This window comes from Leptopilina heterotoma, unplaced genomic scaffold (assembly GCF_015476425.1).
Source record: "Leptopilina heterotoma isolate Lh14 unplaced genomic scaffold, ASM1547642v1 Lhet_1, whole genome shotgun sequence".
NCBI classification, from domain to species: Eukaryota; Metazoa; Arthropoda; class Insecta; order Hymenoptera; family Figitidae; genus Leptopilina; species Leptopilina heterotoma.
In genome coordinates this window covers 490,272-967,669 of record NW_025110812.1, presented here as the reverse complement: position 1 = coordinate 967,669, position 477,398 = coordinate 490,272, and the positions used below count along the sequence as shown (strand labels likewise).

General features: G+C 29.3%; 3 protein-coding genes, 1 long non-coding RNA gene and 1 other non-coding gene across 6 annotated transcripts; 2 read left to right on the top strand and 3 right to left on the bottom strand.

The window, feature by feature from the left end:
• Nucleotides 1–6,003: 6,003 nt before the first annotated feature.
• LOC122497567 lies at nucleotides 6,004–428,556 on the bottom strand. Of its 2 annotated transcripts, none has more exons than XM_043604773.1 (7): nucleotides 427,434–428,556; nucleotides 56,152–56,329; nucleotides 40,608–40,720; nucleotides 27,032–27,233; nucleotides 12,193–12,310; nucleotides 8,385–8,756; nucleotides 6,004–7,395 (listed from the first exon to the last, which is right to left on the bottom strand). In XM_043604773.1, the coding sequence occupies exons 1-7, from the start codon at nucleotides 427,478–427,480 to the stop codon at nucleotides 6,812–6,814; spliced, it is 1,614 nt and encodes a 537-aa protein (XP_043460708.1). In that variant the 5' UTR covers nucleotides 427,481–428,556; the 3' UTR covers nucleotides 6,004–6,811. The 2 variants fall into 2 exon arrangements, with proteins under 2 accessions (XP_043460708.1, XP_043460716.1); XM_043604781.1 differs by lacking the exon at nucleotides 427,434–428,556 and adding an exon at nucleotides 72,848–73,547 and having other exon boundaries at nucleotides 6,008–7,395.
• Nucleotides 80,636–85,764, bottom strand: LOC122497578. Its single transcript, XM_043604792.1, has 7 exons — nucleotides 85,691–85,764; nucleotides 82,145–82,293; nucleotides 81,787–82,038; nucleotides 81,539–81,687; nucleotides 81,406–81,472; nucleotides 80,911–81,324; nucleotides 80,636–80,785 (listed from the first exon to the last, which is right to left on the bottom strand). Exons 1-7 carry the CDS (start codon nucleotides 85,749–85,751, stop codon nucleotides 80,648–80,650), a joined length of 1,230 nt encoding a protein of 409 aa, XP_043460727.1. The 5' UTR covers nucleotides 85,752–85,764; the 3' UTR covers nucleotides 80,636–80,647.
• On the top strand, nucleotides 92,049–92,120 carry Trnag-ucc. Its single transcript has one exon. It is a non-coding gene; the product is annotated as a tRNA-Gly (tRNA).
• On the bottom strand, nucleotides 143,093–251,718 carry LOC122497584. The gene is made up of 3 exons (XR_006301141.1): nucleotides 251,660–251,718; nucleotides 203,890–203,947; nucleotides 143,093–143,149 (listed from the first exon to the last, which is right to left on the bottom strand). It is a non-coding gene; the product is annotated as an uncharacterized LOC122497584 (long non-coding RNA).
• A 21,519-nt stretch (nucleotides 428,557–450,075) lies between the features above and the next one.
• LOC122513136 lies at nucleotides 450,076–453,735 on the top strand. Its single transcript, XM_043629410.1, has 2 exons — nucleotides 450,076–450,141; nucleotides 450,273–453,735. The coding sequence occupies exons 1-2, from the start codon at nucleotides 450,132–450,134 to the stop codon at nucleotides 452,219–452,221; spliced, it is 1,959 nt and encodes a 652-aa protein (XP_043485345.1). The 5' UTR covers nucleotides 450,076–450,131; the 3' UTR covers nucleotides 452,222–453,735.
• The last annotated feature ends 23,663 nt before the right edge of the window (nucleotides 453,736–477,398 follow it).

The following is a 477,398-nucleotide window of genomic DNA, read 5'->3' as shown; positions in this document are numbered from 1 at the left end:
ACACTCCTTACCCCCCCCCTCTCAGCGGGTTGTTAGGTATTTTCCTAACAATTTCTGAATTAGTCTGGCAAATGTTTAAAATTAAATAAATTAATCTTTTGGATATTGTCGAGTAAAATATCCTGGCGCTGAAAATAAAATATTTTCTCTAAAATTACAATTATTGAATTAAAAGTGTAGATAACGTTCATTCCTAACCTCTTGTCATATTGGTCCAGCGACATCACAATAATTTGGTTAAATATTCATCACCGCATTTCAATATTAATTATTATTATTTTTTTTAAATTAAATTAAATCGAGGAAAATAGGGAAAAGAAGGTATGATTCTTTTAGATGTGACAAATTCATGGAATTATATCTTTTGGATATTTTCGTGTAAAATATCCTGACGCTTAATTAAAATATAATTGTTTTCTTAAATTACTTTTCTAAGTAGGAATATTTTGTGATAGGTAAAAAATGATAAACACTTGAATGAAATTGAATAGTAAATCGTTTATTAGTACGAAGTTGTGATAGTGTTTCAAATTAGCTTTTTAAGGTGATTCGTGAATAAAGTGAAACTGTTAGGTGGACGAGTGTGTGGATTTTTTTTCATTAGAGTTTTTGTGATCTAGAGAATAGATGTTAGAACTAGTTACCCTGTTCTGCGAACTTTTACTCTTCTTTTCCATCGCTCCAAATTAAAAAAAACAATTTTCTTCAAATATTTTCAAAAAATTCTCCTTTTTTTCAAATATTAATTAAAAAAAACCATATCCAAATCTGATTATTTTGTGTAATATAATTATCAGTAGTGGCATTTATTTAGCTAGTACGTGAAAAGGAATTAATTTTCTAGTTTAATACAATTAAAAAAATTGTCTATTTACAAAAATGATGAAACTAGTTATGGCAAAGAATTATAATTCTTGAAGGATTAAAATTTTTCTGTTATAAAAGGATGATCAGTGAAAGAGGATAAAGCGAGTTACCATAGCCGTTTTTTTTCTAGTTTGAAAAGGGTTGTGTATACTTTTATTTTTCTTGTTCCTTCAAAGATTCCGTGTCACCGGAAGAAAATTGCTGTCCTACCTCCCTTGACGTAATTAATTTAAAGCAAAAAGGGAGGTGAGGGTAAAATTTCTTTTGAGATAGGAGGAGCAATGGCAAAGAAGAGCACCCGTTGCAAGCTAACTTTCAAGAGTGCTACTGCTTTCTTTTTTTCTTATCGAGGTACTCTAGTGCCTATACTATTGTGTCGTTTTATTTTTTTTTCGTTCGCTAACGCTAAAAAGTCGGCGCTAAATTAGCGGTTTCACGCCTCTTGACGCAACAACAATAAAAAATAACTTTCAAAAGAGACAATAAATACTCTCATACGTATACAAGGATAAGTAACGTTCGTGTAGAAATTCTTTATAGTTGAGTATAAAAGAAAAATAAATTATGAAATAAAAAAGAGAGTAAAAGTATTACAATAAAAAAAAAGTTTTTAAATATGGTGTTTTTCCTAACAAAATAATAATTCAAATTTTTAAAATTATTTTAATTTTGAAGTAAATACTTTGAAAGAAATAGATTCTTTCAAAAAGATTACAATAAAAAAAAGTTTTTAAATATGGTGTTTTTCCTAATAAAATAATAATTCAAATTTTCAAAATTATTTTAATTTTGAAAGAAATAAATTCTTTTAAAAAGAGTACAATAAAAAAAAGTTTTTAAATATGGTGTTTTTCCTAATAAAATAATAATTCAAATTTTCAAAATTATTTTAATTTTGAAGTAAATAATTTCAAAAAAATTTCTCGAAATAAAATTAATAATAAAAGTTACTCTGATAAATACAATTTTTAAAGATGTTTTAAAAAACGTATTTGTTATTTGGTTCTTTTCCTAAAATTTTTATTTCGTACAATAAAATTAATAATAAAAATCTCTTTACAAAATACTGTTTTTCAAATCGTTTTTTAAAAAAAATTTGCATTTTTCCTAATCAAATAAATATTTCAAATTTTTGTTTCTTATAATAAAATATTAAAAAATCTTCATTAAATTTACAATTGAAAATTTTTTCGAATTCATGTCTAATAATCTTAAAAAATCAGTTTTGTAAACAAAGAAGTTAGTATTGATTTATTTTATTATTATAATGTAGGTATTAAATCCTATTATTCGATTTTAATTGACGAGGTTTTCTTTGCAATTTTTTTAAATTAAAAAAGCGTTTTTTTTTAAAATTATTTTTTAATTCTGTCACAATTATGATAATTAATTAAATAGACAAATAAAAATCAATGTATGGTGATAATTTTATTTTATTATTAAAAACGAAGTATTAACAATATTTCACGTATAATCAAATTTAATTTATTAAAATTATTTTAATATTCAAAAATTTTAATAAACCAATTGTGAGCTATTTTTTATTTTTGCTTTAAAAGCGGATAAAATAAATAAACTGCTAATTTTTTTTTTCTTTAGAAGAAAATGACTAGTTCTTACGCGAACGTTACTTTTTTCTGACTTTGAGCGTCAGGGACGCAAAAATAAAAAGAAGGAAGCGATAGAGAATGAAAAGTCGATTTTTTAAATGACTAATATAACAATAATAATTTACAATCGGAAGAATTCCGTGGGAATTTCAAAGCCGAAGAAATTATTTTAGATTAAAAATTAAACGTAAAACAATTTAACCGATGATCGCCTATTTTTCACATAAGTTATACATATAGGTAAAAAAACGATCTCACATGGTTTTTTTTTTTTTTTTTTAACTAACATGGACGCAAAAATGGTATAAAAGCGTTGTGTTGCACGCACTCATTTTTTTGTGTCTCTCACTCAATTTTTCATTTTTTTTTTTATTTTCGTTTGCTCGCTCATCATTTTTAAAATCTCGCGTAAACTCATTTGTTTTTTGCAGTCGTTTTTTTTTCTCGTGCATTCTTTGATTGTATGCATAAATTTATGATCATACAGTGATCGTACAATTGCATTTTTTTTGTCTTCGTTACATATTTTCTAACATTGTTTTTTTGTTTTTTTTCTGATAAGTACACATTCTCCTGAAATATTTTTCGTTTAGAAAAAAAAAACACTTTTGACTCGTGAGGATAAAAATTGTGATAAATTTTTTTTCCTATTTGTAATGGGAAGGAATTATTATTGAAAAGTATACATTTTTGTTTCCCATTACTAAATAGGAGAAAAATATTTATATTTTGATTATTATTTTTTGTCTAGTAAATGTAAATATTTACATTTTTTATTTCTTGAGCTTTTGAAAATTGTCTTTCGTAAATTAATTTAATTAAAATATTTCCCACCAAATTCAATTTGAAAAAAAGAAAAATATTTTACTTTGTAAATTTGTAAAATAAAAAATTTGTAAAATCAGTGGTGAAAAAAAAAATTATTAAAAAAAGAAAAATAGAAGTAAAGTTCGGAAAAATAATTTTTCTTAGACGAAAATTTTGTTTTTCAACGAAACAAAAAAAAATATGTGTATAAAGTTTTTGGTTTTCATATTTATCGTTTATGAGTCAAAATTGCTTTTCAAAGTCTTTCGATACCCTAAGCGCATTTTTATAAAATTATATTTACAACAGCGTGGCTTTCTGAGGTATTCGCTCTATTTCTTCGCGTCTAGAGAGTTTTTTTAGAATCCAAGGACGAGACTGGCAATTTTTTAAAATTTTTCCAAAAAAATTTCCTTTGCGTTTTGAAACAAAATTTCAAACACACAATTTAAAATCTACAAATTGCACAATTTCTTCTAAAATTTTCTAAAATAGATACTTCCCTCAAAATTGAGATAATTTACAAGACTTTTATTCTCTTAAATAAAATGTTTATCTATTAAATTAAAAATGATAAATTTCGAATCGAAAAAAGGGAAAAACAAAATTTTCCCTTAATAGATAAAAAAGAAACTTTAAAAGGTGAAAATTGACACATTATTTTAAAATTTGATTGTCTGTTCAAGGCTTTCGCCTTAAAAATTTTTCGCTTCTTTTTTTCTTTTTACTAAAAAATTGAAGAAACGGAAAATTAAAACATTGTACAATTCAATTAACTTAAAATTAACACTTTGGTTTTTAACATTCAGCATCCATGCGAAAAAAAAAATTTCTTCATAAATTAAATTTACAAAAAAATTATATATTTTTAAAAAATTTTTTACATAGAAAGAACTAAAATAAATAAACGAATTTTTCTTACAAAAATTAGATTTTCGTAAAATAATTCGAAAAAATCAGTGTGCAAATCTCGTCCATGAAGAGAATATTTGTCTTTATATATTAGAATAATTATTATCGTCGATATCGCTAACGATACACAGCGCATCATTAAAAATTAGTTTTTAAATTAAAAAAATCGTGTGTTTCAATTTTTTTTTATATATTAAATCTCAAAGCTCCGCTCGAGTTTCGATACTTTTTTTTTAACGATATGGTACAGCTATGCTACACGGGAGAAAAAAATTATTTTTCATATGTACATGGCCGCGTATTTATAATGTTTTTTTTTTATCACTTAATACTAAATTTCTTTTTTCATATAAAGAATTTTTTTTTCTTTGTATTTTTATATAAATTAGCATTATTATTATTTCTTCTTTTGCTCGTTCCAATAATCTTGGTCTGTATTTCTCTGACCAAAGAATTCGAAAAAAAATTATACATCCCAAAAAAAGGAAAATCCATTTCGAAAATTTTTTTTTTTACCAAGAATACCACAATTTATATCAATGAAAATAATTTTCACCCTCGCATTGTTAAAATCAATACAAAAAGTATCAAAATATTTCTCGTCTCACATCTTCGCGCACTTTCATATTTTTTTTCGATTAATGGATTTTCCCTCCTTTTGTTTCTATACAGACCTCTAAGAATTCACACTTGATTATTTTTCCATTTTTGAAAATATTCAATAAAATATTAAAAAATTTATTAACATTACAATAAAAAATTAATATTATGAAAATATAATTAATTTTTTAATGTTAAAGAACGAAATAAACGGACAATGGAAAATTGAATCCTTCAAAAAAAAAAGACTTGTAACAATTTTCGGAGAAAGGAGTTTTAGGATAGGGGCAAATTGTAAAATTGAATTAAAATGGCTTTGTGATATTTTTAACACTTGACGAAACGTAAAATTTTAAATTAAAAAGGAAGGGAAGGAAAATCCAGCTTTTCCGGCTTTGTCGTCAGGAGAAAATTGGTACAAAGAAAATTCGTACACGAAATGGGAGGAAAAATCCTTTGAGGGTAGAAAAAACATCGGAAGACAAAGCGTTGGAAAAAAATTAGAAACGAGAGGCAAGTGTGCATTCCAGAGAATTTTTCGTTTTTTTTTTTCTTTTCTCGATTTTTTTTTGTGTTTCTTCTTTTAATAGCCTACGGATAAATTAGTTACGTACAAAGTATTTAAGCAAACCTTTGGTTCGAGCCTGAGTCTCATTGGATTTTTAATTTTTCGCGGAAAATTTCTTTCTTACAATAGTATTAAAAAAGAAAATATTTAAATTAAAGATCACTTTTTTTCCGATCACGATAAAATTTTTTTATTCTCAGAAACGTCGTATTTTTACGAGTGACGCACTTAGAATTATTATTGCCCACAATGAATCACTTTTTTTTTCAAAAAGTGACTCCAAGAAAAATGTATCGAGTTCTTTTTCTTTTCATTAAGAATATTTGACTAGAAATTTTTTCCATTTAGAATTTTCTTTCAAACTTTTGTGATTAAATTTTATAAACTACGAAAACTTGTCAAAGAAAATTTAAATAACAAACTTTCAATAAAGGATTAGAAATTAGCGAGCTTTGGTTCGAATATTTCTTTACTATTCTCCCTGAAAATAAATCTTTTAAAAGCTTTCTAAATTCAGAAAAAAAAGTTAATAAACAAGAAAGAAAGTTTTTTATATAAAAAATTAAAATTTCACGTTTTATGATATGTTTTTTTTTATTATAAAACGGAAATGGGTATAATATTCTAAAAAAATGACATACATTAAAAGAGAAAGAAAGAATGAAAGGTAAATAGAATAAAAAGAATTCATTCAGGGCTTAACTGTTATAATACATTTCCGATAATTATTTTCTGCCACACAAAGAAAAGCGGAAAAAAGTTTTTCATCAAAAAACTCTAGTCTTGTAAGAATTATTCGATTCAAAACTATTTTTAACTTTTATATATGGTTTATAATTGACTAAATACTGTTTATTTTTTTTCGCTTTTTGATTGGAGAATTCATTGATTTTAAATAAAAATAAAAGAAAAAGGGGTAAGAACTAAATAATATGGATAGATTTTACTTCTGAAAACAATGCCATCTCGCGGTGCATCAAAATACTTGAATTGCAGTGTTGGGTTAGTGAAATACCGCGTAGTGACGCTTTATCTCACGACCCAACCCTGTATGTATTGATAAAAAAATGCTATTGTGGAAGTACCTTAAAAGTTGTTTTTTTGTAAAAAAAAAATAGTAGGTTCGTATTATTTATCATTTGAGCTGAAATTTTGTATGAAAGTTTATAAGAATGGCGAATTTTCACGAGACTGGACGAACAGTTACGAAAGTTCACGAGGCCGAAGGCCAAACATTCGCCATTTTGTTTGTCCCTTCCTTTGAAAAGGAGAAGAAGAAAAGGTGAAAAACTGAAAGGAATGATGTTCTTGATGGGAAAAAATTTCTGAAAATTAAAGAACTCGACACGGCAGTGTTTAACCCCCCCCTACCCCGTTAAAATTTAGAATATAAATTCCGTACCCAAAAGAAAAGCTGTACAGTCATCCATTTCACACAAAATGAATCTTAAGAGACGATATAATCCGCGGAATGATGAGAATGATGGGAGTTTCTGTGTTTATCTTTACGATGATTTGTTTTTGAGGTACTGCCACGTGTTCCAGTGGTGCCAGTCGTTCCTGACGTATGATGACTATAACCACTGTCACTACCAAAACTCGAGTCCGGTTGACCCTGATAAAGTCTTCCTGATGAGACCTGATCGGGATCCCTCGGTGTATAATAGACGGGTTGTGAGTACTTGTCTTCGTTGTAGAGCCTATCGGTGGGCTGTGAATATGTGTCAGTGTACTCGGACACTTGTGTATAGACAGGTGCATTCTCCTGCGTTTGAAGACCAAAATAATCGGTGCCATATTGGGAATATTTGTATTTATCATTGACCTTCCACGATTTGTCTTTATTGCTTCTTCCCTGACTTGAATAATGCTGCAATGGACCCAATACTGGAACAGTCTCGTAAGGATTCTCCTTAACTCTCAGTGTTTGAGCTGCAGGCATTGGTGGCACAAAGTAAGGCAACCTGTGAGCCACCGACGGGACGGACTGTTGACGTTGACTGTTGTTGCTCGTTCGCACTCCCGCGACACCTGGAAAGGTAAACGTTTTTTTAAAATTCGAGGTGTGCTGCTAAATAGGAGAATTTTTTGATAAATTGGTTTGGTCTTTGGGGGATTTTACTTATTCCAATGGATATTAGCAGCAAAAGCTGTTCTAATACGGAAGATACTAGAATTATTCAAGAACTGATGGTTTGTTATACTCTAAAGAGATCATTCCCAATAGGACCCCAATCAGAATTTTTAACAACCACAAAAAGTTTATTTTTTTTATCCCCCTACAATTATAACTTTAAATTTTCCCCTCGTAAAGTAAAAGGCATAATGAAATGAATTTTGGTAATATTCTCTCCAAAGAAATAATTGTCTGCAAAAATAAATATTGGAAATTCATTGGCACACTAAATGACAAAAAGTATAAAATCGATAGTTTCAAGAAATATTCTTGACCTGCGAGACTCCGGAAGTAATTGAATTTCAAAGCTCGAGGGTCCATACAGACAAAACTATCCCTCTAACGAGGTCACTCAACCATACATGTTCTCTTAGAAGCATCTTTCGAGAGGAAAGATCAGAAAAAGTACGGTCCATGATTTTCCAAAGGAAATAGAATAGAAAAGAATATTGGTACTCACGGTAGCCAATTATTGATTTCAACATTCGCTACTTGATCTTTCAGAGAAACTCTTTTCTACTCCTTAAAAGCGCAGACATTTATGTAATTAAATTACAAAGGGGAGAAATTAAATTTGTCTTTACAAATTACCGTTTCCCATACTACAAATTAATACCTATTACTGCTTAAATATAGCGAAACAATGGGCATATTTTGACTATGGTTTGCTAGATTTTGGAAATGGTCAAAATATCGTACAGAGCTTGTTTACTTTGGCTGAGTCTTTGACCATAGCTTGAGTTTGCCATTTTTCCGTTTCTACTACTAAATTCATCAAGTTCAGGTGGCGTCCCACCAGAGGGCGATGAAAAAAATAATTCTCAATTGGAATTGAAAATTGTACCTGCAACACTTGGGAAGTATGGAAGTAGATGCAGCATTCCCTCATGGAATTCGCCTAGATCGTGATTTTTATCCTTTTTACGTCTATCCAGGCTCCTTGGACTTTTACCCCTTCGTTCCCTTGGAAACCTGCCACCAACTGGACACGTTCCCCACGCTGGTCCATTTAATGTCAACATTTTCGCTTCTGAAGGCTCACCAACTGACAGTTCATCTTCGGCGAATTCATCATCACTTGGAACAAATTTACTGTCTTCCGTTGTAAATCGTTCGGCTGAAAATCGACGCCTTGGATGATGATGACTATTATGATGATTGTTCATTTGATTTCTCGCATTTAATTCACTCTCCTCATCTGTCTCCGGATGATCACCTAAAATCCAACAATTATCATTAGTACAAGGGAAGAAAAAAATATTCATAGTTATAACTTTTATGAACGATTTTTGTTTTTTGTGAATATGTAAATTTTCACAGAATGTCTTAATTTGATTATTGCCGAAAAAGTAAAAATTAGTGGTTTTATTATTTACAATAGTAGAGATTTATATTAATTGATAAAAGCGCGTAAGGAAGACATAACATTAGTTCCTATGGCGTCCCTCCAGAGGGCGAGACGACGACTTTTATCTCCTTATGGACTGGGCTTTAGGGAAAATTTTGGGGAGTCCCCCAAGCGGTAATTAGTAAATTTCACAATTCCTTTCTTGAAATATATTTAAACAATTTGAAAAAAATGAAGAAAGGACAGAAAAGTAATTTGCAAAAGAAGAAAGGACAGAAATATAATTTACAAGAGAAGAAAGGAGGAAAAAAATAATTTGCAAATACTTGACTTATGGACTGGGCTTTAGGGAAACTTATGATGGGGAGTTCCCCAAGCGATAATTAGACAGAAAAATAATTTTCCAATGAAGAAAGGACAGAAATTTAATTTACAAAAAGAAGAAAGGATGAAAAAATAATTTACAAAAGATTGACTAAATTCTTCATTGCAGAAGAGTAAATATTGAAGTGTTCAACTTTCAGGTGGCCTTAATTTATTGTGAATATAGACAATAATAAAAATTCTCCCTACGCACAAAAATGTGTCAAATGTCGAAAATCTCATCATCATATTAATTAGCTGTCTTCCTAATGGGAAGAATAAGTTAGAGGTCATGTCACGTTTATCTCATGGAGCAAAAGCCACTTTGTGAGATGTAGCGAAAGAAAAAAGTATAGTTGGAGGGTTGAGGGGAAAAGGTCCAGAGAGAAGGAGAGTGAGAGAGGGAGAGATGGGAGTAATTAGAATGTGAGAGAGGATGAAGGAGGTGTGTGGGAGGGCAAAGGGAGGATAATATGGTAAAGAGGTGTCGCTTGCAAGCTCGTGTTAGCCAACAAAGTTCAGCCAGTTCAGCTCGTGTTAGTTTAACAACGCTTAACTGACAGACGAACACGAACAGACGGACAGACAGATAAACACTCGTACCCCGTTTCTTGGGACCAATCGACGCGAGAATTCCATCGTGTCAAACACTCCTGAAATGCATCATCTCTCATCTGCAAGTTGACAAATTTTTTTGTTTTTTTACTTTCATTGCCAGCAAAAAAATCTTTTCTCAAAAAAAAAATAATTTTGTGTCCCATTCAAAACAATTTTCCTCGAAAGTAATTTTTATTTTTCATCTTTTCAAATTTATCTTTACTCCTTTTCAAAAACATTTTTAAAAAAAAACCTTTTAAGCTTTTAGAAGATACATTCTCTTTTTCAATTTCTACATTTTTTTTTATTCAACTTTTTAAAGAAAAAATTTTCTAATTTTTTTAAAAACATTTTTTTTTTTAAAGTGAAAAATGCAGCATATTGTGATATTAAATATAATTCCTTTCAGGTGTTAGAATTTCCTCTTTTCTTTATTCAATTTTAACATTTTTCAGCATTATTAAATAGAATATTTTTAACCTCAATTTAAAATATCTTTTTTTAAATTTTAAATAGATGGTACTTTGAGAAAGTGTAAAGTTTCATTTATTTTAATTAAAATGCTCTCTCTCATTTATTTTTCTACAGAGGGTAAATATTTTTTTAACTTTCTTTTTTGCACTAAAACATTTTCTTCATATTTTTCTACAAAATGGTTATTTAATTGCTGCCGAGCAGTTTTTATTTACAATAAATATAGAAACGAATATTTTGCAGCAATAAGAGGAAATAAAACTGGCACACGGGATGTTAAAGTAGAGAGAGAAAGGGAGAGAGAGAGAGAGAGAGAGAGAGTACTAAATGAAAATTCTCAAAAGATATCAAATAATAATGTTCAACTTTCATTTAAATTAAATACATAATTATTAGAGTAAGAGATACGAATTCATTATTTTGATGAATAATTTCTACCTGAGTGAATATAATTAATTAGTTGTGAGTAAAATTATGAATATAATTAATAATAAAATTCGAAAAATGGTGAAATTTTAGAAGCGTTACATTGAGGATTAAATTTTCCCGCCAGTGGAGTCACTTTCGCTAATTCTAAAAATTACTTTTCCAACCTTTTTTTTGGAAGTGTAGTTAAAATTTTGAATTTTCCCGCCAGAGGCGCTACTTTTGCTAATTTTGAAAATTACTTTTCGGACTATTTTTGGAAGTGCAGTTAAAATTTTGAATTTTCCCGACAGTGGCGCCACTTTCACTAATTCTAAAAATTACTTTTCGGACTTCACTTGGAAATGCAGTTTTGTATTTAAAATTTTGACGCCAGTTGGCGAAACTTTTGTTCATTTAGAATATTTTCTCTGGACTAAATTGAAAGTGTCCTTTCGCATTTTAAATTTTTCTATGCGAAAGTAGGATTTTCGTTTATTCTATAAATTCATTTTTCACCTATTTTTGAAAGTGTAATTGAAATTTTGAATTTTCCCGCCAGTGGCGACACTTTGGTTTATAGTCTAAAAAATATTTCTTGAACAATTAATTAATTAACGTCATTGTGGTTTTAATTTTCCCGCCATTAGCGCCACTTTTGCTCATTCTAAAAATTTGCTAGAACCTTATTAGGAACCGACGCTTTGCATTTTAAATTTTACTGCCGGTGGTAACAGTTACGTTAATTCTAAAAATTTCTCCCCTTTTTATTTTTTCAAACTTTTATATTTTTAATTTTGCTGCCAGTGACGCTAAAGGTACACTCTCACCTCACTGCCTGCCTGCCTGCGCAGGCAGGCGCCATACGAGTGAGAGAGAAAAAACATTTAATTTGAATTTTCTTACTCTCTTACTCCTATGTGTTACCATGTCAACCTGCAGGCAGGCAGTAGGAGCTGTGCTAGCGCCTTAAGTTTACTAATATAGAAATTTTTTTTCACGGTTCCTTTTTTCAAAACGTGGTTGTACTACAAATTTTTTCTTGAAAAAAGCAAGTTAGTATAATTCGTTTTAATTCTAAAAAGAACCATCTGGGGACAATTATAGATTTTGTATATTTCAAATTTTACCACCATTGGCGCCACTTTTGTTAATTCTAAGAAAAACCATCTAGGGACAATTTTAGATTTCGTATATTTTAAATTTTCCCGCCAATGGCGCCACTTTCGCTTAATCTAAAAATTCCTCTTGAGCCAATATTTCTTTTCAAGTGGAATTAATAATTCATTTTGTTAAAAAAACATTTTTTTTATATATTTAATTTCAATTTCTACTCTTAAGTTTTTTATTTAAACTTTTCGCCACGAAAATATTTAGAGGTTAATAAAAGGAAGAAAAAGAAGAATTCAAAATAGAACTTTAATTAAAAAAAAATTGAATTTCTAAAAAGAATGTAACGACTCACCATTGCTTAGTTCCTCGTAGACGGGATTATAAAGGTCCTGAGAAGAGTAAGGATCGGGACCAGGACTGCTGCAGACGAAGACCCCACGTCCTCCTCCTCCATCTTTGACATCCAACATCTGTGGATACGAAGGGCTCGTTAGAAGAAAATAAAAACATCGACACGTGTGCTAGAGATATAAATTACTATCGTTAAGCTTGTAGTGTGTATGTGTGTGTGTGAGTGTGTGTTCTATTGTTCGTGTGGGAATGTTATGTTGCCTCTCTACGTTACGAAGGAAACAGGTCCCAATGTGTACGCGTAGTATTATGGTGTCTCGATGGTATCTCTATGGTACTTGCCAACAAACCATATAAGGAATAAAGAAAAGCTCCTTAGCGTTGTGTATACTCTTAGCTTACCGTTGTATACACTATATCGTATTATATACTTCATTCGAGAGATTGGAGGTTTACTAGGATTTGCCACCTTCTAAAGTGGCTTTACATGTTTCCACACAGTCGGACGAGAAATAAAAATCTTTTTTCAAAAATATTCTCAATTTTTTTTCTTCTATTCTTGAAAATTGAGAACTCCCTTTTCTATTTTTAAAACTATTTGACGTTTAGTCATTATTCCATGACTTGAGACTCAAGGTTCCAAAGCGTCCCTCCAGAGGCGCGCCAAAACGGGGCTTCCCCTCAAGAAGGCGAATGGCGCCAAAATTTAAATTCCTATTTACAAAAATCTATCTCCTTTTAGTTTTAAGAGTAGAAAATTTAATTTTCTAAATTTTCTACTCTTAAAACAAGAAAAAAAAATTTTTTTAATTATAAAAATTATTTACTTAATTTCAAGATTTCTTTTAGAAAGAAATATTTTAAATTAATTTTCACTCTTTCAAACTACATGTGAATTTATTTGGCAAATTTTCTTTGCAGGAGAAAATAAACTAATATTTTAAAATATTCTGTGAAAATAAAATTAAAATTCCTTTTTTTGATATGGGCTCTTAAGGAAAGTTTTCATTTTAAAAGTGTTTTGTTTTACAACGGAACTATAAGACGATGAAAACTGAGAGGATCACAAGAAACCGTGGTGGGTAAAATATCATCGAGTGATGGGTGAGGGGTGGGGGAAGTAAAAAGAGAGTGAGGAGGGGGGGGTGGAAAAAAAAGCTACGGTAAAATGCATCCTCCAGGGAGAGCTTTAACGCTTTCAGCGTGTATCCGCTTGGCGATTAACTCGTTTCTGGCCTTAAAGACTCTTGAGATCCTTTAACTCCCCTGGAGCTCAAGCACACCGAGAAGCTGAACTAGTGAGAACAGTCTCAAGGTAACAGGCTAACCACACTAAAAGTTAAACTCTTAAATTAATCGATTTCTTTAAATTCTTTACTTTACTTTGAAATTCTTGTTTTCAAAACTTCTTTTTTTAGCAAATTTTTATGAATTCTTTTTGTTTTGTATTTGGAATTTTACCGCCATTAGCACCACTTTCGTTTTAATTGTAAAAAAACATTTGGAGACAATTTTAGATTTTGTATGTTTTAAATTTTCCCGCCATTGGCGCCACTTTTGTTAATTCTAAAAAAGCCATCTTGGGACAATTTTAGATTTTGAATATTTTAAATTTTACCGCCATTGGCGACATTTTCGTTAATTTAAAGAAAAACCATTTGGGGATTATTTTAGATGTATTTTTTTATTTTTACCACCAGTAGTCAAATTTGAAAAATTCAAAATAATAAATTCAGTAATAAAGTAAAAAATAAAATTTAAGCCGAATTTAAAATTTGCAAACTCTAAAATTCTTCATATTGTTATTAATATCAAAACTACTTTTATTTTATGATTTCGTATTCTATTATAGACATAAAATTTCAAAAAAATTCAAAGCATGTAAATATAATTATTAATAATAATAATAATGCGAAGATAAAATAGCACTTTCAGTTTTTAATAAATACACCATTATATGTCTTAAGCTCAAGATTCAACTCGAGGTTAAGAAATTTTATAAACTCTGGACTTTGAAAGTTTTACGAACTTGGTAATCTTTTTCATTTACTTTGAGGATTTACTTGTCTCTCTCCTCGCACTGAAGATGAAGTCATAAAAATTATACGATCTATAAAAACAGTTGAGAATTTCAAATTATGCAAAGTTTTATTTTTTTCTTCCTTCTTTTTTATTTTTTAGAAATCCTTTCAAAAGATTTTTATATTTCACGAGTAACGCGCTTCTAGTTGAAATATTATTCAATTTTCTTTGACTTTTGTCACTTTTTTTTAATGAAAAAAGACTATAATAATTCATTTGTATTTTGTTCAAGTTGGAAAATATTTTTTTTCAAATTTAAAAAATTGTTATTTTTTAAATATCTATTTTTTAAATAATTTTTTTTAAATAATTTTTTTTAATAATTTTTTTTAAATAATTATTTTTTAAATAATTACTTTTTTAAATAAATGTAAATATTTTATCATTTTTAATTTTTGTTAGTATTTTTTATGTATACTATTTTTGTGGTTAAAATCAATTTTTTTAAAGTGTCACTGTTAAATCATATTCAATTGAAAAGTTGAGGAAGCAATTATTTTATCAGACTTGACTCGATACCAACTGACCTGGAAGAAGGCAATTGGCACCCCCTGATAAAGTAACGAGATTGTACATATTATACAAATTAGCCTCGAGTACTTCCTGATAAATATAGTGAAAAAAATGTATGAAAAAAAATTCAACGAAGATAAATTGAACTTAAAACGAAAAATTTTCATAAACTAATATAGTTTGACACATATATATGTAGAATAAAATGTTTAGGAAAAACTTTTTAATTATATATTTAAAAATATAAATGAAAAATTATTTTAATAACTGTTAACAATTTTTCAAATTAATAAAAATAATTTTTTTTTATGAAATTAAGTTTTAGTTTAAAAATAAGAATTTTGTTACTATATAAGTTTTCGTTTTTCAAATTCGAATTCAAATTTTATAAGTAATGACAAAAAGTAATTATCATTAACAAAAGATATTTTATCCTAAACTTCATTTCATTGACTATAATTATTTACTAAAAATTATTTTTAGTCACTAAATATAAATTATAATTCCCAAATTATTTATAACTAAAAAATGACTTTAGTTGTTAAAAATAGTTAAATATTTTAGTTAATAATATAATAATATTTTAGTTATTTTTTAATTAAATAAATCTCTCAATTGATTTAGCAAAAAATTTAGTTTTTTTGACATAACTCAATATGATAATTTAACATAGTCAATTTAATTAGTAGAAATTTTACTATTTGATAGAATAAATAAATAAATTTTAATTTTCAATTTGATGATTTAATTAAAATTAAAAAAAAAATGTTACGATGATTTTGACGACCCTGTTCGCAGATGATTTTGAGGCTTTGAATAAGGGATTTCCCCTTTTAGTCCTGAGGCAACTAGGAAGCAATATAGTCGGATCGTAATAGCCACAAGTTCATAGGCTAATGACTTTTGTCCCTAACCTGCCTAACCTGTCTCACATTCAACAAACTGTCCAATCTTGTAATGTCCCTATGTCAGTGAATTTCAAATACTCCCTGATTGTCTAATATTGTTGCAATGTAAATTCATCCCTATTTCAAAGAATATAATTAATTTCTTTTTTAGTTTCGAATAAAAGGAAAGCTTTTTTTTACTTAAAGGAAAGTTTTTTTTTTTTACTAAAAAACAATTTTTGGAAGTTAGTTTTTAGTTGTTTTGTGTTAGTTTCTGTATTTTGTTACTATTTCTAGTTACTATTATTGATTACTATTTTTAATCACCAGTTTTAGTTACTAATTTTAGTTATTATTTCTAGTTGCTATTTTCAGTTACTTTTATTGGTTACTATTTTTAATTACTATTTTTAATTACAAATTTTTAATTACCAATTTTAGTTTTAATTTACCAATGATTTTTGGTAATTAGAAGTAATTTTTAGCAACTAATAATTGGTAATTTTCTACTACCAATATTTTTTTTTTTGCTAATTGCTAATAAGCAGAATATGTCGAACACGATTTTTACTAGTAATTAGTTATTTTTAACTAATTAGGATTCAGACAGTAGATAAATATGACATTTTGTCATTAAAAATAACTTTTAATACCTATATGTGACTATTAGTAACTAAAAATAATTTTTAGTAGTTAAAAGTGACATTTAGTAACTAAAAAGTACTTATAGTAGCTAAATATGACTTTTAGTAAATAAAAATAAAATCTAGTAGTTAAAATTTACTTTTACTTTTTATTTTATTTACTAAAATAAAATAACTAAAATAAAATTTTAGTTTTAGTACCTAAAAATAAAATTTAGAAGGCAAAATTGACTTTTGGTAACAGAATTAACTTCTAGTAGCTTAAAATGACTTTTAGTAACTAAAAATAATGTTTAGAATAAAATTTGACTTTTAGTTTCTGAAAATAACATTTACTAGTTAAAATTGACTTTTAGTAACTAGAAATAAATTCTAGTAGCTTAAAGTGTCTTTTAGTAACTAAAAAATCTTTTAGTAACTAAAAATGACTTTTAGTAAGTACATGTAACTTCTAGTAACTAAAAATGACTTTTAGTAACTAAAAGTAAATTTTAGTAACTAAAAATGTCTTTTAATAACTAAAAATGACTTTTAGTAACTAAAAATGTCTTTAAATAACCAAAAATGACTTTTAGTAACTAAATATAACTTCTAATAACTAAATATGACTTTTATTAACTAAAAGTAAATTATAGTAGCTAAAATTGACTTTTAGTAATTAAAAATAATATTTAGAATAAGATTTTAGTTTTAGTACCTAAAAATAAAATTTAGCAGCTAAAATTGACTTTTAGTAACTACAATTAAATTTTAGTAGCTGAAAGTAACTTTTAGTAACTAAAAATGTCTTTTAGTACCTAACTAAAAATGACTTTCAGTAAGTAAATATAACTTTTAGTAACTAAAAATGACTTTTAGTAACTAAAAATAACTGTTAGTGGCTAAAAATAATTTCCAGTAACTAAAATTGATTTTTAACAACAAAAAATAAATGTTTAGCAACTGAAAATCAATTAGAGTAACTAAAATAACTTTTAATTAACCAAAACCTAAATTAAAATTTTTAAAAGCAAAAACTAAACTACAATAAATAGAATCACACAAATTAGCCAATTAAATTGAACAGCGTCAATTTATAGTTGAACTACGAATCACAGCAGTCAATTCAACAATCGATGGCTTATATAGTTCAAACACCCTCTGCTCTGATGATGTGATGACATTAGAATTTCAAGGCAAAGCAAATTAGGTACCTAAACCAGCTGTCTGTTAATTGTTAGTTACTGCAGGTAATCATATCGTTGGTCCTAAAGTCCGAGCACACACCTTGCATCATCATCATCATCATCGTCGTCGTCGTCGTCGTAGTCGTCGTCGGCTCATTCCGTCGTAGCAAACAACCTCATTCAATTTCAACGACGTACATATATATATTTAGTGTATAGCGAGAGATCCTCCTAATCAGGACAAAGACCAACTAAACTGGCGAATCCCCTGTCAAATGCTTACCCGGCATACACCTCAGTCACGACAGTCAACATCCATCAGGGCTTCCACTTCCCCCACTCCAACAAATATATATATATTCATGTATTTACTTTTCTCTTGTTTTTTAAATTGTCAAAAAATGTCTGTAATTGTCTGGTACGTAAATTTTTTTAAATAATAGCTTATTGTTAGAAAGTCATTAATTTTTGGTAGAAAATTGTTTAATAAAAAATATTTTAGTAATTTTACTAAAATTTACTAACAAAAATTTTAATAATAATATTTTAGTAATTCTATTAAAATTTAATAAAAGAAAATTTTAGTAAAAAATACTTTAGTAATCTTACAAAAATTTACTAAAAAGTATTTTAGTAATTTTACTAAAATTTACTAAAAATATAAGAGTTCAAATTATCGATCACCTCAAGTCAGGTTATTACTAAAAAATAAAGTAATTTTACTAAAATTTACTAAAAAAATATTATAGTAATTTTACTAAAATGTACTAAAAAATATTTTAGTAATTTTACTACAAATTACTAAAAGAAATGTTAGTAAAAAATATTTCAGTAATTTTACTAAATTTACTTAAAAAATATTTCAGTAATTTTACTAACATTCACTAAAAAATATTTTATTAACATCACTAAAATTTACTAAAAGAAATTTTAGTAAAAAATATTTTATTAGTTTTACTAAAATTTACTAAAAAGTATTTTAGTAATTTTACTAAAATTTACTAAAAATAATAGAGTTCAAATTATCGATCACCTCAAGTCAGGTTATTACTAAAAATTATAGTAATTTTACTAAAATTTACTAAAAAATATTATAGTAATTTTACTAAAATTTACTAAAAAATATTATAGTAATTTTACTAAAATGTACTAAAAAATATTTTAGTAATTTTACTACAAATTACTAAAAGAAATTTTAGTAAAAAATATTTCAGTAATTTTACTAAATTTACTTAAAAAATATTTCAGTAATTTTACTAAGATTCACTAAAAAATATTTTAGTAACTTCACTAAAATTTACTAAAACAAATTTTAGTAAAAAATATTTTATTAGTTTTACTAAAATTTACTAAAAAATACTTTAGTAATCTTACAAAAATTTACTAAAATATATTTTAGTAATTTTACTAAAATTTACTAAAAATAATAGAGTTCAAATTATCGATCACCTCAAGTCAGGTTATTACTAAAAAATATAGTAATTTTACTGAAATTTACTAAAAAATATTATAGTAATTTTACTAAAATGTACTAAAAAATATTTTAGTAATTTTACTACAAATTACTAAAAGAAATGTTAGTAAAAAATATTTCAGTAATTTTACTAAAATTCACTAAAAAATATTTTATTAACATCACTAAAATTTACTAAAAGAAATTTTAGTATAAAGTATTTTATTAGTTTTACTAAAATTTACTAAAAAGTATTTTAGTAATTTTACTAAAATTTGCTAAAAATAATAGAGTTCAAATTCTCGATCACCTCAAGTCAGGTTATTACTAAAAATTATAGTAATTTTACTAAAATTTACTAAAAAATATTATAGTAATTTTACTAAAATTTACTAAAAAATATTATAGTAATTTTACTAAAATGTACTAAAAAATATTTTAGTAATTTTACTACAAATTACTAAAAGAAATTTTAGTAAAAAATATTTCAGTAATTTTACTAAATTTACTTAAAAAATATTTCAGTAATTTTACTAAGATTCACTAAAAAATATTTTAGTAACTTCACTAAAATTTACTAAAACAAATTTTAGTAAAAAATATTTTATTAGTTTTACTAAAATTTACTAAAAAGTATTTTAGTAATTTTACTACAATTTACTAAAAAATATTTTAGTAATTTTACTAAAATTTATTACAAAAATATTATAGTAATTTTACTAAAATGCACTAAAAAAATATTTAAGTAATTTGACTAGAATTTACTAAAAAATATTTTAGTAATTTTACTAAAATGCACTAAAAAAATATTTAAGTAATTTGACTAGAATTTACTAAAAAATATTTTTGTAATTTTACTACAATTTTAGCAAAAAATATTTTAGTAATTTTACTGAAATTTAGTAAAAAAATTTTTAGTAGATTAAAATAATTCGACTAGGAAAATAACTAGTTCATAGTAAAAATAATAATTAGTAAATTAGTAACAAATGGGGCAATCAGCTTTAATTAACTTACTAATTATTGATTACTAATTACTAATTGTGCCATTTGACTATATTTGTCCCATATTTGAATTGCTAATTACTATTTTTTGATAAAACATAAAATAAAAATTCATTTTTGATATACAAATTATCAATTATAATCGGTAGAAAGTAACTAATTGTTTGTGAAAAGTAACTAATTTTTACTACAAGAAAGTAACTAATTTTTATTATTTAAAATAACTTATTGGTAAAAAGTAACTAATTAATAGTAAGAAAAAATAATTTTTAGTAAAAAAATAATTCTAATATTCAGTAATTAAAAATAATTAATTATTAGTAAAAAGTAACTAAATATTTGTAAAAAAAACATTTGATTTTCAGTAAAAAAGTAAATAATTTTTTAGTGCAAATTTTTTTATTAGAAAAATTAGTATTTTTTAGTAGAAGAAATAAATAATTTTGACGTAGAAATTATGTTTGTTGTTATTTTTAAAATAATTGTTATTTACTAAAAAAAACTGTTATTTACTGAAACTAATTGTTATTTACTAAATAAATAGTTATTTACTAAAAAAATGTTATTTACTAAAAAAATCGTTATTTACTAAAAATAATTGTTAGCTACTACAAAAAATTGTTATTTACTACCAAAAAATGTTATTTACTGAAAAGAATAATTGCTATTTATTAAAAATAATTTTTCTTTTCTGAAAATAATTGTTATTTGTTGAAAATAATTGTTATTTACTAAAAAAAATTGTTATTTACTGAAAAAATTGTTATTTACTAAAAATAATTGTTAGCTACTACAAAAAATTGTTATTTACTACCAAAAATTGTTATTTACTGAAGAGAATATTATTTACCTAATTTGTTTGTTAAAAATTTAACATTTTTTACAGTGCAAGAATTAAATAATTTTTGGATGTATATAGAGAATTTTTTTAAAAGTAATAGTGAAAAGTAACTAATTTTATTAGTGAAGAAAGCAACTATCACGGTAATCAGCTAAAAGTAACTAATTTTTGGTTAAAAAGTAACTAATAATTAAAAACTAATTTTTCAGTTAAATTACTAAAAAGTAAAATACTAGTTAAAAGTTAAAAAAAAATTTGTTAATTATTATCAATAGAATAAATAATTGACAAAATAGTCAAATTCAACTAAAATTGACTATAAGTTTCACCATAAAATTTAGTAAAAATTAACATAATCTAAAAGTGAATTTAGTTAATTCAAATTTATCAAGTCAAACCGAAACGTTAATTGCCAAATTTCTTCCCTACACGTATGTTTTTAAAAAAACAAAAAACAATTGAATGAACGAAAAGTTTTGAAATTTCAGGAGTTTGCTTTTTTTTCTTTTTCTTTGTAAATAGTTTTATCAGTCGTTACCGGAAGGGGGGGGGGCGGAGAAGAACGCTCGCACGGTGAAAAGAGAAAGACGAAAAAAAAGAGAGTCCACTTTTTTCTTTTCTGGTAAAGTGAAGTAGGCAGAAACGAGTTTCGGTAGCTCGCGCATATTGGTCTGGGTCCATTTGCGAAATTAGAGATCTTTCGACGAAGAGTCAAAAGAGTGAGAGAGAGAAAGAGGGGGGTGGGGGGATGGCAATCGCTCCAAGAGCCAAAGAGAGAAAGAAAAAAGAAAAGAGAGATGACGTTGCACAATGGAAACGCGTTTCTGCCCTTTTCACCCTTCACACCTTCACTTTCCTTCTTTTCTTTTATTTCTTTTATTTTTTATATTTTTTTTTTTACTTTTTTTTCCTCATTTTTTTCTGTACCACTCTAGTAGTTTCACTTATGTCTTTATCTTTCACTGACTTTTCTATATAATCAGTGGCGTAACTATTATTTAAAATTTTTAAATTCTATACAAAAATAAAATAACTTTTTTAATTTTTTTTTTTTATTTAATACTGAAAATTGGAAAATTTTTTTTAATATTAAAAATTCTCTTTAAAATTTAATTTAAAATTCAAAAACAGAAAAAGTTTTACTTTACCGGTCGGAATATTAAATAAATAAATATAAAAATAAAAAAATTTTTAATACAATAACCAAAAATTTGAATAAAAATACAATGAGAAAAAAGAGAATACAAATGGAAAAAGATTAAAAAATAAAACAAAGAGAAAAGTTAGTATAGATTTAAAAAATGTATAAAATAATTTTAAAAAATTAAATTATTAATACAAATTTACCAACAAAAAAAAAAAAAAATTTTTCTTTAAAAAAATAAAATAAAAATAGAATAAGAATTGAAATTATAAAAATATAAACTAAACAATTTTCAAAACTAAAATAATAATTTTAAGAAAAAGTAAACTAAACAATTTTTAGAAACGCAAAAAATTAATTATAAAAATTTAACAAATATAAAAAAAAGAAATTAAGAATAAAAAATTGTTTAGAATTAAATAAATGATTAATAAAAAATAATAAAAAAATAAATATAGAATAAAAAAGAAGAAAATATTTTATACCAAAAAGAAAGAAATTAAAATGAAGAGAAATAAAAATGCTGTCAAAAATTAATTAAGATTACATAACAAAAATCTAATTAAAATCAACGGATTAAAAATTTGAAATGAAAAAAAAACTAATAAAGCAAAAATCCAATTTTAATAATAAAATTCAAGAAAAAAATCATACATTTTTTTCCCATTCGCTAAATTAAATTTTTTTTCAACAAAAAAAATCAACTTTTTCCATTTTGACCGAGTTTTATTTAATGAAAACTTTTTTTTCCATCCTTCAAAAACTAAATTATTAAAAGAAGAAAAAAATGCTCAATTTCAATCAAATTGAAAGTTTCCAAAAATAAAGCATAAAATGTTAATTAGTGCGCAATATTTTTCTTGTTATACTTTGTTAAATATTTTTGTTAACTACAAGTTAAAAATTAAATAAATAAAATAAATTACTTGCTATTTTTCTCATTTCTTGAATTTGTTGAGTTAAAGATTCCACAGAAAAAAAAAAAATTTCAAGCAGCTAAAAACGATATTTTCCTTTTCAGACGAGATTTATTAAGTGAAACCATTTAAAGTTGCCTATTGAAAAAAGTGGATGAATTATTTTTTTTCCACGGAAAAAGTTTGAACACAGAAGTGGTTATTCCGTGTCCACGAGTTACACATTTTTTTTTTTTTTGGTAAATTTTAATATTTTGTTCTCCTCACAGGCGTTTCTCCTCATTTTGAAACAAACAAAAAAAAGAGAAAAGAAAAAATTTCTGTTTTTTTAATTTTCCTTCTGTTTTTTCACTCTTTGTTCTTATCACTATTATTTTTCTTTAAAATAAAATATTTGAGAATAATTTTTTTGATACTTTATAATATATAGTAATAATTTAAACAATAATAATAATATTAATAATAACAATGATAATAATATTAATAATAATAATTATAATAATAATAAGAATAAGAATAATTAATAATAATAATTTTTTTAAATTAAATGTATTTTTATAATTTTTTCTTTTTTCGTAAAAAAATTTTTTTTAAATATATATTAATTTTTTTATAAAGAAATTTAGTTTCTTAAATATAAAAAACGATAAAAATTAGGATTTTGGATTTAGGATGGGATCGATGGACCGGGTTAATAACCACTCCTTGTCAAATTTTTTTCAGCAAAGTAATTTTATTTTCCTTTTTTTCAATCTTCGCCTTTCTCCAAAAAACAAAATTTGTACACGAGACATTCGAGAAGATTTACATTCATTCGTTATTTACAAAATGAAAAAAAGAAAAATTATTTTGGACCTCGTCGTTAACGACAAAGAATTTAACAATATTTAATAAATAATAATACTATATTCAGGAAAACAATAATCTGCGGTGTCGAGAATTTTTTTTTTACAACATAGAATTTTTCCACCGGGACCGTTCTCAGCTTTTTCGAAATTTCCCAAATGAAAAAAAAACTTTTCAAAATTTCTCAATATATATATCAGTTTTTAATGAGATTCTCTCTTTTACTTTCTCATAAATTTAATAATTATACTATTTTTTGGCTTTATTCTCGAAAATCAAATTTTATTCGTTCTGAAAACGGTCCAGAATTCTTGGCATTTCGCGCTTATTCCTAGTTTTTTCTTTTGTTCTTTCTACACGATATTTACAACAACAGATTTTCGATTATTTACAAACCCCCTTAAAAATATTTAAACCAATATATCTTGGCAAAAATTATTCCGCAATGAATTTTCTCTCTAAATATACACAGAAAAAGAGGTTTTTCCCCTAAATAGCAATGAATTTGAATTTCCCGCCGAATCTCAACTACAAACAACAGCGCTTTTCTACAATTATCTCTTGGCGCGAAAATTCAAATTCTTTGAAATTATATTTTTGTTAAATTTGCAAATAATTTTTGCCTCAACGTTGGCAATATTAAATTAAGAGGGGGGGAAAAAATACTGACTAGTCGACTTTTTTTTGTGAGAGTGTCATACACACACATACACATATTTTGTTCACACTGAAGAAAAAGAAAAAAAAAAAGAAATCCGAATCGAAATCGTTTCTCTTTAGATTTTTCCAAAAGATATTCGAGATTTCTATTTCAGTGGACACTTAAATTGAAATTTCCTCTCCCTCTCATCCCTTTAGAGAGAGAGAGAGAGAGAGGGAAAAAGAATTGTCGCGGGAATGTTAAGATTGTTCTGAGAGTAAAAACGCCGCGATCTTTTGCACGGATATGTACGATATTATCCCTCCTCCCCCCCCCCTTTGCCCCTTCCTCACCAAACAAATACGAATTTCAAGTGTTTCTTTAAATGGAATTTTTTTTTCCTCCCATGAGATGGCGAATCACAACTCCTCAGGTTGGAGATACAATCAGCAATCAGCAACAAAAAAAAAAAAAAAAGAAAAATTCCCACTTGGCTCCAAAACTATCAGCTATAGAAACTGCAATCTGAGTTCTAATTCGCTATTCGCCTGGGATAATAAAGGGATCTCAGTGTCAGAGCTGATTCAATTTTTAAATTTTGTGTTTGAAAAGAAAAAAATTTTCTGAAACTAATTTTTATAGAATTATTCTTTTTGAAATATTACAATTGGAGACTAAGTTGACTTTACAAAATAGGAACTGATTTTTATTTTGACAAAGGTTGTGTTGAGAAGTGAGGAAAATTTTTTTGAATTTACTACCCAACTCTGCTTCTCGATATTGTGCGTTGGCCTTTAGTTTTAGTACCTAATTTTTACTAAAAACTTTTTCGAACTTTGAAAGAAGGTATAAACAACAAAAAAAAGCTATTGTGAGCTGGCCTTTAGTTTTATTGAAAACTAGGCCTAAGTGGAGACTTAGACCTAATTTTCACTAAAAGTTTTTCACACTTTGCAAAAGGTTACATAACCAACAAAAATAGGTATTGTGTGTTGACCTTGAGTTTTAGTGAAAATTAGCCTTAATTTCCACTGAAACTAAAGGTCAACGCACAATAGCTTTTTTTACTAAAATTCTTTTCATACTTTGCAAGAGGCCATATACCTTGTAATCATAAACCTTTTCTAACCTCTAATCGTAAATCGTAGAGGTTTACATTCTTAGGTCCCTCGTCCCGAATTGTAGGCTCTACAATTTCACGTTTCCACCCTTAAGTCTCACATTTCAAGATGGCGGAAAATATATCACAATTTTCCCCTCTTTAGGTCAAATTTACTTTATCCTTCCCTGCTTCTCTTCCCCTTCTCGATTCTTTGAAGAATTTACCAAAATTACCGCTTTTGGTAATTGACATTCAGAGACCTTATTTTTTTTTTTCGAAGGGGAAGAGAAAACAGTTTGTCGGTATTTTCAATTTTCGGTCAATTTTGAGAAGCAGGGTTTGCCGAACAGTCGCCATGGATTATCCGATTGGCTGGTAAAATTACCGGTAACATTACCCTTCAATGAAATTGCTTTTGTCCCTGGGAAAGTTATCACAGAACCCTTGTCAATATTTTCTTTTACCAACCCCTCTAATTGTTTCAGTTCAGGATATGATTTATTGATAAAGCGTGTCATTGACAAATGGAGGTTACGATTAATTAACTGGGCTGTCAAATTAGTCTCCTATTGTATTGATCTTCAAGGAGGTCGAGAACGGAATAAGCTAATTAGAACATTGAAAATAGAAACTAATTAAGGAATTGAAGATCTTTTAGGAATCTCATCCATAGATGAGTTTGACTCCTACGATTCGACGGAATATGACTCCATGAGTTTGTATTTGTACTTGGGAAAGTAATTTAATTACAAGTGAGCTGTGAATCGAAATCCGCCACTGACAATGAGAAACCTAGGAGTTTTCTGTTTCTGGGTCACGTGTCCCTAATATCGAGATAAATGTCCTCGGGTTTACTGAGGAGGTCGTGAATTTGTTGCATTGTGCAAAGGGGGCAGACCTCCTCGTCAGTGCCGTCGGTTGTGATTCGCCTCGCTGCGCCAGGACCCCGTCGATTGCCCACGCCAATAATTGAGTAACCCTCCGAATCGACGGAATTCGATCGCGATGTGGAGACGAGTCTCTGAAGGGCTCTATTCGCACGAATTGGATGTCGTCTAAAATCATTGTTGTCCGATTGTCTAAAGTCTATGAACGAATAGCCTTCGGAATCGACGGACGGACGACGTAACCTATGAACCGGTGACGCTGTTGTTGGAGTCTGCAAACGGGGCCTATGAGTTGGGGTAATGGGAATTTCGGAACTCCTCACCGTTTGTTGTTCTTGGATATTAAGATAGATATTTGGATCTGTTAGGAGTGTGGTCAATGCACTTGGATCAGTGGTGATTAGGGCATTTTGACTTGTGAGGAGGAGATTATTTTCAAGGGACGATGAGGCTAATGTGGATGATTGGGAGGCTATGGACAGGGGGACTCCTTGGGACTTGGCGAGGAGGGCGCGCGGTGTTCGATAACCGCCGAGAACCGCTCTCGAGGGTTTATCGGCGACTCGGAGAATTGATCTCGGATCTCGATAGTCGAGATAGTCGAGATGGTGAGGCGCAGGTGCGCGAGGCGGTAGTCGTGGAGGTAGTAGTGGTAGTTGTGGTGGTTGTAGATGTTGTTGTTGCTGTCGGTGATCGAGATTTGTGGCTCGTACCTCGATCGTTGGCTGACTTGGATGATGATGATGATGATTGTGTAACTGCGAATGTGGCACGGTGTCTGGTAGGTCCTCATAGAGAACAGCGCTCCCCAAATGTCCCGTGCCTGGATGACCACCACCATCGGGAAGTCTTCCGCGTGCCGCAGCGGCCGCCGCACTCTTGCATGGTAACAGATTCTGCACTTTTCTCTTGTGCCTGCAACAAAAAGAAAATATCTCCATTAGAATCGAAAAATACAAATTATAATCGTAATTAAAAAATAAGATTTAAGTAATATCACTTAGGGTTGTTTTAGTTACTAATTAACATCTAGAGTTTCTGTTTAAATGGAGGGTTTCGAAAGCCTGACAACATGTTAAGATCCTGGATTTTCAACCCTTGCCTTCTCGCCTCTTCACCCTTCGACATCTAAACCTTTACCGTGGTCAGATTACAGAGGGATTTGTTGGGGAAATTTTCCGGATTATTCAAATTTCGTAACAACTGTTTCATGTCATGAAGAAGATAGACCATCAAGAATAGACCTTTCTGGGAATTTTTGGAGCGAGGGGGGGAAATAAAGAATCGTTGATGGCTTTTTTATCGAATGGACTGAAAGTCGGTGGCACTTGGATGAACGTTAATGTCTCACGTCAAAGGATGTGTGTAGAGTCTCCAAGGGCTCGTTAACAATGTGTTCGCAAGTTTCTCAGTGGCATGCCTGGGAGAGAGAGAGAGAGAAAGGAGACGAGTCGACAAACGCGAAAGTCGCGGACGTGTTCTTCCGTGAAGGTTGTGTAGTCAGCATCTCGAAAGGTATATACACCAAAGGCGCCTTTGAAGATCGTTACCGCCAGTTTCATAGGACGTTTCCAGCCTCTTCGCCGGACAGGTTGTTACTCGAACTAACTTGCAGTCTGTCGGCACCTCACCTCTGACCCCACCACGTCTTGTTTCTGTCTCTCGGTGAGAAAATAATTTTTAAATCCCTCGGTCATTAAACTCCTTTGATAATTCCAAACACGAAAAATGTTTTTTTTTCCTTTCCTCCCGCAGAAAATCAAGAAATATATTTACTAATAAACTCGAGTCGATATTAGCTTTCGGATCTAATTTGATCCGAAGGGTTCGACCTCACAGAGGGTTCTAAGTGAAGCATATACTGAATGGAGTGGTTTATATCGGAAGTTTTCTCTTAAACTCCCTTGTCGACCAGGGGAAGACAAGATGAAGAGAATGGACTTCTGACGAATCACGTGTTCCATCAAGAAACACAAATTCCCCGGGATCAAAGGCATTCCTATTGGTTAAAGGGAAGTAAAACCCGCAAACTTTTACCTAATTCACCCTAAGAGAAAACTTTTTTCCCTTTCCTTTATTAACCACTAACCAGAAAATTTACTAAAGAAAAATCATTGTTCAATGAAAAAAACCTTCGATTGTAATTCGTGATAAATTCTCGAAATCACGAAATATTCTGTGAAGGATGATTGAAGAAATTCTGCGGTATTGCACCTCCCGAAGATGACTCAAGGAAATTAGCTTCTTTTAATATCCGTTTTGGTTTCATTCCATTTTTTCCATCTCACATGCACGATTGAAAAAATCGACGAGACAATTTCCTATACACCAGAGAGATGGATAATCTTAAACCTGGGGAAATTAAATTCCCCGATAAGTATATTGCTTTGCTTCTTTCTCAAATTGAAATTTCACAGAGGATTATCGTTTATATTAATTTTCCTCCACTAGATGACTTGACAAATCCTAAAACGTAGTCTTTGGAAAACAAATTTTTAAAACTCTAATTCCAGATATGATATTTCTCGCCATGAAATGATATTTACATCGTTAGTGTTGATACACTCGAGTTGGTAAACCACTATGGTAGTACGATAAAGTCAAATATTTCCGCGTGGCAAGAAATTACATGTGGTGCTCCGCACTTGGAGTTGATTATTGTTTAAACTGGAAACATAAACAATTCCCAGAACGTGAAGAGAGCCAATAGAAAACCCCTTGTTCGGCAAACCCATCTGGATTGGGGAAATAGACCCCGAGGTCATGTTCTCGTTCTGACCCTCTCGACATGATGGAACTATAAAAATTCACCGCCCGCTCGATATTCTCCTACTTTACTATACCTCAAATGGAGGGCGAAAAAAAACAATCCAATCCTTTTTTTTTGTCAAATCATCATCATCATCAGTTTTGATGTCAATTATAAATCCATTCAAAATCGAATGTAAAATTCGAAAAATAAAGAACATGATTCATCAGAGTGTACCCTATACACAATTCTCTCGCTATTGAACCAAACAAAAGCGTTCCATTATTGAAGCAATAATTTTGAAACAGTGTTTCGACAAACCTCCCCCTTGGGGTCCGCATCACGAATTTTCACCTCTTCCTCCACCATGTTTATATGTGTGTTTGTGTGTGTGTGTGTACATATTGGACTATTTGTATCGTGCATAGTTCTAAGTTATGCGTAGTGCGCCGATCTCCCTTTCCACTACCAAAATAATATTCCCCATTCGCTTCGGTACAATGGATCTTGATTACCATTGTCGCGACGCGGGAGAGTTTCGCAAAATAAATAGTGAAAAAATTCCACTGCGCTAAAAATGAAATTCTACGAAATCCCCAGAGTTTCTTGGATGAGATCAAAATCTCAGGATTTGAGTTACAGCTCCTGTTAAATAAGTGTTTCGATTTCTGGAGAATTTGAAAATTGAAAATCTAATCGTATTTTTGAAATCAAGTTTTTGAATTTGAACACAATGCAATTTTCCCTAATTTGAATAATGCTATTACCAAATGGAATGGCGAATTGTAAACGATGCTCTCTAACAATTCGATTCAATTAACAAGGTGCTGGGGACAATTCGTATAATACTCGCCAACCTACGACGTGAAATCGAAGCCTAGAGATAATGAGAGCAAGAGATAGAGAGTAATACGAGGTTCCGTAATTCTATTTCGTGTGTGATATATGGCGACCCTCTCACTCTCTCGCGTACTATTGTAGTCTCACTGTCGCGAATATTACCCTAACGGGACCATAATTACGTCATCGTCATTGTCTACCCATTGCAAGCAACTGCAAATGCCATGCAGTAGTAGACCTTCGCCACAATTCTCTCTCTCTCGAAACTATTCCATTTCCTTCCGTCTGTTATACAACCCACTTCGATAAATCCCAAAATTGTCCAATATGTGCCGAAAAATACCCACCACAAAATCCTAGTCCAAAATCCCATAGACGAAAATAAATTATTCGAATAAAGTGCATTTTGGAAGCATTTCTTGAATATAAGAAGTCAGGGATAAAGGGGCTTTTCGGTAGAAGCATTATGTGGGGTAATTAATTCCGTATGTCGCATATGCTTGGCACAATAGGATGAGGTTATGTTATATATATCGGAGATGTTGACCAGTACCCCAAGGGGATCATTGGAGAGACCACCTGGTACACAGTTACCCCCCATTCCAAAGGAGTGGTCATGAACATTCAAGACCTCTCTCTCTCTCTCTCTGGAAATTATCGGCGCATTGGGTGCAATTGAAGGCAAAGTGTGCGCACCAGGTGTGTAATAGCGCCTCCGAATATTTCGCGAACACTAATGGGAGATACCGCTGGGGCCAAGGCGAGGGCTTAAGAGATTCCACTGATTTATTACTTCCCAAGAATCGATTACAAATTCACTATACTATACGGTGAGAATGTTTCCCTTTTCCTTTACTGCGGCTTCTTTTTTTCTTTTATTCCAAAAAATTTGGATATTACAAAAAAAAATATTTTTCTCTATTCGTATTTACAAATAAAACTAATTTTTAATTACTGATCGTATCTACGATTTGGATTATAATTGCAAATTCAGGCGCGGCGGAATATTATCATCGCTGCTAGGTGTAGATAACAATGGAAGTGAGAGAGCGATATTCATTCCCGTGTGTGTTATGTATTTGGTTTTCGGTCCATTGATGGGCCGCGCCAGCACTTTGAATTCTGGCGGAAGGAAAATGGTGGGAGGTAGAGGAGAGAGTCATTTATCGATGTTAGTCGCGCGTGTATTGATATGCAAAATTTAGTTTCCCTGAAACTTGAAAATACGAAGTCGTGAATTTCGATTTAGTCGGAAGTTAATTTCCTTTTCTGGGAATTTCCTCCAGTTTCCTCAGTATATAGTTTCTTATGAATTCCCGTTGCGGTGGCAATTAATTCCTTTGCCTTTTGCTGGAAAATTCCCGGCTAAGGAATGGTTAATGATTATTAATTGGATAACCATCCTCATCAATGATGATGAGGATGAATCATCGTTAAATCATCATTAACCATCCTTATCATCAGTGGTTTAAACCACTGATGATAAGGATGGTTAATGATGATTTAACGATGACTATCATTAATGATGATGAGAATGGTTCGACACCTAATCCAAAATTTACAGACGCTACTATCCAGTTGTGTGTATGATACTACAATTTCACTTTGGGAATGTCTCGAAGTTCATGGGGAATGGCACGACCTCCCATTTCATTTCTATGGGGCGAGACGCATATTTTCAGCAAGTGGGTGGGCGCGACACTTTGTTAGGACGCTGTCTGCAACACCGGGAGTCTGTCGAGCAAGGTGCGCGTCCTGTCACCAGCACCTTGTGCCAATGCCATAACTATGCCCTTCCTCAATGCCCTTCCCGAAGAGCGCTCTTCTCACTGAAATCATCAGAATATAAAATACTCTTTTGCCCCCCTTCGGAAAAATTATTCCCCTAATGAATATTGTCAACAAAAAAATTCCACAATGCTGATTACTGATTAGCCATTCAATTTCCCGTCCCCTCACTCGATTCGGAAATAACCCAATGAACGTCTATAAGAAAACAAGCAAAACTTAATTTTGTGTTTTATTACAACTTCCATAAATATACGGAAAGAATTCTAATCCTCTAATTCTCTACACCTGTCAACAAACTTCTTCTCGAGAAAACACACGTGCCTTAATAATTCAGAGTATTTCCATTCCCTTTCTATTTTTATAGTAGAACCAGCAATTTCGAAACGGTTAATAATCCGTCAAAAAAAAAAAAATTTCTTCTTTTTTTTGTTGGAAATTGTTTCACTGTTAGAAATGTAAATCGAATTTTTTTTCCCAATGGTCATAAGGATCTGAAGGGCAATTAGCCGACGAAAGACAGCAACGGTAATTGGTTGTTTGTGATTTGAAATATCAATTTCAATTGTTTGCCGAGAGTATATAATCGAAAAGTTGCTCCGCGCCTTCAATGTATGCTAAATGAGAGATGGAGTTGCAATGACGATGATGATGATGATAAAGAAAAAGGTTGGGTTACCAATGCAAATCGTTAAAACAACCTCGTACCAGTGACCCGAATGTGGCATCACCAGAGAGTAACCGGAGACAAAAGAAGCAAAAAGGAAAAAAAAAAGAGGGAAACGCTGAAGTCAAGTGCTTGTTTCCAACCTTTCCACTCTTCTTTGATTTTCTACCCTTTTCAATTAAATTAAAAGAAATATTTCCACTTGGATAATGTTTTCTACCTCCCTCCAAATTCTAAATTCTTTTTCCAAAAATATCAATTTTTTCCTGAATTCCAAGGGAAAATCTGGAATTTTAGGTTGAAATTGAATTTTTGTTGGGAAATTATCAAGTGTTGTAGACTTGGAATTATTCCAAACGGCGGGGTTTTCTATAATTATGTTTGTATTCTAATTAGAATACCATGATTATTGCACTTTCTAATAGGATTCTTTTGTTCTTTTTAGCAAATAAAACAGGTTTTCCATGAAGCATTAAAATCTGATAGCAAAAGAACACTAAGATGAAGTGTTGACTTCCGCGAAAACAATTGTTGTCATAGAGTACGCGTCACGAACCATGACGAACATCCTAAATAACATAATTTTTGCCAAAGAAATAACTTCCTCTGTATATGTAAATTTACTTATGGGAAACGAACAAGTGTAATAATAATTATCACCTATTTCGAGTCTAGCGCCTATTTAGGGTATTGTCTACTGATTAGAAATTGGAAATTAAACAGCGTTTTTTTTATCCTACCCGGACTAACAAAGAAAGTAATTTCTTTGGTAAGTTTTTTTTATGATTCGTAGGTAATTTATGATATTCATTTAGTATTCTATTCGGTGACGTCTATTTGATTGTTCAATTAACGGAGGGGGTTTTTTTTTCGGGTGGGTATATTTGTATAACGATTGCGAATTACTTGGGTTGTTATGCAAATTGAGAAAGTAAGCAGGCTTTTGCATTTCTCGGTAGCTTGAATATCATTAACCTGAAATCTCGCGGCAAATAATAATTATCGTGCGCGGAAATAATTTTCTAATCCGGGATAATAAAGGAGAAAGAGAATGAAAGCAAAGAGAGAGAGAGAGAGAGAGAGAGAGAGAGAGAGAGAGAGAGAGAGGGGAAAACTTCTTCGACTTCTTGGAAAAAGAAGTACTTTTCCATATTGGTGGGATGTAATTTCGTTGTCGACAGATTCGACCCACGCACGGCATTAGCCACACATGCGATGCCAGACTGAAGAAAGAGGTGGTTGGTGGTGGAGAAAAAAAAACACGAAAGAGGAGAAGAAGAAGAGAGGGTAAAGGCTTGAGACGTAGGAGAAAAACGTACCTACAATGGCTAGCAATTATGTAGAGTGGCCGACGTCTAGAGTTCTCTATGTACGTCGACTAGGCATCGTCGCCATTGCAGTCAACGCTTGTTAAAGTTGTGCCTCGGGTATCTCAGAAATATGGCAACTCTTATCTTCTATCTTTCTCTCTCTCTTCCTCTGTCTTTGCCTTTCTTTTTTGCTCCCCTTTACTGTGTTCTCTCTTTTCCTCCATGTGTTTTACTCTACAACACACTATATATACGTACAAGAAACTAGTACCCACCAAAGAGGTCGTCGGTGGATAAGAACCCTATGCCTTTTTTATACGCCCTGCACTTACGGATATTACGTGTGATATCCTCCTTTTTGGATTGTATCCAGAACATAAAATAAGAATAAATTTTTTATTTCCTCGTATTATTAAATTGAAGTTCCGTCACTTGTAAGTGGGAAACCTCTTTCTATTTTTCCATCGAAACCGGAATTTTGGTTCACTGATGTGCCCCAGGGTGTCAAATCATCACAAAACCGCCACAATCGACGTACTGTCCAACTTTTACGATTGTTGTATTTTTTCCCAAATTTCCATAGTCCTTAGAACCTTAACGATCAGCAGAAAGCGCAAAAGTAGAAATAAACCAAAATTTTTACGATTTTTCTATCTCTCCTAATGCTTGTAGTCCAAGGACCTAACGATCATCAAAAACCACCAAAATCGACGTAATGGGCAATTTTAACGATTTTTGTGTTTTTTCCCAAATTTTTATGGTCTATAGAACCTTAACGATCATCAGAAACCGCCAAAGTAGAAATAGAACTAAATTCTTGCGATTTTCTTATTCCTCCTCATACTTATTGTTCAAAGGTCCTCATGGTCATCAAAAACCGCCAAAATCGACGTAATAGGCAATTTTTACGGTTTTCGTATTTTTTCCCAAATTTTTACAGTGCTTAGGACCTTAACGATCAGCAGAAACCGCCAAAGTAGAAATAAACCTAAATTGAGTCGTTTTTTCTACTCTTTCCCCAATTTTCATTTCCCTAACGATCATCAAAAGTCGCCAAAATCAAGGCAATCGTCAATTTTGACAATTTTTGCACTTTTTCCGCTAATTTTCAATAGTTTAACGTTTCAATTCCCTGAAAAATATTACTGATGGAAATAAACAATCCTCAGATGACAAAAATCTGTCTTAAAAGAAAAAAATTCGAAATTAACGATTCTAGACTTTTGATTTGTTTCTTTTTGTTAGGTGCGCAATTTATGCTCGAGCGCTTTGACGAAAGAGAGGAAATGTGAAATTAGGGTAAGACGCTGAGAAGATTTCGTTAGTTAGCATAATTCTGTTTATGAAACTCCTCTTTCTCTCTCTCTCCTCACAGTCAAAGAGATAACTAGACGCTCCTCCTCGCCGATTTAATCTCAATGAATAAACGAAGCGAGTGTTTTGGCTATATAACCTATTTTTTTCTCGTCATTTGTCGCTGAAAATCTCTTGAAAATGTTTTCAAGAGGTGTCTCTTGGAAAATTCTATAACCACAATTGTATTTTCATTGAATTTCAAAGAAGAAAAAAAACCCGCGCCTTGGAAAAGTGTTAATGCTTCTTTTACACATCGTCGCTAAAAAATACACGCATATATATACAATCTCTCTACAAAAAAGCCCGCTTTTCATTATACGAAAAAGTTACCCCCTTTTTTCCCACCGCGCACACGAAAAAAGAAAAAAGTAGCTTCTCCGGAATTAAAAAACTGATCCGGCACTTTTGCAAACGCAAATTGAATTTTTCTGCCCGGATAAAATGTCGCTCTTAAAATAATTAACTACCTTGGATCCAACTAAAAATAACAAAAAAAAAAACTTTCCAACGCTGATGAATTTAAAACTGAAAATTTTCAATTTTTAAAATGGCGGCTAAGCAAAATGTAATCTAATTAAAAATACAAATTTTTAAAAAGATTACTTTTTGCTAAGCCTTTAAATTCTTTAGAAATTAAAATTTTTTGTAGTTAAAAGATAGTTAAATAAACCGTATAAATGAATAAACACATGTTTTCGAAAAATCAAAATGGTGGATCCAATATGGCCGAACTATTGAACAAAAATTTAATTTTTTAAAAAATTTTCTTTATTTGAATAAAATTCCCTTTCCTAAAATTCCAAATAAAAAATGTCTTAAAAAACCATGATTTAATTTCTTAATTTCAAAGACTATTTTAACCCCCCCCCTCTCCAACACCCATTTTTTTGAATAGGGAATCATTTTCGTACAATGTAACACGCTTTTCCGCTTTTTGGGATGGTGAAAAAGAGAAATACACGACGAATGAAAAGAGATGAAAAGAAAATAGAAAACCAGAGAATCGAGCGATAGCTCGCTTTGGAGGTGAAATAGAGGAAATATAGGTTAGATTACGTGAAGACGCATGGCCTGAGGCCAAAGACGAGCCAACCCTGTTTTAGTCGAATCCAGAGAGAGAGAGAGAAAGAGAGAAATGCTTTGTGAGCTAGTTAAATATATATAGTGAAATGCTGTGCGAATAAAGATTTCTCTTATATAAATACTCGCTAATAAATTACGTAATTTGTGATTAACTTATAAACTAAGGAGAGAAGAGAAGAGAGTTTATTCCAAATTTTGATTTTGAATTCTGAGATCTACGTTACCGACTGTTGAAAAGTAAGATTTACCGTTAAGGTTGGTCCACAATAAAAATTTTCGATGAAAGTCGATCTTTAAACCTAACCTCGAATTATCAAACAAATTTAAACAAATTTAAACAAATCTAAACAAATCTATCTAAACAAATTAGTAAAAAAAAGGCCAAATTCTAAATTAACGAAAAATTCATCTAAAACACCTCGTTAAATGCATGTGTGAAAAAACAAAACAAATTGTCCTAAAAGAGCTTAAACATTATACCCAATGGGAAATGCCAGTGTAGTGCCGATGTTCACCACTGGCTTAGTACTCAGACGATTGTTCGGCGTAGTCTAGCCGAGCCTCGACAACTAGTGCTGGCGCAGTACAGAATTTTTGTTTCGCCAAAGCTTGGACAAGCCACGGCGGCAAGTGCTGGCTGAGTATAGAAAAATTGTTCACAACGCTCTTTGCCAACACTGCTTTTTTGACATAAACTTGAAAAAAATTATTAAAAAAGTTTATAAATGTTTATAAATATAAATTTATTGAAAAAAATTAATATTTTACTTTTCAGTTGTTCATTTTTATTCTTATTAAATTTAATAATAACAATTTAACACAATTGTCTAATTTTGTAAATAATAAATTATTTAAACAAATTAAAATTATAAACAAAATTTAAACTTTAATCTCAATAATAATTTGGTTCCTATTAAAATACTATTATACTTCTTACTATGAATAACAAATTATTAAAAAATTACCACGTAATTTAAGAATTACGTAAAATGTTGAATGCAATAAGTAAAGTAATTTAAATTAATTATTAAAAATGTAGTTTAATTTATTTTATTTCAATTTATTATTTCTAACGTATCCCTATTTTTTTCTCATCTTTGACTCAATAATTGTATGTCTGAATGATACTGAGATATTAATACTTTACTGTACACATGTGTCGTTAGCATAGTGGTTAGAGCGTTAGTCTGTTAGTCCGTAGGTCGTAGGTTCGATTCCCCTCGTCAGCAATTTTGTTTATTTTCATAGGTTTGCGATATTTCTAGATTCCAATCGTTAGGTTCTAACGTATGAAAATCTAATGCACACTTACTGTAATTGTTTATTATTTAATTTTTAAATGTTATAAACAATTTTTTTCTACTTCATTTACTATATCCATTGTTAGTCTCCATCTTTAATACAATTTCTTTAAGAAGAGAAATATTTTATGAATAATAACTATTTATTAATATTATTTACCATTTTGTTGTTAAATTATTTATAATTATGAATTTACGACTAATTAATAACAATACGGCATTTATTGCGGCAATATTCTCAGCCAGCACTGGTCCAGTGCTGCGCCAGCGCTGTCTGGCAGCACTGACAGACAGTACTTCGGCAGCGCCAGACGGCGTTATCATCCCAGTGCCATGCCAGTGCTGGCTCTCAGCCTTGCCGCCAGTGCTGCCAGTGCTGGCGCAGTACTACGCCAGTTGTAAATTTCCCATTGGGTATCTCCACTTATAAAAAGGCACTCCACCCAAAAGTGTCGAAAACAAGAGTGGAGAGAAAAAAAAAGTGCGATACTTATCCGGTAGAAAAAGAAAAAAAAAAACTAAAAAGCTTTTTAATCGTACCGGAAATCCGAGCTTGTCAAAATACCATCATATTTTTGAAAATACATATAAAATAGAGAAAAAACTATTTTATTTTCCCGCTGAGACAAAATTAACAAAAGAATTATTTTATTGTTATAAAAAACGATTTTGAATTGATAATATTGTAGGTACCATGGTTTTGTTAAGAGGAGAGGGCGGAGAGAATTCAGAAGACATTTCCATTACCATATTTCACGATTGCTTTTCATCAAGGAATGATTAAACTCGGTAGATGTTTTTTTTTTATCTGAAACACGTCACTGCACTGAATATTCAGTGAACATTTGTTGGATAGGTATAAGCAACTAAACAGAGAGAGGATATTTTTGTCTTGTATTGTAGGTCCGGTGCGAGTGAATAAAAAAAAAAAAAAGAAAAATTCCCCACCTTTTCTAAAAGGATGCGACGACCTGTAAATAAAATGGCGTGAGATGTAAATAAATACTATGTCATTTTATGTGTGTGTACAATATACGATTATTATATATATACGTAGTTATACGTATTTATACCCACATTACGTATATATACGTAGTTATACCCCTATTACAAATATATATACGTATTTATGCCTATTTTACGTATTTATACCCATATTACATATATTTACGTATTTATACTCATATTACGTATATTTACATATATTTATACGCATGTTACGTATTTATAAGTATATTACGTGTATTTATATACAGGAAGAAGAGGAATGCTCATGTTATGTATATATAGAAAGAAGAGAGAGAAAAAAAAGTAGGATGTAAAAGGAAAGAAGAAAAATAGAAGAGGTAAAAGGAAAGAGTTAGGAAATAGGGGTTACAGGGGATAAATGAGGGGGGGTACAGGGTGAAAGAGGAGGAAAAGGAGGGATTTTAGAGTCGAGAAGCGACAAGAGTATAGAGACGGGTACATGGCTCTGATTAGCATACAAACTACGCGAAGCCATGTTGCGTTGACTCAACGACATGCTACGGCGTAACAACGGCAACAACAAGCAACGCAAACGTATAGCACTCATATAGCAGCATATAGAGAGGCACTTTCGAGCCGACTTTTGCCCACCCACTATGGTGCGAATCGAGACAGTGGGACTAACACTTGAATTATCGCCTCGTTTAGCAATGGCGTACATTATGATAAATATACGATCCAATATTAGCAGGTGAATATATTGTCACCAAAAATTTGCCACTGGAATTCTCATCTTTACATTGTTGATTTTATAATCATTGAATTTTGATTTACCTCAACTTGAATTAATTTTGTATTTTCTTTCAAATAATTATTGTCTCTATGGACGATCATAAAAAACCGCCGAAGTAGAGATAAATATAATTTTTGTAGAATTTTCTATTTCTCCAAATGCTTATAGTCCAAGGATTCTAATGGTCATCAAAAACCACAAAAATCGACGTAATGAGCAATTTGTACGATTTTCATCTCTTTTCCTAAATATTAATAGTCCCTAGGACCTTAACGATCAGCACAAGCCGCCAAAGTAGAGATAAACCTAAATTTTGTCGATATTTCTACTTCCCCTCGTACTTATATAGTTTCCAGGTCCTAAAGATCATCAAAAACCGTCAAAATCGACGTAATGGTCAATTTTCACAATTTTTGGGATTTTTCCCAAATACTTAATGATTTTAGGACCTAAACGATCAGTATAAACCGCCAAAGTAGAAATAAACATAATTTTGACGACACTGGAATTTTTCTAATGCTCATAGTCCAATAAACCTAACTATCATCAAAAACAGTCAAAATCGACGTAACAGACAATTTTTACGATTTTTGGATTTTTTCTTAAATATTTATTGATTATAGGACCTAAACGATCAGCAGAAACCGCCAAAGTAGAAAAAAAACTAAATTTTGACGATTTTTCTATTTCCCTCAAATAATTAATAGTCAAAAGGTACTTAACGATCATCAAAACAGACGAAAATCGAGGTAATGCTGAATTTTGCAAATATTTGATATTTTTATTTCCTTTGCTCATAATGCAAGTTCGAGAAACTTAAGAATCGTCAAAAATCCAGTTCATCCCGTAAATTTTGTAAATTACTATTTTTTCTCCCCCAATTCCAATGCATCAATTCCCGCAAAGCATTGCTGATGGCAGATTCCTGATAAAACCTCGTTGTGGCAGTACTAAAACCACACACTGCCACTAATTTACTAGCCACTTGATAGGACCCACAGTGTCTGTAAATCGCCTCCTTTTATAAAAAAAAAAACAACTTCACTGACGTGTCCAGAACTCTTGACCTTCTTGAGAATAATTCAAAATGACAAAATGCCATCTCCCTTTCACGGCTGATATATAAAACATAAGTTTTACTACCTTCCCCCCCACCTCCATTTGGATCCTTAGGTTATTTAAGACTTAAGTTATTCTCGACCTGCGTTTATGGCTTTCCGATCTTCCATCCAGTATTTTTTTTACGATCAAAAAAATCTCGAGACCACAGCAGATGTGCGCGCAGGCAAAATTTGTGCTGATGATGGTCGAAAAAAAAGTGTCTGTGCGGTTATAATATATGGACAGCTATATTTTTTTAGGTAGCATATTTAATGGATGATTTAGCATCATTCTGAAAATGAGGGGGGGGGAAACATGATTTGGATACTTACTTCCAGAAGACGACGGATACAACGGCAGCCATTAGGAGCAGTACGACCGTACAGGTGATAATTAGGGCAGTACTTTGTAACGATGGATTCGAATGATAGGACGCGTCGATCATCTGTAACAATATAAAAAATTTGAAATTAAAAATACAAACATGAAAAATTCAAACATGAAAAATACAAACATGAAAAAGGCAAACATGAAAAGGTCAAACGTACGAAACGGTCAAAAATATAAAAAAGGAAAAATTCTTTAAAAATAGGACTTCTAATGGTTATAGAAGATTTTGGAGTCGAAGACTTTTATCCAAATTCAACATTCTTTTCCGTTATTTAACGAATAATACGCAGCTTATTCTAAAAAGATGAAAATATCATTTCATTGCTCCTTGCGATAAACAGAAGCATAAACATAAAAGTTTCCCCTTATGACATAGCCGTCTGTTTCGTTGATACTGTAACTTTAATAGCGCGCAGAAGAGTGGAGTAAAAACATGAACGAGCTTTATTTATTTCTGCCCAAGAAGAAGCAGAAGAAGAAGAAGAAGTTCCAGTAACAGATCTTTTCATTCTCATACACATCCTTCTCGTGTTGTAAAAAAAAGACTTTTACAACATAAAAGCGGAACTTGTTACAAAACTCCATCTTCCTCTTTTGTAAAACTCAATTCATTTTGTTTCCTTTGGAGAAAAATAATTTTCCACTTTTATAGAGAGAGAGAGAGAGAGAGAGAGAGAGAGAAAAACTTCAACTAAAACATATCATGACTTTTCCATTTTCAAAAATTCTTTACTAATAAATTTCTTTTCTTTCTTTTTTCATCAATTTTTTATCACGTTTATTCCTTTTCGGTCACAATTTTTTCCTTTTGCTCATAACTTTTTCTTTTTGACAAATTTTTTTTGTAATTGTTTCCAAAAATTCGTGAAAAGAAAAAATTTGGTTGAATATTCTGATTTCTCTATTCTCCCTCTCCTTCACCCTTTCCCCCTTCCATTTTGCTCGACTGAATCCATTAGCCGGCGCCATTAATATCGCGGTAATGATGAGCGATGAGGCTCCGAGGAAAAGAGAGAGAGAGAGAGAGGGGGGGAGAGAGAAATAGGGGTTTGTGAGAGAGAAAGAGGGAGATACCACTACCACCACACCTAGTCTCGCGGCAGGTCTTTGATAAATGCTGCTTTCCTTGGCCTTATGCCAAACAACACGTTGCACAATATCTATAGTTTCTATCTGCATCGTCTTCGTCGTCGTCGTCGTGCCCTTTTCCTGGGGTGGGTTATCGATACTAAACCAATCTTCAATCCCTCCATTGACCCCTACCCTATTCTCGTTGATCCCTTTTCATTCCTCTTATGAAATTTATAAATACACGGAAATCCTATAAACTTTCTGATGCTGTAGAAACTTTTTTTTTTCCTTTTTCCCCGATTCGACTTCTTATGTTTATCGAAAAGGAACACTTTTTCTATGCTTATCAGGTAAAAAAGGAAATAGTGCTAAATAGGTTAAATTAGGCTGAAACTGGACATAACCTGCTTTCTTCATCAACTGTGGGCTAATTACTAAAATTAATTAATTAATTAATGCTAATTTACTAAAATGTACTTTTCTTCACTCTTTTACTATTTCTTCACTGTTAAAATGAATATAATCTTGAAGTTTCATCTGTTCGTCAAAAAAGAAAATAAATAAACGAAAAAACTAACTTTCCCCGGAGTGTATATATAGAACTACTGTTAAAATTATCTCGATTCAACCTAACCTGCATTTTTCATCAACTTTGGCCGAATATTGTACTTTTCTTCACTTTTATTCAATTTCTTCACGACTAAAGTATAAACATAACCTTAAAATTTCGTCGGAGTATATAACTACAGTCAAAATTATCTCGATTCAACCTAACCTGCTTTTTTCATCAACTTTATCCGAATATTGAAAAATGTACTTTTCTTCACTCTTTTTCTATTTCTTCACTGCTAAAATGAACATAACCTTAAAATTTCGTCTATTCTTTAAAATTGAAAATAAATAAACGAAAAAGAAATAACTATCCCCACGCTAAATAGGGAACTACAGTCAAAATTATCTCGAATCTAATCAATTTTACCGCCCACTATCTAGTTATGCCTTCTGTATTATCCCGAAACGTGTATAACCTCTCTCTATACAATACACAAAGTATCTATCTCTCTATCTATCTCTATCTATATATATATATAAATTGGCGAGATTCGTTACGAGGAAGCACGCGAGTAACGCATGCAAATGCCCTCGGACAAATGCGTAATTAGCTTAACCCAGGGGTCCGAGGAGACAAGGGGTGGGGGCGAGAGGGGGGGTTTCAATACCAGTAGAATAGAGGTAGAGGAATCGTTAAATCATCGGGACGATTTTCGATTCAGGTAACGGAGCTTGTATTGTGTTCGGCGAGAGTATATGCTAATGAATTGATCGAATAAAATAATGTTTTACTACCATCAACGGCAGGAAAGCAAAAAAGAAATTATCCATTTATATACTCTCCCACTTTCAATATAAATTATCATTTTTATTTTAATTTATCTGCACTTTAGTGGTTATAACCAGAATTCCGGTTAATATGTGTACATGCCAGAGAAAAAAAAGACAGTAAAAATTGATTAAAATCGGTAAAATGTCGGTAAAACAGATTTTACCGACTGTTGGTAAATTAAAGTCACTTTCACAATATTAAAACTCAGTTTTTTTATTAGATTTTCGTTTTATAAATGTTTTTTAAATTCTTCTTTTTACTTTAAAAATAAATTATACTTTTAAATTACTGAACAAAGAGTAATTTTCGGTGAAATGTAATTTTTACGATGAGTAGTAAAGAACTTTTTTTTATTGCTTAGGCCTGATAGTAAAAAAATTGTGTTTGGTCTGTACTTATTGCATTTTAACTCAACATGTTTCCATTGAGGAGCAATATACCCTGAAAAATAAAATTCTCGCCACGTGTGTTGTCAATTCGAAACAGTTTTAATCCCCATTTTTTTTCCCCCCTTTGTCTAAGGCAGTATATAGTGGATACAAAGGGAAAAATAAGATTTATTAAAAATAAATGTCATTTCCGGATTTTGTTTTCGGGAGAAAAGGGGAAAAAGAAATAAATTTCTATTTTCGTAAGGGAAAAGTATCACTTTTATTTCCCTTTTAGTTTTTCTAACTTTTGTATCGATTTTTCTATTTTTTCTTTTCTTCTCTTTTCTTTCTCTCGTACACTTTTCATTTGCCGCTTTCTTGAATTTTGCAGATTAAAGAGAACTTCCCCGTCTCTTGACCTAACAACTCTCCTTTTGCTGTGGTTTTCGTCCCCCTCCTTAAGAGGAGAAAGAGCGCGAGAAATTAAAATCTCTTCCTTCATTCCTTTTTTGCCTGTTAAAGAGCAAAGAAATAATTTTTCTTCTCAAATTAAAAAGAAAAAAAGAAGAAAACAAAAAGAGAAAAAAAGAAAACAAAAAGAGGAAAAAGAAAACAAAAAGAGAAAAAAGAAAACAAAAAGAGAAAAAAAAACAAACTCGAAATATGAAAAAGAAAAATTGTAAATACACGTCACTAATAATAGCGAATGCAGGAGAAATCTCATATCGTTAAATTTGTGAAAAGGGATTTTGTGGTTTCGCTCTAATCTCACGTGGAACATTGTTATACTGACTTCAAGGTTCATTACACGCAACGCGTAATTCTCTTTTGCTAGAAAGAGACTGTGAGAGAGAGAGAGAGAGAGAGGAGAGAGTTGCAGTCACAGTTGGAGAGATTCATTTGAGCTTTGCCTCTCGAAAATGTTACCCAGATAACAATATCTCTAGTGTTGAGAGTTTCATTTCCATGTTGATATAATAAAACACTTCAAAGAATCATTAAAAATTTAACTTTTTTTTCGCCCTCGTTCTATTGTATTTAATTAACACACGAAAGTATTAGTTATTTAACACTTTTAATTAAAATTGTTCGTCGAAAAGGAAGAGAGAAAAAAATTTGACAATAAAAAGTCCCTCAAAAAGACTTCACTTCCTGAAAATTGAGGGAATGGATTTTTTTTTGGAGAAATTCGCCTTTCGGGTGGAAAAGAATAATGAACCACACTCTCTCGAGAAAGGGATGAGGAGAATCTGTAAAAACTTTTTTTTTCCTCCCTCACGAAATATATCAACCGAACGATACTATTAAAATCTTCATCTTCACTCTTCATTTTTGATGACATTCATAGTTTTGTGCTATTTTTAACAAAATAAAGAAAGTCTGACCGAATTCGGAATTGCGCCAATAGAAGGAACTCCACGTGTTGGGAAACAAACATAATTTCCGAATATAGAAACCCAAATTGTCCAGTAAAGCATTAGAAGTAGTCGCTAAGTCCATTATCATTAGATCCGAAAAAAAAGTTGATAAAACTTTCACTTTCTACCCTCTTTCTGTTATAGACTCTCCCTTATTTTTTCCATCTTCCATTCTTGTGCTGATAGAAAAGGGATAAAATTTACCCTTATCGCGATATCCAATTTCAAATTATCCATAATAAATAAGCCATCGAGCGTAATGGCTAATACGTGTTGTGTAGCACAAAAGGGGAGGCGGAATAAAAAAAAAATGATATATTCTTGAGGGACAATCGATCCAAGACGTGTTGTCAATCTTTATTAGACTTGTGATAATTTATGGCACGTAGTTTTGTGGAAAGTAATATAAAAGTATCTTTATATTACTTTTAGAGTTAACATGAGGAGAGGATTAATTTTTTTTTTTCAGGGAGAAGAAGGTAGAATGTGCTGAATTCTTAATCACTTGGAAAACAGGTGCTTGAGGCGCTGGATTAATAATAATTCTACGACAAGTTTAGTACCACTTAATCACGGATGTTGGTAGTGAGCATTAGTTGAAGAAGACTTGGGTAAAAGCTTATCGACTTAGTTTCCACTTGTGGATGCGCTAGAATTCGATGGGTACAAGTTTGCTGATTTTGGGTTAAATCACGAAACCTACTTCTAAGTCCTTTAAGATACGTTACTTTGTGCATAGCAGAAAAGCCTCTTCAAGAAGGCGAAATTTTTGATTTAGTTTGCTTTCTTGGTTTTTAGCATCCCGACTGTTACATAGTTTTAGGTGTTTCTTTTCGATTTGTTAGGTTCAGGCCTTTAGTTTTAGGTTTTTCAGTTTTTTCTTGTTATTCAAGACTTTATTTAAATTTGAGTTTTCCAGATTGGGAAACGGTTTTTCATGAAGAGGGTCAACAATCGTTAATCATCACAACTATGGGGACTTGACAAACAAGTTTCCGCACGCAGTTTCTGAGGCACTCGAGCGGAACGCGTTTCGTTTTCGGAAAAAGGGGTGCGAGAGGAAATTCTCTAGCCACACAGGGAGAACCAGGCTCGTTTACATGTATCCCAGAATAATCAGAGGAGGGTCGAGCTTCGTAACGAGGGTGTCGCAAAACCACAAGTTTAAACTCAACGTACCCAACACAGAACCACTTACTCCCAACTCCATTCGAACCCCAACCAACAACACCCTTCATGTCCAAAAAAAACCAGACTCGTCCACTCTCCACTTTTCTAAAATTCCTCCGCTTTATTAAATTCTAGCCCACTAATAACCAAAATTGATAATACTATTTTAATAAAGTCTTCAATCAGCAAGAGGAGAATTTGCAGGATTAATCATCAGTAATGATTCCAAACTAATGACTAAAATTCAGTTGCAAAATCTCAATTTGGGATTTATTCATCCAAATGATTAAACTCTTGATAATTCGTCATAATTGTAAATAAGGAAGAAGAGGAATAAAAGAAGAAATTGCCGCTGTTATATGGAAGAGTACAATGGTTGTCGTCAAATCTCTCGCAACATGAGCCTCGTAAAACTTTCATCCCGCGTGCGCATGAATAATTTAATTCTCTTGACACCGTCAACGCCACAATTCACTTCTTGATCCTCCACATCCACATTTATACTCCCCATGATGCAAACACATATACAGACAAGCACTTGCATTACAAGCGTCACTGGAACAAAGATTAGAAGTTTTCGGTATGGGATCTATATACATATATATATGTACCGAATGAGAGGAACCTCTCAGCAGGAAGTTCCCTATTCTCCCCTGGGCTCAGTCAGACTCCTGACGACATTTGCCAGGAAGGTCCTCATCTATCCTTTCACGTTGCCTGGAAATTAATGCCACTTATAACTCGCTAGACACACGCCTGGCTAGTGCACCGCATCACCCCCCCCTCCCCCTTCATTGAAAACTTAACCGTGTCTTGCCTCGCCTTCAGGAGCTTCTAAACTTGAAAACCACGTCATCTATTCTCACCACTCAACGGGAATACCAAGAGAAATTCGTCCATATAATGCATGTTACTTGTTTGATTAGGACAGTTGGGAATGAGACCACAGAAATCGAAATTCAAATGGGTAATTCAATTTAAAATTTTCAAGGAAGATCCAGAGAAAATTAGGACTTTTTTCTTAAATGCATCCTCATAGAGGAAGTATTTTTTCTTTTATTGCTTCTTTCAGGAAAATCAAATTAAAACCCCAAGTATGAGAGTACAATAACTGTTATTGCATGGAGGTGGAGGGTTTAACCTTTTGAAGCGTACCGGGTGGAACCCGGTGCATGTATTCCACGTGGTACTGTCAACAGGGAACTGCTGAACAAACAAGACAAAATGTTCATATATACACAGTAGATAATCGTGTCTATGTGCGTGTACAGTGCTTCTCCCTTTGGGTTTTCGAGGTTAGTTTAATACAGTTCCACTGTAGGGAGAGAGAGAGAGAGAGAGAGAGGATTGGAGGAGGGGTTCTAATTATAATCCTTGTCTACCGCACAACGCCAGCTTTAAGGACCGGTGAAGTAAAGGGGAATGAAAATGAACGTGCAAGTGCGAGACGTGCGTGCATAATCAACGGAAGGTGACGCAAGCACGCGTGGAAAATGTCCCCGCGTTAATGTGCACGCTGAATGCTAACGGGCTTTCAAAAATCTTCAAGTTGTGTGGGTATTAAAAGAAAAAAAAACGAATTTTTTTGGGGGATTCATTTGAGGAATTTTTTCTACTCTTCTTTTTTTTTGATTCCCCACGAATTGGGGGAATTTTGCAATTTGAATTTTGAAAATTTCCTCATAATTAAGAAAATGGGACAGTGTTTCATAATCTCTGAAATACACCTCCTAGTTGTTTTTTTTAACCATGGAGACATATTTTTCTTCTATTTTCTAAGTTTCTCCTATTCCTTAAAGTTTTTCCCTCCTCCAATCAGTAAATCCTTAATTTCCCCTCTTTCCAAATTCCTTACCTTCTTTCTCCTCTTTTCTAAGTTTCTCCTCTTCCTTTAAGTTTTTTCCTCCTCCAATCAGTAAATCCTTAATTTCCCCTCTTTCCAAATCCCTTACCTCCTTTCTACTCTTTTCTAAGTTTCTCCTCTTCCTTTAAGTTTTTTCCTCCTCCAATCAGTAAATCCTTAATTTCCCCTCTTTCCAAATCCCTTACCTCCTTTCTCCTCTTTCCTAAGTTTCTTCTCATCCTTCAAGTTTTTCCCACCTCCAATCAGTAAATCCTTAATTTTCCCTCATTCCAAATTCTTTACCTCTTCTAAAACCGTTTTCCTTTCAGTAATCTTTATTCGGGAATGGGAAAGATTCACTCCTTTCAACTTCATTAGACAAAAAACGAATGGCCAAAACGAAACTTCTGGGATTGGTGGTGGTGTATTTTTTGTCCCTTAAGGAGTAGAAAACAGTGTCGCATTTTCTTATTTATGGGGAGATTTCAAAAATTCAAAGTGGAAAATAATCCTCATCAGAGAGGGATTACAGGAACGGAAGAAAGAACAAATAATTTCACCAAACAAGTAGAGAAATTATAAAAATATAATTTTTTGCAATTTTCTCGATTTTTCCAACACTAAGACCAATTGGTCCAAGTGGCAATATAACTCTGCATATGCAGAGAGAGAAAGGGTGAACGCCAAGCGGCAGATTAGCGCGACAGATTTATGTAGAGCGATAACCACCGGCCTGAAACCCCCGCAGCAGCATCGACGTGTGTGCTACAGTGAGTGTATGATTTATTCGTTTTCCGCAAACGCAATGCCGTTGGCTTTTGCGATGAAACATACGTAGAAATACTCCCTCCCTCTCTCACCCACCTAAATCGTGGAAGAGAGAGAGAGAGAGAGAGAGGGAAAAATTTAAGACAATAATAGAAAAATTATTTTACACTTAACGTGAATTTAATGAATCTCATATACCGGTAACCTAACATGAAAGAGAAGAAGGTCCGGGGGAAGGGGATGGGGATAAAAAAACATCAGTCTCGTCCGCTTGGTGGAGCATCGATTTGCCACGTCGACGAGGCTCGAAGTGTATTTATAACGACGCGCGTTTCGCGGCGTTGTTCGAAACGAGCCCAGCTTAATTAACTGAATTTTACCCCCTCCAACCACCCCTACCCTCGACTCTTATCTTCTCTCTGTGTCCCCCCCTCCCTACTAACACTCTTCCCTTTCATTCCCTTTTCCCTTTACCTCAAGGGGATTTAAGCTGGAACGACGACTATAGGAAAACACGTAATTGGATTCGCGTAGAATTTTCAAAATCCCCCCCCCCCCCTCCCCTTTCCCCTTCACCCTCTTCCACTAATTTAGCCAACGTAACCTGGAGTGATCAGTTCCTCTTAATTATGACAATTATTTTTATTTACCTGTATCATTTTTAATTAATCATTTAAATTAGTCAAACAAAATTTTTCTTTAATTACTACTACTTTGAGAAAAGAAATTCAAAGAGGAAAATTATTTTTAATTTCTGTTTCGAAAATAGTTTTTTTGGGAAAAATAATTTTTTGACTCGAGTGCACTTCTTATATATATGTGAATATTTGCCTCTCCCGAGGGATGCTCGTTGGAAACAAAGCGGATTCCCAGGCGTAATAAAGAGACTTTCTCTTGAGACGGCAAAAAAAAATGTATCATTGCTTAGCTTCTTTTTTCTTATCTTCTTTTTAGTTTTTTATATCAATTCTTTTTTCCCCATCTCAAGAACTGTGCGGAATAATATTCACGCGTCTTTCTCATCCTTTTTCTACTCGCGTATATATAGTGGCGGAATAGCCAACGGGCAACTGTACCCCCCACTCTTAGTATTTCTCCTTTCCCCACCCCCCACTCCTGCGCAACTATAACTCAAATTCAAAACTTGTTCAATTGCCCGTTCTCGTCGCGCATTATACCGCCAAGTTAATCTAAAGTTTTGCATGAAGTTCGTCGGTCGTCTTTGCGTTCGCGTTCTTCATTTTTCGAAGTATGAAAAGAGAGGGGAAAATAACCATACACACATACGGAGAAATTTACAAAAAAATTTTGTCCTTCGAGGGTGGAAATTATTATTCTGTAGATAAATTTCTTCACTATAAAATTCTGTTTATTTCTTCAAAATTAACAATTCGTGAGAGGAACGGAAGGTATTTTTAAAAAATCACAAATAGTTGAGGGCTCGGATCGAAGAACCGACGCTTGTAAACGCACAGAATATTGCGAAGCGTCGGTTCTTCGTTCCGAGCCCTCAGTTATATATCAAGTGGAAAAATTGCAAAATAGGAAAAAAAACTGTTTGCTATTGAATTTTTTTCCTAAAATATTATGTCAAATGTATAGCTTACAATCGTCTCGAGAGGAGCACTTAAATACTGTATAAGTATAAGAGGTTTGTGTCCGAACGTTGGCAATAACTTCACCGCTTGTGAGAGAGAAAGAGACAGAGAGGGAAAATATACAGGGATGTGTATTAAAGGAGATGCTGGGAAAGGTTAATAAACAGTGTATATAACTCGGGAGACTGTCTAATAAACTCCAGGAGACTACTTACGTGCAGACTATATTAATCCAAGCTTTTTAATTACCAATCTCCTCTTGGCTTCTGATTATATGGAGAGAAGAAGTGAGAGAGAGAGAGAGAGAGAGAGAGAGAGAGAGAGAGAGAGAGAGAGAGAGAGAGAGAGAGAGAGAGGTCTTAATACCATCCAACTTGAGATTTTACTTTATATATATATATCTGAATTTACTGCAATAAAATTCTTAATGGCAGAAAATAAATGAAATTTCCTTCGCATTATCATTTTTATTTTACTAAATTTCCCTTTACTAATTAACTATATACTCTCTACTGATGATAATAATAATAATAAAAATAATAACGATGATAAAATAATGGTCATTTTTACTAAGCCCGTAAATTCTATAAATAAATAAATATAGTTAAAATGAAAATTTGAATAATAAAAATAATATTAATAAAAATAATAATAATATAAAAATAACACTTTGGTATTTTCGTGGCATTTGGTTATATATAAAAAAAACTTTGTTTTATATAAAAATTAAGGTTCTAAAAACAGAAAAATAAATAATATAAAAATAATAATGATAATATCAACAACCAATTTTATTCCCTCTTAAAACAACATTTTATCACCAATTCAAAAAATTATTTATCATTTTTCAAATAAAATACAAGAGTTTACATTATTACACAGGATTATAAACAAAATTTTGATACAGAGAATTTTAATATAAAACATGAAAAAAAATTTTCCCCCTAATTGAAAACCAATATTTTTTAATTAAAAAAAAATATAAAATTTAGTGTGAAATTAAAAATTGCTTTATTTTTATTCCCCCTGGGATATTTGGAAATCGTTATAACTATGCTAACAGAAAAAAAACACACACACAAAAATGGCAGAGATGTATAAATGCAAAAAAAAGGAAAGAGAGGAAAATGAAGGGAATTTGCCAGAAAGAGCAGTGAAAGAAAATGGCGAATAGAAATGGAGAGAGGGGAAGGGGGTAGAGGGGGGTAGAGAGAGAATAAGTTTGAAGAGTTTGAACTTGGGCAATTTGCGAATCGTTTTAATAAGATTCATCTCACCCCTTTCTTCACTCTCTCTCGTTTCATCCTTTAACATTCCATATTCTACTTTCCCCCTCCCTCTTACCCCTCTTCATTTTCCTATTCTCCTACCCCCCCTTAATGCCTTAATGTCCCCTTATCTAAATAATTATTCCTGACTTATCGTTTTATGAAATTTAAATCATGAAAGGGAATATATTTTTTTTTTGCGACAAAAAATATTTTCTGAATTCTGACTTTATCACTAGTCTTAATTATAAATAAAATAAATAATTTTAAATAAAATAAATAATTTTAAATAAAATAAATAATTTTAAATAAAATTAATAATTTAAAAAAAATGAATAAAATAAACAAAAAAGATAAATAAAAATAAATAACAGATAATTAGTGAAGAAACAACGACGAACACATGTTTCCTATTAATAGAAATTTAAGAAAGAAATTACACTTCCGAGGTGGTCCAATACCGACGACGGACAAGCGGAAGAGAATAATGTTGGAGGAAAAAAAAAGAAGTCATTAGAGAAATGATGTCACTTTAGGCGAGAGAATAACCCTTTTTTTCTTTTTTTTTGCTCCCGTTCCGGGGAATTATGCGAGAAAAGCCCCGCACTGTAACAAAATCTGTCGTCGCTTGTTGAACTCTTACGTATCTATATCGACTCTTAAGTAAAAAAAAAATTTAAGAAAAAATAAATAATTCAGAGAAAGGGAAAATAAATTTCCCCCTCGTTATTAAACTGCCAACTAGAGAATTTTTGCAAGAATTTCAAATTAATTAGACGTAAAACTTAGCATTCTGCCTGTGGCGGTTCAGGGAAAAGAAAAGATTTCTATTACCGACATTTACCATCGTCAATGGTTCGCGTCCGTGCTAAATGGAGAAAGAAGAATCTTTGAATTAAAAATGATGGAAGATTTTTTCTCTGAAAATTGTAATAAAAGATTCCTGTTACCGACATTTACCATCGTCAATGGTTCGTGTCCGTGCTTAATGAAGAAAAAATCTTTGAATTAAAATACTAAAGATGTTTTTTTCATTAACGTTACTTTAAATGAAATTTATCCGATACTAAAGAGAGAAATTTTCTGAACATCTTTATTAAGAGGGAAAAAAAAGACAGAAAAAAAGAAAGGGAGAGAGAGAGAGAGAGAGAGAGAGAGAGAATAAAAAAATATACAAGAAATAAAAGAAATTTATCTCCAGTGGTATAAACAAACTTGTCAGTGTCGAGTTATTTCAATAAAATTTAACGCGATGAATGGCAAAAGATAAGTTTTTCAAAGTCACTCTCCTCTTGGTATTAAAAAAAAAAGAAATAAATATATTTATAACATTTTTTAGAAACAGAGAAAGGAAAAAGTGTCTGAAATAATATTCAATTTTTCTCCGCTTTCCACCGCCGCTGACGCGTTATTGCTGTCTTATTTCGAGTTATTACTGTATAATACTGTCAGTTTCTATCTGTCTTTAGCAACCCTTTTGCTTCCTTTCCCCTTTAAGTCTCGCTCGCGCCACCATTTTTATTTTATCAACTTTCCCCTTTTTTTTCGTTCACTCACTCTCTCTCTCTCTCTCTCTGCTTTTCACTTAGGCGGCGGATCAATTTCAACGTAAGCTCGCACGATGCGTCCACTTTTGTCTCCCGGACACAAAAATTCGATCGAGCATTTCCGCTTCACGCGCCTTTCAAGTTGATATAACCAAACAGGACTCGAGACACCTCGTTGGAAAATGTAAATACTCTCATTGAAAATGGATTGCGAAAAGCTTTTGATTGAGAAATTCCGAGAATATTTCCACGTTTTACAGGCAAATTTATTTACACATCCAGACGATAAAAAAAAGGTATTTTTTAGGTTAAATTAAACCTATTTTAAATTATGTTAAAATTTATGAATAAATGAGGTTCAGAGTCAAAATAGGTTCAAACTTTGATCAAATTTTAACCAAATTATGTTCCAAATTGGGTCTCAAAATTGGGCAAAAGTGGATTTTAAATTAGGTGAAAGTAAGAATTAATTAGGTTCAAAGTAGGGAACCTACTAATTGGAATAATTTGGAAAAGTAGGTTAAGTAGGTTCAGTAGGACTGATTTAATAGGTACTATTAAAATTGGGCAAAATCGAGGGCAAAATAGATTCAAAATTAGGTCAAAGTTGGGCAAAGTAGGTTTCAAATAGGACTAAAATTGGTTAAAGTAGATTCAAAGTTGGGTCAAAATGAATTGAAAATTAGGTCACAGTAAGTTCAAATATGGACCAAAGTAGATACAAAGTTTGGTCCGAGTAGGTTCAAAGTTGGGCAAAGTAAAAATTAATTACGATCAAAAGTAGAGTCCCAATTTGAAAAAATAGGTTTTAAGTAGAATTAGAATTAGTTAAATTATATTTAAAGTTAGGTCCAAAGGGGTTCAAAGTTAGGTCACAGTAGGTTCGAAGTTGGGTCAAAGTAGGTTCAAACTTGGGCAAAGTAAAAATTAATTAAGTTCAAAAGTAGGGAGTCAAAATTTGAAAAATAGGTTTTAAATAGGATTAAAATTGGTCATAGTAGATTGAAAGTTGGTTTCAAAGGGGTTCAAAGTTAGGTCACAGTAGGTACAAAGTTGGGTCAAAGTAGGTTCAAACTTGGGCCAAAGTGGTTTCAAACTTGGGCCAAAGTGGTTTCAAATTGACGTTAAAATAGGTTCAAACTAAGGTCAAATTTTGATTAAAATAGAAGAAAGATAAAGTTAAAATGATTATAGAACAAAAAAATATGTTAAATAGGCTAAAAATAGGTTCGAAGTTAGGCAAAGTAAAAGTATGTTCCAAGCAATGGCAAAATTTAGCAAAATTGATTCAAAATTTGTTTCACACTACTATGAAACTAAGGTCAAGGTAAAAATCATGATAGTCAACGTTAGCTTATTCAACGTTAGCTAATGAATTATCCAACACTATCGTTTCCAAGAACAAGAGCAAAGAAAAAAAAAGTTCATCTCGTCCTTCCACTAGTTATACACATAAAAACGTGTTCGTAGGAAATTTTCAATCAAGCGCGGCGCAGTAACAAAAAACTTTTCCAATCTATGTAGCGAACCGTTATTGAAGACAGTTTCCTGAATCATTATTTCCCTCTTATCATAGGCCTATCGACGAATATTATAATGGACGTCCGCTTTTGATAAACCGGTCTTGATACTGAAGAAAAAAAAAGAAGAAAGAATGAAAGAGAGAATCCTTTCATTGAATAATAATGCAGGGATCGCGCGCGGTGTCTATTGTAGAGTACATGTCGCCCCGTTAAGTGATCGTCGGGGTGGATTCATTCGACGCCTATTAATTTAAAGGAGCCGGTTTTCCCAACGTTCACATCGATATATATCCTCTCTCTCTCTCTCCCTCTTTCGTGTATAAGCCCGTTCTTCGATATCGAGAACTCAAAATCATTAATTCTCGACGTAATTTCCTATGGATCTCCGTTTGCTCCTCGTGTAGAACAAGGCTGCACACGCTTTTGCAGCTCCTTCCGGCAAGTTATCGATTTCAAGTATATACGGTCGACGCTCTTTAATATATAAGAGAGAAGACGAAAGAGTTATTTCTCGCCATTACCTTTCTCTATTTCAAATTTTCTCTATGAAATTATTTCATAAACAAAAAAAGATATTAAAATATTTAAAATAGAGACCCTATTATTATCATCATCATCATCAGTGAGGTTCTCCAATGTACTAAAGACTTGTAATCAATGATGTAACATAATACCTGATGCACAAGTACTTTATTAGTGTGTTACTCCCTCAGGATTGTCCAGGGAATAATTAGGTAACGGCTTACATAATCCACCTGCGCAGATATAAACTCCCAATGGTGTGATGAATTCACTGCAGGTGAATTCACAAAGAATGCCCACGGGAAATTCCTCTCTTATATATCCCTTTTTGCCTCCCCCCCACCCCTTCTCTTGCGACTCGTAAACTAGAATCGATCATCTAGTCGCATAAGGTCATTTATCTGGAAAAGGAAGAAGAGGAAAAAAACAAAAGGGATTCAAATTGCAAAAATATGTCCTTTCGTACAATATGTCCTTTCGTCCTTTGAAGATGATTCCCCCTTTTGTGCTAATAATCCTTGTGAATTCGACACGTGTAGTATTTAACAAACGAGGAGCGATGAGATTTAATGAATTTCAGCTTCAGAAGCTAGGGAACTTTAACGAAATGCAAAAAGCTTGTTAGTGACATTGGATCTACTTTATCTATTAAGATCTGCCAGGCTGAAAATACATCCATTTTGCCCACAGTTTTTTCGACCCTAGCCCCTTGAAAAGTTTCTCCAATTTTTAGAATTTGACCCTTGTTTGGATTTTTGAAACTATTTTGGATCTATTTTGGGTTTTTGAACCACGTTGGGGTCCTTGAACCTCGTTTAGGTCTTCGAACCTAATTTATCCTGCTCTAGCAGGATAAATAAGTAAAGAACCTAGTTGCCCCTAATTGTCCTCCTTGAACGTAAGTTCAAGGAGGACAATTAGGGGCAAACTAGGTTCTTCTTAACTTCGCGCATGATGATAATTTTCAGTAATATTTTACAATTTTTGATAATTTGAAACTTACCGGAATGGCGACGCAGTCCTCGAGTTCAGCGAGAGGTGCCTCTGAACAGAAAGTACCCTCGGTGAGGAAGGGCGGCCGCGGGGGTGGCGGCAGCCGGAACTCAGGGGGTGGCCCGGAGCAGTCCGGGCACTCCGTGGTCTCCAGCGTCTCCAACTCCTCCATCCTCCTCCCGAGCGTGCTGAAAACCACAAAGAAAATCATTGACGATTAATCTTATTGGCAGAACTATTAATCGGAGGGCAAAGAATTACCGCTCTTCGCGCCCAGTGTCATTTTTTATCACCTCCCCCTTCACTCCACAATTCGTCGAATCACTTTCATAATCTCCCCTTAAAAAATACAAAGGGAGGATTGAAAAAATTAATTTACTGTTTTGGTAATTTTATTAATTAAACCTAAAATTTAGTAATTTTTGTAAAAATAATAAATAAATCTCCCCCCTGTAAAGTGGGTTGTATCTGTTTTTTTTTTAATAAAGAAACGCCTTTTTGCCCTTCGGAACGATCTTGAAGATGGCGACCTAGTTAGCATAGGAAGCATTCTAGGGGCGGGTCAAGTCGTTCCAGTTGAGAATTCCGCGACTTTTAAAATAGTGATGGTGGTGGTTGGTGTATGCTAATGTCAGAACTTAATTACAATCTCATAATGAATCAGTCACGCCTGCCTCATTCTCTTTTTAGTTTTATACACCACACACACACACATTCAGGCTGATGAATTGTTTTCCAAGTCTCTTTCTTTTTTCCACAAAAAAAGAGAGAGACTTTGCCATATACGTGCGTCTCATCCGATAAGGCCTTTGAATCGAATTCTATATTGCGCGGAAGGGAACAATTTATCCTCGCTGAAGAGAAACAAGAATGAAAAGAAGAAGAAGTAGAATACATACTGATTAGAATTTCAAATTGGCAGCCATGATTTTTCGGTAATTCGTCGGCTTCCCAAGTTCCAATTAAAAGGAGCCGACTCCCAAGCACTTAGAGCCAATTTCCCTATGGAAGTGTTTGTGTATGGCGCGAGAATGATCTCAGGATTTGCAGGTCCATTCTTTGCAAATGCGTTTCACCTCCGGGGCACACGTGAGATTTATCGCGTCTTCTAAACGAGGGACGATTAGGATTTTGAAATACCACTAAAAATCGTGGGATATCATTTTGAAAACGTTCCGAGGATGTGATGGCGTGACCATACAAGGACATAACATTGGAAAATTGTGTAAAACTTTGGGATATCCCAAGGAAATGCCAAAAACATCTTAAGCGTCGTGCTAAGGGTCCGAATACTTCCATTCATCCTGGAGATTTCATAACGTGTTTAGGACACATCCACTGGGTTGGAAACAAACGTAATTAAATTCCGGTTTGTTCGACATTCGATTCCACGGTATTTTATAACAAATGTGAAGTGGATAATAATTGTGGAAAATATTAGCAGAAGGTGGATCTGAATATTAAAACGATTTGTAATCTAGATTGGAAGGAATAATAAATCAGTTTTCTGATTCGATTTTGGAGAGCCCGGGAGAGAGGAAGGACGATAGCCAAATAGAATTCACGCGTAGGTATTCAATTTCGACTCCTATAAGAATTGAGAAAAGGAAAGGGAATGGCGAAAGAGAAAAAGGGTATATCGCTACTGCAGTATTTCACATGTACGTAAGGATAGTTCCTAGGGAAGAGCACGTCCCGAGTTTAATAAATGCAGTCTTCGTTCCGTTTTCTTGGCTTGCCATCGAACAAAACTCTTTCTCTAACAAAAATTTCGTCGTCCCTCTCTCTGTCTCATTCCGCATGCAGAACACAAGAACTCCACCTCGAGTCTCTCTCTCTTCACGAAGAAGGAAAACCCAGTTCGCGTGATTTTTATTTAATTCCAAAACCTCCAATCTCTCTCTCTCTCTCCCTTCTGTTTTTAGTCTCCGCGATTTACTCCTTGGAGAAATTTTTTTCTGGAGAAAATACACCTACATTTTTTTTGTAGAAAGGTGTCGGAAATTTTTTTTCCCTTTGAAGAAGGAGTAAATTATTTCATCCCCTAAAAATAGTGAGGGGGAGAAAAGGAAATTATTAGTCTGGTACTTATTTTCACCTTAGTCAACGAGGACAAAACTTTCCATAACGAAGAAAGGGCTATGAGGGTATCGAAAAGTTCTTCGAGTCCTTCGAGTCCCGCCACCAATACGAAAACTTTACGGCATACCGCACTGGGGTAACTTCCACTTAAGGAGGAGGAACGTGCTGAATTTGTCGATCGAGTTCCTCGTCTTCGTACAACTTCTTAAATACTCCCCTTGATTTTCGGAACAGATCAATTGGTATACCGATTAACGAAACTTGGAATTAAACTTTATTTACTGTTTGGGAATCCCTTGAAATTGTTATATTTTAATTGTGATCAAAATCTATTGAACCATTCCAATAGATAAAAACCCTCAAAATTTTTAGCGAAAAGCTTTGGCTATATTTAGCTAGAATTTGCCATTTTTTCTATTTCACGCTGGGTCTTTTATACTCAACATAAAAAACCCAACACATCATCAAAAACTAATCAGGATCCTTACAAACGGAAACTATAAAGACAAATTTATCAAAATTTAAACTTCCCTTCGTGGAAAATACACCCAGAGTTTTGAGTACCATTCAGAAGGGCAAAATTCAATGAAGTCATATAGTCGGGAAGATAGAATGGCATTTCCGAATGCGACAAAGAAGAATGTAGCCATACGTCACTCTCTTTTCCGCAGCGCTTACATCTCATGCAATTTCTCGCATCTCGGTGCAAAATATTCCGGCATATATGTTTGCGTATGAGGGAGAATGGGAAGAAGAGGGAGAAAAGGAGAAGGAGAAAAAGAGAGGGAAAGAGAAGGAGAAAAGCAGAGGGAAAGAGAAAAAGAGAAAGAAAGAGACATAGCACAGTCAATGATACGAAGACGTTTGTATCGTCGCTAGACGGGTTTATGAGTGGTGTGCATTCTCCAAAAAGGGGAATGAGGCAGCAGCAGCAGCAAAGAAGTGTGTGCGGAAAAAAAGAGAACAACAACTCAACACATCATCAGTGAGTGTGGAACAAGAGAAAGAGTTACACCATCACAAATACTTATAAAATGGAATGGCGCACACAAAAGTACACGTGCTCTCCCCTCCGCGGACAAAACACTACAATTGCAAAGGGTGCACCGAGCCAAGAAGTGCCCAGAGAGTGAGACACGTCGCGAAACTCGATACACCAGTAAACACACATCTATCCACACACAGTACCCATTACCACAAATACAATTCCAGAACCGTGGGATTCACAAATCTATAAAATCCACACATAGAAAAAACATTTTAACCAGAAGAATTTTTTCCTATACCTCATGGTGATGGGAGAAAGAAGAGGATGAAAACGTCCAGAAAAATAAAGTCGAATGGCGTTAAAAGAAGAAAAAAAGGAACTGCCTCCTCAGTGGGTGAGAGTGGCTTTTTTTCCGTAAGGGGATCGGTCAAGAGAGGGAGAGAAAGCTTTACGTACTCTGGAGGATCAGACAAACACACTTGGAATTGGAAGCTAATTCCTTAAGTCCACGATTTTCGTTGGATTTCACGGTTCCAATTGGACTTATCGGATTCGAACAGTGAGCCAAGAAAATAAGTATAGCTACTTGAGAAATTATATTCAAGTCGAATGGAAACTTTTGTTGTACTGGATTCGGAGGAATTTGGAATCGTAAATAATTGCTAATTAGGTTTAATACAAAAAGGAAGTATCAGAAATATGTAGGTTTATTACAAAGGAAAACTACAAGGAAGATACTCAAATGTCGAATCAAAATTAGGTCCATGGTGTCCCTAATTATGACCATGGTCACAATATACGAATTTACAGAGATTTAAACATAGTTTTCCCGTTGGGTACGACTATAGCTAGCGTTGGACCATGATTAAAATCTAAAAATTCTAAGGTTCTAGAACTATTTTAGCCATTGCCCCTAGCCCTGACTTTTAGTTTTTCTCCAAGTTGTTTCGTTAATTCAGCAACACACACACAACACTTGCCCCACTGTTTTGTCGAACACAGAGAGTTCTCTATCGGGATTTCTGGTTTTAGTGTCAAAAGAGCAACTAAGCCAGCGTAAACCCGAGGAACTCGTTTAACTGTGCAACGCTCAAATGACAACTGGAATTAAATAAAAGGGGACAGACTAACAATGGATGTAATACCGTCTAATACCGTAACACAATATAAACTCTGCCACACGCAGTCTTGTCCTCTCATATATATATATATCACACATACACAAGTGAAATAGGGTTTTAGAAAAGCGCTGCAGCTCATGTCATAAGGCTTTATCGTGACAAATGGCGACGTCGGTTTGAAAATTTGCCTAATTAAGCGTAACGAGTCCGGGTCTCTCTCACAACGCGCGGTGTGTGTCTAACGCGACATAATTCAAATACGCTATATATGCACCATGGAGTTGCGTGCCTCGCCAGGTGACACATTCTGTAATTCTATTATGAAAATGTTGTCATGAAGGCAAAAAAAAATTATTACTTCGAAAAAGAATTTTGGTTCATTTATTCAAAGTATGGTTTGAAAATTTAAAAAAATATTTTTTCTTTGCCGCAGGAAGAGCAACACCTTCAATCAAAGAAACCGGTTAATAAATCTCGAGTTGATTTACGATCAGAACTGTGCGGGTATACTAAAATAAATTGTTTCATTTCAGTTACATATGTATAAAGCAGGACTTACTTATAATTAGAATCAGTGAAGAAAATACATGGACTAAAATCGTTACACACTATATATACGTCGATCCGATATCCCTTTAACGAGAAACTTTCTAATTGGTCGTTAACGAAGCAACTTTTGGCTGCAGCAGGAGGAACATTAAAGACGAGTGAGTACCCTTCTCCCTACGCTATTTATTGGGTTGAATTCACCCCTTTTTGATCCACACCTGTGTTTCAATTCTCTTTCGCAAAAAAAAAAATCAATATCACTATCAAAATTAACAAGAGAAATTTACAAAAAAACGCGATGAAATGTTGTCACATTCGCGTATTTTTTTTTTTTTTTGTAAATTTCTCTCTCTAGTGTGGTTAGAAAAAAGAATATTTTACGATTCAGGGGTTAATTTAATTATTTTCTTCCTCGTTTCCTCTTTGTTTCGTAGAAAAAGAAAGAGAGTGGAGGGGAGGACGAGAGCGCCCCTAGCGGAAGCGTGGGGTAATTAAAACAGATAGGTTTTCTGCGCGCTTGGTTTTTTTCCCTTTCTCAAAAAAAAAAGAACTATGTTGCGTCGCCGGATGTCGCATTATTTCACTGTTAGTATTACCCTCAGTCAGCTCGTATCTTCTGGTTAAGTGATACTAACACATTTGCCGATATAATTCTCCGTTGAGTCGGTTTTAGAGTTATAGTTTGCAAACACAGAAGAAAAAAAAAGAGAAAAAAATATACAATCAGTGATGGCGATACAATCATTTTCGAACTTAATTCCCAAAGGGTGCAAAAGAAAAAAGAAAAAAGCGATGAAAGTCATAAAAATAAAATTATCGACCATGACTAACCGTTCATTTAATATCAATCTAAGGGTTAAGTTGGGAGAGCGGGGGGAAAGGGGCTAGGGGGGGGGTCTTTCAAGGTCGTGTTCAGAATACAACCTGCTCGAGAAATTAATCTTCCAGCAGAGCAAAGATTGAATTACCAATCAGTTTTCATTCTTCGATTTCCTTTCCACTTGTTTTTTTTTTTTTTTGCTCGACTCCCAACTCCCATTGATTGCAATCTCTGCATATTTAATTATTTTTATTTTTTTTAAATTAAAAAATAGTACTCTTTTTCTCTAATTACCGATTTTTTTTTAATTGAAGAAGAAAATTTCTTTTTTTTGAGATCCAAATTGAAAAAAAATAAGACCTGATTGCGGAGAGCGGACGCGTCTCTCAAACCACCTACGAATTTTCTGTTTATAGCAACCGGTTTTCTCGTCTGTAATTCATTTTATAAAATTACTTTATAATAAGATCACGATAAACCGGAAAGAAAAATAGATTGAAACTTTGGAAAAAAATGATTTTTCAATTTATTTATTTTTAATTCCTCGAATTTCTCTTCTTGAAAATTAGAAAGAGAGATTTATTCTAAAAGGGAAATTGTAAATCGAATACAAATTAGAATTTCACCATCTTCCTTTGAACAAAAAAAAGAGGATTTTTTGAAAAGATTTTTCATTTCTCTCGTGCATTCAGTTCGGAATAAAAAAGTAATGGGGAACTTTGGAATACCTATGGTGAGGGTGTCAATTTTTTATCTTAAACCATTGAAAACTGTTGAATCCGTGGAGGGGTTTTTTTTCAAAGAGAAAGAAAAAAAAAACACGACTCTACCACTTACTTTCAACCCATTCAAGCGGGGAGTGTGTCCGTCTTTTTAGGAACGAATGAAAATACAATGAACAGTTCGTGACCGAGACGACCAACCTTTTATCGAGAACCCTTCTCTCCTGCGGTTTGCTGACTCTAATGACGAAAAGTGTTTTTTTATATTTCAGTTTGAGACCTGAAAAGGGGAAAAAATCGTTGGCTAATCAAAAAGGGAGGGAAAAAAAATGTTTTACCGATCGAGGTAATTGAAAATTACCTTAGAAATTCAGATTATTACCAACAGAGCACTCGGTCGGTAATTGGGATTAAGTAAAAGCCTAAGTGCTCGATCGGTAAATGAAAGTACCGATTTACATTAAAAAAACAAACGCGATTCAAGAAATATTCTAAAAAAAAAATAAAAAGAAACTTCATGACACAAAAATATAAATATTATAAATAAATATTACATATTAAACGAAAACTCGAAACAATTGTTGTAATAACGTGCATTTCCGCAGGGGAGCAACCAAAGCTGACGGAAGTGCCATTCCGGCTGGGTACATATAAGACATAAAATTTCCTCGGATATAAACATAAAACAAATTGCGCTCCCTGAATCGCACTGGTGGAACTTGATTGTCCACACAATAATTTATCCAGCATTCTGTTATAAATTATAATATAAAACCCACGATTCCATTTCACCCCTCACCCCCTCCTTTCTCTACTTCTATATATATGTATATAGTGACCGGGCCACAACTTTCATTTCCGAACAGGCACCCACCTCGTGTTTAATTAGAGGGAACAACGAATTTAATATTTCCCGCCTGACATGTCATTCATTCAGTTTATTTACACTCTTTCATTCTTCTCCCCCACACCTCCCCCTTAACCCTTCGACCAATAAATTGATCCCAATATTTTCTGTATGAATTTGATTGCCAATTTTCTATTAATTCATTCCGCTATTCTTTTATAATTAAAAATGAGGTCCCGTGTAGAAATCACCATGCTATGCCTAAAATGATTATTGGCCCTAGCTTGGACCTAACTTGGCAACCCCTTTTTATATATCCTGGGCTGGTCCTAACTTGGTACTAGCTAGGAGATCCAGTTATGACTTAGAAAAATTTTTAGGAAAATAAAGTGTCAAAATTGATACATGAAAAACATGTAAAAATTGATAAATATTCTCAATTAATATTTATAAAATTAATATAAAATAAAATTTATATAAATAAATTAATAAATTATAAATTTAATAAATTATATAAAATAAAATTTATAAAATTGATAATCATATTTGTTTAAACAATTTATTGTTTGACATAAATCAGAAAATTATACAAATACTATAAAATAAAGTTAATTTATTAATTTATTAATTCAGCAATTGTTTAAACAAATAATTGTTATTTACTAACTTTTTACACAATCAACCTAGAAACTAGCAGTTTTTTCTAATTTTGCAATAAGTAAATACTCAGATTAGTTAATTGCAAAACTTTAAAAGACTACAAGTGTCTAGATGCTTTATTGTCTTAAGAATTAATAAATAACAACAATTTTTTGTTTAAACAAATGCTGAATTGTTAAAATTATAAATTATCTTCATATTTCACTACTCAAGTGTAATAATCGCGAAGTTAGATAAAAACTGCAAATTTTTAAGTAATTTGTTACAAAAGTTAATATAACAGCAAAATTTATTTATTTATTTAAACAGATACAGACTGCAATATAATTATCATTAGTAAAATATATTTCTAATTTCGTTCGCTGATTTTAAGTTTCGTTTAAGTTGGTGCTAAACACTAAGAGATATTGCAATTCGAATGTGGGCTGACCCACCCAGGTCCAACCCAGGACCTACCTGGGCTTCCTAGTTTCATTAGCAAAAATTTCTAAGTCCAAGTCTAAAAAAATTTTTGCAACAAAAAATTAATGCTTAAAATAATTTAGAATAATGAAAAACGTGTTTTTAACATAAATTTTTTTGACATTTTTTTAAAAAGTGGATCACCCGCTTAATTAATGAGGAAAAATTTCCAAGTCCAAAAGATGAATATTTTTTTCAGACCAAGAAATTAATGTTAAAAATGATTGAGAACAATGAAAAACCTGTTTTTAACGAAAATGTATAGATATTTTTTTTCTTGATATAATATAAAAATATTAATTTTTGAATTTTTATATTTGGATATTATTTTATTATTATTGTTGTTGTTAAACTATTTTTTTTATTTATTATTGTGTATTAGTGTCAATAATTACTATATTGAATCATCAAAAGCAAGTCCACAAGTCACTGACAATAAAAATTTTGATCTCAACTAGTTTCATTAGCATAGTGGTTAGGGCGTTAGTCTCGTAGTCCGTAGGTCGTAGGTTCGATTCCCGCGTGCGTTAGATTTTATTTACTTCTTAGGTTTGCGTTTATTCCGATTTTTCTGCATTGTATTCGTATAAGTATGCAATTTAATGATTATATATACTGTAAAATAATTTAATTAACAAATTTCTAATTTTTTTATAATTTTTAATGTATATATTAGAGGAATATATATTAATCTCTACATATACTAACATTATTTATGAATTCGCTTTTGGTCATCACTTAATTGAAAAAAATTATAAATTATTAAAACTAATACTTATTATTAATAATTTAGGTTATTTCTTTAACAAATATTATTAACTAATTAAAATTATAATGAAATAGAAAATACTGTCTGAGATGGTCCTTTCTAGGTCCTAAAATGGACCCATAAACTGGTCCTAACTAGGCTCCCAAGTTAGGACCAGGCTAGAATCGCATCACCACCCATTGTTGGTCCAACCTACACTGCCAACCTAGGACCAAGCTATTAACAGGGCAAAATAGGTAGGACCTGGCTAGGACCAATTTTCATTTTCCACACGGGGTTAAAAAAGTGAAGTTTTAAATCGATTTTTATTGTTAAAATATTATTATTATTAAACATTTTGTTTTTGTGATAATATCACCACTAAGTTTAGAGTATTTCTTTTATTTAATTGACAAGAAAATGATGCTTGTTGTCGTTTTTTTAATAACTTTCGTTTAGATTCGATATCGAAAGGCAAGGTAGGTTTCTTCCTCAGGTGGTAAATTTAAAAAGAGCGCGTACATTTAAAATCGAATAGAAAAAAAGTAGTTTTCTTTTGTTAATGGCATGATTAAAATAATTTTACAAAGAATTTTCTTTTTTGAATTTCAAGTATAAAATTTTGTAAAAATAAATTTCGAGTCAATTTTACATTTCTTTTTTTTTGGCAATAAATTTTAAACAATTTGAAAAGCGGGTCTCTCTTTAAATAAGTTTAAATCTTTACACAGTAAAGTGGTGTTTACTTCTTCAAAACGATTTTTTCCTCTCGTTAGAGGTACGAAAACTCTATTTCTCTCTCTTTCTTTGTCTCTTTCCTTATTTATTTCTATCTCTCTTTCTCTGATCTCGAAACGATTCACAGCCGAGAGATTTCAAAGTGCGGAGGACTCGAGTGAAATATCTACAGAGGAGAAGGAGGGAGGGGGGAGTAGAAGAAGAGAAAGAAGAAGAAGCAGTGGAAGGTTGGTGGAAGTGAAAATTCCTCAAGGGTGGAAAGAGCTTCAAGGCTATCCAAAAGGAAAAGACTCTTACTCTTTTTCCTCTTCTTCACGAATGTCGGTATATAACTATACAAGAAAAAGTATTTTTCTCGTGTGTACAATATGGAACGATTTTCGTCCATTTCTCTTTTTCTCTCTCTTTCTTCACTATTTCCTTCTCATTCTTCACTCCTTTCCTCTCTTTCTTCACTCCTTTCCTCTCTTTCTTCACTATTTCCCTCTCTTTCTTCACCTCTTTCCCATCTTTCTTCACTCTTTCTTCACTATTTCCCTCTCTTTCTTCACTCTTTCCCTCTCTTTCTTCACTCTTTCCCTCTCTTTCTTCACTTATTCTTTCGTTCTCTCTTTATCTACTCCCGATTTTGATAGGATGTTCGACTCTTTTTCTCTCGATTTTGATAAGATGTTCGCCGACTCTTTGCCGGAAGTCTATCGAATTATTGAACTGACTGGAAAAACTGTCCGAGAAGTATCTGCAGATGGCGCGCGACTTCCGTTTGAAGGAGAAGGGGACAGAAAAAAAAGAAAAGAATATCACCACCATATCAAGGGGGGAAAAGGGAAGAGAGAGTGAGAGAGATATGAAAAAAGGCAATATCATAAAGTATAGGAAAATTATTTATAAGTTTCTCCCTTTCCCCCCTCTCAACCCTTACTCACCCACCACGGTTGACATATAGACGCAGGTTATCAGAAACCTATTAAAAGTTCTCGCTTAGCAAGAAATAACCTTTTTCGACCCAATGCGCTCCTATAAATAGATAAATAAACCCCCTTTCACCCTGCTTTTCTTTTTACCCCCCCCCCAAAAAAAAACCATATTTTAATTTCAAATTTTTTTTTCAATATTCAATTCCTTTTCTATTTATATAATATTTGCTGTTAAATATTTTTCTTCTGAAATATTCCAATAGAATTAAGGATTCCAGGTTAAAAATGATTGAAAATTTAATTAAAAATAATGGAATAAAAAATATTAGTAATATAGTAATCAAATTGTTAATGAATAATGACTATAAAAAAATTAAAAAATATAATAATAATAAATATTAATAATAATATAATAATAATAAAAGATAATAATAATAATAATAATAATAATAGCAATAGTAATAAGAGTTTAAAAATTGAGTGAATGTAATGGGCTTGAAAATGCACTTTAAGATAAATATATAAGCACTTTTACTCTCTATCGAGTGCTGCCGTCTTGTGAGCATTTCAAAGCACTGACACAGAGTGTTAAACCTCGCGGTGAGGCATTCTGGTTCCAGAATTGCGGAGATAATTGAAATAATCCCACATTCCAAGAACATTGAATGAAGTAATTTCATAATTAAAAAATATGTAGTTATTATTTTTTTAATTAGATTCTCTAACGCCGACAAAATACTATAAATTATTCATTTAGACGTGCCGATAAAAAAAATTACAAAAAAACGCACACCATTAAAATAATTATAAGTTTTAATCTTATATATAAATATAGAAAAAAATATTTTTATCTCTTGATATTAATCTACTAATGCGATTAATACTATTATTAATATTATAATCATAATCATACTAAAATTATTATTATAACTTTAATAATTCAATAAAAGTAAAGTAAAAGTAAGTAAAAAGTAAAGTAAATGTAAAAAAAAGTAAAGTAAAAGTAAAAAAAGTAAAGTAAAAGTAAAAAAATAGTAAAGTAAAAAGAGTAAAAATTTAAAAATGCAAATATTAATAAATTATAGAAATTGAAGATAAATGGACGATTTTTTTTTGACATTTATCTAATTGGAACTCTATTGGATGAAATTATTTTTGGATCTAGAAATTATTTTATTTCTATTTTAGAAAATGAAGAAACTTGTAAATCTTCGTCTTTCGCGTGTCATAATAATATACTCGTCGATGATGTATATATACACGGGGATTATTACCCTCGTGTGCTAATTTGTCGCCTGTCTAAATTTCTCAAACAAAAAAAAAAGTTATTTCTGACACTGGTACTATATATAGAAAAAGTAAAAAAAAAAAATAATAATCTGGAAAATGAGAATAAAAATTTTTTTTTCCCTCCCAAAAATATGATGTTAAGTATCATGCGCGTTGATATGAATATCCATTTTCAGATTATAATTTTTCATCTCTGGCATATATGGAAAAAATCCCCTACAGTATTGAAGAATTATATATATTTTATATTTTATGATCGAAAGAGAAAAATATTAAAATATTATTTTGACAAATGAATTATTCTATAAATTTATTTTTAAATTTTAACTTCTGGAGCATTTCTAACAGAAATTTTATTTTTAAAAATTTCAGGATGTTTGGTCTCTATTTCTCTACTTTTCCAATATCATCAAAAATTAAATTTTCCGTACATATAGTAAATTAAAGTTTCAAAATATAAATTTTAAATTTCAATCGGATTTAAAAATTATTCAGAAGAAAAGAACTAAAAAAAAAGTAAACCGAAGAATATCTGAAATTGATAAACTATTATTGTAAAAGTAGCCTAAATTTTAAGACCTTAAAGATTGAAGAAAAAAATCCCTGATGAAAATGGAAAATAGAAAAACAAAAGTGAAATTGAAAGAAGAAAATAATTTACCCCCATGATTTGAAGGGTAATTTCTCATATCATCATTGAGCTTGAAATTTCAACTTCGCATGGGAATGTTTTTCTTGAATCGAAAAATTGGTGTCGCAACGGAGGCGGAAACGAGATGTCCTGTGGGAATTGCAAGCCTTTAAAACGGATTTACGACAGACGGGATTCTAGATCGTTTATAGGGTGGACTTCAGGAATCGTTTTATCGCTCGTTAAGCGCATCTCTGTCGACCGCCTACGCGAGTTTACAACAAAAAAAAAAGAAAGGAAAAAAATATAAAAAAAACATCTTTAACTGAAACAGTTACACGGTCGTTGCATGTGGACAGAAAGCATCACTCGGTGACACATCTGTCAGGGCAGATTTCTTTCGCGTCGAAATGATTGTTTTGCTACTTCTCTCGATAATCTCTTTCTCTCTCTTTTTCTACTTTGCAACAAAAAAAGAAAAAAAAATTTTTTTTTTATCCAAGTTTATTTCCCATGCGATGAAAATGGTCTTTTCTTTGGAAAAAAAAAATTATTTCTTTTTCACGGAAAAACAATTTTCGTAAATGGAGAGGAAAAATTTTTGTTGTTATTTTTAGATCAAAGTAATTAAGAATTAATAATAATAATTGAAAATTAATAACGAATAATAACTAATGATAATTAATAACAGTTAATAACTAATTATACCTATTACTATTATTTATTTATTATTATTATTTATTAATTTTATTTTTATTTAATTTTAAATTATTATCAGAATTATATAATTTTGGATCAAAAATGTAGAAATTTATAAAAATATTACAAATTATTAAGATTATTATTTATTTATTATTATCAAATAATTTTATTTTTATTTAATTTTAAATCATTATCAGAATTATATAACTTTGGATCAAAAATGTAGAAATTTATAAAAATATTACAAATTATTAGGTAATTAATAACAATTAGTAACAAATAATAATTAATAACAATTTATATCTAATAATTAATAAATAACAAAACAGAAAAAAGTAATGCTAATACTGACTGATTTTAGTTTATAAATATTTTAATTTTTGATCGAAAAAAATTTCATTTATTACAAAATAGCGTGCGACGTTTTTTGGTCGATTACTACTATCACTATTTCGTAAATATTTTTTTTATTTTTCTTTTAAAAAAATGGGCTCCAGATATAACATAATATTTTTTTTTCAAAATACTATCACTATTTATGTCGAAATTATTTTCTCACTAGTTTAGGTCGAAAAAAAGTAGGCTCCGTCTATGGAAAAATAGTGTTTGCTTAAAACTGTCACTATTAAGATAGTAAACTATCGTTAAAATCATATTTAAATACTATTTCATCAAAAAATTACTTTTAAAAAACGTATAACAAAATACTTTTCGTAAACTATTTAAAGTATACTTTTTTCCGTAAAGTACAATCACTGTTTGGATCGTAAATATTGTTTAATTTTTCCGCTTATAAATTAGGCTCCAAATATATAACGAAATAGATTATTGATAACGACTGCTATCATTATTCAGGTCGTTAATATTGTTTATCTTTTCCGGTCAAAATGTGCGGATTTCAGAGAGAAACAAAATCTGAGAGAAGGAAAAGTTGAGAGAGAAAAACTGTTATTTTTTAAATTAAGAATTAACACTGTTTGAGTCTTTAATATTATTTACTTTTTTTCGGGGATCAAACACTATTTTTCGTAAGTTTTCTCAAACGACAAGGAGTAGAAATTACACGCAAGATTTTTCAGGTGAGAATGAATAACCATGGTTAATAAAACTAGACAGGCGACTAATTAATGTCATCGATAAGTTACACTATTTAGACACGAGTGGCGCGATTTTCCTCTTGTCACTGTCGATACTGGGCTAATATTTCCGCGGCAAATATAAATATGCAAAATTTCTTTTTGCATCCAGGAAATTTCAAGATATAAAAAATTTATTTTCTCTCTAATTAAAAGTAAAAAAGAACTCGGCAACTATTTTCTTTTCTTTCTTTTTTTTTTTTTTGTTTTTTGCGATTGTAAGCACATTCTTGATGGTTTAGGGTTTTTAAAAAAAAGAAGAGTATAAACTCGCGTAAAAATCGTTTGCTTTCGCGGTAACTTTTGCGAACTTGAGGACCGAAGAGGGGAAGCAAAATTTTCTTTTTTCTTTTTTTTATTATCGAACGTGCTCTCATCTGCTGATACCGATTTTTTTCACTCTTTTTTTTTCTCCTTTTTCGCCAAGTAACAAAACGCGCGCACATTTTCTCTACCTCTCGCACTCTTCTGAGAACGGAATCGGATCCGGATGTTGAAGCGATTGGATTTCGTCTCTGACCCCGACGCGATAACAAAAGTGTCCCGGGCAAAAAAAGAAAACGAATCTTTTTTTCGAGAATAAATTTTTTTTTCCTCCTTTCTTCACCGCAGATTGTCACTGAAAATTTTGCTAAACACTTTTTGAAAAGGGAAATTTTTTTGTCGCCACGTTTTTAAAAGTCGGATTTCTACTCATCTGCTTTTCACTTTCTTTTTGCGCAAAATCAAAAAATTCCGTTTCGAGAAAATAAAAATTCAAATTTTCACTTTTTAAATCTCTATGCGAGTGTTGAAGTCGATGTTTATATGATATAAAAAGAGGGTCAACTTGATTTCTTATTATATTCGACAAAGTGAAATCGAAATTCACAGATTTATATTTTGCACTCGCACAGCTGCCGTGAATCAAGGCCGAACCTCTAATTAGTCAAAAAATAAGTCTCGAAAATAAATTTCTTTTTGCTTAATTGACTTTATTTTTTGAAAATAAAGTGGGGGTAAAATAAAATAATTTTTATCATTTTCGCATTAAATTTAAAATTTTAGTAACCTTTGCGAATTTTCGGCAAATTTTACCTAAAATTGTTAGGTTCGAAGTAAATTTTTGAGTTTGGGGAGGGGGGATAAAATAATTTTTGCTATTTTTTTTAGTAAAACCGTAAACTTGTAAAGTTGCAAAACAGTGGAAATGAGGTTAATTTTTAGAAAACTTAGATTTTGCTTTCTAAATAGTAAAAGTTACTCTATATTTGAAAAAAGAACTTTAAAAGTAACTTTCTAACCAAAAATTCAAACTCCAAAGAAGAAATGAAAAAAAAGTTTCAAAAAATCCAAAAAAAAAATTTTTTTGCATTTTTTTTTCTTTTTCATTTCTTCTTGGAATAGAGATTTTTTTGAATGATTCCTACTTTCATTTTAAGAAAATAAGGCAATCCCCTTTTAGGGCATAAGATTTTGTCACTAAAACACAAGAACGAAACTGGATACTTTGAGAAAAGCAGTCGAGGGTTGTCGAAAGATGGTTGAGAAGAAGCCGAGGGCGAGGAATTTGATCTAAAATCTGAAACCCGGGAATATAACTCACTTTCCTCGTAAAATGTGAACGAGTTGAGGAGAAAAAGTTAAGGGGAAAGGGGGGAAGGTGGTATAGAAAAAAAGCACCACATAAATTTTCCACTGCATTTTCACCATGTCAAAAATAGTGTCCCGGAATTTTGATTCAGTTGACATTTCCATCATTTATAATAAAAATTAGAAATTTTTAAAAAAATTCCCCTTTTTGTATATTTTTTCTTCTTTTATTTATTGTCGAATTTTCAAATTTAGACAATTTTAGAAATTTCAGTCCCAGGAGTATTTTTATTTTTAATTTACGGATTAGAGATAGAAAAAAGATTTTCAAAAAACGGTTAATTTTTCTTTCTCTTTCTTTATTTTTGTTGGAGGGCCTTTTTATAAAAATGTAATCTCCCACAGAGTGCGGTGAAGAAAAATGAAGTGGATTTTTGGAGAAAAATTCCAAGAAAAGGCAACTTGTCATCATAGGATTTTTTTCCTTTCTTTTTCCGTAGGCGTAGGACAATCCTTCAAGAGAGAAAAAGAAGAAATCTTAAGGGCGGCGTATGGTTTACACGTGGGTTACGTCCCATAGTCACACAGCGTGATCTCATTTCGAGAAATCTTAATCCCATCCGGTTATTTTTTTTTTTTTTTAACTTTTTTCAAACTTTGATATTTTGCTAATTTTTCCCATTTTTGAAAAAGAATAAAATACTCCAAATTTTACTCGTACCTTAAAAATTCGGGTGACAGGTTGTCGTTTCGCTACGAGCGCATTTTGAAAAAAATTTTTTCACAAATTTTTCTCTCCCTTTCACAAAAACAAGAAAACACTTCACTTGTGCAATTGCACAGAACACATGGATACACTTTTTTTTTTTGGAGCGAATTTTTAAAATCACTCTCTCCTCGATTTCATTGGATTTGAAAAACACTTTTTCCCACGAGATCACTTTTAATTTTTCTTTTCGTGTGTTCACAAAATCTCAAAATCGAGATAATAAATATCCTACTGGCACTGTGGTAGGGAACATTTTCTTTTACTCCGTAAAACGAAAATAATAACGGAAGCAAAACAAAAAAAAAAATAAACACTTTTTTACGGATTTGTTTTATTTTAGAAAAATATGAGATTTTAGATTCACACACAAGCACAGAAAAAAAAAATTGTGACTTTTTTTTTTGGAAATTTAAATGGGAAAATAAATCCTATTGTATAGTGGAAACGACGCTCGTTTAGCAGCGGCGCACGGCACACTGTTGCTCGAGGTTTTTGCTCGTCAGTTCAATCCCCTCCGGTAGTGAGAACCCCACCGCCAACACTGTCCTCCCCACTACTGTGAGAATTTCCCCCACCACTTTCTCGGCGAGTCTTCTAGCCTCAACCCTCCCCACCACCATCCCCTATGACAATCAGCGCCAGTCGGTTAGGGTGCGTGGAGCGCACGCTGCTGTTGCTCCTGCTGTCCCTTTCCTCCCGAAAAAATGAACTTTATAGAATTTCTCAGAATGTATTTGTGAAACTCGAAAAAAAAACTTTTTCGACCTGAACATTTCTTCTAACTTATCCAAGAGGACTTTAGGATCGAAAATTTATAAATACTATCGTATTATTAAATAATATTTATGTAGTATTTATATATTTTATTTTTTTTATATTTTATTTATTATTTTTAATAATGCTACCATTTATATATATTTACATTTTTTTTTTTATTTTTATAGCATTTACTATAATATTAGAAAAAACAATCACAATAAGTCTAAAAAGCATCTTACTATACCTTAATTATGATACATAGTTTTAAAAAGAAACTTACTATTTATTATTTACACAGCTATATTTAATTAATAGTTCACTACATTAAAATAGTTTCCCTTTACTTTTAATTTTAGAGAAAACAGAAAAATTTTCTCTTTGATGCAAAAAGGAATTTTGCATATTTAAATTTGCCGCGGAAACATTAGACCAGTATCGATAGTGACAAGAGGAAACTCGCGCCACTAGTGTCTAAATAATGTAACTTATCGATGACATTAATTAGTCGCCTGTCTAGTTTTATTAACCATGGTTATTCATTCTCACCTGAAAAATCTTGCGAGTAATTTCTCGTCCTTGTCGTTTGAGAAAATCCACGAAAAATAATGTTTGGTCCCCGAAAAAAGTAAGTAATATTAAATACTCAAAGAGTGTTAATTCTTAATTAAAAAAAGAACAGTTATTTTTCTCTCAATTTTTCCTTCTCTCAGATTTCGTTTCTCTCTAAAATCCGCACATTTTGACCGGAAATGTTAAACAATATTAACGACCTGAATAATGATAGTAGTCGTTATCAATAATCTATATTTCGTAATATATTTGGAGCCTATAATTAATGAGCGGAAAAATTAAACAATATTAACGATCCAAATAGTGATTATACTTTACGGAAAAAAGTATACTTTAAATAGTTTACCAAAAGTATTCTGTTATACGTTTAAAATTAATTTCTTGATCAAATAGTATTTAAATAATATTTTAACGATAGTTTACCATCTTAATTGTGACAGATTTAAGCAAACACTATTTTTCCATAGACGGAGCCTACCTTTTTTCAACCAAAACTAGTGAGAAAATAATTTCGACATAAATAGTGATAGTATTTTGAAAGAAAAATATTATGTTATATCTGGAGCCCATTTTTTGACCAGAAAAATAAAAAAATATATTTACGAAATATAGTGATAGTTGTAATCGACCAAAACAGTCAAACGCTTTTTTGTTATAAATGAAACTTTTTTTCAATCAAAAATTAAAATATTTATAAACTAAAATCAGTCAGTATTAGCATTTCTTTTTTGTTATTTATTAATTATTAGATATCAATTGTTATTAATTATTATTTGTTACTAATTGTTATTAATAATTAATAAATTATTAATAAATTGTAATATTTTTATAAATTTCTACATTTTTGATCCAAAATTATATAATTCTGATAATAATTTAAAATTAAATAAAAATAAAATTAATTAATAATAATAAATAAATAATAATAATAATAATTTGTAATATTTTGATAAATTTCTACATTTTTGATCCAAAATTATATAATTCTGATAATAATTGAAAATTAAATAAAAATAAAATTAATAAATAATAATAAATAAATAATAGTAATAGGTATAATTAGTTATTAGTGACAGTTTTAAGCAAACACTATTTTTCCATAGACGGAGCCTACTTTTTTTTGACCAAAACTAGTGAGACAATAATTTCGACATAAATAGTGATAGTATTTAAAAAAAAATATTATGTTATATCTGGAGCCCATTTTTTGACCAGAAAAATTTTTTAAAATATTTTTGTAATAGTGATAGTATAGTAATCGTCCAAAAAGTCGATCATCGCTATTTCGTTGTATAGGGTAGTTGCACCAATGAAAGAATTGACACCAGTAAAAGAACAAATTGATTATTTATTACGATATTTCACAAATTCTAACTTTTAGCACTATAAGAAAAATATTTTTTAGTTTCTTATTTCTTCAGAATATATACCTATACTTTGAATTTAGTAAAATTTATTTTGAAATTAATATACAATTTATCAAAAATTCCAAACAATTTTAATTTTTCTTAAAAATAAAAGTTATTTTATATTTGTTACATTTTACGAAAAAAATTTCCAAGTTTAAAGACTCTGAGAAATAATATAAAAAGATTTTTAAGTTTCAAAATAGAAAAATTTTTCCAAAGTTTGCAAAAAGTAAAAAAAAATATTTTCAAGCAAGCCTCCAAAGTTTTTCTTTCTCACAACAAGTTTTACAAGTTTTTCTTAAAAATAAGGGAGAAACGGGAGGAAATCTATGATTTTAGGTGTTTTCGGGGATTTTATCAATTTAAAGGAATAAAAAAGTGGATTAGGTATAAAAAGAAATTTTATTACTTTTTATAATGATTAATTATTATAATTATCCAATTATTTTGATCTAAAAGTAATTTAACAAAAATTTTTCTTGTATTTTGTAAAATACTTCATTAATAATCGGCCACTAACTTCAAATATATAAAAATTTTTTTTATTTCCAAAAAATTATAGAAATAAAATTAAAAAGTTTGAATGTAAAAAAAAAATTTTCTTATTTCCGAAAAATTATAGAAATAAAATTAAAAAGTTTGAATGTAAAGAAAAATTTTTTAATATAAATTTTGCAAAAACCACAAAAAAAATAAAAATACATAATATTATGATAAGACAAAAATGCAGGTAATGATAAAAAAGACAAATTAAATTTACACTTTCTGAATAAATTGAATTCAGTTGCATGCTACTGTTTGTGTAATGAACAGCAGGGGAGGAAGTAGCGAGAGAGGGGGGGGGGAGTTGAGATAGGGTGGAGGGGGGAGATCGTAACAAACAAGAGGGAAAGTGAGAGTATTAGAGGCGTCCTTATTTCTAGTGTGAGTTAACTGACTGGCTAGTAAAGTAGTGAAGAAAGGTAGTGGGGAATGAGATTGTGGGAGGGAAGAGCAACGGTGCGTAACTTTTCGGGGCTTAAACGCAGGCAGCTAGTGTGTGACACCCCAGACAATAATCGTTCCTTCGCCACCGTAATGTGCTGCCCTCTAGTCGCTCAAAATCCCCTCTCTTCACTTTAGTAGTAATATTATGTTTTCACTGCACGCATATAGTTCGCACGCTTGGCTCGCGAACGCAGCATCCCAACTAAATATACACCTATATCTATATATACTATATATGTGTATATATACAGATATAAAAGAGAGAGAATCAGAGGAGATTGCATCGTCAAGATCGTTGATCTACGAGTGTCGTCGAGAAGGCCGATTAGCATGGCATTTTAAATACGAGTCTCTCAGAGACCCCCGACTTTAATAAAAGCGACTCTCTTTCTCACTCCTTTTTTTCTCTCATTTTCTGTCTTTCTCTCTCTCTGTACCATTTTATAAATATTTCCGGTGCCGACGATACATTACGTTTAGAGATGTCGAGAAATTTTTTTTCCTCGTTTCTTCAATTTTTTTTTACATAGAGGGACGTCAGTCAAGTTTTCGGGAGAATGAAAGGGACCGAAATGAGAAGTGACTGGTTGTTTGTTTTATCTGTTCATAATATGTTTGACAGAATTTCCCTCGAAAAAAGAGAAAGAGGAAAAAAAAAGTTTGTAATTTTATAGATTATGTATGATCTCTGAGGATGAAAAAAAAAATTAAACCCTATGCTTCACTTTTCAATCCAGATGTCACTTTTTGATTTGTTTGTTTTTCTTATGTCTATATTAAGACAGTTTCTTTTCATTTTATGTTTTGTTATTATTAAACCACACGCAGTTTAGGTCAAGGAGGTTAATGTATATCCTTAAAAATAAGGTCAAAATTCATAGTCCGCAGGTTAACAAGTTAATGTAAGACTTTAAAATTTATTCAAATTGATGTTATAAGTATAACATCAATTTGGATAAATTTTAATGCGTTAATACAGTTAATTTAAGAAAGAATTTAAATTTTTTTAGGTCAAAGGGTTAATATAACCTAAAAAATTGTTAGACTTATAACCTTTATGTTATAATAAGTATAACATCAATTTGGATAAATTTTAAAGCGTTAATACACACGGAAAAAAGAGTTTGGCCATAAGAAACAAAACTACGGTTACGTCAACTGAACTGGTAGGTTGACTATGGACTGACCGAATGCACAGTTTACAGTAACCGAACTCACTTGGTTAGTAGAGTTCGGTTCCTTTAAACAGTATGTTGGGTTAGCAGTATTGTGTGTCGTTAGATTATACCAACCAAACGGTTTGTTTAAAGAAACCAAAATTCTTGAATATTATTTGAGGGGTGGGGGGTGATAATTAAGAGTGGTTTATGAATAAAATTAAAAATTGTTAAAATTTAAAATGATAATTTATTACAACTTTTTAAATATACTTTCAAATGTGAAAGTCAACAATTTATATTCTTTCTGAACTTACATTTCTAAATCTCTTTATTTATAAATTACATATATTACTCAAACTAAACACCGAAGACCAACATATTTTTTACCATTGCTTAATACTACTTTTATTGCGGGAAATGGACTTAACAAGTTATTAATTAAACAACACTGCCACTGCAAATCGTATTCTATTTCATAAGCTCCCATATTTGAGTCAAAACCAAGATTTGATAATTTTAAACAAATGAAACATACTTCATTTGCATTGGAATTAAATAAAATTTTCTTAATAATTCCAAATGTTGGTAGGATACCATTATCGCATAAATCTAAAATTATACACATTTCTTCTCTATACGTTATACCATTAAATGTAACCCACTTTACACTTACGCACGCATTATTTATGAAAGAGCCAGGTAAAGTATTTGAAAAATATTGATAACCTTCTAATAACATTATATTGTAAAGAATTTGACAGCGCCCAGACATAAGATCGGTTTTTAAACCTTCTTCAGATAGAAATCGGTAACATAATTGTAATTGTTGTTTAAGAGCAAGTGTATGTGTTACATTTTTTCTTGATCTTGTAGCCGATGCACTGTCTTTAACTTCTTTGTGCTTCCCTTCATTACGTATAGTACTAAGAAAAGAGAGTGGTCCAGATTCAATTAAAATTTTAAAGTAATGATTTAAAATATGCATTTTTGGTTTTAGTGAACCAAATTGCTTTTGATAAAGGTAATTATGTTCTTTTATCAATTCTTGAAATTGTAGCACACGATTTCTTGGAAAAATTCTGCAAGATATAAATTCAATTAATCGACGCAATACAAGATAATATTTCCAAACATCATTGTCGAAAGGTACATAATCACCAACTAAAAAATGAAAACATAAAACGAATGTTCTCATTTCGTTGCCAGACATACGAAATTGAAGATTTTTTAAATTGTCTACTGTTATAATGCAGGGTTTATTTGAGAATCCGTTTACTTGATAGTTAAATCCTAATATTCGCTCATTTAAAAAATCAAGATCGAAAATTTTTTGCTTTAAAATAAAATACTGACATATAAGCGGCATTGCATAAGAACTGATTCCTTCATCAAAATCGTGTAGGGTACAAACAGCAAAATTCTTATAAGGATGAAAGTGATCTACATCAAGCCAAATGGATTTTTCTTTAACACCAGAAACGTCAAAACCATTATTAATATCTCTTTCATAATCTACTGGATTTCTTAAAAAATTACATTGCTCAGAAATATCTTTTGCACAATTACTTTTATGTCTTGTACAAAAGCGACAAAAATAATTGGCACTGAAGCTTCCAGAAAACCCTAATACTTCATTTAACCCTTTATTATCTCCCAAAATTAAACCAAGAAGAAAATATACTCGTTGAATACCGGATGCAGTATTAATTAATATCCCTTCTCGTGCAAGAAAATTCAACTCTTCTACAATAATTTTAAAGATATGGTAATTCCCATTTGGTAATTGTCTGTCTCGTGAATAATATAAACCAATTAAAAAAATGTTTTCCAATCGAGAATAAAATTCTGGGGGTAAGAATGGCATTGAAAGATATACTGATCCAACTTCACTAACTCCTGTGTGCGATCCTAAGGGATTATTAATTTCAAAATCATCTATGCCTAAAAATATAGGCAGAACTATTTTATTTTCTAATTCATAAATAGCCGATTTTTCTTTCCATAAATTTCCCTGAATAAAATTGCATATCTCTGTTTCTGAGCGTTTTAATTCGTTCATATATTTTGAAATTATTTCAAAATTTCCCGGAAGTTCTAGAAATTTTTTCAAGATTAATCGCATAGGAATATGTTTTGCAATGCAATCTACTGATTCTCGAACAATTCTACCATTTTTAAATTTATATTCAATTCTTTCTCCTACTTTATAATCAACTGCAGAAATAAGATGACCGGATTTCTCAAAATATTTTAGTCTTAAGTACTCTGAAGAAAGAGAAGAGAATGAATTATCAAATTCATCTATTAATTTATGTATTTCATTTTTTTCGTTTTCTTGAAGAGTTGAATTGTTTAACACTATTTCGCATTTCTTTCGAAATTGTTGAAGAGAACTACTCATAAAATCACCAACATTATCAACCATTAATTGTACCAGACTTCGAGGAAAAGATGGTCGACTATAAAATTTCGCTAACAACTTAGAAGCTTCATGTGTCAAAAATTGAGGAAATAACTGTTGATTTTCATTCTCAACTGGATCATTAACTATATCAATTTCATTGTCAATGGGTTCTGGTTGCTCATGATTGACATTTTGAATATCATTAACAGGGAGTTCTATTCCAATAGGTTCATTATTTTCTATTTGAAGATTATTGACAAAATTATTACAAAATTTGTGATAACACTTGTAGTGTTTTCGGATTCTAGACCATGAAGAAAAGGTTTTTTTAAATAAACAATCAGGTTCAGCACACATAAATGATGATGCAGTGGACATGTTATGGGTTATTTTATAATGTATCCATAAAGCTTGAATAGATGGAAAGAATCTTTATTAATGTAAAAGTTAGTTTAAAATTTAACTAACCATTACTGCTTGATTTAAACAAATTGCTGTTATCACGTTGAAATACCGAGAGAAGTTTGCTTTTAAAAGATGGCCATAAAAACAATAAGTTTTCTTCAGTTCCTGGGTACAACATAGAGTAATCCAATTCAAGCTGTCAAAAGAATTACAAATTATTTACATGAAATAGAAAAAGAGAAAACAATCCTTTAATTATCAGTAAAAGCGATAAGCTTATTCTAAATATCTTTGAAAATTTGAAAATCAATTGCCACTCACCAAAGTGTAACCTAAAGCCTCCTTTATTCCTCTATACTTTGTAATATAGAATGTAACTTTATTAGAAATTGTAGTCTTCTCTTTTCCTCCTTTCGTTTTTGAAGTTACAGTTGCAGTTGAACGAATTTCCGTCATTCGATAATCGTGAGTGTCTCGCCACTTTTCAATGCAATCTTGCCATGGTATGCATGTTATTGAAAGAGAATTAATTTTATTTAAAGTATCTGCATCTGGAGTAACGGCATTAGTCAGAGCATCATTATCAGTAGATTTTTGACTTGAGTTTTTTCTGGAAGATTGAATCCCAGAACGAACAGCTCTTTTTCTTATATTATAGAACAAGTCCACTAGTTTTCCAGAAGCACTATACTTTTTCCCAGCTTCATTTTTATAATACGGTATATAGTATGTTTCCTGAAATCAAAAAATGTTGATAAGACGAGATTTTTATGTCATTAAATATGGATGTAATAAAGAATACTATAATATATATACCTTATTTTCAGAAGGAAAAAGCAATTCGATGCCCTCAGAAAGTTTCAAAAATTGTTCTCGATGTATCCTGTAAAAAAGAAATAGAGTTATATGGACGTAATATTTGTTACTTTTTAAATAATTTTTTACATACTGTTTCCAAATATCTCCTTTGAATTCCTGTGAAAGAACACACTCTGCAACAATTTGCTGTGTTCTTGACCTTAAGAATCCTTTCGATTCATACTCCGCAATTGCCAAATTCCCACGAATGTTATTAATAAGACATTCGTAGATTGGACCCTACAACAAAATAAAAAATGTTTACTACATGTTCATAAAACAATAACATAAACAACGATAGGACAATAACAACATTAATCTGAACAAAAAAATTATTACCTCTTTAATAATAGAATGATGAGTAGAATCGGAACTAACTTTTCTTCTTTTTTCAGGAACAACCGTTGTTACATTTGCAGAACGTTTTTCCGCTTTCAAAGTATTTTGCACTTCCTCTTCTAATGTAAAATCTTCCAATTCGTTTCTTTCCGAATTTGAATCTTGAGGGTTGTATACTTCTTCTAATTGTCCATCAGGACCAATCTCATAGGTTCCTTCAATATCACTTTTTAATTGTAATGCATTATTGACCTTTAATCATTTGAAAAATAAATTTAGAAAACAGTAATGATTTATTTATCTTCATCTTTAAATAGTTTACAATAATTTTTTTTATTAAATTAAGTAGTGTACATACAGGTGTTGAAGCCGGTTCATTATTTTCTTTATCGTGAATCCAATTATTGTATAACCTTATAAATTTAGAGTAAGGTCCCACTTTAGGAAATAAGTCAGAAATTTTTTCCTTTTCCAAAAATGGGAAAGATTCATCATCGATTTCTTCATCTAATTAAAAAACGCTTATTAAAAATTGTAATATTGTAATAGCACAGTAATATATTTTACATGAATTTAATTAGAAATTTTAATGAACTTAGATTTTTGAAAAATTTAAATAATTTAAATTCTTCTAAAATCAGTTAAAATAATTAAATTTTGAAAAGGTTTCAAATTAAAATCTTTAAAAATCTGAATTTTACATGTTTTTAACTAACAATTCTGTTAATTAATATTTTTTGGTAAATTTTAATTGCGGATTTTTTTTGAAATTATTTAAAGTTTTTATTTTGTAATATATACTTAATTGAAGAATTTACGAATAGTTAAAATTGTGTAAAATTAAATTGTAAACAAATGAATTTGAAAATTTTCAAAGAACTTTTTCAAAAATTATAAAAATAATGCATTTAAGGAAGAATTTTAGTTAAAAACATAAAAAAAAATTAATTTGGGAAATTTTACAAATTATTGCAGAAATTCAATTATTTGTTAAGAGTAATTAAGAGTAATAATTTTCTTCACGAATGATTTTTACTATCTATTTTAGTAAAATTTTTCAAAAGAATTTAATTATTTAAAATTTTTTTGATAAAATGCTACGTAAACATTTAATTATTTTCATAAAGAAAAAAAAATTTCACATACTGTCAACTGGGGCTATTTTGTGCATCCGGGGGCTATTTTGTGCACGCGAGTTTTTTAATGAAAAAAATTATTAAAATGAATTATTTTAATCTGCTATTTTGTAAAATGAAAGTTTGATTACATAACAATAGAGAGCACTAAATGTTATTATTTAATTCTTTGGCAATTAAGAGTAAAAAAATCCTAAAAACGGAAAATTTGTTTAAAAAATTTTGAAAGTTCGGAAAAATTATACCAGATCTTCTAGAGTTTTAATGTGTCTCATAAACTGTGTTAGATATTTGTTGTCAATTGTGTTGTGATGATACATACGTAATGCGCTAACTTTTTATTCATTATTTTAAGAGAAAAGTGGAAAAAACTGAAAAACCAGGATTCCATGGGGCTATTTTGTGCACTTAAAAAAATAAAATATTTTTCATAAATATTTTATTTAGTAAGTAAAGAAGATTCTGTTTATCATTTTTATACATTTTTGTCTTACTTTTCTGTCAAAAAACTGTAAATACGTTAATTAAAATCATTAAAACGATTAAAAGCTCTACCGGTGCACAACGTAACCTCAAAAAATGAACTTTAATTAATATTTATAAGTTTTTCAAATTAGTTTTAAAACTATTTTCTCGTTTCTCTTAAAATAACTTGAAAATCATATTAGATATTAAATTGTTATCTATTTAGCCTTAAAAATATTTATTTCAAGTTTTTTAAAAATATCATTCAAAACCATTAAAAAAGCTCCTATTGAAATGATGTTTTAAAGTTATTTATAAGTGTTTAAACGATCATTTTATAATTATATTAGTATATTATTATAAAATATATATTAAAAGAAAAAAATTTTATTTACTATCTGCGTAATATACAATTTAAAGAAAGATTGTTAATTTTTAGTAAATCCAGATTTTAGCAAAATTTTAGTGCTTTACATTTTTTGTATAATATATCTACAAAAAAAATTTTACTAGGTCATTCTTTTTTTAATTTACTCTCAAATATATACACAAAAGATTTCATGAAGCAGAAACGATTAAAAAAATTGTTTATGCAACATTATAGAAAAACAAAGTTCGATGCACAAAATAGCCCCATCCCGGGAGTTATTGTGTTCACGACTTTCAATGACTATAACTAAGACAAAAAAATTTTATTCTTTGCAAAATTTATAGGAAACCTTCAGAAGGATGTCCACAACATATATCAAAAGTTGATTTTCTTTATTCTCTTAATTCTGAATTTAAATAAATCTTTGAATAAAAAAAAAGCTATTTGGTGCACAAAATAGCCCCGGTTGACGGTAATTAAAAATAAAAATTAAATTAAAAAAATTAATTAAAAATTAAATTAAATTAAACAAAAATTAATTAATTAATTAATTTTTAATTAAATTTCACAGAATTTCAATTATTTACAAATTTTTATAAATTTTATAAATTTTTTTATTATATACAGGGATTATATTATTTATAAAATTTTAATAAAATTATTCACAATAATTCAGTTGAGGGGTTGGATGCTATAATGTGTTACGCGCCATTCACTTACCATGGCGCGTAACACATTATAGCATCCAACTCTTCAATTATATTCATAAATAATAATATATTTTACAGAGATTCAATTATTTTTATAAATAATAAAACTCATCGCGGAAATTATTTATATTATTATTATTAAAATTCGTCGAAAGAATTCAATTATTTAAAAAATTGTTGATGAAATTCTTTAAGGGAATTGAATTTTAAGAAACATTCAATTATTCAATAAATTATTTATTTTTGTTTTTAAGTAATTGAATTCTAGTAAAACTTTCTAATAAAAAATAAATTAAAACTGAATTTTAGTTAAAGATTTTAGATAATAATTAAATATTAAAAGCATGAATTTTTAGAAATAATTGAATTTAAAATTAATTCTTGTGAAAAACTTTAATTCTTTTATTCTTAAAAATAATAATTGAATTGGTATTGATTTTATAATCTCAGTCATCTTTAATTATTATAGAACATGAAGAAACGATTACTCCGAGTCTTCGACTTATAGTTATTGATATCTTCATGTTTTATAGTTATTAAAAATTTAATTTGTAATTTTAAGTTAAAATGTTCTTTTATTTGACTCGGACTGGTTATATTCTTGTCGGTAATTGATCCGTAAATGGTCCGTAATTTTTTATTTTTGGTCCGTAATTAAATTAATTAAAAAATTTTCAAATAATCGAAATTCCATAAAATTGAATTATAAACACATGGATGTGACAATTCTTAAAGAACTTTTTTAAAATTAATTTAATTAAAGAAGAATTTTAGTTAAAAATAATAAAAAGTATTAATTGAATTGAAATGATAAAAATAATTTTGAAGAAGTAATTCTAACAATATTTTTATAATAATTATAAAATAGTGATTTATTTATTTTAATTAATTGAGAAGCCCAAAAGAAGAACTCGCTAAGCGCGCGAACGCACGCGCTAATACCAGTCAGGTAGCAGTGGTAGGCGCAGAGGCGCTCACTGCTCCCAGACTGACATTAAAGCGTTCGTCCGCGCGCTCGACTCTAATTCTAATTTACAATAAGACTTTCTTTTTATTGGGACAAACCTTTGTACACTACTTGCATTAAACATTATACTAATATCCCAGTATACTAATTGTATTTTATTGAAAAAAGCTTTTTACTTATTAAAGCTTCTTTCTGATAAAGAAGAAAATGTGAAATTTAACTTTTTGTTTATAAATTTGTTGAAAAAATCTCTTACCTTCAAATTTTTCAATGTATTTTTCCAAACCCCATTCACAAAGCAAAAGTTTGTAACTCATTATTACAGTTGAATATAATAAATTTATTTAATAGTATATAAGAATATTAAATATTATATTATTTATATTCTTTTATTTCCAATATAAAAAATGCAATATCAAATTAATCCAGAAATTGCACTTCACAAATTCACAAACTCACAACACTTTCCACTTTTAAGAACAAGATTACTGTAAGAGTAAATCCTGAAGACTGAAAATGCTTTTGTCCTATAGCCGAAAATCAGAAAAAGACTTGACAACGTTGAAAAAGGAAAGCATTTGACAACATTGCATTTTCATTTTTCCATATTTAAAAAAATTCAAAGATCTAAAAACCCTTGCAAAAAAAAATTCTGAAATTTGAACTACGCTCGGTCAACCGGTCCCAAGCGCGTTAAATACAGCGCTGAAATTGCTTCCAGATGTCAACGGTCCCATGTTAACCAGCCCAAAAAGTATCATAAAAGTTTAACCATTGTTACTATCCAAAAACGTGACACACAATGAGGGAAAAAGATTATAGTTATAAAAAAATATAAATTAAATTTTTTTGTTTATTACTGTATATAAAAATAAATAGATATATTTATTTTTTTAAATTATATATTATAAATATACATACATATGTAGGTATATATTCATAAAATGTAATACTGTTTTATCAGTTTTTAATTCAAAATTCTTTGTTACCAAAGCTTCAAAACCTTTCAGGCTATACACATACGTATATACGCTTGTTAAAGTTAGTGAAATATTTACCATTTTTTATATATTGAGAGTACATTTTAATTCATTTTATCCTTAAAAATAAAAATAATAGTAATAACAATTTTATTGGTTTAAATATAGGTATTCTATTCTTGAATTTATAAAATAGTTCTAAGTTCAGATTGCTTAAAAAATAAATTGTTGAAAAATTTTCTAAGTTCAAATTGCTTAAAGAATAAATTGTGGAAAATTTTCTAAGTACAAATTGCTTAAAGAATAAATTGTGAAAAAATTTTCTAAGTTCAAATTGCTTAAAGAATAAATTGTGGAAAAATTTTCTAAGTTCAAATTGCTTAAAGAATAAATTGTGGAAAAATTTTCTAAGTTCCACTTCTTAAGTAGTGGGGATAGAAGAAACTGCTTTGCTAGTAACAGTTTGGTGGTCATAAACGAACATTTGGTTCCAATAGTCACACTAATATAACCATTCAAGTTCCGTCCTAAAAACTAAATCTCTTGGGTTAACACAACTATTCACTTGTTTCAAACAACCTCCATTCAGTCAACCAAACTCAGTCTGGTTATAATAGGCTAACCATTTTTTTCCGTGCAGTTAATTAGAAAGAATTTCAATTTTTTTAGGTCAAATTTAGGTCAAAAAAAAATTGCAGAAGCTAAAATAAGTACAAAATATAGATACAATTATAAAAACATTTTAAAAATTAGTAACAATTCAAAGGCCGAAAGGACACGAAAATCAGTCAAAATCTTAAGTCAATAAGTTAAAATAGTTTCAAAAATTAGGTCGAAAAGCTAAAAATCATCCAAATATAGGTCGGTAGGTTAAATTAATTTCAAAAATAAGGTCAGATTTTATAGGTCAACAAAGTGGAATAAAAACTAGTTACAATTTATGTCAAAATCTTCAGAATTTTAAAGAAACTTAAGTTTTAGGTCAAGCAAGATTCTTAGGTCAAGGATCTGAATATACTATAATACTTTCGATCAATTATTTTACAATGAATAGATAAATAATATTATGGTTTAAAAATAACTAACTTTTAATTAAAGACCTATAGCGTTTAATATAGAACCTCAAAATAAAACTTTTTAAATTTAGGTCAAAATCCTTGTTAAGATTTTGAGTAAGTTTAATTTTTTGGGCAAAATTTTAAGTTATGATAAAGAAATAAATTATATTAATAAAGCAAATAACTTTTGAATTTTAGGTTCAGGATTTAATGAACCATAAAATATGTCGAGAATGCAGTTCAGGACTTCCTGAAATTTGACCTAAATTTTAACATTTTAAAATTATTTTTAAGTAATTTGTGATTTTTGTTTTGTTTTTTTTAAGTAATTGGGAAAATTTGGTCAAAATTGATTGCTCGAAAGGCTAAAATTAGATAGTTCAAATTTTAATCTAAACAAGTTAAAATTAAATAGAAGAAAATTAGGTCAATATATTTGTAGGTCCAAATGGTAAAATAATAATTTTCAGAATTCAGGTGAAAATGGTAAAATAATTTTAAAATTCAAGTCAAAATGTAAACAATATAGATATATTATCAAAATACATTAAATTTTAACTCACGTCCTAATCAAAAAGTTGATCCTAAATTAAGTCGTAATATTTCTGTTATACCGGAAGTACTTGACTATTGGGGTGTACCACCTCACGAAAAGCTTTATATTGTAATAAATTTCCATCTCTGTTGCGGCTATTTAAAATCTTTTGAAATTTCCATTTTTTTCCTTTTATTTTCATAGAATGGCTGATAGTTATATAGAAAACAAAGACGTCATCCATTAACCCGTGACATTGGGTAGCTGAGATCGTATCGCTGACCCTTTTTCAGCAGCCTCGAGGTCATTATGCGAGCCACGCGCTCGAGTCCTTTTGTTTCCGTTTGTCCAGGAAAAAGCCGACTCCTCTTTCTCTCTCTCTCACTCTCTGATTCGTCGAATCTCCTGGATATCCTTGAACAAACATGTTTACAGGTTCTTCCAGTTTTTTTTTATTCCATCTTTTATTGTTTCTTTTTATTCTTTTCTATACAAATCAAAGTTTTGATGATTAAATGATAAACAGAAGATAGAGTGAGAGACATCTTTTATAAACCATTTTCACATTTAAATGACTGTGAAATTCATTACAGGCTTTTCATTGTAAAAAATGAACCTAATTTTGGCTACTTTAAATTCGCTAATAATAGAAATCAAAAATCTATTCTCAAAAAATATACTCAAATTCTTTAAAAAGATTCAATTATTTAAAAAAAATATTCGAAATTCAATTACTTTCAATTTCAATATTTAAAATTTTCATGAAATTTTGCCAACAAATTCAATTAATTTAAAAAAAATGGATAAAATTCATCCAAAATTCAATTATTTTTATAAATAATAAAATTCCCGTATAGGAATCCAATTAACTTAAAATAGCAGCTTTTCAAAAAAATTTCGAAAAAATCAATTATATACAAAATTTTTATGCAATTCTTCACAATAATTTAAATACTTTCACTAATAATACAATATTTCATGGAAATTCAATTTTTTTTTAAATTTTTGATAAAATCCTAAGCACGAATTCAATTATTTTCATAAATATAATAAAACTCATCAAAGAATTTCTCTATTATTTTTAATACTATTTTAAATTAATTAATCGAAAAATTCAATTATTTTCACAAAAAGTTTTCCACAAGAATTCAATTATTTTAAATAAAATTTCCAGAATATTTATTATATTTCGAGAAAATTAATTATTTAAAACAATTTAAAACAATATTTTCAAAAATAACAAATTTTTAACAGAAATTCAATTCTTTTTAAACATTTTAATAAAATGTTTCGTAATAATTCAATTATTTTCAAAAATAATAAAATTCTTCTCAGGAATTCAATTATTTTTTAAAATTTTAATAAAAGTCTCGTCAAAATTTCAATTATTTTAAAAAATTTTCCTCAATTCAACGATTTTTAAAAATTTTAATACAATATTCTTGTCAAAATTTCAATTATTTTCATAATTTTTTTTTTAAATTTGTCAAAATTTCAATTATTTTCAAAAATTTTCCTTAATTCAATATGATTTTTAATAATTTTAATACAATGCATGGCAAAATTTCAATTATTTTCAAAAATTTTCCTCAATTCAATATATGATTTTCAAAAATTTTTATACAATTCAATTATTTTCATAATAATTAAAATTTTTACAAGATTTAATTATTCTCCTATAAATAATAAAATTCTTTTTATGAATTCAATTATTTTCATAAACAATAAAACTCATTGTACAGAATTTCAATTATTTTTAATACCTACAATTTTAATCGAATTCCTCGAAAAATGTAATTGTTCTTAAAAAATCTTATTAAAATTCGTTGAAAGAATTTAATTATTTAAAAATTTTGTGGATAAAATTCTTTATGAGAATTGAATTTTAGGAAACATTTAATTATTCAATAAACTGTTTAATTTTGTATTTGAATAATTAAATTCTCGTATAGAATTTCGTATTTAAACATTTTAATACGCAATGTTTGTCAATAATACAGTTATTTTCATAAAAAATAAAATTCTTCTCAGGAATTCAATTATTTTTAATACAATTTTACAGGAATTGCTCAAAAAATGTAATTATTCTGAAAAATTTAATTTCATCTTCTCGAAAAACTCAATTATTTAAAAAATGTTTTTTTAAGATTCTTTAAACGAATTCAATTATTTACAAAACTATTAAAATTTTTGACTGTAATTCAATTATTTTCCAATATTTTAATAAAATTGTTGGAAAAAAATCAATTATGTCGATAAATAACAAAATTATTACCAAAAATTCAATTATATTTTGAGGCATTTTAATAAAATTCCTTGCAAAGTTCAATTATTTTCATAAATAACAATATTCATCACAAGAATTCAATTATTTTTAAAAGTAATAAATTTCTTTTTAGAAATTCAATTATTTTAAAAAATTCTAATATAATTGTTCGCAAGTATTCAATTATTTTCAAGAATAATAAAATGCTTTTTAGGAATTTAATTATTTAAAAAAAAAAATTGAATAAAATGACACACAGACATTCCATTATTCTCAAAAATTTTAATAGAATTCTTAGTAAAATTTAATTTATTTAAAAAAAATTTCACAATTTAATGATTTTCAATATTTTTATAAAATTTTCAAACAGACATCAATTATTTAAACATTTTTTGGAAAAATCGTTCGTAAGAATTCAATTCTTTTCATGAATGGTAAAAATTTCTCAGGAATTCAATTATTTACATTAAATTAGTCGAAAGAAATAAATTATTTAAAAATTTTTATAAAATTCTTCGCAAGAATTTTTTACTACTTTTTTTAAGTTTGAAAGCTACTTTTTTTAAAATTAATTATCGAGTGCACAGTCTGGATTTGTCTTATTTATAATTTGAGCCCAAAAGTGAGATGAATTTACAAAAAAAAAAAAAAAAAAACAGTTTGCTCTCGATCCCTTAACATATTTCACACTCTAAACTAATCCGATAACGATCGTTCCATCATGGATTTTTAAGATTTTTAAAACGAGCTTCTAAGTCAAAATCTTTGATTCTTTGAAATGAAATTATTTCTATAGGATTTTTAAAAGAAGAGAAGAATTCTTTCCTTAAACATGTTTTAAACAGTTCCCGTTATTATAATACAACAAGAATAGCAAATAATCCTAATCTTTTTGAAGATGAGTGATTTTAGAAAAAAAAACCCTTTTTAAAATATTGGAAAATAAGGAGAAAAATATTAATATAGTATTTTTTCTAAATATATATATATATATATATATGTATATACATATTCGCTTTGACGGGTCCTTGAATGCTTTCAAGAATGATAGGGGACACCAAACGGTGGTTGAGAATTGTGTAGACAGAGATGAAAGTATGTCAAACCAAGGCTCAACACACAACCATTATACATCACGAGGAGTATGTTTAACAAACACTTGGAAATTCGCAGCATCACCTTTCAAACTCTTCGGCAAACAAGAAACCGCTTGGAGCATTTCCAAAAAAAAAGGAAAAAAAAGTCCTTGCCAGTAGTGTGCGAGGCGCCACCACGACTATTGCCATGGGCGACGACCCTTTTTTTTACCTTCAATTTTGCCAATTTTTCTCCACTAGCCAGTTCCGTTCCAAAATGGTTTGCAGCGGATTTTTAGCGAAAAGCAATGAACAATATACTTGGGTTACAAAAGGACAATGTTTAAATATGTGAAGGTCCACGGAAGTAAAATGTCAAAACTATAACAATAAAGAATAATAACAACATTACTTTTGCACAACTTATATATATTTTGGAAAAGGAACTAAAAAAAATGTTTAACTTGGAAACATGAAATAAAAGTTCTGAAAAAAAACTCAAAATTTAAAAGAAAAACTATTCTAACTGAAGTAGTGTTATATATATTTTTAACTATATGTTGAAAAAACCCTAATTATGTGTTAAAATAATAAAATTATAAAAATAAATAATAACAGTGTACGATAATTGATTCATGAACAATAATTTGTATTAGATTATTTTAAGAGTGAGTAGAAGGCAAAGTTGTGAAGGCATGTGCGATGGTGGTGTAATGGTCAGCATAGTTGCCTTCCAAGCAGTTGATCCGGGTTCGATTCCCGGCCATCGCACACTTTTTTTTATTTTCACCTTTTTAATATTTTTTTTAGTTAAATGTTTGTGATAATTTTTACCAACAAAAATAAAACATTTATTTCAATATACATTAAGGAGTAAATTTTTACATTACAACCTCTTTGATCGCAATTATATATTAGTTACGACGAGGAATCAATATCACGAAAGTCTTTATAAAAATTATATCTATTAAAATTTTCTTTACATTATTAAAATTAACGAAGTATAAAAAGAATTACGAAATTTAAAAAATATAACAGAAACTACATTTTATTGTCATAAACTACTTAAAATTTATGGGACTGATGACGAGGTACCCGGGTACCTTTTGCATTTTCGAATTTTTTTCATAATTTTTAAAATCGTATCGACCATACGTTTTTTGACATCTCAAATGTATCCATACTCGCAGTGTTTTTATATTAATCAGGGCTCGGATTGTGCGACTTTTTTCGACGATGTCTTTATGTTTTATAATAATTAAAGATGACCCAGTGATAAATTCATTATATTTTATCTTATAAGACTTTATAAAAAAAAAATTTTTTAATTCTTTTTTATGAAAATCATTAAATTATTGGGAACAAATTTATAAAACATTAGTAAGTATAATTGAATTTTGCAGAAGAATATTGATATTTACAAAAATAATTAAAATTTTGAGGAGAATTTAAAAAAAAATTTTGAAAATAATTTAATTTCTGACAAGAATTTTCTTACGTTTGAAGATATTTGAATTTTGCAAAGAATTTTATCAGAACTTTTGAAAATAATTAAATTTTCACGATGAATTTTATTATTTATGAAAATATTAAAAATTTTGATAAGAAATTTGAAAAAAAAATTAAAAATAATTGAATTTCCAGAATGAATTTTATTATTTATAAAGATAATTGAAATTTTGACAAGAATTTTATTAAAATACTTTGCAAATAATTGAATTTCAGAGAAAAATTTTATTATTCTCTAAGATAATTGAAATTTTGAACAGATTTTTTAAAAAAATGTTTAAAAGTAATTGAATTTTGCAGAAGAATATATTGATATTTACAGAGATAATTGAAATTTTGAGAATTTAAAAAAAATTTTTGAAAATAATTGAATTTCTGTAAAAAATTTTCGTACTTTTGAATATAAGATATAATTGAATTTTGCAAAGAATTTTATCAGAACTTTTGAAAATAATTAAATTTTTATGATGAATTTTTTATTATTTATTATAAAATTTTGACGAAAGATTTAAAAAAAATTTTGATAATTGAATTTCTGCGAAGAATTTTGTTAAGTACACTTTTGAAAATAATTGAATTTCAGAGAGGAATTTTATTAAAATTTTTTTTAAATAATTGAATTTCGGAGAAGAATTTTATTATTTATAAAAAATAATTGACAATTTAAAGAGAATTTTTAAAAAAAATGTTAAAAATACTTATAATTAAAATTTTACTATGAGTTTTATTAAATTTTTAAAAATTTTATTCCGGATTGTTTGATATTAATAATGTATCTGTTGTCGAGAAATGTGATTTTTTTTACAATTTTGACAATTTCGTGTTTTCTTTTTGTCGTTTTTTCCAAAATTTCATTTGACTTTTTTCCGACTTTTTCGGAAATTTTATGCGACTTTTCGTGATTTTTGTTGTAAATATATTTATGCGACTAAAGCGACTTTTTTAAGTCTTAAAGACGATCCGAGCCCTGTATTATTTATAATGTAACTAACTTTTTTATTTATTTATTATAATATATTTATTATAATTTTTATTTATTTATTATAATATATTTATTATAATTTTTATTTATTTATTATAATATATTTATTATAATTTTTATAATTTTTATAATTTTAATATATTTATTATAATAACAAACAAAGTTTCTTCACCCATAAAAGGCGGACAACGTATACAAAAATATCTATAACTTTGTGTCGCAAAATCATTTTCTCAACGTTTTTCGAATTATTTCTAACTGTTTAGTTAAGATAAAAATTTCCAAAAATTTTTACAGTGATAAGTATAGGTTTTAGTAGATGAATGCGAAGTCTGTCATGTCCAAAAATCTAGAAAATCATTGCCAAAAGGAAAAGTATAGGTATATAGTTTATATCTGAAAATTTTTATATTTCGACTATGGTCACAATTTAGGAAAACATGCGGCGAACGATAAATATTTTTGTTGTTTACTAAATTGTGACCATTAGTCAAAATATAGCAACTTTAAGGTTTTAAACTATATTTTAACCCATATGGTTCGCTATATCTAAGCAGAATCTTAATTCTGCATTTGTTCGTTTTGGGAGATTTATCCATATAAAACCCAATATGTTAATTTGAAAATAATACTTTTTTCAAAAAAACGAGAGAGGGAGGTTAAATATATATACCTCTACACATGACTTGGACGAAACTAACAAAGAAATATATATGAGGGTAGTGGAAATAAAATAACAGCAAGCTGCGGAAAAGGAACTAATACGTTACGAAAAAACAAAGAAGACACCAATACGTGGCTACAAAAAAGTATATACATATATATATAGGGAGGAAGAGAGTGTGATGGAAAGGGTCGGAATTGCCTCAGAAAATAAGCGGAAGCAAAAAAAAGGAATAGCGATGTGCGGGAAAAGAAAGCGGGGGAATAAAAGGTCTGAAAAATCTTGGATTGTTGGAGATGGCGGAAGTTATATAAGCGAAAGAAGCAAATTCTCGTGTTTAATAAACCGTTCGTTTTTGTCCTTGAAGGAAATTGACAGAAGAACATGTCTCTTTGAGAAATTTCTCAGCGATAGGTGCGTACACATTTATATCTATATCCACTTAGTAAACTGAATCGTGTTTGCTTTGATAAGGTGATACAACAATTATTTTGCGTTCCTCGAAATATTTTTTTAAATAATATTTTAATAGCTATACCCAAAGAGCAATTCTCTTATTCTATGGATAGAGAATAGTAGGCGATAAACATGAAAGGATGCGAAAAGGTATTAAAAAGATCGCAAGAATTACACAAATTCCAATTTTTGAAAAAATTAAACTAAATCAAAAATATTTAAATTCGCTGAAATGTAAGCTGAAATTTAAGCTATGGTGTAACTTTTATATGGCTGTATAATTTCGAGAAAACCTGTTGAGGAAACGAAACATTTTAAGAATTCAACGTCGAGTTTGTAAATCCTTTAAATTCCTTAACAAAGTCCTCTGTCTCCCAATTTTAAAACAATCGAGAGACAACAAAGTTAAAGAAGTACGGCTTAAGTATCAAAAAAGAGGAGAGAGAAAGAGAGAGAGAGAGAGAGTAAGGTCGGTACTCCTGCGAGCGTTTTGCTGAAAGAGGGAACTCAAGGGTTCAAGAACTCCCTGGGTTGTAAAGGGGTTTGCCGGGATTTCGAAGAGTAAATATTTCCCAACAGTCGGGCGGTAGCCTTTTTTTTCCAAAACTCTCGTCCCTTTTTTATTGGATACCGTATATGTAGATAAATTCAAACTATTTTGTTTTAAATTTAAAATTCATCAAACTTATATAGCTAAGAATTAAAAAAACTTTCGTGTTTAAAAATATAATTTTTAAAATATTTAGCGAAATTACGATTACATTTTGTGGTTGAAAGCTAAGAGAGAAGATACGTCACCAGTCTCATACCTGAAACAAAAAGAATATTTTTTTATTCATTTGCCATTCATAGAGAAAAAAGTATAACTACAAGATTTCAGAATTGAAAGAAGGATAAAAATATTTAAAAAAAAGTTTTTGATTTAAAAGAATACACTATAAATATATATGTATAATGCGGATATGAAACTTGGTAGTTTGTCTACGTCGTGTTGTATTGCAAAATTAATGTCACCCTTTTCTATATAGGTCATTTTGTATCTATCATATTTTCTATTGAACTAAGTCATAAATGTTTCATGCCAGGATGTTCATAAAACGACGATTTATAGTTTTCGCCTGTAAATCATTCATTTATGAACCTGCCGCAATATATATATATACACCTTTACCAGAAGATTAACAGCACTTGTCGAATAACGAAAGAAAAGAGAAACTGACATACACGTATTTATAACTATCAAAGAATAGGATTTGCTTTCATTCATGTATTGTTGCATTGCCACCTCGTCACAAAAGATCTTATTTTTTGCTTTAATAGCAAAAATATATATATAAATAGTTATTGCACAATGGTAAAACCGATAATTATTGCCAATAAAAAATATTGTCTTTTTATTAATCTATTGTTTTCAAGTATAAAATAAAACAATGTTATAAAAATGTCAGCATATTTTTGTGCATATATGAAACTATAAATAAGAAAATTTTATGTTACGAAAATTTTAGAATCTACGATGGCGAAAAAAGTATATCTATATATAGTCCGTCATCGTTGAATTGGTAATTTTAATAATTAAACTATTTTTTGGCAAATTTCGAAACTGAGTTATAATATTTCAGATGAAGATAAGCTGATGTGCTTACACAAAATGTTTGGAAATATAGAAACAAAAATTGTCTATTAAATTTGTTATATGTATATGTTGAAAATTATTTGCTTCACTTTCAGTTTAGTAAACTTTTAAGCAGCTTTATGTATTAAAACATTATTTTAATGTGAAATATACTGCTGAGTCTTAAAGTCAGGGAAGATTTTTTTATATACGTTGAAAATAAGCGTAATTGGTGGGCCAGTGTTTTACATGGGTGAAACCATCCCTTGGCACCTTTATGGGTTCCAAGGGTGGTCATATCAGAAACGTCGACAATTTGTAGCCTCGTAATGGTCCCGATCGTTTTATCCGGACATTTTATTACCGGAATGCTTTACGGTGGAACCGGTCTCTTTCTCTCTCTCTCTCTCTCTTTCTATGGTCTTATAAAGTCACCATAGTCTTTTGTATTTATACGTATAAATAAATAAAGAGAAGAGTTTAATGAATTTTAATTAAACTTTGTAATTAGATGCAAATTTTAAATTAAATTACAATATTAAATTGTTATAAATGGAAATTATAAATTAAATTATACAGCAATAAATTAACTTCGTTGATAAATAAAAATTGTTTCTAATAAATTTTTCTCGAAAAGTTCATTCGATCCTCTGCCTTCAATATAAATGTATATTCTCTCTAGGACCGATTTCAAGCATAGGAAACTGCAATTTACAACCTATAAAGATAAATCATCGTCCACCTACGTTCGGGCAATTTTTTTTAGTTTGAATAAATAAATCAAGGGACATTAATCCCCCGCATGAATATATACAATATATACATAGTAACTATATAAACACACACACACATCAATGAAGGTCAGAAAGGTGTCGCGAAAGCGCGTGCATCAGTTGCATTCAAGCCTTCAAGGATTTTATGGTTCGACCTCACGGGACTTTATATATAATTCTATGGCACCTCGTCGACACTTATCTTATCGCGACGAATTATCTGACAATTTATCTTCAATGCTTGTTTCTCACTATTTTAACGGGCGCGCGCCTTACAAGAATGTGTCGTGTGCTCTTGTTCGTATAAAAACAAAAAATCAAAAGTAGGTTATATAGTAAATTATATATTTAATAAAATTCGGAAATTTTCAAAGATTTGCGCACCTTTCTAATCATAAAAAATAATTTTATAATGTAAATGCGGAAACCCGGAGCGCCACTACGCAAAAAGTTCAAAACCCTATTTAAACATTTTTATATTCTTATTTTCTTAAAATATACTATTTATTATTATTATTATTATTATTATTATTATTATTATTATTATTATTGTTATTATGCAAATTTCAAAATTTTTTTATTTTCAAACATAAATTTTTGAAAAATTTCATAATTCAGAATTTAAAAAATCCATTTATTAAGTAGATAATTAATTGTTATTGTTTATATTTTCAAAAATTTTAATATAATTCTTCGCAAGAATATTCAATTATTATTTTTATAAAATAGTAAAATTCTTTGCAAGAATTCAATTATTTTCCTAAATAGTAAAATCTCTGCAAAAATTTAATTATTTTTAATAAAATTCTATACGAAAGAATTCAAATTTTTTTCTTAATTCGTTAAAAAACTTTTCAAAAGAATTCCATTATTTTATTCAATTTTAATAAATCCTTCAAAACAATTCAATTATTTTTATAAATAATAAAATTCTTTATGCAAAATTTAATTATTTTTAATACAATTATTATAATAAAATTTCATGAAAGAATTCAGTTTTTTTTAAATTTTTAATAATATTTTTCGAAAGAATTCAATTATTTTCAAAAATTCTAATATTAATTCTTCCCAAGAATTCAATTATTTTTATTAATATAGTAAAATTCTCTGCAAGAATTCAATTATTTTCAACAAAAATTTTAATGAAATTTCACAAAAAAATTCAATTATTTTCTAAAATTTTAGCAATTTAGTTATTTTTCTAAATATAGTAAAATCTCTGCAAAAAATTCAATTATTTTTAATAAAATTTCACGAAAGAATTCAATTTTTTTCTTAATTCGTTTTAAAACTTATCAAAAAAATACCATTATTTTATTAAATTTTAATAAATCCTTGAAAACAATTAAATTATTTTTATAAATAATAAATTCCTGCAACGAATTTTACTATCTATGAAAATAATTGAATTTTTGCGAACGATTTTTATTAAATTTTTTTAAATAATTAAATTCCTGAAAAATTTTATTATTCATGAAATGAATTGAATATTTACGAAGATTTTTACAAAAAATATTTAAATAATTGAATTTTGTTTGGAAATTTTATGAAAACAGTAGATATTGAAAATCATTAAATTGTGAAAAATTTTTTTAAATAATTAAATTTTACAAAGAATTTTATTAGAATTTTTGAGAATAATTTGAATGTCTGTGTGACATTTTATTCATTTTTTTTTAAATAATTGAATTCCTAAAAAGCATTTTATTATTCATGAAAATAATTGAATTCTTGCGAACGATTTTAATAGAATTTTATAAAATAATTGAATTTCCAAGAAAAAATGTATTACTTTTAAAAATAATTGAATTCTTGTGATAAATATTGTTATTCATGATGATAATTGAATTTTTCAAGGAATTTTATTAAAATGCCTCAAAATAATTGAATTTTTGATAATAATAATTTTTTTTTATTCATGAAAATAATTGAATTCTTGCGAACGATTTTATAAGAATTTTTTTAAATAATTGAATTTCCTAGAAAAAATGTATTGCTATTAAAAATAATTGAATTCTTGTGATGAATATTGTTATTCATATGATGATAATTAAATTTTGCAAAGAATTTTATTAAAATGCCTGAAAATAATTATATATTTTCCAGAATAATTTCGTTATTTATTGACATAATTGAATTGTTTCGAATCATTATTTATGTTAATAATTGAATTCTTGAGAAGAATTTTATTAAAATCTAAAAGAATAGTTGAATTATTTAAAAAAAATTGAATTAAAATTGTATTTAAAATAATTGATTTCTTTTGAACAATTTTTTAAAAATTTCTGTAAAATTATATTAAAAATAATAGAAATCCTAGCGATGAATTTTACTATATTTATAAAATTAATTAAATTTTTGCGAACGGTTTTTATTACATTTTTTTTTTTTTAAATAATTATTGAATTCCTGGGAAAAATTTTATAATTTATAAAAATAATTGAATTCTTTTTTTTTCATTTTATAGAAATTTAGAAGAATATTTCGAATAACTTAATTAAAATTATTGTCATTTGACATGCGGTCAAAAGTATAAAAATTTTGTGGGTTTTAAATATTTTTATTCATTGTTCATGATTCGTTATATAGTTATTGCCTATATAGTAAAAATATAGAAATTTTGTAGATTCAAAATATTTTTGTCATTAGCCATGGTTTTTGTCGTTTTTGTCATTATGATCAAAATCTATAGATTTTTTTTCATAATGAAAATATAAGCATTTTAAATTTGTCAATTGTTCTTTTTATTTTGGACCTGACTAAAAATTAAAAAAATTTTGAGTTTTTAAAATATTTTTGTTTTTTTTCCAATGATTTTCTTGACTTTGACCATATATAGTTGAATATTGTAAATTTTAAATATTTATGTAAAAGTATTTGTGTCTTAGGCCATTTTTCCGTTTCCATGCGGGAAAGCTTGCGGCAAGCTTACCGTGAAAGGTTTCCTAGCTTTCACTCCAAAAATCGCATTGATTTTATGTCCCCTAAACAATTCTTTGAATTTTTTGAATTTTTTGAATTTGATCTACAATTTTTAAAATCCTTGAGTTCAGAAAAGGAAAAGTGAAAAAAATCAAGTTCAAAAAATTTCGGTAAAATAATACATACTTTCATGAGGAAGCATATAAATCCGAATATATATACATATGGAATGACCAAGCAACAGCTGCGATTTTTCTTTTCATTTTTAATAAGATTTCAAAGGAGTGACCATTTTTAAAGATATAAATTTTTGTGCGAGAGAGTAAAATACCTCTGAAGCTCCATTGTTGGACCATTTTATATATATACACATATGTATGCATTTATATATATATATATGTATATATAGGTGTATATAATACGGTGAATCGTAATCAGTGCCTCGTAATCTGGCGGAGCACATTGGAAGCCCGTCAGTTGGCACGCGAGCCCCCTAGGCTCACGGTCTGTCGCTTCCCGGGGATCAGTCGGGAATCATGGGGATGATATCTGAATTATCTCTCCATAGAAAGAGAGTGTTGCAGTGAGAAAGTCCCGACGCGCTTAAAAATGTCGGATCTCGGAAGGATGAGATGTGGGATAAAAGGGGCAAGAGAGAGAGAGAGAGAGAGAGAGAGAGAGAGAGAGAGAGAGAAAGAGATGTTTTGTACGAAATGCGAAGATAATTGGCGGTCAGGTATATATATGTGCCGCCTTTTTCCTCACTCAGACGGTCCTTTATCTATATCTATATATACACTCCAGCTGAACTCCAAATCCGATTAAGGACGTGACGCCAAGAAAAAAGAGTTACTTTTTTCACTCGCCAGGAAAAAAAATTTTTTTTAGAGACTAGAATTCTCTATGCACTATTATTAGACTTCATGGACCAAAAATGAAAAATTACGGTACAATTACTGACGAAAAATATAATCAGTCCAAGTCAAATAAGAGAGCATTGCACTTAAAACTATAAATTAAATTTTGTATAATTAAAAAATGAAGATATCGATAACTCCGAGTCTTCGACTCGGGGTGATCAATTTCTTCAAGTTTTATAAAAGTTCGAAGTGGCCCAGTGATAAAATCATTATTTTCACTGAAAAAACGCAGTGTCTGAAACCGCAACCAAACTCCAACCAAACTTCAATTATTATTTTTAAGAATTTTTAACAACTCTCTAAATTTGAATTAGTAAAAAATGTTTACTAATTTGAATAAGTGACTGACTTTTTGCTTTTGAATTAGTAAATTTTACTAATAAGTAGTAATTTCTACTAATTTATTAGTAAATTTTACTAATTCAAAAGCAAAAAGTCAGTCACTAAATCAAATTAGTAAACATTTTTACCAATTTTAAATTTAGTGAGTAAAATTCTTCTTTAAATCAATTATTTTTAATAATTTTCGAAAAAGTTCTTTGAAAATTTTCACGCTATATTGTTTTTAATATTCAATTATACATTATAATAATCGTAAGTTTCCTTTCCGTTAGCAAATTATCTGCATTCATTTGTTTGTTTTGAAAATTAAATTTTGTGGGTTAAGTATTGGCATTTTTTATATATTTTTTAATGTCAAACTTTTTAATGTGGAAAATACTTTACTTATTAAATTGTCTCGACTCTTTAGTAAAAAATCTAAAATTATCGAAAATTCGAAAAAATTCAAAAATCCGATTTTCTTAAAATTCTACATTTTTTCCTCTTTTCTATGGGATTTAGCTTCATTATTTTTGTGCTTTTAGAAAATACTTTACTTATTAAATTGTCTCGACTCTTTGGTAAAAAATCTAAAATTACCAAAACTTCGAAAAAATTCAAAAATCCGAATTTCTTAACATTCAACATTTTTTCTTCTCTTTTATGGGATTAAGCTTCGTTATTTTTGTGCTTTTGGAAAATACTTTACTTATTAAATTGTCTCTACTCTTTGGTAAAAAATAAAAAATTATCAAAAATTCGAAAAAATTCAAAAATCCGATTTTCTTAAAATTTAACATTTTTTCTTTTCTTTTATAGGATTAAGCTTCGTTATTTTTGTGCTTTTGGAAAATACTTTACTTATTAAATTGTCTCGACTCTTTGGTAAAAAATCTAAAATTATCAAAAATTCGAAAAAATTCAAAAATCCGATTTTCTTAAAATTCAACATTTTTTCTTCTCTTTTATGGGATTTAGCTTCATTATTTTTGTGCTTTTGGAAAATACTTTACTTATTAAATTGTCTCGACTCTTTGGTAAAAAATAAAAAATTATCAAAAATTCGAAAAAATTCAAAAATCCGATTTTCTTAAAATTCAACATTTTTTCTTCTCTTTTATGGGATTTAGCTTCATTATTTTTGTGCTTTTGGAAAATACTTTACTTATTAAATTGTCTCGACTCTTTGGTAAAAAATCTAAAATTACCAAAAATTCGAAAAAATTCAAAAATCCGAATTTCTTAAAATTCAACATTTTTTCTTCTCTTTTATGGGATTAAGCTTCGTTATTTTTGTGCTTTTGGAAAATACTTTACTTATTAAATTGTCTCGAATCTTTGGTAAAAAATAAAAAATTATCAAAAATTCGAAAAAATTCAAAAATCCGATTTTCTTAAAATTCAACATTTTTTCTTCTCTTTTATGGGATTTAGCTTCATTATTTTTGTGCTTTTGGAAAATACTTTACTTATTAAATTGTCTCGACTCTTTGGTAAAAAATCTAAAATTACCAAAAATTCGAAAAAATTCAAAAATCCGAATTTCTTAAAATTCAACATTGTTTCTTCTCTTTTATGGGATTTAGCTTCGTTATTTTTGTGCTTTTGGAAAATACTTTACTTATTAAATTGTCTCGACTCTTTGGTAAAAAATCTAAAATTACCAAAAATTTGAAAAAATTCAAAAATCCGAATTTCTTAAAATTCAACATTTTTTCTTCTCTTTTATGGGATTAAGCTTTGTTATTTTTGTGCTTTTGGAAAATACTTTACTTATTAAATTGTCTCGATTCTTTGGTAAAAAATCTAAAATTACCAAAAATTCGAAAAAATTCAAAAATCCGTTTTTTTTTAAATTCAACATTTTTTCCTCTCCTTAATGGAATTTAGCTTCATTATTTTTGTGCTTTTGGAAAATACTTTACTTATTTAATAGTCTCGACTCTTTGGTAAAAAATCTAAAATTACCAAAAATTCGAAAAAATTCAAAAATCCGAATTTCTTAAAATTCTACATTTTTTCTTCTCTTTTATGGGATTTAGCTTCATTATTTTTGTGCTTTTGGAAAATACTTTACTTATTAAATTGTCTCGACTCTTTGGTAAAAAATCTAAAATTACCAAAAATTCGAAAAAATTCAAAAATCCGAATTTCTTAAAATTCAACATTTTTTCTTCTCTTTTATGGGATTAAGCTTCGTTATTTTTGTGCTTTTGGAAAATACTTTACTTATTAAATTGTCTCGACTCTTTGGTAAAAAATCTAAAATTATCTTAGATTCTAAAAAATTCAAAAATCCGATTTTCTTAAAATTCAACATTTTTTTTTCTCTTTTATGGGATTTAGCTTTATTATTTTTGTGCTTTTGGAAAATACTTTACTTATTAAATTGTCTCGACTCTTTGGTAAAAAATAAAAAATTATCAAAAATTCGAAAAAATTCAAAAATCCGATTTTCTTAAAATTCAACATTTTTTCTTCTCTTTTATGGGATTTAGCTTTATTATTTTTGTGCTTTTGGAAAATACTTTACTTATTAAATTGTCTCGACTCTTTGGTAAAAAATCTAAAATTATCAAAAATTCGAAAAAATTCAAAAATCCGATTTTCTTAAAATTCAACATTTTTTCTTCTCTTTTATGGGATTTAGCTTCATTATTTTTGTGCTTTTGGAAAATACTTTACTTATTAAATTGTCTCGACTCTTTGGTAAAAAATCTAAAATTATCAAAAATTCGAAAAAATTCAAAAATCCGATTTTCTTAAAATTCAACATTTTTTCTTCTCTTTTATGGGATTTAGCTTCATTATTTTTGTGCTTTTGGAAAATACTTTACTTATTAAATTGTCTCGACTCTTTGGTAAAAAATCTAAAATTATCAAAAATTCGAAAAAATTCAAAAATCCGATTTTCTTAAAATTCAACATTTTTTCTTCTCTTTTATGGGATTTAGCTTCATTATTTTTGTGCTTTTGGAAAATACTTTACTTATTAAATTGTCTCGACTCTTTGGTAAAAAATCTAAAATTACCAAAAATTCGAAAAAATTCAAAAATCCGAATTTCTTAAAATTCAACATTGTTTCTTCTCTTTTATGGGATTTAGCTTCGTTATTTTTGTGCTTTTGGAAAATACTTTACTTATTAAATTGTCTCGACTCTTTGGTAAAAAATCTAAAATTACCAAAAATTTGAAAAAATTCAAAAATCCGAATTTCTTAAAATTCAACATTTTTTCTTCTCTTTTATGGGATTAAGCTTTGTTATTTTTGTGCTTTTGGAAAATACTTTACTTATTAAATTGTCTCGATTCTTTGGTAAAAAATCTAAAATTACCAAAAATTCGAAAAAATTCAAAAATCCGTTTTTTTTTAAATTCAACATTTTTTCCTCTCCTTAATGGAATTTACCTTCATTATTTTTGTGCTTTTGGAAAATACTTTACTTATTTAATAGTCTCGACTCTTTGGTAAAAAATCTAAAATTACCAAAAATTCGAAAAAATTCAAAAATCCGAATTTCTTAAAATTCAACATTTTTTCTTCTCTTTTATGGAATTAAGCTTCGTTATTTTTGTGCTTTTGGAAAATACTTTACTTAATAAATTGTCTCGACTCTTTGGTAAAAAATCTAAAATTATCAAAAATTCGAAAAAATTCAAAAATCCGATTTTCTTAAAATTCTACATTTTTTCCTCTCTTTTATGGGATTTAGCTTCATTATTTTTGTGCTTATGGAAAATACTGTACTTATAAAATTGTCTCGACTCTTTGGTAAAAAATCTAAAATTATCAAAAATTCGAAAAAATTCCAAAATCCGAATTTCTTAAAATTCTACATTTTTTCCTCTCTTTTATGGGATTTAGCTTCATTATTTTTGTGCTTTTGGAAAATACTTTACTTATTAAATTGTCTCGACTCTTTGGTAAAAAATATAAAATTATCAAAAATTCGAAAAAATTCAAAAATCCGAATTTCTTAAAATTTAACATTTTTTCTTCTCTTTTATGGGATTAAGCTTCGTTATTTTTGTGCTTTTGGAAAATACTTTACTTATTAAATTGTCTCGACTCTTTGGTAAAAAATCTAAAATTACCAAAAATTCGAAAAAATTAAAAAATCCGATTTTCTTAAAATTCAACATTTTTTCTTCTCTTTTACGGGATTTAGCTTTATTATTTTTGTGCTTTTGGAAAATACTTTACTTATTAAATTGTCTTGACTCTTTGGTAAAAAATAAAAAATTATCAAAAATTCTAAAAAATTCAAAAATCCGATTTTCTTAAAATTCAACATTTTTTCTTCTCTTTTATGGAATTAAGCTTCGTTATTTTTGTGCTTTTGGAAAATACTTTACTTATTAAATTGTCTCGACCTGTTGGTAAAAAATCTAAAATTATCGAAAATTATTAAAAATTCAAAAATCCGAATTTCTTAAAATTCAACATTTTTTCCTCTCTTTTATGGGATTTAGCTTCATTATTTTTGTGCTTTTTGAAAATACTTTACCTATTAAATTGTCTCGACTCTTTGGTAAAAAATCTAAAATTATCAAAAACTCGAAAAAATTCAAAAATCCGAATTTCTTAAAATTCTACATTTTTTCCTCTCTTTTATGGGATTTAGCTTCATTATTTTTGTGCTTTTGGAAAATACTTTACTTATTAAATTGTCTCGAATCTTTGGTAAAAAATTTAAAATTATCAAAAATTCGAAAAAATTCAAAATTCGATTTTCTTAAAATTTTACATTTTTTCCTCTCTTTTATGGGATTTAGCTTCATTATTTTTGTGCTTTTGGAAAATACTTTACTTATTAAATTGTCTCGACTCTTTAGTAAAAAATCTAAAATTATCAAAAATTCGAAAAAATTCAAAAATTCGATTTTCTTAAAATTTAAGATTTTTTCTTCTCTTTTATGCCATTTAGCTTTATTATTATTTGAATTTTTATTCAAGAGAAAAAATGGAAAACTGAAAAAATTTAGAAACTTTTAAAAACTCCAGGCCTTTTTCATGATTTCCCTGATTTCCAGAAGCCTTTTAAAAATTCTAGAGATGTGCAAAAAGCTCGAAAAGTCGAGCCGAGCCGAGCCGAAATTTTTTCGGGCCGAGCCGAGCCGAGCCCGAGCCGGCTCGATGTATCGAGTACTCGAAATTTTCGAGTACTCGAGTGACTTCGAGTACTCGAAAAATTCGAGTACTCGGGTAAATTCGAGTACTCGATTAAATTCGAGCACTCGAGTGAATTCGAGTACTCGAATTTTTCGAGTACTCGAATGGATTCGAGCTTTTGACTTACTAAAAAAACTATTAATAAGTAAAAAATTTCGAATTTTTTTGAATTACTGAATCAATATTTCTATTTGCTAAATATAATAAATGCGAAAATTCTATGAATTTTCTCTAGAACTCGAATTTACTCAGAGCTCGAAAAAATTCGAGTACTCGAATTCCCTCGAGTGCTCGAAAAATTCGAGTACTCGAATTAACTCGAGTACTCGAAACTATTCGAGCTTTTTACACAGCTCGGCTCGGCTCGAACTCGGCTCGAGCTCGAACTGATTAGGCTCGGCTCGGCTCGGCCCGAAAAATGAAAAGCTCGAAAAAGCTCGCTCGAGCCTCGAGCCTCGAGCTTTTTGCACAACTCTAAAAAATTCCATACTATTTCCATGATTTCCATGATTTCCAGATTCTGTAGGAACCCTGCTTTTGTCTGACTTTCTTCTAAATTATCGAATTCAGTGATTTCTGGGGTGAATTTGGTTAAGTTGTAAAATGATTAATTTCTATTTGAATTCGTTTTTTTTTAATGTACACGGAGAGAAGGGCGTAGTAGATTCTACTGACATGGCAGTTAAATCTACTAAACAGAATCGTTAGGTTTGGACTGACGGTACAGACAGTGCCATCTACTGCACTGTTTAGTAAGATAGTAAGATACACTGAGCAAACAGTATATTCTACTAAACAGAGAGGTGTCGTAGTGTATTATACTAAACATACAGTTGGCGCCACTAACCGGTGCACTAAATGATTTACTAAACGCGTTCTGTCACATTTACTGCAACTCTTCTCTCCGTGTAGAAAATCTGATGTTAATTTAATTCTTTTTTCGTTATGCACGGCAAAAAATATTTAGCTGGATGAACTACAGATTTCACTTTAGTAGCGAAATTTTTCAGTGCTTCAATTAATACTTTCGTTATTCTAGAGAAACTTATCGCTATTTCAAGTAAAACTTTTTTCAGTGTGTAATAATTATTATTTCTTTAAAAAGTATTTAATTTAAAATGACTTTATAAAATAAGCAATGCAAAAGATGACCCAGATACTAATTGTAATTGTTCTAGTTATAGTTTAAGTCTAGTAATGTAAATTCTATTTAAATTGAGACCATTGAGTGAAATTATTTGAATTTTAGTTAGTTAAATCTCTTTGTTAGGTTATAATAATTATTTCTTTAAAATTTTTTAAATTGTTTAAAATAAGCAGCCCCATACAACATTCCCGCGCGCGGATAGTTTGGCTAGTTAATTTATAATCTAAAATTTTAATTGATATTAATTTTTAAATTAATTTTTAATACAAAATTCTACGAGAATTCAATTATTTAAATACAAAATTAAATAATTTATTGATTAAGTTGAATGTTTTTTAAAATTCAATTCTCATAAGTCATACAGAATTTTATTCACAAAATTTTTAAATAATTGAATTCTTTTAACAAATTTTAATAAAAAATTTTTAATAATAATTACATTTCACGAGGAATTCGATTAAAATATTGATGTATTAAAAATAATTGAAATTCGGCAATGAGTTTTATTATTTTTATGAAAATAATTGAATTCCTAAAAAGAATTTCATTATTTACGAGAATAATTGAGGGTCTGGATGCTATAATGTGTTACGCGCCATTCACTTAACATGGCGCGTAACACATTATAGCATCCAGCCCCTCAATTGAATATTGTAGAAATTTTATTATTTATGAAAATAATTGAATTATTGCGAAGAAATTTATTTTAAAAATTCATAAATAATTGAATTCCTGTGAAATTTTTATTATTTTATGAAAATTTTAAATGTTTGCATATAAAATTTTATCATAATTTTTGAAAGTTATTGAATTCTTTTGGAAAATTTTATTAAAATAGTATAGATATTTGAAAATCATTGAGTTTTGAGGAAAATTTTTGAAAATAATTGAAATGTTTGCGTAGAATTTTATTAAAATTTTTGAAAATATAATTCAATTCTTTTGGGAAACTTTATTAAACTGCGGTAGATATTGAAAATCAATGAATTTAAAAAATTTTTTGAAAATAATTGAAATTTTGCCAAAAATTGTATTAAATTTTTTTAAAAATATTTTGAATTCTTTTGGAAAATTTTATTAAAATAGTAGTAGATATTGAAAATCATTGAATTGAAGAAAATTTTTGAAAATAATTAAAATTTTGACGAGAATTTAAAACAATTTTTGAAAATAATTGAAATTTTATCAAGAATATTATATTAAAATTTTTTTAAATACAGTAGAACCTCGGTTATCCGAGCCTCGATTATCCGAGATTCCGGATTATCCGAGGCACAAAACATGCTCGGATAATGCGGAATAACTCGGATAAAACGGATCGAGCGACTAAATTTGGAAAATAAATTTTACAAAACCACTATTTGTGATCATTGCATTTAAAATTTCGTCCATTTTTGTCATTTAATATTATTCTAACACTTTAAACACATGAAAAATAATTTTAAATTTTGAAATTTTCATTGGTTCCGTGTTATCCGAGTTTTCGATTATCCGAGGTACCTCTTCCCCACATTACCTCGGATAATCGAGGTTCTACTGTAATTGAATTCTTTTGAAATATTTTATTAAAGTAGTAGATATTGAAAATCATTGAATTGTGGAAAATTTTTGAAGATAATTGAAATTTTGACTAGAATTTAAAAAATTTTTTGAAAATAATTGAAATTTTGCCAAAAATGGTATTAAAATTTTTGAAAATAATTAAATTCTTTTGGAAAATTTTATTAAAATATAATAGATATTGAAAATCATTGAATTGTGGGAAATTTTTAAAAATAATTGAATTATTTTGGAAAATCTTTTAAAAGTTTTGAACATAATATAATTGAATTTCTGCGAAGAATTGTATTAAAATTTTTTAAAATATAGTTGAATTCTTTTGGAAAATTTTATTAAAATAATAAATATTGAAAATCATTGAATTGAGGAAAGTTTTTGAAAATAATTGAAATTTAGACCAGAATTTTAAAAATTTTTTGAAAATAATTGAAATTTTGACAAGAATTGTATTAAAATTTTTTTAAATAATTGAATTCCTTTGGAAAATTATGTATTAAAATAGTAGATTTTGGAAACCGAATTAAATTGAGGAAATTTTTTGAAAATAATTGAAATTTTGCCACGAATTGTATTAAAATTTTTTTCAAATTTTTAAGAAAATTTGTTTAAGTAAAGTTGAATTTAAGAAAAGTAAAGTGAAAGTGAGAGGGAAGTGAAAATCAAGTGAAAGTGAAACGAGAGTGTAGTGAGAGTGAAGTGAAAAGGAAGTGAAAGTAAAGTGAGAGTTAAGTGAAAATGAAGTGAAAGTAAAGTGAGTGTGAAGTGAAAACGAGGTAAAAGTGAAGTGAAAGTCAAGTGGAAATTAAGTGAATTGTGAGTCAAGTGAAAATGAAGTGAATGGAAAGTGATAGTGAAGTGAAAGTGAATTGTGAGTCAAGTGAAAATGAAGTGAAAGTAAAGTGAGAGTAAAGTGAAAATAAAGTGAAAGTAAAGTGAGAGTGAAGTAAAAATGAAGTGAGAGTCAAGTGAAAATAAAGTGAAAGTGAAGTAAGAGTGAAGTGAAAGTGAAGTAACAGAATCGACCCCCAGGTGTTAGAAATAAAACCAAATGACGATTTAATACCCAAAATCAGCTCTAAAAATTTAAAAGCACTTATCTTTTAAAAATTAGAGGTGTAATGGGTTATTTTAGAAAAGTAACACTCGCCATATTGCTGAGAAGCGTTAAAATGCCGATTACCCTTTGCCAAAAAGGCGCGAAAGGCTCAATCGATAAAATCGACCTTCATGATTGCGTGCATTAGGAGGTATTTTTAAATACAATGGTCAGAAATAATTGTTTTTGAAGGCGGCCCCTCATAAAAGAGCCTAGAGAGCAACTCTCGTCGAGGTCTTAATTAAAATTATTGCCTCGCTGAGACCTGCTTTTACTGCCGAGCGCCCTCTCCTGCTGCTAATTCGTGACGAATTCTAAAGTCCTGTCCAGATGTTGTGGCAGTTGAGAAACTTTTTGCCCCCTTGTCCTATTTGGACAACAAAATTAATATAAGAACGAAGAGGAGAAGAATAAATCTTAATAACATTCAACATCTTTAAATTTTTACCTTCTCATCCAATAGAAAAAAGAATTATTTAATTATTAATGTTAAGTGTTATTTTTAACAATATTTTATTTTAACAATATTATTATTATTAATTTTTCCATTTTTAATAAGAAAAAAAAACAATTCCCTTCGAATTTTGATTTTTGTTTTTAAAAAATAATATTCACAACAACAGGTTGATTCCGTTTTGGAGCAGAAAATATTTTCTAACCCCTTGAAAACACGTCTACATCAGTGAAAAGTGCATCTTGGGAAAAATTTTGTTGAAACTCTGAGGCGGTGTGAAAAATCACACTAAAGATAAGGTTTTATGAGCATTTGGAAAAGTTGGTTTTGATAATAATCGTTTATCGCCTCAAAGGCTAACCTATAACACTCGAATGCTCATAAATAAAATCAACGAGGACAAGAATCCTATCCTTTGCCTCATTCTTATCTCCGTAACGTTTACTCAAATTTGTGTTAAATGATTATATCTATATTGGAAGTATATTCATCTCATTGATGATGATGATAATGATGTGGTTATATAGTTTCGATAAACCGACTACATTTACCGAATGCATTTACTTTTGAAGAATAATTTTTAGCTTTTTCTTAAAAAAGTTTATCAAAGTACGTACCTTGTACGTTAGACTAAATTTTTAAAAGATTATTATAAACTTCGCAAATTGATGCTTTTAGCATATTTATAAAAAGTGATGGGTACAATTTATTTCAAGATATGCGCGCATGGATACTGTATTTTTATTCTTTAATATTGTATATTTATTTTTAATCTGAAATATGAAGATTATAATTATAATTATTTACAATTATTTATAATTATTATTATTTATATTTATTTATAATTATAATTATTTATATTTGTTTATAATTATAATGTTATAATGTTTATAATGTTTGTTTTTGTTTATATAATTATAACTATTTATATTTATTTACAATTGTATAGAATAATAATTATTGCAGAATAAACATTGTAACAAATATATTAGGTCATAATAATTGTGAGAATAATAAAAATATTTTAGGAATAATAAATTAACTGTCTGCGGAAATATTATTGTTAATAGTTAATTATGCTGCAAATTATAGTTACAAATCTATTTCCATGTGAAGTATTTAATGACTCTTTGCATCGTACAAAGTGTGTTATTGTTATTAGCAACATCGTGTTGTTATATAAATAATTTTGTTGCAGTAATAAACTTTGATAACTAGAGGGACATTAGCGCAACAGCATCAGCGGACTATATAAAGCATCCGCACACTAAGTTTCATTCTACCCACATCTGAATAAATCAAAAATAGTACCGCCTTCTTTATTAGAAAGTATTTTAGATCATTATACACTAATGATGGTCTTATTAATGACAACTTTATTAACAATATTATTATTAATTTCTTCCTATACAGTATCATTAAAATTTTACTATAATGATCTTTGTGAATTCTATATCGTACTTGAAATATATTAGTTTAAAACCTAAAAATTTATATATACTTTTGACCATGGCCAAAATCTATATAGTAAACCATACGGCCCAAGGCAAATTAGTTTAGGATCAAAGAATGTGAATGTAGTGAAAATATATAAATTCTCAGGTTTTAAACTATTTTTGTCCATGGTCATTATAGTTTGCTAAATTTTGTCCATGGTCAAAAGTAAATATCAATTTTGAGGGTTTTAAATATTTTTTCATTGTTCATGATTACCTAGTTTAAAAATTTTTGTTGTTAGCCATCATTATCTACATTTTAATCATATTTAAAATATATAAATTTTCAGGTTTTTAAATATATTATATTTGTCGTTTGCCATGGCTTCCTAAATTGTTAACATACAGTTAAACAGACTTCATACTCGATAATTAATTTTAAGAAAGTAGCAAAAAGTAGCTTTCAAACTAAAAAAAAGTAGTAAAAAAGTATAGCTATCGAAAAATTAAACTTGACGACCACAAAAACTCGTTTTAGACGCACTTCACAAAACTGACAAAAATTCCATTCTATTATTTTATTTTCCTGACTTTTTCCTAATTTTTATTAAAAATATTTACTTCTTTCTTATCCTACGCTAATAAATTGAATTCCTGTAACGAACTTTATTATTCATGAAATAATTTAAATATTTATAAAAATAATTTAATTCTTGAGAAGAATTTTTTTTAAATTTTTAAATAATTGATTTCTTTTAACTAATTTTATGCAAATTCTAATTTAAATAATTGAATTCTAGAGACATTTTTTTTTATTTATGAAGATAATTGAATTATTACGAAGATTTTGAGAAATAGTTTTTTAAATAATTGAATTCCATTTGGAAATTTTATGAAAATAGTAGATATTCAAATCATTGAATTATTGCAAAAAGTTTTGAAAAATAATTAAATTTAACAAAGAATTTTTTGGAATTTTTGGGAACGATTTTATTTAAATTTTTAAAAATAATTGAATTTCCAAGAAGAAATTTATTAAAAATAATTGAATTCTTGTGATGAATATTGTTATTTTTTGAAAATAATTGAATTTTGCAAAGAATTTTATTAAAATGCCTCAAAATATAATTGAATTTTCGTGGGAATAATTTTGTTATTTATCGATATATAATTGAATTATTTTAAAGAATTTTTTTATGTAAATAATTTAATTCTTGGGAAGAATTTTATAAAAATTGATTTCTTTCGAACAATTTTATTACATAATATTTGAAAATAATTGAATTCCTGTGAAAAATTCTAATATTTTTGCAAATAATTGAATTCTTACAATGAATTTAAAAAAACATTTTTTTAAATAATTAATTTTTTCTAGGAATTGAAATTAAATTTTTAAGAATAATTACATTTTTCTATAGAAATTCCAGTAAAATTGTATTAAAAATAATTGAAATTCTGCGATGATTTTTTTTTATTTATAAAAATACTTGAATAGTTGCTTAGAATTTTATTAAAATTTTCAAAAATAATTAAATTCCTTAGAAGAATTTTATTATTTATGAAAATAATTGAATTTCTTAGAAGAATTTGATTTATATTTATGAAAATAATTGAATTATTGTGAAAAATTTTTATTAAAATGTTTAAAAAGAATTAAATTTCTGTGAAAAATTGTTATTTTTGAAAATAAATGAATCCTCCATAAGAATTTTATAAACATTGTTTTAAATAATTAATTTTTTCGAAATATAATAAATATTATTTATTTTAAATAATATTTTAAATACTTAAATTTATTTTAAATAATAATTGAATTCTTGCGAAAAAATTTATTTTTGTGACAATAATAGAATTTTCCGATTAATTAATTCATTTAAATAGTATGAAATATAATTATTGAAATTCTTCGATGAATTTTATTATTTATGAAAATAATTGAATTCTTGCTTAAGAATTTTATCAAATATTTTTTTAAATAATTGAATTTTTATGAAAAATGATATTATTAGTGAAAGTAATTAAATTATTGTGAAGAATTATATAAAAATTTTGTTAAATAATTGATTTTTTCGAAATTTTTTTTGAAAATGCTATTCTAAATTAATTGAACTCGTGTGAAAATTTTATTATTTATGAAAATAATTGAATTTTTTTCAAAAATAATTGTATTGTTTTTCGAAATTTTATGAAAATACTTGATATTGAAAAGAATTGAATTTCGAATATTTTTTGAAAATAATTGAATTCTTTTACCTATTTTAGTATATATATTTTAAACTTAAGAATATTTTTTTTCAGTGATATTATTATTTTAAGAAAAGCACCATCAATGATGACGATGATGATGATAGTGCTGATGCACTACCATCATCATCGTCATCATTGATGGTGTTTTTCTGTCTCACATTAAGGATATTGCAGAAGCAAACAGACAGAAAGCTTTTTCGAAAATCGTTTTTGTAAATTCCGACATCATTCACATGATTGTTGGCCACTGTATTATTTGGTGTGCGAAAATTCTTTCCTGAATACATGCGACTACATGTAAAAATCGTGAGGAGTTTTCCCCAGAAAATTATAAAGGCGTTGGCGGAAAAAATTGTTACTTCGTCACGGAGATGATTCAACCTGGCGAAAGGACCGCCTGTTGTTATGGTACTCATTGCTCTTGGTTCATCTTGAAACTTTTCAGATCATTCACGTATTGGATTTATGGATTTATGGTCAGTGGAATCATTGGGGGGTAAATTGGTAACAGCGTGAAGTAAACCGCCCAGACGCATGTACAACGAGAGATGCGCTTCCGCCAGCAAAGTTATACCCTAATTCGAATTAACTCATTGACCTGCACACTTATTGGTGCGTTGTGGCATAGCACAGCAGAAGTAGCATATGCTTCGGATGGTAGCAAGGTCGTGTTTCTTTCTTGCTTACACTTGCCCTCTCTCTCTCTCTCTCTCTCTCTCTCTCTCTCTCTCTCTCTCTCTCTCTCTCTCTCTCTCTCGTTCTCACGTTCACTGGTTCAGTCATTCTTTCTTCAACGCTTGCCCTCTTCTTCTATGCGTCACAGAAACCCCTTCAAAACACGGAACTGGAATTCCACCGATTAGATCCGCACTGCTCCTGAAAATGGATCTTTGGCCAATTTTTCAACATTTAAACTACCGCTCATCCTATGTATGGTTATTTGTCATTTCCGGGAATACAAAGACCTTTGTATGTAACTGACAATACAAGGAAGTGGAATAAAACATCCGGGTGGTCTATAGGAACTTTTTGCCCTCCAAGAAGATCAAGTGTTTATTGAAACATTTGAATTTTTCTTCTCTTTGAATTTTTTTTTTTTTTTTTTTTTTTTTTTTTGGTTAATAATTTTGAACAGTTTCGATTCCATTTTTTTAAACTTTTCTATCAAATTTTATACATTTTCATAACTAGGGAAAGCCTCTGGCATATATGGGCAAAGGATGGAATCAATTTTTGTTAAATTTTTTACTTTACTATTCAACTTTATTAATTTTTCAAAATATAAGTAGGAAGAGTCTTTAAAAATATGAGCAACTGCAATTAGATTAAATTTTTCCGAAATATTTTGCTTTTCTATTCAATTTTATTAATTTTCCAGGGCTCTAAAAGATCCTGTTTGCTTGAATTCAGTTTTTTTTTTAAAGAAAAAAAACGTCCGTAATTTGATTATAGAAAGGGACTAAAATTTCTTTAAAAAATCAATTATTTTGAGGAATTTTATTAAAATTCTTTGAAAAATTCAATAATTATCTTTATAAATAATAATATTTTCCAAAAGAATTTAATTATTTCAAGAAATTTTAATACAAATTCTTTGCAGAAATTCAATATTATGTTCAAAAATTTAAAAAAATTCTCGTCAAAATTTCAATTATTTTCAAAAAATTTCCTCAATTCAATTCGGTTTTCAAAATCTACAATTTTAATACAATTTTCCAAAAGAATTCAATTAAATTTAAAGGTAAGTTGAATGTATTAATTTTTATTTCTACTTTCACTTACATTCTAATTTTAATTTTCACTTTCACTTTAATTGATATTCATTTTCACCTTCACTTTGACAGATTTTTATTTTCATATTCATTTTTACTTTGACTTTCATTTTATTTTATTTTCTGTTGAAGTTAATGATGAAAATAAATAACTGTAAAGTTAAAGTGGTTGCGAAAAAAATAAAAGAACTATAAAATTCCACCAAAGTAAAATTAAAAATGAAAGTGTAAAAAAATTCTATCAAAGTGAAAGTGAAATTAAAAGTGAATGTAAAAATCTATCAAAATGAAAGAGAAAATTAATGTGAAAGTGAGAGTGAAATTGATAGTGAAACTAAACTGTCAAAGTGAAAATGAAAGTGAAAATAAAATCTTTGAATGTGAAAGTGAATGTGAAAATAAATATTTATCAAAGTGAAAATTTTCTTAAATAAAACTTTAATTAAATATTTTTGCAATTTAGTTATTAATAAAAATAATTTAATTAAAAATTTCTCGAACATACGAATTTTTGAAAAAATTGTTCTAAAAACGAATTTTAGTCGTATTTTAATGAAACTTTCTTTCTTTTTTTAATAATTGCAAAGAACTTTCTTAAAATTATTATTAATATCTAATTTAGAGAAGAATTTTAGTTAAAAATTGTAAAAAATTATTAAAAATAAAAAAAAAATTTTTTGAAATTTTTTAAATAAAAAATGTATATGAAATGTATTTGAATTGCTTTTTTTAAATTTCGAATTCCTTCAGAATAACTTGAATGATACAATTCAAATTTACTTCCAATAATAGAAAACCAAAAAAATAATGTCATTAGCAAGTGAAATGAATTTACAATTAAAAGTCAATTTCAGTTTTTGTCTGCTATATAATCGTGTTTTACTATTTCTTAATTATTTACAAGTGAAATCAATTTTCACTTCTATAGAAATAATAATGAATCCCATTATCACATGATTTTTTTTTTAAAAAAACAAATTTTTGACGCGATGAATCACAAACTGTTGAAGTGGTTTTTTATATTATATAACACCTCTCTCTATAGAGACGTGGGAAAATAATTTTACAATATTTACTGAAAGAATTATGAAGGTTGAAGGGTATTATGGAAATAGTTTTTTTTTCGCGTTTTTGAAAAATATGTGAAAGCACTAAAGCAGAAAGTGAAAAAGAAATATTGGTCATTAGTGAAACGAGGTTTGAATTTTAGAGAGAGGGAAACTGAAATATGAAGTCTAATAAAAGTATATAATAGGTACTGAAAAAATGTCCATTGACGAGGTTTACGTAAAAATACGTAAATACCTTTTTTCAAGGTTTAGAATTTTTTTTTTATTTTTTTTTTTGGGTGAAATGTAGTTTAAAGGACCATTAAAGCTTAACCGCGTTAAGATTAGTTCAAGACCCAAGTTTTCAGGTAGCTCCGCAATCTTTTTAGAATTCGGTTAGCATTAAATAAAAGCGATATAAATGTCTGCAATAAACATTTATAATACTACAAAACAGCACATATATTTCTCCTCATTGTTAAATACCAGCAAAATATTCTCTTTTGTCCAAAAACGAAAAAAAAAAATAAACCGAACGAAAGTGGTTGAAGTTTAAAAAATATTAATGAGAATCACTTATTTTGAGTGAATAAAAATTTATTTTTTCTAAATAAAATAGAAAAAAAAAGATTCAATTAGATAATATGCGATACTTAACAAAGTGATTTGAAACTTTTTTAGTGCGTCTCTTTTTTTTAAAAAAAAGTTCTGGAGAATTTAAACTATTCCAATGTCATTCCCAAGAGCTTCCATAATAATTCACAGTCAACGTCAAAGTCAGATGTCCTTTTATTGTTCCCGTTTGCATTCTAAGTCCCATCGTAAATATCATTTCCCGAGTGCAATGTTTGGTCGTAACGTTGTTAGAGAGCTGTATATGTTTCGTTATTGTTATCTTTTACATCTTTACAAGTCGTTACAAAACTGGGAATGGTTGCTGGTCGACAGGTAGGAAAACGCGAAACAAACCACTACTGGGTGTAGAGTACAATAAATATATGACAGAACAACATATAACCTTTACAAAAACTAATAAATAAGGACACTATATCCCATTAGGCCTCCGAAAAACGATCATCATCATTTTTCCTTTAAATTCAAATTCACAGGAATTGAGATTTTTTCATTTGATTCTCACTTTTATGCATAGAACATGTTTTTTTTTTTGTTTTATCTTCGGATCTTTTTTTTGAGGCGTGGAAACATCTCAGCTGGAGAGGAAATTTGTTTTTCTTGGAACTATTATTATTATAACTATCGTTATATGACTTAATTTACTCACTGAAACTGGAAATGTAAATCGATCCGTATTTATTAATTTCCAATAGAATTCTAAAAATATTCGAAACTTTTGAAGGGAAATTTTTCTAAAATTTAATTAGAAAATATGTTTTTCGAAAAAAATGGTAATGGCAAATACAAAATGGCAGGTATTTAAAAAAAAAATCAACGAAATTGATTGAAATCAAATTTTGAGATCGCAGCGGTTACAAACTGACTTTACATTTTACACTGCGAGATATATTGAAGTGGGTCCAGAATTATCGAAAATTCCATTGAAGAAATCACTTTCGGTGAAATAAAAATTTCCCAGTGGGATAGCACTTTTATTTTTAGATGATTGATTTCTGTTGCATCTCAAAATTATGATATTATAGAGAGAAAATCGTGAGAAGGTTATATGTATATGGATCAAAAGTGGCTTTTGTAAACCGGGCGCGGAAGGTGAAGAATTATGAAAGCGTTAAGGTCATTAATTATGTCGAGATTTAGCGGATTAGCGCAGGAGGGATTGAAGTAAAGAAGACGAGAGTATACCTTCTTTGAGTATATAAAGAAGGGAAAGGGAAAAAGAGGGGAGGTATATAGGAGAGGGTGCCTATGGGGTATAGAAGATTGAGCTGTCTTCATTACCTGCCTCGCTCTCGCTCATTATACTCTTCAACTTGAGTCTCATTCCCTCCCACTTTGCCCCCACTTTCTAAATTCAACATCTCAGGTATAACCTTATATTTCTCATCGTCTTTTCTTAACTCATCCTCTTCTTCAGCATCCTATATACGACTAAATTTTTTCTATATTTATCAGAACCTTTAGTCTTCAATGTTTATCGAATCATTTTAATATCTTTTCTTAATTTTAATATTTTTTTCGATAAATTTATCAGTTTAGCAATATTGTTAAGGATTTGCGAATTTTTCCCATTACAATAAAATTTGAATGTTTCTATATAAACATATATATACAAAAACTCACGAAAAATAAACTTCAACTTTCAGATTTCAAAGGCTCCATAAAATTCTCATATGAAGCATAAACCTGTGTATTGCAAAAATATAAAATCTCTCCATAGACGTAGGATCTGCATATATCTATATATATATTTAAATTCCTTTTTTCTTTTATTTTTTTTTTTTTTGAAATCTTACGATTGGTATTTACAGATTCAACACACGAGTCGCTTGAAATAGAAAAGAACCGAATGGAAGGTCAGTGCCGGGAGATGAAAGAAGATCGAGATGAAAAGAGTGCGAGAGGATTTTTGCATTGAATAGAAAGAGAGACGCTGAGAAAAAGAGAACTAAAGGTATAAGAGAAGCGGGTAAGGTATAATATGTAAGGAGTGAAGAATAAGAGGTATATAGAAGGTTTTCTAATAGAAAAAGAAACTCACGATCGGCGCATTTACATGTGATATGCTTGAACACAGGAACTTTAAACTTAAACCTTAGTCCGAAACGTCGTAACCTATTCGCTTTTATGGCATTTGTACGTAAATACTTCCATATTTATGAAAGGATTACTCGCCTACAGCGACTAAGGGTGTAGATATGAACATTTTTGTAGGGTATATATGTTTATACTTATATATATGTATATAAAGATATTTACACGTAAAACTGAATATGTCTATGGAAATTGCAAAGCTATTGCACTGCAAATTTTATCGAATGATTGTCACGCATTTTTTGCGACTTTTAGAGTGTTGAATTTTATTTATATTTTCCACAGAAAATATATCCGCTTGAGGAAATCGATTTTTAATATTTGTCTTCAATATTTGTTTATAGACGCAAGTACGTTTTTTTTATTAAAAGTGAATGAAATGGAAATTAATTCCAATAGCTCAGAAATTCACCTGAAAACCCCCAAGACTGAAGCAGATTAAAACAGTAACGCAAACGTAAGCATGCGTGATAGAAAATAACAAAAATATTTTTGTTTTTTTATCTCATGCTTGCGTTCGATTCATGTCTTATTCTGTTCAGAGCTTTAGTGTTTAGGTTATCTAATAACCTTTGCAGAATAAAATTGACTCAATTTTGGAGTCTTTCTGCAATTTGACTACTAGTAGAATTATACTATAGTAGTTAACGGTCCCTTGACGACTTCCTCTTTATTTTTCGACTCCATTGATCCACGAATCTGAAATAGATAAAAATGTAAACACTTAAAATAGTTTTCAAAATATCATAAATTCCAATTTTTCGATACTTATATACTTTCAAACCAGTTTTTGTTTCAAGTTTTTCTCTTTGATATAAAAATGAAATTTTTTTTTAAAAACCCATATATATTTTTCAAATTATACCTTATTCTTTCGATTGAAATTATTTGAAAATATTATATATATAATATTTTCAAATAATTCCAATCGAGATAACGACAAGGGGAATATAATATTGCAAATCGATGATGCAGCAAACTCTTGAAAATTGTGCAAAATGTAATAAGTTGAAGTGAGGACATTTTGGAATACACAGATTAGAAGTGGGGTATATTAATGTCGTCTAAGCATTGCAAACATAGCTCACCGGATCCTTATGACTGAATGTGAAGGACTTGTCAAGTACCTGCTGTTCCGATTGGTCAAGTGTCCTTTGAAATACCTGCTTAGAGAATTCCAGAGGGACGTATAGATTTGTTGGGACGTCCACTGGAGTCAAGAATCTCCTATTATTCAGTTGTCCATTGTTCTGACATCGATATGATGACGGGAAATGCTTTTAAAAATTAAAGCACTCGAAATATATATATTTATAGCAAAAAACTTGTAATGAAATAAAAAGATTGTTTAAATTAAAAATAGAGTATTAAAAATTTGAATAACAGTTTGAATTCAAAGAATAAAATTTTAAAAATTTAAACTGAAATTTGAATCGTTTTATAAATTTTTCTTTCCTATATTTGAATTATATTTTTAATTGACGATTAACTGTTATGAGTTATTAATGAATGAAAATTAGAGAGAAAAGAATAGAACGAAAATAAATTTCCGTTAAGTGGTTGCATTTTGAAGACGTATTTTTATTACTGAAAAAACTGTAATTATATGTAAAATATGAGAAAAAGTATTAAATCCCATCTCATTAAACAATTAAATAGCTGAGAAAAAATTGAGGAACAGTATATGAAGTAGTATATACTTATCCTCCTCCCATATAGTGATAAATCAAATAGGGTTTTAATTCTCAATTCAAGAACCGTCATCTCAAGAATAATAGTGAATGTGGAGAGTTAATTATTCCCTCTATCGTTTAATATTCGTTACATTTAATTTGAATTCCATTTTTAATTATATATTCCTTCTTCTATCCTATAGGCTGTATTTTATACTATTTCCTAATCGACAAAATTTCCCATCAAATTATACTTAATTAAAGTGAGAAATCTAATTTTAGTTTTCTACTTTTATTATTATTAATTTAATTAAATATAGCTATGTGAAATATTATATAATAATTATTCTATTCATTTTATCTAAAAATGTTGAATAGTTTCTAGAAAGTAAAAATAAAATTATTTCTTATTAGATTTTTTACTTCCAATTATGATCTTGAAATATTAAGAATTCATTTATTAATAATTTAGAATCATAAATATAATTCAATAAACAGTTTGAAACAAAACTTTCCTTTGACAGCAATATCGTAACTTTTATTACTCTGAACATCATGTATTACGTACTTTTTATGCTTCTATTTTGTAATCCCAAGAATTATCGCACTTACAACACTTCAAAAGTAATTTATAACCAAGAATCAACCGAGAATTTGTAAACAAAAGCTTTTTTTCGAGTTTTGACGTTACGACATAAACTATCACTGAAAAATATGTGATCTAGTAAAAAAATTGAAATGCGATGAAAGTCAAATCAAAATCAAATCAATTTACGTAATCGATCAGCAACATTTGGAAAAATTTCGTTACTTTTACATATACAAATTTTATCGGAATATTCAGAAAACTTCTATAACAGTGCAATTAGCTGGAATGCACGATGTGTAAGGGAAGAAGAACCAAAACTATAAGACATAGACTGGAAACTCGATGAGGACGTAAAGGTGAAATTAATCTCAATAACTCTGAACGCTGATTGGTTAACACAATTCCGTCGGTTGTCTGCTTTTTGGAAACTGCGCTGTAGAATGAATTTGTGATATCTGCGCGAATCTCAGTCTACCATTGACGGCGAGTGGACGGCGATATTATATTTTTATTAACAAAAAAATCTCCTGTTTAATCTCAAAATTTCTTGTTTTTTTCAGATATCGCGAGGCCCTACCATCTTGGTGAATGTCATCTATAATGGTATTGATATATTAATGATGAATAATTATAAAAAGCAACTTTCAATGCTCCTAACCTAAAATTCCTTGAGTACAGTTGGTGAACGAGTAAGTATAACTTATACTCTAAAATTAAAATTTAAAGTTTAAATTGAACAACACACATTTTAAAGACAAATAAAATGCAAAAATTTATCGAACAACATAAAATTAAAATCTCGTTTTGTTTCTTTAAATAATGAAAATCGAAAAAGAACCGAAACTATAAGACATAGACCGAAAACGCAACGAGAATTTTTTTACACATTTTTCTAACCCTAGAGACATATATATATATATAGCTAAAGTGACCATAGCGAACGAAATAAAGTCATAAACTAGAATAAAGTAATTCTATCCCTCCAGGTAGAAATTCAAGTATAGATTAAGAAATCAGAGAATTGTTTTTTTTCTCCTTTAGCAAAAGGGAAGGACAGAAGTTGCGACCCGTCAACGATTTCGTCGCGATAATGAAGCGCAGTTTATTAATGCAGAAGCATTTTTTTAGGCCCCGGGGTCCCAGTGCTGATTTACACTCGTAAATAAGGATTATCAAAACGGACCATCTACTCGACCAATTTTTTTTGTCAGCGCTATATATGACAAAAAAAGGAAAAAAAAATTGGTCGAGACGTAAGATACGTAAGAATCGTAGGAAGAAGAAGAAGAAGAAGTGGAATAAAGAGGCGAGTAACCCCCTGAAAGGGAAATTCAAGTTCGTTAAGAGAGAGACCTCTATATAGTAACCGGTTATGCGACTCCTCGTTTCCTTAACTCTCGAAAGAAAACATTAAAGTCGCACGCGAGAGAATTTCGTGCGAACTGTCCCCACGATAAGTGCCACAGTGATCATATCATGTCATTGATCACAAACGAAAAAAAAAATTATCAAAGTCGGAGCAATTTTGTTCGTTCCGTGAGAATTTCCACCGATCCCTTATTTAGCTATTGCATACCTTTAAGTACGTTTGCTTTTTTATTATATTACATTTCTATGGTTTTTAATTTTTCTAAACTTCCCAACCCTGCTGAATAACATTTTCAACTTTTTAACTGCCCAACCCTGTTGGAGGAAACTTTCGGGACTTCCCCCAAAAGCCAAAGCAGAATAGAAACATAACCGAAATTGCAAATGCACCTTTATTAGTTCCACACTTAAGTCCGACTCTACAATAGACATCGAAGAATTAAAACTAATTAAAAATAATTAAGTCTTTGATAATTTAAAGAAATAAAAATACGTACCTTTTCGTATATGCGATGAGAATGTATAAAAATAGAGAAAAAATAATATATAAGCTACGTGTGTAATAATTGATAAACATTTGAATTTAAGAAATGTTAAATTTTTAATTCTCCATCTTGCATCGATGAGTCTTGACTACTTCCAATTTCGAAGTCCACAATTTCTGTGGATGCAACGGTCGTTAAGAGTTTTACGATCCCTTCTAGAGGACACGTGACTGGTCAGAGGTAAACCACTCTCGAAATAAGCTTTCGTTTGAGAAACGGATTTTTATTTCCGTTCGTGAATGTGATCGACCTAACCTCAAAAACCGAAGAGGAGCTTGACCCTTTATACACACACGAGAGCAAAAAAAAAAAAAAAACGAAAAAATAAGTAAAATCATTCAGCGAAAAAACATCTATTTTCATATATACAGCCAAACGCATATATTTCCTTCCTGTCTGACGGAATTTTGAAAAGTGTCATTTCTGTCAAAATGTTTTTAGTTCATGACATAAGTTGCCAAATGCGCCACTTTTTTGTTAATTGCCCAACCTTGCTTATTTCCCAAAAAAGCAAGATTGGGCAGTTATCAAAAAAATTTTTTAAATCTTTTATCAGGGTTGGGCAGTCGACGAAAACAACGTACGTCACGAACTATGAATATTTGATAGAAATTACACTCGACTCTTCAAAATTCCATAAAACCGGAAGAAGAGCATATATGCATTTAGTTGTACATTTCCAACACAATTTTTTTCAAATCCTTAGAAAATTTCCACAGAAAATGCAAAAAACTAAACGAACCATGGATACAGAAATTTCCGACATTTGAACTTTTAATTAAGATTAAATACCCTTTTTTGGTGAATACGTGGAACAAAATTAATGTTCTGATGGTTTGCAAATATTTTTCCGAAAGTGTGCTCGTCTTTTCTTGAAAGGGAGAAAAGAGAAGGAGAAGAGAGTGGGGTGAGGGGGGGGGGGGTAAAAAAAATGCAATCCAACTATGCGAGCTTCACGAAACGAGTGTAATCCAGTTTCGAACTTAATCTCCATTAATTTGCATTTTGCCGAGGAAAATTGTTACCCGAGTTTCGGAATTTTTCTTTCCACTCTTTTTGAATCAGGAGGGGCGCGCGCGAGTATTGCGCGGAACCTAGTTTCTGCCACGCGACATTTTTTTTTCATCTTACAAAATTGGGTCGTTTCAACAAGCGGATGAGAAATGCATATATATGTATGCATAAAATTTAATATAGCGATTCTTTTTTTATTTTGCGAAAATCTTTTTTTTTTTTTTTTTTTTGAACAAAAAGTGGAATATATTTAAATGTTTTTCATTTAGTTCCATAATTTGGATTAAATAATTGAAAAACATTTATTCTTTGAGTTAAGAAAGTTTATATATTTACTATTATGACGATTTTCAGTACAGAAGAAAAAGAGGAAAATAAAATGGAGTCAAGTTTATTGTGGAAGTAACGTAATTAGAATAAAAAACATTTATTGTGAAAGTAACGTAATTAAAATAAACAATATAGCGATTCTTGTGGCGAAATTTGGGAATCCCTGCAGTTGTAGAATTATTGTGATTACCCAACCCTGAGTCTTTCTCCAAAGGCTTATGGTCTTTCTACAAGTTGCATTTTTATCGAATAAATATTTTTTTTATTTTAGTATTTATTTTAAATTGAGATTGTTTTAACGAAGCGCTCATGCGTAATGAAGCCCCAGAATATTTAAGGTGTTACCACAATGGGATTATTTTTTACGAAAGGTGAACATAACGTTCAATATGATATAAAAGTTAAGGTATTTCTATAATGTAGGATTAATTTTATGAAAAGTGAACGTAACAGTGATGTTAAGGCCGAAGCACAACTGCTTCGCGAACGTAAAACATTAGTTAGAAAAGGACAGAAATATATTTGTATCTTTTTCTATCTCATATTAGTTTCATTGCAAAATTACCTTAAGTTCCTGCTAAATTCTTTGGGGGTTAAGGCCAACGCACAATTGCTTCGCGAACGCAAAGCATGTGTTAGAAAAGGACAGGGATATATTTGTGTCCTTTTCTATCTCATGCATCTCGTTCGCGAATTAATTGTGCGTTGGCCTTAACCATAATTCGCAGTAACTTAAGGTAATTCTGCAATAAAACTAATATTCCAAATATGAATTCTAAACATCACACTATTTTTCTCTACTGTTTACATTAACGTCATGACGTCAGCTACAAAAGGATTATTTCCAATTCAGAAGGCGTTTATGTGAAGAAATCAACAAAAAAATGAAAAATAGCTTCTTTTCGGCACATGTCGATGAATATTCTCATCTTTTTTTTTTCTTTTCTTTGGATGAGATTATAAGAATGGCTTTTTGCCGATTGAGTTATAGCTTGAAATTCCAGCTTCTGTCGACTGGAGTGCGGATACTATAATTACATACTTGAAACACACAGCGTGACTCGTGATATTTCTCCTCTCTCTCTCTCTCTCACTCTCGTCCTCAATTGATGTGTTCTCGGCAGGATGAGGCGCCATGCCAACGGGACTGATGCCGAGCAATGGGAGGGTGCGCGTCTCACCATCAGCATAGTGACGAACTTCTCCACACCCATATTCAACGTTATATATAGTGAACAATGGATCCCGTCACTTTCAGGTTAGAGAACCTACTCATTATGAGACTATATGACTGAGCCAAGAAGCATATATGAATACACTTGGCCCCTTGGTCCCGATTAAATAACATTCGGTCTTCACCCTCTCTTTATATATACAAAAACACATTCTTTTGTCAATATAATTTTTGCCTTAATATATATGGATGTCCCACATAAGAAAACACTTGACATTTTATTTCATTCTTTCGAGGAATAAACAAATAACAGTGGAAAAATAACATAACGAGTGTAATTATATGACTCCCTATCGATATAAAACTATTGTCTCCGTTGATTTAGTATTATTCAATCATAACCTCAAAAAAGTGGTAATTTATGGTGATTCTACAATAGAGAAAAAAAGTGGTAATTTATGGTGATTCTACAATAGAGCTAATATTGTCAAATGGCGAATATAACCTAAAAATACATGCTAAATGGTTAACATACTTTTTACGTTCAAGTTATTTATGGTGATTCTACAATAATGAGATACCTAATTTTAGTACCTAGTCGAACATAACCTAAAAGTAAGGGACAATGCAGCAAATTAGTATTCTAATTAAATTATTATTTAATTTAAAATTTTAAATAAATAACTTAAATTAAATTAGTAAATTATTGCTAATTAAATAAATATAAATGAGAAGAAAATGCCAACGAAATTCTAATTATTTAGGGTGATTCTACAATGGGATAAACATTATCCAATGGAGAACGTAACCTTAAAAATCATAACAAAAAGGGAAAAATGAGGAAAATATAGTTAAAAAATTCATATTGTTTAGGGTAATCCACAATGGCATAAATATTGTCAAATAGAGACCATTACCTTAAAAATCGCAGATCGAAAAGGAGAAAATAGCAAAAATCGTAACAAAATTCGGGTTGTTTAGGGTAATTCCATAATGGGAGAAATATTGTCAAATGGCGAATATAACCTTCAAAAATTAGATCGAAAAGAAAAAATTTCGAAAATAGTAACAAAATTCGGATTGTTTAGGGTAATTCCACAATGGGATAAATATTGTCAAACGGCGAACATAACCTTTAAATGTTTAAAATTATATCGAAAAGAGAAAATTGCTAAAATAAAAACAAAAGTTGAATTCTTTAGGGTAATTCCACAATGTGATAAATATTATTAAATGGCGAAGATATCCTTAAAAATCATATAGAAAAGGGAAAAATGTCGAAAATAGAAACAAAATTTGGATTGTTTAGGGAAATTCCACAATGGCATAAATAATATAAAATATTAAATGGCGAACATATCCTTAAAAATCGAAAAAGGGAGAAATGGCGAAAATAGTAACAAAATTCGTACTGTTTAGGGTAATTCCACAATGTGAATTAATTACATTTTAAAATAAATGTAAAATGTCAAAGGTTGTTAAAATAATAAAAAATATTATTTACAATAAGAACATAAATAAAAAAATAATAATAATAAAAAAAATGTAATAATAATAAAAATGAAAAGATTTTTTACTTTTTCTATTTACCTAAAAAATGTTAGTGAACCCAGTAAAGGAAATTCAGTACATAAATAACAGATAATTAAAACTAATATATCACACATATTTCTACAATGGTAATTATAAATTAAGTCGAAATATTTGTTATTTTCTGAAATTTCTAGAACTGTAACGTCTCTATTTTTCTCAATTCCAAAATTTTTCGTAGGAGGAGAAATTTCTCAAGTGAGAATCACGAGACTAACAAGCCAAAATGGAAAGAGATTATGGATTCTGAGGTTATTAAGGGGGCAGTGCGCGTCAATGCTACAAGTGTGTAGGTGGGGTAAAGGTAATTTACTCTTTTCCACGCAGGTATATACATTGGTGTGCCTTTTGAGAATTTTGAGAAGGATCCCAAATAATAATAGGTTTCTTTACAAAAACAGAAGTTTGAGAACTCCATATGTCCAATTTTCTTTTTTTTCTCTCTTTCTTTCTTTCCAAAATGAAACTAATAACTAAAATATCAAGCTTTTGAAGTTCCGCTAATTTAAATAAAATATAGTATTTCGAACAAAATAAATGAAACATCATTTTGACTTTGCAGCTGTTTTTTCTTAGACACATATATTTAAGACAAATGATTTCTAATTAATTATTCTATACTTAATTATCATATTCTACTTAGAATTTTAAAAAATTGAGAATTTTGTATATCCTAAATATCGAAGAAAATTTGTCATTTCATTTAAAAGTTTTTAAATATAAAAACTAGATATAGATATAAAATTTATATTTAAAAATTTATTTTTTTAAAAATTTGAAATTCATCTAAGGGGATTTTTCAATTTTTTTTTCGAAAAAAATTGTAGTATTTTAAAATTCTAAAAATATAGAAATAAAAATCTTATCTTGATCGGATTTAATTTCATATAAATGTGTGACATGTTTGAAAATTCTGAAATAAAAAAAAGTGAAACCCACATCCCACATTTTGACAAGTGAATCATGTGAGTTTTTAATATATATATTTTTTTTTGATATCATTCTTTACAATCTTAACGTGTCAAAACAGTTGAACTTTTAATCCCATATAGCTTATCAATATGAACTCGTCGCATTTTCTACTGTTTCTTTGATTAAAAAATAAAAAAAAGTTTTTTATTTCTATAAAATTGTTCTATATATGGAGGTCGAAAAAAGAAAACTAAAGGAAGAGGTATAGAAAAAAAGGAAGAATTGACACAGATAAGTTTATAGAATAGATCCAATGAACGGCAGATGTGTTAAAAATGAACGTGATTCTTGTCTCGTATGAGGAATTAAGGTTGGAATCACGGGTTTATCCCTTTTATGGCTGTCCTGTCGTTATAAGGTTTTGTCTCGTGTTCCAACTTCCTATATATACATGCACGTGTGCTTCTCAGCTTTTTTTTTTAATAAAAAGAATATAGTGAACTTTTTTCATTTACAAAAAAAACAACAAAATTTAAGTTTTATCAAAAAACTCTCCAGCTCATGTGTGTTGGGGTATCAATATCACACGCTGAGATTACAGATTCTTATATATGTCAATTAGTTTCATATCACTTGATAGATGAAATTTTTTTAAATTCTTTTAACAAGTCAGTGATTTACTGTGAGAAATCTTAATTATTTAATAAAATCATTAAATTAATTTAATTTTAATTAAATTTAAATAAATTCAAAAAAAAAAAATTTTATTTTCATTTTTTTAAAATAAATTCAAAAAAAAATTTTTTATTTTTTTTAAATTTACGTGTATCATGTAGACACTTTCTTTTATTGTCCCTGTTGTCTAGTCAACTGTAATTATATCTCGCTTATTTCAACCTGACAAGAACATATATATATATATGTAAATTGTGAATGAAGAAAAATGGATTTTTTTCGAGAAAAAGAAAAAGTTTTTTTTAATGTCTGCATCTAATCTGAATTTAAAAATTACTTTATAGTCCATAATTCAATTTTTATTTATTTTTTAATAATAAAAATTTGACATTTGTAAATATTCATCAGTTTTATATTTGACCTAAATACTAGGTCAATTTTTTCAATAGAAATCTGCAAAATTGCTGATATAATTTTTTTTGAAAAATTATAATTTTCAATTCTCTGGAGAATAAAAAAGAGAAAAAAATGGAAAAAAAATCTTTTTTGCTAAAATACAATTGTAATTGACTATAATAATAATAATAATAATTATATATATATATATATATAAAAGTTCAAATAGATAAAGTTAATTGACTCTAATTAAGGCAGGATGAGAATCTTGTTAAAAGTGCAATAAGATGAAGTTCGCCAAGTAATTAGCAAAAATTTTTGGGCGGAGTTGTTCCTGTTTGAACTGTGAAACGATCGATGTCCTGCGTATCTATATATATAGATATATAAACGTATATACATATATGTATGTAGAGAATGGTAAAAAAAGAAACAAGGGAAAGGTTTTTATCGGTTCGACATGGAAACGTAGAGGCCGACTGTCTGCCCACGAAACGAGATAATCACTTAATTAGTAGACGTTGTCATTATATAGCTCAGCTGACCCGCACGCGATCCTAAATGAAAGTAATAAAAAAGTCTACGTCGACTAGCTTATATATATATATATATATATATATATATATATATATATATATATATATATATATATATATATATATATATATATATATATATATATATATATATATATATATATATATATATCTGTATATATATACATATATATATATATATATAAAAGGGCCCATCCCTTTCTGCGAGCTAATATATATATGTACAATATACATAAAAATTCGACCTTTTCTCGCGTCAGTCTCGTACCAACCAGGTGCAAATGTAACGAGCTGTTGATAATAATTATTTCGGGGGAACTTGTTTTTATTACACACGATTGAGTCATTTAACAGAAAACATTTTTTTGGTTGCATGTTTGTCAATATTTTGCACAAGTTTATACTATATACATATAAAAATATTCCACGTCGAAAAATTCGATGGAAATTTCATATGGAATTACCCTGGACATTCCATGGTAATTCTGCAAGTTTTTTATTTTATTTTAATAATATTTAACCATTTCTATTATGATTAAGGTCTAATAATAATAGCTTTCTTGCAATTTATTTACAAAACCTGATTGAAATACGCATTTTGCTAAAAAATAATGCAACAAAGCCTATGATTAGGCTAATCATAATAGAAATGTTAAAATATTATTAAAATAAAATAAAAAACTTGCAGAATTACCATTTTCTGAATCGGAAATAAAATTTAAAAAAGTTTTGAGTATACCATCGTGTTTCGGAAAAACCTCTTCTTTAATAAAAAAAAGCCCGAATTTGATAATCGCCTCCAAAATTTGTTTTAAAAAATTATCAAAATCAGCGTCGTTTTTCAAAACAAAAATTTTTTCTGAATTAGAAATAAATTCTAAAAAAGTTCTAAATACCTCCGTGTTTCGGAAAAAGCTCTTCTTTAATTAAAAAATGCTCCAATTTAATGAAAAAAAGCCCAAATTGGATATTCGACTCCAAAAATTGACTCCAAAAATGGTCATTACAAGCGTCGTTTTTCAAGATAAAAATATTTTCTGAATCGGAAATAAATTCTAAAAATGTTCTGAGTACCTCCGTGTTTCGGAAAAAACTCTTTTTTAATAAAAAAAAAAAGCTCCAAATTGATGAAAAAAGACCAAATCGGCATTATTATTAGACAGCTAATCATAATATAGAAATGTTAAAATATTATTGAAATAAAAAACTTTTATGGGATTTTTCGACATATAGTGATGAAAAATGTAAAGAAATCTAAAAATTTAATTCAATTTTCAGTTCGGTCAAAAAAAGGACCGAAAACATATAACAATTTGATAATAAATAAAAAATTTATGTTAAAGTATATAGCTAAGAAAGCGCTTTGGAAATTTATTGGTTAAGATGAAAAAATAATTTTTAAAATTATGCATTGCGATAGCAAGGAACAATTGAAAATTTAGGTCAAGTCTAAAGGTCAAGAAATGAAAGAAAATTTCAAAATTACACGCAGTGGTTAGGTAAAAACAGATTTAAGTCAATTGTAAAGGTCGAAAGGCAAAAAAAAACGTAGGTCAAACAATTTGATAGGTATAAATTAATTTAAAATTTCCATCATAAAGATGATTGGAAAAGTAGGTCAAAATTGAAAAAAGGCTGTTAAAAAGTACTTTTTTAATTAAAAATTTTCGTTCAAAATACGGAATATAATTTTTGAAATTTTTGTCAAAATTGAAGTATATACGTCAATTCAGAAGAAGCTGAAATATTAATTGAAGGGTGGCATGACAAAAGGGGTCAAGCCACAATTTTTCGAAAATGAGATTTTTTTATAAAAAAAATCAAGTGAATTCATTTACACAGTTCTGTAAAAGGATTTTTTTGTAAATTGTGTTTTAAACATTTGGTACAAAAGAGTATTTGAGGTCGCTGATTACAAATTTGAGTTTAGATTTACAAAATTCAAAATGGCGGATCCAATATGGCGGTTGAATTTTTAAAATTTACTTGAAATCGCTTAAAATTTGTTAGTTGGGGGTTTTTGAGGTCGCTGATTATGAATTGAAGGTCAAATTTACAAAATTCAAAATGGCGGATCCAATATGGCGGTCATAATTTTAAAATTTTCTTGAAATCGCTTGAAACTTCTTACTTGGGGGGTTTTTGAGGTCGCTTATTCTGAATTTGAGGTCAGATTTACAAAATTCAAAATTGCGGATTTAATATGGCGACGAAAAAGAAAAATTTAAAGATTTAATCAAGGTGCAATTTTCAATAAAATAGCAAAAAAAAAAGAATATAATAAAATAGAAAATCTAAAAAATGGCTAGGTTTAGGTAAGTAAGGACCTTCTAGACTTTGAGCTATCGAAACGATTTTCTCATAAAATATTCAATGTAATTTGTCTTAGGTTATAGTGTCTTGCGGTTACTTTGCTCAGTGCACGTGGGAAAAGAAGCACGTCTTCATATATAGTCGCGTCTTTATCGTCGTCTCTATACTTCATCTGAGAAAGCGTATATAAGCTTCTCAAATTTGAATTTGCATCGTTCACGGTTACTTTGGCGCTTATATTCGCGCCACTTGAAGCGTGCTGAAGCTTTACCTCAAAGGACACTCACAGTTTCCCGCGAATTTTCCATATTCGCTCAACAGTTAAAATCGTTGCATACGCGCGTGAACAGTAAAGCTCTCTCTCTCTCTCTCACTCTCTATCTTACTCTTTTTCTTTTTCTCTCACTGCACCGTCATTAAAATCCTTTTTTTTTTTTTTTTTTTTTTTTTTTTTTTTTTTTTTTTTTTTTTTTTTTTTTGAGATATATGTTTGTGTGTATATATGCTATGCCGCGAGAGATTTTCGGCTCCCTTTGTGAAATCGGTCGAGGGTCGTGAAGAGTGAAGGAGGAAAAAAAAGCAACCACACACAACACTGAATGGAAACCGGCCAGTAGTGCGCTCACTTTATATAGAAAACAACTTGGCATTCGGAACCTGTACGATTATGAACTATACACTTCCCGGCTTCGAGAGGTAAAAGAGAGAAAAAAAAAAAAAAAAAAAAAATTTCCAGCAATAAAGGAAAGAGAGAGAAAAAAAAATTTTTGGATCAAAACAGACATTGAACAAATACGAGTGACGGGCTTTAAATAATAGAATTTTTTGTCACTTATTTTGGCATTTGAGAACGGATAAAAAGTTCCTTTTATAGGTCGATGAGTATTCACAATTATTTCTCTATCCTATATATATATGTCTATATCCCTCTTCTTTCAATTATATATTTTGATGTGTGTGAATTTTTATATTTTGCATTTTGTAATGTCACTTTAATCGGAAGAAAGTCCTCCATCTTGCAAGGCCATTGCTCTTTGATATTGAATTTTTATTCCCTTTCAAATATTCCAAAAGGAGAAAAAAATTTTTTTTTTTTGCTTTTATATTTATTTCTGAGAGAAACAAATTTTTTTTTAAAAACAACAGGAAATCAAAAAAATATTTAGTTTTGAAATTTTTTCTTTTCAAAAACTGATTTTTAGATTTTTTTACAACGACAATTTATACAAAGGTTTTTAATACCTAATTAATTAAATTTTATTTACAATATTTTTTTTTTGCATAACCAAGTTAAAAATATTGTTTACAATTCTTTTTAAAAAAAGGGAAATAAAAAAAATATTTATAGTTTTGAATTTTCATTTTTAAACTCATCTACAAGTTTTTTTTTTAATAAACAATTTAAAACTTTTATTTATAAACTTTTTTTTAAAAGCCAATTTACAAATTTTATTTACAAACTTTTTTTTAAAAAACCAATCTACAAATTTTATTTCCCAAAATTTTTTTCCAAATCAATTTACAAATTTTATTTTCAAATTCGTAATCAGCGACCCTAAAAAATCAAGTGATGTTCAAAGTTTCAAGTGAGAAACTAATTAAATGAAGATTTTAACATTTTTTATGTCAAATTTTTAAAATTTAGGTCAAGTGATGAAAATAACCTATAAAAATGAGGTCAAAATTCTCTGATAAATTAATCGACACTATAGAGATAACTTTAAAATTTAGGTCTAAAAGCAGATTATATAGTACAAAACTTAGGTCCAAAAACAAAAAATTAGGTCCAATATGCAAAAAATGTAATTCTTGCTACAGATAAAGAAAAAAATAGTTTGAAAAACTCACAGGTCAAGATATCAAAAATATTTCAAAATTTAGGTCAAATACACAAAGAAACTAAAAAACTGAGCTTAAAAATTTGTTGTTTAATGTTATAGGTTAAGAAATCAAAATTAGTTTAAAATTCAGGTCAATTTAAAAAAAATCCAAAAATTTACAAGATATAAATTTTAAAGTTTAGGGCATATTTAATAAAATATAGTGAAGAGGTACGAAATTTCAAATTTCAAAACTAATAATCTTCAAAAGAAGATCTATTATTTTAAAAAAAATTTTCGGTCAAAAATAAAAAGATGTGAATTAGAGAGAGGTATAAGTTTTATAAACTTAGGATAAAAAATTAATGTAATGTTCCAAATTTAGGTCAAAATTTAAAAAAGGTTATATGGTAGCTTAACTTTAATTTAGCTCAATATATTGATATAATATTTGGAATTTAGGTCAAAATTAAAATAGAGCAATTCTGGAAAACGTTAACTATCAATTTAGGTCTATATGTTGATATAAAGATAAACCTAACTTTTAATTTAGGTCAATATTTTGGTCAAAAAGTACATATAAAGTTTTAAATTAAGGTCAAAATTAAAAATGAGGCGATTTAGATGATTCTGAACTTCATATTTCACTACAAATAAAAATTTGAAATTTAGGTCAAAATGATGAAAAAAAATTTTAAATTTGGGTCACAAATTAAGTAGCGGTAATTAAGAGGCATAAATTAATTTAAAATTTATGTCATAAACTAGAAAAGTAGGTTAAAATTAAAATAAGTCAATTTTAAAGTACTTAGACATTAAGTCTATAGGTCAAAACGGTGATGTACAGTTTGAAATATAGGTCAAAATTTAAGGGAACTATTGAAGACGCCTAGATTAATTTAAAGCTTTGGTCAAGAACTAAATTTAATGTTTGAAATTTAGGTCAAAATTAAAGTAAGTCGAATTTAGAGGAACCTAAACTTTCCATTTTTTTTAAAATGTTTGTATAAAGTTCGATAAATAGGTCAAAATAAACGAAAAATGCACCTAAGGCGAAATTAAACGCATATATTAGGTCAACTTTGGTCAAAAAGTAAATATAAAGTTTGAAATTTAGGTCAAAAACTGGGAAAAGGGTAGAAATTTAGGTAGAAATTTAAATATATTAATTGAGAGGAATCTAAACTTTCAGTTTAGGTCTAAATATTGATATAGAGTTCTAAAGTTAGGTTAAAATAAAGTAAAAAAGGCACCTAAGGACAACTTCTACTTAAATTTTAGGTTGAAATGATAATAATATACCCAGTAAACGAAAACTAATTGAAATGAATTAAAAAGAATTCACAAAGAGCTTTCGTGAATCCCGCTTTGTGACAAATACGAATTGGAGCCATGATGCAATTTTCCTGAATTCGTGAAACTGTATTGAACTTCCGAACCTTCTATCCGTACCAATTCACTGGACAAGTTTTGAGCCTTTAATTTTTTTCAATTCGTTAGCACGAATTCAATGCATTCCTTGGCCATTTCTTTCGAATGCGAATTCGTTTGGACAAATTGGTACATATTGAATTAAATTCAATTGAATATACAAAGAGCTTGAGTGAATCCCGCTTTGTGACAAATACGAATTGGAGCCTACCAAAAATGTTAATTCGTTTCAATTCATTTGAATTAGTTTTTTTTTACTGGGTACAGTGTTAAATTTAGGTCCAAATAAAAAAGCAGTGAAAAAGACTCATATATTAGGTCAACTTTGGTCAAAAATAAATATAAAGTTTAAAATTTAGGTCAAAATTAAAAAGAAACGATTGAGAGGTCTAAATTAATCAAAAATTTTTGTCAAAAACTAAATTAAATGTTTGAAATTTAGGTCAAAATTGAGAAAAGAGTTTGTAAACATTTTAGAATATTGTAGATCAACTTTTAAGTTGGATCAAATTTAGGTCAAAATTAAAAAGAGGTGATCAAGAGCGTAAACATAACATTATAAGATTTAAATAAAATGTCATTTTTAATATAGAAAAAGAGATGAAAATTGAAAATTCATTTCAAACATAACATAGAGAAATATTTTCGTAAAAATTTTTTTAATAGAATAATATTTTCTTGATTTAAGTAAATTATCCTAATTTTTAATTCAGTTTAAACTTTAAAATGCATTAAGCAGCGAAAAATTTGATAATGTTCCAAACATTGAAGCATATACTTTAACGTTAAGTCCAATGTTACTACCGCAAGTAATGGACCTTTAAACGTTATTTGACACTCCAGGAAAAAATTTTCAAATTTAAAAGATTATTTTTTAAAAAAAAAATTTTTCCGTTTAGTAATAAATTATAAAACTTTTATTAACATTTTTCATTGAAAAATTTATACAGAAATCATAAATAATATACAGTGAGTCCCCGCAACCTGCACATATTTCAGAATTTTTCCTTTCCCCCGAACTCGCTACCTGACAGTCCAGTCAGCCGCTCTCCCACCATTCATTTCCCACCACTTTCAGGGATGTATACACCCTTATATCGCATACAATTGTAGGCGCCCGCACTGAGAAAACGATACTTCTAATTTGAAACATAATATGTTTAATTCACTATCTTTGTTATACAGTCAAACATATTTAAGTTTAATTCAAACATATTTTTTAGTTGATAAAATATAATTCATTTAAACATAAATTTTGTTTGGTACAAAACTGTTATGTACTTAAACGTGTTTTATGTTTAATTCAAATATAATTTTTTTTTAAATGAAACAAATCATATACAAGCAAATAATATTTTTAAATAAGAGTGATAGATATTTTTCATATATATTAAAATGAAACTTACAAACTCTGTTTAATTAAACAAAATCACTCAAACTGGTCTTTATTTTTAAAATGAATATTCTTTTTTCTCAGTGCGTGTATATTTTATAAATACAGAAATGTTTAGATAAATTTATTAATTTTAATATACTTTATGTAAAATATATGTATCAAATGAGTAATTGATAAGAAAAAAGAAAAAATTCAATTTTTTAAATTAATTTGTGGCACAACAAAAATTTTTAGTCGTCAAGAGAAACTTATGTACTGAGACACTTTTCGGCACTGAGCACGCGGTAAAAGTGAAAGTGAGTATAGTCACATAGCGAGTTTGGTCTATGTCGTCAGAGCGTCAGGTTTCGGGGATGTGCAGGTTGCGAGTTGCGCAGGTAGCGGGGACTGACTGTATATCAAAATAACACTATATCGTCAAATACTGTATTTTTTTATTTTTACAAGCCAATACGTGAAATTTCACTCGTTATATTCTTATACCATCGATATTTATCATCATTATCACTTGATTTATATTCAAGCTCTACTTTTAAATTCATTTCTAGTTTTCCAGCAATCTCCTCTGATATATTTTTAATAATAAACGTTGTACCAGGTAATAAAATTATAATTTTTTCCACACTATTGTAAAATTTTTCAAGTTTCACTCTCATATAATTTTCATTAAATGTAATTTTATATAATATATTCGTAAAACCATAAATAGGATAAGAAATGAATCTTAATGCCGATGTTATTGTAGGATATACGGTTGTAAATTTGTTCAATGTTATTTCTTTTTTTGATAAAAATAATTTTTTTGCATAGCCCAATGGTTTTGTCTCGATGTAAAAGAATGTTTTTTCATATTCATCTTCTGGATCGTCCGATTGTCTTATTGCCAATCTATATAAAGCGACTTTCATTAATTTTGCCTCACGTGTATCTTGCATTATTCGCCTAAAACCATTGGTGGCAAAATTTCTTATTGCATAATAATCATAAAATGTTGCCAATTTATTTGCCTCCTGTTCATTGTAGTCGGAAATTATTGTCTCCAATGATGATTCCTTTTCTATTTCAAGTCTCTCTTTTTGTGAATAAAGATTATTTATTCTGCACATACCATCAAATGTTGTTATCGTATGATCTTCTAAACGGATTTTGAATCTTAGTTCATCTAATATGTAACTGTTCGATATTTTATAGTCATCTGACCAATTTGGTATGGTTTCCTTCTCTAGCCATTCATTTATTATTTGCCAAATTGTGAAATAATTGGGAAATGAATAGTTATTAAACATATCGAGTAGAAAACTATCGGATGTATTTGATCTTTCGCGAAAGTATATGGTGGCTCTATCTTGATTATTTATTTTATCTTTCAAAAGCCATTTTCTGGAGCAACCATTAATTCGTTTTGAGTTCAGAAAGTAATCTTTATTATAACAATCATCCTTATTTTTATCATTCTGCTGATTTGTTGCTATTCCATTGAATAGAAATACAGTCGGTTCTTTTCTCAATTGTCCATTTATTTCGTACCGAAAGTCCTCGAATACTGGTTTAAGTGTTTTTGGATTCAGTCTAAGATATGTTTTCATATCCGGATTTTCCATTTCAAGGAGAAATATTTTTTCCTTCGTGTGATAGTCACTTCGAACTAGAACAATCTTTGGTGAGTTGGCATTTAAAAATGTGAATTTGTAACCATAACCAGTGTCGGTTTTTGCATTCAGAATTTTAACGAACATCAGTTGGGTATCATTTTCACCGATAATATCAACTGGTTTATAGGTATGGGACTTTAGAAGAAGCATTTTATCAAGATAACTTCTCACACAATTAAATTTTCGGTTAGTCTTTATTTTCAAAACGTTTATTATTTCTGTTAGAAAATTAATGTTTTCCTTCGTTACGGAATTGAGGGACAATTCATTAATACTTTCAAATGATTGTAAAATTTCTTCTATGCTTCTAAGTTTTGTTCTACTCTCGATTGTTTCATCAATAAATTTCCAGAGATCTATTGTTTCGATAGTTGTTCCTAAAGTTAGAAAGTAAAATTTTGTTTTATCGCTCACTCTCTTTGAGGTTAGATCTTCTTTAAAGTGATTGATGTATTTTATTTCGGTAATTTCGCAACTATTTTTATCATCTACTATAATTGAAGAAGTGAAATTAAAGGGTTGTAGAGGTAAGCTGAATTCAATCCAGAATTTATTTTTCCATTCTTCTTCGGCTAATCGACAGATGTGAAAAAAATGCAGGTATGACTCCAATCTTCTTTTTTTGAAGTCAATAAAATTTTTCCAAAATACAACCATTGTTTCGTTCATTGTTTTCAACACTCGGTACAATATTCTAGCGGATAGAAATTTTTCCATTGTCATACCGATTGCTTGTTGAAAATTTGAATTGTTGGTGGTTTTTTTTATTAGAGTGACACTAAAGTAGTCTCGTTTTAAAACATAATGCTCAAGGGTCATAGTGTCCGGATAGTAGAATTCAAGAACGTCATATGGCAATTGTTTGGTATTGGTGAAAATACCATTATTTACTTTATCATTAAGATGCAAGAGTTTTATGATAACTTTAGATTTTTCAAGAGTCTCTATGAAGGATTCACCAAATGCCTCTTTAACTAATACTAAATCGTACTGCCCATAAATTTTCCTGATGTCCGTAATTTGTCGCAAGTACCATTCATTTACATTTGGCAATTGCTTTCCAATTTCACATTCAAAGTACTCGGGTTTATTTAAATATTCCCTGAGTTTTGAGAGCCATAAACTTGTATTGTAGTGACAATGTGTATTCAAAAAGAATTTCGCCAATTCTGTACGACTCTGAAAAGTTGAAATGGCCCTTTGAATTTTGAAATTATAATCATTTTCTAATTCAATTTTTATTTTATTCTTACTTTCAGTTATTAATCGAAACAATTTCTTGTATCCATCAATCCAAAATTCTGTAGTTGTAACAATATTTTCGACATTCAAGAAAGCGAACTTATACTTAGAATTGTAGACATGAACCGCAAGGGCAGATATCGAGAATGCTTCGATTATTTTCAAATTACCATTTTCCATTCTAACCAAGTTTTCCAAAATATGACCAATCATTAAATACTGATCGAATAAATTTTCCCTATTCAAACTTTCGGTTATGTAGTAATTTGAATTATTATAATAGGCTTTACTTATTCTTCCAGATGAGAGGAACATTGAACCAGCTTGTGCATAAATATAATCCAAAGACAATAGAGTGTAATTATTTTCTGTTTCAGGAAACATGGGTAATAAAATATCATTATAAATTCTTTCCACTGATAAGGAACTTAATGTCGAAATGCCATTATATTCATTCTCAAATTTTGCACTCTTGAGATTTTCTTTCATCATTTTAGTTATATGATCAATTCTTAAATTGTCTGCACTACGAATGACGTCTACCAAAAAACCATAAATATTACCATACTTATCAAATACCAGTGAACTGATGATGTATTTAAACATTTCATTGGCAAAATTAACATCAAACATTTCCAAATTGTCTTCTCCGTAAAGATCACTGCCTCGCAGTAAAATTTTCGTTAATTTTGCAATTTTAAACTGATTTATTCGATTATCCTCTAAATATTCATGAAGTGCATTAACAATCGGTATCTGTTTAGTTTGATCATCTTCCACTAAGTAGTTATTTAAAAATAAAAAATCACTCAATATGTTTAGATAATTAAATATTGGTATAAACCGTACAGTTTCAAAAAGGTTACTAGAAGTCCCAATTTCCATTTTATTTTTCACAAAAATCAATCTGCAAATGGAATATGTTCTATTATATTTTTTCAATTTTTAATCTAACCAAATTCAAATTTAAAAATTTATTTTTTTAAGTTAATTGACTCACCACTTAATCATATGAACTGAACAAATCAAGAATATCTTGCAGACTAATTTTTTGTTTTTCTGAAACTTCTGTTATATAAATGTTTAAATTCTTTATCTTATTTAACTCTTGACTTTTTTCTTTGCAATGAATTATTTGTAATTATTTTATTGATACAATTGTCAAAATAATAACTTTTCATATATTTCGCTTGCGCTTTTATAAGAATTACACCATTTAATAATTAATACGTTGTTTGTTCGTTTCAATGATTACCTTGTAATAAACAGTTGTCTAAACTAAAAAAATGTGGCTTTAAAGGGTTTAAAGAACTATTATCAATAGAAAAAGTGTGTCTAGCGTGAAAAATAATATTTGAAATTTTTTTTAATTTTCAATACTATTCTTATTGATTCTTTGTTTAACCTTTGAAGGTCAAGGAAAGATTTAAAAATTTTTAATTGATTTTTACTATTATATTACACGTGTATGGTGTTCTGTTATTTCAATTCACTTTCACTTCACCTCGATTTAATTTTAAAGTGAAAGTGAATATTTTTAAAATAATAAATAAATTATATTATATTAAACTTATAAATTTAAAAATTATATTATTTGTTAGTACTATTTCAATATTTATTTAACAAAAATTATTCAAGTTTTGTAATTACAAATTATTAAAGCTACTTTTCAAAAATTAATTATCGAGTGCCCCAAAAAAAAAGATCTAAATCTGTAGTAACTTTTTCCTTATTTTTTATGTATTCACATCATGATTTTTTTCTGATCCTGCCTAACGAGTCGAATATCCCTCCAAAAAGTCAGGCGCACTTCCTTCCTTCTTCGGAAACGAGAACCCTCACCTTCATTTTGTTTTTATTTACTTTTGGTCCTCGTCCTCATTGGAAAGAGGGCGAAAGTGGAAGTACACACTGGAGCCAAAAGATCGTATGGAATAAAAAAAAATCAAGGAGAAAGAAGAAGAAGAGGAAGAAAACAAGTTTCTGCGCTGACCATATGTCATGATGACCTTTACGGTATTCCGTTTTAGCTGAGGTGAAGTTTATTATCTTCCGTTTATATGTAGACCTCCCCCCACGACATATAAACGTAATCCAAGTGGAAGACAAACGTTCACAAAATAAATTCATCCCCTCAATCCCTGATTATTCTTATTATATATATAAGATCCACCACCGGTATTAGACGATTTCATTTTAAACGGCAACATTTTCCCGAAAAAAGGTTTACTTACTTTCATGTCACGAACGTCAGTTCATCAGTCTTCAATATTTTCAGATCAAGTCCAAAAGTCCTTACCTGAAATGAAACGGAAAAAATTGTTTTTATCAGAAAGGAGTTTGCAAATGGCGAGTGTTATATTGAGAGAGGAGTAAAGCATATTTATATTTTTTTGTATTTTTAAAAATATTTTTAAATAAATATTGCAATGTTAAAATATAAATATTAATTTTTTAGTCTGTTGCAGATAGTGATAAACACCAACGAGTCGACGGATGAGGAAAGTTTGGAAAAGATTCCAGAAGAAACGTTGTTGTCGTTTCCTTCTCAACGGCCACATAGGCAATGGTATTAATATTTAATGATGAATAATTACTTTTAAAGAATTCAAAAAATCAGACGTTAATTCGACTTTATTTTCGATCTAATTTAAAGGTTATGTTTGACTCTCATTACAACAGTGACGATGAGATATTTTAAAATAAATATATATACCGTAAATAGTCTCCAGACGAATGTAGAATTTTTGAATGAAAAAAGGCACAGGATCGAGATTAGGGATTCGTGGTTTGTGAAATTGGTGACGAGCACGAAAACTATTTCCAAAGGGATGGGAGTTGGAAAAAGGACAGATTCGGTTTTACTATAGGACTACAAATCACGCTTGGCCAACGTCCAGTTCGCTAGGCTTAACAAACTAGGTACCCGGATACGAGAAACTTTTCCCAAAAAAAACCTACCTTGGCTGTGGATTTTTGCAAAAAAAAAAAAAAAAACGAGGAAAAATTCACAAAATAGATTAAGCGTAGGACAAATCAAATTAGATCAGTCTTTTTTTGTCCCAATTCGAAATACATGGGAAGAATAAATAAATTTATCTCTAATTAAATTGAAAAAAAATCCATCAGAAGTGAAGTTTTTTTGGAAACATTTTTGCCAAAAATTTGAATTTTTTTTTAGATTAATTACAAACAAAAAACATTTTTTTTCCTGAATTAAAATCCCTAGGGTAGAATTTCTAAAAAAAGGAAAATTTTTTCCCACAAAAAAAAGTGTGAAATGAGATGTAAAAAATTCATAAATACTTGAAATTTGGACTCTGTAAAAACTTTGATATTATTAATGAAACTGCAAATCTCCTCGTCTATAGTTCTTTTCATTTATGCTAAAACTCATTTCGTGTTTTTTTTTTATTTTTAATATAAATTCGCCATTTTCATAAACTTGGTGTTTTATTTACCGTGGATTTTGCCCCTGGTTTTAAGTGTGTAGGTGAATAAAAGTGTTTTGTATGTATGTATATATGTATGTTCATGTATACAATGTTGTATACGAGAAAAACTTTGTGCGGCTTGGACAATGAAATTTTCATGTAAACTCGTACGCGATAATGTGATGCCATTTTTATGCAAACTCATCTAGGAGATAGAAAATTTCATTACATTCTGCCGTATGGATGATATAAAGGCCGGGCGTGTAAACAACGTCGCTGGACGTTGTCGGAATTCCTCTATGGGCTGACTGCTCGGATAATGAAAAATTTTAATACACTCACGCAGCTTTAAGATCTTTTATCTCTTACATTTCACGCTTTACAATTTTCAACCCATATATTCGAAAATTTCACCTATCGTTAATATTTGTTCAGTGAAATTGTTTTTGAATAATCTTCAGTATAATTTCAATTTTACCCATATAATCGCCTCTGGAATTATTTCAATAAAAAATGAATTAAAAAACATGTTTCCCTATAGGGGATTATATAAAACGAAAAGGGGGGTTGAGATTCGATCAGAATTTTCGACGATATTTCCTTGATGAATTGAATCAACAAGGAAGGTTAAATATTAATTTAGACTCTTCTTTTTAGTTTATAGATAATATAGAAAACGTAAAGTATTTAAAGTATTTTTGGAAATTTTTTAAAAGTTTTTAAATTTTCGAAAAAATTCTCTAAAATTTTTCCAGGATAATTGAGAGAGTGAATCGTGATGTAATTCCCAGCGCTGTCACCACATGCGCGCTTTTATCGACACTCAACTCTGCTGTACAATTTCTAGCGTTAAATGCACATTGATAGTACAGTCAATGACTCGAAGCGTGAATATTCAACTTCGGGAAATGAAAACTGGCCGGATGAGAGTGCTCGTTACAAGTTCCCGCGGACTTCCACAAAGGACCTCCGGTTCAGAATGCGTCACACGAAATGGAGACAGATCGACGGAGAATGAGAGCGGAAGAACGATAGTGGAACGTGGAGGTATAGTGAATCAAAAGAGAGAATATATCTTTGAAGAAGTTGGCAAAGATTGTCCTTTAAGAACAAAAGTCCTTTTTGGAGGTAAGAAAAAGGTTCTTATTTGAGTAATTTAATGTAACTCAAAGTGTCACTATACTGTCTCTACAGGAAATTTTATGGAGAAGTAGTTGTTGAAGATTAAGATGGCTGTATCCTTTTAGAAGCTTCTACTTACTTAATATTAAGATGTTAAAATATAAATATTACTTTTTCTGTCTGTTACAGATACTGATAAACACCAACGAGTCGACGGATGTGGAAAGTTTGGAAAAGATTCCAGAAGGAACGTTGTTATCGTTTCCTTCTCAACGGCCACATAGGCAATGGTATTAATATTTAATGATGAATAATTATGAAGAATATTTTTCAATCGCAACTAAATTGACGAACGCTTAAGTAAGCAACAGTTGATGGAATGATTGCCAACAATAGATTTCCCAAAATCGGTTTCTTTCCAAAATGAAATCGATATAAATAAATTGCCGAAAATGTCAATATAATAAATTACCAAATGTTATATCAGTAAAATTTCAATAATACCCATTTGTAAGTAATAAATAATAATCATCATCATTAATAAAAATCTGAAACTCAAACAAAGAAAATTGAATTTGTTCTCTTCATACGCATATACTCTAAATTGTTACCAAGTAGAATCAATATGTAGATTATTGCGAGAAAATGAATTTTCAGTAAATAATTTTGTTAATAATGAATCAATAAAGAATGTAGTCAGTTAATTAAGTTGTGTTTGAGTTAATAAAAATTGCACATTATACAATATACAATAAATGAAAAAGATGACTCTCATCTAAATTGAATATCATACACAATTTTCCCTTTAAATTTTCAAACGTATACACATATTATGTGTACAGAGTTTACTAAATTATTAATTCACGAGTAAATGGATCGTTGAAACAAGTGAAGTGCAATTCAATGAAATCAGAGAATATTTGTTATTCGGTAAATATATATATATTGCTTAAATGCGAGTCTGATTTAACAGATGTATTTCGACAATACACAATGTTTTATTTCATGTATTTCTCCATTTAATGACTTGATTGCTTAAAATTCAATCTGCTGTAGAATTGCGAAATGAAGTTCATTTTGATTATGTTGGCTTTACAAATTTTATTATTTAATTTTTACAAACTTTTGTTAATTAATTTCCCTTTAGTTTCGTTCCTGATAATTAAAAAAATGATTTTACAATGATTTTACAATCAGGGTATAGGAAGAGAAATTTTCTAGTTTCTAATACTTTCCTTCTTATTAATTACATTATTGATTAGGTAAAAGTTTTAGTTTCTAAAAATAATAAATTAATGTTTTCCTTAAGGGCTTGTGATGAAAAGGATCGAGATGAAGGGAATTGTAAAAAAAGAAAAAATTCTGAAGAAGAGATAAAGATACTGTCAGAACACAAAGTCTTGAAACTTAAGTTGGAAATGATAACTTAAGTTTACCCTCATCTTGAAACTCGTTATGTCCTTTTCAACAGGATATGATGAAGCCTCATTTCAAGTATACTTCTCTTAATGAGACAGTTTCTGATATTATGAAACGAGTGATTTCAGTCTCTTCGAAGAACTAAACTTTATATACAAGTTTAAATTAAATTCATGAGAAACAATCCCTGTTTCTTTTCAACCACATATTTAATCAAAGGTTAGAGAATAGAAAAATTTTTACAGTACCAAATTTTTTGATAATTTTTTTTTTTTGTAATTTTAGAAATTCAATTCTAAAGTCATCTTCTTCATTGCGGATATAGTAGTGGCTAAATTTCCTCTCAGTGATTTTCTATTTTTCTATAACACATTATTCATCATTAAATAATAATACCATTTTCTAATGAGGGACTTTAAATGTTAACAACATTTAGGGCTCCTGTATCTTGCTCCTAATCTTGTGGGATTCAAATAAATAATTATATTCATTAATTAAATATAAAGCTTTATTTGCGAAATTCTTTTTTTTTTGAGTTACAACAGTTGTACAAAATAGATTCAACAGTTTCTATTGATTTATCGGAAAAGCAAAGTTTAAAAAAAAGAATCTTGCCATAAACTTTTGCGTGATTCATTTTTATTTCAAGTGACATATCCAAAGTCGTCAAGATTTTGCTCTTATTCGACTTTGAGTTCACTTTTCTCATGCGTTTTCTTTCCCCCTTTTTTTCTGTCAGCAAAAAAAGAGCACTCGACGATGCGCGTTGGTCGCGAACGTCGGAGACAGATATCCATCGCTCATCCACGACTTATGAATAACGTACGAGTTTGCTTATAGGTTTCTTGGCGAATAGAGGTCTAGAGGATGAAGGGATCGAGAACTTCGAGGAGGGCGCATAAGGAAAAGAGAGCGAACATGGCCTATGCTTTCATACATAAATAATCGTTTCGTAAGTCTGCGTGGAGCCGCGGGGACTTCAGATTTTTCTTTATCCTTATACGTATTTTTTCTCAGCTTGCACAAGGAGAAAAAAAAATGCCCATCTCGACAAAAATTATAATTTTTGAAAAAGAGAAGAATTTTCTTAAATGCATACTCCTTTATATGTACATGTAGAAAGAAAAGAAAGGCGAAAAAAAGAATTAATAGAATTTCGTGAAATAAATTTAAAAAGCTCTTTTTATCTTGTAACGATAAAACATTTGGGTGGGTAGAAAGTGGAGAGGGCATGGGGTGGGGGTATTTTCAGGGCAGAAAATAGTGAAAGGAACTAACAGGAACGATTTCTTTTTAAAAGGAGTAAAAATCCCGTGAGAAGGAAACTGGACTAGAGAAAGGTCGAAATTAACGGCGAAAGAGGTAGGGCAAAAAAAAAAAGAGTCGGAAATTAAAGAAAGAAAAATAAAAAAAAAAAGAATCGGAAGGGACGAGAAGGGATGCTGTCGACCATGTCTGCGAAACGTTTGCCAAGTTACAGGGCTTTCGGACAGGTTTTAGGAAAAGGGTCCAGAAGCGGGAAGCGCGCGTCGTGTGGAATAAGAGGCAAAAGGCTGGACCAGACACAAAGAACATGAGAACGCCAGTGGTTAATGAGTCGTCCAGCTCTCTCTCCTACATCCTATATATATTTTTTTTCTTTCTCTACAACTTCTTCTTCCTCTTCTTTTTCAACTTGAAAGCTTGTCTAAGAGCCTTTCTTTTACAACGACGATATGATCCTCGCATCGACATGAAGTTATTACTGTTTTAATGAACCAATCGCAAGTGCATATTTCATATATATGTATATATAATTAAAATCTCATTTAATTTAATTTTAAAAGTAATTTTCTTCAGATAAAAATATTTAAATGAAAAATCAGTAGAGTATAAATCTAAAGAAAAAAAATGTAAGAAAAATAATTCTACAGTAAATATATTAATACCAATGAATAAAAAAAGCCTATACATCTTAGGGTTTCGTGGCGTGAAAGTAAAATAAATAATTAACAATCAAGAAGGTACCAATAGTTTTCCAGGAATATTTCCATAAAAACTGAAAATTTGGCGAATTATTTATGGTAACTTTTGCCATAAGCAACGGTTGGAATGTATTTTGTAATTTTTCTTCTGCGTACAACAACAAAAAATGCATTAAGGAAAGATTTTAAGCAGCTTTCTGAAGATTTTATCTCTGCTATTTCTAAATCCCGTCCACTTTTAAAAATTCTTTATCCTTACTCTTCATGATCCGTTTCTCTCTATTCTCTTTGGTTAAAATTTTACCTGTCCCATTGTGGTCTAAATTTGCAATTTACTGTCCAAAGAAGTACATCAGTTATTTATATGGTTTTTAATCGTTCTTTTAGAAATTACATCCAAATGGCTAATATACTTTTTTTCTGTGGTTTTTAGAGGCGGTGATTATGAATTTGAACTTAGTTTTTCAAAATTCAAAATGTCGGATACAATATAGATAAATTGGTATCAAAGAATTTTTGGAGTCGCTGATTACGACCCCGAAAATAACCTTGAGTCAGAAATTTTAAGCGAATTTGAGGAAATTTTGAAAAATCAAATTTCGCTATTTTCTTATAAATATTTTACCTATTGTTTATAATAATTATAATTGTACTACGTAATTTATTATTTTTTTAATTGTAGCGGCGGTCATTCGGAATAGAAAGAAATTTACCGCAAATTAATTGGTTTACTTTTATAAGAATAACATAAATTTTTCTAAGTGGGACATGTATGTCCCTGATGCACGAAAGGGTTGGAAATGGTTCACTAGATTTTGACTATAATAAAAATTGAAAATCCGACTTTAGATTCGTAATCAGCAACTTCGGAAAACCTTGAGTAAGAAGTTTTAAGCAAATTTGAGGAAATTTAGAAAAATTAGATTTCGCTATTTTCTTATAAATATTTTACCTATTGTTTATAATAATTATAATCGTACTACGTGAATTATTATTTTTTTAATTGTAGCAGCGGCCATTCGGAATAGAATGAAATTTACCGCAAATTAATTGGTTTACTTTTATAAGAATAACATAAATTTTTCTAAGTGGGACATGTATGTCCCTGATGCACGAAAGGGTTGGAAATGGTTCACTAGATTTTGACTATAATAAAAATTGAAAATCCGACTTTAGATTCGTAATCAGCAACTTCGGAAAACCTTGAGTAAGAAGTTTTAAGCAAATTTGAGAAAATTTAGAAAAATTAGATTTCGCTATTTTCTTATAAATATTTTACCTATTGTTTATAATAATTATAATCGTACTACGTGAATTATTATTTTTTTAATTGTAGCAGCGGCCATTCGGAATAGAATGAAATTTACCGCAAATTAATTGGTTTACTTTTATAAGAATAGCGTCAATTTTTCTAAGTGGGACATATATGTCCCGGAGTAACGAAAAGATTGGAAATGGTTCTCTAAATAACTGCACAACAATTCTTCCCAGCATTTTTCCCGGGCAAAATAAAAGAAATTCTAAATTCTAATTACAAATTTTCCAGAGGTGCAAGAAATATGTCATTGACCCCATTCTTTATTCAAGAGCACTTAAAAAAAATTTACTTTTTTTTTTTGAAACAAAAAAAAGCCGTTAAGTCTTACGTGAGCGGAAAGGCAGCGGTCGTTGAAATTAAAAGTTAACAATTCCAAGCGAGAGGCGACAAGGATTGCCAGTATGCCTTTGCCGCAGAGGCAAAGAATAAGGTGTCGGTGGTTCACTGACACGGAGAAGAAAAAAGAAGAAGAAGAAGTGCCTTAATTACAAGAGCCGGCCAAGGTACACGATATATAGGAAAAGGTATATAAGACCGCATGACGAAAAAAAGATTTTACAAAAAAAAAACTACCAAAAATAAAAAAAAAAAAACTTGCGACGCAGGGGAAAGTCTCGCCCCTGGCCCGTCGCGTCTGACGCGCAGTGTTCTGTAAAGCTGTAAAGTAAAACGAGTTCAGAAAACTGAGCGAAACAAAAAGTCCAGGAAAACTAAGCTAAAAAAAAGAAGAAGTCGGGAAACTAACTTTTTTTTTAAAAAAAAAAAAGGAAAAGTGGAACGAAAACGATGAAAAAGTTGTCCGAGGGCTCTGAAACGTTACACTCAAAGCGTGTCAGAGATGCGGAAATTTTGTCGCCAATTTTCTAAAAAAAAAAGAAACTTCCTTAAAACAAAAGGTATATAAGAAAAATCTCTTTACAAAAAGCAAAACAAGAAGTTGATTATTACTTTTGCGCACACTTTCTTTTTTTTTCTTTATTCATTTTCATCAAGAAAAAAAAAGAAAGAAAGAAGTGGGGATGAGAGGGGAAATTATATTTGGAGACTGGGGCTTGCAATTACTTTTCGCTTTATTGGATTTTCCGTGGGCGCTCTCTTTCAAATGTATATAGAAGAGTAAAGCTTTCTAGTGAAGTGAAACTGTATTTCCTAAAGCCAAATTTTTCGTTAACTTTAAACTCACTAAAAATTTAAGTCAGCACACGCGCTTCAAAGATGAAAGCAATTATTCCTTTTGACGAAACTTTTTCGCGCGCGGCATTTAGATACAATTATCCACTGAGATGAAAATCCACTAATCTTGTTCAAATTAAAGTTTCATCAATGTTTTGCGGTTTTTATTATATCTATACTCGAGGATGGTTTCGCCTTTTTAATATTGAAATTTATTAATAAAAATTACTCATTCTTTCTGGGTTGTTATTAATATAGAACAAGTTTGGAATTTACCGCTCGATATATAAATTATTAATTAACTATATTAATTCTTCATATTTATTATTCTTTCATTCATTCTGTCCGTAGTTTTTGTGAATGCTTTTGTTTTTTTTCTTTAAAAAATATTGTTTATAACAAATCGAAGTATTTTTTTCATAATTCATAGTAAAATAATAAAAATTAGAAAATTTAAAAAAAATTATGATTAACAAATTAAAAAAATATGCCACCCATTTTGGTTATTATATATACTTTTTTCTATAACAAATTTCGTTTCACTGCGATAAAAATTATGCAAATTTTTCTCCTTTATATTTATAAAAAATAGAAAATTATCAAAAAATTATGAACAATATATTGTTCACAAACTAATTCTTTTATTTTATTTATTTTATTTAACTAAAATTATATACATTTAATAATTTATAAGTCATTATTTTATGAAAGTTGTTCAAGATTTAAGTTATTTAAAAAGAAATTATTTTCAGAAATTGAAAAAATTGAAGGTTTCTAAAATTTTAATTGTTTAAAATTTTCTGATAATATTATTAATTATTATTATTGATACAATTATGTTTAATCTGTTATATTTTAAAAAGTAGGTGCTCCTAATTTTGCAGATAAAATTTCATGTATTTTTGATGACGTTCTTGTTGAAGCAAATACTGGTAAATTGTTAGTTTATTGCTCTGAACGTGAAGTAAATAATTTCCAAAGTTCGACGTTGCAAATTTACAAAGTAATTTTACAGTTTTGTTTACTTCAGTGAATACCTATTTTCAAATGCCTTAAGTAAACAAATCAGTAATTTGTAAACAATCGATTGCGACGCTTGTTTATGATGCCACACCGACTTTACGAATACGTGCAAACGAAATCCGTTGAATTTAGTAGAGTTTCTTTAAAAGCATTTTTTAATATTACATTATCTATATGAAAAACGTTTCTTCACTGTTTTGAATTTTGCAATAAATCAAATTTAAATTATAATTTAAGAATAGAATTAAATTAGAATATTTTTCAAAAAAAAAATATTTATAAGAAAAATAAATAGAATATTTTCTAACCTTTTAGTAATTATTTTCTGTGCTAGTAAAGGAAGATTTTTTATTTCTTATATGAGTTGATAATGTCATTTTAGCTATAATTATTATACTGCAGTTCCTCTTTCAACACTTTTTCTTGACCCCATAACTTAAATACTTGATCAGGAAAAAGAATTCAAAAATTCCATAACATACATTCCAATAGCAACAACTTAAAGAGTTTATCAAGAAATTTGACTAGTGTGCAATTTTTAATACGAAATTCCAATAAGTCAATTATTTTCTCCAATTAAGACTGAAATCAATCAAAACTTTTATTGAATAGAAAAAAAATTAAATGCTCATTAAATATCAAACTATAATTATAGTTTCAAAAAAGTTTTCGAGAAGAAAATTACTAAGTAATAAATTAAAATTACTTTTAATTTAAATTTATTAAAAAGTAATTTTAAAAAGTAAAAAAAAAAGTAATTTTCTTCTCGAAAATTTTTTTGAATTTAGAAACTAAATTTTATGTGACAAACGTCCCTTTTAACACTTTTATAAATATATATATATGTATTCAAAATTTTAATCATTCTGCATTCATCGAAAGTGAGATCGATATGAACAGTGAACTTTTTTTTTTCGTTGAGAGGCAATAATTTCGACAGATCGATCTATATATTCAAGAGAAAGAGAGATAGAGTATTTTTCCATATCGGCGAACTCAAATAATCGCAATATCGCCCATTGTAAATGACAAAAAAAAAATTGTAAATCTCTAGAGAGCCAGGAGGCACGAGTAACATATTTGTCCAATGACGTAACAGATCACATCAACTTGATTAGAAATCATTCTAGCAAAAATAGTCTATCAATATTTTTTATCTCGCTCAATTTTATCTCTTATGCATCAATGCTTTCTTTACCACTTTTTTTTTTTTTCATTTTTTGTAATTAAAAGAAAATTTTTTCGCAATTGATATTTTTATTTTTCTTATAAATTCAATTTTACCTATTGTTTATAATAATCCTAATCGTACTAGGTAATTTATTATTTTTTTAATTGTAGCAGCGGTCATTGCGGGAATAGAAAGAAATTTACCGCAAATAAATTGGTTGACTTTTATAGGAATAACATCAATTTTTCTAAGTGGGACATGTATATGTCCCGGAGTCACGAGAGGGACAGGCAGTAGAATCGACTTTTTGGATTGAATAATAAAGTTTAAAAGTTTTATAATTCCAATCGATGGAAACTTGATTAATTACATTTCTGGTTGACAATTATAAATGAAAAGGGCGTGCTCTTGAAGGAAGTTTCATTTTGTGCGGGGAACAAACAAATTCAGAAAAGAGATTATACAAATGGGATGAGAGATTCATTTTGGTCGTGGCGCGCAGTGGTAGCTAAATATACTCTTTGAATTCATGATGGGTTTAGGAGTTCTCTGTCAAATTCAGTTTTCTCTCTTTCCTCGCAGCCTCCCACGTATATATATAAAGTATAAAGTGGCACGATATAACAACTTCTGCGGGTCCTTTAGGTAAATCAAGTAACTGAAGCAGGACGAGATATTGTGTTCCAGACGATGTCTTCTTAAACTCTACCCCCATTTCTCTTTATCTCTATCTCTATCACTCTTTTTATTTCTCTCTCTCTCTCTCTCATTTCGTTTTGCGGGCTTGTCCGCCTCTTTAACACCTTCACAAGTTAGTTATATTCATGGTTCGTGAAAAGGAACGATGCTACTTCGGTCTCGGACGAATTCAAGTCTCTAATTAGCGTAACCTCCCGAAAACAGAGAGTTAGTTGAACCTCAAGACTTTGAGAGAATGAGAGACAAAGAGAGTAGTACTACGAGGCAGACTCAGAGAGAGTCTCGAGGTGAATCGAGCTTGATGCGACGTTTCGAATTGATTTTCAACTCGAAGGTACTATCCGGACTTACTAACTAGGCATGTAACTTAAACTGCAAATAAACTTGAGTTTAACAAGATTGCTACAAGACTGAGACGAATTCATATCAAGAGAGATAGAGAACATCTTATTTAGAAGCTCAAGTTTTCCAGGAGGTAATTTGTCAGGAGATAAGAAACGAGAAAGAACTCCTCTCGAATATAGGAAAACAGTTTTGTAAAAAAATACTCATGGAAATTTTTTTTTTACAGAAAAAATGTTGCAAAAGAAAAAAGAAATTTTACATTTTACAAGAAAATGTTGCTCGTTATCCAAGTTTAATCGTTAAAATAAAAATTATTTCTTCAATGATACAATTAAAAATTAAATGTTGAAATAGTTTTTCAAGTGCAACAATGGATGGTCAGGAATCAGGATATATTATTAAATCGTAAGACAACAATTCTGCGAAGGAAGAAACGACTTGTTATGGAGATGTGTCTCACTCCTTCTCACACACCAAAAGACAAGTGACATGTTGAGAATTTGCCAAGGCTGAAAATCGAGAAAAGAATTAATGAGAAAACATGGAGTGGAAGGACAATTTAACACTAGTTACAAGACATTTACGTTTTAGTCCGACAACATGGGTCATTTCTCAAACAATAACATGCAAACTGAATTAACATCTTGGGTCGTATGTCTTATTCCACAATCCAGTGAATCCAGTGAATGTTTTGCCTAAAAATTCCCTAATGTCAAAAATAACTTATTCTTTTATTCCACTGTTCAAATTACAACAATAATATCATATTATATCGATAATCTTCTTGTTTCTGTTATTTCTTATAAATTTTTTCTTTTCATTAATTCTAACGTTGCCGATCTAATCGGTGAAATGCTCCTGGTCAGAGTAATAGGGTGAAAAAGACGAAACATTTTGGAGATTGTTGATCAAATCCTTCCGATTACGAACATGAAGTCAGTTTTTAAAAATACAAAATGGCGGATCCAAAATGGCGGAAATTTAAAAATCAATCAGATTCACTTAAAAATTGTTTCAAGGGAGTTTTTCCAGCTGCTGATAACCTTTTTTTCACTTAAATGTAGTATTACTTCGATAATAATAAAAAAAAATAATTTTTTTCTGTGACAAACGGAGCATTAAACTTATCACATTGACTGTTTGTCCACCGCGAACTTAACTTCCTTTTCGAAATGGATCTCATTCTCTCTCATGTTTCATCACGGCGGCTAAACACAATCGTTTGTAAAACGGAGAACTCGTAAACTGTCGGGCGTTTAGTGATTTACGCACTACTCAGTCAACCAAGTCGCTGCTTAATCTTAAAATGTATTTCCACTTGTAAAAGAAAGAGAGAGAGAGAGGGGGGGGGGGAGAAAGACGCGTGCTCGATTCCATTTTCTTCAAGTAAGAAAAGTGTGGCGAATATAAAGAGGGGGGAAGGATTCGCGGTGGGAACATGTATATATTGTTTATCTCTTTCTCAGAAAGAAAGAAAAAGGGATAGAAAACGATCAATGGCAAGGTCTTCGACAGTGAGCGACGAGGATGGATCCAAGAAAGACTTTTACGAAGTACACCACTCTTAAAGCGCAAAAGACTCGCGTTCGTAATCGTTTTCAGAGAGAAGGAGTCATTAATCTCCTTTTTTTTCCTCAAAAAACTTGCAACGTTTACGTTCTGATTCACTTTGCCTGAACAAGTGACTTAAAGAGATTGCCTTTTTTTCGGCCTTTAGATGCAAGCATTTCTCTTTTATCACACCATTTTTCAATTGGATTTTTAAGTTTTTTTTTTCTTCGTCTTTATATACTTCACACGTTCCGTCGCAAGTATTATGTCTCGGTTTAAAATATTATACTCTAATCCCTTATTTTTCAGATTTTCAAATATTTAAAAGCGGGGAAATGTTTTTACAATATCTACGAATTTGGGTTTTCCGCAGTTAAAGCACATTTTTGCCCATCGGTTCGCAATGGTACAATTATGTCCGCATGTGCCAGCATTCGGATTCTGAACTTTCATAAAAAAGTATTATATTTAATAATGAATAATAAATTTTTTACCATTTAAAATATGGTAAAAATTGGTGATTCTGATACACGACTCCAGACGAACGTATATCTACTTTTCTAAACTGTTAATTATTTATTTTTTTCGTTTTTTCTTGTTTCTTATAAACTTTTTCTCTTAAGTAATTTTAACGTTTGATGACCAAGGTCTCTCTTTTATGAAAAAATTTAAAATTATTTATTCAGTTAACTTAAACATAAAAGAATTTCCACACTTTCTTTAAATATTAAAAATCGATAAATATTTTGACAATTAATTAAAAAACAAATGTTTGATTTGGGAGAAAAAAAATGTATTTGAGGGGAAATATAAAAAAAATCGTTGGTAAATAATGATTTTAGAGAAAAATTTGTTTAATCATTCTGATCAATGATTCCGTCGAGTTTTATGTTTAGTCAAGTGCATGTACGAGGTTCTCGAGTGTACTTGAACGTCAGTGCTTGTCCACATGAGCCCACCACGAAACGTTTAACAGAATAGAACATTGATTTATGAATGTCTAAGTGGCGCGTGAAAGCCACGAGACTCAGTTTAAACACGCAGAGATAATGCTCCCTGAAAAATGATAAATAAACAGTGAACACGAGATTGGCAGTATAAATAAATAATGTAGTGCAAGAAAAAAAAAGAAGACCTAAATTGAAATATTATAATACTCATTTTTTTTAAACGTATTTCAAAAATTTTAATTTTGAAAATAAATTTTTAGTTATAAAAACAAATTGTTTGCTTATTAAAAAAAATTGGTAATATTTCAGGAAAAAGTTTAAAATAATAAAAAAGGTATTTTTTACAAGTTAAAAATTGTTGTACCCCCTTAAAGAGGACTGACAAACCTTGAGATCATCAGAAACAGAAAATTTTCACTATTACAATTTTTCTTCTATAAGAAAGCAATTTGATAAGATTATGCTAAAAACATGATGTTGGATCCACAGAATACAAAATTTGACGTTATTTTTTTACATTATAAATACAAATCATGTGCGCATGCGGTCATTGTGATCGGAACGCTGCCTAGTTTTCGAGAGAAGGGAGAACTAAAATCGTTCAAAAGACGCGTCACCCCCACCACTAAAGTCTCGAGACACTACATAAGATCACGCTCAACTGTCAAAGGATTTCAGTTACATCTAATTTTAGTTTCAGTTTATCCAAATTCATTTGATATTAATTTAATTTTTCCCAGCAATAATATAATAAGGATACCTTGTAAGCTTATAACTCATATTGGTTGTTGCGTGTTCCTAATTTTCTTTTAATTCTCTTCACATGTTTATTTTTTTCCTCTAATGAATTTGAGGTCAGTTTGAACATGTCATTATTTTGCCATAACCAAATTCAGTTCTTTTATTATATTTATCGAAGACTTCACTTTGGTAAGTTTATGTAATTTTTAATATTGACGTAATATACAGATAAAAATTGGTAAATATGTCGAGTAAAATACAAGAAATTGGTGAAATTAAAAAAACTCTGTTAAAACGAACATGATAAACAAATTTCAAAGCCTTAAAAAGCAATATCAAAGATTTTCTTTAACTTTTGATGAATGGACGTCACATAAAAATCGAAGATATAAATAATTTATTTACTCGAATAGTATTGATAATTTTTTGTAATTTTCTTTTTCATTATTTTAAAATTAAAATTAATTTTTTCAAAAGTATGAGGCAGATGAAAGAAAGAGAAGACGAAGAAAAAACAATGATCTACATCGTCGTCGTTGACGCCTAACTTTCCTCCTCCCTCCTCTCTGCACAGTGCTCCTAAATATATAGCATTCGGTCGACAGATGTAGGATTATTTATTTGATTAGCACAGCCATTAATCAGTACAGTTTCTCTCTCGCTCTCTCTTTACCCTTATGGTATATATGAGGGTATGTCTCTAGATCGGACGAATCCTGTCATGAAAATGAAGACGAACGTCGCGTCGAAAGCGGGGGGTTTGAGCTCGTTAAATTTTCGCTTTCAAAAAACGAGAACACACACATAGAGAAGATGTAGAAAAAATAACTGCGAACAAGAAATGTGACATTTTCATTGAAATTATTCATTCGCGTGTGCATATAGTAAAAATCTAATTAGGCAACTGTTAATTGTTTACACATGGCGACAATGAATTGATTTAGGATTTAGAAAACGGCTTCAAAGTAAATTTTTTTCTTTGAACAATTTTTTCTTTTCTGTAATGACAGAAATTAAAATTCTACTTTATGATTCTTTTGAATTTATCTAGAAGGGGAATAATTGCTGGTGATTTTTTATTTTAACTATTACATACAATTTAGTTATTATTAGCTTTACGTTAATTATTAAAGTTCTAATTAACGATTTGTTTTTAACTTGATTTTTAGAATGAAAATAAATAACTATGATAAAATTAGTTAAGAATTCCATTTTACTTTCTTTATCTAGAAAACATTTTTGTGTCTTAAATTTAAGAAAAAAAATCTCCCTTTGTTGCAGTGGGATAAGACTGATAGTTTATAACGTGTAGTCGCCAAGAAAGTCTTACCGCGATTTAACACCATTTGGAGGCGCCAGCAATGAAAACAAAAAAAAAAGAGAGTGGTTGAATTTACGCTTTACTTGGGGAGGCTTTTCTGTCTTGGAAAAGTATACAGCAAGATAAAGACGAGCGAGTACAGCAAGAGGAGAGAAAAAAAAGAAAATGATCGAGAAACAAAGAAAAAAAGGAGATGAAAATAAAATAAGACAAGATGCTACTGTAAATAAACAGAGAAAGAGGGAGAGAGAGAGAGAGAGCAATGTTGCTGGAGTGAATTATGAGATAATTAGTTCCGGCAGATACATAAACCCTGGTCCCCTTTATAGAAGACAATTTTTTTAAAATTAACTTCCTATTTTTTTTTAAATCCGATTTTTTACATTATTAAAATAATATTTATTTAAAAACTGTTATCCTTCAACATTCATTTACTTTAACAAAAATATTTTTAATTATTTAGAATCTTAACAAATATAAAATTTGCAAAAAACAGTTTTTCAAATTTCAAAATGGTGGATTCAATATGACAGACAAACATTTAAAAAATTAATGGATTTTGATAAAAATTGGTATCAAGGGATTCTTGGAGTCGTTGATTACGAATCTGAACTTGATTTTCAAAATTCAAAATAGCGGACAATTTAAAAAAATTAACGGATTTTGTATCAACAAAATAGTTATCAAAGAATCTAAAATGTCGGCTTGTAGGTAGAAAATTTCAACATAAATTCAACAAAAGACCTTCAATGCGCATCTATTGAAAAATTGTCTCAATATGTAAATTCTACATACAATAAATCATGTGTTTTTTATTTGACAAATCCAAGTCTTAACATCGAAACGCCACCTGGGTTACGTTTGCCGATCTGTCGACAATCTCGCAATGTCTGCTGGTGAATTCCTTGAATGAAAAATCGAAATAAAAAGAATAGTAAGTCGAAATGGACTATATCCGCGTACGCTGCGCTGCAAAGAAGAATTGGGAGAATATTTATAAATTCGCAGCCACACAATATGCATAGGTAAATATTTAAATCTAAATTTAATATTCGTTTTCCGGATTTGAATTGTTGATTTTAATGGACATAAAATAGTCGTAGAATCAATTTTTCCTGTATTTGGAAAATTTTCGATTTTATTTCTTGACAAGAGTAAAATAAAGGTCTGCATGCTTTCAAGTTTTAATTTAGATTTTTTTTTACATAGATAATAAACTTTGGTGATTTTCAGTGTGTGTTTTAGGAGAAAATTTACACGTCACGAGGAACTGGAAAATATTCCGATTTTATCGAGAGATAAACTTGAACCTTCATCGATCTGCCTTTAAATTCGTTTCGACCTTTCAACACTATCTTGACATTTCCATTTCTTGACGGCATATCAAACGAGCTATAAACTCAGAGGTTTACGTGTGGAGCTGGAGAATAGTTTCTAAAGTGTCCACCAGGGAAGCTTGGAGTAATTCTTACAATCATCAAGTTAGTGATTGTTAATATAAATATACTAACTATACCACAAACGGTATTAATATTTAATGATGAATAATACATTTTTTTTAAATACCATTTAAAATATGGTAAAAGGGATGATTCTTGATAGACAACACCAAAAGGACGTGTCTACATTTCTAAATTATTTTTTAATTGAATGTCCTAATTTAATAATGTAGATAAAGGATAAACTGTACCACAAATGGTATTAATATTTAATGATGAATAATAAAAAAAATGTTAAACACCATTTAAAATATGGTAAAAGGAATTATTCTTGATATACACGACACCAAAAGGATGTATCTACCTTTCTAAATTTTTTTTGAATCAAATATCCTAATTCATTGGATAAAGGATAAACTGTACCATAAAAGGTATTAATATTTAATGATGAATAATAAAATTTTTTAAATACCATTTAAAATATGGTAAAAAGGATAATTCTCGTTTAGGCACGACATCAAAAGGATGGACCTTTCTAAATTATTTTTGAATTGAATATCACAATTTAATAATGTGGATAAAGGATGAATTATACCACAAACGGTATTAATATTTAATGATGAATAATACATTTTTTAAACACCAACTTTTTTTTTTATCAAAAATATGATAAAAGGGATGATTCTTGATACACGACACCAAAAGAACGTATCAACCTTTCTAAAATGTTAATTATTTACTTTTTTCGTTTTCTCCTGTTTCTTACAAACTTTTTCCCTTAAGTAATTCTAACGTAAAGTTATTTTAGGTATTTTTTCCTACTTATTTTATCACCCCCCGCTCACTCGTGGACAAATGAAAATAAATTTGATACCAGGACATTTGGAGACACTGTGACGTGTTTATATGGACGTGATCTATACATTATATTTTTTTTCTCAAAGTTTACAGCGAGTGTCTAAATAATGATGTTACACCACAAGTGTCCGACTCATTTCTATGTAATGTCTCGTGCATGTCCTCCATGTCCTCCCGGCGTACAAATGAAGCCTGTTCATCGTCAAAGTACAAGGCTCGGGATGTGTTGTTCTCTGCGTTTTGCTCGTTTTCCCTCAACCAACTAGCCAGTTATATTGTTCAGCACAGTACACGTACAGATTCAAAGTTGGTCAACTTAATACCATAGATACAACTATAGAAGTTTCGTTGTTGATGTTATTTATTTTACAGTGGACAAACGCTTCTTTTCTCTGTATTTTTAGGTGGAATTAATTTGAAAACTTGAATTTTTCAATTACTCTTGATCGGGATCAAGGATAGCCCTATGAAAATTTACTTCAAATCATTACTTAACATAAGCAAATACCAATTGTCTGAATTTTTTTCATGTCTTTCGAAATCACTAAATCGACTCTTTCAGTGAGTCATTATTGCCTTTAGGGAAATATTTTTTCCATCTCCATGTTTAAATAAAATAAAAATAAATATTGCAAAGACAATGTAGTACCTGTAGTACCTATATAAATATGAAAAGAGTGAATAAACCGTCTTTGTTGAAAACGGTAATTCTCACCTTATTCTCAACGATAACGAGAGATGGAAAGAGAGAGAAAGGTGGATCATCTCACTCGACAAACACAAAGAAATCGTTGTTTCCGGTACTTCGTCTTCATCAAGTTTCTCTCACCAGTTGAAATCTTTCACGACTCTTGGGACAAGACTTGACCTTATATCTGCTGAGATAAAATCTATCCGAAAAAAAATAAAAATTTAAGTGATGAGGTACTTGAAAAAAATTATAAAACTTCAAGTTTTGATATTAATTCTTTCTAAAATGTATTGACTCTTGAAAACGAGAGAGAAAATTATGAAAAAAAAAAATGAAATGTGTCACGGTCAATAAATGAAATTAAAAATTATATCCTCCTCCTGATTATATATCTCGTTCTAATCAACTTATTTTCCATGAGAGAAAATTTTATAATATGAAATAATTTGCAGTTTCCTGCAGCGGATAATTGAAAGGAGCTTTAATTCACTACTAATCCTTCGATTTGCAACATGAAAATAATTATACTGCCGGAAATTGAATGAGGTTAACGAAATTTTCAAATACCGAAAGGATAGAAGCTAAAGCGCAGTAGAAAAAGGTTTAATTATTTATCAGCGCGCGGTCTTGTCGAAGTATTTAATTCGTACGATGAGATATAAAAAGGAACTTTGGAAAACTCTTTTCCCTTTCTCCCTCTCTCACTTTTTTTTCTCTTAGACTTGAAATAATGAAGAAGATTGCTTATGACAGATTTAAGGCAGATTTTCATCGGGGAACAAAGAACACGAACGGTATAGAACTCTAGAAAACTGTCTTTGTGCCACCATTTTTCCTTGCACACTTCCCCACCGAACTCCTTTACCCAACCATTTGCAAACGTTATTCGTCCTTTTTTTTACCCTCCATCTACAACTTCTTTCCGGGACTTCTTTTTTTTATTCTCAAACACACCTTCATTTATATTGTTGAAGTCGGAGGAGCGCGTCCTTTTTAATATAAATTTTTATTAAAAAGATATTTCAAGACCCAATGCCGAGAGGTTGGAAAATGGACTTAATTAAGTGTAAAGAAACGTTTTCAATATTTATTTTTTCGTAAAGAAAGAAAATTGCATTTTTCTGAATTAATTACAAGAGGTTTTTGTACTTTTCTAAATGTAGCTTAAAAATTATAAAATTTTGTCCTCTTGCAAGAAACTGTATAAAAGGTGCCACCCAGGAAACGCCTTCAAGTTAACTTGTTGTGTACTGTCATCAAGTGTCTTCTTCGACTCCAAACAAGAAATTACAGAAAATTTTAATATCCCCAATTAATTTTTGTAGTGGGCCACTGAATCATATATTTCCCTTTTATGTTTTAGATTACGTTTCCCTCTCGCGGATTTTATACTCTTAATCCCCTTTCAAGATGAGGATTGTTGGTAGAAAAAAGTTTTCATAAAAATAAAAGAAAATTTTGAGAGAGATATTTTATAAGAGGAAAAAGATAATGATGCATTTAAGATTATGAAGAATTCTGAAAAAAGTGGTATACTTCTTAGAAGATGAGTTTTGCTTGGAAAGTGGGGATTATCCGGAGTCTCCGCTTTAGTTTTATTTCCTCGTTGTTTTATTGGCTTTGGATATAGCCCCTCTCCCTCCTTCCCACACCAGCTTTTAAGACTCAATGCAATGGGAAGTTGCAAGCTTAGAAAAACAATGGGAAGCTCACGGAAACTTGGCTCGTCTTGAACTGCAATTGCAAACCATGCGCACTTCTTTTTCACAACTCTCGCTATATATACTTTTGTTTCGGAAAAAAATAAGTTCCACAATAATCTAAAACAAAAAGGAGTTACTTTAATTTTGTAATTTGAAATTTTTTTTGATATAATTTATTCCTCTTTATCTTTGGATTTATCGCAAGGCGAAAAATACAGAATTCCTTTGAAACGCCATGTAGAAAGTGGAAAATTGAGTTAGCGTTTGTCTGGGTTCTTCGATCGAAGAGGGACCTTGGTCGTAACCTGCAAAAAGAGGCGGGTGGATATAAAAAAAAAGAAGAAAAAGAAAAGAAGAAAACCTGGGAAAACTTTACGAGACACGTACGCGTCGATGGACGAAGGTCAGGAAGAAGATGAATATCGAATGAGTGAGTTCTCGAGTAGAGGAGACACTAAAACTTGAGCAACACTCTTCGCTTGGTATAGTCGAGGAGAGAGAGAGAGAGAGAGAAACCCTCGTAAAATCAGGAAAAGGAGGAGTAAAATGATCCCTTTTCTTTAACAATAAGGAACGATGTTTCCTGAACAAATTGTCTGTGAAATTACAAAAATTTTTCTCTCCGAATATTTAATTTTCCTTTTATTCAGGAGAAGCTTACTTTTCTCGCTATTAATACCCAAAATACGGTAAAAACAATAAACAACTTAAGTTTCTTCATGGAATACCTTGTCGATATTCTAATTTCCAAATACTATTAAAAGACTTTGTGAATAAAATATTTGGATGCTGCCCAGGGAATATAATTAAAGTTAATTAATAACTTTTTCTCTTTCAAAATTGGTTTTTTTATTTTACGAGGGAAGTGAAACATCTGCTAGCAGATACCAAGGAGAGCATATATCAAGTTTATGTGGGATGACCGTCCTTGCCCTGGTCGAGCCACTAAAAACCACACCCTTTGGATGGACCGTTCTTTATCATACGGAAGTACTATTTGGCTTTAAACTTCATAGGTGAAGACCCCTGGGTTCTTGTTTGCAGTTCCATGGATTTACCAATTTTTTCAGCTTTGTTTTTTTGACCTTATAAGTATTCTGTACGTTTCCTGGAGGACTGACCTGAAGACTCCGAATAATTCAGTACTATCAGATTGTTGGATACTAACTAATACAATTTTTCAAAAATATTTAGCTAAGTCCTAAACATAGCGAACCATTGCGGCAATGCGCGCTGTTTTCGTTCTATACTTAAAATAATAAAAAAGAAATAATTTCTCTCACAGTATAGAAATGAATAATTTAAAAGCGATGAATATCGTCAGAATTATTACGAAAGGCTGAAAGGGAACAAGTAATAAACAATTATATGAGTTAGAAGGTAGTTAGAAACGATTTACGAATTTCAATCTCGATTTGATAAAAATGCTTTTGAAACATTTTCTTCTTGAAAAAAATAATCGCGTGCTGATAAAAACAACTGATTGTGACAATTATTGTGCGGATTTAGACTGAAGTCATTTTCTCTAATTGAGTGCGATACTTTTGCGTCTAATAAAAAAAAAATAATCCAGTGGGTTGATAATTATTTTTTAAAATTCTTTTTTTCCATGGCTAAAACCTGACTAAAGACGTCTCATTTGTGGCTAAAGTTTGCCACAAAGTTTATTACAGACCTGTTGACGTTCTTTTGAATATCACAATATTTGGTCATCCATCGGCGGGACCCGTATCTTTATTTCAGAACTGAATCAGGTAACAATGAACCTAAACGAAAATTGAACAAGAATAGCTATAATGTAATGATAATATTGAATAATCATTATAATAAAACGATGTCAATTCAATTAATCATTGTAATTTTGTCAACTTGTCGCACTATTGATGTCATATATTCAGTTTGTTGAATGCAAATTCATAATTCCGATAAATGCGGTTAAAGCAACAGACTATATATTTATATATACGTGTTAGATTATATTGATCAGAGAATGACGTCTGGTTAATTGAATATTAATGACAGTGTCGGGTGAAACGCCATCACACGTCACTGAAAGTGACGCAGGTGAAATTGACCTTTCCCTTTTGCTACAGATGAGAAGCCTTTGGTCTTATATCAGCTGCTCTGATTTCCCAGTGTGTATAGGGCCTCTAGTCGGTAAAAGTTGGACATGAACTTTGAGAGACCACAATACACCCTGGGATTTCTAGACACGTAACGACATAACTAGTTTAACGACGCGTATGGGATTACGAGAGTTTATTGTTCCAGAAATAATTGAAAAAAAGTCGAAATTGAGTTTCACAAACATTCGACCGCATATATATATATATATAGGAAAAAGAAAAATATTTTCCTTTTGCTAAAGATTTTTCCTTTTAGAATTACATTGAAACAATATTACTAAAAACGTAAAATAGAAATTTAAAAATCAAATAAATTAACAAAATATTAAAAACATAAAATTCACTATACCTCTTACGAGTGGTGTATGCGTTACGATATTTTGAATCGTTATTGAAATTTTTGCTTGAATTGTGATTTTAATAAAATAGATAATAATTTTCGTTACGAAGGGGATTTTGGCTCGAAGCTCGTAGCAAAACCGCAAAATGGTCACAAAAAAAATATGGAGAAAGAAAGATCCCAAGTTGGAAAGGAGAGAAATAGCTATATAATAATTCTGGCAAGTCCTGACATTGTTCTTTCTATGAGATTGACTGCTACATGTTCTGTACAATTGGTAAAAACTCTGTGAGCTCGTTAGAATTATTGCTACGATGGCACACGCCATATTCCCTGGCCCCCATTCATCGTACAAAACTTCCGACAAGGACAGTTCACGAAGGACTTTAATATATATCAAAAATTTTATCAGGGCAATAAGAAATTTCATTGCTCACATCATTTATATACCTGCGACTACAAAAAAAGTAATAATTTATTTCACTAAATGGAATTTTTTATCATAAGAGTTTATCTAAATTAATAATTTAATCGTAATGTCTTTTTTATAAGTGGAAATGATGATTTTTACAATATTCTTGGGGGTGATATTGATAAATCGATGTTCCACCTGAACACTATCTAAATACCAACTATACTCAATTTTCGAAAACTCGTCTTCATTTTAAAGTTGCTAATAATTGCTAAATTGTTAATTATAGTTCAATTTATCTATAAAGACAAGTTTGTTTTAATATACTTGTGTTTTGATAATTATTCATCATTAAATATAATACTCTTTAGGAGAAAGAGTTGCTCCTGAATCTCCAATCGAAGAATTTTTCTTATTTAATTGTTTTTGATAATTATTCATCATTAAATATAATACTCTTTAGGAGAAAAAGTTGCTCCTGAATCTCCAATCGAAGAATTTTTCTTATTTAATTGTTTTTGCTCCCTATATGAAAAACGCATGTTCTGCACTGACCAACATTTTACAATCTGCATCATCTGAAATGGAAAAAATAAATGATCAAATTTAAATGGAATGGAAATAGATATATTTATGAGATTGATAAAAATTGACAGATCAAGATCAATAGGAACGTGATCAATTCGATTGGAACTCGAAAGTAAAGTGGGTTATCCATGTTTTCACTCGATCGAGCTTCGGTCATTCAGTGTTCACGACCTGACCCTCGCGTAGTTCTGGAGCGTAATTAATTATGCCAATTGATCGAGTGGTATCGGTTCGTACGCTCATGCATGTTAATGTGTGAAAAGACATCTGTTTCCCCCTCCTATCTCCTAAACTGACGATTTATTTTCTTCTCTCTCTCTCTCTCTTTCTCGTCTGCCTACCTCTCATCCAGGACGTCACTCTCCTGGCACTACATCACTTCATCGACTATTGGGTACAGCATGAATTCTCCACACGCATTATGCACATTTGAGATACGCGTATGCACATTCCGTTGGCGTAGGACGAGGGGTGGCTTAATGGGACTTTTGCACGCTGCGAAGTAAAAAATCATGACTAAATTGTCCAGTCTAGACGGAAATTAAAAAAATTTTTACTTGAAAATTCCTTCATGAAGTATGCACACATGTTTCACATATAGAAAATGAATATCATTTTGCGTTTAAGTGTGAGATGAAAATAGCTATGGGAGCCGGTTCTGTAACTATCCCACATGCAATATTTTACATTGTATACTCTTTCACTTCCTGCATCTCACTTCTGACATTCATCCATCATTTCAATTCCCATATCTTTTCCATTTTTGCAATTTACAAATATTATCTATTATTCATTCGCAGACGTTTCTAAACTATAAGCACGAAAATTTTCTCTTCAGAAAATTATCCTGTCTTAAAAGAAAATAGTCGACTCTTAAACCCTCTATAGATGACAAGTTTCATAAAAATCAAACCAATTTTTTTTAAATTTGTCAATATTGGACCGGTATTTTGAATTTTGAAAATCTTACCTTAGATTTGTAATCAGCGAACCTTGAAATCCCTGGATACCAAATTTTATAGAAATCCAACTAGTTTCTTAATATTCGTCCGCCATGTTGGATCCGCCATTTTGAATTTTGAAAATCTGACCTCAGTTTCGTAATCAGCTGAATGCAGGACCATTTTTGTACGACTGACGAAAATTACAACCCTGAGCAGAACTTAGTTAATCTATTTACCTGGTTTACCTATCCACGTAATTAATATTCACAATTATCGTTTAGACTCCAACAGTTTTGATTTTGAAATAGGGAATAATTTCCTAATTTCTATGCAGCATGACGTTAACCTTTCCTCTAAAGGAATAAATAGCACCTCGGCAGAGAGATGCAAAAATTTTAATTTTATTATACCCGAAGTTCCCATTTTTCCCCGCACAACGGTAAAAGTTTAATATTGCAAAAAATTTTCATTAAAAAGTTTATAAATATTTATATTTTTAAAGCATATCTAAAAATGTTTCCATTAAATACATAGTAAATGAGAGAGAAAATCTTTTTTTCGTCCTTCACTTAACACGTTAAAGTGTGACATTACCATTAATGTTTAAGCCGTCAAAGGGAATATTTCATTTTACTGGTGGAAATCAAAAATTCTTATTCATCTGCTAGATATTCAAGTTATATCAAAGTAATATAAATGTTGTTCATTTTTTTTAATTAGATAAGCAATAAATTAAAATGATATTTACATAATAATTATATATGAAAGATTATTTGCAATTCTGTTCTTAATGAGCGGTATATTAAAGTTATATGATAATAATCTACTCTGGGAAATGTAATGTATTATTATATTAATATAATGAACAGGTGCGAATACACAATAAATATATATCATTAACAATGTTATGCTAATTTCCCTGTGTCTTTGGCATGGCAGAGAATGAAATATCACCTGCGATTTATTTTTAATTACTAGACATTTTAAATATGTGTATACACCTCACAATGTTTATTATACAAATGCTTTTTTCTTTCAATATTATGCAGATAAAAGAAAACTATTGAAAAGTTTTAGAACTTGTGATACCTTTAGTTAGAAAAACTTAATTTTTATATTTTATACACTGAATTTTTAAAAACTATCATGGGGTTCTTAATCCGCAGCTATTAAAAATCGAGTGATAATTTTAAACAAATCTTTAATTTAGGGGTGGGAAAAAAGCGTTTTTGATAATTATTCATCATTAAATATTAATACCATTTAGACGAAAGAGAATTGTTGCACCTCTGAATCTATAATCCAAGAATTCTGGTTCTGAATCCGCAGCTATGAAAAATCGAGTGATAATTTTAAGCAAATAATCTTTCATTTTGGGGTGAAAAAAAAGCATTCTGATAATTATTCATCATTAAATATTAATACCATTTAGACGAAAGAGAATTGTTGCTCCTGAATCTACAATCCAAGAATTGTCTTCATTCACATCTTTAGAATCCTTACCTTACTACCGTTAACAGACCGTGTCACTTTCAAAAAATTCTTCAGTGCGGAGGTCTCATAAACAATCCTCTTCCAGCTTTTCTTAAACTTTTCAAAAAATTTACTCAAACTATGATATTTTTATATCACATCACAAATATAGTTGCATCCACCAACAATTTATACAATCACATTAAACAAGCACTCAGAAAGGATTTATCCTCTCGATTAGATGATTATAATGATTATTATAATTATTATTGTTATAGTCGTAGGGTGCGCGTAACTGCGATATATCAGTGGATGAAGCAAATGCAGATTTGAACGAGCGAGGTGGAATGGATTGTATATATCTGCAAAGTGTCCCATGGACGTTGGGTCGATGCCGTCCAGTGAATCAGTCGGTGCCTGATTCAATTAGTCTGTGACAATGAACACTGATGATTCTGCGCCTCAATGTTGCACACACACACACATGTACTCTATACACATATGTATATACTTTTAAAAAACACCCTTCGCCATATAGCGAACTTTCACTTAAACCGTGTGCTTTATTACTTTATGTCAGTACAAAAAAGGTTTTGATGTTTAATGTTCGCTATGGCAAAAAAAAAAAAACTTTTCCTCACTAAATTCGAAATAATTTTAAATTTCTAGACGTGTAACATGCACAAATGGTGCGTGGAATAATGCTAAAAGTATGTAGGAGATTCATATTTTTGAAATTTCCCGCTTTAATGGTAGTTCATTCTCTTGTCGCATGTAGCGCTTAAAGTGTTCCAAAAATCTTTCTAACCTACAAATGTACAAAGGAAATCTTGACTATTTCTGGATTCTTTTGTTAAATTGCAGGAATTGTATGTTTATAGTCGATTAATTTTATTTTTTTCTCTAATTTACACTATTTGAATTCAAGTGTTTAATATTTCTCGAATCACTCGCCATTCTATTTTTACAATTTTTCTAAATTATTCTGACAGTTGGCAGTGCCTAAAGTCATATTTTTTCTACGACCATGAGTGTTGTATAGTTCATTTTGTTACAAAAAATTAAAAATTCTAGTCGTTAATTATTGGAAGAAAAAGGAGGGAAAACTGGTTTTAAGCATTAGACGACGGATCATCGGTAGGATAAGAAAAGCGGGTGGCAAAAATACGTGAGACGAATAACACCGTTAGTAGGCGATGAAAAAAGTTTTTATCTGAGGGAAAAAAAGGGACATTCGTCACTCTCTCTCTCTCTCTTTCTACATATAAGTCGTGTTTTGTAGGTGACCTGCGTGAGAAAAAAAATATTCGACTTTGAATTCATGGGCATACATTCAAAAGATGTCCAGACCAAGATATGGTTTCAAGGACATAAAAAATAAACAACTCTCGCATAAGAATCGCTTTTTTCCCTTCTTTCCCCATTCATAAGTATATATAAACATAATATCAAATCTAATTTTCTTCTTCTCTCCGCAATATATTTTTTCTAAATGAGAAATTGTGAAATCTTAATGGTTTTCAAGGAAAAAAATAAAACTTTGGATTTTGAAAATTATACTGTTTGTTCGCGTACACTTTTGGAATTTAAGGCCGCAGTCCCATGGCAGCGTTTTGCGTTGCGTTGTAATAAGAGAGAATGCAGCAAACGTATATTTGCGTCTTTTTCTCTCCCATTACGACGCAACGCAAAACGCTGTCATGGGACTCCACCCTAAATGTCAAATAGCTCGTTGATATAATTAACTTAATTCAAGGTATTAAGTATTAAGTATTTTTATTTAAACTATACAAAAAAATATTTTTTACTTTTTAAAAATTTTGTTATAATCATAATAAAAGATTTTCTAAATGAAAATTGAACAATGATTGAAAATAAATAGATGTTAAATCCGCTTCACTTTGTACTCTAAATTTAATAATATCTCTAGATATAAAATTCGTTTAAAGGGTTTTCTTTTCATCTATCCGACACATCTCTTGCCTGCGGTTTCCTATGCTAAAAGGTAACATGACGCGATGAGACCAGCCCCTAACACCAAGAAATCGAACCACACCATAGTATATAGAGATCTTTCTCCTTGATATCTAATTTCCACAGCCTCTCTCTCTCTCTCTCTCTTACTCTCGCTATCTCTCACACCCTTTCTCTGCTCGCTATTCATCGCTTTCATGATTTTCATCCAGAGACGCACCCTCCCCTAGACATTGATATACTTTAGGCATTACCTTGTATCGTTCAATTTTAGATTTACACCTTTTGAGAGAGCGTCACCTTCGAGATCAGGTTTCACCACGAGACGCCTCAATATATAAGGTCTTTCAATGAAAAAAAAAAATAGAAAAAAAAATTAGTTTCAAAGGGTTTTTGCCAAAAGGTCGGTTACACATTTCTTTTTTCACTTATATTCAAGGAGTGGCTGAAATGATCCAGCCAATCTCGTGTCTTTTCTTCTCCCTTTAGAGATTCGTCATATTACATGTATATCTATTTCCTCTTTTTGAAAAAGTTTCTCCTATTACAAAAAGTATATCACTTTTCTGTTTCTAGACTTTGGTTGAAGAATTTTATTCCAAAATTTTTAGTGAATGCCCAAAATTATAAAATTCTTTATTTATAATTCGCTTTAATTAATAATGATACTTCTAAGATCAAAAAAGTATTCTGTTATAAATAATTCAGTATATATTTTTTATATTTTGAAATTAACTTTGGTTATGTGTCAAATTGCATTTGTTTAAATATTTCAAAATAGTAAAAAATGGACTTATCCACTTTTGGCCGCTTACTCCTAAATTATTAAAAAATTAAAGAAACAAAAAAGCAAACAACAACTATAACTTCAAACTGCGAACAGTTTACCGGAATACAACGATTATCTTAAAGTGCGTTAGTATACCTATAACTAAATCTCTATTTTTGAATTTCTTATTTGCGATTGTATATAGTAAAATTTACTTATAAGATTATTATTTTCTAAACATGAAATAAATTTTCGGTTCTTAAACATTTATTACTGGTATTACTACAACCACCACCACTACCATCTTTGGTATATACTGCAACTGTAGAACTAATACAATTGTGAAGTCGAGGAATTACATGAGAACAAACGACGCGTGTAACACTCTTTTACTTATATCCTTTCCTTTTATAGTGCATCGTAGTTTTCTGTCTTTTATGTTCTTTTCTCTTTTTTCCTCCACATACAAAGAGAGCTAGGTGTCAGGGACAAAAGTAATTGTACAAAAGCGTGGAAATGAAATTCCATGGCAAACGATACGCTGCGATGGTTCAGCAAGTGCAACTACTGTATATAAACTGTCGCGGTGGTCAACCTCAATTAATGAATGTTGAAAAAGCAAAAAGAAAATTCACAAAAAGTATTGCAAAATTTCACATTTATTAATGATGCATAACACTTATTATTACTATTCCCGAATATAGTAGTCAACTTATTCTTCTTTCTCTTCTTATATCGATATAGAGTAAAAATTCTTTTATTTCATTGTGCATTGGCCTTAATGTTTCAAATCAAAACCAGCGCCCAGCGCCATCTTGATTTTTTCCTAAAATTGTTTAATTTATCTGATCAATCGTATCGTACAAATTTTTTTTTTTGCAACAACAAAGAAATATTTCCGAAGTTGTAAAAATAAAATTTGATGAATTTGAATTTTCCTGCGGAGAGAGAGAGAGAGAAAAAGGAAATTATATATACGTATGTAAAAAAGACGAGTTCGGCATTTTCCTCGTGAGACTATCTCCCATTCTGAAAACGTGATCTGGGGAAAAGTGCTTCAGTGTCATCCCCTTGGTCTCTGTGGAACCCTGTTTTATGGCACTAAAATCTACATATGCACATGTGCACTTCTGCATGTGCAACCCCCGGCTCAGTACTCGAAGCGGATCAGGTGGATCGACAAAGCTTCGATGTGCAGAGCTTAGGGGCGTTCACTCGATGTTCCGAATAGCTGGGACATATGCCATTTTCCCCCGGAGGGGTAACAACGTAATGACTATAGTACAAACTATATATGCACACATTGCACTATATATATATATATATATATGTGTACTTATGTATTTAGCCTTTTTAATATAATCATTATAGACCCTCGTTTATGTATTATATCGTGCGCACTTGCTTCCTGAATTTCTCTATACATTTAATATTTTATACGAACGCAACGTTTGGAAAATACACATGTACAGAAATTTTAGGTTTGTTCATATTATTTTATGAACAATTTTCATATTAACATTTCATTATAAAGAGTTTTATACCCGAACCTAAAATATATTTGGGAATCATTCACATATATTATGTCACTCAAATTTGGAAAAATTTTAACTCCTCCCCCCCTACGTTTAATTTTCTTACATATAAATTGGTAATTTTTACACAGGCCGTCACAAAACTGTAGACCCCCCCCCCTCCTCCTAAGCATGTGAATGATCCCTTGGTACTTTTCGCTTTTTGTTTGTTTCCCAAAAATACTAGCAACAATTGACTGACTTCTCACTCACTCTTTTAAATAAAATTAGCAATTTTAAAAATAATAGAACGTTAAAAATTTAAACTGAAATATTTTTTACAAAAATAAAATATGAATTAGAATATGTAGTTTTAATATTATTATAATTATAATAATCATATATTCTGACGTAGGGAATTCAGGGAAAAGTGTCAGAAATTTTTATTAAAAGTATACTGAAAATAATTTAATTTTTAGAATTCATAAGAAAGTTGTGAATTTTTGTGTCCTTTTTTGTTTGATTCATAAAATATAAAATTACCACGAATTCTAATACAAAACCTTCAATTTTTTCAATTTCTGACAAAAAGTTCTTTTTAAATATATAACTTAAATCTTAAACAACTATCATAAAATTGATAAATTATTTAATTAATTAATTATTTAATTTTACTTAAATATTTCAAAATTAATTGAATTTTAAAAGAGTAGCGTTTACAATTTTTATAAGTAAATGAACGTCAAATGGTTTCAATTTTAAATTTTATAAAATTTCAATGTTGAATGAATTTAATTAAAAATTTTAATTAACTTAGATTTTTGAAAAATTTTAATAATTCAAATTCTTCGTTAAATTTGACAATATATATTTAATTAATTATTAAAAATAATCGATTCATAGAAGAATTTTAGTTAAAAACATTAAAAGAATTTAATTTTGAAAAAGTTACATTGCAGAAATTCAATTATAATTTTCAAAAGTAATAAAATTCTTGTATAACAAAATTCAATTATGTTGAAAATTTCCCAAAAATCTTAATGAAATCCCAATTATTATCTTTATAAATAAAAAAATTCTTGTTCAAAATTCAATTAATTTCAAATTTTAATAAAACTCTTGTCAAAATTTCAATTATTTTCAAAAATTTTCCTTATTTCAATGATTTTCAATATCTACTACTTTTAAAAAAATTACCCAAATAAATTAAATTATTTAAAAACAATATTTAATAAAATTGTACGCAAACATTTGATTATTTTCGTAAATAATCAAAATTTCACAGGAATTCAAATATTTACAAATTTTTTATAAGTTTCCATTCAAAAATTCAACTATTTTCAGAAATAATATAACTCATCGCAGAATTTCACTAAAAAAAATTTAATTTTGAAGAAATTACAATTAATTGCAGAAATTCAATTATTTTCAAAAGTAATAAAATTCTTCCCATTTCAATTATTTTTAATACAACTTTAATCAAATTTTTAAAAAAATGTATCTAAAATTTTTTATTAAAATTCGTCAAAAGAATTCAATAATTTAAAAATTTGTTGATAAAATTCTTTATAAGAATTAAATTTTAAGAAATGTTCAATTATTCTATAAATAATTTACTTTTTTATTTAAATAACTGAATTCTCGTAGAATTATCTGATAAAAATTTATTTGAAAATGAATTTTAGTTTTAATTTTAGATAATATAGAATATGAAAATAATTTTTAAGAAATAATTTTTTAATATTTAATAATATTCTTATAATATAAAATAATTATTTTATCTCTCGATCATCTTTAATTTATTATAAAAAATAAAGAAATCGATCACTCCGAGTCGAAGACTTTTGGAGTGGTCGTTTTCTTTATGTTTTATAACAATATTATTAAATTTTGATTAATTTCAATAAAGTTTGAATTTGAAATTTTTGAAAATCTTTTAATTCCTACGTTTTAATTCACCAATGTAAGTTGCAGAACAATTATTACAATTAAATTTGTAAACGATACCAGTTTGGTTCCATTTGTTAGTTGCATCCTTTCCTACAGTTCAACATTAGAAGTAGAAGTAAATATTAAAAAATTATAATATTGTCAATTCCAATGGTTAATAAAACCATTGGAATTGACAATATTATAATTTTTTAAAATCTCTGACAATTGTGAGTAATTGTCATTAAAAAGAATGCAAATTTTTGGAATACAAAGTTATTTAATAACGAAATATTTTTAAATATTTCTTTTAATTCAAAGCAATTGTTAATGTGCGATTTATGCAAAGGAATGCTTCTAGACAAAGGCCGTATTACATATATTTATGTTCGAGATGTTTTGTTAATTTGAGATTGAAAGGTAGTCTCAATGTCCAGCCTTTTATACATAAGTGTCAATGTATAGCCCTTCGGGTATGTTTATAAATTAAAAGAAGGTGTGTTTTCCATTGGTGATATTGAGAATAATGAGGATTATTAAAAAGTCAAAAAACTATTCAGAGAAGTGGCGGTAGTACAAATTTTTTTTTAAACTTTAGAAGAAAAAAGCGCTATTTTTAACGCATTATGTGCTTACGGTCTTTTTATGGTGTTTCCAGGTTCAAGCCGCTTGTATACATATATCGATAAAGGGCGTGGAAACTTAAAATGCATTCGTGATGAAATTTAGGTCTTTGCCTTTTTTATGTTTTTCATAAGCTATAAAACCGCATAATACGAATACCACTCACCATAAAAAGAACTACAAGGCGCTACTCGGCAGAGGAAAACAGCAATTAAATATACATATAATATAAGCTTTACAGAACTATTCAAAGGAAACGTGTGTAAAATATCATTTAAATTTATCGACAATATTTTGACATCGAACTAAGAAATAAAGAGTTCCGGCTAGTGCTCATTTATAACTATTACCCAACCTTTTTTACAATAGTGATTAATCCAGTAATCCGCATGTGACAATTCTAACGCTTTAATGTTAAAAAAATGTTGTCTTGGAAGCTCAGAAACGAAAGGGAAGCAGTACAGTGTTATCGAAAAACTCAAGGAAGAAGAAGAAAGAACCTCCCAAAAAAACTGAAGACCAAACAAAGAAGGAAGAAAGGCCATAGAAAAAGTCATCAATGATCGTTAAGGTGCGGATGAAGATTCGACGTACGCAGCAGTTTTGGGAAAAATCCGTAAGAAAGTTATACTATTTTTGTGGGACCTAGACCCAACAAGAAGGAAGACCTCTTTATCAAACTTTTAGGTTCTTCTGATAAGGAGACATTCCCCAAAAAGCTGCCAAGGGTGATTGGTGACCTAGGTAAGGTGCATATCGTCGACAGGTCTACTTTGGAGATCCGCGATCTGGATTGTCTTACAGAACCAGAATAAAAGATTTTGTTTGCCTAACCTTTCCAATTGAAGATATATTCGGTTGTAAAATTTTAAATAACTCATTGCCAAGAACTAATTATTTTTTCCAAAAACATAGTGTTGGATATATTTTAGTTTGATTTCCAATATTAGGTTACCAAAGATTCATAAAACCTTCAACTTTATTGTTAGTAATTCTAAATCCCTCTTCTGCAATTGTTTGCGGTTCCGAGACAAAGTGAACGCAATTACTTTTAATTCCTTTATACCAAAGTACATAATGAGATAAATACCTCTAAAGTACGTTACAAGGTAGCTTTCATTCATGTTCAGATTTTAACATTGTGTGTGCATGTTGAGAGTAATATTGTATACATTCTTTGGCCTAAACGAATAAGGTAATAAGCAAACGTGGTCTTCATTGTATAATACGCAACAAGAACGTACAAATACTTCCGCGTGTAGTAGCTATTAAATGACGGGTTACAAGCACCCATAGGCGTGTTACAATCACTTCCTGGGTTTCCATAGATCACTCGACAAGCTTCTTTTTTCCTCTCGATATATATGGGATCTCATTTTTTTTCTCCAGGCGGACATTATCAAGTTATTCTGTTCCTTATTATCATCATCTATAGAATTACATACCTTCGGAACTTCATTTTCCAATCTGATTGTCAGGAGTAATAATATTAATGGAAGTGCGATGAGAAGATTGCCTCTTGTCATATGAACTCGAGACAATAAAGGTTCGAAATAATGGGAATTGATGTTATTTTATCTTTATACGAATGATTTTATTTTTTTACTTTCTGATCTTATTACATATCGTTTGATGTTATGGTCTGACTGTAGAAATACTGTGGAAAATCGTTGTTCAAGAATTTTGCAAACCAGATGATATGTATTTCAAACTGGTCCAGAACTAAAATTATTATTTATCATCAAATATTAATACTGTTCGAAGTAAATCACCAAGATGTCTTGTCAATATTTTTAAGGATCCTTTTTAAGTGGATTATTCTTTTGATGATTTTTTCAAAAGATTTACTATCCCTAATTTATCTCTTAATTCCCAGCTGTAATTAATACCAACGATGTTAAATCATCAATTTTTAAATCATGTTTAAATGATTCTAACAATTTTCAAAATTACATCACTACTAATCAGTCGTAAGTGCTGGTTTAGGATAACGAATTGGAAATTTCCTAAGTGTAAGGTATTTGAGTAAGAGTAGAGGTGGTGGAAGCTTATATGCACCAGTACCGCGAATACGGATTGACATTCTGACGAATGGGACATCCATCACAGATAATATCATTTCCCTTCTATCTATCGGTCCTTTCAGATAAATGTTCATGAGAGTGTGTGAGTGTCTGTGTGTATAAATGCAGACATGAACAAGAGTCGAGAGAGAGAGTATGGAAACAGGGGGAGAAGAACGATGATGGTATTGAGTGAGTGTATGTCAATGCCAGAAGACTACCATCAATGGCGACTCATTCGTGATGCTTAGCTTCTACCCATTTGTGATTTGTGCTTCACTCGAATTCTATCTACGTACTCTTCACTCACGCGCTGCTAAGTCATATTAGGATTTGTTACTTCCGCCCTGCATATATACAACATACAATTTAACCCTCTATCAATATGCATCTCGATTATCAAAGTAGATCTTTATTCTAATTTATGTCAAAAATAATCTTTAATCAATACATTACTTTTTACTATGGGCAGAGCATTTCGCTCCAATGTACCTATTACCTATAGGAACAATTTACTTAGGTCTAGGGAAAGCCACTTTTTGTGTTAAAAAAAACTCCCACACCTCTTTAAATTTCTAAGTACATTTTTTTTTAATTTAAAAAACCGTGAATTATGATTTTTAAAGTGCGCTTATCGGGGTTTATTCAACTTTGATGAAATTAAAAGGAGCTTTTCCATACAGTATATGTATATATAAGTTGAGTATAATGTAATATTGGTTCGATAGTCTGTTTCCTTCGCCGACAGAACAGAACAATTTCCTTGGTTCGATAATTTCATTCTCTTTATCCGGAGTATTGTTGCATAGCGAAGCGTTGCGGTGGTTCTATATATCGACATCGGTTATTGATAGTTATTATTTTCACATTATTTCCTATAGAGCAGCTTTTATTAGTTTTCTCAAGTATGTTCCTCTTGTTCACATTTTTTCTTATATATTGATCCTAAATAATGCCTCACACAATCGATAAAATTTATACGGAGCAGGAAAGTTAAATATTTATATTAGTTAATCTTTGGTGTATAACGAAAAGAGGATGTATATTAAATTTTTGAAACAATAGCTTCAGTAATACTGCTCTGCTGAATTATCAATTTTACGTTTCATTTGAGAAATATTCCTTATGCCGTTTTTGCCTCAGCCATATACTACATTTAAGAAGTGTTTGATTGTCTGATCTATCTTCATTGATATGCGTTTCCAATTCCTCTGATTTCGCACCTTCAATTAAATAAAACAAAAGTTTCTCCTAAAGGAAATTTTTGAGTCGAGTTGCGTTGGTGGTTTCTGCTGATTCCTTTTGGAATCATTACTATACTCTAAAACAAATGGTACTCGTAATTATGTATGTCGAACTCTCTGGGAACTAACAATGAGAGTCAATTCTATAACATGCACGATAGTCAAATAACTTTCCTTTTGGCGATTGAACGAAAGTATTTCCAGAAGAGTTTTTAGAGCACGATTCGCAAGTTCGCAATTTTCCCCTGAATAATGGGGCCAAGTGGTATTTCAAACTGTATATCTATATATCGATCCATTCCTCTTTTCCTATATACTAATTTGCATTCTTGCATGTTATACAATGTTTCGCTGAGTTATTGCAGCACTTCTCCCTCTTCCTCCTTCACCACCCCGCACCCTCTTCAAAATTCTCATTCATTCCTCAATATAACAACGAAAGTTCAATATGCAATTAACACAATATATTTTTATAGAGAATTTATTCAACATTGTTTCAATCAATAAAGTTGCAAATAAACTTTTCAAGATATAGGAGAATCTAAAAATAATTACATCTAAGGGTACACCTAAGGTACTCTAAGGTTCCCCAAGGTACCCAATAAAATTTTACTCTTTAATTTTTTATGTTTTCGAGAAAAACAAAATTTGTCAAGATAGAAAAATTTATCTCTCAAGTTTCAATTTTTTCATTTATTTTATCTCTTAAGTCTTGTTTATAAAGATTTCCTTTGCTTGAGCGACGTCGAACAGTACATGGTGGGAAAAGAAGAAACTTTTCTTTTTGGTGAAATGATTTCAAAGCGCCTCGTGCGAATTATACTTATTCGATTTTCCGGCAGGATGCGCACATACTTGTAAATGGGTATTTCCGTATTCCGATACCAAAGTTTCCTCCAGGAACTGTTATACTGTAAGTAACTTTGGGATTCAACCAGCAAAACTTTCTTGCGTTAACCGAGCTTCGACGGCTCAGCAAGTATCTATGTCTGACACTATATATACATATCGCCTTCATTATCATTCAAACTTCGTAATGTTCGTCATTTTTCATACACTGTATATATTCACATATTTATATATAATACACTTATACAAATATAAATGTTTATTAAAGGATCAAATTTGATCTAAATTTTGACGTAACTTAACATCATTCAAGGCTAGTTGGATCAATTTTTCATAAATTCGTCCGCCATATTGGATCCGCCATTTTTAATTTTGAAAAACTAAGTTCAGATTCGTAATCAGTGACTTCAAATATCTCTTGATACCAATTTATACCAAAATCCGTTGGTTTCAAATTTTGTCCGCCATATTAGATCCGCCATTTTGAAATTTGAAAAACTAAGTTCAGATCTTGAAGCATCGACTCCAAGAACCCCCAAGTGAAATTATTATCAAATTTGAAACACACCTTTTATTTTTCTAATGGAGGGATTTATTTGAAACAAAACCGAAATTTTGTAATTTAGAGTCTAAACATGTAGCAAAGTAAATATATATCGTTGTTTGGAAAAATAATATCAAAAGATGGTTTTCCGTCAATTGATTCTTTCTTCCTGTTGGATCATTTTCACCGGATGGAGAAAAATCTTTTGAAAATCACTTCTCTTTTTCAGGTCCTTTAAGGTAATTTCTTTTTTCCCCCCTTCAAATATATATCATCTTCGTTATCCGTCCGAGCAATTTCAAGCGGATCACGTATCCTTTAAACGCTAGTGACATCAAAACTCTTGGCATTCACGTCTTGCCAAGTGAAAATGAGACGGATTTTTTTTTTTTTGCTAGAAAACGCTTGGAGAATAAAGAAAACTAGAGAGTCTAAAATTATCAGTCTTTTTGTATTTCTTTATATTTTTTTTTATTTGTTTCATTTATTTATGAATCGAAGTCTTTTGTTGAAATGAAAGTAAATAGTTTTTTGGGTTGTTTTGTTGTCTTCTGTTGATGACCACGAAGTATAATGAACTTAGATTGGAATGTAAACTTTGTTTAGTGACACCAGGGGCGTACGGACAGTAATAGGGGCCCCAGTGTAGAAAATTCCTGGGGGTCCTCTTAAGGAGAAGGTTTACTGGAAAAAAGTATCTTTACTTAAATCTTTATAACAAAACTGGTAAATTTCTGAAAAAAATACAGAATTTGTTGAATACTCTATTCTGCAAAATTTTAATGGAGATTTGGCTTTCTTTGATGGCCCGGAGGCCACACCTGTGTCGTTACGGTCCTGAGTGACCCTAGCGCTTCTGGTGGAAAAATTTTGCAACTCAGGTGAGAGATGACGTTCGGACCCTGGGGATGCTATATTCCTTAATTCTAACTAAAATTGATAACAGAAAAGAGGGAAATTGAAATTATTTCTTGTAAATAACGATCGGGTGGTTAAAAGATTTAAATAGAAGTAAAAATTTCCGAAGTAAAGATTTTGTCACAGAGGCACAGTGGACTTTTGTGACGTACGAAATCCAAAGAATGATGTCTTGGTGTACTTCGACATATCACCTTTATTACGTGACATCGACCTATTCCTTGACGAAGATAGTCTGATATCTCGAGGCCGCACTTAAGGATCTGCAACGTGTGGTAAATTTGGTCCGGTATGGTATATAGCAGTGAACGCGGTTGCTGTCTCAGCAGCTCCATTCCTCTCGGCTCATTCTTCTCTCCTCTTCTCACCCACACCTCCAATTTCACTCGTATACCCATCCCACATTTTTTTCCCCGTGTACGTCTCATCTATACGTGAAACTTCTTTTTCACTCTTTGTCTTCCTGTTCTTGTTCTTCTGCGTTTTTGTCTTCTCTTTCTTCTCCTGAAGAAGAAGAAAATCTCCTTTTTTTTTCTAATTCCGCACTGCAAAAAAAAAGTACAACTACACGAGAAAAACTGAAACAATGCGGGCATCGATCGAAATTCGTTCTTATTTCGCCTGCGCTAAGAATCTGAGGACAACACTATCTCACTTGATATTTCCTTTTTCTCTTTATTGTAAAGAAGGACGCGTCGAAGACTTCCTGGTTTTCTTCAGCAAAGTGCGAGAGAAAGAGCAGGTTTTCAACATCGCAGAAATTTTGGAGAAACAAACGAGCACCATCTGTCGCGACGTGCTTTCCTTTATTGGCTGCTGAGAGTAAAAGTCCCGAGTTTTGCTCACGGAATCCATAAACTGTCTCAAAAAGGGAGAAATGAAGAAAAGGTTCCCGAGAGTTATATGTATTTGTCATATTTAAACCCAAAGAAAGTCGATTTTATTCGAAAGAGTAGAAATTGTGTTGGAAGTGCAACAATATTAGAAAAGATCTTGGCAGATATTTGGTAAAGAAGTTACAAACATTTTAGGTATACAGAACTATTAGGTATGAAAAGGATCGTTCTTCTAGAGAGGAAACTATTCTAGTAGGGAAACTAATGTAAAAGGCGCCACTTTTTTTTGTGATCTTTTTCACCATATGGTTATTACGGCAGCAAATCTTCTTATTCTCATCTGAAATTTTAAATTGGACCGCGACGAAAGACTTGGGGCGAGAATTTCGTTAAACTTTGGCAATTTAGTAAAAAGTTGTTTTAAGGGTTCCTGGGCGAATTTCTTTTTCCATATTCCGCCCCCTCAACATTCATAAAGTGCAGCAGCGATTGCCGCTGGCAAATTCATGAATCTTTTCCTGCAAAAGAAAGTAAAAAAAAAAAATGTATTCCTCGGATGAATAGTGCATCGTCCTTTCAAAATCCAATGATACCTAAAAGTATCCCGTTCGTCTCATATAGGAAGAGGAGGCTACTCGAGTCTTCCGATAAGTGAGAAGCGCTTAGGCCGTTCGAAACGTGGATTATCCCTCGAGTCCATCGATTTCTTTTGGTCACCTTTGGGATTTCATTCTCTCTCTCTCTCTCTCTTTTTTCGTAGTTGAGGATATATATATTTCCACAACTTGTAAGTATAAATAAAGTTTTGTTTTGAAAAAGGAGGAAATAATCAAGAACTGAATACATAAAATCCATGAGATCTTAATTTCGAAAGAGATTTAATCAAGAGATACGGTTTGGATTTCAATGGGCAAATGGGGGGAGAGAGAGGTTCTCTACCGATGCGATGGTACGAATAGGAATATGGCCGGCGCTATCGAGATCTCGCGACAAGAAGCCGACAATAATTACTATGCGGCACGGACAGAGTTGAGAAAGGTTGGGCGCTCGTAAAGCTTTTGATAGGCTCTCGCACTCCTCTTCCATATCCTGTCGTGCGCAACGGTCTTACCGAGAACGTGTCACACTCTTACTCGATATCCCTTTTCAAAGTCCCGCGCCACTACTACCATCGTTGTTGCTTGTTCAAGTGTAAACACGTTGAAGCCAAACGCACCTAAGATTAGACGTGTTTAGTGTCATCCATATAACTCTATAGTGACGTGGCACACGCTTCTTCCTTTTCTTCTTCATCATCATCATCATCATCATCATCATCATCGTCGTCGTCTTCCTCTTACCGGTTCTAAAATACATAAACTGCCTTGGAAACTCATTGCTCACAATCTACATACACCTCTATATCATTTCTAAGTGAAACTTATTATCTTCATCATCTGATATATTTGCAATGATTATCACATAAATTACAAGAAATAGAAGAATTAAAATAATTGCTGACAAGTATCTTATTTATGTTTCCACAAAGTTTCACTGGTTGACATTTCGAAATAATTCCTAAGCACGGATTTAGATCAATTTAGTTCTAATTTGAAAATTCGGAATTAATTTCAAATCAAAACCTGAATAAGGAGTTTATTCCGGAATAATATTCATACCGATTCTATAGTTTACGAACTAATTCAGTAATTGTAATAGATTTCGGAATAAATTTCAGACAATAGTATGGCGTTCGTTTGCAATTCCGAAATTAAGTTCTTTACGATTTGGAATTATACGTGATACCGGAATTAAATTTCATAACGATTTGGAATTAATTATTGATTTCGGAATTAATTTCATAACGATTTGTAATTAATTAATGATTTCAGAATTAATTTCATAACGATTTGGAATTAATTCGTGATTGCAGAATTAATTTCATAACAATTTAAAAATAATTCGTGACTTCGAAATTTAATTTTATGATTTGGAATTAATTAGTGATTCCGGAATTAATTTCACAACGTTTTGGAATTATTTTGTGATTGTGGAATTAATTTTATAATGATTTGGAATTAATTCTTTATTCCGGAATTAAATTTCATAACGAATGGTAATTAATTTGTGATTCAGAAATTAATTTCTAATTTTGAATTAATTAGTCAATAATAAATAGTAGCGCAACAATTTGGTGCAAATTCTTGATTACTAAATTAGCTAAAAACTTGCTCGTTACTAATTGTTGATTCCGGAATAAATTACGAACAAATTTATAAACTTGGCATTGATTTCGAAGTAAACAGTATATAATTCTAGATAACAAAATTGACTTCCGAGTAATTCGCCACTAATTTGTGATTACGGAATTAGTTTTCGAAAAATTCGGTACTACGGATTTAATTTCCAAATAATTTGTGAATGTGGCATTAATTTCAGAATTAAGTTAAATGCTGTTTCCCGTTTATGGAATTAACATTGATATTAGCAATTCTTTGTTATTTCGCGATTATGTACTTCTTAAATAACTTTTTACATATAATTAATTTCTAGCAAATTAGGACCTCATTTTTAATTGTCAAATTAATTTCATAATGATTTGGAATTAATTCGTGATTCCGGAACTAAATTATTTAACGATTTGAAATTAATTCGTATTTCCGGAATTAATTTCATAACAATTTGGAATTAATCAGTGATTTCGGAATGAATTTCATGAGGATTTGTAATTAATTAGTGATTCCGGAATAAGTTTCATAACGATTTAGAATTATTTAAAGACTCCAGAATGAATTTCATAACGATTTGAAGTTAATTACTGAGTTCGGAATTAATTTTATAAGGATTTGTAATTAATTTGTAATTCCGGAATTAATTTTATGATCATTTGGAATTAATCTGTAATTTCGGAATTAACTTCATAAGAATTTGGAATTAATTTTATAATGATTTAGAATGAATTCGTGATTCTGGAGTTAATTTAATAACGATTTGGAATTAATTTATCATTTCGGAATTAATTTGATAATGTTTTAAATTAATTAATGATTTCTAAATTAATTTTCTATCTATATGATATTAATTCGTGATTCCGGAGTTAATTTCATAACGATTTAGAATTATTTATAGATTCGGGAATTATTTTTTCTTAACGATTTGTAATTAATTAATGATTACGGAATTAATTTCTCAACGTGTTGGAATTAATTAATGATTCCGGAATTAATTTCATAATGTTTTGAATTGATTAATGATTCCTGAATTAATTATATATCTATTTGATATTAATTCGTGATTCCAGAGTTAATTTCATAAAGATTTGGAATTAATTCGTGATTCTGGAATTAACTTTATCACGATTGGGAATTCATTCGTAATTTCGGTATTAATTTCATAACGATTTGGAATTAATTTTATAATTATTTAGAACTAATTCGTGATTGCGGAATTAAATTTTATAACGATTAGGAATTAGTTCATCATTTCGGAATTAATTTCATAACGATTTAAAATTAATTTTATAATGATTTACAATGAATTCGTGATTCCGGACTTAATTTCATAACGATTTGGAATTAATTTGTAATTTCGAAATTAATTTCATAATGTTTTGGAATTGATTAATGATTCCGGAATTAATTTCATAACGATTTATAATTAATTCGTAATTCCTAATTGAATTTTATAACAATTTGGAATTAATTAGTGTTTACCCCTAGTAGAAATTTGTCATAGTATCTTTAAGGGCACTGGACAGTTCCACTGGAAAATTTCGAGGCACTTTACAGTTAAACTGGCTAAAAACTATAAAGTGATGTCACGCTAATTTCTTCAAGTTATTGTCCAGTCAAATTTTACAGTTTCTGATCATCAGTCCTGTAGAAAAACTATACAAAATAATTCACTTGGAAATGTCAAAACTTTCTTTATATTGACGTTACGTATTAAACACGTACAAATTTGAAAATATAACGTTAAATTTTTTTGTCAACAAATTAAATAAATTAAAATTTTACGAAACTATATTTTTACTGTTGGTGTATCTATTGTTCCGTATAATAAATGATTTATAATAAATTATCTGTAAAATTATTTTTAAATAACTACATAATTAAAAAAAAATATAAAAATTACTGATTCTTGAACACATGTCATTTTTTTACATTAAACAACATTCACTTTTTCCTTTAATTAAGCACAACACTGAAATAAATATTATTATTTTATCACACTACAAACTTATAAGTAAACCCTAATATGAAGAATTAATTCAGTTCAAACGAAAAATATCTAGCGGTTTCGGGGAGCGAACTCGGGTCACACTGGGACGAAATACCTAAACGCACGCTTTACGCATCACGGCCGTTCTAGTCGATGGACGATTCCGGAAAAATAAGAACCATACTCTACCGGCAGGTAAAGCAGTTCCCTTTTTCATCTTTTCTAGCTCAACTGGCGAATTACTGGACAGCTACTGCATAACACTCTAAAGTTGAACTTATTGATTATTACTGTATAGAAGTTCTGTCTGTCCAGTTATTCTCATGGTACTGTCTAGGCGTTCCGTGAAATTATGTTTCAAAGTTTGTCGTGGCGTTAGCGCTACCGTCAGTCCAGCAACTGAACAGTGTTGTGTAGACATTTTCCATAAATACATCAGAGTATACACTGAAAGAAATAATTCGCGGGTGTAACTAGAATTATGTCTATTTTTTCCGTAAGGAATTAGTAATAAATTGTTACTGTCTACTGTCATTAATTATAGACAGTTCTGTTATTCAGATCGGAGAGCTATACATATGTCAACGTCAATTCATCAATGTAAAACATAACCTCACTTTATTGGACCAATTCTAACTTTTTGTATGTAACAGGTTTGTTAAATTAATATTTATACATATAATAAGAGTATATAATCTTGAAAAGAAATTGTCTTCTGAATTTAAAAAATTAGTTATTTTAATTAACTCAATTAATTGAAGCGAATTTTAAAAAAATTTTTTTTTTCTAAAGGAATTGTCATTAAAAATAAATTTTGATTGAAAAGAAATTTTTATTATTAAATCAAAATTTTAATATTAAATAATTTAAAAAATTTGTTATTTAGTTGTCAACAGTAAAATAAAAGAACAAAATTAAAATTATAAAAACTATAAACTGTAAAACCAAAAGATTTATTTTATAGAAAATATTTCGAAAATGTCAATACACAACTGTTTAGTTACTGAAACTGGCGGTAGCGCTAACGCCACGACAAACTTTGGAACATCATTTCTCGGAACGCCTCGACAGTGCCATGAAAATAACTGTACAGGACTTCTATGCAGTAATAATCAAGTTCAACTTTATATTTTCTTTAACAGTGTTATGCAGTAGCTGTCTAGTAATTCGCCAGTTAAGCTAGATTAAACTTCCATGACTAAAACTGTACAGTAACTTGAATAAATCTAGTCATGCCACGACAAATTTCTACTAGGGACGGAATGAATTTCATAACGATTTGGAATTAATTCGTGATTCTGGAATTAACTTTATCACGATTTGGAATTAATTCGTAATTCCGGAATTAATTTCATAACGATTTGGAATTAATTTTATAATTATTTAGAACTAATTCGTGATTGCGGAATTAAATTTCATAACGATTAGGAATTAGTTCATCATTTCGGAATTAATTTCATAACGATTTAAAATTAATTTTATAATGATTTACAATGAATTCGTGATTCCGGAATTAAATTTCATAACGATTTGGAATTAATTAATCATTTCGGAATTAATTTCATAATGTTTTGGAATTGATTAATGATTCCTGAATTAATTTTATATCTATTTGATATTAATACGTGATTCCGGAGTTAATTTCATAACGATTTGGAATTATTTAAAGATTCCGGAATTAATTTCATAACGATTTATAATTAATTCGTAATTCCGGATTGAATTTCATAACAATTTGGGATTAATTTTATAATGATTTACAATGAATTCGTGATTCCGGAATTAAATTTCATAACGATTTGGAATTAATTAATCATTTCGGAATTAATTTCATAATGTTTTGGAATTGATTAATGATTCCTGAATTAATTTTATATCTATTTGATATTATTTCGTGATTCCGGAGTTAATTTCATAACGATTTGGAATTATTTAAAGATTCCGGAATTAATTTCATAACGATTTATAATTAATTCGTAATTCCGGATTGAATTTCATAACAATTTGGAAGTAATTAGTGTTTACGGAATGAATTTCATAACGATTTGGAATTAAGTCGTGATTGTGGAATTAATTTCAAAATAATTTTTCACTTAGAAATTTGTTTTCTATTAATGTGGTAGTTATTTGTTAATCTGAAATTAATTTTGCACTACAGCGGAATTAATTCTTGAATCCCAAATTAGTTTACTTTCAATTTTTTTTATATTAACTCTACATTTCGGAATTAGTTTTAGAATAATTCGAAATTACATCATTATTTTAGGAGTAATTGAATATTAAGTGCTGATGCAGAATTAATTCCTGAATAATTTAGTCAGTAATTTGTAATTCTGTAATTAATTCTGTATTTAATTTTTCAATAGTTTTTCGAAATTTATAAATATAGTTATTATTTCGGAACCGATATTAATTTCTCGCTGATTATAGACATTAATTTCTATACTTTTGGAATTGGTTTTGAATGCGGCGTTAATTTTGGAATTAGTTTTTTCATACCTATTCTTAAATTTGTAATTACTTTCGAACTAATTATGAAATAATTCATTTATCCGCAGAGTTATTCCGTAAATAAGTTATTCCTCATCAAGTCATAATTACTTCAAAAAATTCTACCAATATCATGTTGTAAATCACAAGGAATTCTTAAAAAAAATACTTCATGTTAATTGCAGAGAATGAAGACCACGTCGTCCACCTAACATTTATTGTAGCAAATCTGATGATTGCAAACTAATATAAATAAATATTAAATGTATATATTTACTCAAAAACGAAAACAACTTGATATTTATAAAATAGTATCATGTAAGTTTTTTTTGTCAAGACATTTTTTTTCTGAAGAAAGAGGAAAAAAACCTTAACAAGCTAACTTGTTTTAAATAGGCTCTACTTGTATTTCATTTTTCCCCCTCATATCTCATTTTTTTCAAAGAGAGAGCCTATTCTAAGATAATTAAACAAGTCTCCTTTTGAAAAGCAAACAGAGACAGTGCGCGGGAAACTTGGTATATATATATATATATATATATATATATATATATATATATATATATATATATATATATATATATATATATATATATACTAATCCTTGACGAATGAGATTGAAGCCATGCTCTTTCTCAGTTCTTAGTAAATATCTCACATGCCGGATTAACCATAGTAGTTTTCTTGGATTATCTAGAACCGGATTAGCGTAAGAACATAATTACATTGTTGCAGTTGAAAATAAACTGCTTTCTGCCAGTCAGTTAATCTCAACGGATTTTAATTAACATTTCCTGACGTATTCATCAACTGTAAAAAATTGTTTTCATCTATATGAGTATTTTTAAATTTTAAATGAAAATTTTTTATTTTATTCAGAATTAGTTTATTCTTTTTAATACTTTCATTAGAATTAAATTACATTATTTCTCTTTTTGAGTGGTTTTATCTATTACCGTTCTTTTAATAAATAATTTGGTTAATGAAAATATAAAGTGGGTCCAACCTTGACTATGTTTCCCTAATTAAAATCCACGTAAACTTTTTTCTCTTGGAATTTGATTAATGAAAACATAAAGTGGGTCCAACCTTGACTACAAGGGGTCTAACTGACTATGTTACCCTATAATTAAAATCCACGTAAACAAATAAAATTTTTAATAAACTAAAGAAACAATAAAAATGATAATTCTTTTATAGAATATATGCTCATAAACTTCAATTTAAATTTCAAAAAAATTGTTATTACATCAAAATGAAAGACGTGGCATTTTAATTACAGCTATTTATATAGTACCTTTAATGAAATAAATGTTAAAATTATGTAAATAGAAAATGAGAACAAGGGAAAAATGAACAATGAGAGGAGAAATACGAAAATTAGAGATTCCTCTTTTTAAAAAACTCATTTATAAGCGAGAAAAAGATGTCTGTCGATGACAGGAAGATTTCCATATTTTTCTCTAGTCATCTCTCTATACTATATATATACATATCGGAAGCTCGCTCACGCGCGCGCATTCAAATTATACTATAAAAGCACCTGCATCCTGTTTTTAGCGCGCGTTCGCATCTAAAATCAAATTATTATATTGACTTAGTGCCAAAAGAAGAAAGAAAAAAAATTTCTGTCCTTTTTTGCCATCTCTTCTCCTTCTACTCTCTTATCATTAGAATTTAAATTTTAAAAAATGTTCGACAATATTGAAAAAAGACACCTACATTTTTTAACACTTCTGCAAAATGTTTGTACTTTTTTTTTTTTGTTCCTTTTAAATAAAAATAATACCTTGCACATTTATTGTCGGTAATAAAAGTCATAAAGTTCATTTCTTCAGTGTTAATTTTTTCTTCTTTTTCTTTATCATCATCTGCGCGACAAAGAACACTATAATGACAAAAAGAGAAAAAAAAATTGTGCGCAAAAGTAGAAGGAGATAAAAAAAATTGTATATACCGTATACCGCTGACATTTACTCATTAGCAAGTGTTGAGTATAAAGTGTTTTTATTTGCTTTTATTTTTTGCTCATCATGTTCTTTCACAGCCAATAAAGTTTTTCATATATTATAAAGTTCGACCTGTGTGTTTTTAACACTTTCCATTCCAGATAGTTTTTCCAGAAATAAATTATTATTCATTTCAGTAATGAAATTTATATTTTCTGTTCTCAAAATTTATTTTTTTTTTTGCTTAATAATTTGTTACTAATTAGTAAATTAAAAGTAAATTATGTACTAACAATTTATTTATTAATTTGTTACAAATTAGTTACTAACTAGCTAATAATAATTAGTACAAATGAAATAGTTATTATAATTAGTTACTGATTAAATAGTTATTAATTAGTTACTAATTAAACAGTTATTAATTAGTTACGGATTAAATAGTTATTAATTAGTTACGGATTAAATAGTTATTAATTAGTTACTAATTAAATAGTTATTAGTTCGTTACTAATTAAATAGTTATTAATTAGTTACTAATTAAATCGTTATATTAATTCGTTACTAATTAAATAGTTATTAATTCGTTACTAATTAGACAGTTATTAATTAGTTAACAATTAAATAGTTATTAATTAGTTAATAATGAAGTAGTTATTAATTAGTTACTAATTAAATATTTATTAATTAGTTAATAAGTAAATATTTATTAATTAGTTACTAATTTATGTGATACGAATTAATTAATTAATTATCAATTTGTCAAGAAACAGTTGCTAATTAATTGAATTTAAAAAAAAGGAAAAATTTTATAAAATAGTTTGTGAAGAAAATAGAAGTGATTCTGGAGAAGAATTGATAATAAAATATAGTGACAAGGATAGTGAAAAAAGGGAATTTTTTAATTTTCAAAAGGCGCTTATACTGTTGGAATTAAAGAAGAACAAATGAGAGTTTCACTCTCGAAATGAAACGGACAGATTTATAAATTAGTTCCGAGGCGATCAAGTAGTGAGAGACGAGAGTGAAATTCGCCTCCTATCAAGATTCCGTTTGCGGATCTAGCACTGCCTGCCTGTCGGCTTTATAACCTTCTTGTCGTGAGTCAGCAGTTGTGAGAGAGGAGAAAATGTGTGTATATATATATACACATTTTCGGGGTGCTTTCGCTGCTTGTCGTATTTTATATATATATCTGCTAATCGTCATTCCACTTTTTTTTATTGTTGCTTCATTTCAACGCCCCATTGCTTTTCTCATTTTTCCGCGACTTTTTTTTCTCATCCCCATCCCTCTCCTTCTGCTAGAATAATAAGGGTGCGGATATTATTAATAAATGTTTCCCGCAAGGGGAAAAAACCATTAGAAAAATAATTAATTAATATCTTTTTAATAAATTTTAAGCGGATTTGCGGTCCAATCCCTCCGATTTGTATTGTTGTATATATATATAAATTTAAATGTCATACTAATTTTAGAAAAAAAAAATATTTTATTTTATAATTTAGGCCAAAGTGCAAATTATAAAAAAGAAGTTTAACTTCATCTCATTTTAAAATCCTAAAAAATTAAGGATGATTAATCGACACAAATCGTTGTTATAATAAATATTATTTCTTTGTGGAAAAAGAAGAAACACTGTACTTTTAAAATTCTATGAGGTCTCCAACAATTAGTTTTGATTCAGCCATCAAAAAAATTAAGATATTTTGAAATTAAAAATGGTGAATTCAATAAGGCGGACACTGCAATTGAAAACATCTACCAATTTTTAAAATATTTGTTATCCAAGGGTTTTAAAGACCACTTATTACGAATTTAACATCAGTTTAAAAAAATCCAAAATGGCGCATCCAATATGGCGGACATGAATTTAAAAAATTTACCATTTTAAATTCGCTAATACTAGAAATCAAAAAACTATTCTCAAAAATTATAATCAAATTCTTTGAAACGATTCAATTATTTTCAAAAAATATTCGAAATTCAATTATTTTCAATATCGAGTATATTTTTATAAAATTTCTAAAATTTGGCACAATCCAATTATTTTCATAAATAATAAAATTTTCACAGAAATTCAATTAATTTAAAATAGGATTTTCAAAAAAATTTCGAAAAAATCAATTATTTAACAAAATTTTTATACAATTATTCACAATAATTCAAATACTTTCACTAATAATAACATTTTCCATTGAAATTCAATTTTAGAAAAATTTTTTTTATAAAATTCTTAAGCAAGAATTCAATTATTTTCATAAATAATAAAACTCATCGAAAAATTTCAAATTATTTTTAATACTATTTTAAATTAATTAAGCGAAAAATTCAATTATTTTCAAAAATAAAATTTTCCACCAGAATTCAATTCTTTAAAATAAACTTTTTATAATATTTATTATATTTCGAAAAAATTAATCATTTAAAACAATTTTTATGAAATTCTTATCAAGAATTCAATTATTTTCAAATATAGCAAAATTTTTCACAGAAATTAAATTCTCTTTAAGGATTTTAATAAAATTCTTCTAAGGAATTCAATTATTTTTGAAAATTTTAATAAAATTCTTAGCAACTATTCAATTATTATCATAAATAATAAAATTCGTCGCAGGATTTTAATTATTTTTAATACAATTTTACAGGAATTGCTATAGAAAAATGTAATTATTCCTAAAAATTTAATTTCAATTCCTCGAAAAAATCAATTATTTAAAAAAAAATGTTTTTTTTAAATTCTTTGGAAGAATTCAATTATTTACAAAAATATCAGAACTTTTTTTACTGGAATTCAATTATTTTCAAAAATTTTTTTATAAAATTGTTCGAAAGAAATCAATTATTTTAAATACAATTTTAATTAAATTTTTTTGAAAGAATTTAATTACTCTTTTAGGTTTTAATTAAATTCTTATATGAAGAATTCAATTATTTTCAAAACTAACAAAATTTGTCACATAAATTAAATTCTTCTTAAACATTTTTATAAAATATTTCTGAATAATTCAATTATTTTCATAAATAATAAAATTCTTCTCAGGAATTCAATTATTTTTAAAAATTTTAATAAAATTCAAAGCAACTATTCAATTATTGTTATGAATAACCTAAAATTCATCGCCCGATTTCAATTATTTTTAATACAATTTTACAGAAATTTTTCAAAAAATTGTATTCTTAAAAATTTAATTTCAATTCCTCGAAAAAATCAATTATTTAAAAAAAATTTTTTTTTAAATTCTTTGGAAGAATTTAATTATTTGCAAAAATATTAGAATGTTTCACAGGAATTCAATTATTTTCAAATATTTTAATAAAATTGTTCGAAAGAAATCAATTATTTTAAATACAATTTTAATTAAATTTTCTTGAAATAATTCAATTATTCTTTTAAATGTTAATAAAATTGTTTATATTGTGGCCTTGGGTCCAAACAATTTTATTTGACAAATCCCAAGAATTCAATTATTTTCCAAAGTAATGAATTTCTTCTTCAAAATTCAATTATTTAAAAAAATTATTTTCAAAAATAACAACATTTTTTTAGCAATTCAATTATTTTCAACAAAATTTAATAAAATGCCACACAGACATTCAATTATTCTCAAAGATTTTAATAGAATTGTTTAGAAAATTTAATTATTTTTAAAAACCTTTTGCAATTCAATTTAGAGATTTTGCATAAAATTAGTTGAAAGAAATCAATTATTTAAAAATTTTTATAAACTTCTTCGCAAGAATTAAATTATTATTATAAATATTTAAATTCTTTCATGAATAATAAAATTCGTTGCAGGAATTCAATTTATTAGCAAGATAAGAAAGAAGTAAATATTTTTGATGAAAATTAAAAAAAAGTCAGGAAAATAAAAAATATGGATTGGAATCTTTGGCAGTTTTGTGAAGTGTCTAAAACGAGTCAAATTTAAAAAAAATCTAATAAAAAATTAAAATTTAATAGATAAAACGTGGAGAAGAAAAAGTCGAAATGGTAACTTGATGACGAGAGAGATTTTGATATTTTAATTAATGTAACCAGGTGTGAGACTCACAACCATTTTTATATATTATATATGTATAGGCCCGAGAAAGGCTTCTTTGAAAATCTCTAAAAATAGGTTACGAGACTCCACGAATGGCTTCCGATTGTGATATATAGAAAAAAAGGGTTTAGTCCGCTGGACAAGACATAATCCCTAGTCTAGTGAAGTAATAGAATCACGTACTCGTTCCCTTAACTTGTTACCCGACTCCCTCAGGACATAAGCTGTCTAGTTTCACACAAAGGGTGTCCAAACGAAAGTGAAACTTTATTTTTATTTTCAAAAAAAATTCTCTCTCTCTCTCTCTCTCTCTCTCTCCCTCTCTTCCTTTCTCCAACGCTACTCCCATACATACAATAAAATATTTTGTTTCACAATTTTATTACAAAAGAGAAAAATTGCAATTTGTTTTTTGTCAAAAAGAAATTTTTTTCTCAAAAAAAGAAAGTTGAAAGCTTTTCAAGAATAAAATAATAAATAAAATACAAAAAAAATTTACAACGTTAATAAAAGTCGAGTATTTAATTTCTTTTCATTCAATATTAAGTGAATTAAATTAAAAGAAAAAAAGAAAAATTTATACGTCTTGATGAATTTGAAAGATCCAAAGTATACTCGAGGAGGAAAAAAAACAACGTTCTCCAAATGACTCTACGAAAATTGTTTCCCCTTTAGATCGAAAGGTTATTTATGTTGGAGTAATTCAAACTCAATCAAGATTGAAGATACCTTGGATGCAGACAAACGCGTTTTTTTGCAAAAAAAAGGAACCAAGAGAGTGCGAGAAGGAAAGAGATTCGCTAATTAATGAATTTTTTATTTTTCCCAACTGTCGAGCCATTAAGGCAAGAAGTGGAGACGCATTTATTATGAAACTAACAAGGGGATACGAATTCATCGACAGTAATAATTTCTAATTTTCGATTCGCCTAACAGACACAAGGGGCGTTAACTGCGAATATTGATAAGAAACAATTGCGATAATTAAAATTTTTAATCTCCGATCGATATTGCTTTCAATTTAAATTTAAGATTAATGGTTAAGAATTCTGGAATAGATTCTAGTTGATATTTTTAAGTTTGATTCTAAGTTGATAAAATGATGCATTATTAATTTATAATTAGTAATTTTTATTTTATAATATAAATTACTCACAAAACATTCTAAATTAAGTCATCTAAACTATAGCACAAACCTCAACGTTTCAAATATTTGCGAATAATTATTTCAACAGCAAAAACAATAAACGAACCTAAATATCCAAATAAAAGGAAGTCAATCATTAAATAGATGGCCTTAGATGATAGTAAACTTTCCTGTTTAAAAAGATCAGCTTGATTTTGCATTAAAGATTCCTTTGGAATGTATGAATCATCCCACTTATCACTGATACCAGATTCAATGAGAATTGACGTTATAGTTTCAAATCGCCGTTTATAGGGTAATCCTCCCTGAAGAAACAATATACTAGGCAGTAAATTAGGAAATTTATTCAAAATTTCAACTCTTGCCTCTTTATACGCATTTCTATGTTTCCCAATAATCAACCGCTCAGAGTCTATCCTTCCCCAGCAGGTGACATTTTTATAATCCATCGACATCTTCACACATTTTTCCAATGATTCAGTAGTATACTTTCCAGCATTCAGCAATGTTTGTAAATATTCCCTCTCAGGTCCAATATTTCCATGCAAAATAATAGTCAAATTAGCGGCAATTATATCTTCAAGTGTTTCAATTCTCTTAAATATTGTCTTCTGCCACTGCAGACTCGATAATGTTGTAAAAATAAACGACGATTGGAGAAAAAAGAATGTCCACATTATTATAAACATTATTCTTTCAATCCCTCTTTTGGGCTCTCGTGGAATTGTAAAACCCAACAACATTCTGATTGTGTACATTATTTTCCAGTAGCGAGGGTCAAATTTCAAGAATCTACTCACCAAGTAAGGCATGAATATCAAGCAAATAATATGCATTAGGTTCATTAAATTCCATTCAGTTCGGATTTTCATTTTATCGGAAAAAATTGGCACCGTGATGGCGTAATTATTCATTCGGGTACCTTTACTAGTGTCAATATAATTATCCCAGCATGTTTTTATGAAGCTAGATTGAATGGCTAAAAAATCAATGCCTGCAAATGTTTTTAGAAAATTCGCCTTGCTACATTTTACCTCCAACCAATTACTTCCTTTTCCTATTTTTATATTTGCGGTAAAATTCATTACTTTTGAGTAGGTATTCGCTAAGTTTACATCAGGTCCATGGATGTTAACTACATGACCAGAGGTCGAATTTCGCATAATGTAGGCATAAGGTGGGTAGTGGAAGAAGAAAACATTTAGTTTATACCCATTTTTACAATTGTCCTGCAACCGAAGTTCAAGAATAGTGACATCCAGGAACTGTTCGGACCATAGAAATTTAAAAAAGTTTTCATACTTTATCAGGTTTGTTTTGACTTGAGTGATGATCAGAACTTTTGGACGTTGTTTTGGATTTGATAATTTGGCAATTGTAGTCATTAGTTTGGATAAAGTTGATGACGGTCCGTGATCATTCTGACTTGAAATGACAACAACCATCGTTGTCTGAAAGTGATGCTCTGGTCGTAGTATCTTCTGCATGTGCTCTTCTGTTTCATTCTCAAAATTAGCAATTCGAGTCTGTATCTTTGTTACAATTTCTTTCTCAATCTTCGAAATTTCTTGATTGTTAGATTTGTTGTCATGCAACAGAAGGACTTGGTTTCCTTTACTTTCTTCTCTTAAAACATTTGCCATATGAGACCAATCTGCTGTTATTTTTCTGCAGCTACAATAAAGTATACATAGAATCACTAACAGAATTTTTAAAATTTGTGGCAACTCCATATTTGTTTCTGCTTCTTCTCCACCTCAACGTTCTAAAACATAAATTGTTAAGTTATAATATAACATAAAGCAGTGTTAATTTTTTATGATTTTTGATATATGCGGATGTTACGTTCCTCGAACGGGAATGTTTGTTCACCTACTGGGAACATATGTACTTACTCTTCAAAATTTTTGTCCTATAATTCAATGTTTAAAGAAAAGCATAAAACTTTCCATCCTTGGTCCCTTTTAGTTAAAACAAAACTGAACATGTAAAGCAAAAAAGCAAATGGAACTTTCTTAAGAATCTAAAGAATCAATAACACTCTACGGAAAATTTGATCTCTAACCAAGATAACACGTAATTTATTTTTTCAACTTTACAAAAGACAGATTGGTAAAAGCATTCAAGTATCAAAGTACAATCAATAAATTCATTTACTTATTTAGTAAAATTTTATGTTGAATTTCGAAAACAATTACCTATTTCTTCTGGAAAATATTTTTCATTTTGTGTATGGCAATTTTTTTAAAAATACTTTTCAGTGAAATAAATTTAAAGAAAAAAAAAGAAATGTGAAATAGGAAGGTATCAGTTTCTCGTGCTGGTAATAATTTATGGGATATGTAATCGAGCGAAGTCGAACCAATTGGAGGCCCTGAAACCGATCGCGATAGCCCAATGCCCGAGACAATGAGTTCCGGCCATTATGGCTTGTCGATTACTCCGATAAGACGTACACACCTCTTGCCAGACCACCGGCCATCTAGAAGGAAATGCCCTAGTATTGGACTCTAAACCTTATATTTTTCTCGTCCTCTATTCTCTCTTTTTCTCTCTCGCTCTCTCTCTCTCTCAATTCCTTTTCTACAATCCTGGGAGCAACCAACGATTCAAAGACCTATAACGACGTACCACAAAGAATAATACCAAACCCAGAAGCTGCCTGTGGTTTATGAGCGCAAAAGACGAGTGAGGGTGAAGAAAATTAAAGTTTTTATGTCTCTGTATTAAAAAATACCCTTTTATATACCAATTTTAAGGAGCTCGATGTTTAGCTGTTGAATAAATATCAGTTTTTTTTTCATGCAGCAAAAATCTTTTGAATAATGCGATAGTTTTTGTTTCCTAACCTCAAAAAAATTGTGTTGGCTTTAATATAATAGGCAAACTTTTTTTAAATAGTCATGCATTTGCTTGAATCTTTTTACTCCGTCGTTGATTACGATTCCGAAATCAGATTTCAAAAATTCAAAATGGCGGGTCCAATATGGCGGACGAATTTTTAAAAAAAGTCGTGGATTTTTATTAAACTTAATATCTAGGGGTTTTTAGGATCGACGATTACGAATCTGAAGTCAGATTTTCAAAATTCAAAATGGTATCAAAATGGGTTCTTTTTCTTAAGTTTCAGACGCGTTAGTGCCAATGACATTACTCAATAAATTCTAATTCAGAATGAATGGAATGTCGTTTATTTATTCATTAAATATAATTTTCCATTATTTTCCCAGTTACAAATTATTTATTCCTTTATGTTAATTTATATTCAGTTTTCGTTTATCTAATTTAATAACATGTAAATTCTATCCCTGGAAATGATAAACGTCGGCATACCAACTTTTATATAAAAATTCAAGTGTATTTTCTTCTTTATTAGTCATGTGGCCACACTCGATAAGAAAATGGTCATCTCTCTGAAAGTGGTAGATTAACCCTCCCTCAAGAGTGAGTTAAATTGTGCGAGTCGATACCAAATCTCGATATATATATACACACAGCGAATAATAGGGGCGTAATGGCCCTTAGGAAAAAAGGGGCCACGCACTAAATTGGTTCTTGCTCTTTATCGTTTGGATTTCGTTAAAAAAAATGAGAGAGAAAAAATTTATAAACAATCTTGTAATTGGTAACCTATAAGGTTACCTCTACATAACCTATAAGGTTTCAAATATTGGAAAATTTTATTTCTTGAAATTAAAAAAAGGGCAAATTAATATGGATCTTTAATTAATATTTGTTTTAAAGGTGATTCTACAATATTTCTAAAAGTCCAACTCCAAATTTGAACGTCTTTTGAACGTATTGTAGAAGCTCCTTAAAGAAAAATTTGCCCTCGGATTTTATTTACTGTTTATTTATTACTATTTTACTATTTTCTATTATTATTATTAACAATTATAACTCTTACCTTTAGTATTTTGATCCCTTTTCAACATAGATTTATGCTTTCTTCTAAAATTGTACCATTAATCGTTTCACATAGAGAGGAAACTCAATGTTAATAAATCACTTCCGGTAGATAGCGCTGCAGTTGCTTTTTCATTCTCGCCAAGTATAATTTCTTTGTTTAGTAAAAAAAATACAAATTTAATATTTAAAATACAATTTTTAATTTAAATTAATTATTTTAAAAATTAATTTAAAAAAAGTAAAAAGAAGAATATTGAAAAAGTATTATTTTATAGCTGCTGATATTTGATCTGAAAAGAGAGAGAGAGAGAGAGAGAGAGAGGAAAAAAAAGAGAATAAGGAGAAGAGAAGGTGTCTATAAAATCGTAAAAAGAGAGTTAAGGGTTTTATAAAATTGGCCCCTTGCCACCATAAGGTCAAAAGTCATTCTTCGACCCTCAGAGGACACACTTAGAATTAATTGAATTTCGAGTGATGGGAACCAACCACGAGTCCCAAATGCGTTTACCTAAATCACGAGGCCATTTACCCGCACGACACTCTCTATTCTTCCGCCAATCGATGCCCTGATTTATCTCAATTTGTTCTCATCCGTTAACGGACATCTTTCAATCTTTCGCTTCTGGCTTTTGAATAATTCACAGCACACTCCATTTATATATACATACTCTTCCACTTCACTATATATATTTGTAAAATAAGAATATATTTATAAAATAAGAATAAAAGGAGTAAATGACCTTAAAAAAATATTTCTCCTAGAAATTTTCTGCATGCGGAAAGATTACCGGAAATTTTACGCAAATGGGAGAATTTTTCAGAAATTACTTTTGGAAGAACTTAAAACTAACATAACCTATAAGATTTTGCTTTTTCTTCTCTGTTTCTGAAATTTTACTAATTAGACATTTTTTATTTTATCTAAGGCCTTTATGACTTTAATCATTTTGTGTAATTCTATAAATATTCTTTATTTAAAGTGTATTTATTTAATTATTAATTAAATAAATAGTAAAATATGTCCTAAGTTTAATTTTATTTTTAAATTTAATTAAATTAGAGTGTAAAAAAGTGAAATGAATTTTCAACGAGAGTTTTGAAAGTGAATGAAATAAGATGTGAATATATACTAGACACCTTGTAATGGGAGAGAAAGAGAAAGAGAGAAGAGAACGGGTTGGGTGGTGAGTGCGTCTGGGTAATATGATCTTGTGGCGCTGCGGTGGACTTGTAATGCAGTTAGGCCTGCCAAGGGGGTCACTTCTCACTTAATAACTCGAACCACAAGTAATGCGAGCTACCGAAAGGTCCAAGTAATACACGCGGCTACTTGCTACAAGATGTTCTCACGTATTTATCTCTCGACGTAACCATGTAATACTTGTCACACTTGGGTGCCTTTGGCTATTCAGGTTTCATTTAGAAAATATAACAAATTAAATATTATACTATCATCATTAATGATGACAAGAAAATTTCAATTTTAAATTCTAATATTTCACAATTTATTCAAACTCAATTTATACAATAAGTTTTAACTACAAATTTCCAACAAGAACTTATTACCAAATAAACTGAAATCTTTTTTTTATGACTAAAAAAAATAAGCTGAAACTGTTTTTTAAGTCTTAATCTTGTCATTCATTTTATTATAATTTATAAATCAAAATCAGAACAGCGGGCACAATGAGAGTAAGAGAGAAAAATCCCAAACATCTCTCTCACTCTCATTGTATACCCGCACTTTAGTGCCAACCGTGCCTACACTTAAGGTACTTCCACAATTTTTTTTTATTTAACAAAATTCATAGTAGAAACAAACAATTTTCAGTTATCTATAATTTTAGTTATAAACTAATACTAATAGAATAATTATTATAACTAAAATGCAGAATATAATTTTAATTTTTCTACTTATTCTAAGAACTAAAATTATATATATATATATACATATATATATATATGATAATTTAAAAAACAATCATCAGGAAAATCGATACAAAAATTGTTTTTCCTCCTATTTTATTGTTATTTCTTGTTTTACCATTATTTTCAATTTATTACCTGATTTTAGGTAAATAATGTGACGATACATTGCGTTAATATGAAAGCTCTCAATGAAAAATTGATTTATGGTATGAAAGCACTGAGAGCATTACCTTGTAAGTATATAGCGTGATATATATATCTACGTGTATATATACACATCACGATAAAGTTTGAGTATATAACGTACTAATGATATCCACGTTAACGATGTATTTTCATCCGTTGAGAAAAGAGTTTTTGGCATCTGGTTTATGATCATGTGTTTTTGTATATATAATATAAAGTTTCATCAAAAAAAAAAAAGAAAGAAAGAAAGAAGAAATGCTCATAGAACAATATTTCTTCTTTGGATCGATAAAGTTATAAAATATATAGTTTGACGCCCGATAGACTCGATAAGAGGCCGGTAATTGCTGCTTGTTCTACAATTTTTTTTCTTTCGTGTAGGAAAAGGTATCATTCTATCTCTATTTCTCGGCACAAGAAATGAGTCATGAACGTTTAAAAAAGAGCATCCCTCCCTCTTTTCTAAATAGCCTCCTGTGAATTCATTCTCTATTTCCCGAGTTTTTTTTCTTCTTCATTTCCTCTTTATTTTTACCTCTTTAATTTCTCATTCATTTCATTTTGCTCACTGCATTAACATTTCCAGTTTTTTTTGCCGCGAAGTGTATTTTATATAGAGAGACATTTAAATCTCAAGTCTTATTATTTTCAAAAGGTTGTCCATGGACAGTTTCTATATTATTTAAAAAATAATTTCTTTATTTTTTTATAAATTTTTTTTTCATTCTTGATAAAAATTTTAATTTTATTTTAAAAATGATGTATTTTAAATTCTTTTATTCTGAAAATAAGTTTTAATTTTATTCTAAAAATGTTGGACTTTCTTTTTCAAAGAGATATTAATAAATATTTAAGAATGAAAGAAATTAAAGGATAAAATGAAAATATACAATTTCAAGAGGTGGCATTTTTGCGATAATGTATATATGTATATATAGATATATGTATATATGTAATAAAGTGGCAAAAGTAACATGTTCTTTATTTCAAGTGAGAACGGTTTCTTTCAACTTTAATAAGAAAGTTTTTTACTGAGCAATGAAAATTCACTATAAAAGTTTAATATTTACATGTAATTTAAAAAAATGGTTTGGCATAATTTTATGCTTTTACTCACGAAAAACAAGTTCTCTTCCATTTCATGGTCGGCAAAAGTCCATATATTTAACACTCACCTGCAAAAAGCAAATATTAATATATTATTAGATAAAAATTTTGTTAGATATTTTTATTTTAAAATACTTTCTATTGTTTTTCATTTTATTTTCTATTATTTAATTTTTGTGTCAGCATTTTTCATTACCAGATTTTTACTTCTGACTTGCGGCCTTATTATTTTATTATTTAAATTTATTATTTTAAAAAAATCAATCAAGTAAAAATAATTTAGGAAAAATTTAAAAAAAAAATTAATTTAATCAACCAAAAAACGATTAATTAAGCAGTAATCAGAATTCAACACTTTTTGCTACTCATTTATTCGTGGGATAATGCTTGTGGTAGCAAATTTTTTGATGCTAATAGTAGCATTAGTGATGAGACGAATCTGAGAAGTTGAATGACGTCCAGAGAAAGTCAAATGAACCTGGTGGGAATCTTCATATATATATGAGAAGTAGCCTGGGAAGCAAATATTAGCTCTGAATTTCTAAGAAAAAAGAATTTAAATTTTACTTATTCAGAGAACAAATAATGAAATGAGCAAACACAAAAATTACTTCATACCGTCAATTTTTTTTTATCAAAAAAACCTTTCATTTTCAATAAACAGTTTTTTTTTAAATTTTTTATATTTTCTTATTAACCTGTTATTCAGAAAATAATTCAATAAAATATGTTTTTTAATTATATAATCAAAGAGTTTAATTAATAAAGTAGTAATAATAATATAAACCCTATAAAGTTTTTTGGAGTCGCTGAATCCGAATTTTTAGTCAAAATTAAAAAAGGCGATCAACAAAATTTAAGTTTTCAAATTTTGATCAAAGATTTGGATTCAACGACCCAAAAAACCCCCGAGTGAGCATTTTCAGACAAATTCCGTTAACTTTTAAATTTCTCGGTTGCCATTTTGGAGCCGCCATTTAGAATTTTTGAATTTTGACCCAAGATTTGAATTCAGCGACTAAAAAACATAAATGATGAGAATATTATGTTAAAAAAAAAAGAAAAAAACGTTTACACCCTTGTGGCACAAAAACTTTATTTTGACAACACTGTTAAGGGTTTATTAATAATAATAATAATGGCAAAACTAATAATAATAATAATAATAATAATAATAATAAAAATATTAATAATAATAATTAATAACAGTAATAGTAGTAATAATACAGTGGTAATAATTATAAAAGTAATAATTAAATTATAAAATTGAAATTAAAAATCATATTTGTTAACATTTTCATAAAAATATTTTAAAAAGGGATAAAATTGAAAATTATTAATTAACAAACGTATGTATAAAGAAAATCAAAATATCATAATACATCAATCATTTACATTTATTTTATATGCTTCAATAAAATTAATAAATTTAAGTACACAATATTTGCAGTAAAGAGAAAATTAATATTTCAATAATTAAATATTATGCATAGAGAAAATTTTGTTTTAAAATATGTTTGTATATATATATATATATATATATACATCAAATATTGTGGAGCAAAATAAAAAAAAGGCAGAAAAAAAATTGTATCCCGAGGGAGTAGAATACATTTAATAAGCGCGGTATATTCATTGAATCGAGAAATTGAAGTTGATCGAAATTTATATTTGAAATAATAATGTTGAGTGCTGAGAGGGGGGAGAGGGGCAATTTGTGTATTTTTATGTGAAAAAAAATCCAAAAGCATACTGATTGAAAATCATTACCAATAATTTCAACAAAATATTTTAACTGATTTCAGTTTTATTAATGTGTACATACCTAACATCTTTTTTTTAAAAAAAGAAAATAACATGTTTAAAATTTATATTTTTTTAAAAGTAAATATATAAATATAATTTTTAATTCCTTAACTAACTTTGTTTGTATACATATAATATATATATAATAATTTTACGTCATTAATTCAATGGTGAATTTGAAACGAGCGTGCAATTCATTTGCGGATTTTCCAATGATCCAGTGTGGCAATGTTATAATTTATGCGCGCTTGTATTTTACATTAAAAGTAATCCTCTTTTCGATGCCATTTCACCATTGTACGGATACTCTGTAATTTGTTGATAGGATTCAGGACAAAATTTTGCGGTAAAATTCACATCGTCCGTTAATTAAGAAATAAATATATAAATATTGCGAAAATTTACAATAACAATTATTTGTTTCTTTTTTAACATTATTATAATTGTAATAATTATTTTTTTTTATTTCATTATCATTATTAATAATTTTAATAATAATAATAATAATAATAATAATAATAATAATAATAATAATAATAATAATAATAATAATAATAATTTTTTAGTAATATTATTTATTTTATTTTTACTAAAAAAAGAATTTGTTGTGTTTAAATATTCGCGCGCATTCTTGTGTCACTACCGGAAATGCTTCTAATTGGTTCGCGCCAATATAGTTGCACTTGGTCCCACATAACCTCTAAATTATCAGTTGTAAAAAAAAGCCGTTGAGCTAAGTGCAAAAAAATTAATCTGGTTTGATAGTATTTTAATCTAAAGTAATTTAGTAAGAAAAAGAAGAAAACAAGAAAAATAAATGTGAAAATAGATCGAGAAGACCAAGAATCAAGAGTAAATGATTTTTGAAAAATTGAAAAAGACAAAATATCAACGCAATAATTTTAACAAAAATGCGAATAATAACTGACATAATAGTTAGGTAATAAATAATACCTAACCTAGAAATAAAAGACATTTATAAAAAAGAGAAAAGATTATTAGAATTTTAGAACTTAACAGTAAACACTTCTGAGAAAAATAAGTTTTTTAGACTTGATTATAAAACAAACAACTAAATTATCGTTTTAGTGACTCTTTAAATTAAATGAAAAACAAAATAATTAAACTTTTTATTCTTTTCATAACAATTTTTTTCTTAGTGAGTTCTTGTTATTTCATGTCTTTTTTTATAACATTGCTTGTCTTTACTGTAAATCTTACAGTCCCATAGGAGTCAATTGACTTTCTTTTTTTCTGAACCCCGCAGGTTATATGAGGTGCTGGTCCTATTCTCACTCAGGAATTCACCTCTCCACTCCCACCAACCCTTTTTTTTATCCCTTTGGGGAACCCCCTCTCACACTCTACACCCAAACCCTCAATCTTTCCTTTCTTTTCAACTTTCATCTTGAAATTCACCCCTCCAATTTTTTTTTTTGCGGCATCCCCAGTATTTTATAACCGTCTGCTCTTTATAAAAAATAGGAGGAAGAAAAAAAAATTTTTACGATTCTTTATTCCCGTGCACGGAATTCACTATAGTCTTCATTTTCGTTTTCTTTACGATGCAACCAACATTAAATGAAACCCATTCTATTTTAACTTTTATTGGGTTTTGGGATTAATTACTTTTTATTTCTATTGTGCGCGCAGTCTTAATATTTGTTTCGATTAAAAAAAAAGAAATAAAGTGACTTTGTTTTCTTTATTAATTTATTTTATGAATTGTTGGAAGGTTTTTTTTGTATTTGTAAAATTAAAAAAGTACGTTGAAGGAAACAAGGTATTTTATTTAAAAAAATAAAATAATGTGACTTCGAGGTCTTTAACATTTTTTTTAAATCCGTTGAAATTGAGAATTTGCGGTTTTCGTGCCAAATAGAAAATCTACGAATTGAGCCAATAAACGAAGAATAGAAAATATTTTTTTAAAGTTGGATCTTAAATTAAAGGAGAAAAAGAAAAGGAGAATAGTTTTTTTTATAGATTTATTTATTTCAAATGACGGTTTTCATTTAATTAAACAGTAAACGTGGATTAGAAAATTAGATTCGAATTCAGAATATCTTTAAACATTTTAGATGTGATGCGCTAAAAATTTTTATGTGATCACCGTTTTGAATTGTGATGTCACATAACAAACTTTCGGCACAAGGAGAAATTCTTAAGAATTGAAATACTTTTTAATGCAAATTTCGACAGCAAAAATAATAAATGAACAGAAAAATCCAAAGAGTAGGGTGAAAATCAACAGTCTATCGACTTTTTGGGTCAACGATGATTCTTGATGAAACAAATCGGTGAGATTTTCCTGCGCTACAATTGACTTTGGAATATACATTGCATCCCATTTATTACTGAGACCAGCTTCCACAAAGTGATTCATAACACGATCGAATCGATCCCTGTAAGGTGAACCTTCCTCAAGATATATTCCACTAGGGAATAATCCGGCAATTTCTTTGAGAATTTTCATTTTCATTTGTCCATCTTGATTTCGTGTCGCTTCTAGGTGTACCAGGGCAACGTCCTCTCTGCAAACATAGGTGATATTTTGATAAGCCATTAGATATTTCAGCCAATTCTCAACCGTATCATCCGATATAATTGCATTCATTGTCATATTTTGAAAAGCGTCATTATCGTCAAATCCACCTTTCTCCGAGGTATTTGTATATCTAACGAGTGTGAAATCAGCATCGATTAAATCCTTAAATGTCTCCATTTGTTGAAAGGACTTCTTTTGCAATTGCATTTCGGAGAGATTTGTAAAAATATAGGACGATTGGAGAAAATAGAAGAACAACATCGATAGTAATACAATTCTCTCAATGGATCTCAGTGGCATTTTTGGTGTTGGAAGTCCAAGTACTATTTGCACAATGTACATTATTTTCCAATAGCGAGTGTTGAAGTTCAAATACTTTGTTATCAATACAGGGAGGAAGAAAATGGACAAAATACTCATTATGTTAATGAGACGCCATTCGTTTGTAAATACGATATACTCGTTCGATAGAATCGGTATCAGGGCTACGAATCTGAACATTTTTGTACCTCTTGAGATGGTGACAAAATTGTTGACGCAAGTTTCGTAGATTGCTGCCTGAACAGCAATGAATTGTAGTTCATTGTGAATTGTCATATTCATAATGCCAGTATTTTCAGGTTTCGTACATCCTATTATATCCCAGTTGGAAGTATCTGGAATTATCAATTCGGTGGAGAAGTTTAGACACTTTGACATCACCTTCATCGATCTAATGTCCGGTCCATGAACATTTAGAATATGTCCAGTGGAGTTGCGTTCAACGTAGGCATACGGTGGATAGTAGAATAAACCAACTTTCATTTTGTAGCCATTTAAATTTTTCAACTTGTCAGGAAACAGAATGCTGTGTTTGGATAATTTCTTCTTGGAAAAGCTTTGTCTGAACGGATTGTAGTGATGAATTTTAGCAAACTCGAATTTTTGAATTTCGTCAACTGCGGATTTTTTGATAATCTCCAGAATCGTGATGTCAAGAAATTGTTTGGACCACATATCCTGGAAGAATCGACAATAATTGTTAGGGGTATCAATTTTTGTTATCAGCAGTATCTTTGGACGTGTCTTTGGTTTTGACATCTCCGCAATGCTGCCCATGATGTCGTAAATCTTTGATAAATCTTGTTTGGCATTTTTTGTGGGAATAATGAGGACAATCGTTGCTGGAAGTAGAGGCATTAGTAGACTCTGTATATTACCATCAATGATACTGCGAAAATTAGCAATTTGCGTTGGCAGTTTTCGTGAGATACTTTGACCGATTTGATAAATTCCACTGTTGTTAAAATCATTTTCGTACAATACTAGCAATTGATTTGTATCACTATCTGCTTTTATAGTTGCTGCTAAATTATCAGGCCAGGTATGATGAGTCACTAAAGGATCCCCACTGATACATTTCATAGTGCAGAAGGATATAATTATTACTCTTTCGAGCAGCTTCATTTTGTTAGGCTATCAGTGAGTGGATAGCACCTACAGAGTCAAAAATTCTTTAACGATGTTGTCAAGTTTGTTAGCCTTTAGCTAAACAAAATCAGTAAATTAATTTTTACAACTAGTATTCTTAGGTTTGATCTTGTTGCACCTATCAACGATCCTGACTGAATTACACTGGTGTCCTAGAAACTGCAGAGTGGAGTTTTAAAGTTGAAGGTCTCTTAAAAAATCAATCATTGACAATTGAAACTTTACTGGAAGATTAATGGTTATCTTTAAGTTTTGTCAAGTTAAGGGTATATTTTTCAAAAGAAAATTCTTTCTTGATAAGTACACGAAGCTATGTTTAAAAATCAATTTTCTACACAGCCTGTGCTTAACATTTCTTTGAAAAAAAAGTTTTTGTTTTCAGTACTGTATTTATGTTAACATAGGGTTTAGAAAACTGAACATTCTACTACAAAAGACAACTTTAAAAAGCAGGTTTTGCAAAATTGTCCTTCCTACATGGAATTATAATACTCCCCAGGGTTAGAGGTCGAACAAATTCTAATATTTTTAATCAATAATTTCCAATTTATTCAATCTAATATAATACCTACATATATGCATGCCGCATTAGTATTCAGGGATTATAAATATCAGTGCAGAATAATATTATATGAATAATTTATTTGACTATTAACAACTCGATCATTTATTCTTGCACTCAACTATTATTCAAATTAAAATAGAAGAAGAAAATTAAAATGTTATCGACAATTTTATAAATAATTCGTTTCTTCAAATTAGACGTCGTTTCCTTCGTGGTACTTTTGAGCTTATCTTCTTTAATGCTGTAGAATTTTTAGCGATGTAATGGTACATCAATTAATGGAATTCATTAATTTGGATAGACATGGCTCAACGAAATTTGTAATTCACTACTAAAATTTAGGATCTTGTCATAGCAGGTACATCCTTACAATCTTGACCTATATGGTCGTAGTCGAGGCATCTATGACATCTTGTGACCATAACTCTCCTTCTAACTTTACAGGACACGAAACCAATCTTAACGTGTCCAATTTTCTCCAAATTGTCAGCGTCCTCCTGGATGGTGACCAAGATAGCAAGATTCACTCTTCTCTTATTGGGTCCAAGGACCGTCACTTTTCTGCTTCCTACTGTTACAGTCAAAATATTTTCTAGGGTTTCTGGATACCTTCCTGTTCTGTAAGGCTATCCATGTCTCGAATTTCCAGCGTAGTCTGTCGGTCCTCCATCTACACCTTACCTAATTCTTCAATTACCTTTGTCACCTCTTCGATGAACGACACCTTATTTGATGAACCTCCAATTTTAATTAGGAGATCTCCCTTCTTAGTGACTCTTGCTCTCATAACCTTTGTCTGACTGGCCCCCAGGTCAGCCTCTTCATGAACTTTCTTCAGCACTTTGGCGAATGTAATTCCTTTAGCCACTTTGACGACCATCGTTTTTCGTCATTTTCTCCAAATACCTTTGTCACCTATTCGGTGAACGACACCTTATTTGATAAACTTCCAATTTTAATTAGAAGATCTCCCTTCTTAGTGGCTCTTGCTCTCATAATCCTCGTCTGACTGACTTCCAGGTCAGTCTCTTCACGAACTTTCTTCAGCACTTTGGCGAATGTAATTCCTTTAGCCACTTTGACGACCATCGTTTTTCGTCATTTTCTCCAAATACCTTTGTCACCTATTCGGTGAACGACACCTTATTTGATAAACTTCCAATTTTAATTAGAAGATCTCCCTTCTTAGTGGCTCTTGCTCTCATAATCCTCGTCTGACTGACTTCCAGGTCAGTCTCTTCACGAACTTTCTTCAGCACTTTGGCGAATGTAGTACCTTCAGCCACTTTTGACGACCATCGTTGTTTGTTGTTGTGGCTTTCTATCCTTGCTGCCTGAACATGTCTTTGATGCCTGTATGAGCGATGTTAAGCTTTTGAGTCCATCCTTGATTGTCATATTAACATTCCTCTGTACTTCACAGGACTTTCGCATCTTGCTGACCTCTTCTTCCATTTTTAAAATTCACGCTGCCTTCTCCTCTTGAAGCTTTATACATTCGTCTAGATCATTATTGCAGCTGGCAATGTGTTAACTTTGTAATAAGTCCAGGCGACGAACATGGATAGAGTAATTAGTAATTACACTCGCGACAGAATAATACCTACTTCAAGGAAATTTGAAGCCAGCTAAATTTGTGCCAGCTCTAACCAAGAGAAAAATGATCTAGATGTTACGACAGATCCAGATGACTTAACATTAGTATCTAAATTACCTCTACTTATGAAATCCAATTTCAACAGCAAAAGCAATGAAAGAAGATACAAATCCAAAAAGAATAGTAAAAATCATCAACCTGATAACTTTGCACATAAGTGATGATTCTGTATAAAACATATCAGCATGAACCTCCAGAAGAACTGGCTTTGGAATATATGCAGCGTCCCATTTTCTACTGAGACCAGATTCTACAAACAGTGGCATTATATCATCAAAACGATTCTTGTAAGGCGAACCTTCTTCAAGAAATATTCCACTTGGATATAAACCAGAAATTTCTTTCAAAATTTTCACTTCTGGATGTTCACTAATATTGTTTCTTCGCCGTAATTGCACGAACGCCGAATGTTCTCTACAGATATACGTAATATTTTTATTACGAATCAAATATCTTATCCAATTTCGAATTGAATCATTGGAATAAATTGCATTCTTCTTTAATTTTTGGTATGAATCGCCATCATCGATTTCATCTTTCTGTGTTGTATTTGCTGACGATACGTATGTAAGATTAGCGTCAAGTAAATCTTTAAATGTTTCCATTCGTTCAAAAGCCTTTCTTTGCAATTGCACTTCTGACAGAGTAGTGAAGATGTAGGACGATTGTAGAAAATAGAAGAACAACATGATTAGCAGAACAATTCTCTCAATGCTTTTCACAGGCATTTTAGGTGTGGGAAATCCAAGTACCATTTGAACAGTGTACATCATTTTCCAGTAATGTTGATCAAATTTACAGTATTTTGCCACAAATACCGGTATCAGAAATAGTGATAAAATACACATTATGTTAAATAGTTTCCATCCATTTCTGAAGACTGCATTTTTCACTGGCATGTTTGGTGCCAATGCAATATTTCGGATCATTTTTGTACCACTAGAAATAGTGGCAAATTTTTTTAAGCACGTGTCATAGAGAGAAGCTTGAATACCAATAAATTGTATTTCGTTGTAGAATATTTTCTTAAACAGACCGACGTTTTCCTCTTTGGTACATTTTATTAGATCCCAATTGGAGACATTTGAAATTACTATCTCTAATGAGAAGTTAAGATACCTTGACATCGCTTTCATCAAACTGATGTCCGGTCCATGAACATTTAGAACATGTCCGGTGGAATTGCGTTCAACATAGACATACGGTGGATAGTGAAATATCCCACCTTTTATTTTATATCCATTTAAATCTTTCAACTTGTCAGGAAACAGAATGCTATGTTTGGAGAATTTCTTTTTGGATAAGCTTTGTCTAAACGGATTGTAGTGATGAATTTTAGCAAACTCGAATTTTTGAATTTCATCACCTGCGGATTTTTCTGTTATCTCCAGAATTGTGATATGAAGAAATCGTTTGGACCACATCTCTTGGAAGAATCGCCAATAATTTGTGGGTCTATCAATTTTTGTTACAATCAGTACCTTTGGACGTGTATTTGGTTTCGTCATCTCGGTGAACGAATTCATAACGTTGTGAAACTTTGAGATATCCAGTTTGGAATTTTTTGAGGGAATAATGAGGACAATCGTTTTTCTAAGTTTGGAAATCTCTACTGGATGGTAATTAACATCCGTTATGCTTCTGAAGTCAACTAACATTGTTGGTAGTAGTCGAGAAATTTTGTTGCCGATTTGATAAAGTCCTGTGTTGTTAACATCATTTTCGTACAATAGCAGAACTTGATTTAGTTTGTCATCATGTTTTAGGACGCTCACTAAATTATCAGACCAAGTATGAGAAGTCACTAAAATTGTTCTGTAGATGCAGCAGAGGGATATAATAAAAATTTTGAAAATAAGCTGCATCTTGGAATATTAGAAATGTTTTTTAGAATTTTCAAATTAAGCAATTTCTTTTTCAAATCGTTTCAAATTTTCAGAAAATTATACTGTATAATGATTATTTGTTAGTAACTTAGAATAACTTGCAATTAAATATCCTCCAAGAATTTCTTATTTAAAATTTAGACGTTTGATGGAATTCTGTCAATGTAACTTTATCTGTCTTACCATTACTGAGCACTGAATTATTCTACTACGTTTGGAAATTTCTTTAAGTTTAAAGGTCAAAGTAATTTTCAAAATCAATTTTTTTGATTTTCAGTTTGCTTGAAGTATAATTTTGATGTGGAAGGAAGGTACAACTTAAATTTTTTTTTCAAGGAGAAATATGTACATACAATTTTCTAAGGACAGAAAATTTAAAATCAATTGTGAGCTACTGTATTAGAATTTCTAAATATTGTAAATATTTTATATGAAATAAAATTGTCGTCGATTACTGGTATTCGAAATGCTCCGAAAATCAGCAATCTGCATTGGTAGGAGTCGGGAAATTTTATAACTTAGTTGATAAATGTTGTTAAAATCATTTTCGTACAATAGCAGCATTTGGTTTGTTTCAATTACACTTGTCAGGGTTCTTGGTAAATAATTCCATCAATTATGATCTGTTACCAAAATTGTAGCATTCATCCAGTTGATGATTAGGATTGTAATTAGCTTCAAAGATTTCATTCTGTTTGTCTAGTGATGACCAAATCAACCCTAAAGGTTCGAATCAGTCTTAGGACTACTAGGTCATTTGAAAAAATCAATTCTTCTAGATTTCTACTTGTTACTGGAATTACATATTTTTCTGGAATTACATATTTCAAGTTCCAAAGGGAAAAAAAAGTGGGTATACTAAATTGTTACTTTCCTCTAATATTTTCATAGTTCTAGGTCAATCGATTTACAATATAACAAGCAACTGTGGGGGGGGGGGAATAATTTTGCATGAAAAATACACGTACACGCAGACAAATGGTGGAATGAATAATTCACAATTAGAAATGATTTGCCAAAGAAGGTAATGATGAATAAGAAGGAATTAGGTTACCTTATCAGGAATGGAAGATTCAAATTGCACGAGATTGTAACCAGATATGGTTCTCCGAAAGTGGTATTCACCAGTCTTAAATAAGATTTCACCTAGCGAAACCTCAAGACATGATATCGTAAATAAGCATTGCCTTTTATATGCTCCACATACATATATATCGGATATTGCCCGTAGGTACACACGCAAGGAACGTGCGGTACATAATGCATACTGCGCGCAGAGAGAGAGAGCCTTCACTGTGCGCGCCTTTAAGACCCCACATGAAAAAGCATATCACCCAACACTTTAAGATCAATTGAAAAGCAACATTGCACATAACGGAAGCCTTATATTCAAATCTCAATCTAAAGTACGTTCGTATATATATATGTATGATAGAGAAATTTAAACTATAACTACTGACAATAACTTCCTTTAGGAATATGCAATTTTTAACTGTTCAGAAAATATTTTTCTTGGAAGTACAGCGATTGTTTTGTATAATTATTAATTACAAGCACGAACAATTGGAAAAAGAATTTAAAGAATATCATGAGAATTAAGAAAAGTCACGTGTCCGATATAATACCTACAATTCAAAAAATTTGTTACAAAATTGTAATCACAAGCTGGAGAAGAAATAGACAATAGGCAAATTATAGAAATGTTTAAGGATACAAGAGCAATGTAGAACATTACATAGAAAATATTTCCTCCCATGAAAAATCTGAAATCACGAAAAATAGAAAGCACGTGTTTTGTAAATAACCTTTCTTTCGTGAAACCTGAAAATTGTCCGATTCCCACGAAGTTCTATGATGATGATGGTAAAAAGGGGCAAAGCTTATATTAAATTTTTGGGAATATGTAAACAAATAAGTCTCGGAAGCCCACTCGAGAAAATATTTTCGAAACAAGATATATACACACACATAAGGATGACGTGGGAGTTTCGAAGGAAAATAGGGAATTGTATAAACACCCAGGACACACATACACACATTCACTCAATATATCTATGTACAGTCATAGCATTTCGAATGTTTTAAAAGAGTAGTGGCACATGTTCGAGACTTGTGACAACACATTAAGCTCTCCCCCCCACTACCAAAAAGAAGACAGGCGTCAGTTCTTCAAGCCTTCCGATCATCGGTATTTATATATATGTATATAACTAACATGTCACTGTCGTGTCAAAATTCATAGTCTCTTCTTTTGCAACCACACGAAACTTTATATATTTAGAAGTCACGTGGAAAACGGCTGCTTTTGAAACACCTCTCGCCTCAAAACTGTCAATGCTTCATTCTAGCGTAACTATATTAAATTGAAACTTCCTTCCTTCCTTCCTTCCGTCCTCTTTTACTGTATTATTTAACGAGAAAGAAATTCTGATGATAGAGACATTTTTGTCGTTAGTCGCATACTTTTTTTTTCCTCTCATTTTCTTTTTGTCACTTAAAAATAAAATATGTGCAAATTTTGTTTTGATTATTATCATCGATGAAGACATCTCTCATATAATATAATTGAAAGGTGGAAAACTTTTAATAAAATTAAAATCGATTCATTTAATCCATTATGACTGTCGCGTATATGTGATTATGAATTTAGATTTTCAAAATATATAAATATTTTGGAGGGTTTAAAAATTTTTTTTCGTTGGAATTGGTTCACTAGACTTGGACCCTAGTCAAAATATATAAAAATTTTAAGATTATAAACTATTTGAGCGATTGAAAAATTCAAAATGTTATCTAATCCCACCGCTGCCACCCAATAAGGTAGGTTATTGTCAATTTGAGAATCTAGAGAAAGTTTATTGTATTTTAATATTTTGAGTGTACCAATGAAATAAATAAAATATTTTGTTACACAATTTCCGTTTTCTTTAAAAAAGTATATTTTAGCTTTAATTCAGTAAAGTTGAATCAATTTATTATTTTTTGAAAAAAAAATACCGAAAATAACTTTCAAGTTAAAATATTTGTATTGTCTCTCCTTGTTTTCTAAAATGACTGGCGTAGGCAATATATAGTTTAGCAAGTTTAACGCACTGCAGTTAAAAGCCTCTTAAACTTTAAGTTGAACACACGAAAACTTTTGCCAACTTCTTGAGGAAATTTTCGAAATATTTCGCTTCACGAACGTCTACAATTCGTAACAAGAATAAAGGAGAAAGGAAAAAAAATGTATATGTATATATTCTCTAGCTGCTTTTTAGTGACCAATACAAAAGCAAAGAGTATATAATGCAGTTAGTAATTCGATTGAATTGTACATATGTATATATATATATATAAAGTTTTCGTGCAGCTAATTGGCTGATCGAAGAAACCCAAGTAACGTTTACATCAAGTCCATTATATGCCGTGTTTCACTTCAAACATTCACATTTTATAATCACAAAACGATCGATTCATAAAATGCATTTGTCCATTTTGAATTTGTATAAATTATTTTCTTTTTCATGCGCATTTATTTTTACCATTTTTATTATATAGCATTTCATAACAATTGTTAATTACGTAATTACGATTTTAATGAATATGGAAGTAAATTAAAATAGTAATTTTTTTAACCGTTGCTGTGCATATTAAAATAATATTATCTTTTTGTAGAATTTAATTAAAGTAAGAGGAACATAGTCAGGATCGGACCTTGTTTATAACTTTTATAAAAAAAATAAATCTAAGCAATTTTACTACTCTCACCTTGCCAATTTCTTATTTTTTATCTAACCCTGACTATGTTCCTGTAGAATTTAATTTACAATTGTTATTAAGTCTAAAGAGTTTAATTTACAATTACTATTAAGTCTAAAAAATTTAATTTACAATTATTATTAAGACTAAAGAATTTAATTTACTATTATTATTAGGTATAAAGAATTTAATTTACAATTATTGTTAAGTTTGAAGAATTTAATTTACAATTACCATTAAGTATAATGAGTCAATTTTGAATATTGCTAATTAAAAAAAGATTTATTATTTGACAAAAATATGCGCGATTGCATAAAGTTTGAGATTCAAGACTGATTGGTTAAGTGGCAAGTTGGTGGGGGGTTAAACGAGCGTCGATTGGTTGCCTGGAGTTTAGAGAGGGGGAAAGCGAGCGCTGATTTGTCACCCGGCGCGTTAGTGGAGGGGGGCTTCACGAGTATCAATTATTAGTTTACTCGAAATACAAAATTTCAACCAAATTTTTACAAAACCAAAAAATTTAAAATATGGGTATTTAATAATAATAATAATAACAATAATAATGAAAAAAATAAATAATAGAAATACCTAATAATAATTATAATAATAATAATAATAATAATAATAATAATAATAATAATAATAATAATAATAATAATCACAATATTATAATTTTAATAAAAATAATAATAAATATAACAAATAATAATACATATACAAAGAAGAAAATAAAAATTCTTAAAACAAGTTTAACTCTTTTTTCCAACCCTATATAATTTCATGATTAGTTATATCCCAATGGGAAATTTACAACTGGCGTAGTACTGCGCCAGCACTGGCAGCACTGGCGGCAAGGCTGAGAGCCAGCACTGGCATGGCACTGGGATGATAACGCCGTCCGGCGCTGCCGAAGTACTGTCTGTCAGTGCTGCCAGACAGCGCTGGCGCAGCACTGGACCAGTGCTGGCTGAGAATATTGCCGCAATAAATGCCGTATTGTTATTAATTAGTCGTAAATTAATAATTATAAATAATTTAACAACAAAATGGTAAATAATATTAATAAATAGTTATTATTCATAAAATATTTCTCTTCTCAAAGAAATTGTATTAAAGATGGAGACTAACAATGGATATAGTAAATTAAGTAGAAAAAAATTGTTTATAACATTTAAAAATTAAATAATAAACAATTACAGTAAGTGTGCATTAGATTTTCATATTTTAGTACCTAACGATTGGAATCTAGAAATATCGCAAACCTATGAAAATAAACAAAATTGCTGACGAGGGGAATCGAACCTACGACCTACGGACTAACAGACTAACGCTCTAACCACTATGCTAACGACACATGTGTACAGTAAAGTATTAATATCTCAGTATCATTCATACATACAATTATTGAGTCAAAGATGAGAAAAAAATAGGGATACGTTAGAAATAATAAATTGAAGTAAAATAAGTTAAACTAAATTTTTAATAATTAAATTATTTTATTTATTGCATTTAACATTTTACGTAATTCTTAAATTACGTGGTAATTTTTTAATAATTTTTTATTCATAGTAAGAAGTATAATAGTATTTTAATAGGAACCAAATTATTATTGAGATTAAAGTTTAAATTTTGTTTATAATTTTAATTTGTTTAAATAATTTATTATTTACAAAATTAGACAATTGTGTTAAATTGTTATTATTAAATTTATTAAGAATAAAAAATGAACAACTGAAAAGTAAAATATTAATTTTTTTCAATAAATTTATATTTATAAACATTTATAAACTTTTTTTATAATTTTTTTCAAGTTTATGTCAAAAAAGCAATGTTGGCAAAGAGCGTCGTGAACAATTTTTCTATACTCAGCCAGCACTTACCGCCGTGGCTTGTCCAAGCTCTGGCGAAACAAAAATTCTGTACTGCGCCAGCACTAATTGTCGAGGCTCGGCTAGACTACGCCGAACAATCGTCTGAGTACTAAGCCAGTGGTGAACATCGGCACTACACTGGCATTTCCCATTGGGTACATAAAATTATTTTATCCTCTTCTTATATACCATTCAATAGTTTCTTTTGAATGAAACGACACACGGAAGTGACAACTGTCGTCATTTTGTATACTATACACATTCATATATATCGTTTCTGTTATATAGGAGACAACGTTCTCGTGTCATCATGAAAAAAAGGAAAAAAAATAATTTCTACAAACCGAGCATTTCCGACAATTTACAATTGAGAATAAAGATAAAAAAAAATATTGTGAACACCTTGAAAAAAGGGTTCAAAAACCTAATTACCAGGAATGGCGGAAGTACTTCGAAGTGAGTGTCTTCTACCCTGTCCCGCATAAATTTTATTGTGGTTTATTTTTTTACCTATATATATATATTTATACATATTTAAAAGTCATATGAATACCTTTTCAATATATATATATATATATATATATATATATATATATATATATATATATATAGCACAAACATAAAATATCCAGGAAAACGTTATATTTTGCTCCAACAGGTAAAACTGATAATTGCATGTTATGATTTACACCTCGAACAGGTGGATATGTATGTTATATACCACATGCGACGCAATTTATTTTTATTTATCCTTTATATATATGCCAAAAAAAGAGGAAATTTTTTTATTTTTACCCCTTTACAATCAGACAACTAGGACATTGTGCGGTAATTGTTTAATTCGAAATTTTTTTTACTTTTAAATGACTTTTAAATCAATATTGACCTATTGACGAATAAATTTTGAATACAAATTTAGAAACGTTACCTTGTTGATAAAAAATTTGACCTAAATTTTACAAAATACGTTAGTCGGGAATTAACATTTAAAAATTTTGACCTAAATGTTCTACTTTTTAGTTTTGACCTAAATTTTGAGTTCATTTTCCTAACGGCGAGTAAACTTTGCATTTAGCTTTAAAAATTGTTCCTTTCTAACCAATATTTGACATAAATTATTCAAAATTCTTTTGCCTACAATTTAAATTTTTTCAAATTTGACCTAAATATTCTACTTTTCTGTCTATGGTCGAGTAAAATTTGCATTTAGCTTTAAAAATGTTTCCTTCTCAACCAACATTTGACGTAAATTTTTCAAAATTCGTTTGCCTACAATTTAAATTTGAAAATTTTGACTTAAACGTTCTACTTTTTTATCTTGACCTGAATTTTGAGTTTATTATCCTATCGGCGAGATTTGCATTTAGCTTTAAAAAAGTTTTCTTGTTGACAAAACTTTGACTTAAATTTTTCAAAATGCATATTTGCCAAGAATTTAGATTCGAAAATTTTTACCTTTTTCTACTTTTTTATTTTGACCTGAATCTTGAGTTTATTATCATTTTGACGACTAAGTTTTGAAATTAGCTTTAAAAACGATTTATTGTTAACAAAAATTTGACCTAAATTTTCCAAAATACGTTAGTTGGAAATTTAGACTTAACAATTTTGACCTAAATGTTTTTCATTTTTATTTTGACCTAATTGTTGTTATATTCGTATCGTAGAATAAATTTTGAACTATAGTTTATAATCGGAGTCATGGTTGAAAAAAATTTCACCTCAACTTTTCAAAATACATTTTACAACAATTTAGATTAAAAAATATTGACCTAAAAATTCTACTTTTTTGGTTTCACCTAAATTTTTAAGTTTAATTTTCTATCGAGAAGTAAGATTTGGATATAAATTTAAAAATAATTCCATGTTAATCGACATTTGACCTAATTTTTTAATACGTTTTCCAAAAATTTAAACTTGAAATTTTTTTCTAAATTAATTTTTTTCCTGTTTTTGACATAAATTTTTTGAGTTTATTTTCCTATCGGCGAGTAAGTTTTAAAATTAACTTTAAAAGCGTTTTTTTGTCAGCTAACATTTGACCTATGTCTTTTAAGGTACTTTTGCCAACAATTTAAACTTAAAAATTTTGACCTAACTGTTTGACCTAAATTTTCAATTTATTTTGGAGTTTTTATTGACTTGTGACTTTTGACCTAAATTTGACATAATTTTCTTTTTTTTTGCCTTTAGATTAGTTTTGGCCTTTAAATTGTAACCTTTATAAAATTGACATTTCCTATTGACCTGTGAATTTTGACCTAAATTTTAATTTTTTCCTTAATTATCCATTTTTTGCCTCTAGATTAGTGTTGACTTTAAAATTTTAAATATACGCTTCTGAAACTGACATTTCTTATTAACTTGTTAATTTTGACCTAATTTTTTCTTTTTTTCATATTTATCTTGCATTTTGACCTAAATTCGAAATTTTTATTTTTAAAATACTGTCAATTTCTATTGACCTGTGAATTTTATTAATTTAATTTTAATATCTAAATATTATTTCTATCTCTATTCAATTTGGACCTAATCTTTATAATTTATTCCCTCAAGGCTGAGAGTTTTGACCTTAATTTAAACTTTTTGACCTAAATAAATAAATAGTTATTTGCTATCGATTTGTAATTTAAATTTGAAGATTTTGTTTGCTTTTTGACGTTTAAATTTTGAAACAATTGAAAAACAGTTAAAACAATTGAAAAGAATTCTAATTGAAAGAAAATTTTTTTTTAAATTCGATTGAAACAATTGACCTGTTGCGTTTACGTGACAACATTGCAATTGAGAAGTCAAAAGAGAAAGTGACGTAACCTCAAAAATTATGTTAGGATAATTTAAGGTGTTATTCATACGGTATGAAATTAAATTCAAAAATATACAGCAATTTTGTTTCTGTAATTGTATTTGGTAAAGTTTCTTTCAATGAATTAGTTGGTCGTCGTTACAAAATGCATACACTTTGATAGAATATTGTGTAATTCTACTAGTAACGGTTACAGTTTTGTAACGACAGTTTGCAACCGACTTTGGAAATTGCTACTCTCGTATAGCCAATGCCATGCCAGCACGCGATGACGTTAGTTTCTTACTGTCTGCGAAGTTTAATCGAAATACACATGTTCAATGATTTCATTTTCCAACGCATAAACAGTGTTCTTTTTCTTTTCACTTTATATATGTTTAAATTTCTATTTTCTAAATATTCCAAATTTTCGTTTTTAAATTTTTCTAATTGACAGATTTTACAAATTTCGCAAAATTATATATTGTTATTAATTATTAATATCGCTTAAGTGAAGTTATTTTCTTTTGTACTTTTTTTCTGATCCCTCTGAAGTATTGCGTTAGCCATGATCGTTAAAGCTCTTCTGTTCGGATCCTGGTGTCTGGGGTTCGATTCCCCTTGGGGTTTGAATTTTTTTTTCCGAATAAAACTTTAAAAAATTTATCTTTATCTCCGCAAATTCGTGGAAATAATTTTTTTAAGAATTGAAAATGTGATATTTTTCGGAAAAAATTGAATCAATTTTTAATATACAAGTGTTGGAAGAAAAAATATAAAAAAATTATAAATCCTATATACGATGTGACAAAAATGCAAAAACTATTTTCAGTAAATAGTAGCGTGGCAAGAATTTTCTTTCAGGAAATATGTAGGTGACATTGAATGCAACATAATGTCATTGAAGTGGATTATGAGACTTCATGGATGGGTGAAAATGCAGGTCTCCGAGAATTTCGCTGAAATTCACGGGCACCAGTTTGTGGCTTCCTCTCCTTGCTACTATTCGTATATATATATATATGTATATGTTGATATTTATAAGCGCGCACTATGTGTGCCATTGCATATAGACATTTGCATGTGCAAGTTCTGACTCTGCTTTGCGGAACTTGTTCCATTGCAGTCACACAGAACGGGACGAAATGGAAGGAAAGTGGACGGTCGTCGAAGCGAGGGAACTGAGCGAGGGCGAATTTCCTGCGTTATAGTGGCTGTAAATTTCATATGCGCATTCCAACCCCCTTCAATGTGCCACTACTCATCCCTATATTCTCCCCCACCCCACATCGTTCTTGCCCCCTTCCCCATCGCATCTTCTCCGTCACCAATTTTACTCTACACCCCTTTTAGTAACGAACAGGAGCGTAGGAACCAAGTTGGATATAGATTTCACACTCATCTACTAAAACCTACTATTTACTACTTTTTTTAAGCAATACGCTAATATTTGGGTACTTTTTTAGATTTCAACCACTAAAAGCTACTATTTCTATTTTTTTTTTAGAATTTCCACTACTTTAAATTCACTAATATACTAGAAATCAAAAAACTATTCTCAAATATTATAATCAAATTCTTTAAAATGATTCAATTATTTTCAAAAAATATTCGAAATTCAATTATTTTCAATATCGAGTATTTTTATATTTGGCAAAATAATTCAATTATTTAAAAAAAAAATTGATAAAATTCAATCCTAAATTCAATTATTTTCATAAATAATAAAATTTCCACAGGAATTCAATTAATTTAGAATAGTATTTCTAAAAAAACTTTTAAAAAATCAATTATTTAACAAAATTTTTATACAGTTCTTCACAATAATACAAATAATTTCACTAATAATGATATTTTTCATAAAAATTCAATTTTTTAAAAAAATTTTTGTGAAAATTCTTAGGAAGAATTCAATTATTTTCATAAATAATAAAACTCATCGAAGAATTTCAATTATTTTTAATACTAATTCTTAGCTTCTTTGTCCTTTAATATTTTTAATACTATTTTAAATTATAGTTAATCGAAAAATTCAATTATTTTTACAAATAAATTTTTTCCCAATAATTCAAATATATTCATAATAAATAATAAAGGTCTTCACAGGAATTCAATTATTTTTAAAAATTTTAATACAATTTTACAGAAATTGCTCAAAAAAATTAATTATATTCTTAAAAATTTAATTTCAATTCTTCGAAAAAAATCAATTATTTAAAAAAAATAGTATATTAAGCAACAAGAGGAGAAACGCAGCCATTTCTTTACGGTGATTTTTGTGACACGAGTGGAGGTCGAGGGCGCCGTAGGCGCCCCGAGACCGGAACGAGTGTCACAAAAATCATCGTAAAGAAATTGGCTGCCTTTATTCTCGTGTTACTTACGATATTTTTTATTCCTAATGCACAAAAGCGGCGATTTCAGATAGCAGACGACAGGGAGTAAAAGTCATTCACTTGTTCGATTTGTATGAAAATGGCGGCCGATTTCTCCCTTGGGCAAGAAAAATGCATGTGAACAGCTAATTTTCTTGCCCTTGGGAGAACACGGCCGCCATTTTCATACGGTCGAAGAAATGAATGACTTTCCTCCCTGTCGGCTGCTATCAGAAAGCGCCGTTTTTGTGCATGTGGGATAAAAATGTATTTTTAAAATTCTTTAGAAGAATTCAATTTTATTTTTTGCATAGGAATTCAATTATTTTCAAATATTTTAATAAAATTGTTTGAAAAAAATCAATTATTTTAAATACAATTTTAATTAAAATTCTTTTGAAATAATTCAATTATTATTTTCGAGTTTAATAAAATTCTCCCCATGAATTCAATTATTCACATTAATTATTATTTCAAAGGAATTCAATTATGTCGATAAACATCAAAATTATTCCCGAAAATTCAATTATTTTGAGGCATTTTTAAAAAATTCTTTGCAGAATTCAATTTTTTGTCACAAATAATAAAATTCATCGCAGGATTTCAATTATTTTTAAAAGTAATAAATTTTTTCTTGAAAATTCAATTATTTTAAAAAAATTTAATAAATTTTTTGGAAATAATTCAATTATTTTCATAAATAATAAAATTCTTTTCAGAAATTCAATTATTTTTGAAAATTCAATTAAAATTCTTTGCAACAATTCAATTTTTTTCATAAATAATAAAAATTCATCGAAGGATTTCAATTATTTTTAATATAATTTTACCGGAATTGTTAAAAAAATGTAATTATTCTTAAAAATTTAATTTCAATGCCTCAAAAAAATCATTTATTTTGAAAAAAGTTTTTTTTTACAATTCTTTGGAAGAATTCAATTAATTACAAAAATATTAGAATATTTCACAGGAATTCAATTATTTTCAAATATTTTAATAGAATTGTTGGAAAGAAATCAATTATTTTAAATATAATTATTTTAATTACATTTTTTTGAAATAATTCAATTATTCTTTTAGATTTTAATAAAATTCTTTCTAAGAATTCAATTATTTACATAAATAATAAAATTCTTCTCAGAAATTCAATTATTAATTTGAAATTTTCTATAAAATTCTTTGCAATTATTTAATTATTTATATAAATAATAAAATTCTTCTCAGGAATTCAATTATTTTTGAAAATTTTTATAAAATTCTTTGCAATTATTCAATTTTTTTTCATAAATAATAAAATTAATCGATGGATTTCAATTATTTTTAATACAATTTCACAAGAATTGCTTAAAAATTATAATTATTCTTAAAAATTTTATTTTAATTCCTCGAAAAAATCAATTATTTAAAAGAAATATATTTTTTAAATTCTTTGGAGGAATTCAATTATTTACAACAATATTAGAATTTTTCACGGGAATTTAATTATTTAAACATAAATAAATCTCAGATAGAATTCAATTATGTCGATAAATAAAAAAATTATTTGTAAAAGTTCAATTATTTTGAATAATAACAATATTCATATAACAAGAATACAATTATTTTTGAAAATAATAAAGTTTTTCTCGGCAATTCAATTATTTAAGAAATTCTAATAAAATCGCTAGTAAGAATTTAATTTTTTCATGAATAATAAAAATTTCTCAGGAATTCAATTATTTAAATTAGAATTTGCATAAAATTAGTTGAAATAAATTAATTATTGAAAAATTCTTATGAAATTCTTTGCAAAAATTATTGTTAGAATTTAACTTCTTTTGTACTTTAGGATTTCCGACTAGATTTGAATAATTATATGCGAAATAAATATTTAATTTTTTTTTTTCAATAAAGTTTTATTATACATTTTCCGAACTATAGGAAGAGTCTGGTCAAGTGTATAAGCAAAGGCTATAGAATCAATTGTTTAGTATTTTTTTAAATTTAAAATTTAGTGGTTAATGATTTTCTTATTAGAAATAATAGTATTTACTTTTTTTTTAAATTTATTGTCTGAAGTTAGGTTAGCCCTTATATTGAAAAGAGTGTTGAAATGACAAGAAATGTGTCCGGAAAATGAAGATTTTAAAGTGTATATTGCCCCAGAAGAAAGATATTGCTAAAAAAAGATATGAATTAAAGAAGAATAGAATATTTTTCAAATTTAATAAAATATCTCTTCATTATTTAAAAAAATAAATTAAAATTTCTCTGTTTATTCAATAATAAATAATACCGAAAGGGATTACAAAAGATTCTTGCAATAATATGATAAAATAAATGTAACTAATAAATTATTGAGATAAAAATTTAATTTCAAATAAAGTCATCTAATTAAAAATCCCTTTTCTCTTTGAGACTTCTTGAGCGTGTATATCATCTCGCCTGATGTCTTAATATTTACAAAGCAAGCTGTCGGCGTAACAAATCCGAGTAGATTAGAGGGCTGGGTCCACCCTTCAGTGCGAGAGAGTGAGAGAGAGAAAGAGTAAAGGGAGACTCAGAAGATTCCAAGAATTTCTTCATTAAAACTCCTTCATCAGCGCTTGAAAATAAGAAGCAGCAGCGGTGTTTTATATAGATTGTAGAAGTCAATATTTCAAAGACTTTTCGTTTGAAACAATAATAGAAATACTGATACCGAAATCGACTGTAAAAAAAAGAAAAGGGTGTGGTAGTCGATAAAGAGGACGCATTTCACAGGAGAATTTTAAAATCCTAAATATAACAAAGCAGATTAGATATTTGTTTTTCTAAAATTTTCTCAAACCCATTATTTTTTTTTTGTTTTGGGGAAAAAAAAGAAGAAAAAGAAAAATTCCAACAAGTGAATAAAAATCAATCTTTATTTGCTTTGCTCGAGATAGAGGAATAAAACTTGTTGGGGAGAAGAAAAAAAGTGGTATAAAAAAAGCCAGTTCACACTTATCAGTCAAATCAAGAAACTCTATTCTTTTTCTCAATGTTTTTTCTTTTTTCCTTCTTCTTCTTCTTCTTCTTTTTTTTCTTTTAAAGAAGTTCAACAATTCCTTTCCTCCTGAATCTTGATTCGCCACTTAACGAAAATAAATCCGCTCTTTACCCAGACACTTGGAATCTGAAAAAGAGAGGAAGTGTGAAGTTTCTCAAGCGAAGATCATGGGGGAAAGGAGTGCAATAAGGGAGTTGTGGATCTTTGTAGGTTTGAGAGAGAAAGAAAAAGAGAAAAGGGTGGGAGTATGAGGGGAGAGAGAGAGAGAAAGAGAGAAAAAGGGTGGAATTGGGGGAGACCCATTCTCTTGTCTCTCTTAGAGGTTTGGCTTCAATTCAGGTACTCAGAGAGAAAAGAAGACTTTCATTGAGACGAGACTGCCACTACTTGTGCTCTCAAACTGATTCTTTTGCGTATAAAAAGTAGATATGCAAAAGGGAATCATGTTTTCCGCACGAAAACAGTAATTATTATTTATTAATGTTTGTATTTTAATTTTAGACAAAATACTTTAATGGGCTAAAGCAATTGTCACACTTTTTACTTATTTTCGACAATAACATTGTATCCTTCAACTTCCTTTAACTGACTTTTCATTTTTCATATTTAATTTTTAAAACTTTCAGTCGCCATATTGTATCCGCCATTTTTAATTTTCAAAATCTGTTATTAAATTCGGTTTCAGTGACCCCAAAAACCCTTGAGTGAACAATTTTAGTCAAATACGTCAATTTTTAAAAATTCAGTCGCCATATTGAATCCGCCATTTTGAATTTTAAGAAACTGACATTAAATTAGGATTTTTGCTAATTTTCCATAATTTTATATTTTTTACCAAAGCGTAGAGACTATTAAATAAGTAAAGTATTTTTGAAGAGCACAAAAATAATGAAGCTAAATGCCATAAAAAGAAGGAAAAATGTTGAATTTTTAGAAATTCGGTTTTTTGAAGTTTTGATAATTTTCCATAATTTTAGATTTTTTACCAAAGCGTAGAGACTATTAAATAAGTAAAGTATTTTTGAAGAGCACAAAAATAATGAAGCTAAATGCCATAAAAAAGAAGGAAAAATGTTGAATTTTTAGAAATTCGGTTTTTTGAATTTTTGCTAATTTTCCATAATTTTAGATTTTTTACCAAAGGGTGGAGACTATTAAATAAGTAAAGTATTTTTGAAGAGCACAAAAATAATGAAGCTAAATGCCATAAAAAAGAAGGAAATATGTTGAATTTTTAGAAACTCGGTTTTTTGAATTTTTGCTAATTTTCCATAATTTTAGATTTTTTACCAAAGGGTGGAGATAACAAATTAGGTAAAGTATTTTTAAAGAGCACAAAAATAATGAAGCTAAATGCCATAAAAAAGAAGGAAATATGTTGAATTTTAAGAAATTCGGTTTTTTGAATTTTTGCTAATTTTCCATAATTTTAGATTTTTTACCAAAGGATTGAAATAACAAATTAGGTAAAGTATTTTTGAAGAGCACAAAAATAATGAAGCTAAATGCCATAAAAAAGAAGGAAAAATGTTGAATTTTTAGAAATTCGGTTTTTTGAATTTTTGCTAATTTTCCATAATTTTAGATTTTTTACCAAAGCGTGGAGACTATTAAATAAGTAAAGTATTTTTGAAGAGCACAAAAATAATGAAGCTAAATGCCATAAAAAAGAAGGAAAAATGTTGAATTTTTAGAAAGTCGGTTTTTTGAATTTTTGCTAATTTTCCATAATTTTAGATTTTTTACCAAAGGGTGGAGACTATTAAATAAGTAAAGTATTTTTGAAGAGCACAAAAATAATGAAGCTAAATGCCATAAAAAAGAAGGAAATATGTTGAATTTTTAGAAACTCGGTTTTTTGAATTTTTGCTAATTTTCCATAATTTTAGATTTTTTACCAAAGGGTGGAGATAACAAATTAGGTAAAGTATTTTTAAAGAGCACAAAAATAATGAAGCTAAATGCCATAAAAAAGAAGGAAATATGTTGAATTTTAAGAAATTCGGTTTTTTGAATTTTTGCTAATTTTCCATAATTTTAGATTTTTTACCAAAGGATTGAAATAACAAATTAGGTAAAGTATTTTTGAAGAGCACAAAAATAATGAAGCTAAATGCCATAAAAAAGAAGGAAAAATGTTGAATTTTTAGAAATTCGGTTTTTTGAATTTTTGCTAATTTTCCATAATTTTAGATTTTTTACCAAAGCGTGGAGACTATTAAATAAGTAAAGTATTTTTGAAGAGCACAAAAATAATGAAGCTAAATGCCATAAAAAAGAAGGAAAAATGTTGAATTTTTAGAAATTCGTTTTTTTAAATTTTTGCTAATTTTCCATAATTTTAGATTTTTTACCAAAGGGTGGAGACTATTAAATAAGTAAAGTATTTTTGAAGAGCACAAAAATAATGAAGCTAAATGCCATAAAAAAGAAGGAAATATGTTGAATTTTAAGAAATTCGGTTTTTTAAATAATTGATTTCTTTTGGGAAGTTTTATTAAAATAGTAGAAATATTGAAAATTATTTCTGCAACTATTCGTAACTTCTTCAAAAATTAATTTTTTTAGTGTTTTTAATTAAAATTCTTCTATAAATCCATTATTTTTAATAATCAATTAAATATATATTGACAAATTTAACTAATTTTAGATTTTGAATTATTAAAATTTTTAAAAAATTTAAGAACTTCAATTTCTATATAAATTCATTTAAAATTGTAAAATTTTATAAAATTTCAAATTAAAACCGTTTGAAGTTCACTTATTTATGAAAATTATAAACGCAACTCTTTTAAAATTGAATGAATTTTGAAATATTTAAGTAAAATTATACAATTAATAATTTAGAAGTATAATTATTTTATGAAAATTGTTCAAGATTTAAGTTATTTAAAAAGAAATTATTTTCAGAAATTGGAAAAATTGAATGTTTTGTTTTATAAGTGGTAATTTCATAGTTTATAAGGAATTTTGAATAAATTTTACTTTTAGAATTTTTTTATAATTTTAAATTTGTTGAAATTTTTTATTGTATTCATTTTCAATAAATTTTACTTTTAGAATTTTTTCTATAATTTTACATTTTGTTGAAATAATTTTCAATTATGATAATTTTTAATAAATTTTGTATTTTTTTGTATAAAGTGAATTATTTTTTATCCGGTATATTCTCTTCTGAATGATTTTTTTCATTTAGAGCGTCAGGAGAAACGTCACTCACTGAGTCACGAATATTGTCGTTTTAATGTTTCTCGAGTGTCGTACTGGGTCATGTTGGCCATCATCTAATATGATGTGCCGACATACGTGCCGCGTCGATTAGGGATCTTGTCTAAACAGCGAGGAAACGCGTAACTACATATAGTTCAACATTTGTTCCCGAATGTATTTAACATTGTGTGTATAATATAGGTATATATACGTATTAACAAGTATATAGTATAACTATTTTCTCAGGAGTCATAAATTATCTCAGTTGTCAGGAGTCGTATCTATATACAAGAAAAGATTTCTATCTTGTGTTAAACGTAAAACTTTGGCGGACCCCAAAAAACTTTATTCCTCTCTCTCTCTCTCTCACTTACTCACTCTCACTCTCTCTTTCTTCTCTAGTTTTTTTCCTCTTTTTCAGTCTTCCCTCACTCTTTCTTGCCCGAGTCGACAATCTTGACTAATCTTTCCTTTTATCTCACGTTACGGAAACACACTTCTGCTTTCTTGTTTACAACAAACACAAATCCATTGTTTGCATAAGGTTAGAACTTAAATTTAACTTTAAACTTGTAAAAACATCATTTTTTAAATATATTTTGTTGATTTTTATCTTAGTAATTTGTAAATGCAAACTGGCAAAACTTTGAACCTTACAGGAAGCTTGCAACGGAAAATTTCCTAATTTTGAACCTTGCAGGAAGCTTGCGAAGCAAACTGTATAAATTTTAAAGCTTGCGGCAAGGTTTAAATGCAAAATGTACAAATTTTGAACCTTGCAGCAAGCTTGCAATGTTAACTGTCTAAATTTTAAAGCTTGCAGCAAGCTTGAAATGCAAAATTGACAAATTTTAAACCTTTCAGCAAGCTTGCAAAACTTTGAACCTTGCGGAAGCTTGCAAATCAAACTGGCAGAACTAATAATTCTGCCAAATGTTGAGCCATTCGAATTTTTTCTCTCAAGGGATTTTTTTCTCATAACCCCCTTAATTCGATATTGAAACTTTGTGCTCTCAGCAACGAAGCCACTTGAAATCTGCGCCACTTCTGCTACTGGGAAAATAAGTCACCATCGGTTTGACCTACAATAACCCAAAGGGTGCCTTCAACTCTCCAATACCGGAACTATTGACGTTATATATACAATATATATATATATATATATATATATATGCTTCCACATGACCCCGTTTTTGAATTTCGATATGTTCACATGGTCTGTCTATCGATTCGTCTAGACACGCTTCGACGATTCTATTTTTCACTATTTGTTCTCAAACTCCTTGTTTTTCTATTCTCTGATATTTGTTTTCTGATTCGCTGATTTGCTTGTTGCTCACTGCAAAAAAAATACCCCTTTCCTTTTATAAAAGAGACTTTATCTAAAATTATCCACAATTCTTGTTTTATTTTTTCAAGTTTTATTTTCAGAAGAGAAATTAAAAATTTCTATATTGTAAGAAAGAAAAGTTATTTTGATTTGAGTTTTGTATGTCAATATTAATAAAATCTGATTTTATTATAATAATATGAAAGAATAGAGAAACAAGGATTGTTTTGTGGAATTGGAAATGTTTATTTTTCTACGTCACGAAGTGGAAGAAAGCGAAATCCCAGAGGTCGATTTTTCAATTCTTTTTAAATCGTGATGGAAGAGAGGAGAGAAAAAGGAGTAAAGGAGAGAAAAGAGAAGGGGGTGTAAGAGGGGGGAAGTGGAGGAATGAGGAGACTGGTCCAATCTCATGGTTTACAAACGATCGAGCTTCGACGTTATGGGGGTTGGAAGGAAAAAGAACAAATAGAAATAGAGAAAGAAATTGTAGAATGACTCTTGGTGGTAATCAAGGTCCTTGAATTTTATGGGGGGAAGATATTGACCTCATGACCTAAATTCAGTAAAGCTCGCACTCTCTCTCTCTCTCTCTCTTACTCTCTTACGAACTGGAATTGTAGGAGGCGCAATATATATCCTTAAGTTACGGATGCTGCACACTAAATATCTTTAGTCGCTGAACCAATAAATCATCGGCGCGAGTCGTGTTTGTTTCTCTCATTTTCACTTGAAAACAGTTAATCACGTCTTGAAGAAGACGATTTGTCACTCAATTAAGTCTTAAGATGTGTTTTAATAATCTTGTAAAGTATGAGAAATGCGGGCTTTTTACTTTTATATAAATAGTTGAGTCTAGATTGTCAGTTATCCATTCATTTATTAGTTCCTGTTTTTTTATTGCTTTATTTTTAGAGTGTTACATATTTATTTTTATATTCGAAGTTAAGATAATTTGTCTTATTTCTAATTATATTTAATTAATTCATACGATTTTATATTTACATCCCGCGTGGAAACGGAAAACTTGAAAGTTTTGCCAGTTTGCAAATTCAAAATTTGTCCATTTTGCATTTCAAGCTCGCCGCAAGCTTTAAAGTTAAGACAATTAAAATTGCAAGCTTGCTGCAAGGTTCAAAATTTGTCCATTTTGCATTTAAACCTTGCCGCAAGCTTCAAAATTTATACAGTTTGCTCTGCAAGCTTCCTGCAAGGTTCAATGTTTTGCCAGGTAAAAATGCAAGCTTGCTGCAAGGTTCAAAATTTGTCCATTTTGCATTTAAACCTTGTCGCAAGCTTTAAAATTTATACAGTTTGCTTCGCAAGCTTCCTGCAAGGTTCAATGTTTTGTAAGTTAAAATTGCAAGCTTACTGCAAGGTTCAATGTTTTTCCAGTTTGCATTGCAAATCACTAAAATATAAAAATTTAGCTATTGTTTTGTGTGATTAAAAAGTATTATTCATTATTCTCCCGTTGCAGGTGTAAAGAGGTCACATGAGGAAGTATACTTGCATATAAGAAGAAAAAGAGAGGATATAAAAAAAATTTGAATGAATACGGAAGTCGTTATATTCAGAAGAAGAGCAACTTCCATGTCATAACAATGACAACTAAACGGAAAATGGTCTTTGACCTGAATCTTAAAATGAACTCCCGTGGACTTAATATTGCTTTACACATAGATGACAGCTTGCCCTCAAGGATGGTCCAATTGCATATTTTCCGTAAAGCGAAATGGTACAGTTCTCTCTCTGTATATGTAGGAAAAGAGAATGTCCTCGTTGACGATGACAACGAGAACGACGACGATCAGAGAAACGAGGATACTTCTACAATGTAGAGAAGGAGAATATTTCCTTTTGGCTTCACATCACATTCTATGGCTACAAGTGCGGACGTATTCCACGCTGGATATCTTCTTGATAGAAACACGTTGATGTGTAAGGGAGAACACTAACCACTAACTATGTAGAACTCTCATACGATGCAGTTGCAAGAAGACTTGCAGGTATTATCAACGAATACCCGCAAAGCATCTCACCTCATTTACATGCATTAAGGAATAGATCACTCTGAGTGTTCTCTCTCACTCTCTCTCTCTCTCTCTCCGCATCTCGTTCTCACTAACACACTCTCCCATCCCAATCTTGCTCATCCTTTATCTACAGCTCCTTCATTCTCCGCTTTCGGTTTTACCTTGCAAGCAAACGCGTGCTCTTGATATTACTTGAGTCTGCGTCTGCCTCAGGTTTTTCCCAAATATAAATTATCAGTTTTGCAAAATAGAAACTATTTGATTCATCAGCTAAGAAGACAGCAAAACAACTTAGAGCTTTTTGGAAGCGTCACTGTAATTCAAAACAAAAACCCAGTATGAAGTATTTTTTAGATTTCTAATTAAATTCAAAAAGGGAATAACAATATTATTTAGGAACTTTACTTAAATCTAGTTGTTTTAATAGCAGAAACTAAAAAAAGGATAATAATTGGACAATTAGCCATAGTTGTGTAGGAATACCCTGACAAGAATAATAGATGTCTCCTAGGATCCATCTTCTTTATTTTCTACTGGAAATTATCTGACATTCTAATTCGTAAACAACCTTTTCATAAGTAACTTTGTATTAAATTTACCCTAAAATAAACATTTATTAGTTCTGAAAATAATGAAATCTTTGGAGTACTAATGGACTCCGAATACCTTAAAATGTCAGTAGGGAACATTTTTCAGGTTATTAAATAAATCTGAAAAGAAATTCACATTATTATTTACGGATTTTACCTAAAACTAATTGTTTTAACAGCAGAAACTAAAAAAAGTATAATAATTCCATAATTAGCCATTGTTGTGTAGGAATACCCCGACAAAAATAGTGGATTTCCACTAGGATCGATCCTCTGTATTTTCTATTGGAAATTAATTATTATTTACTATAATACACTACCAATCTATGGGCAATAAATTTATACAAGATTTACTTTAAAATCTATTTCTTACTACTGAAACTATTGGTAAATTTCATTCAATACTAAAAAACTCCGAATACGCTAAAATATCAGTATTGAGTATTTTTTAGATTCTTAATTAAATTTAAAAATGTATTAAGGTTTCTATTTAGGAATTTTACTTCTAACTAATTGTTTTAATAGCAGAAACTAAAAAAAGTTTAAAAACTGCATAATTAGCAATAGTTGTGTAGGAATACCCTGACAAAAATAGTGGGGGACTCCTAGGATCGATCCTCTGTATTTTCTACTCAGAATTATCTACACTACAATTTTATGGGCATCAAATTTAAACAAGATTTACTTTAAAATATATTTCTTACTACTGAAACTATTGGTAAATTTGAAGCAATATTAAAAGACTCCGAATACTCTAAAATATCAGTATTGAGTATTTTTTATGTTCCTAATTAATTCAAATGACAAATTAACATTATTTTTGAGGAAATTTACTTAAAACTGATTATTTTAATAGCAGAAACTTAAAAAAGTGTAATAATGGCAGAATCAGACATAGTTGTGTAGGAATACCCTGACAAAAATGGAGAAGCCTAGGGTCGACCCCCTATACTTTCCATTCAGAATTACCAAAAGTTGTTGTTAACTTTTTCTGACTTTTTGTTGGTAATATGCGTTGGATCAAAGTAGTACTATTTTTAAGGGTCAACCCAAGTTGTGTTTTAAAAAACAGTAAAAAACAACGAGGGACCAAAGCACATTTTACATTAGGACATACCTTGGAGATATCAACACGGTGTATGAAATGTATAGTTAGACCCAAATTTTCTCTATTAGAGTTTTTGTATTATTCGAATCATCTGCACGTTCTTCAATAACGTTGGCGCTTGGTAAGTTATGTGAATATGTACTGGATTATATAACGTTATTTGGGAAAGTTTCGGCACCTTAATGCACCTTAGACTTATAACTTATGGTTAATAGCATCAACATGAAACTTATATACAGTATCTGGAGTTAGAGGTTCATAAAATTGTTGCAGCATGTACACGGAATTATGTTCTACGTATTAAAGACTAGTGGCATGTATAATGTTGTAATGAATTTTCAAATACTATTTTATACCTTCTACTTATAATTAATTTCACTTTTATTTAACTAATATAAATTTTTCACAATAGATTAGGAAAAGTTTTACTAATTAAGAGAAATGATAATGATCTTAAATTAAATTTTCAACAATTAAAGCTAATGTCTAAATATTAAAATTGATTGACTGAATGAATAAAATGAAAAGGAAAAATTTAGATCGTGAAAGAAGTTATTTTCCAGTTTCAAGAAACCTAAAAAGCGAAATAAGATAAAAAAGTAAAACTGCGAAGCAGAATTAAAAGTATCTACAGTCAGCAGTATAAAGTTGTTTGTTGAAGGAGAAATAAAAACCGGAGAACGATTCACCAGAGTTCTTATAGCACTTTTTTTTACCTTACGAGGGAACCTAACCACAACAACGATTATTAGAATCGTCTCAAAAGCTTGGCCAAGTTAAAAAAAAAGCTCTTTAGTTCGCATTCATTTTTTTCTCCTCCGAGAAACTTGTTTCAATTTTTTTTTCTAAAGACAAACACATGAAATTGAATATCGAAATTCCGCTATATTCATATTCAATATTAGACACTAAATTTCCTTCAGGAAGATTTATTCAGAAGGTACACGTGTAAACTTTAAATTTTGATGAGCCATATGCTGCACAAGCCGGGTCAGTATAACGTTATTATTTCCAAAATGGAAAACTGTTATTTTTTCTGATATATCGTATCATGTAAAATAATTAAAGCATTCTAGAAGTTCAGGCTTTAACCTTCGTGGGAAAAATTATACCTTCTCATAAGTAACAAGTTTGTACAAAATTTACCCTAAAATTTGTATTTATTACTTATGAATCAATTAAATTTTTTAGAGTAATACTATAGGACTCCGAATACACTAAAATGTCAGTAGGGAACATTTTTCAGGTTATTAAAAATTAATCTAAAAAGAAATTAACATTATTATTTACGGATTTTACCTAAAACTGATTGTTTTAACAGCAGAAACTAAAAAAAGTTTAATAATTGCACAATTAGCCATAGTTGTGTAGGAATACCCTGACAAAAATAGTGGATTTCTCCTAGGATCGATCCTCTGTATTTTCTATTGGAAATTAATTATTATTCACTCTAATACACTACCATTCTATGGGTAACAAATTTATATAAGATTTAATTTAAAATCTATTTGTTGCTACTGAAACTATTGGTCAATTTGATTCAATACTAAAAGACTCCGAATACGCTAAAATAGCAGTATTGAGTATTTTTTAGATTTTTAATTAAATTAAAAATGTATTAAGGTTTTTATTTTGGAATTTTACTTCTAACTAATTGTTTTAATAGCAGAAACTAAAAAAAGTTTAATAATTGCAAAATTAGCCAAAGTTGTGTAGGAATACCCTGACAAAAAGAGTGGGAGACTCCTAGGATCGATCCCTTATAATTTCTACTCAGAATTACCGAACGCTGCTCTATGTTAAATTATTTACAATTTTATTTAGAAAGCTTCATTTCTATGGGTAATTAATTTATATAAAATTAACTGAAAATTTATTTCTTAATTTTAAAACAGAATTTCTGGAGCAATACCAAAGGACTCCGAATGCACTAAAATACCAACCATACTCAAGTGAGTTTAACCCCGATGATCGCAAATCAAGGAGTGTTACTACCGAACTACACCCTCGGTAACTATATTTACTATTAATTATTAAAAATAATATTATAAAATAATTTCATGTCTACAATAACCAATTATTACTCCCCTGTACGTGACAAAGCACTGTAATAAAAAAATTTCCAATTATCTTATTTTTGAACATTTGGTTAATAATTGCAAGAAGAGAAAAGTAAAAATTTTAACAGTAGAACTCGTGCGTGGCCTTTATTAGAGAACAATATTCACGACATTCAAAGCAGAACATGTGTATGATATTTTACAAGACCCAATTCAGTGATCGTGACTCTCAATAACCTGCATTCTCTAATTTTTTTTCTTTTGCCTTCATTCTTTCTTCTCAGAGCGTGTACTTTAGTCACCCAAAAGACAGTGTGGAGAAAGGAGTTTGAAAGGAAGTGGTTCTATACAAGGAATCATTTAAGAATAAGAGTATAGCATCACGAATTCAGGTGTGTCTGGTTATTGTTATAAAATTTCAGTACACATTCCCCACTGTCAATGATTAACGAGTGGAGTATTCCTACAAAGGTATTTTGTTCATTGTCTCAAAGTTTCTGGCATCTATTTCATCTTTTGACACGAGTAATTTAATTTCCGTTAACAATGTTAAAATAAAATAGAATTCTACTTTGCAAAATATCAGGAAAAGTGTCTCCTAGAGATACCAACGGAATTTTGACTAGATGTTCATTTTGGTTAATAAGCCCTTGACTTTTGAACTTGAAAAACTTACAAAGATTAACGTAATTGAACCAAATTTTTTGAACCGTTTTTGAAATACGGTGAGGGAAATTATAATTTTAGTTTTGGGAATTATTAAAAATTGTGGTATGGGGATTTGCTGAGAAAGAGCAAAACTGTAAACAATGGGTATGCCTTTATCGACAGGCACAAGTTGATGGATGTGTTTTATTTGTAAACGAAGAGATCTCTCTTTGCTTGGGTTCCAAAGATCGAAGGAGAAAGAGAAAAGTTGCCGGTTACTGAAGGAGGTATAGGAGAGCGATAAGTCGCCAGGGATTTCAGTGAGAAAGCGAGTTTACTTACGTGGACAAGACGAGAAGCTGGATCGAGCATAGTTTCACGTGATGGATTGACTCGAACCAATCACCTCGTTTGTATCCATTTGCTCTGAATGTTGTTTCAGTGAATAATATTTGTGCATAAAAATTTCCACTGCACGATTTATTCACTAGAACAGTTATTTAGGAATGTCTCTCTATAATCTGCAAGTTGTTAGATTTTTATTATCCCCAGTCGAAGATGACTTTCATTATACTACAAAAAAAACGGTATTACTATTTAATGATGAATAAAATACGAGATGCAAATAGTTGCTAAAAGTGTTAGTACTCAGGTACTACAAGTTCCTGGCTTTTCCTTTCCCCTTAATTTTCACTTTAACTTATTTGCTAAATCTAAAAATACTATCGTTGTAATTTCAACAGATGTACTAGACATTCCATTGCCCTACTAACTTCCATAGGAAGTTTCCAATTCTTTACCTGAACAGCTTTTGTTTTAATTTAAAATTTTCAATTTATTTGCATCAATTATTATATGGATAGAACTCCTGTCAACTACATAAACAGATAATAATTAAAATTTGTCGAAGGTTTCAATTTGTATTGCTTTAATTTATATTATATACAAGGTTTAAATAAATTTATGAACTCTAGGAGAACTGAAGTTTAACACATGATTACAACAGCAGGAACCATGTGTATGTGATGTGTATTATAATTAGCAATTTTTAATATTCCAGCATGAGTGTATTTGGCTTTAAATGTAGATTTAAAGAGAAAACTAAACTTAACGAATACGAATTGAAATGTTAATATTTCTCTTCAGCGATTTGCAAAACTATTAGTACCAACTCTAGTGCCTCAATATCAATATCCGGATGTTATGAGCAAATGTTTCTAAAGATTTTCAAGACAGAGTTACATAAACTCTATAAATCATTTGTATATTTTCGTTTTATCTAAAATGGATAGAAAAAAGACTGTGAATAAAAATTGTATCTCAAATGAATGCTTTTTTTTGGACACGAGAGACTCGAGAGGACTTTGATCTCTTTTATTAATTTTGCATACTTTGTATGGAGTTTTTCCGTAAAACTGTGAAGCGCGGAACGAGAATTTGCAAGGAAAATTCACTTAAGACCACTTTTCTTTTCTCGCAGTTATACTCTTCTCTTTCTCTCTCTCTTTCTCTTTTTCTCACTCTCGTTCACGACGTGATTCCCTCGAAAGCAGTGCTTTTACGGGACGGTAATTTCATTTTCGCAACGAATTTACTCCCACCCTCTCGTTGTCTTATTTCAGAGCGATCGGGCTAAACGTGCAGTTTCATTTACACGTGGGCAGAACGGTTTTTTCCCGCTCCTATCATAGTTTCCCTTGACTCTTGTTTCTACTATATAGATATGGTGCGGGATTTTGTCCATGCGCAGTGTGATGTAATTTTTGCTGGGACCTGAGCATTTATATACATATATAGTGAGAAGCTCGCGGTAAAAGCGTTCTGCTCGTCCCGCTGTCGTGTGGAATGCAAATGACGGTCATTACCGCAGCGCGTCGCGACTAAAACGCAACCCCATTTTGTTCATCCCAACCTGACCTGATCCACTACTACGGAAACACTATGGCTACACGCGCGCCTTCAGGGTTCTATATTGAGAGTTTAATTGAATGAGCCAAAATTCCCATGCAGACGCATACAACGGGTGGTCATATTGTTTTTGACGTTGCTGATAACTTTAGTCTATTACCAATCATTTTTATTATCCCCAGTCGAAGATGACGTCCATTATGCCACAAAAAAATGGTATTACTATTTAATGATGAATAAAATACGAGAATTAGACTATTGATTTAAATAGTTACTAAAAAAGCGGGGATCATATTGCTTCTGACGATCCACTAATTCTTATTATCCCCATAGTCCAAAATGACGTCCATTATACCCCAAAAAAAAGAGTATTACTATTTAATGATGAATAAAGTACGAGATTAAGAATATTGATTCTAATACTTAAAAAAAACGTTAGCTAGGAGATGAAATGTCATCCTAACTCATTACAATAAATAATTCCCAGGGAAATAATTTAAAAAGTAAATCATCCATGATAAATTTCTCAACATTTTTTTTTTTGAAATCTGGAAATTACTTGATACTTATGAAAGGAAATCCAAGAAGGGAACAAACATCCCATATAGGCTACGCTATATTACAGACATCAAATTCGTACGTGTCCAACATACGCACTCTTATCCTTTCCCATGATGCCTTTAACCTACACCGTCTAGTCCGGAATCATTCGAGCAAACTCCTAGGAATATTGTTTACGTGCTTTCCGCTAGGAAATTCACTGAAAATATGTGCAAGTAACACAGATTCCTTGAAATCGGATGACATTTGTTCTGGACGTGACACCATATGTCCCACCTTATGTAATATTATTCCAAGTGATCGTATATATTCCCATAAGTGTTTCTTGTAAAGTATGTTCATATTTCTTATACTATTTTACCCAAATGTCGTTTGGAATTAGAACTATATAATATAGTATTTTTAGATTTAGCAAATAGGTTAAAGTAAAAATTAAGAGAATATATTTCAGCCATTCCAATAAATGTCGATTCGATAATACGAAGAAAATCGCAAAAAGAGACTAAAGATCACTATTCAGATGTCTTATTTGACGTGCTATTATCTAAAATCAAAATTAACTCCAAACTATTATTGCCAATCAGGATAATTATATGCATGAGCAATGTGAATGTCTCTCCCAATCAGGAGTCATGTATTATGGATGTGATAATTAGTGTCATGGAAGATGTAGACATGCGTAATGAGTAACATAAACATACATCTGAGGGAACATGCATGTATGTAAGTGAGTTGTGTATATATTATTCTCGAAATGATGTGAACCCTCGCAGTGGACGATTTCAATCTAGATTGGAAAATTGGTCCAGTGAAGATGTAATGGCTGAGGGGCCTAAAAATAGCGTATCTTCAAAGAACTTTGTACGTGGCATTTCACATGGTAATTTACCTTATAGTGTGCTGAAAATAACTTTTGTTGGCGCCACGCTTTTCAAATTGTAACCATCAGCGCAAATGTTTTGTGACGTTTAATGAAGGTGAAACGGTTCAGAAACATTGCCTTTCATCTTATTAGTTGAATTTTCAATTAGACTATACCATTTATATTAAGGGGTCAATTACTACCATTTAATATTATAGATACCTTTTTTAGGTGATGGAAAACTTTTCTGAAAAAGCAGTTCAGTGTCTTATTCCAAAACAATACTATTTGGATATATCACAGAATCAAATCAAATATCATAATTAATGATAATAAATCCAAAAGAAAATTAGCCTCACATGGATCCATTAACAGGGAAAATCCTTGCTCTGTGCTTCCAATGTCTAATGGAAGTTAAAGCTTTTACCAAAACACTCCCAACCTCGTCACGTGAGAAGCAGTTTTGCACGGAGGATTGTTGAGCGAGTTAATTCTCCGCGATATTGTGCAGGAGTGCAAAGTTAGCGGTTACTCATCAAGTATGCGCTATCTAACGCTTTTCTGCGCGATGGAAAATCCTCTGGATTAACCTAAAAAGATATACGAAGCTGGCAATGTGGATAAGCAACGTACGTGATAATAGATAAGAGGAACTCTGGAATTATAACTTTATCTCAAATAGTCTTTTCCTTAAATAATTGACGTATTCTCTAATGCTTGGTTTTAAGGGTTTAGAATATTATTTACACTGCGAAGAAAATAACCAATAGTGGAAATAATTAAATTTAATTAAAGCCGTAGAATGTCATATCAACTATTTTATATCTTTAATATCTGGAATTATTGTCTCTTTTATTGTCATCTTATAGTACGATTCACGTTTATTCAGGAATGCTGGTTAATATCAGATTGTCAGATTTAAAAAATTCAAAATGGCGGATCCAATATGGCGGACTTTTAAAAATTCAACGGATTCCCTTCAAAGTTATTACTCGGGGGTTTTCGGACTCGCTGATTATGAATTCGACGACAGAGATACAAAATTCAAAATGGCCGATCCAATATGGCGGACTTTCAAAAATTCAACGGATTTCCTTCAAAATCTTTGAGCGTTTAGTTTGAGCAGTAAAAAATATTTAACTTTCCCAAAAGCGTATAGCATTTTCCTTTGGATAGGCAAAAAAAAATATTAATAAATAGGCGTCGTGAAAGATTTTTTTTTTTGACTTTAAAATGAAAATTTTTATTTCTGCATTCTTTCATTTTGACTTGGCATAAAAATGAGAAAATTTAAATTGAATGTCGCAGCAAAGTGACATACCGTCTCCAATAACGACTTTAACTTCCATCTTTCTTTCAGTTTCTATGCGGGACTTGGTAATTTCTTACGGTATGCATAATTTTCCTCAAGATTTGCATTTACGGTAAACAAGACAAACACGTCTGGCTACTTGAGCTTGCATTAAGAAATGGAAAAAAAATGAAATCATGCGTTTTCATTTATTTTTCACTGTATATAAAAAACATTAAAACACATAAGGCTCTAAATCGAAACAGAAAAAGTAAATTAAATTTTAGATGATAAAAATAAAAAATTTAATAACAAACTTTTTCATTAAAAAGGGTAAACTTTTTTCATTTATTTTTCAAATTAAGATATTTAAAATAAACTTTCGATAAAAAAAAAATAACTTGCGGTTGTTGTGTAACATAATTCATTGCATATCTGTTTTATATCAAAAAGCAAAATAGATTTAGTTAGTAGATAAATCGCCAGCGTATAAATCAGATTTAAAAGATACTGGATTAATGTTTTTTTAAATCAAAAAAAAAATTTCAAAGCTAGGAGAATGTACAATAAAAAAATTTTAATTTAAAACAATGCATTATACGTTTCTGCTTCCAAAATAGAATGAGGAAGAAATTCCATTGACACTTTATTATGTGTGAGTGTCAAATTTCAACTAAAAAGGACAATGTCTTCATTACGTGTTACGTGCAGGAAATAACGTGACACGAACATTTTGAGCAAGAGAACGAAGATGGGCTGAGAAGGTGGTGGAGGATCGATTAAACGTGTCTCCTGTGGTTTCGCATGGCCGGAAGTGTTAATAAAGCGATAACGGTGGTCTAATCTGTAACGAGCATCGTATATCATTGCATGTGCAGGCCTCGGACCTATACATGTCATGAATCGCAAAATTGCATTATTTTTTCATGCCTTTGTCAGGCTTTATTAATAATCTAATGATAAAATCAGCCTAAGGTAGGTCAGTTGCTAAGAAAAGCAATATTTCATTATTGTGGACTAAAAAAAGAGAATTTAGTGGGGATAGAAAGAAAATCCGACTACTTAGAGCTAGAGATAGTCTCAATCAGTAAGGAAAAGAATAATTTCTTTTTAAATAACTTAATTCTGGAAGAACTATCATAAAATTATTACTTATAAATTATTTAATGAATAATTTTACATAAAAATTTCAAAATTAATTGAATTTAAAAAAAGTTGCGTTTACAATCTTCATATAAATAGAAAAGCTTCAAAGGTTCCAATTTGAAATTTTAGAAAATATAAATTTTTAATGAATAATTTAATGAATAACTTCTTCGCATGAATTCAATTGTATTCAAAAATTAAAAAAAAAATTCCAGTCAAAATTTCAATTATCTTTATAAATAATAAAATTCTTCTCCGAAATTCAATTATTTTCAAAATATTTTATAAAATTCTTGTCAAAATTTCAATTATTTTCAAAAATTTACCTTATTTCAATTATTTTTAAGATCTACTATTTTAATAAACTTTTCCAAAAGAATTCAATTATTTAAGCAAAATTTTAATAAAAATTTAACGGGAATTCTATTATTTATCAATTGTTGATAAATTTCTTTGCACCAATTCAATTATTTGAAATATTTTTTAATTCAAATATAGTCAGAGAATTGAAAAAAACATTCTGAGAAATTCAATTATTTCAAAAAATTTAAATAAAATTCTTTTAAGAATTCTGTTATTTAAACAAATTTTGACAAAATTCTTTACAAAATTTAGTTAATAAAACTGCAATTTTAATAAAATTTTCCTATTTAATTCAATTATTTTCAATACAATTCTTCTTAAGAATTCAATTATTTTTACAAATAAAACATTTTTTATTTGAATTCAATTATTTTAAAAAAAATTTAAATAAAATTCTTCGCAACAAATCAATTATTATTTTCATAAATAATAAAATTATTCTCAGGAATTCAATTATTTAAAAAAATTTTGATAAAATGGTTTAAAATTTCAAAAATTATAATAAAATTGATCATAGGATACAATTATTTTCGTAAAATATAACATTCTTCCTAGGAATACAATTATTTTCAAAAATGATTATAAAAATCTTCGAAACAATTCAATTATTTTTGTAAAAAATAAAATTTTTCAAATCAATTAAATTATTTAAGAAATTTAAGTAAAATTCTTCCCGAGAATTCAATTCTTCTTAAAAATAAAATTGTTCACAGGAATCCAATTATTTAAAAGAAATTTAATAAAATTTTTCGACAGATTTCAATTATTTTTAATTTTTTAAATGAAATTTCTCCATAGAATTTAATAATTTTCAAAAAATTTTTCAAAATTCTGAGACATTCAATATTATTTAAAAAAATTTGAATAAAATTCTCCACAAGAAATTTATTATTTTCATAAATAATAATATTTTTCTCCGGAATTCAATTATTTGCACAAATAAAATTCTTCACAACAATTCAATTCTTAAAAAAAATTTTTAATAAAATTAAATTATTTTCATAAATAACAAATCGTATCGCAGAATTTCAATTATTTTTTGTACAATTTTAAATAAAATGATAGAAAATTGCATTTATTCTTAAATTTTTTTTAAAATTCGCCGAAAGAGTTGAATTATTTTTAAAAATTTTAATAAAATTCTTTATAAAAATTTAATTTTAAGAAATATTCAATTACTTAATAAATGATTATTTTTTTTTTTTAAATAATTGAATTCTAGAAACTATTTCTAGTAAAAATTGATTAAAAAATGAATTTCACTTAAAATTTGTAATTATAATTGAATATTAAAAGCATTGTAGCGTGAATTTTTCGAAATAATTGAATTTTGAAAAGGGTTTTAAATTAAAATCTTTGAAAATTTGAATTTATAGTTACCGTATTCTTATGATATAAAATAATAATTTTATTACTCTGGTATCTTAATTTTTTTATAATATTATTATTATTATTTTTATTATTATATTCTCATAAGCTACTGAATTTCAGAAGGTTTGAATTTGAGGATCTTAATTCCTATAGAAAAATAATAATGATTAAATATTTATTCAAAAAGAAGTTATTGATGTTTTCGAATAATTTTACAATTAAAGAAATTTGTAAACAAACATAATAGAACATTTTTTTGGATATCTTATAATTTTTGTAGTGAATTAAAATATTCTTCAGGGTCAGGGAAAAAGTCAAAATTTTGTCTAAAAATCAGGGAAAAACAAAATTAAATTTTTTGTGGTAACCCTGGTCCAGTAATATCCTAGGAAATAGATTCAAAAGGGAGATTGAAAACCTTGGCCACATTCAAGGGAAATGATTGCTGTTCAAATTACTGGAGAGGGAAACAACATTTTTTTTAAAAATTAATTTATTCATCATTAAATATTAATACCGTTTTTCGATGTCAACCCTGATTCAAATCTCGTAATAACACAAAATCATTTTTCTCGTATTTTCTTTTTCATATAAAATGATAATATTAGGTATTTATTTGACTCTTAAAAACACAAAATCTGCGAGTTTATAGCATTTTCATTCATTACTCTTGTTTTCAACATTGTATTATCGAATTACTGTAAAAATTTTAAATTTTTATTATTAGAAATGAACCACTCGTGGAGGAGAAATGAATAATATATCATTTTATTCATAAATAAATTGTCAAACTACAATATTCTATTTCAATGTGAAAAATCATGGCAATTGTCATTAAACCGCGCGACAAATGTCAAACTTTTCATTTCAATAAAATAATATTTAGGAGTAAAATTTTGCCCATAACTGTCCGGGGATGAATGTGCCTACATATCAGCTGACATTTTTTGAAATATCTTTAAAAATGATTTTGTTTCTGTTAAAAGATTTTTTTTTCACTTGGACATAGAATGTAGAGGTGATCTAGAGTGTGGACTTTAGTTTGAGAATTTCGGAATCAGGGATGGGAAGCGGAAAGGATATTTTTGTTTTGGTATTATGTATGGGGTAAAAATAGGAACTATACTCGAAATTATAGAGGTTATAAGGAAATATTACTTATTGGATTTAATTTTATAAAAATAGAAAATTGATTAAGTATTTAAGAACGGTTTGTGACCTTCACACACTGGGTTTTGACGCTTTTTTTTGTTTTGACGCTTCGGGTTCGGTATAGCGTTCAGGTATTTTCTGTAAAAATTATACAAGATCTTAATTTTTAAGTGAAATCTTTAAACAATTTACTTGAATTATGAAAATATGTTGCGTTGCGGATAAATTTAGTGAGAGTTTTTCGTTTGTCAGTAGCAATGCAATTACTTTCCAGTCAACCGATTGGTATCAATTACTATATGATAGACAACTGTCTCAATATTAATGCCTTTCTTTCTCTGAAAGTAAATTACGAGAATATTCAATTTCTTCTTGAAATTTATAGATAAAGTACTTTTGTGACACTTTTTTTTTCATGATTTGCGGCTCATTTGGAGATGAAGTATAGAATCAACTCCTTTGGGGGTGCTGGTGTTCAAGAATGCCAGTCAGGTGACGTTTCCGCACACTATATAGCTGCGAGCGACATTATGATTATTCGTCGGTACAAAAACTCGGTTTATGAGATAATCCGCTTGAGCACGGATAGGATATATAGGATGAAGAAAGAGAGTGAGAGAGAGAGAAAGATCGTCAAGAGACAGAGAAAGGAAGATAGTGGAGAGACAATATCATAAGCGATTCGAAGCACGCCATCGCCCTCGGTCGTTCGTGACCCACCCCTTATGAACGAGCTATATATACCTCTACGTATCAAGAAACGCCGCTCACTTCTTTCAGGACCCTCGCATTTAATCTCACCGACGACATCTCTCCATTTTTTTTGTGCCTTTTCTTTCCTTGAATAATTGTTCTTTTAACGTAACTTGCTCGCGACATAAATGCAAAGAATGTGATTCCAAATTTTCAAAAAAAAAAAAAATCCAAGAAAGATACTTTCGAAAATGTGTGCTCGATAGAACATCATCATAAAAGATTCAATAGTGAATATTATCGTTTTCGTTTATCGAATAGAAGAAGCGAGTCTCTTTATATAAAAGCTTCTATTTTATGTAAGTGGAACTTCTTCCTACTGTATACGCTTCTTTTCCATTTGCAAATGATGTGTTTATAAAATGTGAACAGGGCTTAGAATTGTCGAACACTTTTGAATTGATTGTGCAAAATCTTTTTCGAAAAATATTTATTGTTGAAAACTATTGAACAATTTTCTTTCCTTGAAGTTATTCAAATAATATTTCTAAATGACAGGAAACATTTCAATTCTAGATTAGTTCTGTAAATATAGAATCTGAAATTTAATTGTAATTTAATTCATCTCCCCTGAAGCTAGGGAATGAATCACTTCTAGAAAATGGCTGTTAGGAAAACAATTAACAAATTGCAATAGGAGAAACCATTTCGATTCTCCAATATCGACAGTTTTCCATTTTATTAGACTTTTTTTTATCAGCTCGAGGGCATTCTCCTCTTTTTGCTGTCACGCCTTTGAGACACGCCCGTGTTCGGGGAAGTACTTTGTGATTCGATAAAGTGCTAGAGATTTTGCAAATTGGTTTGACGGGTGCGTATTCGCCCTCAGGGTGTAGTGTATATATATAAATATATATTTTGGAACAAGGGTTTCATATATTTTCGCGTCCGTGAAACGGAATGAAACGCCCTAAAAACTAGCACCCATTTTGGTTGTACAAATATATGCAAGGTGTCAAGAGAAAGCCTCAGGCTGATAAAAGACACAATATAGCGAGTCTGTTTAGATGAAAGAGGTGCTTTCCTTCATCTAAAGCAATTTTTTTCTCTACAAAAAAGCTTTAGATGATTTTTGTATATAAATATATTGTGGGAATTTTTTCGCAACGACGCGTCATTTTTCTCTTGTATAGTATTGAATTATTTTTCTTGGAGATACAACTAATACCTAAAAAAATCTATTTTCAAGTTGATTTTTGTTATTTAGCCCAGGACCAAAAGAGGCTAAAAATTATTTACCTTTCAGCCAAGGGGAAAAGTTGTTCAAAACCGGGAGTTCACATGTTTTAGAAACTAAATAAACAACTCACATGCAAGAATATTACAGTATCAAATAAGCTTGTCGTAATAACTCCCATAAAATAGTTTTCTCAAAGTTAACAAAATTTTCTGGATAACAGTCTAGTTTAAAGTCAAATAACTATTTATTGAAAGAGTGCATAATAAATTGCATTCATTATGTAAGGAATTTAATTAACTAAGCAAAATAACGTATGTACCAATAGTTCAAGAACTAAAACTAAAATGATTAAATGTTACACACAAACTCAAATATCAATAATTAACTATACATACCCTTTTCTAAAAGATAGAAAATTAAGCTTGGATTTCATTCATCAGAAAAAGTGGTGTATTAGAAAAAAGTATATCAACTGAAACACTTCAATACAAGATTTACAAGTTCGAAACTTGTATCACCCTAAAAACCTAGGTCTAGATGGACAAGATTCTACAGTTGAGGATGACAATTGAAGTTCTAAACATAAGACGATATCACTGACATAATCCAAGAAGACAAAGGAATCGAGTTTTTTGGAACCTCCAGGGAGGTGGTGCGACGAATGCAAGAAAGAATAGAAAAGATGAGGAGGAAAGATGCGGGTGGGTCTGAGTAGTGGGAAGGGGAAACGTCATAAAATTGGAAGACATGTGATTTCCCCCAGGAGGACCTCAGTGGAATGTCGCTCTTCTTTTCCTTTGCATATATATATACACACATACGCGTAACACACACAGAGTCTATTGACTTGGAAAAAAACAAACCGACTAAAGCACACGAATGTTCAATAAAAACGGCAAAAATATAAAATTTATGTGGAATTTAAAATAAACTTGGTTCGCTTTTACATTTCAAACCGCAAATGTCAAGTTAGTGAGTGAATAAAATGTGAATAATGGTGAACAATATTTAGTTCTATTTATTAACTGGTAGGCAATTTTAGATAATTGGGAATATTAACCAGATGAGGATGCCATTCTTCAAAATCATAGTATAATAGGTTTACTTTGTTGCAGATGAGGAAAGAGACATCCAGCATGCAATTGGAAGTGATTCTGAACCATTCTCAGTATTTCGGCCAGATCGACACCATCAAAAACAGTATTAATATTTAATGATGAATAAAAAAAAAAATTTTACATATAAAGTATAAGGATCGACCCTAGTCATTCCCACCATTTTTGTCAGGGTATTCCTACACAACTATTGCTAATTTTCAATTTATTATTATTTTTTTAATTTCTACTATTGACGCAACCTTTTTAGAGTAAAATTCATGAATAGTAAGGTTTCTCATTCTTTGGAATTAATTGAAAACCTACAAAATGCTGTGTACTAAGATTCTTTGGTAATTGGAGTCTTTCAGTCTAGGAATTGGATTATTAATATTTCCAGAAGGGACCAATATGTCTTAACAGAGTTTTTTAGATTAATTTATCACACAATAAAAAGTTTGAAATTTAAAGATAGTGATAGATACATCCGAATAGAAAGGATCGACCCTAGTCATCCCCACCATTTTTGTCAGGGTATTCCTATACAACTATTGCTAATTTTCAATTTATTATTATTTTTTTAATTTCTACTATTGAAGAAACCTTTTTTAAGTAAAATTCATGAATAGTAAGGTTTTTAATACTTTGGAATTAATTAAAAACATACAAAATGCTCTGTATTAAGATTTTTTAATAATCGGAGTCTTTTAGTCTAGGTCTTAAATTATTAATATTTCCAGAAAGGACCAATATGTCTTAACAGAGTTGTTTAGGTAGATTTATCATATATGAAAAGATTGAAATTTAAAGATAGTGATACATGAATTCGAATATAAAGTATAGAGATCGACCCAAGTCATCCTCATCCTTTTTGTCGGGGTATTCCTACACAACTATTCCTAATTTTGAATTTAATATTATTTTTTTAATTTCTACTATTGACGCAACCTTTTTAGAGTAAAATTCATGAATAGTAAGGTTTTTATTTCTTCGGAATTAATTAAAAACATACAAAACTCTTTGTACTAAGATTTATTGGTAATTGGAGTGTTTGAATCTAGGTCTTGAATCATTAATATTTCCAGAAGAAACAATTATATCTTAAGAGAGATTTTTACATTTTTAAACTTTATGATAAAAGTTTAATTTAAATTTATATAAGATATTTAAAAACGAAGTTCAAAGATAATGCATAAAAGTAACAAATTCGAGCTTTTGTATCTTGGAATTGCATCGCTATAAGATCCCATCATTTAGTGATTAAGTGTGAGCAAGTATTAATCCGATCTCAAAACTTTTTTTAGGTTTGAATAGTTGAGGAATTTTGCTCCATTTATTCCACACTTGATTTCTAATATTAGTCATGTACATGCTTTAAGTACGTGGTCAAAATTTTCACTTACGTAAAATGTTGAAATCTGATTTGAATAGTTGATCCTTTAATGAAAAATTTATCACCCACCTGCAACAGAGAAGATAAACGATTATTAGTCTATGACAACATTAAAGTAAATATAACAAGTGGTCGATAATTCTTAAGAAAATTTACAATGAACATATATCGAATACAATTGTAAACCCTTTATTTAGATTTAGTATTCGATGGTCGAGATTTGCAGGGGTGCATTTATTGAGTGTATGGAAATTATTTGCAAGGGAGCAGGTGACGTTTTCCGAGGAAAGCTGTGAGCGCGAGTAGTTTAAGCCCATCTTGGGCGAGTACAGCTGAACCAAATAACATATTCAATGATAATACCATGCAACGCGCGGGGTACGATACCTAACGCGATTCAGTGTTGACTTTTAAAGTGGCAAACGCGTCGATGTTGAATACAATGGTACCTGGAGGAAGTTAAAGTGCTTCGCATGTACCAAGAAGGCAAAGAACGAAATCAATATAGTAGCGCTTTAGTCGTTTACTCATTCCTCTTTTTTTTCTACTTCTCCTCCTATATACTTTCTTTTTTTCCCCGCATCGAGTCACTCTTTCTTTCCTTTCTGTGTGCTGCAATCCATTTTCTATCCGCTTTAACAAAGAACGACCGTGTGGATATTGCGCGAAAGCTGTTGTTCTACAATGGCATTCCCCGCAAAGGTTCCTGGGGCTTTGAAGAATTTATGTCACTGCAGAATTTTTCCTTTTTTTTTATTTCTGCTTATTGATCGTTATTTACCATGCTTGGGAAATTTTTATCTCAATAAAAATAACACAATAAGAATTCAACGAAGAAAAAGAAAATTTATTTTGATAAAAAAAAATGCTGCTGCCAAGTTTTATCACTAATGGTTTTGTAACAGAAGATTTTTGTTCTACTCAACCTTTACTATCTTCCTTTACCTAAGTTGCATATCTACTCTATTCGAATAAGAGTAAAAAATAAATGTGGGATTTCTTTTTACAAATTGGTGAAAAATATTGGGAAATAATGTACAAGGAAAAAGGTAGTGACGCAGGAAGAAAGAACTGATAGAGAGTGTGGAAAAAACAGGAAACTTGCACAGAATGCTGCTTTTTCAGCACTTGTTACTAAACGTTTTACTTTCTTTTTCTCATCTATGATCGCTTTATTTCCTTTCACACTTGTAAAACCGACCTGTTTCTCGCTTCTCCACCCCTTAATTCGTTTTCCATTCTTTTCCATTTGTAAAACTCGTTACCAATCGATGCTACACAGTTCTTTTTATACCAGAAAACTGAAAAGCTTTAAGCTTTCTCGCAATGGGAGGAAAAAGAACAAGGGGAATGGAGTATATATATAAAGAGAGAAATGAAAAAGAAGAAAACGCAAATGAAAATAAGAACATGCGAGGTGAGAATTAGCGGCTTACTTCATACAGAAAATAATATCCTACACCTTGTTTTGTAAGTACAACAATTCAGTTTTTGTAAATATTCAGACCAGAAATATTATTAATATATAATGATGAATAAAGATAATTCGACATATAACACCATCAAAAATGGTATTAATATTTAATGATGAATAAAGATAATTCGATATATAAAGTATAGGGATCGACCCTAGTCATCCCCACATTTTTTGTCAGGGTATTCCAACACAACGATTGCTAATTGTGAATTTAATATAATTTTTTTAATTTCTAGTATTAATGCAACCTTTTTTTGAGTAAAATTCACGAGAAGTAAGGTTTTTAATACTTTGGAATTCATTCGAAACCTACAAAATGCTCTATACTAAGATTCTTTGGTAATTGGAGTCTTTCAGTCTAGGTCTTGAATTTATTAATATTTCCAGAAGGAACCAATATGTCTCAACAGAGTTTTTTAGATTAATTTATCACATATAAAAAAATTTTTATTTAAAGAAAGTGATACATGAATCCGAATAAAAAATATAGGGATCGACCCCACGTATCTCCACCCTTTTTGTCAGGATGTTCCTATGCAACTATTGCTAATTTTGAATTTAATATTATTTTTTTAATTTCTACTATCAACGCACCCATTTCTAAGTAAAATTCATGAATAGTAAGGTTTTCATTATTTTGGAACTAATTGGAAACCTACAAAATGCTCTGTACTAAGATTCTCCAGTAATTGGTGTCTTTTAGTCTAGATCATAAATTATTAATATTTCCGAACGGACAAATATGTTTTGAGAGAAATTTTTGCATTAATTTATGACATATAAAAAGATTGAGTTTTAAAAGAAGAGATAGTTTAATACGAATAGCAAGTATAGGGATCGCCTTAAGTCATCCCCACCCTTTTTGTCGGGGTATTCCTACACAACTACTGCTAATTGTAAATTTAATATTATTTTTTTAATTTCTACTATTAATTTAAACTTATTTATGTGAAATTTTTAAAGTAACAACTTAGGAAACTCTTTGAAATTATCTACGGTCTGGTTTTGGTCAGCGCAAGAGAGAATATGGAATTGCGTTCGTGGATGGTGGAATATTGACTGGATAAGAGTTTCGAGGTAAAAGCACAGCAAGCGGAAAATCGGAATAGTTACGGATATGACCATGGCGATTTATAACCAAGAATGGTAGCAAGAGACCGCCATATATGACATTACGGTCGCCGCCTTTTCCATCCTACGCAACCCCCATATCGCGACCTTTAGTGATTTAATAACGCTCCACTGTCACCCCAACTTCCTTTCTTGTCCTTTCCTTCCTCCCATGCACCCTTTTCAGCTCGTCCATCTCTATACATTTGGTAGACGTTATTATGGCGAGGCTCAACCACGAAAAATTCGCGAAGAACCAACCAAGTCTAAAGCGGGATCACATGTACGCGACAAGAGTTCCTAAAGAGTACCCGGGATCGGTAATTTAGACGTGAGAGGAAGTTTTATGAATGTAAAGGGTGACGACATCATTTTCCAAGTGTAGTATGGGCAACATTTTTCCAGTGGACAATCTGAACGAGTCTTTGAATCATCAATTTCTCGTATCAGATTTTAAAAGTAAAATTAATTAAATATAGTTGCGACTTTCTTTAATTTTCTACCCTTATGTGGGTAATAGAAGAATACGAAGTTATTCTCAAAAACATATATATCTTGTCTAAAACTATTGACAACTATAGAGCCAAATTAAAACATTGAAAGTTAAAGCAATATCATTGTAAGAGGATTTTTAAGTTTCGTAGATAATATAAAAGAGTTTTCAAAGTTGTTATTTTAAAATTTCACTTAAATAAGTTTAAGTTAATACTAGAAATTAAAAAAATAATTTTTAATTCACAATTAGCAATAGTTGTGTAGGAATGCCCTGACAAAAAGAATAGGGATGCCTAGGGTCGATCCCTATTCTTTCTATTCTGATGTGTCTATCACTTTTTATAAATACCAATCTTTTTCCATGTGATAAATTAATCTAAAAAACTCTGTTAAGACATATTGGTCCCTTCTGAAAATATTAATAATTCAAGACCCAGGCGAAAAGACTCCAATTACCAAAAAATTTTAGTACAGAGCATTTTGTAGGTTTCCAATTAATTCCAAAGTATTCAAAATCTTGCTATTCATGAATTATACTCAAAAAAGGTTGCGTCAATTGTAGAAATTAAAAAAATAATATTAAATTTAAAATTAGCAATAGTTGTGTAGGAACACCCTGACAAAAAGTTGTGGATACCGGGGGTCGATCCCTATACCCGATCAAGAAGGTTTTCGAGATTTTTATTAAACCTAAAGACATATCGACAATAGTTTTAACGAATTTATCTCAGAAAGCTTGTAATCCATAGTACAGTTTATAGGTAATATATTAACTGTACTAATATTATTTGTCTAAGTATGTTCTAACAACAGAAATTGGGATGACGAGGGTTAATCGTTGGATGTACAATTAGAAATTATTATCTGTCATTATCTGTAATGGTCCATACTAGTTCATTCGTTATATGTACCACTGTTGTGAATGTCGCAAAAGATCTTTAAATGTGCACAAACGTGAAATAATGAAATTAGAAAATTTGACACTAATTAAAAACGGTATTTATATATTAATGATGAATAATATAATTCCTTAAAAATTGTTTTTTTATTCTCCCAAAACAAGAAAGATTTAAAGTGAGATGATCATTTTTCGACAGAAGAAAGCAGCAAACTTTAAAATTATTTCCTCCCTGTTTATATAACGGAATCCATTTTTCCCGGTTCTACAGATAAAAGGTGAGAATTCCATTTCCACTTTCAACGCGAAATAAAAGCTTCTTTCGTTATGTTCTTCTTTTTCAAGAAAAGTATAATCAGTTGTATTGTCTGGCCTTGGAAAATCTCTTGATTAGGGAGTGTTAAAGCTATTGCTATATCGCTGATTGTTTGAAGTCTGAGAAAATAACTTTTACAAAAGAACATCTCCCTTAAGCCAGAGAGGAGTGCCTCTATTATCCTTCTGGCTTTCGAAGGGTAAGATTCTTTTCTGATACTTTAGCATCGCTGATTATCTAGAACCTTGAAATTTTAAGGACATCGATAAGAACTATGCTACTTATTATTTTTTTTAATACAACATTTTAATTTATAATTTTTTCATTAGATTTCTTTTTTTAAATACAATGTTGGTTATCAATTTTTATTATGATTTTGATATATGAGATAGAATGAAAATGAAACAAAAACAAGTAGTTAATAATGTAGATCAAATTTTAAACATTTTCTATAGAGATTTTGTGTTGGTAATTGTAGACAAAGCGGATGTTTTTGTTAAATATTTCTTTTGTTAGGATTACTAATTGGAGTGTTTCTACCATGAATCATATATAATAAACCGTGTTATGTTGTTCCATATATGTAAATTCAATTCTAAAGGTTTCAACATTGAAACAATATAATACAATAACTCTTTTTTTTCTGATATTATTATCCTGTCTCAATCATGATTCCCAAAAAAATTATGTTATACAAATATTAAGTATATGGAGTGTATAACTCCTTTTTCATTTTAAGCCAAGTATTAAAGCCATTAGGCCATAAGAAAGAAGGAAATCTTTACTTTGTTATACAATATTTTTATATATTCCTTTCAAATCATCGCAGAGGCAGAAAAAAATTTTTTATTTATCAGGAGAAAAATTTACTATTTTCTGCATTTTTTTGCCTTCTGGAATATTGAATTCCTCTTCGTATATACGAAATTATTTTTTATAAGTATTCTATACAATCTTGAAATGTGATTTTGCTCTGTTATTAATTCATCATTTTTGACTAAATATAATTTTGAAAATGATGACCTATAAAATCCGGTATGCGATAGGTAAGGATATGCGAAGTGGTTATTAGAGTAGAGGTGTCTGGTATCACAAGTATTGGTGAGCATCGTGGATGTGGCTTACCAGCCATAAGGATGTTTCAAGTATGAGGTTGTGCTTCCATCACCTTTTTCGCATATCCCAATATACTCTACAAGTTCTACCTCTTCTTCTATATAACCCCGGGCGTTGTACGTATTACATAGTTACGTGTTGCACACTCGGTAAACTCTGGTATGTGCTGCAGTCGTGTAAGGTCATGCGAGAGATGGTAAAAGGTATATAAGATATATAAGTTTTAAACTCCGGTTCTATAAAGTATGAGAAACACGCAAAAAAGAGAGATTTTACAAAAAAAAAATAGTAAAAATGCATTTTCCCAAGATGTCATCAGCAAAATTTTTCAAATTCCCAAAATGTTTCATCATTAATTTATGTATTGATGATTATTCATTATTAATACATTCAAAACTGTTCGTGACAAAATGATGAATGAAAACCACAATAAGTTGATCGACTAAATGATCCAGGACAAATTATTTGATATTACTAAATTCATTATTATAGTTTAGTACAACAACAACAACTATGATTACATAAAAATCCAGTCAAAGTGTATTTTTGTGTTCTTTAATTAAAACCGAAGATATTTTTGCACTTCTATTCGTGTATCTCACTTAAATCTCTTAGATTTAATAGTAGAAGTAGAAGAAAATATTTTAAAAATATTATTTAAGGTAGTTGTGTAGGAATACCCTAACAAAAAAGGTGGGGATATTTGGGATCGATCCCTATACATTTTATTCGGATTCATGTATCACTTTTTTTAAATAACAATCTTTTTATATGTGATAAACTTAAGTAAAAATCTCTCTCAAAACATATTTGTTCCTTTTGGAATTAGAAACAATGTAAGCCTGTACTTAAAGTCTTCAATTACAAAAGAATCTTAGTACAGAGCATTTTGAAGTTTTTCTATTAATTTTAAAGAATTAAAAACTTTACTATTCATGAATTTTATTTAAAAAGGATTGCGTTAATAGCAGAAATTAAAAAAAGTGTATTAATGTCATAATTAACAATAGTTGCATAGGAACACCCTGACAAAAAATTGTGAAAACCGGGGGTCGACCCCGTACACTTTCGATTCGGATTTAACTGACAATTTCTTTAAATAACAATCTTTTTATATGTAATAAATTGATGTAAAAAACTCTCTCAAAGGATATTTGTCCCTTCTGGAAATATTAATAATTTAAGAAGTAGACTTAAAGACGCCAATTACCAGAGAATCTTAGTACAAGGTATGTTGTAGGTTTTTAATTATTTCCAAGGAATTCATAATCTTACTATTCATGCATTTTATTTAAAAATGATTGCGTCAGTAGCAGAAATGAAGAAAATTATATTAATAGCATAATTTATAATAGTTGCATAGGAATACCCTGACAAAAAAGTGGGGATACCTGGGATTGATCTCTGTACTTTTTATTCGGATTTATGTATCACTTTCTTCAAATGACAAATTTTTTCATATGTGATAAGTTAATGTAAAAATCTCTCTCAAGAAATATTTGTCCCTTCTGAAAGTATTAATAACAATTTAAGATCTAGACTAAAAGACACCAATTACAAAAGAATTCTTAGTACAGAGCATTTTGTAGGTTTCCAAATAATTCCAAAGTATTAAAAACTTAACTATTCATGAATTTTACTTAAAAAAGGTTGCGTTGATAGTAGACATTAAAAAAATAATATTAAATTCAAAATTAGCAATAGTTGCATAGGAACACCCTGACAAAAAGGATAGGGATGACTTGGGTCGATCCCTATACTTTCTATTCGGATTTAACTATCACTTCCTTTAAACAGCAATCTTTTTATATGTCATAAATTAATGTAAAAATATCACTCAAAACATATTCGTCCGTTCGGAAATATTAATAATTTATGACCTAGACTGAAAGACACCAATTACAAAAGAATCTTAGTACAGAGCATTTTGTAGGTTTCCAATTAGTTCCAAAGTAATAAAAACCTTACTATTCATGAATTTTACTTAAAAATGGTTGCGTTGATAGTAGAAATTAAAAAAATAATATTAAATTCATAATTAGCAATAGTTGCATAGGAACACCCTGACAAAGAAAGTGGAGATATCTGAGGTCGATCCCTATACTTTATATCTGAATTCATTTATCACTATCTTTAAATTTCAATCTTTTTATTGTGTGATAAATTAACCTAAACAACTCTGTTAACACATATTGATCCTTTCTGGATATATTAATAATTTAAGACCTAGACTGAAAGACTCCGATTATTAAAAAATCTCAGTGCAGAGCATTTTGTAGGTTTCCAATTAATTACAAAGAATTAAGAACTGTACAATTAAGGAATTCTATTTAAAAACGATTGCGTCAACAGCAGAAATTAAAAAAATTATATTAATAGCATAATTAATAATAATTGCGTAGGAACACCCTGACAAAAAATGGGGTCGATCCCTATGCTTCTTATTTTGAATTCTATTTTTCTAAACTCTAAATTTTCTCGCATATTCAGAAATGTTACATGATTTAAATTTCTTGACCTCAAGGAAAATTGCTGAAAACTTTAAGAATCAGCAGATGCATATTTCCCAAAAAACAATGAAGAAAATTTCAATAATTGTTGAATGAAGTATAAAAGGGATATTCCAAAAAGTAGAACTTTAGAACTGAAATGAGTTTTTTTTTCTTTGTTTGAAGAGAATGGATTTTAAAGCAGGAAACAGAATTGAAAAGATGGGATGAGACTGGATAGAGGACTCTTAGGAGAGCCGTGTGGAATTTGCATAATTGTTTCGCTGATAAACTTTTTAGTCCAAGGTCTATCCTTTCTAAATGAGAAAGAGACTATATATTTCCCAGTGAATAAGGAGATAATTACTGACATTTTGCTAAACTTTTTTTGCATTTCACAATTTTCTTTCTTTTTATCACAAAATTTTCATTCTTTATCAATCAAAAGCTGTCACACAGTGGGCATAAGCTTCTTTGAATTAAATTGAAGCTTTCAAAACAAGTTCTAGTTTCTACACGCCACGATATCTAGAGATCGTATAGTAAACATATATCTGCAAGCAAACGTCCTGCTTCCTCTCCTTTAGTCACTATTTATCGAGTTTACAACTGCAATGAAACTTTACGGACCAATTCCCTGCTTCATGTGGAATATGATACGTGAAACTGAGACGAAATTCATCGAAAGTTATTCATCAATTTTTATTTTGTTTTAATAAACAATTTTTCGATTACAGATATGATGAAATATAGTATCTTGATGGAGGTATTAAAAATCCGCACACACATCATATTTTCCCATCACCAAACTCGATGAGTTAATTAATTTTCGCTGAATAACAAATCAAATTTTCAATTAATTGAACAATGGAGGGATTTCCTTGAAGGGATAAAGATATGAGAACCTGAGAGTGACAAGAGCAACATTCAATCATCAATATCTAGTCAGGGCAACGATGTGCTAAATCGTATAGTGAGCGTAGACAAATAATTGGAACCACTCCCCGGGAAAACAATCCAATTAAACGGCTTGAAATCCGAGGGCCACCGCAGAGCCTGGGATTATTCGACTTTTGGTTAATAATTCATAGCGTAGCGGATTTCGAACGAACCGCAATTTCCACGACCCAACACCAATTTCAATACGTGTGTGTCTCCGCTCACAAAAGTCATCAATTCAAAGTTTTGAAAATCATTCAAAACCGCAAGATTAATATCGTCCCAATGGATTTAAGATTGTTTTATTAAAAAACAAAAAAAAAATTATAGATGTAAATGTACTTGATCTACTATTGACAAATATAGAAGCGGAAATCGATGCGCTGAAAATTGTCGTTTCTTCAAAGAAGAGGACCCAGTAACTATTAAAGAGCAAAGTTTCAAGGTAGAGAAACTTTCCGATGGGAGGTTTCTAAGTTAATGTCACTCTCTTAAAGGAAAGAAGATACTGTTTTGAATGGATAGTTCGGTTTACGAAGCAAATCGAAGTAACACGCTGTCCAGTAGAAATGTCTTTATATAAAGAGCATTTTTGTTTTTTTTATATTTCTTTCTCCATTTTCCACTTTGTCGTGTGTCTACATTTTTTTCTTTAGATGTTTTCAATCGATCCATTGAGTTGCATGCATATCTTTTCTATAAAGCTCTCTAAAAGCTGCAAAACAAATCAGAAGAGGCGAATGGGAAACGCATGAAAGGGACTCCTAACGGCTTTCATCTGTAAATAATTCGAGGTAAAATTGTAAATAGATTTTGTAAATGCGTTAGTTTGCTCGTCATGGTATTTAAAGTTATTTGCCATTGAATTTTATTCAAAATTGAGGAGGATTTTTTAATTATCCTCTTAATACTAATTACTAATGCCAATTAGATGCTGTATCAGACAATGCAAACAGAATAGTCAACTGTTAAGCCGTACAATCTCCGCAGGGTTCGCACTCTTACTACTAAAACCTACTATTTACCTGAACCTGACTGTTAATAAAACAGTTCTACTAATTGTTAATAGAATTCTACTAATCAATTAGTAAAATCTACTAATAATTAGTAAAATTTCACTATTTGTTAGTAAAATTATAACTAAATCATTTGATGGAAGACTTTTCGTCTTTTTCATTAGTAACTTTCTACTAATTCAGATTTAGAGAGAAAAACTATTCTCAAAAATTATAATCAAATTCTTTAAAACGATTCAATTATTTTCAAAAAATATTCCAATTTTCAATTATTTTCATAAATAATAAAATTTTTACAGGAGTTCAATGAATTTAGAATAGCATTTTCAAAAAAAATTCGAAATAATCAATTATTTAACAAAATTTTTATACAATTCTTCACAATAATTCAATTACTTTCACTAATAATAACATTTTTCATGGAAAATCAATTTTTTTAATAAAATTTTGATAAAATTCTAAACAAGAACTCAATTATTTTCATAAATAGTAAAATTTTTCTCAGGAATTCAATTATTTTTGAAAATTTTAATAAAATTCTTTGCACTTGTTTAATTTTTTTAATAAATAATAAAATTCATCGCAGGATTTCAATTATTTTTAATTCCATTTTACAGGAATTGCAAAAAAAGTAATTATTCTTAAAATTTTAATTTCAATTCCTCGAAAAAATAAATTATTTAAAAAAAATTTTCTTTTTTAATTCTTTGCAAGAATTTAATTATTTACAGAAATATAAGAATTTTTCACAGGAATTCAATTATTTTCAAATATTTTAATAAAATTGTTCGAAAGAAATCAATTATTTTAAATACAATTTTAATTAAATTTTTTTGAAATAATTCAATTATTCTTTTAGATTTTAATAAAATTCTTCACAAAAATTCAATTATTTAAATAAATAAATCTTCAAAAGAATTCAATTATTAAAGATAAATAACAAAATTATTCCCGAAAATTCAATTATTTTGAGGCATTTTAATAAAATGTTTCGCAATGATTCAATTATTTTCATAAATAATAAAATTCTTTTCAAGAATTCAATTATTTTTGAAAATTTTAATAAAATTCCTAGCAACTATTCACTTATTTTCATAAATAATAAAATTCATCTCGGGATTTCAATTATTTTCAATAGAATTTTATAGGAATTGCTCAAAAAATGGAATTATTCTTAAAAATATAATTTTAATTCCTGAAAAAAACAATTATTTAAAAAAAATATTTATTTTTAAATTTCTTTGAAAGAATTGAATTATTTATAAAAATATTATAACTTTTCATAGGAATTCAATTATTTAAAAATATTTTAATAAAATTGTTCGAAAGAAATCAATTGTTTTAAATAAAATTTTAATTAATTTTTTTGAAATAATTCAATTATTCTTTTAGATTTTAATAAAATTTTTTCCAAAAATTAAATTATTTTCATAAATAACAATATTTGTCACAAGAATTCAATTATTTTTGAAAGTAATAAATTTCTTCTTGGAAATTCAATTATTTTCGAAAAATTATAATAAAATCGTTCGCAAGAATTCAGGACTCATTTATTTAAAAAATTTTTGCAAAAATCTTTGTAGGAATACAATTCTTTTGATGAATAATGAAAATTTCTCACGAATTCACTTATTTAAATTAGAATTTGCATAAAATTATTGGAAGGAAATCAATTATATAAAAATGTTTATAAAATTCTTCGCAAGAATTACACTATTCTTATAAATATTTAAATTCTTCCATGAATAATAAAATTTTTCATTGGAAAAATGTAAAATTCTAGCTAACTATGGCTAAAAATTATAGCCAAATTTAACAAATAAACAATGGGCAATAGCTAAAATAGTTTAAAATCTTAAAATTCTTATATTTTGACTGTGGTCAAAACTAATGAATCCTTGGCTAATAAAAAAAATATTTAAAACACTCAAAATTTCTATATTTTTTACCACGGCCAAAAATTTAGCAAGCTATGGCCAAGGATATAAATAGCCTTTGGTATTTTTTTATAGATAGCTAGATTTTGAAAATAATCAAAATATAAAAATTTTTAAGTAAAATTCAGAACTAATTCAGAACTGTTTAATAATTCACTGAACAAAATTTATACTAATTCTGTTAAACGAAAAACATATTTTCTTTTCATTTATAACTTTTTTCAAGTGGAATGAGGGAGAGGAATTTTTTTTTAAAATATAAAATTCAAAAAGAATTATTAAAGGAAAAAAAATTTTTTACCATTATTTTTTTAAAATTGAAAAGAAAATTTACTCTCAACTTTATATATATATGTACACGAAAGCAAGTAGCTTTTGTTGAACGAAATTTTTATGTGCCCAGGGCAAGAAACCTGAGCTTCTCTTTTCTTATCTTTTTTCTTCTCTTTTTCTTCTTCGTTTTCTTTTATCTTTCTCTCCATTTTCCATGACTGGGTTAGAGCTTCAATCATAAGTTCTGACATAGTCTGGTCTACATCCAGGATCACTAATCCTGGTTGCGTTGCAGTGTCAGGGGTCGTGGGTGAAGGGGGAAGTGGATGCGTGATGGTAAGTCTGACTTTCTGGCAGAATTTCAAAAGCTCTCGATTTCCCCATGGTTGAAACACAGACCTCTACGTATTTTCCCCAGGGAATCATCATTATTTTTCTTCTCATATTCGGTTCAAAAAAAAAAAAATTTCTAATTTTTTGTGCACTGGAGATGAAACATTTCAAAAAATTGGTTTAGAAATAAATTTTATTTTTGTTTAATGTTTAATAAAGTGTTAGGGTTTTCTTTTAAAAAAATAAAAGAAGAATAGTGGAACTATCAAGATAGACGTTGTCATGATAACCGGAAGTATAATAAACAATTTTTAGCTTTATTAAAAGTGGAAGAGGGCAGCTGACGTCTATAAGAAAGCGTCATAGAGAACTTTATAGAAAAAGTAAAGGTCACTGATGACTGCAGAATAAGTTTATGAATGGTCTTTACTTAATGAAAGTAAAAAAAGAACATATACATTCATGTTAAAAGTAGATTGTTTGATATTTGCTTTCACTTATTTCTAACTAGAACAATAGTAATAAAAATAAATCTACTTTATAATGACGTCTTACAATTGTCTAACCATTGTAACCTTTACTAGTAATTACATATAGTTTTGACAAAATAACTATACAGAAAATTTTTTTTTTTTGCCAAAGCTAGAACTTTGATTTTCTCTTAACCTTTTCCGGAATAATGGTTTTGAATAAATTTTAGTTATTAGTTGTAAAAATTTAAAAGTAGATTTAAAATAAAAATTGCATTTACAATTCAAAATAGACGATTGACATATGTGATAATATTAGATGGCAAATATTAGATGATTTAATATGTGAGTCTTTCAGCTTTGTAAAGTGGATTGGATACAGAAACAATCGACCACTGAGTAGCGAGACACACAATCAGTGTGATACGTGGGAAAGTACCACGTGTGCCCTGTCAAGTGCAGGTTTGACGTAAGCCACGCGTTCTACGTGCACGTGACATGACGTAGGCATTACTACAGAACACATATCCCACCTCATATTAAAGTATACATATATCTATAATTTGTATGAAAATATTAAACTAGATTCTTGCCCTGGTAAGATATTTATTAAATTAGAAATAATTTAGAATTCTAATTAAATAATGAAATAATGTTAAAATAATACAATTAATTTTTTACTCTCAATTTCCACTGCCCCTTCCAATTTTCCATTCTTACTTTCAACTTTACACTTTCACTTCCCACTCTCACGTTTTACTTTCCATTGTCATTTTCCACTCCTACTTTCCACTGTCACTTCTCATTTTTCATTCTCACTTTCACTTCCCATATTCCATTCTCACTTCCTACTTTCCACTTTCACTTTTCACTATCACTTCACATTTTCCATTCCAAATTTCCACTCTCACTTTTTACTTACCACTCTCACGTTTTACTTTCCATTGTCATTTCTCACTCCTACTTTCCACTGTCACTTTTTAATTTTCATTCTCACTTTAACTTTCCACTTCCACTTCCCATTTTCCATTCTCACTTCCTAATTTCCACTTTCACTTTTCACTCTCACTTCCCATTTTCTATTCCTACTTTCCACTCTCACCTTTCACTTTCCACATTCACTTCCCATACCTACCTTAAAATCCCATTTTCTACTCTCACTTCCTACTTTCCACTCTCACTTTTTACTTTCCACATTCACTTCCCATACCTACTTTAAACTACTATTTTCCACTCTCACTTCCTACTTTCCACTCTCACTTTTTACTTTCTGTTTTCACTTCCTATACCTACTTTACACTCCCAATTTCCACTGTCCCTTCCAATTTTTCATTCTCACCTCCTACTTTCCACTTTCACTTCTCACTCTCACTTTTTACTTTCCATTCTAACTTCCCACTTCTACTTTCCACTTTCACTTCCCATTTTCCCTTCTCACTTCCCACTCTCACTTTCTATTTTCCACTTACCACTCCTAATTTCACTTCACACTTTCGTTTCCCACATTCAACTCCTACTTTCCACTCTCACTTCCCACTACCACGTACTCCTAGAGAGGGGAACAACATTTAATTCATTTATTTTTTATTCATCACTAAATATTAATACCATTTTTCTATGGTTGTGCGAAAGAGGAAGTGAGAAGTGAGAGTGGGAAATGAAAAGTGGGAGTAGAGAGTGAAAAGTGGAAGTGGGAAGTAAAAGAGGAAAGTGAAAGTGGAATTTGAGATTGAAAAATGAAAGAGGAAAGTGTAAGTGGAAAGTGAGTGTGAAAAGTGGATGTCAAAGTGGTAAGTGTGAGTTGGAAGTAAACGTGAGAAGTGAGAGTGGGAACTGGGAGTAGTAAAGTTATAGATTCGTACTCCTGGAGAGGGAAACAGCATTTAATTCATTTATTCATCATTAAATATTAATACCATTTTTCTATGGTTGTGCGAAAGTGGAAGTGAGAGTAGGAAATGGGAAGTGAAAGTCAAAGTGGAAAGCGTGAGTTGGAAGTAAACGTGAAAAGTGAGAATGGAAAGTGGGAGTAGTAAAGTTATAGATTCGTACCCCTAGAGAGGTGAACAACATTTAATTCATTTATTTTTTATTTATCATTAAATGTTAATACCATTTTTCTATGGTTTGGTGAGAGTGAAAAGTGATAGTGGAAAATGGAAAGTGGGAGTTGAAAGTGAAAAGTGGAAGTGGGAAGTAAAAGAGGAAAGTGAAAGTGGAATTTGAGTGTGAAAAGTGGAAGTAAAAGAGGAAAGTGTAAGTAGAAAGTGAGAGTGAAAAGTGGAAGTCAAAGTGGAAAGTGTGACTTGGAACTAAACGTGGGAAGTGAAAGTGGAAAGTAGGAGTAGTAAAGTTATAGATTCGTTCTCTTGGAGAGGGGAACAAAATTTAATTCATTTATTCATCATTAAATATTAATACCATGTTTCTATGGTTTGGCGAAAGTGGAAGTGAGAGTGGGAAATGGAAAGTGGGAGTAGAAAGTGGGAAGTCAGAGTAGAAAGTGTGAAGTGAGAGTGAAAAGTGGAAGTGGAAAGTAAAAGGGGAAAGTGAAAATGGAATTTGAGAATGAAAAGTGGAAGTGAAAGAGGAAAGTGTAAGTGGAAAGTGGAAGTCGAAGTTAAAAGTGTGAGTGGGAAGTAAACGTGGGAAGTGAGAGTGGAAAGTAAGAGTGGTAAAGTTATAGATTCGCACCCCTGGAGAGAGAAAAAGCATTTAATTCATTTATTCATCATTAAATAGTAATACCATTTTTCTATGGTTATGCGAAAGTGGAAGTGAGAGTGGGAAATGGAAAGTGGGAGTAGAAAGCGGGAAGTGTGAGATTAGAATGTGGGAAGTGAGAGTGAAAAGTGGAAGTGAGAGTGGACAGTGAAAGTGGAAAGTGTGAAAGTAGAAAGTGTGAAGTGAAAGTGAGAGTGGATAGTGGGAAGTGAAAGTGAGAGTGAAAAGTGGAAGTGAAAGTGGGAGTTGGAAGTAAACGTGATGTAGAAAGTGGGAAGTGAGAGTGAAAAGTGAAAAAGTTACAGAATCGACCCCGCCAGAAATTAGTGGTCCTATTTGAACAGAGATATGAGAAAAGTGAAAAATGAAAAGTGAAATCGTTAGAAAATCAGCTCCTGCTTTTAAATCGCTTTTTGATTCAGCATAAGGACACGTTGAAGACAGGCATTTCATATCTCGACATAACCGAAAAGGAAGGGTCAACGGGGTCGAGGGAAAGGGGTCGTTCTCCTCGTCGTCGACGTCGTCCGTAATTTATGGTGGAAGTTTCGATGCTCCACTGGTGCGTTTAGGGTGAAACTTTAAAATATTAAAATAGCTATGCCAGAACGCGATACGATAGAGGCTTGAACTGCGCCAAGAGATTTATCATGCGCGCGAGATATCGCCTGTACTTTGTATAATACATACACACGTGAATGGATAGAGTACCTAGAGGACACAAACGATGACACTACATTGAGACGAACCCTCGCATACATAACATGTATATGTATGCCTATGAATATATCGCAGGGTTTAGTCTCTCCTCTACCAGAGCAGTCATACATATACCTTACCAAGGGAGCTGAAATCATTTTTTTCCCAAACTATTTTATTATAAATAATTCCAAACAAAAATCCACCATTTCTTATTTTTATAAATTTATCATATTCATTCAAACATTTTTTATTTTTTAAAATAAATTTTTAAACAACAGAAAAAAGGTAGGAGAACATTTATAATTTATGTCCATAGACCCCTTCTGAATCATTCAATTCTTATCGAACTAAAAATACATTTCCACTACATTTAACTGTTAATAACTGTCGAAAATTATCTTTATATAAAACCAACATCGACACACTCAAAGGTAATAAAACAGAAGATTTGTTCATAAAAGAAGGGAAGCATTTCTGTTCCGTTTTGTAATTTTCATAGACAGTAAATTTTATAAATAACTTTGAAAAATTAAAAAAACATTTGTAAAAATAAAATTTATTTACGCTTTCAGTGAGTATAATCACTTTTATGTTTATAACTATACACACTATTATTTTTAGAGAGAGAATACACTTCAAATCGTGAATGTTAGAGGTTATCACGACAAGCATAAAGGACTGAGAAGTATTATTCGCGTAAAATTCTTTTACGGTTTGTTTCTCTGTTATGGGACACGAGTAACGGATTACGGTTTTCATGCTTTTCCAATGCAGGAACTAGTGATATTACGAAGAGAATGATCTTAGATTCTTTGGCTCCGAACATCTGCTGCCATAAATTTCTATGACTACCAATATCCATTGCAGCTTTCTGGGTAATATTATATATATATCTATATATAGTGCAACACGTATAACGCGAATTCAAAAGTGTATTTAAAGAAAAATACTCTTCTACATCGATAAAATTTTGTTCATTATTATTTTTATACACCATTAATTTAAAATAACTTTTTATGTAATCGAATGTTCAAAGACGAGAGAGAGTTTTTGTTTTTATTCATCATTAAATAATAAATAGCATTCTTGGGGTCATTGATTTCCGGGGTAAAAATGAAAAAATCTGCAGGGTTCACACAGGTCAGGAAAGTCATGGATTTCAGGGAAAAGTCAGTGAAATTAGAATTAGTCAGGGAAATCAGGGAAAAGTCAAAGATTTTTATTAAAATTACTGGAAAAAATTAAATTTTTAGAATTTATAAGAAAATTCAGAATTTTGGCGTATTTTTTGTTTGCCTTCTAAACTATATAAAATTACCAAGAATTCTAATACAAAACCTTCAATTTTTCTATTTCTGACAATAATTTCTTTTTAAATAACTTAATTCTTATGAAGGTCTATCATAAAATTATTACTCGTAAATTATATAATGAATAGTTTTACTTAAAAATTTCCAAATTAATTGGATTTTAAAAGAATTGCATTTACAATCTTCATAAATAGATGAACTTTAAAGGTTTTAATTTGAAATTTTAGAAAATATCAATTTTTAATGAATTTAAATAGAAATTTTAAGAAAAACTTATTACAGAAATTCAATTATTTTTAAAAGTAATAAACTTCCTCGCATAAATTTAATTATGTTAAAAAATTTTTTAAACAATTCTCGTCAAAATTTCAATTATCTTATTATAAATAATAAAATTCTTCTCTGAAATTCAATTATTTTCAAAAAATGTAATAAAATTCTTGGCAAAATTTTAATTACTTTCGAAAATTTTCCTAATTTCAATTATTTTTAATACCCATTTTTTAATTAAAATTTTCCAAAAGAATTCAATTATTTAAACCAAATTTTAATAAAAATTTCACAGGAATTCAATTATTTACCAATTGTTTAAAAATTTCTCAGCACCGATTCAATTATTTTCAATTTTTTAATGAAGTTTCTCGAAAGAATTTAAATATATTTAGAGAATTGAAAAAAATAATTCTAAGAAATTCAATTATTTCAAAAAATGTAAATAAAATTCTTTTAAAAATTCTGTCATTTAAACAAATTTTGACAAAATTCTTTACAAAATTTAGTTAATAAAATTGCAATTTTAATAAAATTTTCCTATACAATTCAATTATTTTCAATATAATTCTTCTTAAGAATTCAATTAATCAATTATTTTTACAAATAATAAATTTCTTATGGGAATTCAATTATTTAAAAAAAATTTGAATAAAATAATTCTTCGCAACAAATCAATTATTTTCATGAATAATAAAATTTTTCTTGTGAATTCAATTATTATGAAAATAATGTTAATAAAATGGTTTATAAATTTGAAAAATTATATAAAATTGATCATAGAATACAATTTTTTTCGTAAAATATAACACTCTTCCTAGGAATACAATTATTGTCAAAAATGTTTGTAAAAATCTTCGAAACCATTCAATTATTTTTGTAAAAAATAAAATTCTTCGAAGCTATTCAATTATTTAAGAAATTTGAATAAAATTCTTTCCAAGAATTCATTTCTTTTCTTAAAAATTAAATTTTTCACAGAAATTCAATTATTTAAATAAGAATTTAATAGAATTCTTCATCAGGTTTCAATTATTTTTAAGTTTTTAATAAAATTTATCGATAGAATTCAATTATTTTCAAAAAGTTCTAAAAAATTCTGAGAAATTCAATTATTTTAAAAAATTTGAATAAAATTCTTCACAAGAAATTAATTATTTTCATAAATAATAATATTTTTCTCCGAAATTCAATTATTTTCACAAATAAAATTATTCTTCCCGAAAATTCAATTATTTTTGAAAAATTTCATAAAATTCTTAGCAACTATACAATTATTTTCATAAATCAAAAAACTTCTATCAGAATTTCAATTATTTTTTATACAATTTTAAATAAAATGATAGAAAATTGCATTTATTTAAATTTTTTTTTTGAATTCGTCGAAAGAGTTCAATTATTTTTAAAAAATTTGATAAAATTCTTCATAAAAATTCAATTTTAAGAAATATTTAAATATTTAATAAATTATTTATTTTTGTATTTAAATAATTGAATTCTCGTAAAATTTTCTAATAAATATTGATTAGAAAATGAAAATTTTAAATTGTAATTGAATATTAAATTAGCGTAAAATTTTAGGAATAATTGAATTTTGAAAAGGGTTATAAATTAAAATATTTAAATTTAGAGTTACAATATTCTTATGATATAAAATAATGATTTTGTCACTCTGCCATCTAAAATTTTGATATTATAATTTTAGGGTGAATTAAAATATTCTTCAGGGTCAGGGAAGAAGTCAAAATTTTGTCTGGAAATCAGGGAAAAACAAAATTAAATTTTTTTGGCAACCCTGCCACAAAGGATTGAAAACCTTGGCCACACCCAAGGTAAGTGGTTGTTGTTCAAGTTGGTGGAGAGGGGAACAACATTTAATTCATTTATTCATCATTAAATATAATACTTTTTTTTTATGGTTCTGCGAATATTTAAAATTGAACTAATATTCTTTTTGATTTCTATCGAGATTTCTATTTATCTAATCATCACGATGACTGACATCTTGCTAGGAGATAGTATAGTGTCATTTGGAAAGGTATTGCTATGAAAAACAATTGTAATATTTTTAAAGAGAGTGTAACTACTTCTTCCATCGTTGAGACATTAGTGTTTTTAACCATGGATGTGATGTATTTTCACTTACCATCCTCGTTTTATGAACAAGTGAACATTTTTATACTCTAATAATGTCATGTGTTGGAAATTTTTACGACTTCGTGTTTAACTCTTCCTTCTTCACAACAGACAATGGGGTGTATGATTAATAAAATAAAAAAGCATGGTCCTTGATAGAATGAAATCGTGAATCACGAATTTTAGAGAGGGGGTCACCCCTGACTAATACTGTTGCAAGACTAGGTTTGTCCTTATTATAATGTCAACCCTCATAGCGACAGTATAAAAAGAACTAAAGCGTTTTTCTCTCCCTGCCCTTGACTAACATGCTTTCGTGCAATACCCCCTCAACCCTATGAGGGTTCCCTGTTTTGCCTCCCCCAATTCCGCATTGCGGACGACACGCGCGGCATGTGCAGCCGCATATGGCGCGTGGCTTCCTATTGTTAAGGGCGCGGCTTACCTAACTGACTTTATGGTTGAGTGTGTATGTTGCCTTCTCGGTTTAGTTCACAAAACCGCGAAATTCGTTTCATATGAATTACAAGATCCACGTATGTATTTATTTATTACTGTCAAAGAAATATTGAACGCGTTTAAACGTCAACATGTGGTTACTAATTTTTCAGGTGTTTCCTATATTTTTGTATTGAACGTAATTTCTTTTACAAATTTTACCAGCTGTTCAGTGTTCACTTACACTTTGTTACTTTCAAAAGTTGACTTTTAAGTTTTTGATCCTGTATATATATATATAGATATAAAAATATTTTGTTTTTTACAAAAGCAGAAACTAAAAGTCGATTATGATTCTAATAATCGAGAGGCATGAAAATTGAGGAATTTTTTTTCCTACCATTTATTTTAGGACTGTCATGCTGCGCACGACTTAAAACTTCTTGAAGACCGAGTTGGAAAATATGCGAAGGGCCACGATAATTCATGGTGAAGATGGCATAGCAATCAGCCTCTTCGAGGGAAACTGGGACGCAGGACATTTAAATTATGCATTCCCTGGGTGCTGGTCTGACATCTAGAGAGAAAGAGAGGAACAGATGATGGAGAGAAAGGGGAACCGGGAGATGATTTGATAGAGAGTCTGCCAAACACGTTCCAATTGAAGAATGCATAACTAAGAGCATAAAAATCAATAGTTAAGGATTTTTTTCAAACTGGTAATATTCATCATTAAATATTAATACTCTTTTATAGTAGATGGATCTACAGATGGATTAGTTTCCGGAACTTGTTTATAAGTTAGCAACTAGAATTTGTCATCTTGGTAAATAGGATTATAATTAAGTAAATTATTTTACGGTGCTTAATTATTTAGTGTATGAAAGAGCTTTTGACCTTCTGTTATGGTTGTCTCTCTAACATTTAGTTAACAATAAACTGAAAGTCCAGGGAGTCCCTAACTCCATTTAATCCCACTGCGTTTCATATAACTCAACAAACAATGTTGCTCTGATTATCCAGTTAAGTGCATTAGGCATCTAAAATACACTTGTACAGTTGTATCCCTCAAGTTCCAATTGTATTTAGAAGTTAGTGAGACACAAAATACAGGAGCAATTTAAAAAAAAATCCGCCAGCTGGATTTGTATAAGCGGGTGTATGTGGTGATTGGTGTCGATGTGCCCCCAATGACAGTGTTTGAGTTGATGATAGTGGTTGTGTGTCTCTGGCGCCGGTGAAGAGGCGGCAGTGCACGTCACGTACAATTGAATGCCAGTGTATAGTTGCACATCGAATGTTGGGGTTGTTTCGAGTTTATCCCTCCCACCCTTTCTCTACCATCCAAACCTCTGTGCCATGTCTCGTTTTACGGCAACTCGAATATTCAGGACAAACTTCCAAACTGGGTGCCGCACAGGAAACTTGCTTAGCAGCATTTAAAGTTTGGTCGCTTCATGTGTCAGCATTTCGCATGAATTGTTAACCATCTCAATTGCCAACATGAAGATTAGTTTGTTACCATAATTTAGTCAATTCTTTAGTTGGGGAAAATTTTCCTCTTCTTGAAAAATGAGTATTAACGAAAAATGGTTTTGTTTTAAATTAATGATGATGGATAAAATAATAATGAAACGTAAGGGAACATATAAGATGTTCTAGAGAGAAAGAGTCTGAAATTAGAACTCAATTATTAACGGAGCATGAACAAAGGACAAGGGTAGATGGAGGACTGGAGGAAAGACAATTTTCAACTGGAGGCAGATGTTAATTAATGACAACCATTAATTATGTCCCTTATGAAGAGAGCGCGGCATGGTGACGATTTCTTTTTCATCGAAAGGAGCCAATTGCGATGGGGTTTCGCGCTCACTCGTGGCGGCGCATGCCAACCGACGTCATATTAATTGTCTTAATAACCCCCCTTTACGGCTTAACGAGCGTGTCCGACAAGGAATATCCGCGGCTCGAGGCGGTCTCTTTGTATGCCATCTTCATGCTGAGGACAACGTTCGGAGCGCGCGGTTGTTTTGCTCTCTTATTTCCTCTTTATGCTTCTTTTTTTATTTCTCTTCCCATCTCTTTCGTTTCTATTGGGCGCCATATATTTTAGATGGAACTGCGAGGACCACTACACTCATATGTCATTTTTTTAAACTTGGTGACTTGTAATCGCAGCCAAGGATGCACTTTCGTTTTTCACGGCTCGCTTCAAAGCCATCCGCGTCCGCTCGTTGAAAGGCGTGCACACAGAGAGAAAAACGGTCGCATGAGAAAGATGAGGTTAATGACGCCTGCAATTATGTATTCCGCGGTTCATGTTTCAAGCTTTATGCACATTCATAACTTGTCGAAATTTAGAGTATCTCTTTCTTTGCCTCCTCTCAACCGTGTGGCAACAAAACTTTCCCATCAACTTACATATATTTATATCAAGACAAACTTTTTCATTTTTTTTTTAATAAGAAAAATAATGTATATAATTTGATGGATTTAGCATAGCAGAAAAGGGATAAAAACTTTATTTTTACGATACGGAAATGATGGTGAGTTTTGAGTGCTTCTTGAAGTAATCTTAGTGGAAGTCTGAATCAAGGGTATAAGTTATGAAGTCCGGATTCAAAATCTGCCGGAGGCAGCTTCGATTACGGTCGATCAATGAGTTCGACAAAGTAGCGAGAGAAGCAATCGAAGCGCTGACAGTACTGACAGGTAATACCTGTCGACAAACTTATTGCCAGGTCAAATTGTAAATCATGTCTCGTAGTTTCAAGTGTCCCATTAGAATCCGCACTCCTATATTATACATGTCCTCAATCTCTTTATCCCCTGTCGAAACGATTCAACAGTGAATTTCCGATTCTTGGAAAATCGATTACCCAACTTTTGTCAGTTTTCAACTTCGATTATGTTTCTTAGAAGAAATTCATTATTTTATTCAAATATTAATAAATAACCATACATTCGTAAGTTAAGTAAGCTTTGGTAAATCATAAAAATGGGACCAAAGAACAACTTTTAATTTATTCATCATTAAATATTAATACCATTTTTGGGCTTTGGTCAATCATCAAAATGCGACCAGAGAACAACTTTTAATTTATTTATTCATCATTAAATATTAATACCTTTTTGGGCTTTGATCAATCATCAAAATGCGACCAGAGAACAACTCTTAATTTATTTATTCATCATTAAATATAATACTTTTTTTATGCTTCTGTGAATATCCAAAACTTAAGACATTCTGTTTGTTTTCTCTGTCTGACATATCTTGGTAGGAGACTCCCAATGTTTTGCTTACTGTCCCGCCTCACATAAAGTCAGCACGTTGTGTTATCGACGGCAGTTAATAAATCAATAGCCACCGATGTGTTTCCAAGTGTTAGAAGCCAAAATAGTGAATGCAATCAGCCAAGAACAACAAATCCACGTCTAAGTGAAAATTATTATGCTAAAGTTTACAAGTGTCGAATTTCCCTTTAAGCTATTAGTGTTGGGTGATTATTTCACGCTAATCAAGTACCGTGCAACCTTTTAGTCTACATTATCAAGTCCCTCTATTAACTGTCAATGACTTTCTAAGGTAGCAAACTTTCCATGTTGGTTTACGACCCGGAAAGCAATTTCTCCCGATGGACAAGTTTCATCCGTTCATTTGCGTGGTATTTCTTCGTAAAGTAAACTTTAAGACGAAAGTGTAAATTTGCAATTTGTGTTCCCGGTCAACTTTATAATTAGTTCATTTAATTATAATACACGAGTAAACAGAAAATGAATTTTTAAAAATTGCAAATTTAATTAAAACCCAAAATTAAATTACCTAAAATAATTGAATTGAAATATTAATTATTTCAAGAAATTTATTCTGTTTTTGAGAAATTATACAATATCTAAAAGATGGATGATGCTTTTCAGTTATGATTCCTTTCAGTGTAATTGATATACCTTCTAAAATTAAGTGAAATAGAGAAAGTGATACAAGCCCTGGGTAATAATGTTTATGGAAAGATTGAGTTTGACGAAATAGGAGCTCTTTGTCAATGGCTTAGGGCTATGAGAGAAGTAACCAGACTAAAGCGAAAATCCATCCTGTATCGCATCACTTTTATTATATGGAAACTTAATACATCCATATTTATGGAGATGGGTATAAGGGAGGATGTTAGGAAACTTGGAGATCGATCTCTTTGATATTTGAGATGAATGATGTGACACCAAGAAAAGTCTAATGTGACCTCTAATATGTTTTAAGACGAAAAACTTTTTTCGATGATGCATGATGCAAAAAAAAATAGAAAGAAATGTTGTGAAATACCAAGAAAATTTTGAGAATCTAACAAAAAATGGTATTTTTCGTCTTTCTTGAGACAAGAATTTCTGCGTGCTTGGTATAAAAGAATTTATCTCAATAAGTTAAATATCCAAAAAGACTTTATGGAGTTTAGGGGGGAGGAAGGGGTGAAAGTTTATTTCAAGGTATATGATGCCCTTGTTGATCTGAACCAGAGAAAACTTTTGTATACCGGACGTGCTAGCAGATACATTCCGATAATATTTTAAATTCCTGCAAATTCCAAGAAGTACCATCTTCAAGAAGAACTAAAAGGGAATGCAATTTTAGACTAGTATTCGAATTCTCCTTGTTAACAATGAATTTCGCTTTGATATTTCTTTTTTCTTTTTATGGTATCTTATCAGCGAATTCCTTATTTCTTGTCAGTTTCAGTTAATTAGCTTTTCCAAGGAAATTGCATCAAAGTGTATAATAGAAATAATTTTTTGGGGGAAACATAAATTATAGTCGTGAATGATGGACAAAATAATGGTTATGTAACCACAAACTGTCAATAAAAAATTAATTAACCGCGTTAGTGAATTGAAATTCTCAAAATTAGCAAAATATTAATACATTCTCATATATGATGAGAAAGTGAAAGAAAATGTTAATTTTATTTTATCTCATAATTACGAGACTTTGTCCCGAAGCAAAAGTATAAAAAGAAAGATAACGAAAAAAAAATTTAATTCCCAGGTAAAAAGAAATCAGATAGTAGTAAGACTTGAATAAAAATGATCAAGAGGAGAAAAAGAGACTAAAATTAAGAAAATGGCAAAAGAGATTCTTTTTCCCCTCAATAAATTCCAATCAGCGTGCACTTCAATCATGTAAATTTCGTTTCAATTTCTCATTTACCATCTCAATCAAGAATTAATCTTCACTTTAGCATACAAAAAAAAAGAAGAAAAAAGAATCCTTCTGCTGATTTTTAGAGAACTCTTTCTTTTCTTGAATAAGAACGGAAATTAAAGGATTTAAGAAAACAAAGAGTTCACTATCATTTGGAAAAATTATTTTTGAATTAAATCAACGAATAAAAGTGTCGAGTAACAAAATACATATAGTGTCGCGGTAAAAAAAGACAAACTAGAAAAGAAAAAAGTTTCGAAGCAAGAAAAAAAAGGGAGGAAGTAACGAAAGGATAAAAGATAAAAGTAGAAAAAAATAAGGATCACATAAAGTGTCCCTGGAGGGAGTTAACGAGTAAAGAATCAGTGGAGGGAGTTGAGTTGGGGAGGATGAGGATCAGGAGAACAAGCTGAAGATCTGATACCTGTCGCGGAGAAAAAGTGAGGTCCTGGGACTTTTAAAAGTTATTTAAATTAAATAGAGTGTAGGTGAAAGTAAGAGGGCAGAGATAAGGGTTGATTGGCGAGGGTCTCAAAGAGAAAAAAAAATAAATTACGAGCAGGGATTCTCTATCTGTACTTTTAATCTTCCTCTTGTATTGGATGGTGTATAATAGCGACTTAAATTAAAATCCTACTTTATGCATTTTTCTTCCTATACTCCCCCAACCTTTTACCCCTTAAAGACATACACTACATACATTTTACCCCACATTACATTTTTAAAAATTTGACATTCTCACCAAATATTTAACGAAGTTTTAATTTAAATATTTTGGGGCAAATTCTACAAGTGACGAATGGGTGTATAGGGACAGAAAAGAGTATTAATATTTAATGATGAATAAATAAAAAGTTGTTCCCTGGACCTTTTTGGTGTTAATTTAAATATGTAACCGAAAAGAATAATGAGAATCGCTGCTTCAAAGAAATGTTAGTAGAGTAAGGGAATGGAGATAATGACTTAAGAAAAGGGATTGATAGCGACGACGACACTTGGGGATAAAATATACACGTCACGCAAGGGGAATTAAAAAAGTGTTTCTTTTTCCCCGCCTAACAATCTTTGAATCTCTTGGAAAAAGTGTAGCGTGAATGAAAAAGAAGAAAGATCTGCTGCCGATTTTCCTCTTTTTTATTATATCATTCCCGAAGGTCTATAATAACTCTCTTTATGATTTTTATAAGGGTATCTTTTTCCTCCCCCTTCACAAATGGTAGGAACGATCTTAATATTCCTAAAAATACTGAAGCTACAAAAAAAAGGGGATTGATATCATGACACGAGATTTTTTTTTCCCCATAAAAAGCAGAATACAAAATTTCAATAACTACAACTGCAATTTAAAAGCCCATCATTCAGTGATCGGAAATTTTCTTCCAAGTACGCAATTAGAATTTAATTTTTATAAAAGTTTGTCCTGTTTTATCATGAGTATTATTTTATACCTACACAGGAAATGTTTACCTCTATAAAGTGGATTTCCCTCCTTTAATATTGTGCCTCGACTCGATAAACGAGGAAATATAATTGTAATTAAACGATTAAACGTTGTCTCTCTGACATTTTCTGCTCTTGTATATAAGTCTTGCACGCCTTGTACCTTTGAATATAGTTTCGTAATCCTATTAGAATGTTATCTAAAGCCAATAGAGTAGTGCACCTTTATCGATGATAGAAATCTCTAGTTTCTCACGAAGGGATGCTCCATTGTTGGGCGAACGAAGAGTTTCCACGCGATAACATATTATAAAGTATACATTCTTTTCATTATCTAAACACACTACACAATGATTAAAAAAAAATTAGTTGCAAAAACAGAGAATTCTAATTTTTTTGAAAAGTTATAAATTTGATAACAATATTGTAATGGACAAAAGATTCACAAATAAGTAACATTCTAGTATCTTTTCTTTCCTTTTAAGAAATTTTATTATAAGAAATATTTCATTATTTTATTTATCATTTATATTTATAAACATATACCTTCGACAGTGGGCTTTGGTCAATCATAAAAATTAGACCACAAAGTGACAGCGATTTTTAAAAACAAATACTTTTCAACAGCATTAATTTCAATTTGCAGCCTTCGCACTTATCTACTAAAAACTACTATTTACTACTTTTTTTGAGTTATGCTACTATTTGGCTACTTTTTTAGATTTCAGCCACTAAAACCTTTCTGTTTTTTTTAGAATTTCCACTACTTTAAATTCGCTAATACTAGAAATAAAAAAATTATAATGAAATTCTTTAAAACGATTTAATATTTAGTATCTCAATGAAATTTCGCAAAAGAATTTAATTATTTAAAAAAAATTGATAAAATTCAACCAAAATCCAATTATTTTCATAAATAATAAAATATCCATGTCTGGGATCACAACAATTGATATTCACCACGTCTAATTTTATATGGAAGAGAATTTGATAATTTACCATCTTGCGTCAAAAATAATTCTTTTCGAGTTAATTTATTATTGAAGAATAACAAGAATCCAATATTTTTTCATCAAAATTGAAGAATTAATTTTTAAGAAGATTTAAATTTCCTTCTTGTTTGGACCAACCAATCAGCGTGAGAGAATTCGAAGATTTCTGGACTAACCAATCAAAATTCGTTTTAATGTCGCGTGAATCTAGTTTTGTGATGTGACTTTCTTTTTTTTATGTTGGCAACGAATTTCCTAGGCGATAAACAAACAACGCCATTTTATTCATTCTTTGTGTGAAATCGTGAGAGACAAGTCGTCTTATTTTTGTCATCTTTTTTTTTTGAAAGCATCTAATCAATTTTTTGAATAATCTGGGAGAAAAAGTCAAAACCATTGGGGAATCTCGAGAGGAGTTGTCAGTTGGAAATTCGTTGGCCGTGTATTAACATTTATTCTGGTACAAATTTAATTTTTATTTTATGTATGATATATCTCAAAAATTGATTCTATTTTCTTGATTTTCGAGACTGAATTTCTTTATTTTTGGTTTAAGTTAATAATTCAAATCTTTAATTTTCATTGAGATATCATTCATTTATTAATTCTTTTTATTGATCTGACTAAAAGTCGAAATTATAATTCTAATTGTATTGTCCATCCTTTATATCTCGAATTGAAAAAGAATCCTTATTCTATTTTAGAATAAGTTTAATATATGTTTAATTTTCAGTTTGTCAAATTTAAATGTTTTGGTAATTAATTTTGAAATTATATATAGAATCACGTCAATTTTGTTATTGTCTAACCTCAAAATTATCGATTATTACCAAAATGACTGTTTAATTTAATTTATGCCTAACCTCAAAATTCTAATTTACTGAATAAATTGTTAATTTCTTTTTGTTAATTTTTAAGTTTTATTGACTTAATTTTGCGGATATTTATTTTTGGTTAAATAACGAATCACCCCCTCTACTATTTTCCAGTTATGGGAATTTTGTTTAGTGTCCCTTCAGGACTGGCGCTCACCATTTTGCATCACATTTAATCGTTCCTAAGTAACCTTAAATTTTTATTAATTTTTGCTAAATTTATTTTATTTGTATTTTGAAAAGAAATCATTATTATGAGAAAAATATGAGGTTACACTATTTTAAATTAATTAATCGGAAAATTCAATTATTTTCACAAATAAAGTTTTCCACGAAAATTAAATTATTTAAAATAAAATTTTCATTACATTAAACATTTATCATATTTGGAAAAAATTAATTATTCACAACAATGTTTAAAAAATTCTTATGAAGAATTCAATTATTTTAAAAAATAACAAAATTTTTCACAGAAATTCAATTTTTTTTTAAAGATTTTAATAAAATTTTTCGCAATAGTTTTTTATTACTTTTTTTTTAGTTTGAAAGATACTTTTCGCAACTTTTTTAAAGTTAATTTATCAAGTGCGAAATCTGAATTTGATTTATAGAATTATAATATAATATTATAAATAAAGGGATAAAGAATTATAGGTTCAAATAATTTTTTAAAGTAGGTTGAAAATTTTGTCTCGACTAGATAGAAAAAAAAACTCATTTAATTTAAAAATCAGAATTGTTTCTAAAAATAAATTGAATCTTTTTTGTAAATTAACGTAACATGTTTTTTGTTTGAAAATAAATTATTCAAGCAATGTAGAAATATTAAAAAAAAAAGAGAGAGAGGAACTCACATATTGTCGTAAATCAATTGACAAATTGTATTTGCTATTAAAAATGTAAATTTCACGTATATGTTGGTACGTAAATTTAATAAAGAAAAATTTGTGAAAATAGACTGCAATTTTGTGTGAAGCGAAGCGAAAGACTAAAATGGTTGGCCATTTGCGAAATAAAATAACGCATCGATGAATACGGCACGATAAAAAGACCATCGCCTCCCTCGATTTCCGTATGGGCAGTCAAATGTTAACTTTTCCTCTCTAGTACCAATGTATACATACATTTGAGGAACGTTTCGACCAGAAGAAATCAATGGATGAAGATCGGTTCGAGACCTCGACACATTTGGATGCATTCGACTTTAAAATCCCACCCACCCACCCACCCTCCTCACTCCTCACCCCCTCCCTTCATTCTCCTTCTCTTTCCATTTCTTTTCCCCTTTTCAAAAAACTCTCCATCAATTCTTGTGGAGAAAAATCGCGATAGAATATGCACCAACCGTTCATTTTGCAGGACGAATGGAAAATTGGCCGCTAGTCAAATCACGCAGCTTTCATTGCGACTGTTACGCAAAAAAAAAAAAAAAAAAAAAAAAAAGAATCGTTCCCCCCCGTCCATTGATATCTATATATAGGAAAAGAAGAGAAAAAAAAGTCCACACATTGTTTCCGAAACGAGAATTCGATCGAGTGCGAGACCAAATAGTTTTCAGTTTCCATTACGGTGTTTTTGTCCGTTCAATTCGTATAACCAACCCCAGGAATCATTTGAGTGCATAACGAGTTTTTTGGATGGGGTTAAATGTGTACAAAAGATCGTTTCAATCGTGAAAATTAATAGAAAAAAAGAAGTATCAGAAAAAAAAATAAATAAATGAAAACAACATCAAAACTTTCAAACGGTACAAATATTCTTTTTTTGCTTTTGCAATATTCGCTGTAGATTTTTTTTTTGACCATTTTGTGTTAGCCACTGGGTATAAAAATCGATAATTTCGATTTCATTTTTCATTGGTTATGCATTGTGGTTATTTATTTTAATATTTTGTTTATTTTTGTTTTTTAAATCAACCAATACATATTGCAGAGGAGGAAAAAAAATATTCGTTGTGTATAATAAAATATGGAAATTCTCTGAACGTGACCACGAATGTAGTTGTATATTGTAAATAATAGAAATAGTGGGTGGAGGACAAAAAGTTGTATAATTCGAAACAAATTATTGATTTTTATGGATAAAGATATTTTTTAATTTTTCGAACATTTTTTTTTTTTTGGCAAAGCTTGGCGATTTTATTCATGGTTGCCAAAGGTCAGGGAAGTCAAGAAATTCAGGAAAAGTTTGTAAAAGAATTTAAGTTAAATAAAGCACTAAAAAAATTGATTTTTGGAGAAGTTACAAATGATTTCAGAAATTTTTTTTTTCAAAAGTAATACAATTTTTCGTAGAAATTCAATTATTTTCAGAAACTTTAAAAAAATTATTGTTAAAATTTCAATTATTTTTATAAATAATAAAATTCTTCTCAAAAAATTAAATTATTTTCGAAACTTTTAACAAAATTCTTGGTAAGATTTCAGATATTTACAAAAAATGTTCTCAATTCAATGATTTCCAATGTGTACTATTTTAATAAAATTTTTCAAAAGAATTCAATTATTTAAAAAAATGTTAATAAACTTATACACAAGTGTTTAATTATTTTAATAAACAATAAAAGTTTTGCAGAAATTAAAATTATTTACCAATTTTTTATAAATTTCTTCACAATAATTCAATTATTTTCATAAATAATCAAATTTCAAGTATTTTTAATACAATTTTAATCAAATTCCTCGAAAATTGTAATTATTTTTCAAAATTTTATTCAAATTCGTCAAAAGAATTCAATTATTCAATAAATTATTTATTTTTGTACTCAAATAATTGAATTCTAGTAGAATTTTCTAATAAAAATTTATTTAAAATTGAATTTCAGGTAAGATTTTATAATATAATAATTGAATATAAAAAGCATTATTATAATAATGTTCAAAAATTTTTAAAAGTTCTCGTCAAAATTTCAATTATTTAAAAAAAAATTTCCTAAATTCAATGATTTTCAATATCTAATATTTGAATTAAAACTTTCAAAAGAATTCAATTACTTAAAAAAATTTTTGATAAAATTCTACACAAACATTTAATTATTTTCATAAATAATAAAAAATTCAGAGGTATTTCAGTTATTTACAAATTTTATATTTTATTTACAATAATTCAATTATTTTCATAAATAATAAAATATTTTACAGAGATTCAATTTTCAATTATTCCTTCGATGAATTCAATTACTTTCAAAAATAATAAAATTCGTTTTAGGAATTCAATTATTTTCATAAATAATAAAACTTATAGCAGAATTTTAGTTATTTTTTTATACAATTTTAATAGAATTCCATAAAAAATGTAATTATTATTAAAAAATTTATTAAAATTCTTCAAAGAATTGAATTAATAAAAAATTTTTTGATAAAATTCTTTATGAAAATTCAATTTTATAAGAAACATTCGCAATTATACTCAATAAATTATTTATTTTTATAATTAAATAATTTAATTCTCGTATAGAACTTTTTAATAAGATTTGATTTAAAATTGAATTTCAGTTATAATTTTAAATAATAATTGAATATTAAAATCAATAAATTTTCAATACATTTTCAATTAATCTTTATTAAATTTAATTATTTTCAAAGATTTTAATAAAATTCTTCGTTACAATTCAATTATTTTCAAAAATTTTTACAAAGCTCTTTTTTGAGAATACAATTTTAGGAAATATTCAATTATTTCAAAAATTTAAGTTTTTTTTTATTTAAATAATTGAATTCTCGTTGAATTTTGTAATAAAAATTTGTTTAAATGAAAATTTCAGTTAAAATTTTATATAATTGAATATTAAAAGCATTATAATCGTGAATTTTTAAAAATAATTGAATTTTGAAAATGTTTCAAATTAAAATCTTTGAAATATTAAATTTCAATTTTTCAAACTTTTATCTAACAATTCTATAAAATTAATTTCTACCGAATGGAAAATATAAATGTTCGCAATACTAATTCCATATTTTGATCTAAGAAATATTCATCTACTTAAAATGGAAAAAGAAATGTTTGTTAAAAATCGTAGCACGTTTCATTGGAATCAAAGTAACTTTCTCCCTCCTCTGTTCATATTTGAATTCGCAACTGTTACAATTCTGATTTTTCCCTCTTTCAAAATTTTTTTTCTCTTTCTTTTCTTTTCTTTTCTTTTTTTTTTGTTTAATATTCCTTTCATTCAACAGAATGCAACGATGATTGTTAGCATATTGTTATTATCCCAATGTCAAAGAAAAAATACACCAAGTCAAGCAATTTCCTTTGCATTTTAGCATCGAGTGCACTTTATTTTATTATTTTTCCTTTAGCTCGCCATTAGTCTCTATAAATTTTATCTGAGAAATAAAAGAGTAAAATCTTCCTCTTTGATATGGAAATCAAAAAAAAGGAAAATAATGCACCTTTACGAAAAGGAAATTTTTGTATCTTAGGAAAAAAAATGTTATTGAAGAATTTGCAATTTATAGAATGCAATTCATAAGGATTGCAATTTTTTTCTTATGAAGATCGAAATTGGATTTTTTAAGAAAGAAAGGAAAAAAAAAATTATTTTCCCTCTAAACATTTTTTTTATGAGACATTTTAAACTTATCGTTTTAATATTGTATTATTTATGTGCGTGTATAGGTATATATTTACGAATAACATAGTTGTTATCTTTTTAAGCAACAAATGACACGAGTATGCTGATTTGAAATTTTAATCACCTTGAACAAAAGATAACCGACACTAGCGTCATACTACCGACCACAATTGATATATATCCATACAAAATTCTCCTCTATACATTCATTCAGATAAAGCGTTATCTTGCCCTATAAATTCAAGATTCATTACCTTCACCCCTTTTTCTGATGGAAAATTAAAATTTCTCGAAAATATACATATACATTTTAATTACTAACTAGAATTTTGTTTTTCATTATTTCAAATTGCAAATTAACTATTATTTAATGTTCACTATTAATTATTTTAATTGCAAATTAATTATTATAATTACAATTATTTTTTTTTTACAAACTAACTCTTGATAAAAATTGATTTCATTTGTTTTCATTTCAAGCTAATTATAAATTAACAATTACTACTTAATTAAATATTAAATTATTAAATAATATGTTAATGCAAATAATTATATCATATTTTCAAATTTGAAGCTTTGAAACTTAATTATAAATTAACAATAAATTATTAAATAATCAATTTTTTATAAATTCGTCCGCCATATTGGATCCGCCATTTTGAATTTTGAAAAAGTGACATCAGATTCGTAATCAGCGACTCCAAGAATCCTTTGACACCAATTTATACCAAAATCCGTTAATTTTTTTAAATTTTGTCCGCCATATTGGAACCGCCATTTTGAATTTTAAAAAACTGAGTTCAGATTCACAATCAGCGATTCATAATCCAAGATAAATTTTAAAATTCCTAATTTTTTTTATCAAATCAATATTATGAAAAATTCTACTTTTATATAGTAAAAAAAGAAAGAATTTAAATTTAAGGATCTAAGTTTAAGTAAAAAAACAAATTTTTTTTTGTTTTTTCTGTTAATGTTTTTTCTTTTTATTGTGAAGATGAGAAATTCTTAACTGAATTTATCCTCTCTCAACATTTTACCTTTGTGTCAAGTTACATTTCTAAAATGTCACTGTTGTATCTCGCTTTACCAGTGAAAACTGTCAAGAATGATTCTTCTCTTATTCTCTGGGCTTAGGACGGTTTTGAGAGCCAAATTAGACCCTTTCCCGTCCGTTCCAATGAGATGCGATCACTTTACTCCGGGGCGGTTAAAAGAGACACTTTACTGACTTACTTGTTGGAAATACATTTCAAGTATAGTATAGTAGGTCTTTTTCTTTTCTTTATTTGATACCCACATGTATGAGTGTGTGTGTGGTATTTTTAGATAAAAAGGGTTTTTGAAGGGAAACAAATTTTTTTCATTTTTGAAATATTTTGTTGGGAAATTACTCTATAAAATTGAATGAAGAACATTATTTGAAGGATGAAAATTAAGATAATATTTAGCGTTATTGATAGGGGGTTTGTTGAATATATTTTCGAAAATTAGATAGTCAAGATTACTCTCCTTAAATTTTCTGATGAACTTTATTATATTTTCATTTTTTATTTTCATTTTCCTCCTTTTCTTACTTTTTAAACCCTATTTTGAGATAGCAGTTTAGCAGTTAAATAAAATGTTCTTCAACTGACAATAATGAAAAACTAATTTTAAATTTCGCGCCCTAGGACTGCGCATGATCTACTGCGCAGCGGCGGGAAATTCAAATCAAAGGAAAAATTGAGATTTTAAAGAAGAAGAAGATGATGATGAATATGAAGAAAGAGCCAAATAAGAAGGGAAAATGGAGATTTAAAGAAGAAGAAGAAAAAGAAAAATAAGAAGAAAAAAATTGACACTTTAAAAAAGAAGATGAAGAAAAAGCAAAATAGGAAGGAAAAATTGAAGATTTTAAACAAGAAGGAGAAAGAGGAAAATAAGAAGAAAGAAATTGTCACTTTAAAGATAAAGAAGAAGATGAAGAAAGAGCAAAATAAGGGAAAATGAAGTTTTAAAGAAGAAGAAAGAGCAAAATAAAAAAATAAGGAATTTAAAGAAGAATAAGAAAGAAAAAAACGAAGATTTTAAAGAAGAAGTAGGAGAAAAATGAAAAAGGAAAAATTGAGATTTTAAAGAAGAAGAAGATGAAGAAAAATAAGATGATGATGATGAAGATGAAGAAAGAGCCAAATAAGAAGGAAAAAATGAAGATTTTAAAGAAGAAGCAGAAAGAGAAAAATAAGAAGGAAAAAATTGTCACTTTAAAGAAGAAGAAGATGATGAAGAAAGAGCAAAATAAAAAAATAAGGAATTTAAAAAAGAATAAGAAAGAAAAAAACGAAGATTTTAAAGAAGAAGAAGAAAGAGAAAAATAAAAAGAAAAAATTGTCACTTTAAAGAAGATGATGAAGAAAGAGCAAAAAAAGAAGGGAAAATGGAGATTTAAAGATGAAGTAGAAGGAGCAGAATAAGAAGGGAAAAACGGAGAATTTAAAGAAGAAGTAGGAGAAAAATAAAAAAGGAAAAATTGAGATTTTAAAGAAGAAGAAGATGAAGAAAAATAAGATGATAATGATGAATATAAAGAATGAGCCAAATAAGAAGGAAAAAATGAAGATTTTAAAGAAGAAGAAGAAAGAGAAAAATAAGAAGGAAAAAATTGTCACTTTAAAGAAAAAGAAGATGATGAAGAAAGAGCAAAATAAGAAGGGAAAATAGTGATTTTAAAGAAAAAGAAGATGAAGAAAGAGCAAAATTAGAAAGAAGAAATGAAGAATTTAAAGAAGAAGAAAAGAAGAAAGAGAAAAATAAGAAGTGAAAAATAGAGAAGTTCAAGAAGAGAAGAAGAAGAAGAAGAGAAGAAGAAAGAGAGTGATAATGAAAAAGATGAGCGAGGGAAATATGTGAAGGCACTACTGGAATTCAGTGAAGGTAACTGTATGAATAAATAGGTCGTTTGGCAGCTGTGGATCCTGGTAATGAGTCGTTACGTAAACAGGATAAAGTTGTCGGTCGGACATCAAGGAAGAGCCGTCTGCCTTGTGATCTTTCATGCGAATGAAGTCGACTAGGATAGAGTATATATCACAAAGTCAAAAGGTAGTGTTCGATCTGCTTTGTTTTGATGCATCAACATTATATATAGGAGAGTGAAAGAGCTGGAATGAAGAGTAAGGGAGAGACGGCTCCAACTGTTTAAGGCAGTTAGCACACTATCAGCCGTGTTTATGGTAATCCGAGTCCCTTCATGCCATGCATATACATTAACCACTCTCTTTGATAACAAACAACTTACAATCAATTTACAAAATAGCAAATCTACATTTACTCTCAAACATGCATATATATATATATATATATATATTTTCAATCACAGGCATTCACTTGACTTCCTTCCCTTTTACTTCTCATCCTTCTTCCTTTTACTCGAAAACTTTTTTTGAGAAAATACTTTTATTGTAAAAGATCTTTATTTTCACTTTCACTTTAATAGATTTATACTTTCACTTTATGTCAAAGTGAAAGTGAAATTGAGAATAATAAAAGTGAAAGTAAAATTCTATTAATGTTATAATAAATATTAAAATTATTATTAAACTAAGTGTCAACAATGTTGTTAGAATAAATATTAAAATGAAAATTGTCAATTGAAATAAATATCTTTAAATATTAAAATTATGAATTAAAATTATAAAATTTATGAGTAAAAATAAAAAAGCGCCAAGTGTCCAATAAAAAATGTTAATATTTACAAAATGCTATGCAAACTTGATACACGTTTATATAGAAAAGGTTCGTTTTTTTTGTAACGAAAAATGAAAGGTTAAAAGAGTGCAGATATTATATATAGACACTTTAAGTGCAAAAAAAAAGTTATTTTCTATTTTCAAGAGAGATTTTTAGATTTGCGCAATATTTGCATATTTATACCTGCTTATAATGTATAATTGACGAGAAACCGCAAAGGTATATAACTGGGACGAGAAGCTCTCAGCCAAATCAGATTACGGGCTTTGCATTTTGGCTCTCGGCCTCGGTTGTGCCTAGGTTTTTTCGTATTTTTTTATTTCTCTTTTTTTTATTCTTTTCTTTATCAATCGGTTTATTTGGGAATTCTACGTGGCAGGAAATTCAGACTTTTCTCTCTTTCTCTCTCTGTCTTTTTTTTTTCTCTTTTCTACAATTCCAGTGAGGATCCATAGCACTAATTGAAATTTAATGCCATGGAAGTCTCAGTTTGTGTCAAAAGGAACAACGTTATCGGCTGGTGGTTTTGCGCCCCGTCTACCTATCTTTCTCAGGTCGGAAATTCATAACGACGCGGGAGACTAAACTTTATTAGTCTACGAAACAAATTAAAGACAAAACTTGTTTCCCTCTGAGAGATGCAACGGAAGTGTTTTTATTTGCATACTCTCTTCATGCAGATTTAATGACATTTACATTTTTAGATCGTAATTGTCATTCAGTTTTGTTTTCTTCTTTTTTTTTGCTCTGGACATTTGAAAAAGAAGGATTCTATAATATTTAATATTAAAATCACGTTTCGAATGTAAATGGAATTATTTAATAATTGATTCTCGAGAAAATGGAAATTTATTTTATTTTGAACCGATATTTTTTTGTTTTCCTTGAATAAGACTGGAAAATATACTCAGTTTACTTTTAATACTCTTTTTATTTCATAGATTTTATTGTTAAATAGACATTTAAATGATATAATTAAAAAACTGCTTTTAAATTTCGCGCCCTGGCAGTGCTCATGATCTACTGCGCAGAGGCGGGAAATTCAAATTCATTATCTTGATTATCTTTCATTTACTACTTTGGTAGTAGCAAAAAATCATTTTATTAATTTAGATTTACATTCCCAACTCACATTTTGTAATTTAATTGAATTTAAATGTAAATAATTATTTAAAGTACTTGATTTTTTTTTAATATTTCAGTTTTTTTTATTATCAATGTAGAAATAGAATTATTTTTTAATTTGAATTGCTCTGAGTAATTTTCTCTTTTGAAAAAAATATATAATTAAAGTTACGATTTGAAATTTAGCGCCAAAACATTGCGCACGATCTACAGCGCACAGGCGGTAAATTCAAATCCATTATCTTATTTTTCTTTAAGTTACTATTCTATTTGTCGCAAAATCTTATTTATTAAACAGTTTTGACATTCATTACTCACATTCTTTAATTCAATTAAATTTAAATATAAAGAATAAATTTAAATATGCGAATTCGTTATGGGATTGAATTTCTTTGATAAATTTCGAAGTAAAAATACAATAATTTCTATCTGTAAAATATTACAGTTATTTCCCTTTTGAAACTTTATTAATTTAGAAGTTACGATTTAAAAATTGGCGCCAAAACATTGCGCAGGATCTACAGCGCAAAGGCGGAAAATTCAAAATCCCTAATCGTTGAATCCTCTAAAATCTTGAATTTATTAAATAAAAATGTTAATTTATTGAAAATTTTACCTCTCAAGTTCTAAATGACCAAGTAAAGAAGGAAAAAAATAGTAAAAAATAAAAATAAAAATAGTAAAAATAAAAATTTTAAAATTTCTTTGTTAATAATGGAATTTAAGAACAGAAAAAATTATTGATCTCTAAAAGTGACTGTATTAAGCATATTTCAATGATCCTCGTACTCACCTTTTTTCACACCCTCTCAATTCTCTCCCACACTCACCCCTCTCCTATCTATTATTCTCTCTTTTTTTCCCGATGTGCTTTCACAGATCTACTTCAATTCTAAGCTGCACCCTCGAATTTTGCAAATTTTGGCTTCGAGGCGCTTTCCTACGTCCCTCGTACGATTCGTCGATTTGAGGTGTATTCTCAAGAGCGTCAAAAATACTCTACACACCCCTTCCCCTTTCTTTTTCTCACTTTCTCTTTGTAACGTGTTCCCTTTGCTGATGGAAAGGGGTCTTGAGCTTTCGCGAGCGATAAATATAGTATATATATATATGGGGTGTGAGTCGATATTTGTACAAAGTCTTGTTTAAGGGGGGGATGATCACTGTTGAAAATGAGAAGAGAGAGAAAGAGAGAGGGAGGGAGGAAGAGAGATAATTTTCGAGGGGTTGCAAGTTTAAGGGGATATACGCTTCACACCAACCTCCTCATTCTCTTCATTTTAAAAAACTTCCCTCTTTGTCCCAAAAGGAAATACTTTTATTTATCTTTTAAATTCAAATTTTTCTTTGACTCATTAAAATTATTTTTTTTTATTTATTATTTTTTATATTTATAAATAACTAGGAGGTATTTTATTTATTCTACAAATTTATAATAAAATCAGAATTTTAAAAATAAATATTTTTGTCTTTCATTTAATTTGCATTCAAACTGAATTCAAATTTCCCGCTTTGACATTGCGCACGATCTACTGCGCAGAAGCGGGAAATTCAAATTCGTTAAATGCAATTTTTATCAATTCCACTCTAATTTTCAAACTAAAATGTATATTTTCAGTAAAACAAACCCTTTTTATAGAAAAGAATCTGTTTTCTTAAAAAAAGAATATTTAAAACACCTTTTTTTTAAAGTAGACAATTAAATTTATCGTTTGGAAAAGGGTATTTTATTTGTAAAAAAAAAAAGTTCTATACAAATAGCGTCTTTTAAAGGATAATTTAAAATTCTTGGGAGGTATCAAAGGCGCCTATAAAAGAAATGTATATTTGAGAAAAGAATGGCGTGACCGAGGTAATAGTAAGGCTTGATTTTCATCCCTCGTAAGGAACCGTAGCTGGCACTTAATGGATCCTGAATCGTGGTGGGTAATTCCAGTATTTTACGTGACCCACTGATCAGCATCTCAATCTCCCCTTCCGCCCCTCTCATTTTCTTTATACCGCGCATCAAAAAAAAAAAAAAAACTTGGGGCACACGCACACTTCCAATGCAAAATATAAGAGAAAGAGTAAAAAAAAGTGAGGGGGGAGAAGTTTCGATTTATAAACTCTCATATATACGCCAAAACATTATATATAGAGGTGAACTTAATGTACATAATGACAAGAGTATAGGCGCACTCAACTCTATAACACGGAAAATTGGGCCCAAGTCTCAAATTCCCATGATTTCAATGGTCCTGAATTTTATCGTTCTTACAAAATTGTTTCTGTCTGTAACTGCCATTCGACACGAAGTTTCCACTTACTAGTCGCAAGCGAACGTATATACATTTACATAAGGAAAAAAATATCTTTACAATTTACTGCTTCCTGAATAATTCAAAAATTGTAGAAACAAAAAACAATCGTTCTTAATAATTACTAATTCTTTTTCTAAATATAAAAATATAAATTTAGAAAATAAATAGAGAATTTGTAATTTGGGTTCTATTTCTGAAGACAATATTTTTAGGAAAATTAGTTAATGAGACAAAAATGAATTTTAGAATTTGAATTTCCCCCTCTTGCGCAGTAGATCCTGCGAAATTGTTAAAAGCAAATATTTACTCTCTGTATTAAATAATAAAAGAAAATTTTGCAAAATTTTTGAAAAAGAATCGATGATTTGTAATTTGGAATAACTTTTTTAAAAAGTATTCATGTAAAAATTAGTTCTTAAGGCAAAAAGAAAATTTTGCAATAATTTAAAAAATGAATAGATGATTTATAGTATAGAATTCACTTCCGAAAAGAATGTTCTTTTAAAAATTAGCTAATGAAACAAAAATAAATTTTCGAATTTGAATTTCCCGCTCTTGCGCAGTAGATCCTGCGCAATTGTTAAAAGTAAATAATTGCTACTTTTTTCTAAATATAAAAGTAAATTTTAAAACACTTTTAAAAAAGAATCGATGATTTGCAATTATGAATACATTCTGGATAAAAATATTTATAGAATAATTAATTATTAACACAAAATTCTTAATAGAAAAGTAAATTTCGCAAAATTTTATTTTTAAAAATCGTTAATTTGTGCTTTGTATATATTTTTGAAAAAATATTGTTATAAAAAAGAGCTGACGACACAAAAATGAATTTTCGAATTTGAATTTCCCGCTCTTGCGCAGTAGATCGTGCGCCATTGTCAAAAGTACATATTTACTCCTTTTTTCTAAATATAAAAGTGAATTTTTAAACACTTTTGAAAAAGAATCAATGATTTGCAGTTAAGAATACATTTTAGATAAAATATTCATAGAAAAATTAATTAACGAGACAAAATTCTAAGTAGAAAAGTAAATTTCGTAATATTTTAGAAAGAGAATCGAGAATTTGTAATTTTTATGTATTTTTAAAAAAAACATTGTTTATATAAATTGTCCAAGGACACAAAAATGAATTTTCGAATTTGAATTTCCCGCTCTTGCGCAATAGATCGTGAGCAATTGTCAGAAGCAAACTTAACGTTTGATTATAGATTTTGAGTTCAATTTAGTACAAAATTCCTTTTTCTAGTAATAAAGATGAAAAGTTAAAAAAAATTGTTCTTGTAGTTTTTAATATTTCTGATTGATAATTTTAGCGCAATTGTGCACTTTAAATAATTTAAATAATTAAGTGGAAATTTTACTAATTAAGAAAAGTTAAACGTTAAATTACTTAAAAAAATATATTTATAAAATAAATCTGTTACGTACTTTAGTATTTAACAGTTTTTTTTTATAAATATATTTTTCTTCTTTAAAGCATTTTTTAAAAAAAACACTACTATTGGATATTTATCATCACAAAAAATTTCCACTTGAAATAAAAGTACTCGAATAATTTTTTAAATAGACATGAAAAAAGTGAACAATTATTTTTTTTATCTCTCTTTTTGAAATGATGAGAACGTTATCGATGTGAACGCGAATATTATATCATATTTCAGCAACGTTGGATTAAATCAACTTTTATATATATATGTATGTACACTTATTTACTCACGTTGGTCGATGAGAACCGTTTATACAGTTCTTTACTCATATAGCGTTTACACACGTTACACTCACCTGCTGAAAAAAACGAAGAAAGACAAAAATAAAATATGTTACCATGTGGTATACAAAAATGTGAGATGAAAAGATAACAAAAGAAAAAAAATGATACTCTATAGTGAAACAAAGAGAAGCCGAGAGTTTACAGTGACACTCTGAACGTGACCAGAGTTTCTTTTTCATCTCGTAATTATGAACGAGAGATGCGTTATATTGTCGGCCTTTTTTTTAATAATTAAAATTCTCATAGAGGCGAAAGTGTTTGCTAAAAAAAAAAAAGTACAAAAAATAATAATTCAATTTTGAGGGAAAAATTTTTGGTCACTTTCCCCTTGTTTCTTTTTTTTAATAATTTATTTTTGAATATTTTTGCTAATTCTTCTCTGATCGGAATATTCAATGAGAAATTTATCTTAATATTTTTTCTCTATATTCCATCTCACAGTTTTTAATTTACTTGGATAATTTTGTAAAAATATTACTCTGTTAAAAAAAAAAAATTTCTACACTGTTGGTTATTTAATTTTTTTATTTGTATGTTAATATAGAAATAAGTCATTTTAAAAGATAAGGAACGTTTTCTTAATAAACATTAAAATTTACTTCAAAAAGATAAAAAATATAAACTCAAAATAACCTTAAAATTTCAATAACAAACGTAAACTTAAAATTTAGATCAAGAGGAATTTAAATTTTAGAAAAAAATTTTTTTAGGTCAAACAGCAAATTTTACCTTAAAATTAAGGTCAAATTTTAAACATAACCATAAAATTAAGGTAAAAATAGAAGTTAAATTTTAGATTAAAATTCACTCTTTAAACAGTATATAAAATATCTCAAATTTCGGTCAAAATTAAAATTCAAAAAGCAAACATTACCTTAAGATTGAAATAAAAAACCAAACATAACCTTAAAAGTTAGGTCAAAAAGCAAAAATAATCTCAAAAATCAGGTCGAAAATCGTTTTAAAAAACTGCGCCTAATAAAAAATAAAATATTAAACAAAATTACTTATAAAGAAATATTTTCAAAAAGTAATTAAAAAGATAATAATTATAAAACTATTAAATTAAAATAAAAGAAAGTGAAAAATTTTTTTACAACTTTATAAAGTTAATTAACCGCGGCAAAAAGAAAGTAAATACAACTTTAAAGGATTCCTTTTAAAGAGACCCTCGACTTCTTATTTATTAAGATATTTAGACCGAGTGGAGCAAGTAATTTTCCCGAGCCTACAAATGAATAGGGCGAGAGAGAGAGAGAGAGTTTTTGGTATTAATTAGTAGAGAGTCCACTTCCTAAAATCTTGTTTTCTCACGTTGAAAAGCTTCTTTCTCAAAATCTTAATCTATACTAGCCTCGAGTTTCTAATATTCATTCGCAGTAAAAGTCATTCGTTGAACTTCTATAAAAAGATAAAGAAGAAGAAAAAGAAGATCTAAGGAAAAAGTTTTTCGACAGTATCGCTTGAGAAAATTTTCTTTCCTACAAACATAAAATTAATTACCACAAGGGTGAAGAAAATTTTCTTTTAAGAAGTTGCTCGGTATTAAAGTGGAGTTGAATAACAATTTTGTAGAGGCATTAACTTTTTTGTATTATATAAATAAACCTGAAAAAGATTTTTTTCTCTACGAATTGATATTAAAAGGAATTTTTTAAATCACTTTTATTCGTGTTTTCATTTTAAAATTGAATTTTAATTATCGTAGTAAAAAGTTAAATTTAAATTTCCCGCTTTGACAGTGCGCATGATCTACTGCGCAGAAGCGGGAAGTTCAAAATTACTAAACGTTCCTCTATTGTTTCTATATAATTTATAAAATCATATTCCAAAAAACTTTTGTTACACAAGTATTTTTGCCTTCGGAAGTCGATTTTTATTTAAATTTAATTTATTACTATTATTTATTCGAAATTTTTTTTGTCAATTTGTAGACAATACTATTTTTGCTCTGAAAATAGTTTTTTTTTATAACAAGTGTATTTGTCGAATTACCAATTTTAATTTTCGCGCCAAAACGACGCGCATGATCTACTGCGCAAAAGCGAGAAGTTTAAAATTACTGAACGTTCTTCTCTGGTTTCTATATAATTTATAAATTCATATTCCAAAAAAACTTTTGTTATACAAATAAGTTTGCCTTTGGAAGTCGATTTTTATTTAAATTTAATGTATTATTATTATTATTATTATTTATTATTCGAATATTTTTTTTTGGCAATTTGTAGACAATATTATTTTTGACCTGAAAATAAATTTTTTTCTTAATAGCAAGTGAATTTGTCGAATACAGTTTTAATCTTCGCGCCAAAACGTTGCGCATGATCTACTGCGCAGAAGCGGGAAGTTTAAAATTACTAAACGTAACTGAACGATTACTCTTGTTTCTACATAATTTATAAATTCATATTCCAAAAAACTTGTGTTGTACAAATATTTGTGCCTTCGGAAGTCGATTTTTAGTAAAATTCAATTCATTATTATTAATATTCTTAATCATTCGAATTTTTTTTCGTCAATTTATAGAAAATACTATTTTTCGGCTGAAAATAGATTTTTTTTTCTTGACAACAAGTGTATTTGTCGAATTAGGAATTTAAATTTCAGCGCCAAAACGTCGCGCACGATCTACTGCGCAGGGGCGGAAAATTTAAATTATTTAAATACTTTTTTAGAATCAAATTCTTTTAGAATCTAATTAAACAAATAAAAATGAATATTGCGAGTAAAAAAATACTTTTTATCTTCAAAAAAAGTCTTCCCATGGAAAAAGAAAATTAATTACTGCCACAAAGGGGGAAAAAATTTCCTTAAATACGAAACTCGCGGGAAAAAGGAGTCTAATAAGAATACTGAAGACGTTTCTCGAAAATAATACTGTTGGAGATTTTAAAGTATGATATAAAAGAAACAAAGGGTTTTTTTTGCTGCAGGGGGTATCAGAGCCCTTCTCTTGGCAGACTTTGATGAACACGGTGAGATAAAAAAAAGTCTGATAAAAATGGGGGATGTATGTGTTTGTGTGTGTGTGTGTATAGTTAAGAAGAGTGAAGTAAATGTAATCGGCTTAAAGTGCCTGACACGCAGAGAGTGTGTTTCCCTTTTTTTCAATGTGTATGCCTTCTTGCACGCATTCACAAAGCATCTTGTATTGTATACATATAACGGTGAGGGGTTACTTGGCTGGAAATATACGCAAGCCAGAAATGTAATCAAGCGACCAAATGAGATAAGTGAATTTCCTGTCGAAAACCCTCAAGGAAACCACAAAAGGGAATTTTCACTAAGTTAGATACAATTTCTACATTTTAAACCCAGTTTGATTTGTTTATCTTCTTTTTGGTATTTTTTCAATACGTGATAACTGTTTTTCGTTTTCTCTCTCTCTCTCTCCTAAAATCAATATCGTAATACATTTTTTAAAAAATATTCTTGGAAAAATTAATTAACGAGACAAAAATGGAGTTTTAAATTTGAATTTATCGTGCGCAATCGTCAAAAGCAAATTTAACGGTTTTTTAATGAAAATTTTTGCTGTAAGGAGCAAAAATGTTGGCGATATTTTTCAGTGGGACAAACAAAAAGTAAATTTGGAAATATTTTTGAAAAAGAATCGATAATTTGTATTTTGGATTAAATTTTTGAAAAAATATTCACATAAAAATTACTTAACAAGACAAAATTCTAAATAAAAATGTAAACTTCTCAAAATTTTAGAAAAAGAATCGTTAATTTGTAATTTGGAAAAAATTACTGCAAAAATATTCTTGGCAAAATTAGCTAACGAGACAAAAATAAATTCAAGAATTTGAATTTCCCGCTCTTGCGCAGTAGATCGTGCGCAATGGTCAAGAGCAAATTTAACGTTCGATAAAAAAGACAATAAAATGAATAATAAATAATAATAATTAAAATATTAATAGTAATAAATAAATAATAAATAATAAAATAAAGTCAATAAAAAAGACAAATTCAAAATGTCGGATTCAAAATGGCACCACCAAAATTTAAGTATTTGAAGGATTTGCTTAAATCATAATTGCAAGTTTATCAAACTTGTTCTAATATTCATTTCCCTTGAGTTTTTGGGGTCTGAAAATGAATTTAAAATCAATTTTTCCAAATTCAAAATGGCGGATCTAATATGGCGGAATTTAAAAAAATTTACTTAAATCGTTTGAAAGACGTTACTCGGGGGTTTTCGGGGTCGCTGATTTCGAATCTGGCATTGGATTTTTAAAAATAAAAACCAAACTGTCCCTAAATTGACAATTTTCAAGCAAATACGATAAATTTTGAAAAATTTTCTGATCATACGTTGTTTTTTTTACAAAATTCCATGAAACTTCGAGAAAGAAATTTTGCTCTTTTGAAATTTCGTATCATCACATAATGGAACCAAAAGAAAATTAAAGATTCTCCAAAAATAAAAAAAAAATACAAAAACAAAACTACAGGCAAATGGAATGATTAAACAGAAATTTCAGTTGCTGCAATGTAGAAACCTCTCTCACTCTTCCTTTGAGTTAGGTCAAGTCTTTTGTTAAGCCCTCTTTGGAATGAAATCCAGAATCTGGAGTAAGCCGTAATTTTATCATAAAATGAAAAAAAAAGAAAAGATAAGCAAAAAAAGCAATTTTAGAACTTAAAAACTTAAAAAAAAAATCCTTCAAGGTTCGCTGTTGGTCTTTAGATATATATTAATTACAAACCAACAATATTGAATCAAGAAAACCAATCTAAATTTGCGAAGAGAAATTTGTGTTTCAGTTTCAAGATGAAAAGCTACTCATTGCAAACATTCAATATATAGAATTGGGAACATGTTGGAACATGAAACATTGACACTTGTAAAAGAGATGATTGGAAATGAGGACATTCTGAGAGAGAGAGAGAGAGAGAGAGAGAGAGAGAGAGAGAGAGAGAGAGAGAGAGAGAGACGTAACGGGGTTGACGTGGTTATTAGCAAACCTCAATATCCTCGACTCGGTTTTGGCAGTGGATCTCTGGGGTCTAAGTTGCCTCAGGGTTGTTTCGCCTAGTTTGACGTGATTTCTCTCCCGGATATGAAGTACTGACCGTCTGATGAATTCGCCTCTGGCTCAGAAATTTGGCAGGCGATTTCAATTCAGAAACTGAGCTTTCATTTAGCAAGGAGAAAAAGTTTTCTTTTTTTTAATCAAACTACGAATTTAGTTCAATTCGTTACATTTTTTTTGTCCGATTTTTCAAAATGAGAGGAAAAATTTCTATGGATGAAAAATATTTTTTATTCTTTTCTTTTGAAGAAAATTTAAAAAAAATTTCTTGAAAGAGTTAAAAAAACATTGTAAACAAAATTCAAAAGGTGGTCCCAACACTATAACTTACAAATTATATAAATTTATTTTTTAAAAAAAAGTTTAGGCTTCGCACTCGATAATTAATTTTAAAAATGTAGCAAAAAGTAGCTTTCAAACTTAAAAAGTAGTAAAAAAAATTTTAGACTCTTCACAAAACTGACAAAAATTCCATTCTATATTTTATTTTCCTTACTTTTTCCTAATTTTTATCAAAAATATTTACTTCTTTCTTATCCTGCTAATAAATTGAATTCCTGCAACGAATTTTATTATTCATGAAAGAATTTAAATATTTATAAAAATAATTTAATTCTTGCGAAGAATTTTATAAAAAAAAATAAATAATTGATTTCTTCGACTAATTTTATGCAAATTCTAATTTAAATAATTGAACTCCTGAGAAATTATTATTCGTCAAAAGAATTAAATTCTTACGAAGATTTTTACAAGAAAATTTTTAAATAATTGAATTCTGTTTGGAAATTTTATGAAAACAGTAGATAATAAAAATCATTGAATTGCGAAAAGTTTTTTAAAATAATTAAATTTTACAAAAAATTCTATTAAAATTTTTAAGAATAATTTAATGTCTGTGTGGTATTTTATTAAATTTTTTTTTGAAATAATTTAATTCTTAAAAAGCATTTTATTATTTATGAAAATAATTGAATTCTTGCGATGAATTTTACTATTTTTAAAAATAATTAAATTATTTTATGAACTTTTATAAAAATATTTAAAAATAATTGAATTTTTGTTATGGATATTGTTATTTATGAAAATAATTTAATTTTGCAACTAATTTTATTCAAATGATTCAAAATAATTGAATTTTCGAGAATAATTTTGTTATTTATCGACATAATTGAATTTTTCGAAGAATCATTAATTTAAATAATTGAATTCTTATAAGAAATTTTTTAAAATCTAAAAGAATAATTGAATTATTGCAAAAAAAAAATTTAATTAAAATTGTATTTAAAATAATTAATTTCTTTAGAACAATTTTATTAAAATATTTGAAAATAATTGAATTTCTGTGACAAATTTTTAAATATTTTTGTATATAATTGAATTCTTTTAAAGAAATTAAAGAAAAACATTTTTTTAAATAATTGATTTTTTCGAGGAATTGAAATAAAATTTTTAAGAATAATTACATTTTTTGAGCAATTCCTGTAAAATTGTATTAAAAATAATTAAAATCCTGCGATGAATTTTTTTTTATTAAAATAATTGAATAGTTGCAAATAATTTTATTAAAATTTGCAAAAAATAATTGAATTCCTAAGAAGAATTTTATTGTTTATAAAAATAATTGATATGTTGCTAAAAATGTTATTAAAATGTTTAAAAAGAATTGAATTTCAGTGAAAAATTTTGTTGTTTTTAAAAATAATAATAATAAATAAATATTATTTATTTATTTATTTAAGTAGTAAACGGGACTGTGCCCTTTCGTACAAAGTACTCTTAATACTAATTTTATTGCACTAAGCAAAATTACTAAATATTATCAAAAATGAAACATAAGTAGCTGAACTTAAAATAGTGAACTACATATCTCTAAAAACAAGCTGACGCAAAAGTGTGTGAAATCTCATAGAGTTACGATCAAAAAAATCAATATCATTATAAACATCATTTGCTTCTCTACAAAGCCTGGTCATCAAAGAATGATTTCCATAATTCGTTCTATGAAATGGAACAGAGAATAAAGAAAAATACCTAGAAGGTCTTAGTGGCACACGTAAATTAATTAGTGATATAAGTGACTGACAATTAAAGAATCCATTAAATAATTTATATAAAAATGATAAATCAATATATAGGAATCTTAAAGAAACCCTTGGTATATTGAGCACAGAACGCAAGCTGCAGTAATCATGAGCATGAAAATCAAATGGTATGTGAAGTTGACGCGCAATGAAACGAAGAAACCTATTCTGAATATTATAAAAATTTTATTTTAAAGAATTGAATTCTTGTGGAATACTTTCCTTGTGAAATTAATTGAATTTTTCGATTGATATAATATTATATTAAGAATTATTGAAATTCTTCGATGAGTTTTATTATATATGAAAATAATTGAATTCTAGTTTGGAAATTGATCAAAAACTTTTGTAAAAATTTGAATTTTCATGAATTTTTTTTTATGAAATTTTTATTTTTTTGAAATTTTTTTCAAAATGCTATTCTAAATTAATTGAATTCCTGTAGAAATTTTATTATTTATAAAAAGAATTGAATTTTGGATGAAATTTATCAATTTTTTAAAAATAATTTAATTCTTTTGCGAAATTTTATGAAAATATTAGATATTGAAAATAATTGAATTTCGAATATATTTTGAAAATAATTGAATCGTTTTAAAGAATTTCATTATAATTTTTAAGAATAAATAAAAATATAATACAAATTTTTTTATTTCTGGTACTATAGTGAATTTAAAGTGCTGGCGAAGCCTGAAAATTTTTAAACAAAATTCAAAAGTTGGTGCAACCCTGACTATTTTTTTTAGATTTTTTTATCACCTTTTTTTAAACTAAATGAAAATTGCAGAAGTCAAAAGTGTTCATTTGAATTTTACAGTGGAAAAGAGGGAAAATTTGTTCTTAATTGAGAAAGCGGCTCTGATGAAGTGGGTTAAGAGCTCAATAATTTGTACTTTTCAGTGTTTGCATTAGCCTCGCTATACCAATGCTTTTCCAAGCTCTTTGCACTCGCTTAAGTCAAGAACAGGGCGAGCGAATTAAAACCCGTGGAGACATTTATGCACCACCAACCGCAAGCTCCTTTTCCTTTTTACTACTATGCGAGGACAGGTTACAGGCATTGCACACACAGCATCGAAATAATTATGGCGATCGTTAAGCCAGCGTTGCAAAAGGAATCTTAATCTAGGACAAACGAAGGAGACTGAGATAAACGTAGTAGGAAAAAAAAAGAAAAGAGGAAAAAGAAGTACATTTTCTCTTTATATATATTTTTATTTTTCCTTAAATTTTATTTATCCGCTTTTAGCGAAATGTTAAGAAGCTTTTTTTAAATATGTAAAAATCGTTATAGTAACACGAGGGACGTCTGTATTTTTAAATATCATAATAATTTTCGGTATGTAAATATTTATTTTGTTTCTTTTCAATTTTAGTTTAAATTTGTCTTTCATAATTAGATTCATTTTCACTTTTACTTAGCCTGCTGGCCTTTTACAGATTTTCATTTTTAATTTCACTTTTAGTTTCCCATTATGACAGATTTTCATACACTTAAAAGTTAAAATTAATTTTTGTTCCCATCTTATATTTTGAAAGTAAAAAATAAAATGAGAAGAAAAATTTGTTTTTACATTTAAACTGTAAAATGAGAAGAAAAATTAATTTTTACTTTTAAAGTATAAAATTAAAACTAAAAGAATCTGTGAAAGTGAAAGTGAAAATACAAAATTGTCGAGATGAAAGTGAAAGTCAGGAAGAAAAACAGTGAAAATGAATGTGAAAGTGAAACTGAAAGTAACAATAATATTCTATTAAAGTAAAAGTAAAAGTGCGAGAATGAAAGTGAAAATGAAACTAAAAACAACAAATTTTTTAAATAAATGTAGAAGTGAAAATCAAAATATCTAATGGCCAAAGTGAAAATAAAACTAAACATGAAAATATAGTGAATACTTGAAAAAAAAAATGAAAGCGAAAATAGAAGTAACAATGAAAGTGAAGATAAAAGTGAAAATGAAAGTGAAAATAAAAGTGAAAATGAAAGTGAAAATGAAAGTGAAAATAAAAGTAAGAATGAAAGTGAAAAATGAATGTGAAAATAAAATAAAACTAAATGAAATTGAATACAATCGATCCCTAGGACATATAATAATGAAAAATCAACAAATTTCTCTTTTTGTAAATTACCTCAAAATAATATTCAAAGTTAAAAATAAACAGAAAATTAAGTACAAGTCGAAACAAGAATAAAAATGCAAAAAATTATCATCAAAAGCATTTTCCATAATATAATTACATAGAAATGCATGTTCATAGAGAAGAAGCCTCTTTTTTTGGCATAAAGCCCAATTTTCTTGACTTTGTGTTGGAGGGTGCTTTTAAATTTCGAGTCAACCTTCCTTTCACTCCGCACGACAAACTCCTAACTCGATTCGTTCGAGCGCGAATAGTTGTTGCTGACACCACTTCCGGAGCGTTCGACTGTAAAAGCTGCATAAGACTTTTCTCCCCAGTCATCTAAACTTTAACAATGTCCCAAAAAAAAAAAAAAAAAAATTCTTTTAATATATTTCATAAAAAAAGAAATTATTAAAAAAAAGAAATTATCATTACCTATTAAAAATCTTAATCAAAATTACACCCTTTTTCGCTATTGACAGTTTTAAAATAAATTGTTTAGTGTCTTGTTTTATTTTTTTTTCTTTTGTTGCTGAACATTAAAAACAATTTTATCTCAAGCGTAAATATTTCATTTCATTTTGCATTAGCTTATTAACTCGTAATTTTTATGTTTTTTAGTTTATAAGCTGTGTTTATTATGTATACGTAAATATGTATTAATTTTACATGGATATTAAAATTTAACGTATATGCAACTTGTTGTGAAAATTAATATTTCAATAGAATTATGCTTTTTAATAATTAAATTCGCATTTATTGACTTTAATTTTTTTTACTGATAAAATTTAATGGAAATTGAATTATAAATAATATTAAATTCGGGAAAATTAAATTAACTTAAAAATTAATAATGATAAATTAATAATTATAAATTGATAATAATAATAATAATAATAATAATAATAATAATAATAATAGTAATATTAATAAATTAATTAATAATGTAATAGGTTAAGTAATTAAAAATTAACTTAAAATAAAAAATTAAATTAACTCACACTTGGCAGTGTTTTACTTTTACATTCACTTTAATAGAATTTTCTTTCCACTCTCATTTTTACTTTGTTATATTTTTATTTTCACTTTCATTTTCATTTTGACAGATTTTTATTTTCACTTTCTAACAAAGTAAAAGTGAAAGTCAAAATGAATGTAAAAGTAAAATCTATTAATAGATAGACTTTTATCTTTACTCCCACTTTCACTTTAATACAATGTGAAAATGAAAGTAAAAATAAAAAAAAAATTATGTAAAAATGAGAGTGAAAATAAAATACTGCTGAAAATTATAATAATTAAATAAATTATCTTTTTATAAAAGAAAACAATATAATATTCCTTTAAAGTGAAAATGAAAGCGAAAATAAAATTTTGTTAAAATGAAAGTGAATATAAAGGTGAAATTAATAGTGAAATTCAATTGTCAAAGTGAAAATAGCATTGAAAATGAAAATAAAAATAAAAATGTATTAAAGTGAAAATGAAATCGATAACAAAAAACTATTAAAATGAAAGTGAAAATGAAAGTGAAAGTAAAAGTAAAATTGATAGAGAAAATAAAATGTCAAAGTAAAAATGAAAGTTAAAATAAAAATAAATTTATAATTAAATTTTATTTTGTCCTTCACTTTCATTTTCACTTTCACTTCTACTTTTACTTTTACTTTCATGTTTACTTTCATTTTCACTTTCATTCCTTGATTCACTAAATTTTATTTTCACTTTGATAGATTTTCAGTTTTACTTTCATTTTTGCTCTGACAAATTATCAGTCACTTTTCACAGGAGTATAAAAGTGAAATGGAAATTAATATCCATTTAGTGAAAGTGAAAATGATTTAAAATTCTGTCAAAAATGTCAATGAAAGTGAAAATGCTTTTTTTTAAATTTAGAAGTGCAAAAGAAAGTGAGAACGTAATTTTGTCAAAGTGAAAGTGAAATTCAAAAGGAAAAACTCTCAAAGCAAAATTAAAAATGAAAATAAATATATAAAAATGAAAGTGAAAATAAAAGTCGAATTTAAATTTCACAATCGAAAATAGTTAATAAGTTACATTGTACCAAAAAAATAGTACATAAAATTTTAGGAACACTGAACTACTAAACGAAAATTTTGAATACATTTGTGTATTTCTTGCGAATAAATTACGAAAACAAATATTATGAATCATTTTTCTGGTTTTTTCCCAACTCATCTCTCTCTCTCTCACTCTTTCATTGCGAGGATAATTTTCTTTTTCTTCAACGAAATCCGTAGAGTTTAACCTCGCACTCTCGTAAAATTTAAGAGTGCTACATCGGGAATACTATTCGCTCGTACACTTTCCGCGTTATTTTGCACCATTTCACTACTGTGTGTGTAAACTTCTCCTGGGGAAAAGTTGTTGAAGAAAGAAGCTTGAAAAGCAGCAAATCGAAATGCATTTTAGAAGAAGAAAAAAAAAGAAGAAGGAATCTTTTGTCTCTAAAACCAGTATGAAACTTTAATGTAGATAGAATTTTTATTTGAATTTTTGTGTAGTAAAATTTAATCCCTGTAAAAGGTTTCGAATCAGATAAATAATTTTACTGAGAATTGTTTTTCATAACATTCTTTGCAGACAGTTTTACTTTTGAAAATTACTTTTATTTATTTAAATAAACAAAATTGAAATAAAAATCGTTCACTTTAACAATTACTCTAATAAAATCCATTTCACACAAATTCGTATAATTCAGAATAGAATATTTTAATATTCCAATTTGAATTGAATCTATCCATATATATTGCTGGTGAACATTAAATATATAAACTATTTCGAAAGTTTGCCAAATTAGATTTCCAAATTCAAGAAGAGAGTTTTGAAATTAATGTTTATGAACGGGACATAATATAATTTTCATGAGAGAGAAGAATATTAGTGTAATTTCATGGAACGTTACTTCAGTGATGGGAAATATCGATTCTTTGCTTTTTCTTTTTTTTTTCCTCTGGGTCTTCTTTTTATTAGTAGAGCACACAAGCGGAACCTAAGTATCCATTAGCTTTCGTTAATTTAATTTCAAAGTTTGGCGATATCCATATATGAAGTTTGACGCCCGCGTTCACGATAAACTCACACCACAATCTAGCTTAAGTTTTCGACTACGTAAATACACTAAGTGCTCAGAGTGAATATATATGTTAGTTAGCTTTTATAGATGAGGTATCCTCCTGCATTTGATATCAAAAGCTATTAGGGGCACGTATCAAAGCTGAATTAGTGTCTCTGCCATTGCATTGGATAAGGATTACTGAAATAGATGGAGTGGGGGAGATTTTGGGAAATGCGAAATTCGTACATATCAAACATTTTTGTCCATCATTTTGAATCCACTATTTTGTATTTTTGAAAACCAGCACTGGATTCGTAATCAGAGACCCCAAAAACCCCCGAGTAACAGTTTTTAGGCCAATTAAGTCGATTTTCAAGTTTTCTGTCCGCCATATTGGATCCGCCATTTTGTATTTTCGAAAACCAGCACTGGATGCGTATTCAGAGACCCCAAAAACCCCCGAGTAGCAGTTTTTAGGCAAATTCAGTCGATTTTCAAGTTTTCTGTCCGCCATATTGGATCCGCCATTTTGTTTCTTCGAAAACCAGCGCCAGATTCGAAATCAGCGACCCCAAAAACCCCCGAGTGACAAATTTGCAAACAAATTCAATCGATTTAAAATATCCTGTCCGCCATATTGGATCCGCCATTTTGTTTCTTCGAAAACCAGCGCCAGATTCGCAATCAGCGACCCCAAAAATCCCGAATGAGAATTTTCAAGCAAATTCAATCGATTTGAAATATCTAGTCCGCCATATTGGTTTCGCCATTTTGTATTTTTAAAAACTCTTACAGTTTTAGTTACTAGTCATCCCAAAAAGAGTGTGTTTCGAACTTTTTTCTCAGTAATCTTAATTCAGTACCTATTTGTTATATTTGAGAGATTTATTTCTTTAGTCATTAATACCCAAAAACAAATTTAGAAATAGAAGAAAGAAAGAAAATTACTTTTTTTGATTTTAAATTTGTGGAAGTGAAGATATCTGTCATATATAACGATCAGTATATATATATACACGATGAAGGAAATTTTGGATCATAAGAGTCATGTTAATTTAAACAAGGTATGAATAATCTCTGATCTCCACCTGTTGTTTCACGAAGATTCTCATTTCCTTTAGTGAATTTCGCCACACAAGTGCGATGTCTCGTCCTTATAGACTAAAGCCTCTTACCTAGTGACGACGTGTACTAACCCTATCGCTTACTCATGCAGCATCCCTTACATTGGTTGCTACTAGCGTGCAATGATCCCGTCCCAGCCCAGAGTAGACGACTCAGTTGTCTGAGGTTGTATCAATAATGAAGTCGAGGGTAACCTACCTCTCACCGCAAAGCCGACGAGGAGCAATGGATCGGTCCATGTCATGGGATTTGTGAATTAGATTGATGATCACTTACTCATTTAAAGTGAGTTTATTAGGGCGCTTCTTTTAATTCTAACTGCTATGAATACACAAATAAAATTCTTTCTCCATGAGGCGACAAAAAGAAAACAGTGCTGCAAAAAAAAAAAAGCTGGAGATTAGAGGCGTAATCGTCTTAAAACTTGAACAGAGTGAAAAAGAACGAAAACTTTTTCACCCTTTCTCATGAAAAAGTCTCAGGACAAACTTTTATGGGAAATTAGAATCTGCTTTGTTAGTCCACTTTATATGGAGGCGACAAAAAGAAACTCCTATTTCTGGACCAATTTTGCAGGCAAAAATAAAAAAAAAAGTCGTAGATTTCTTTTTCCTAATGAAACTGAAGATTTTACAGCAAACAATGGTTGATGGAGTAGGTGTGGAGAAAAAGATATGGCATACTTGAACTCAGCACTTGTGGAGAAAATTTATCTTACAAGATTTCGCTGCTGTTCAACTCCAGGGCAGAAGTTAATAAAAAATTTAGGATGTTAATCTAAATTAGGATGTTTGTTTTATAAATTTACATTTGATGAAGATGATGGTTGTTCACTACTGAACATCATCGATGTCGTGGATATGTTGGGCTGGGTACCCAGGTAGAAATGTTAACGTCAGTTAACGTTAGCTATAGTTATACTAACGTTAATCTAACGACATTTTTTGGGCATTATGTTAGATTAACGTTAGTCTAACGATAGCCAATGTTAGATAAGTGTTAGCCTAATGTTAGATTAACGTTAGCCTAAGGTTAGCCTAATGTTAGATTAACGTTAGCCTAAGGTTAGCCTAATGTTAGATTAACGTTAGCCTAAGGTTAGCCTAATGTTAGATTAACGTTAGCCTAACGTTAGCCTAATGTTAGATTAACGTTAACTCAATGTTAGATTAACATTAGCCTAACGTTAATATCATTAGTTAACGCTAACTTTTCACCTGGGGTATTTTCTCGACTAAACATCATATGCATCATGGATATGTTAGATAGACCTTGTCGTGGTTTTTGGCATCAGTTTTCCTCGACTAAGCATCATGTGCATCATGGATATGTTAGGAAGACCTTGTTATGGTCTTTAGCAGCGGTTTTTTTTTCAACCAAACATCATGTGCATCATGGATATGTTAGGTAGACAACAAATCCTTTCATTAAAGAACTAGTCCCAATTTAGAAGAGGCTGAAAAGCTTGAAAAGTTGGGACCCATAACGGTGGGCTTATGTCATGTTCAATCAGAAGAAGATATACGGTCGTTAGGTGCAATAGGTGCCTTGTTTACGGCCACATCGTAAGTTGATGTCCTTTTAAATTCTTTACCAGCATATAATTATGATTAAATGTATTCCACTATTTGAGGAGTAATTTAGACCAAAAGAAAATTCCGAAGACATCTTCTTGTCCTGCTACTCAAACATGATAAGAAATAATAATTGCTACTGATTCCGGAATGGTCGCAAAAATCCCCCATCACTAATAATTGAAATGAAGTGAAACTCTATCCCCCAAGTTTTAGTGGTTACAAACCGCCATGGCTTATTATTGTTTGAATAACAAACCCCTCAATGGTCGTTTGTGATATTTCATAATCATCAAGCAAAAGGGTTGGTATATGGAACGATATTGAATTACAACTACCGCAAATAATTTAATGTGTAAACAAAAATCTTTTCGTTTAATTATTTCTCTCTCTCTCTCCCTCTCTAGTTTCATTTCTTTTTGTTCTCTATTTTACCATCGTTTGTATTTCTCGTTTTAGAAAGACTGTTACCAGTGAGATCTAATAAAGGAATAAATATGAGTTCAACGGTCCGTGATCAATTAGCGATATGACGTGTTTGCTTTTGTCGAAAGGCCAACGCAGAAAAGAGCCTTCCGGGCTTCGTCTGTTTCTATTTTATTTCTCTTTTGCTTCAGCATTTTTTTTTAATTCTATTTCTCTTTTCAAGTGACTCTCCTCTTTTATTTAACTTTTTTTTCATCGTCGCCTTCGTTAAGAATACAATTATCGTCGCACTTAATAATTAACGATCACTCAATATTAAAAAAAACGCTTTAATGGAAAACGAAAGGTGTCGCGATATTATTTCAACTTGTATTTTAACTGTCTTTCCAAGTATCGGAAGCAATTATTGACAATTTCAAGTGTTTCATCTTTATTGATGTTCGGCGGAAAAATTTCTATTATTTCCTTTAACGTAAATTTACTAAATTTTCAAGGTTTCATAAAAATTATATTTATTAATGATAAATATTTTTTGGAAATAAAATTTGAAAGAAATGTAATTAATAGAAATACTGTTCATTAGATTTCGAGTATGTTACCGAGTAATTTGAAACCATATACCGATTGTCTTTGACGATGAGGTAAACAGAGGTAATTACAATTTCCCACAACTATGGTCACTACACACATATATATATATATATATATATACGCAGAGGGGAAGCTGTACAAAGTTATTTGTTTGACATGACAGTTTCGACCATCTTGTTCCCCTTGCTACAATGCAACCTACCCCTCACCATGCATCTGGACCGCATTTCTCATCCCCCGCGGAAATTCGCTTAATGAAACTGGGATCTGGTCAGGAGCGATAATCATAGCGATGTGCAACGACCAAACCCCTTTTGTCCCGGAAAAAGGGCGAATTTAATTTACAGAGGAATTCTCTTCCAGAACTAAAGCATTTTAGACGAGGGGACGTCAACAATGGTCTTGTTAAGGTGCTCGCTAATTGCTGGCCTTTTAATGGATCTCGCGAAAATCGCATCTCCCTAATAGCTCGTCAGCGGCTTATAGAGGAAAATCGCATCGATTTGTCCCTTTTAAAGTTGAGCGCGGAAGCATTAAGAGGCTTTCAAAATGTCTAAATTTAATCAGAATAAATTTCCTGTTAGAGAAAATTAAATAAAAATTACCCTGAAAATTTTAAAGTAATAATTCTGAAATTTTTTCTAAAAAAATTAATAAATTTCTTTACTACATTGTAAATTTTAATTAAAGTCTCAAGAATTCCAACCCATGTGTGACTGCAAAGTGAAATGAAATGACAGAACATGTTCCATATTTTTGTTACAGATACCAAATGGGATTAGGATTTTTACAAGACGTCTTTATTTATTTATCATAGTAAGTTTAATTGTTATGAAATAATTAATTTTCTCAGTAAGAAAACAGCTGCATTTGATTGTATCAAGATAAATGATCAAATTTCATCGATGCCTATCCGTAAGTAATTGTAAATTTCTTGTAAATAAATAATATATAACCTACCATACGATTTTATAGTCGTATAGTATAATCATCTATTTTCAGGTTGCGCCATCTATAATAGATCTTCATTGCAGTCGTCAATGTAATGTTCCCCCTCCCTTTAAGTGGTTCCATAACCTATCAGTGTCATGTTTGTATCATAATTCATGACTTCCATACCACCGACTAAAGGAAGAACACCAAAGTTTATTTGTGGTTAAATACTGGGCTATATCAGTTTATTTTTAAACTACATTGATAACTAAATATTATCTTTTTCATCAATAATTAAATCCTTAACAATTCAAAAAGTTGTCGACTTTCGAAACTAGATGAGTTTTTTAATATTGGTGAATTAAATTATCTATCAGTGTCATGAATTATAATTCATGACTTATATACCACCGACTAAAAGAAGAACACCAAAGTTTATTTGTGGTTAAATACTGGGCTATATAAGTTTATTTTTTAATCACATTGACAATTAACATTACTTTTTCCCCTAATTATTAAATTATTAAAATTTAATTGTTCCAAAATAATTAATTCCCTCAGTAGAAAAACAGCTGCACTTGATTTGTATCAAGATAAATGATAAAATTTCGTCGATCCCTAAAATTTTGAGACCCTCGACAATGTCGATTTTCAGGGAAGCAAGAAACAAAAAAAAATTGACTCATCTATACCAGACTGGATTTGACAAAAATAGAATTATGTAGTAAATTTGTAGACTTAGTGCAATATCCATGTACATATTGACCGGACATTTGAAAGTAATGTCGATCAAGTAGCCACGCGACCACCATAATATAATTGGCGCATGTCAGAAAATCCCAAAATTGGAAATCCTGGAAAAGCCACAAACAAAAAGTAACACAATCAACCCTATGCGAAAACATCGTTAATAAAACTTAGGGTGAAAGGACCTCGCTTTCAAAAATCGATTACCTCTACTGTGGGACAAAATTTTTTCTCATCAATTTTTCTATTAATTGAACCAAGCGAAAAACAGAATTTTGGTTTTGAAAAAAAATTGCTACAATTAATTAACTAGAAATAGGATATATGAAATGTTGAATCAATTAATTACTGACAGTAACACTTGTGAGAGGGTAATAATACAACGCCACCAGAGGCCAATTTTCAAACTACGTGACCATTCTTACAACAACATCTCTCGAAAAAAATGAGTATAGGAAACTTTCTTTTGGATTTCAACGGGGGGGAAGGTAGAAAAAAAATTTTTTCTGTTGAGTATAAAAGAGAGGGAAACGTGAGTCGAGTAAGAATTTTCGATATCCGCATCTTAAAACTCCAATATGTTGGTAATGCTCCCTAGAACTTTTGTGTTGGAAGTTAAATAACTTTTTTGGCCACCCCACACTTTATACCGCTGTCTTTCTTTTCGTGTACGTCGTGTACTTAAGGGAGATTATAGTCTGCGAAATGGCTTCCAATAGCCGTATTTCAGTTACTTTCATTAGTGCCACTGCTCTAGTGGGAGGGAAAAGACTTTGGAAACAATTTGCCTGGCTTCTATATAGCATTCTCTCCACCTCCTGCGCGAGATAACCTATAAGTAGTAATATACACATACTTTCCTTACACTTTGTCCCAACCCAATGGGTGGTAGGAAAGAAGGAGGGAGTGGGGGGGAGGGGTTTGCAACTTTTACACAAAACCCCAACCACGTATGCATCGTAACTATATAGATGTATATATAGACACGATTAGACTTTAGAACGTATATAGGAATTTCGAAGCGTTAAAGAGAAGGTGTACAAAACTTTTTTACCCTTTAAACTTCAAAGCGATTGAGATTTTCCGATACTCTTGAACACACGCTCAACAATATGGCTATTAAATTCTTGAAAGGAGAACTTTTACAAAGAGACTTTCATATTAGGTGTATTTTTCAAAGGATATAAATAATTTAACGAAATATTCTCTTTTTGTATATAAATGAATTTATAAAGACGATGTGAAGAGAAAACTGCTTCTCTTCTGCAATTTTATTTTTCAATTTTTGATATTGTTTTACTATATTAACTTGAATTTATTTTAGGTTGAACATCATACAATGAGAATGGGAGAATTAAATGGCTGACTTACTAGTAGTCGGTAATTGTTACTAGATCGTCGATAAATTAGGAAGCTGACTAATAGCAGAGAGGGGGAAGGCAGACTGAAAGAGGAGCATGTCGTACGACTTTGCAAATTTACTTGAGTTCCGAAGTTCCTATTTTCTAAATTTTAATTATCGCATGATGTCTCCAGTGGTACTTTAATGGATTGGATGCTTAGTTCCTCATCTTTATAACGCTAAGTAAGTAATTGTAATTTTCTTGCAAATAAATAATATATAACCGACTATACAGTCAATCATCTATTTTCAGGTTGTGCCATCTACAATAGATCCTCAATACAGTCGTCAATTTAATGTTCCCCCTCCCTTTAAGTGGTACCATAACCTAACAGTGAAGTGTCATGTTTGTATCGTAATTCATGACTTCTATACCACCAACTGAAAGAAGAAGAGAAAAGTTTATTTGTGGTTAAATACTGGGCTATATCAGTTTATTTTTAAACCACATTGATAACTAAATATTATCTTTTTTATCAATTATTTAATCGTCCACAATTTAAAAAGTTGGCGAATTTTCGAAAATTAATGAGTTTTTTTTCAATATTTGTGAAGTAAATAACCTATCAGTGTTATGTTTGTATCACAATTCAGGACTTCTATACCACCGACTAAAAGAAGAACACCAAAGTTTATTTGTGGTTAAATACTGGGCTATATCAGTTTATTTTTAAACCACATTGATAACTAAATATTATCTTTTTCATCAATTATGAAATCCTCAACAATTTACAAATTTAGTAAACTTTTGAAAATTCAAAATTTTTTTTAATATTGATAAATTAAATAACCTATTAGTGTCATAATTTTATCATAATAATTCATGACTTCTATTACACAGACTAAAAGAAGAACACTAAAGTTTATTTGTGGTTAAATACTGGGCTATATCAGTTTATTTTTGAACTACATTGATAACTAAATATTATCTTTTTCATCAATAATTAAATCCTCAACAATTCAAAAAGTTGTCGACTTTCGAAAATTGATGAATTTTTTAATATTGGTAAATTAAATTACCTAACAGTGTCATAAATTATAATTCATGACTTATATACTACCGACTAAAAGAAGAATAGCAAATTTTATTTGTGGTTAAATACTGGGCTATATCAGTTTATTTTTAAACCACATTGATAACTAAATATTACCTTTTTCATCAATTATTAAATCCTCAAAGTCAATAATTTGACAATTCAAAAATTTAGTGAACTTTAAGAAAATTGATAAGTTGTTAATATTGATGAATTAAATACATAATTAATTAAATATTTTAATTAATAATTAATTTTAATTAATTCAAATCTTTCAGTTTAAAGTTATTTTCGAAGAAAAATTTGCAGCAGTAAAGGTCGAATTTAATAAATAAGACAAAGGTTATACGCGGTGTATTGTTATTTTCTTTATAAAAAAACACGGTCGTATATTCTTTGGTATTTTAGTCAAGCCCTCGTTAACGTGTCACGAATTCTCTGCAAGCCATTCGGTTAAAATGTCGTCTTTTCTACCCAGGGCTTCTTCCTTTTAAAAATCTAGACCCTCTAACAAATAAATTATACACAAGCACTTGTCGAGTAATTTAAATTTTTCTCATTTTTAGTTTTGTTTCCCCTCACAATGTGGTCACGCAAAATAAAAAATTGTAGATACTAATTTCTTTTTAACTTTATTTTTATACATTTGAAATCATCCTCTTTTGTGTTTTACAGTTTTTAGGGCAGTCTGTTTTTTTCTTTCTGAGTGTAAAAAATGAAATGTAAAATTGTGACTTTTCGAATAAAGAACACTTTGGAAAAATTAATTATTAGTCAATTAGAAAAGTAATATTTAGGATATTTGTTTATTTCTTAGTGTTGTACGAAATTAGCCCATTATTCAATCACAAAACTCTTTTGCTTTTACTGCATTTAATCGGGGTATCCTTTTTCTGTTTATTTACTTAAAATTTAGTTTCCTTGGGAAAGTAAATGAAAATTATACAAAATGTGTGACTAGGTTAAAACAATATTGTTTGGTAGGAAAACTTTTCAGATCATGTTGTTTAGTTTGTAGCTGGACCAACTTACGTAAGTTGTTGTTTACTTTCGTGGAAAATTAGTAAACAAGCTTTTGGAGTATTGAGTTATTGATTTCCTCTGGTTTCGCTTCAGGGCATTATTACGTTATTGGAAAAACGCTACCAATAAGTTTTCTTGCTTTTATTTTAATAGTTAAATTAATCAAACTAGTATTCTCAAAAGAAAATTTCTCTGAATTCAAATTTGTAAAGTATTATGTAATAACTGTAAATTAACTAAAAGGACAGGACAGAATGTGTTAGAATCGTCAATGGTATTTTTGTTGGGACGTAAAGGAGCTGATTTTTCAGTGAAGACGTGTCTCGGGGTCGGTTCATTGCCAATGCAGTCGACGCGTTCCTTGCTTGAAAATATATGTCTCCCAAAGATCACAGGCCGCCATTCATCGTCTCGCTAAAATTAAGTAGTGCGTGCACAGCCCCAGAAAATAGCGATGAACAGAGAAAGAGAAAAGTTTTGCAATGCCGCAAGAAGAGTCGCTTTTGGTGAGAGGGGAGGGGGGGGGTCAAAACAGATGGCTGGGCTTTTCTCGAGGAGCCACCGTTGCTTGGCTAAGCTCCCAAAGGGGGAAAAAAGTGTGATCAAAAGAACGAAAACTGGATATATGACCGTCCAGTATTACTGCAGATTTATCTAGCTACCTGGGTAGTAGAAGATACAAAATACCCCTTAACAGAAAAGGCAAAAGTCAAGAGTTTTTTCCTAGAATATGCGGTAAAATTTATTATCACAAATTGCGTAAATCTTTTTTTTTTTTTGTAAGAAAGACTCGTTAATTGAAAACAAAAAGAAGATTTAGGAAATCAGTGCATTCAGATTTAAGCAAGCACTGCAGTTTCGTTGACCCATTTTCCTAGTCTTAAGAGTCATCGTCTCGCTGAACCACAGCTATGTAATGTAGGAGGTACGTGATTTCGTATCCTTAAGATTAGATGTGGTTCTCGTTTATTCTGCTTTCAACAAAACCACAACTCAAGAAAAGACGGACTTTTTGGGTCACGTGTGCTTTCACACGTGTTGCCTCAAGCGTTTCACAACTCTATTTCCAAAGCTTTTTTAACAAACGAACAAGAATTTTTGATGTATGGAAAGAATTCATCTAATTATCGATGATGATCTTACCTCAGAAATATCAACATAATAAAAATTCTTTCCTAATTCAAAAAACGATACACAAAATAGTGTTTTGTATTTTCAACTATTAGAATTATTTCTGGGGAAAAATTAAATCCTCATGCGGTTAATTGCTAATTGTTTGTAATTAATTAAACCCTCAACTATAATGTGTCGTTGTAAGTAATTCTTGATGTTTTGGAAGCTCATTATCACAGTGTGACATTGTTTGCAAAATTTCCATCGAGTGAGGAAAGTGCATTTGCGTAACGATTCGCCACAATCCAAGAGTGAAATGGCATTTGGACCCGAACCCTTTTCGATATCGTGGCCGATTATTAACCGGAAATCATGTTACTGCAAATTAACGCAAACGTGCAGGACGCGATATTCGCGATGTGGGCATATAGTGAGTCAGGTTGGATGAAGCGTGGAAACTAATAACTAGATGGAATTAATACAATTAGGTGCGCGCAGGTAGGTAACAACGTACCACTTTGATACTCGAGCACCGATGTGTCAATTGCACGTACTGTTATCGTTCTGCCTTTGTTGAAACATTCTCTCATTGATCCAACGCAAATTGTCCTTAATTGGAATTCCCTCTGACGAAACATTACAACTTTTTTATTTTCTCATTAGATTCACAAGACATTCATGTTTCATTCATAGAATTGGCAGATTTTTTTCCGGAGGATCTACAAAATTTATTATTTGAATTCTTTTACATGATTGAGGACGACAAGTAGATCCATCAGTTACTGAAAAACAGTATTATATTTAATGATGAATAATGCGTTAGAAAGTTAGAAAAATTAAAAATCAAGCAAGGAAATTACAGTGACTTGGAATCATTTCGCAGATTGAATGTTTATTTTTCTTGGACTAACAAATTCGGCAAATGTTTTACAGTTTATTGAATAAAAGAAAAACTCGTTAGCAAATAGAATCTTGTTGTCATCGGCAAAGTCCGGTATTCTAGGTAACGAATAAAAAGTAAACGAAACATGTTCACTAGTTTGTCACCAAAAAAAAGGAAATGGAATGAATTATAGTTGTGCAGGGAAAACTAAACTTTCTGGCAGTTTTCGCACCATTACTCCCGCCTGCTGGTTGACAGTCGATAATTGGACATGCCTTCGTGTTTCTAAGGAAGACGACAGGCAACTCTTTCCTTGGGATCGAATCCAATCCTTGATGGATCGTCACCACGTAGCTTCAGATTGATACCCTTTTCCTCTTTCCTTTTCCTTCAGCACTGGGATTAAAGATCGTTCACTAGGCGACAGACTGAAAAAAGAGTAGGGTGGAAAAAAAATTCATCCACTAATCCTGCACTCAATTTCTGATTGAGTCCGGATTGAATCTCAATAGTCTTCTCAAGATTCGATCTCATGGCCCGGCAAAACACTCTTTTTTCAAGTGTCGCGACGTCCATTGTTGTCTCGATTTCCAATTAAAGTGAAACTCCTTGAGAGTATCCAACAAGACTTGACGATCTTATTTAATCGCAATATTTTACAATTTCACGATCTTAATGAAGATCAATTTTCATTTAATTGAATTCGAATAATGTTATCAATTTTTTTCTCTTGATAGGCTCGTTTGGTAAACAGTAGAATTTTAATTATACAGTACCTACCCCTCTTGTTATTCAAGGATAGTAGTGAGATTGATTCGGCTAAACAGACCATTACAATAGGATATTTGCCAGAAACAGAGGACCAGAGAGGGAAAACGAAAAGCTTTAGCAGAGTGGGGATGATTCATGGGAGGCCAAACCTAACTGCGCAAACATTACCATCGGTGATTGCGTTCACCAATACTTCAACATGCAACACGAGAGGTAGAGAGGTGTCGAAAAAAAAAGAATTGTTTACAAAAAAACACATCACTGATGGTGAGTCGAAATCAGATAAATTTGTATTTAACTCACCAGAATGGTAACAAAATTTAGGTATTTTTTTCTTTCTAGTTTTAAAAATATTCTACTTTAATTATTTTTTTTCGATGTACATTTTTAATCATATAAATACCTTTTCATTTGTGGGAATAAAATTGACAAAGTGTATTTTTAGGGGAAGAATAGAAACTTTATATTATTGAAGGAAGGGAATGTTTGCAACCAGGAGGAGGAATTAATGAGAGAGTGAGAGAGAGCGTTTAGCATAGATAATCACTCTGGGGAAAATGGCGTAGCTGCTGCTGAATGGAGATTTGAGCCTGCACTGTAGCAACTCGATGCAATTATCAATCGGGAGTTTGTCCTCCATTAACATAATCAGATCAGTCTGGCAAGCCGAAGGTTTTTAAAATTCCCTGAAAGCTCTTTTTTAATTCTTTACAATTCCTCATGAATTTAAATCTATTTGTTATTTTAATCATAAATTCAATCTTTAATTTTTATTTTAAATAGTTTTAAAAGGGTAGTAAGAAAAACGGTATTAAATTTAATGATGAAAAATCTTCAGAAACATTTAAAATGGAATCTAATTTCAGCATAATTTTGTAAGAAATTTAATACTAAGTGAGAACAAATACCGGAAATTGTGAAAATTTTTAACTAAAATCGTAAAATTTGCTTCTATTTTGTTTTTACAAGTTGAAATTGACGTCCTGGGAGCAGTGTAACGCCTTTTCGCAACTAGTTTGTAAATTACGCATCAAACGAGCTAAAGGAGGGTCTTGACTCTATCCCAAAGGACACATTTTATTTGGAATTCTTTAGGTCGTATTGTAAATGCTACTTTTCGCAAAAATGGAACTTGAAGGGTCCTATATCCATGAGAGATACACATACATATTCCTATTTGTTGCTAAAACGACTTCTTTCGACAACTTCCACTATTTTTAGCAATGTAGGTGACACGTTCAATTCCTTTGAGAATCGCTATTCTTCCACATAAAAACATGCCATCACAACAAAAACATTTTGTCCTTAGAGGAATATGAACGGAATGAAAAAAAAGGATAAGAACAAGGGACGCTATAAAGAGTGCTACATTTATATCAAGAAGGGTAAAAATCGAATCCATGCTTTTAACTCTACAAATAACATCAGCAATAGCAGGAAAAGAAGATTGAGTTTTTGAATTCTTAAATTAAAAAGCAAAAACAGAAATTCGAGAATTTTTTTTTACTTTATAAATCGTAATCTCGACTCGTAAAATCAAAAGAGATGGAAGAAAATAAAAAGCAAACGGATTTCTTCGTTAAAGTCTACTGAAAAAGAAAATTCCGACTATATTTGAATTAGAATAGTGCAGAGAAAGGGGAAGAGAGAGAGAGAGAGAGAGAATGAAGTTTGAAATGGGAGTAAACGGAAGTTTTATTCAGTTGAATTCTGTATAAAGTTTCTCGCACCTTTCGATAGAAATGACACTTTTTTCCTAGATGAGACTTAGTGATGAATAAAAAATTATTCCTCACACTGAAAGATGTCGAATGACTTTCTATTCAATCAGAATATTTTAGTTCAAATTCTCTCGTTAACCGAAAAGAATCACTTTAATTCAGGGAGTATTTTTTTACTAAAACAAATTTCTTATTTATGTAGAAAATATTAATAATAGAATAATATTTGAATTTTTCAGATTTTACCGCCACACGCCAGAGGGACTCTGAGTACAAGGAAGCAGACGACTGTTGTTAACAGTTAATGACCGTCAGTTACTGAAAAAATGGTATTAATATTTAATGATGAATAATAATCTTAACTGTTGTTAACAAGTGAAGTCCGTCAGATACTGAAAAATGGTATTAATATTTAATGATGAATAATAATCTCAACTGTTTTTAACAGTTAAAGTCCGTCAGTTACTGAAAAATGGTATTAATATTTAATGATGAATAATAATCTCAACTGTTGTTAACAGTTAAAGTCCGTCAGTTACTGAAAAACGGTATTAATATTTAATGATGAATAATAATCTCATCTGTTGTTAACAGTTAAAGTCCGTCAGTTACTGAAAAACGGTATTAATATTTAATGATGAATAATAATCTCAACTGTTGTTAACAGATAAAGTCCGTCAGTTACTGAAAAATGGTATTAATATTTAATGATGAATAATAATCTCAACTGTTGTTAACAAGTGAAGTCCGTCAGATACTGAAAAATGGTATTAATATTTAATGATGAATAATAATCTGAACTGTTGTTAACAGTTAAAGTCCGTCAGTTACTGAAAAATGGTATTAATATTTAATGATGAATAATAATCTCAACTGTTGTTAACAGTTAAAGTCCACCAGTTGCTGGAAAATGGTATTAATATTTAATGATGAATAATAATCTCAACTGTTGTTAACAGTTAAAGTCCGTCAGTTACTGGAAAAGTTATTAATATTAAATGATGAATAATTTGTTAGAAAGATTGAAAATCACTAGGAGGGAATTATAGTGACAATGGCAAACAATATTTAACATTTATCACAATTGCTAAAAAATTAAAAAATCCGAAACTTTTTGCATTAAATAATTAATTAATACAAATTAAATTGAAAAATATAAATTAATTAATCAAATCTTAATAATAAAAAGAGTGTGAAATAAATTAAAACGAGGCTCCATTTGGGAAAAAATGAACATAACCTCTAAATTGCACTACCAAAGCAAATTACAGTGTGGGAAATAAATTCACAAAGTACGGGTATATTATATCAAGAGGGAGGAAAAAGTACTTTTTGCGAATTGATATCAATAAAACGGTGACAATTTAAGATTTAACGAGACCGTTTAAGCTAATCGGGGGCAGTCGCGTGTCCAAGGTGACGAGGAACATCCGCCGCGAGTCCAACCCACGCCATTGAAAGAGATTTATAGCAGGACATAATGCTCACTTGAATGACATTATTATAATATCTCGACACGATGAATTGCGTTCTAGGGGTATTATGATAAGTGCGCTCATGTGGGTGGGGTAAAAGTGACATAAATGAAAAAGGGGGACGAAAAAATAGCCTCGTGTCACATTTATTAACAATATATACAATATCTTTAACATTATCTTCTTTACAAGTGGAATAAAAAAATTCAACTCCATTTCCCATATTGATTGAAAAGTATAAAAAAGGGAATCAAGTTTACCCTGAATATTTTACAAGTGCACAAAGGTCAAATCAGTGTGGGTGACTGCAGGTGATTGTTGGGTTAAGGAAAACAGAGGGTAGAAAATCACGTGATTTGATATTTAAATATTCATTCCTGTATAGGCTTGTACCCTTTTCCTAAACGGGAAACTGGAATCGAGAGGTTTTTTTTTCGTTAAACTTGAATTAAAGTTAAACTAAAAGTTCATCTATTTTTAAATATTCTCTAATTTTAGTATACGAAGTTTTAATTACTATTTTCCGATATGAATTCCAGGAGATGTAATAAATATATCATGGATTAATTTTGCTTTAACTTTTGAATTAAATTCGATTTTCACAACGGATCGATGATGGGGATATCTCATTATTAATATCCCTCAATAATGAAAAGGGAGGGATGGGAAACATAGTTTGCTTTCCACCTACGAGTCTGTCCATCGAGACCACCCTTCCTAAATCTAACCTAATTAAAGCATACATTAGTGAACATCATGCTGCTTCGATTCTCGTCCCGGTTCTCCGATTCGATCCCTTCTATTTCCATTCAATCGTGAATTATTGATCCGTTGTCGCAACAATTACAATTTGAAAGTAACAATAATTAAATTTTTGAACAATATTTGCAATTTTGTAAAGAGCAATCAGAAGGGGTATTTTTAATTAATGAATTTTTCAAAAATTATTATTCTTTTGTCGTAGAATCAAATTCTAAAAGTTGTTTTTAGATTCTTTGAGGATGATGACTTGAGGGGGACATATTTATATATCAATTTAAAAAGATGAATTTTTATGAAAAGAATAAGAGTCGATATTGAAAGTGAGGAAACTGAAAACGAAGGACTCGAAATGGAGTTAAAAATATCTTTACGAGCCATCGTTGGTTTCTTCCATAGATAAGGGTAGCCGGATAACCATGCTTTAAAATGACGTTATGGCGAACGGTTACTTCTATCTATTTCACATAACGTTGTTTATCATCCTTAGAGCGCTTCGTAAATGCATCAAGAACCCTGAATTCATACTCCCCGGGGAGTACCCAAAGACAAAAGATGAAGAAACTTATTGTTTCTCTCGTATGTCAATAACAACATTTCACTTCGTTTAGATCGGGTTCAGTTCTGACGACAAAGAAGTAGTTTTGTTGTACTCCAAAAAGTTACCAAAAAAAAAAAAAATTACAAACTTTTGCTATATTTTTTTTCAATTATAATCTCTTTTTCCAGAAGCAGACATTCTTTTTTTTTCCTCCCAGTGTGCAATGAAGATTCCAAGTTTAAGAGACACGTTTACTTCACTGGAAAGACTTACGAAGTGCGCGGTTAACCAGCTCTCGGTTTTAATCTGGCCGAACTCAATTGATCGGTCGACTGGCGGGAGAGCTTCGACTGCGCCTCGCAAATGTTCTTCACTCTAAAACTGAATTGCCTGTATTGAACTCCTTCGGGACTTCAAATCCGCTTCCACAAGAATCCACCCGAGAGTTCAGTAAAGTAGATCAATTAGGTACCTCAGCATGGTATTCTGTAGTTAAAATACTTTTACTAAGAGGTACTTTGAAATATATTGATTACTCTGAAAGTCTTTGGAAATACTAACTGGATCTTGAAAGAGAAACCTGTACCCATCATTTTAGTTTTCCTTCAAAGAACTTTCACGCTTCTAATTCTATCTCTATTTTAAATTCTACCTTAGAGTAATAAGATCAATTCTAAACTTCATAAGATTCGATTTGGTTCCTTGCACCAAAAGTTAAAAGCGCTAAAATAATCAAAATTGCAACATTTATTGTTGCAAGTGCTTTCAATGACGCTTATAATATTTTAGGTATACTTGGAAATTTAATTCCTTTTAGTGATTTTCAATCCTTCTATTTCATTATTCATCATTAAATATTAATACCATTTTCCAGTAACCCTAATAGTTTTTTCAAAACATATTCCTTCCGGAATTTCTTATTTCACATTATTCATCATTAAACATAATACCATTTTCCAGTAAACCTAATCCTTTTTTCAAAAAATATTTCTTCCCAAATGACTTAATTTCCATGCGGTCAGGGTGATCTAACCCCATGAGGAAATGGTCTGATATCAAAATTCGTAGAGTTCTCCTAATAGTATACACCAAGTGATAAGAGAGACTGGGGGGGGGGAATGGATGATGTCTTGAAGTACCAGATAATCCAGGAAAGTTTCAATTGGTCGTGGGTAGCGGAAGGACGAAAGTCGGATAGGATGATAGGAGGCGGAAGTGTCGAAGAAACCTTGAGATGGCGTCGACCATTGCTAGCATTTAGGATACTCAGCCGACCCGACATTATCTTTGTGTATCCAGGAGAGATACTTAACAATACTACGCCGTCAGAAATCCGAACCCGTTTTGGTGGAACTGCGCCAGGCGTAATAATCTAAGCTTCGCCTTCCTATTTGAAACTTCTTCCTTGGTTATGTATATAGATATACAACAGACACACCATTAGTTTGCCTCTCTCTCTTTACTTGGAAATTTCAATTGAGCACATTCCACTGATTCCTCAAAACTAAGTTATGGATTATTGGATTGTATTCACTTTGTAAATTGTTGAATTCCTCTCGCTGCATCTATATGTTTATGCGGACAATAGCTAAGGGATCTGCAATTTCCATTACAATTTGTATTATTTAGAATGCTTTATTGGAAAAGTTTATTAATTACACGAAATTTATATTAAATTACGATAAAAAAAATTAATTGCAATTTGATTATGTATAATTTAATGGAGAATTGAAAAGTTAGGAAAAAAGTTAGAATTTCATTATTTGTTGAGAAACTAACATAACTTTAAAAATATATCAGTAATGTGAGCACCAATAACGACTAGAATAAAAATATCTTACAATATTGAAAATCATCGATTGGCGGTCTAAAAAGGAATCTAATAATCCATGCTGGACGTAAGCCAACCCAAAGTCTGCACTCATATAGTATCTCTCTCTCTCTCTCTCTTTCTCTATCAAGAAAAGGTGCAATCCCATTTCGCATCTTCAAGAGGAAAATCGACATTGAACGAATGGCTCAACGATATTTTCAACCTTTTCTTTCTCTCCAATCGACATCCTATGAGGGGTAATGTCTACGAGATTATCGATTTTTGCGACGTGCCCTTTTTTTGGAACAAGCGATACTTTCCACTCCTGGCAAAGAAAAATGATTCTTCTTTTGGCCAAAAATGAGAGAGGCTCGCCGGGGAGAATTGAAACTAAAGTAGCTTCGCGCTCACGTTTACTTATTTCACATTCATAGCATATCTTCCAATGCATATTTTGAAATTGGTTTTAGATTTGATGATCATGATAATCTTGATATATCAATCCACTTTCTATTCTTTCATTAGTTGATTTAAAGAATTTAACGTTTATCTCCTATTTTCGACTAAGAAAAATTATTAAATTAGTGATAAAGAACACTTTTCGTTTTGAATTATCGAATTAGAAGTCGAGCTCCTAACAAGGGATGAACTCGGGGTAAACTAACAGAATCAGGGTCCATCGTATATATACGATTCTCTACTTGGAAACTGGGGTTCTGAAAGGGTGGACAAAGATAGAGGTTGGGTCACATGGAGGAAGGAAGTGCAGGCCTAGCCAGACGGCAAACTCGGCGACAATTTATGACCACCACCGAAACAATGCGTAAAGTACAGAAGGAGAACTAACTTCCCCAATCCCTTCCCCTTCAACTTCCACTGTCCAAGTTAGCGTCAGTCCTGGCTAACTTCCTACTCTCCTTTTACTCTCCTCCACTCTGGATGGCAAACCCCGCATTTTCTTCGGAGAAAATACAACACCATTGTCCCCTCTAATTGCAGGAACAATTAGAAACCCTCTTTGTTTTCCTTTAATAAAAATCCCTCTTCCAATTGTACTTTATGTTCTATAGACAAATAATGTTTACGATCTTTGTTATTTTCCAACACTAATTATTATAATCGTGTGCAGTTTAATTGTTTTGATCTTATTTTTACAGAAAGTGAATTTGTTTCTAAAGATGGAGAAAAAGGGTTTTTATATTAATGATGAATAGTTGCACGTTACCTTGATGTTAATTAAATTGTATTATAAAATATGTCCCAACGATGAAATTAATTTCTTCTTATTTATTTAAAAAATTTAAATAAAAGAATAATGTTTGAATTTTTTAGATTTGACCGCCACAAACCAGAGGGACTATGAGTACAAAGAAGCAGACGACTGTTGTTAACAGTTAAAGTCCGTCAGTTACTGAAAAATGGTATTAATATTTAATGATGAATAATAATCTCAACTGTTGTTAACAGTTAATGACCGTCAGTTACTGAAAAAATGGTATTAATATTTAATGATGAATAATAATCTCAACTGTTGTTAACAGTTAAAGTCCGTCAGTTACTGAAAAACGGTATTAATATTTAATGATGAATAATAATCTCAACTGTTGTTAACAAAAGTCAGTTTTGACTAATAATTCTACAATTTCAGGTGCATTAAGAATTAAATTTCATTTACAATCCCTTCGACTTTGAATAAAAAAGATCTCTAAGTATAAAAAAGTTTCCAGATATTATAAGACCTTCTTGAATAATTTAAATGATGAAAAGAGATAAAAACGGAAGGGATGGTAATTTAAATCTAAAGGAATACAGTATTTTTTTCCATTTGAATGCTAAACCACTTGATATTTTATATAGAAAAGGAAAAAAAATCCAAGTCTCCCTGAAAGCGAGGCGGATACAGTTTGCCATTTTACTTTGCTTTGCTTGCATCTCTCGTTGAGAGCAATGTCAAGAATTGATGTATGAGATGAAAATGGAAAATAGTGCTTGACCTAAATTTGAAAATGCTTCAACGAAATTGTAGTACTGTACGCGGATTATTTTGACGAGACTCGGGTGACAATGTAGGCACATAATTTAAATAAAAGGCAATTTCAATTTCCATTGACATCAGCAAGACGTCTTTCTGGATATGCACTCTTTAGAACCTTTCATTGGAATTTCTCGAGAATTTTTTCCTGGAATATTAAAGAGAGCGAACCAAGCCTCCAAAATGTAAAAAAGCAAATTTGTGTTCCAAGATTCAAAAAAAAAATTATTATTTTTATACATTTAAAGAAAGCTTTCGAAAGAAATCGAAAAAAGCTTCGAGTCCATCAGTGATAGACATATAGGTATTTGTATTTAATGATGAATAATTTAAAAAAATGCTACTATCTCAAAAAAAATTCTATCTACCCATTTGGATCTCAAGGATCACTTAATTTTCAAGCGTCACAAATAAAAACGCAAACTCAAGAATTTCATCAATAATTTTAATTTTCATACTTTTAGTTTTCATCACTTTCTTGATGTTCCCATTTTCAAAATGTCGAAAACTTTTGTCGATAAAACTCATGTTTTCATCACTTGGGGAATATTTTAAGTACCTATTTTAAGGAAAAGTATTAAAGACGCTGAAAGAAGATTACAAAATGATATTTCTCAAGTCAAAAGAAAAGTTCACTTTTCTCCTCAATTTTCATAATTAAAAAGATAACAAAATTTCGTAAAAAATATTTTTCATAAAACATATATTCAAAAACTCTAATCTATCACTGGACAGAAATTAAATAAAACAGAAACTCGAAAAAATCCTTAATGTGATAAAGAATTTCATGGAATAAAATCAATTCTAAAAAGAAAGAATTAAATCCAAAAGTTATTTTCCTCTTGCTTTGAAATTTTTTTTTCTACTTGAAAGTAGTCTTTTTAAATTTATATATATGTGTATGTATGTTATACTCACATGTAAAAAATATGTTTAACGAAATCAGAATGTGGTCTTTTTCCAAGCAGATACTCACCTGGAAAAAAAAGTAGACGGAAATACGTTAAAATAGAAATGTAAAAGACAAAACCAGAAAGAAGATAAAAAATTCAAGAAAATGGTCATCAAAAGCTTGATAAAAGAGAAAGGGAATAATACACTTTGTTTCATGTATACATTGTAGTGGAGGATATTTTTCATTTTGTTTTTTTTATATATATATATATAGTTGTATGTGTCTAGTAAAAAGTACGAGCATGACCCTCGTGGTAAAATTGACAAGAGTAAATAAAGATTCACTAACGAGAGTAATTGAAAGCATTTCCGCTTTTCCTCTCCAGTCTCGAGGAATAATTACTACTGCTACCAATTATATATATATAATTTTTTTTCCAGTGTCAAAGGAGTACAACTCGGTAGAAACGTTTTCTAATTAAAATAAAAAAGATAATCATACTGAAGGTAAATTTTTTTTTTCTCAAAGTGGGAGGTAGGTATATATATAATTTTTTTCAAGACTCTCTCTCTCTCTCTCTCTCTCTCTCTCTTTTGCTTTTTTTCTCTTAAAGAGCAAAGCTTTTGGATAACAGTGACTACTTTGCTCTCCGTTAAAGTAAATTATTTAATATTTTTCCTCTTTCTATGTGGGGCAAAATTTCTCAAGTGTAACAACTTCAAATATAAATATTATCGAAATAGTCGATTATTAAGACAGGTAGTTATTAATTAATGATAAATAATTTTTAAAAGGGAATTTTTCATGAGTCAAGCTCAATTTTCAAATTTTTTCGTCCGCCATATTGGATCCGCCATTTTGAATTTTGGAAAACTAACATCAGATTCGTAATCAGCGACCCCAAAAACCCCCAAGTGGTAATTTTCATGAGCCTAACTCAATTTTTCAATTTTTTCGTTCGCCATATTGGATCCGCCATTTTGAATTTAAAAAAACAGATCTCAGATTCTTAATCAGCGACCCCAAAAACCCCCAAGTGGTAATTTTCATGAGCCTAACTCAAGTTTTCAATTTTTTCGTTCGCCATATTAGATCCGCCATTTTGAATTTTAAAAAACAGATCTCAGATTCTTAACCAGCGACCCCAAAAACCCCCAAGTGATAATTTTCATGAGTCTAGCTCAATTTTCAAATTTTTTCGTCCGCCATATTGGATCCGCCATTTTGGATTTTTAGAAACAGACCTCAGATTCTTAATCAGCGACCCCAAAAAAAACCCTTCAGTACAGAGTATGACGAAAATCGTATTACTTGTAAAAGGTCGGTCCTGAAAGAGTTAAAAAGAGTTGAAAAAAAGTATTTGGAAATTTGTGCCATCCGTTTAGGGGTATATATTTATAAAAATATATTTTTTTTTCGAGGAGAAATTTGCAGTTAGAGAGGTTCTCTTATTCCATAACGAATGCGGATGAAGTAGAGGTACAAGTTTCGAAGCTTAAATCCTAAATAGATTTTGCTCTTTTATTCCCTGCAGCCTCTGACTGGCAGCCAAGTCCTTGATTGCAGGATTCATTCATATAGAATATCGTTCAAACGAATATATTTGCAAATGTGTTGGTGGTCACGTGACTCGACCTATATATACACACATACACTAAACATACATTCACTTTACATATATAAATTCTTTCCGGGAATTGAATCTCACCTATATATGCGCTAGTGAGTTTAAAGAGTATTAAGGGAAGGCATTAAAATCCTTTTTTTTCCTCGCGAAATCCTATACTATAGTTCTGTAGATTGCATGGAGATCGGTCTGGAGTGAAACGATTTCTCGATAGGTGATTTACAGTCAGTTTGTGTATATGAAATTTAGAAAATACATTTTAAATTAAAAATTAAATTCCATTTTGGTGAAATTATAATTATATTCCTGAGCTTATTTAAAGTCAATTTTAATTTTTAAATTTTAGGTTTGTAGAGTATTTTAAAAATACGTTACAAAATTGGTGTAGCTCCCTAAAATTTTGAAGATAATAATTATTTTGTGATAGAGAAAGACGTGTTAATTGTAAATTAGATAATATAATTAATGATGTAACTTTCTTATTAGATTTTCTATTATAAATGTTTGCTGCAAGTCATTAATTCAATATTTGGTCATTAATTTCTCGCTTGTTGAAGTCAAGACATGTACAGCTCACCTGAAATTAATGTTAAGTATGTTTTTGTATGGGGCGCGGGAAAAATTTGAGAAAAGCGACGAAATCAAATTAGTGAGTGAATAAAGAAACCGCAGACACTTTTATATAACGAGGCACAGGAGGGAAATTTATATTTATAAAAATAATTACTCTCAGTTTTATTAAGAAAATCGTGACGGTTTCTTTTTTGGTTCCCTATATTCATCAGTGGGACAGAAGACGTCAGATTTACAAAATTCAAAATGCGGATCCAATATGACTGCCAATTTTTCAAAAGTTCAACTTCCCTTCAAACTTGTTCAAAGAAACATTTGAAGAATATGAAAATAATTTTTCTAAGAAATCACTTGAAAATGAAGAATTAATTATTACAACAGAATTTAAAAAGCGAAGAACTAAAGAATAGAATTTTACTTCCTTGTGGAATAAAATTTGTTTTAAAGAATACAATAACTTATTTCAACTCAAATTGATTTTGGTTTTGTTGTACGAGTGAGATCTGTGAATAAGAAATTCGAAAAGCAAGATTTGAACAAAAAAAAAAGCAAATCTTTCATGGTGACAGTCCTGAGAATACGTAATCAGAACAAGAGACGCTCGAGTTTCGCACTTAATTCCTTCGAATGCAGCTGAGGCGGAAGTAGAAGATTTGCGAGAACACCTTCTCCATTCCGGTTGAGAGAGGGAGCACAAAAAAAAGAAGAAGGACAATATTAAGAAGAAGCAGAGAGTGAAATGTTCACTTGTCCATTCCTCTGCGTGTTTGCACACACTGCTAAAAGTAAATAGAAATTCTCAAACCATCCTCTCCCTATGAACCCCATACCCATTTTTGTGAAATTGATTATTATTACCCATGGTAATCTGTACCGCAGGAGTTCGTAAGCTAGAGTTTAAATCTCTCTGAATTCTCCATTTCAACCCCTGACTCATAAATCTCTTTTCAAAACTAATTTTTCCATTCGTTGAATATTAAATTAATAAATTTCAATTAGAATCTTACCTGCTTTTCTTAAGTTTCAAACTTTTGTGAACTCGTGGATTTCGACAATTTTTTTTTTTTTTTGCAAATTAGGAAAAAATGATGATTATTAATTTTTCTGGTGGGAGGAAATTAATTTTTTCATTTTTAATTATTTGCGATTCGATTTATTGGATGAGGAATAACCCTCCAATCATGTGCTAATGGACGAGACGTGGAAAAAAGAATTTACCCTCGAGAGTGTCAAGAGCATCTTGACTCATCATCGCGATAAATCGATCTTGACCTGACGATTCGCGGGTTGCTCTCTGTCTCTCTCTCTCTCTCTCCCGGAAGGCCATAAACGCCATTGAGTATCTTAATTCGATCTTCGGGGCTGCTGGCATTCTACATCGACTATTGCCGAGTAAAGCTTTTAGAACCCCTATAGGATTTGACCGTGTTTTCCCTCAAGTGCGGGATGGGAGATGGATTCCGCCGTCAATCCATGTGGAGATGACCATCCAGCGGCAGCATCGCCCACAAGATTCCTTATTGCCGAAATGGAATCTGCCACTTGGACGTCACTCCCACTAAAATTGACGGGGTGGACCATTTCCACTGTTGGGACGAGGTTTATATGTCTAATCCAGGATCGATCATGTTTAATCACTCGGAACAATGAGAGATGGCGACATAAACACGCTTCCGGAAATATTGTGGATTATTAATTTTCGTGCTTACCACGTGGAAATATTCCTAGAGTGATTCGTACATTTTGGGTAACAGATACTATTCCAGAAAGTAAATTACGCGCAACATGATAGTGTTTGAATTTTTCAGATTTTACCGCCAATCACCAGAGGGACTTTGAGTACCTACAAAGAAGCAGACGTCAGTGATGAATCTTAACTGTTCTTAACAGTTAAAGTCCATCAGTTGCTGGAAAATGGTATTAATATTTAATGATGAATAATAATCTCAACTGTTGTTAAGGGCATGTTATTCAGTGGTCACGTGCCCCATATACTTTACTATGAGTCACGTGACCCCTGAATAATATAACCTTAACAGTTAAAAGTCCGTCAGTGACTGGAAAAAGGTATTAATATTTAATGATGAATAATAATCTCAACTGTTGTTAACAGTTAAAAGTCCGTCAGTGACAGGAAAAAGGTATTAATATTTAATGATGAATAATAATCTCAACTGTTGTTAACAGTTAAAGTCCGTCAGTGACTGGAAAAAGGTATTAATATTTAATGATGAATAATAATCTCAACTGTTGTTAACAGTTAAAATTCCGTCAGTGACAGGAAAAAGGTATTAATATTTAATGATGAATAATAATCTCAACTGTTGTTAACAGTTAAAGTCCGTCAGTTACTGAAAAATGGTATTAATATTTAATGATGAATAATATGTTAGAAAGATTGAAAATCACTAGGAAGGAATGTTACTACCACTAACAACAGGCCATTGAATCCAAACATTATTAATCCAACTAGAAAACAAACACCTCAAACGAAAAAACGGAAAACGGTATTAATATTTAATGATGAATAATATGTTAGAAAAATTAAAAATCAATGGGAATAACTGAACCTTATTGTTAGGTTCAAGAATTCTCAGGATTTACCAAATACTTACAATTTAAAAACTTTGTGAGCTTTCTTTAACGATAAGTTTATAGTTACGTCAGAAAGAAAGTGTTTCGGGGTTTAATGGTAAATGCACTAGGTTGTTTTTATTCTTGAAGGGAAATAGCGTCAATGAAAAGAAGTTATTCCCAAACGTCCTAAAAGAGTTTACTCACGTAAAACTTGAAGACCTTACGACTTAATGTCATTCAAGTCAATAAACAAATGGACGATAGTATAAAATTCAAGTGCCGACAGATGCACGTCACGTGAGAAAGTTATATGGATATCGATATGTCGATACCTATAATAGACAATGGACATTGTATTCTGGTCAGTTAACAATGTATTATCGATGCACTCACCTATAGTTTTCGTTTCTGCAATCGACAAAAGTATCTCGACTAGTGTCAGTTTATACATAAATTGATATGTCGATACTTCCAATGAGTGTGACACCTTTGTCAATATCCATCCATTGATCGCGCCGTATATTGAAAGTTAATGTCACTACTGAAATATTTTTTCTCAAAGAACTCAAATTGCCTGCTGTTCTCTAATTTGCAAAAAGAATAGGAAGGATTACGGGCGCCTTAAGGCTCCATCGTCATTTTCGTAAAACTCCCACCGAAAAGGGATTTCACAGTTAATTTAGGTGTTGTGTTTCCTAGGGGGTAGTGTATAAAACCCCTCGTCGACCCACTTACACCATTCGGTAGTCCAAAACCCAAGGGCTATTCTCCTGTCCGTAGAGGAAAAAATATTACACTACCGTTGGCGAGGGTTCAAGAAATTATCCCCATCTTCTTTTTGTTTAGAGAAAAATCAATGCTCACCTACACCATCATTTCTGAATTCCAAAAAAACAAAAAAAGTTTCTTTAAATAGTAATTCCAATTGTTCCTAATTGATGAAAATTATTAACTGTAATTGAATACTGTAATTCTCCACGAGATCCCTTGAGGAGAAAATTGCATAACTAATTCTATGTCAATTATACTAATTCATGTCAATGAATGCATACAATCATGATGATGATGGTTTATTCCGGAAGGTGAAAATTATGTTGAACGTAATTTCCTAAATATGATCAATACTAGTTTGCGATAATCATACATCAGATAGGTTCTTATTCTAGTTTTACTATACCTGAAATATTGGAAATAAGGAAAATAATAATCAGCGACCCCAAAAACCCGCGAGTACGAGTTATCAGCAAGTATTAAATACATCTTGGAGTTTTGTACCAATTTTTTATCTAGACCACTATGATCAGGCTGGGGAATGAAATGAATATTAATACTAATGTTATATTAGACATTGTTACAATTTATTATTCTGAAACAAAATTTAGTATAATCTTTTACAAACGCAAATTCCAAAGGTGACATAAATCAAGTTTGAATTTTTCATGTCAGATGTCAACATTTTTACAAATCCATACTAAATTCGAATTAAAATTTTTTTAAATACTTGTGAATGAAAATTTCGGCAGCAAAAGTAAGAATTGATGCCAAACATCCAATAAGAAGTGTGCAAATCATCAAATTGTCAACTTTGAATGTAAGTGATGTATCTTGATGAAACAAGTAGCTGAGATTCTTTCCAGTAGAAATTGATCTTGGAATATACGCAGCATCCCATTTTTGACTCAAACCAGTTTCTGTGAAAACTGTCATAATGCGATCAAATCGATTTCGATAGGGAGAACCTTCCTCAAGATATATTCCACTTGGCCATACACCCGTATTTTCCGTTAAGATATTAACCTTCTCCTGATAGTTACTAATTCCTCCCATTTGAAAGTAAAACAGTACCAGTTCCTCTCTACTTTCGTAGGTAATATTTCGATGAGCTATCAAATACTCAAACCATTTTTTACTTGATTCATCGGAACTAATGGAATTCTTTATCATCCTTTCGTAAAAGTCATTTTCGTCATATTCCCCTTTCTCGGATATATTTCCATTCATAATAAGTGTTAAATTAGCATCCAGTAAATCTTTAAATGTTTCAATTTTTTGGAAAGACTTCATTTGCAATTGCATTTCGGATAGAGCCGTAAAAATGTAGGACGATTGTAACAAGTAGAAAGTTAATAACGATAGCATTATTATTCTCTCTACTGTTTTCTTTGGCATTCTTGGAATCGATAATCCGAGTACCATTTGAACAGAGTACATTATTTTCCAATTTCGAGGATTAAAATTGTAATAATATGCTATTAATGATGGCATCAGGAATGATAACAGAATTATAATTATATTGACTAGATGCCATTCGTTTGTTAGAAATACATACTTGTCAGGAAAGATTGGCGCCAAGAGGATAAATCGAAACATTTTTGTACCTTTTGAAATGGCGACAAAATTGTTTAAGCAAGTTCCGTAGAATGCACTCTGAATTGCAAAGAATTGAATTTTATTGTTAATTATTTTATCAATGTAACCAACATTATGCTGCTTGGTGCAGTTTACCCCTTCCCAATTGCTATTGTTTGAGATGATCATTTCGTAGGTGAAGTTTAGATACTCAGCCATCACGATCACCCAACTAATGTCTGGTCCATGAACATTTAGAACATTTCCAGTTGAATTGCGTTTAACGTAGACATAAGGCGGATAGTGAAATATGCCAACTTTCATCTGATATCCATTTAAATCATGCAACTTGCCTGGAAACAGAACTCCAGTTTTGGTAAATTTTCTTTTAGCCAAAATTCGAGTGAACGGATTGTAGTAATGAATTTTGGCAAATTCAGAATTGCTCGAATTCGAATCTTCAATCTCAAGAATCGTTATTTCCAAAAATTGTTTCGACCACATCCGTTGGAAGAGTTTCCGATAATTTTCAGGTTTAATCGTTTTTGTAAGAATCAAAAACTTTGGTCTTGTGTTTGGTGTCGATAATTCGGCAACCGAACTCAAGAGATTGTTAATCTTTGATAGATTTTCCTGGGGATTTTTTGACCACACAATGATGATTATCATTGTCTTTGGTATCAGCAACTGCTCATTGTTGGCGTTTACAATCCTTTTGAAGTCAACAACTTTTGTTGGTACAATTTTTGCTATTTCTTGACCGATTTGGTAAATTCCAGTGTTGTTAAAATTGTTTTCGTACAATAGCAGAACTTGATCTATTTTACCATCCTGCTTTAGAATTGTAACTAAATTATCAGGCCATGTATGATAAGTCACTAAAAGTTTTCCGTAGATGCAACTAAATGAGCAGATTGTTGCAATTAAAATTTTATAACTAAGCTTCATGTTGCTTATCAGTCAGGAGTGAATTTATTCTTTTCGCTGAAAGGGGAACTAGACTGCCGTCTTCAGAACTGCGTACTGAAAGTTTATAGTTCGAAGGTCGTGTTAAAAATCAATTCCTGGCAATTGATAGTTTTTTTCTTTTTTTCCAAAAGTGTATACTTTTCCATTTTTCTCTATGGAATCATTTTCTTGATAAGTACGTAGAACTTTTTGTGCGAATAAATTTAAAAATCAATTTAATAATATAGTTCAAGTAAATAAGTCTAAGTGGTGTTGGCAAACTAGAAAATCCGCTGAAAATCTAGTGGTTTAAAAGATTCAAAAATTAGGGAATAGCAGTTTTTCACCCCGAAAAAAATAAAAGTGGGTTGTTTCGTTCTGATGAGACATAACAGAAATATATTGAGTCATGAAAGGGAAATTTGATTTAAATCCATAAGAGCGTGTTCTACAAGGTTAAATTCTGTCAACGTTGATATAGTAGTACTTTAGAATACAGTGGATTTGGTGAATGCAAAGCTGCTTCCAACAACCGAGTCATTAGAAACCTGCAAACTTATGCACAATGGTACAATGCAATATGCACGTCTCACAACGACGACGACGACGAAGACGACGACAACGTCGACGACTAAGATGAGATTCATTGCACAAGATTGTCTTTGGCTCGAGATCGTACGTGAACGAGCCTTTGTTCCTCAATTGCCGGGTGTTCCAGACATAAAAAAAAATTTTGGAATCAAAATAATTCTTTATGACAATTGGAAAATAATTTTAAACCAAGAATTCTTATCTAATCGTCTAAATTTTTAAATTTAATACTGAAAGGGTTTTTTTTTCTAAGATTATATTTCGATTATGTTGCAATTTTTTGTATAAAGATAATAAAAATCAACTTGACAATAGATTCAGTGAGCTTTTAGGTCGCTGACTACAAATAAGTCGTTAGTTTTTCAAAATTCAAAATGGCCGATCCAACATGGCGGAATACATTCTTTGAAATTGTACGTTTTTGCTTGAAAATCATGATTCAGGGGTTTTTACGGCCGCGAATAAAAAGAAGTTAGTTTTTCAAAATTCAAAATGGCGGATCCAACATGGCGGAATATATTCTTATAAATTGTACGTTTTTTCTTGAAAAACTTGGGGGTCATCACTTGGGGGTTGTTAGGGGCGCTAATTATAAATAGTTTGTTAGTTTTTCAAAATTCAAAATGGCGGATCCAATATGGCGGAGCATATTCTTTGAAATTGAACGTTTTTTCTTGTAAAACTTGGAGGTCATCACTTGGGGGTTGTTAGGAGCGCTAATTATAAATAGTTTGTTAGTTTTTCAAAATTCAAAATGGCGGATCCAATATGGCGGAGCATATTCTTTGAAATTGAACGTTTTTTTGTTGAAAATCATCACTTGGGGGTTCTTAAGGTCACTGATTACAAAGAAATTGTTAGTTTTCCAAAATTCAAAATGGCGGATCCAATATGGGGGATTGGTTTTCCAAAATTCAAGATACCTGGGCCGAAATGACATTCTGATTAGTTATTGCTTATGAATATAAGATTAATATTTGTTTCTTCTTTTTCGTTCACCAACGTGATAGTATAAAAAAAAATTTCTTCTTAACAATGAAAAGCACAAAATCGAAAAGGGCTCAAATCGAGGAAATAGCTGTTATATTTATTTGATAAAGGAAAAATGAAACAATGTTTACAATGCTGGTCAATATCATTAGACGAAAGCAATCTCTATAAAATTGACAAAAAAAAAAGGGAAGACTTCAATCATTCGCAGATCCAGGAGAAGGGGGTCACGAGGCAACCCTTCTTGATTTGAAGAAGTGGAAATCCAATTTGAGACTCACATTCATGTACCCAAGGGCAGTGATGGTGGTGGTGTGGCGAATTGGGGAGGCGTGAAGAAAATCTCACTGGGGGATACTAAACACTCCATTGTCGCGGAATGATTGGGTGGCACTTAAATCCACTCAAATTTTTTTTTCTTTTTTAGTTTGAAGATGTAAAGAATTCTTTTTTTTTTTCTTTAATTCTCAAGTGAAACGCATATATACGTACATTGAAGAGTTCTTAGTAAATGAGAAAAAAAAATGATTTTTCTTTCACAAAAATCAACAGACGGTTAAAACGATTTAGTAAAAAAAATTCTTTTAGCGAAAATTTTTTAAAAATATAAAGTTTATTAAATTCAGCAAAAAAAAAAACTTTTTTCAAGAGAAATGTAATTGAAATATTTAAAGAAGAAAATTTTTTAATTTACTTTTTGCTAAGATGTATATATATAGAGTACAAAATAAGTGAAGTTTTTAAAATTAAAATCTAGATGACATTTTTTTTACTCAGAGATATATATATATATTTAATTTGAATTTTTATAAATGAAAAAAAAAAATTTTTTATCCCTGTGACATTTTAATGCTCTCTCAAAGTTCACTTTCATTACATGTTATAATTTATGAGTAATGAAATTTCTCATGGAAAAAAAGAGCCTTTAATACATAATCAAGTTCAACGTCCATTATGAATGGCTGCTGCAGAAAACTTTTACTTCTCTAAGGATTTACATAGAAATTGTATTACAAACCTGTACTCGAGAAATGGTTTTTTTTTCTTTAATAGAAACTAATTACAAAAGCTTTAAGATTTTCCCTAAAAAAAAAAAAAAAAAATCTTGAGTAAAAGTGTGTATTTTTGATAAAAATTGATTTTGAATAATAACTTTTTTTCGAGAAAGAGAAACCAAATTGAAAAAGTAAACAAAAAAGAATAAATTAATATTTCAAATATATTGATTTAAAAAAAAATCTTTTCTAAAAAAATTGCGAAGAGTAATTCAAGAATTGGAACAGAAGAGGAGAAATTCATAAAAATAAAAATAATTAAAAAACAAAAATTGTAGAAAAACTAATGGAAACAAGCGATTAAATTTCTGTCGAATCCGGCTAAAGTTAAAACGGTTAGAGAAGCGAATAGGAGGATTACGTTTCGAGAGATATTTGGGATTTACTCAAAATTGAAATTTTGATTGCGTATTTAATGTTGTTTTTTTTTTATTCCTGAGAGAATATAGAGAAATGTATTTTTTTTTCGATCTGAATAAATATTTCAATTTTCAAATATTTCGATTCAGTGAATTAACAAGTGGAAAAAAAAGAGAAAAATAAATATTATATTGAAATTGGCACTGATTTTACATAGCAATCTAAATTCCCACTGTCCCAATATTTTCCTCCAATTTTCTGGATTTCTGTTTTCTTTCAAGTATATATACATATATATGTATAGGTATATACATCTCAAACTCGTTATTTACCATGTCTCTGTCAATTTAACTAACTTAATGTAATATCAAGAGATTGCACTTGCTCTAAATTTTCGATTCTCGTAGATTGTTCAAAGTAGAAAGAGAGGGATCCTTTTAGAAAAATTATATTTTCATTCGAATTTTTTTTTTGTTTACTACTTAAATTTTTCAATTTAATTCAATTTGTATTTTTTTTTAAAATTTTTTTAATTTTTGAAACAAAATTTCTTTTAATTTTTGTAAAATGGGCAAAGTTTTCTATCATTTGTCCATTCTTTGACAAATGCTTCCCCTAGTTCAGAAAATATATAAAATTTAATAGAAAAGTTAAAAATTTCCCAAAAATTTGATTCTAATCGTTGTCTATTAAATATATTAATTTTTCGATTATATCATAAAATATTATTTATCACATGAACCTCGATATTAATAATACACGTTCGAGAAATCAGTGTGTGTCATCTCTTTAATCCTTGATCCGTCTAAAAATGAATCAAACCGATATGTGGAAAATGTATTTGAAAAAAAAAAAATTAATTCTTCACGTGGACGACTAATCACCGCAAACGAGAAATATGATTGAACGTTTCCGATGAAAAAAGAGAAAAGTTTTTTTTTATTATTTCCAACAAGAGTAATAGTACCTACGTTTTATTTCATTTTATTCAAAGAAAGACTCTTGAAAGCGTTGCAAAATCGAATCTCAATTATTAATACATATTAAAATTGTAATTTTTAAACAAAAAATATTTTTAATGCAATGCAATATTGTATAATTTTACTGTGTGACTTATTTTTACTTTATTTTTAGCTAAAAGAGAAAAAAAAAGTAAAAAGTAAAAATAAAAGTGAAAATGAAAGTAGAAATAAAAATAAAAATGAAAGTGAAAATGAAAGTAAAAATGAAAGTGAAAATGAAAGTGAAAGTTATGCTACTATTTGGGTAATTTTTTTAGATTTCAGCCACTAAAATCTAATATTTCTGTTTTTTTTAGAATTTTCACTATTTTAAATTCGTTAATTGAAATTAAAAACTATTCTCAAAAATTATAGTCAAAATCTTTAAAACGATTCAATTATTTTCAATATCTAGTATATTTTCATATAATTTCGCAAAAGAAATCAATTGTTTTTAAAAAAATTGATAAATTTCATCCAAAATTCAATTATTTTCATAAATAATAACATTTCCACAGGAATTCAATTAATTTAGAATAACATTTTCAAAAAAGTTTCAAAAAAATCAATTGTTTAACAAAATTTTTATATAATAATTCTTCACAATAATTCAATTACTTTCACTAATAATAACATTTTTCATAGAAATTCAATTTTTTTAAACAATTTTTTGATAAAATTCTATAAGCAAGAATTCAATTATTTTCATAAATAATTAAACTCATCGAAGAATTTCAAATTATTTTTAATACTATATTTTAAATTAATTAATCGAAAAATTCAATTATTTTCACAAATAAAGTTTTCCACAAGAATTCAATTATTTACAATGAAATTTTCATAATATTTATTATATTAAGAAAAAATTAATTATTTTTAACAATGTTTATAAAATTCTTATGAAGAATTGAATTATTTTCAAAAGTAACAAAATTTTTCAAAGTAATTCAATTATTTTTGAAAATTTTAATAAAATTCTTTACAACTATTCAATTATTTTCATAAATAATAAAATTCATCGCATGATTTCAATTATTGTTAATACAATTCTACAGGAATTGCTAAAAAAAATGTATTATTCTTAAAAATCTAATTCTTCGAGAAAATTCAATTTTACATAAATAATAATTCTTCGAAAGAATTCAATTATGTTGATAAATAATAAAATTATTCCTGAAAATTCAATTATTTTGAGGCATTTTAATAAAATTCTTTGCAAAATTCAATTATTTTCAAAAATGATAAAATTCTTCTTAGGAATTAAATTATTTTCATAAATAATAGAATTCTTTGCAATTATTCAATTATTTTCATAAATAATGAAATTCATCGCATGATTTCAATTATTGTTAATACATTTTTACAGGAATTGCTCAAAAAATGTATTATTCTTAAAAACTTAATTTCAATTCCTCGAAAAAATCAATTGTTTAAAAAAATATTTTTTTGAAATTCTTTAGAAGAATTCAATTAATTATTTACATAAAAATATTTAAATTTTCCACAGAAATTCAATTATTTTCAAATATTTCAATAAAATTGTTCGATAGAAATCAATTACTTTAAATACAATTTTAATTAAATTTTTTTGAAATAATTCAATTATTCTTTTAGATTTTAATAAAATTCTGCCCAAGAATTCAATTATTTATATATATAATTATTCGATAGAATTCAAATATTAAAGATAAATAACAAAATTATTCCCGAAAATTTAATTATTTTAAGTCATTTTAATAAAATTCTTTGCAAAATTCAATTATTTTCATAAATAATAATATTCATCACAAGAATTCAATTATTTTTAAAAGTAACAAATTTTTTTTTTGGAATTCAATTATTTGAAAAAATTGTAGTAAAACCGTTCGTAGAAATTCAATTATTTTCATAAATTATAAAGTGTTTTTTAGGAATTCAATTATTATAAAAAAAAATTTAATAAAATGGCACACAGACATTCAATTATTCTCAAAAATTTTACTGGAATTCTTTGTAAAATTTAATTATTTTTAAAAACTTTTCGCAATTCAATGATTTTCAATAATTAGTATTTTTATAAAATTTCCAAACAGAATTCATTTATTTAAAAAAAATTGTTTGTAAAAATCTTCTTAAGAATTCAATTCTTTTCATGAATAATAAAAATTTCTCAGTAATTCAATTATTTAAATTAGGATTTTCCATGAAAATATTCGAAAGAAATCAATTAGTTAAAAATATTTATAAAATTCTTCACAAGAATTAAATTATTTCTATAAATATTTAAATTCTTTCATGAATAATAACATTTCGTTGCAGGAAATCAATTTATTAGCAGGATAAGAAAGAAGTGAATATTTTTGATAAAAATTAGGAAAAAGTCAGGAAAATAAAATATAGAATGGAATTTTTGTCAGTTTTGTTAAGTTTCTAAAAATGTGTTTTTTTGGTCGTCAAGTTTAATTTTTCGATATAGCTACTTTTTTACTACTTTTTTTTTTAGTTTCAAAGCTACTTTTTGCTACTTTTTTCAAAATTAATTCTCGAGTGCGAAGTCTGATACAGAAAAATTCATTAGTCACAAACTGAAACGAATATATATATAGTAAAATTTAATTAGCTACTTTTCTTAATTATTAAAAACTCGCATTTATATTGATCCTGGTTGTTCGCTTTTTTTGTTTTCTATGAAAAACACTCTTTTCCTCATGGCAAACATTGGGCATTGTATACATACATATAGTTCAACAGACACTCGCGGCCAATTTCTACTAACGGCCACAACTCGTGATTTATTCGTGAACGAGTCTCGCGAGTTTCGCGAACGGACACATTTCATTTTTAATATTGCACGTGTACGTTTTCTAGTGGAGAATGGTGAGAGAGAGGCAAGGAGGGGCAATATTTTTCTCAAGCGTTTTCATACTTTATATATATATATACACGCGAAAAATGTCAAAACCCAACGACATTTGTCCCACTTCTTTTTATCCGCTTTCTTTTCGTTTCGCTCTTTATTTACTAGACGTAAAACGTTTTAGCGTTGGAACAAAATTATTTACCGTTCCAAAAGACATTTTATTCTGACAGGAATTTTTCTTATTTACTCGTTCGTTTCTTTTTTTTTTAGGAAAAAATGCGGTATTAATAATAACTAAGTGTTTTTATGCTATTCTCTTTTCTCTGTATATTTAAAGAAGGAAGTGAAATTCTAAAATTAATTTTCATTTTCCTTCTTTTGGAATTATTTTCTATTTATTTTTGATTTAATTAATTTCTGAAAAATTATGTCCATTCTGAGGATTACTGACGATAAAGTTGATTATTTAAGGGACAAATGGAAGTAAATATTCAATTCACTAAAATAAACATTTGCTTTAATTTTATAAATTTTATAGAATAAGAAATTAATATAATCGGAATTCCTTTCAAAAATCGACTAAAGTAAATAAATTACGAGAGCATAAATTGAAAATCCCCCCGCCCCACCCCCTTCAAAAAAAATTGACTCTTAACTAGAAACATATCATCCAACAATTTAAAGCCAATTTAATTCAGTAATTTATTGTTGTCTGTTTGTGGGCTTCTCAACACTTGTGCCCAGTAAATAATTCTGAAATGCGAACGGTGGATAATTAATTTCTCCATTTCCGCGGGTCGGCCTCGAGACAAAGATGGCCGCCTTTGGTGGTCGCGGACGAAAAGGAATACATACATCACTAAATGTGCGCAAAATCGGGGAATTTACTTTGGCATTTAATACACAGAATTGATTAATAAATGCATCCTGACTTGAGGGGGTGATATAAAGATTTCAAAAAGTTAAGAAACATTACAGATATAAAGTAAAATATTGTGCGAAATTATTATATTTTGAGTGAGAGGGAGAAGCGTGCGTGGATCAGTGAATTTTGCCTTCACTAAAGGCAAAACCACCATCTGCCAACACTAGTTTATAAATATTTATATATACTCCACCAAACTGATATATTTTGTCGCGACCAGTAACTATATATATATATGAGAGTTGAGACAATAATTTTTCAACTATATAGTATTGGTTATACGGATCCCTGATATTTTTAGTCAGCATCCACCACGCTGTCTCGTAATTCCTCCCCTGACCCCCCTCTTCTACATACATACACACACACACATTCACACTTCTGCTTATAAAACTGTCGGCAATTTTATTCGATTATTTAATTTCACTTTAACATTTTAGTTCAATTTTCACACCACTTTCACCCCACTTTCACTTTCATTACATTTTCACTTCATTTTCACTCCATTTCATTTTCCTGCACTTTCACTTTCACTCAATTTTCACTTCCATTTCATTTTCCTCTACTTTAACTTAATTTCCCATAAACTTTAACTTTCAAACTATTTTTACTCCACTTTCACTTTCAGTCCATTTCCACTCAACTTTCACTTCTACTCTTTTTTCACTTTCACTCTATTTTCACTTCCATTCCATTTTTACTACACTTTTATTTTCACTCCACTTTCACTTTCACTCTACTTTCACATTCAACCCATTTTCACTCTACTTTCACTTTCACTCCGTTTCCACATCCATTTCATTTTCCTCCACTTTCACTTTCAATCAATTTCCCATCGACTTTCACTTTTAATCTGTTTTAACTCCACTTTTACTTTCATTCCATTTTCACTCCACTTTCACTGCCATTTCATTTTCACTTTACTTTCAATCCATTTTTACTCAACTTTCACTGCCACTCTATTTTCACTTCCATTCCTTTATAACTACACTTTTATTTTCACTCCACTTTCACTTTCACTCTACTTTCACATTCAATCCATTTTCACTCTACTTTCACTTTAACTCCGTTTCCACATCCATTTCATTTTCCACCACTTTCACTTTCAATCAATTTCCCATCGACTTTCACTTTCAATCTGTTTTAACTCCACTTTCAATTTCATTCCATTTTCACTCCACTTTCACTTCCATTTCATTTTCACTTTACTTTCAATGCCACTCTAATTTCACTTCCATTCCTTTATAACTACACTTTTATATTCACTCCACTTTCACTTTCACTCTACTTTCACATTCAATCCATCTTCACTCTACTTTCACTTTCACTCCATTTCCACATCCATTTCATTTTCCTCCACTTTCACTTTCAATCATTTTCACAGCGACATTCACTTTCAATCTGTTTTAACTCCACTTTCACTTTCATTCCATTTTCACTCCACTTTCACTTTCATTACATTTTCACTTTACTTTCAGTCCATTTTTACTTAACTTTCACTGCCACTCTATATTTTCACTTCCATTCCTTTATAACTACACTTTTATTTTCACTCCACTTTTACTTTCACTCTACTTTCACATTCAATCCATTTTCACTCTACTTTCACTTTCACTCCATTTGCACTTCCATTTCATTTTCCTTCACTTTCACTTTATTTCCCATCGACTTTCACTTTCAATCTATTTTCACTCCACTTCCATTCCTTCATAACTACACTTTTATTTTTACTCCACTTTCAGTTACTCTCTACTTTCACATTCATTACATTTTCCTTCACTTTCACTTAATTTTAACTTCCATTCCATTTTTAATACACTTTCATTTTCACTCCACTTTCACTGCACTGCACTTTCACTTTCATTCCTTTTTACTCCATTTTTACTTCCATTCCAATTCATTAAACATTTTCATTAAAGAAATTCAGATGTTAAATTGCAAATTGTAATAAAATAGTATATAGAAAATAAAATAAAAGTAAAAGTAGAGTGAAAATGAAATGAAAGTGGTGTGAAAATTTAGTGAAAGTAGAGTGAAAGTGGTGTAAAAATAAAATAGAAGTGAAAGTGGATTGAGGATGTAAGTGAAAGTGAAATTGTTGTGAAAACGGAGTGATTGTGAAAGTAAAGTGAAACTTTAGTGAAAGTGAAAGTGTAGTGAAAATAAAATGCAAATCTTTTATGCATTTCTATTTTTAAAAACACTTTTTTAATTCGATTCGCATGAATTGAATATTTTCCGGTTTCTAAATTAACGCTCTTTTACTGACGCGATGGATCCTTTGCTGAGTTTTTATTTCTAGAAACAAAATTTTAATTTTAATTGCATAAATTTATTATTTTTTTATTTCAAGTTTCCTGTCAGAGTCGCTTAAAAAATCTTTGCTGTTCTTATTTTTAAAAACACTTTTAATTCAATTTCCATGATTTTCTAATTTTTCCGCTTTAAATTCCCCGCTATTTAGCCCTCTGATGTGACGCTCTGGAAACTTTGCCGAGAAAGTTTCCAGAGCGTCCCTGTAGAGGGCAAAGTGGCGGTAAATTCAAATTTTCCAAGTGAAAAAATCACTTACTGTCAATTTCTATAAAAATTTTATTCCAAATTTATCATCTCTATTAAAAATAATTAAGTTAATCGTCATGGCTTCTAAAAAAAATTGAACATAAAATTTGAAAAGAGAGGAATAGTATTTACACATATTCACAAAAGCGTTTTCCCACGAAAAACTCTAATATTCTTTCAAATTAACATAAAATAATAATAAATAAAATTTGCCATCACCCCATAAATTAGAATTCGATCAGTAAACAAAAAAAGGGGGACCAAAAAAAAAAAAGAAAAGAAATGGAATTGAAAGGGCAGGTATATTATATATTTGGTTTAGATATCTTGATAGTTGATTGCAATCCAGCAACGACATTAACTTACGGTCTAGGGTTATTTACCAGGGAGTTGAAGGAGTGGGCAATGTATGGTGGGGTAAAAGGGGTTATATTTCGTTCCCTTTCACCCCCCATGGGATTGGTGAAGGCAGTATAAGAGAAGAGAACGAGATATCGCAACAGAACTAATCAACGTTCTAGGTAGGAACGATTTCTCTCTTTCTCCCCCTCTCTCTCACACTCTCTCTTGGTTCACCCTTGGAGGAAGGGATAAAAAATAGCCCACCATACCGATAATATTCCCCAAGAAGATCACGCATTCCCTCGAGTATATAATATGTACACTGCGAATATAGAGAATGTCAAGCTTTTCGGATGAGAATAATTCCAAGCAATGTTCAAAGAGAATTTACACACGTGTCGATTAGAAAAAAAAATGAAATCCGTTCAATAGGGACCCATGTTTTATGAGTTCCATGAAAATCAAAATGAATTTTCATCCAAGGATTATACGAATGCAAAAAAAAGAATGAAAGACAAAATATAAATAGATTCTGATAAGACTTTATATTAAGAAGTTTTTTGGGGTCGCTGATTAAAAGTCTGAAATTAGATTTTCAAAATTCAAAATGGCGGTTCCAATATGGCGGACATTAAAGATAAAAAATTAATGTATTCTGATGAAAATTGGTATACAGGGGTTTTTGGAGTGGCTGATTAAGAATCCAGAGTTAGATTTAAAAAAAACAAAATGGCGGTTCCAATATGGCGGATATTAGAGATAAAAAATTAATGAATTCTAATGAAAATTGGTATGAAGGGGTTTTTAGGATCACTGATTACGAATATCTAAAGTCAGAGTTTAAAAAAACAAAATGGCGGATTCAATATGTCGGAATGTAAAAAATTAATGGATTCTGATGAAATTTGGTATTCAGGGATTTTTGTGGCGGCTAATTACAAATCTAACGTCAGATTTCAAACATTCAAATTGGCGAATCCATTATGGCGGTAAAAAAAAATACAGACAATTAATTTATTCTGATTTTAGTTGAAAATGAAAACCCAATGAAAATTTTGTAATTTCATTAAAATTAAAACTGAATTTGTAGGAAAATTTTCACTTTACGCGACATTTTTTAAAGAATAAAATAGTCTTTTAAGTGAAAGGTGTTTTAAAAATAGTATTTCATTATTTTTTTATAAATATTGTGAATTTAGTTTTACTCAAATCATTTCAATTTTGTTTCCAATTTTTTTCCCCCTTCTTCACGCAACTTTTTATAATTACCGTCGGGCGCCAATGAATTTAGCATTGCTGCAATTTTAATTAGACTTAATTACTGAAATTAACGCACGAAGGTTAATTAAATGAAACGCACGTACAAATATATTTCTGATTATTTCTCCACTTTGTTTGCTTTCACAATATCACGAGCTTTTTTCGATTCACTTTTTAAATGAAAAAGAAAGCAAAACAAAAAATTAATTAAAAACTCATACTTTTATGGTAATGAATATTCAAGAAATTAATTTTTTTTAAATATTAAAAGTGATTTAAGTTTTAAAATAAAATAAATAGGAAGGAGTAAAAATTATTTTTTCTCTTTTTTCTTAACATTTTGTTAATTTAATTAAAATTTGGAAAGCTTTTTTTAGAAAGTGATCAATGAAGATTGTATTTGAATTTTCCGCCATTTTGCCCTCTACAGGGACGCCATAAAAGCTTTAGTCCAAAAATTCAGAATCAATCTCAACTATTTGAAATCATAATTTTCAAATAAAAGTTAATTAAATGTTTTTCATTCGAACATTACTTTTACCTTTTTTATTTTATTTCCTGCATTTTATTACTGAAAAAAATATTCAATCCAGTAAATCCTTTTAAAAAAATTAAGTTGAAATTAAAATTTTTTAATTCTATATAATTTGGAAAAATTACGTTAAACTTTATTCGATTAATGTGAAAAAAAAATTAAGTCTTAAGAAATTAGTCTTGATTATATACTTCATCCTTGCTCACTAACAACGACGACGACGACGACGACGACGACGCGTCGTTTTCATTCACACGCTAATTCATGAGTCAGAGTATAATTAATCAGGTTCATTCCCATCGAATGCAGCTTTAATCCTGCACTAAAGTTTTGTTGCGTTTAACGTTTACAAGGCGTTCACTCAATAATATCGTCCGCTTACACAAACATGCGGGACCCATTAAAATGCTATTTAATTGAAATTTACTTTTAAATATATTAGAAACTTTAAATAAATATTTATTAAATTTTTCTCCCCTTTGATTTCTTTTTATTCTCTCAATGGAAAAATACGATTTAAAAAAAGAATTTCCTCGAAAAATTTTCATTTTCACTTTCACTTTCATTTTTATAGATTGCTGTTTTTATTTTTATTTTCATTTTCACTTTATGTGATTTTTATTTTCACATTCATTTTGATTATTAAATTGACGAATTTTTTCGTTTCTTTTTCATTTTTCAAATGTTAAATATTTATTTTCACTTTCAATTGAACAGATTTAATTTATTTAATTTAAAAAATTGATCAAACTGAAAGTGATAATGAAAGTGAATGTAGAAATTAAATTATATAATCGACCTCCGAAAGTAACTTCAGAACATTTTTCTGCAATATTGCCTTGCAACATTATTAATGTTACTAAAAATAAAAATTTTTTAATTGATATTCAAGGAATTAAAAAGTCACCCAACAAGTTTAATTCACACAATTAAAAATTGTCTCCCTTGGCAAATATTGGTTCATTCTGGATCTTTGGAATAAAAAAAGGGTCAAAGTCACCGGATGTTGAATTAAAGTGAAACAAAATAAAATAGGAAGGGGGAGGGAAGATAGGTTAACGAAGACGCTCGACGATGTCTTGAATTTAAGAGAGAGGGGGGAGAAAACAAATTAACAATAAAGCACGGTACAGAAAAGAGGCGGACTAGTGATTCACATATAGGTGTGGATTTGGGTCTCAAAACAGTGTAAGTGTATCGCTGACAAGTTGAGTGATGTTTAACAAACAGCAGCTGATCGTTGGAGTGTCTCAAAAGCAAAGGAACGGTGTCATGCATCGTCATTCATATACATATACATATATATCTTTCATTTATAATCATGTTACACCCACTACAGCATATTTTTTTCATTTTTAATTTAAATTGTCATATTTCATGCTAATATTCGATATGATCACTCGAAAATACTAATTTTGATAGTTGTAATGATTTTTCTAAGAAGTAATTAGATACCCCTCCCCCCAAGAGGGGGGAAGAGTATAATTTTTATTTTTTTTCTACCTTGACTGCTATTTTCACATTTTATTTTTTAGTAAATTTTATTATTTTCACTTTAGGGTAAATTTTTATTTTTGTTTTCAATTTAACATTAACTTTACCTAGGTTTTTTATTGTCGATTTTCATTTTCACAATTTAAACCATTTTTTTCCACTTCTATTTTCACTTTTAACTTTTAAACTTTACCCATTTATATATAAATAATACCTAGATTTTTATTTTCACTTTCAATTTTATTTTTACTTTAAAAGTGAAAATAAAGATGAAAATCTATCATGGTGAAAATTTATTTTCAAATAAAAGAAAAAGAAAATGAAAATGAAATTTTTTTTAAGTTTAAATAATAAATATAAATAATATAAAAATCTATCAGAGTTAAGATACAAATAGAATGAAAGTGAAAATGAAAGCGAGAATAAAAATGAAGATTGAAATGAAATTACGTAGTTGCTTAGCGGATATTAATTTAAATAGCCCGCCATTTTGCCCTCTACAGGGACGCTATTGAAGCTTTAGTCCAAAAGGAATAATATAAATATAATATAATTATAATTATATAATATTAAATTATAATAATAATAATTATATAATATTAAATTATAATAATAATAATTTCTTGTTGTTTTAACTTTTTTGTACTTATGATTATAATGATAATAATCACAAAAATAATTGTAATAAAAAAGTTGAAAATTTCATTATTCAATGTAATAAATATTTTTCTATTCTCTTATCAAGATTATTTTTATTACAAGCTTATAAAGACTTTCTTATCAACGATTATGATAGTCCTGATGCGTTTCAATGGCAACGATTATAATTCAAATATGATAAAATATCATAATTCAAATAAAGATTTATATCAAAGTTCCTAATGTGTTTAAAATTATGACAAAAGTTTTGTAATAAAATACGAACATTTTATTATAAATATTAAAAAAATACAAAAAAACTTAAAACGGGAAAGATTATTTATTTTTCTTCTTTGAAATTTAAAAAAATAAATTTTTCTTTGACAGGAATAAAAAAAAGGTTTGAAATATAAAATAAAATTTAATAATGGTAAAGTTAGTAAATTGATATAATTTTAATAATTATAATATTATAATATAATTCAATCTTTTACTATATATAATTATTTAATAATTATTAATAAATTATCATCAATTTATTAATACTGATTTTTACAATTTTTTTTGAAAATTGTTTGTTACAAAATTATTATTATCTACTAATTATGCTTCATTTATTTGACACAATATATAATATAATTAATTTATTTTGCAATTGAGCGCATTATTAATTCATTTTCCTCTAATTACTATATTTTAACCTTCTTTGTCAAAATTTTAAGCAATTAATTTGTATTCTCTCTGAATAACTTTATTAATTTCTGTTTATATTTAAAGACACATTTATCGTTGAATAATTACTATTCTAAATTTAATTTTAAATATTAAACTAATTATTTAAAATATAAAATAATTTTTACATATTTTTAAATTTCTATGATTAATAAAAAAAAATTTTTATGTCGAAAAGCCAAATTCAGTAAATTGGTTATTTTTCTATAATTAGGGATTAATTAGGAATTAATTTAGGCAATTATATTTTTTAATTAAACGTTTTTTTATATTTGGGAGGAATTCAATGGTCATAAAATAAAATCGGTCACAAAATATTTTGCCACTTTTTGAATTTTTATTTTATTCACTTAAAAATTGATAGATTTGGAAATTAATTACCATAAAATAATTTTTTTGTTATATTTAAATTATTTTCTTAATCTGGTTAAAAAGTATCGTTGTACCCCCCCCCTCCTTCATTATTAATGAATATATTTAAAAGTATTTTGAAAATATTAAAATTAAAAAGTATTGGGAAAAAAATTTTGAAAAATATTTTCTCTTTCTGTAAAAGTTGAGGATAATATTCGATCTCCTTATATGTGCGTTGCCTTAGTATAATAGGCTTAGGTCCTTAGTACATTCGTGGTACATTCATAACTTAAGAGATGCGAACATAATTCTCTGAAACAGCCCGCAAGTTCTCCAAGTAAGTTGTAATTCCCATTTCTCTACCTCCCAGTAGTGCAGGTAGTGTAGAAGAGAAAGAGAGAGAGAGAGAGAGAGAGAGAGGGTCACTTGGATGCGCCCTATAGATCTTTGGAAAAGGGGCTGGCGAGTGATAGATAAGGGGGTGGTTTAGCCCTTGGTTTCTCTCTCGGCAACTTCGGCTCACCCCCGATAAATTATTCCAAGGAGCTGTTTTCTCCCAAACATTGTTTTCCCTTTCCCAAAGCCACAAAGAGTCATGGAGAAGAAAAGTCCATTTAGAGAGAGAGAGGGGTAATCTAATGTTACTTTCCTGATGCACGACCTGAGTTTTCTTCCCCCCCCCTCCCCACATTGATTTATATTTAAGAAACTATTTAGAACAAAGAAAACGAAAAATAATGATATTTTCAACAGCAATCCTTAATTATATTTTTAACTCTCTTCTTTTAAGCAATAACATATTTGCAACGATTTTATTTCTAAAACCTTCTTCAGATTCATTTTATTTAAATTAGTAATTTTTCGAATTCAAATTTCCCGCCATTTGGCCCTCTACAGTGACGCGATAAAAACTTAGCACTATTTTTATTTTAATACACACTTTTAATTCGATTTGTGTTAACTTATTATGTTTCGGTTTTAAATTTCCCGCCATTTGGCCCTCTACAGTGACGCGATGGAAACTTAGCACTATTTTTATTTTTATACACACTTTTAATTCGATTTGTGTTAACTTATTAAGTTTCGGTTTTAAATTTCCCGCCATTTGGCCCTCTACAGTGACGCGATGGAAACTGTATTAAGTTCTAATTTTTAGAAACATTTTTTATTCAATTTGCAAGAATTTGTCATTTTTCGGTTTTAAATTTCCCGCCATTTAGCCATCTACAGTGATGCCATGGAAACTTTGCAGAGATTTTATTTTTAGAAACTATTTTTAATTTATTTCCTAAAAATTATTGTTTTTCGTTTATAAATTTGCTGCTATTTGTCCCTGTACAATAACTCGATAGAAAGAATTCAGAGTTTTTATATTTAGAAACACTTTTAATTTGATTTACATAAATTTTTTATCTTTCGATTTCAAATTTCCCGCCATTTTGCCCTCTTTAGTGACGCGCTGGAAACTCCCCACAGCGTTTTTCTGAAGAGGCAAAAATAGCGGGAAATTCAATTTTTTTTAACGTTAAATACTTGAAAACAAAAGTAAGCACATGTTTACATACCTTTTTTTTGTACAAATTAGCCCGCATTATTTTTCAAAACGATTTTGAGTGGTTTGACACATTTCAAAAGTGCAGTGAAAAGAGAATGATGACGAGTGGAGAAAAGAAGGACACTTCCGTTTAGTAGCCAGATGGGCATACCTCACGATCCAATCACGAGCGTTTGTTCAACTTGTTTACGACACATTTGGGAAGAGTTGCGAAAGTGAGATAAAGAGAGACAGACAGAGAGAAAGAGGCGAGAAATGTTTCACGACCAATGGGAAAAAATTTGTGAGAGGGTGGCGCGGTCGTCGAGGGGTGATTTGAAATGCGAAAGCACTCGAAAGTATCACTTGTTTTTTAAACCTGTTTTCAAGTGAAGTGCAGACATTGGAGGATGAGGGTTGTCGCGAAGGACCCTTAGTTACCCTACGGGGTCTCTGACACCCTCCACCAAAAAAAAAATGTAAAAAAAAGTCCTTCATCGACTCCTGGGGGGTCAACACCTCCATTTTCTTCCCGTTAATCCCTTGACACTTCACTGGTTCTGATTTTGCAATTATTTTTCACCAAAATTTTTTAAAAACTAAAATAAAATCATTCAGTTAGATTATAATTGTTAAATAATCTATATTCTAATTAACAATTATTGTTAATACTATATTTTTTATTGAAGCTTCATTGGCGTCCCTCTAGAGGGCAAAAAGGCGGCAAATTTAAATTTCTACATTATTACAATTATTATTAATTCTATATTCTTCATTGAAGCTTCCTTAGCGTCCCTCTAGAGGGCAAAAAGGCGGCAAATTTAAATTTTCATGTTATTACAATTCAGTTATTCAATATTTCTTATCAAAATTTTTTAAATACTAAAATTGAAAAATTAAACAAAATTATTAATTATAATAATTGATTAAGAACTTTATATTTTATTCATAATTCCGTAAAACTCAAATTTTTAAAATTATTATTCATATTAAAAGTTTTATTATAAAATATATTTCAAATTAGAGAATGAAATGTCAAACGTTGTTTTTATTCGAGAATAAAAATAAGAGAATACATTTTGAGAATCAATAATATTTCCTTCCACGAAGAGATCTTGCTACATGAGAGGTTATTTATGGGGTGAAATTATCTTAATATTGTTTTACAAACGTCTGATGTATGCGATCGTTGAAACTGCAACTTTGAATTGCAAGAAGTGTTCTCCAGGAAATTCGCTGAAGCAAAACAAATCTATATATCGTTTACACCCTCCACTTGAAATAATAATATAATTAATTATTTTAATTCCAAATATAAATTTACAATTTAATTAAACTTTTTTTTATTATTAATTATTATTAATTACATAAATTGTTAATTTACAGTAATATTATTTGTTTTTTTATTGCGATTTTAAATCCATTATTTCATAGTTTCAATGGCGTCCCTCTAGAGGGCAAAATGGTGGTAAATTTAAATTGCAATTCAGTAAAAAACCAAAAATTAGAGAAATATTATTTTTAATATTAGATTTCTTTGGGATTTACGTTTCAATAGCGTCCCTGTAGAGGGCAGAATGGGAGTAAATTAAAAATTTTGCATTCATTTTTATTAGTGAATGAAAAAAATGTAATTTTTTTTAAACTTATTATCGCTTACGTTAGAATGTAGAACGCGTGTCAGATAATAAAGTGAGATTTTATTTCATAAGTATTGCGAGCGCACGTGCGTAAAGGGCAACGCTGTGATCGAGTTCGGTTGTGTCTGCTGATGTTTGCACTATGATAAAAGTCAAAGGCGTATTGTCCTGATAAGAGTTATCTTCCCTCCTAAGAATCCAATGCATGAATCCATTGAACGATAATATGTAAACTGTAGGAAGTTACACTCTTTTTCCTGCGAATAAGAGATGATCGTCCGATTTGTCACGTAATTTGTCGTCAAACACACACACATATCTATAAACGACTTTTAGTGCCCGCATAAAATATACTCACATGACTCATAGTTTGCTATTTCAATCTATATTTCAAAAAAAAAATACAGTCAGATGATAAATTTCATATTCGATCATATCACCATTTTTTATTTTTTAATCTAATTTCAATTTTAACCTTTATTATTTAATTTGCTAAAATTTAATAAATTTAATAAATTTATTATTTTATTATTATTCAATTTTTCATTGAGACAATGAATTTTTAATTTATTATTGCAAACGAAAATTCTCCTTTGAGGTGAATTTGAATTTTGCGCCTTTTTGCCCTCTACAGGGACGCTATAGAACAAAAACTGAAGGGCGTCCCTGCAGATGGCGAAGTGGCGCCAAATTTGAATTTCAATTAACAGAATTATATTTCTATTGTTATTTCCTTAAAATTATTAACATATAGTTAATCAGAAAGATCTTATATTATAAAGTAGATATTGGAATTTAACAATTATTGTGAATAAAATTTTCTTCTGAAAATACAAGAATATGATAAATATTTTCAATAAAGTTTAACAAGAGACACAAGTTAAAATAATTTAGTAAATTAGCATTTTGAGTGTCCTCTTTACCATGACGTCGTAAATCATAAAACAAACTGGAAACTAGAAGTGCAATTAACTTTCATATAGAAAATTTATGTTCATGACAAATATGAATCACAGACGGGTGAACTTTCGAATAATCGTTTTAAATTATCCGAAGCGATAGTTAATATGTTCAAGTATTAATTAGTAAAAGCATCGTATTTTTTCATCATCGTATTCAATGTAGAAACAATAAATTTCAAACTGTCATTAAAAGTAATAATTGTAAATAAGATAAAACATTATAATTGGCAAATGTGTGGACAACTCTTTTTTTTGACAATAAATTTTGTACTGAAAACCAGTTTGTCGTTGTTTCTTGTTTTTCTTAAATAAACAATGATGCATTAATTACTAGTTAGTGAAATTATCATTTTCATATCGCAAAATTAATTAATTAAGTAGATTATTTAATTATTAATTATCTTATTATTTAATATATAATATTTATTTAATATATTATTATTTAATTTTTTAAATTTTTTTACTAAAGTTTTTTTGGCGTCCCTCTAGAGGGCAAAAAGGCGTCAAATTTAAATGTCTGTATTAATTACTATAATTATTATTTGTATTATTTTATTACTATAAATAGTTCTTTAATATTTCTTATCACAAATTTCTTAGCCCCCCTCTAGTAGAATGAAAGAAGGAAAATTTACTCAATACGAACAAATTTTATTAATAATTCTCAATAATTCTATTACAATTTTTATGGAAGCTTCCTTGGCGTCCCTGTAGGTGGCAAAGAGGCGGCAAATTTAAAAGTTTATATTAATTATTAGTATTATTACTAGTTTTTTGTTATTATAAAAGATTTCTTAGAGCTCCTTTATAGAAAGGAAAAAGGCGGAAAATTAAAAATTCCCAAATAAATTATTAGCATTATTATCAGTAATTCTAATGAATTTTTAAACATTTTTTTTATCAGTTCTTCTTTAGAATCTTGTAGGAAACAAAAAGACCTGATACTTTAAATTCATTCGGTAAATATTTAAATGTTTATTAATAATTCCCAATAAATCTATTACAATTTTTTATCGTAGTTTCTTTGGCGTCCCTGTAGAGGGCAAAAGGGCGGGAAATTTAATTTTTGATTTTTAATCTTTACTATTACTATCACTTTTAATTTTTAATTTTAAAAAAAAATAAAGTAACAAAATGATGAAAAATTCAAAATGGAAAATAAAGTGAAAAAAAATGTTTAAAAATCGATACATATGTATATTAAATGTAAACGCGATGCGCTCTCTAGAATGACAAATTTTGAAATCGCGCTTTCGCGTTGAAAGATAACGTCGCTTACGTTATCTCCTGACGCAACTGTATTTACGCATACGCACACACAAAATGCATATATATATATAGATATATATGTATATATTTGGAGAATTTAATACTAGACGCGTGCAACAATGCGTGATTTGTGACGATTGTTCGAAAGCAAAATGTCACATTGTTATAAAAGGCATCGATGCTCGATCGGTGGGCGAGGAACGCGCTCGCGATAACGCTGAACGCCGCCATTAAATAACCCCTCATTTTCCGCGTCGATGGCTCTCCCAATGGTCAAATTTATTTAGCGAAAGACCCGTAAATAAATTGCAAACGTCCGCGCTAATTTGTGTCGGTTTGTTTTTAACACGCAAACCCAGCGTTATCAGACTAACAAAAATTTCAAAACCTGATAAAGCCCTTTTATGTTCAATTCACAATATTGTATTTATACAATAAATGAAAATATAAACGATGTAGATTCCTACACCTAATATTTGTGACGTAGGAAATTGCAACGGTTCTTGAATAATTTTTTTGAACTTCTAATTGTCTTAGGAAATATTTGAAGTTAATTTTTAATCGTAGAATAATAAAAAAAAACTAAAAACTAGAAGGCAATGTAAGAATTCTCTTAGAATCCCACTTTGGAATTCTGTATGTGGGAAATTTTTATTCTGTAGAAAATTTAGAAAATCAAGTATGGGAAACTTGTAGAAAAGTTGATAGACATACAATGTAGGAGACGTTAAATTTTTTTATCGAAATTTTTTTTTTTAAAACATATTAGTACAAATACATAGACCCGAATAAATATTTTAATATTAGAAAATCAAGTAGGAACCGTGTAGGAAATTGGAAAGTAAATGAAAAAAATATTTCGTTGACACTTATTATTTAACTTTTCGCCCCAGGGTGCGTTTTTGGCTTTAACAACAAATATAAAAAAGCTGACTAAAGATATTTAGCAAATACCTTTAGGTATCTCTTCAGGGGACCCAAATAATGAAGTAAAAAAATCGCGGTGAGAATAAATGCAAAAAATATACTTAAAAGTTGATATTTTATTTTTTACGAAAAAATTTTCAAAAGTAGGGTGAAAAAAAATTTAAATATGGACACCACAAAAATTAACAGAATGTCACATAACTCCGGACATTTATTTAGAGTGATAACACCCTTCTATAATTAAAATTGCAATGCTCTAACTATTTCCGTTCGAAAGATAATGAATTTTAACTGTTTTCACAATTTAACTACTTTTCGCCCCAGTCTCCCCTACATTATTATAGATTTAGAAAATAAATATGAAAAAAATGTTAATTCTTCCCTTAGTGTATAATAATGATTGCAAAAAGAAAATGCGAAATTTCCATGATTTTTACAAGTGTCCGCAAAAATTTGCAGGCATAAATCTTAAATGCATGCAGGTGTATAGAAGCGTTTTAAAAACGTTTTCTGATTCACTTCTCTTAAAAAATAAATTTTACTGAAAAAATGAATTTTGTTCAATTTTTGTCGAACCATACATAAATTCTTATGCATTTCATGGTGGGTAAAAATACAAAAAAATGAAAAATTCCTACATGTCTCACAAAAAAAAATATCTTTTTTTTGTCATTGTATGTATATGAGTATTATATCGATGATACGTTTGGTTCATACATATAGAAAACTAGTGATTTACATACATATAAATTATAAACTTTATTTCAAACTGAAGTTTGGGCCAGAGGGTTGATTATGTAATTTTTTGTTTTGGTTATTATTTTTTATTATGGTTAACAGTTTATTTTTCTTGTCTTTGTTATCACTATGTTTTTTTGTTTTGGTTATCATTTAGTTTTTTATAGTTTTGGTTATTATTTTGGTTTTTTTTTGTTATGGTTAACATTTTGTTTTTTTTTGTTTTGGTTATCATTTAGTTTTTTATTGTTTTGGTTATTATTTTGTTTTTTTTTTGTTACGGTTAACATTTTTTTTTTGTTTTAGTTATTATTTTTTTGTTATGGTCAACATTTTGTTTTTCTTGTTTTTGTTATCATTTTGTTTTAATTATCATTTAGTTTTTTATAGTTTTGGTTATTATTTTGGTTTTTTTTGTTTTAGTCACTATTTTTTATAATGGTTAACATTTTGTTTTTTTGTTTTAGTTATGGTTAACATTTTGTTTTTTTGTTGTGGTTATTAATTTGTTTTTTTTGTTTTATTTATTATTTTTTGTAATGGTTAACATATTGTTTTTTGTTTTAGTTATTATTTTTTGTTATGGTTAGCATTTTTTTTTTGTTTTAGTTATTATTTTTTTGTTATGGTCAACATTTTGTTTTTCTTGTTTTTGTTATCATTTTGTTCTTTTTGTTGTGGTTATCATTTAGTTTTTTATAGTTTTGGTTATTATTTTGGTTTTTATTGTTTTAGTCACTATTTCTTATAATGGTTAACATTTGGTTTTTTTGTTTTAGTTATGGTTGAAATTTTGTTTTTTTTTTGTTATGGTTAACATTTTGTTTTTTTTTGTTGTGGTTATTATTTTGTTTTTTTTGTTTTATTTATTATTTTTTGTAATAGTTAACATTTTGTTTTTTGTTTTAGTTATTATTTTTTGTTATGGTTAACATTTTGTTTTTCTTTGTTTTAGTTATTATTTTTTTGTTATGGTCAACATTTTGTTTTTCTTGTTTTCGTTATCATTTTGTTCTTTTTGTTTTGATTATCATTTAGTTTTTTATTGTTTTGGTTATTATTTTGTTTTTTTATGGTTAACATTTTGTTTTTTGTTTTAGTTATTATTTTTTGTTATGGTTAACATTTTTTTTTGTTTTAGTTATTATTTTTTTGTTATGGTCAACATTTTGTTTTTCTTGTTTTTGTTATCATTTTGTTCTTTTTGTTTTGGTTATCATTTAGTTTTTTATAGTTTTGGTTATTATTTTGGTTTTTTTTGTTTTAGTCACTATTTTTTATAATGGTTAACATTTTGTTTTTTTTGTTTTAGTTATGGTTAACATTTTTTTTTTTGTTATGGTTAACATTTTGTTTTTTTTGTTTTGGTTATCATTTAGTTTTTTATTGTTTTGGTTATTATTTTGTTTTTTTTTTGTTATGGCTAACATTTTTTTTTTTGTTTTAGTTATTATTTTTTTGTTATGGTCAACATTTTGTTTTTCTTGTTTTTGTTATCATTTTGTTTTAATTATCATTTAGTTTTTTATAGTTTTGGTTTTTATTTTGGTTTTTTTTGTTTTAGTCACTATTTTTTATAATGGTTAACATTTTGTTTTTTTTGTTTTAGTTATGGTTAACATTTTTTTTTTGTTATGGTTAACATTTTGTTTTTTTTGTTGTGGTCATTATTTCGTTTTTTTTGTTTTATTTATTATTTTTTGTAATAGTTAACATTTTGTTTTTTGTTTTAGTTATTATTTTTTGTTACGTTAAAAATTTAGTTTTTTTTTTGTTTTAGTTATTATTTTTTGTTATGATTAACATTTTGTTTTTCTTGTTTTCGTTATCATTTTGTTTTTTTTTTGTTTTGGTTACTTTGTTTTTTTTGTTATTATATAACTTTTTTGTGGTTTTTTGTTTTTTTTTGTTCTTGTTATTTCATAGTCATTGTTTTTGTCCAATCATTATTATTTTTTATTTATTTATTTAACATATTATTTTATTATTATTTATTATTTTATTAAAAAATATGAACAAGTTTGATCTTTTTTGTCATAATGAATTATTTATTCCTTTCATCGTTGTTTGCTGTTATTGACGATTGCAGTTATTGCAATGATATAAAAAATCATAATAAAACTAAATAAATAAATTGATACATAAACAAGAATTAGCAATAAAAGCAAATAAAAATAATTATTAATAATTATTAATTTCCAACCGAATTGATTCAATAGAAAAAATTACCCTTTTTCCGTAATATTTTTCAGTTTCAGATTTTTTTATTTAAAAAATTTACCAACAGTAAAAAAAAAGAGAAAATGAAAAATTGTGATTCTATGCGGATTAAAATGAATAAAAAATGATATTGATGATAAATTTTTTCTTTTGGAATTGTTTCAGTGATATACAAAAATTTGAGTGGGTGGAAAGCGAGAGAGATATTATATGTAGATTCACGATGCTGCATGAACGGATACTGATTTACAGACGAACACCGCCCGTCGAGCGACAGATGTTTCCAGCACAATATTCATAATTACAAGACCTTATATGCAGTTGTAACCCCACACCTCGATTATTTCCCTACAAGGGATTCTATATAATGTTTTTAATTTGATTCTTCGATATCAGGTGTCACCTACTGTGCCTTATGTATATATATATATATAGGAATACATGCACTAGAAACGTTGATATTGAATTCGAAGGAAGTGATTTATTAATTGAATGATGATACAGTTTTTTTAATTGCAGAATGCTGATAATAATAATTATTATTATTTTTAAAATTAAATTACAACTACTTTTAAAAATATAAATAATGTCAGTAACAATTATTATTATTTATATTTTTAAAAATTAAATAAATAAAAATAATTCTTTTTATTTCTTTAATGATAATAATTCTAATAATATTGAAATCAGAAGAAACGTATATTCGTAAAATATACGCACAAATGATAATCTTTTTATTTTTTTAACTTTCCGATAGTTTCCAATTTCATTAAAATCGATTCCTAAATTGTTGCTACACGTGTCAGAGATATTTTCAAGGATATTGAATTACAGGTGCAAATTTATTGATTGTACCAAGTTTATGCAAACAAATATTTTATGCTACAAAAAAAAATTTTTTTTTATATATTAAAACATTCTACGTATAAAATTTTTGATCTACTTCAAACTACATGCAATCAGAAATTATTTCCCTTTTAAGTTTTCTTTATAATCAAATTAATTAATTTTCAAAACTTAAGAGTAAAATGTTTTAATTTATTTACAATTGTTTTAAAACATGACTGCATTATATGATAAAAATTTACGGATAAAAATATTTCACGCATATAAAACAGTTAGAAATGAAAAATACTAGATTATTTGAAAAAGTAGATTGAAAAAAAAAATTTCATCACATTTGATTTTATCTAGAGATCTCTCTAGATTTTAATTTTTATGAAATTTATGAATGAAAAATTCAACGGTAAACGCAAGAAGTGAAGAAAAATATCCGAAGAAAAGAATGACGATCATCAAGGTACGAACTTTGGACATCAGTGATGATTCTTGATGATAAAGAAAAGAGAGATTTTGTTTAGGAATTGACTTCGTAATATAGGCAGCGTCCCATTTATTACTGAGACCAGATTCCATAAAAGTAGACATTACACGATCAAATCGATTTTTATAGGGAGAACCCTCCTCGAGATATAATCCACCTGGCCATACACCCGAAATTTCTTCAATGATCCTCACTTTTTGTTGTCTATCCGGATAATTACTATTCAGCAAATTTAGAAAGGCCAAATTTTCCCTACACAAATAGGATATATTTTGATAAACCGCAAGGAATATCATCCAATTTCCAAGTGTGTCATCTGAAACAATTACTGTTTTTAATAATTTTTCGTAAGTATCATTTTCATCAAGTCCACCACCCTCGGTAATGTTTGTATTAGTAACAAGTGTCAAATTAGCATCGAGTAAATCTTTAAATGTTTCCAATTTGCGAAAAGATTTCTTCTGCAATTGCATTTCGGATAGAGTGGTAAAAATTTGGGATGATTCTAGAACGTAGAATATTAACAGCAGTGAGATTATTAATCTTTCTTTTGTTTTCTCTGGCATTCTTGGAATTGGATATCCCAGTACCATTTGAAGAGCGTACATAACTTTCCAGTTTCGATGTTCAAAATTATAATATTTTGCTATGAAGACAGGTATCAGAAAGAGAGAAAATATGCTGATTAGGTTTAGAAAGCGCCATTCGTTTGTGGAAATTTCCCTTTCCATAGGTAAAATTGGTGCCAAAACAACGAAACGAAACATTTTTGTACCTCTTGAAATAGAGACAAAATTGTTTACACAGGTGTCATAGATTGCAACCTGGATACCAATGAATTGTATTTCATTGTGAATTGTCTGATTCGTAATACCGACATTTTCGGTTTTGTTGCAACTTATAAGATCCCAATTGGAAGCGTTTGAAATTACTAACTCTAACGAAAAGTTAAGATACTTTGCCATTGCAAACATCCAATGATAGTCTGATCCTCGAACACTTAGGACACTTCCGGTTGAATTGCGTTCAACGTAAATGTAAGGTGGATAGTGAAAGATACCAGCCTTCATTCGATATCCATTTAAATCTTGCAACTTGTCCGGAAACAAAATGCTACTTTTCGAAAATTTCTCCTTCATCAAACTGTTTTTGAATGGATTATACTGATGCATTGTAGCAAATTCGCGAATTCCATTACCTGCTGACTTTTCGATAATCTCCAGAATCGTCACATCCAGAAATTGCTTAGACCACGTCTTTTGGAAGAATTTTTGATAATTTCCACTCTTTACGGTTGTAGTAACAATCAGAAGTACTTGTGGTCGTGTAAACGGTGCTGACAATTCGGCAACTGAAGTAATGACACTGTAAACCTTTGATAAATTTTCGCTGTCATTTCTGGATGCAATTATAATAACAATCGTCTTCTGAAGTAAACGATCTGAAGCAGACGTCAGAAGACGACGATTGCTGGCTTTTGAAGTACTCATGAAATCAGCAACTTGTGTTGGTAGTATTCTTGAAATTCTGTTTCCAATTTGATAGATTCCACTGTTGTTAAAATCATTTACGTACAATAATAAAAATTGATTTGCTGTTGCATCATGTTTTAGAATTGTTGCTAAATTATTAGGCCAAGTATTATGGGTCAAAAAAGATTTCCCACATACAGAAATAAAAATTAGTGCTACAATTAACATATTGGAAATAAACTTCATGTTGCTTTTCTGTCCTTACACGAAGAATATTACTTTATATTACCTATAATAATTCGAAACAAAATTCTTAACATCCTCAGCACGTAATTTCACTTTTTTATTGGAGCATCATCTTTTTGCAATTAATAATCATTTAATTTACCATATTCCGTTACATCTAACATTGTAAAAATATTTTTCTAATTTATACAAGAATATACTTTTCCGATCAGTATAGCACTACAAGTGTCTCGCACCTTTAAAACTGTTTGTGAAAAACTGAAAGGTTACTTCCAACAACCAATCAGTATCGGTTATCAATTTACTTTGCTTTATAAATCTGAGTAAGCAAGATTATACTGTTTGATAGCAAGCACCTTCTTTTATTAAATGTCAAGGCAATGTGAATAAAATTCAATATATTTTCAATTACTTATTATCTTTGATTTAGTCGTTGCTATACAACAATGTTTTTTCTGTTGATTCCGTAATTAAAAGTAAGCATTTTTTTATATTAAAAATGACAAACGTATGTTTATACTTTATATCATTCTCAAAACGTAACATTTTAAATAAGTCTTCCATTAAACTATTCTGTAATGATTCTTCTAAAAACAGGTCATTTAATTTTAGTTCAATTTAATTTTTTGTTCAATTATTAGAATTATCATTTTAAATAATTGCGAATGGCAATTTCAGCAGCAAAAACAAGAAGTGCACATCCATATCCAAAAAGAAGAGTGAAAATCATCAATTTTCCAACTTTAGAACTCAAGGACAATTCTTGAGAAAAATGTTCAGCAGGATTCGATTTAAAATTTATCTTTGGAATATACATCTCATCCCATTTGCTACTAAGACCAGATTCCATAAATACAGACAAAACACGATCAAATAGATTCTTGTAGGGTGAACCTTCTTCGATATATATTCCACCAGGCCATAATCCTAAATTTTCTTTCAAAATTTTAACTCCATTTTTCCTCTCGGCATATTTATTCGTTTGTATAATTAATGCCACTAAATCTTCTCTGGAAAAAGTCACAAAACTTCCATTGTTCCCCAAATAATCAATCAAATTTTCAAGAGTGCCATTTATAATAAATAAATTTCGCCTTAGCTTATCATACGCATTTTCTTTATCTCGGGCTTCACCCTCAGTAAAATTAACCCTTCCAAGAACTTTCAGATTAGCGTCGAGTGCATCTTCGAAAGTTTCCATTTGACGAAAAGATTTCTTCTGCAATTGCATTTCGGATAGAGTAGTAAAGATGTAGGATGATTGAAAAATGTAGAAGAATAACATCGACAAGATTATAATTCTCTCAATGTTTTTTTCTGGCACTCTTGGAATGGGAAATCCAAGCACCATTTGAATAGCATAGATTATTTTCCAGTTATGATGATCGAAGTGATAGTATCTGGATATAAGTGTAGGAAGCAGGAAAAGAGAGAAAATTATGAGAATTTTCATTAGCTGCCATATGTTTGTGAAAACTGCGACTTCAATCGGTAGAATTGGTGCCACACAAATGAATCTAAACATTTTTGTTCCCTTTGATATGGAGACAAAATTGTTTAAACACGATTCATAGATTGCTGCTTGAATTCCAATGAATTGTATTTCATTGTGAATTGTCATATTATACAGACCTTGGTTCTTATTTTTGATGCAGTTTACTGGATCCCAATTGAATTTATTTGGAATTACCAAATCTAAAGTGAAATTTAGATACTTTGCCATTGCGATCATCCAATGGTAGTCTGATCCTCGAACACTTAGAACACTTCCGGTTGAATTTCGTTCAACGTAAATGTAAGGTGGATAGTGAAAGATTCCAGCTTTCATTCGATAACCATAAAAATCTTGCAACTTGTTCGGAAAGAGATTGCTACTTTTCGTAAATTTCTTCTTCATCCATCTATTTTTGAATGGATTGTACTGATGCATTTTAGCAAATTCGCGAATTCCATTACCTGCTGACTTTTCGATAATCTCCAGAATCGTCACGTCCAGAAATTGTTTAGACCACGTCTTTTGGAAGAATTCTTGATAATTTCCACTTTTTACATTTGTAGTAACAATCAGTAGTACTTGTGGTCGTGCAAACGGTGCTGACAATTTAGCAACTGAAGTCATGACACTGTAAACCTTTGTTAAATCGTTATCTTTCGAGGCAATAATTACCAACGTCTTGGAAGAAAATGTCGATTGTGCCAACAGATGTTTCCTTTGGTTCACAATATTTTTGAAATCTTCAATTTTTGTTTGTAGTGTCCGGGGAATATTTTGACTAATTTGGTAAATTGGACTGTTGTTAAAATCATTTTGGTACAATAAGAGAATTTGGTCTGTTTCCGCGTTCTTGTTTATGGTTGTTAGTAAATCATTAGGCCAAGTAGAATGAGACAGAAAAATTTTTCCGTAAATGCAATGATAGGTGCATATAATTGGAAGAAGAAGTTTCCAGTTGATCTTCATTTCTGTTTGTCAATAGTCAAATGATATTTTGGAAGACCAATCCTTTAATAAATACTTTATAGACAGCCAGTCATTATAGTCTTAAGAATGTTCCGAGGACTCCCAAAAAAATGACTATGTTTCGGTGTCTACTTCCAGAATTGAACTACAATCTCGGAAACCATGCGAATGTAAAATCAATCCTTTTGTTTTACTTTACTTTATAAATCCAAGATTGATAACGATAACTAAATCGAAAATTGCTCTTACCAACATTTTGCTTTGTTTAAAAAATGGAAAATCTACATTAAATAAATGGAATTCTTATCTTTTCTTCGATGAAGAAAAAAATACTTTTCCAGAAAATAACTTATCTGAATATATTCCATAGACAATTCCTTGTCAGTTCTTCATCGATAAATTTCAAAATTTCTAATTAACCCAAATTAGCTTCTATTTTGAATCATTAGGCTTTAGGAATACCCACATTCTTCTGATAATACGCCAATTTTAGTCATCATGATTTACGTTCTCCTAATTTCCAGTAATTATTATTTTGTTACATGTTTACCTTTACGTTGAAAAACACTTTTGTCTTGAAAGAAAAACATTTAATATTTACAATGTCTCTAAACGCTATAATCGCACCAAAAGTAAATTTCAAAGTGACAAGGACAAGGATAAACAGAACACAAGTAAAATATTACGTGTGTCATACGTTCAGCAGTCAAATTCAGTTTGCCGTTTAAGAGAGACAACAGAATATAAAATTTTTCACTGGACTACTAGGTTAACAAGAGAATATGAATTTACTAACAAAAATGTTAATTGCAACTTTTTGTACTTTTGTTTCTATCTGCGACAACACGTTTGTATCGAGTGACACCTGGCTAAAGTTTTTAGTTAAAACTCTAAAGCAGGACACAAAAATAAATCAAGTACTGCTACTGTACGAAAATGAATTTAACAACAGTGGGATTTACCAAATTGCTCCAAATATTCCCCGAATAATACCAACACAAATTTCTGACTTCGGATACATTTTCAAAACTAAAAATCAGCGTTTACTGTCACCAATGCCTCTTCCTCAGACAACTTTGATCCTTCTAGTTTTGATTGACATTCATCAAAACTTGACTAAAACTAATATCATGTCATCACTTGTAGAAATTTCGTCACCGAATACACGTCCAAAGGTACTAATCATAACTAAAACTGTGAAACCCAAAGAGTATGAAAATTTACATCGTCAATTTTGGTCTAAGCAATTTTTAGATATCACAATTCTGGAGATTATCGAAAAGTCCGCAGATAATGGAATTCGCGAATTTGCTACAATGCATCAGTATAATCCGTTCAGAAATAGTTGGATGAAGGAGAAATTTACGAGGAGTAGCATTTTATTTCCGGACAAGTTGCTGGATTTTAATGGATACCGAATGAAAGCTGGAATTTTTCATTATCCCCCTTATATCTATGTTGAACGCAATTCAACCGGAAGTGTCCTAAGTGTTCGAGGATCAGACTACCATTGGATGATCGCAATGGCAAAGTATCTAAATTTTACTTTAGATTTGATAATTTCAAATGTTTCCAATTGGGATCTGGTGAGTTGTATCAGAACCAAAAATGTCGGTATTACAAATCAAACGATTCACAATGAAATACAATTCATTGGCATTCAAGCTGCAATCTACACAACTTGTCTAAATAATTACGTTGCAATTTCAAAAGGTACAAAATTATTCAAATTCGTCGCTCTGGCACCAATTCTACCTGATGATGTTGTAGTTTTATTAAACCAGTGGAAACTAATGAACATTATAAGCATTTTGTCCCTCTTTCTAATTCCTGTATTTCTATCAAGATACTATAATTTTTATCGTGATGATTGGAAAGTGATGTACACTGTTCAGATGGTACTGGGTTTTGCAACTCCAAGAATGCCCAAGAACACAATGGAACGTATAATAATGATATCGTTGCTATTCTTCTATCTACTACAATCATCCTACATTTTTACGTTTCTATCCGAAATGCAAATGCAAAAGAAATCTTTTCGTGTAATGGAAACATTTAGAGATTTACTCGATGCTAATTTAACATACGTTTCGAGTGCCAACACCACTGAGAAAGGGGAAATTGATGACACTGATGCATATCAAAAAATGAAGAGGACCGCTATTATTAGTGATGACACACTTGGAAATTGGGTCGAGTATATGGCAATCTATCATAATGTTTCCTACACAGCTAGGGAGGATTTGGCTCTACTCAATATGCAGACACGTGGAAATGCTGATGGTGAATTAAAAGTGAAGATAATTAACGAAATTCCAGGAGTATGGCCAAGTGGAATTTATCTTGAAGAGGGTTCGCCCTACAGGAATCGATTCGATCGTGTTATGACTTTGTTTATGGAGTCTGGTCTTAGTAAAAAATGGGATGGAATGTATATACCTAGACCAACTGTTCATCATGATCTTGTTGATCTCTTTCATCAAGAGTCGTCACTTACTTCCAAAGTTGGGGAAATGATGATAGTCACTCTTGTCTTTGGGTATGTTTGTTCACTTCTAGTTTTTGGTATCGAAATTGTGAAACAGAAGTATTTTGATTCGAAATCCGGTTTTTGGAAATGACACAAAACGGCGGACGCAACCTGAAGCACAATCAAAGTCGCGTACATCTTGAAGGCAAAGAGAGAGTAACGACAGCGCATGCATCTCGCGCAGCCTTCCTCCCCACCACTCACTCTCTTCTAACTTATATACCTAGCAGCACGATCACAACTCTTCAGTTCGTGGTCTGACATGCTTCAAGGAGCTCTTCGAGAAGGCAGTCTACAAAATCACTTCTTAATTACTTTGTTATTTTTAGTTTCTACATTATTGTTAATTCTAATTTCTTATCAGATTTCTGAGGATGTCCAGCGTTTGCAGTTGAAAAGCTTTAATAAAGAAATATAAAAATGATATAGACTTGTAATGAAAGTAATTTAACATTCAACCAAATAATTTCTTACGAAGGTTTGATTCTAGTCTCTTTAATGACCTCCCGGACACACTCCAGCGAGCGAGTTCCCAGCAAATAAAAAACCAAATCAGTACAAAATAATATTAGAAAAATTTTAATTTTATTGCAATTACTAAAAAGAATTTTAAGAAGCAACGTATTAGAAAATCAATAACCTTTTTTTATTCTTCCATATCCTTGAACTTGTCTGACGCATATAACGATACAGGAAAATCGATGATGTAATAAAAAGGATAGGTAAAAAGACAAATTTCTTAACAATTTATTGATTTTGATATTAAGGTGACACACTTTTTTACAATACAAATACATATCACATCTTTGTTGTTGTATGACCACTAACGTATATTCTTGATAGACATTGTCGTGGTGACAGGATTTTTCACTAAAGGACGTCCAAATAGTAAGAAATAATAAATTCCACAAATGTAGTTAAAGTTCCCAATGTAATTAGGTCAGGGACGGAAAACGTGTCCAAAAAATGAACTTACGATTTCTAGTATACTTGTAGATAACAATTTCAGCAGCAAATGCAAAAAGTGAACAAACATTTCCAAAAAACAGTGTGACTATCATCGATGTTCGAACTTTGGACGTCAGTGAGGATTCTTGTTGAAACATATCCAGAAGGTTCTGATGAGGAACTGAGTTCGGAATATAAGTATCATCCCATTTTCTACTGAGACCAGATTCTATAAACAGAGTCATTATACGATCAAAACGATTCTTGTAAGGAGAACCTTCTTCTAGATAAATTCCACTTGGCCACACACCCGCAATTTCCCTAATTACTTTCACATCTAATTTTCCAATAGTGTCTCTTCTCTTCTTCATATTCAATAAAGCCAAATCTTCTCTAGCTGTATAAGAAACATTTTTATTTACCGACATGAATTTTAACCAATTTTCAAGTGTATCCTTGGAAAAAATTGCATTCATCTTCATCCTTTGGTATGGGTCAGTGTCATCAAGTCCACCTTTGATGGTGGTATTGGCAGTCGAGACATACGTCAAATTAGCTTCGAGTAAATCTCCAAATGTTTCTATTTGTCGATAAGCCTTCTTCTGCATTTGAATTTCTGATAGAGTTGTAAAGATGAAGGATGACTGAAAAAAGCAGAAGACCAAAATTGATATCATTACTATCTTCTCAAATGTTTTCTCCGGCATTTTTGGTATTGAATATCCGAATATCATTTGAACAGCGTACATTATTTTCCAATTTTGAGGATTGAAATTAAAGTATTTTGCAAAGAAGACAGGTAACAAGACAAGGGAGAAAATGCTCATTCTCTTTATAAGTTTCCATATGGTCGTAAAAACTGTTACTTTTTCAAGTAAATTTGGTGCAATGACAACAAATCGAAACATTTTTGTACCTTTGGAGACAGCGACAAATTTATTTAAACATGAATCATAGAAAGCAATTTGAATGACAATGAATTGTATTTCATTGTGAATTGTCATATTAAACAGACCTTGATTTTTGCTTTTAGTACAATGGACCCGATCCCAGTTGGAAGCATTAGAAATTATGAACTCTAAAGAAAAGTTTAGGTACTTTGACATTACGGTCATCCAATGATAGTCTGATCCTCGAACACTTAGGACACTTCCGGTTGAATTTCGTTCAATGTAAATATAGGGTGGATAGTGGAACATACCGGCTCTTATCTTATATCCTTCTAAATTACGAAGTTTGTTTGGAAATAGAATCCTAGTTTTCGAAAGAGACTTTAGGACAAAGGCGTTTTTGAATGGATTGTAGTAATGCATGGTAGCAAATTCGCGAATTCCATTACCTGATGACTTTTCGATAATTTCCAGAATCGTCACGTCCAGAAATTGTTTATACCACAACTGTTGTAAGAGTTTTTGATACCTTCGGGGTTCTACACTCTTCGTGATGATAAGTACCTTTGGACGTGTATTTGGTGATATCATTTCTGCAACTGTCCTCAAGACATCGTAAATCTTCAAATAGGTTTTCTCAGTGTTCCTATTGCAGACAATAATGACCACCGTTCTATGAGATAGACCCAAAGGCGTCTGGCGATTTTGGTCCCTAACTTCTACTGTTCCTCCAAAGTTAGCAACCTGTGTTGGTAGCACTCTCGAAATTTTTTTCGCGATCTGATAAACACCACTGTTGTTAAAATCATTTTCGTACAATAACACCGCTTGATTGGTTTTAACATCCTCTTTTAGAATTTTTACTAATTTATCAGGCCAAGCATGATGGGTGACTAAAGTTTTTCCGTAAATGCAACAAAGGGTACAGATAACTGGAATTAAATGTTTGCTAAAGATCTTCATTGCTGTTTCTAGGTAGCGTACTGATTTAGCACTGCGTACTACATTGGACTGCAATCCTAGAAATTGCAAATGCACGTAAATGGCACATGGAAAATCAGTACTAATGTCATTTTACTTTGTTTTATAAATCTAAGTTAGATAATGATGTGGATAAAGTGAAGTTAGATACAGATAACTAATTCGAAAAGTCCATTTTTTTATTGGGATTTCTCCTTCTATAGAATGATAAAATCTAAAGTGAATTTTTCTTTGCTAGCTAAAAGAAACCAAAAAATTTAATAATACAGGTCCGCAAAAAAAAATCGATAAGGATTTTCATTCACCAAACCTGGAATATTGTTTTGTTGTCTGAAGTTTGCACTTATTACATTTTTTTTTGCAGCAGAATGTTACATTTAATAATAAGAATTGTTGTCAATAATAGTGTACTTTTTTTATTTACCAACTCCTCAATTATTATAATCATAATCCAAGTAGACTCCCGGGAACAACCATCGATTGACTTTTCAAACTGACTTCCAAAGTCAAACACAACATGCGCCAATTCTGTTGATATCAGTTTAATTCAGTTTGTTGTAAAAGTATGACAAATTTTTTAGTTCAGTACGAAAAGATAAACGATATGAAGATAGTTGGGATAATTCTAATGACGTGTGTTCTATGTACCCTTGAGGGCAGTAAGACTTGGCTTACTCATTTAATGACAAACATTAAAAAGGACAATAAGACAAATCAATTCATGTTATTGTACGAAAATGATTTTAACAACAACGGAATTCATCAAATTACGCAGAGGATTTTGCGAATGCTACCAACACAAATTGCAGATTTTGGTAGCATTCAAAATCATCGACCACCGGTACAAATGCCTCTACAACAGAAAACAATGATTTGTCTCATCATAATTCGAAATGTTAATAAAAGTTTAATCAAGCTTTACAATATTATGACGTCAGTTGTTAGAATGTCAGTACCAAATACACGTCCAAAGGTACTAATTATAACAAAAACTGCAAAACACGAAATTTATGAAAAATTCTTCCAAGCTATGTGGTCCAAACAATTTCTCGACATCACAATTTTGGAGATTAGGGAAATATCCTCGAAAATGTCCTCAGGAAATTTCTCCTCATCAATTCGTGAATTATCGAAAATGCATCGCTACAATCCGTTCAGAAAAATTTGTGTCAGGACAACCTTCTCTAAAAGTAGTATTTTATTTCCTGACAAACTAAAAAATTTAAATGGTTTTCAATTAAAAGTTGGATTATTTCACTATCCTCCTTATATATTTCTTGATCGCAACTCTAGTGGACATGTCATCAATATTCGAGGATCGGACTTGTATTGGGTAATTGCAATGTCAAAGTATCTAAACTTCACATTGGATTTGGTCATATCGAACATTTCGAATTGGGATCTTGCTAACTGTCATAAAAACCGAAATATCGGTCTTAAGAATAAAACAGTCCACAATGAAATTCAATTTATTGGCATTCAAGCAGCAATCTACATATCGTGCTTCAACAATTTTGTCGCCATTTCAAAAGGAACAAAACTATTCAAATTCGTTGCTTTGGCGCCAATATTTCCCGATGATCTTCCCACTTCAACAATCGAGTGGAATCTGATTAACATAATTGGAATTCTATTTCTCTTTCTGATGCCTGTACTCCTAGCTCGATACTTAAAATTCGATAGAGAAAATTGGAGAATGATGTACTCGATACAAATGGTCCTCGGATTTACAACACCAAGAATGCCACTGAAATCAGTCGAAAGAGAAATAATGCTCTCAATGTTATTCTTCTACTTTTTGCAATCATCCTACATCTTTACAACTCTATCAGAAATGCAATTACAAAAGAAAACCTTCCGAAAAATGGAAACATTTGCAGATCTACTAGCTGCTAATTTGAGATACGTTGGTAATGCGAATACCACCGAAAAAGGAGAATACGACGTTACTGACGCATACCAAACTATGAGGAGGAATGCAATTATTTCTGATGATACACTTGCTAATTGGATAGAGTACATGGCGATTTATCATAACGTCTGCTACACAGGCAGAGAAGATTTGGTGCTTTTGAATTTACAGAAAAGAGCCGATGAAGAGCCAAAAGTGAAAATTATAAGCGAAATTGCAGGAGTATGGCCTAGTGGAATCTATTTTGAGGAAGGTTCACCCTATAAGGATCGATTCGATCATCTTATGACGGTGTTTCAGGAAACTGGTCTCAGCAGCAAGTGGGATTCAACGTACATTCCAAAATCAATTCCAAAACAAAATCTCGCTCATCTGTTTCATCAAGAATCATCACTTATGTCCAAAGTTCGCAAATTGATGATATTTACTCTTGTTTTTGGATATTCTTGTTCATTTCTGGTTTTTGCTGCTGAAATTCTCATAAAGAATTATTATAAACAGAAAAAAATTAATAACAGAAGTCTGTAGTTTTGACTAATGCTGATCCAATTCCAACTTGTTTTGTAAATGATAAAATTAAATTAAATAATTAAATAAATTAAAATTAAATATTTAAATATAATTAAATATTACCGATAGGACGATGAGGAAGGGAAATGAGAATCTAATGAAACCGCACTTCAAAATCTAACTATATCTGATGATTATATTCTAATGTCTCTTGATGTACAATCACTGTTTACTAAAATTCTAAATTCTTAATCTTTTAAAACTATTATACTAAAATTCTAAATTCTTAATCTTAAAAACTATTATACTAAAATTTTAAATTCTTATATATATTCGAAGACCTTGAGAGGAGAATCACATTTTTATCAAATTGTAAAATACCTTTTTGTCCTACCTGCACGAAAAGTATGTCATTTCGGGCACTTAAAGTGGGCGCAAAGTAACTGATTCTCGACCGGGGCCGGGGAAGCGGGCGCAAAAGTTATTTTACGCCCGCTGACGTCACACAAGCGGGCGCAAAAGTACTTTTGCGCCCGCTTCATCTAGCCCGAGCGGGCGCAAAGTACTTTTACGCCCGCTTCGCTCGTGCCCTCAATGCCATACTTTTCATGCAGTTAGGACAAAAAATTATGTTCGCAACATGGGCGCAAAGGTGATTACGACTTTGGCGAGATTTCGGGACCTCGGGTACACTTTCGCACCCTCGGCTTCGCCTCGGGCGCGAAAATGTCCCCTCGGTCCCTTCATCACGCCATCGTCGCAATCACCTATTTTGCACCCTTGATACGATAATAACTATTCCACGAAATTGAAGAATGTACAAAATGTATTTTTAATAACACCTATTTTGTTGTTGAAGAAAAATATTATAAACAAACTGCAGACTTCGCTATAACTAATTAATCGACAATTAATTTTTAAAAAATAGCAAAAAGTAGCTTTCAAACTAAAAAAAAAGTAGTAAAAAAACAGCTGTCGAAAAATTAAACTTGACGAAAAAAAACTCGTTTTAGTCACTTCATAAAACTGATAAAAATTCCATTCTATTATTATTCATAAAAGAATTTAAATACAATTATAAAAATAATTTAATTCTCGCGAAGAATTTTATATAAGTGTTTAAATAATTGATTGCTTAGACTAATTTATTTTATTTATTTTCTAATTGAATAGCAAAAAGTTTTTAAAAATAATTAAATTTTACAAAGAAATTTATTAACATTTTTAAGGAAGATTTGAATGTCTGTGTGGCATTTTACTAAATTTTTTTTTTGAAAATAATTGAATTCCTAAAAAGCATTTTATTATTCACGAAAATAATTGAATTTTTACGAACGATTTGCTAATAATTTTTTTTAATAATTGAATTTAAAAAAAAAATTCATTTCTTTTAAAAATAATTAAATTCTTGTGATGAATATTGTCGTTTATGAAAATAATTGAATTTTGCAAAGAATTTTTATAAAATGCTTCAAAATAATTGAATTTTCGGGAATAATTTTGCTATTTATCGACGTAATTGAATTCTTTCGAAGCATTATTTATGTAAATAATTGAATTCTTGGGAAGAATTATTTATGTAAATAATTGAATTCTTGGGAAGAATTTTATTAAAATCTAAAAGAATAATTTAATTATTTCAAAAAGTTTAATTAAAATTATATATTTAAAATAATTGATTTCTTTGGAAAAATTTTATTAAAATATTTAAAAATAATTGAATTCCTGTGAAAAATTCTAATATTTTTGTAAATAATTGATTTTTTCGAGGAATTGAAATTAAATTTTTAAGAAAATTGAAATCTTGCTTAGAATTTTATTAAAAATTTCAAAAATAATTGAATTCCTGAAATAAATTTTATTATTTATAAAAATAATTGAATTCTTAAGAATATTTTTATATTTTTTTTAAATAATTAAATTCTGTTTGGAAATTTTATGAAAATAGTAGATATTGGAAATCATTGAACTGCGAAAAGTTTTTAAAAATAATTAAATTTTACAAAGAATTCTATTAAAATTTTTGACAATAATTGAATGTCTGTGTGGCATTTTATTATATTCTTTTTTAAATAATTGAATTCCTAAGAAATATTTTATTATTTATGAAAATAATTAAATTCTTACGAACGATCTTATTAGAGTTTTTAAAAATAATTGAATTTCCAAGGAAAATTTATTACTTTTATAATAATTGAATTCTTATAATGAATATTGTTATTTATGAAAATAATTAAAGTTTGCAAAGAATTTTATTAAAATGCCTCAAAATATTTGAATTTTTGGGAATAATTTTGTTATTTATCGACATAATTGAATTCTTCCGATGAATTATTTATGTAAATAATTGAATTCTTAGGAAGAATTTTATTAAAATCTAAAAAAGATTAATTGAATTATTTCAAAAAAAAAAAATTAATTAAAATTGTATTTAAAATAATTGAATTATTTCGAAAAATTTTATTAAAATGTTTAAAAAGAATTGAATTTCTGTGAAAAATTTTGTTATTTTTGAAAATAATTGAATTCTTCATAAGAATTTTATAAACATTGTTTTAAATAATGAATTTTTTCGAAATTTAATAAATATTATGAAAATTTTATTTTAAAGAATTGAATTCTTGTGGAAAATCTTATTTTTGAAAATAATTGAATTTTTCGATTAATTAATTTAAAATAGTACTAAAAATAATTGAAATTCTTCGATGAGTTTTATTATTTATGAAAATAATTAAATGCTTGCTTAGAATTTTTATCAAACATTTTTTTTTTAAATTGAATTTTCGTGAAAAATGTTATTGTTGGTGAAAGTAATTGAATTCTTGTGAAGAATTGTATAAAAATTTTGTTAAATAATTGATTTTTTTTCAAATTTTTTTTTTGAAAATGCTGTTCTAAATTAATTAAATTCCAGTGGAAATTTTATTATTTATGAAAATAATTGAATTTTGGATGAATTTTATCAATTTTTTTTTAAAAATAATTGAATTCTTTTGCGAAATTTCATAAAAATACTAGATATTTGAAAATAATTGAATTTTGAATATTTTTTGAAAATGTTTACAGTATTTTTTTTATTTTAATATTGTATATTTGTTTTTTTTATTGTTAATAAAGCAAATTTATTGAATGCAGAAGTTCAAGGTTATATTCAAATACGCCTCTTCTTGACTATCGACTAATAAAATTTATACAAATTGTCCCCAATCAATATTTTTTCCTCACTTCCATAACATTGAAAATATTCAACAAGGACGTAGGACTAAAATCGATTTATCGAAATTGCAACAATTCTGAAAGTTATTTTCCATGAATTTTCTGTTTGCAAAAAAAGGAAATTTATTTTTTTTGACCTACTCTGTAAATCTTTCAAAAGTCCCTTATTTATTATATCTATACGAGAAAATATTTATCATTTAATGAAAAGAAAAAAAAGACAAATTTTTAGACGAATTATCAAATTTATTCAGAAAGAGAACATATTTACAATTTTCGCCAAAATTTGGTTAAATAATTGTGGTTGAAAATTTCAGCAACAAAAACAAGAAGTGAAAAACCAAATCCAATGAGAAGAGTGACAATCATTAGCTTGCCAACTTTAGACGTGAGTGAAGAATCTTGATGAAATAAATCACCATGATTTGGTTGAGGAATTGACTTCGAAATATACATTGCATCCCATTTTCCACTGAGACCAGATTCCATAAAAGTAGACATAACACGATCGAATCGATTTTTAAACGGAGAACCCTCTTCAAGATATATTCCACTTGGCCATACTCCTAGAATTTCATTCAAAATTTTTACTTTTGATTCTTTATCGACATTCCGTCTTGTTTGTAAATTCAATAGTCCCATATCTTCTCTGCAGCTAAAGGAAATGTTCCGATAAACAATCAAGTTTTTGATAATATTTTCAAGAGTGTCATTAGAAATAATTGCATTCATCATCATTTGTTGATAAACATTATTCTCTTCTATTGCACTACCCTCGGAGATATTTGTATTAACAACAAGTGGCAGATTAGCGTCCAGCAAATCTTGGAATGTTTCCATATGCCGAAAAGATTTCATCTGCAATTGCATTTCTGATAGAGTAGTAAAGATGAAGGTTGATTGAAACAAGTAGAAAAACATCAACGATAACATCATAATTCTTTCTATTGTTTTCCTGGGCATACTTGGAGTGGAAAAACCCACTACCATCTGAACAGTGTACATCATTCTCCAATTTTCTGGATCGAAATTTAAGTATTTAGCTAAGAGTACAGGTAGAGCGAAAAAAGACAATATGTTAATTATGTTAATTAACTGTAATTTGTTTGTAAACACTTCGACTTCAGTTGGTAAAATTGGTGCCAGTGCAATGAATCTAAACATTTTTGTACCTTTTGTAATGCTGACATAATTGTTCAAACAGGTCTCATAGATTGCAGCCTGAATACCAATGAATTGTATTTCTTTGTGGATTGTTTGATTCGTTATGCCGACATTTTTGGTTTTGTCACAATTCACCAAGTCCCAATCGGAATTATCGGAAATTACCAGTTCTAAGGTAAAATTCAGATAATTTGACATTGCGATCATCCAATGATAGTCTGTACCTCGAACACTTTGAACATGACCACTGGAGTTGCGTTCCAGAAAGATATATGGTGGATAGTGGAAGATGCCAGCATTGATTCGAAACCCATTTAAATTTTTTAACTTGTCAGGAAAAAGAATAACACCTTTGGAGAAAATGTTTTTGGTAAACAATCTAGTGAATGGATTGTAGTGATGAATCTTTGCAAATTCGTGAATCCTACCACCTGAGGAGGTTTCAGTAATTTCCAGAATCGTCAAGTCCAAAAACTGTCTAGACCACATATATTGCAATAGTTCCTGACAACGAGAGCTAGTCGATTTTCCTATAAATAATACCTTGGGACGTGAATTTGGTTCTGAAATCTTGGCAATTGACATCATAGCACTGTAAATATTTGTTAAATTTTCGTTTCTCTTTTTTGTTGATATTATAAGAACTATCGTTTTCTGCGATAATGACAGTTCTTTCTTGAGTCGGTGATTTTCGTCATTTGAAATACTCTTAAAATTAACAACTTGTGTTGGTAGTATTCTTGAAATTCTGTTTCCAATTTGATAAATTCCACTGTTGTTCAAATCATTTTCGTACAATAATAACAATTGATTTGTTGTTGTATCATGTCTTAGAATTGTTGCTAAATTATTAGGCCAAGTATAATGTGTCAGTAAAGCCTTTCCGCAGACACAACCAAAAGTTAGTGTAACAATTAAGATTTTGGAAATATACTCCATGTTGTTCTTTTGTCTCTACAACTAAGAATATTACTCTGAATTTATAATTTAAGAATTAATGATTCATTTTCTTCTAACTTTGCAGAAACATGTTCCTAATTTATACACTTTTCCGATCAGTATTGCACTACAAGTTTCTCGTATCTTTAAAATTGTTTGTGGAAAATTCAAAGGTTACTACCAACCACCAATCACGATCAGTATAGCACTACAAGTATCTCGTACCTTTAAAATTGTTTGTGGAAAACTCAAAGGTTACTTCTAACCACAAATCACTATCGGTTATCAATTTACTTCACTCCATAAATCTAAATAAACAAAAATTATACTTATTTGAAAGTGAGAACCTTTTTTTATTAAATGTCAAATGTCAAAGTAGAGTGAATACAATTCCATATTATATTTCCAATTTCTTATTATCTTCGATTTAGTCGTTGTTATTCAACAATGTTTCCATGTTGATTCTGTAATTGAAAGTGAGCACCTTTTTATATTAAATGTCAAACGTATGTCGATATGCCCAAAATATTTTATATGATTCTTAAAACGTAACACATTAAATAAATCATTCTTTAAAATATTCCCGATGGATCCTTCCAAAAATATTGGATCATTTAATATTTTAGTTAAATTGTTACAATTAGCATTTTAAATATTTTCTAATTGCAACTTCAATAACGAAAACAAGAAGTGCACATCCATATCCAAAAAAAAGAATGAAGATCATCGATTTGCCAACTTTGGAAGTCAAGGACAAGTCTTGAAAATAAAGTTTAGCATGATTCGGTTCAAAATTTATCTTTAAAATATACATCGCATCCCATTTGCTACTAAGACCAGATTCCATAAAGACAGACAAAACACGATCAAATAGATTCTTGTAGGGTGAACCTTCTTCGATATATATTCCACCAGGCCATGCTCCTAAAATTTCTTTCAAAATGTTCACTGTATTTTTGCTGTCTGCATGCTTTCTTCTTTCTAAAATTAATGCTACTAAATCTTCTCTGCCAAAACTCACAACACTTCTATTGATTTGCACATAATGAATCAAATTTTCAAGGGTGTCATTATTAAAAATACGATTATTAACCAGCTTATCAAACGCATCATCATAATCTGGTGCCTTATCATCAGAGATATCAGTCCTTGCAACAAGTCTCAGATTAGCGTCGATAACATCCTCCAAAGTTTCAATTTGGCGAAAAGATTTCTTCTGCAATTGCATTTCGGATAGAGTAGTAAAGATGTAGAATGATTGAAAAATGTAGAAGAATAACATCGACAAGATTATAATTCTCTCAATGTTTTTTTCTGGCACTCTTGGAATGGGAAATCCAAGCACCATTTGAATAGCATAGATTATTTTCCAGTTATGATGATCGAAGTGATAGTATCTGGATATAAGTGTAGGAAGCAGGAAAAGAGAGAAAATTATGAGAATTTTCATTAGCTGCCATATGTTTGTGAAAACTGCGACTTCAATCGGTAGAATTGGTGCCACACAAATGAATCTAAACATTTTTGTTCCCTTTGATATGGAGACAAAATTGTTTAAACACGATTCATAGATTGCTGCTTGAATTCCAATGAATTGTATTTCATTGTGAATTGTCATATTATACAGACCTTGGTTCTTATTTTTGATGCAGTGTACTGGATCCCAATTGAATTTATTTGAAATTATCAAATCTAAAGTAAAATTTAGATACTTTGCCATTGCGATCATCCAATGGTAGTCTGATCCTCGAACACTTAGAACACTTCCGGTTGAATTGCGTTCAACGTAAATGTAAGGTGGATAGTGAAAGATTCCAGCTTTCATTCGATAACCATGAAAATCTTGCAACTTGTTCGGAAAGAGATTGCTACTTTTCGTAAATTTCTTCTTCATCCAACTATTTTTGAATGGATTGTACTGATGCATTTTAGCAAATTCGCGAATTCCATTACCTGCTGACTTTTTGATAATCTCCAGAATCGTCACGTCCAGAAATTGTTTAGACCACGTCTTTTGGAAGAATTCTTGATAATTTCCACTTTTTACATTTGTAGTAACAATCAGTAGTACTTGTGGTCGTGCAAACGGTGCTGACAATTCGGCAACTGAAGTCATGACACTGTAAATCATTGATAAATTTTCGCTATCATTTCTGGATGCAATTATAAGAACAATCGTCTTCTGAAGTAGACGATCTGAAATAGATGCCTGAAGTCGACGATTGCTGGCTTTTGAAATACTCACGAAATCAGCAACTCTTGTTGGTAATACTGGTGCAATTTTTTGCCCAAGTTGATAAATTCGACTGTTGTTAAAATCTTTCTCGTACAAGAACAGTATTTGATTTGTTGGAAAATGTTGTTTTAGAATGGTTACTAAATTATTAGGCCAAGTATGATGGAATACTACATTGTTTCCGTAGATACAACCAACAGTTGTTAATGTTACAATTAAAATTTTGCAAATAATCTTCATTTTGTTCAACTGTCAGTACGAAAATGAAATTTCAACCAATTATTATTAAAAATAATAAATTACTTTCTTGTTGTGATAAACTTTTGTTAGGTACCTAAAATGATACCTAATGTTACTTTCGTCCACTCAATAAAGCATACTCTACCTAACTGCTATTTCGGAAATGATTCCTACAGATTTAATATTGAAAATCTTTCATATCGATTGCTTCACAATCAGTAGGATATTTACTTTGATTTTTCAAATTCACAGAAGTGAAAATTTACTTTTTGAAATTGAATGGCTTAAATGTCAGGAGTTCAAGGAAGTTGAGTGAATTGAATTTGTGAAGGAATATTTATTTATTATAAACAAGCAGAAAGTTATACAATTCTTCAAGTGTTTTTTTAATTGAGTTACAAGTGCCAACTGTAAGACAAAGTTTAAAATTTAGAATACTTGTGAACAAGAATTTCTCCAATGAAGATAAGAAATGAAACCAAAAAACCACAACAAAGAGTGACAATCATCAGTACGCCAACCTTCGAAGTCAATGATGATTCCTGCTGAAACAAGTAGGACAAATCCTCAGGAACAACTGACTTTGAAATGTAATCAGAATCCCACTTGTTACTGAGACCAGACTCCATAAATATAGACATAACACGATCAAATTCGTTTTTATAAGGAGAACCCTCAGCAAGATAAATTCCACTAGGCCATAATCCCGAAATTTCATCAATTATTTTCACATCCGTTTGTCCTTCCTCATATCTCCTGTCTTGCAAACTTAAAAGTGCGATTTGTTCTCTGCATACGTAAGTAATATTTTGATACCGGGTCAAAACATCCAACCAATTATCAACCGTATCCTCAGAAAGAATTGCATTTGCTATCATTTTTTGATATGCGTCACTAAAGTCAACTTCGCCTTCCTCTGTTGTATTTCCAATTGTGACAATTCTCAAATTTGCGTCCAGTAAATCTTGAAATGTTTCCAATTTTCGAAAAGATCTTTTTTGCAATTGCATTTCTGATAGAGTCGTAAAAATGTATGACGATTGTAGCATGTAGAAGAATAGCAACGATAGAAAAATTAATCTTTCATTTGTTTTCTCTGGCATTTTTGGTGTACAATAGCCTAGAACCATTTGAACAGTGTACATCGTTGTCCAATATTGAGGATCAAATTTTAAGTATTTAGCTAAAAATAAAGGCAACAAAAACAAAGAGAGAATAAATATAATGTTAAATGTATGCAATTCCTTTGTGAAAACAGCATTTTCCATTGGTAAAATTGGCACCATTGCAACAAATCTAAACATTTTTGTACCTTTTGAAATTGCGACAAAGCTATTTAAGCATGTTTCGTAGATTGCTGCCTGAATCGCAATGAATTGTATTTCATTGTAAATTGTCATATTCATAATACCAACATTTTTATTTTTAACACAGTCTACTGAATCCCAGTTGGAAATATTTGAAATAATTAATTCTAACGAGAAGTTTAGATACTGTGACATTACCATCATCAAATCAAAATCTGGTCCAGATACTTTTGTAACATCTCCAGTTGAGTTCCGCTTAATGAAGATATAGGGTGGATAATGAAAGATTCCAGCTTTCATTTCGTATCCATTTAAATTTCTCAACTTGTCAGGAAACAGAGCTTTACTTTTTGATAACATCCTCTTATAAAATGTCCCTGTGAATGGATTGTAGTGATGCAATTTAACAACTTCGCGAATCATTTCTTTAATCTCAAAGATCGTGATGTCTAAAAATTGTCTAGACCACATTTGCTGAAAGAATTTTTGGTAATTCTCGTGTTTTTCCGTTTCTACTATAATCAGTACCTTTGGACGTGTTTTTGGTGTTGAACTCTCAGCAATTGAATTCAAAACATTACGAACCATTGTCAAATTTTTCTTTAAATTCTTTGTTGGAATAATAAGAATCACAGTAGTTGATTCTATCAAGAAGTGATGACTTTTGGAATCTATAAGTCGTTCAAAGTCAGCAATTTGCATTGGTAGCATTCTTGCAATTTTCTCCCCAATTTGATAAATTGCACTGTTGTTAACATCATTTTCGTACAATAGCAATACTTCACTTGTTCGGTTGTCATTTTTTAGAAATGTCACTAAATCATTAGGCCAAGTATGATGTGTCACTAAAATTTGTGCATAACCGATGGTACAGAGGGATACAAGCAAAATTTTGTAAATAATCTTCATATCTTTTTAGTACAAGAGTGGAGGATTATGAAATTAATTTTCAGAGTTGTAAATTTGCTAATCGAATTAATAATTAATTAAACATTTGATCTTAATTTGACATGGTCACACTTTTTGACTTAATACCACTCTATGCAAAACCTAACTGATACTGTTGGTGTATAATGCCAATTTAAAGTTGAAGGTGCTTTCAAAAATCAATCCCTATCAGTTGAACAGATTACGCTGTCCTATAAAATTGTTTATACAAAATTGTACCAATCGAAAAAAAACGATTTGCAGAAGTGCTTGTTGCAAATGTCAAAGGTAACTTCAATTTAAGTATTTTCTGGGTTTTTTTTTTTTTTTTTTTTTTTTTTTTTTTTTTGTTTTTGGTTTCGACATTTCAGCTACAGAATCCATAACATTGTAAATCATGGAAATATTTTTGTCCCCATTTCTGTTCGGTATAATAAGAACCATCGTTGTTTGCAATAGAGGAAATGATAACAACAGTCTTTGGTTGTTTACAACTCGTTTGAAATCAGCAATTTGTGTTGGTATAATTCGTAAAACATTTTGTCCAATTTGTGAAATTTCATTGTCCTTAATATCCGTATCAAACAATAGCAGCACTTGATTAATCTTAGGATCATCTTTTAGAATTTTTACTAATTCGTTAATCCAATTAGGCACTAAATTGATTTTGCAAATACAACCACCAAAGAGTGATACAATTATTATGGTTTTAGAAATAAGCATCATAACGATTATCAATTGTAACGACGAAAATATTGTTGGGTTTTTAGAGACACTTTACTTCCAAGTTTGTCTTTATTGGCAAGTTTAAAAATCAATCCATACTTGCTGGGAACAGTTGACTTGAAGTATAGAATTAGTTAATAAAACAAAATTTCTTTTCCTGGTCAAGAAGTATATATTTTGCTCGTGAGGTGACAACAACACTAAAGCGAAATTATAATGTTGGCATTATTATCGATTTACACTTTCAAGTAATTCACCCTCATAGAAACTGAGACCTTCCTTAACGGATGATAACAAAAATATGAAACGAACAGTTCGTCCTTTGTCATTCTTAAAATTCTCATGAATCGTCAAAATTCTCTATCTGCAAATAAATTCCATAATTCTCCATTTTTGTACTGATAGATAACATGAAGATTATTTACAAAATTTTGCTTGTATCCCTCTGCACCATCGGTTATGCGCAAATTTTAGTGACACATCATACTTGGCCTAATGAATTAGTGACATTTCTAAAAAATGATAACCGAACAAGTGAAGTATTGCTATTGTACGAAAATGATGTTAACAACAGTGCAATTTATCAAATTGGGGAGAAAATTGCAAGAATGCTACCAATGCAAATTGCTGACATTGAAGGAGTTATAAATTCCAAAAGTCATCACTTCTCGATAGAATCAACTACTGTGATTCTTATTATTCCAACAAAGAATTTAAAGAAAAATTTAACAATGGTTCGTAATGTTTTGAATTCAATTGCTGAGAGTTCAACACCAGAAACACGTCCAAAGGTACTGATTATAGTAGAAGCGGAAAAACACGAGAATTACCAAAAATTCTTTCAGCAAATGTGGTCTAGACAATTTTTAGACATCACGATCTTTGAGATTAAAGAAATGCTTCGCGAAGTTGTTAAATTGCATCACTACAATCCATTCACAGGGTCATTTGATAAGAGGACATTATCAAAAAGTAAAGCTCTGTTTCCTGACAAGTTGAAAAATTTAAATGGATACGAAATGAAAGCTGGAATCTTTCATTATCCACCCTATATCTTCATTAAACGGAACTCAACTGGAGATGTTACAAAAGTATCTGGACCAGATTTTGATTTGATGACAGTAATGTCACAGCACCTAAACTTCTCCTTAAAATTAATTATTTCAAATACTTCCAACTGGGATGCGATCGATTGTCAAAAAAATAAAAATGCAGGCATTATGAATATGACAATTCATAATCAAATACAATTCATTGCGATTCAGGCAGCAATCTTCGAAACATGCTTCAATGACTTTGTAGCAATTTCGAAAGGTACCAAAATGTTTAGATTTGTTGCAATGGTGCCAATTTTACCAATTGAAGACGCTATTGTCACAAGAGAATTGCATATAATTAACATTATGTTTATCCTCACTTTGTTTTTGTTGCCTTTATTTTTAGCCAAATACTTTGAATTTGATCCTCAATACTGGACAACGATGTACGCTGTTCAAATGGTCCTGGGCTTTTGTACACCAAAAATGCCAGGGAAATCAAATGAAAGATTAATTTTTCTATCGTTGCTATTCTTCTACATGCTACAATCGTCCTACATTTTTACAACTCTATCAGATATGCAAATGCAAAAAAAGTCTTTTCAAAATTTTGAAACATTTCAAGATTTAATGGACGCAGATTTGAGAATTGTCACAACTGGAAATACAACAGAGGAAGGTAAAGTTGATTATGATGATCCGTATGAAAAAATGATGGCAAATGCAATTCTCACTCAGGATTCGATTGATAAGTGGATGGATTTCTTAATTCTTTATAAAAATATTAGTTATGTGTGCAGAGAAGAAGTGGGACTTTTAAGTCTACAAACTAGAAAAAATGACAATGGAAAAACGAATGTGAAGATAATTGATGAAATTTCGGGTTTATGGCCGAGTGGAATATATTTCGAAGAAGCTTCTCCTTACAAAAATAAATTCGATCGTGTTATGACAATATTTATAGAATCTGGTCTCAGTAACAAGTGGAATTCTCATATTTCAAAGTCAATTGTTTCGGTGGATTTGTCCGAATTATTTCATCAGGAATCATCATTGACTTCGAAGGTTGGCGTACTGATGATTGTCACTTTTTGTTGTGGTTTTTTATGTTCACTTCTTATTTTTACAGCTGAAATTCTTGTTTCCAAATATTTAAAAATCACTTCCAAATCTATATAAGTATTTTCTAGTTGGTAAAGACCCTTGCAATTGAATTAAAAATAAACGCATTGATAAAAATTAAATGATAAACAGTAGCATTTTTGTTTTTGGATAACGCTTCGTCTTATCCATATAGGATTGATTATTTGACAAACAGTGATGAAAGTTTTATGACTTTTACCAGACAAGATTTAGTTGCATTAATTTTAGAAACGAGAAAATATGACGACAAAAAAATGGAGATAAAATTTTAATAGAAATTTTAGGTGTGTGGCCTGGTGGAATATATATCGAAGAGGGTTCACCTTACAAGAATCGATTTGATCGTGTTTTATCTGTTTTCATGGAATCTGGTTTTAGTAGCAAATTGGATGCGATGTATATTCCGAAGATAAATTTTAAACCGAATCATGCTGAACATTTTTTTCAAGAATTGTCCTTGTGTTCTAATGTTGGCAAATTGATGATTGTCACTCTTCCTTTTGGATATGGATGTGCACATCTTGCTTTTGCTGCTGAAATTGCCATCAGCAAATATTTAAGATCCTAATTGTCGCAATTGAACTAAAATTAATGACCTAACGTTTTTGGAAGAATCCTTTAAGAATTTTTTAATGGCAGAATTATTTAATATGTTACGCTTTGAGAATCATATAAAGTATATCTTGAGCCTTTAAACATGCGTTTGACATTTAATATGAAAAAGTCTTGCTTATTCAGATTTATGGAGCGAAGCAATTTTGATTTGTAATTAGTTATGTTTAACTAAAAGAGAAAACATTTTACTATTTAGAATTTCTGTAATATTGCATGCTACTTGTGTGTTCCTTTCACAAATTTTATTTTAAAAACAAAATTTAAACCTAAACATTTTATGTAATGTATAAATAAATCTTTTTTTCTATAATAAAAATAATTAAATTCTTAGTGTCAGTTTAACATTTTTTTTTAGAATCTTTTTCTCTTCACTTTAATTTTTGTATTAAATTCTATAGTCATAAATTAATACTATGGGAAAAAAACTGTAAAAATTGTGTAATACATTTATATTTAATATGCTTTATATATTTAAATAAAACAATCGTAAAAATATGATCAATATGTATATACATAAAAATTTTTTTTATATTATAATATATTCTGAAATGTATAGTGGGTTTGAAAGAAGCATATGTTGCAAGCGAATAAAATGTGTGACGGGAATAAGAATGAGAAGTGATTCTTCAGCAGAAAAAGATATCATCGCGAGGTGTTTTCATACAACAAAAAGGGATGTATTGTTTTTTGATTAGGAAATCGTGATACTTTTTCTTTTCTCTTCTTCTAAATTTAATATTCTCTAACTGGAAATAGTATAAAAGCCATATCCCACTGTGAATGGATCGTGTGGCTTTATTCTTCATTACCTTCAGAAGATATTCAATATTTCTTCGTATAATGAGATAAGCAATATTCTTACCTTTCTTCATTGGAAATTAGTCAACATTATTATTGCTCGCATTATTGTCAAAATTTTACTAAACATTTCTTTCAAATATTAAAAAAAAAAATTGTAATTTTGAATTTTTTTCAAATTAAAAAAATATATTGTTGAATATAGAACAAATAAAAAACTATTTTCATGTAAATAAAACTATGTTTTCAACTACATTTTTCACAGTGTAAATAAAATAACCGAAATGGAAATTTTTGAAATAATTTTATCAAACATACCCCAATAAAAATAGAAAACTGGAGAAAAACAAATAAATAATGTTAATAAAAAACAAAAAACAAAAAAATGGTAATGGAAAAAAAATATTTTCAATTACTTCCAATATTGTTTAATTAAAAAAAAGAAAATACAAATTTTACGATCTAAAAAATATAAAAAAAACAGTATTTCATTATACACTCAAAATACAGTGAAATAAAAAACATGAATGTCATTATATCACACATTTTTTTGACATTTAGGAGAATTTTATTTAAATGAACATAAATAATAAAAAATTTTAATTTTTCAAAAGAGAAACAAAATCGATTATCATCTTTTTTTTATATCCAAAAATAAACACATCGTATTTTTTTTTTAAATACACACACTCTCTGCATTATTTACCAAACAGTAAAAGTTTTTTCGAGAAATAAAATAATTCATATTCTACATATTTTTTTCTCTTGAATATAAAATAGAAAAAAAAAAAAACAATTTTTACTCCCAATCTGTAACACCTACACAATAAAGTAGCACGAGAGAATAAACTTCGCCATATACATATAAATATTATATTTATCGTTTTTTGTATTATATTTGTGATAAAAAAGAATTAAATTATTCAACATTGAAACAAAACACAGGCGATAAATAAGTAATTGAATGAAAAAAAATCTAAAAAAGTAGCATTATTGTTAAAAAAAATTGTAGTTAATAAAAACAATAATAATATTAATAATAATATAATAATAATAATATAATAGTATAACAACCTGAAAATTCAAATCGATTGTAATTCTTTTTTAATTTGAAATAAAAATAAAAAATGGATATTTCAAAAATAATGGAAAATATTGTAGATGAAGGGGAATGAAATGAAATTTTTTTTTTGAATATCATTCTTTTTAAATTATTGGAAAAAAATATTTTTAAAATAAAAGGAATCCAACCTTTGCAATCAAACAACAATCATACTCTACAAATGACTAAGTGACTTCTGTTACTGTTTCTGTTGCTATGGCTGTTACCTGGTGTTATTCTCGTTCCACGGCTATTCTCCTACATCAACGTGGGTCGTTGGTGTTGTCACAGCTGCGAGTGACAATTTCAATTCACTATATATGCGTCTACACTTTCTGTATGTGTAAAAAATCGTATATATATATATTTATTTAAAAAAATTTTTTTATATATTTATATAGTTCCTAACGTCCCCCCATAGGGACCGTTACGTTAAAAATGAAATATTTTCATAGAAATAATTTTTAGTCCATTGTTCCTAAAGGTCCCCATAGGGGTCATTACATTAAAAATGAAATATTTTTATAGAAACAATTTTTAGTCCATAGTTCCTAACGGCCCCTATGGGGGCCGTTAGAAACTACGGACTAAAAATTGTTTCTATAAAAATATTTCATTTTTTGTAATTTTAAAATATATGTTTAATATTTTATTAAAATTATTATCATTGTTAGAAAGTAACGTAACGGCCCCTATGGGGGCCGTTAGGAACTACGGACTAAAAATTGTTTCTATGAAAATATTTAATTTTATTTTTTGTCATTTTAAAGTTAAGTATATGTTGAATATTTTATTAAAATTATTATTATTGTTAGAAAGTAACGTAACGGCCCCTATGGGGGCCGTTAGGAACTACGGACTAAAAATTGTTTCTATGAAAATATTTAATTTTATTTTTTGTCATTTTAAAGTTAAGTATATCAATATTTTATTAAATTAATTAATATTCAATTAAAGTATTCTTATTGATAAGAAATATTTCCTCGATAAGGGGTTTGGAATATAATATATATATATATATATATATAATTTGACGTGAATGCTCCTCCTCCGGATGCTTGGCTCAAGCACCCCAGACACCCTTAAACATAATTACTGCCGGGACTGTATACCGAAGCTTTACCTAAAATTTGCATTCTCGAGCCTTTCACGAGGGCAACCCTTTGCAAAATTTATTAAGGAATCGATTGCGTGGCGAAACACACACCATACTTCCGGTATATAATAGGACGATCATTATCACCGGAATAATTACACTTAGAAAGATTATTTTAGTAGATATCAATAAATTTTGTATAAATATTTAAAAATTCTATTTTCTCAATTTCGTATATTTAGAAGTGCAAACCAAGTGGGAAATTTGCCATATATATACTTGATGATTTATTAATCAACCAATATAATTGGAAGTATATATTATATGATCGTGTGCACAGAATATGTGAATATTGATGCATTAATTTAGTATAGTTTACTTGATTGGTAAAGTTTTGGAATATTCCCAAAATACTGTGTTTTGCCAAGGAAAAAATATTTAATAAAAAAAAAAATTATTACACTAATTGATAAAACTAATTTTCTTAACAAAAAAAATGGATGTCGATTGTTCAAAGGTGAAAATGAAAATAAAATTCGTCAAAGTGAAAACTAAAGTGAAAATAAAAATCTATCAAAGTGAAAGTGAAAAAAGTTAAAAAATTAAAAAATTCATTATGAATGAGAGAATAAAAATCTGTCCAAAAAAAAAAAAACGTGGAACTATGGACATTCGGAAGTAAAAGTTGAAAGTATGAGTTTGAAGTAAATGTAGGAGTGGAAAGTGAAAAAGTTACAGAATCAACCCCCAGATTTCGAAACACATGAGACATCACAAGATCTAAAAATCAGTATAATCAATTCATTGGTGATGGTTGTTCAAAAAAAGAAAACTCAATAAAGAAAATAAGAGGAATGAGAAATTTCCCCCCAATTGTGGTCTTATGGGACGACGCCGACTATGATGATGATGATGATGATGATGCTGATGATGATACCGACACGACAATTTCTTTTCGAGAGTTGGAACGTCTCCAGAGTTCCGGTAGTGCGACTCGTAAACGTTCCCCTTGGTGATATTTAGTGGTACATGTATATTTCTGAGCACGAGCGCCTCCGCGAAAGCACCGGATGGGTATATAAATTAAATTGACTTGTCACTGGCCGTCGCTCTTAAATAATACTTATCTCGGGATTAACGCTCGTCTTTACTGTTCGCTTTTCCACACAGGATACATATTAAAACCCGCGGCGTATTCATATATACATATATTTTTTTTCACCATCACTTTTTTTTTTATTTTCAATTTAAAATTATACCAACGGCGCAAATAATAAATTTTTTCCTCATCAAAAGAAATTCGTTTATAATTTTTAAAAATTATTTTCCCACGCCAGAGGCTTGCCCAGGGGTCTTTTTCTGTCTGCAAGTTAAAACAAAAAATGAACACTGATATTGCATGTTCCAATAGAATTTTAACTTCGCTTAAAAACCATTGATTTCGTCGCTTTTTTTATATCCATAGCACATTGAACGTGCTTTTCATTGTGCTTACATATATATATATATATAGTAGGTATTATATTTTTTTGCAGCAGCAGATTATACTCGCGCTTTTTTGATAATTAAAAATTTTAGGGATCCTTTTCGGAAGTTCAATCGTGGAAATGTAAAAACTACATGGAGAGTCACCACACACCCTCGAAATGTGCGTTCTTCTTTTGTTCGTTCCATTAGCGCCACTATAAAAAAAAAAGAGAGAGAGAATATTTAACATTGCTCTGCTTAAGTGATTCATAAAAAATTTCCAATTGCAGTAACATTCATTTGATTTTTTTTTTAAAAAGGAAACAAATTGTATGGATGATATGTAGATGGGATTGCTGTTAATATCCATAGAGAGGTTGGTGGAATTTATATTTAAAATTTCAGAGAAAATTAATAAATTTTTTAACATTTATTTTTTACATCATTTCGTAACTTATCAGTAAATAAATAATTTCTGGTTTTGAAAATTACCAGCTGTAAAATGATACGTTCACTAATGACATGTTCTTGCAGTTTTGAAAATGATGACGAGGAATATTTGCTGGCAAATGTTACAGAAGCAAATAGCATTAGGAAATACAATGTGAAGTTTAATATTACTATCAATGGACTCAACATTACAGTGGAAGGTGGTTATTACGAATGACATTTAGACCTGTAACCTTTTTAAGAAGGTAATAAAATTACTATCATCATCCAGAACATAGCTAATAGAAAAAAATCGATTCCCTAGCCAATTGACATTTAGACATGAATGTTTGAATTGCATGACTAACATGATAGTGTAATATTACATGAAAATTGTTGTGACTACATTAACAGTAGTTATATTGTTAACAATAAGATACCAAAGTTTTTATTCGTACATGGACTACAACTAGATAAACAAGGTCAAACTAAAATTCAAGAATTCTTTAATCTCTTTCTAATACAACATGAATCTTAATTACAAATTACTGATTTTAATTCTCTCCACTCTCGGTGGAATCTACGGAAAAACTTTAGTGTCACACAACACTTGGCCTGACAATTTAGTAAAAATCCTAAAACACGATACTAAAACGAATCAACTGCTTCTATTGTACAAAAACAATTTTAATAACACTGGAATTTATAAAATTGCTCCAAAAATATCACGAATCTTACCAACGGAAATTGTGGACTTTGAGAATCTTGTCATCAAAAAGGATCATCTACTGTTACCTGAAACAACGACACTAATTATTGTTTGGCCCAGAAATGGTAATCAAGACTTATCAGAGATTTACGATATCATGAACACAGTTCTCGATCTATGCAAACCGGAAACACTTCCAAAGGTACTGATCATAATAAAAACTCCGAAACGCTTAAATTATCAAGAATTCCTTCAACAGATGTGGTCTAAACAGTTTTTGCATGTCACGATCATTGAAATTCAAACCGATGTTGCTAAAATACATCATTACAATCCATTCACGCAAGCTTATGTTAAGAAAAAGTTATCGGAAGTCAGAGTTCTATTTCCTGACAAGCTGCATAATTTAAATGGATATCAGTTGAAAGCTGGCTTGTTTCACTATCCTCCTTACGTTCTTATTCAACGCAACTCATCCGGACATGTTATAAACATCAAAGGACCAGACTATCACTGGATGATCGTGATGTCAGAGCATCTAAACTTCTCCTTAGAGTTGATCATCTCAAATACTACCAATTGGGACCCAATAAAATGTATCAAGGAGAAAAATGTCGGCAACTTGAATAAAACAATTCACAATGAAATTCAATTCATAGCACTACAAAAAGCATACTATGTCTCATGTCTAAACAATTTCGTTGCCGTCGCAAGAGGTACGAATCTAATAAGATTCATCGTACTGGCACCAATATTACCTGTGCAAATAACAGTAATGACAAACATATGGCAACTGGTTAAAATCTCAAGTATTTTTCTACTATTCCTGATGCCTGTCCTATTAGCCAAATATTTCAATTTCAACAAAGAAAACTGGAATATCATGTACTCTATTCAAATGGTACTTGGATTTTCAACGCCAAAATTGTCAGAGAAAACAATAGAGAAAATAATAATGACATCACTGATGTTCTTCTACTTTTTGCAATCGTCCTACATTTTTACTTTTCTCTCCGAAATGCAATTGCAAATGAAATATTTTCGTAAAATGGAAACATTTCAAGATATTCTAGACGCTAATTTAACATACGTTTCGGTTGCAAATACAACGCAGAAGGAATATGACGAGAATGATGCTTACGAACAAGTTTTAAAGAGAGCAATTGTTTCTCATAATACACTTGAGAATTGGATTAAATTTATGGGAATTCATAAAAATATTTCCTACAGTACAAGAGAAATTTTGGCACTATGGACATTTCAGAAAAGGGGACATAACGATGGACCGTTGAAAGTGAATATTATCAAAGAAATTGCTGCATTATTACCAAGTGGAATTTTCCTTTCAGAATGTTCTCCGTACAAAAATCGTTTTCATCGGATTATTTCTCTTTTCATTCAGTCTGGTCTCAGTAGCCAGTGGGATGCCATGTATATATCAAAGCCGATTCCCGAACATGTGAATACTAATCTTTTTTATGAAGCCACATCAATTGGGTCCAAAGTTGGAAAATTGATGATTACAATACTTGTTTTTGGATATTTTTTCTCTCTTCTTGCATTTATTGCTGAAATTATTGTGCACATTGTTCATCTCAGGTCTGTTTCATAAATCTACGCTGTTAATGTTAATCTTTTTAACTGTTTAATAAAGTGTTAATTTACTTGAAATAATTTACCTTCTTATCTCTCTCGTGTTTTATTTCCAAATCATTCAATCATTCCAACTATAAATTTCTGAAAAATTGTCATCAAGTTAGCTGTAAATTTTTCAAAAATATTCCTTCTTCCTTTGGTAGCCATTGTTCCAGGATAAAACAAATCGAAAATGTACAATACGAGAAAGAAGAGAATTACTATCATTATCCTCAATATAACCACTAGAGAAAAAATCGATTCCTTTGCTGACTGACATTCAAATATAAATGTTTGAATGTCATGACAACAGTACATGAAAACTGTTTGTAGAGAAATGATATCAATTTAAAGGAATCCTCACAATTCTTTCTCATTGCAAATAATTGTAAATAATTACAAGTAATTTTAAATAACTGTAAATAATGGTAAATACTACTTTATTATAATAGTGAAAGTAAGTTCGTCGGAAATTAATTCATTAATAGTTTCAACTTCTGCTGATAAACAAACTAAATGAAGTTTATTTACAAAATTATTACCACTCTTTATATGCTCGGTGGCATACATGGAAGAACTTTAGTGTCACATTACACTTGGCCTGAAAATTTAGTAAAAATCCTAAAACAAGATACGAAAACGAATCAAATTTTATTATTGTACGAAAATGATTTTAACAACAGTGGAATTTACCAACTTGGACCAAAAATTACGCGAATGATAACAACAAAAGTTAATGATTTTAAAAGTATGAATCAGGTAAAAGGTGAGCGATTACATTTACCAGAAACAACAATGCTTGTAATTGTCTGGAAGAAAAGTGCTACTGAAGATTTTTCAAAAATTTCAAGCATCATTAGCATAGTTGCAGATCTGACAAGACCGGAAACATATCCAAAGATACTAATTGTAACGAAAACATCAAAAAGCGTCGTTTATCAAAAGTTCTTTCAACAAATGTGGTCTAAACAGTTTTTGGACTTGACAATTGTGGAGATTAGGGAAAAATCTTCAGGTGGTGAAATTCGCGAATTTGCTAAAATTCATCACTACAATCCATTCACGCAGTCTTATGTTAAGCAAAAATTATCAAAAGTTAGAATTCTATTTCCTAACAAGCTGAGGAATTTAAATAGATATCAGTTAAAAGTTGGTTTGTTCCACTATCCACCTTACCTTTCGGTTGAACGGAACTCTACCGGTCATATTATAAGCATCAAAGGACCAGACTATGAATGGACGATCGCAATGTCAAAGTATTTAAATTTCTCCCTAAAGTTGATGATCTCGAATAATACCAACTGGGATCCGGTGAAATGTTCCCGGGAGAAGAATGTCGGCAATTACAGAAAATTAATATACAATGAAATACAATTCATTGGAGTTCAAAAATCAGTCTTTCTATCATGTCTAAATAATTTTGTCTCCATATCAAAGGGTACAAGTCTCATAAGATTCATCGTTTTGGCACCAGTTTTACCATTGGAAGTGACAGTTTCTAAAAATATAAAGCAACTGCTTCACATAATAAGTATAATGTCACTATTTTTGATACCATTGTTGGTAGCCAAGTATTTTAATTTTAATAATCGAAATTGGAAATTAATGTATACTGTACAAATGGTATTGGGTTTTCCAATTCCAAAAATGCCGGATGTAACAGTAGAGAGAATAACATTAATGTCGATGTTGTTCTTTTACTTTCTGCAATCGTCCTACATTTTTACTTTTCTATCCGAAATGCAATTGCATAAGAAATCTTTACGTCACGTGGAAACATTTAGAGATTTACTCGATGCTAATTTAACATACGTCACAGGTGTAAATACCTCGCAGAAGGAATATGATGAAACTGATGCTTACGAACAGGTGATGAAAAATGCAATTGTCTCTCATAATACACTTGAGAATTGGATTGAATTCATGGGTGTTCATAAAAACATTTCCTACAGTACAAGAGAAATTTTGGCTCTATGGACATTTCAGAAAAGGAGAAATAATAATGAACAAGTGAAAGTGCAGATTATCAAGGAAATTGCTGCATTACTACCAAGTGGAATATACCTGGCAGAAAGTTCTCCTTACAAGAATCGATTTGATCGTGCTGTTTCTTTTTTTGTTCAAGCTGGTCTCACTGACAAGTGGGATGATATGTATATTTCAAAGCCAGTTCAGCATCGCGGTCATTCTGATCTGTATTATATGGCGGAATCAATGTCGTCAAAAATTGGGAAATTGATTATAGTCACACTCGTTTTTGGATATTCTTCTTCACTTCTTGCTTTTGGAGCGGAAATGTTTATCAAGATGTATCTCAAATTGAGAGGAGAAGATTCTTCTCGGACTAACTTGTTTGTTCGCATCCCACATACCAATCACATTTCTTAAAACTGATTTATTCGGAATTAAGGTATTAGTCGCGTAAAATGGTTTTCGTCAGATTTTTTTTAAATTTTGCATACTTATTCCTGAAGTATTTATCTACAGAATGAGACCAATTTCATTAATTTTGACCGTTTCAAAGCTTCAAAAAATGAATTCAAAGTTCATACATTTTGTATGGAGGGAGCACCCAATGCATGTATTAATTTTGTTTAATAATTATTTATATAACTAATCGTCAAATTTTGAAATAAAACTACCAAAGTATTCAATTAGATGAAACAAATGAATAGAAAAAACATGACATTTTTTTACCGCACCAAACTATAAATATATTGACAGAAAGTTAAAAAAATAACTAAATTATACGAATTTTCATACGAACGAATAGAGTAGGGAGTTAAACTGTCTCTCTCACTCTCACTGCCCCACTCTAGTAAGCGGCCCGGTAAACCTTTGGCCAGAGCCAGCAGCGCGACTACTACCTTAATATCATGCTCTAACTTTGAAATGTCAATTTCAATTTTTTACTATTTTACTAGTAAGTATAGTAAATTTTTGAATTGAACAAAGGTAACTGAAAATTGATTCCTTTGTCAAATGACCTAAATTTTTGAATCAACGGCAAACATGAGATTTTTTGTAACAATTGTGGTAATAATAAAGCAATCAATAAAAAACATTTCTGCTTTTGTTATTTTTTATACTTTCCAATAGATATCCACTACCATGAATGAAACTCTGAAGTCAAGAACAGAAAAAAGAAGATAGGTTGCAAAAGTGGAGGCGCATAAAGATTGGACTTATATAATGACCCATTAGATAAAGAATCAAGCAAGGATTTCCTTGCGGATGTCCTTGACTACTACAGTAAATTTTCAAGAATCGTTGGCTAAATATTTTAATTTCAATCATGAAAATTGGAAAATGATGTATGCAATACAAATGGTTGTTGGATTCCCTATTTTAAAAATGCCTAAAAAATCCTTAGAAAGGACAATAATGATAACGTTGTTTTTCTTCTACTTTATGCAATCAACCTACATCTTTTCAACACTATCAGAAATGCAATTGAACGAAAAGTACTATCGTAAAATAGAAACTTTGAATGATTTGATAGATGCTAATTTGACATTCGTCACAAATTTCAATGTCAAGAAGCTAAGGGAAACCTTTGATCTAAACGGAATAAGGAATGCTATTTCTTCTGATGATACAATTAAAAATTGTATTGAATACATGGTTGTCAATAAAAATATTTCCTACTGTACCAGGGACGTTTTGGCGCGATGGACTTTTCAATCATTAGGATATACCGGTAAGAAACTGAAAGTAAATGTTTTAGACGAAATGATAAGATATACGCCAAGTGGAATATTCTTAGAGAAAGGTTCTCCTTACAAAAATCGATTTGATCGTGTTATAAATCTGTTTGTTCAATCCGGACTCAGTAACCACTGGGATGCAAGGTATATTTCAAAGACTATTCCTGATCAGAATTTTAACAATTTTAATTATGCAGCAACCTCTCTTACTTCCAATGTTAGCAAATTGATGATTGTCACTCTTGCTTTTAAATATTTGTTCGACACCCACCAATCGTAATGTCAAGGTATGTAAACATTACCTTGAATTTGTTGGTTTCAAAAGCTATCTAACAAATTGTAAAACAAAGAAAAATGTTACTAAATTAAATAATACAATTCCCAGGATTACTATCATTATCCTAACATAGATAATAGAAGAAAATCGATTCCTTTGCCAATTGTTATTTAGACATGAATGTTTGAATTGCATGACTAACATGAGAGTGTAATATTACATGAAAATTGTTATGACTGCATTAACTTAGAGGCTACAAAAAGTTTTTGTACGTACACCTGGACTACTAGAATCTTTTCGGCGTGCAATTAAATTCTCCAGAAATTAATTCAAGAATCTTTTGAAATTGTTAAAATTGTTAAAATTGTACTGATAGATAAACAAAATGAAGTTTATTTACAAAATTATTACCACTTTTTGTATTCTCGGTGAAATACAAGGAAGAATTTTAATGTCACATTACACTTGGCCTGAAAATTTAGTAAAAATCCTAAAACAAAATACTAAAACCAATCAAGTTTTATTATTGTACGAAAATGATTTTAACAACACTCTAATTTATCAAATTGGCCCGAAAATTTCACGAATAATATCAACAAAAATTATAGAATTAAAAACATTTATGAATGAGAAAAATGAGCGGTTACTTTCGGCTTCAACAACAACGCTGATTATTGTCTGGAAAAAAAGTGCTACTGAAGATTTTTCAAAAATTGACAACATCGTTAGGATAGTTGCAGATCTAACAAAGCCGGAAACGTATCCAAAGATACTGATTGTAACAAAATCATCAAATAGCGTAGTTTATCAAGAATTCCTTCAACAAATGTGGTCTAAGCAGTTTTTGGACTTGACAATTGTGGAGATTAGGGGAAAATCCTCAGGTCGTGAAATTCGCGAATTTGCTAAAATTCATCACTACAATCCATTCACAGAGACATTTGAGAAGAGGACATTATCAAAAAGTGGAATTCTGTTTCCTGACAAGTTGAGGAATCTAAACGGATATCCACTGAAAGCTGGAATTTTTCACTTTCCACCCTACATCTTCATTGAACGCAACTCCACCGGTCATATCCTTAGTGTTCGAGGTATAGACTATCATTGGATTATCGTAATATCAGAGCATCTAAACTTTACCCTGGATTTGGTATTTTCAAATTCAACCACTTGGGATCTGGTGAGTTGCAAAAAAAATAAAAACACAGGTCTGATAAATAAAACAATCCACAATGAAATACAATTCCTAGGATTACAAAGGTCCGTCTTCCTTTCGTGTCTAAATGATTTTGTCGCCATTGCAAAAGGTACGACAATGTTAAGATTTATTGTTCTAGTACCAATATTGCCATGCGAAGCCTCTTTGTCCGTTAATAAACGTCAACTGATGCTCATTGTAAGTACCTTCTCCCTATTTCTCCTTCCTGTACTGATGGCAAAATATTTAAATTTCAATCATGAATATTGGAATATAATGTATATAGCACAATTAGTTATGGGACTTTCAATTCCAAAAATGCCGGAAATAACAATAGAACGGATAATAATGCTATCGATGTTGTTTTTTTTCTTTATGCAATCGTCCTACATCTTTACTACCCTATCAGAAATGCAATTGCAGATAAGATCAGAATGTAAAATGGAAAACTTTAAAGATGTACTTGATGCTAATTTGACGTACGTTGTGGCTGCCGCTACCATTAAGGATGAGGACATAGATGATAGTGATCCATTTGAGAAGATGCAGAGAACTGCTATTATTACTGCGGATACAATTCATAATTGGTTGGAGTACATGGTGGTTCATAAAAATATTTCCTACAATACCAGAGAAGTTTTTGCGAAATGGACATTGCAGGGGAAGGAGTACGTTGATAAACAAATGAAAATTTATATTTTAAACGAAATTGCTGGAATTGCTTCAAGTGGAATCTACTTAGCTGAAGGTTCTCCTTATAAATATCGATTTGATCGTGTTGTTTCTTATTTTGTACAATCTGGACTCAGTAATCAGTGGGATGCTATGTATATTTCAAAGTCTATTCCTAAAAGCAGTGTTCCTAGTCTTTTTTATGAAGCAACTACACTTATGTCCAGTGTTGGTAAATTGATGATGGCTACACTTATTTTTGGATATCTTTCGTCTCTGCTTGCGTTTGCTGCTGAAATTTTTATCCATAAATGTCTCAAAAATCGTATCGTAATATAAAAAATTTTTTAATGTTTAAAGTATTTAAATGGACAAGTGGATAAGATTTTTGTAATTGTACACTAATTGTTGTAAAATATATTCTATTCAAAATACTTTGTCTGATCTTATTTTTACGTTTCAATTAATAAATATTTAGCTCATGTAATAACGTACCATTTTTTGTTTTTTATGGCGTAATTCTTTAGAAAATATTTCTTTGATTAGTTTGCCAATAAGGTCTGCTTTTCATAGAGATGTTAGTTTTTCAAATTCAAAATGGCGGATCCAATATGGCGGATGTAAAAACTAAATATTAATCGGTGTAGTTAGAAACTTGTAATTGTTGTGTTTTTGGGGCGCTGATTACGAATCTGATGTTAGTTTTTGAAAATTCAAAATGGGGCATCCAATATGGCGGACGAATTTTTAAGAGTTGATCAAAATCGCTAGAAAGTCTTTCCTCGGGGGTTTTCGTGGTCGCTGATTACGAATCTGATGTCCTTTTTTTAAAATTCAAAATGGCGGATCCAAAATGGAGGACAAATTTGATTAAATTGATCGAATTCGCGTGAAAGTAGTTACTTGGGGGTTTTCTGGATCACTGATTACGAATCTAAAGTTCTTTTTCTAAAACCCAAAATGGTGGATCTAATATGGACTAAAAGACTATTTCTGATCAGAATTTTAACAATTGTTATTATGCAGCAACCTCTCTTACGTCCAATGTTGGCAAATTAATGATTGTCACTCTTGTTTTTCTATATTTCTTCTCACTTGTCACATTTGCTGGTGAAATTTCTTCGAGAAGTTCTCAAGTCTACATAATGGATTTATTCAAGACAGGTCCTAACAGTTCAAATTACTTCTAAAATCATTGGATGATTGTATGATGTCGATATAATCGAGCCAATCATCAAAATAAGAATTAAAATAGTGGAGTTTTTTTCCCCGCTTCATTTATTGAAGAAAACGAAAAACAAGTATCATCTATTTAATCGACTCCCATTACTTAATCCTGATGTCAAGGTAAGTAAACATTCTCTATCATTTGGCCATTTCAAATGCTTACAGTTAGGATGTGACAAATTGTAGCACAAAGAAATTCTTATTTCTTATTGAAAAAGGATTTACATCCATTTAACAGTTCATTTCTCATTATTGTCAGACAGCGAATTTTCAACTTCTTTATTTACTTTTATCAATATGTAAAATCTACGTATCTATGTATATTGTTTCTAGTATACTAATACATGTGAAATATATTGAATTGAAAACACATTGTTTATTTTACATTTACATTACTCTCCCCTAGCACTTTTCTAAGAATCAGAGTCGTACAAAATAGCAATCAAAGATTTAAAATCACTATCATTATTTGAAAGTACAAAAAAATATAAATCGATTGATTTTCATAAGGACTTCAAACAGAAAATTTGTAGTGCTTTAGAAGTGGTCAGACTAGTATAGAATCCCATTCCGTAGGAAACACATTTCTACTTATCATTATCAGTAAGTGCAAATATTTTAATTATGTAAGACACTACTCAATAAAATTAAAAAAATTATGTTTCTAGACAGATAAAATTTTTGTTTCAGAATTTTTTTTTATTTTCAACTGCTAAATAAACAACATGAAGATTATTTTGAAAATTATGATTCTAACTCTCTGCACTGTTGGTGGACTCAACGGAAAAAATTTAGTCTCACATTACACTTGGCCTGATAATTTAGTAACAGTCCTAAAGCATGATACGAAAACGAATCAAGTATTGGTATTGTACGAAAATGATTTTAACAACATAGGAATTTATCAAATTTGGGTAAAAATTTCACGAATCCTACTAACACAGGCGATTGACTTTAGAGGAATTGTGAACTCCAGTAATCATCAAATGCTGGTACAATTGCCATTTCCCCAGAAACTCATGATTCTTATTGTCTCGTTCAGAAATAGTAATGAAAATTTAACAAAGATTCAAAATATTACGACATCAATTGCTCAAATTTCGGAACCAGATACGCGTCCAAAGATACTGATTTTGATAAAAGTTACCAAACCTGCAACTTATCAAAAATTCTTTCAACAGATGTGGTCTAAAAAGTTTCTGGACATTACAATCCTGGAGATTACAGAAAAGTCCTCAGGTAATAAAATTTGCGAACTTGCTAAAGTACATCACTACAATCCATTCACTGGAATAATTTTTCGAAAGTCATTATCAAAAAGAAGTATTTTATTTCCTGACAAACTACGTAATTTGAACGGATATCGGCTGATTGCAGGCATTTTCCACTATCCACCTTATATCTTTCTGGAACGCAACTCCAGTGGTCATGTCCTAAGTGTTCGAGGTACAGACCATCATTGGATGACCCTAATGTCAAATCACTTAAATTTTACACTAGAGTTACTCATTTCAAATGCTTCCAATTGGGGTCTGAAAAATTGTGAGAAAACTAAAAATGTTGGCCTATTCAAAAATTTAATCGACAATGAAATACAATTCATTGGATTACAAAAATCAGTCTACAGTTCGTGCTTAAACAATTTTGTCGCCATTTCAAAGGGTACCGATATTTTCAGATTCATTGCTTTGGCTCCAATATTGCCATATAAGATCACATTGTACACAAATTTAAGACAACTGATTCATATTATAATTATTTTGTCTCTATTTCTGATACCTGTATTGATGGCTAAATATTTTAATTTCAATCATGAAAATTGGAAAATGATGTATGCAGTACAAATGGTTGTTGGATTTGCCATTCCAAAAATGCCGAAAAAATCCATAGAAAGGATAATAATGATAACGTTGTTTTTCTTCTACTTTATGCAATCAACCTACATTTTTTCAAGTTTATCAGACATGCAATTGAAAGTAGAGTACTATCGAAAAATGGAAACATTGGAAGAATTGATCGATGCTAATTTGACATTTGTCGCGAGTGTAAATCTCACTGAGGAAAAGGAAAGCGAGGATATTGATGCATATGAAAAGATGATGAGGAATTCTATTGTTTCTGACGATTCAATTGAAAATTGGATTAAGTACATAGTCAGTAACAAAAATGTATCCTACAGTACCAGGGAAGTTTCGGCGCAATGGATTTTAAAAGCATTAGGATATTCCGGTGAGCAAATGAAAGTTAATCTTTTAAACCAAATTCTAGGATTCATGCCAAGTGGAATATACTTAGAGGAAGGTTCTCCTTATAAAAATCGATTTACTCATGTTATTAATCTATTTATTCAATCCGGACTCAGTAACAAGTGGTCTGATATGTATATTTCAAAGTCCATTCCTGGTGCTAGTAACGCTAATATGTATTATGAAGCAACCTGTCTGACGTCTAAAGTAGGCATATTGATGATTGCCACTCTTGTTTTTGGATATTTTTTCTCTATTCTTGCGTTTGCTGCTGAAATTCTTATCCAAAAGGGTTTTAAATTCAAGTAAGAGTTTATTTCTCATTATTGTCAGACAGCGAACATAAATGTGGGTAGATGAATTATCTCTAAAGAAATTAAAACACGGAATTTTAAAAATGACATTAGTTTGTCATTGAAATGACTTGGAACTGAGAATTATTTGTATGCATTTTAATTTCTTTCAATCAACCTCTTTTACCATGACGCTCACAAACCCACACGCGGAGCTCCACCGAACGCAGTCGGAGATAGGCGAAGTGATACGAAGATCGCGATAAACTAATTCGCACTTATGGCTTTAACACTATAATTATTTGAAACTACTAAAAAATATAAATCGACTGCTTTTCAAACTGACTTCTAACACAAAACTTGTAGTGCTTTAGAAGTGTTCAGACAAGTAATACGCACATTTCATATAAAAACAGATTTCTACTTTTCACTATCAGTAAGTGCAAATATTTTAATTATTTAAAGGAATATTAAATTAGAAAAGTTATGTTTCTTGAAAGATAAAATGTTTGTTTCAGAATCCTTTAATCTTTAACTGATATTTAAACAACATGAAGCTTATTTTGAAAATTATGATTGTAACTCTCTGCACTCTTGGTGGACTCAACGGAAAAAATTTAGTCTCACATTACACTTGGCCTGATAATTTAGCAACAGTCCTAAAACATGATACTAAAACGAATCAAGTATTGTTATTGTACGAAAACAATTTTAACAACAGTGGAATTTATCAAATTGGGGTAAAAATTTCAAGGATCCTACTAACACAAGTGATTGACTTCGAAAGAATTGTGAACTCCAGTAATGACAAAATGCTGGTACAATTGCCATTTTCTCAGAAACTCATGATTCTTATTGTCTCATTCAAAAATGCTAATGAAAATTTAACAAAGATTCATAATATTACGACATCAATTGCTCAAATTTCGGAACCAGATACGCGTCCAAAGATACTGATTTTGATAAAAGTTACCAAACCTGCAACTTATCAAAAATTCTTTCAACAGATGTGGTCTAAAAAGTTTCTGGACATTACAATCCTGGAGATTACAGAAAAGACCTCAGGTAATAGAATTCGCGAATTTGCTAAAGTACATCACTACAATCCATTCACTGGAATAATTTTTCGAAAGTCATTATCAAAAAGAAGTATTTTATTCCCTGACAAACTACGTAATTTGAACGGATATCGGCTAAAAGCAGGCATTTTTCACAAGCCACCTTATATCTTTGTGGAAAGCAACTCCAGTGGTCATGTCCTAAGTGTTCGAGGTACAGACCATCATTGGATGACCCTAATGTCAAATCACCTGAATTTTACCCTAGAGCTCCTCATTTCAAATGCTTCCAATTGGGAACTTGTAAATTGTGAGAAAACTAAAAATGTTGGCCTATTCAAAAATTTAATCGACAATGAAATACAATTCATTGGATTACAAAAATCAGTCTACAGTTCGTGCTTAAACAATTTTGTAGCCATTTCAAAGGTTGCGAATACTTTTAGACACGTTATTATTGTTCCAATAATGCCATGTAAGGCCACATTCTACACAGATTCAAGACAACTGATTCCCCTTATAATTATTTTATCTCTATTTTTGGTACCTATATCAATAGCTAAATATTTTAATTTCGATCATGAAAATTGGAAAATGATGTATGCAGTACAAATGGTTGTTGGATTTACCATTCCAAAAATGCCGAAAAAATCCATAGAAAGTATAATAATGATAACGTTGTTTTTCTTCTACTTTATGCAATCAACCTACATCTTTTCAACTTTATCAGAAATGCAATTGAACGTAAAGTACTGTCGTAAAATGGAAACATGGAAAGATTTTATCGATGCTAATTTGACATACGTCGTGGTTATTAATGTCACTGAGCAAAAGGAAAGTGAGAATATTGATGCATACGAAAGAATGATAAGGAATTCTATTGTTTCTAATGATACAGTTGAAAATTGGATTAAATACATGGCCGTCAACAAAAATATTTCTTACAATTCCAGGGAAGTTGCGGCGCAATGGACTTTAAAAGCATTAGGATATTCCGGTAAGCAAATGAAAGTTAATATTTTAGACAAAATTATGGGATTTATGCCAAGTGGAATATACTTAGAGGAAGGTTCTCCTTATAAAAATCGATTTGCTCATGTTATTAATCTATTTATTCAATCCGGACTCAGTAACCACTGGAATGCAAAGTATATTTCAAAGTCTATTCCCGATCAGAATTTTAACAATTTTTATTATGCAGCAACCTCTCTTACTTCCAATGTTGGCAAATTGATGATTGGCACTCTTGCTTTTGGATATTTCTTGTCACTTATCACATTCGCTGGTGAAATTTTTTCGAGAAGATTCTCAACTCTAGGTAATGGTTTTACTCCAGACAAGTCCTAAGAGTTTGAATTACTACGAAAATCATTTAATGATTGTAAGATGTCGATAAAAGCGAGCAAGTCGTCAAAACTAGAATTAAAACAGTTTAATTTTATCCTTTTTCTCACTTCTTTGATTAAAGAGGCAAAAAAACAAATGTCTGTTTGCTCGACACCCACCAATCGTAATGTCAAGGTATGTAAATATTACCTTGAATTTGTTCGTTTCAAAAGCTTACAATTAGGATCTAACAAATTGTAAGACAAAGAAAAATGTAACTAAATTAAATAATACAATTCGTAGGATTACTATCATTATCCTAACATAGCTAATAGAAGAAAATCGATTCCCTTGCCAATTGTCATTTAGACATGAATGTTTGAATTGCATGACTAACATGAGAGTGTAATATTACATAAAAATTGTTACGACTGCATTAACTTAGAGGCTACCAAAGATTTTGTACGTACACCTGGACTACTAGGATCTTTTCGGCGTGCAACTCAATTCTCCAGAAATTAATTCAAGAATCTTTTGAAATTGTTAAAATTGTTAAAATTGTACTGATAGATAAACAAAATGAAGTTTATTTACAAAATGATTACCACTTTTTGTATTGTCGGTGAAATACAAGGAAGAATTTCAATATCACATTACACTTGGCCTGAAAATTTAGCAACAATCCTAAAACAAGATGCTAAAACCAATCAAGTTTTATTATTGTACGAAAATGATTTTAACAACACTCTAATCTATCAAATTGGCCCGAAAATTTCACGAATAATATCAACAAAAATTATGGAATTAAAAACATTTATGAATGAGAAAAATGAGCGGTTACTTTCGGCTTCAACAACTACGCTGATTATTGTCTGGAAAAAAAGTGCTACTGAAGATTTTTCAAAAGTTTACAACATCATTAGAGTAGTTCCAGATCTGACAAAGCCGGAAACGTATCCAAAGATACTAATTATTTCAAAATCATCAAAAAGCGTAGTTTATCAAGAATTCCTTCAACAAATGTGGTCTAAGCAGTTTTTGGACTTGACAATTGTGGAGATTAGGGAAAAATCCTCAGGTCGTGAAATTCGCGAATTTGATAAAATTCATCACTACAATCCATTCACAGGGACATTTGGGAAGAGGACATTATCAAAAAGTGGAATTCTGTTTCCTGACAAGTTGCGGAATCTTAACGGATATCCACTGAAAGCAGGTATTTTTCACAATCCACCTTACATCTTTCTCGAACGAAACTCTACCGGTCATGTCCTAAATGTTCGAGGATTAGACTATCATTGGAGTGCCGTGCTAGCAGAGCAGCTAAACTTTACCCTGGATTTGGTAATTTCAAATTCAACCACTTGGGATTTGGTGAATTGCAAAAAAAATAAAAACACAGGTCTGATAAATAAAACAATCTACAATGAAATACAATTCCTAGGATTACAAAGGTCCGTCTTCCTTTCGTGTCTAAATGATTTTCTCGCCATTGCAAAAGGTACAACAATGTTAAGATTTATTGTTCTAGTACCAGTATTGCCATGCGAAGCCTCTTTATCCATAAATAAACGTCAACTGATGCTCATTGTAGGTACTTTCTCCCTATTTCTTCTTCCTGTACTGATGGCAAAATATTTAAATTTCAATCATGAATATTGGAATATAATGTATATAGCACAATTAGTTATGGGACTTTCAATTCCAAAAATGCCGGAAATAGCAGTTGAACGGATAATAATGCTATCGATGTTGTTTTTCTTCTTTATGCAATCGTCCTACATCTTTACTACCCTATCAGAAATGCAATTGCAGATAAGATCAGAATGTAAAATGGAAAACTTTAAAGATGTACTTGATGCTAATTTGACGTACGTTGTGGCTGCCGCTACCATTAAGGATGAGGACATAGATGATAGTGATCCATTTGAGAAGATGCAGAGAACTGCTATTATTACTGCGGATACAATTCATAATTGGTTGGAGTACATGGTGGTTCATAAAAATATTTCCTACAATACCAGAGAAGTTTTTGCGAAATGGACATTGCAGAGTAAGGAGTACGTTGATAAGCAAATGAAAATGTATATTTTAAATGAAATTGCTGGAATTGCTTCAAGTGGAATCTACTTAGCTGAAGGATCTCCTTATAAATATCGATTTGATCGTGTTGTTTCTTATTTTGTTCAATCTGGACTGAGTGATCAGTGGGACGCTATGTATATTTCAAAGTCTATTCCAAAAAGCAGTGCTCCTAGTCTTTTTTATGAAGCAACTACACTTATGTCCAGTGTTGGTAAATTGATGATGGCCACACTTATTTTTGGATATCTTTCGTCTCTGCTTGCGTTTGCTGCTGAAATTTTTATCCAGAAATGTCTCAAAAAACATATTTAAATTGTAACACGAGTGGAGGTCGAGGGCGCCCCGAGACCGTAACGAGTGACACAAAAATCACCGTAAATAAATTGGCAACTTTTAAGTCCCGTGTTACTTACCATATTTTTTATTCCAAAGGCACAAAAGTGGCGATTTCAGATCGCAGACGACAGGGAGAAAAAGTCAGTCACTTGTTCGACTTGTATGAAAATGTCTGCCTTTTTTCCCATGGGCAGAAATAACGCATGGGACCAGCTGTTTTTTTTGCCCATGGGAAAAAAGGTCGCCATTTTTATTCAAGTGAACAAATAAATAGCTTTTAGTTTCTGTCGGCTGCTATCTAAAGGCACCTATTTTGTGCCTGAGGTACGAAAAAATCTTTTAGTGTTAAAAGTTTTCAAATCGAAAAGTGGGTAAGATTTTTGTAATTGTGTACTAATTGTTGTAAAATATATTCTATTAAAAATACTTTGTGTGATCTTATTTTTACGTTTTAATTAATAAAAATTCAGCTCTTGTAATAACGTACCAATTTTTTATTTTTTTATGTCGTAATTTCTGTAGGAAAATTTTCTTTGATTAGTTTGCCAATAAGGTCTGCTTTTCATGGAGATGTAAGTTTTTTTAAATTCAAAATGGCGGATGTAAAAACTAAATATTAATCAGTTTAGTTAGAAACTTGTAATTTTTCGGTTTTTTTTGGGCGCTGATGACGAATCTGATGTTAGTTTTTCAAAATTCAAAATGGCAGATCCAATATGGCGGATGTAAAAATTAAATATTAACTCTTTGCGGCATACATTACATTACAACACAAATTTAAGAAACAAAAATGCTTGGGGGGATGTTTGTGGTCGTTGATTACGAACCTGAAGTCCTTTTTTCAAAATTCAAAATGGCGGATCCTTTATGGCGGACGAATTTTTAAGAATTGCTCAAAATCGCTAGAAAGTCGTTACTCGTGGGTTTTCGGGGTCGCTGATCACGAATCTGATGTCCTTTTTCCAAAATTCAAAATGGCGGATCCAAAATAGCGGACAAATTTTTTTAAATTGATCGAATTCGCCTGAAAGTAGTTAATTGGGGGTTTTCTGGGTCGCTGATTAAGAATCTGAAACTCGTTTTCTTAAAATCAAAATGGCGAATCCAATATGGTGGATGTAAAAAATTAAATATTAATCAAATTAATTACAAAAACTTGTAATTTTTGGGTTTTTTGAGCCGCTGAAGACTATAATCAAATGTTAGTTTCTAAAAAATTCAAAAATAGAGAAAGAAGTATGAAAATTAATGGAATTCGATTGAAACTTGTTAAATATATCAAAACAAATCAAAGCGAAACGAAAACATACCGCAAATAGAAAAACAACTAAAATAAACAATGCAACCAAAAAAAAGGAATAAATGAATTAAAAAAGAATAAAAAACTGAAAAGCAAACGTTATATAAACAAAGGAAAAACAAATAAAAATAAACGAAACAAAGTAAATAAAAAAAAACTATTCTAAATATTTCCAATTAATTGAATAAGGTAATAATCGGGGAATTCTGACAATTTTGAAAATGGTGAAAAAGTGGAATGTAGTACTGTATAATTTGTATAAAGGAATGTATGAGATTAAATACGAGGTGTATTTTAATATTTTAATATATATTTAATCCAATAAATTTTTAGGAGACATTTTGAATTGTTTTAATTTTTAAATATATTTATGATCGTTAAATAAAATAAAATCAATATTGAATTTTCGAAAGGAAAATTATTGCAGCAGCTGCGTAACCCATTTTCCCGTTGAATGATTGTTCCCTCTCACTAAAATGGCAATCATTCCTCTGTTTACAAGTGGAAATTTTCCATTGGTTTTTCTACCAATTTGTATAGGTAACAGTTCATTTGATTTGGCCATTTCAATTTCAGTTTGAACATCAATTAAAAAAAGGAGCTGCTTAATTTAAACGATATAGCTCAATGAGACGATGGGACGTTCAACCCAAAGGAGAGAGAGAAATTTCATTTGGCAATGAAAAGACTCTTAATTTACGTCCATCAATGTTTACTACTATTTTTTATTTTTTTATTTTTTTGATTTGTATTTTTTTTAAATTTAAAAAGAAATTTCGAATTATTTATTTATTTTAAACATTACACACAAATACATATCTTAATTCAGTTCTATTCAATAAAAAGAACTGAATTTTAACTAAAAATTATAATTTAAAGAAAAAATAGAATTTTTCAGTTTTATTCAATAACTTATAAACAATTATTATTTATTGATAATTTAATTATTTTTTATGTAATTTTCAATTTTTGAATGAATTACTAATTGTGAATTATAAAAATGAGATTCTAATTGAATATTGACTTTGGGGTGAAAATTAAATGAAAGAGGAATTCGATATTGATTAATTCATTATATTGAAATAATCTCGTTTAATTTATCATCCTAATATTTATTTATTTATTTATTTATTTATACACTAGTATTTTTGCATAAATACTGTATTTTACTAAATTATATCGCAAATTCCTGCTCGCAAATTTGCATACAGTTGCAGTGATCGATTTGATATTCCCTCGACACACAATCGAGAGGAAAATAAATATCAACCCCCTCGTTTTAGTTGATAGAAATCTGTTTCTCCGGGAGAAAGGTGATCGTAAAAGTTTCTTTCAATGATACTGAGGGTAAAATACTCTCTCTCTCGCTTTTTTTTACTCCGAGATATCCTCCAGATTTCGATTGGAAAGATACGATAGTTACGAGTCATTTTCCGGTAAACGATTCGGCTATTATTCTATACCTACTCTGCCTGCAGGAGAGTCTTTCCATTTAGTTTAAGAGAGTACAACTAAAAAAAAATTTAATAACTTTACATTACGAGAGTCGATTTCATTAATGCAATTATAATTCGAGATATATTACTTTTTTTGCTCAGAATGTTCAGTTTCAAAATGGCGGATTCAATATGGCGGAAAATAGTTTTCATATTGCGAAAGGACTCCGCATAAAATTGTCTCAATATTTTCTAAATATTGCCGGACAATATTTTATCAGAGCGGACGTAATAAATATAATAAAAATATAAAATATTATAAAAATATAAAATGTTCTTTTAAATTAATCTACGAATATCTTTAATTGTAAAATTATTCGAAAACAGTAATTTCTTTTTTAAATATTGTAAATATTTAAGTATTATTATTTTTCCATAGGAGTTAAGATTTTCAAAAAAAAAATTCAAATTCAAAGATTTTTGAAATTAATCAACTTTAAAAATTTTGTTTTATAATAATTAAAAAGGATCGAATATTTTATATTATAAGAATATTGTTACTGTAAACTTCTTAAAAATTATTTTCATATTCTATTATTATCTAAAATTTAAGCTAAAATTCATTTTCAAATCAATTTTTATTAGAAAATTCTGAAAGAATTCAATTATTTAAATGAAAAAGTAAATTATTTATTATTGAATTTCTCAAAATTTAATTTTTATAAAGAATTTTATTAACAAATTTTTAAATACTTGACAGGGTGGTCAAAAGTTTCAGTTTATCAATTTCTCTGACATTTCCCTGACAAATTTACTGACATTAAAATAATTTTCCCTGACAAATTTCTTTTTACAGGAAAATATGAAAGTTTACGAAAAATGTGTAAAATTTATGAAATTCAATAATTTCTAAAAATTACAACTATAATCCTTTATGAATTTAATTATTTTCTACAATTTTCAACTAAATTTCATCTCTAAATCAATTATTTAAAATAAATTTTCCGAAACTTCCGAAAAATTCGAGAATTAAATTATTTAAATACGAAAATTGGATTTTTTATAATAATTGTAACTGTCCATGTTTTTTTCTTCAGTTTATTAACGTATAGTATTTTCAAAAAAAATAAATAAATAAATAAATAAAATTTTTGAAGAATTTTAATTTTAATTTTAATTTGCTTTATTCGAAGATTATTATTAAATGCTAAATAATTATGATAAAAAATTCTAAGAATTTAAAGATATTTTAAAGCTTTTAAAGATATTTTACTGTAATTTTTCGAAAACAATTTAATTTCTTAAAAGTTTTTGTATTATTTAAAAAAAATTATTTAAAAAAAAACTAATTAATTTCTGTACTTTTAATAAAAATTCCTGACTTTTCCCTCAATTCTCTATGTCAGAATATATGATTATTATAAAATTATAATAATATTAAAACAATAATATATTTCAATTTTCATATTTTATTTTTATAAAAAAAAAAATTTGAATTAAAAATATATTTGTCTTTAAATATTCTGCTATTTAGTAATAAATAATAATTAACGTCGGGTGTTAAATAAATAATTTAAAGAAGTATAATAGAAATTTTTTATATTAAAAAAAAAGTAAAATTATATTTACTATAAAATTTTCTCTGAAATATGCGTTAAATTTAAAGTGTCAACTCAATTTAAAAAGATAACAATGTATAGGTGGATAATATTTATACATAAGAGATTTATTATGTCTCCTGGTGAATATTTCCGGTCCGTTGAACTGATATTATGTTTCCCCGTTGATAAGCTGATTTCAATTTTTATTTCTTATTTTCCTCCACCTCCTGATTATCTTTCATTCACCAAGTGCAAGGCCTCAAGTGAGACAAAAGAAACGTCTCAATCTTCATGAACTTTAAAATTTATGTAAAATAATAATAATAATCAGAAAAAAAATATCACAAATTTTTTCTAATAAATATTTATTTGCACTTACATATTTTTACAGATATAAACGGGCTTAAGAAATGTAAAAAAAAAATTTCAACAAATTTTTACTAATTATTATATTTTTAATTAATATTTTTTGAATTTTGACTCGGAGTGATTGTTAACCTTGAAGTTATATTTATAATATTATTTTTACACTTTACTTTTTATTTTCATTTTATATTATATTTTATAATTTAAAATTAAATTTCTTTAATAAATTTACATTTCTCGTTTGTTATATTTTTAATCATGAAATAAATACAAATAATTTATTTAATATTTATTATTATTATTATTATTATTATTATTATTATTATTATTATTATTATTATTATTATTATTATTATTATTATTATTATTATTATTATTATTATTATTATTATTATTATTATTATTATTATTATTATTATTATTATTATTATTATTATTATTATTATTATTATTATTATTATTATTATTATTATTATTATTATTATCATTATCATTATTAATACTATTATTCATCGGAAATAATGAAAATAAATAATTAATTAATTTTCATAAACAAATATTAATTTTTTTGAATGTTTGTTTTTGTTTTTTGAAAAAGAAAAAAAACTTGCTCACTAAAAATGCAATCAAATAAAGAGACACACAGCTCAAAAGTGTGTCAAAATGAAAATTAGTAAAATTAATTAAAACCTCAAATGTTAATATTCATAGAGTTGGGAAAATATGTATTTAATGAATTTTTCACTATTCTTTCATATTCGAGATTGTGGTAAATTGAAATTAATTAAATTTATAGCGAGTATTTTCACTCAAGTGGAAAATTCGTAGCTTTACTGATTTAATTAATTAATTTTTTTCTCCTCTTTTCTTTTTTTTATATTTTTGTTTAAAATTATTTTGCCCAAAGACAATATATATATATAGAAATAAACTATTTAATTATCAAATTGAAATATAAAATTTAAATTTATGGTTTGTGATTAAATAAAAGAATATTATTATAATAAATAATGTTTATTTTAGAATTCAACAAATAGATTATTACTTGAAATTTTATTTAAATTAAAAATTAATAATTTTATTGAAACAATTTTATTTTTTAACGTTGAAAAATAATTTTTAATTTAAAAATTTTTAGTGAATAAAAAGAACAGAAAAAGAGAAATAGTTTTTTAATATCTAAAATAAGAATATATATTATATTATGTATATATATTTACAAGAAGCATTCAGTAAATCTTGAAGGTTTTAGAGTGAGGGCTTACGCGTAGGACGAGGCAAAAGACGTTTATGAGACTTCTCTTGGACGCCGCGCTTTTTCAAAGCCATTCACTATTTATTACATTCGACGTGAATAAAATACGTCTTGTAGTCGACGCAAATATTTCATTCCATGTCGTCTTGGCATTTCGTAGGTTCTTAGTTAACTATCAAAGCCATACAAGTAATCTAGTTCATGTATACGCTTATGCGAAAAAATAAAAATTATTTTCAAGTTCGCAATTTATATAATTCTCAACTTTAAATTATAAATATTTATATAGTAAGGAAGAAAAATTGATTTCAATCTCTAATGATCAATATCTATCAATTTCGACATTTAATTTAATTTGTTTTTACCTACCGTGAAAAATTAGCGCAATTAGAGACTCATTAATTTTTTTTAAACTTTTTATCTCCTTTTTCAAAAAATTATTATTCTTTTATCTATTATTTATTTTTCTTTCTTGCAGATAACATTTTTCTTCTTTTAAATTAATTAATTTAATTTATTTTTATCTTCCGTGAAAAATTAGCGCAATTACAGGCTCATTAATTTTTTTTCTAATTTTTATCTTTCTTTTAAAATTTTTTTTTTATTTATTATGTATTTTTCTTTCTTGCAGATAAATTTTTTTTTAAATGAATACACAACTACTATAGAATTAATTTTTTAAATGTTTTAGTTTTTATACAAATTTTTTACCAGAAAAATTCTATAAATAATAAAGAAATTCTATTGAAAATGAAAATTTTCCGAAAATATTGATTACTTTCGCGTTGTGATAAAAATTGAACCTGATGAAATTTTGAATTAATTATATTATAAAGAAGATGTGAAACAATTGATCGCTTAAGGGAAAATTTTCCAGTTAATAGGAAGCATGTAAAACTAAATTGACGACGAGCAGAGATTTTGTGGAACGTTAGTTTTGTATGTATATGTAGAGAGAGAGAGAGAAAGAGAGAGAAGCTTCGGTCCCACCTGCGACCAAAAGAGGAGAAGTAAACTGCATTATTAAAGCTCCGCGCAGCTCTTCTCTCTCATTACACTAACCTGAGAAATTTCCCTCGTAAGTTTAGCTTATCTCCATTAGGAGAACTGGAATGGCAGCCCACATTCAACTTTATACATTTGCACATAAAGAGCGCAAGACTGAACGAATGAACGAAAATCTTAAATTAACTGATACATTCCAAAGAGAGATCAAAATTTATCAAAATTTATCGGTAATTTTTCCAAATTCAGACGGAATTTCATTTTAATTTCCAAAAGCTGCAAAGTGTAATTTTGATAGAATTCCGATAACAGACTTCCCACTCGTTAATTAATTTTAAAAAAGTAGCAAAAAGTAGCTTTCAAACTTAAAAAAAAAGTAGTTATCAAAAAATTAAACTTGACGACCAAAAAACTCGTTTAGAAATTTTTATTATTCATGAAAAGAATTGAATTATTACGAAGATGTTTAAAAAAAATTCTATTCAAATTTTTGAGAATAATTGAATGTCTATATGTGGAATTTAATTCAATTTTTTTGAAAACAATTGAATTCCTAAAAAGCATGTTGTAATTGAATTCTTGCGAAAGAATTTATTAAAATATTTTTAAATAATTGAATTTCCAAGAAAAAATTTATTGCTTTTAAAAATAATTAAATTCTTGTAATGAATATTGTTATTTATGAAAATAATTGAATTTTGCAAAGAATTTTATTAAAATGACTCAAAATAATTGAATTTTCGGGAATAATTTTGTTATTTATCTTTAATAATTCAATTCTTTCGAAGAATTATTTATGTAAATGATTGAATTCTTGGTAAGAATTTTATTAAAATCTGAAAGAATAATTGAATTATTAAAAAAAAAATTTAATCAAAATTGTATTTAAAATAATTGATTTCTTTTGAACAATTTTATTAAAATATTTGAAAATAATTTAATTCTTCCAAAGAATTTAAAAAAAAAACATTTTTTAAATATTTGATTCTCTCGAGAAATTGATAGTAAATTTTTAAGAATAATTACATTTTTTGAATAATTCTTATAAAATTGTATTAAAAATAATTGAAATCCTGCCATGAACTTTAATATTTATGAAAATAATTAAATAGTTGCAAAGAATTTTATTGAAATTTTTAAAAATAATTGAATTTCATAAAAGAATATTCTTATTTATAAAGATAATTGAATTTTTGTGAACTATTTTATTAGAATTTTTTTAAATAATTGAATTTCCAAGAAAAAAATTTATTACTTTTAAAAATAATTGAATTCTTGTGATGAATATTGTTATTTATGAAAATAATTGAATTTTGCAAAGAATTTTATTAAAATACCTCAAAATAATTGAATTTTTGTAAATAATTTTGTTATTTATCGACATAATTCAACTATTTCAAAGAATAATTTATGTAAATAATTGAATTCTTAAGAAGAATTTTAAAGTATTAAAATAATTAAAAAATGTATTTGAAATAATTGATTTCTTTCAAACAATTTTATTAAAATATTTGAAAAAAATTGAATTCCATTGAAAAATTCTGATATTTTTGTAAATAATTAAATTTTTCCAAAGAAATTAAAAAATCCTTTTTTTAAATAATTGATTTTTTCGAGGAACTGAAATTAAATTTTTTAAAATAATTAAATTTTTCGATTAATTTCTGTAAAATTGCATTAAAAATAATTGAAATTCGGCGATGAATTTTATTATTTATGAAAATTATTGAATAGTTGCAAAGAATTTTATTAAAATTTTCAAAACTAATTGAATTCCTAAGAAAAATTTTATTAAAATGTTTAAAAAGAATTGAATTTCTGTGAAAATTTTGTTATTTTTGAAAATAATTGAATTCTTTATAAGAACTTTATAAACATTATTTTAAATCATTAATTTTTTCGAAATATAATAAATATTTAAAAAATTTTATTTTAAATAATTGAATTCTTGAGAAAAAATTTATTTGTGAAAAAAATTGAATTTTTCGATTAATTAATTCAAAATAGTATTGAAAATAATTGAAATTCTTGTATTCGAGTTTTAATATTTATGAAAATAATTGAATTTTCGCGAACGATTTTATTAGAATTTTTAAAATAATTGAATTTCAAAGAAAAATTTATTACTTTTAAAAATATTTGAATTTTTGTGATGAATATTGTTGTTTATAAAAATAATTGAATTTTGCAAAAATTTTTATTAAAATGCCTCAAAATAATTGAATTTTCAGGAATAATTTTGTTATTTATCTTTGATAATTGAATTCTTGTGAAGAATTTTATTATAATCTAAAAGAAGAATTGTATTATTTTTAAAAAATGTAATTAAAATTGTGTTTATAATAATTGATTTCTTTCGAACAATTTTATTATAATAGTTGAAAAAAAATTGAATTCCAGTGAAAAATTCTAATATTTTTGTAAATAATTGAATTCTTCAAAAGAATTAAAGAAAAACAGTTTTTTAAATAATTGATTTTTTTAAGGAATTGAAATTAAATTTTTAAGAATAATACATTTTTTGATCAATTACTGTAAAGCTATGTATTAAAAATAATTGAAATCCTTTAATGAATTTTATTATTTATAAAAATAATCCTAGTTGTGAAGAATTTTATTAAAATTTTTAAAACTAATTGAATTAATGTAAAAATTTTATTATTTATAAAAATAATTGAATTATTGCGAAAAAGTTTATAAAGAATTGAATTTTTGTGAAAAATTTTGTTATTTTTGAAAATGAAAATAATTGAATTCTTTATAAGAATTTTATAAACATTGTTTTAAATAATTAATTTTTTCGAAATATAGTAAAATATTATTTCTGCTCTTTATATCTTTCAATTTCATAGGATTTTATTTTCACTTTCATTTTCACTGACATTTTCACTTTGAAATTTTTATTTTCACTATCAATTTCACTTTAATTTTCTCTAATTTCTAATTTTAATAGATTTTTAAACCCCAAATTACATTTTCATTTTGATAGAAATTCTGTTTATAGTTTCATTTTTAATTTCACTTTCATGGAATTTTTATTATTTTTCTCCTTTTTTTTACAGACACTTTCACTTTGCAGTATTTTATTTATTCACTTATATAGAAAAGAAAATACTTCTAACAAGTCAAAGTGTCTGTCAAAGAAGAAAAAAAAAAAATTCCATCATAGTCAAATTAAAAGTGAAAATTTTTACTAAAAAGGTGAAAGTAAAAATAACATTTTGTCAAAGTGAAAGTAAAAATGAAAGTTCAAATAAAAATTTTTCAAAGTGAAAGTGAAAATGAAAATCTTTCAAAGTAAAAGTAGAAATGAAAGTGAAAATGAAAATTGATCAAAATGAATGTGAAAATGAAAGTGAAAATGAAAATCGATCAAAATGAATGTGAAAATGAAAGTGAAAATGAAAATCGATCAAAATGAATGTGAAAATGAAAGTGAAAATGAAAATCGATCAAAATGAATGTGAAAATGAAAGTGAAAATGAAAATCGATCAAAATGAATGTGAAAATGAAAGTGAAAATGAAAATCGATCAAAATGAATGTGAAAATGAAAGTGAAAATGAAAATCGATCAAAATGAATGTGAAAATGAGAGTGAAAATGAAAATCAATCAAAATGAATGTGAAAATGAAAGTGAAAATGAAAGTTGATCAAAATAAATATGAAAATGAAACTGAAAGTAGAAATGAATCGATCCTCAGATTTACAAATTGAACTAAAAAGAAGTTGAATGTTTTTATATATATTCTAATTTCTTCTATAATTTAGCGAATCCAATAAAACGAAGAATACGGTGGCTCCCTTGGAATTCTGTCTAGTTTATTTCAATAATGTTTGTAACAGGTTTTTATTGAATCTCACAGTATGAACATCTCACATGAATGTGTTGCCATTTGTTGGTATATATATATATATATTCATGTTTGCCTCTAGATGCATTTCGTTTATATTTATATATATATATGAATACATGGAAAGTTCTTTGTTCGAAGGCGTACGTAAATGTGCGACTTTTCCTCGTCTTGACGAGACTGGATTCGGTTTATTACTTTTCACGTTATATTATTACGTTTTGCCTCTCGAGAAACGAGCTTTTCGAACGAACCTGAGAAATATATACATATAGTAAAGTCGCTTTCGAAAATTGAATAAATGACAACAAAACGCATGGATCATAATAGTCGTAGAATTCAAATGAGATTTGCGGCTACAACTTTTGCCCGTGGCGCGTGCAAGAAAGAGAGAAATAAAGAGATAGAGAGAAATGTCGTTCAAAATTGTCACTGAAAATTATAATTCATTAGAAGTAATACAACCAGCACCGGGAAGATAAAACCAGTTAAACTTTTATTGTTTTACCGGAATTGTTTTATACGTATAATGAAGTCTCATTTTAACTTTTCGAGTGTGTGTGCGTCTCTCTCTCACTCTCTCTCTCTCTCAAAACTTTTACTGATAAAATAATTAATAAAAAATATTCATTGCGAGAAAATGAAAATATTTCCATAAACTGAGAAAAAAAAACTTGATTCAATAACGCCAAGGCAATTTATTGAATTCAATTTTTTGAAGCAATAATTTCTGAAAAATTATAAATTTAAAATTTACCTTATAAAAAAAATATGAAAAAAATAAAAATTTACCTCATAATTTACAACACTAGAAGCATAATTTTGTCTAACGAAGTATTTAAAATGGTTTGAGAAGTAGGTTTGATTCATTATGATTCAATGGCATTTTTTTCTCTCAATTTTGAAAAATTTTCAAAGGAATAATGGAATTTTCTTTTTTGTTTTAATTTTCTAATTGTAAAAAATTATTTTTCATAAAATTTTGAAAGAATTCTTTCAAAAATTTTATGAGAAAATAATTTTTCATAATTAGAAAATTGAAACAAAAACGAAAATTCTATTATTCCTTTTGAAGATTTTTCTTTGAAACATTTTTCCATTATATAATATTCTATATGGTAAATATAAAATTTCATTTAATATTGGTGAATTATAAAGAAAATTGAGATATTTTTGAACGACATGAAAGTGACAGCTATTCAATGAAATCTATAGCCATTCATGAAAATGAAGCTGAAGAATAATTGATAATAATATAATAATTGATAAAAGCTTACTTAATGAGAATAAATCAATGTGATATTAATTCTTTGCAATATCAGTTTTCCTATCAAATAAAATTTTCATTTTTCTTATATTCCGCAAATGTATGAAAATTATTAATAGTCATATGGAGAAATAATAAATAGAAATTTATAGTTAAACTAGCATGAAAAATTCTACTGTTTGAAATTCTGAGTGATTGTAATAACAAAGTGTAGAATAAAATATCTTTAAAAATGGCACTTTTTTGCCTTGGCAACTATATGGTTAAAAAATATTTTATGATTTAGAAACAAAAATAAAATCATTTTTCCCCATTAAAACAAAATGGTCTCGATATTTAATTTCATACGCATACGATTTATTCATTTTATTTAAAATGGCACTTTTTAAAAAAAGGGCACATTTCCGAAAAATTCGACGCTTGGAAACTGTTTATTGTTTATTTCTAAATTATAAAATAACTTTTCCTCAAGAAAAGAAAATGGTTTTGCAGCTTAATTTCATCCGAATTATTTATTTCATTAAAAAATGGCACTTTTTCGATGAAATAGCCACTTTATGAAAAAAGTCTTATTTCCGAAAAGCTTGGATACTTGGGAACTGTTTATTATTCATCTATTAATTATAATATTCTTTATTAAAAAAAAGAAAAATTTCATTGGAATTATTCGTTTGATTAAAAAATGGCACTTTTTTTGATAAAATGTCCACTTTATGAAAAAAGCTTATTTCCAAAAAACTAGAGTGGTTGGAAACTGTTTATTATTCAATTCTAAATCATAAATAATTTTTCTTCGTGCAAACATGCGAATTATTCATTTTATAAAAAATGGCACTTTTTTTTAAAACAAGAGCTTATTTTCGAAAAACTTGGCTGCTTGGATACTAATTATTTTTTCTCGTGCAAACAAAATAGTCTCGATGCTTAATTTCATATATGCAAATTATTCATTTTATTAAAAATGGCACTTTTTTTTAAAAAAAAAGCTTATTTTCGAAAAACTTGGCTGCGTGGATATTGTTTATTATTCATTTCTAAATCATAAAATAATTTTTCCTTGTAAAAAAAATTGGTCTCAATGTTTAATTTCATACGAATTATTCATTTTATTAAAAAATGGCACTGTTTATAAAAAGGGTTCATTTTCGAAAAACTGGAGTGCTTGGATATTGTTTATTATTCATCTATTGATTATAAAATAAGTTTTTCTCAAAAAAAGTAAATGGTCTCGAAGCTTAATTTTATTCAAATTTTTTAATTTAATTTAAAAATGGCACTTTCTTGACAAACAATGAACATTTAAAAAAACCATCATTTCCGAAAAATTAGAGTCGTTGGAAACTGTTTATCCTTCATTTCTAAATCATAAATTAATTTTTCTCGTTAAAAAAAAATGGTATCGATGCTTAATTTCATACGAATTGTTAATTTTATTAATAATGGCACTTTTTTAAAAAAATGACTCACTTTCGAAAAACTTTGCACTTTTCAAAGCACTTTTCAAAGTGCTTTGAAACTGTTTATTATTCATTTCTAAATCATAGAATAATTTTTTCTGAAGAAAATAAAATGGTCTCGAAGTTTAATTTCATCCGAATTATTCATTTTATTAAGAAATGTCACTTTTCTGATAAAATGTACCCTTTATGAAAAAAAGCTTATTTCCAAAAAACTTGAGTACTTGGGAACAGTTTATTATTCATTTATTAATTATAAAATAAGTTTTTCTTAAAGAAAAAAAAAATGTTCTCGACCCTTAATTTCATTCGAATTATTAAGTTTATTTAAAAATGTCTTCTTGCCAAAGAATGGTCATTTAAAAAAATGTTTATTTTCGAAAAACTATGAAAACTGTTTATTATTCATTTCTAAATCCCATAAAATAATTTTTCCCCAAGAAAATAAAATGGTTTCCATTTTTAATAATTTCACCTGAATTATTCATTTTATTAAAAAATGGCACTTTCTTGATAAAAAGTGCACTTTATTGTTAAAGGGTTTATTTCCTAAAACCTGGGATGCATTGGAAACTTTTTATTATTCATCTAATATTAATTATCAAATAATCTTCTTTCGAGAAAACAAAATGAACTCGATGCTTAATTTGAATTATTAATTTTATTTAAAAATGGCACATTGTGAAAAAATAAATTAATAATTCCAAAGAACTGGGTTTCTTCGATACAGTTTATTATTCATCTATTAATTAATTATAAAATAAGTTTTCCTTGAAAATAGAGAATGATCTCTGAAAGAGTAATTTAATCCGAATTATTGATTTTATTTAAAAATGGCACTTTTTTAAATAAAATTATGCTGAAAATCTAATTATATTCTAGTGGAAAATTAATTATACCAAAATTGTTTTCTGAATTACAAGGGAAATTATCCACAGAATTTGTTATGAAAATTCACCTCTGAAATGATTGTTGTATTTTTGGGAATTATCTACAATTGGTATTTTCTGGAAATTCATGATTGTAATAAATTGGAATTGGAATTATAGTCGAAAATTAATATCGCAAAATTCCGGGAAAGCCATGGAATTTTTCCAGTTGGAATACTAATTGAATTTATTCATTTTTTTCTTGCGAGTAATAAAATAAATGAAGAATTTCTAAAGAAGTGTGGAAAAAAAATAAACAACACTCTACACATATTTAAATGAAAAAAAAGAGCACCATACCCTATGTTCGTAATACGCACGTAAACGAAAAAATTCCTTCTCGTAGGTTTTCTTCTGCATTTCCCCCGGGTATTCCATGTGGTACCATATATATATACAAACACACACCCATATTCATAGAGCACCTCTCCCCGTCTATATAAGTCAGTTTCTTTCCAAACGGTGTTCATATACTCTAGGTGCACGTGTATGTTACTGTGTCTGTGTATTTGTGCGGAAACTAACGTCGGCGGAAAAGAAATGGCTCTGCGAAATAAAATCCAGCTTCTCTTCAATTTCTCCTCTCCTGCAAAATCGCAATGAAGACTATTGCCCCAAAAATTGTTCTCTTATTTTCACTTTCTCTCGCCATGACTCCTATAGTGTAATATTAAAATTTTTTCCTTCTTCTGCAATCCGGTTTGAAAAGAATTTTCTCGAAAGTGTCCTCTGGAGATTCCCTCGGATTTCCGATAGAATTTTAATGGAATTCCCAAGTGGAATTGATATTTTATTTGCTAATTTTTATTTAGATTTAGATTGCAGAATTTCAGTTTGCAAAAAATTTGCAGTTGGAAGTTTGAAAGTATAGTTTGAAATCTGATTGTAGGTATACGATATATAGATATACTTGTTAAAAATTTTGAATCAATTTTGCAATTGGAATTACAGTTACAATTAGAATTCTGATAGCAATTAGCATTTCAGTATCAATTAACATTTCAGTTATGATTATAGTAGCAATTATGTGCCAATTGCAGAACCGATTTTAGTTATTATCACAATTTCATTTGCTATTTTGGTTCTTGTTTTTATGTTTTTAGTTGCAGCACTGATTAATAACAATTCGGAGTCCATTCCGTGTTGCAATTTGCAATTTACAGTTGCGATTGAGTTTCTTATTATAATTTGTATTGTATAGTTGTCCTCTTATTTGCGATTTCGATTATGGTTACTACTTGTAATTCCAGTTGAAACTCCGGTTCAATTAGCAATTAAGATTTAGGATTCCAGCTGCAATTAAGGTTTTAGTTGCAATTACGATTCCAACTGCAATTCTCATTTCAATTGTGATTACTATAAAGAAAATACGTTTTAAATTTTAATTACAATTCTAGTTGCAACTCCGGTTCTAACAGCAATTAGAATCCCAGCTGCAATTCCCTTGTAAATTCTGATAACTATTTCAGTTGCAATTAGGTGCCAACTACAAATCCACTTTTAATTGTAATTACGTTCGTCAGTTGCAATTCCGATAAAAATCATAATTTTAGTCCCAACTTGTTTTTGCAAATTACAATTCTTATTTCAGTTGTAATTATTGCAACTTGCAATTAGGATTCCCATTGCAATTTGCAAAACAATTATTTTTCTGTTTGCGATTCTGATTCTGGTTCAAATTTTATTTGCAACTTCGGTTCCAATATCAATTGAGATTCTTACTGCAATTAGAGTTTTAGTTGCAATTCCGTTTACGATTCTGATTCTTATTTCATTTGCAATTACTGTACCAGGTGCAATAAAGATTCGCATTGTAATTAGGATTGTGGTTATCTTCTTATTTGGGATTTCGATTATAGTTGCAACTCCGGTTCTGGTAGCAATTAGGATTCAAGCTGCAATTCCCTTATCAATTGCGTAATAACTATTTTAGTTGCAATCACGTGTGGATTAGAAATACATTTTCTAATTGTAATTACGGTCATCAGTTGCAGTTCCGGTTCTGCTGAAAATTAAGATTTTCGTCCCAGAAACTATTTCCAAATTACAATTCTTTATTTCAGTTCTAATTACTTGCAATTTGCTCTTAGGACTCCCACTGCAATTTGCAATACAGTTATTTTTCTATTTGCGATTTCGATTCTAGGTCCAATTTGAATTGCAACTTTGGTTCTAATATCAATTGAGATTTTTGCTGATGCAATTAGAGTTTTAGTTACAATTCCGTTTAAGGTTGTGATTCTTATTTCATTTACAATTACTGTGCAGTTGCAATTATGATTCCCATTTGTAATTGAGTTATCTTCTTATTTTGCGATTTCGATTATAGTTGTAATTCCAGTTATAGTTCCATTCATGTTCCCAATTCTATTATAATTGTAATATAATTCCGATTACAATTGCAATTTCGGTGCTAATTATAATTCCGATTTCAGTTGTCATACCGTTACGGTTTGGGTAATGGATAATCGGAAATGAATCCAGAACGTGGGATTTAGAATGCAGAATCCGGAAAGTGGAATTTTTTAATCCGGAATGCTAATTGCGGAATTCGGAATCCGGCATTGATTACGAAATCGACCCCTAGTCACAATACAGATTTCAGTTACAATTCCGGTTTAATTTGCGCTTTCTATTCCACTTGAATTCCCTTATCGGTTGTAATTTCAATTCCTAAAACCAATGAAGATTCCTTTTTCTTCCAAAAAGAATTCCAAGACAACTTTCGTCATTCGCCTTCCAGAAAATCTTTCCAAACTAGAACAGAAGATACAGTTGTGGCGGAAGCAATTGTTTTATTGACAAAAGAAGGCTTTAGATTCTGGTAGCGAAGAAATTCTTCATATTATTTCAATTAACCTTAGCACGCATCTCTTGATGCAATACAGTGATAATCTATTTGCACTTTAGGAAAGTGCCTTACATTGTTTGTGTTTGAATTGTACATAAGAGAATTCATGATGAAGATATAGATTTTGTAGTTTCTAGTTTTGTGGAGATGAAACATGGAATATGGAATAGATGGTAAGGAGCGTGCAGAGTAAAGTCTGTTTATTTCAACTTGAGATACTTGGTGCCTTCTCCTCTCACATTCTACAAGTTCTGGGAATATATACGTCGCGGAAATTTGTCTAACTTGAGAAATGCGAGACGATAATGTTTCGTCAAAGTCTTTGCCGACAAACTCAAAATTATACATTTTCTAACTAAAAATTCCTCAAGTATTTCTAATTTCTAATTAATCTGACATCGTATATGAAATTTGTTAAAATTCAATTTTGTCACCAATTATTCGATTACATTTTTTGTAACGTCTTTTGATGAATTTTGATAACATATATGACACTTTAAGATCAACTAATAAACTTACAACTTGACCCTAAAAATCAAATTTCATTATTGGAATTAGAGACAATTATTCAAAATTATCGCAAAATCATCTAAAGTACTTCAATCCAATATTCAAAATTATCTCTTTGCCAAAAGCATCTGAAGTAGTATTATCAACATTTTAATTCCACTTATCATTAAATAGTTCCACTGTAATTATCATCAAACAGTTACATTCCAATTATTATCGGAACTATTTTCGTTTTAATTACTATCGAACTGTTTTGTTCCTAATTATCACAGTGGTATTCTAATTAATCAGTAAACACATTGATTTCAAAAAAAATGTTTACTTAACAAAATAAAAGCGCAACCAATTATTCTTCAAATTAAAAATCAATATTGAAATAAAATATTTTTGCTGTCGTAAAAATATCCAAATTGATGCTTCCTGGGTTCCTGGAGAAACTTTATGCACAAAAATTATTATCGATTGCTCCATTTGTGGAGAATCAACATTAGCATACATTGCCAATTGAAATAGCTTTAGGTGATTGCGAATATTATTTTCTCGAACTATCCAATAACTAGCGTTACTATTCAATTTTAAATTCAAATTTACACGCCGCGATTAGTAATTACATATTTTGGAAATGTGGAGGTTAATTACTTGAAATTTGAAACTAATTTAAATTGTGACACGATATAATTTTTAAGGAATTAGAGATAAATGGTGTTTTTTTCACAACGCTGATTGTCCTTTAACCTCTTAGACAATTTGAATTTTTAATTTCTAATTTTCTAAATAGGAAACCTCACCTGTTCAATTTTGATGATGTCCACCGTCTGTCACGTGCGGAGGTCATGCGGCATTTTCCCCTCCCTTCCTATTTGAAAGATCTAATGAAACGCCTTCAGTAATTCCCAGGTCACAACGATCACTCGTGTCACTATAAATCAATTTGCAAAATTCAACACTTTCTTTTTACACTCCCATATCACTATTATGACAAGAAACTTCTGTTGACAAATATTTGAATTCAATTTTTCTTAGAAAAATATTTCGAAATTAATTGTTGCGTAGTGCTCCTTTAACCTTCATTACAAACCGCACTAATTGCGTCCAATTACCCTAGAATATTAATTACGGGTTTAATTACCACAAAACGCTGCTCGGGGGTAGGGGGGGTGTTAAACCAGGTGATCCTAAGATATCACAGCGGTAATTAGAAATCGGGGGATTTTTACATCAAAGGTTTGTTTAATCATTTGCTCCTGTTAATTTGGGATCTGAATGTTTTTTTAAAATTGAATTTCGAATTGGCTATTTATTATGGAATTTTGATGATGACTTATTTCTTTCTTTTGATTTTAAAAATTTGAATAGTGGTCTTATTCGATTTTAGACTGATTGTAATTTTAGTTATTCGGTTAGGGTAAGCAAATGACGATCATCTTTGGCTAAATTCTAAAATCCAAATAATTGATAGTTTTCATCATCAGCTGAATTATTGGATAATAATCAAACTATTGGGTCCATCAACCCTTTTTGTGGGTGAATGACCTTAACACGTACACATACACACATTAGAAGCCGATTGTGTTTTTGACTTTTGTTGTGTCAAGTAAAACCTGATGGAAATCTGCTTCACTGGTAAATATAATGATGGTGCACGTTGACAAGAAAGAAAAAGGAGGTGTGGGGGGGGGGGTGAAGGAGGGTGTTGTTTCTCGCGTGATTCCAGCGGGGGTGAAAGAAGAGAACACCCTGCAACGAAGCGGGTTCTCGGAACGACTGAGGCTAGGGTCCTCGTAAAGAGGAGCTACCCCGCGAATGGAATGGCGAAAGAGAGGCAGGAAGAGTGAAAGGATCGCGGTGAAGCGCAGTCGCAAATTTTCATCCTTCTTGTATTACAGCATTAATTATGTCCCATTAAAGAGCTGATAAAATTCCATCACCTACGAAAGGATCGTTCAAAAAAAAAAAACACGTGTACCATGTAAAGAATGTCTACTTTAAAAAAAAAGTTTTATATCCTCCCAGCTTTATGATGCGATGGAAATAATTTCGATTTCATCACTCCCTTGTCGTTTCCCTTTAATGGATAAATAATTCCTTTCCATTTCCTTCCTCCTAAATTTCATAGTTGAAAATATCAGTTGATTAAAGAAAAAAAAGGAAATAATTTTCCCTTGAATTCATGTTTACAGTACTTGAATTCTCCGAGTCACTTAGAGGTGAAAACGAAGCATGAGGAACTTTAAACTGATTCGCTAAGATCGCGCTCAAGGATCTCGTGACTTGAGGCACTTTTAAAATTTTTCAAGGGAATGGGAATATATAGAGAAGGAGAATTTGAGGGAAGTGTAACATCCTTTTATGTCCGATGTTTGGAAAAAAAAATTTATAACACGAGCATCATATAGCGGTCTCTCGATGAAATTCTTCATTTGATCCAAAAAGTTTTTCTCTACTAGTTTTCCACTCTTATCAAGGAAAAGGACTCGTCAACTCGATCGGGACTTTGAAACAATTTTGATATCTCATCTTTCCCAGATGAGAAGAGCACTTTTTCTTTTCCCATCCTTTCACAAAAAATAAAGTCGAAGTAGTAGAGAAAACTCGAGTTGATCGTCGAGCTCGTAAAAAGATTTTTCCTTAAACGTATCGCTGCGGGTACAAACCAATTCACCACCACCCCCCCCCCTCCCTTCCTTCTCTCTCCCCAAAGACTATTTCAAACTTTTAATTGAAACGAACTAGTTTTTGAATCATTTCCCGTGAGATGGAAGATTTGTACTGATTTTTTGATTTTTTACAAAGAATATTAAATAAAAGTTTTTTTTTTGCAATATAATTTTATTTTATTTTTTGTTTACCTAACTCCAAATAATACCTCAATTGTATATTACAGATTCCTGTACCGACACTTACCAAGCAGCTTTAGTTCAGACTCAAACCACTTAACACAATCAGTTTGATCTGCAATCTACGTGTTACAGATTCCTACACCGACATTTATCGACACTTTTCTGTCGTGATTTGCCGATACTTTTATTTTTGAACATAACTCTTAAAATTAAACATATTTTACAGATTTCTGCACCAACAGTTACCGACATTTTTTTATTGAGACTCAAATCACAAAGCTTCATCCAATTAGTTATCAAATTTTTATTTTACAGATTCCTGTACCGACACTTACCGACCCGCTTTAGTTCAGACTCAAACCACAAAAACATTCACTTTGATCTGCAATATGCGCGTTACAGATTTCTACACCGACATTTATCGACACTTTTTTATCAAAACCAAAACAACAATGAAAAATTGTTTCATATAGATCGAAGTTCCATGAATATTTTTGTTTTATTTGAGATAAAATTCTCATTTCGACTTCAAGTAAAACTTTTTTTCAAACAGAATATAATTCCTCAGAAAATTCTAAGAAATTCCAGAGAAAATTATGAACGGAATTTGTAAGAAAAATCTAGTGGGCGCACTTTTCTTTAGGAAAGTGGGTTGTACATACTATATATATTCTTCTTTTAATTCTGATTTTATAGAATAAAATCCAAACAGTGATTTGTGAATTACTTGCAACAAATTTATTGGAACTGGTTTGAAATTTCAGAGACGGCTTTCGCGTTGCACAAGATTTTCCAAAGGGTGTAAAGTGCTTAATCTTCAGCACTATAATTTCAGCAAAATTGGACGCGGATTATCCGCGGGAAGCTTTTGCGATTAAGCAGCGGCATGAAGAAAGTTTTCCCTCTGGAAAACGGAAGAATGGTTTTCCAGAGAGAAAGAGTATAAGATAAAGAGAGAAAGTGAGCTAGAAGCTAGAGAAGGAAGCTAGAGAAAGAAAGAGTGAGAGAAGGAAAGAGAGAGAGAGAGGGACGTCAAAATCTGTGCTGAGAAAAGTTGCTGCTCTATAGATTCCACTAACTAATTCTTCTTCTTTTTCATACTATTATATTAAATCCATTTGTTAAAGGGGAACAAGAAATCATTTTTAAAGAAAGATAATTTTTTCTACTTTAAATCAAAAGCTCTCATTCACAGACATCTTCAATTATTTTCTCTCTTCCTGTCGCTCTCTCTCTCACTCTCTTTTTCTTTCTCCATCTCCTGCTCCCTTTCCTTCTCTTTTTTTCCGTTTTCATTGTAACATATTTTACAGAATTAAATTTTCACCTAATTAAGTTATTCTATCCATCGTTTTTAATAATTCTCACTTCCGTTCGTTATTTTAAATCTATATTTGAAAAATTCATTATTAAATTACTTTATACAGTCTACAAAAACCATTTTATAAATTTATAAAGTGACATATATTTAAATTTACAAATAAATTTGAAAAACGGTATTTCTGTTTAAATCCGATTTTCAATTATTGTTTATTAAAGCAAGTTTTCTGTAGATGCAGGAATTTATTAAATTTTTATTTTTTCTTATTTTATGCAAGAGGAAATATCGATTGAATTTACAAACAGTTTATATTTAAACAAAGATAATAAATCTAAATTACACTATCTATGTTATCTATAATTACATCTTTCAGGACAATTTGATCAATTTTTCATAAATTCGTCCGCCATTTTGAACTTTGAAAAACTAAGTTCAGATTCATAATCCGCCATATTGGATCCGCTATTTTGAATTTTGAAAAACTATGTTCAGATTCTTAATCAGTAACTCCAAGAATCCCTTGATAGCAATTTATACCAGAATCAATTAAATTTTTAAAAATGTTTTCTACCATATTGGATCCGCTATTTCGAATTTTGAAAAACTAAGTTCAGATTCTTAATCAGTAACTCCAAGAATCCCTAGATACCAATTTACACCGAAATCCGTTAATTTTTTAAAATTTTGCCCGCCATATTGGATTCGCCATTTTGAATTTTGAAAAACTAAGTTTAGATTCGTAACCAGCGTCATCAGAAAACCCTTGATACCAATTTACACCGAAATCCGTTAATTTTTTTAATTTTGTCCGCCATATTGGATCCGTCATTTTGAATTTTTAAAAACTAGGTTCAGATTCGTAATGAGAGACTCCAAAAATCCCTTGATACCAATTTATACCAGAATCTGTTGAATTTTTAAAAATGTTGTCTGCCATATTGGATCCGCCATTTTGAATTTTGAAAAACCAAGTTCAGATTCATAATCAGCGACTGTAATTCTAAAGACATTAGTTTATCCAATTTCTGGAACAGCCTTCAAAATTGTTGTGGGACTTTTGACTTTATTTACTTTTAAATTTTAATTTCTTAAAAAGCTGTTACTCAGGAACGTTATTTCAAAGTTTACTCTAAATAAATAATTAAGAAATTTTATTTTATTTCCTTAAAGTAATTTTAATTTATACTCGTACTTTAAGCTGATAATTCCATTTCACAAAATTAAAATTCCTTTAAATATCGTACTAAATGAGCATCTCTTAAATATTGCATTTAATTTTCAGGAAACGTCTGTTCCAATATATATATATATATATATCTTGAATATAATAATAAAATAATAAATTATATAAAATGTTAAATTTAAAATTACTCGACAATTTCTATTTACAGATGGTGAGTAAAATTTGTCGAAATAAGCAGGATAAGCTTCAACGTGTGGTGACTAAAAGTTTTAACCGCATCCGAAAGCATTTACAGATATGGCTATAGGGTAATACACGCGGTTTACTGGCAAACGACATATATTGCTTAAAAAAGTAGTTCTACCAAAGTTTTCTAAAAAAAAAGAATACACACTCCATTAGCCATTTCAAGTTTGCAGTATCAAACGTTTTCAAAACTTTTTTTTTGTTTTTGTAAAATTTTCTATTTCTACATTAAATTGTAAATTTAATTATTATGTTCTAATTTTCAAACTGGCCATTATATTAGTCTTGCGTAAAATTTTCTGTCATTATATCTGTATGTATATACTATATGTATATGTATCCTTTAGTTTAATTATTCAACATAAATTTTGATGTGAAATTTTATTGTTAATAAATAGTTAATGATGCCGTTATAGCTTTTGGATGTTATAACTTTCCAGTCGGTAATTTTGAAATTGAACCGTTAATAATGTAACATATGAAGGCGCCCAACCGCGTTTCCTTATTTATAGGAAAAGGTGTGGTATCACGTGTGTATTTTTCTATTAAATTGTCGTATAAATGCGCCATTAGCACGATTTTATTTATTTTTTTTTAATGTATAAATTATCATTGACATTTAGATGTAGGGAATGTCGGTCAGTTCAAGACTATGAATGTTAAATAACACTATTAGTTATCATTTCTTAAAAATTTATTTTTAAAATATTTTTTTTATTAATATTTGATAGAAATGTATCAATCGAAGCCGGTAGAGCAATTTTATTGGTGAAATTAACCATTAATTACGAATTCGAGGACTGTTTCACAAAATTCAAAATGGCGGATCCAATATGGCGGACAAGTTTTTTTAATTCATTAAGTTAGCATGAAATTTAATTTAAAAATTTTTGTCTTTTTAATATAATTCTACTACGAATTTACTTTTGACCAACCTTCTTTGATTATGGACGCAGTTTAAAAAGCAATCTGCTCTTTAAATAAAAAATGGTATCACCACCGACGCTGATATTTAAATAAGCGTCTAATTAAATGGATGTTTAGTTTCAACTCCGAGAGGCAAAATCAAATATTTGGACGTTCTTTTTTAATTTTTATACAAATTCTAAAAAGAAACAGAAAGGAAAAGTTTTTGTTAAATTAAAAAGAAAATAAATAGATGACATATTAAATTACTTTAGCCACCAACATTTAACATGTTTAGTTTGTAGACCTTGAGAGAGATTTAAAAGGGTCGCTGAGGTTAAAGCGAAAACAAGAGAGAGAGAGAGAGAGAGAGAGAGAAAATTAGTCACATCTCTCGGGTTGATATTCGGTACTAAAATCCGGAAATCAAGAATGGATGACCTACATACAGATGTTAGTTTAATCCTGTGAACAAAATTAACATAACGTTAGCTAATTATATTTACCATTTTGAACACCTTGTCCTTTATTTATATTTCAAATTTTCATTCCATGAAATTTTCACCAGATCGGAAAATTAATTTCAATTGAAAACTTTACTTTCTAAACATTAAATTTTGTTCTTAAAATAATAAAAATCATTTTTAGATTCCTATTTGTAATTTTAAAATAACTTTCTCTTTCTCTCTCTTTTTTGTTCTTTCATATTTGCTTTTCGAAGAAAAATATCCAACTATCTAATTTTCCATTATTCAAATTTAAAGCCGCACATTTCCTTCTGAATCAAGTCAACACTCCATCATTCTAAAATTCGAATATAACAAACGACGAAAATTTTCCCTTCGGATCTTCTGCTTGGTCAGGTGTGCTTCATCGCCTATACGTGTGGTGTTCCGTACCGACAGCATAATGTTCTATCTAGACACAGGATCATGTGGTCTCGTGTCTGTGGTGATGCTCTCTTCTTGCTCTTGCCTCCTAAAACCGCTCATGCTGTTGTGAGGTACCAAAAACTAGACGCCTCACAATTCCCATTCCCTCCAACTCGATCTCCTCATGCTTCCCATTCTCGTTTCGAGTCTATTTCTCTCCTCTCTCTCTCCGTTGAACCCGTTAAATCTTCCTTTTTTTCCATGCCAAAACACGACCCCCTTGGTTGGAATGCTTGCTCATTCCAAACAGATGTCACGTTATGACTCTTGCGCGACCAACTAACTACACAGCCTATAGGGGTCGACCTCCATCCTCTCCCTTTTCTTCGCGGCAGTAGTCGCGACTTCGTAGACTTCACCAGATGTCATGTAAAAAGTTTCCTGCTCGAAATTTCCTACCCAGCAGAGAAACTACTTATCGTCTGCTGTGTGTAAGTATATATATATATATAGTGTGTACATAGATATATTCGCCCTGGGAGTACCAACTTGGAAGTAAGCATCGTTAACTGTTGTACATAAATTTACATAAGTTTTTCATTATTTTACCACGAGCTCCAAGGGCAAAACACTTTCTAACGAGTTTTGCAATAAGTGATTTGTTTCCCTCACTTAGTCATACAATTTTCCAATTTAGGTGCCAACAAATTACACAAATTATTATTTACAGCGCAATACAATCACTAAAAGTTTGTAATTGTATCAAAATTTCATCGGCGAATGTGAATAAAGAGTTGCTGTGTCGTATTTTATAGATTTCTGCACCGATATTTACCGACACTTTTAAATCAAGACCCTGTTGCCAAAAAACAAACTATTCTGCTCTTAATTTTCTACAAAACAGATTCCTGCACCGACATTTACCGACCCTAATTAAAGACCCTAATAACAAGAAGCTAACTATTCTGTTCTTAATTTTCTATTTTACAGATTTCTGTACCGACATTTACCGACTATGGATAAATTGGCGTTCTCTGTTATCGACCGCGAAGAATTACTGAGCGCAGATATCGGAAATCTGTGATTTAATTAGTAGTTCACTTGGGACTCACTACTGAAAAGGAAGCGCTAAGACACGAAGCTTACCTGCTTGACAGGCCGGACATTTAATTTCATTCTTGCTATGATAGCCGTTGTAAACACATCTTGACACCTAATATCAAAATTTTGGTTTTCATTAATAAAATTGTGAACCATGATCAGACAAAATGCGAAAAAAATGAAAGTGTGAATAACGTGTTAATCTCCTAACCTGACACTCTCTGCAGACTATTAGGAATTTTCCTAATAGTATTCAGAATTAGGCAAAAAAATGAAAGTGTGTATAATGTGTTAATCTCCTAACCTGACACTCTCTGTGGACTATTAAAAATTTTCCTAATAGTATTCAGAATTAGGCAAAACAATGCGAAAAAAATGAAAGTGTGTATAATGTGTTAATCTCCTAGCCTGACACTCTCTGTGGATTTTTAGGAATTTTCCTAATAGTATTCAGAATTAGGCAAAAAAAATGCGAAAAAAAATAAAAGTGTGTATAATGTGTTAATCTCCTAGCCTGGCACTCTCTGTGGACTTTTAGGAATTTTCCTAATAGTATTCAGAATTCGGCTAAAAAATGAAAGTGTGTATAATGTGTTAATCTCCTAACCTGACACTCTCTGCGGACTATTAGGAATGTTTTTAATAGTATTCAGAATTAGGCAAAAAAAAGAAAGTGTGTATAATATGTAAATCTCCTTACCTGTCACTCTCCGCGGACTATTAGGAATTTTCTTAATAGTATTCAGAATTAGGCAAAAAAAATGAAAGTGTGTATAATGTGTTAATCTCCTAACCTGACACTCTCTGCGGACTATTAGAAATTTTCCTAATAGTATTCAGAATTCGCCAAAAAAATAAAAGTGTGTATAATGTGTTAATCTCCTAACCTGACTCTCTCTGCGGACTATTAGGAATTTTCTTAATAGTATTCAGAATTAGGCAAAAAAAATGAAAGTGTGTATAATGTGTTAATCTTCTAACCTGACACTCTCTGCGGACTATTAGAAATTTTCCTAATAGTATTCAGAATTCGGCTAAAAAATGAAAGTGTGTATAATGTGTTAATCTCCTAACCTGACACTCTCTGCGGACTATTAGGAATGTTTTTAATAGTATTCAGAATTAGGCAAAAAAAAGAAAGTGTGTATAATATGTAAATCTCCTTACCTGACACTCTCCGCGGACTATTAGGAATTTTCCTAATAATATTCACAATTAGGCAGGCATATCTTTGAAATTTCTTTCAGTAAATCTTTTAGATATTTTTGTGTAGAGTAGAATACCCTGGCGCTAATTAAACAGATTCCTACACGAACATTTACCGATATCTATTAACTCGAACCGTAACCAAAAAAAAGACAAATTTTTTTTATGTATATATTACAGATTCCTGCACCGACAATTACTGACACCATTCATCTAAAGCAAGACGCATTTGTTTCTTTAAGTAATCGTAACAGATTTAACTTTTACGACGCAAAGGAGATTAAATTGGTTTATCATTTACATTTGAATATAATTTAATTATTTAATGTTACAATTTCACATTTTAAAATCGAAATGAGAAAAAGGCAGTTTATATTATGCTATCAATTTAACGTTTGTTTTATGTTGAACGCGACGCTATAAAAGATATGAAGTCCTTAAAACTCAAGTTTTTTCTATTTTCAGTGGATGCTTTTCACGATACTGATATGATAAATCAGTACACTTTATGCTGACATTTACAACTCGCTCAAAGTACCAGATCTATTTCAATTTTTTTCAATCATTTCTTTTTTCACTCTTTTTCTGTGTCTTAAAAAAATGTTTGATACCAATATGTACAGTAGTAGAAACAGTGGGGTTTAAATTTTTTAGTTTAAAATATTTGAATATTAAATAATTGTAAATATTCCTTAATATCACTTTAGACTCATTTAATTTTAAAGTAAAGTGATATTCCATAATCTAATTCGAATAAGTGCAATATTTTAAATCGTTATCCCTACAATTTATTTTCGTTTAACTTGATCCCATTATGCTAGATTGATGAATACAAGACAAGGAAATTAATTATTTTCCATTCAATTTATTTTAACTCGCATTTGTCATTCTTATCTTCCATGCGTAATTATTTTACGTTGAATGAATTTTTGTTTCAATTAAATTCCCATTTGTTGATCAAAGCTTTTATTAATTAATCAAGCCCGCGGATCAACGTACCATTATACCGATTAAATTGAAATCAAAAGGCTGAGAAATATTCAAACAGAATATATGTGCGTAATGTTGATGTATACTAAATACATTGTTTAAATATTAAAATTTAAAAAAAAATTTACTTTGGATGACTATGTAAAAAGAATAAAAACAAGAAAAAGTCTTAAGGGTACTTCAGTGAGTGACAATATATAAACCTTGTACACATTTTGTTCGTGTATCGATTAATCGTAAAATTTATGTGTATATTACACCCTCAAAAGAAATTAGTCGTTCAGCTGTTCAATATTAGCCCCAATTTTTGTAATGTCGATCATTTTTCAGAATTTAGAAGCGTTTACACGCGCGTGATTAATGTTCTTACTGAAGCATTCCGCTTCTTAATCCCGTCGACGATTTTAATAACCCGACCCCCTTCGGCGTGCGACAAACTGCGCAACGTTGTCGACGTCATTCCTCGTATTTACGAAAATCTATATATCAAAATCAAATATTTAATATCCTCTCACGTCATATTACCCCACATTAGCTTTCTGACAATACGCTGGAGATGTTCTACAGGGTTAATGTGAATTTTAAATTAAAAAACAAACAACTATTAAAACTTTCTTGAATTTTATAAGCGAGAAACTGTAACTAAAGTTTATAAAAAAGAACCTGGCCAAAATCTTACAATGTAATTAAAATATAATATCACTCGGCGGTTTTTGGATCAGCTGATTATGAATCTGATGATCGATTATCACAGGCTTCGCACTCATCTACTAAAACCAACTATTTACTATTTATTTACGTTATTTTTTAAAAATTTTGTCAGTTTTGTGAAGTTTTTAAATCGAGTTTTTTTGGTGGTCAAGTTTAATTTTTTGATAGCTATACTTATTTACTACATTTTTTAGTTTTAAAGCTACTTTTTTAAAATTAATTATCGAGTGTAAAGTCTTTTATCAAAATTCAAAATGGCGAATCGAATATGGCGGTTAAATTTTATGAAACTTGGTTCTTTTTATATTTTTAATGTTTATTGCAAAAATTTTGAACTATGGGCAAAGTAAAGTATATATTTTGCTCAAAGAAAATTCCCAAAGCTATTGTGCATATTGCTTACTTTTATCCCTCTTTTCTTTTGAGACACACTTGATGAGAGTTTGATGAAAACCTAATATGACTCGTGCCTCGCAGATAATTTTATCTGTTATTATTGCCACGCTTCTCAGGAATGTCATATTTAACCCAGTGATTAATTAAGCCGAAATGTTTTGCTCGTTGTCCGAAAATATTTTCTTCCCTCTTAAAATCCACCGACGCAATATTCCTTTCGTCCTCTCCTTTTGTCATTGCAATCTCATTTCATCTTTTTTTCCCATCTCTCTCTCTCTTTTTTTTTTTGCTCTCCCAATGGCAAATAATGTGAAATAAAACGAAATTGTTCCCCTCGGCGCTTAAAATGTGAGATAAAATAAATTAGCAGCATTCGAAAATTTATTTCAATATAAACCGGACACTAATTTGTTTCCGAGTTAAACACTGAAATGCTCAAGAATTCAAATAAATTGAGAATTTAATTAAATTTGCAATCGGGAGAATTTAAAAATATTTCAACTCATCAACCACAAAATTTCAAAATGCGCAAATGCGAATATTTTAAATAAAGAGAAATACATTTGAAAACCTGCGTTTAATATGAAAAATAAAATACCTAATTAAATTCCTTTAAAAATCACTTCTTTTTTTAACAATTTTATATACAAATTGTTAATATTAGTAGATTAAGTTTCTTTTTCGATTATTTGAAAATAAAACTTTTAAATAAGTTCTAATTTTATTTGTACACAGGGGGAGTGGGCGCGGGAAGAAGCAAGTTTTGTGAGTCTAAAAAGCTTTTTGCAGTTGGACGATTGTCCCTGAAACTCGAGTGATTTCAACGTGAGGCATTAATGCATTTCGGCGTTGTGCGATAAAGTTTTTAGCGATTCTGCGGCAATTCCCGCCAGCCGATTTAAACTCATGGGTATAGGTATGAAAGCGAGGGTTTTGAACTGGCTCGCAATTAATTTTGCGGCCAGTCTCCGACGCTATGTTATCTCTCCCTTACCCACAATTACCTTTTTTTTTTTAACCATTTCACGTGTTTTAATCCACTTCAGCGTAATGAAGAACTTTTCTGAATTAAACATTGCTTTATTGCTGATTGGCAAAATGTATGAAAATGAAAAGTTAGTTTGAAGAGGAATTCCTTATTTTGAAGTTTTAAAGGTTTTTAGTTAGTATAGTTACGATCTGGGGTTTGTGGAATTTGGAATTTTTTGTAATCCTTATTTTGTGTTTAGGATGGGGACATATTTATATAAGACTGTCTTAGATTGGTCAGGGTCCTTCATCGCCTGCCATTCTGATGATCCTTCTGGTGATCTGCAGTCAGCCACTGTTTGAATTCCAAAGCCAAACATTTGTCAGAAACACTAATTGTAGACTTAGGTCAAGTAAATTGTTCCCTAGCTGCTGTTTTAGCTAATTCATTAATTATCTCCATCAAAAACCATCTAATCTTGAAACTAATTCCAAAAATTAAAACCAACTAATTCCAAATTGCAACCAGCTGGACTTAGGTCAAGTAGTTCCCTAGCTCCTGTTTTAGCTAATTCATCATTCAGCTCCATTAAAAACCATCTAATCTCGAACCTAATTCCAAGAATTATAATTCCGAATTGCAATTATCCCAACAATTGCAAATTCCACTACATGATATTGACAAGAAAATTTCTGATTCACAAAATCCTTTGATAGGTCAACATTTTTCTTTTAAGCGTTGAAGTTAATTCTCCAACAAAGAGTTGTAATTGAAGCAGGGAACATAATAGGGGTTGGTGGTAGGTTGAGCGTGAGGAAGAGATGGAGAGGTGGGTGAGGGTACTCGCTTAAATATTACCAGCACTTTGCAGTTCTTTAGTCGCTCCGCTCCGCTATTAAAGCTTGCTCGACCCGTTCCTGCGAGTTAAGTCGGCGACAGACACGATTCTAATTAAACTGGCCACCCACTTTCTCCTCACCATAGGAGTCTCAAAACCTAGCGACCTCTACTCTCGACCTTACTGTTATTGTTGTAATTATAGTCAACGCGTGTAGTCGCAGTTTGCCAAGTTGTTGTTCTTGTTTTAGTAAAGTTACACTTCTTGGGAGTAGGTACACGAAAGAAGTCACTTTCCACCTTCTCTCTTATTGCGTGACGTTTCTCAAAATTCTTCTCTACAAGATTTCACAGCTTATATATACGTTAAGAAGGTTTACAACGCGGCGCTTGTAAATTGTTTTGGGACATTAATCCAATAAAATCTTGTTAGAATCAAGGAAAGTAGAAAATTGCAGCAGAATGTTTTGGTGGTTCAGTCAGTTACGAAGTTAGTGGAACTAGAGAGTGCTTAGGACAATGGTACTTTTTCGTTCTTCTATGAAGACTTTTGGCTTTCCATGACCAATTGCCATCTGTCGGAATACAAACCGTCTTGTTCAGGCAGAATTCCCTCTGATGATATTTACTTCGACGTCAAATGCATTTTGATTTGGAATTCAGATTGACTTTGGCGACCTATTCATTTAGATTCCGAATTTATTTTGACGACAAATTCATTTTGAAGTCTGTTACAAACCAGAATTTATTAATTATAAATTTTAGGTGACAGGCTGATGGTGGCAGCGGTGGGACCTTTCCTACTCGTAGCTGCCATCCATATCCTATGACACAAACATTTGCAAGTTTTGTTAATTTCTCTGTATTCTGTTCTGGAATAATGTTTAAATAACTTTTATAATCGAAAATTCCAAATCTGTTTTTATTCTTCAAAACTCCTGAAAGAGTCAAGATGATTAAAACACTGAATTAAACGAACCATCGCAGGTATCTTTTAAAAGTTAGATCCCCCAAAATTCAACAAGGTCCTTCAGACCTAGGCAGCTTGGTACCTCCCCAATTTAGAACAAAGTAAAATCAGTTTACATAATCGACCCCCAGGATTGTATTTGCAATTTTTCGTCAAGATACAATAAAACCAGAAATAGTATTTCAATTTTTAAATAGAATTATAACGTTAAATGTCACACTCCCGAATCTTCTTTATTTTTGAATTACCACTGACAAGAGACACTGCTGACCACCAACGACGAATAGCTGGTTTTATTTTAGAAAAGTCGTAACCGAAACAACCACTTGATATCTATACGAGGTTTAAGGGTTTGACCAAGACGATTTAAGAGCGTTACGTTTTCTCGTTTGTTCCTCCTGTCAGGATGTTATTTGTCCTGTATACCCCAGGAGACGTAAAACTGAACGAATTACAATTGCACACATGTACTTTCATCTCCTTCATACAGTTGCATTCGATTCCCATTTCTACTTATACTTAAATTTCAAACTCCAATTCTCATCCAATTGAAAAGTTTCTGCCGTACTGTTTACAGTATTTGTAAACTTCTTCGAAATAAAAAAATTTAAGTGTCTAACTTATTTACTAATTTTGTTTTCAATATGAAAATTCGATTCAAGACCGAAGGTTAATTTTATAGTAAAATCTCAAATGGGTTGTCAATAACAATTTTCGATCGAGTATGATAAATTCATAAGCCAATTCAAATGATCGATTAGTGTCAATTTTTTCATCGGGGTAATTTGTTGTTTTGGGTTAAATTGAACTACACCAAAGATGTGTTTGTGTTCAATGTAAAATTCAAACTGAGGGACTATTTGTGAGAGGAGCGTTAGTGCATTTCGTACAAAAGGTGAATGAACAAGTACAATGTACATAAAACACATGTATATGTTTACGTGCATGTATAAAATACACTCACGCGCCAAATTCTTGTCGTTACTGGCATCCATGGGGTACTATTGCCCAACAACGCCCTCCTGGCTATACAAGAGGGGGTGTAATATTTAATTTCTTGCCCGACTGATTTTCTGCGTTGGTCCTCTCCTCCCATGTTACATAGAAATCCCAATGGGCCTCAATGTACATCTACATGCTTCACTGTACGATATGATAAAACACCGAATAAATGGCTTTTGGGATCGTAACTTTTTTTTTCCAAAGGGAGAGTAACTCTAACTTAATTTATGTTACTCTTTCCACTGTCTCCTCTTTTCTTCTTTTTTTTTTATTCCTAAAATTAATTTAACGAAAAATACCCTTTTATAGAAAAGGTGTAAAATTTGAATAGAAAAAAGAAAAAAAAAACTGTTGTATCTACAATGTCCAAAACCTTAAAGAAAACTTTTTCCAAAAAGAAAGAAATTAAAAAAATTATCTTTCATTTGCATACGACATTCTACATGAGGGATTTTACATTGTCAAGATATCTCTGACATGCAGACACTTCTGGGGATCTTATTTTCTGTTGTGATAGGAAATGTGGCGCAGAAAAAGTGATGTGAGATCGATAAGGAAAAAAGGACGAATGAAAAAAGCTGCATGGGATATAAAGGATAAAGTCAACTGACGAAAAGCTGAAGTGTGGACGAGGGCTGATATCCAGACTGTCGCGTCATGAGCTCATTATTTTCACTTGGCTGGACTTTGAAAAAATTCCTTTTTATCACGTTTGAAAGAATCTTGCTTGAAAATTGATTTCGAGAAAATTTTCAATTGACAAAGTGAAAAAAAAATTATTTCCATTACATAATTCAATATACTAGTTAGCAAAAAACGGAACATAATAAATATGTAAGAAATTAACTAAATCAATGTATATGTATGTAGATTATAAAAAAGGATTATGGAAACAATTATGAAAGCTTTCTTTCTTTTTTTTTTTGAACGTGACATGAAAGTATGTCGCAATTGTGCAACCCATTTTTGTTGGATAGATGCAAGAAGAAATTGGTAAATGATATCTGAAGTCACGTCCACGCATGAAATTCGTGGCGTATGCAAAATTGCGACAAAAAGTATGAAACCGACACGTAGACTGTGTGAGCTGTTATGCGAAACACGTTTGTCCCTAGTGGGAGATAAGGTCAAAAAGCATAGTCCTGAAAGGATGCAAACGTCCAGATCTGCAATATGTGTCCAGAGAAAAAGCTAAAACGATGCTGCTTGTTCGAAAATTCACAATCTTCCCCTCCCCCTGTATTCATTCCAATCTACTTTTTCCACAAAGGAAGAGTGTATCTATCAAAGAAAATTTGTTCTGTGAGAAAAAAATTCATTGGATCTATTGTATTTTCTAAAATAGAGACAATACCTGAAGCTAGAGATCCTGAGAAAAGTATCGTCCCTGACAATGTGGAAATTAAAGAAAAGTATTTTTGAATAGAGCACTTCATTGTACTCTGGAACAATACATCAATTTACCGAAAAGTACATAGTAAGATTTCGATTAATTTTTTTTCAATTTCTGAAATTTTAGGACAATTGTATTTAGGAGGGTACTTCTGTCAACACCTACCCACAAAGCACCGAAGTTTTCCTGAAACTTGACAGTACCCCACCCAGCGAGGTTAGAAACATTGAGTAGCAATGTTCATGGAAGAATTTTCTTCTGATGACGCTTTTAAGTTTGTGCTAATAAGATCGTTTAATTAGGATCAATTGTATCGATCATCGCAACAACTGAGTTCCGCATAGCATTTGTATAACATTTGAAGAAAAATGCTAAAAAATAAAGAATAGATGTTTTCTACCTGAACTGTATATTCACAAAACTTTTTTAAAAATAAAAAAAATCGACAGTCCTAGACTTTTTTGAAAATACTGTAAATATTCTGAGTGAACAAATAAATTCTTTTTAAAATCAATATTGCCTGGAAAAAAAAACTACCAATGGAAATATCCTTACAAGAAAGACAACCTTCACCTCATATCAATTAAATTGTTTAATCGATTTGTATTTCTAAAACAGTCATGTAAATAAATTTTTTTGATTTTATCTTGAAATGCAAGCTACTTTATTAGTAATTGTATTGTTCTATACTTAATTAGTATTGTTGGCATTGTAGGCAGATGGAAAGTTTAGTTTTATTGTGACCAACGTTAAGAAATGTAGTTTTACTTGGAAGAAATAATAAAGAAAGAATTGTAAGTACATACCTGAAGATACTACTAAAGAGTAATTTTAGAAAAAGCAGTAGATTCTCTTCTTGTTAAGGGTATTCTTATATTTTTTAAGAAATTAACAAATTAGAAAAACAAAGTATTAATTAGCAAGTGAATAAATTAACTGGATTCTTTAAATTATCTTTCAGAATTAAGCTGCTACAAAGGGATCAAAATGAAGTTATCTTACATTTCAAAAGAATCCACGTTACTTCTATGGCTTTTGTACGTTTTCAACGCCAGAGAAGTATTTGCATTAAAATGGAAAGAAAACTTGCAGAAAGCATTAAATGAGAAGACAAAAATGCATCAACAGCTTCTTTTGTACGAGAATGATTTTAACAACAGTATTATTTATCAGATCGAAAGTAAAATTGCCAAAATGATGCCAACTCGTGTTGTAAACTTCAAGAACATGATAGCAAGAGACAAACAAAATTTGCGACTGGATCCGCATGTGCTACGAGTATCTAGGGTGGTCATCATCCCATCAGAAAATACACAAAACGTATCAGAGCTATTCAAAATACTGGACTCCGTTGCAAAGATGTCACAACAGAAAAAACGTCCAAAAGTACTAATTGCAATAACCAATGCCACAAAAATTCCGAAGTACAAAAAATTCTTTCAATTGTGTTGGTCGAAACAATTTTTGGACATCAGTATCCTAAAGTTAGAGCACCTAAAAGAAAGTGAGTTAACACCATTTGCTGACAGTTTCAACGGAATTGATGCTGACTTACGCTACTATAATCCATTCACAATGCGGTCTACTAAAACCCAATTGAAGCAGCATACAGTTTTGTTTCCAAATAAACTTCGAAATATGAATGGTTACATGATCAAAACAGGTGTATTTCACTTTCCACCTTATGTCAACATCAGTCGTAATTCAACAGGTCATATTCTAAAAGTACATGGTCCTGACATCAACTTATGGACGACCATGTCAGAAGTAATTAACTTCTCCCTAAAAATGAAATTGTACAATCTTACAAATTGGCCCTTACCAAATTGCACCAAGGAATACACCACTGGATTAGTGAGAAAGTTAATTTACAATGAACTGCAATTTATGGGAATTCAATCTCTCTTCATAAAATCGTGCGTTTCCAATTTTCACGAAATAGGAAAAGGTACAAGGTCCTCTAGAATGGTAATATTAGTACCAAATTTCCCTGCTACGTGTTCAGAATTGATTGAATGGAATCTATCAAAAGTGGCACTTGTCTTCGGTTTAATTCTATCACCATGGCTGATGAGCAGATGTCTAAGTTTTGAATCTCAAAAATGGAAATGGACGTACTCTGTTCAAATGTCATTGGGATTTGCAACACCCCAAATGCCAAGGAAAATTTTAGAAAGAATTGTATTTATATTAATGACATTTTTCTTCTTATTTCAATCGTCCTTTATCCATTCAACGCTTTTAAATTTTCAACTATTGAAAAAAGTCGTGCACGAAGTTAAAACATTAGATGAATTGATAGCAAAGAATCTAACTCTCTATACAGATTCTCTTGCAATCAAGTTTGACAACGATGATACCGCCTTTAAAAAGTTTATCAACAAGGCAATATATTCAGAAATGTTATTCGTTGAATGTGCACAAATGGCAAATGATTATCAAAATGTTTCATGTTATGGCAGAGAACATTCAGCATATTTGGTTATGCAAAGGATAAAAAATTCTGGTCGACAAATAAATATCAAAGTCTTTATGATAGATCGTATGGTGCCGGGAAGCTTCATATTTTTTGCAGAAGGTTCACCATATCCAGATCGTTTTAGTTTTGTTTCATCTGTTCTTATTGAATCTGGAATTAGCGAAAAATGGGATGCTGCATATCTTCCAAAAATGTCACTGAAAGCAAATCAATCTGACTCGTCTGAACAGGATATATCGCTTACGTCAAAAGTCTTAAAATTAATGATGATTCTCCTTTCTCTTGGATAATCATGTTCCATTCTTGTTTTTGTTTCTGAAATTATTATCCACAAGTACTTTAAGTATTAAATGAAAAATCTATTTACCTTTTAATCTGTATTAAAATGAATGATACTTTTTTCTAGATTGTAAAATAGTATACTACTTTCTTCTGTACATACACACATGCTGGTTTGTCGATATTTTTCTTCTGCAAATAGAAGGCAGAAGACAAATCAATAATAATTTAATTTATAAATTTCGCATACTTTCTTATGTAAAGACACGTACAGGATTAATATTTGAAGACAAGCGCATAAATAAATTGAAGTTTTACGCAATTGTATACAAATCTTCTTAATCAAACTCAATAATTTACAGGATCCTACTTAAAAAATTATTTTAAATGATAACATGAAATAAGGTTTTCATTATTGTTTGCCTTCTAGAATTGTATTTTTAAAACAAAGTGAATACATTTTTTTTATCTTAACATGCTGGCTTTTTATCAAAACAATAAGCAATGTTAATATTGACATTGCAGGAACAATTGTATTTTTTCAATTCTAGTCAATTTGCAACAATCTAATACAATGTCGGAAATATTGTACTGCTTACTCTTAGTTCAAAACTCAAAGAGGAGGCAAATGAAAGGTAAGTTGATTGCAGTCATTCAAATTTTACTGGCACATTAACTTTTACTTTTATAGAATTAATTTTTTAAATATTATTTATAACAATTTATATATTGGTCGGGAAGAATTAATGCAAAAAATAATCTTCCAGACGTGCAAGACGCTACATAAAAAACAAAATGAAGTTATCATATATTTCAAAACAATGCACTGTACTCCTAGTGCTATTGCACTTCTTCTATGATGAAAATGTATCTGCATTTAAATGGAAACAAAACTTGGCGAAAGTATTAAATGAGAACACAAAATTTTATCAACAAATCCTTTTGTATGAAAATGATTTCAACAACAGCATTATACATCAAATTGAAAACAACATTTCCAAAATGATACCAACTCGAGTTGTTGATTTCCAGAACACAATAAGTGGAGATCAGAAAAATTTGCGACTAGATCCTTATTTGCTTCAAGTCACAAGAGTGGTAATCATCCCTTCAGAAAATACAAGAAATGTATCTAAGATATTCAAAGTGCTTGACAATGTTGCCAAAATGTCACAGCAGAGAACACTTCCAAAAATTTTGATTGCAATAACCAATGCAACGAAAATTCCAAAGTACAAAAAATTCTTTCAATTGTGTTGGTCAAAACAGTTTTTGGACATCAGTGTCCTAAGGTTGGAACAACATAAAACAGGTAACGAAACACCGTTTACTGACAGATTCAACAAAATGGATGCTTACTTGCTTTACTATAATCCATTTACAAACAGTGTTTTTAATAATCCACTACAACAAAACACCAATTTGTTTCCCAACAAACTTGATGATTTAAATGGTTACGAACTTACTGCTGGTGTGTTTCCATATCAACCTTACGTCAATTACGATCGTAATTCGACAGGTCATATTCTAAAAGTACATGGCCCCGACATCAACTTATATACAACCATGGCAGAAGTTCTAAACTTCTCCCTAAAAATGGAATTGTTCAATTTCAGCACATGGCCCAAGGTAAATTGTACTAAGGAGTACAATACTGGTTATATGAAAAAAGTAATGTACAACGAATTTAAATTTGAAGGGGTTCAATCAGGGTTGGTAAAAGCATGTGTTAACGATTTACTTGTATTTGGGAAAGGTACAAGAGCTTTTAGGTTGATAATATTAGTACCAATGTTTCCTAACGAAAAAATCAATATGACGACTAAATGGAATCTATATGATATATTTGGCATCTCCTGTTTAATTTTGTCACCTTGGTTAATAAGCAGATGTCTAAATTTTGATCCTGACAAATGGAAATTAATGTACGCTATTCAAATAGCACTGGGTAGTGCAACACCTAAAATGCCAATAAAAATTATTGAAAGGATTACATTTATACTGATGATATTCATTTTCTTATTCCAATCATCAAACATCTTTTCAACACTATGCAATCTTCAACTAAAGAAAGAAACAGTTCACGAAATTAAAACATACGAAGAGTTGTATGACAAGAATTTAACTCTCTATACACATTCCACGAATGATAAATTTGAAAACAATGATACGGCTTTTGAAAAGATCTTTAACAAGGCTATTTATTCCGAAAATTCATTCTTTGAATGTGCTAAATTGGTAAATGATGAACAAAATGTTGCGTGTTATGGCAGGGAACATTCGGCACTCTTGGCAATGGAAAGAATAAGAAATTCTAGTGGAGAAGTAAAAATGAAAATTTTTAATAAGGCTCAAGTAGTTCCAGGAAGTGTAATATATTATTCAGCAGGTTCACCATACCCAGAAAGATTTGGTCTTGTTTCTATTGCTCTTATTGAATCTGGTATTAGTGACAAATGGGATGCTGAATACCTACCAAAAGTTTCTCAAGGGCAAAGTGAAATTGATTTGTATTTAGGAAAATTTTCTCTTCCCTCAAAAGTTCTGAAGCAAATGATAGTCCTACTCTTAATTGGACATTTATGTTCATTTCTTGTTTTTGCTTTTGAAATTTTTATTTACAAGTATTTTAAAAGCTTTGATTTTAGTTTTTGATTACAATTTATTGTTGTGTATAGTCACAATTTTTAAGCAAACAGCAAAAAGCAAACAAGCAAATTTTTTAAGCAACCTTAACTCATTCTTATTATAATATAAAATCTCAGAATTGTTCTGCAAAACTTGTTATGCAAGATAAAAGAATCCTTCACAGGGTGCAATGTTGCAACACATTGAAATTTGTTAATTTATTAGGAGATTTATATTATGGATAATTATAAAATTGAAAATTTTCCTCGCTTCATCAAACACGACGTTAGAAAAAAAAGTTCCTTGATAATTTTGGTGGTACACAACATGTCGTTAATAAATAAATAATTTGGTAAAGAAACATTGTTTTCAATATTACAAGCGTGCATTGTGCTAAACTATTGTTATACGTACACATAGTTTGACGCATCCCTCTGAATTCATTAAATCGTATATTGATCCAGTTCTATTTTTTAACACATGTGTTGTTTTTCTAGTTGTTATAACTAAGTTATTTTTATTACCATTTTTGTTAATTATCAACTACAATTTATTGTTGCTATAATTTGTTATTTAAATTTTGTTATTTATTAATTACAACTTGTTATTACAATCCCGTTACCTGTTCATAGTTTGTTATTATTTGTTACAATTTGTTATTTGTTAAAGTTACAACTTATTATTACAATTCTGTTATTTGTTAATTACAATGTCCTGTCATTAATTATTAATCATTGTGTTTTTATTTGTTATTCCATTAAAAGTTACAATTTGTTTTTAAAACATACACAAATGCTGATACTAGATCAATATTTTTCGCATAAGCAAATTAAAATTTTACGCAAATCTAAACAACCGTTCTTAATTTAATTCAATATTAGTAATTTAATGTTTCCCAGAAAAAATATATGTTTTCAAATTATTAAATGAAATATAGTTTTCATTATTATTTGGCTTTTAGAATTGCATTTCTACAACAAAATGAATAAAAATTTTTTATCTTAAAATGCATGCTGTTTATCAAAACTATATCCATTAACATTGACCTTTCAGGAAAAAATGTAATGTTTCAATTCTAGTCTTTTTGTGACTATCTAACAGAATATGTGAAATATTGTACTGCTTACTTTTAGTTCAAAACTCAAAGAGGAAGCAAATGAAATTTGGTAAGTTGATTGAAGGCATTGAATTTCTACTGGCACATTAACTTTTACTTTTATGGAAATTAGTTTTTAAATTTTAATAACAATTTATACATTCGTTAGGAAGTCTTAATGCAAAAAAAAAAATCTTCCAGGTGTAAGAGGCTATAAACGGAACACAATGAAGTTATCATATATTTCAAAACAATTCACAGTACTTCTAGTGCTGTTATACTTTTTCAATGATGGAAAAGTGTCTGCATTTAAATGGAAACAAAACTTGGAGAAAGCATTGAATGAGAAGACAAAAATTCATCAACAACTCCTTTTGTATGAAAATGATTTCAACAACAGCATTATTTATCAAATTGAAAACAATATTTCTAAAATGATTCCAACCCGAGTTGTTGATTTCCATTGCATGATGAGTGGAGAACAAAAAGATTTGCGACTAGATCCTTATTTGCTTCAAGTAACGAGATTGGTAATCATCCCTTCAGAAAATACAAGAAATGTATCAAAGATAATCAAAGTGCTTGACAATGTTTCCAAAATGTCACAGCAAAGAACACATCCAAAAACTTTGATTGCAATAACCAATGCCACAAAAATTCCGAAGTACAAAAAATTCTTTCAATTGTGTTGGTCGAAACAGTTTTTGGACATTAGTGTCCTAAAGTTAGAGCTACAGAAAGAAGATAAGGAATCAAAGATTGCTGACAGTTTCAACAAAATTGATGCTTACTTGCGGTACTATAATCCATTTACAAACAGTTCTGTTAAAACTCGACTACAACAGCGAACAAATTTGTTTCCTTACAAATTGAATGATCTAAATGGTTACGAACTTACTGCCGGTGTGTTTCCATATCAACCTTACGTCAATTACGATCGTAATTCGACAGGTCATATTCTAAAAGTACATGGCCCCGACATCAACTTATATACAACCATGGCAGAAGTTCTAAACTTCTCCCTAAAAATGGAATTGTTCAATTTCAGCACATGGCCCAAGGTAAATTGTACTAAGGAGTACAATACTGGTTATATGAAAAAAGTAATGTACAACGAATTTCAATTTGAAGGGGTTCAATCAGGGTTGGTAAAAGCATGTGTTAACGATTTACTTGTATTTGGGAAAGGTACAAGAGCTTTTAGGTTGATAATATTAGTACCAATGTTTCCTAACGAAAAAATCAATATGACGACTAAATGGAATCTATATGATATATTTGGCATCTCCTGTTTAATTTTGTCACCTTGGTTAATAAGCAGATGTCTAAATTTTGATCCTGACAAATGGAAATTAATGTACGCTATTCAAATAGCACTGGGTAGTGCAACACCTAAAATGCCAATAAAAATTATTGAAAGGATTACATTTATACTGATGATATTCATTTTCTTATTCCAATCATCAAACATCTTTTCAACACTATGCAATCTTCAATTAAAGAAAGAAACAGTCCACGAAATTAAAACATACGAAGAGTTGTATGACAAGAATTTAACTCTCTATACACATTCCACGAATGATAAATTTGAAAACAATGATACGGCTTTTGAAAAGATCTTTAATCAGGCTATTTATTCCGAAAATTCATTCTTTGAATGTGCTAAATTGGTAAATGATGAACAAAATGTTGCGTGTTATGGCAGAGAACATTTGGCACTCTTGGCAATGCAAAGAATAAGAAATTCTGGTAGAGAAGTAAAAATGAAAATTTTTAATATGGCTCATATAGTTCCAGGAAGTGCAATATATTATTCGGCAGGTTCACCATATCCTGAAAGATTTGGTCTTGTTTCTACTGCTCTTATTGAATCTGGAATTAGTGACAAATGGGATGCTGATAACCTTTCCAAAGTTTCTCAAGGGAAAAGTGAAATTGATTTGTTTATACAAGAAATATCTCTCACCTCGAAAGTATTAAAGCTAATGATAATCCTACTTCTAATTGGATATTTATGTTCGTTTCAAGTTTTTGTTTTTGAAATTTTTATTCACAAGTATAATATAAACTTTGATTGCAATTTGTTGGAGCTTATAGTGTTACTCTATTCTGTGTTCCAGTTTTTAAGATTACGCGGTAGTCGTGGTTAGCGTCCAACGGACTTATGAAGTAACACATCAAGACATATTGATGACATTGTAGGCTGAAGGAAAGTTTAGTCTTATTGTAAGCCGGGAAGCTTCATATTTTTTGCAAAAGCTTCTGCATTTCCAAATCGATTTGGTCTTGTTTCATCTGCTCTTATTGAATCTGGAATTAGCGATAAATGAGATGCTGCATACTTTCCTAAAATTGCACGAAAAGAAAGTCAAAGTGATTTGTATAAACAGGATATTTCTCTTACGTCGAAGTGTTTGACATTAATGATAATTCTCCTTTCTCTTGGATATTCATGTTCCATTTTCTTTTTGCTTTTGAAATTATTATCTACAATTACTTGAAAGTTTAAAGGTAATTCATCTATTTACCTTGAACTCTGTTTTTATAAAAATGATACCCTTCTTTGCAAAAAAACCTACTATACTTTTTTTCTATAGATGCAAATTTGCTTGTAGATCAATACTTTCCTTCCACAAATAGAAGAAACAAAAGCAAATCAATAATGTAATTTCAAAAATTTCGCAACTTTTCTTACATAAGGAAACATGTTGAATGTAATTATTCAAAAATAAACGAATAAAATTTAAATCTATGTAGTTAATTATATTATATATATACTGAAGCCTAATAATCCCAAACAAAAAGTTCTCAGAATGCCTGCGATCTCTTCGGGAACCTATGAAATTTCAGTTGACTCTTGTTTGCAAAAAACCTGCTAGTTCCAAAAATATCAAAAAACAGTTATTCCATAATTTTTGAATCTTTAAACCATCATGTTCTATGCTGACTTTTTGGAGAAACAAAAGTCCAATAAAAGTTTGCGAAAAGTTTGCAGATTTTTTACATGGGAGTGCAATTAATATCAAGCCAGGAGTTTTGATGTCGAGGTATAAAAACGTGCACTGTCAATATTATTGTCCAGTACACACCATTAGAATTCGACTGTCGATAAAACCAGTTGAAGAGCATTTTTCAATTGCTTCTTTCTCCTCTGTAAAAAAAACCCCCAGTTGACGGTGATCCAGACAAATGCGAGCACTCTTAATTTCAAGTCGCTCTGTAGACGCAAAATTTTTGTAAAAATAGTATTGACTTACAGTTTGTAAGAAAAATTTCCATTAGGACACTTGTAAAGCAACAATAATTCACCTTTTTCGCACACGTACACTATTGTAGGTCAATCAATATTTTTTTGCTGAAAATAGAAGGAAAAAATAAATCAATAATTGAACTTGTAAAATATTGTAAACATTCTGTTGCAAAAACTAAGTCATAATACAATTTTCCACTATTATAATATAATTAATCAATAACTCAGCATTTTCTAATGAAAAAACTACGTAAATTTTTGTATTGCTACTGCACGACCTTAATTGTTATTTTATTCCTCAAGTTGTTTATATCTTCAGTAAAATAAAAATCTTATCTTGAAATGCAAACTATGCTTATTGAAAAGAAAAACATCAGCCCTTTCTAAGAAAGTGGACATTCCTTTCCATTTGAAATTCAGTGATATCATGACCAAGGAGTCAAAAGCGTTGAAAATTAAAGATTAGAAAATTGGCATAAAAATTATGTCATGTAATATTAAAAGGACGTTAAATACTGATCAGTAAGTACTTAGGATTTATCATCGAATATCATATTGATAATTATTTTGATAATTAAATTAAGAAGTAAATTCAATTAAAAAAGTTATTCATTGAAATTAGATTTCTTTGCTTACTAACAAGATCGTAATTTGATTCCAGTAGATAAATATTTTTTGGACCTTAGACAACAAAACGTTCATCAGATTTTAACAGCTACACACAAAAGAACATGATTCGTTACGTTTTAAAGCACACCATTTTACTTTTATGCCTATTTTATTTCATCTATGAACGGACAATTCTTGCATCCGAATGGAAGACCCATTTTCAAACAACTTTAATGCAAACGGATTTTTATCAACAATTTCTTTTGTACGAAAATGATCTCAACAATACCGTTATTCATGAAATCGAAAACAAGTTCTCCAAAATTATACCAACCCGAGTTGTTGATTTCCAGAACATGATAAGTGGAGATCAGAAAAATTTGCGATTGGATCCTTATTTGCTTCAAGTGACAAGAGTTGTAATCATCCCTTCAGACAGTACACGAAACATATCAAAGATAATCAAAGTGCTTGACATTGTTGCCAAAATGTCACAGCAGAGATCACGTCCTAAAGTTCTGATTACTGTAACCAATGGCATAAAAATTTCGAAGTACAAAAAATTCTTTCAATTGTGTTGGACGAAACAGTTTTTGGATATCAGTGTCCTAAAGTTGGAGCAACGTAAAGAAAATGAGTGGAAATTGACTGACAACTTCGACGAAATTAATGCCCACTTGATCTACTATAATCCATTTACAAAAAAATTAACAAGAACCAACTTGAGGCAGCAAACAGATTTGTTTCCAGACAAACTTCATAATCTGAACGGTTACAAAATGAACGTTAGTCTATTTGACTACCGACCTTATGTCAACATTGAACGTAATTTATCCGGACATGTTCTGAACCTACATGGTCCTGACATCAACTTATGGAAGACCATGACAGCAGTCATGAATTTCTCCATAAATTTTCATATATTCAACTTGACAACCTGGCCAAAAGTAAATTGTACCAAAGAATACAACACTGGAATGCTGAGAAAAGCAATTTACAACGAAAATCAGTTATTTGGTGTTCAATCAACACTGTTTAAATCATGCGTTAACGATTTACTGGCAACAGGCAAAGGAACAAGAGTTATTAACATGGTGATACTGGTACCAATTTTTCCCAATGAAAATAAAGAATTGCAAACTGAATGGAATCTGATAAATGTTGTACTCATATTCTTTTTATTTCCGATACCTTGGATTTTAGGCAGATATCTTGATCTCAATCCTCAAAATTGGAAATTAATGTACACCGTTCAAATCTCTCTGGGTTTGACAGTACCCCAAATGCCAGTGAAAACTATTGAGAGACTATTAATGCTAACAATGATGTTCTTCTTCTTATTCCAATCATCATACATCTTTTCAACTTTATCAAATTTTCAACTACAGAAAGAAACAGTTTACGAAATTCGAACATACAGAGAATTATACGAAAAAAATTTAACTCTTATTACACATTCCACTGGCTATAGATTCAACACTAATGATACTGCTTTTGAAAAAATGTTCAACAGTGCAATATTTTCCGAGAATTCATTAGATGATTGTGCACAAATGGGAAATGATTATCAAAATGTCTCATGCTTTGCTAGAGAATTGCCGGTAATTTTGGCAATGGATAGAATAAGAAAATCTGGTCGTGGGTTGAGAATGAAAATTTTCCCCCGGCTTCAACCAGTGCCGGGAGGTGTAATTTTTTATGCACCAGGATCACCGTTTTTAAGTCGATTTGATAATGTTATTAATCTTCTTATTGAATCTGGAATTAGTGACAAATGGGACGCTGCAAATTCACCGATAATTTCTCGCAAACCAAGTAAAATTGACTTGTTTAAAGAGGAAATTTCCCTCACTTCAAAAGTTTTTAAATTAATGATGTTTTTCTTTTTGTTTGGATATTTATGTTCTATGCTCGCATTTGGTTTGGAAATTTTCATTCATAAGTTTTTGTAAATTTAGAATATCATTGCGTATTAATGTTTAATGAATTCACAAGCAGATAAATTATACTTTTCCGATTATAATTAGTATAAATATTAAACTTTGCACTTTATACAATGTAAAAAAATTTTTAATGATTAAAAAAGATTTAATTCATTTGATTTCTTGTCTCCTAGATGTTAAAGATTTTTTACTGATTACAGACTATGAACAGAATAAATCTTATAGTTTTCAAGGTCGCTGATTACGAATACGGTGTCAGTTTTTCAAAATTCAAAATGGCGGAACCAATATGGCGGACGCTATTTTCAAAAACTTATCGGATTCACTTGAAATTTGTTAATCAGGGGTTTTTGGGGTCGCTGATTATGAATCCGATGTTAGTTTTTAAAAATTCAAAATGGCGGAACCAATATGGCAGACGCTATTTTCAAAAACTTATCGGATTCACTTGAAATTTGTTAATCAGGGGTTTTTGGGGTCGCTGATTATGAATCCGATGTTAGTTTTTAAAAATTCAAAATGGCGGATCCAATATGTCGGACGTTAAAATTCAGAATTAATCGGATTATCATGAAATTTGTTAATCAGGGGTTTTTGGGGTCGCTGATTATGAATTCGATGTTAGTTTTTCAAAATTCAAAATGGAGGATTCAATATGGTGGACGACATTTTCAAAAATTGTTTGGATTCACTTGTAATTTGTTACTCGGGGGTTTTTGGGGTCGCTGATTATGAATCCGATGTTAGCTTTTAAAAATTCAAAATGGCGGATCCAATATGGTGGACGACATTTTCAAAAATTGTTTGGATTCACTTGTAATTTGTTACTCGGGGGTTTTTGGGGTCGCTGATTATGAATCCGATGTTAGTTTTTAAAAATTCTAAATGGCGGATCCAATATGGCGGACGACTTTATCAAAATACTATTTAATTTGCTTGAGAGAATTGTTAGATATAAGTTTTTTAGGTCACTGATTACGAATATAATATCAGTTTTCAAAAATCAAAAATGTCGGTTCCAATATGGCAGACGTTAAAATTAAAGATTGATTGGATTGGCATGAAACTAGTTAATCGGAGGTTTAAAGGGTCGCTGATTTTGAATATATGGTCAGTTTTTAAAAATTCAAAATGGCGAATCCAATATGGCGTCGTCTTTTTTCAAAATTCGATTCAATTTGCTTGATAATTGTTAGTTAAAGCTTTTCAAGGTCGCTGATGACGAATATAAGGTCAGTTTTCGAAAATCTAAAATGGCGGATCCAATATGGCGGACGTTAAAATTCAGAATTAATCAGATTGTCATGAAACTTGTTACTCGGGGGTTTATGGGGTCGCTGATTACGAATATGAGATCAGTTTGGAAAAAAATGACTTTAGGATTGAAATTCAGAGTTCTTTAAATCCAATAATAAAAAATTGTTATTTAACCAAGTAAAAAAAATGTTCTCAAACACAATATCTATGATTTTAATCTTTGTTAAAACGAAACTATTTTTCTCCTCCCTCGCCATGAAAGTAAACTGTTTTATGAAAATTTTTCGTCAGTGAATATTTCCTTTTGATTCTTTCCATCTGCAAACTAAGTGCATAGGAAATAAGTTTTCAGGTCGGTGACATTTAAATTTCACCGCTGCATCGTGAGTTCAAATCAAAGATTCGGGGGACTAAGAAGTTTTTTTCTATAGATTTCTTATCGAATTCCTCTTCTCTGCGCACCTCGTCCTACCTCGGTACATTGGTTATATATATATATATATATATATATATATATATATATATATCTATATATATATATATATATATATATATATATGAAAGGGCGCTTCGGCAAATAAACATTTGTTCGATTTTATCTACGAGTGAATAGACTATGCACTTGAATTGAAGAAATGAAATTTTCCTTTCTATCAGAGTTAAAATAGTTTTTTTATTTTTTAGTGTAAAATTAAAATTATTTTCGTAGAAATTTTTTTTTTTTTAATTTTCTAATTTCTTGAATTAAATTAATCTTGTAAAGTAAATATTGCTGCAGTAGAAACTTGTCGTGGTTTATAAACATTATTCTTTGCTAATAAAACAACGCGGTGAAAAGCGGGCAGTTGTGATGAAATTTTAATTATCGAATTAGGAGAAATTTTCATCTAAGAAATGCAATATTTGCCTCATGAAAACAAAGTGGACGAATTTGGTTCGTCTATATGAACTCAGAATGTGTTTGCGAATGTGCCAGCGAGCACGTATGATAAAAGGGAGCAATGTGAATACGGGGTTTGGGGTTTCTATTGCTCGCAGGATTATTGGCTTTTATCAGAAAGACCGTCGCGAGCCAAGCCTCTCGAATCTTCTTTCCTCATTGTATTTGCGTCCCATTTGGCAATGGCTTTCAATTCGATGCTGTGCATTTTCGAGATATTCTCCGCGCACATATCTCATATACTTTTCTAGTAAACTCTTGTCGTTGGATATTGTAATTTTTGTTTCCTTCCTGAAAATTTCTCATTAACAGAAATGTCTTTTTACACTCTAACCGAAAACTGGGGATTGTTTATGTAATTTCACTTCACTTTCACTTCACTTTCACTTCACTTTCACTTCACTTTCACTTTCACTTCACTTTCACTTCAATTTCAGTTTTACTCAAATTTTATTTTCAATCCACTTTCACTCCACTTTCAGTTTTACCGAAATTTTATTTTCACTTCACTTTCACTTCACTTTTAATCAAATGTTATATTCATTTCACTTTTATTCATTCATATTCACTCCACTTTCACTTCTCTTTCCCACCAATTTTATTCAGACTTTATTTTAACTTCACTTCACTCCGAATTCACTTTTACTCAAATTTTATTTTCACTCCACTTTCACTCCACTTTCACTCCACTTTCACTCCACTTTCACTGCAATTTTATTTTCTCTCTACTCTCACTTCGTTTTCACTCCACTTTCAGTCGAATTTTATTTTCAATCCACTTAGACTCAAAATTTATTTTCACTTCACTTTCACTCAAATTATATTTTCACTTCACTTTCACTCAATTTATTTTCAATCACTTTCACTCCACTTTCAATCAATTCAATTAATTAAAAATTAAGTTTTAATATTTTGTGAAAATGGAGTAAAAATCAAATTTGAGTGAAATTGGAGTGAAAGAGAAGTGAAAGTGGAGTGAAAAAATTTTTTGAATTTAAGTGTAAGTGAAATGAATATAAAATTTGAGTAAAAGTGAAATGAAAGTGAAGTGAAAATAAAATTTAAGTGAAATTGGAGTGAAAGAGAAGTGAAAGTGATGTGAAAATAAATTTTTGAATAATAGTGAAAGTGAAATGAATATAAAAATTTAAGTAAAAGTGGAGTGAAAATAAAATTTGAGTAAAAGTGAAGTGAAAATAAAATTTGAGTAAATGTGTAAGTGAAATGAATATAAAATTTAAGTAGAAGTGAAGTGAAAGTAGAGTGGAAATCAAATTTGAGTTAAATTAGAGTGAAAAAGAAGTGAAAGTGGAGTGAAAAAAAATTTTGAGTGGAAGTCAAATTTGAGTAAAAGTGAAAGTGGAGTGTAAGTGGAGTGAAAACCAATTATAATTGAAACTCAATGTAAAGTGAAAATAAAATTTGAGTAAAAATAAAGTGAAATTAATTTTGAATGAAAGTGTACGTAAAATGAATATAAAATTTGAGTAGAAGTAAAGTGAAAGTAGAGTGAAAATAAAATTTGAGTAAAAGTGAAGTAAAAGTGGAGTGAAAATAAAATTGAAGTGAAATTCGAGTGAAATTAAAGGGAAAATAAATTTTGAATAACAGTAAAAGTGAAATGAATATAAAATTTATCTGAAAGTGGAGTGAAAATTAAATTTGAATGATATTGGAGTTAAAGAGAAGTGAAAGTGTAGTGAAAATAAATTTTGAATGATAGTGAAAGTGAAATGAATATAAAATTTGAGTGAAAGTGGTATGGAAATAAAATTTGAGTAAAAGTCAAGTGAATGTGGAGTGAAAATAAAATTTGTGTGAAATAGGAGTGAAAATAAATTTTGAATGACAGTGAAAGTGAAATGAATATAAAATATGAGTAAAAGTGAAGTGAAAATAAATTAAGAATGAAAGTGAAAGTGTAATGAAAATAAATTTTTTATGAAAGTGAATATAGTATGAAAATAAAATTTGACTAAAAGAGAAGTAATCATGAGTGTTAATACAATTTGAGTGAAAGTGGAGTGAAAACATAGTGAAAGTGGAGAGAAAATAAAAATGCAGTGAAAGTGAAGTGAAAATAAAATTTGAGTAAAACTGAAGTAAAAGCGGAGCGAAAATTAAATTTAGGAAAAAGTTGAAGTAGAGAGAAATTGGGGTAAAAATTAAATTTGAGTGAAATTGGAGTGAAAGAGAAGTAAAAATAAATTTTGAATGATAGTGAAAGTGAAATAAATATAACATTTAAGTGAAAGTGGAATGAAAATAAAATTTGTGTAAAAGTGAAAGTGGAGTGAAAATAAATTTTGAATGACAGTGAAAGTGAAATGAATATTAAATTTGAGTAAAAGTGATGTGAAAATAAATTAAGAATGAAAGTGAAAGTGGAATGAAAATAAATTTTGAATGAAAGTGAAAGTGGAGTGAAAATAAATATGACTAAAAGAGAAGTGACAGTGGAGTGATAATAAAATTTGAGTGAAAGTGGAGTGAAAGTAAAATTAGAGTGAAAGTGTATTGAAATTAAAATTTGAGTTAAAGTGAAATGAAAATAAGTTTTGAATGAAAGTGAAGTGAAAATAAAATTTAAGTGAAAGTGAAAGAGGGGTGAAAGTGGAGGGGGTCAATTATGTAAGTTCACTCCACTTTCACAAGGTTCTATGTTTTTGTTTTGAATTGCAATGACGCTCCGAATTTGGTTCCTTTTTTTAAAATTTTAGACAAATACTAAAAAGTACCTTTAAACCTAAAATATATTCTGCTACTTCTGCATATATACAAAAATACGAGGAAATAAATATTTTTAATCAAAATTTTTTCAAGTTGAAAATTCAAAAGTGGGTTTTGAGTAATATACAGGAAAAATAAATGCATCGGAAATAAATTATTTTCTTCTGTCCCTGGGAGTGATTCTATTTCGCATGAAGAGAACCTGCAAGACCACAACATAGTTAGGTTTTGACATGGACATAAATTTTGGCGAACCTAGAGCGTTTCGCTTCGAATAATATGTGTATCGCAGTTCAGAGCTACGTGACGGACACTTTAACCTCTCATTCTATGTATAGTTTCGTGGTCGTGAAACTCACATATAATACAACTGCAGTGTTCACATGTGCCAATTTATTATTCAACAAAATTCTCCGCACTTTCATCTTCGCATGTATATGAAAATTTATTTAAATAAATTTAATTATAAATATTAACAAAAGGAGAGAATTTAAATTTGTTCATTTTGTGTGTATTCTTTCAATTTGTCAAGTAGATATAATTATAAAATATTCAAAAAAAATTTCTTTCCATTTTCTCAGTATAGAATAGAAATTGTAGTCAAAAGATGAAGAGAGAGAGAGATTTGATGAAAATTTGTTCTTGGAGAAAAGAATATACAAATATTGTAGTAAACGTGGGAGAGATAAGAAGGTTTTTCTATGTTGTGAAAAATAAGTAAAATATGAAAAATACATTTTTATTTCAATAGTAAACTCAAGCCGTGACTACACGTATATAATGTGATCTCACAGTGAAAAATGCGTCAAGGGGTTTGCAGGGTATTACGTATTTTGTGCACGTTGTCCGTGTGAAGTCTACGGATCAATGGCTAGTTTAACATAACTGAATATTAAAAGAGCCTTTTTCCATTCTTGAACCCAAAGGACGAGTTGTTATAGTCCATCAGAAATCAATGCTCCGATTTTACTCCCAACTTTGAAGATTAAATTAAATTATAATCAATTTATATTCTCTGCTCTATTTACCTCGTCAGTTTCAATTAGTTAACTAGATCGGCTATTTTTGAAAATTAATTCTTTTTGGAATTTACTTTAATACTGATGACTCAAAAAATACGATAAAAAAAATCTTCAGAGTTATAAAATTCTGTTTAAAATTTTAAATTATTAAAGTTATGAAAATATAAATGTATACGTCAAAAATAAGAAAACATTTCTTCTTGAAGTGAAGTTACTCTGAAGACTCCTGAAGAGAAATATCTCTTGGTATTAGAAAAATATTCCACTTGTTTTGCATTTTTAATGAAAAAAAATATTAAATTCAAAAAGACTGATTCTTTTTTTTTTTTTTTTTTGAAAACATTTCTCCCCAGACTATGGTTACTTGTCTAGTAATGACTGTTGGACGTCTAGAAAACATTTCTTATTCATTATTAAAACCCAAGCTCTTCAAAATGTTCTTGCGTGTTTCTGAAATGACTTCAAGATGGGTTCTTAATGTCGCATAAATCCTAGAAACGCCGAGCTCTTTGCAGTCCATTGCGCTTCATGCATAATGCACCTCTCCTCCACTGGTCACCGGGTGCGCTTGATTTTTAACTGGGAAAGTTTTTTGAATTAAAATGACGCCCAATAAAAGTGTGATTTATCCTGTCGCGAATATGAAAAATACAAATATCTCCTTTTTTTGTATAAAACGTTTTTCAGTTTTATTATCCAATTTACGGTTTTTAACTATATTTTTACAATTTCTGTTAGATACATCTGAAAATTTCTATATTTTGACTATGGTCATAATTTAGGAATTAACCATGGCGAACGACAAAAATAATTAAAAACCTTAAAATTTATATATTTTTATAACTGTAGTGGTAAAAATCTAGCGAACCATGGCCAACGGCAAAACTATTCTCAAAAATTCTAATTAAATTCTTTAAAACGATTCAAATTCTTTTTAAAATATTCGAAATTCAATTATTTTCAATATCTATCATTTTCATCAAATTTCGCAAAAAGAATTTAATTATTTAAAAAAAAATTTATAAAATTCATCCAAAATTCAATTATTTTCAATATCTAGCATTTTCATCAAATTTCGCAAAAGAATTCAATTATCTAAAAAAAAATTTATAAAATTCATCCAGAATACAATTATTTTCATAAATAATAAAATTTCCACAGAAATTCAATTAATTTAGAATAGCATTTTCAAAAATTTTTCAAAAAAATCAATTATTTAACAACATTTTTAAACGATTCTTCACAATTATTCAATTACTTTCACTAATAATAACATTATACTTCATAAAAATTCAAATTTAAAAAAAAATTTTTTGATAAAATTCTAAGCAAGAATTCAATTTATTATTTTCATAAATAATAAAACACATCAAAGAATTTCAATTCGTTTTATTACTATTCTAAATTAAATAAAATCGAAAAATTCAATTATTTTCACAAATAAAATTTTCCACAATAATTCAATTATTTAAAATAAAATTTTCATAATAATTTTTATTATATTTCGAAAAAATTAATTATTTAAAACAATGTTTACGAAATTATTATGAAGAATTTAATAATTTTCAAAAACATCAATATTTTTCACAGAATTTTCAATTCTTTTTAAAAATTGTAATAATTTTTTTCGCATTAATTCAATTATTTGCATAAATAATAAAATTCTTCTCAGGAATTCAATTATTTTTGAAAATTTTTTATAAAATTCTTTGCAACTATTCAATTATTTTCATAAATAATAAAATTCGTGAATTTTCAATTCGTAGAAAAAATCAATTATTTAAAAAAAATGTTTTTTTTTTAATTCTTTAGAATGATTTAATTATTTACAAAAATATTAGAATTTTTTACTGCAATTCAATTATTTTCAAATATTTCAATAAAATTGTTGAAAAGAAATCAATTATTTAAAATACAATTTAATTATAAACGTTTTTTGCAAGAATTCAATTATTCTTTTAAATTTTAATAAAATTCTTCCCAAGAATTCAATTATTTACATAAATAATTCTTCGAAAGAATTCAATTATGTCGATAAATAACAAAATTATTCTCGAAAATTCAATTATTTTGAGGGATTTTAATAAAATTCTTTGCAAAAATTCAATTATTTTTATAAATAACAATATTTGTCACAAGAATTCAATTATTTTTAAAAGTAATAAATTTTTTCTTAAAAATTCAATTATTTTAAAAAATTCTATTAATATCGTTCGTAAGAATTCAATTATTTTCGTAAATGATAAAATGCTCTTTAAAAATTAAATTATTTTCAAAAGTAATAAAATTCTTCGCAGAAATTCAATTATTTGAAAAAAATTTTAGCCACGAAAAAAAATTTTCATGTTGAAAAGAACTGATTATTTGACTGTATTTAATTCAATTAATTAATATTTGTTGGAGTTAATTGAATGGTATTTGCTTCAAATATTGAATTATTGGTTCAAAATTTTAAATATCATTTAATTGACTCTAATAAATATTAGTTGATTGAAGATAATATTTAATTGATAATAGTTAATTAATCGGTTATTTTGAATCAAATAATTTTTTTTTTTGCAGTGTGTAAAAAGCTTCGTAAGAATTCAATTATTTTCATAAATAATAAAAATTTCCCAAGAATTCAATTATTTACATAAATAATTCTTCGAAAGAATTCAATTATGTCGATAAATAACAAAATTATTCCCGAAAATTCAATTATTTTGAGGCATTTTAATAAAATTCTTTGCAAAATTCAATTATTTTCATAAATAAAAATATTCATCACACGAATTCAATTATTTTTAAAAGTAATAAATTTTTTCTTAGAAATTCAATTATTTTAAAAAAATTCTAATAAAATCGTTCTCAAGAATTCAATTATTTCCAAAAATAATAAATTACTTTTTAGGAATTCAATTATTTAAAAAAAAATAAAATTGAATAAAATTCCACACAGACATTCAATTATTTTCAAAAATTTTAATAGAATTCTTTGTAAAATTTAATTTTATTTTAAAAAGCTTTTTGCAATTCACTGATTTTCAATATCTACTATTTTCATAGAATTTCGCAAACTGAATTCAATTATTTAAAAAATATTTGTCAAAATCTTCTTATGAATTCAATTCTTTTTTTATGAATAATAAAAATTTCTCAGGAATTCAATTATTTAAATTAGAATTTGCATAAAATTAGTTGAAAGAAATGAATTATTTAAAAATTTTTCTAAAATTCTTCGCAAGAATTAAATGATTTTTATAATTCTTTAAATTCTTTCAATGAATAATAAAATTTGTTGCAGGAATTCAATTTATTAGCAGGATAAGAAAGAAGTTATTATATTTTTGATGAAAATTCAGGAAAAAGTCAGAAAAATGAAATATAGTATGGAATTTTTGTCAGTTTTGTGAAGTGTCTAAAACGAGTTTTTTTGGTCGTCAAGTTTAATTTTTTCGTTAGTTATACTTTTTTACTACTTTTTTTGTTTTTTTAGTTTGAAAGTTACTTTTTGCTACATTTTTAAAATTAATTATCAAGTGCGAAGTATGAAATTGTTATATTTTATAACTATGGTCACAGTTAGAATACCATGGCTAACAACAAAAATATTTAAAAACTTGAAAATTTATATATTTTACCTGTGGTCAAAAGCTGTCGAACCATGGTCAATAACAAAAATATTTTAGAGCCACAAAATTCTTATATTTTTACTTTATAATTTATATTATATTTTATGAGCAAAAACTAGCGAACCATGCACAGAAAAAAAACATGTGTTAAATTTGTTTCGTGTAGTTTTCAGATGGTGTTGTTTTAACACAATTTTGGTGTTATTTTAACCCCATTAAAAATGTATATTAATTTAACACTCTCTAGTGTTAATTTAACACACTATTGTTATTTTAACACACTATTGTTATTTTAACACCAATGTAGTGTTAAAATAACATAGTGACGGTTAAAAATGTTGCGTGTAGTTTTAACACTACTTTTAGTGTTAAAATAATACTTTTTTTTCCTGTGTGTGGCCATTTGACATTTTTTCGTTTCCTGGCGGAATAAGAGCATTTAGGTCTATTGCATTTTCTGAAAAGAGCGGTAATACTGATGATGGTCACAGGTAAAAGTGAAAATTCTTAATGAAATATCGAGGATTATTGGCCTAGTTTTTAGGTACTTCTAAAAGAACCTGTAATGATAAGGATCTTAGTGTTGTATTCAAATTAATTTAACTTTCAATCATCGCTTTATTTGTTGATCACGCTCAACTTATATAATCTTTGCCCATTAATTCCGTACACAAACTCTTTAATATAATTAACGTGACCTTCCGTTTTGAATTTTAGAAGAAATTTATCAGCTGACACGACAGCTGCCCACGGTTGATGTATATAATGGCTTCTGTAATTGTAACAATTTAACGATTGTGTGACTGCATAATGGACCTTCCAGTGAGGTGGAGGAGTGTCAGGGGTTGAAAGCTCATACCCAGCGGGACAACCAGCCAGGCATATATATATATATATATATATATATACAATATAACGCACATCTCTTCCCAGTATGTGGAAATTGGAATGGGAAGGGGGTCATCATTGCAGGGAGCATGTCCCCTTCACCTTAATTCTCCTCTCTTCGAACATTATTCGACATAGCACACGCCTATAGAATCCCAATATATACGTATCACCCATTGTCAATGGGCGCACACACATACATATATATTTATCGATCTTTAATCTCATTGCCATATGACGACCAAAGTTTATAGGGTATTTATTACAGTTTCCTATATATATCTCAAAAAGACCATCTCTCGATCAATGAACCAATAGTTTCACACATTAGAAACTATTTTTAGAATTTGACACGCCTTATTGAACCATGAATTAATCGATTTGCTCTCTTCCCCCGCTTTTTGGTATATAATTATTTTTTTAAAAAAAGGGATTCACCCAAAATTATATGCTAACGGCAGAGGGTTAATATTTCATTTCAGATGATTTAGAATCCAAATATATTGCAGCTTCTATTTTCTAATTTTGACAATTTCCCCCTCTTAATAGAATTCATTTTATGGTTCATAAATTATAAAAAAATAATAATTTTATGGTTATTTATAAATATGGTCAAATACTTTAGCCAAAGTAAACAAGCTCTGAGCCACACTTTGAAACATTGACCAATTATGGCAGCTTCCCATATACTGACAAAATCTAGCAAAACATGGGCAATGGCTAAAATACTTATACTTGTGAAAAATGTTCAATTTTGAACTACATGGCGAAAATCTAAATTATGGACTATGAGAAAAAACAGAAATATTTTTAAAAACGAAACTTTTTTCATTTTTAGTTATAAGTATATAGCGACGAACCACTGTCGACGGCAAAAATATATAGTTCAAAACTTAAAGATTTTAATATTTTGACCATTTCCAAAATCTAGCAAAAAATGGCGAATGGCAAAAATAGTTTAGAACCAAAAAATATGGATATATAGTAAAAATATACAAATTTTCAGGTTTTAAATTATATTTTTATCGTTGACGACGACTTGCTACATTTGCCCATGGTCGAAAAAATAAAAATTTTTAAGGTTTTAAATATTTTTTTCATTGGCCATGATTCGATGGTTTTTGACCATATATGTAACAATATAAATTGAATTCCTGCAACGAATTTTATTATTCATAACAAAATTTCAATATTTATAAAAATAATTTAATTCTTGCAAAGAATTTTATAAAAAAATTTTAAATAATTGATTTCTTTCGACTAATTTTGACTATAATCAATTAAATATTTACTTGAATCAAATAATATTTATTTGAGTCAATTAAATGGTATTTAAAGCAATAATTTCAGTATTTGAAGCAAATACCATTTAATTGAATCCAATAATTATTATTTGATTCAATTCAATATTTAATTGATAATAGTCAATGAATCGGTTCTTTTGAATTAAATAAATTTTTTTTTCAAGGCAAACATTTTTTTAAATAATTGAATTCTGTTTGAAAATTTTATGAATTATTCTATTAAAATTTTTGAAAATAATTGAATTTCTTCGAACAATTTTATTACTTTTGAAAATAATTGAATTATGCAAAGAATTTTATTAAAATGCCTTAAAATAATTGAATTTTTGGAAATAATTTTGTTATATATCGACATAATTGAATTGTTTCAAAGAATTATTTATGTAAATAATTGAATTCTTGCGAAGAATTTTATAAAAATTTTTAAATAATTAGTTTCTTTTAACTAATTTTAAACAAATTCTAATTTAAATAATTAAAATCCTAAAAAATTTTTATTATTAAAAAAAAAATTGAATTCTTAAAAAGATTTTTACGAATTTTTTTTAAATAATTGAAGTCTGTTTGGAAATTTTATGAAAATCATTGAATTATAAAGAGTTTTTAAAAATAATTAAATTTTGCAAAGAATATTCTATTAAAACTGTTTAGATTAATTGAATGTCTGTGTGGAATTTTATTCAATTTTTTTGAAAATAATTGAATTCTTGAGAACGATTTTATTAGAATTTTTTAAAATAATTGAATTTCTATAAGAAAAAATGTATTACATTTTAAAAAAAATTGAATTCTTGTGATGAATATTGTTATTTATGAAAATAATTGAATTTTTCAAAGAATTTTATTAAAACCTAAAAGAATAATTGAATTATTTCAAAACAATTTAATGAAAATTGTATTTAAAATAACTGATTTCTTTCTAACAATTTTATTAAAATATATGAAAATAATTGAATTTCTGTAAAAAATTCTAATATTTTTGTAAATAATTAAATTCTTACAAAGAATTTTAAAAAAACTTTCTTTTAAATAATTGATTTTTTTGAAGAATTGAATTTTGAATTTTTGCAGAATAATTTCATTTTTTTTATCATTTCTTGTAAAATTGTATTAAAAATAATTGAAAATAGCAATGAATTTTATTATTTATAAAAATAATTGAATTTTTGCAAAGAATTTTACTAAAATTTTCAAAAATAATTGAATTCCTGAGAAGATTTTTATTATTTATGAAAATAATTAAATTATTGCGAAAATTTTTATTAAAATGTTTAAAAAGAATTTAATTTCTGTGAAAAATTTTGGTATTTTTGAAAATAATTCAATAAAATAAAATAAAATATAATTATATAATAGGGTAAATGCACTAGTAGTCGGACACTTAAGGATACAATCTTAAATTATGCTTTTTTTCTTGAAATAGCAAATATCTAATGTGTTTATAAGCACATTATTAATTAAAGAAGTTCTTCAGGATTAAAAATCATATAAATTTGTTACAAATAGTTGAGTATTTAATAAAATATAAACATTTTAATAAAAAATTACGAATGCTTTAGTAGTCGGACACTTTTTCCCCTTGTTTCTATAGTCGGACATCTGTCAGATATTTTGAATTTATAAAGTGAAAAAGATAATTTTTTAATTGCTATCTACTGGAAAATGGAATTAAAGCATATTAGAAGTTATTAATATAATATTTAAACCCTATAAGTTTTAATATTTATGATTAATTATCAACAAAACTTTGTGCCACTCATCGCGCTACTCGAAAATGGCTGTATCTATAGTCGGACACCATGATTTTTAAAACATTAAATAAAATATTTCTTGTTTAATTATTTTCGAAAATAACACTATTTTAATAAAATATAAACTTCACACATTCGTTTTGTATACTTTTTAAAGTAATTATCACAATGCATTATTATTTATTTGCCAAAAAACACGAAAGTGTCCGACTACTAGTACTGTCCGACTATACCCGCACTTACCCTATATAAATAAAATAAAAATATAATAAAATATAAATTAAATTTAAATTTATAAACATTGTTTTAAATGATATATTTTGATGCTTTAATTGATTCTTAAAAAAAAACTGTTGCAGACATTTAATAATGTTTAATTACTTTAAATATAGTTCAAATTATATAATTCGACTGTTAAGTTTTAATTCGCATTTGTATAGAAAGAGGCAAAAGTTTATGTTTAATATATTTCAATATATTTTAATTATTTTATTTTAATTTTATAATGAAAATACTTTAGAGTGCATCAAATTAATACTCTACGGTTTGTACAAATTGTATATCTCTTTCATTTACAGAACAATAAAGTCACTGATAAAGTCACTCACACATGAATTGTATATTTAATATTATGGTTTTAAATAATTAATTTCTTCGAAATATAATAAATATTATGAAAATTGTATTTTAAATAATTGAATTATTGTGAAAAACTTTATTTGTGAAAATAATTGAATTTTTCGTTTAATTAATTTAAAATAGTATTAAAACTATAATTGAAATTCCTCGATGAGTTTTATTATTTATGAAAATAATTAAATTTTTGCTTAGAATTTCATCAAAATTGTTTTTAAAAAATTGAATTTACATGAAAAATGTTAATTAAGCTGTGATATAATAAAATCTAAACGACCCCAGAAAATAGTTCAAGATTTACTTAAATTTCGACGTAACGTAGCGGCCCCTATAGGAGGGGGCCGTTACGTGAGTGTCTGAGCCCAGTGACAAAATCTAATTATATTATTCATTATATGTTTATAATTTATAATTTATAATTTATTTATTTATCCATATATATTTATATAAATTGAAACAATTGAACGAACCTGATGAAGCCAGATAATCATGTGAAGAGAAGGGCAAAGTAGACTTTAATTAGCTGTTTACAAAGAGCAAATTAAAATGCTCGCCAATAGTGGAATTTAAATGAGTATTGAATGATAATCGAAATCCGATTTGTCCGTTACTAGAAGGCAATATTCACTCGAATGTAGCTTTTACATTTGTGCGTTAAAAATGTCGATGGGATGAGATCCTTTATAAATTGCATATGGAGAACAATTCCAGTGTGACTAAACAAATTATCGATTTTTGTTAAATATGGCAAATATATCGTTAGTCTGCGCGCACTGTGCTCATACATAGAAGTGAATATAAATAATTAATAGGGTTATTGTTCTGAATACTGTTTTTGTTTATTATAAACATATATATATTTACATACACATATGCGCGCACGTATATCACGTTACGTTATTTTACTTCATTATATATTCTATATATATACATCTTTCTAAAATTGAATTTTCGAATTTGTTTATTTGTTTCATATCACAATACCCGATTTTGGTAAATATTGTTACTAATATAAAATAGCAGAATTTTCAAGAGAAATACAAAAAACCATATTGAATCCGCCATTTTGAATTTTTAAAATCGGACTTCAAATTCGTAATCGCATCGACTCCAAAAACCCCTGAATACCAAAAGTTTTATACGAATTCATAAAATATTTTGAAAAGTTGGCAGAAATTTACTTGTATACCTAATAAATAAAAAAAAAATTGCTTTAAAAAAAAGAAAAAAAAAATATCGGAATTGGACAATAAATTTTTTAAATTCTGTGGAATTCATTTTTAAAATACTCAATTTTTTATATTGATGGGGAAAAATCGAAAATTTTTTGTCGCGACTTGAAAAATTTGTTGAATATTTAAAATTTTATCAATAAAAAATATTTATTGACAGATTTTGCAAAAATGCCGAATAATAAAAGTGTGAATTCTTTTTTAAAAAAAAATGTGTGCTCAATATTCTTTGAATAAAGAATAGGAAGTGAACAATGTATATATATATATATATGTATATATATATATATATATATATATGCATTGATCTATTAAGCTACATGTCACTTTGGAAAATAAAATGAAAAAAAAAAAAATTTGTAACGCTTCCTCGCTACGAAATGGACGTTTCATTACTCGCTTGTGTAGAAATTGAGGTCAATTTCTAAAACGACAGTACTCAATGACCAATGGAACTGTCAATTTGTCCAGCAAGACATTTTTCGATTCTTTTCAATCAATAATTTAATTAAAAGTCTCACACAGTTTTTCACTTTAGAGATTTATCACAATTTTTTTTTAGTTGTAAGTTCGGTATAATTATTAATTATTTAATTTTCATTAGTGTAAGATTACTGTTATTTCTTTTTATTTTGTCCTAAAATTATTATTACTGTTACTAATTAGCATCAATAATTTTATTATCATTTTTATTTTTTTTTTATTATTATAAATTATTATTTTTATTATTATTATTATTATTGTTATTATTATTATTACCAACAAAATAGTTTTTTTAGTGACATCAATTGAATGTAAACCAGAAAGTTTTGTTTTATGAATAAAAATTCAATATGGCGGATAACTTTTCATTATATAATTTATACCAACAGAACTTTTATTGGTGAATTTAATATTTTATTGTTAAACAAATGATTATTAATAAAATTGAATAAAAATATATAATTGAATAAAAATATTTAGATGAAAATTTAAATTTAAAAATAAAAAATTTTTTTAAATTAATTAATTAATTAAAAATTTGTTTTTTTAATTTATTTTAAATATAAAATAGAACAAAAATATATTAATATGAGAATTAATATGTAAATTTTTCTAAAAAAAATTTAAATTCAATTTATAAAAAAATACTGAATTAAAATTAATTTTATTTTTACGCCTTGGATCTTATCTTTTCTGTGTATAAAGTGAATTGTAATCTGTTAAAAAAAAGTCAATGAAGAAAAGATATTCCACTGAGGAAAAATGAAGGCCAAGGTGTGAGAATCAATCAAAAGGGAAAAAAGAGCACTTAATTATTTTAAAATCGTTAATTCCTGAAATTAATAAGAATTGCCCTTTTAATATAATTCCAACTAATTATGAATATTTCACTTCGATGAGACGAAATGGAAAAAGTAAATAGGGGAATGGGAGAGTGGTAATGAAGAGAAATGAGAATAATTAAAATTTTCAAACTAAAAATTTTTTTTTTATTTTTTTTTTTTTATTTGATGAATTTCTGATCTTCTTTTCCACATGTAAATAGAGTATTAGGACTATGACAACGCGAAGAAATGAAATTCGCAAAACTATTTTCGTGACTGACTTTTTTCAAAAAAAAATAAATAAATAAGAATACGGAAGTAGATGGGAAGCCGGAAAGACGACAGCTTCGTTTGCTTCCTCTCAATTGTAAAAATGTCAAACGACAAGGAAAATGTCATATAGTTCACGAAAAGGAATTTTTTGTCCCATATATCCATTTTTTTTTTTATTTTTTTCCATTTTTCATATTTTCATTTGTTTCACAGAATTTTATTTACTTTATCTTCTAAATTTTATTTTTTTTTTTACTGTACTGAGAAAAAGATAAAATTTTATTGCCAAAATTTTGAACTGTGAGAAAAGTATGGCAAACCATGGGGAAAAAATTATTTTTTTATATTTTTAAACCATGGGAAAGTATGGGCGTTTGGGAAAATAATAGGCAAAGTATGGTTGAAGAAAAATAAAATTTTTAGGACTTTCAAAAACAAGAAAATTATTTTTCAAAGCATGGCGAAAACAGGCAAAATATAAGCGAAGAAAAATCGAATTTTCCACACTTTTAAACAGTAAAAAAAAATGGTTTTTCTTCTTTTCCCATATATGGTTTGACAAATTTTACCCATGGTTTAAAAATATAAAAAACAGATTTTTTTCTTTGCCTGGTTCACCATATACTTTTTGACCAATGTTTATGATTAATCCCACCGCTGCCATACCTAAAAAGTGACAAAATTATTTAATTCGCACTTAATTTCGTCACCGTCACTTATAAAGAAGTAAAACTACTTAAATTCCCACCGCTGTCACCTGAAATAAATAAAAACTAAAATGCTGTCATAAAATAATATCAAAAATTGAAAATCCCACCGCTGTCACCTAAAATATTCAATTATTAGTAGAAAATAGTTTTTCTTCTTCCCATGGTTCGCTAAACTTTGCCCACAGTTTAAAAATATGAAAATAGTTTTAATTCTTGTCTATTATTATAGTTTTTAGAAATTAGAAAAAATTTGAGAAATTTAAGACTGATGTACGTATACTAATTCATATTTTGTTGTGATCGATCGATGAATAGTAAAAGTTCATAAGACAAACTACAAGCAGCTTTCCTTTGCACACAAGGATGAATCAAACCACAAAACGAAACGCGACTTTAATAAAGCTTCTCTCCAATTCCTTTAGAATTCGGTCCCTTATTCCTTTTCCATTTCAAACTATATATATATATATATAATATTTACTTCTTCCTTCAAGCAGTAAATACTCTAAAGTATCAGAACCTTTAGTGCTTATACTAAAAGTATTTTGCTACTGAGAATCAACTTGGATCTGAAATCCGATTAAATTGTGAGAGAAGATTTTACTTGAAATTTGAGACGAAAAATAAAGATGGAAAATCAAGAAAGAGAGAATCTTTCGCTATTGTTTTTATATCTATATATATGTAAAGCTTTAAAAAGTTTGGAGTGCAAATATTTTTATGTTACGTTTTACTTGCGAGCGCGGGATGGAGGAGAGAAGAAAAGAATTATTGATGTCGAAAGTGTTTTTTTTGATGAAGCGTATAGTTTGGTCATGAAGGCGGAAAAAAAATAGGAGCGAATATGTGAAAAAGGGGTTGAATAACATACCAAAAACTGACAGATCCATATAGTCATATTTCGAATAGAACTATATATATATGGCTTGCCCTTAAAACGTTTTTTTTTCAATGCGAGCGCGAGAATATTTCAAAAAAAATAAATCAAGTTTGAACTGAAGAGTCGATCTCCCCATCTCTTGGGGATATAATCTATCAATGGTTTTCGCTTAATGGTTGAAAATTCATTCTGAAAGGACAACACAAGCATTTAATAAAAAAAAGAGATATTGGAAGGCAAAATTTACCGTAAAAAATATTGAATTCAACATAAAAGGGTCTGGTTCTGTTGTTTTTTCTTTTTGGTGGAAAAAATCCATTTATTCTGTGTTTTAAAGATGTGTATGAATTTGAAAAAAAAAATTGATTGCAAAGCAAATTATTTCGGTTGAATAACGAAAAAGAAAACACGAGTTAATTGGTGTTATTTTTTTACGAAAAAGAGATGAAATCAAATATCGGAACATAAAAATAATTTAACTGATTTCACTTCACTTCACCTCACTTTAACTTTCACTTTACCTCGATTTCACTTCACTTCACTTTTATTTACCTCATTTTCACTTCAAGTTACTTTCTTATTATTTCACCTCGCTTTCACTTCACTTTTACATGAAATGAAAGCGAGATGAAGTGAAGTGAAATTAAAGTGAAGTTGACTGAAGTAAAAATAAAATAAAGGTAAAGTGAAGTGAAAGTAAAATAAAATGAAGTGAAAGTAAAGTGAAAGTAAAATAAAGTGAAGTGAAAGTAAAGTAAAAATAAAATAAAGTGAGGTGAAGTGAAAGTAAAGTGAAAATAAAGTGAAGTGAAAGTAAAATAAATTGAGGTGAAGTGAAAGTAAAGTGAAGGTAAAGTGAAGTTAAGTAAAAAGAAAAGTGAAAGAAAAATATAGAGAAGTTAAAGTAAAGTGAAGTGAAGTGAAAGTAACGTGAAAGTAAAGTAAAGTGAAGTTAAAGAGAAGTGAAAGTAAAGTGGAAGTAAAATAAAGTGAAGCTCATGTAAAGTGAAAGTAAAATAAAGTGAAGTGAAAGTAAAGTAAAAATAAAATAAAGTGAGGTGAAGTGAAAGTAAAGTGAAAATAAAGTGAAGTGAAAGTAATGTGAAGGTAAAGTGAAGTTAAGTAAAAAGAAAAGTGAAAGAAAAATATAGAGAAGTTAAAGTAAAGTGAAGTGAAGTAAAAGTAACGTAAAAGTAAAGTAAAGTGGAAGTAAAATAAAGTGAAGTGCATGTAAAGTGAAAGTAAAATAAATTGAGGTGAAGTGAAAGTAAAGTAAAGGTAAAGTGAAGTTAAGAAAAAAGAAAAGTGAAAGAAAAATATAGAGAAGTTAAAGTAAAGTGAAGTGAAAGTAACGTGAAAGTAAAGTAAAGTGAAGGTAAAGTGAAGTGAAAGTAAAGTGGAAGTAAAATAAAGTGAAGTGCATGTAAAGTGAAAGTAAAATAAATTGAGGTGAAGTGAAAGTAAAGTGAAGTGAAAGTAAGTTGAAGTTAAGTAAAAAAAAGTGAAAGAAAAATATAGAGAAGTGAAAGTAAAGTGAAGTGAAGTAAAAGTAACGTGAAAGTAAAATAAAGTGAAGTAAAAGTAAAGTGAAAATAAAGTGTATGGTGTTAGTAAAGTGAAAGTAAAATATAGAGAAGTGAAAGTAAAGTGAAGGTAAATTGAAGTGAAGTGAAAGTAAAATAAAGTGAAGTGCAAGAAAGTGAAAATAAAGTGAAGTGGACTGAAGTGAATGTAAATTGAAGTGAAATAAAGTGAAGTGAATGTGAAATGAAGTGATTGTAGTGTGACAGTCAAGTGAAATGAAAGGCAACCACGAAAATAATAAAATTAAATAAATAAATAACTAAATAAATCTTTTGGAAATGAATCTTCATCGACTATGTTATTTTTATATATATAAAAAATGACCGAAATTCTTTGAACTTTCTCAAAGTAAAGAATGAGGAGGAAATTTTAATTTATAAATCAGATTATGTAGACTCTCTTGTGATGAAGCTTAAGTTCATTAATGCTAGCAAACTTAATTGCATTACGTCACCAATTTTCCAAGTTTCTCACAACACTGCATAATGTTTTGATATATAAGTGAAGAAGTTTCATGAACTGTAATGTATCTCGAATAAATAAGTTTCTCTATTGTCTACACTAGAAAATCAATATTTATTATTCCAATTAAATTAGAGCTGTAATAACTTTTCACTAGATTCACAGAATGTTTGAAAATCATTAGCGGAATTTATTTCCAGTAAACATTAATATTAAAAATTAATATTAAAAAAGAAGTGATTTAATTAGTATAATATTTTTTTGAATACTAAAAAACGAAAATTTATTAACACAATAATTGCATTCGTATTTAAGATTCTGAACAATAATATTAAAAATCAGATGCAAATGGTAAGGAGATAATTTCTTTTTTGTTACTATTTCGTTTTTTGGTTCTTTGTGAAATTTTTTTCTTGTTAAAAATCAGTGACCGGAAAAGGTCATTGCTTTTCTTCACGGTTGACAAGTGATGACAATATTTTCGAAAAAATATTTGCCCTTCCCATCTTGACGAAGGGAGCATTCATTCATTCTTCTCTTATTCTTCTTTTTTGTAAACTCAATTATAGAAAATAGAAATTCTTGTCATTGAGAGAGAGAGAGAGAAATAAAAATTTGTACGGCAGCAAAATGGGATGGTTAAAATCTTTTTTTGAAGAAAATCGAATGAAAAGCATTTTCTTGAATGCTTTTATATACATATCCCGCGAAAATTGTGCTGGTCATTTTTTTTTTTTGAGTTTTTCATTTGTGATCGATACTACCGCATGTCAATGCATGATCTACAAATGGGGACTTATTCATAAAGATCGTGCGGCTCGTTCTCATTGTGGGGAAATTTAAGAAATCCTCCCCGCACTATAGTGGTGGGGGAAAGACCAATTTTCACATCTGCTCTGGACAACCACAAACCCTTAGGGACACTTTTGGAAAAA

Coding starts and splice junctions, on each gene's coding strand:
- LOC122497578 (XM_043604792.1), bottom strand. CDS start 85,751: ATGAGTTACAAACTTTTGCTTTGTGAATGGGGTTTGGAAAAATACATT. Junction 82,039..82,144: donor ATGAACCGGCTTCAACACCT/GTATGTACACTA, acceptor AAATGATTAAAG/GTCAATAATGCATTACAATT. Junction 81,325..81,405: donor TTTTTCCTTCTGAAAATAAG/GTATATATATTA, acceptor TTTTGATTTCAG/GAAACATACTATATACCGTA.
- LOC122497567 (XM_043604773.1), bottom strand. CDS start 427,480: ATGACCTCCGCACGTGACAGACGGTGGACATCATCAAAATTGAACAG. Junction 56,330..427,433: donor ACATCATCAAAATTGAACAG/GTGAGGTTTCCT, acceptor TGTGGTTTTCAG/CACGCTCGGGAGGAGGATGG. Junction 40,721..56,151: donor AGGACTGCGTCGCCATTCCG/GTAAGTTTCAAA, acceptor ATATTGTTACAG/ATGATCGACGCGTCCTATCA.